Genomic DNA, 576,716 nt, shown 5'->3' with positions numbered 1-576,716 from the left:
ACCATATCCGGGCAATGATCCTGGAAGAATGGGAAGATGCGGAGAAAAGACTGATCTTGCCACGAGACTTTAAGCTGCGACTTCCATTTAACCAGGAGGACATCAGCACTTGGGACGAGGTGCCTAAGATCGATTCACCGGTGGCCAAGGTGTCGAGAAAAACTTCGATTCCTTTTGAAGATTCTTCCAGTCTCAAGGAGCCCATGGACAAAAAGGCAGACGTGCTCTTAAAGAGAGGTTGGGAGGCCTCAGCGGCAGTGATAAAAGCAAATATTGCCGCTACATCGGTCGCTAGATCCATGCACTTATGGATCGACCACTTGGAACAACAGTTAAAGGATAAAACCCCTAGGGGTGATATCCTTGAGAGTATTCCCCTGTTGAAAATCGCGACCGGTTTTCTGGCAGATGCTTCTGCAGAGTCGGTACGGTTTGCGGCCAGAAATAATTCCCTATCCAACGCGGCCCGTCGAGCCATATGGATGAAAACCTGGTCGGGGGACTACCAATCTAAAAATAAGTTATGTTCCATACCCTTCTCAGGCGGGAAGGTACAGTGGGGCAAAAAAGTATTTAGTCAGTCAGCAATAATGCAAGTTCCACCACTTAAAAAGATGAGAGGCGTCTGTAATTTACATCATAGGTAGACCTCAACTATGGGAGACAAACTGAGAAAAAAAAATCCAGAAAATCACATTGTCTGTTTTTTTTTCATTTTATTTGCATATTATGGTGGAAAATAAGTATTTGGTCAGAAACAAGCAAACAAGATTTCTGGCTCTCACAGACCTGAAACTTCTTCTTTAAGAGTCTCCTCTTTCCTCCACTCATTACCTGTAGTAATGGCACCTGTTTAAACTTGTTATCAGTATAAAAAGACACCTGTGCACACCCTCAAACAGTCTGACTCCAAACTCCACTATAGTGAAGACCAAAGAGCTGTCAAAGGACACCAGAAACAAAATTGTAGCCCTGCACCAGGCTGGGAAGACTGAATCTGCAATAGCCAACCAGCTTGGAGTGAAGAAATCAACTGTGGGAGCAATAATTAGAAAATGGAAGACATACAAGACCACTGATAATCTCCCTCGATCTGGTGCTCCACGCAAAATCCCACCCCGTGGGTCAGAATGATCACAAGAACGGTGAGCAAAAATCCCAGAACCACGCGGGGGGACCTAGTGAATGAACTGCAGAGAGCTGGGACCAATGTAACAAGGCCTACCATAAGTAACACACTACGCCACCATGGACTCAGATCCTGCAGTGCCAGACGTGTCCCACTGCTTAAGCCTGTACATGTCCGGGCCCGTCTGAAGTTTGCTAGAGAGCATTTGGATGATCCAGAGGAGTTTTGGGAGAATGTCCTATGGTCTGATGAAACCAAACTGGAACTGTTTGGTAGAAACACAACTTGTCGTGTTTGGAGGAAAAAGAATACTGAGTTGCTTCCATCAAACACCATACCTACTGTAAAGCATGGTGGTGGAAACATCATGCTTTGGGGCTGTTTCTCTGCAAAGAGGCCAGGACGACTGATCCGGGTACATGAAAGAATGAATGGGGCCATGTATCGTGAGATTTTGAGTGCAAACCTCCTTCCATCAGCAAGGGCATTGAAGATGAAACGTGGCTGGGTCTTTCAACATGACAATGATCCAAAGCACACCGCCAGGGCAACGAAGGAGTGGCTTCGTAAGAAGCATTTCAAGGTCCTGGAGTGGCCTAGCCAGTCTCCAGATCTCAACCCTATAGAAAACCTTTGGAGGGAGTTGAAAGTCTGTGTTGCCAAGCGAAAAGCCAAAAACATCACTGCTCTAGAGGAGATCTGCATGGAGGAATGGGCCAACATACCAACAACAGTGTGTGGCAACCTTGTGAAGACTTACAGAAAACGTTTGACCTCTGTCATTGCCAACAAAGGATATATCACAAAGTATTGAGATGAAATTTTGTTTCTGACCAAATACTTATTTTCCACCATAATATGCAAATAAAATGAAAAAAAAACAGACAATGTGATTTTCTGGATTTTTTTTTCTCAGTTTGTCTCTCATAGTTGAGGTCTACCTATGATGTAAATTACAGACGCCTCTCATCTTTTTAAGTGGTGGAACTTGCACTATTGCTGACTGACTAAATACTTTTTTGCCCCACTGTATTTGGGCCAGCTTTGGATAAAATTCTAGAGAGTGCCTCCGACGACAAAAAAGGTTTTCCAGAGGAAAAACCAAAAAGGCAATTTCCCTTTCAGAGATCCCGCCCATACCAGAGGCAGGAATATAGAGGGAAAGGGAAATCTTCTCACTGGGAGTACTCGAGGGGGGGAAGAAGTAGAGCTCCCCCGTCTCGCTCCGGACAAACTTCCAGGAGCAGAAGGCAATGACGCCATGCCGGTAGGGGGGCGCCTAAGACACTTTGCAGGGGCATGGCAGCGCATCTCCCAGAACCCATGGGTCCTCAATACAATTGCCCAGGGCTATACCCTCGAGTTCACAAGATCCCCTCCAGCACGATTTGTGGTTACAAAACCCCGTTCCGAAGCCATGGTAGACCCTATATGGGCAGACATAAAACGCCTGTTAAAAACGGAAGTAGTAATTCCTGTCCCAAAGGTAGAGAGAGGTCAGGGCCACTATTCTACACTCTTCACGATAAAAAAAACCATCGGGGGAAAGCCGAACTATCATAAATTTAAAGCTATTGAATCAATGGATTTGTTACAAAAGGTTCCGAATGGAATCCCTGAAAACCGCTATCCCGCTAATAGACCAGAACGCGTCCATGTGCACTATAGATTTAAAGAACGCATATTATCACGTTCCCATCCATCCTCAATCTCAGAGGTTCCTGCGTTTTGCCCTAGAGGAAAGAGGCAAACACTACCACTTCCAGTTTCAGGCTCTTCCGTTCGGCTTGGCATCAGCACCTCGTGTTTTCACAAAACTGGTGGCCGAAGTCGTGGCAGACTTAAGACAAATAGACATAATCATCGTGCCTTATTTAGACGACTTCTTGGTAATATCCTGGTCAGCGTCCGAATTAAAAGAACAACTCAGCTCAATAATTTTCAGCCTCGAAAGCCTAGGTTGGATCCTAAACAGAGAAAAATCAGATCTGCGGCCCAGCACCCAGAAAAAATTCCTAGGGGTAATGCTAGACTCCAGAAAAAGGGTCTCGTTCTTGCCGGAGGTGAAGAAGAAGCCCATCATGGACAAGGTGCGGCAGTTCGGCCAACACCAGATTTCGATAAGGACCGCGATGGAAGTCCTGGGCACCCTAACCGCATGCATACCCTGTGTCATGTGGAGCCAGGCTCACACAAGAATCCTACAAAAGGAGATCCTTACGAAATGGGACAGACGGCAGTCCTCGCTGGACAAGAAGTTCCGACCGTCTCCGGCGCTGAGATCATCTCTGAAATGGTGGTTCAGCAACAGAAACATCAGCGGGGGAGTTCCTTGGATCCTGTCTCCATGCGTGACCATCACTACAGATGCCAGCAGGGAAGGATGGGGAGCCCACCTAGAAGGAAGATTCTTACAAGGGACGTGGCCCAGGAATATCAGCTTACAGTCCTCAAACTACCAAGAGCTGCGAGCAGTCTGGGAGACTCTGAAGAGAAGTGGGTCAAGACTACAGAACCAACATATAAAGATCATGTCGGACAACGTGACCACAGTAGCCTTCCTACGCCACCAGGGGGGCCCAAGGCACGGGAAACTTCAGAAGCTAGCAGCTCGCATCCTCACCTGGGCAGAAAACAATTCTTGCTCCCTATCAGCAGTGTACCTGGAGGGCTCCCAAAACAGGATAGCCGACTATCTAAGCAGACAAGAAGTCCGAACCACCGAATGGGAGCTAAAAGAGGAGATCTTCAAGGATCTTTGCCATCGCTGGGGGACACCCCAGCTAGACCTCTTCGCGACAAGGGAAAAGGCCAAGCTGAAGAGGTTCTACTCCCTCAACCCGGCGGATCATCTGGAAGAAATCGACGCCCTGGACCAGAATTGGGGAAGGGGATTCCTATACGGGTTTCCGCCGATTGCCATAATACCGAGGGTCCTCAGGAAGATCCAGGAGGAAGGAGCTCGGGTGATGGTGATCATACCTTTTTGGCCCAAGCGGAGTTGGTTTTCCCTCCTCAGAAAGATGGCTCAGAGGGGGCCACTCCACCTACCAACAATACCAGACTTACTCTCCCAGGGTCCAGTGTTACACCCAGATCCAGGAAGCCTGCAACTGGCAGCATGGATCCTGAGAGGGACATCCTAAAGTCCAATGGCCTCTCGGACCAGGTGATCTCCACATTGCAGGCCAGCCGAAAACCGGTGACAAGAGCGATATATTGTAAAATCTGGAAGAGATTCTGTACAGAAAGTGGTAGTGCCCCGCTAGACCTATTTCGGCCTGATATCCATCGGATCCTGGACTTCCTACAGGCCGGATTCGATAAGGGCCTGACCCCGAGCACACTCAAAGTCCAGATAGCAGCCTTGAGTACCTTCTTTAATTTCTCCCTATCCTCCCATCCTTGGATAGCGCGATTTACTAAAGGCACCCAGAGGCTAAGACCCACATTGAGGAAAACTGTTCCCCCATGGGACCTAAATCTGGTACTCAACGCGCTGTGTAGGCCCCCTTATGAGCCAATTTCAGAAATAGACATTTCAAAGCTCACACAAAAAACTGCTTTTTTGGTAGCTATCACCTCAGCTAAACGTTTAGGTGAGATCCAGGCCCTCTCAATCCAGAATCCCTACATTCAGATCTTCGAGGACCACATAACGCTCAAACTAGATCCAGGGTTTCTCCCTAAGGTAGTATCGCCGCAGAATCTAAACCAAGAAATAATCCTGCCCTCGTTTTGTCCAGCCCCAAAGAATGATAAAGAAAAATTGTTTCATTCTTTGGATGTTAGACGCATGGTCGCCCGTTACCTGGAAGTCACCCGGGACTGGCGACAGGACACAAAACTATTTGAACAGTACGGCGGAAAAAATAAAGGTAGAAGTGCGGCTACACAGACTCTAGCGAGGTGGATAACAACAATAATCTCCTCGGCGTATGAGGCAGAGGGCTTGCCGGTACCTGAAGGGCTTAGGGCTCATTCCACCAGAGCGATAGCGACTTCATGGGCAGAGAGGGCGGGTGCCTCAGTAGAACAGATATGCAGGGCCGCCACCTGGTCTACACCAAATACTTTCTGTAGTCACTATAAGTTGGACACTCTATCAGCTAGCCAGGCAACCTTCGGTCGCAGAGTGCTACAAGCAGTAATCCCACCCTAAGCGAATTCCTACTTTGGTATTCCCCATGGTGCTGTCAGGATAGGACGTCCTGGAAAACGGAGATTAGACTTACCGGTAATGTTATTTCCAGGAGTCCATCCTGACAGCACTGGTAGTTCCCTCCCTATGATTTGTATTGGTATCATTATGCTTGTACTAAATCTAAATAAAATTAATTGCATCATACTGGTGTGGTACTTGGAAAAATCACTGGAGTGTGGTGTGGGAGGGGACCTTTTAACCTCTCGTGCATTTCCTGTCCCTGGAAGGATGGAAGGACAACCCCATGGTGCTGTCAGGATGGACTCCTGGAAATAACATTACCGGTAGGTCTAATCTCCGTTTTCTGAGGTTCCCATAACAAAAAGGACATGTGTTTAAGCATAGATGCAGAAGTCTCCTTTGTTAGGAAACTGTGATAAGTATAGCGTGGCACTACCGCAGGGTGCACAAGTAGGTTACCCAGACCCAAATGAATAGCAAATAGTAACTTGGCGCTCAACTTGAATGATCCTTTTTGAAAGAAAATTTTATTATGTGCAGTGTCAGAAACGTTTCGGCCCACAACAGGCCTTCGTCGGTCTGCCGACTGATGTCAGTGTGGTGACTAAATGCAAGTCCAAAAGAGACTAATTTCGTATATATCGATTCCTGCTATCGAGGTTGGTGCAGGTGTGCACTCACTTGATACTGTTTGCGTATGGGCTGGTAAAACCAAACCGACCTCCACAAGCTACAGTCCTGGATGGACCTCTGGTTCAAGAGCACTTAGTTTTTCATATCAAACGCCTGTCTTATATGGCCAAGCATCTTACAATGTGCATCATCCTAATTTGATTCCAAGGAGTTGGATACCGCACCAAAATCAATATTTATTGAGTCTGTCCTTTTTTCCATGCGTTGGAATCGGAGGTGTATATACTATACGCTCACTGTTGGTTTCCCAATAACCAGGCTTCTAGTGGAAACAGTCTGAGGCCTCCTCCTTTAATCGTAGGTCAATCGATCGTCTCATTGTCTTGACGATAGGGGGCAGCAGAGAGCTGTTCATGACAAAAAGGTAACAGCAAGTGGATCTGCGTGACCTCTCAAGCTCTGATCTTTGACAATTTGTGGCAGCGGTTGGATTCTGCATCATAGTGACAATTTAAAATATTCTTATGTTAATCTTCATTTGCAGGGCAGCATGCTTTTAATGATTTTCATTTTTTACAAACTTAAATATCTGCTTTTTCCCAATGTTAGATGAATGTGAGGAAACACTGAAGAAATCTAAGGAGGTCCAGAAAAAAGCAGAAGAAAAATTTAAAGTGCTTGAGCACAAGATGAAAAATGCAGAAGCTGAGCGAGAGAAAGAACTGAAGGAAGCCCAGCAGAAGCTAGATGCAGCAAAGAAGAAATCAGATGCTTCAAATAAGAAGATGAAAGAAAAACAACAAGTCAGTTTCACATTTTTATTAGAAGAAACCTAAAGTCTGAACCACGATATTTTGATTTCTCCATTTTAATCTTTCTCTTGGTTACACCATGGATTCCAAAAAGTGGCTTTTGGTTTGCAACCATTTGTTCTGTTTGCAACTGAATTTCTTCTTCTTTGTGTTCATGGTCTAGGAGGTTGATGCTCTCGTTTTGGAGCTTGAGGAACTCAAAAGAGAGCAAACAAGTTACCAGCAGCAAATTGAAGCTGTGGATGAAGCCATGAAAAGCTACAAGGAGCAACTAGATGGCATGGCAGCAGAGGTTTCTAAAAACAAGGTATTATTTATTGTGTAGGTGATTTGAAAATCCTTTGTATTTTATGAACATGTTTTATTCATATATCTACAAAAAAATTTGCAGGAAATTGTGAAGAAAGCTCAAGAAGAACTTGCCAAACAAAAGGAAATTATCATGGGTCATGACAAAGAAATTAAGAGTAAATCAACTGAAGCTGGCAAGATGAGGGACAACAACAATGACAGCCAGCTAAAAATAAAGGAGCTAGAGCATAATATCAGCAAACACAAGAAAGAAAGTTCTGATGCATCTGCAAGGGTAACAGTCGTTTCTAAGCTGAGCTCTCAGTGTCTATCCAAACTCATAGGAGCGTATTTGTTAAGTTGAATGCGCTGGAATCCTCCCGTAATTTGTGCATAAAATGACTTTCTCTGTTGCTTCATTGAGGGACACAGGTAACCATGGGTGTGTGCTGCTGACACGAGGCAAAAGGTAGCTCCTCAGCAGGGTACACCCACCAACTGGCACAAAGATAATCAGTTTTAGCTTTGTGTCAGTAGAAGGCAGACACGGGTCTGCTTCCAGATCTGTTTCATCCTTTATGACCTTGTTTGTTGTTAATCTTTTCCCTTTGTATTTCAGGCTCAGCTTATGACTACGGGCAACAGGGTGTAACAGCTCACCCTTATTTTCCATCTAAACACCGAGAGAACGGTTCTTTTCTCCACATCATACCCTCCTGTGTCTATTTCGGTAGGACCATACACCCCTAAAACACCAAAAGTGTGTTGTGTCAACAATTGAATGGCCTTTGGATCTAACTTCAGTCCAATCGTCGACAAGAGCCAGCAGATGGTTGGAGGGAGACGGACCAATTCCAGTTACCCCTTGAGCTGAAGACAGTCTTGAACCTGTCCGATATAAGATACGGCCACCGCCTTTTACGGCTTATCTACAGCATTCTATAATGTTGTAGATAAGCCCTGATCCGACCTGAAAGATAAGAAAAATAAGTTTTATTATACTCATCTTGGGGGATGGGGGGTGTTGCGGGTGTGGGTCTGGCGCCTCCCATCTTCTTACGATGCCGACCTCCTGAACACTGCCCTCCCTGGGCGAGAGGGAATGGGAGATGGATGCCGAGGCGCGAGAAGGCTCTGGTGACGGAGAGCTATGGCCTCGTTTCCTTGATACATGTGGAGGTTTTGTCTGAGAACGGTCCCTGCTGAGCGAGTGTTCCCGTGAGGTAGAGGAACCCTCCGAGACAGGCTGGCGGACACCCCGACCGATAGAGGAGGGATCATGGAGGGACTGTATTGATTTGGCCAGGGACTCTATGGACTGTGACAGTGACGAAGCCCACTCAGGAATGCACTGGGTTCGGTAGCGGCGGAGGGCTCCTGAGCGCATTCGGGATCACATTCTTTGCAGAGGCGGGGTACTATGTCCCCGTGGTAGCGAAGTTTGGCAGGTACTACATGAGGTAAAATACACCATATGTACCTTGTTACCCTTCTTGAATGCCTTAGGGATTGACATAATGTACCACCGTATGTACTTGTTCTGCCAATATACTCCAATTTGGAGTGTAGCCCAGTGCAACTGCAGGGAAGGGACAATGTTGCCTGACTGCCCAGTGAGAGCTGCAAGTTCGCTGCGCCCCTCTGAAAAAAACCACCGGGTTACGCCAGTTCGGGGGGATTTGCTACGGCTGCGACATCATCCAGTGGGCGGAGCCTCAGAGGTGCAGCCATGATTAAGCCCAAGCAGGGGACTAAATTTCTGTGGCCAGTGGGAGCAGGGATACATTCAGAACCCTGCTGCAGGAATACGCCATTGTGACCTGGACCTCTTACCAGTGGTGTGCGTCCCGGCATGGAGCCGCCGCAGATGATGGAGGGAACATGGGCTTCCAGCTTCAGGGGCTAACCACGTACTTCAAGGTTAGAGAGGAGGAGGAGGACTGTCCGCCTTCCTTCCAATGCCGCTGTTCATCAGGGGCGATGGAGAGGGGGCCGCACAGACGCAGTAAATGCTACTGGAAATCCAAGGTGTTAACGCCCCGAGGATGGATTAGAGCTGGTGGTCCGGCACACTTAGAAAAGAGTGAGATGGATGCAAAGGGGGTACGAGGAGGCGACACTCCACTGTTGTGAACTCATTTTCTGGTCTGCCTCTGGTTTCTGGTGAGGGAACTGTTTGTGCTGACAGAGGAGTCGTGAGTTCTCATTCCTGGCTCCCTCTGGTGGTGGCAGGAGATAATGAAGCTGATCTAATTAAGAGACCTGCCACCTGATAATGAGGACGACGATTGGACATCTGGAGTCTCAGACTGGATTTAAGACAGCCGACTCCCTATTCCCATGCTGGTGATTTTTTTTCCTGCCTCCTGAGGTCTTGGTTTCCAGCTCCGTTCCTGTCTTCTCAAGCTAAGTTTTCTCTGCTAATGTTCACATTTGATTTGGTTTTGTCTATTCAGTTTTTGTGTGGTCAGCCAGCCCTGGCTGGGGCTGTGCTAAATTTCCACTCTTATGTTACTGTATGTGCCAGTTTGCTTTTTGTCCCTTATTAGATTGGCCTCTTTTTGCTCTGTTCTCAGAATATGCCTGAGTGCTGATATAGTGGGTGAAGTCTAGTGACTTCAGGGTTTTTTTTGCTATCAGAAGTGTTGGACATTTTTTGCAGGGTTTTTTGGCGTGATTGCAGGCAGTATCTTTCCTTTCCTGTCCTTTCTAGTTAGTGTGGGCCGCATCGTTTGCTCAGCCTATTTTCCTACCTGTGTTTGTGCTTTCATCTTGTTTCACCGTCAGTACATGTGTGGGGGCTGTCTTTTCCTTTGGGGTCTGCTCTGGGGCAGTTTAGATTTCCCCTTTTCTTGCTTTAGGCTTATTTAGTCCTTCGGCTGTGACGAGGCGTCTAGAATCATCGTAGGTACGCTCCACGGCTGCTGTTAGATGTGTGGTTAGGATCAGGGGTCTGCAATCCACGTAGTTACCAACCTCTCTGGTTTTCTGTGACTTAGCTTGGTTTTGTTTTCCACCTCGGTGACCCAATCATAACACTCCACATTCACATCTGTTGTTGGTGTGGCGAAAGCGGTGCCCTGAAGGGAACAGTCGCCCTGTAGAATAACATACCTGTAAAGAAAAAGGCGGTGCAGGACGGGGTACGTAGAGGCGCGACACTCCACGTTCCCACCAGTTGTAGGTTTGGGGAGAGAGGAGCCCTTAAGGGATCCATCGCCCCTCTGTAATCCGTAGAAAAGAAAAAGCTAAAATTAAATAAAAAAAAAAAAAAACAGATTAAGCCATATATGTGGTCTGAAAACCAGAGCACATGTGCCTCCTTCTGACACTAAGCTGAACTGGCTCGGCTGGAGCCAGTGTGTGGGTTTATACTGCAGAGGAGGGGCTAATCTTTTTTGTATCTACTTAGTGTCAGCCTCCTAGTGTCAACAGCATAGCACCCATGGTCCTGTGTCCCCCAATGTGGCGATGGAGGATATACATTTTTTATACTCACATGCGGGGCGGTCCGGTCCGATGGGTGTCGCAGGTCCTGATCCGGCGCCTCCCATCTTCCTTATGATCGCTGCCCTCCTGCTTGAATCATGGCTCCCTGGCGTCGTGCTGCGGTGCAGGCGTACTTATCTGCCCTGTTGAGGTCAGAGGCCCTGCGCACGGCAGTACTCAACAGGTACTACCCTGCAGTACCTTAACAGGGCAGATAAGTACGCCTGCGCAGGAGCCATGATTCAAGGAGGAGGAGATAATCTTTTTTGTATCTACTTAGTGTCAGCCTCCTAGTGGCAGCAGCATAACACCCATGGTCATGTGTCCCCCAATGAGTGGCTCGGAGAAAAGGATTTTACAGTGAGTACACAAAAATCCCTGTTTTTTTTTATCTTTCAGGTGTAATCGGGGGCTTATCTACATCATTCTATAATGCTGTATATAAGCCCTGAAAGGCGGTGGCCGTATCTTATATCGGCCAAACCTGGTGACAGGTTTGCTTTAAATCTGCAAACAGGGTGTCGGGACCAGGTATTGTCCCTCCTTCCTGTGTCTTCTATCACCTTTTTCTCCCTACTACTCCTTCCTGTACTACTACATCCCTCCCCACATATCCGTTTAATTTGGAGTGCTTCTGGGCTCATTCTAGGACTCACCAGATCCTCCAGACCCCTCGCTCATTTTGGGCCCGTCAACGGGCCTCGATCTACTACACTCACTGACTCATGCACTTCACCAGCTGAGAATTTAAATAGGCCCCGACTTCCCCAAGGCCTACTTTTCCTGGCCAAGCTTCTTGTCTCCTGGGGCCTTCACATAGGCTTCTGTACACTCTCTTTTCTGCAGCTCCACATCTCACTTAGCAGCCATAAAGGCTATCTACTTCTTTGCTTGCCGGGTCTTGGCACCTTTTCACAATGCTCAACCCTAGACCCCACCCCTTCCTACCCGCGTCGTCACCATCATTCCCTGCCCACAACCGTGCCATTCACGTGGCATTCCGACATCCACCAACCAAGATAAAGCAGATAGCTGGGGGCTGGTAGTCTCAGGCTGGTAAGGGGCCATGGACATTGTCAAACCCACCCCACCCCTAAAAATAGGCCGCCTCTCCGTTACCAAGCCGTGGGCTTGATGTCTCTCGACAATACAAAAGTGACATCAACCCCACAAATATGAACCCCACTTGCCACCGCTACAGGACAAATGGGAAAAGCCGGGCAAAGCGCCGGAATTGGCATATCTAATAGATGCGCCTTTTCTGGGTGGCAGCAGGTGTAGGCTGATGGGAGCAGTAGTTCCTACAGCCGACGCCAGTTACCGGAGGTAAACTTATTAGCTCTAATCACAGCTGCGGGTCACGCTGTCATTTGACTGTGGGAACCGCGACTGACTAGCAGCAGCAACACGGAAGTCCTGGTGAAGTCCATACTCGAACAGTAGGTATTCAATACGGACCCCAAGCTTTACTTTTCAGGTTTGCCCATCTCTATCCAGCACTCCTCAGCAGTAACCATCCTAGTACCTGATTTATATCAATCACATCACTTCAGTCCCACCCCCCCATCATTTTTCCTGTTCTTTCTTGAAGGAAAAAAATGCCCCCTGGCCAGCAATTGCACTTCTGCCACAACTGCAGCCCTGTCAATGATGCAAACTGGCCAAGATCCCCCCCACTGCCACGAGTGGGCTACCTCACTATTTGAATCTGGTGCCGACTTGCCAAGTTGCAATCTGGTGCCTTTATGCTGGTTTTGGTCAATGAATGTTTGCCTAAGGCCACGGTCACGCATTTAGTATTTGATCAGTATACTGACCATCCTTATTTGTATGCCAAAATCAGGATTGGATCAGTCAGAGGAAAAGTATAGTAGAAACACATGCTGCCCCACTTCTGTGTTTTTCATCCTTTCCTGGTTTTAACTTGTATATACTGATGTAAAATACTGAACTTGTGAACGTGGCCTAGTACAGCAGCTAATGCCGGTGACCCGATCCCTCGACGAAACCGATCGGGCTCACCCTCTTGTTCGCTCTGTCATGGCAGATCACGCATGAGAACAAGGAAGTGGTCCCATTCCCCCTTCTCTGTATCTCTTTCACCATTCACATCCTTCAGGATAGCCTCTTATTTCCCGCCCTTCCTCCCCCCCGGCCCCCATACAGCGTATGGGTCAGACCTCCACTCTGAGTCAGATCCAGAACCTTGATTCTGAGCAAGTGTCCAAGCTACAAGACATGGACATCAGAGGACGTCTGATTTTTGCTATCAATCAGACTCTCAACATCAAGGAACATGACTCGCCTACAACAGAACAGACGGTATCCCTCAAGAAAGGGTAAAACTCCCTGGGTGTTTTCAAACCATAAGGAGTTTGACTAGGTATTTTCTCATGGGTAGGAGCACCTGGACAAACATTGTTAGAGAAGGAGACATATGGATATCTTGTACCACTTCCCTCCAGTTACCCCGTTGTCCTCCAACACGATCCTCCCTCTTTCACACCGCGTCTCCCTCAGAGATCCTTCCAATAGACACATTCAATCACTGGTTATGTTTGGCTTTGAAGCCTCAGGGTCCACGCCTCCAACCCTGTCTTCACCTCCACCTGGGTGTCCAAATCTGTTTCCTCCTAGGCCAGTCTTCGTAATCAAGGCATCCTTTGATTGCTTGTGTTGTCTTTGTCTAGTATTTACATTTGTTTGGTGATCTGAAACATTTAAGTGTGACAACCATGCAGGTGAATAGGAAATCAGGAAGGGCCAAACACTTTTTCACACAACTATAATATATTTATATAAATTACCATTCATTGTAATCCTGTCTGTAAAGATAATGAGACAGCTGAAAAGTCACCTTTACAAAACAGGAAGTCTAGTATTAAGCTTAGTGGCTAGTGGAAAAACGGCAAGATTAATGATTTTTATTGTTTGCTTGTTTACAGGGAACCTAGCAGCTGATTCATGCTGTCCATGGCTCAGGCAGTAGGAATCAGACCCTGGCTCCATTATTGTGGCAATGTACATTTTAATGTGAAATGCTGCAGCTTTTTAGAGAAAACACTGTTGAAATTCAGCCAGGCATGACGCATCTCGGATAACTATTCCAAGAGGCAGTCCCCGGCAGCTCCTCCCTACCCCACTCCTAAACCGATAGTGCTTTACCTATACACCCACATAGGAATACACTTGTCAGTCCAGGGAAGTGGGGAGAAGCTGATGGGCAGCACGGTGGCTCAGTGGTTAGCGCTGTAGCCTTGCAGCGCTGGAGTCCTGGGTTCGTATCCCACCAAGGACATCTGCAAGGAGTTTGTATGTTCTCCCCGTGTTTGCGTGGGTTTCCTCCGGGTACTCCGGTTTCCTCCCACACTCCAAAGACATACTGATAGGGAATATAGATTGTGAGCCCCATCGGGGACAGTGATGAAGATGTGTATGAACTGTAAAGCGCTGCGGAATATGTTAGCGATATATAAAAATAAAGATTATTATTATTATCCTTTCTGATGCCCCACCTGACGAAGCAGCTGATCAAATTTCCCAAGCATGTAAATATCTCCTCACAGCGTTTCGCAACGTTACAGATTGCTCTGCAATCGCTTCCAGCAACATTATGGCAGTTCATGGAGTCTTTTGGCTTGCCAAAAAAATCTCTCACCAGGCTCCCCTTTCAGGGTCTTCACCTGTTCAGAAAACAGACTGGATCAGATCATCTCTGATGCTATTAGAGGGAAGAGTGACTCTTTTCCCCAGCAAAGCATCCCTTCACCAGAAAGTGCACTCTGCATTTTCGCTCCTTTCGTCAATTTTCGTACTCTAGGACATCCAGCCGCCAGGACCATTAACCTGCATAGCAGGAGAAGAGGAAACTTTCCTTCAATCTGGCTACTTCCCGGAGACAATGTAGCCATCAAAGCAAGCCCTCCCAAGCTAGATCAAACACGTTATCCAAGCATATTCTTTCATCACTACTAGTTGCTCCCACTTGGGGACCCCCCCCCCCAATATGAGCGGCCGTCTCCTTCTATACATGGATGCCCAGATCTACATGAACCCCGATGCATGGGTCAGAGAAGTCACCTGCATCAGTTGCAAAATAGTTTTCATCTTTCCCCCCACTGCCTTTTTCTCAAATCTCAGCCCCCTAGAGATCGCTACTTCAGTCCAACATCCCTACTTCAGTCCAACGTCATCATTTCCCATTACTCCTCAGGTGCGTTTTTCAGGTTGCTACTCAAATCTTTGTGGTCCCTAAAAAGGATGGTTCAGTCCTCCCCATTCTGGACATCAAGCTACTGAACAAGCAGGTGCGAATTTGCCACTTCAGGTAAAATCCCTCCTTTCGGTGTTTACCACTATAGAACCAGTGGAGTTCCGCTGTTCTGTGGACATTCAAGACGCTTATGTTCATATCCCAGTCTGCAAGTCTCATCAGAGGTTCCTTGAATTACCCATCCAGGAATTCTCACTTTTAATTGATGGACCTCCCTGCTTTGCCTGGGCTGGCTCATCAACACTGCAAAGTCATCTCTGATCCAGGCCCATCACCTAGTTTTCCTAGGTATGCTTTTCGATACCGCATGAGCCAGAGTCTTTCATCCCGACAAAATGGTCTCCTATCTCTTTCTCGGGATTCGTTCTCACACGTCCATCTCCCTGTTAACTTCAGACCTGCATGAGCATGCTGAGCAAGATGGTAGCCACGATGCAGTCTGTTCCCTTTGCACAGTTTCTCCCTGGTCTTCTGCAGCTCGCACTCCTTTCTGGACTACCTCCTTTCTGGACAGCCCCAACCTTCTCCTTCCACATACAGAATGAAGCCACCATGCCAGCAACTATCTCCCTTCATTCACCACAGGAGATCTTTTCTCCAATTACACCGGCAGATTGTGACAACGAATGCCAGCCTGCTTGGCTGGGGAGCAATGTTTCACCAGTTCACGGTTTAGGGTCGTTGGAAATCTCGGAAGTCCTCACTCCCCATCAGTATCCTGGAACTCCAGGTCATCTACCTCTCCCTTCAGCACTGGGAGGATCTTCTAACTGGTCACCCCGTGCACATTCATAGGAAAGGCAGCCGACAGCACATCCAGGATTAAGAGGATGCACGCTCAAAGTTCAGCGACCCAGACAACTGGGCAGCAGCCTTCCTAAATTGCCAGGGTCTCTCCTCAGGTGAGTGGTCACCCAATGTCCTGATGGCATCCAGGATGAACAGCAAATTTCCTTGCTTTGTCTCCAGATCTGTCGACCCCCTTGAAATCGGCTCAAACCCTTCCTTAATCGCAGTTCTCCCTGTCATAGCTCTTTCCACCTCTTATTCTGATTATTAGGCTCATCCAGAAGATCAATGCGAAGGGAGTACCAATCATTCTTGTGGCTTCAGACTGGCCCATAAGAGCTTGGTACGCAAAAGTTGTCAATCTCATAGCAGACATGCCATGGAGACTCCTGGATTGTCCAGACCTCCTTAAACAGGGTCTTCTCTTCCATCAGAATTCTCAGTCTCTCTATTTAATGGTATGACTGTTGAAGCAGCTATCTTGAAGCACAAAGGTTTCTCTGAACAGTTCATTCAGCCCATGATCAAAACGAGGAAGCCACCTTACTTGCGCACCTACCACTGCATTTAGAGGACCTTTATCTAGTGTGAAGCAGAGCACGCAGCTCCCATGTCCCTTTTTTTTCAGTCCCTTCTGGCCTCTCTTCAGTCAGGTCTCCAATCTGGCCTTTCTCGGCTCCCTCAAGGGCCAGGCCTGCCCTATCAGTCCTGTTCTAGCAAAACCTAGTTTGCCGCTCTCAGGTCAGGACCTTCTTGCAGGGAGTTGCTCATTCTGTTCCTCTCGAGGTGAACCCCTGGGACCTCAACCTCATCCTAAACCCTCTTCAGGGTCCCCACTTTGAGACGATTCGGGACACTTCTGTCCCCCTGCTTTCCTGGAAGGTTGCCTTCCTGGTGGCCATCACCTCCATCAGGCGAGTCTCGGAGCTGGCTGCTCTTTCGTGCCATTTGCAGGACAGGGTGGTGCTAGGCCTTTCCTTTCTTTCCTTCCTTCTCTCTCTTCCCTCTCCAGAACAGCATTTTTCAGACATTCTGACTTTGGCCACAATTGCCTGCTGGATCCGCTCTGCCATCTGAGAAGCATATCCAACACAGGTTTGACTGCCCCCACCCAGGATCAAAGTTCATTACACTTATGCAGTTGGGGCCTCCTGGGCTGTTCGCCATCAGGCCTTTGTGTCGCAGGTCTGCAAGGCTTCTGTATGATCTCCAGTACATACGTTCTCAAAGTTCTACAGAGTGCATACCTATTCCTCGGCTGACGTGATCTTAGGTAGGAAAGTTTTGCTAGCGGCAATCACCTGGGCTAAGTTTGAACATTCTTCAGTTTCTTTCTATTTTCCACTTTTGGGACTGCTTTAGGACCTCCCATGGTCTCTTTTCCCAATGAAGCAATAGAGAAAAGAGGATTTTTGGTACTTACCGTAAAATCGTTCTCTGAGCCTTCATTGGGGAACTCTGTTCCTTCCCTTGTTTTGCCTATGTTGCACTTGTTCAAGTTAGGCTAGTTTCACACTAGCGTTTATGAGCGCAGCGACGGCCTGCGCACGGCCGCCGCTAAGCCCCACCCCCAGCCGCGCCTCCGCCGGTAGCTCCGCCCACGGCGCATGACGCTGCATTCGCTCTGTGTCCCCTATCTTTATCACTGGGGGCGCAGGCCGTGCTCAGTATGCGTTTGGCGGCGCATGCGTCCTTTTGACGGTGCGCCGACCTGCGCCAAACGCAATCTGCTGCAGTTTGGTTGCGTCGGCACACCGTCAAAAAGGCACTTGCGCCGCCAAACGCATACTGCGCACGGCCTGCGCCCCCTGTGATAAAGATAGGGGACGCAGAGCGCATGCAGCGTCATGCGCCGGTGGGCGGAGCTACCGGCGAAGGCGCGGCAGGGGCAGGGCTTAGCGGCGGCCGTGCGCAGGCCGTCGCTGCACTCATAAACGCTAGTGTGAAACTAGTCTTAGAGGGAATCTGTCACCCCTTTTTTGAGATGTCATATAATGTTATCATTCAATTGTGTGTCACAAGGATTCTCTTAGTACTTTTGCTTCCCCCTGACCCCGCACCTTTCATGCATAAATACCTTTTTTATATCGGTTCAGATGTATGTAAACTGCCACGGTCTGGTCCGCTGGGCGGAGCTTATTCAACTGCTCCCCCCCCTCCCTGTCTTGCTCTACGCATTTCTTCTTATGTAGAGCAAGACAGGGAGGGGGGAGCAGTTGAATAAGCCCCGCCCATCAGACCGGACCGTGGCAGTTTACATACATCTGAACCGATATAAAAAAGGTATTTATGCATGAAAGGTGCAGGGTCAGGGGGAAGCAAAAGTACTAAGAGAATCCTTATGTGACACACAATTGAATGATATCATATGACATCTCAAAAAAGGGGTGACAGATTCCCTTTAATGTTTTCTGTTGCCTCTTACTGCTTTCTCACTAACTGATTAGCTTTGTGGCAGTTGGTGGATGTCTCCTGCTAAGGAGGAGCTAACTTTTTTTGCCTAGTGTCAGCCTCTTCGTGGCATCAGCATACATCCATGGTTTCCTGTGTCCCACCCATTGAAAGCTCAGAGAGCGAGATTATACCATAAGTATCCAAATTCCTCTCTTAGTGACTTGTAACTTTTGTGATATGTTTTAGACACTTTACGTCTTGTCCAAGGAGGTACGACTTCGCTAAAAAGGGTGTTAAAAAAAAAAAAAAGTGGCACCCATTTCTGTCACAAAGTATGCCAACTAATAAGTGATGTAATCTTGGACGATACTGTCTTCAAAATTAGATTGAACAAATGGTATGAACCAATACTAAAATCTGCCAAATTTATTAAACTGTTTGCACTGTCTAAGAATTTGACAGCTTTGATACATATGCCCCGTTATGTCCATTTTAAAAGGACCAATTAGAGATCAATGTTTTGAGTAGAATAAAGATATGGAATTATTATAGAAAAGGTATTTGGGTTCTTGACAGATTCTAACGATCGGCTACCTTTTTTTTTTTTTTTTCTTCCAATAAGGTTGCAAAAATGCTTACTGACTATGAGTGGATTTCTTCTGAGAAGCATCTTTTTGGGCTTGAAAATACAGCCTATGACTTTAAAGCCAACAATCCTAAAGCTGCAGGTCAGAGGCTACAGAAATTGCAAGAAATGAAGGAGAAGCTGGGTCGGAATGTCAACATGAGAGCAATGAATATGCTAACACAAGCAGAAGAGAGGGTAAGAGTGGGCATTCTGTACTTATTTCTCAGCATCGCTTTTTAACGGCAGAGAATGGTGGCGATTCCCGTGGGTGTCAGCTGTACATTATCGGACACGACCAGTTTTCCGACCGATCGGAGCCAATTAACCCTTTAAATACCGCTGTCAATCGCAACAGCGGTATTTAAGTTGTTACAAGGTGGGTCACAAAACCCCCTTAGTAACCATCGGACCCCTGCTATGAGAATCGTGGGTCCCAATGGTTACCATGGTACCCTGACGTCGTGTGATGACCCCAGGATACGATGGCCTGTGAGATCCAGCAATAAGCTGGGTCTCACAGGCTGGGTCAGTGATTGTCAGTGAGACACTGCGCTCATGCACTGGTGGACATGAGTACAGCAGTGTATGAGAGACTAGTGAATCAGATACATGTCCCACAGTGAAAAAGTGTAAAAACGTGAAAAGAATAACACAAACTATGTAAGAGTAAAAAGAACACACAGAATGCTCACACAAATCACATTTTGCCTCTTAAAGGGATCTCCGGTATGGAAGTTAGGGCAAATCCCTCAGTGCTCAGGTTCTGACCTCAGTCTCTCTTAAAGGGATTATTATCACGAAACAATCACTGACCTCAGGGAGACCAGTCAAAGAAAATACTGCGTCAGCCGGCAAAGGCGCTCAATCAGTGAAATCCTAGGTGCAATGCTCCCTGGGAAATACGTAAATGCAAATAAAGTCCGTGGAGCCTCATTTAAGAGTCTCAAACACGGGCTAGCCAGATCTTCCTCCAGGGAAGGACCCAGCCAAGGGGTGGCTCCTTTCGGAAACCACCATTACCACCATATTAAGTGGCCCTTTAAGTCAATATCCAGCTCTTTACGAGTTTACAGATATGACAAGGGAAATACCAAGGCCAGGTATCCATCCACAGACAGCTGTTGCCCCTCATCAGTGTGGAGTAGGATTCTGGCTAGGTGGGAGCAATGCCTAGTAGACCAACATCACGAAACAATCACTGACCTCCGGGAGACCAGTCAAAGAAAACACTGCGGCAGCAGGCAAAGGCGCTCAATCAGTGAAATCCTAGGTGCAATGCTCCCTGGGAAATACGAAAATTTGCATTAAAGGGATTATTGGTATGGAATTTAGGGCAATTCCACTCAGCGCTCTGGTTCTGACCCCAGACCCCTCTTAAAGGGATTATTGGTATGGAAGTGAGGGCAAATCCACTCTGCACTCTGATTCTGACCCCAGGCTCTCTTAAAGGGATCATTGGTATGGAAATCAGGGCAAATCCATCCAGCGCTTTGGTTCTGACCCCAGGACTCTCTTAAAGGGATCCCCGTATGGAAGTTAGAACCGTTCCACTCATCGCTCTGATTCTGACCCCAGGCTGACGGGATGATGTGGGATATTAGGGGTAGTAGTCTGGTGGCTCTGGCTGATGGGATGTTGTGGGATATTAGGGGTAGCAGCCCGGTGGCTCTGGCTGACGGGATGATGTGGGATATTAGGGGTAGTTGTCCGGTAGCTCTGGCTGACGGGATGGCGTGGGATATTATAGTGAAGGTGGCTATGCGGAGTGGGCTGGGCTCTACACTCAACACTATATATATATATATATATATATATATATATATATATATATATATATATATACATATTATAGTGTGTATATATGTATATGAGATATAGTTATAGATATAGGCATTATAATTTGTTTTAACTAACTGTAGTTAGTTACTATGCCCGGGCAACGCCGGGCTCTCCAGCTAGTCTGTAAAATGTGAGGGTACCTGCCAACAAGTGTTCAGTTCACCTCAAGACAAACAAATTGTGCACCTTACAGCTCTCAGAATATGGCGACAAAAAAATTTTACTAATAAAAAGAAGCAATTTTGTGTGATAGCTGCAAAACCTTAAAAAAAAACCATAAATCTGGTATTGCTGTAATCGCACTGACCTGAAGAATAAATCCGCCTCATCACTTTCACCGCATGGTGAACAGCGCAAAAATAAAAATAACTATTCTTGTACTGCTGTCTATTTGTTCATTCTACCTCCCAAAAATCAGAATAAGGCTCGGCTCGCATGTGTCCTGCCGCTGATCGCTTACGTCAAGGTTTCCATGTAAATTCCCCAAAACAGCGATTCAGACACAATCCCGATGGAACCACTCACTTATGTGGCAGATGAAGTCACTTTGTACTGGTCTGTGTTACAGCAGTGTCCCATCATTTTAGGCGTGTTTTTGGCGCACAAGTGTGGGTGACCACAGATCTGTGCACTCCTAAAAAGATGGAGACCGTTGGAGCAGACGCCAAACGGAATATGAAGTGTCTCCATCTGTCTCACGGTGGGGGGTTCCATAGAGGTTTCATTTGAGTCGCATTTTTGTGGGATTTACACGGAAACCCCCACATAAGTGCTCAGCGTAGAACACAAGAATGTGATCCAGCCTTATTCTGGAAGCGACTGAAAAATATTATGTATCCCAAAATGTTACCAATAAAAACCCTTTTTTATCCCGCACAAAACCAGCCCCCACTCAGGTCCGCCATCTGTCACTGTCACAGTTTAGGCACATCAGGGTCTCTCCAAACGCAACATGACGCACGCAGACCATTCCATGCATTCCAAAACATCACTCCTTCCTTTCCGAGCCCTGCTGTGAACCCAGACAGTGGTTTTCCCCCACATATGGGGTATTGGCGTACTCTGGAGGAATTGCACAACAAACTTTGGGGTCCATTTTCTCCTGTTACCCTTGCGAAAAATAAAAAAAACATTTGGGCTAAAAGTACATATTTGTTGGTAGAATGTGATCATTTTTTTTTTTCACAGCTCCACGTTCTAAACTTCTGTGAAGCACCTGGGGGTTGCAGGTGCTCATGACACATCTAGATAAGTTCCCAACAGGGCTGTTTAGTCGGAGTCGTGGAGTCTGAGTCGGTGCTCATTTTGGTGGAGTCGGTATAAAATGGACCGACTCCGACTCCTAAAATATATAATAAATTGGGTACAATAGTTCAATGCAGAATGTGCTGAATATTTTTGCTATGAAAAATCATAGGAATTTGGGAAAGTTATGAAATGTCCTATAAATGGCTGTTCTATTCCTGATCTAAGGCTACATTCACACACAGCGTTTTTGCTGCGGTTTTTGATGATACGTTTTCAGCTGCAAAAGCAGATCAGCTTTTTAAAAAAAAACCGCATCACCTGAAAGGTTTTTGAGCTCTTGGATAATGTTTTTAATAGCATAGGCAGATTAGAAAAATGCCACACAAACTGACATGCTCTTTCAGCCCAAAAACGGATCCTCACAAAACAATGTGTCTGAATGTCATATCTTGAAACCCATTGACTTTGCTGGGATGCCCAGAGTCACTGCATTTTACTGTAAAAAAAACGGATCCGCAAAAACGCTGTGTGTGAATCATGGCCGTAGCCAGCAAGGGGCAGGGGGGGCAGCTGCCCCCCCCCTCCTAGAAGCAGCAGCACTCACCTATCAAAACTCACTTGTATGCTGCAGTGCTCCGGCCTGCATCGGCTCCAGACCGCAGGGGCCAATCTCTCCTCCTCTGTCCTGTCTTCTGCCGTCTTCACCAGAGAGGAGGGGAAGGGGTGCCTGCCCTGCACAGGATCCGATTCCTGGCCCCCAAGCTGGAGAAAGTGAGTAAGTTGTGCACACGCTGCAGCTGGCAATAAGAGATAGTCTGCAAGAGGGGCATGCTGGATATCTGATTAGAAAAGTGAGGAAATTGGTTATTGCCGCCAGAACATCTAAAATTGATTCCATCTTGAAGAGACGTGCTGGGAAAGGGGCAATTGGCGATCAAGCTACTCGGTGGGGCAGCAATTATTAAATGATTGAGCGATTGCTTGAACTAAAATTGTTTCTTATAGATAAGGCAAACCCTCAGGTAACCCTAAATGAAGGTCAATAGACACAGGTGGCTGAATTGAAGGAATTGCTTAATCACCCATTTACCGTGACTAAAAAATCACAAGCTGAGGTTTTAACTCCTGGCATTTTCATAAGGGAGTGGAAGAACTTGCTATTTTACCTGTCCCAAAGAGGAGGTTTAATCAAAGATGGCATTTCTGCTTCAATGAAACTGAGAGAGTCACAGCTATTGGAAAATAAATTTTTTCTCCTTCGTCTCATTGGGGGACACAGAGACTGTGGGTGTATGCTACTGCCGTCTGGAGGCTGACACTAGGTATACAAAAAAAAACAAGTTAGCTCCTCCTCCGCCACATACACCCTCGCCCCAGTACCGGGCGGAAACCAGTTTTTTTCTTAGTGTCTTTGGAGGCACACGCAGTCTGGAGTTCTCCAGACTATTTAATTTTTTTTTTTTTTTTTTTTTTTATTTCTTTTCGGTTCTCTCGCTATGAAGAGGACACAGGGGCGACGGATCCTATAGAAAGGGTCCGATTTCCCCAAACCAACAACGGGCGAGCACGCGTTGAGCATCGCTCCGCGTATCCTTTCCCGCACCGAGGGACATCTCTGCGACTTTTCCCCAGACATCTATTTTTTCCGTGTTTGTTATTTTATGAAGATAAGACAGGGGCAACGCATCCTATTGAAAGGATCCGATTTCCCCAAACCAGCAACGGGCGACCACGTGCGAGTGTTCCTCCACGTTCCCTCTCCCGCGACGTGGGACATTATGCCAGACTTGGCCCTGTCCACCCCTAGGTATGGAAACCATGGGCTTGCACAGTGGCACCAGACTAGTCTGTGCGCCCCCACTGCTCCACCAACGCTAGACGGCGGTGCTGCAAGGCGGCGGACGGTCCCTCTCCTCGCCCCTGCAGGGCAGACGGAGTTATGGTGCCTGCACCGTCCAGAGAGCAAATACCGGTAAGTATGCAGCTGGGGAGGGCTCTGGGCAGCGAGTAGGAGCCAGGGATCCCCTCGACCATCGCTCCCGCCCCCCGCCTTCGCTCCTCGCCTCAGAGTACCTGCATCCGGGGTAGTAGGTGTCACCGTCGGGGGGTGAGTGTTGAGCAGGATAGGGGCGACTTGGTAGGCCGCGGTTTTCGGCCTGGGCGCCGGTGGGTCCCGGCCTCGGACGCGGCGTCCTAGCAGACGCCGCCGCGCGGCGTCCTATCTGGCACCGCCTCCCGGCGCAGCGGCGCCGCCCCCGGCACGGCGTCTCGGCCGGCACCGCCCCCGGCGTGACATCGTATCCGGCGCCGCCCCCCAGCCTAGGGCGGGCGCTGGTTTAAATCAAGGCCCCGGCTTCAGAGCAGGGTAGGCCGCATCTGGAAACAGACGCCGGCGACCTACCCAGAGGCGAGGAGTCACGCTGGAAGGGGGGCACACAGAAGCAGGGTAAGTGCGACCCCGTCCTGGAGCTGCGCGGGTACATTTAAGGGTTACCCTCCTCCTTTCCCCTTTAACTGGTGATAGGAGTAAGCGGCATTATGTCTGGAAAAGGGAAAACGCACACGTTCCTTTATGCCGCATGCGTTTCCTGTGGGGTGATGTTCCCACGAGCACTATCCGGTTTGGGATGAGGGTTCTAGGAAAAATGGTGGCGGCGATGGAAGCAATTCCGTTTGCGCAATTTCATCTCCGTCCCCTGCAGCATGCTCTCTTAGCGTCATGGGACAAAAGTCCGCTCTCGCTCGATCATCAGTGCAGGTTGTCCTCTCAGGTCCGAAGGGCGCTTCAGTGGTGGACGCACGACTCCTCTCTCCGTCAGGGGAGGCCCTTTCCCCCGGATCAATGGTTAGTGATCACGACCGATGCGAGTCTTTTCGGTTGGGGGGCAATCTTCCGCCATCACACGGCCCAGGGGCAATCGTCGCCTCAAGAGGCGCATCTCCCTATCAACTTGTTGGAGATTCGAGCAGTGCGGTTGGCACTGCAGCAGTTTCAGTACTTGCTGGCAGGGAGCCCGGTCCGGATTCAGTCAGACAACGCCACGGCAGTAGCATACGTGAATCACCAGGGAGGCACGCGCAGCAGGGCAACCATGCGCGAAATAGAGCATGTACTCCGCTGGGCCGAGAGGAATCACTCGATGATCTCAGCAGTTCACATACCAGGCGTGGAAAATTGGGCAGCAGATTTCCTAAGCCGGCAGGGGATCGCGGCCGGGGACTGGTCTCTGCACACCGATGTCTTTCAGCAAATTTGCCAGCGGTGGGGGACTCCGGACGTGGACCTGATGGCCTCCAGGGAAAACGCCAAGGTGGGCGTGTTTGTCGCCCGGTCTCGGGACCCGCGAGCGATCGCAGTAGATGCGCTGGTCCTGCCATGGAACCAGTTCCGGCTCCCGTACTTGTTTCCCCCGCTGCCGGTTCTCCCGAGGGTCATCAGAAAGATCAAGACCGAGGGGGTTCCGGCTATTCTGCTGGCCCCAGACTGGCCCCGTCGGGCATGGTATGCGGATCTGGTGAAGCTCCTCGCAGACGTACCCTGGCGGCTACCAGAACGTCCAGACTTGCTGTCTCGGGCCGATCTGCCACCCGAACTTAGGGGCCCTGTGTTTGACGGCGTGGCCGTTGAATCTTGGGTTCTGACCCAGGCGGGGTTCGGGCGTGATGTGGTGGCTACAATGGTTAGCGCCCGGAAACCGGCCTCGGCGAGAATCTATCATAACACTTGGAAGGTTTTCTTTCAGTGGTGTCGAGAACGCGGAGTGGCGCCATTATCCTTCTCGGTCCCCAACATCCTGGCCTTTCTCCAGTCCGGCCTAGACGCAGGGCTGGCTCCGAGTTCCCTTAAGAGGCAGATATCGGCCTTGTCGGTCCTTTTTCAGCGGAAGATCGCTACCATCATGCAGGTCAGGACGTTCATTCAAGGGGTTTCTCATTTGGTACCCCCCTTTAGGGCACCTTTGGAGGCCTGGGACCTGAATCTGGTACTGAGTGTCCTGCAGGAGGCCCCGTTTGAGCCGTTACAGGAGGTTTCTTTTATCATATCTCTCCAGGAAGGTGGTATTCCTGGTAGCCATAACTTCCATTAGGCGGGTCTCGGAGTTGGGGGCATTGTCTTGTAGGGCTCCATTTTTGACTTTTTTTTAAGGATAAGGTAGTCCTTAGACCGCCGCCGGCCTTTTTTTGCTGAAGGTCGTGTCCTCTTTCCATATTAATGAGGACATTGTTCTGCCTTCGTTTTGTCCGGCACCAGTTCACAGAGTGGAGAGAGTGCTCCACATGTTGGACCTGGTAAGAGCTCTCAGGAGGTATGTGTCAAGGACAGCACCTTTCCGCCAGACAGACTCGCTGTTTGTGATCCCTGAAGGGCGCAGGAAGGGGCTCGCAGCCTCACGGTCAACCATAGGAAGATGGATTCGCCTAACTATTCAGGAGGCCTACCGTCTTAGAGGCATGCCGGTTCCTACAGGAATAGGGGAGCACTCTACTCGGGCAGTGGGCGCCTCTTGGGCGCTTCGGCACCAGGCTTCGGCAGAGCAGGTATGCAAGGCAGACACCTGGTCCAGCCTGCACACTTTTTGTAAGCACTACAATGTGCATACTCAGGCTTCGTCTGATGCGAGCCTGGGTAGGAAAATTCTCCAGGCAGCAGTGGCACACCTTTAGACAGGAACCTTTAGACAAAAGGTTTTTGGCTAAAGGAACACCTTTAGACAAAAACCAGGGGAAGAGTCTTGATCATTTGCATATTCCCAGTGCCTTCTGGGATAAGTAAAGAGTCTCCGCGAGCTCAACGATCACTGGGTTTTGGCCGTTGCAGCTGAAAAGAGGAAATCAGAAAACCAGGGGAAGAGTCTTGAGGAGATCATTTGCATATTCCCAGTGCCTTCTGGGATAAGTGAAGAGTCTCCGCGAGCTCAACGATCACTGGGTTTTGGCCCTTGCAGCTGAAAAGAGGAAATCGGAAAACCAGGGGAAGAGTCTTGAGGAGATCATTTGCATATTCCCAGTGCCTTCTGGGATAAGTGAAGAGTCTCCGCGAGCTCAACGATCACTGGGTTTTGGCCGTTGCAGCTGAAAAGAGGAAATCGGAAAACCAGGGGAAGAGTCTTGAGGAGATCATTTGCATATTCCCAGTGCCTTCTGGGATAAGTGAAGAGTCTCCGCGAGCTCAGCGATCACTGGGTTTTGGCCGTTGCAGCTGAAAAGAGGAAATCGGAAAAACCGCGCGCCTGTCGGCGCGCAAATTTTGGCTCATCTTTCATTGTTTTTAAGAAATCTCAAGATGGAAGAGGCCAGGAGCCATTTGGTGAGCTGCATTTCTTGCTACATGTTCACAGATTTACCTGTGGAAAAGCCAAACTTCACATGCCACAAATGCAAGCTTGTGTCCCTGTTGGAGGAAAAGTTGCAAAATCTCGAAGAGAGGTTAGCTACGTTGAAGATCATTAAGGAAGGTGAAGAGTTCTTGGACAGAGCAGAATTATCTCTTCATGTTACAGAAAGAGAAGAAATTCGAAGTGCACCTGAAGAAACAGAGGAATGGAGACATGTGACCCAGAGAAGCAGGAGGATCAGGAGGCAGTCAGCACCCATACTGCTCAGAAACCAGTACCAGGCTCTCACGCAGGAAAACGATGAAGAAATACATCAGGATAAGACTTTGCCAACAAACAGCAACCTTGTTCGCCTTCAGAGTCCTCCTGGATGGAGAAAGAAAAATGTTGTGAAGAAGAAACGGAGAGTGGTGGTCATGGGGGATTCCCTGTTGAGAGGAACAGAGGCCGCTATCTGCAGACCGGATATAACTTCAAGAGAAATGTGCTGTCTTCCAGGTGCAAAAATTAAAGATGTGTCTGACAGGATATCAGGACTCTTCAGACCTACAGATGACTACCCATTCCTGCTACTACATGTGGGGACAAATGACACCGCAAGAAACGACCTGGAAACCATCTGCAGAGACTTTGAAGACTTAGGCAAGAAAGTGAAAGAACTGGGAGCGCAGGTGGTCTTCTCTTCCATCCTCCCAGTGGATGGCCATGGAACAAGGAGGTGGAATAAGATTCTGCAGGTGAACAACTGGCTACGTCGATGGTGCCGTCAGCAACGATTTGGATTTCTGGATCACGGAATGAACTACTTATACGATGGACTACTTGCTAGAGATGGGGTGCACCTTACGAAGACTGGAAAGCATGTATTTGGAAGTCGCCTTGCTACACTTGTTAGGAGAGCTTTAAACTAGAACAACATGGGAAGGGAAGCAAAAGGCCAGAAAAAGCCATACACCTGACAAATGCTATTGAGAACTCTGCTATTAGAAGTGGAAAGGAAGAACAAAGACAAAAGAATCTAATTAATAAAAATATTGGAGAAAGAGAAACCAATCACAAACTAAAATGTTTCTATACTAATGCACAAAGCATGGGCAACAAACAAGGAGAATTGGAACTACTAACACAGAAAAAGAAATATGATGTCATTGGAATCACTGAAACTTGGTGGGACAATACACATGATTGGAATACAAGACTAGAAGGATACAACTTATTTGCAAGAAACAGACTTGATAAACGAGGAGGGGGTGTCGCATTGTATGTTAGAAACGCGTATATCTGCACAGAGATTGAAGCTTCAGAGACTGGGAGTTCTGTGGAAACTGTTTGGGTAAGAATACAAGGACAGAACAATGGAAAGGACACCATTGTAGGCATTTACTACAGGCCGCCTGTGCAAGCTGAAGATATGGATGAACTCTTTATGCATCAAATGGCCAAGTTCTCCAAAAAATATGACATAGTTGTCATGGGAGATTTCAACTATCCAGACATTTGTTGGGAATCTCTCTCAGGCAAAACTAACAGGTCAAGGAAATTCTTATCCTCTCTTGCTGACAACTTTATCTTCCAAACGTAAGGGAGAAAACAAGGGGAACTGCTACCTTGGATCTAATCCTTATAAACAGGGAGGAAATGGTTGAGGAGGTAAAAGTGGTTGGGACCCTAGGAGGTAGCGACCATGCTATTTTAGAATTTTGGATAACTAGAGGCGGAAGACCTGTGAAGACTCAGACGTCAAGGTTAGATTTCAGAAAGGCAGATTTTAAGGGATTCAGAAAGAGAATTGGAGGGATCCAATGGCTGGATATCCTTAAAGACAAAAATGTCCAGGAAGGATGGGAAATCTTGAAAAATGAAATTCTCAAAGCACAGTTGTTAACAATTCCGAAAAGAGGGAAGAATAGGAAGCATTTAAGGAAACCAGGATGGATGAACACAGAACTTAAGCACATGCTAAAAAGGAAGAAAAAAATGTTTATAAAATGGAAAGAGGGAGGCATATCTAAAGAAGAATATAATGCTGTCTGCAGAACCTGCAGGGCACAAATCAGATTATCTAAAGCTGAAAATGAATTGAGGCTTGCAAGAGATGTCAAAAGCAATAATAAAGGATTTTGGGGATATGTCAAAAGTAAAAGAAAAGTCAAAGATGCTATAGGATTTTTACAAGATGAAAATGATGAAATGGTAAGACAGGATGTTGAGAAGGCTGAACTTTTAAATTCCTATTTTGCATCTGTTTTCTCTCAGAAAGGAAATGTAACATCAACTGTTCTTCACTGTCCTATAAAGGGAGTAGAAGAATCCAGGATATCTATAAACAGAAAGATAGTGAGGAAACACTTAGCTAACCTAAATGAATTCAAGTCTCCAGGTCCAGATGAATTACACCCCAGAGTACTGAAGGAGATAGCAGAAGAAATTTTTGAACCCCTCTCCATAATCTTTGAAAATTCTTGGAGAACAGGAGAAGTGCCAGAAGACTGGAGAAGAGCAAATGTTGTTCCTATCTTCAAAAAGGGGAAGAAGGTGGACCCAGGCAACTATAGGCCGGTGAGTCTGACTAATATACCAGGAAAGATCTTTGAACAAATTATTAAACAACATGTATGTCAATACCTGGATAAGAATGAAGTGATTAAACAGAGTCAGCATGGGTTTGTAGCTAATAAGTCATGTCAAACTAACTTAATTTCCTTCTATGACGGTATCACTGATTGGGTGGAGCAAGGAAATGCTGTAGATATAGTATATCTTGACTTCAGCAAAGCATTTGACAAAGTATCTCATACAATCCTTATTGAAAAAATGACTAAGTATGGAATGGACAAGGCAACTGTTAGGTGGATTCATAACTGGCTTAGTGATCGGACCCAAAGAGTGGTCGTAAATGGCTGCACATCCAGTTGGAAGAATGTCTCAAGTGGGGTACCACAGGGCTCTGTCCTGGGCCCTTTATTGTTCAACATCTTTATCAACGACTTAGATGAAGGAATTGAGGGTAAACTGATTAAATTTGCTGATGACACAAAGCTAGGAGGGATAGCTAATACTAGAGAAGAGAGAGAGAGGATTCAAAAAGATATAAATAAACTGGAGAAGTGGGCAGCAACTAACAGAATGGTTTTTAACAGGGAGAAATGCAAAGTACTACATCTGGGCAATAAAAATGAAAAAAGCATATATAGAATGGGAGGAATAGGGCTAAGTGACAGCACATGTGAAAAAGACTTGGGTATACTAATAGATCACAGACTGAATATGAGTCAACAGTGTGATGCAGCAGCAAAAAAGGCAAATGCAATTCTAGGATGTATTAACAGAAGCATACAGTCTAGATCACGTGAAGTCATTATTTCCCTCTACTCCTCTTTGGTCAGACCTCATCTGGAATATTGTGTCCAGTTTTGGGCACCACATTTTAAAAAAGACATCAACAAACTGGAGCAAGTTCAGAAAAGAGTGACCAGAATGGTGACCGGTCTGCAAACCCTGTCTTATGAGGAAAGGTTGCAGGATTTGGGAATGTTTAGTTTGCAAAAGAGAAGACTGAGAGGAGACTTAATAGCTGTCTACAAATATCTAAAGGGCTGTCACATTGTAGAAGGATCAACTTTATTCTCATTTGCACAAGGAAAGACTAGAAGCAATGGGATGAAACTGAATGGGAGGAGACACAGATTAGATATTAGAAAAAACTTTTTGACAGTTAGAGTGATCAATGAGTGGAACAGGCTGCCACGAGAAGTGGTGAGTTCTCCTTCAATGGAAGTCTTCAAACAGAGGCTGGACAGACATCTGACTGGGATGATTTAGCGAATCCTGCTTTGAGCAGGGGGTTGGACCAGATGGCCCAGGAGGTCCCTTCCAACTCTACCATTCTATGATTCTATGATTCTAGGAGGGCATGCGGCATGGAGGGGTGAGTTGTCTTCCCACCCAGGGACTGCTTTAGGATGTCCCACAGTCTCTGTGTCCCCCAATGAGAGGAAGGAGAAACATGGATTTTTGTGAGTACTCACCGTAAAATCCTTTTCTCCGAGACGCTCATTGGGGGACACAGCACCACCCTAATAGCCAGGTGGCTTTCGTTTATTTAATTAATATAATTCCTTGTTTAAGGTAGGGTGGTCCTTTTTCAGACATATGTTTGGCATAAGGTTAAAATTATGTTTATGTCCTCCTACTGCTTTTTGCACTAAACTGGTTTCCGCCCGGTACTGGGGCGAGGGTGTATGTGGCGGAGGAGGAGATAACTTGTTTTTTTTTGTATACCTAGTGTCAGCCTCCAGACGGCAGTAGCATACACCCACAGTCTCTGTGTCCCCCAATGAGCGTCTCGGAGAAAAGGATTTTATGGTGAGTACTCAAAAAAATCCATGTTTCTGGCAGCTGTTTATGTGGACCCAAGTCATCGTATACTGCTTGATGATCAACAGCTTACTAAAGGAAAAAAAGCTCTGACTGAGGTAGCAGTTAGGATGAGTGGCCTACAGGAGGACTGCCAGGCGCAAGAGGACTTGGGTCCTGACAGAGCTACTGCTGCCATATCTTCATCCTCATCAGATGAGGAGTTCGACTTTGACAAGTATTTGGATGACATAGAGCAGGCAAAGCGTTACTGCAAGGAAAAAGACTTCACTCCGTCTCCTATAGCAAACAGATTGACCATATTTCAGCAAAATGTTTCAACCATTCATCAAAACAGACGGTGCATGAGGAAATTCCTTTATACCTGGAAATTGTTAGAGATGTTGCCCATGTTGTTACGGCTTTGCCTCCAACCCAAGTTAGTGTAGAGAGGTTGTTCTCTAGCCTTAAAATTATTAGGTCAGATTTGAGATCATCTATGAAGGAGGATCTGATGGAGGCAATTCTATTTCTTAGAACAAATTCATAGACTGCACAAATGTTATTAAGTATGTTTTTGTTGAAAACTGTTTTGTGCCATTTACATAGTTATATATATATATATATATATATATATATATATATATAATATTCGATATTACATAGTGTATTACATATTTACAATTTAGTACAGTTTTGTGTTCTAAAGTTGTATTCCAATAAATATAATGTTCTATCTATATATCTTAATGTATCATAAAAAATGATTAAATGTCTGATGTTCACATTGTACTACAATAAATTTTTCACTTAAATATAAACAATATATGTGGGAGTCTGTGTAAGGGAAATTGAGGAGTCGGAGTCGCAGGTTTGGCTTACCGACTCCACAGCCCTGGTTCCCAATGGGGTCTAGTTGCCAAATTGAGGTCAGTTGTGGGGGGTTTCCACTGTTTAGGCACATCAGGGGCTCTCCAATCGCACTTGGCTTTCGCTCTCAATTCTAGACGTTTTTGCGTTCTTTAGAACAGAGTACAGCAATGAAAAAGGCCCTATGCCGAGAAGTAGAAAGGGCTAAAATAGTAAAGAACACTCCCATTTGAATGAAATCCCCCCCCAAAAAATGACGTGGCACCACACACGCTCGTAGAAACATCTCCCAAAACCTATGGGAAGGTCACAGGACGGCAATTCTGATACCATTGGATTCGGCAGGGCCATCGTTACCCTTGGAGACCAAACACTCCTTTGCTGCCTGGCTCCTACTAGTCATTCTACGTACTTTCCTACCCTGGGGACTTAGATCGGATCGGTAAGGTGTTTGGCCCTTTTCAGAGATCTTGAAAATGTAACTGGTGTGTGACTAGGACATTCAAGAAGTCCAAATTTTCCTCATGAAATCATAGCTGGCTGAACAAAGCAGTTAGACCACATGTTATCCACAGAAGCTTTTCCTATAGGAGCTTGGAGACTAGCTAGCTGGTGGAGAGTGTGAAGGCATTGATGCTATTGACTAGCCTGCCCGTTCCCCAGACCTGAATACAACAGAGCACATCAGGGACATTGTCTCATTCCATCCACCAATGCCATGTTGTACAACAAAACTGTCCAGGAGTTCACTGATGCTTTTATCCAGGTCTGAGAGGAGATCCTCGGGAGAACATCGCCGCCTTATCAGGACCATGCCCAGGTGTTGTACAGGGCCGGTTTTAGATTTTAGACAAAGTGGGGCCCTGGGCAAAAGTTTAAAGTGGGGCCCCAAATGCTCACATACAACACCATCACACAGAAACATTTCGATTTTATTTACATGCGCTGAGTTCAGGCCGCTAAACAAGTGTGATCGACAACATGAAGTCATTCGCTTATTTCCCGGCCTTTTAGGGTAGGTGCACATGTTCAGTATTTGGCAGCGCTTTGGACACAGCACATGTCCGCTGCATCCAAAGGGCTGCCGTCTATTGATCGCAGATGATACCGCATGTGTTCATTAAACCGTGCGGATTCACCGCGTCCAATACAATGTAGGGTGATATTTATCTTGCGGAGGCTCGCGTCTCCGCAAATAAATAGACATGCTGTGGTCTGGAAAGACGCGCTGCATGTCCGTCTCCGCGGGTGAGCCGCAGGTGTCAGTACACGTGTAGTTGGCATGGAATTTCTTGAAATTCCATCCACTATGCTGTAACATCTGGACTCTGCAGGTTGGACGCTGCAGAAGTACAAAACGCCAAACCGCAGCGATTACTGATCATCTGCACATACCCTTAGGTTGTGTGCCCACGTTGCGTTTTTTAAACGTTTCCGCAGCGCTTTTAGACAAGCGTTTCTGCTGCGGAAACGCTTAAGAAAAGCATCTAATGTAATAGAATGGAAAATGCACATGTTGTGCTAATGGTGCTTTTTCCGCTGCGGAAACGCTTAGCAGAAAAAAACTCAGCATGTTCATTAATTGTGCGGAATCGCATGCGATTCCGCATACATACACTGTAATTGCAAAAACGCATAGGAAAACGCATGTCAAAACGCTAGACAATCGCGTCAAAAAGCGCATGTGTTTTCCCTGGCAAGGGCATGCGTTTCTGCTCAGGAAAAAGACGCTTGAAAAATGCTACGTGGGCACATAGCCTTATTCCGGCTGAGAAAGAATGATTGGTACAGCTAGTCCTCGATATAGTATAATGCAGGTCCCATATAGTCCATATAGTAAAATGGACTCTCCATGGTCCTTGAGAGTGTATAATGCAGCCCTGTATACTGCAGCCCCCTCAGAGTATAATGCTGCCCCCCCACACACAGTATAGTGCAGCTCCCCACACACAGTATAGCGTAACCCGTCCCACACACAGTATAGTGCAGACCCCACATATACACAGTATAGTTCAGTCCCCACACACAGTTTATAGCAGCCCCCCACACATACACAACACAGTATAATGTAGTACAATAAGAACATCAGAGATTTAATTATTTTTGATACAATAATCAAGATATTTAGATAGAACATATATTTATTGGAATACAACTTTAGAACACAAAAAACTGTAATAAATTGTAAATATGTAATACACTATGTAATATCGAATATATATATACACACACTATGTAATAAAGTATGTAAGTGGCAAAAAACAGTTTTCAACAAAAATATACTAAATAACATTTGTGCAGTCTATGAATTTGTTCTAAGAAATAGAATTGCCTCCATCAGATCATCCTTCATAGATGACCTCAAATCTGACCTAATACTTTTAAGGCTAGAGAACAACCTCTCTACACTAACTTGGGTTGGAGGCAAAGCCGTAACTACATGGGCAATATCTCTAACAATTTCCGGGTAGAAAGGAATTGTCTCATGCACAGTCAGTTTTGATGAACGGTTGAATTTTTCTATTTCTTTGAGAGCAAGTGAAACATTTTGCTGAAATATGGTAAATCTGCTTGCTATAGGAGATGGAGTGAAATCTTTTTCCTTGCGGCAATGCTTAGCCTGCTCCATGTCATCCAAATACTTGTCAAAGTCAAACTCATGTGATGAGGATGAAGACACTCCGCCCCTCCCGAGTCTCTGCATGTGGCACAGCAGTACTGTACAGCCACATATGGGGGTATTTCCACGTTCAGCAGAAACTGGGGGACAAATTTTGGTGACATGTTTACCCACTTTTGTGAAAATGTAAAATTTGTGGCTAAAAGAAGGAATTTTGGTACTCACCGTAAAGTCTTTCTTGGAGCCTTCATTGGGGACACAGGTAGCCATGGGTGTATGCTGCTGTCGCTAAGAGGCTGATACTATGAAAAAAAGGAAAAATAGCTCCTCTGCAGAATACACCCACCCACCGACAGGCACAAAGTACCTCAGTTAGTGCTAAAGCAGTAGGAGAAGCAACCAAAACTCAACATATGTACCAACCCAAGAAAAAAGGCACTTCGGCCCAATAATGGTACAAACAATTAGGGAGGGTGCTATGTCCCCCAATGAAGGCTCCACAAAAAAAGATTTTACTGTGAGTACCAAAAATCCTTCTTTCTTTATCTCTTCATTGGGGGACACAGATGTCCTAAAGCAGTCCCCAAGAGTGGGAACAAAGAATGCAAAGAAAGAACAGATTTAGGTCGGACGGTGCGTAACCACCGCCTGCACCATTTCCTTCCTAGGCCTTCGTCGGACAAGACATGAATATGAACACCGTAAAAACCTTGCGAAGGTGTGCAAAGATGACCAGATCGTGGCCTCACAATCTGTAAATCTGAGGCCTGGTGACCAACTGCCCAAAAAGGACTTCTCCATGGAATGGACCGTAGAGGGACATAGAGAAGGAAGGACAATGACTGCATTAATGTGAAATGACCACCTTAGATACAAAGTTAGGAATAGGTCTGATATATACCTTGTTCTGATGTGGAATCAGGAACGGAGAATGGCAGGATAGTGCCGCCAACTCAGAAACTCCTCTGATGGCCGTAACGGCAACTAGGAAGAGAAAAACGGAATGTCTTGAAAGGGCTCAAAAAGAGAAGCGCGCTGGAGTGCGCCAAGGACCAGGTTAAGATCCTATGGATCTATAGGGGAATGATAACAAGGTGCCAGGTGGGCGATTCCTTGAAGAAAAGTCTTTACTTGGGCACGAGACACCAGATCTCGTTGGAGAAGAATTGACAGTGGAAACTTGCCCCTTAAGAATACAGAGAGAGAGACCCGAGTCAAGTCCCGCTTTCAAAAAAACCAAGGATGGAATGAAGGGAAAAGGACATAGGAACGAAATAGTTGACCTTACGTCACCGAATGAAGGTTTTCCAGTATCTGTGGTAGATACGCGAGGATGCCGGTTTTCTTGCCCAAATCATGGTCTGAATAACCTGAAGGAAAAAACCAACCTTTCTCAGAACTAAGCCTCAACGGCCATGCCGTCAAACTTAGAGACTGTGATCTCTGATGAAAGAGGAGGCCTTGCTAAAGAAGATTCGGACAGTCTGGAATCCTCCAGGGAGCGTCCATGAGCACGTTCACCAGCTCCGGGTACCAGGCCTGTCTTGGCCAGTTGGGAGCCATCAGAATTACTGTAATCCCTTCTGCCTTTAACTTTTTCACGATTCTCGGAATCAAGGGGAGAGACGGAAAAAGAAAGGGCAGTTGGAAATGTAACCACAAGAGTACCAGAGCATTACAACCGATGGCTAGAGATCCCAGGACTTGGTTATGTACTGAGGAACCTTATGGTTCATCCGAGATGCCATCAGGACAACATCCGGTGTGCCCATTCCTTGCATATCTGGTGAAAACTACTGGGCCGAATGACCACTAGCCCGATGCGCGATCCTGATGACTCAAAGAATCAGCTGCCCAATTTTTCATCCTCGTAATGTGCACAGATGATGAGGCGGGAACGTGACCTGTCGCAGAAACCTGGTTCCTGTACCATAACCTGTTTGCTGCGAGTCCCACTTTGATGGTTCATGAGAACCACGGCAGTGGCGTTGTCTGACTGTGTATGAGGACTGGCTGGCCTGCGAAGAGGGTCTGCCAGCGGCGAAGGCCAAAGAAATATTGCCCTGCTCTCCAGGAGATTGATGGGGATAGCGGCTTATTGGGCGTTCCAGCCACCCTACGCTGAGGATGAAAGACGGCTCCCCATCCGAGACGACTGGCGTCGGAGGTGATGACCTACCACCGGAGAGAAGGAAGACTTGCCTCGAAGGACTGATGCAGATGGCGTCCACCAGGTAAAGACTGCCTCACATTGAGAGGCAGTGATAGGGAGAGAGTTAAATTAACCCTTCACGGTTGAGCCAGTGATGTCCAAATTATTCCACAGAGTGTTGCTAGCAACTCAAATGACCAAACGGAGACGTCTCTCTGTATGGGACGATCCAAAGAGATCGGTAACCCGTTTATTGTAGTCACTTCTTTTATAATAATTTGCTTAATTATTCAAGGTTCTCAACTACCAATAAAATTATTTCACTTTATAAGCCAATAATATTGCAAGAAACCGGAAACTACATATATGTCCGTACCTAGATAGCGTAGAAAATAGTATAATGGCATATTCAGAGTAATACACCCCCCCCCAGCCCCTTATCTTTGCACTTGATGAAAACAGTCTGGTTTCATGACAGCCCATGCCAATTACAAAAATTTATCTTACAGCAACAAAAATGAAGAAACGAAACCTTCAGAGAAATGGAGAAGTGAAACTTCAGCTCTGATTTTAGTTTTAACCCTTCACAGCAGAAGCACAGGTCGGTCTAGAGTGATGGCCCTCTTGTCCCAAGCTGGCAAGAGGGCCAGTTAAAGAGGACAGGTATGGAACCTGGTCAAAAGGCACCGGTCCCATGTTGGCAATCAACTACCCCAGACCTCTCATGCAAAACCGCAGGTGGAGATGAGCCGGTTGCTTTAGCGTGCGGTACCATGGGAAGAGGGATAACTTCTACTTTGGAATGGAGATGCGGGCTTGGGTCGTGACGAACCTCATGCCCTGAAATACCAGGAGCTGAACTGGGGTCAGGGAAGACTTCTCTCTGTTGACAATCCAATAAAGGCAGACCAGAATGTCCAAGGTGATCTGAAGACTCTGATCACAGCCTCGGCGCGACGGCCCCTTGATCAGATCGTCCAAGTAAGGAATTCTTTGGAGCGAAGGATGGCTGTGATCACTGCCCTGACTTCCCAGAATACTCTGGTGACAGAGGGCCAGGCCGAAGGGAAGAGTCGAGAACTGAAAGTGATCCTCCAGGATTGCAACCCGTAAGAATCTCTGATGCTGAACACAAACAAGCATGTGCAGATAAGTATCCTAAATGTCTACAGAACAAAACTCTCCTGATTCCGTGGAAGTGATTACTGAACGTAGGGACTGAATCCTGAAAAGATGGATCCGAACATGACAGTTGAATCGCTTGAGGTCCAAAAATGAAGAAAACGATCCATCTATCTTCAGGAGTAAGAAAAAAATTGGAGTAGAACCCTGAAACTCGCTCGTTCCGGGGAACAGATCCGATTACCCCTGTGCGTACAGGGAATGCCTGACTGTCTCTCTGACCAAGGTGTTGTTGACCACCATACTTGCCGGAAGAGAAGAGAGTCTGCCTCCCACCCTGACGAAATTCCCGGCTGGGAGTGTCGGGGTCGTAAACGACAATGAATCCTCATTCACCAGTCATTCCAAATCATTGTGCGAGCGCAAAACATCTGGTACCGATTAAGAATGACTCAGACACGCAGCTGATTCAGTCTTAGCTAATGTCCTGCATCCACACCTGTCAGGAGCAGTACAACAACTGGCTTTTATTTACAAATACACAATACTATATTGAGTGTTAGGGGAAGGCGTGCATTAGGCGGGGTTTATGCAGTATACATCTAGTGTCCAGTCTCTCTCTGATTCGTCAAAACGTCTCCCGATGGTTACTCCTTCTTCACATTCCTGAGTTATCTTTTTTAGGAGAAATGAAACTTAACTCTTTAGACACTGAATTTAAGTGAAAGTGAACACTGGCAGCCATCTTTAATACAGTTACATTTGCATTAGCAAGAAATTAGGAAAAACTTATTGTTTCACAGTATAAAAATATAAAAGTTATATAAGAAAATATATTTTCACCTTGACAATCCCCCCTAAACACTAAGTTTTTCCCTTAATGAAAGATCCTTCGAGACTGTCCATGTGATGGGAAAAGGGGAGGTGGATTTCTTCATCCAGACACCTCAGAAGCTCTCCCCTAGCGAGAGGCCTCCAGGCAGCTGAACCCTTCACTAACCTCACATGGAGTTCTCCCGCTGTCCCTAAACTAAGTCTCTTAACATCATCTGAGAATGGGGGGTTTTGTCTACTCTCTTGAGGGGAATATACTTAGGGATCTTCCCTAGATCAGTACCATCGTACTCTGGTGGGTCTACTTCTTGATTGAGGAAGGTGCCAGTCGGAGTTGCTTTGGCAATAACCTTTTTATACAAGGGAATAACACAACAAAGAGTTATTGATCCAATTACAAGGAGGGCAATCAGTACTATACAAGCTTGTTGAAGGAATCCCTTGAGTCCACCCAACCAGCCGGAAAAGAAAGATGTGTCTACTCCAGCATTAGTTTTCAATTCTGCTGCTAACCCAGTTATCTTTTTAAGGGCTATCATGGTTTTTCCATTCACTCCAGAGTTCTGAGGGATATAGGTACAACACTCCTCTCCCACCATCCCACAAACTCCTCCTTTCTCAGCTAATATCATATCAAGGGCTAGTCGATTTTGGAGTGTCATTCTAGTGTTAGGGCCCAATTCTTCAACTATACCTTGGAAGGCATCTTGGCTGAAATTGACAAACCTTTGTTCACTGTAATATATGTAATTGATCCATTCAACATTTTTATTAATCTGCACCTGTGGGATTATAGAAGCAAAGCCAGCATAGATCTGGTTCTGGGCTTTAAATTGGTCAGGCACCCCCCTTGGCACTCCAATAGCATCAATATATACTAGTGGATCTTCTTCATAACTCATATGGAGCTGATCGAGGCTTCTCCTTTTCCTGGTAGGTTCATCAGGTATCTTTGGATCCCAGGGTAGAATCTTGAACTGCATAGCTAGTTTAACAAGGGTGCATTGGCCTGTCCAGGCATTTGGCAACCTAGGACGGAGCTTACCATCTCCACATAACCAATAAATGTCATACATATATTGTGTATGTTTGATTAACAAGTCAGTATCTAGAGAACTATTCTCTTTGCAGAAACCTGTCTCGAAGATCCCTACTGGTGTACCTGTGGTGTCGTGGGAATTATAGCAGGTGTAATTGTCAGCTAATACAGTTACTTCTCCTGGGACCTTTAGTTTGGGTTCCTTATGAATTAGTGGGACGTAATCTGGGCAATCAGTGGGCTTCAAACCTTTCAACAAATTCATGACACAGGCAGTGGTGTTTAGGTATGCTCTGAGTATTCAACTGGTCATTCGGAATAACAAAGGTAGCTGGAGTCAAACGACCCAGAGTACAAGCACCTTTTACCCCTACTGGCAACCATTTATATGCATTGTCTCCACATACCCAGAGCATGTCACTAGGTAGGTCCCATAGGGCTGAATGTTGTAATACCAGTCTATGAACTAAATCTATGAACGCAGATACATTCTGAAGCATACACCAATTTGGAAGTTGTCCTAAAGGGCTACAATACCCTACATCGGGATTTCTACAGGTGGGAGTTCCTTTCTCATATCCAGATGACTCGTTGCAAGGTATATACCTGAAATATTAAAACAAGTTTCATTATTGCCCTGGGGAAATAAATTGGAATACTTCCAGGACGTGTTATGCAACCTTCTTTCTAGCAGTATTGGTTTGAAGGCATCAGTAGAGTGGGAAGTTACATTAATACTAACTTGTAGGCCATACATTGGAATTTGCCCCAGGTAGGTTAACCGAGTTCTATTCCTGGGTACCCAAGCCCCCCCTTTATATGCCAGATATTGAAGGTTTGTATTACTTCCTGAAAGATTACCCTGCCACCAAGGGTATCCTACCCATCCCACAATAGGTATTCCAACAGTTGTGTTCCATAACTTCACATTATTTGTGGCATTATTAGCGAGTGTATCAGAACAACTGGTCCAGGCAAATAATTCCTCGGGTGGCACAGGAATAACAAGGAACGGAATACTAGTGGCCGATATTGGTGAATGTGTGCAGATCCAGCAATCTGCTGGAGACTGAGTGTCTTTTGACCAATCATTTAGTATTTTTTCATGATGTTGTATAAACTTATTATTCAAGGACATTGGAGAATTTAGATTGTCCCACGCAGCTACCATTATTACAGATAATGCAACAAAACCAAACCAAAACATTATGCACTCTTATGCTTTGTTAATTCCTGTGGCTAGTTTGCAATGCGATGCGTGGATCCAGGTTGGTCGTCCTTCCAACTTAACAGCAGTAGGCGTTGTCAGGAGTACTTGGTAAGGTCCTTGATATCGGGGTTCAAGGGTCTTTCTGGAGTGTTTCTTGACATATACGTAATCACCAGGTTGTAGACAGTGAGTTCCTTCCACACTATCTGGATCTGGAATGGAAGAGAAAACTAGAGAATGCATTTGAGTTAAATGCTTTTGCAACTGGATTACATAACTTGTCAAATTATCCACATTGAGTGTTAAGACCTGTGGGTAGTACAACCCTGTGTTCGGTGGTCTTCCAAACAGTATCTCGAAGGGTGACAGTTTAGTTTTCCCCGTGGGTGTGTACCTTACTGAGAATAATGCTAATGGGAGACACTCTGGCCATGGTTTATGGGTTTGCTCCATGGTTTTCTGTATTTTCAATTTTAGTGTCCCGTTCATTCTCTCTACCTTCCCTGAACTCTGTGGGTGGTAGGGTGTATGAAATGCTTGTTCTACACCTATCATTTGCATTACATTTTGCATTACCTCAGCAGTAAAGTGTGTACCTCTGTCTGATTCAATTGTTTCAGGGACACCGAATCGTGGTACTAGTTCCATCACCAGTTTCTTTGCAGTAGCTCGAGCTGTAGCAGTTTTCACCGGGTAGGCCTTTGGCCATCCAGAGAAGAGATCTACACATACTAGGATATTTGCATACACTCCTACCTTGGTAGCTGTATGTCGTCAATCTGCCGTCTCTGAAACGGGTAGAGAGGCCTAGGTGTCGCTTTCTTAGGGACTTTTACTGTTTTACCTGGGTTGTGCTGTGCACAGATGAGGCATGATTGTACAAGTTTCGCGGCTGCGCAACTGAAGCCAGGAGCAATCCAGAAGGCATCTACCATGGCACACATGTGACTTTTTGAGGTGTGATTGGGGCCATGTGCTGCTTGCGCCATGATTGGGAACAGGGACTTTGGTGGGCACATTTTATCCTTATTCTCCCATACTCCATTTGAGTTCAGCTCAGCTCCCAGTCTCCCTCGGTGTACCTTCTCTGTTTGGGCAGCCTTTTGCTGGAGGGATTTCAGGACATCTAGACCCAATGTGGCTGGAATACGCTGACTCCCCGCCACCGTCCACTGCTCTCTCTATTCCGCCTTGTGCTATTTTAGCAGCCTCGTTTGCCCTTCTATTGCCCTCTACCTCCACGGAGTCACCTTTGTGTGTGCTTTTACCTTGACAATGCCAACCTGGACTGGTAACATCAATGCCTCCATCAATTGTTTCACCAGCTCTGCATTTTTAATGGGCTTCGAATCTGTGAAAATGTTAGCGACTTTACCTGCAGCGGCTCTACACGCCTCAGTGAGTGCCTTCAACTCTGCCTCCTGCGCCGACATGTGAGGAGAGAGTGGTTCCGCTCGGATTACCTCATGTGAGGATACTACTGCATATCCAGTGTAGAATCGTCCATCCTGGTGGTATCTGGGGCCATCTACAAAAAAAAAAACTCAAAGTCTGCATTAGGAACAGGTTTTTCATGAATGTGTGCAAACCCAACTGTCTCCTGACTCATCAGTTCTATGCAGACATGTTCATGCGTCATGTCAAAGTATCCTTCCTCACTTGCCAATACGGTCACCAATTCCCCCTTTTCTGAATCCACAGGCAGGAGGGTGGCTGGATTCAGAACGTTACATCTTGTGAGGAGTGACATACTCAGGAATTAGTAGAGCACACTCAAGTCGGAGCTGTCTGGCCATAGACAGATGTTTTGGTTGAACTTGTAGGAGTATGGCATGGATGTCATGTGGGGAATAGATTGTCAAAAGAAACGTCAGTGTCATCTCACATGCCTTCCCTATTACGTCTCCACTTTTTTCCTTGTGCTCCAGCATACATGACAGGTCGTTTTATTGTCCTTGTTTGCTCAATTTCTTTAGCTACCTTAAGGAGGTCTTTCGGATCTACATGTCTCCATTCAGGTCTGGCTGTCTGTACTGCGTCTCGTAAGTCTTTGTTCATACCGTCAATGAATGCATCCACCAGTATTCTAACATCAAGTGGATTTATGCAAATGTACCCCATGTCTGCCCATTTCAGCTGTAACCGTCCAAGGTATATCTCTACTCTCTCTCCTCTTTGCTGTGTCACATTAGTCAGGAGTACAGACTGCTCTGATTGTTCCACTGCAGCCCATTGTCTTAGTGACTCACAGTACATGTCTGCTGTACTTCCTTTATGTGTCTGTAAAACGGGAATGGTTGGTCTTCAGGGGCAGGCAGCTGCTTCAGCAAAGCTAGCTGGTCAGAGGGGCTCCAGGGATAATACACCTGTATCTTTCTTATTCTAGTCACACTTCTAGGTCCTGATGGGGTTGGCCGTCTGATGTCTACTGTCAGCTTACTCCTCAAGGGCCAATGTCCCCACTACCCACTATCCACACTATTATGTCAGCTTCTTATGATCTTGTCTGGATAGGATTTAGTGCAATTCTCTTAGGTCAGTAGCACAGGTCACACAAGTAGCTATTCAGTCTGGATTTGTCTGAGTCTGACCACAGTGTTTACAAGTCCATCTGTTTTGTCTGGGTCTCTGGTTACACTTTGTCAATCAAACATTCATAATACACCTTCCACACTGCTGCACATTCTCAAGCATCATTTATTCACTTGCTATTTTCTTCCCTTGTCTGTGCCTTTTTGTACATCCAAACATTCACACTCTGGTATTTTTGCCTTTTTCAATATTTGTCCCACTTGTTTTACTGCTTCCTTCCTTCTCTGTCTCTTGTAATTTGACACAATTTGCTATACAAATCAATCACACAACTAGAAGCAGGTTCAAACACATTAATGACCAAGCAATCACTTACAATTCCCTTCTAAATTAGGCACCATATCTTACTTTTAACTTCCAATCTTCAATTAAGTACTGTTGCTTTAAAATGCACAAATCTTTCAGCTTGTACCTTACGGATAGAATTACAGAGAATTTTGAGCACAACTCACACTCAGCAGAGATAAGAGCGAAGGGAGAAGAAACTACGCAGCGCCATCCTTCACCCCTCCCGTCAGAATGCAGCGTCGTCCTTCACAGAATTCTGTAGTTCTTTAGACTTATCAAAATCAATTTCTACAAAGAAACTCAAAATCACGGGATTTCACTGTAAGAGCAGATAACTGTATAATGAGATTAACCATGCCTTGCCCTTTTTCTGGCCAAATGCATTCAGGAAACTTTACAATGTAATGCCACATATAACACGAACTATATCATTACTCAATTCATTCAGTCTCAGATGTAGATTTGAAATATCTATAACGCATCTGTCCGGGATACGGCAATGCTCGGGTGTCCTGTAATCATATATAGGGCCTGCAGTGTGTAACACTATATCACAGGGCAAATTCCCTCACTGGGTGGACATAGCGTCTCCTGGATGCAAGGGGCCACAACTGGCAAGGTAGGCCTGACACTCTTGGGTTATGGCTGGGCCTCCCTTTTTAGCTATCTGTTGGGCCAAACCACCTCTATGCGACAGGGTAGAGTTAGCTGGGTTCACTATGGCTCCTACCTGGTGGGTAACTATGTCCCCATACCCCACTGAGAAAAGAACCTGGGAGCCCTGAGGTGTGATGTAATAGCGTGAATGACAGGGGAACCAGATTTCAGGGTCATGGGGCAACCTAGAGGATTTGTTGAGAGGGGTAGGTAGTGGGCTCCTTCCGGGCCGGGGGGATTCGAACGGACCTAATAGCAGTGGCGGGGCAGGGGGAATTGTAGCAACCTGATTGTCAGAATCTTCTGATCCCTCATCATCTCCGATAGCTTGGCGCCTCATACGCATTACGGACCGGAAAGCCGTACTGCCGGTCAGGGCATCAAGAGTGAAGGGACCTTGACCAGGTGTATTTACAAATATCACAGTGGGTTGCACCGGGAGACTAGGCCCAGAGGCCGGAACAGAAACAGGAACATTAGAGGTGGGAACAGCATCGGTCGGTGCCGGAGGTTTCTCAGGAAGTGGTGGTCCCTGATAGTACTCGCCGGAAAGTGTTACCAGCGGACATAGTGGCTGGGGAGGAATTCCGGGTGCACCAAGATGGCTGCCGGTGGAGGCGTGGCATGCCCCACTTCCGTCCATGGTCTGGGCGGAACCCCAAGGACGGCCCGCCCCACACACACGGCAGGTTTCCACCCAGGTTGGATTCTGCACGCCACAAACAGGACACACCCACGTTTCTGGAGAGCTCGTCTTGTCGCCATTATAGGGCGGTGGTTGGGACTGCATTTTCATCATCAGTGGCACGGCGGCCATTTTACAATCTATAAGATCACAGTTCAAAGGCATTTTATAACCAAACACAGGTTCCGCATTGTCTGATCCTCCTTCCCCATCAATCTCTTTCCATCCTTCATTCTTCAAGCCTCGCGCAACTCGCAGATGAGCTTGTGCTTGTTCTAACAATCCTTTATCTTTCAACATGCCTTGTTTGTTCTCTATGAGATTATGCCACATAGCCGGCTGTAATCTCCCTGACGAGGGCAATCCTACATGCTTATACAATCTCTCAACATTCTTGACTGCCTTCTTGCCTTCCCGTGACGCTACTATTGCCTTGACCTCCACAGCGTCCTCATCTAACTTGTGGGGCACAGACTTCTTCTGCTTTAAGATACGCAGCATGACTCTTACAGAATACTATGGTTCTCTGCAGAAAAACCACTGGTAGCGATATCAACACTGATGTTCCACAGTACGGAGCCTCACGTTCGACGTACTAGGAAAAGAGCCTCGCGCTCAATATTTCCTTTCCCTAACCTTGAACAGCAGTGATTAACAGATTATCCTGCCACGATATTCCAACAGTCGGGAGGCGGTCTCCTAGTGAGAGCCCTCCACAGAAATACAGGTGGTCCCTTCTCGGGACGTCTTAATTACCTAGCTGGTACAATATCACAGAGGCTGCGTCTCCTATCCCTTCCTCTAGGTTGCCCCACAATCTGCAACTAGCTCAATTTATCACTCCACTTCACTACTAGACAATAGTCACGGGTAGGGTGGTTGAATGGAGTACAATGACCGGTGGAGGAGGTGTGGTGTACACGAGGACGCGCAGAATGCGACGCCTCTCAGTTGCTGGTTCAGAGCGTGGCACAGGATCGCACTCAGTCTCACCACTCGACCGGTCACCCCTCAGACCCAAGGAGACCACAGACAAACCAATAACGGCTGAGACACTAGCAAGTGTGACACATACAGTGTATATGATCTCACTTACCGTGTTTTGGAGGGTGATCAGTCCTCGAGGTCAGCCACTACAGGTATCATCCACAGACATCCAGGCATGGGTCCAGAGGAGCCTCGGATCACTGTCCACGCCCCACGTTGGGCGCCAAATTGTCGGGGTCGTAAACGACAATGAATCCTCATTCACCAGTCATTCCAAATCATTGTGCGAGCGCAAAACATCTGGTACCGATTAAGAATGACTCAGACACGCAGCTGATTCAGTCTTAGCTAATGTCCTGCATCCACACCTGTCAGGAGCAGTACAACAACTGGCTTTTATTTACAAATACACAATACTATATTGAGTGTTAGGGGAAGGCGTGCATTAGGCGGGGTTTATGCAGTATACATCTAGTGTCCAGTCTCTCTCTGATTCGTCAAAACGTCTCCCGATGGTTACTCCTTCTTCACATTCCTGAGTTATCTTTTTTAGGAGAAATGAAACTTAACTTAACTCTTTAGACACTGAATTTAAGTGAAAGTGAACACTGGCAGCCATCTTTAATACAGTTACATTTGCATTAGCAAGCAATTAGGAAAAACTTATTGTTTCACAGTATAAAAATATAAAAGTTATATAAGAAAATATATTTTCACCTTGACAGGAGTGACCAGTTACGGTGAGGAGAACCTGTCGGCATGGGACCCTGGAGACAGGGCGGAAGTCCCTGAAGCAGAGATGGGTCCCCGATTCCTCTTCACACATCAGGAGCCCTCAGCTGTAAGAGGGTCACTGGCATCGGGGATCCTCCTTCCCGCACCGTCTCCAGACGGTGCAGAAGACGGTATCAACCCCTTACAAGAAGGGGGGAGGCCACCGATGGTGACCACTGTCCTCCTCTCAGCCCTCTCCGAGGAGAGGGGTGAAGAGGGGAAAAGGCAAGGACTGGGCACCAGTATGCGCCCTGAAAGACCCGTAAGGGTGACAAGGGAAAAAGTCCTGCCTGCGGGTCCGAGAGTGGGCGATGTGGGTGACACCACACTGCTCTCTCGGTCGCATACGTACTGGAAAACCGGGTGAGACATTACACCCTATTACCCTAGAAAGACGAATCTGAAAAACAAAGGGAAAAAGATTAATAAACACACACAAGGAATCTTCAAGGAAAAATGCGAATCTCGCTCCAGATCCAGGTCCGCCTCCTACAAGACACTAAGCTTAAACTGAGGTATTTTGTGCCTGTCGGTGGGTGTATACTGCAGAGGAGCTATTTTTACTTTTTTGCATAGTGTCAACCTCCTAACGACAGCAGCATATACACCCATGGCTACCTGTGTACTCCAATGAAGCGATAAAGAAACTAAATTTTGGTGGTAAAAACATAATTTTCTTCTTTGTCCAATGGTATAAAATTCTGTGACATACCCGTGATGTCAATATGATCACTGCACGCTAAGATTAATTCATCAGGAGGTGTAGTTTGTAAAATGATGTCTTTGAGGGGTTCTGCTGTTTCGGCAACTAAGGGATTTTTCCCAGTGGGTCATGGCACACGCAATCCATACCAGTAATATCTGCACTGTAATATGGTGCTCCTTCTCTTCTGAGTTTTTCACTGTGCTTGAAAAGTATTTCCTGAGTACATGTAAGGTATTGGTGCACTCAGGAAAATTTTTTACAATACATAGATCCATTTTTTTCTTATTCGCCCTTAAAAAAAAAAATTAAAAACTTGGGGCTAAAACATCATTTTAGTGTCAAAAATGTACTTCTTTCTTAACCACCAAATTGTATAAAATTCTGTGAGGCACATGTGATGTCAATATGATCACTGCACCCCTAGATTACTTCATTGGGGGAGTAGTTTGTAAAATGAGGTCACATATGGGGGTGTCTTTTTTTTCTGGCACCTCAGGTGCTCTGCCAATGTTACATGGCAGTCTCAAAAATGTTCCAGCAAAATCTGAACTCCAATATGACGCTTCTTCCCTTCTGAGCTTTGCACCGTGCCTCAAAAGTAGTTTTTAACCACATATAGGGTATCTGTGTACCCTGAATTGCACAATTTAAATTTTGGAGTCCATTTTCCTCTTGCCGTCCTTGTGAAAATGAGAAAAAATGGGGCTAATGCAATTTTGTGGGAAAAGGTCTTTTTTTTTTTTTTTTTTTTGCAGATCAATGTTGTAAAATTCTGTGAAGCACCTGGAGGTTCAAAGTGCTTACCACATGTCTAGATAAATTACTTGAGGCATCTAGTTTCTAAAATGGGATCACTTGTACCCAAACAGTGGAACCACCACCACACATCAGGGGCTCTCCAAACGAGACACAGCACCCGCAGACTATTCCACCAAGTCTGCATTCCAAAATGTTACTCTTCTTTTCTGAGCCCTGCCGTGCGCCCAAATGTTAGTTTTCCTAAACATATGGGGTATCTGCAAACTCAGGAGAAATTGCACTACAAACGTTGGGGTCCATTTTCTCCTTTTACCCTTGTGAAAATAAAGAAATTTGGGTCTAAAGTAAAAATGATTTTGTGAAAAAAAGTTAATGTTCATTTTTTTTCTTCCACATTGCAGAAATTGCTGTGAAGCACCTGAAGGGTCAATAAACTTCTTGAATGTGGTTTTGAGCACCTTGAGGGGTGCAGTTTTTAAAATGGTGTAAATTTGGGGTATTTCTGTCATAGGCGCCTCAGTCTCTTCAGTTGTAATGTGGTTCATAAAAAAAAAAAAAATCATTTTTTTGGAAATATGAGAAATTGTTGGTCAACTTTTAACCTATTAACCATTTTGTGTTACATAACTCTGGTTTAAGGGCAGAAAAATTAAAAGTTTGAAAATTGCGAACTTTTCACCTTAATTTTTTCACAAATGAGTGCAAGTCATATTAGACAAATGTTACCACTGTCATGAAGTACAATATTTTACGAGAACAGTCTCCGAATCAGTGGGATATGGTGAAGCGCTCCAGAGTTATTACCACATAAAGTGACACTGCTCAGAATTGTAAAATTTGGCCTGGTCATGAAGGTGCAAACAGCCTTGGGGGGAGGAGCGGGGGTAAGAGTTTAAAAACCAGTAATAATTGCAACTGTTCTAACAGTTTTACATTAAGATTTGCTCTAGGAATGGCGACCTAATGAGTTTTATTTTTACAGTATAATGACTTGAAGAAAAAGAAGAGAATAGTGGAGAATGACAAGTCTAAGATTTTGGGCACTATTGAAGAACTTGATGAGAAGAAAAACAGCGCTTTAAAGATTGCATGGGAAAAGGTAAGGGGCTCTGTCGTTAGTTATGCTTTGAACTTTAGGGATGTGATTGTACGCCTACAACAAAACAAAATTGTAGTCACCTTAACCCCTTTCCTACAATGGAAGTACTATTCAGTCCATGTGACCTGGGACCTAAGTCCCAAGGACGGAATAGTACGTCTAGTGCGATCAGCTGCGCTCACGTGGTGAGCGCCGCTGATCGCGGCCGGGTGTCAGCTGATTATCACAACTGACACCCGGCACAATGTGTCAGGGGCGGACACGAACCGCCCCCGACACGTTAACCCCTGGCACACCGCGATCAAACACGATCACGGTGTACCGGGGGTTAAAGGGAAGCATCGGCAGGGAGGGGGCTCCCTCCGTGCTTCCCTGAACCCCCACTGCAGCGCAATGTGCAGCACTGCTGCGGGGGGGGCTCTTCCCTGCAGGTCCCCGAATCCAAGATGGTGAGTGGGACCTTCGGGGGCCTGCAGGGAGCTGTCTTCCTCATGCCTGCAAAGCTCAGGCAAGGAGGAAGCCTGTGTAGTGCCTGTGACAGATTGCTGATCTGTCACAGCAATCTGTGATGTGACAGATCAGCGATCTGTCACAGGACAGTGATGTCCCACCTGGGACAATGTCATAAAGTTAAAAAAAAAAAAAAAAAAGTGTAAAAATAATTTTAAAAAAATCGCTAAATGAATTAAAAAAAAAATAAAAAATCCCTAATTCATTTTTTGGAAATAAAAGAAAAGCAATAAAAGTACACATATTTGGTATTGCCACGTCCATAACGTCCCGCCCTATAAAACTCGCATTAGTTAACCCCTTTAGCGAACCCCTTAAATAATTAAAATAAAAAAGAAGCAAAAAATTATTTATCATACTGCCGAACAAAAAGTACAATAACGCACGATCAAAAAGACGCATATAAATATCCATGGTACCGCTGAAAACGTCATCTCGTCCCGCAAAAAACGAGCCACCACACAGCGTCATCAGCGGAAAAATAAAAAAGTTATAGCTCGCAGAATAAAGCGATGCAAAAATAATTATTTTTTATATAAAATTGTTTTCATTGCATGAAAGCGCCAAAACATAAAAAAAGACCTAAATGAGGTATCGCTGTAACCGTACTGACCCGAAGAATAAAACCGCTTTATCAATTTTACCGCACGCGGAACGGTGTAAGCGCACCCCCCAAAAGAAATTCATGAAACGCTGTTTTTTGTTCATTCTGCGTCCCAAAAATCGGAATAAAAAGCGATCAAAAAATGTCACGTGCCCGAAAATGGTATCAATAAAAACGTCAACTCGTCCCGCAAAAAATAAGACCACACATGACTCGGTGGGTCAAAATATGGAAAAATTATAGCTCTCAAAATGTGGGGATACAAAATATTTTTACAATAAAAAGCGTCTTTTATCGTGTCACAGCTGCCAAATATAAAAACCGCCATAAATAGTAAATCATACCCCCTTAGTTGGGGAAAAATAATAAAATTAAAAGAAAATATATTTATTTCCATTTTCCCATTAGGGTTAGGACTAGGTATAGGGATAGAATCATAATAGAATCATAATAGAATCATCATAGAATCATAGAATTAGGGCTGAGATTACAGTTAGGGGTGTGTTGGGGTTAGGGTTGGAGTTAGAATTGGGGGGTTTCCACAGTTTGGGCACATCAGGTGCTCTCCAAACGCAACATGGCGTCTGATCTCAATTCCAGTCAATTCTGCGTTGAAAAAGTCAAATGGTGCTCCTTCCCTTCCAAGCTCTGCCATGCGCCCAAACAGTGTTTTACCCCCACATATGGGATATCAGCCTACTCAGGAAAAAATTGCAAAACAACTTTTGCGGTCCAATTTCTCCTGTTACCCTTAGGAAAACAAAATATTGGGGGCAAAAATATCATTTTTGTGAAAAAATGATTTTTTTATTTTCACGCCCGGGCGTTATAAACTTCTGTGAAGCACCTGGGGGTTCAAAGTGCTCACCACACATCTAGATAAGTTCCGTGGGGGGTCTAGTTTCCAAAATGGGGTCACTTGTGGGGAGTGTCAATAGTTTAGGTACATCAGGGGCTCTCCCAACGCACATGACACTCGCAGACCATTCCATCAAAGTCTGCATTCCAAAACGTCACTACTTCCTTTTTCCGTGCCCCGATGTGTGCCCATACAGTAGTTTTCTCCCACATATGAGGTATCAGCGTACTCAGGACAAATTGGACAACAACTTTTGGGGTCCAATTTCTCCTGGTACCCTTGGGAAAATAAAAAAATTTGGGACTAAATGATCATGTTTGTGGAGAAAATATGATTTTTTTATTTTCACGCCTGGCATTATAAACTTCTGTGAAGCCCTTGGGGGTTCACAGTGCTCACCACACATCTAAATAAGTTCCTCAGGGGGTCTAGTTTCCAAAATGGTGTCATTTGTGGGTGGTTTCCATTGTTTAGGTACATCAGGGGCTCTCCAAACGCGACATGGTGTCCGATCTCAATTCCAGCCAAAAACGTCAAATGGTGCTGCTTCCCTTCCTAGCTCTGCCATACGCCCAAATAGTCGTTTACACCTACATATGGGGTATCAGCGTACTCTGGACAAATTGCACAATAACTTTTAGGGTCCTGTTACCCTTGGAAAAATAAGAATTGAGGGTGAAAAGATCATTTTTGTGGAAAAAATGATTGTTTAATTGTACGGCTGTACGTTATAAACTTCTGTGAAGCCCTTGGGGGTTCAAAGTTCTCACCACATATCTAGATAAGTTCCTTGGGGGGTCTAGTTTTCAAAATGGGGTCACTTGTGGGAGTTTCCACTGTTTACGTACATCAGGGGCTCTCCAAACGTGACATGGTGTCCGATCTGAATTCCAGCCAATTTTGCATTGAAAAAGTCAAACGGCGCTCCTTCCCTTCTGAGCTCTGCCTTGCACCGAAACAGTGGTTCCCCCCCACATATCAGTTATCAGCGTACTCAGGACAAATTGCACAATAACTTTTGCAGTCCAATTTTTCCTGTTACCCTTGGTAAAATAAATAAATTGAACCTGAAGTATTTTTTTTGTGGAAAAAAGTTAAATGTTCATTTTTTTTTTAAATATTCAAAAAATTCCTGTGAAGCACCTGAAGGGTTAATAAACTTTTTGAATGTGGTTTTGAGCACCTTGAGGGGTACAGTTTTTAGAATGGTGTCACTTTTGGGTATTTTCTATCATATAGACCCCTCAAAGTGGCTTCAAATGTGATGTGGTCCGTAAAAATACAATGGTCTTGCAAAAATTAGAAATCGCTGGTCAACTTTTAACCCTTATAACTTCCTAACAAAAAAAAATTTTGGTTCCAAAATTGTGCTGATGTAAAGTAAACATGTGGGAAATGTTACTTATTCAGTTTTTTTGTGTGCCATATCTCTGTGATTTAAGGGCATAAAAATTCAAAGTTGGAAAATTGCGAAATTTTCGCCAAATTTGTTTTTTTTTCACAAATAAACACAAGTTATTTGAATGAAATTTTACCACTAACATGAAGTACAATATGTCACGAGAAAACATTGTCAGAATCACTAGGATCCATGGAAGCGTTTCAGAGTTATTACCTCATAAAGGGACAGTGGTCAGAATTGTAAAAATTGGCCCGGGAGTTAACGTGCAAACCACCCTTGGTGTGAAGGGGTTAATAGTTTAATGATGACACTTTTTTTTTCTTTCTTTTTTTTTTTTTTAAAGGTGAATAATGACTTTGGCTCCATTTTCTCAATGCTTTTACCTGGGGCAAATGCTATGTTGTCTCCTCCAGAAGGATGCGATGTACTAGATGGCCTGGAGTTTAAAGTTGCATTGGGAAGTACATGGAAAGAAAATTTGACAGAACTAAGTGGAGGGCAACGGTAATTATGTGACAATTTATTTAAACAGAGAAAAAACATCTAGGATCTTCATAAAATCACTCTTTTTGAAAAAATTAAAGATCACAAGTCCAGGAATTACAGGCAATGACTAAATGCAGCATTCTGAAACAAGTTTGCCTGTAATTCCCAGTTTCCGGATTTGTGACCTTCAATTTTTTTCAATAGTGATTTTATGAAGTTTCTGGATCATTACATTTTTCTCCCTTCTTTCTGTGGCACCACACGTTTCCTCTGCACGAATCCTTCATTTATGGATGAGCTGAATTTTTCTACACAATTTTGTAATGTATATCTAGTTCTTACTTGAAGTGGTATTTAAGTTGCACATTTATGGCATACCACAGGTAAGCTGCTGTACCCAGGTAGGCATATGCCTGACTCTTCCCATTCACTTCTATGGAGGTCTGTGGATGTGCCATCGATATTGAAGATGGGAATACCTCTTTAACTCCTGAAAATCACAATATCAGCAGTAAATACTTACAAAAGTGTTACATAATTCTATACAGCCGTATATATATATATATATATATATATATATATGTATGTGTGAAGCTGAGTGTATGTATGTGTCAAGCCACACCCACTCCGCATAGCCACAATCACTCCACACGGCCCACGTTGTTACACATTCACCTCTAAAGCCACCCTGCAAAACTCACCGGCTGCGACATAGAATCATATAGAATCGTAGAGTTGGAAGGGACCTCCTGGGCCATCTGGTCCAACCCCCTGCTCAAAGCAGGATTCGCTAAATCATCCCAGTCAGATGTCTGTCCAGCCTCTGTTTGAAGACTTCCATTGAAGGAGAACTCACCACTTCTCGTGGCAGACTGTTCCACTCATTGATCACTCTAACTGTCAAAAAGTTTTTTTCTAATATCTAATCTGTCTCCTCCCATTCAGTTTCATCCCATTGCTTCTAGTCTTTCCTTGTGCAAATGAGAATAAAGTTGATCCTTCTACAATGTGACAGCCCTTTAGATATTTGTAGACAGCTATTAAGTCTCCTCTCAGTCTTCTCTTTTGCAAACTAAACATTCCCAAATCCTGCAACCTTTCCTCATAAGACAGGGTTTGCAGACCGGTCACCATTCTGGTCGCTCTTTTCTGAACTTGCTCCAGTTTGTTGATGTCTTTTTTAAAATGTGGTGCCCAAAACTGGACACAATATTCCAGATGAGGTCTGACCAAAGAGGAGTAGAGGGAAATAATGACTTCACGTGATCTAGACTGTATGCTTCTGTTAATACATCCTAGAATTGCATTTGCCTTTTTTGCTGCTGCATCACACTGTTGACTCATATTCAGTCTGTGATCTATTAGTATACCCAAGTCTTTTTCACATGTGCTGTCATTTAGCCCTATTCCTCCCATTCTATATATGCCTTTTTCATTTTTATTGCCCAGATGTAGTACTTTGCATTTCTCCCTGTTAAAAACCATTCTGTTAGTTGCTGCCCACTTCTCCAGTTTATTTATATCTTTTTGAATCCTCTCTCTCTCTTCTCTAGTATTAGCTATCCCTCCCAGCTTTGTGTCATCAGCAAATTTAATCAGTTTACCCTCAATTTCTTTATCTAAATTGTTGATAAAGATGTTGAACAATACAGGGCCCAGGACAGAGCCATGTGGTACCCCACTTGAGACATTGTTCCAACTGGATGTGCAGCCATTTACGACCACTCTTTGGGTCCGATCACTAAGCCAGTTATGAATCCACCTAACTGTTGCCTTGTCCATTCCATACTTAGTCATTTTTTCAATAAGGATTGTATGAGATACTTTGTCAAATGCTTTGCTGAAGTCAAGATATACTATATCTACAGCATTTCCTTGATCCACCCAATCAGTGATTCCGTCATAGAAGGAAATTAAGTTAGTCTGACATGACTTTTAGTTACAAACCCATGCTGACTCTGTTTAATCACTTCATTCTTATCCAGGTACTGACATACATGTTGTTTAATAATTTGTTCAAAGATCTTTCCTGGTATAGAAGTCAGACTCACCGGCCTATAGTTGCCTGGGTCCACCTTCTTCCCCTTTTTGAAGATAGGAACAACATTTGCTCTTCTCCAGTCTTCTGGCACTCCTCCTGTTCTCCCAAGAATTTTCAAAGATTATGGAGAGGGGTTCAAAAATTTCTTCTGCTATCTCCTTCAGTACTCTGGGGTGTAATTCATCTGGACCTGGAGACTTGAATTCATTTAGGTTAGCTAAGTGTTTCCTCACTATCTTTCTGTTTATAGATATCCTGGATTATTCTATTCCCTTAATAGGACAGTGAAGAACAGTTGATGTTACATTTCCTTTCTGAGAGAAAACAGATGCAAAATAGGAATTTAAAAGTTCAGCCTTCTCAACATCCTGTCTTACCATTTCATCATTTTCATCCTGTAAAAATCCTATAGCATCTTTGACTTTTCTTTTACTTTTGACATATCCCCAAAATCCTTTATTATTGCTTTTGACATCTCTTGCAAGCCTCAATTCATTTTCAGCTTTACTTAATCTGATTTGTGCCCTGCAGGTTCTGCAGACAGCTTTATATTCTTCTTTAGATATGCCTCCCTCTTTCCATTTTATAAACATTTTTTTCTTCCTTTTTAGCATGTGCTTAAGTTCTGTGTTCATCCATCCTGGTTTCCTTAAATGCTTCCTATTCTTCCCTCTTTTCGGAATTGTTAACAACTGTGCTTTGAGAATTTCATTTTTCAAGATTTCCCATCCTTCCTGGACATTTTTGTCTTTAAGGATATCCAGCCATTGGATCCCTCCAATTCTCTTTCTGAATCCCTTAAAATCTGCCTTTCTGAAATCTAACCTTGACGTCTGAGTCTTCACAGGTCTTCCGCCTCTAGTTATCCAAAATTCTAAAATAGCATGGTCGCTACCTCCTAGGGTCCCAGCCACTTTTACCTCCTCAACCATTTCCTCCCTGTTTATAAGGATTAGATCCAAGGTAGCAGTTCCCCTTGTTTTCTCCCCTACCTTCTGGAAGATAAAGTTGTCAGCAAGAGAGGATAAGAATTTCCTTGACCTGTTAGTTTTGCCTGAGAGAGATTCCCAACAAATGTCTGGATAGTTGAAATCTCCCATGACAACTGTCATATTTTTTGGAGAACTTGGCCATTTGATGCATAAAGAGTTCATCCATATCTTCAGCTTGCACAGGCGACCTGTAGTAAATGCCTACAATGGTGTCCTTTCCCTTGTTCTGTCCTTGTATTCTTACCCAAACAGTTTCCACAGAACTCCCAGTCTCTGAAGCTTCAATCTCTGTGCAGATATACGCATTTCTAACATACAATGCGACACCTCCTCCTCGTTTATCAAGTCTGTTTCTTGCAAATAAGTTGTATCCTTCTAGTCTTGTATTCGAATCATGTGTATTGTCCCACCAAGTTTCAGTGATTCTAATGACATCATATTTCTTTTCCTGTGTTAGTAGTTCCAATTCTCCTTGTTTGTTGCCCATGCTTTGTGCATTAGTATAGAAACATTTTAGTTTGTGATTGGTTTCTCTTTCTCCAATATTTTTATTAATTAGATTCTTTTGTCTTTGTTCTTCCTTTCCACTTCTAATAGCAGAGTTCTCAATAGCATTTGTCAGGTGTATGGCTTTTTCTGGTCTTTTGCTTCCCTTCCCATGTTGTTCTAGTTTAAAGCTCTCCTTACAAGTGTAGCAAGGCGACTTCCAAATACATGTTTTCCAGTCTTCGTAAGGTGCACCCCATCTCTAGCAAGTAGTCCATCGTATAAGTAATTCACTCCGTGATCCAGAAATCCAAGTCTTTGCTGACGGCACCATCGACGTAGCCAGTTGTTCACCTGCAGAATCTTATTCCACCTCCTTGTTCCATGGCCATCCACTGGGAGGATGGAAGAGAAGACCACCTGCGCTCCCAGTTCTTTCACTTTCTTGCCTAAGTCTTCAAAGTCTCTGCAGATGGTTTCCAGGTCATTTCTTGCGGTGTCATTTGTCCCCACATGTACAATCAGGGCCGCCGCCTTCAGGGTGTGTGCACACGTAAGCGTGTTTTCCGCGTTTTTTAAGCGTTTTTACTGGCAAAAATGCTTACAAGAAGCATCCAATTTATTTTAATGAATTCTAATGAATTCTGCATTTTTTGTACATATTGATGTGTTTTTTTCCGCGAAAAAAAACAACGCAGCATGCTCATTAATATCGCAGCAAAAATCCGCATTTCTAACTATATTCTATGAGACTGGGGACGCTCCGGAAAAAAAGGCGCAAAAATTGCACAGAAAACGCGCAGAAAAAAAATGTGCGTTTCTGAGATGGAGTCCGGTTTTCAGTCAGGAATTTTCTGCATAATTGGGTACATAGCCTCAGAGTATCAGTGCATGGCAGGCACAGGCCAGTTCTAGCTCCGTCGTGTCTAGAATGGAGTTGCTCCTGTGAGGCATAATGTCAAGGGAAAGGGAGGAGCCTCATGGATTACACCATTGTGCTCATAACAGGAAGTTGCTTGGCACGTGTGAAGTGAAAAATGAGAGTAGTGAGGTGAAAAATAAGAGGTGTGGGGGGAGGGGAACGAGAGGAGTGAGGGGGGAAAATAGTGAAGTGCTCCGAAAATGGCAGGTGTGAGGTCAAAATGACTGATGTGAGGGGGGAAATGAGGAGTGGGGTAAAATGAGGTGTGGGGGAAAATAGTGGAGTGATCGCAAAATGAGAGGTGTGAGGAGGAAAATGAGTGATCGGAAAATGAGAGGTGTGAGGAGGAAAATGAGTGATCGGAAAATGAGAGGTGTGAGGGGGAAAATAGTGGAGTGATCGGAGAATGAGAGGTGTGAGGGGGGAAATAGTGGAGTGATTGCAAAATGACAGGTGTGAGGGGAAAATGACGTGTGAAGGGGGAAAATGAGAGGCGTGATGGGAAAATAAGAAGTGAAGTTCTGCTGCAGTGTGAGGCTGTGTATAGAGAAGTCAGGCGCTGAAGGTGGAGGCTGTGAATAATGCCACATTCACACGTTCAGTATTTGGTCAGTATTTTACCTCAGTATTTATAAACCAAAACCACAAGTAGAAGAAAATACGAAAGTGGTGACATGTTTCTAATATACTTTTCCTTTGATTCCAAGTTTTAGCTTACAAATACTGAGGTAAAAATACTGAACAAATAACGTGTGAACGAGGTCTAAAGGAGAAAAGTATGTTGCTGCAGAAGAAGTAGGTTATATATGATACGCTTAATTGCAATTGCAATTTCTCTCGGGATCAAGTGTTTCCAATTATATATATGGAAGAGGAGTGTGAGATACTGCCGGAGGAGGTGACTATAAAGGAGAAAAGCTGTGCTGCAGAAAAATGCTGTATATAAAGGAGGAGAGTGAGGTACAAGAGGAGGCTGAGTAAAAAGGAGCAGGAGGAATAAGGCCCCTTAACTGCCGCTGTTAAAAGTCGTATCGGCAGTTGTTAAGGGGTTAATTTTGTGCTAAAAAAAATAAAAACAAAAATTTTTGCTTCAGCAAAATGGTGCCGGTTAAAAAAATACTATCAATACATGGGTAATCATTTAGTTAATTTGTGTTGCAAATCTGTAGTGTTGAATACCGTATTTTTCGGACTATAAGACGCACTTTTTTCCCCCAAAAAATTGGGAGGAAAATGGGGGGTGCGTCTTATTGTCCGAACGCAGGCTAAGGCTAGTTTCACACTAGCGTTTGGCAGAGCTGCGGACTTCTCCGTGAAGCTCCGCCCACTGCCGCACCTCCTCCGGTCAGCCCCGCCTACGTCTGCATGTGGCCTGCATATCTATCTTTGACATTGGGTACGCAGGCTACGCAGATGCGTCCGCATGTGTCATTTTGACGATGCGGCGCCTGTAACACGTTGCGTTCGACGCAGGTCATCACATCTTCAAAGTGACGCATGTGGACGCATCCGCATACATCCGCACGGCCTGCGTACCCAATGTTAAAGATAGGTACGCAGGCTGCTTGCAGAAGTAGGCGGTGCTGACTGGATGAGGTGCGTCAGTGGGCGGTGCTTCATGGAGGAAGTCCGCAGCTCTGCCAAACGCTATTGTGAACTAGCCTCACTGGGGGGTTGTGGCAGTGGTGTAGCAGTGAAACCGGCGGCAGAGGTGTAGCGATGCTGAGGCTCGGTGTTGGCGGTGCGGAGTGCACCTGAGCAGGGTCCCTTCCTTAGGATGCTGGCGGCAGAAATGTGGCGCCTCCGCAGCCCGGTGTCTACGGCAAGCCGAGCTAGGTGCATCACCGGTTTCTCTAAGGCCATCTTCCTGAAGCCATGGGTCGCCGGATCTCTGCGGCCATCAGCTTCAGGAGAATGGCCACTGGAGGATTCGTGTGCACAGATTGAGATCTCGGAGGCCATTTTCCTGAAGCCGAGGGCTGCGAGATCTCAATCTGCACATGCACTGCCTCAGGAAGATGCTCACCGAGAAACCAGTGATGCACTCGGCTCTGCTCGCCGTGGACACTGGGCCGTGGCATCGCCTCATTTCTGCCGCCTGCATCCTGAGGAAGGGACCCTGCTCCATGTTCTACCTCACCGCCGACATCGGACCTGCAGCGGCTGCACAACTGCATGTGTTGCGGCTGTGTCACTGTCACAACACATGCAAGGAAAGCCCAACACACAGGCTCTCCATGCATGTGTTGTGACAGTGACACAGATGCGACACATGCACCTGCGGAGCCAAACAGCTGATCCGCCTGCACGCTCCATTTTTCTGAGTTCCTTCTGCAGCTTATTCGGTAAGCGCTATAGCTTGCCGAATAAGGAGGGACTCAATCAAATTCACTCATCTCTAGTGACAACCTCTCTTTACATTTCAATGTCTCCACACCAAAGTTTCACTTTAACAATCTACACATTTGGAAAGAAGCAGATTAATAACATCAACTCTAACATGGCAAATGACACGATTCCTTTCTCATCTATTACCAGAAATACTGGTTATACTTTTTTTCCATGCTTAATGTCAAGTTAGTCTAAAAAAACATTTGCAGAACAATATATATGTTACATAATAAATTTGTAATCTATTGTATGCTAAAATTCTTCTACTTGAAATTAAGATGGCCGTATTTTTTGGACTAGAAGACGCACCTAGGTTTTAGAGGAAGAAAAAATAAAAAAAAATTGCATCAAAAAATGTGGTCAATTCTGTACTAACATCCCCTATCCTGGTATATATGATCCCCTCATTCCTGTCCTGGTATACATGATCCCTATCCTGGCCCCCTTTTCCCTATCCTGGTATGCATGGCTCCTTCGTCCCTATCCTGGTATGCATGGCCTCCTCATCCCTATCCTGGTATGCATGGCTCCCTCGTCCCTATCCTGGTATGCATGGTTCATCATCCCTATCCTGGTATGCATGGCCTCCTCATCCCTATCCTGGTATGCATGGCCTCCTCATCCCTCTCCTGGTGTGTATGGCCTCCTCATCCCTATCCTGGTATGCATGGCTCCCTCGTCCCTATCCTGGTATGCATGGTTCATCATCCCTATCCTGGTATGCATGGCCTCCTCATCCCTATCCTGGTATGCATGGCCTCCTCATCCCTATCCTGGTATGCATGGCCTCCTCATCCCTATCCTGGTATGCATGGCCTCCTCATCCCTATCCTGGTATGCATGGCCCCCACATCACCAACCTGGTATGCATGGCTCCCTCGTCCCTATCCTGGTATGCATGGCTCCCTCGTCCCTATCCTGGTATGCATGGCTCCCTCGTCCCTATCCTGGTATGCATGGCCCCCTCTTCCTTATCCTGGTATGCATGGCCCCCACATCACCAACCTGGTATGCATGGCCCCTTCATCCCTATCCTGGTATGCATGGCCCCCACATCACCAACCTGGTATGCATGGCCCCTTCATCCCTATCCTGGTATGCATGGCCCCCACATCACCAACCTGGTATGCATGGCCCCCACATGACCATCCTGTTATGCATGGCCCCCAACAGAAAAACATTACAAAAACTTAAACCATTCTACTTACCTTCCCTACTCTCCCTCGTAGCATCCTGTTCTGATGCCGGCAGCTGTTTTATGCTAGTAAGCAGCACATGGCAGTGGCGTCATGCGCTGCTTACAAGCAGAGGACAGCTGCCGGAATAATCACTGCTCCCCACGCTGGGACTATGGGCGTGTGGAGCAGTGAATATTCACTTTTAACAGCAGGCACAGTAACCTCAGGCTTCCTATACCACTGCTAAACAGAAATTAATTTTTACTGCTCTCCACGCCCATGGCAGTGAATATTCATTCTCTTTAATAGCGGTACACATGATCGCCAGGCAACTGCAGGAAGCCGGTAGCTGCGACTTCTGTGCCAGCTATTAAAGATCAATGAATATTCACTGCTCTCCACGCCCATGGGGAGTGGAGAGTAATGAGAATTACTTGCTTTATTTAGCGGACACACTTCAGAGCCTAGCAGCTGCTGGAACTTGTGGCTAACAGCGTGTCTGCTATTAAAGAGAAATGAATATTCACTGCTTTCCACTCCCGTGGGCATGGAGAGCAGTGAATATTAATTTCTCTATAGCCTCAGGCATAGGAGTTAGCTGCAGCAGCCGGCTCCTGCCTCCTGTGATCCGCTGCTGCCGCTCCCCCACTTCCCCTTCCACAGCAGATACATATGGACTACAAATTCTTTGAGGAAAAAGTATGTCTTATAGTCCGAAAAATACAGTACTATTTATTTCCATAGTCGTATTCTGGATCATTTCTTGTCTTGTTTGATCCAGAAATTATTGTAGCCTTTATTAAATAATAATATAGTAATATTTGCACTTCATGTCTGTGTGTATGTATATTGTTTTTCAGCTCTCTTGTGGCATTGTCTCTTATTCTTGCCATGTTACTTTTTAAACCTGCCCCTATTTATATCTTGGATGAAGTTGATGCTGCCTTGGACCTTTCTCACACCCAGAACATTGGTCAGATGCTGCGTACTCACTTTCGACACTCACAGGTATGTGGAACTGCAGCACTTGCATCTATATTTTGCTACAATTGTTTTGTGGTCTCTGGTGCTAAGTAAAACAACATTCTTGACCACATCTAAAACTCAGGCAGATTAAATATGGCAAATCATGGCATGACATTTTTTTTTTTTTTTTGTATCTCACAAAACTATTTTTAAAGTGTGTCAAAAAAAAGGAGTTAAATATGGAAATTGACTCTTCAGAGAGTAGGAGGACTTGAACTCTAGTGCCCCCTATTGGAAGTAGTCGATATTGACCCTTTAACAACCTTTGCCACATGACTTGGTGTCTGGTTTGGCTTTTATCCTCATTCCATACGCATGTTTCTGGGTGTTTACCACTCATTATTGCAAAGCAATAGGTCTAATTTGGCCGTATGAGAGGCCTCTGACGAGGATCTAAAGGGTAACTGCTTTTCACAAAGCTTTGCAGCTATGTGATATTTTGTCCAATCTCCAGTCTCCTCTTGGTTTATGCTTTTTTTTTTTTTTTTTTCTTTTCTTCTCCTAGACCATAAATCTTCCCCTATGTACACTGTGTTCCAAATTACTATGCAAAAAATATTTCCTCATATTTTCTCTACATTGCGTATATGAATTGCAGTCATTGTTATTTTCCAGTCATCTAATATTCTAGTATAATTGCAATGTTTTTGAACAAACTGCCTATGAAAACAGTATATTTTTAAAAATAAGAAACACTCAAAATGCATGTTCCAAATTATTATGCACAGCAGAGTTTTCAACCTTTTTATTTTTATTTTGAACCAAAAAATGGTCAATTGTGAAATTATAAGCTTTAGTATGAGGTTCTGACCCCCCCCCCGGTTTGATCCTGGCTACGCCCATAGTGTGAATGTAGCCTGAGGATCTAGGCTTTATCTTAGCCGAGATAAGTCATAGTGTGTGTGTATTTATGTATATATATATATATATATATATATATATATATATATATATATATATATATACACAGTACAGACCAAAGTTTGGACACACCTTCTCATTCAAAGCGTTTTCTTTATTTTCATGACTATGAAAATTGCAGATTCACGCTGAAGGCATCAAAACTATGAATTAACACATGTGGAATTATATAATTAGCAAAAAAGTGTGAAACAACTGAAAATACTGTGTGTCTTATATTCTAGGTTCTTCAAAGTAGCCACCTTTTGCTTTGATTTCTGCTTTGCACACTCTTGGCATTCTCTTGATGAGCTTCAAGAGGTAGTCACAGGAAATGGTTTTCACTTCACAGGTGTGCCCTGTCAGGTTTAATAAGTGGGATTTCTTGCCTTATAAATGAGGTTGGGACCATCAGTTGTGTTGCGCAGAAGTCTGGTGGATACACAGGTGATTGTTGTGAGTTCATTTTCCCCTTCATTACTGAGGCCCGAGGAACTCCCTCTTCTGGTAAAGAAAGGTAGTGAGCCTGATTATCAAACACCTGAGGCTGATGATGATGACTGGCTGAGTGGAGTTACTGACTGGATATAAGGCTGCCGACGCCCTTCTGCCCTGCGGGTGATTTCTCTGTGGGATCCTTGGAGACCAGTCTGAATTCCTGCTCCTCTAAAGCTAAGTTTGCTGCTCGGCCTTTTGCTTTGGTGCTTTGACTTTGTTTTGCTTTGTTTTTCTGGATTTCTGCCATTCCCTGCTGGGGTGTGCTGAATTCATTTAGCTCTGTCTTCTGAAAATACCTTAGTGCTGATTTAGTTTTTGAAGCCTAGCTGCTTCAGGGCCTTTTTCATATCAGCTTGTTGGCTTATGTCTTTGATAGGGTTTTGGCAGATTGCAGACAGCAGCCTTCCTGTCCTTTCCTATCTAGGTAGTTTTGGGCCCCGTCTTTGCTCAGTCTATCTTTCTGTCTGTGTTAGTATTTTCATCTTGCTTCACTGTCATTATATGTTGGGGGCTGCCTATTGCTTTGGGGTCTGCTCTGGGGCAGTTTAGTTTTCCCCTTTCTTTCTTTAGGCCTATGTAATTCTCCGGCTGTGATCGAGGGGTCTATGGCATCGTAGGAACCCCCCACGGATACTGCTAGTTGTGTTGTTAGGTTCAGGGGGTCTGCAATCTGATAGTTGCCAACTTCTCTGGTTTTCTGGACTTAGCTTGTATTTCTGCTTTTGCCTCCTACGGTGACTCATTCATAACAGGTGATAGTCCTACTGAATAGACTGTTAGAATTTGTATTATGGCAAGAAAAAAGCAGCTGAGTAAAGAAAAATGAGTGGCCATCATTACTTTAAGAAATGAAGGTCAGTCAGTCCGAAAAATTGGGAAAACTTTGAAAGTGTCCCCAAGTGCAGTGGCAATAAACATCAAGCGCTACAAAGAAACTGGCTCACATGAGGAACGCCCCAGGAAAGGAAGACCAAGAGTCACCTCTGCTGCGGAGGATAAGTTCATCCGAGTCACCAGCCTCAGAAATCGCAGGTTAGCAGCTCAGATTAGAGACCAGGTCAATGCCACACAGAGTTCTAGCAGCAGACACATCTGTACAACAACTGTTAAGAGGAGACTTTGTGCAGCAGGCTTTCATGGTAAAATAGCTGCTAGGAAACCACTGCTAAGGACAGGCAACAAGCAGAAGAGACTTGTTTGGGCTAAAGAACACAAGGAATGGACATTAGACCAGTGGAAATCTGTGCTTTGGTCTGATGAGTCCAAATTTGAGATCTTTGGTTCCAACCACCGTGTCTTTATGCGACGCAGAAAAGGTGAACGGATGGACTCTACATGCATGGTTCCCACCGTGAATCATGGAGGAGGAGGTGAGATGGTGTGGGGGTGCTTTGCTGGTGACACTGTTGTGGATTTATTCAAAATTGAAGACATACTGAACAAGCATGGCTACCACAGCATCTTGCAGCGGCATGCTATTCCATCCGGTTTGTATTTAGTTGGACCATCATTTATTTTTCAACAGGACAATGACCTCAAACACACCTCCTGGCTGTGTAAGGGCTAGTTGACCAAGAAGGAGAGTGATGTGGTGCTACGCCAGATCACCTGGCCTCCAGTGTCACCAGACCTGAACCCAATCGAGATGGTTTTGGGTGAGCTGGACCGCAGAGTGAAGGCAAAAGGGCCAACAAATGCTAAGCATCTCTGGGAACTCCTTCAAAACTGTTGGCAGACCATTTCCAGTGACTACCTCTTGAAGCTCATCAAGAGAATGCCAAGAGTGTGCAAAGCATTAATCAAAGCAAAAGGTGGCTACTTTGAAGAACCTAGAATATAAGACATATTTTTAGTTTTCACACTTTTTTGTTAATTATATAATTCCACATGTGGTAATTCATAGTTTTGATGCCTTCAGAGTGAATCTACAATTTTCATAGTCATGAAAATAAAGAAAACTCTTTGAATGAGAAGGTGTGTCCAAACTTTGGTCTGTACCGTATGTATGTAATCGATATTATACATTGTATTACATATTTACAATTTATTAGTTTTTTGTGTTCTAAAGTTGTATTCCAATAAATAGATATTCTGTTCTATCTAAATATCTTGATTACTGGATTATAGAAATGATTAAATGTCTTATGTTCACATTGTACGACAATACATTTTTCACTTAAATATAAGCAATATATGTGGGAGTCGGAGTTGGTGTAAGGGAAATTGAGAAGTCGGAGTCGCAGGTTTGGCTTAGGCTAGTTTCACACTAGCGTTTTTGAGCGCAGAGACGGCCTGCGCACGGCCGCCGCTAAGCCCCGCCACCTGCCGCGCCTCTGCCGGTAGCTCCGCCTACCGGCGCATGACGCTGCATGCGCCCTTCGTCCCCTATCTTTATCACTGGGGGTGCAGGCCGTGCGCAGTATGCGTTTGGCGGCGCATGCGTCCTTTTGACGGTGCGCCGACCTGCGCCAAACGCAACCTGCTGCAGTTTGGTTGCGCCGGCGCACCGTCAAAAAGGCGCATGCGCCGCCAAACGCATACTGCGCACGGCCTGCGCCCCCAGTGATAAAGATAGGGGACGCAGGGCGCATGCAACGTCATGCGCCGGTAGGCGGAGCTACCGGCGGAGGCGGGGCTTAGCGGCGGCCATGCGCAGGCCATCGCTGCGCTCAAAAACGCTAGTGTGAAACTAGCCTTACCGACTCCACAGCCCTGCTTTTGATGATGCTCCAGAGGTTCTCAATGGGGTTGAGGTCAGGGGAAGCTGGTGGCCACACCATAAGTTTGTCCTTTTTTATGCCCATAGCAGCCAGAGATGCAGATGTGTTATTTGCAGCATGAGACGGTGCATTATCATGCATGAAAATGATCTTGCTGCGGAAAGCACGGTTCTTCCTCTTGAACCATGGCAGGAAGTTCTGTTTTAGAAACTCCACATAGATTATGGAGTTCATTTTTACCCCTTCAGGGATCCTAAAGGGGCCGACACTCTCTCCCCATGATTCCAGCCCAAAACATTACTCCACCTCCTCCTTGTTGGCGCCTTAGCCGTGTTTTCATGGGGTGTCCATCAACCAGCCATCCTCCACTCCATCCATCTGGACCATCGAGCGTTGCACGGCACTCATCGGTGAACAAAACAGTTTGGAAGTCAGTCTTCATGTATCGTTTGGCCCACTGGAGCAGTTTCTGCTTGTGTGCAGTGGATAGAGGTGGTCGACAGGATGGCTTGCGCACAGCTGCAAACCTCTGAAGGACCCTGCATCTTGTTGTTCGGGGGACGTTGGAGGCACCAGCAACTTCAAAAACTTGTCTGCTGCTATGACAAGGCATTTTTGCAGTTGCTCTTTTAACCTGACGCAATTGCCTGTTGGAAAGAGTCCTCAATTTTTCCTTATCAGCACGCACACGTGTGTGCTGGGAATCAGCTACATACTTCTTGATTGTGCGATGATCACGATGAAGTGTCTTGGCAATGTTGATTGTAGTCATGCCTTGACCTAAATACTCCACAATTTGTTGCTTCTCAGCAGCCGACACATCCTTTTTCTTTCCCATTTTGGCAAAAAATGTAGGCTGCTTAATAATGTGGAACAGCCTTCTTAAGTAGTCTTGCCTTTATTTGGACACACCTGCCAAACTAATTTGCACAGGTATCTGCAATTGCTTTCAGTGATATAAAGAGCCCTGACACACATCACCATCAATGAGTTTAAATGACAAACAGAAAAATTCTAACCTTATCACTCCTAAACTCTTCTTGCATAATAATTTGGAACACAGTTTACTTGTACCATCCTGTCTGCCTATCATGAGACGGAATGCTCTTCAGTGTCTGTTTCAATTGTAATAAGATATGAAGGCCAAAATTAGGGAGAACTTGATTATTTATTGTGGGAATTAAACCCTGGTTCTTCCATCAACGCAGAGAATTGACATATAACATCTCCTTCCATATGCAGTGAAACCTGTCTGCTGAACAGGAAAACTGATAACAAGAGTAAACAATTTTGAATATTTATTTTTTTCCCATTAATAACTTTCTTTCATCCCATTTCATAAAGTGATTGTGAGAATCAAGGGGACTAACTGTGCAGGGAATTTTTTTTCTCAATATCGTGGGATGCAGAAGTCAGAACACTATTAAAAATAAATAGAAGCAGCAGCATAATAACTGCGGTCGCTGCTGCGATCGGCCTGGCGGGTCAGGGGCCTGGCAGCAGAAACTTCAACTGGATGTGCGTTGTATCCAGTTGAAGTGTATTACGGCGCACAGAAACTTCAGGTCCGCACGCGACAATACACACTGCTGGTAAATCAAAGGCCTGCAGCGGATGTCGACGTGACGTCACACACTCCCGTTACACGACAGCTGCCGGCTTCACAAGAGCATCCGCACAGCGTGAGAGCAAAGGAAAGGAGAGTATTTATTTTTAGAAAAAAAAATCAGTGGCCATACTACTATGGATGACTATATACCTTATGGATAACTATGGGGGAGCATTATATTTTATGGATGACTGAGGTGTATTATACTACATGGATGACTATGAGCTGTGCAGTATATTATATAGAGGACTATGGGATGCATTATACTATATGGAAGACTATGGGGGGTGCATTATATTTCTTCTTTGGAGCCCCATGACTTCTGTGTACAACCCTGGTGAGTTGGTGAGTATAATGGTTTATTTCCTTCTATACATTAAAGAACGGAGGACATATACCAAGATGGGGAATATACCGTATATACCGTATATACTAGATAAGGGACATACCGCAGAATAAGCGATATTTTTAGTATATATTATATCTTGCACCAGGGAGCATCAGACTCTAGTTACACCACTGAATAGAAGACTTATTCTAGTTCTGTCATCACTTTGAGAACAGGAAAACTAACACATTTTGAACCCTTCTCTTAAAGTTCATAGTTGTGTCGCTGAAAGATGGAATGTTTAACAACGCCAATGTCCTCTTCAAAACCAAATTTGTGGATGGAGTGTCTACAGTTGCTCGATTTGCACAGAATCAAAATGGAAGAACTCCCAAGAACAAGAAGGCAAGAAAAATGTAGAGTAAAAAGAAGAAATGCATAAACAAATTTAGCAAAGACTTTACTGTAATATACAATCTGAACTGTTGGCTCCAAATCATCTGTACTTTGTAAACCATAACATTTGTTTAGTCCTAGTCATGGACTCTTTGTAACATTTATCTTGGGTGGTTGAAAATTACATTCACATAAGCTTTTTAAAAACCTATCAAGTCTCAATGTATGCAATCTACTTTTTATGCTGAACATCATGCCTCATTCAGACATCGGTGTTTCTCACATATGCTAAATGTTTCGTCAGTGATTTTTATGTGTGAATTAATAAATGACTTAAAATGCTTCTCCTATCCTCTGCAATGTTTATCATGTGCACCCTGATGTCATACTTGTGCAACCCTATAGTGTAAGAAAACTGGAAATGAACCCACATAAATATCATGAGCACAGGGTAAATGCCAATTAGCACATACAGATAGAAGAAATCTTATAAGGAATAAGTACCAGGCAAGAATATGATCAGGATAAAAATGAGCTCTTATTGAAAAAAAGTTTAAAAATGTAAGACACAAGATAACCAGCGCTGATACTTCATGTAAACTATATGATACAAATCTAATGTTTTAAGAAATACAGGCTTTATACTGAGTGATGTAAGTATAGTGGTATAGCAAAATATACTGTATGTAATCCCAATATTCCAGACTGATACCAGGCAGCATAAAGTAGTATAAAAGTTGTTCCAAAGAAAGACAATGAATGAATGGCACCAGGGGAATGGATACACTTGTATAATAAAACAAATCTTGTGTGTAAACCGATAGCACGCAGTGTAAAGCAATGGGTATGCGGTGTTCCGCATCAAAAAGCATAAACATAGTGTATAACATGAAAAGAGATGCGGCACTCACCCAGATGCAGTAGAAAACTGAATCCTTTATTGTACCATTATGAGGTTAAAACAAAGTCCATAGGAACAGCAGGTGTGTACCGGTATGCGGGGAAGGGAAGATGGACGACGGCCGTTTCGCGCAGCAAGCGCTTCAACGGGTCCAACGGCCGTCTTCCTTTCCTTGCATACTGGTACACACCTGCTGTTCCTATGGACTTTGTTTTAACCTCATAATGGAACAATAAAGGATTCCGTTATTTTTATTGCATCTGGGTGAGTGCCGCACCTCTTTTCATAGTGTAAATAATAGACAAAGTATGTCAGAGTAAGGTATCGTGAAGTGGCAAGTGTATAGATCCCATAAGTGGGAGATGTAGGTATGCATAATGGCATGGAGGAGACTCGCCAGTCAATGAAACAACCACACCCGATGCTTGTTTCACCCCTAGCTTCAAGTGGTAAAAAAAACAAACTGATCTGTCTCCATGATTTTTGTACACACACACACATTCCGCAAAAAATACTGCCATATGATTAGTGTCATGGACTGAGCACTTGTTTTATGCGTGAAAACATGGATAGAACATATACATGCAACACTGACGTCTGAATGAGGCCTTTAGCTGTGCAGTCCATACCTCTGGCATTAAATTCGGATTTCATTTTTCTCGTATGAATAAACTATTTGTAATGAAATGTTACCTTGCTCTTCCAAATGAAACTTGTGTGTAATTGGTAGGTAAATAAGGTAGTAAGCTCATGTATACACCATGTAAATGGTGGCATTAAGTGCAGTTAAAATTCACTAGTTCCATTCTGTGAAGTTTTACAGTGTAAAGAAATCAAAGGTGGCACACCCAGTGAAATGCTTAGCTTGAGAAGGATGCTAGTTCCTCTGAAGACAACCCTTGAGCTCCTGTAGACAGAGTGAAGGAACTGTACACCTTATGGCACTTGGAAATGCTTCAAATAGGATTGTTGTCAGTAGTTTATATCCATTGGTAGTACTGCTGTAATTACTGTATTATGTTAAAGTTTCTGGTGAAGACCCTTCATCAGACATATAGGCGATGTTCAATGCATATAGGTCAAAGGGCCCCAAGCTGCGGCATGGGATTCCCACAAATAGGCACAATCGGGATCTAGCTGTATCAAGGCCTTCAGTGTGAGTAACTTAATACTGTACTTACCCCGGTGTAACCAATGTGATGAAATGCTCACAATAAATCCTATTTGAAGCATCTCGAAGTGCTTTTATGTGTGCAGCTTCTTCTGTCTGCTATTGTTCCTATTCCATACGACTACATTAAAGAATGACAAGTTGTGAATTCATGTCACAATAAAGGCTATATTCAACTACAGTACCATTCATCCTAATGCAATTTGTGGCAATCCTTGCACATATTGCAGAATCACATTCACATGTATGAATTATTCCTACCAATAATTCTTTCCTGGAGTCCGTCATGATGACACCAGGAGGTAGTCCTTTTCATCCTCTAGGGACAGGAAACGCATGATAGGTTAAAAGCCCCCCTCCACCTCACCCTCAATGTTTTACCAATCAAAACACCAGGATGGATGCAACGTAAAGGGGTTGTCCACTACTAGGACAACCCCTTCTTCATCTAAATGTTTTTCCCCGATAAAATAAAAAGCTTATTCTCGCCTCCCGTGCGGTGCTGTTGTAGTGTTGTTGGTACTCGCAATCCCTTGGCTCCCGTGCGTTTGACATGTGAGCCCAGTGTTAATCAATGCTCACCGCCTTCTGTCAAATTGAACATTAAGGCTATGTGCCCACGTTGCATGTTAAACCGCAGACTAAAAACCGGACTCCTTCCCAGAAATCGCTCGGTTTTTGCTGCGATTTTCTCAAGCACTTTCCAAGCGATTTGAAGCATTGCTTGGAAAGTGATTGACAGGTTGGTCACACTCGTCAAACATAGTGTTTGACAAGTGTGACCAGCTTTCTACTATTGAGGCCGCCTATGCGGCATCAATAGTAAAAGATAAAATGTTAAAAATGATAAAAAAAAATAAAAAATCGGGGTATATTTACCTTCCGACGTCCCGTGCTGCCATCCCGGGCCTCAGCGTTCCCAGTAATGCCTTGCGAGACCTGTGATGACGTTGGTCTCGCGTTACTATAGCGATCTCGCGAGACCACGTCATCACAGGACCTTGCCGCAAGGCATTACTGGGAACGCTTAGGCCGGGAATGCAGCGCGGGACGTCGGAAGGTAAATAAACCCCGATTTTTTATTCTTTTTTTACAGGGGTATGGTACCCAGGGCCTGGAGGACAGTCTCCTCTCCTCCACACGGTGGGTACCAGCCGCACATGAGACGCTTGACTTCGCGCATGGTGGGCATAGCCACATGCGGGAAGTAAGCGATTCTCATGCATTCCTATGGGTGCGGAATCGCGGCAATTCTTTGCGATTCCGCACAAAAGAATGACCATGCTGCGATTTTTTTCCGCGATGCGATTCCGCCATGGAAAAAAGCGCAGCATTAGCACAGCATGTGTGGAATGCCATAGGAATGCATGGGGGGGCGTTCTGTACACGATTTTTAAACGTTTTCGCGCCGAAAATCGCGACAAAAACGCTTAAAAATCGCATCGTGGGCACACAGCCTAAGAGAAAGTCCGGTCCGCAGCTGATCTGACTTCTTATTTGCATTGTAGTGGGTTTATAATTAGTAAGGTTGTTATGGATAGAAGAAATGATTTGCACTAATTTGAGTGATCGATTACTATTTTAGTTAAGAATTTAAAAGAAAAGTTACAGTAAAAGATTACAAATAGCAAAGTTTCAAGCAAAACTAAAAAAATTAAAACGTAATTAAATCAGTAAATGAGAGTAATTAAAATACTTACAGTAGCTTCGCATAATAATCCTGAATTATATGCGCAACTGACCCAGAATGAGAATAATGTTGCTTCTGGACCTCTCCAGATTCCAAATGCTGTCCAGTCTCCCCCTCCAAGAGTTCGGTCATCTTTTATATCTTTTCCAATATTTTTATTAGGTTTTAACAGGGGTAAAAAAAGGGGGGGTGGGTAGGAGATAAAGGAGTAAGGGAGAGGGGGGGGAGGAGGGGGATAAGCAAGGTAAATAGGAGAAGGGCAAGGTAACAGACATAACAATACAAGAAAAATGGCTAGCAACATAATAGCCAAAATATAGGAAGGGATGCAACCCTTAAGTACAGTGATATTGCAAATAAGCAATACATATGGCACAATTTAAAGTACCATGAAAGCGTTAGCATAACATGTCTAAAAATCAAGGAATAAGAGACTCCATCAAGAGAATTAATCAAGAAAGCTGATGAGGCAGATCGCCAATTAGCTCAAAAATCTGGTGACTTATCCTGTCAAGGGAGGCGGAAAGGACTGATCCCACTTATACCACTTCTTATAAAACTTACCAAATTGATTATTAGATAATGCGAATTTAAGTTCGATTGCTCTGTGTTGGGAGATTAATTTGATAATTTCGCTAGAATTAGGTAGTACTTGACTCTTCCAGTGGAAGGCAATCGAATTTTTTGCGACTAAGCAAATATGCAGGATGATTGACTTTAACCCCTTTCTGCCATGAGACGTACTATCCCGTCCATGTGCCCTGGGACTTAACTCCCAGGGACGGGATAGTACGTCACGGCGATCAGCGGCGCCCACGTGATGAGCGTCGCTGATCGCAGCCGGGTGTCAGCTGATTATCACAGCTGACACCCGGCACAATGTGTCAGGGGCGGTCACGGACCGCCCCCAACACATTAACCCCTTGCACACCGCGATCAAACACGATCGCGGTGTACCGGGGGTTAAAGGGAAGCATCGGGAGGGAGGGGGCTCCCTCCGTGCTTCCCTGAGCCCCCCACAGCAGCGCAATGTGCAGCGCTGCTGCGGGGGGGGGGCTCCATCCCTGCAGGTCCCCGAATCCAAGATGGCGACAGGGACCTTCGGGGGTCTGCATGGAGCTGGCTTCCTCATGCCTTCAAAGCGCAGGCAAGGAGGAAGCCTTGTGCAGTGCCTGTGACAGATCGCTGATCTCTCACAGTGATCTGTCATGTGACAGATCAGCGATCTGTCACAGGACAGTGATGTCCCACCTGGGACTATGTAATAAATAATAAAAAATAATTTTAAAAAAATCGCTAAATAAATTAAAAAAAAAAAAAATATTCCCTCATTCATTTTTTGGAAATAAAAAAAACCCGAAACAATAAAAGTACACATATTTGGTATCGCCGCGTCCGTAACGACCCGCCCTATAAAACTGTCCCATTAGTTAACCCCTTTAGCGAACCCCTTAAAAAATAAAAAACGAAGCAAAAAATGATTTATCATACCGCCGAACAAAAAGTGCAATAATGCGCGATCAAAAAGATGCATATAAATATCCATGATAACACTGAAAACGTCATCTTGTCCCGCAAAAAACGAGCCGCCATACAGCATCATCAGCGAAAAAAAAAAAAGTTATAGCTCGCAGAATAAAGCGATGCAAAAATAATTTTTTTTTATATATAAAACTGTTTTCATTGCATAAAAGCGCCAAAACACAAAAAAAGACATAAATGAGGTATCGCTGTAACCGTACTGACCTGAAGAATAAAAGTGCTTTATCAATTTTACCGCACGCGGAACGGTGTAAACGCACCCTCCAAAAGAAATTCATGAAACTCTGGTTTTTGTTCATTCTGCGTCCCAAAAATTGGAATAAAAAGCGATCAAAAGATGTCACGTGCCCAAAAATGATACTAATAAAAACGCCAACTCGTCCCGCAAAAAATAAGACCCCACATGACTCTGTGTCAAAATATGGAAAAATTATAGCTCTCAATATGTGGTGATGCAAAAACTATTTTTACAATAAAAAGCGTCTTTTAGCGTTCGACAGCTGTCAAATATAAAATCCGCCATAAATAGTAAATCAAACCCCCCGTTTCCCCCCCCCCCTTTGTTAGGGAAAAATAATAAAATTAAAAGAAAATGTATTTATTCTCATTTTCCCGTTAGGGTTAGGGCTGAGATTAGGGTTAAGGGTGTGTTGGGGTTCGGGTTGGAGTTATAATTGGGGGGTTTCCACTGTTTGGGCACATCAGGTGCTCTCCAAATGCAACATGGCGTCTGATCTCAATTCCAGCCAATTCTGCGTTGAAAAAGTCAAATGGTGCTCCTTCCCTTCCAAGCTCTGCCATGTGCCCAAACAGTGTTTTACCCCCACATATAGGGTATCGGCGTACTCAGGACAAATTGCAAAACAATTTTTGGGGTCCAATTTCTCCTGTTACCCTTAGGAAAATAAAAAAATTTGGGGCAAAAATATCATTTTTGTGGGGAAAAAAATGATTTTTTTATTTTCACGCCCGGGCGTTATAAACTTCTGTGAAGCACTTGGGGGTTCAAAGTACTCACCACACATCTAGATAAGTTCCTTAGGGGGTCTATTTTCCAAAATGGGGTCACTTGTGGGGGTTTTCCACTGTTTAGGTACATCAGGGGCTCTCCAAAAGCAACATGACACCCGCAGACAATTCCATCAAAGTCTGCATTCCAAAAGGTCACTACTTCCCTTCCGAGCCCTGACGTGTGCCCATACCGTAGTTTTCTCCCACATATGGGGTATGAGCGTACTCAGGACAAATTGGACAACAACTTTTGGGGTCCAATTTCTCCTGGTACCCTTGGGAAAATAAAAAAATTGGTGACTAAAAGATCATGTTTGTGGAAACAAAAAATACGATTTTTTTATTTTCATGCCCGGGCGTTATAAAGTTTTGTGAAGCACTGGGGGTTTCAAAGTGCTCACCACACATCTAGATAAGTTCCTTGGGGGGTTTAGTTTCCAAAATGGTGTCATTTGTGGCGGGTTTTCACTGTTTTGGTACATCAGGGGCTTTCCAAACGCGATATGGTGTCCGATCTCAATTCCAGCCAAAAACGTCAAATGGCGCTGCTTCCCTTCCGAGCTCTGCCATGCGCCCAAATAGTGGTTTACCCCCACATGTGGGGTATCAGCGTACTCAGGACAAATTGCACAATAACTTTTAGGGTCCTGTTACCCTTGGGAAAATAAAAATTGGGTGAAAAGATCATTTTTGTGGAAAAAACATGATTTTTTAAATGTACGGCTGTACGTGATTAACTTCTGTGAAGCCCTTGTGGGTTCAAAGTTCTCACCACTTATCTAGATAAGTTCCTTGGGGTGGTCTAGTTTCCAAAATGGGGTCACTTGTGGGAGGTTTCCACTGGTTAGGTACATCGGGGCTCTCCGAACATGACATGGCGTCCAATCTGAATTCCAGCCAATTTTGCATTGAAAAAGTCAAACGGGGTTCCTTCCCTTCTGAGCTCGGCCATGCGCCGAAACAGTGGTTTCCCCCCACATATCAGGTATCAGCGTACTCAGGACAAACTTCACAATAACTTTTGCAGTCCAATTTCTCCTGTTACCCCTGGTAAAATAAAAAAAATTGAACCTGAAGTATTTTTTTTGTGAAAAAAAAGTTAAATGTTCATTTTTTTTAAATATTCAAAAAATTCCTGTGAAGCACCTGAAGGGTTAATAAACTTCTTGAATGTGGTTTTGAGCACCTTAAGGGGTTCAGTTTTTAGAATGTCACTTTTGGGTATTTTCTATCATATAGACCCCTCAAAGTGGCTTCAAATGTGATGTGGTCCGTAAAAACAAAATGGTGTTGCAAAAATGAGAATTCGCAGGTCAAATTTAACCCTTATAACTTCCTAACAAAAAAAAATTTTGGTTCCAAAATTGTGCTGATGTAAAGTAAACATGTGGGAAATGTTACTTATTAAGTTTTTTGTGTGCTGTATCTCTGTGATTTAAGGGCATAAAAATTCAAAGTTGGAAAATTGCGAAATTTTCGCCAAATATCCGTTTTTTTCACAAATAAACGCAAGTTACAGTCATATGTTAAAGTTTGGGCACCCCTATTAATGTTAACCTTTTTTCTTTATAACAATTTTGGTTTTTGCAACAGCTATTTCAGTTTTATATATCTAATAACTGATGGACCTAGTTATATTTCTGGATTCAAATGAGGTTTATTGTACTAACAGAAAATGTGCAATCTGCATTTAAACAAAATTTGACCGGTGCAAAAGTATGGGCACCCTTATCATTTTCTTGATTTGAACACTCCTAACTACTTTTTACTGACTTCCTGAAGCACTAAATTGGTTTTGTAACCTCATTGAGCTTTGAACTTCATAGCAAGGTGTATCAAATCATGAGAAAAGGTATTTAAAGTGGTCACTTGCAAGTAGTTCTCCTATTTGATTCTCCTATGAAGAGTGGCATCATGGGCTCCTCAAAACAACTCTCAAATGATCTGAAAACAAAGATTATTCAACATAGCTTTTCAGGGGAAGGATACAAAAAGTTGTCTCAGAGATTTAACCTGTCAGTTTCCACTGTGAGGAACATAGTAAGGAAATGGAAGAACACAGGTACAGTTCTTGTTAAGCCCAGAAGTGGCAGGCCAAGAAAAATATCAGAAAGGCAGAGAAGAAGAATGGTGAGAACAGTCAAGGACAATCCACAGACCACCTCCAAAGACCTGCAGCATCATCTTGCTGCAGATGGTGTCACTGTGCATCGGTCAATTGGACGCCGATTGGTGGACTGTAGAGAAATGAGTAAACTCCTTGGAAGTGGAATTCAGACATCTAAACGTGTCATACAGCTTATTTCTGTCCAACCACCAATTTAAGTTGTCCGATGCCGGTCTAGAGGCAGAGGAAGAATCCAAGACATTGTCAGGAGTGAGATTAAAATCTCCTAATATTAGAAGATCGCCCTTTGTCACCTCTATTACCTCCTTCATAAGCTTTGAGAGAAACCTGGTTTGATTTTTGTTGGGTGCATAAACATTTACCAAAGTGTATGTTTGGCCGTTAATTTCACAAACCAAAATATGAAATCTGCCTCCTTCGTCCTTGTATTCCTCTAGGGCCTTAAAGGGGACATAGTTCCTGATCACGGTAATCACTCCAGCCTTTTTACTGGAATTGCAGGCCTCAAAGATGTTGGGGAAACTGCGATGATTAAAATAAGGGTGGTTTCCGTTTAAAAACTTTGTTTCTTGTATACATGCGATATCGACTTGCGAGCTAACCAGTTCCCTCCATAGTGTGTCTCTTTCTGTGGGCTATTCAAACCTCTAATATTATAGGACAGAATTTTGAAGCTCATATCGGCAGTATTAAAAGTACGATAATAAAAATATATGAAGAGTGCTGGTCAGTAAACTGATTGGGGACCTAACAGAGAAAGAAGTCCTAGAGAGCAAGATATCAGCAAGAACAATATAACAATTAACCTTTTGGTTAGTATACTGAAGATATAACAATTTACAATATGACTAAACAGAAATACGTATTAACAGTCAATGAAAATGACTATAGGATTAATAAAGAAAACACTGCTCAGGTAGGACGCTCAAGCAGAACTACCTCAATAAAGCGGGGGTAATGGAAGTGGGTGGGAATAGAGGGAAAACCTCAATGCAAAGAATGTAGTAGAGGCCCCTGCCACATAGAGAGTGTTCCCAGAACGAGGAGGTCTCAACCATTGCTGGGTTGAGCAGTAACCAGAGAGCTAAGGAAGTTAAGTCCTTCGTCTGGGGTAAAGATAGGAATTATTCTTCCCCTTTAAAGGATCAAGAGTTTCAGTGGGAATCCCCACTTGTAAGCAATTCCCTTGTCATGAAGGGCTGTAGTAATATTTCTAAAGTTCTTTCGTGCCTCCAGTGTGTCCTTGGAGAGGTCAGGAAAAACCTTTAGATCCTTGTGTGGTTCGGGGAATGTTTTCTGATCTTTCAAATAGTTGAGGATCCTTTCTTTCGTTTGAAAGAAGTGAACTCTGAGAATAGTGTCTCTCGAGAGATCGGTAGAGAGTTTAGGAGGTCTCGGCAACCTGTGGGCTCTATCAATTAAGTCCGCCTCTGAAAGGTCAGGTAGGGCCTGCTTGAAGATAGTTTTGATGTGATTTGATAGATCCTCTTGGATGAAACTTTCCGGAATACCTCTAATCTTCAAATTATTCCGACGGCCTCTGTCCTCAAGGTCTGTCAGTTTGGCTCGCAGCTTGCGAACTTCTGATGTAAGATAGTCCAGTTCATCATAGGTTATCGAGGATCTATGTTCCAGCCTATTTATCCGATCTTCATGTTTAGATAACTGTTTATCTATTTTATCAGTTTTTTCACAATACTTTTGAAAATTAGAATCCAAGTCGGCTTTGATCTTTCTGCTATGAAGGTCAAGCTTACTGTCCATTATGGCGCTCAATTTGCTTACTATGGAATCCATAAAGGCCTCTTGGTTAAGTTGGCCCGGTGTCATAGAGTGAGAAGATATATGTGAAGTTACCGGGTTTACGCCCATATGGGACCCAGAGTCGTCATGTTTAATTTTGCTTTTTGCAGGAGACTGATTGGGTGAAGTATCGCTAGATTCAACGTCATCCTCAGCTTCTGAGGCCTCCCTGGAGAAAGAGAATTTCTCATTCCAATCTCCGGGGTTCATCCTTTTTAAATTAAATGAGGAGTCCATATTTATTGGAGATGATTTACTCTCTAGATGTCTTGAGTTCACTTTGCGGTCCGGAGGCTGATAGCTGTCCCTGCGTGGCGACCGAGACCTGCGTCTGGGCGAACTCATGGTATTGGCCTGGTCTCTGGTTTGGTTTCGATGTCCGAAGGATTTATCGTGTTTTTGACCAACTTGTGGTTTGGACGTTGTGTAGGGTTAGTTTTCCCCTTAAATTTTTGGTTACTCATGATTCTGGTTCAGACGTGTCTTCCTATAAGGGGGAGCTTGAATGTTGTTAGAGCTGTTAAAAAGGGTATGTGATGTGAGGTCGCACAGGGGGAGGAGGGAGTAGGAGTAGTAGGGAGGAGGTGAATAAGATCCTCCATTAATCTCCTCAGGCAATCTGTGCTTGTCTGAATGTTACGGTGGAGAGGTGGAGGTATGGCCCGTCTCCTCGTTTCTTATAGGAGACAAAGCTACTGGGACAAAGTACCGAAGCTGCAGCACGTCGCAGCTAATGTAGTTAGGCTCAGGAGTCTGCCTTATGTCACCTCAGGAGGGGACACGAGTCATAAGTAAGTCTCGATTGTTTTCTGCAGCCCCTAACAGTGATTGCTGTCAGCGGTTATTTCAGTTTGTTGTTTCACCTTCCAGCCGCTCTGCTGCTGGTGAACAAAGTGGTGCTATGAAGCGGAGCCGCATCTGCTTGCAGCTGAATTGCCTGAGTGCCGCCTCTCACTTTCTGTGTTGGCGTAACTATGGCGTTTGTGAGCCGGCTGAGGCAGAACTTTGGGGCCGCTGATGCCCAGAACGCAGAGACGGCGCGGGAGCTGCGCCTCTGTTTATGTAGGCCCGGGGGGAAGGCCGCTTTGCGTGTCTCCAAGGATTCAGCGTCGGTAGTAGGGGAGAGCGCGGTGTATCTGTAGGAGCGCGTCTCTTACCCTCCATGAACCGATCTCAGCTGTGCGCCTGGGTGCCTGGATGTGCGGCGGCAGTGTGCCACTCCAGCGTCGCTGCCTCCCTCTTGAGAGCCGCCGATGACACCGCTGCGGCTCTGGATCGCCGCCAGCCACCTGTCGCTCCCTCTCCTTTCGATGAGGCGGGCTCTTTAGTGGTGCTGCGGGGGTGTCGCGGTGGCTAGAGTCCGGTGATAGTGCGCCTCTCCTGCTGTGATGGCCTCTGCGCCGACAGTGTTGACACCGCTGCTGGGCTGTAAGATGCAGCCTAGTGGAGTAGGCCTCTATTTATAGACTCTCTTCTGGTGGGTCCAGGTCGCAAATTTTTTCATCAAAATGGTCCCTTTGTTGCTAGGGACTAGTCCCAGAAGGTTTTGGGCTTTCAGTGCTTGATTTTTGCCGAGATAAAAGTAGGATTGGGAGGTTTCCCTGAGAGCTCCCAAATTCTATGTCCTACATGTGCCAGAATATAGGCCACGCCCTCAGTCATCTTTGATATCTTAAAGCATCCAGCATATCTTGGTTTAAAAGCTTTGATCTTCCATAGAATGCAAGGAAAAACCCTCTTAAACCATCAATACCCTGCATGTATTTCTATGCAGCCGCACACTCCGGTATCGAGTGCCGGCGGCAGCTCCAGATATTGATGCGAGAGACTCGCATCACACTCGCAAGTGTGACCCCGGTCTAACAGTGTGTCTGCTATTAAAAAGAAATGAATATTCACTGCTCTCCACTCCCATGGGAGTGGAGAGCAGTGAATATTCATTTTTCTTTAGCAGCGGGCTGGCACTGGTGTTAGCCGTGGCAGCCAGTTCCTGCTCCTGTGACCCGCTGCTTCACTGCTGTCGCTCCCCCTCCTCCCGATCAAAAGCCACAGCAGGTACTTCTGGACTATTAGACGCACCCCCATTTTCCTCCAAATGCAGTAATAAATGCGTATCTTTTTAGGAAGAATACCAAAAGAATTGCACAATGCAGAGTTTGAAGAAAGGAACTCTAGGATTGTTATTTAAAGAGTTGATCTACTTCTGGGACTTTTTTTTTTTTTTTATATAAAAGAACCTCCCACTTGGGTCATGCTGCCCAAACCTCAGGCAGCAGCTGCACTTCTCTAGTTGATTGACCGGTCTCTCCTATATATGTACATAGAGAGAGACTTGTTACTCCCCTGGAGCAGGGTCAGAAGAAGCCGGCGCATTCTGAGAAAAATACACTTTGCTGCAGCCAGGCTCGGTTCATGCCGCCCAAACTATGGCCATCATGACACCGTGACAGGTTCCCTTTAAATGCATGGATTTTGGGCTTAAAAAGACATTTTCAATGTGGTTTAGTTAAATATTTTGCAATAAAAATATATAATAAAATAAAGTTCAAATCACCCCCCTTTCACCCCATTCAAAATAAACCAAAAAAATAATCAAACATACACATAATGTATTTTTCAGATTATAAGACGCTCCAGATTATAACATGCACCACAAATTTTGAGGAGAAAAATAGGAAAAAGTTTTGTTTTTTTTTAATAAAATGATGGTGCTTATAATCCATGCATCTTATTGCTTCACGGGGTGGTGGTTGCGGTGAAGCGGGGTCGCTGCTGTAGAAGGCGGGAGTGGGGTGATGCTGCAGGGTGTGATGACGGGGTGTTCCGATGTGTGGCGCGCCACTGTGGGTGTCTGGTACTGCTGCGGGTGCCCATGGGTGCTACGGGGATGTCTGGTGGTGCTGCTGCAGGTGTCTCCGGTGCTGTGGGTGCCCAGCGCTGCTACGGTGGTGTCCGATGCTGCCGGGGATCTGCCGACATTTTATGAAAGGCCAGAGCTTCAGCAGTTCCATTGTTTCCTGTGCAGCGCATGCGCAGATGGAGATCTCGGCACCAAGATCTCCTGAGATGAGATTTCAGTTTTTTGTTATTAGTTCCACTCTTCAGGACATATACTCAATGCCTATCTCCACATTCCCATTGCTTAGAATCCTTGTTGCTTTTACAGCGTCTTTTGAACTACTAATAATATGAAAAGCCTCCTGTTTTTCAGATGACAAATGACAGATCTGAGTAGTGGCTTATCTGCTGGATTTGTTATTTGGCACACATTTTTCAATAGTTTTCTGATTATTTTTTTTTTTTTTTTGAGGCAGAATGAATAAACCGCAATTCAGAAATCGTCTAATATTTTTTATGCTGTTTTACTCTGTTCACAATATGGTAAAAGTGATATTTTTACTTTATTTGGGTCAATATGATTACAGCAGCACAAAGGTTATATACCATAGTATTTAGATATTGCTATTTTGTGCACTAAAATTATTTATTTTTTTAATTTGTTCTATTAGAATGTATGAGACTTCTGTTCTGAAATCCGACGTCACCGCCGGACCGGATTTGATGTCTTTTTCTGATACCTTGCTTTTAAGCACCACACAAGTGACCTAATTTCAGCGCCTTCTCTGCAGCTGATAACCGCTTTTCACTAGTTTTGTATTTCTTCTATCTTCAAGATTACTGAGAGTGCTATCTGGTAAGATTTCCCCAGTTATCTGTATTTACATTTTTTCACATTCCTTTTGCATTTTGATTACTCTATGCTCTATATATTGTGCCTATCTATGTGTGTTGTGTACTGACAGTGTAAATGTAATGCCTTTTAATGTGTTCTATATATAAGGCTACTTGCACACTTACGTTATCAGTCGCAGTGCTCAGCCGCCGCTAAGCTTCGCCTCTGGCCGCGCCCCCCCGGTCAGCTCCTCCTATGGTCGCATGACACTGCATGTGATCAGCGTACCCTATATTTATCATTGGGTACGCTGGCCGTGCGCTGGTCTGGTTTTGCTGGCGCATGCGCCCTTTTTGCGCAAACATGGTGCGTTTGGCGCACATCGGCGCAGTGCAAAAAGGGCGCATGCGCCGGCAAAACCATACCAGCGCACGGCCAGCGTACCCAGCACTAAATATAGGGTACGCTGATTGCATGCAGTGTCATGCGACTATAGGAGGAGCTGACCGTTGGGGGCGCGGCCGGGGGCAGAGCTCAGCAGCGGCTGAGCGCTGCGACTGAAAACGCAAGTGTGCAAGTATCCTTATACCTACTTTTACTTGTTCACACATACCATCCTTCGTATATTTCCATCCTCTCAGAGATTTGTTTTTATTCCAACAGTGTGTTGTACTTTCATTGTATTGGTATTGAAGATAGAGTACTCCTCCCACTCCCCAATTATTACATTATCACACCGGATGCTATGCTGGTCCATATATGTACAGTATACCCATTTTTTCCCAATATAAACGCTGCTTGTCCATTCTGCTTTACAGTTAAATAGTAATGATGCACAGTGATCTATCTCTATTACTACAGTATTACTGATGTATCTTCCTTCTTTACTTTTTTTCTTTCTCTTGTTTTTCTCCTACTGTATCGTACTATTGTAATTACTCACCAAAGGTCAGCTTCACATTTGCGTTCGGCAAAGGGCTGCAGACTTCCTCCGTGAAGCTCCGCCCATTGCCGCACTTCCTTACGGTCAGCTCCGCCTACGTCTGCATGCGGCCTGCATACCTGTCTTTAACATTGGGTACCCAGGCCGTGTGGATTTATGCGGATGCGTCCGCTTGCTTCGTTTTGACGATGCGGTGACCTGCGTCGAACGCAACGTGTTGCAGTTTGTTGCGGTCGCCGCATCGTCAAAACGACGCAAGAGGAGGCATCTGCATACATCCGCACGGCCTGCATACCCAATGTTAAAGATAGATACGCAGGCCGCATGCAGACGTAGGCGGAGCTGACCGGAGGAAGTGTGGCAGTGGGCGGAGTTTCACTGAGGCAGTCCGCAGCTCGGCCAAATGCTAGTGTGAAACTAGCCTAAGATACTTTTAATGGAATGTTGTTATTGGCCTGTTGCCTTTCATGTGTGAAGCTGTTATTTTATTAACATTGAATTTTGCTAGCTTAACAGTCTGTTCTAGTTTGGTTAGCCTTAGTATTATATATTATTTTATTGACACTTTATGAACTATTATTATTTCCATTTTTATTTTCCATATGGTGCATCAGAAGAAGGTCTAAGTTATTGACTGAAATGTTAGATACACACAAAACTTTGTATGGTCAATAAATACTATTTGAACCTTCAGTTGAGTGTCTAGTTTTTGATCTACCTTAACTCCTTTATTACCGAAACCACATTTTGCCTTAAAGCAAGCCTGTCAGCAGAATTGTGCTCAGTAACCTACAGAAACTGTCAGGGTGACGCTGTTACACTGATTAAAGTGATACCTGGGGTGTAGAAATCAGTCTCGTGGTTCTTGTGTAATCAGTGTTAGAAGTTTTCAGTTACTGAGATTCCCATGCTTTGGGACAGAACTATAGGCAGTCTTATCTTCCTGCTCTATGCCAAAGACACCAAGAAGAGACCTCTCAGACCTGCCCCCAGGCTCGCCCTGAGGCACATCAGTGTGTCTCATGATGAGTAACATGTTTGTGCTTTGGGGCAGCCAGTCTGCAGGTCTTTCCTTGGTTTCTCTGGCTTACAGCAGGAAGATAAGACTGTGCCCATGGGCATCTCATTAGCTGCAGACTTCTAACACTGATTACACAAGAACCACAAGACGGATTTCTTCACCCCAGGTATCATTTTAATCAGTAGAACAGTGCCAATCTGACCATGTCTGTAGGTTACTTAGCAAAATCCTGCTGACTTGTTCACTTTAAAGATGAATCCATATTTCTCAATTTGATGTCACTTCATGTGGTACTAACTCTGGAATGCTTCTACATATTGCAGCGATTCTGGGACTGTTTTCATTACACTGTACTTTTAGTGGTAAATTTACATTAATAGTGTGCTTTTATTCATGAAATTATTGGAGATTTGGTGACCGTTTAAAAAAAAAAAAATAGCAATTTTCAAACTTTGAATTTTTATGCCATTATAGCAGATAGTCTTACCAAATAAAATGGTTAATAATTATTTCATATGTGTACATCAGCATAATTTTTTCAGTGATCTTTTTATAAGATGTTAGAAGGGTTAAAAGTTTAACATCAAACTACACTTTTTTTCAAGAAAATGTACAAATCCTATTTATTTACAAACCTACATATATGAATGTTGCTTTACCCTCAGATTTCTCCTACTGACAAGAAGTGCATTGAGCAGCAAGGTGGTGTACTGGTAAAAGGGAAAAAATAAAAAAATCTTTTAAATCTTCTGCCTGAGCGAGTGTGAACTGAGCGTAAGTGCGAACTGTGGTAAGTGTGTGACTTGAGACTCAGTGAAGAGGTGTTTGGAAAAGCTAGAACAAATACCTATGTGAGTTGCTGAATTGTAGGTTGCTCATTGCTTTCTACCTGTTTAATTTTTGGGGGGCTTGGGGGCTTGTTTAACCTGTTCTCTCTACAGGGTTAATCTCTTATTACTATCTGTGTTTTTAAGGTTTAACTATATTGCATTTAAATCTTGAGTTGTAACTATATTCACAAGGGGTTAATTAAGGGTGGGAGTTCATAATTAAGGGTTTATAAGGGGCAGCTGGTTGGGGCTCAACTCCTTTTGGAAGTGCATTGAGCAGCAGGGTGGTGTACTGGTAAAAGGGAAAAAAAAAGCTTTTAAATCTTCTGCCTGAGCGAGTGTGAAAGAGCTAAGTGTGACCTGAGTGTAAGTGCGAACTGTGGTAAGTGTGTGACTTGAGATTCAGTGACTTGAGATTCAGTGACTTTGGATTCAGGGAGTTTTCAAGGGAGGTATTACTGAATTGCTGTTATATTTTATTAATACTTTTAATTTATTTTTGCTTATCTTATTGTCTGGTGCAATCCCCATTAGGATGTGCTCCACTATTGCCAATGCCATCCAGTGCACGTCTTGCCGCATGTATGAAATCCTTGAACAGTCGGTCGAGGGTGCATACTGCTGTGCAAGATGTGAGCACGTTGTGCATTTGGAAGCCCAGATACTGGATCTAAATGTGCAGCTGGCAACACTGAGATCCAAAGACAATATGGAAAGGAGTCTTCTGCTCACTGAGCAGACGCTCAATGGGATAGATGAGGGGGGGGATGCTAGGTTGGAGCTGCAGGACAATGAAGCAGCTAGCTGGGTGACAGAAGGCGGGGTAGAGGGAAGAGCACCAGGGAGGCTAGTCCTGATCTGGCACACCCCAATAAGTTTGCTAAGTTGGCAGATGAGGGGAGTGTCGGTGCAGGAGTAGCACTGCTGCAGCAAGGCATGTCCTCTGAAAGCCGGAGGAGTGTCTGCTCCAGTAAGGGGGGAAATAGAAGAGCAGGGCAGGCCAGACAGGTTCTGGTAGTGGGAGACTCAATTATTAGGGGAACAGATAGGGCAATCTGTCACAAAGACAGGGATCGTCGAACGGTGTGCTGCCTACCTGGCGCTCGAGTCCGACACATCGCTGATCGGGTTGACCGATTACTGGGAGGGGCTGGTGAGGATCCAGCGGTCATGGTGCACGTTGGCACAAATGACAAAGTTAGAGGTAGGTGGAAGGTCCTTAAAGATGATTTCAGGGAATTAGGCTGCAAGCTTAAAGCAAGGACCTCCAAGGTGGTATTTTCAGAAATACTTCCTGTGCCACGCCAGAGAGGCAACGGGAGATTAGGGAGGTTAATAAGTGGCTCAGGAATTGGTGTAGGAAGGAGGGGTTTGGGTTTCTGCAGAACTGGGCCGACTTCTCAGTTGGCTACAGGTTCTACGCTAAGGACGGGCTGCACCTCAATGGGGAGGGTGCAGCTGTGCTGGGGGAGAAAATGGCTAGAAGGTTGGAGGAGTGTTTAAACTAGGGACGGGGGGGAGGGTATTCCTTTTATAGGAGGGGAAGATAGTGCAGATAGAGACCTGGGCACAAATAATGAAATTGGGGGTGGCATGGGGGGTGGGGTTAGAACAGTTAATAATTTAAGAAAGAATAGAGGTACAGAGAGATACATAAAGTGCATGTATACTAATGCCAGAAGCCTCGCCAACAAAATGGAGGAATTGGAGTTAATGTTGTTAGGCTAGTTTCACATTAGCGTTTTTTTGCGCAGCGCATCGTGCGCATAAAAAACGCAAAGAAAAACGCAAAACAAACGCGCGTTTTTTTAACGTCATGCGCACGCTGATGCGTCAAAAAAACGCAGCGTTGCTTGCGTTTTACATGCGTTTTTGCATGCGTTTGCGTTTTTTTATGCACATGCGTTTTTAGGTGTGTCATTTTTTCCATTGTCTAGAGAACATTCTAGACTTGTTTCACTCAAAAACGCATGCGCAAAAAAACGCAACCGTGCGCAAGACCATGCACACGCATGCGTTCCCATAGACTTCAATGTGTTGTTTTTGCGCATTCCGTGCGCAAGCGTGCGCATGCGTTTTTTTGCCGAGACAGGGTGCACCAAAAAATGCAACATGTTGCGTCTGGCGCGCCTGGCGCAAAAGACAAAAAAACGCATGCGCACGAAAACGCAAGTGTGCGCAAGACCATGCGCACGTCATGTTAAACATAGGTGCGCATGCGCACGATGCGCTGCGCACAAAAGCGCAAATGTAAAACCAGCCTTAGAACATAATTATGACATGGTGGGGATATCTGAGACATGGCTGGATGAGAGCCATGACTGGGCGGTTAATTTACAGGGCTATAGTCTGTTCAGAAATGACCGAACAAATAAGCGAGGGGGAGGCGTGTGTTTAAATGTAAAATCATCCTTAAAACCCATCCTTCGTGATAATATATATGAATCTAATGAAAATGTAGAGTCCCTGTGGGTAGAGATAAGGGTAGGGGGGAAAAATAATAAATTACTGATAGGGGTTTGTTATAAGTCTCCAAAAATAATGGAAGCAACAGAGAATATCCTCATAAAGCAAATAGATGTAGCAGCGACTCAAGGAGAAGTCATTATTAAGGGGGACTTCAACTACCCTGAAATACATTGGGGAACCGAAACCTGCAGTTCTAGCAAAGGTAATAGGTTTTTGACAACTATGAGAGACAATTACTGTTCACAACTGGTTCAGGACCCATCAAGAGGGGGGGCACTGCTAGTCCTAATATTAACCAACAGGCCAGACCGCAGATCAAATGTAAGAGTTGAGGGTCACTTGGGTAATAGTGATCACAAATTAATAAGTTTTCATGTATCCTTTAATAAGATGTGTAGTAGAGGGGTTACAAGGACACTAAACTTCAGGAAAGCAAATTTCCAGCGGATGAGAGATGATCTTGGTGCAATTAACTGGGACAATATTCTGAGACATAAGAATACACAAAGAAAATGGGAGACGTTTATTAGCATCCTGAGTAGGACTGGTGCACAATATATACCGTATGGGAATAAACATGCGAGAAATAGGAGGAAACCACTATGGCTAAATAGAGCTGTAAGGGGTGCAATAAGAGATAAAAATAAAGCATTTAGAGAATTAAAGCAAGTAGGTAGTGATGAGGCATTAACTAAATACAGAAGATTAAATAAATTCTGTAAAAAGCAAATCAAAACAGCAAAGATGGAGACAGAGAGACTCATTGCCAGATAAAGTAAAAATAATCCCAAAATATTCTTTAACTACATAAATAGTAAGAAACTAAAAAATGATAGTGTTGGTCCCTTTAAAAATAGTCTGGGTGAAATGGTGGATGAGGAAAAAGCCAAAATGCTAAATTACTTTTTTTCAACAGTATTTACACAAGAAAATCTCATGATGGATAACATGATCAGTGATAAAAAAAATTTCTCCATTAAATGTCACCTGCTTAACCCAGCAGGAAGTACGGCGGCGTCTAAAAATCACTAAAATTGACAAATCCCCGGGCCCGGATGGGATACACCCCTGAGTACTGCAGGAATTAAGCACAGTCATAGACCATTTTTAATCTTTAAAGATTCCATAATAACAGGGTCTGTACCACAGCACTAGCATATAGCAAATGTGGTGCCAATATTCAAAAAGGGGACAAAAACAGAACTTGGAAATTATAGGCCAGTAAGTTTAACCTCAACATTGGGTAAAATCCTGGAGGGTTTTCTAAGAGATACTATACTGGAGTATCTGGAGAAGAATAACCTCATGACCCAATATCAACATGGGTTTACAAGGGACCGTTCCTGTCAGACTAATTTGATAAGCTTTTATGAAGAGGTAAGTTCCGGACTCGACCAAGGGAATGCAGTGGACGTGGTCTACATGGACTTTTCAAAAGCTTTTGATACGGTGCCACACAAAAGGTTGATACATAAAATGAGAACAATGGGGATAGGGGAAAATATGTGTAGGTGGGTTAAGAGCTGGCTCGGGGACAGGAAACAAAGGGTGGTTATTAATGGAGCACACTTGGACAGGGTCACGGTTAGCAGTGGGGTACCACAGGGGTCAGTTTTGGGCCCGCTTCTTTTTAACATATTTATGACCTTGAAGGGGGCATAGAGAGTAGAATTTCAATATTTGCAGATGACACTAAACTCTGCAGGGTAATCAATACAGAGGAGGACAATTTTATATTACAGGAGGATTTATGTAAACTAGAAGCTTGGGCTGATAAATGGCAAATGAGATTTAATGGGGATAAATGTAAGGTCATGCACTTGGGTAGAACAAACAAGATGTATAATTATGTGCTTAATTGTAAAACACTGGGCAAAACTGTTACTGAAAAAGACCTGGGTGTATGGGTGGACAACAAACTCACATTTAGTGGCCAGTGTCAGGCAGCTGCTGCAAAGGCAAATAAAATAATGGGATGCATTAAAAGAGGCATAGATGCTCATGAGGAGAACATAATTTTACCTCTATATAAGTCACTAGTGCGACCACACTTAGAATACTGTGTACAGTTCTGGTCTCCGGTGTATAAGAAAGACATAGCTGAACTGGAGCGGGTGCAGAGAAGAGTGACCAAGGTTATTGGGGAACTGGGGGGTCTGCAATACCAAGACAGGTTATTACGCTTGGGGTTATTTAGTTTGGAAAATCGAAGGCTTAGGGGTGATCTTATTACAATGTATAAATATATGCGGGGACATTACAAAGACCTTTCTAATGATCTTTTTACTCTTAGACCCAGGGCTGTGGAGTCGGAGTCGGTGCTCATTTTGGTGGAGTCGGAGTTGGAGTCGGTATAAAATGGACCGACTCCGACTCCTAAAATATATAATAAATTGGGTACAGTAATTCAATGCAGGATGTGCTGAATATTTTTTCATAGGAGTTTGGGAAAGTTATGAAATGTCCTATAAATGGCTGTTATATTCCTGATCTAAGGCTACATTCACACACAGCGTTTTTCCTCTGTTTTTTGAGGATACGTTTTTCAGCTGCAAAAGCTGATCATCTTTTTAAAAAACTGCATCACCTGAAAGGTTTTTGAGCTCATAGATAATGTTTTCAATAGCAAAAGCAGATTAGAAATCTGCTCTATCTATCCATTTATCCATATCTGTCTATCCATATCGTATCTGTACCAAAAAGAATGAAAACCGGGTACTACACCAATATATATTCTGTTCTATCTAAATATCTTGATTATTGGATCATAAAAATGATTAAATGTCTGAGGTTCACAGTGTACTACAATAAATTTTTCACTTAAATATAAGCAATATCTGTGGGAGTCGGAGTCGTGGAGTCGGTGTAAGGGAAATTGAGGAGTCTGAGTCGCAGGTTTGGCTTACCGACTCCACAGCCCTGCTTAGACCTGTGACCGGGACAAGGGGGCATCCTCTACGTCTGGAGGAAAGAAGGTTTAAGCATACTCACAGATGCGGATTCTTTACTGTAAGCAGTGAGACTATGGAACTCTCTGCCATATGATGTTGTAATGAGTGATTCCCTACTAAAATTTAAGAGGGGACTGGATGCCTTTCTTGAAAAGTATAATATTACAGGGTATATACACTAGTTTCCTTAGTGTTGCATTGATCTAGGGAGCTAGTCTGATTGCCGTATGTGGAGTCGGGAAGGAATTTTTTTCCCCAATGTGAAGCTTACTGTTTGCCACATGGGGTTTTTTTTGCCTTCCTCTGGATCAACATGTTAGGGCAAGTTAGGATAGGATATGGGTTGAACTAGATGGACTTAAAGTCTCCCTTCAACCTTAATAACTATGTTACTGTGTTAGATGTAATCGGTAGAGTTGAGCGAATATTTTTAGTTCCCCGCTTATTCGGCAAGCTTTAGCGCTTGCGAATAAGCTGCAGAGGCAACTCTGCTTCCTGGATCGCGCCTGCTGAACAGCTGATCGCCGCCGCAGCTGCATGTCTCACGGCTGTGTCACAGCACATGCAAGGAGAGCCCAACACACAGGCTCTCCAGGGCATGTGCTGTGACAGTGACACAGCCGTGACAGTGACACATGCAGCTGCGGCGGCGATCAGCTGTTCAGCAGGCGCGATCCAGGAAGCCGAGTTGCCTCTGCAGCTTATTCGCAAGCGCTAAAGCTTGCTGAATAAGCGGTGAACCAAAGATTTTTGCCCATTTTTAGTAATAGGAGAAAGTGGAACCCAATTTCTCCTGAACACATTTATATCCCCATAAGTAAGACCAAAACTAAATATTACAGAAGCGCATAAAGTAGAAATATTTTCAATAGGGGGAAGTAAATAGATAAGAACACTCGAAACAGTATACAATATACAGTTGGGAAAGTATTTGATACAATGCCAATTTTGCAAGATTTCCCACCTACAAAGAATGGAAAGGTCTGTAATTTTTATTGTAGGAGGTACACTTCAACTGTGAGAGACAGAATCTAAAAATAAAAACCAGAATATCACTTTTTTTTTATTTTTAAATTAAATTGCATTTTATTGCATGAAATAAGTATTTGATCACCTACCAAACAACAAGAATTCAGACCTGTTAGTTTTTCTTTAAGAAACCCTCCAGCTCTGCACTCATTACCTGTATTAATTGCACCTGTTTGAACTTGTTACCTTTATAAAAGACACCTGTCCACACACTAAATCAATCACATTCCAACCTCTCCACCATAGCCAAGACCAAAGAGCTGTCTAAGGACACCAGGGAAAATCTGTAGACCTCCACAAGGCTGGGATATGCTACAAGACAATAGGCAAGCAGCTCAGTAAGAAGGCAACAACTGTTGTCACAATTACTAAAAAATGGAAGAACCACAAGATGACTGTTAGCCTTCCTCGGTCTGGGGCTCTGCAAGATCTCGCCTCGTGGGGTAAGGATGATTCTGAGAAAGGTCAGGAATCTGCTCAGAACTACACGGGAGACCTTGGTCAATGACCTAAAGAAAGCTGGGACTCCAGTCTCAAACATTACCAGTAGTATCACATTACGCTGTCATGGATTAAAATCCTGCAGGGCACGCAAGGTCCCTGTGCTCACTCCAGCACATGTCCAGGCCTGTTTGAAGTTCCCAAATGACTATCTGGATGATCCAGATGACGCATGGGAAAAGATCATGTGGTCAGAGGAGATCAAAATTGAACATTCTGGTGTCAGCTCCACTCTCATTGTTTGGATGAAGGATGAGTACAACCCCAAGAACACCGTCCCAACCATGAAGAATGGTGGGGGAAACTTCATACTTTGAGGGTGCTTTTCTGCAAAGGGGACAGGACGACTGCGCCATGTTGAAGGGAGGATGGACGGGGTCGTGTATCGCAAGATTTTGACCAATAAACTACTTCCCTTTGTAAGAGCATTGAAGATGGGTTGTGGCTGGTATCTAAGGTAAATATCGGGTTACTAAGCGGCACACGTCACTTAGTTACCCAATGTGTATCTTAGAAACCTGCGTGTTCGCAGCTCCCGACGCAAGCACGCAGGTTTCTAAGGTACACATCGGGTAACTAAGTGACGAGCGCCTCTTAGTAACCCAATATTTACCTTAGCGTCCTCGCTAGTACTAATCACTGGTGAAGCTGCCTGTTTGGCAGCTCACCAGCGATCATGTAGCGATGCACCAACGATCCTGACAAGGTCATATCATTGTCGGGATCGCTGCTGCATCTTTACGTGTAACGGTACCCTTATTATCAGCCCCCAGCTGTGGGCTTTTACTCTGCTGCTTATGAAAATTGTGTGGAAGCGCACGCCACTTTTTTTTAAGTATTTTTTTTTGACAGGCAATTTTTATTAATTTTAAAACATTTTACAAAATATTTAAACATACCATTCCCTGTAGTAAATATACCACTTATAGATCAAGAAGTGTTATTTAGTTAGAAAATATTTAAAATACACTGCTCAAAAAAATAAAGAGAACACTCAACACATTCTAGATCTGAATGAATGAATTATTCTCACTGAATACTTTGTTTTGTACAAAGTTGAATGTGCTGACAACAAAATCACACAAAAATCATCAATGGAAATCAAATTTATTAACCAATGGAGGCCTGGATTTGGAGTCACACACAAAATTAAAGTGGAATGTAATGTCCTTAAAACAAGTCAAAATGAGGCTCAGTATTGTGTGTGGCCTCCACGTGCCTGTATGACCTCTTTACTGTACAACGCCTGGGCAAGCTCCTGATGAGGAGGCGGATGGTTTCCTGAGGGATCTCCTTCCAGACCTGGAGTAAAGCATCCGCCAACTCCTGGACAGTCTGTGGTGCAACGTGACGTTGGTGGATGGAGCGAGACATGATGTCCCAGATGTGCTCAATAGGATTCAGGTCTGGGGAAAGGGTGGGCAAGTCCATAGCTTCAATGCCTTCATCTTGCAGGAACTGCTGACACACTCCAGCCAGAGGTCTGGCATTGTCCTGCATTAGGAGGAACCCAGGGCCAACCGCACCACATATGGTCTCACAAAGGGTCTGAGGATCTCATCTCGGTACCTAATGGCAGTCAGGCTACCTCTGGCGAGCACATGGAGGGCAGTGCGGCCCTCCAAAGAAATGCCACCCCACACCATTACTGACCCACTGCCAAACCTGTCATGCTGAAGGATGTTGCAGGCAGATCGCTGTCCACGGCGTCTCCAGACTGTCATCTATGCTCAGTGTGAACCTGCTTTCATCTGTGAATCACACAGGGCGCCAGTGGCAAATTTGCCAATCCTGGTGTTCTGTGCTAAATGCCAAGCGTCCTGCACAGTGTTGAACTGTGAGCACAACCCCCATCTGTTGATGTTGGGCCCTCAGACCATCATGGAGTCGGTTTCTAACCATTTGTGCAGACACATGCACATTTGTTGCATGCTGGAGGTCATTTTGCAGGTCTCTGGCAGTGTTCCTCCTTGCACAAAGGCGGAGGTAGCGGTCCTGCTGCTGGGTTGTTGCCCTCCTACAGCCCCCTCCACATCTTCTGGTAGCGCCTCTGGACACTACACTGACAAACCGCAAATTTTCTTGCCACAGCTCGCATTGATGTGCCATCCTGGATGAGCTGCACTACCTGAGCCACTTGTGTGGGTTGTAGAGTCCGTCTCATGCTACCACAAGTTTGAAAGCACAACCAACATTCAAAAGTAACCAAAACATCAGCCAGAAAGCATTGGTACTGAGATGTGGTCTGTGGTTCCCACCTGCAGAACCACTCCTTTATGGAGTTTGTCTTGATAATTGCCATCTGTTGTCTATTCCATTTGCACAACAGCATGTGAAATTGATTGTCAATCAGTGTTGCTTCCTAAGTGAACAGTTTGATTTCACAGAAGTTTGATTTACTTGGTGTTATAGTCTGTTGTTTAAGTCAGTGGTTTTCAACCAGTGTTCCGCGGCACACTAGTGTGCCGCGACACATGGTCGGGTGTGCCGCGTGTCCGCATGGCTAATTTACATGCGATGCAAATTAGCCATGTGGAGGCAAGCAGGGCGGCGGGTCGGAGAGGCAGCAGTCCCGTGTTCCTGTGTCGCTTCCTCCCTGACACAGCAGTCAGCGGCGCGGCTGGATGACATCATTCAGCCCCACGGCTGCTGTGCCAGTGAGAGGAAGCTGCCGGTGAGGTGAGGGGTGTGTGTGTGTGTGTCTAGGTGAGAGGTGTGTGTTTGTGTGCGTGTGTAGGTGAGTTGATGGATGTGATGAGAAGCAATGATGGGAGTCATGGAGAAGGCGGTGATGGGGAGAGGGCAATGGAGAAGGCGGTGATGGGGGTGATAAGAAGGCGGTGGTGGGGAGAGGGCAATGATGGGGTTGTCGAAAGGGCAATAATGGGGTGGTGGGGAGAAGGAAATGATGGAGATAGTGGAATGGGCAATTTCTACATGAAGGGGATTATGATGGGGCATATTACTACAAGAAGGTGATAATGATGGGGCATATTACTAAAAGAAAGGGATAATTATGTGGCTCATATACTGCAATATAAAGGGGTACAATGAGAAATACTATGGCCATGAGGCTGGAGTACAAGCGCCAGCTCATATACTCTATATATATATATATATATATATGGTATATGCTGATAATTATGTGGCTCATATACGTGGGACTGTATGTATGACTTTACATGGGACTGTATATACATATGGGAATACTGAGTGAGTAAAAATACATTTAGAATCTATATTATTAACTATATGTATAATATGTACTGTTTTAGTGTCATTTTGTGCCATTTTGGTTGGTGGTGTGCCCCGGGATTTTTTACGTATAAAAAGTGTGCTGCGGCTCAAAAAAGGTTGAAAATCACTGGTTTAAGTGTTCCCTTTATTTTTTTGAGCAGTGTACATTACTTTTTCAATTATGCTAAAACATATATATATATATATATATATATATATATATACATACACTAGCTGAAGAGCCCGGCGCTGCCCGGGCATAGTAACTAACTGTGGTTAGTTATAGCAAATTATAATTATCCTCCATCCCCTAGTCCCGTGCCCATATACCCATCATACATATCCACGATCCCATAGCCCCTGTCCATATACCCATCACACATCCTCTATCCCATAGTCCCGTGCCCATATACCCATCATACATATCCACGATCCCATAGCCCCTGTCCATATACCCATCACACATCCTCTATCCCATAGTCACGTGCCCATATACCCGTCATACATATCCTCCATCCCATAGTCCCGTGCCCATATACCTGTCATACATATCCTCCATCCCATAGTCCAGTGCCCATATACCCATCACACATCCTCCATCCCATAGTCAACCATTATGACATCATAATGAGCGGCGGGGCTTGCAGCCTATGATGACATCAGCGTTGCCATGGCAACCATTATGACATAATGAGGGGCGGGGCTTGATACACACACTTTTTCCCCATTATGTAGATAGGGGCAAAATTGTTTGGTGAATTGGAACGCACGGGGTTAAAATTTCGCCTCACAACATAGCCTAGGACACTCTCTGGGTCCAGACGTGTAACTGTTCCAAATTTTGTGGCTGTAAATGCGACAGTGCGGATGCCAATCCCGGACATACACACATACCTACATACACACACTTGAGTTTATATATTAGATATATATATATATATATATAAATGCCACACCCACTCCACATAGCAACCAATCACTAAGCATCTTTCATTTCACCAGAGCTGTTTGAAAGAAGCTGAGCTGTGATTGGTTGCTATGAGCAACAGTTTTCTTTGTAGACAGTTGTGGTAACTGAGGCCTATTATTCTTATGATTTCTATGGTGTTATCATCCTTTTGTAAAGCTGGAAATAACACAATTTATTACCATGCCGACAGACCACTCTCTGACACAGACAGCAGGGGGAGCCCAGTATCACACAGGATAGGATTAGATACACGGCTCAGCAGTCAGTATCACACAGGATAGGATTAGATACACAGCTCAGCAGTCAGTATCACACAGGAGAGGATTAGATACACAGCTCAGCAGACAGTATCACACAGGATAGGATTAGATACGCAGCGCAGCAGACAGTATCACACAGGATAGGATTAGATACACAGCTCAGCAGTCAGTATCACACAGGAGAGGATTAGATACACAGCTCAGCACACAGTATCACACAGGATAGGATTAAATACACAGCTCAGCAGACTGTATCACAGAATAGGATTAGATACACAGCTCAGCAGACAGTAACACAGGATAGGATTAGATACATGGCTCAGCAGACAGTAACACACAGGATAGGATTAGATACACGGCTCAGCAGTCAGTATCACACAGGAGAGGATTAGACACATGGCTCAGCAGACAGTATCACACAGGATAGGATTAGAAATATTGCTCAGCAGTCAGTATCACACAGGAGAGGATTAGATACACAGCTCAGCAGAAAGTATCACACAGGATAGGATTAGATACACGGCTCAGCAGTCAGTATCACACAGGATAGGATTAGATACATGGCTCAGCAGACTGTATCACACAGGATAGGATTAGATACACGGCTCAGCAGTCAGTATCACACAGGATAGGATTAGATACACAGCCCAGTATCACACAGGATAGGATTAGATACACAGCTCAGCAGACAGTAACACAGGATAGGATTAGATACACGGCTCAGCAGTCAGTATCACACAGGAGAGGATTAGATACACAGCTCAGCAGAAAGTATCACACAGGAGAGGATTAGGTACACAGCTCAGCAGAAAGTATCACACAGGAGAGGATTAGATACACGGCTCAGCAGACTATCCACACAGGATAGGATTAGATACAATGCTCAGCACACAGTATCACACAGGATAGGATTAGAAACATTGCTCAGCAACAAGATGTGCCAAAGGAGAAGACATTCATTTCACTCATTCCATCTGATTTGCCTTTTGATTTTAAACGCCTCCAGTTTCCAGTTCAACTGCTATTTGCAATGTCCATTAACAATGCTCAGGGACAGTGCTTGAAAGTAGTAGGGATCGATTTGCAATCTCCATGCTTTTCTCATGGTCAACTTTACGTGGCCTGTTCAAGAGTTGGAACTGCCAAAAATCTGTTCATCTTTGCACCGTAAGAAAAACAAAAAATGTTGCTTACCAAAAGGCTCTTGAATGAGTTAAAAATGAAATACTATCAATACTTAGGTAATTGTTTAGTTAATTTGTGTTGCAAATCTGTTGAATATATGATGTGAAATGTTTTTATGTGCAATATAATCATTATAATTTGTTATAACTAACCAGTTAGTTACTAAGCCGGGGAACGCCGGGCTCTTCAGCTAGTATATACATAAAAACACTGTTCACTATGTTTGGTATGCTGTCCATTTGTACAGCACACATAATTTTGTATTCGTGCACTTAGTTGCACACACTAAGGAGGTGCTATATAAATTTTAATTTTATACTTATTTTATGCAAGCACATTCTATTGATAGTACTTTTACCAATATACACATTTACAAATATAAATAAAGGTATTTTAATATTCACCTTAGTCTTTTGTAGATTTTACCTGTCCAAGTAATTTTTTCTTTTAGGCTTTATTATTGCCGAATGGTCTGTTATTCATATTGACACATCAATTGGTTTGGTTTATTTGTATAGGAATTATAGATTAATTCTGCGATAAATACCAGTGTTGTGTCATATAAGTTCTCATTAGAACTATACACTGACTGGCCACTTTATTAGGTACACCTGTCCAACTGTGTGTTAAGACTTAATTTCTAATCAGCCAATCACATGGCGGCAACTCAGTGCATTTAGGCATGTAGACATGGTCAAGACAATCTCCTGCAGTTCAAACCGAGCATCAGTATGGGGAAGAAAGGTGATTTGAGTGCCTTTGAACGTGGCATGATTGTTGGTGCCAGAAGGGCTGGTCTGAGTATTTCAGAAACTGCTGATCTACTGGGATTTTCACGCACAACCATCTCTAGGGTTTACAGAGAATGGTCCGAAAAAGAAAAAAAAATCCAGTGAGCGGCAGTTCTGTGGCCGGAAATGCCTTGTTGATGCCAGAGGTCAGAGGAGAATGGGCATACTGGTTCGAGCTGATAGAAAGGCAACAGTGACTCAAATTGCCACCCGTTACAACCAAGGTAGGCAGAAGAGCATCTCTGAACGCACAGTGCGTCGAACTTTGAGGCAGATGGGCTACAGCAGCAGAAGACCACACTGGGTACCACTCCTCTCAGCTAAGAACAGGAAACTGAGGCTACAATTTGCACAAGCTCATCGAAATTGGACAGTAGAAGATTGGAAAAACGTTGCCTGGTCTGATGAGTCTCGATTTCTGCTGCGACATTCGGATGGTAGGGTCAGAATTTGGCGTAAACAACATGAAAGCATGGATCCATCCAGCCTTGTATCAATGGTTCAGGCTGGTGGTGGTGGTGTCATGGTGTGGGGAATTTTTTCTTGCCACTCTTTGGGCCCCTTGGTACCAATTGAGCATCGTTGCAACGCCACAGCCTACCTGAGTATTGTTGCTGACCATGTCCATCCCTTTATGACCACAATGTACCCAACATCTGATGGCTACTTTCAGCAGGATAATGCGCCATGTCATAAAGCTCGAATCATCTCAGATTGGTTTCTTGAACATGACAATGAGTTCACTGTACTCAAATGGCCTCCTCAGTCACCAGATCTCAATCCAATAGAGCATCTTTGGGATGTGGTGGAACGGGAGATTCGCATCAGGGATGTGCAGCCGACAAATCTGCGCCAACTGTGTGATGCCATCATGTCAATATGGTCCAAAATCTCTGAGGAATGCTTCCAGCACCTTGTTGAATCTCTGCCACGAAGAATTGAGGCAGTTCTGAAGGCAAAAGGGGGTCCAACCCGTTACTAGCATGGTGTACCTAATAAAGTGGCCAGTGAGTGTATATAAGCATAGACAGCCATAGTGGTAATTGCTGTCCATACTATGTATAGTTATAACTAAAAGCCAATGCCCTATGTCCTATACATATTAGCTGTATTTGTGCTGCTTCCATGAGTGAAACGCCAAGTGGCACGCTAACACTCCTGACCCCGACGCATGTTTTGCTGATGGTTTGGGGCATCCAGTTTTTATGTATATGTTTTAGTATTATTGAAATAAAGTAATATATTTTAAACATTTTCTAACTAAATAACACTTCTTGATCTATACGTGGTATATTTACTACAGGGATCGGTATGTTTAAGAAGACTTTGGAAAATTATGTTAGTCAAAAGATCATCCCAAGAGGGCTTAGGGTACAGCTATTTTTGATCTTGGTGAACAGAAATTGATTGACCGGTGGATGGCAAATGGAGTTATGTTACTACCTACAATTACTCCCACGGATTGATTCAGGATCTACTTAAAAAATATTGGTTCATTCTGAAGGGCGATCCGATCCTGTCGAAACACCTCCCTGCTAATCCGAGAACTGTCTTTAGAAGGAATCGTACCCTTCGAAACCTGGTTGCCCCTAGTAACACTTCCTTGAACCTTCGTCCCTTGACAATTAATACCATTTCAAATCTTGGTTGTTTTGCCTGTAAAACTCCTAAATTCCTCTGTTGCGCAGCAAATTGTACATAGAGCAAAACATTTACATCAAATACTACAGGCACCAGTTATAATATTAACTGTCATGTGAGCTGTCAATCCACTTATGTGATTTATTTATGCGCTTGCGGCCTTCCAGTACGTGGGACGCACCTATGCACGCCTGCTTAAATAAGCATCGCCAAAATATCCGTAATGGTTTCTTATTATACAATTTATCAAAACATTTTCCTATAGCACATCAGGACGACCCAAGATTTTTAAGTCTCATTATTATCGATCATATACCAGACAATGTCTCTTACCGCTATAGGAGTTTAATCAGCAGAGAAAGCTAGTGGATATTTAAATTAGGCACATTGGCTCCAGAGGGATTGAACCTCACCATAGAAAATGTAGCTAAATAATTTGAAGACAATAAGTGGTTGTCTTTTTATTATATTTTTATATCATTTTATTTGATTACATCATATATTTTATTTTTTTGTATCTCACTTTATTTTTATGTTATGCTTTTCCCTTTTAGATTTTGCTTCATAGTTATACTCAGTTGTACCATCAATATATACCTAATTGATTAATTGTTCCCATTGGTCCTTCTGTCTTTAACTATCCCCTTCCCTTCCCCAATTGTCATGCCACCTGATAAAGATGGCGATTTACCATTGAAACGGAATGTGGAATAAAGGTTTTTATCTCCTTTTACTTTTGCCCTCTGCGACCTTCCTCTGAGCGCTCCCTACAGACTGCGTTGCATCTTGTTCTTATACTCTATTGAGGGTACACGGCTGGAGCTGCTACAACGGGCCGCACCAATTCTCATCAATACCGAGCATTCATATACCGACAGGACCTTTCCCCAGCGCTCCTCCATAGACCGTGTGTGACCTTATCCTGTGACCGTAGAAAATGCTGTAGGAGAGGGTACGTGGAGGCGACACTCTACATTCCTGCCTCTTGTAGGTTTGGGGAGAGCCTAGCCCTTAAGGGATCCGTCGCCCCCCTGTAATCCTTTGAAGATGTTGAAAATAAAAATAAAATAGGAAAGCTATAGATGTAGTCTGAAGATCAGAACACATGTGCCTCCTACTGACACTAAGCTTGAACTGGTTCGGCTGGAGCCAGTGTGCGGGTGTATACTGCAGAGAAGTTAATCTTTTTGTGTCTTAGTGTCAGCCGCCTAGTTGCAGCAGCATAACACCCTGTGTTAACATCCTGTGTCCCCCAGAGGCGAGGGAGAAATTTGGTCGTCATATTGAATATGTTGTCATTAGTGTGGAGTGCAATGCTCGCTACTCGAGTTTGCATCAGGTGGTCGGGTATGCACCAAATATCACGGGTGCTCGGGTGACATGCTTGAGTCCCCGGCCCTCGTGTTTTGCGGTTGTTATACAGCTGAAAAACATGCAGGAATTGCCCGTGTATGGCAGCAAACACTGCATGCTCTTTTTTGTTGTCTGACAGCTGTAAAACATGGGGCAGGGCTTCGAGCATGTCACCCGAGCACCCATGATATTTGGTGCATACCCGATGCAAACTCGAGTAGAGAGCACTTGTGCTCAAACACTAGTCATCTTTTTTTTTTCTTTAATTTTTGAAAAAACCCTAACCCCAAATGCAAAGAATGAAAAAAATAAGAATTATAGAATAAAAATAATTTAATCTAAGCGGATGACACAGGGGAGGGGGGGTGATTTACTAATTATTGGCTTTTGATCACTGTGATATTGTCTATCATAGTAATCAAGTCAGGAATCAATAGGAAAATTCCGTGCTGTTGCTGGCTGGCAGATCTCGATGGGCGTACCGCGCATGCACTCACCATTTTTTTTTTTAACAGGAAAAAGATGTGGAGGGCTGGAGTAGCAGTGCCTAGGGGATGACGAAGGTCCTGGTGTTATTCTCCAGGTTCTCAGCCACCCAGGGTACCTGAAACCCCAGAGATTTTCAGACTTTGGGGGGGGTGTTACATTCTTATTCCCAATCACCATTTTAGGTTCATTGGAGCCAAAGGCTGTTGAGAGTAAGTGAAATTTTGTCAAAGTCTGGACATTTTTTGGAAGGTTTTTTTTTTTTTTTACTGGGTCACATAATGTTCATTAACAATTTAAGGTATTAGGCTGGTACATACTGCATTTTTACCCATTGTTGGCCTCATAGACTCAGGAAGCATGTGCTCAACAATGGTCACTTTCAGTACGGATGCTGAGGCATCTGTCTTCCATAAGGTAACAATATGAAGCAACTGCATAGGAAAGACCAGTCTAAAGCACTTTACTATATAGTTAAATAGCCAGTATTCAGACATATACCGACCAGAGGCTGAAAAAACACACTTTTAACCTGGATCTGACCAATGGCTGTCTATGGTGACATTATACAGGGTGAATTAATCACTACTTTAATGGAAAATTGCTGTAACTTCTAAAGGAGACGATATATTGTACTGAAATATGGATTGTACATACCTGAACTTCTGCTCCCGCCGTCTACTAACCTCTCTAAGGCTAGTTTCACATTAGCGTTTTTTTGTGCAGCGCATCGGGCGCATAAAAAACGCAAAGAAAAACGCAAAACAAACGCGCGTTTTTTTAACGTCATGCGCACGCTGATGTGTAAAAAAAACGCAGCGTTGTTTGCGTTTTACATGCGTTTTTTGCATGCGTTGGCGTTTTTTATGCGCATGCGTTTTTAAGTGTGACGTTTTTTCCATTGTCTAGAGAACATTCTAGACTTGCTTCACTCAAAAACGCATGCGTAAAAAAACGCAACCGTGCGCAAGACCATGCGCACGCATGCGTTACCATAGACTTCAATGTGTTGTTTTTGCGCATTCCGTGCGCAAGCGTGCGCATGCGTTTTTTTGCCGAGACAGGGCGCACCAAAAAATCCAACATGTTGCGTCTGGCGCACCTGGCGCAAAAGACAAAAAAACGCATGCGCACGAAAACGCAAGTGTGCGCAAAAACATGCGCACGTCATGTTAAACATAGGTGCGCAGTGCGCATGCGCACGGGTGCGCACGATGCGCTGCGCACAAAAGCGCAAATGTGAAACCAGCCTAAATCTGACATTTCCCTTTCCGTGGGTGGCACTAGAACACCCCAGCAGCAGGCACGCTGTCTGGGTGTTTTGTTTGACAACAATCTCTCCTTCACCTCCCATATACAATCTCTTGCCAGCTTGTGCCGCTTACACCTAAAGAACATCTCTAGAATCCGCACTTTTCTCACCATGGAAACAAAAACTCTTACTGTCCCCTTAATCCACTCCCGCCTGGACTACTGTAATGCTCTTTTAATTGGCCTCCCCCTTACTCGTCTTTCCCCTCTCCAGTCCATCCTTAATGCCGCAGCCAGGGTCGTCCATCTAGCTAATCGGTACTCAGACGTGTCCACTCTTCGCCAGTCGTTACACTGGCTGCCCATTCATTATAGGATCCAATTCAAAAAAGACCGGAGAAGAATAGAGTCTAGGCTAGTTAGCAAACAATAAACAAATATTTTATTGATCATAAAAAGTGACACAAAAATGTCAATATATGCAGAAAAACATACTGAACACAGTATATAAGTGAGCAGACAATATGAAAAAGAAGTTCTTATATAATTAATAGTGACCTCAAAACCGTAGAAAGTGGCATGAAGATCCTGGAATCACGCTTAGTACATATAGGGTACTGTAAATATATATATATATATACTGCCACCAGTCACAGTAGTCTAAATAAGCAAAAATAGTCCCAGATGTAACAGGCATAATGCTTAAACCCAGATACCGGGGCCCCTCCATATCATTGTAGCACTGTTGGATTGATTTTTCCATGACATTGATTGAAATTGAAGGAACTCCGGTATCTGGGTTTAAGCATTATGCCTGTTACATCTGGGACTATTTTTGCTTATTTAGACTACTGTGACTGGTGGCAGTATATATATATATTTACAGTACCCTATATGTACTAAGCGTGATTCCAGGATCTTCATGCCACTTTCTAGGGTTTTGAGGTCACTATTAATTATATAAGTACTTCTTTTTCATATTGTCTGCTCACTTATATACTGTGTTCAGTATGTTTTTCTGCATATATTGACATTTTTGTGTCACTTTTTATGATCAATAAAATATTTGTTTATTGTTCGCTAACTAGCCTAGACTCTATTCTTCTCCGGTCTTTTATGATCTACTTGAGTCGTTGTTGCTATGCATCTTCTACATTACTAATGTGGCATTTTTGCCAGTTATAATTATTTATATATTATGATTTGGAGACTTGTTTTATTATCTGTATTTTTCACAGCTATTGCCTCCAAAAATTCTATGGATTACAAAGCACGTGAGCAGACGTGGCTGACGCGTATTAATGAGGTCTTTAGTGACCAACCCAAAGTATCAGTGGCATGTGGTGGTAAGGACATACAGGAGTTGACCAAAAGGCTTAAGATCCTGCTCAACAAACGAACAAGAATTTGGTGGAATCGTGCATTCTTGATTAAATATATAGAGAAGGGTCTGGTGCCGAGAGGTCTGCGTGTCCAAGTGTTCGCTTCTTTTGAGGTAGAGGATACAGTGTTTAGACACAAATGGGAAGACTTGGCGAGTAATTGCTCCAAGGGGTTCATGGAACTCTTGGCGATTCAGAATAAGGAATCTATAGATGCATTGGACATGGAGATAGAGGACATTCAAAAGAAATTAAAACAGGAACTATCTGATGGTGAATTACGATCGATTCACCAAGAGATTGATAATGAATTCCAGAAATGGGAAAAAGAAATCTGTGCTAATAAGACCATAAAATTTCAGAGGGATGCTAATGATAAGCAATCCAATACAATGTACAGATGGAATCGGCGAGTACGTCGCTTCAATAATCGTTCTAGAAAGAGGTCTACTTCCGTTACCTCTTATGCCTCTAGTGAAGAATCCTCCAAGTCCAGAACAGCTGCAAATTTTCAAAATATTAACCTACCTCCCAACAGGGATGTACAATCAACAAAACGGAAATTTGTACTCCCCAACAGACAGGACAAGAGAGATAAGAAAAATAACTTAGAGGTAATCAATCTGTCTAAACATGTTCTCACCACAGCTCAACTTGAGGTTTTATCAAAGGGTCTTACTTTTTCCCCTACCAACTCATATGATTCCTTCATAGCCATAAAAGACTTATACCTATTTTCGAGAAAATTGATTCTTAAGAAGTTATATGCTAAAAAAGGCAGTGATCAGTCACAGACCAACCATATGGAGGAGGAGGCACTGCAGGCTCTAGAAGACCTACTCAATGAGCAGGATATGGTGCCTAAAGGTATGTTTCCACGGTCATTTTACCCACGTTCCACTAGGTTTCCCCCCTTGTCCTTATGCCCTGCGGTCGACATTTTCACTAGAATGGTTGTGGAGGATTTTAAACAAATCTCCCACAAACGAAGAAGGGATAATTTAACAGCTTCACAACGTATGGCCCTTAGAGAACTACAATCCCTAGAAGATGTAGTTATAAAACCAGCGGACAAGGGGGGAAACGTAGTGATCTGGCCGCAGGATATGTACGAAAAAGAGGCATATAGGCAGTTGAGGGATAAAAAGACTTACCTTAGACTCGAATACAGTCCACTAAGAGCCTTCTCAGCCGAATTGGAAGTGATCTTGAATGAAGCTTTTGAGAAGGGTATAATTCCTAAGAAAATTTTAGATGGACTATTCATTAGATTTCCGAAGGTACCCACGATATATTTTGTGCCCAAAGTCCACAAAAATGCTGTGGAGCCACCGGGACGTCCTATTGTGTCGGGCATAGGGGGGCTGTGTGAACCAATATGTAAATTTATTGATCACTATTTAAAACCATTGGTTGAAGCACTGCCCTCCTATGCTCGGGACACAATGGACGTCCTTGCTAGAATTGATGGTATGACTCTTGACCATGACATGTATTTAGTGACTGCGGACATAGAATCTCTGTACACATGTATTCACCATCAGGACGGCCTTAACGCCTGTCGTTTTTATCTTCAGAATAGTAATTGTGAAAGCTCACTTTGTGACCTTGTCTTGGAACTTCTTGACTATATATTGACTCACAATTTCCTTGTGTTCAGGGAACGTTTTTATCTGCAGCAGTGCGGCACTGCAATGGGTGCGGCCTGTGCGCCTTCCTTCGCCAACCTCTTCCTAGGTTACTGGGAGAGGGAGGTTTTTGGGGGGGAGGGCGCGCAGGCCGCTGACCATGTGCAGTGCTGGATGAGATATATAGACGACGTGTTCATGGTCTGGCAGGGCACGGAACAACAACTACATGGGTTTATGGAATGTCTAAACCAAAACCCTTATAATATCAAATTGACATACACTTACAGCAAGACCGAGGTGGACTTTTTAGATATTAAGATTTTGGTAGATGAATATCTACAGTTGCAAACTGACATATATCGTAAGCCCACCTCGGTAAATGCATTGCTGCATGCTAGTTCCTGCCATCCAGGGGCCACCATCAGGGCAATTCCCACAGGAAAATTCTTAAGATTAAGAAGGGTATGCTCCTCTGATTTAAGATTTGAAAACCAAGCAAAAGATCTTAGAAATAGATTCGAGATGCATGGCTATAGCAATAGAAGTGTCAAATACGGATATATGAGGGCAAAAAAGAGTCAACGAACGTCCCTCTTGCACTCTACCAATAGGACACAAACAATCTGAAGATCAAGTTAGGTTTATTTCTAAATACAATGGAGAATGGTTGACCATGCGGCAATGTCTACAACGGCATTGGAACATTTTAAAAATGGATCCATCTTTAGCACCCCTTCTGTCTGACAGGCCACTCATGACAGCTAGAAGGGGCTATAATTTGTCGGATGCCCTTGTGCATAGCTACTACGCCCCACGGATTAAAAATCCTTTTAATTCAACGGGTCCACCACAAGGATGTTTCCCGTGTGGGAACTGTGTGGCCTGTAAAAACATCATGCGTACTCATACTTTTACATCTGCCGATGGTTGTCAGCAATTCTCTATTAAACAATACATCACCTGTACCACAACACAGGTGATATATTATGCTATCTGTGGTTGTCAAAAAATCTATATAGGCCTTACCTCCCGCCAACTCCGAACTCGCACAAGGGAGCACGTTCGTGACATTATGGCAGCGGCTGCTGTCACTGACCTCTCGACTCTAAAGACCATACCCAGGCACTACAAACAATTCCACCAATGTAACCCTAAATCATTTATGGTTAGGGGTATTCAACACATTCATATTGGAATACGAGGTGGTGATATACAACGTCTACTGGCACAAAAAGAGTGCAGGTGGATCACCATCCTAGGAACAATGTCCCCTTGTGGTCTAAATGAATCACAGGGCTTTGCTTCCTTCCTGTGAATGTCTTTGAATTACCCCTTCTTGTTCGTTGTATTTGACTGTGGTCTGTAATCTCCTTTTTGTCTCATGAGGTTTGTCTTTCCACCTCCCACCCCTCTTTTTTTATTCGGCTTTTATTTATGTTTGTTGGTTTTTATATCTATTGTCTGTTGCTTTCATTTTGTCCCTTTTAGTGACCAACATCTTCAGCCTTATTTAGGTGATCCCATTTGATGTCCCTACAGTCGTTTTATGACCAATATTCAAGATCTGCGGATGTGATGCCCTCTTTTAGGCACATGAACAATATGTCATCAAGGAAATACCTGCATCATATCAAGTTGGCCCGATCTGATCATTGCATAAATGATTTGTAATCTATTAGGGCTTTAATAATCAATATCATGCCTGTGCAGACAGTACTGTTGGGCCTCCTCTTTTGATCTGCAGGTTATTTTCTTTTTTGTACAATCTACTGGTATCTCATTTGCATATACATATATCAATATATTCTATTTGTTTATTTGTACAAGTGTCTTTTCATACATTCTATCAATGATGTAGAGATATGACTGCAAATTGCTTTAATTTTTGCCCAATGCTAACATTATCAGTCTATGCTATGTTCAATCCTATTTGTCCATATCTGAGTGGAGCGATTCTTATGTTTATTTTTTTATGTTATTTTTTACATCATTATCTCCGGTAGTTATTTGGTAATGGTTGCCATATCTATATGTTCATTTCACTATGTGTCACCCTCAATACATTTTTTATTTTTATTTTTACTGCTGGATGTTCTCGGTGCGTCCCTTCCGTTCTCTGCTTGGCTGCGTTGCCTGGTGACGGCTAGGCGCCGGCCGTCCCACGTGACGTAGCGGCAGAGCGGTGGTGACGTGCGGGCTCATTAGCAGCGCGCCCGCCCCGTGCTGCTACTTGCCGCCCCACACTAAGGGCGGAAGTGATGTGTGTGTATTGTACTGGCAGGAGTGAGGGTTCACGCCCTCACTTCCTGCCTGGCAGCATTGACGTTCATTTATATTATTGGTGGGGGCGTTTTTCTTGTCTCTGTCGATTGGCTGACACATGTGATTGGGGACTACGTGCGACCTTTATGGGCGGTCGCACTGACATTTATGCGCCCCATCACATTCTTATTGGCTATCTTGTAAACGAGTGGGGTATTTAAATGGGAACCTAGGCATATTAAAGCCACGCCCCCTGAGGAAGATCTACACATCGAAACGTGCGTTGGGGTTTATTCTCCTGCCTTCACGCTTGGAAACATGACGGGTAACTATACACTAGCAATGTGATTTGGTTGGGTCATTTTCTCCCACTGTTCTGCCCCACATACTTCTTACTAGTGATGGATTTGTAGTCCCTTTCTATGTCCCAGTATCCGGGGCCCCTCCATATCATTGTAGCACTGTTGGATTGATTTTTCCATGACATTGATTGAAATTGAAGGAACTCCGGTATCTGGGTTTAAGCATTATGCCTGTTACATCTGGGACTATTTTTGCTTATTTAGACTACTGTGACTGGTGGCAGTATATATATATATCTACAGTACCCTATATGTACTAAGCGTGATTCCAGGATCTTCATGCCACTTTCTAGGGTTTTGAGGTCACTATTAATTATATAAGTACTTCTTTTTCATATTGTCTGCTCACTTATATACTGTGTTCAGTATGTTTTTCTGCATATATTGACATTTTTGTGTCACTTTTTATGATCAATAAAATATTTGTTTATTGTTTGCTAACTAGCCTAGACTCTATTCTTCTCCGGTCTTTTATGATCTACTTGAGTCGTTGTTGCTATGCATCTTCTACATTACTAATGTGGCATTTTTGCCAGTTATAATTAATTATATATTATGATTTGGAGACTTGTTTTATTATCCAATTCAAAGTACTTGTTCTCACCCACAAAGTTCTCCACAGTGCAGCACCCCCCTACATCTCCTCCCTCATTTCTGTCTATCAGCCTAACCGACCACTGCGCTCTGCAAACGACTTTCAACTAACCTCTGCACTAATCCTTACCTCCCACTCCCGACTCCAAGACTTCTCCCACGCAGCGCCAATCCTCTGGAATGCTCTACCCCAAGAACTTAGGACCATCCATAATTTGCAAAGTTTTAGGCGCTCCCTCAAAACACATTGGTTCAGAGCGACCTATCATGTTCCCTAATCAAAGCCATTCTATGTGTAAGTGTGCATGTGTAGCCCATTCACTATCTCCATCCATCCCTCACTCCCTCAGGATGGCTGGACCATCATTGTAAATACATCATTGTAAATACACACCTGTACTTTGTATCTCCCCCACCTCATTGTAGATTGTAAGCTCTCACCACCAGGGTCGTTTTATTTTCCTTTAATTATTGTATTGTTAACGTTGTTACTTATGACTTGAAACTGTTAAACTGTAAAGCGCTGCGGAATATGTTGGCGCTATATAAATAAAGATTATTATTACCTTGGTTCATTAGAATCTGATGTTTTAAAGCAGGTGATGAAATTGTCCACTGTTCGCATCCAAGCACGTCTGCATGTGCTGTTCCATAGTGCTGAATGTATGAGTGGTTGGGGTCATAGCCTGAATTTCTTGCTTTATGTTCTCTCGGAGGGGGGCCTGTAATGTTCATGGCTTGTTACTGTACACTCGACCCCTCAAATGGTCTCAAAGGAAAAAAAATCCAGCAATAACCAATTCTTTTCTCTTGGTTGAGCCCTTTCAATTCCTGATCTACAGTGACTCTGTACGGATGAACACGACCTTTTTCTTGGCCACTCATTGACATGTGGAATACGACATACAGTTGTGACCAAAAGTATTGACACCCCTGCAATTCTGTCAGATAATACTCAGTTTCTTCCTGAAAATGATTGCAAATACAAATTCTTTGGTATTAATATCTTCATTTAATTTGTCTTAAATGAAAAAACACAAAAGAGAATGAAGCAAAAAGCAAAACATTGATCATTTCACACAAAACTCCAAAAATGGGCCAGACAAAAGTATTGGCACCCTCAGCCTAATACTTGGTTGCACAACCTTTAGCCAAAATAACTGCGACCAACCGCTTCCGGTAACCATCAATGAGTTTCTTACAATGCTCTGCTGGAATTTTAGACCATTCTTCTTTGGCAAACTGCTCCAGGTCCCTGATATTTGAAGGGTGCCTTCTCCAAACTGCCATTTTTAGATCTCTCCACAGGTGTTCTATGGGATTCAGGTCTGGACTCATTGCTGGCCACCTTAGGAGTCTCCAGTGCTTTCTCTCAAACCATTTTCTAGTGCTTTTTGAAGTGTGTTTTGGGTCATTGTCCTGCTGGAAGACCCATGACCTCTGAGGGAGACCCAGCTTTCTCACACTGGTCAAGCAGTCCAGTGCCAGAGGCAGCAAAGCAACCCCAAAACATCAAGGAACCTCCGCCATGTTTGACTGTAGGGACCGTGTTCTTTTCTTTGAATGCCTCTTTTTTTCTCCTGTAAACTCTATGTTGATGCCTTTGCCCAAAAAGCTCTACTTTTGTCTCATCTGACCAGAGAACATTCTTCCAAAACGTTTTAGGCTTTTTCAGGTAAGTTTTGGCAAACTCCAGCCTGGCTTTTTTATGTCTCGGGGTAAGAAGTTGGGGTTTTCCTGGGTCTCCTACCATACAGTCCCTTTTCATTCAGACGCCGACGGATAGTACGGGTTGACACTGTTGTACCCTCGGACTGCAGGGCAGCTTGAACTTGTTTGGATGTTAGTCGAGGTTCTTTATCCAACATCCGCACAATATTGCGTTGAAATCTCTTGTCAATTTTTCTTTTCCGTCCACATCTAGGGAGGTTAGCCACAGTGCCATGGGCTTTAAACTTCTTGATGACACTGTGCACGATAGACACAGGAACATTCTGGTCTTTGGAGATGGACTTGTAGCCTTGAGATTGCTCATGCTTCCTCACAATTTGGTTTCTCAAGTCCTCAGACAGGTCTTTGGTCTTCTTTCTTTTCTCCATGCTCAATGTGATACACACAAGGACACAGGACAGAGGTTGAGTCAACTTTAATCCATGTCAACTGGCTGCAAGTGTGATTTAGTTATTGCCAACACCTGTTAGGTGCCACAGGTAAGTTACAGGTGCTGTTAATTACACAAATTATAGAAGCATCACATGATTTTTCAAACAGTGCCAATACTTTTGTCCACCCTCTTTTTTATGTTTGGTGTGGAATTATATCCAATTTGGCTTTAGGACAATTCCTTTTGTGTTTTTTCATTTAAGACAAATTAAATGAAGATAATACCAAAGAATTTGTGTTTGCAATCATTTTCAGGAAGAAACTAAGTATTATCTGACAGAATTGCAGGGGTGTCAATACTTTTGGCCACAACTGTACCTGTCTACGGGGAAAACCTGTGCAACGATTTACGTGGAGATGCCAGAAGTCACTGTTTCACATCTCAAAATGTTTCCTCAGACATCTTTGTACGTCCTCCATCATGCCTATCCAGTAACGTTCCAGCTTATTCACTAAACTGTATCTGTACATTATCTAAAGAAGAAGGAATTTGGCAGGAGTGAAATGCAAGCACCACACAAACTACCGACGCGCAGAAGCGCGTGCAGCAAGTCTGTCTGGTATTGGAGACGACTGGCGGGGCGACAGGTCTGTGAGACCACTCAGCGCGAGGATGTTTGTCGTCGCCAAGGTTCATTGCAAACTCACTTCTCATAAACCAAAGAATGTACAGTACAATCCAGATTTCAATATGGTCTACTGTCTTTTAGAAGTTACTGTAGTATAAATCGGGAAAGGCTCTAGAACTGCTCTGTAGGCTAAGTGCAGAGATGCAGTGTGCACCTTGCCTGAATCAGTTATATATTGATAAGCAGAGAAAGAAAAACAAAAATATTATCAGAGAATGGTGGATAAACACAAATATGTGTTTTAATAATTTATAAATAATCAGTTGAAAAATTAAGGTTTTTTAAGCAGAATTTAGATACTACAGATGTTACTGTAGAGAAAACTGAGCAGAGCTCCAAAAAAGCGACTATAAGTCCAGAGTAAAGTCAAAAAAGTTTTTATTTTAATTAAGACACATCCAGATACAAATGGGGGAGAGTGGGCGATAAAGTGCGAAACCGCACACCTCATGGATAAAAAAAGAGATTAAGTAGGGCCACCATCAATGGCATTATAACCAAGGAATTAGCCGCGGCTTTAGTTGTTGTTGAACCAACAATACCAACTCTGTATCTACTTCCTAAAATCCATAAAAATGGTATCAATCCTCCAGGCCACCCAATTGTGTCGGGTGGGGGGGAACTACCTGGAGTGCGTGAATCGCTGGATCGATTCAATGCTCCAACCATTAGTGGAGGACCTCCCTTCATTTTTAAAAGACACCAACCAATTACTTCGCAGGATGGATGGCCTCTCTTTGGATTCAGGGACTCTATTTGTAACAGCGGACGTCGAGTCCCTGTATACAAATATTCGACACACAGATGGTTTATGTGCCACTAAATTTTTTCTGGGGACCTCTAACCTTAGTCGAGGCATGAGGGATCTTATACTTGAACTGTTGGAATTTACCCTTACCCACAATTTTTTCATTTTTAAGGGGTCCTTCTTCCTACAGCTCCAGGGGACAGCCATGGGCGCGGCCTTTGCGCCAGCCTATGCTAATCTGTTCCTGGGGCTGTGGGAGAGGGACCTCTTCCTGTCAGATCAACAGGGGTCGATGGAGCGTGTCCTCCTATGGACTCGCTACATCGACGATATCCTCTTGATCTGGCAGGATACCCCAATTTCCCTTGATGAATTTATTTCCAAGTTGAATAGTAATGACCGTAACATACACCTCACGTTTAAATATGACTCCAACCAGATTGCGTTTTTGGATGTCACTTTAAGGGACTCCCTGGGGTATGTACAGACTGACAACTATAGGAAGCCAACGGCTACCAACATGCTTCCTCTCTTCATCCTGGCCATATGGTGCGCGCGGTGGCAACAGGCCAGTTTTTTCGTCTACGACGAATTTGTTCCACTGAAACAGATTTTGAAAAGCGTGCAGATGAACTCAAAATACAACTCCTTGATCGTGGCCACAGTAATCGAGCTATAAAAAAGGCCTATCATAAGGCCAAATATAATTCTAGGAACTCATTACTCTATAAACGTCCTAATCGGATAATAATTTAGAACCTATCAGATTCATAACTGATTTTCATTGCCAATCAGAGAAGTTACGTACTTCTCTATTTAAATCATGGCCAATCCTTATGGCGGATCCCATTCTGGCTAAAATACTCCCCTCTAGACCACTGATTACGTATCGCAGAGCTAGAAATCTACGCGATCAATTAGTGCATAGCCATTACAATGTTGACCCTATCCCTATTTTTCAGAGTCAGGTTGTGCCTAGGTGTGGATGCGTCCCTTGTAGCCACTGTGTGGCCTGTACCAATATCGAGCGCAGTAATTCTTTCGTTGATTCTACTGGATCACGTCAATATAAAATACGGAAGTTTATTACGTGCACTACTAAAAATGTGATCTATTATGCCACCTGTCCATGCTCCCTGATATATGTTGGCCTAACCACTAGGCACCTTAAGGTTCGTGTCAGGGAGCATGTTCTGGGTATACAGGCTGCCGCTGGCCACGACGACGCATCCACACTTAAGACAATACCACGCCATTTCAAACTGTACCATCAGTGTGATGCAAAAGGTCTAAGAGTTAGGGGCATTGACACATTAGAGGTGGGTATTCGTGGAGGAAAAAACTCTCAACGTCTCGCACAGCTGGAAACCCGGTGGATTTGGACAGTAAACACTGTCCAACCACACAGTTTGTATGAAAATATAAGTTTCGCCCCTTTCTTGTGACCACCTGCTGCTACATTATTGTGCTGTTATCTGCATACCAAGTGGCTGTTTTTAACTAACGTTTGATTTTTATGTTTTATCTAGTGTCACTTCTCACGTTTTCTGTGCTTGATACTGTCAATGCTGATGATCCTTTGGGAACTTCTAGCGGCCTGCAGCTCTGAATTCGCTTCATCTTATTGCCATAACACATCTGTATATGTATACGTGAATTTTTTCTGTATACTCTCTTATACATTTTGTATATATATATATATTTTTTTTTTTTTTTTTTTTCATGCTTTGGAATATGTGCACATGTATATATTGGGATTCATAATACTTTGTTACAATGTATATACATTTTTATTACTATATAATAATTCTTGATATGTATATTTTCCCAGTATATTGATCATGGTGGTTTTGCTTATACCTATGCAGTGATATGCGTGCTAACATATATATTTGAACTTGTACATGCTGTGTATATTATATTGTGGCATTATTTCTTTGGAGCTATGATTGGTGTTGTTTAGCACTTGCAATGCCATAGGTATGTGCATTTGACTAGGTGCTTTTACTACAATATATACTGTTCCTGCACATTTCTTCTGAGTTATACGGTAGACGCAGCTATTACAACATATACTGCCTCCTGCACATTTCCTCTGGGTTATACGCTTCTGATTAGCATTGCTGTGGTTGTCCTGCTGCCTCTGACTCGTGCAGGCTTTGTGACCAGGCTGCTGGTTGGCTCTCGGCGTCTCTATGTAGAGGGGGTTGCCATGACTTTGTCTGGTACACTCCCCTCTGCATGACGCCGACACTGCTCGGTGCCCTGGTTGTGTACGCGTCATCTCCGGGGTCAGCAATTCACCCACATCTACTTCCAGCTTGCCGGTATTTAAGCACAGATGTTCCCCTCACTCATCACGCCCCCTGATGAAGGAGTACCCCTTCGAAACGATCGTTGGGGTGGATTGCTGACTGCTGGAACCTCTGCCCGCCATTTCATTAGGTAATTTATGCTTCCTCTCTTATTACTATGCTTCTTAGGCATCATATATCTGTCTAACCATGGTGAATGGTCACCTGCTACCTGATAATGATCTGTGTATCTAGCCGTTTACTTGATGGATGGAGCTGGTATAAAGAGATATATATCTACATATATACTGTTTGGCGGTCTATTCCTAATTGCCATACATTGCCATGCACTATATGCACTCTGTGATAACTTAGTAGCTTTATGTATGCCTTGTTACTGCATAGGTTCTGGTTGTACAGCAATCCTTTTTTATCCATGCGGTGTGCGGTTTCGCACTTTATCGCCCACTCTCCCCCATTTGTATCTGGATGTGTCTTAATTAAAATAAAAACTTTTTTGACTTTACTCTGGACTTATAGTCGCTTTTTTGGAGCTCTGCTCAGTTTTCTCTTTAGGTAGTTTGCGATTGTCCTTATCGTCCATTTATTTTCTGTCTGCTATTGAATTATTATGCTGATTTCTTGATATTTAAAATGCAGACACCTGTCAAAAGTACTTTTATTTAGATGTTACTGTAGTACAGAGGGCCCTCACAAAATGCTCATGTAAACCTGCAGCTCTCTATACATGTTTACCCATTAATGTGATCTATAAAATGCAGAAAATGTACACGTGAATAAATGTCATGGAAAGATTTATTTTAGGCGTGGAATGATGCATGCTACATCGCAAATGTAATCTTGGGTTGTATTCATCTCAAAATCCACGAAACGTGTTTTGGTAAGTTGCACAGGTAACTAATTTTTATACATATTAATTTAAGTTCCCCAACTTTTTCTTCAGCAACAATCCTTTATCTCTCAGGTCTGGTCTGCTGTCGAGTTCCATAGTAGATAAAGATGTGATGAGCAGGTTTCTGTTGTCTATCGTAAGGCTTTCCCATTGTTCTGAATCTGGAAAATAAAGATACAACCAATAAAATGAAACAAAGAATAAAGTGTTTGATTTCGGGCTGTAATATAGATGGTGTCAGATCATGAGCTATAAATTAAAGTAGACCTCATTGCAAATCATTATAAATGCTGGCCAAGAAGATACACCTTTTCTCCATTTTTTTATCCTCTAAATGTGCTTAATTAGTGTGTTACAAGACAACTGTAAAAAGAGATTCTCCAGACCGCTAAAGAGTGATAGAGGCTCTCCCATAGATTGAAGCTGTTGTGGACAAGACTATCCATATACATTAGATACAAAAATGGCTAACATCAAATGGTTCAGGCAATACAGTGGCACGTGAAAGTTTGGGCACCCCGGGTCAAAATTAAGTGTTATTGTGGACAGTTATCAAGTTGAAGATGAAATGATCTCTAAAAGGCCTTAAGTTAAAAATGATACATTTCCTTTGTATTTTAGACAAAAAATATATATATTTTCATCTTTTACATTTTAAAAATGACAAAAAGGAAAATGGGCTGATGCAGAAGTTTAGGCACCATACAATGCTATTTTGAGGTCTAGCCACAGATTTTCAATAATGTTCAGATCAGGGGTTTGGGTACCCCAACTCAGAGTCTGCTAAATCTTTCTGACGGTCTTTTGCAGTCAAGTGGGGGTTCTGATTTGTCTCTAGCAATCCTACAAGCAGCTCTCACTGAAGTTTTGCTTGGTCTTCCAGACGTTATCTTGATCTCCACTGTTCTTGTTAACTGCTATTTCTTAATTTCATTTCGAACGGAAGAAAGGGCAACTTGAAAACACTTTGCTATCTTTTGATAGACTTCTCCTGCTTTGTGGGCCTCCACTATTCTCAGAGTGCTAGGCAGCTGCTTAGAAGAACCCATGGCTGCTGTTTGTGGCACAACTTTAGAGAAGGCTGGGTTTTTATAAAGCTGGGAAAATTTGCATTATTTGGCCTTTCCCAATGATGATAATAATTCAAGCCATAACCGTATCAGGCCAATTAAGGTATGACACATTGGTTGAATTATCTGAGCACACAAATCTCCAAGGGTGTTCAAACATTTGCATTGGCCCATTTTCCTTTTTGTAATTTTTAAAATGTAAAAAATGACTATTTTTTTAGCCTAAAATAGAAAGGAAATGTGTGATCTTTAACTGTAGGCCTTTCAGAGATCATTTTATCTTCAGCTTGCTTAAATATTCACAATAACAGTAATTTTGACCAGAGTGCCAAATTTTACCTGCCACTGTAGATATATAAATATATTTGTCTAGTCACAAGTCTGTTTGAAGTGTGTCGGCAATTAGAACACACAGAATATACAAAATAAAAATGGATTCTCTCAATATAATCTTTGAAACGTTTAAGGTTAGAATTATGCACTCAGATTCTGTAATACGTACTATAAGGAATATATTACATTTCCAGCTCTTCAGCAGAATCACTGCCCTTGGTTTATGTTCGGAAAACACGGCGCGTATTCACATACACTTACCTTCAAGTTTCTGTAGAATTACTTCTATTACAGAGATGGCTTCTTGTCTTACAGATGCATAACTCTTATTTTCTGGCAAACAGAAACAGACATCAGAATACTGCCGATAAAAAACTGCAATAAGATGTTCTTAAAGCAACCAATCTTCATGGCTGCCTTTTAATATCATTGCTTTTCAATAGTGGTCAGTTTTATTTGTGATGCAGAGCTCCAATTCTACTCCATAGACTGCAATAGTAAAATTCTTTCTGCAGCAGCCACTAGGGAAGCTTTCTGAATACTTAGGGGGCGATTCATTAAGACTGGCAAAGCGTACGCCAATCTTAATAAAGCCCTCGCTGGAGTAAACTGATCTGATCTGATGTATTAAGTGGCGATTGCTGCTTGATGAATCAGGCGCGTCTCATTCCCAGGTTGTGCTGCCACCAGAAACATATGCTAGCCATTTCTGGAGTAAGTTACGCCACTATAGTGGAGTATCTCATGATGAAATTGACCAGTCTGACCCACACCACGGCCACATTGGCACAGCCGCTCTGGACTGGTAAGTGCCAAGTTGCACAAAAAAATTCTGAGTAATTAAGGTGTTTACATCAGATTCCTGGCATAAGCACCTTTCTGAATTGAACCATTAGTGCCCTCTAGGGGTGGATAAAGACAGAATTTTATTTTCGTCTATGCAGATGATTTGCAGCTATAAGTCAGAAAAACGGAGAGGCAAGTGCTAAAATTATATATTATGGTAACAATTAGTGATGAGCGAATGTGCTCGGATAAGTTGTTATCTAAGCATGCTTGAGTGCTAAAAGAGCAGCTTCAGCTCGCTCAAATACTATGTTCGAGTCAGTGCAGCTGCATGTCTCATGGCTGTTCAAGAACTGCAATACAGGCAGGGATGGTGTGTTTGTTAGGCAATACCTGCATGTGTTGAGCCTGTCGAACAGCCATGAGACATGCAGATGCAGGGACTCGAGCATAGTATTAGAGCACACTGAAAATACTCTTTTAGCACTCAAGCATGCTTAGATAACACCTTATCCAGGCATGCTTGCTCATCACTAGGAGCCAAAGATTAATGCAGTACCTAGAGAATGTGCAAGTGCTGGACAGGCTTCCGTGAGGATTTCTGTTAGGGCTGTACTGTCTGAATGCTCCTTTTCTAAGATCAGCAAGCTAGAAAAAAAGATTAGTGTATTCTCAATAAAATAACGAAATACAACATGACTCACAGACAAAAACAGGATTTTGGTTGCTTACCGTAAAATCTGTTTCTCAGAGCCTTCATTGGGGGATACAGGAACCATGGGTGTGTGCTGCTGTCACTAGGAGGTTGACACTATGCATGAAAAAAATGTTAACTCCACCTCCGCAGTATACACCCCTCCGACCGGCTGTAGGACAATCAGTTAGTGAAAAAGCAGTAGGAGGAGACATTATCATGTAAGTCATCATATATTCATTACAAGTAACAAAATCATGGGAGGGCGCTGTGTCCCCCAATGAAGACTCTGAGAAACAGATTTTACGGTAAGCAACCAAAATCCTGTTTTCTCTTTCGTCTCATTGGGGGACACAGGAACTGTGGGACATCCAAAAGCAGTCCCTGGGGTGGGAAAAGACAAACTTCCTTCAGGTCAGAGAACTCACCACTGCCGCCTGCAAGATTCTTCTGCCTAGGCTGGCGTCCGCTGAAGCATAGGTATGGACCTTATAGAACCTTGAAAAGGTATGCACGGACGACCATGTGGCAGCCTTGCACAACTGCATGGCTGATGCCCTGTTGTGTACCGCCCAGGAGGCGCCCACCGCCCGGGTTGAATGGGATACCCTGTCCACCCGATAGGCTTCCAAAATTGCCATTCTGATCCAGCGGGCAATTGTTGCCTTATAGGCTGGCAGGCCTCTTCTCACCCCATTGGGGATAAAAAAAGAGCGAGTCCGCCTTCCTGAAGGAAGCGGTCCTGGCCAGATAGACCCTTATCGCCCTGACCAGGTCTAGTTTATTCCAGGAACGCTCCAGAGGATGGGTTGGAGCGGGACAAAATGATGGAAGGATTATATCCTCGTTCAGGGAAGAAAGTTAGGAGGAGGCCGCAAAACAACCTTGTCCTGGTGCATAATTAGGAATGGAGGGCGACAGCACAATGCCGCTAATTCTGAAACCCGCCTAACAGAGGTGATGGCTACAAGAAATACCACCTTCCAAGACAACAAAGACATGGGAGCTTCCTGGAGGGGTTCGAAGGGTGAACCTGTCAAGGCTTCCAAGACCAAGTTAAGATCCGATGGAGCCACAGGGGATCTGTAAGGAGGGGCCGCATATGCCACTCCTTGCAGAAAAGTCCTAACCTGTAAGCGGAGGCCAAATTTCTTTGAAAAAGAATAGAGCAGATACCTGGCCTTTCAAGGAACTGAGGGCCAGACCGCCATCTAACCCTGCCTGGAGACAAGCTAAGACAGATGGCAGGGAACAGGGCATAGGTGTGATGTGATTAGACTCACACCAGCCAAAATAGGCCTTCCAGGCTCGATAATAGACCCTGGAAGAGGATGGCTTCCTAGTCTGGATCATTGTATTAATGACTCGGTCCAAAAATCCCGCTGCTCTCAGTATTGTGGTTTCAACGGCCATGCCGTCAAATTGAGCAACCGAGAATTCAGGTGGTAAAACGGCCCGAGCCAGGAGATCTGGTCTGTCGGGGAGTCTCCAGGGGGTGCCTGTGAGAAGATTGATAATTTCTACGAACCAGGCACTCCTGGGCCAGTACGGGGCGATCAATATGACCGGCACCCCTTCCGCCTTGATCTTCTTTAGCAGTCTGGGCAGGAGAGGAAGGGGAGGGAACAGGTAAGGGAGTCTGAACTGTGTCCAGGGAATGACCAGCGCGTCAACCCCTATTGCTAGAGGATCACGGTATCTTGAGACAAACTGTTGGACCCTTCTGTCGCGATGCCAGGAGGTCCACGTCTGGAGTCCCCTATAGCTGGCATATCTAACGGAACACGTCCTGGTGTAAGGACCACTCTCCTGCCGCAAGCCCCTCCCGACTGAGGAAGTCGGCGGCCGTGTTGTCTGTGCCTTGAATGTAAACTGCCGAAATTGCCGGAATTGCGGTTTCTGCCCAGTTGAAGATTCTGGATACCTCGGCCCGGGTACTTCTGGTTCCCCCTTGGTGATTGATGTATGCCAACGCCATGGCATTGTCAGTTTGAATCCAGACTGGCTGGTTGTTGAGGTATCTTTCCCAATGTAGAAATGCTAGAAAGACCGCCCTCAGTTCTAGAATGTTGATTTTCAGTGAGGATTCTTGCCTCGACCATCGTCCCTGGACAGTCAGGTGGCGGAATACCACACCCCAGCCCAGGAGACTGGCATCTGTAGTTACTACCTGCCAGTGGACAGGGGGAAAAGGCCGTCCCAGATGAACGAGGGGGGAGGCCAGCAACCACTTGAAGGACTCCCTGGTCTGAATGGAAGGAAGGAAGGGGCGATCCAGCGAAGAGATGGACCTGTCCCACTGAAAGAGGATGTTGCTCTACAGTATCCTAGAACGGAACAGGGCAAAGGGTATTGCCTCTGAGACTGCCACCATCCTTCCCAGGACTCTCATGGCAGCGCGAAAGGATAGAAGCCGGAATTTCAACAGAGAGCGAATTCCCTGCTGGAGGGTAATCCACTTTCTTTCTGGGAGAAAGACCCTCGAGCGGCTGGTGTCGATTACCATTCCTAAGAATTCTAGGCGTTGTGTTGGCGTTAGGTGGGATTTCTCCCCGTTTATGATCCAACCAAACCGGGACAGCGTGTTTAAAACTACCGCTAGATCTTCCTGGGCCTGAGCGAAGGAGGGCGCTTTGACGAGAATATCGTCGAAATATGGTACCAATATTATGCCTCTGACCCTTAATATAGCTACCATCTCTGCCATAATCTTTGTAAAATTTCTGGGGGCTGTTGCCAGCCCAAATGGCAGGGCCACAAACGGGAAATGCTGCTTTTGGACAACAAAACGCAGAAACCTCTGATGTCCCTGAAAAACGGGGATGTGTAGGTAGGAGTCTCTGATATCTATGGAACATAGGAATTCCTGATTCTCCATAGACGTAATTACAAACCGAATAGATTCCATCCTGAAATGGCGTAAGCGAACCCATCTGTTTAGCCTTTTGAGGTCTAGTATGGGATGAACTGAGCCATCCTTTTTTGGTATCACAAACAGGTTTGAGTAAAAGCCGGTAAAACGTTCCTGCTCGGGAAAGGGGATGATTACTCCTGCGTTGAGAGAGTCGATTGCCACAAAAAAAAACAGAGCCATAGCAGCGTCTTTTGGTGGTTGCGATAGAAAGAAGTGATCTTGCGGAAGCACATTGAAGTCTATCTTGCATCCTGTCGATACTACCTCCTTTACCAAAATATCCCCTACTGAACTCTGCCAGACATCTCTGAAGAGGAGAAGGTGGCCTCCCTGCTGGCGTCAGGCTGAAGTGGCTCTGCCCGGCCCTGACCTGGTAGCTCTGCTGTTGGAACTGCGGGAATGCCATGAAGTGGTGGCCCGAAAGGATACCTTCCTCCTATCTCTCGGTGCTTGCGACCCCTGTGGGCCCTGAGCATGTGTCGGTCGCTGGGGTACCCTACTTTTGAAAACATATCGACGAGGCTTGGCCTGAGGGAGAAGGGAGCTTGAACCCCCGTTGCATCCTTAATGATTTGATCTAACATTGACCCAAAGAGCCGGGTACCCTGAAATGACAGATTTGTCCTCAAAGAAATCACTGACCAATCAGCCTGCCAAGCCTTTAGCCAGACCGTCCGCCGGACGGCTACCACGTTACTGGATGCTTGAGCTGCGCAAGATGCGGCATCCAGGGTTGCTGACACCATATATCTCCCAGCATGAGAGATTTGATCTGGGAACTCCGCCAGTTCCGCTGGTGGTGCCCCAGCCAATATGCCCTGTCTAAGCTGTTTGGCCCATTCTGTAACAGACTTAGCTACCCAGGCTGAGGCGAAGGCTGGGCACAATGTAGCGGCTGCTGCCTCAAAGGCGGATTTTGCCAGGGATTCTATCCTCCTATCATTGGGATCCTTTAGGGCTGCCCCACTGGCGAGTGGGAGGACTGTAGCGAATCTGGACACTGGTGGATCCACCGAAGGGGAGGCGGTCCAGTTGGCGGTGAGATCTGGAGGGAAGGGACATAGAATCCCAAAATGACTTCCTCTCTGTAACCGCCTGGTTGGGTTTTCCCTTTCCCTGGCCAACACATCCTCAAAATCCTTGTGGGAGGCGACGCTTAAATGAAAAAGCCCGATCATTAGGTTTTGATGTGGCGTCCCCAATGTTAAAGGTCTCATTGACTGCGGCAATGAGGCCCTGAACCATATCCTTGACCTGGGACTGTTCTGGCCCGTACTCAGAACCCTCCTCTGAGTGTGTCTTTGATAATGCCTCGCCTGATTCCAGGGATGAGGACCGGAAGGAGGCAGATGGCCAGAGGAATTCTGGCGGTGAGATGGAGTGAGAAGGGGACCTGAGTTGATGGTCCTGTCTAAACCTTTTATAGCCTCTAGAAGGCCCAAAAGGAGGCTCCTTTGGTGCTCCTGTGTCCACTGGAGTCTGAAGTGGCAATCTGTTAAGCACCGTTACCAAGGTCTGTGATACCTTGGTAAGGTCGGCCACGGACTTAGATAAGGAAGAAGCCCATCCAGGACACTCACTGTCTCCTGTGGTGATGGATGGCCCCTGGGCGGCAGGCAGGGTGGCTTTCTCCTGCTCAAGGGATAATGTGGGAGCTCTGATAGGCAAAACCGGGGGCTGCACCTGCTCTCTAGCGTAGGTGACACCGTAGGTCTGCTGCAATCTGAGTAGAGTGGCGAGGACTGACCTGAAGGAAGCCTGATATTGCATTTGGTACATACAAAATATATGAGTCACTGAAGCGGATGACGAGGAGGAGCGGGACTGCTCTCCCTTGGGCATACTGACAGGTTTTACCTGGTGCCAACCGTCGGGGGTAGAAACGGAGTGAGGGAGTAACCTGTAGTGCAGTACTCACATACCCATGACCTGTGTCCCCGCTGCCGCCCGAAGGCTGATGAGGGAGAGAGAGGTGAACAGCCCTGCCGCTGCCTAGAAGCCTTATGAAATCCCCGCCCGGAAGCGGTGGGCGGAGCCCTGCTCTGGCCTCCTGGAGCATCAAGATGGCGCTGGTACAGGAAGAGGAAGCCGGGGGGCGGAGCCTGCCGGAAGCCGAAATCTAGCGTCAGCTGTGCTGGGCTCTTGCTGGAGCCCAGGGCCATAACGCTAACACGGGAGGAGGCTGGAACCGCGCTGCACCGCGTGCTTGAAAGTAAGTGTTGGCTCTTAACATAAGTATAGAGCCCTTGGCTGTAAGCCTGAGTGCTGCTTACAGCGGTCACATTCAGCCAGAGTAGCTGGTGAGCAGATCATACAATGCTGCAGCCTTTTACCTCCAGTTCACCCCGTAACAGGGGTCGGTTTATCTGCATGAAAACACTGCTGTCCCAAACCTTTTCTGCAGGGCGTCTCTCTCGATCATCAGGCTCTGACGGGCAAGTGATGGGTGTCGAAGGTCAGGACCAGGAGCTGCCACCTAAACACGAGTCCTGTGTTAGGGGTTAGGGTCCTGCCAGTGGGATTCACGAGGATACGGGTTGGAAGTAGACGCCGTACTCATAATCCCGGTGTGGGAATACAGATGTAGCATATCTACTCTGTATCCCTCCATGGTTACCTGAAAAGGAACGACGCACATTGAGGTAGGCACCTCCTGCTGACACTAAGCAAAAACTTATTGTCCTACAGCCGGTCGGAGGGGAGTATACTGCGGAGGCGGAATTAACATTTTTTCATGCATAGTGTCAACCTCCTAGTGACAGCAGCACACACCCACGGTTCCTGTGTCCTCCAATGAGACAAAGAGAAAATACATTTAGGTTCTTTACTCTCTTCAATACCGATAGGACTTTAATCATTTTTGTGTCCAAATGCATTCATTTTCATGTACCTTTTGAATGGGGAAGATCTTGTCTAAGAATCGGAACAAAGTATTACTTGCAATATGGTCCATGGAGAGAATCAGTTCATTGGCTTTGGTAGTGCTGTATTCAGTCCGTATGCTAGTCGAGTCTGACACCAGGCACCCCACCTACCAGTGGGTACCATCTCTGGCAGCACTTGGGGGCACAGTGTAGGAAAGGGAACACCACAGTAATATACACTGTTTAGTGGACGCCATGGTCTGCGGGTAAGTGGTTTCCATCCGGAGATGGTAGCAGATGATTGGGGGGGGCATATTAATAACTGTACAATGGCCATTTGTCTAGTACTTCTCACGGTTTACCTTGCATACTGCTGTACTAGAGAAAACTATCACCCTCAGTAGCCTGGGCAGATTCATTGTAGCAATCTATCAGGAACATTTCTGCTACATCTCAGCTAGCATAAAACTGCAGTGACTACGCAGTAACCATACTAATACCAGAGCTGCAAGCTTTTTACAGAGAAACCGCAGATCTGATCAGAGCCATTTATTATATTTCAACAAGAGTAACGACAAACGTCATTTGTGAAGAACTAATATTTAGGGTGACCACGACCAAACTTACCCCTGAAAATATGCGTTCATGGACTGAAGGACCGCGTGCTGAACTTTCCATGTGCTTAGCTTCAGCCTCTCACACATTAATTTGCAAACTTCAAAACGGTAGCAACCTATTGTACAATGAAGACAGGAACGGGACATGTACAATATTATAAATGGGGTTTGTGTAAAACAGAGCGTTTGAGAATCAGAGAAAACCTGCGGGCTACTCCGTGCTTTGCCAGTGGATGAAGGATGTCCAAAGTCAGGTCACACGCATCTATCTGGGGAAGGAGTTGGATCAACTCCGAAATGTGTAATACAATAATAAAAAAAAACTCTTCGTCTACCTGACTTTGGACATCCTTCATCCAATAGCTGAGTCCGGTGATTCCAGTTCCAGCAATATTCGCCTAGGAACCAGCGAGAGGAGCTGGTGGACCTACAAGCCCTCTCCAGGGTGGTGCCTGCTATATACAGCCACCCCAGGTGAGCAGTGGACTGTCTGGTATTGGAACCAGACCCACAGATTTACACAAAGGAGCGCTTATTTTTGTCTTACATTGTGTAAAACAGAAACAAAGAGTGATTATCAATATTATCAGAATTATTTTCAGTCTGGGCTTCATGCATGAAAATAAGTGCTGTCAAAAAGAACAATTATTACCTATAGCAACAAATCAAGTTTTAGGCATCAATCCTAGAGCTGATGCTAAGGGTAACATCTCAGTTTTTTGCTAAAGTTCTCAGCTGTATTGAATATCCCAGTGTGCACAGATAGAACTTACGCTGGGTGTCAGGATTTCTGGGCCAGGCCTTGCCAAGAGTTGAGAAGGCACACACCAAAGACTCTGTGTGCTGCTCTTTTGCTTTTTCATTCTCTTCTTCATCCTCCTCTTCCTTTGGTGATCGAGCCCCCACAGTTTCCTTAGATGCCTGTGAGAAAGACATTTCTGAGGCTGTTAATAGTAATAAACCATTTGACAGGGAGCTCATATCTCTCCTACCAGAGACTTCCTTTCCCTTTGCTAAAATGGCAAATGGACCAAGTCATTCACAGTAAGGACCTACAGTAGATGGGGTACTGTCCAATCCATAGAGGATATTCAAGCTACAGACTCCAACAAGGTGAGAGAACTGAATATGAATTGTTAGAAGAAGCATTCTTGGCTACATACTCTTGACTAGATAGCGGTTATAACCTTAGAAAGCCCACTCTGAACTGTTCTAACTTGTGCAGTGACCACTACATACACAGTTATAACCCCATTAGATACTCTTGCCGTGTACATTATTTTACACGATTTCTCATCCCTTTGTCTTTTACACATCCGGTCCTATATCCTTTCCCTCTTCCCACAGACTCTTCCCTTGCCCTTTCCCATTTTCACACTATCTTTTTTCTCTCTTACTCTATGTATGTCTGATACTATCCTACACTTAACATTTCTCTATACCTGTGTTTCTTTTGTATTATTTTTCTATCTCTGCGATATAACACTCGAATAACGCTGTCTTCTCATTCATATGTCACTTTAGATCTAGTTCTTTATACTCTGGCTTGACTCTTTGAGGTTTATACAGTTACCTAATCATGAGTATGTAGCCACAAATACATCGTCCAACAATTCTCTCATATTTGTTGTAGTCTGGTTATCCTCTGTGGATTGAACAGCACCTTATCTACCTATACACTCAGTGCTACTTACAGGTGCATCTCACTAAAATAAATACCAAAAAATAAATTTTAGTTCTTCAATACAAAAAGTGAAACTCATATTAGATATATCACTCTATGTAATGACTCTATTGCAAGTGTTTATTTCTGTTAATGTTGATGATTATGGGTTACAGCCAATGAAAACACAAAAGTCATTATCTCAGTAAATTAGAATACTTTATAACACCAGCTTGAAAAAAATTATTTCAAAATCGGAAATGTTGTCCTACTGAAATGTATGTTCAGTAACTACACTCAATACTTGGTCGGGGCTCCTTTTGCATCAATTACTGCATCTATGCGGCGTGGCATGGAGGCGATCAGCCTGTGGCACTGCTGAGGTGTTATGGAAGCCCAGGTTGCTTTGATAGCAGCCTTCAGCTCAACTGTATTGTTGGGTCTGGTGCCTCTTATCTTCCTCTTGACAATACCCCATAGATTCTCTACGGGGTTAAGGTCAAGTGAGTTTGCTGGCCAATCAAGCACAGTGATACTGTTGTTTTTAAACCAGTTTTTTATTGGTACATTTAGCAGTGTGGACAGGTGCCAAGTCCTGCTGGAGAATGGAATTTCCATCTCCAAAAAGCTTGTCGGCAGAGGGAAGCATGAAGTGCTCTAAAATTTCCTTGTAGACGGCTGCGCTGACTTTGGTCTTGATAAAACACAGTGGACCTACACCAGCAGATGACATGGCTCCCCAAACCATCACTGATTATGGAAACTTCACACTAGACCTAGGAAATCAAAGTCCCAGAGTCTGAAGGAAGATTGGAGAGGCACACAATCCAAGCAGCTTGGGGTCTAGTGTGAAGTATCCACAATCAGTGATATATGTAATATATGAGTTTCACATTTTGCATTGAAGAACTGAAATAAATTAACTTTTTGATGATATTCTAATTTTGTGAGATGCACCCTGTACTTTTTTCATTCCTGTGCAAGATCCAAGACTGACCAATGATATACTGAGTATTGTTTAACACTTAATTTCACGTCTATTGATCACACCGATGAACAGACATGAAATTAGACATTAAACAATAACAAATTCTAATTAGGCATCTCTATGTGCCTTTGGTGTGCAGTTCCTTCTATGTACATCTTTTTAGGAAAGCTTACAGCCTGCAATGACCATTCTGCCCCCTCACCACCGCCTGAGCTGCCGCCTCATCACCACCAGAGCTGCTGCACCCCCGACCTTGTGCCTCTTCCCCACTATCCCTTAGAATGTAAGTCCGCAAGGACAGGGTCCTCTCCCCTCTTCACCAGTCTGTCATTGTAAAATTGTTTACTGTTAACGATATCTATAACTTTGTATGTAACCCCTTCTCATGTACAGCACCATGGAATTAATGGCGCTATATAAATAAATAATAATAATGTACATCTTACAGATGCATGTCACGTAAGCTTAGACCCCCCTCGACTTCCATAACGATAGTGCAGTAGAATCCTTACAACACTGTTTAATGATGTCATCTCAGGATCTTTCACATTCAGCAAATGCTTATTCCTCTAATCAGAAGAGATAAAAGTAGTCCAGCTTCACGGAAATAGCAATTTTAATTTATTTACGATGCAATACAAACTGGTGACAGGCTAAAACTTGATCATCTACGCGTTGCAGTTGTTTCAGGTCATGACTAAGGGTGTGTCAAGTACCTGAAAGGCGTAGATGTTCAAGTCTGGACCTGTCACTAGTTTGTATTGTTCTTTCCTCCCTTCTGATTTTGGCGGACAGGTGGACGCGCCGTCCCTGCTGCGAATCGCATCGCACATGTGCAACGGGGAGCTGGGCTATTCTTCCTCTAATACTTGTCATAATGACTATGCGATAGGCAAACATTGATTCTAATAGGGATGCAACTAAAGGAACAGTTTGTTAACACATACAAAATCACTGAGGAATTTGGGTTAAAGTCTACTGAAATGGATTTTACCTTTTTTATAAAGGGAAATAGTATGTCTGTTAATTCTTGGTAGCGATCCTCCTGTGTCGATTCAAGTACGTCAGCAACACACTTCAGTGCTATAATCCTGTACGTGACATTTTCTTTCCGGCACTCTTTTAGTACTGCCTGAATAATATCTTCTATACTTGGTTGTGAAGGAACTGGTTCCTTCAGCTGTTTGCTGTGAACAGGGAAAAATGTTATATAGGAAATTCTACATCTTTAGAAACAGCACAAGAACATCTTTCCAATGTCGTCACTGATCTTAAAGCTGGGCCCCACAACTTTGCCAGAACAGCAATGTCTGAAACCGCAGCATTGCTAAAAGAGCACTTGGGACAAGGACCTTCAGCTATTAGATGAAAATTATACAGTAGTTTCCCCATATCATCTACCATATATCAGTAGATTCCCCACATCATCTACCATATATCAGTAGTTTCCCCACATCGTCTACCATATATCAGTAGTTTCCCCACATCATCTACCATATATCAGTAGTTTCCCCCAGGGCTGTGGAGTCGGAGTCGGTGCTCATTTTGGTGGAGTCGGAGTCGGAGTCGGTATAAAATGGACCGACTCCTAAAATATATAATAAATTGGGTACAGTAATTCAATGCAGGATGTGCTGAATATTTTTTCATAGGAGTTTGGGAAAGTTATGAAATGTCCTATAAATGGCTGTTATATTCCTGATCTAAGGCTACATTCACACACAGCGTTTTTCCTCTGTTTTTTGAGGATACGTTTTTCAGCTGCAAAAGTTGATCATCTTTTTAAAAAACTGCATCACCTGAAAGGTTTTTGAGCTCATAGATAATGTTACTCAATAGCAAAAGCAGATTAGAAATCTGCTCTATCTATCCATTTATCCATATCTGTCTATCCATATCGTATCTGTACCAAAAAGAATGAAAACCGGGTAGTACACCAATATATATTCTGTTCTATCTAAATATCTTGATTATTGGATCATAAAAATGATTAAATGTCTGAGGTTCACATTGTACTACAATAAATTTTTCACTTAAATATAAGCAATGTGTGTGGGAGTCGGAGTCGTGGAGTCGGAGTCGGAGTCGGTGTAAGGGAAATTGAGTAGTCGGAGTCGCAGGTTTGGCTTACCGACTCCACAGCCCTGGTTTCCCCACTTCAACTACCATATATCAGTAGTTTCCCCACATCATCTACCTTATATCAGTAGTTTCCCCACATCAACTACCATATATCAGTAGTTTCCCCACATCATCTACCATATATCAGTAGTTTCCCCACACCATCTACCGTATATCAGTAGTTTCCCCAAATCATCTACCATATATCAGTAGTTTCCCCACATCAACTACCGTATATCAGTAGTTTCCCCACATCATCTACCATATATCAGTAGCTTCCCCACATCATCTACCATATATCAGTAGTTTCCCCACATCAACTACCGTATATCAGTAGTTTCCCCACATCATCTACCATATATCAGTAGTTTCCCCACATCAACTACCGTATATCAGTAGTTTCCCCACATCATCTACCATATATCAGTAGTTTCCCCACGTCATCTACCATATATCAGTAGTTTCCCCACACCATCTACCATATATCAGTAGTTTCCCCACATCATCTACCATATATCAGTAGTTTCCCCACACCATCTACCACATATCAGTAGTTTCCCCACATCATATACCACATATCAGTAGTTTCCCCACATCATCTACCATATATCAGTAGTTTCCCCACCTCATCTACCATATATCAGTAGTTTCCCCACACCATCTACCATATATCAGTAGTTTCCCCACATCATCTACCATATATCAGTAGTTTCCCCACATCATCTACCATATATCAATGGTTTCCCCACATCAACTACCATATATCAGTAGTTTCCCCACATCAACTACCATATATCAGTGGTTTCTCCACATCTACCATATATCAGTAGTTCCCCATATCATCTACCATATATCAGTGATTTCCCCACATCAACTACCATATATCAGTAGTTTCCCCACATCATCTACCATATGTCAGTAGTTTCCCCACATCAACTACCGTATATCAGTAGTTTCCCCACATCATCTACCGTATATCAGTAGTTTCCCCACATCATCTACCATATATCAGTAGTTTCCCCACATCATCTACCATATATCAGTAGTTTCCCCACATCATCTACCGTATATCAGTAGTTTCCCCACATCATCTACCATATATCAGTAGTTTCCCCACATCATCTACCATTTATCAGTAGTTTCCCCACATCATCTACCATATATTCTTCAAGATACATCACAAATACCGGGCTTAGCTGACCATTGCTGCCTCTCTCATTTTCTTACATAGAACAGAGAAATGAGCCATGCAGAATATAAATCATTTTAGGATAATAGCTAGGTCCTATCCTCTAAGAAAGACCTTCTCATAATCATTCTTCAGGACCGCACCACCACTCCCCTGCCTCCCAGCTTGCTGCGGCGTGCTCCTGAATGATTAACATTTCAGACAGGTGGCATTGTCATCCCAGTGCTCTGGACAGTACACTCTCCCACTGATGCAAGGAGAGGAGGCTTTACCTCTGCAGCATCGGAGATGCAGCGTGTGCAAGCTCTATAGCAAAGAGCTTGTAAGTGCTGCGCTCCTAGCAAAAGAAACTGACCACTGCTGATAGAATGCAAAGGTGGCCAGTAACCTAGTCAATGAGAAGTAAACTAGAATATTAAATATCTCTACATTCTTGAGGATGGAGAAAATTTTTAATAAGAGGTAAACTGGAAAGTTGCTTGTTCTTCAAGCACTGTCATTTGACCTGTTTATGATGAAATGCCTTTAATATCAGAACTTTTACATGAGAAAATTTCTACTGTATGATGTGAAGCGGTAACAAAAAATTAAAAAGGCTAGCAGATAGTCAAAACCATTGTCCATTTACAGTATGTCATAAGTGTATTATGCCAATTCTGTAAGTTTTATACAATGGCAGACAAAGAAGATATAGGAGAAAGTGCAAGTCTAAGGAGGTATAGGATCATATAATATGCGTATGAAGTCAGTATATGAAATGCCATGTTTAAGAAACATGGTTTGGTGTTTTTGTTTGTTTTGACCAAAATATTATTATAGTCCCATATAAGCAGAATTACAGAAATTATAAGCATTCAATAGGCAGTACAGTTTATACTATTTTGTGTGTCCAGAGAAGCTGGCATTCAGTATTTTATGTTTGTTACCAGACCTGAAGACACTTATTTTGGACATTGGAACCTATTTCCCAGGCAGTTCTGTTCAATTTTACAAACATAAGTACATAGTAGTTTGAAAAAAAAAAGACACAGTAAAAAGTTTTCGGAAAGGGTGGAAAAGATTCTGTAAAGTAAGAATTGCTTTAAAAAAATAGAAGTGTTACTTTATTGTTATCAATAAACAAAATACAAATAGAAGGAACAAAAGAGAAATCTAAATCCAATCAATATTTGGGATGACCACTCTTTGCTTTCAAAACAGCATCAATTCTTCTAGGTACACTTTAGATTTAGACTGAAGCAGAGCTGAGAAAGCTAACCCCGCCCTCACCAGGCTCTCCATGTACAACGTCCATAGATAGTGAGCTGCTTAGTCCAGCAATGTTAATCTCTTAGTGATAAATCCAAGATGGAGTCTGTGTGAAATTACTTGAAACAGAATAATTTGCACAAGCCTACATGCACAGAAGATCTGGGGTCAGTTCTCCAATATGTTTGGCACAATCACCCTGCCGAGCACCTTCAAAAACTGGGTAGAAGTGTACCTAGAAGAGTTGATGCCATTTTGAAGGCAAATGATGGATACTCTAAATATGGACTTGATTTAGACTCTGTCTTTATTTGTTCACTTTACATTTTTTACTTTATAAACAAATGATTAACATTTGATTTTGAACGCATTCGTACTTTGTAGCATCTTTTACACATCTGACAAGTGACTGCACAGTACTGTATGTCAATTGAGTTAAACTGTATTGTGGATCATAGGGAAAAAAATAAAAAATAATATGTACAGTTATAGATTTCTGCCTTTTGAAACAAATAGTATCGCTTACCTGCAACTAGAAACCACTGTCCCAATAGCTTTGAGAAGTTCTTCCTGCAAAACATGTATGAAATGAGTTTGTTTAGCAGATTTGTGGGAGCATTTAACGCGCTCTCCACTACTTGGATAATGATCACCTATACATGGGATAGGTCATCAATATCATATCGGTGGGCATCTTACAACTGGCATTCCATCCATCAGTTAAAGTGGTTGCCCTATGTAAATATTGGAGTTGGTCTGCGATTCTCGATGCACTCAGAGGAGCTCAGCCCCAGGTGGATCTGTTAGCATCTGATCGGTAGCAGCTGCGTGTCAGACCCCCACCAATCTGATACTGATGATAAGTAATGACTACTAGATGCCGGACCACCCCTTTACTGTGACTGGGCCACTACTTGTAGTGACTTAGAAAATAGCGCAGTCCATACCTTCCCAGTCCATGTTCTTCCCGGCAAACCCTGCAAGAGTGTGCCAATCACCATTCCCAAGTGTGGAGGAACCAGAGATCCAGTTTGTTGCTTTGCAATCGAAGCCATGGCTGCAGCACCCTGTGCTTTCATCTTCCAGGACGGAGACTGTAGCGCTTTCTGCGAAATGTCGATTAACTCTTTCATATACAATCGAATGCCGCCACTGATACTTCCTGCATATGTTACAGATCAATCATCAGTTTGTTAATTAAACCGTAACAAATGAAAAACTACAATGCTGTGAACATTGTGTGCGCTCTCCTATAATGGAAGGCGTCATTTTGCAGACTACACATCTTATCATGGTATAATAGAAGAAATATATCAAGCATGTGTTATAAAGTAATCATGTAGGCATCACAATATCTTCATGTATATCAATCTTCAACAGCTTGCAACTTTTCATGAATAGCAAGTTCACAAACAATTCTGCCTGAACTTAGTATATTTTTATACCTTCCACAAACTACCAAGTGGTGACATGACTAAACAATTGGTAGATCTGAAAAATGGGGTTAAACCCCCTTCATCCTGCTGCCCTTTTCTCGTTTTTGCATTTTCGTTTTTCGCTCCCCTCCTTCCCAGAGCCACAACTTTTTTATTTTTCCGTCAATATGGCCATGTGAGGGCTTATTTTTTGCAGGACGAGTCGTACTTTTGAATGACATCATTAGTATTACCATGTCGTGTACTAGAAAATGAGGAAAAAAATTCCAAGTGCTGTGAAATTACAAAAAAGTGCAATCCCACAACAGTTTTTTGGATTTTTTTTTACCATGTTCACCAAATGCTAAAACTGGCCTGCCATTATGATTCTCCAGGTCATTACGAGTTCATAGACACCAAACATGTCTAGGTTGTTTTTTATTTAAATGATGAAAAAAAATTCAAAGCTTGTTTTAAAAAAAATAAAATAACAAATTGAGCCATTTTCCGATACCCGTAGTGTCTCAATTTTTTATGATCTTGGGTTGGGTGAGGGCTTATTTTTTGCGGGCCGAGCTGACATTTTTACTGAAACCATTTTGGTATTGATACAAGCTTTTGATCGCCCATTATAGCATTTTAATGCAATGTTGCAGCGACCAAAAAACTTAATTCTGGCGTTTTGACTTTTTTTTCGGTATGTCGTTTACCGATTGGATTAATTATTTTTATATATTGATAGATCGGGCGATTCTGAACGCGGCGATACCAAATATGTGTATTTTTTTTTTTTTCATTGTTTTATTTTGAGTGGAGCGAATGGGAGGTGATTTGAACTTTTTTTTTTTTTTTTTTTTTAGTATTTTTAAAAACTTTTTTTTTACTTTTCACTTGCTTCTATAGTCTCCAAGGGAGACTAGAAGCTGCGATAATCCAATTGCCTCTGCTACACATAGGTGATGATCAGATCGTCTGTGTGGAGCAGAAATGCTCATTTGCTATCAGCGCTGACCGCTGAGTGGCGCTCATAGCAATCCGGTAATGACAACCACAGGGGTCTCTCGCAGACCCCAGGATGTCAAGCCGATCCATCATCGACCCGCAATCATGTGACACGGGCACCGATAGGCAGGATTAGTGACACGCTTTCGACGCGATCAAATTATATGCCGCTGTCAGAGATTGACAGTGGCATTTAACAGGTTAACAGCCGTGGGTGGATCGCGATTCCACCCGCGGCTGTTCGGGGCACTTGTCAGCTGTTCAAAACAGATAGCATGTACTGGGAAAGATGTGGACTCAGCGCCGGAGTCCACATCAAAGGGAGGGACACGACATAGGCTGTACATATATGGCGCATGTCGTGAAGGGGTTAACATACAAACTTGATGTTTTGTATATACAAATCTGTTAAATGATTCTCAACTCTGCAGACAACTTTACATACCAGGCACATTTTCCAGCCACACTTCTCTCCAAAGGTTGGAGTCTTCCTTTTCTCCTTTCTCATCATCTGTAATCTCATGCATTGCAAGGAAGGCCAAAGGCAACACCATCCCTGAGTGGTTCTTCAGCACATCAGGACTGTAGCGGCTAATAGCATGGACTGTTAACATGCACCCTGCTCTGTATGCCGGCTCTATAAAGGTGATACAGGTGAGTAGGTCAAATATTGCAACTAACAGAAACCAGTCCCCATGAAATGAGATTGTTATCATGAATTTACAAAAGTTTCCTTGCTGCAATATATATTAAGGCTATCTAACAAGTTAGACACTATGTCAGCTACAAAAACTGACTTCAGTTTACTAAGTCTCAGTAATACAACCTTTGCTATGCATTGCAGCTGTTAACAAAATTTTGTTGTTGGCTTTTTTTTTTTGACCATTAAGTTGTTTATAGGGTTGGGTGGGTTTCTAAAATGTATGTTGCTAATTGTATTGGTCTGCTTAAAAAATAAATAATAAAGGGTTGTTTATACCCACTTCCATTTATTATTATAGCTCCATTTATTCCATGGCGCTTTACATGTGAGGAGGTGTATACATAATAAAAAACAAGTACAATAATCTTAATTAATGCAAGTCAAGACTGGTACTGGAGGAGAGAGGATCCTGCCCGCGAGGGCTCACAATCTACAAGGGATGGTTGAGGATACAATAGGTGAGGGCAGAGCTGGTCAAGTAGCGGTTTGGTGGATTGGTAGTTACTGCAGGTTGTAGGCTTGTCGGAAGAAGTAAGTCTTCAGGTTCCTACGGTAGGCGAGAGTGTGATATGTTGGGGTAGAGAATTCCAGAAGAGGGGGGATGTACAGGAGAAATCTTCTATGCGATTGTGGGAAGAAGAGATAAGAGGGGAGTCAAGAAGGAGATCTTGTGAGGATCGGAGGTTGCGTGCTGGTAGGTACCGTGATACGAGGTTACAGATGAATGGAGGAGACAGGTTGTGGATTGCTTTGTATGTCATGGTTAGGGTTTTGAACTGGAGTAATGGGGAGCCAGTGAAGGGACTGATAGAGAGGAGAGGCCAGGGAATAGAGGGGGTATAGGTGGATTAGTCGGACAGCAGAGTTTAAGATAGATTGAATGGGTGTAAGAGTGTTAGAGGGGAGGCCACACAGCAGGAGGTTGCAGTAGTCAAGACAGGAGATGATGAGGGCATGCACTAGAGTTTTAGAAGATTCTAGGTTGAGGAATGTACGGATCCGGGAGATGTTTCTGAGTTGAAGTTGGCAGGAAGTGGAAAGGGCTTGGATATGTGGTTTGAAGGAGAGCTCAGAGTCAAGGACTACACCGAGGTAGTGAGCTTGTGGGACAGGGGAGAGTGAACAGCCATTTACTTTAATGGACAGGTTTGTTGGGAGAGTCGAGTGAAATGGGGAAAAGATGATTAATTCTGTTTTGTCCATGTTAAGTTTTAGAAATCTAGCAGAGAAGAAGGATGAAATAGCGGACAGACATTGTGGGATTTTGGTTAGTAGGGAGGTGATATCTGGTCCAGAGAGGTAGATCTGTGTCATCAGCATAAAGGTGATACTCCAAGCCGTGAGATCGATGAGCTGTCCCTGTCCGAAGGTGTAAATGGAGAAGAGCAGAGGCCCTAGGACTGAACACCTTGCAGGTCTCCGACAGATAGGGGGAAGGGTAAGGAGGTGACGTTTGAGTGAGAGACACTTAACATCCGGTATGATGCAATCCAAGATAGGGCCAAGTCTGTGATGCCAAGAGATAAGAGGGTCTGTAGTAATAGGGATTGGTCCTGTGTGTCAAAGGCAGAGGACAGGTCCAGGAGAAGGAGGACACAGTAGTGTCGCTTGGCTTTGGTAGTCAGCAGGTCATTGTTGACTTTAGTTAGGGCAGTTTCAGTAGAGTGATGTGGCTGGAAGCTAGATTGTAAGCGGTCGAAGAGGGAGCAGGAAGAGAGGTGGGAGGACACTTCGAAATGGACATGTTGTTCCAGTAGTTTTGAGGCAAAGAGGAGAAGTTATATGGGACGATAGCTAGATAAAGAGGATGGGTCAAGAGAAGACTTTTTGAGGATGGGTGTGATTGAAGCACGTTTGAAATATGAGGGAAAAACACCAGTTGTTATTGATAGGTTGAAGAGATGTGTTAGAGTTGGGATGAAGATTATGGTGAGGTTTAGGATGAAGTGAGATGGGATCGAATCAAGTGCACAGGTGGTGAGATGTGATCTCGAGAGTAGGGCGGAAAGTTGGTCTTCTATAATGGTGGAGAAGCTGGTTTTGGGGGAGGAGGGCTGAGTAGTTAGGAATAGGGGTTGTGGGGGTTGTAGGGGAAAGCTTTCTCTCGTGTTATCAATCTTCTGTTTGAAGAATGAGGCAAAGTCTTCAGATGAGATGAGTGGAGAGGGAGGAGATGCTGGGGGATGGAGAGAATTGAAGGTGTTGAATAGCTGTTTAGGGTTGTGAGACAGGGAGGATATGAGAGATGAGAAGTAGGTTTGTTTTGCTGCAGCGAGTGTGGCCTTGAAAGTAGTGAAAGTAGTGAGAAACTGTTTGAATACAATGAAGTCCTCGTTGCAGTGTGATCTTTTCCATGTCCGCTCAGCAACCCTGGAAGCCCGCCTCAGTTCTTTGGTCAGGCTGGTGTGCCAGGGTTGTCTGTTGATTTTGTGAGCTTTGATATGTGTGAGAGGGGCGACTGATTCAAGAGCTGCAGATATTGTGGTGCTATACAAAGCGGCAGTGGCATCCGCATTGTGTAAGCAACTTATGTCTGTAAGAGGGAGAAGAGATTCAGAGAATGAGAGTAGACAGAAGTGTTTGAGATTTCTGCGAGGTGTGCAAGTTTGTGGGGTGGGGATTGTGGACCTGGAGAGGAGAGGAAAGAGAATGTAAGCAGGTTGTGGTCAGAAAGATGTAGAGGTTTGTTAGCGAGGTTAGATAGGGAGCAGAGGCGGGTGAAGATGAGGTCCAGTGTGTGGCCATCTTTGTGAGTGGCTGCAGAAGACCATTGAGCGAGGCCGAAGGAGGAAGTGAGAGATAGTTTAGTGGCAGCTGAGAGGGAAGTGTCAATGGGGATGTTGAAGTCACACATGATGATAGTGGGGTTGTCAGCAGACAGGAAATGAAGTAGCCCGGTGGTGAAGTGGTCAAAGAAGTTGGTGGCTGGCCCTAGGGGAGGGGAGGGGTAGGGGAAATGACAGCCAGTTTGGAGGTTGGTGGGGGAGTAGATGCGCACAGAGTGAACCTCAAAGGAAGGGAGGGTAACAGAGGGTGGCAGTGGGATGTGGGTGAAGGAGAAGTTATCTGACAGGAGAAAATCAACTCCTCCGCCATGCTTGCTACTGGGGTGGGGTGAGTGGGAAGGGTGGAGTCCACCATATGAAAGTGCAGCTGGAGAGGCTGTGTCCGATGGAGTGAGCCAGGTTTCGGTGACAGCGAGGAGGGAAAGTTTGTTAGTAATGAAAAGATCATGGATGCAGGAAAGTTTGTTGCAGACAGAGCGAGCGTTCCATAGAGCTCCTGTTAGAGGGACTGGGGAAGTGGGGGACGGGCGAATGGATATAAGGTTGGAGAGGTTATGGAAATTTTTGATAGAGCGTGGATGGGAGGTAGAAATGACTGTGGAGATGTGGTGAGGAGGGTCAGGATTTGGAGAGATATCGTCTGCAGTGAGGAGGAGCAAAGAGAGTGTTAGCAGGTGGGAGCAGGAGAGGGAATGAGGGGGCTGTCCATGTTTGGAGACAGAGGATTGTATGTTGATGAACAGTTCTGCAGAGGAGGTTAGATGGATGGGGAGGATAGAGAGAGAGATAGACAGTTCCTTACTAGGTGTAGGAATTAGGGGGGTTAGCAGAAAGTGAAGGATTATAGGGGTCAGAGTGAAGACAAACAGAAACATTGTTTACAAAGTATCCAGTTACCTTCAGTTCCCTTCTGGTTCAATTCTGGATTAATTCCGTAACTTCAAACACTTCTATGATGCACTTATAAGATACATGATAGTACACTGCTAATGTTGACAAAGACAAATCTGTTGAAATGTGAGAATGTTGCTTACCTTCCTTTTCCATGTACCAGCTACTCAACTTCTGGAGAAGTTTCTCAGTGCTAGTATCCCGGGCTGTCTGTAAAGAAATCCATATAAATGGTATGTAAGTGAATATACAAAGGCAATTCAAATTAAAGAAGCATTCCTGCTACACCACCCATCAAAGTTTTTATTCTCTTACTATACTGCAGTCATATTATATAGAACTATGCACTTACAATTGCTCATTTTGCCCTTCTACACAACTAAGGGTTCATTTACACTTGCCATGTTTTTAGTAGATTTCTAAGGGGCCGCAAAAACGGCCCGCAAAATTTAGTCGAAGCGCCGTACACTGTATGGCCGTGAGGCCATATTTTCGGCAGTGAAAAAATATCGAGCTTGCTCGATATTTTTCACAGCTTACGGAAACGGGCCCTAGTGAAATCAATGGTGCCGCAAAAACAACGGAAGCTTGTTTTTGCGGTACACCGTATTTGCCAAACGCCGTTTTTTTTCACCCAACGTTTCAAAACCCATCCCAACAGAAAAACGGTGATCCTAATAAAAGATTTTTTATGGCCCGTTATTGCGGCAGACTGTGAAAATTACGGCAATACAGCCCGCAAAAAAGGGCTGCAAAAAACACGGGAAGTGTAAAAGAAGCATAATTCTTCTCTTTTCTCTGCTCTATGTAGAAGTCTCTTGTCCCTTGCATTTATCATCCACCTCTTCAACTCCTGACCCAGCTGCTCCCTTCTCCCTATCAAGGAACTTTTGCAGTGACTGATGTCTTATGCAAAGATTAACCTGTTTCTATATAGAGCTTAGAAGGATTCAGCTAGACAGTTTTTAATCAAGAAAAGTCCTAGACCTAATGGAAAAGAGAAGAATTAGCTGTGTAGAAGGAAAAAAAAAGTAATTGTAAAATACACAGTGCTATATAATATGAGGACTGCAATATATATCAAAAACTTTGATGGGAGGAGGAGGAGTGCTTCTTTAAGAATACAATGCAACTAATGGGTCTGTGAAACTTACCCGGACTAAATGTCCCAGTGCAAAGGCATACGACTTCTGTATTACATTGTTTCGATCACAAAGTCCATTTAATAAAGCACTCATAAGTTTACCTGTTAAAGAATAATTTAGAAGATTATCCAACAATTCTTTTCTGTTTTCTTGGCAATTTATATATGGTAAGAAATGGGATATTTGAGTCACCTTCAATGAAGGCACCACATAACATTATTAAACAGAATCGGTTTGATCAACAAGATACATTATACATATTTATAAAGTATCGAATGTATATAAAGGTAATAAGGCAATAATCATGCAGGACATCAGTACTCAAGCAGTTTTTAGTTCTCTATTTACCGGTCACCATGTTCTATGCATTATTTTGAGACAGAAAGGGCTATACTTTTTTTTATTGCTCAGTTGATACTTTCCATTCAGCCTTATATTTCTTTATCTTACATTTTTCTTAAGCAGAGATGGTTCATAACACCTAAAACACTTTTTCTGAGACGGTAACTTACCGGAATATGGCATCAGATCCTGGGGACACTGTGTTGTTAAAGATACAACAACACTGGCACATCCTCCCTTTAACATAAAGAGCTCAACATTGTTATATGCACAGAAGACTGATCCTGGGCTAAAGCTGACGAGTTGTACTTTTGAACGACACCATTGGTTTTACCATATAATGTACTGGAGAGACTCCAAATTGATCACAATAATATTAAAATATAAACTTTGATTTACCAGTCTAAAAAATTACAAAAAAGTGCAAGTAAAAAAATATCACCACCATTAGTAAAAGATGTCATCAAAGTGACACTAGAGAGAGGAGCCAGAGGAAGGTGCCTGCCCCTGCTCTACTACCTTACAACGCTACCTTCCAGGACACCTTATTCCTGCGGCTCTCCCTTCTAACCCTGAGAACACCTGTATAGGAGGTAGGATAAAGAACCTATTGGTCCAACAGGGTGTTAAAAGTTGTGTGGCTGCTAAAGGTGTAATTTTGCTCCATGAGTTTGTCAATGGGCTAAATGTCTGCCAATACGTTAGGAAGAAGGGAAAAAAATGACTAGTGAAAAAAATATATAAAGAAGGGAGGGAGGGGTATAGACTCCCTCTAGTGTCCCTGCCTAACTGCAGTGATTGGCACCCTTACAGAGGACGAAAATGGTGGCCCCGCTCCTCGACAGCTATCCCTGCTAGCCCTAGTGCAGGCAACTGCATAGAGGATTGTAGCCCATATAAAGTACTGGAGGAATACCTATCATATGCTGGACTAGGCATGGAGTAGTATATCAAACCAGCTTCAGTGGTAAAATATACCAATATAGTAGATTTAAACATAAATCCCAAAAGACCTCATCAACGAAGAAATTGTGTGGCCTGGTGTCTTGGAAAGAACTGAGAGAGCCCCGCTATATCAAGGTGTAGTGTTCCACTCAGAGGGAGTAGAAGTCTCAAAAATAAATTACTTAAATCAAATAGTAGTACTGATAGTAGTAAATATAGTAGTAGAAATGCAAATACATCATACTCTCCACAGTATTGGTACAACCAACCATGTCATTGTCTGAGGCATTACCCATCCAAAAGATTATACATCAGACAAATCCAAACTGATTACAACCAGAAACCACTGTATATGCAATCTAACAACTCAACACGTTTCCCCTCAGAAGAGGTTCATCAGGAGTAAGCTACTAGTGCATATAGATGTTAAAAGGACTACTTAGCTGTCAGCTGTAATAAATAACGATAAAGTCCTCAGCATACAGGGAGGAACCCATCTTGATGTAACGCCAGGCACATTATTTTCCCTGCTTTCTATTTTTCTTACGTGGTTGTCTCTAGATGTCTGCATGACCCGACGTATAATCTTTTGGCTGGGTACAGGTTAGGCCTCTTTCACACTTCCGTTTTTGACAATAAGTCAAGATCCGCCTATTTTGAAAAAAAACGGATCCGCCATTTTTCTTTGCGGATCCGATTTTTCCCCATTGACTTTCATTATAGGCGGATCCTGACTGATTGCCGTCCGTTGCATCCGTTTTTTTGAGGATCCGCCACAAAGTTAGTGTCCGTCATGACGAACTATGGTGCTAGAAATGTTACTTTAGTCTCTGACTGGAATAAGATTTATGTCACAGCGCATGAAGGCGTTCCTGATTTATTTAGAGGTGAGCACCGCTTCATAAATCAGTAGCCTCAGACTCCAAGTAGGCCCCCTCATCAATAGTGTCATGAAAATCGTTGGTCTTAATGAATGGAGGGCTGTGTTTCAGGTACTTTCTGCGCCTTGTCAGACAAAATAGAGTGGCCCTGCTGAAAAAGGGCTTAGATAAACTAAGCAGAAAGAGGTTGGGTCCTAACATGTGACACTGCACCAAAAACTGAGGTAAAATTGTGGAACACATAGTAAACCAGGTTAGGGAACCTCTACCATATTTTCTGGGGTTGTTCAAAAATCAAAAACCTCTGGCTTCAAGTCACACAGCACATTAACCTCATTGCTAAGGACTTCACAATTACACCCGAAAGAGCACTTCTTTCTTTAGACATGGAACAATTTGATGATTCGGTAAGACACATTATCATACACATCCTCTTAGTGACCAAGACCATGTTAGCACAATGGTGGAAGAAAGCAGAGGTTCCCAAGTTTTCAGACATACTTGACAAGATAGGCCAACACAGCGATTTAGAACGCAGATTTGCGATCAACAACAATCACATTCACAAATACTCAAAATAATGGAAGACCTGGAACAACAAATTTCATATCAACTAGACTTAACAAGAGGCACTATATTTTGAAGTTTAAACCTGGGCACTTTAGTACTGGGATGCTGTATCTCCTTCCAAGAATGTTACCCCATAATAAGGATTGTCGATTTTTTTTTTTCCTTTTATGTTGTTATTCGATATATGTTATTCTATGCCTGTTTGTGGGTTCTCTAGTTTTTAAATTTTTTTTCCGTACCTGTACAAGGTTGTTTATTCCCCACTCCCTTCCCTCCCTTCCTACCTTCATTTCCCTACCCTGTTTATTTAAAAAAAAACAATAACATTATTTGAAAACATAGTAAACCAGGTTATGTAAAATAAGACTAGACAGTCTAAATATGTACCAGATTTAGCAAACAGAATGAAAGACTATGATAAATTTATTGCACTTTAAGTCAGTCTAATTTAAGTTTGCACCATCTAAGAATTAGCAACATTGATGAACCTGTCTGGCTTAGGCTGGTTTCACATTTGCGTATGGAGGAGCTGCGGAGGGATGCGGACTTCCTCCGAGAAGCTCTGTCCATTACCGCACCACCTCCAGTCAGCTCCGCCTATATCCGCATGCGGCCTGCGTACCCTATCTTTAGCATTGGGTACGCAGGCTGTGCGGATGTAAGCGCATGCCTCCGCATGCGTCGTTCTGACGATGCAGCGACCCGCATCGAACGCAACAAGTTGGAATTTTGATGCGATCGCCGCATCGTCAAAACGACGCATGTGGAGGCATCCGCATACATCCGCACGGCCTGCATACCCAGTGCTAAAGATAGGGTAGGCAGGCCACATGCGGACGTAGGCGGAGCTGACCGGAGATGGGGCAGTGGGCGGAGCTTCACGGAGGAAGTCTGCATCCCTCCGCAGCTCCTCTATACGCAAATGTGAAACTGGCCTTAGCAATCAAAGTAAGCCAATTACCCTGCGCCTTTCCCAAACCGCATTACAGCACACAGCCCATTTATTTCCCTTCCTACAGCAGTTGGCCAACTGATAGCAACTGACCATTGCTACTAAGGCAAGTCACCACAGACAGCTGTCAGGCATAAATGCTGCATAATGAAGGTGTTTTTGTTCTTACCTTGGTACCCAACCCCAGCCCACTTTTGATCAATTCACACAATCTTGGAACTAGTTCGGCCAGGACATTGACATCCAGATGCTGAATACACTGTAAGGAGTAAGCATTATGTGAGAAATGGCATTCCTTTATTCCATCAGTTTAAGTAGAGGAAGAGAATTACTATGCCTTATGAAAGCAAACCTTAAAAAAGAGACAATAAACACAATGTCCGTAATCAGTCGAACATTTACTTACCATATTTATGGTTTCCATCATAGGGGAGGATTTAGCAGCATTTAGTCTTGCACTGTCCATTGCAGCCTGTGGTAATTAGAAAAAAAAAAATAATGAGAGCTTATTCATTTGCATTTCCCCATCACCCCATTACTGCACCAAAAAGTTTTCAAGTAACTTTTCAGAATAAACTCTTCTGTGTGTATACATGAGGAGTAATGCAATCTCTGACAGTCATGTAAGGTCCATCTATAAATCTGTAATGGACTGTGAGCTGGTGGGAGAATCCTAGCTACTATACACAGTATCTCTTAATAGGCTGTAAATTGGACACCTCACTGTGTTGGCGGTCTGTCTCATCTGAGCAAGGCCCCCATCACACGTACGTTTTGTAAGTCTTTATGCGGTCTATTTTTTTTTTTTTTAAGTACAGCATATACAGACATGCGCACACCCACTGTATTCAATGGTGGCGAAAACGTCAGGTTTTTCCACACGGATCGTGTATCCTTGTGAAAAACCCACACACGTCAGGTTTTTTTTTGCAGCACGGACAAAATGCGTGTTGCACACTGATAACACAAGGATGACATCTGTGTATCATCAGTGTGACACGTACCAGCATCTAGGAACAAGTGGTACAGTTCGCGCTGTTCCCAGGCGCCGGCGGCTGAAGGCAATTCTCATCACTGTCTACTGATTGCGCTAAGATCAGCACAACCAGGAGACAATTATGGGAGATGTATTCAGATGCCAGCACCTGGGAAAAGCAGTATAGTTTGCGCTGATCCCAGGCGCTGGCTCCTGAAGGCAGCTCTCATCATTGTTGCTTGGTCTCCCTGAGATCAGCACGACCAGGAGACAATGATGGTAGTTGTATTCAGCAGCAGCTGTACAACTCCTGTGTAAAACATGGATTTTTGTGAGTACTCACCGTAAAATCCTTTTCTCCGAGACGCTCATTGGGGGACACAGATACTGTGGGTGTATGCTTCTGCCGCTAGGAGGCTGACACTAAGTGAAAAAAAGAGGTTAGCTCCTCCTCCGCAGTATACACCCTCGCCCCTATTGCGGGCGGAAATCAGTTTGGTGCCAAAGCAGTAGGAGGACAACAAATCAGCCTTAATACAGGTACAACATGTCCAAAGGAAAACACCACCCTTATATCAAATAAGTAAACACATTCATTTAAACAAGAGCCAACTGGCTAATAGGGTGGGTGCTGTGTCCCCCAATGAGCGTCTCGGAGAAAAGGATTTTACGGTGAGTACTCACAAAAATCCATGTTTCTCCTTCGTCTCATTGGGGGACACAGATACTGTGGGACGTCCTAAAGCAGTCCCTGGGTGGGAGATTGACTCACCGATCCAAGCTACATTCACTTCCTGTTTAAAGGTGCGCCACCGTTGCTTGGAGAATCCTTCTACCCAGGCTTCCGCCGAGGCCTGAGCATGGATATTATGTTTGGCAAATGTGTGCAGGCTGGACCAGGTTGCTGCATTGCAAACCTGTTCCGTCGAAGCCTGATGCCGAAGCGCCCAAGAGGCGCCCACTGCCCGAGTAGAGTGCGCTCTGATCCCTGCTGGAATCGGCATGCCTCTAATGCAGTAGGACTCCTGAATAGTCAAACAAATCCATCTGGCTATGATCGACTTTGAGGCAGCGAGTCCCTTCCTGCGTTCTTCAGGGAGCACGAACAGCGTGTCCGTCTGAGGAAAGGGTGCCGTCCGTGACACGTACCTCCGGAGGGCTCTTACCAGGTCTAACGTGTGAAGAGCCTTCTTCCACACGGTGCACCGTTGCTGGACAAAATGAAGGCAAAACAACATCTTCATTGATGTGAAAAAGAGGACACGACCTTCAGCAGAAAAAGAGGGGCTGGTCTGAGGACCACCTTATACCTATGGAAGGTGAGGAACGGAGCTCGGCAGGATAGAGCCGCCAGCTCTGAAAACCCGCCTGATGGAAGTGATGGCCACTAGGGGAACAACTTTCCAGGAAAGGTATCCTGAAACAGTTCCAATGGAGCTTCCTGCAGAACGCTTAAGACAATGTTAAGAACCCAGGCGTCCATCGGCGCCATATAGGGAGGTAACAAGTGGAACACTCCCCGGATGAAAAGTTTTCACCTGCAAATTGGCAGTAACCCTGCACTGGAACAGGACGGATAAGGCCGACATTTGTCTCCTGCTGAAACCTGGGGCAAAGCCCGAGTCTAATGCTCTACCGACTGAGCTATCCGGGCTGTCTGAGCCCGACTGGAGAAAAACCAAGATGTTGGAGATCGAGAATCTTAGCGGAGAAACACCGCGCCTCGACATCAAGCAAAGAACACCTTCCAGGTGTGGTGGTAAATTCATGCTGAAGCAGGCCTCCGGGCGCTAATCGTTGTAGCGACCACCTTGCTCCCGAACCCTGCCTGGGTTAGAATCCGAGATTCAACGGCCTTGCCGTCAAACACAGGGTCCCTGAGTTTGGGTGGCAAATTGGCCCTTGTGACGGTAGATCTGGACGCTCTAGCAGGCGCCCAGGAATGTCGGCGAGCTGCTGCCTTAAATCTGCGTACCACGCTCGACGGGGCCAGTCTGGGGCCAGCAGAATCGCCGGCCCCCTTTCCGTATTGATCCCTTTGCTGACTCTCGGGAGTAGTGGCAGTGGGGGAAATAGATATGGGAGGTGAAACTGGTTCCATGGCAGAACCAACGCGTCCCCCGCGAATGCCTGCGGGTCCCTGGCCCGAGAGACATATGTGGGCACCTTGGCATTCACTCTGGAAACCGTCAGGTCCACTTCCGGAGCTCCCCACAGTTGACAAATCTGTTGAAGAACTTCGGGATGTAGAGACCACTCTCCGGATGCAAGACCCTGCCGGCTGAGGAAGTCTACCGCCCAATTTTCCACTCCCGGGATGTGGACAGCCGAAATCACCGAGTGGTTTGCTTCGGCCCACTGAAGAACGTGCTCCACCTCGCGCATGGTTGTTCTGCTGCAGGTGCCCCCCTGACGAATTATGTAAACCACCGCCGTGGCAATGTCCGATAGAATCCGGACGGGACGGCCTGCTAGCAAGTGATGAAACCTCTGCAGAGCCAGCCGAATTGCTCGTATCCCCCAATAAGTTGATCGGGAGGCGTGCCTCCTGTGGCGACCACCGTTTCTGGGTTGTGTGGTGGCGAAACACCGCTCCCCAACCGAGGAGACTGACGTCAATTGTCATTATCAGCCCATGACATGGGGGGAAAGGTTTCCCCTAGGCCAGAGAGGAACTGGTTATCCACCATCCGAGCGACTGCCTGACCTGAGAGGACAGTTTGTACCGCCGATCGAGCGTGAAAGGATTCTTGTCCCAGGCTGACAAGAGGCGTGCTGCAGAGGGTGAAGGATGGAACTGGACGAAAGGTATCGCTTCGATTGCTGCCACCATTTTCCCTAGGATCCTTATCGCGGAGCGGATGGTATGAGGGACTGGTTGGCGTAGTGTCCGGACTCCCTGCCGGAGACTAGCGCCCTTTCCTGAGGGAGAATTATCAACCCTCAGCAAGTGTCGAAGATCATCCCTAGGAAGGAGATCCTCTGAGCTGGCACAAGGGATGATTTCTTTGCATTGACCAACCATCTATGCGGCAAGAGTATCTAGCGTGATGTTGACACCCTCCTCACATGCCCGTATTGACGGGCCCTTGACCAGGAGGTCGTCCAGATAAGGCAAGACGACTATGCCTCGAGAATGCAGTGTGGCCCTGACAATTGCCAAAACCTTTGTGAACACTCTGGGAGCCGTGACTAGCCCAAAGGGTAGCGCTACGAACTTAAAATGCTGAACGCTGATGGCGAAGCGTAGCCGTCTCTGATGAGGAGGAAAAAATGGGAATATGCAGAAAAGCGTCATGGCTGTCAATTGAGGCCAAATATTCTCACTGCTCCATGACCGCTATGATTGAACGGAGAGACTCCATCCGGAAATGTCTGATCCTGATGAATTTGTTCAGAAGCTTTAGGTCCAAAACAGGCCTGACAGACCCGTCCTTTTTGGGGACCGCAAAAAGGTTTGAATAGAACCCATGAGCTCTTCCATGTTCCGGCACTGGATCAATGACTCCGTTGTGCAAGAGCGACTTGATGGCTCCCAATAGAGCCCTTACCTGGGTATCCACCCTGGGAAGCCGGGAAGGAAAAAACCTTCTTGGAAGGTATCTGACAAATTCTGTTTTGTAACCTGAGGACACAAACTCTTTTACCCATGCGTCGTGAGCGATGTTGGCCCAGACGTGGTGAAAACAGAGTAGTAGGCAGCCGCCCACTTGCTGGTGTCGTCTGGTAAAGACCTCGAGTCATTTGGCCGATGATCCTTAGGATCTGGGTCCCCTCGATCTGGCCTCTTGAGCACGCATTCTTCACAATGGGTTGGCTCTATATGACCTGCCGCTCCCTATCCTGGTTGGGGCGGCCTGAGGTGGCGGAATTGGGCCCCGTAGTCCACCCGGAGTCTTTACGCATGACCCCAGACCGTCTCCTATTCGGGTCCCGGATCAGGCTCAGGCTGCTTCGCGGCCGCCACCTGACCAATGCAGTCACGCCCGGCCTAGAATGGCCGGTGGCACTGCGAAAGGCCCGAAAACGTGCCTGAACCAGGTGACGAAAAAAACGATCTAACTTTCTGTTGGGGGAGAAACCCGCTCCTTCCTCCTGTGGAGTCGGAGATAAGTTGATCCAAAAATAGGCAGCCACACTGATCAGGCAGGGAAGTCAAGGACTTCTTGGAAGTAGAATCGGCCCGCCATATCCTCAACCATAGGGCTCTTCAGATAGAGATTGCATTAGCGGCAGCAAGTGCTGAACAATTGGCCGCATCCAAAAACACATTCATTACATAATCTCCGGCTATCGTCATCTGACCTGTGACCTCCGAGATCTCTGCAGGTAGATCCTGCTCGACCTTGTTTAATGTTTCTGACTATATCATAGCGTTGGCTACCCAAGTTACTGCGAACAAGGGAGCGAGTGCAGACCCTGACGCCTCATATACTGAACGAGCTAGGCTCTCAATAAGGCAGTCTGTGGGATCTTTAATCGAGGAAACCCTAGGGACAGATAACAGGGTCTTAGTGGCCAGGCGTGAAACCGGAGGATCCACTATCGAGGATTCCATCCATTGTTTACGGAGGTTCGGAGCAAAAGGATAACGCGTTGCGAGTGCCCTTTAACCCGAGAAAAACGCCTTTTTGGACGTTCTCTGTGCCGCTGTACTATGTCCTCAAACTCAGGGTGAGAGGAAAAAATTCTGCGCGGCCGCTTCACTCGTTTACATGCCACTTTATGCCCCGTAGCCGCTGCGGTATCATCCTCAATCCCCAGGGTCTGATTGATGGCTTCTATGAGGCTGTCCACTGTTTCATGTGACTCTGGAGTGTCCAGGTCAATGTGCTCGTCTGAGTCGCAATCTGAGGTCTGCTCGCTATCAACCACTGGTGACGGGGAGCGAGAAGCAGATCTTACGGATGAAAAAGGCATCGGATGGACTGGGCGACACCGTGTGGATTTATTTCCCACGGGTTTGCCTGGAGTGAGGGCGGCCCCTGCAGGCCGGAGGCTCCTGTGAGGTGGATGTTCCCTCTAAAGGCGGCGACACTGTCCCTGCCCCTATCTGGGGCTTGAAAGGATTCTATTGTTCTCGTAAGCGACACCATGTACTGTGACAGTGATCGGGCCCACTCCGGGGGATTTGACACATTGGTCGCGGTCGCAGGGGAGGTCTCCTGGGCGCGTTTGGATTCGCAGGCTTCGCATAAACGCTGCTCTGCGCCCGCGGACACGCAGTCCGACAAGAGATGCATGCCGCGTAAAAGCACGTGTGCGTCTTTGCTTTTTTCGGACATGCTGTATCTGTCCGCTGCTGGGGATATGGGGAAGAGGTAGCCCCTCGTTTTTCCCTAGCATGGCCTCTCGGGCAGCACTTACCCCAGTCCTGCGCACCCCCAACCTGGATGCCTACTGTAAATCGTGCGCCGAAGCCGGGGCCTTGATTTATACCGCCGCCGAGTGCGGGGCGGGCTGCCGGAAGAGACCCGTGGCCCCGAGGGCGGAATTTCCGGCCGCGGCCTAGCTCCGGCCGAAGCCGCGGCCTCAATTTTTCCCCTACCCAACCGGGGGGGGGGGGGGGGGGGATGCGGTACCAAAAAATGGCACTACTGACCGGCGCAGCGTTCCTGTCCTGACGGATCGAGTCCTTTTCTTGCATGCTGGTGGACGCCGCCTGCTGCGGCTGTGGGCTCCAGCCCGAAATCTTCGCAGGAGCCCTCCCCGACCCTCTCCTCACCGATGATCCTCTTCAGCCTGAGCGCAAGTATGTGAGGGGGTCTTTGATAAAAAACAGGACGGTGCAGGCACCCTAGCTCCATCTAACCCCTTCAGGGGGTGAGGAGAGGGACCGTCCGCCACCTAGCAGCACCGCCGTCTAGCGTTGGTGGAGCAGTGGGGGCCGCACAGACTAGTCTTGTGCCTCTGTGCAAGCCCATGGTTTCAATACCTAGGGGTGGACAGGGCTAAGTCTGGCATAATGTCCCACATCGCGGGAAAGGATATGTGGAGGGACACTCGCACGTGCTCGCCCGTTGATGGTTTGGGGAAATCGGATCCTTTCAATAGGATGCGTTGCCCCATTCTCATCTTCATAAAATAACAAACAAAAATACAAGTCTGGGGAAAAGTCCCAGGTATGTCCCTCGGTGCGGGAAAGGATACGTGGAGGGATACTCGCACGTGCTCGCCCGTTGATGGTTTGGGGAGATCGGACCCTTTCAATAGGATCCGTCGCCCCTGTCTCATCTTCATAGTAAACTAGAAAAAAATAGTCTGGAGAGATCCAGACTGTGTGCGCCTCCATAGGACACTAAGCAAAAAACTGATTTCCGCCCGCAATAGGGGCGAGGGTGTATACTGCGGAGGAGCTAACCTCTTTTTTTCACTTAGTGTCAGCCTCCTAGCGGCAGAAGCATACACCCACAGTATCTGTGCCCCCCAATGAGACGAAGGAGAAATAAAGAATTAAATAAAAAAAAAAAAATGGTGTGGGCTCCTGAACAATTTTTATAACCAGCAGACGGAAAGCCCACGGCTGGGGACTGATGTTATTAATCTGGGAACAAGGAACAATATCTCAGAAGGTTACCAGGTTATTAATAACAGCTCACAGCTGTTTGCTTAGGCTTTCCTGGTAAACCATGAGAACAATGAGGTGCTGCGTGCCATAAGACTGGATAGTCATATCATCCCACCACTTATCTTCATGTCAGACAGGTGAGGGATATGGTTTTTTTATTAGTTTTTTTACAGGGGACAAGTGCTTCAATTAATTAGGTGTAAGGTGAGTAATATGGCTGTTTGTTAATTTCTATCTTTTACAGGGGACAAGGGCTTCAATGGAACAGGCTCAATGTGAGTATAACTTTGCTTTTTATAAATGTGTAAAAACGGTGTTGATTTTTATTTCAAATAAAGGATATTATTCTTGCTATGTGTTTATTTTCAAACTTACTATGGGGTTAGTAATGGGGGGTGTCTTATAGATGCCTCTCCATTACTAACCCCTGGGCTTGATGTCACTGACAATACAAAGGTGACATCAACCCCAACCCTATTAAACCACTTGCCACCACAACAGGGCAAGTGGGAAGAGCGAGGCTAAAGGCCAGATTTGGCACATCTTACGGATGTGCCATTTCTGAGGTGGCATAGGGCTGATGTTGGTAGTCTGGGGAGGGGGGGTGGACGCAATATCCACAACTCCTTCCCAAGCTATTAATATCAACACACAATTGTCCGTTTAGCCTTTGCTGGTTTGAATTTATACAAGGGCCCAACGTTTTTCTTTCTGGAGTCACCCGTAAATTCACCAGGAAAGGTTAAGCAAACAGCTTTTAGCTGTTATTAATGCCTGGGAACCTTATGGTATATTGTCTCTTATCCCAGATTACCAACATTAGTTCCCAGCCATGAGCTTTCCATCTGCTGGTTATGAAAATTGCGTGGGATTACACGCCGTTCTTTTTTTTTTTTTCATTTTTGAAATACTGTCATAACTGTCTCCTGGTCACGCTGATCTCAGCGCGAGCAGGAGACAATGATGAGAGCTGCCCTCAGCCGCTGGCAGTTGGGATCAGTGGGAACTGTATTGCTTGTTCCCAGGCGACGGTATGGGTCACACCAACGGCATACGGATGCGACACACGGATGTCACGTAATACATACGGATAGCCCTCGGACCACGGATCTCACCAGTACTGTTTTTACCTGTACCAGGATGTGTGAACACGGCCCAAGACAGAGTTGAGCTGTTTTTTTCTCCAGAGTGGATGATAAATTAAAGAGGCAGGGGGAAAGAGAAGGGGGAAGCTGATAGGATACACTACAAAGTTTATTATATTCATCTTTACTATTAATTTATGCAAAGTTTGTTGAAAATACAGTTTATACAGGACAGTGTCTTTGTAATGCTCTTTATAACTATATGGGCACATCAAAGGCTTTTTCAAGCGCTAGCATTTAATTCTGCTTAATCAGTAAGAAATTAAGGGAACTAGAAGATGTTGTTAATGCTTACCTTTTCCTGATCTGTAGCTCGGAGACTTAGATAATTCAGTACCTGAGGTTCTAAAACACTCAAAGATTCCAGCAAAGCTGGGATGAGTTTTGGAGTATGAGGTTTCAATAATTCTCCAGCACTTTTACTGATTTTCACCAATGTGTTGATACTAGGTAGAATAATGAGATATATTCAATTAATATATAGGCTAATAAGAATACAGGAAACAAAGTGAAAACAACCATGGCATGATACCATATCTAGTGCTGTGTTATCAGAGCCTAATAGCGCTATCCTTATGCGGAGTTATAGACTGTAATATAGCTTTTCACAAAGCTTCCAGTTACTTTTGGGACTGACTGCTTGTTTAAAAAAAAAAAGTGAAGAGGCTGCTGCAATCACGGGAATAACTAGTGCGTTCCCTTTACAGGCAGAATACAATACTCCGCCAGGTTGAAATGCTCAAGTTATTTTGGATTTCTCTTTCACTTTCAGCAGGCAAGTGAAGTGTAGCATTAATACAAAAAACATACAAAGTCCACTTACCTAAGTGCCCGGACTTCAGTCACTGTGCTCATAATCCCTTTGTCCAGAAGGCATGGTAAAAGAACAGCAATTGTTTTCTGACCAGCTGCACCCTTGCATGGTTCACACATCCTTATGCATACCTTATAAGCCAAAGAAGAATAATCAGTGAAAGTGTATATATTATAGATCCCATCATCATATTATACAACATAAACGGCATACATAAACTTCCCTGAAGCATCTGTCACCACTCTTGGAACAGGATGTCTACAGTTTCTATCATCTAAAGATGTCCTAGATTCATGGTCATGGTGATGGAACCTGTGAGAAAGGTGAGTGCAGTGCTGGCACTCTGGTTCTATTTCTGCTGCATCTTCTGTGAGAGATGTTGTCATCAGGGGGTGGAGATACTCACTGATACTAACACCAGCACCGCTCTCAAACAAATCACCATCAGGGAGTGGCAGTGGTATCAGACACATACTGTATCTTCTATCACCACCCCCGATGAGGATTTGTTTGAGGGCAGTGCTGGAAGCAGTGGGGCAGCACTGCCATCTCTCACTGCTTTTATCTCTGCCCCCTGGCAATGTCTTCTTTCATAGTTAGCATCAGCAGTGATAGAGTGTGGGCGGTGCCCTAACTTCTCCCGCAGCATCTATCACCACAGTTCTAGGATAGGAGTGGGGAGCTTGCGGCCTGCTATGTTCTTTTCTGCAGCCCCTGGACAGATCCCCAGGGACCACAGTGCTCATGCCAGAAGCTGCATTTTGACAGCTGATGGCCCTTTAACTCTTTCCTGACATGCGCCGTATATATACTGCTCTGCAGGTGCTGCGTTCCCGCAAAGCGAAGTATATATACAGCGCTGCTATTTCTATCGCGTGGTGACAGAGTTAAGATACCTGGTGTCCATCCCTGCACATCGTCCCAGCAACACCAAAAAAAAGTTACCAAAAATAATAGGGTTATCGCCACATCACTTCAGATTAAGCCCTTTGACGTTGATTGGATAGTAATTATTGTTCAGGCAACAGCATCAAAAGGGTTGATCTAAAATAGTGATCACCACTCTGCACACCATTTTTACCTCACAGCTGGCATGCAGAGCGCGTTGTATACCTCCTTGTGTTACTGGAGAAAGAAAAATGCATTGGTGTGCTGGCTGCTGCGTGACCGATCTGTGATCAAAGAAGCAGCAGTTCCCCAACCTCTGTTACAGTCTCCCAACCATATCACCCACTCCCAATGGTATTTTTGGTGCACTTTTTTGCGCCACGTCCTGCACTGAGCATTCGTGCTCTTACTATTGCCACGGCACTCTGATCGGTATGGCTGCTGATAAGAGTCTGCGTTAACTGACTTTCTTGTTTTTAGCCAATTAGAGTAGCGTAAGAAAAAAGCAGTGTTAGTGATATCCAATTTTCTTTTACAAAAAAATATAGTAGTTAGTACAGTGTAGCTTTATAGGTAGCGTATTAGCAGAGCAAATTTTGCAGTGTTCGTGACGTCCGATTTTCTTTTAGAAAAAATAAAAATAGTTCGTACAGACTATCTTTATAGGTAGGGAGACGGTGTTTCTTTTACAAAAAAAAACAAACAAAAAACTAATTTTTATTGCTGGGTAACCACTTAACTAGTGCATAAGAGGAGTGCAGTGTTAGTGATGTCATTTTTTGCTTGAAAAAAAAATAGTTGGTGATGAGTAACTTTATAAGTAGGGCATTAAGTGTAGTGGACGGCAGTGTATTTTTTTTTCTATGCAACTTACTTTCTTTTTTTTTACATCTACTGATTTTTCTTTTAAGTTTTTCTTCTAAATTTTTCCTTTTTTTTCAGGCAGTGAGGAAGATCCCAAATTCCTCTATTTCTCTTTCTCCTCCTCATCTAGTGAGGATGGACACCCTGAAAGGTGTCCAGGACCAAGGCAACCCATACAGCAATCGGTCCCATATGGACTTCACACCCCCCCCCCCCCCCCCCCCCGAAAATGATCAGCATGTTATTCAGGATTTCATGGGTAGCTCAGGAATCCACTTTGATGCTACAGGCCTCACTGAAATTGAGTTTTTCCAATTCTTTTTCAGCGATGAAATAATAAATCTTACGGTGGCCCAGAAAAATTTGCATGCCGATCAATTTTTCACCCAAAATCCCACTTCATCAGAAACAGATGGACCCCTGTAAAACAGAATCTTTGGTTACTTACAGTAAAATCGGTTTCTCGGTGCCTTCATTGGGGTAAACAGGAAACCATGGGTGTATGCTGCTGTCACTAGGAGACTGACACTATGCACAAAAAAAGTTAGCTCCTCCTCTGCAGTGTACACCCCAAGGACTGGCACTATGTTAATCAGTTAGTGAGAAAGCAGTAGGAGAAACATCATGTTAGAGAGAAACAAAACAGACAAACTCAAACTGTAACAATAGAACACAGTCAAAGGAGCTGATAAACATAGGAGGGTGCTGTGTCCCCCAATGAAGGCTCAGAGAAACAGATTTTACGTTAAGTATCCAAAAAGCCTGTTTTCTCTATCACTTCATTGGGGGACTTCCCAAAGCAGTCCCTGAGGAGGGAACAGTAGAAACTCTGCTCAGGAGGGAGAACTCACCATTGCCTCCTGCAAGATCCTTCTACCTAGGCTGGTGTCCGCCGAAGCATAGGTATGGACCCTATAAAATTTGGCAAACGTGTGGATGGAAGACCAGGGTGGTGCTTTGCAGAGTTGCAGGGCGGATGCCCTATGATGTACCGCCCAGGAGGCGCCCACTGCCCGGGTAGAGTGTACCTTAATCCCAGGGGGAGGCGCAATGTTCTTGACCTGAAATGCCTCCAAAGATGTCGTCCCGATCCGGCAAGCAACCGGAGCCTTGGAGGCTGGCAGGCCTCTTCACGCACCCTCTGGAATGTCAAACAGAGAGACCTAAAGGGGGTGGTCCTAGCCAGAAAGACCCGAACCGCTCTGACTAGGTCTAACCTGTTCAGTGAACGCTCCAGGTGAGTCGGAGCCGGATAAAAGGAAGGGAGGACAATATCCTCATTTAGGTGAAAGACGGACACCACCTTGGGAAGGAAAGAAGGTAGAGGCCACAAAACCATCTTGTCTTGGGAGCCGTCAATTCCGAGACGCGCCTAATGGAGGTGATGGCCACAAGAAACACCACCTTCCAAGACAAAAAGGACAAAGACCTCTCGTAGTTGTTCAAAGTGAGAACTCCTAAGGGATTCCAGGACTAGATTGAGATCCCAGGGGTCCACGGGAGTCCGGTATGGGGGGCAGCATGTGCTACCCCTTGGAGAAAAGTTGTGACCTGAGAACGGGAGGATAAATTATTCTGAAAAAGAATAGAAAGCGCTGACATCTGACCCTTTAGCGAACTAAGAGCAAGATTCAGCATCAAGTCCCACCTGGAGGAATGCCAAAATGGAAGGGAGAGAAAAGGACATAGTCGGGATGTGATTAGACTCACACCAGCTGAAATAGGCTCTCCAAGTCCGATAATAGACCCTGGAAGATGACGGCTTCCTAGCCTGGATCATGGTCTGAATCACCCGATCGGAAAACCCGGACGCTCTCAGAACCGGAGTTTCAACAGCCACGCCATTAAATTGAGCAACAGAGAATTCTGATGGCAAATCGGTCCTTGGAACAGAAGATCCGGATTGTCTGGATGTCTCCAGGGGGCGTTCGCGAGAAGATTGACAATCTATGCGAACAAAGACCTCCTGGGCCAATCCGGTGTTATCAGAACGACCGGCACCTCTTCCGCCTTGATTTTCTTTAACAGTCTTGGAAGAAGGGGGAAAGGAAGAAACAGATAGGGAAGAGCAAACTGTGACCAAGGGATCGCCAGAGCGTCGGCGCTCACAGCGAGAGAGTCGTGGGACCTAGAAACGAATCTTTGGACTTTTCTGTTCAGCCAGGACACCAAGAGGTCCACATCCAGAGTTTCCCATCAAATGAAAATTTAATGGAAGACTTTGTGATACAGAGAACACTCTCCCGCCACGAGACCCTCGCGGCTGAGAAAGTCGGCAGCCCAATTGTCCACACCGGGTATATGCATTGCAGATCTCGCTGGAACCGTTGTCTCTGCCCAGAGGAGAATCTTGCATACCTCAGCCATCACCAAGGGGCTCCGAGTCCCTCCCCGGTGATTGACATATGCCACCACCATGGCATTATCCGTCTGAACTCGGATTGGCAGACCCCTGAGAAGTGACTGAGGGACAGAAGAATGGCCCTTATCTCGAGGCTGTTGATCAGCAGAGAGGATTTCACTGCTGACCAACGTACCTGGACGGTTAGGCAGCGAAAGACTGCACCCCAGCCGAGAAGGCTGGTGTCAGTCGTCACCACCTGCCAGTGAACAAGAAGGAAGGACCGACCCTGGAAAATGAGAGGGGATGACAGCCACCAATTGAGAGATAATTTGACTTGGGAAGAAAGACGATCCAGAGAGAGAACAGACTTGTTCCACTGAGTTAGAATAGCTTGCTGAATTGGTCTTGAATGGAATTGCGCAAAAGGAATTGCTTCTGACACTGCCACCATCCTTCCCAGCACCGCCATGGCTGAGCAGAAAGATGGAAGCTGAGAGCACTTCAGAGAGCGAACCCCCTGCAGTACGATTGCTCTCTTCTCCTTGAGAAGAAAAACTCTTGCCTGACAGGTGTAGAACAGCATGCCTAGAAAAATGAGGCGCTGAGTCGGGTCAAGGCAAGACTTTGCCCTATTGACTAGCCATCCAAAACGGGACAGGGTGTCGAGAACAATGGACAGACTTTCCTGCACCTGGCAAAAGGAAGGAGCCTTGATGAGAATATCGTTGAGGTATGGGATGAGCACTAGGCCTCTGATCCGCAGAATGGCCATTAACGCTGCCATGATTTTTGTGAAAACCAAGGGTGCGGTTGCGAGCCCGAACGGCAGGGCAATGAACTGAAAATGATCCTGCTGCACCGCAAAACGTAGGAATCTCTGATGCCCTGAGAAGATAGGGAAATGAAGATAGGTGTCCTGGATGTCTATGGAGCACAGGAACTCCTGCGCCTCCATGGAAGCAATTACTGAACGAAGTGACTCCATCCTGAAATGTTGCAGATGGACCTTTTTGTTCAGTAACTTTAGATCCAGGATGGGTCAAACCGTGCCGTCCATTTAAGACACCACAAATAGGTTCGAATAAAGTCTTGTGAAACTTTCTCGGTCTGGGACAGGAACAATAACCCCTGAACTGAGAAGGGAGGAAAAAGGACGTAAAGAAACCTGGAACCAGAGAAGCATCTCTTAGAGGACGAGATTTAAAGAATCGATCTCGGGCCGCAAAACAAAATCTATTTTGTATCCGGAGGCTATCACCTTCCTGACCCATGCGACCCCCATCAAAGCAAGCCAGACGTCTCTGGAAAACCGGAGCTGGCCGCCCAGCCTGTGGGATACTATGGGATCTGGAGATGAGTCATGCAGAGGAAGATCTGCTGGGTCTAGGCCTGGTGGATCTACCCTACGCGTTACTGGGACACCTGGAGGGGGTGGGTTTAAAGGAAGCCTTCTTCCTATCCTGGCGAGCCTGTGGCCTCTCTTGGCGGTAAAAAACCTCCCCCGCAGAGAAATGGCCGAAAAGACCAAAACTGACGCTTCAGAGGAGGCCCGCGAGGTTTGGACCGAGGAAGGAGGGAGCTTGTCCCTCCGGTGGCCTCCTTAATAATTTGTTCCAACTTGGAGCCAAATACACGGGAACCCTGGAAAGGCAAGTTGGCAAGGGACTTTTATGAAGTTAAGTTCGTCTGCCGCGCCTTAAGCCAAATAGTTCAGCAGCACATGAAGCTGTGTCCAGGGAAGCGGACACCATGTACTTCCCTGCATGAGAAATCTGGTCCGTGAAGTCGACCAATTCCTCCGGTTGAGTTCCAGAAAGAATGCCCTGATGGAGTTGCTTAGCCCATGCAGCTATGGACTTTGACACCCAGGTGGTGGCAAAGGCAGGGCACAATGTGGAAGAGGCCACTTCAAAGGCAGACTTTGTGAAAGAGTCTATGATCCTGTCATTGGAGTCCTTGAGGGATGCTCCATTCATAAGCAGGAGGACCGTGTTGGTGGACAGTCTGGAAACTGGAGGGTCCACAGTTGGAGAAGCGGTCCAGTTCAAAGTGAGCTCAAGGGCGAAGGGATATAGGATGCCGAGGCACTTCCCTCTTTGGAAGCGTCTGGTTGGGTTCTCCAGTTCACTGGCAAGTACCGTCTCAAATTCTCTATGTGAGGCAAAGACCTTGGGAGCTGGTCTCAACTGTCTAAACGAAACCGCCTGTTCGGTAGAGGTATCCTTAACGTTAAAGGTCTGCTTGACCGCCACAATGAGGCTCTGGACCACGTCTTTCAAATTAGAGGCCTGGTCAGAATCCAGGTCAGAATCATCCGCTGACAATAAATAAGTAAAAAAGTATTCAGCTTACCGGTCTGCGATGAAATCCCCAAACCTGCCAACACCCAGCATGGATCGGGGTAAGCACCTATGCCAGATGAGAACAAGAGGAGAAATGATCCAGCTCGAGACGGAGGCGGCTACAACTCTGCAAAGCTTTAGTGGGGCAACCTGTCAAAAATGGACACCACGGTCTGTGACACCTTGGTGAGGTCCGCTATGGACTGTGGCAGGGAAGTAGCCCACACTGGGATAGGGGCACCACTCTCTCCTGGAGGCAGTAGGGGGCTCCTGGGTAGTGGGCACAGGGGGGGCTGCTGCAGTCCTGACAGAAGGGAGAAGACTGACCTGAAGGGAGCTTGTATTTACACGAAGAGCATACAAAGTGTCTAATAAGAGCAGAGGAAGAAGAAGAGGAAGCAGGAGGACGAGAATGCTCTCCTTTAGGATTAGGCATGATGAGCAGACGCACTAACTAAAGCCAGAAGGTTAGCGTACAGGAAGAGAATGAAGAGGAGAGTGTTAGTCAGTAGAGCAGAGCTACTTGCAGTAAGATGCAGGTTTCCTGAAGTCTGCTTCCAAGCCGTAGAGGCTGCAGTGTAATCGTAGGAAGAGAAGATGCAGGTCCTGCAGGGAAATGCCACCTTCCGGTTCCAAAAAGCCGGAAAAATGGCGACCACGGGGAGGATGAAAGGGACCAGCAGAGTGAAAGCGCGTGCTGCAGAGGGGTGGGCGAACGCTGAAAAATTCTGCTCTCTGAGGCCGGAAGGAGAGGCGGAGCTAACCACCGGGTCCAGGAGAGGAGAAAGATGGCGACGGCTGCAGAGCTTGAAGCCGGGAGGAGGGGGAGGAGCTATCTGCTTACATGTAAAGCGCCATGGAATAAATGGCGCTATAACAATAGATAATAATAATAATAATCTGCTGAGATCAGAAGAGGAATAGTGGAAGCGACGGACAGGAGTCAAAGCTCGCCCGAAGATGCTGAGGAGAGGGGAGCGGAACCAAAAAACAAGACTAGGTTGGAGAGAAGCCGGGACCTAGATTAAGGATGGTGGCCGAATGAACAGGGGGGAAGCGGCGGGGAGGCCCAAAAGTGCTGAAAAAAGGTAGACCAGTGCCCCAACTGAGAGGACAACAGAAGAAAATGGCCACATATGGATCTCAAAAGGACTACACATACACTAAAACCCTAGAAATAAAGTGAGGGTTTAGGGGGGAAAAAGGAGATTTTTGTGTACTCACCGTAAAATCTCTTTCTCTTAGCCTCTAATTGGGGGACACAGAACCATGGGTGTTATGCTGCTGTCCATTAGGAAGCGACACTATGCATAATCTGAAAAAGATTAACTTTGGCTCCTCCTCTGCAGTATACATCCCTGGACTGGGTCAGCCTTCTTCAGTTTTGTGCAAAAGCATTAGGAGGAACATAACAGTAACAACATAACTATGCCTGTAAGAAAGCCACTATGTAGGAGCTCAAAGAACAATATGAGAACTCAACCGTAACAACGGCCCGTAAGGGCAACAGGGTGGGAGCTGTGTCCCCCAATTAGAGGCTAAGAGAAAGAGATTTTACGGTGAGTACACAAAAATCTCCTTTACTATGTCGCCTCATTGGGGGACACAGAACCATGGGACGTCCCAAAGCAGTCCATGGGTGGGAAGCAATGGACGAATATTGTGCTGACAGGTCCCTAAATTTGGGGCACCGCCGCCTGCAGAACCCATCTACCCAGGCTTGCTTCCACTGAGGACTGGGTATGAACTCTGTAGTGTCTCGTAAATGTGTGTAGGCTAATCCAAGTGGCCACCTTACACATCTGTTGTGCCGAAGCCTGGTGCCGAATGGCCCAGGAGGCCCCTACCACCCGCGTAGAGTGTGCCGTGATATCGGCCGGAAGAGGAGAATTGTGACGGTCGGGGAGACGCCAGGGGGTGTCTGCTGTAAGTTGTACGATGTTGGCGCACCATGTACGTCTGGGCCAGTCCGGTGCGATCAGAATGGTTGGAACTCCCTCTTGTTTGATCTTCCTCACGACTCTGGAGATTAGGGGGAGAGGTGGAAAATTGTACAGAAGCTGGAACTGGGTCCAGTCCTGAACCAGGGCATCCGCTCCGAGCGACCGCGGATCGCGTGTCCTAGCCATGAAATTGGAGACTTTGGCATTGAGATGGGATGCCATTAGGTCCACGTCCGGGGTCCCCCAGCGATGGCAGATCTGGTGAAAAATTTCGGGATGGAGAGACCACTCCCTCGAGTCCATTCCTTGTCTGCTGAGGAAGTCGGCTTCCTAGTTGTTCAGACCCGGAATGTGGACCGCAGAGAGTACCGACCTCGTGTCTTCCGCCCAGTGGAGGATATGTGCCACTTCTCTCATCGCCTGGGTACTGCGGGTTCCGCCTTGATGGTTCACATATGCCACCGCCGTGGCATTGTCCGACTGTATTCTGGTATGAGAGGCTGCCAGCAAGTGATGAAAGGCTCTCAATGTCAGGAAGATGGCCCGAATTTCCAGGATGTTGATGGGCATGGTCGCTTCCACTAGTGACCACTTGCCTTGTGCCCTCTGATGTAGGTGCACCGCACCCCAACCTGTCAGGCTCGCGTCAGTGGTCAGGACCTTCCAATGACCTGAGAGAAAGGATTTTCCCCCCCGCAAGCGAGGTTGGCTTGAGCCACCAGTGCAGGGACCTCCTGGTTGACGATGTTAGCCGGAACTCCCTGTCGAGGGAAAACTGATTCCTGTCCCAGGACTTGAGGATGGCTAGTTGAAGAGGCCTGAGGTGAAGCTGGGCAAATGGTACCGCCTCCATTGCTGCTGCCATCCTGCAGAGGACTCTCATGGCAAACCGGAGAGATCGGGGGGGGAGTGCGAAGGAGTATGCGAACTCTCAGATGGAGAGCCAGTGCCTTGTCCCTGGGAAGGAGCACCAGACCCCTGGAGGTGTCGAATAGCATCCCCAGGAAGGTCAGGGACTGACTCGGGGTAGTCGATGACTTTTGTAAGCTGACTAACCAGCCTAGGCGTCTCAGAGTGTCGATTTTGATTGAGACGCTGATCTCGCAGTCCTTGAAGGTGGAAGCCTTGATGGGAAGGTCGTCCAGGTATGGAACGACTACTATGCCACTGGAGTGTAGAACGTCCATGGTGGCTGCCATGATCTTGGTAAATGTTCTGGGAGCCGTGGCAAGTCCGAACGGGAGAGCCACGAACTGGTAGTGGTCCTGGTCGATCGCGAACCTGAGAAATCTTTGATGGGCGGGAGCAATGGGTATATGCAGGTAGGCGTCTTGTATGTCTATGGAGGCGAGATATTCTCCCTGCTCCATGGACGCAATGATGGACCGAAGGGACTCCATGCGAAAATAACGAACACATACATATTTATTGAGTTGTTTTAGGTCTAGTATGGGCCGGACGCTGTCTCCTTTCTTGGGAACTACGAATAGATTGGAGTAGAACCCTCGGAAGCGTTCGGCCGCGGGAACCGGAACTACGACTCCTGCTTGAAGGAGGGAGGAAATCGTTTGGTGGAAGGCACGAGCCTTGCCTGGCGATTTTGATGGAACAGAGAGGAAGAACCGGTTCGGTGGACTGGAAGTGAACTCTATCTTGTATCCGGAAGACTATTTCCCTGACCAACCTGTCTTCTGTAATAGGCAGCCAGACTTGCTGAAAGAGTAGAAGTTGTCCGCCTACGGGTGGGGTGTCTTCCGGAGTTCGTGAGTCATGATGAGGAGAAATTCTGAGGTTTTCCTCCCTTGGGCTTCGCCTGGCCTGCTTTCGACTGCCAGGTCCTGTCCGGTCTCTGCGCCGTCCGTGGGTTGTCCCTGCGTGGAGAGCGGTTAACGATTTTGTGCTAGACGTGAGACGGACCAGCCCGAAGAATTCCGAAAGGATCGGAATCATGTTTGGTTACGCCGTTTGAACGTGCGTTTAGGTTTTAGTTGAGGGAGAGAGGTACTCTTACCCCCAGTGGCGTTGGATATCATTGTGTCCAACTTTTCACCGAAAAGTCGCTCACTGAGGTACGGGAGATGCGTGAGGGACTTCTTTGAGGCCGCATCCGCTTTCAATTCCCGCAGCCAGAGGATACGCCGAATCATGATGGCGTTTGATGCTATCCCCGCTATGCCTCTTGCGGAATCCAGGGCTGCATGAACCTTGTAATCTGCTACCACTGCTATTTGAACCGCTTGGTCCGACAGCTCAGGATTTGAAGCTTGGAGGCCAGCTTGCAATTTTTTGACCCAAGCCAGAATGGCCTTGGCCGCCCAAACTGAAGCGAACACGGAGCCAGGGAGGCCCCTGCCGCTTCGAAAACTGAACGAGCCATGTGTTCTACCTGCCGGTCTGCTGCCTCCCTGAGGGTTGAGCTATCTGGCAGTGAGAGGAGGGTCTGTGCTGCTAGCCTAGAGACTGGGGGGTCCACTTCGGGCGGATATGTCCACTCTTTGGTGTCCTTTTGTGGGAAGGGGTACCTAGCCTCCAAATATTTGCGATTGGTGAACTTCTTCTCAGGCTGCGAAAACTGCTTAGTGAGGATCGCCTGAAATTCCAGGCGGTTAGAGAAAACCTTAGGCGGTTTCAGAACACCTTCAAAGCAAATCTTGTGTTCTGGGGTTTCCTGGGTTGGATCCATTTGCCCTGGGACTTAATGCCCATGGACGGGATAGTACGTCATACTGATCAGCGGAGCTCACGGGGGAGCACCGATGATCGTGGCCGGGTGTCAGCTGATTATCACAGCTGACACCCGGAACTGTGTGTCAGGGGCGGTCACGGACCGCCCCCGGCATGTTAACCCCTGGCACACTGCGATCAAACATGATCGCAGTGTACCGGGGGTTTAGAGAAGCATCGGCAGGGAGGGGGCTCCCTCCGTGCTTCCCTGCGACCCCCAGTGCAGCGTGATGTGCTGCGCTGCTCTGGGGGCCTCCTTCCCTGCAAGTCCCCGGATCCAATATGGCCGCGGCGGCCTTTAGGGGGTCTGCAGGGAGGTGGCTTCCTCATTGCCTGCAGAGCGCAGGCATGAGGAAGCCTTGTGCAGCGCCAGTCAGATCGCTGATCTGTCACAGCGCTGTGTGACGTGTCAGATCAGCGATCTGACACATGACAGTGATGCCCCCCCGGGACAATGTAATAAAGTAAAAAAAAAAAAAAAAAAGTGTAAAAATAATTTATAAAAAAATTGCTACATAAATTAAAAAAAATTCCATAATAAATTCATTTTTTGGAAATAAAAAAACAAACAAACAATAAAAGTACTCATATTTAGTATCGCCGCATCTGTAACGACCCGCCCTATAAAACTGTCCCATTAGTTAACATCTTTAGCGAACCCCTTAAAAAATAAAAATAAAAAACAAAGCAAAAAACAACGCTTTATTATCATACCGCCGAACAAAAAGTGCAATACCACACGATCAAAAAGACGGATATAAATAACCATGGTACCGCTGAAACTGTCATCTTGTCCCGCAAAAAACAAGCTGCCATACAGCATCATCAGTGAAAAAATAAAAACGTTATAGCTCGCAGAATAAAGCAATGCAAAAATAATTATTTTTTATATAAAATTGTTTTCATTGCATAAAAGCGCCAAAACATAAAAAAATGACATAAATGAGGTATCGCTGTAACCGTACTGACCCGAAGAATAAAACCGCTTTATCAATTTTACCACACGCAGAACGGTGTAATCGCACCCCCCAAAAGAAATTCATGAAATGCTGGTTTTTGTTCATTCTGCGTCCCAAAAATCGGAATAAATAGCGATCAAAAAATGTCACGTGCCCGAGAATGATACCAATAAAAACTTCAACTCGTCCCGCAAAAAATAAGACCTCACATGACTCGGTGGGTCAAAATATGGAAAAATTATAGCTCTCAAAATGTGGTGATGCAAAAAGTATTTTTTACAATAAAAAGCGTCTTTTAGCGTGTGACAGCTGCCAAACAAACACCCGCCATAAATAGTAAATCAAACCCCCCTTTATCACCCCCTTACTTAGGGAAAAATAAAATTAAAAAAAATGTATTTATTTCCATTTTCTCATTAGGGCTAGGGTTAGGGCTGAGATTTGGGTTAGGGGTGTGTTGGGGTTAGGGTTGGAGTTAGAATTGGAGGGTTTCCACTGTTTAGGCACATAAGGTGCTCTCTAAGCGCAACATGGCGTCTGATCTCAATTCCAGCCAATTCTGCGTTGAAGAAGTCAAACAGTGCTCCTTCCATTCCAAGCTCTGCCATGCGCCCAAACAGTGTTTTACCCCCCTGGGGTATCAGCCTACTCAGGAAAAATTGCAAAACAACTTTTGGGGTTCAATTTCTACTGTTACCCTTAGGAAAATAAAAAATTGGGGGCAAAAATATCATTTTTGTGGAAAAAAAAAATATGATTTTTTTATTTTCACGCCCGGGCGTTATAAACTTCTGTGACGCACTGGGGAGTTCAAAGTGCTCACCACACATCTAGATAAGTTCCTTGGGGGGTCTAGTTTCCAGAATGGGGTCACTTGTGGGGGGTTTCCACAGTTTAGGTACATCAGGGGCTCTCCAAAGGCAACATGACAGCCGCAGACCATTCCATCAAAGTCGCATTCCAAAACCTCACTACTTCTCTTCCGAGCCCCAACGTGTGCCCATACAGTAGCTTTCTCCCACATATGGGGTATCAGCGTACTCAGGACAAATTGGACAACAACTTTTGGGGTCCAATTTCTCCGGTTACCCTTGGCAAAATAAAAAAATTGGGGACTAAAAGATCATGTTTGTGGAAAAAATATGATTTTTTTTAATTTTCATGCCCGGGCGTTATAAACTTCTGTGAAGCCCTTGGGGGTTCAAAGTGCTCATCACACATCTAGATAAGTTCCTTGGGGGGGGTCTAGTTTCCAAAATGGTGTCATTTGTGGGGGGTTTCCACTGTTTTGGCACATCAAGGGCTTTCCAAACGCGGCATGGCGTCCGATCCCAATTCCAGCCAAAAAAGTCAAATGGGGCTGCTTCCCTTCCGAGCTCTGCCATGCGTCCAAATAGTGGTTTACCCCCACATGTGGGGTATCAGCGTACTCAGGACAAATTGCACAATAACTTTTGGGGTCATGTTACCCTTGGAAAAGATCATTGGGGGTGAAAAGATCATTTTTGTGGAAAAAATATGATTTTTTAATTGTACGGCTGTACGTTATAAACTTCTGTGAAGCCCTTGGGGGTTCAAAATTCTCACCACATATCTAGATAAGTTCCTTGGGGGGTCTAGCTTCCAAAATGGGATCACTTGTGGGGGGGGGTTTCCACTGTTTAGGCACATCAGGGGCTCTCCAAACGTGACATGGCATCCGATCTCAATTCCACCCAATTTTGCATTGAAAAAGTCAAACGGCGCTTCTTCCCTTCTGAGCTCTGCCATGCGCCGAAACAGTGGTTCCCCCCCACTTATCAGGTATCAGCGTACACAGGACAAATTGCACAACAACTTTTGGGGTCCAATTTCTCCTGTTACCCTTGGTAAAATAAAAAAAAATGGACATGAAGTAATTTTTTTGTGAGAAAAAGTTAAAATGTTCATTTTTTTTTAAACATTCAAAAAATTTCTGTGAAGTACCTGAATGGTTAATAAACTTCTTGAATGTGGTTTTGAGCACCTTGAAGGGTGCAGTTTTTAGAATGGTATCACTTTTGGGTATTTTCTATCATATAGACCCCCTCAAAGTGACTTCAAATGTGATGTGGTCCGTAAAAATAAAATGGTGTTGCAAAAATGAGAAATCGCTGGTCAACTTTTAACCCTTATAACTTCCTAACAAAAAAAATATCGGTTCCAAAATTGTGCTGATGTAAAGTAAACATATGGGAAATGTTATTTGTTAAGTTTTTTTGTGTGCCATATCTCTGTGATTTAAGGGCATAAAAATTCAAAGTTGGAAAATTGTGAAATTTTCAAAATTTTCGCCAAATTTACATTTTTTTCACAAATAAACGCAAGTTATATCAATGAAATTTTACTACTAACATGAAGTACTATATGTCACTAGAAAACACTGTCAGAATCACCGGGATCCATGGAAGCATTTCAGAGTTATTACCTCATAAAGGGACAGTGGTCAGAATTGCAAAAATTGGCCCGGTCATGAACGTGCAAACCACCCTTGGGGGTAAAGGGGTTATTACCCAGGACCTGCATGTTGAACCATAGGGAATGTGGGCAGGCAAGAGAAAAACTTCCGGGCTCCCCGGATTAGCGTCGAGATCTTTTCTGGAAGGAGAATTGCCAACTCCCGGGGAAGTGCCGATGATCATCTCCAAAAAGGAGATCTGTTGGGATGGGGCTGTAGAGGACTTGTTTAGGTTCTCAAGCCAACCCAGACAAGAGATAGAGAGAGAAAGAGTCCACCGTGCCATTGACACTCTCCGCAAAGGCCTGCAGCGACAATCCCTTGATGAGGGGTAAGGTTGCATTACCACGCCCCAAGAGCGCTTAAAGCACATGACAGCAGCCCTGACCCTAGTGAAAGGTCTGGGGCAGTGGCGAGACCAAAGGGCAAGACCGTGAAGTGAAAATGTTCGTCTCAAATGGTAAAGCTTTGGTGACCTGAGAAAATTGGAGTGTGAGACATGCGTCCTTGATGTCAAGAGACGCGAGGTATTCCCCTGTTTCCAACGAGGTGATAACAGGCCGGAGAGATTCCAATCTGAAATGACGCACTGTAACGAACTAGTTTAACAGCTTTAAAACTAGGATGGGACGCATGGCTCCATCCTTCTTTGGGACTGCAAATAAGTTTGATTAAAGCTTTTTGAACCTTTCCCATGAGGAACCAGGACGATGACTCCATTGCTGCGGAGAGCGTATATGGTTTGGGAAAATGGAACTGCATGTGCCTATGTCCTCGGAAAACGCGACTGGAAGAAGCGTGGTGGCGGGGGAGATGCAAAATCTATTTTGTATCCAGAGGACACCAGATCTCAGACCCATTGGTCTTGAGCGACCGCCAGCCAGACCTGAAGATATGTGTTTCTGTGACGAAAGAAGAGCAGACGACTCCCCACCTTGTCCTATGTTCTCCAGAAACCGGAGTGAGAGAGCGGGGAGCGGTACCATTGTGACCGGACGGGAAGGGTCAGTTTCCCCAGGATTGAGATGGTTTGAATGAAGTTTGAGAATCCCTATCCCTGAGCAGGAGATGGGCCAAGGTAGAGGAAGCGGTTGTGGATGACCATCTTAAGGCACTGCAAAAAAGGCCAGACGCGAACCTGACGCAGGTTCCGAAAAAAAGGCAACTTAGCCTAAGTTGAGGGAGGAATTTGCTTGTTAGGGTCTAAGATAATTTGGTCAAGTTTATTCCCGAACAAACGCTCGCTCTGGTAAGGCAGGGAGGTTAGAGATTTCTTGGAAGTGGAGTGTGCTCGCTACTCCCGGAGCCATAGGGCTCTCCTGATGGTAACAGCGTTTGCATCTTCAAGTGTGGCACAGTTAGCTGCCTCTAGGGAGGCATGCACAATGTAATCCCCGTCTCGGGCAATGTGGTAATGCGAGACTGACCACTTCGGAAGGCAGGTTAATGCCTGGACCGGTCTTAGCTAGAGGTTGCGCTCAGGCTACCTTAAGACTTGCCACTAGGTGGCGGCAAAGTAAGTCGATCAGAGGGGTTTCTAATAGATGAGCCGTCAAAGAAAGGCAGCTTTGGAAGCGAGCAGTGATATGGCAGATCCACTGCGCGGGACTTAGTTCACTCCTTAGATGCAAAAAAGGGTACCTGGCTTCCAGTAGCTTTTGCCCTGTAAGATGCTTGTCTGAGCAGCTTTTATGCCTCGTTTGTTTTTCTTTTTTTTTTTGTGAAAGACAGATGTGATCTGGACTAGTACCGGGTGCTTCTTATACTTTCAGGACACTATTAACCGCATCCATTAGAGGATGTAGAGACTCCTGGTACTCAGCAAGTCCAGGTCTACGGCCACATAAGACTCGTATTCTGAGTCGTGATAGAGCAAACTCCTGGTGAGGGGAAACGTAAAACAGGGATTGCGGACGCCGTGGCACAAGAGTGTCTGGAGAAGGTAGCCTGCACTGTGAAGTCATGTAGGCACACTGTGCATGAGGCATGGTTGCATTGCCACAGTCCGGCCCTGAGAAAGACTCTCGTGAGGCTAGAGGATCTAAAGCCTTGGCCAAAGAGACCATGTATTGTGCCAGAGACGTGGCCCTATAGGGCGGACTAAGCCCACTGGAGTCGGCATTAGCAGGGGTCAAGATTACCATATGGCGTCTGCGTGATAGTGTGGGCCTTACAAGCAGCACCTAAAGCGTACACCACTGCTATTAACCGCACCAATTATAGGATGTAGTGCGCACAGTTAGCTGCCTCTTGTTTTCTCAGTTTCCTTGTATGTCTTGAATGTGACAATGTTCGTATTATGATGCTGATTAGCGGCTGCTGCCATGAAGGGGTTAAGCGCCGAGTACCAGCTTCCCCAGGTCCTGTGCCTGTGCCCCAGCTGTATGACAGAGTACCAGAACAAGATGGCGCTTCTCGTGAGAAACGAGAAGCGCCAGCAGAAGGGGGTGGAGTCAGGGCCAGGGTGCAGGATGTGGCCGCAGTGCTGCTCGCTAAGAGCTAGAGGCGCAAAACAAGTGGGCAGAGCCTGGCCTATCCCGGTCAGAAGCAGAGTGCTAAATTTTCGGCCGGGGGCGTCGCGACAAAGGCTGCGGCGACAGTAGCGCAGCGGCGCCTGGGCAATGGTGGCGGCAGCGCAGGAACACATTAGCCCTTGTGCACAAAACCCGCTGGGGACCCGGACAACAAAAAAGGACATCAGAGAGGCCCCTTTCTCCCCCTGCCGACCGCAGGTTTTGCGCAGCTGGGAGGGGATGCCGCAGAGCCGGGTGCGTGAAGCAGAGCCGGGTGTTCTGGGGTGCATGGTTCTGCAGTGTATTAGGCCCAGATTGGGAATTGTGGGCTGAACAGATCCTTCTCAATCCACCTTCCCTATGATAGGGAGGTGGAGAGGTTTTGTTCGCCTCCAGTCACCATCCACTTTCGGGCAGTGGTGGTGCAGTGGGGCCGCACGGACGCCGCATGGAGCCTCTGCATGTTACCTGAGGTAAATTTTCCTGTCAGGATTGGTGAGGCAAGCTGGCATGTCTGGCTGAAGAACCTGTAAGAGCAAACCGATGGAACAACTCTCTAATGGTGGTGCACAGGTAGGATCCCCAACCCGTGACAAATCTAAATATAAACTTGGCACACACACGTGGAATCCAATGCAAATGGTGGTTTAATAAGGTACAGTACATACAGTGACGTTTCGGTCTATATGACCTTCATCAATGTACTAAAAATAAATGGATATAAGTATCAAATAAATCAGGTATATACAAACGTTGTACAACACATGGTTAAGCCAAAATACAGAGTGTAATTGACATGATTCATATTCAGAAACCATTATGGCTGTTAGTTTAATATATTAAATAAATCAAATATATACAAACAGCCATAATGGTTTCTGAATATGAATCATGTCAATTACACTCTGCATTGTGGCTTAACCATGTGTTGTACAACGTTTGTACAGTTGTGGCCAAAAGTATTGACACCCCTGCAATTCTGTCAGATAATACTCAGTTTCTTCCTGAAAATGATTGCAAACAAAAATTCTTTGGTATTATTATTTTCATCTAATTTGTCTTAAATGAAAAAAACACAAAAAGAATTGTCCTAAAGCCAAATTGGATATAATTCCACACCAAACATAAAAAAGAGGGTGGACAAAAGTATTAGCACTGTTCGAAAAATCATGTGATGCTTCTCTAATTTGTGTAATTAACAGCACCTGTAACTTACCTGTGGCACCTAACAGGTGCTGGCAATAACTAAATCACACTTGCAGCCAGTTGACATGGATTAAAGTTGACTCAACCTCTGTCCTGTGTCCTTGTGTGTACCACATTGAGCATGGAGAAAAGAAAGAAAACCAAAGAACTGTCTGAGGACTTGAGAAACCAAATTGTGAGGAAGCATGAGCAATCTCAAGGCTACAAGTCCATCTCCAAAGACCTGAATGTTCCTGTGTCTACCGTGCGCAGTGTCATCAAGAAGTTTAAAGCCCATGGCACTGTGGCTAACCTCCCTAGATGTGGACGGAAAAGAAAAATTGACAAGAGATTTCAACGCAAGATTGTGCGGATGTTGGATAAAGAACCTCGACTAATATCCAAACAAGTTCAAGCTGCCCTGCAGTCCGAGGGTACAACAGTGTCAACCCGTACTATCCGTCGGCGTCTGAATGAAAAGGGACTGTATGGTAGGAGACCCAGGAAGACCCCACTTCTTACCCCGAGACATAAAAAAGCCAGGCTGGAGTTTGCCAAAACTTACCTGAAAAAGCCTAAAACGTTTTGGAAGAATGTTCTCTGATGTTTTGTCAGATGAGACAAAAGTAGAGCTTTTTGGGCAAAGGCATCAACATAGCATTTACAGGAGAAAAAAAGAGGCATTCAAAGAAAAGAACACGGTCCCTACAGTCAAATATGGCGGAGGTTCCCTGATGTTTTTTGGTTGCTTTGCTGCCTCTGGCACTGGACTGCTTGACCGTGTGCATGGCATTATGAAGTCTGAAGACTATCAACAAATTTTGCAGCATAATGTAGGGCCCAGTGTGAGAATGCTGGGTCTCCCTCAGAGGTCATGGGTCTTTCAGCAGGACAATGACCCAAAACACACTTTAAAAAGCACTAGAAAATGGTTTGAGAGAAAGCACTGGAGACTTCTAAGGTGGCCAGCAATGAATCCAGACCTGAATCCCATAGAACACCTGTGGAGGGATCTAAAAATGGCAGTTTGGAGAAGGCGCCCTTCAAATATCAGGGACCTGGAGCAGTTTGCCAAAGAAGAAAGGTCTAAAATTCCAGCAGAGCATTGTAAGAAACTCATTGATGGTTACCGGAAGCGGTTGGTCGCAGTTATTTTGGCTAAAGGTTGTGCAACCAAGTATTAGGCTGAGGGTGTCAATACTTTTGTCTGGCCCATTTTTGGAGTTTTGTGTGAATGTCAATGTTTTGCTTTTTGCTTCATTCTCTTTTGTGTTTTTTCATTTAAGACAAATTAAATGAAGATAATAATACCAAAGAATTTGTGTTTGCAATCATTTTCAGGAAGAAACTAAGTATTATCTGACAGAATTGCAGGGGTGTCAATACTTTTGGCCACAACTGTATATACCTGATTTATTTGATACTTATATCCATTTATTTTTAGTACATTGATGAAGGTCATATAGACCGAAACGTCACTGTATGTACTGTACCTTATTAAACCACCATTTGCATTGGATTCCACGTGTGTGTGCCAAGTTTATATTTGGCTGAAGAACCTGGCTCCAGAAGGGGAGCCAGCCCATGTTCCCGTCTGTTGCTGATGTGGGGAGAGCGGACTCATTGAAAGAATCCGTCGCCCCTAAGGAGAGCCAAGGCCGGCGTAGAGGTTGCAGGAGGGGATACGGGGAGATGACACTCCGCGTGCCAGCCTGTTGATGATTTTGGGAGATCAGGACCTTGAAAGGCCCCGTCGCCCCTTCAATCCGTAGAAAAAAAAAAGGAGATTTTTTTTGTACTCACCGTAAAATCTCTTTCTCTTAGCCTCTAATTGGGGGACACAGAACCATGGGTGTTATATGCTGCTGTCCACTAGGAGGCGACACTATGCATAATCTGAAAAAGATTAACTATGGCTCCTCCTCTGCAGTATACACCCCTGGACGGCGTCAGACTTCTCCAGTTTTGGGCAAAAGCATTAGGAGGAACGGAACAATAACAACATAACCATGCCTGTAAGAGGGCTACTATGTACGAGCTCAAAGAACAATATGAGAACTTAACCGTAACAACGGCCCGTAAGGGTAACAGGGTGGGAGCTCTGTCCGCCAATTAGAGGCTAAGAGAAAGAGATTTTCCGGTGAGTACACAAAAATCTCCTTTATTCTGTCACCTCATTGGGGGACACAGAACCATGGGACGTCCCAAAGCAGTCCCTGGGTGGGAAGCAATGGACGAATATTGTGCTAGCAGGTCTCTAAACTTGGGGCACTGCCGCCTGCAAAACCCATCTACCCAGGCTCGCATCCGCTGAGGACTGGGTATGAACGTTTCGAAAACGTGTGCAGACTAGTCCAAGTGGCCGCCTTACACACTTGTTGTGCCGAAGCCTGGTGCCGAATGGCCCAGGAGGCCCCTACTGCCCGTGTAGAGTGTGCCGTGATACCGGCCGGAAGAGGGGAACTGTTAAGTCGGTAGGCCTCATGTATGGTGGACTTGATCCACCTGGCAAGGGTAGCCTTGGAAGCCGGCAGTCCCTTGCGACCGCCTTCCGGAAGAATGAAGAGGGAATAAGACTTCCGGAAGGGAGCAGTCCTGGACACGTAAATCCGCAATGCTCTGACGAGGTCAAGCGTACGCAGAGCCTTCTCCACTCTATGAACCGGAACCGGGCAAAGGGATGGCAGTGAAATTTCCTCATTGAGGTGGAAGTTGGACACAACCTTCGGAAGGAAGGATGGTACTGTAAGGCTAGGAAAGGCCGTCTGCAGGAAAGTGCTGACAATTCCGACACTCTGCGTAACGAAGTGATTGCCACTAGAAAAATCACTTTCTGTGACACAATGCAGAGTGGAACTTCTTTAAGGGGTTCGAAGGGTGGTGCCTGCAATGCTGTCAGGACTAGATTGAGGTCCCATGAGTCCAGCGGACATTTGTAGGGAGGAACCAATCGAGAAACTCCCTGGAGGAAAGTCCTTACTTGCGGTTTGGTAGCAATGCGCCTTTGAAAAAAGACTGAAAGCGCTGACACCTGACTCTTAAGCGAGCCTAGGGATAGCTTGGCGTCTAGGCCCGATTGAAGAAAACCTAGGAACTTCGGGAGAGAATAAGGGAGTGGGACTTGTCCATGAGATTCGCACCAAGAAAAGAAAGCTCTCTAAGTACGATAAATCTTGGCGGAGGCTGGCTTCCTTGCCCTGATCATGGTCGCAATGACTTCCGGTGAAAACCCTGCCTGGGTTAGAATCCAGGTTTCAAGGGCCATGCCGTCAAACTGAGAGCCCCTGAATTCTGATGGTAGAACGGACCTTGAGACAGAAGGTCGTGACGGTCGGGTAGACGCCAGGGGGCGTCCGCTGTAAGTTGAACGATGTCGGCGTACCATGTACGTCTGGGCCAATCTGGCGCGATGAGGATGGTTGGAACTCCCTCTTGTTTGATCTTCCTCACGACCCTGGGGATCAGGGGGAGGGGTTGAAAAAAGTACAGGAGTTGGAACTGGGACCAGTCCTGGACCAGGGCATCCGCTCCGAGCGACCGCGGGTCGTGTGTCCTGGCCATGAAATTGGAGACCTTGGTATTGAGATGGGATGCCATTAGGTCCACATCTGGGGTTCCCCAGCGTTGACAGATCTGGTAAAAAATCTCGGGATGGAGAGACCACTCCCCCGAGTCCATTCCTTGCCTGCTGAGGAAGTCGGCTTCTCAGTTTTCTACACCCGGAATGTGGACCGCAGAGAGTACCAACCTCGTGTCTTCCGCCCAGTGGAGGATATGTGCCACTTCTCTCATCGCCTGGGCGCTGTGGGTCCCGCCTTGGTGATTCACATATGACACAGCCGTGGCATTGTCCGACTGTATCCGTATGTGTGAGGCTGCAAGCAGGTGATGAAAGGCTCTCAGTGCCAGGAAGATGGCCCGGATTTCCAGGACATTGATGGGCAAGGTCGCTTCACTTGGTGACCACTTTCCTTGTGCCCTGTGATGTAGGTGCACCGCCCCCCAGCCTGTCAGGCTTGCATCTGTAGTCAGGATCTTCCATTGACCTGAGAGAAAGAGTTTTCCCCGTGCAAGCAAGGTTGGCTTGAGCCACCAATGCAGGGACCTCCTGGTTGACGACGTCAACCGGAAGTCCCTGTCGAGGGAGAAGGGATTCCTGTCCCAAAATCTGAGTATGGCTAGTTGAAGAGGCCTGAGGTGAAACTGGGCAAATGGCACTGTCTCTATTGCTGCTGCCATCCTGCCGAGGACTTTCATGACAAACCGGAGAGATCGGGGAGGACTGTGGAGGAGTGTACGAACTCCCAGACGGATGGCCAGTGTCTTGTCCTTGGGAAGGAGCACCAGGACCCTGGAGGTGTCGAATAGCATTCCCAGGAAGGTTAGAGTCTGACTCGGGGTAGTCGACGATTTTTGTAGGTTGACTAACCATCCCAGACGACTCAGTGTGTCTATTGTGATTGAGACACTGACCTCGCAGTCCTTGAAGGTGGAAGACTTGATGAGGAGGTCGTCCAGGTAGAGGACGACTAGAATGCCTCTTGAGTGCAGAACGTCCATGGTGGCTGCCATGACTTTGGTAAACGTTCTTGGAGCCGTGGCGAGTCCGAACGGAAGGGCGATAAACTGGTAGTGGTTTTGGTTTACCGCGAACCTGAGAAACCTTTGATGGGCGGGAGCAATTGGTATGTGCAGATATGCATCTTGTATGTCTATGGAAGCAAGGTATTCTCCCTGCTCCATGGATGCAATGATGGACCGGAGGGACTCCATGCGGAAATGACGGACCCGTACATATTTGTTGAGCTGTTTTAGGTCTAGTATGGGCCGAACGCTGCCTCCTTTCTTGGGAACTACGAACAGATTGGAGCAGAACCCTCGGAATCTTTCGTTCGCGGGAACCGGCACGACGACTCCTGCTTGAAGGAGAGAGGAGACCGCTTGGTGGAAGGCACAAGCCTTGTCTGATGGTGTTGGAGGGATAGAGAGGAAGAACCGGTTCGGTGGAGTGGAAGTGAACTCTATCTTGTATCCGGAAAACACTATTTCCCTGACCCACCTGTCTTCTGTAATAGGCAGCCAGACCTGCTGAAAGAGCAAAAGTCGCCCGCCGACTGGTGGGGTGTCTTCCGGAGTTCATGAGTCATGATGAAGCGAAGTTCTGAGGTTTTCCTCCCTTGGGTTTCGCTCGGCCTGCTTTCGACTGCCAAGTCCAGTCCAGTCTCTGCGCCGTCCGTGGGTTGTCCCTGCGTGGAGAGCGGCTACGGTTTTGCGCTGGGCGCGAGACGGACCAGCCCGAGGAATTCCGAAAGGATCGGAATCGTGTCTGGTTTCTTCGTTTAAACGTGCGCTTCGGTTTTAGTTGAGGGAGAGAGGTACTCTTACCCCCAGTGGCATTGGCTATCATTGTGTCCAACTTTTCACTGAAAAGCCTTCCAGTAAGGTACGGAAGATGCGTGAGGGACTTCTTTGAGGCCGCATCTGCTTTCCATTCTCGCAGCCAGAGGATACGCCGAATTGTAATGGCGTTTGCCGCTATCCCCGCCAGACCTCTTGCTGAGTCTAGGGCTGCGAGAAGCATGTAGTCTGCTACCACTGCTATCTGGACCGCTTGGTCCGAGAGCCCGGCATTTGGAACTTGAAGACCCTCCAGGATGGCCTTGGCCGCCCAAACTGAAGCAAACGCAGGGGCCAGGGAGGCCCCTGCTGCTTCGAAAATGGAACGAGCCATGCGTTCTACTTGCCGGTCTGCTGCGTCCCTGAGGGTTGAGCTGTCTGGCAGAGAGAGTAAGGTCTGCGCTGCTAGTCTAGATACCAGGGGGTCCACTTCGGGTGTATCTGTCCACTGTTTGGTGTCTTTCTGTGAGAAGGGGTACTTCGCTTCCAAATATTTGAGATTGGCAAATTTTTTCTCAGGCTGCGAAAACTGTTTAGTAAGTATCTTCTGAAACTCATGGTGATTAAGGAAGACCGTAGGTGGTTTCTGAACACTTTCGAAACAAATCTTATGTTCTGGGGCTTCCGGGACTGGCTCTGAAATTTCCAGCACCCGATGAATGGCAGAGACTATGTCCTCAACTAGCGCTGTATTGCTAGGGGGGAAGGTACCACGGACCTCTCTGTTTCGTTGTCTGAGTCGGAGTCACAGATGCCTTCCGAATCCTGTGTATCGCTAAGGTGATCCCTGGTGGGCGACCTGGGGCGGGGGTCTTCTGTGGTGGGGGATCTCTGTGGTGAACTGCATTGTCTGTCTCTGACAGGGGACTGCCTAGGAGACCTGGAATGACGGTGTCTCTCCCTGGGGGGGATGACCTTGTGCTATAGGACGACTAAGGTGATCGTGACCTGTGGGTCCGCTTACGTCTGTGAGAGTCGGAAGCAGCATGTTCCTGAGACAAGCTGTCCGTTTGGTGGGTAACGTTCATAGCCGGGACCCGACCCTGCAGAGCTTGCAGCAATGTGGCGGTTAAGTTATCTATGGACCATGTCATAGACTGTGACATCTGAGTAGCCCATTCCGGCGTGGTATCTGACACTGGAGCGTTGGTAGGGACTCCCTGGGGTTCTGACCCAGAGTTCTGGATGCAATCCCGGCAGTGCGGATACGTGCTGCCACTGGGGAGCGTGGCATTGCAGGCTGTGCAGAATGCATAGAAACATTCCTGCCTGGTTCTCTTTCTTGAGCCCGGCATAGTGCACAGAGGCTGGCTATCAGGGATCCTACAGGGGTGGCTACGCAGAGGGAACCCGCAGAGAGCCTTATAGGAAGTATGGATTCACAGCTGAGTAAAGAGAACCCAGCTGTGAGCTTACCCCACCAGTGTGCCCCTAGGTCCAGTGCCGACAGATCCCAGTTCTGTGCCCCCCGGAGACTGCTGTGGTTCTCCTCTGCTGGAGGCGTCCGTTATCAGGATGTCTGCAGCCAAAAAAATGGCCACCGGGACGCTGAGGAGAGGAAGGAGGGGGCGGAGAGCTGAAAAGGGCGCGCTGGGCTATGTAGAAACGTGCCCTTTCTGCCTCGATCCGCCCCTTCTATGACACTCTAGAGGGTCATTTTAGTCATCCAGGGGGCGGGCCAGGGGGCGGGGAAAAGGCGGCGGCTTCAGCTAGGCCGAAGCCGCGGTCTCAAGTAGAGGCCTGATGCCCAGGAGGGCTCCAGAGCGGCGCGGTAGTCCAGGAGGGGGTTGGATTTGTACCAGACCCCCCCGGAATGGGCGACTGGCTAGCGGTGGGGGCAGCAGGGGTAGCGGTTCCTGTGTGGGGGGTCCCTGGAGCTCCACGGAGCCACTGCTGCTGCAGAGACAGGGGCGCAGAAAGCCCTGTCTCTGCTGTGCCATGTCTGCCTGCACCCTCCCCCGGCCTCCACAGGATCCCACAGTTGGTCTGGGGTCCCTGGATGCTGCAGAGTGCTGCCTATTCTCTGACCCTACCTGAGGCGTCTCCACCTAATGCCCCCTGCGGGGGATTAGGGAGGGTGCGTCTGTCACCGTCAGGGGGATCTTCATCCTCGCCTCAACCTCAACCCAGACCCCAAAGGGGTTGGGGATGGAGGGGGGTCTCAACTTCGGACCAGTACCCGAGGGACTGGGGAAGGAGCGACATGGGGAATAGCCATCTCCACTTCAACTGGGCACCCCTAAAAAGGGGGCCAAGGAAGGAGCCATGCCGGGAGTCTCGCTGGAGACCCTCTTTTCTTCATCTGTATTTCCGGACGAAAAAAGGAAAAAAACGGAAGAAAAAGGTGTGCCTCCTTGCGACACTAAGCAAAAACTGGAGAAAGCTGACGCCGTGCAGGGGTGTATACTGCAGAGGAGGAGCCATAGTTAATCTTTTTCAGATTATGCATAGTGTCGCCTCCTAGTGGACAGCAGCATAACACCCAAGGTTCTGTGTCCCCCAATGAGGCGTCAGAGTAGGTAAAAATTAAAATAATAATGTTGGGTTTTGAAGCCAGACCCTAGTGCCTCCGACAGACACTAAGCAAGAACTTGTTCAGGATAGAGCCAGCAGATGGTGTATACTGCGGAAGAGGAGTCAATTTCTTTGTGTATTTGCTTAGTGTCCTCCTAGTGGCAGCAGCATAACACCCATGGTTCTGTGTCCCCCAATGAGGCGAAGGAGAAAACACATTTAGAGATTAGGTAGATACGGAGTAGTGTAGGTATTGTACAATAAAGCTAAACACAACAGTCGTTATGTTCTAAAGATTAGTATTTAGAAAGGACATTTTATGCACAGAACTCCCCATATAACAAATAAAAGACCTATTAAATAATATAGTTTGAATTGTGAAAACTGGTGACAGATCATTTTAACCCCTTCACGACCTATAATGTATAGGTTCGTCATCGGTCGTGTCCCTGCGTTTGATTTGGGCTCTGGCGTTGAGCCTGTTTCCTTCCTTGCACATGACAGCTGATTTAATCTGCTGTCAGGTGCCTCTAACAACCGCAGGTGGATCTGTTCACAAGTTAAATGCTGCTGTCAATGACTGACAGTGGCATTTAACACCCGCCGGGCAGAATCACATCACAAGACCCACCGATCGGCGCCCGTCACATGCCGATGGGTTGTCATGAAAGTCGTGGGTCTTCAGAAGACCCCAGTGCCTGCCATTCCAAATCTCCTCATGATTTACGCTCCACTTAGGTAGGGCACAAGGGCTGCTGGGCCATAGGAGAACCAGAGAGCTCTGCTATGTAGCCTTTAGGCTGCATTTCCCTTATATTTGGGGTTAATATACCAGTCCCAGTTATAGTGAAATGCCCCCCCAAAAGAACTTTTATGAACTTATGGGAAGCACAATGTGTAACACATATGAAAAATAAAATGAATACATAAAAAATAGCATGCAAAATACTAGCCCCCCCCTCCCTTAAAAAATAAAAACATGTCCGATATACACAGCTATTTGCTACAGAACGGGGAATACATTTTTAAATGAATTTTGGTAGTCCTTTGTGGTCATAAAATAAAGAGAATACGACAGTAACATAAAAATGGAGTCCTACGCATCACGACAAAAGATGCAAAATTACATGAATATCTGAAAGACAATTTTTATACCTCTTTTAACCGCGTGTACAAAATAAAACTACAAAAATGTGCTTGGTCAGGATATTTAACGAGTTCAAGGCCATTTACTCCCATTCCTATTAAATAAAATAGCAGGCTACCAATATAGAACCTGTGTATCCATGATCAGTAATTGTAGTAGGAACCTTTGTGAAACAACTCAGACAAGGATAGATTCGAGACAGTAATCAGACAATACACGTCAGGGCGATTGTCCAACATCCCCCATTTTACCATGATCTTACCAATTATATGAAAATGCAAATTTATTGTGAATTTTCTAGATATAGCTCCTGGACTAATTACAATTCAGTTGACAAGTATAAACGGTATTTTACAAGGGTAATGGTGAAAACAGAAGTATACCTTGCTTAAAGTTTTCAAAGCCAGTTCTGCTGCTTTCCGGACTGACTCCTGGGACGAAATAAAGGAAAAGAGCAAGAATGTGAATACAAATAGACATGGTACAGTCCATAAAAATGGAAGTCAATTACTGAACTCATGAATAGCCCTCACAGGGCACTGCATTACATGACGTAACCAGTGCTTTGTGCCACAAAGCCGAGAGTATCACACCCACAACACAAGTTTACCTTTATATCATCTTGGACTCTGAAGAGTGTCTCCCATATCTCAGGAAGTTTGTCGACAACATCGTCAAGCTGACGTCCACGTAGTAAGTCATTTAATGCTAAACAGCTGCAACAAAGGGCAAACAACACAAATTGCACTACTATCAACAATAACAAGTGCACCGTTCTTAGTAGGACTTCTCAGACAACAAGCAATCAGTAGATTCTTTAATATTAATGTAAATTTGCAGATATTTTAGTTAAATTGGTATCTGTCTGTGAAGTAGATCACATTATGTAGTCATGTGTACAAAGAAGATTTAAAGCATAGATGACATTTCAGACTAACCTTAAAGGGAAGGTGACATCCCCAAAAAAAATTTTTCAGCATTTGAAAAAATGTAAAGAATTAATGTTTACGTTTTCTTAAAAAATATTATCATTTGTTTTTAATTTTGTAAAATATGAAAAATAATTTTAAAAAGTTTGGCATTTCCACTTTGTTAACACTAGGGGGAGCAGCTACTGAAATTTGGCACAAAAACCTAGTGTACAACTAGCTCACATTACTGCCCTGCAGTAATTATGGGCGGAATCTGCTGACATGGGTGTGGTGTCACTCCTCTCCTCCCCTTCTGGGTGTTTGCTAAGGGAAAAAGAGAGGATGACATTTAGGAACACAGTGAGCAGCCATTTTGATGGGGCCTGCAAAGTTACTGACTGTCTTTGCATGTAAAGTATGGATCAGAACAGGCCATCAATCAGCAGACATGTTTCCTGGATTTCTGTGGAGCAGACAAGCAGACGGTCCATCCATGTGTATAAAACACAGCGCTCTATGTACAATCCCTGGCACCGAACAGGGTGCCCCCCATAGACCAGCACACTGCTCTCCTGAAATATTCTGTGCTGCTGTCACCCTGCTCCTTCCACCATATATCAGGCCCCTGTCGCCTCGCTTTCACACATCGCCAGGACAGGATCTGAGGAGAGGAATGGGGTCTTCGGTCACTGAGGATGGCAGGCAGCAAGGATTCTGGGAGCAGGGTGACAGCAGCACAGAGTATTTCAGGAGAGCAGAGTGCTGGTCTATGGGGGGCACAGAGGGAGATATATGGGGGAGGAGCAGGGTGACAGCAGCACAGAGTATTTCAGGAGAGCAGTGTGCTGGTCTATGGGGGGCACAGAGGGAGATATATGGTGGAGGAGAAGGGTGACAGCAGCACAGAGTATTTCAGGAGAGCAGTATCACACGGGATAGGATTAGGTACATGGCTCAGCAGTCAGTGTCACACAGGAGAGGATTAGATACACGGCTCAGCACACAGTATCACACAGGATAGGATTAGATACACGGCTCAGCAGATAGTATCACACAGGAGCGGATTAGATACACGGCTCAGCAGATAGTATCACACAGGAGCGGATTAGATACACGGCTCAGCAGACAGTATCACACAGGATAGGATTAGATACATAGCTCAGCAGACAGTATCACACATGAGAGGATTAGATACACAGCTCAGCAGACAGTATCACACAGGATTAGATACACGGCTCAGCAGTCAGTATCACACAGGATAGGATTAGATACACAGTTCAGCAGTCAGTATCACACAGGATAGGATTAGATACACGGCTCAACACACAGTATCACAGAGGAGAGAATTAGATACAGGGCTCAGCAGTCAGTATCACACAGGAGAGGATTAGATACACAGCTCAGCAGTCAGTATCACACAGGATAGGATTAGATACACGGCTCAGCTGTCTATCACACAGGAGAGGATTAGATGTCCAGCAGATTGCCAAGTGTTTTGAAACAGCAGGGAGCAGCTCCTCCTATGTTTTGCAAGAGCAGGGGCTGCAGCTGGTCGGGTGTTTTGGAAAGAGCAGCTTGGTGTCCAGGAGCTCGTCCTGGTTCCTCTCCTACAGCTGGTATGTGCAGAGTGAACATCCAAGCCGTTATGCTGGAACAGTACAGCATCCAGGGCTTGCAATAGAGTGTAAATGAAGCTAAAAGAAAAGCACTGGGCTCTAATAAGATGGCGCCTGGCCACACCTACAGCTGAGAATTGAGCTGCCCACAGAGGCGTGGCCAGTTCACTCCTGATGCAGCTGCAGTGAAAGATAGGGTCGGCAGCCGACTATTGTCTCTTATGCCCAGGGACTGCCGTAAATGAGCATGGAAAGTGTCGTTCAGCAGTCAGAGAGGTAAGATGGCAGCCCCCAGTGGCTGCATTGCTACAGAAAAAAAAAAATCCATACACATCACTGAGTCAAGCTTAGGGGACAATATCTTTTTATACTATTTTCTTTTTTACATTAAATTATGAAAAAACACGGCACCTTCCCTTTAAAAGAGAACCTGTCAGGTGATACATAATGCCCGATCCAAAGGCAGCATGTATCAGTCACTAGCTGCATGATCAGAGCCAGGCATGGTTGACCAGTCAGACAGGCGGGTCACTGTCTGCTTCTCCCCGCCCCTGGATTCACAGGTCTTTCTCTTTACGCTCTTCTCTGTAACGCTGTAGCATTTCAGAGTCAAACATACATGGCCGAGATTATATAACCAGTATCTGATTCATGCTCTCATGTTCCTTTTAATGTGTCTGTACATGAGGAATAACAATATTTTTGATTATTATTCGACTTATATCCAAGTATTTTCCATTAGTTGTCCCCTCTTCGTGCTCGCTTTCTATGTTTTACATTGACACAATACACAGAGACACATGGGATTAATTCTCTCCTTTTTCTTTGAAGTACAGAATCAGCAATAGCATGGAGGACATAAGTACTCAGCAGTGTTGCTGTGTATCCAGCTGTGGGGTGAGCTATAACACTTGCTAGAAATAAGCAGCGCTGTCTTTGCCTCTCTCTTGCTCTCTGCTCTACTTCCTCACCTCTGTCCATTTTTATAGACAGCTCTAATCTCACCCCACAGGGAGCGAGCAGGCAGTTAGTCGTGAGAAGGACAAATTTTGTAGAAAGAAGGGCACGCCTCCAATAAGATACAAATTTTGCTATATTCACTTTAATATTTATTTATGCCTGGTCTGTGGACAGTGATTGTGATCATTTAATAGTAAAGCAGCGACTTGCTTGATTCATATAACCTTACCACATACCTGGATTCACGTATCCTCCATAGGTTACTTGTAAGATTATTTATCAAATCTTGAAGAATTTCGGTCAGATACTTATCCACCTGGAAAGAATGTGACAGTGTTCTAACGTTTATCAACTTTTAACAGATTATTCTGGGAATTAACATTTTAGAAATATACCAAATTCTAATTCTATAAAAAAAAAGACCAGTAAATATAATTTTCATTATAATGAAAAACAGCATGTTAGACATGTAATACAGTAAAGTTTTATGGAAAATCTAAAAATCTGTTTGGCGAGAACAAAATTGTTAAAAATTGCTTGTTAATCTTGGTCCATTAGCCATTAATACTGATGTTTTGGGTCTTGCTCATAGATGGTTTTTGGAGCAGGTGACCCCCTCCGCCTTTGCATTAGCGCAGACTCACCGTAGCCTTGTCCGTGACTAGAGCATCCCAAATACTAGTCATAGCTTGACGGATTCCAGTGTTGGGGTCAAACTGATAGCGATACAAACGTGGGACCAGCTGTGACATAAAAGGAGCAAGCTGTTCTCCAGCTTTGGTGGCAATCACATTGAAGCCAAATGCTGCACCCTAAACAGAAAGAGAAAAAATACAAGCAGATATGATTTCACTTTTAATTACACAAATATGTGCCATGATTAGGTAAATGGTAAGGAGAAACAGATTTAACTTCCGTAAGGGTATGCCGTGGTATCTACAAAATTACGTCAGTCACAACTGTTGTCAACGGTGGACAACTAGTCATAAAGACGAAACATAAGGTTTTTTTATATTAAAGACTATACAAAGATCTCATTTGTACAACTGTTACATCCATTTATTTATTTTGCTTGGTTATTTAGCGCCGATGTGTTCCGCACCACTTTGCAGACATTATCCTCACTGTCCCCATTGGGGAGCACAATCTAAATTCCCTATCAGTATGGGGACAGAGCATGTAAGGAAACACGGAGAGAACATACAAACTCCTTGTAGATATTGTCCTTGATTGCAATTTAAACCGATGACCCCAGTGCTGCAAAGCAACAGTGCTAACCACTGAGCCACCGTGTTTGTCCAGCCATCAATCAGAACATTAAAACTCATGCTATGTAATATTGGCTGGACCCCATGCTACATACACATCCCTGACCCAGTAAATATTAAAGCGTGAACTCCGCAAGACCTCTGGAGGTGAAGCTAAAGATGTAACAGGTATATACAATGCAGCCAGCTTTGCTTTTTGTTCTGAACCCTATGATAGACAGCATTAACTCCTTTAGACTAGGGTCACATTTGCGTTCAGGAGGGCCGCGGATGGCTGCCTACTTCCTCCCTTAAGCTCCGCCTATGCTCTGCCTACTTCTGTATGCGTCCTGCGTTTCCATGCGTACTTATCTTTAACATTGGGTACACAGGGACATGCGTTGTATGCAGATGCGTCCGCATGTGGCGATTTGATGTGTACAGACAAATGAAGGCTCTTACCTTCCTTGAGTTCCACATAGCATGGTGGTTAGCCAAATTCATAAACTTGTATACGAGATCTGGTTGGCTAAGATCACTAGCCAGTGCACACAGCTCCTTGTAGGTAGACAGCCCCTGTCTTTGGAAAATCATGAATGAGAAGAAATAAAAGTATACAAATTGCCTTCTTATATACTACTCCTATAATATGAAAGTCTTACTTTTCAATTTACAGCACATCATGTGAGGACAATTAATGGCTTTAGAACAATGCCTATGTCCATAATATATTCGTATTATAGTACAATACACATCATTGGCACAGGGAGTCCAGAATATAATGATTGGTTTCTTACGAACTGAGCTGTAGTGCTCATAGTGCTCATAGACTGTAAGCTTGAGAGCAGGGCCCTCACTCCTCTTGGTATTTGTTATAATCTACTGTATGTGATTATTGTTATGCTGTAATGTCTATTGTCTGTACAAATCCCCTCTGAAATGTAAAGTGCTGCGGAATATGTCGGCGCTATAAAAAAAAAAAAAATTTATTAGTGTGTATATATGATGCATTATGCACGTCTAACCGCTTTCTTTTGGCCCTAAAATATATTATTTCCGCCAGTCTGCTTTGCATATATTACTGGAGATAAACCATTTCACAGTGACCATAAGGCAAATTATTTTACCAGCCAGGAAGCGGTGGTGCCTGACTAGTCTGGTCTATTCCCATGCCTCCCATTTGGATCTTCAAATTATAATTTATTCTAAAGTTCTAAATAATCATTTAATCAAAATGTATGAAGTTTTGACCTGCGCTATAGGACTCTGCGGAAAGACTAAAAATAACAGGACAAGAAACGTGGTGCACTAGATCAATTTATTTTTAGTCTTTGTCCTGTTATTTTTAGTCTTTCTGCAGAGTTCTATAGCGCAGGTCAAAACTTCACACATTTTGACATGTATTTTTTTTCTGGGCTGACACCGACCCCTATTTGAACCTAGCAGCTGAGGACCTATCTTCACTACCTTGGTGTAAAATTTTTTGTAATCATTTAATCAAGATTTCCAATTACACACGTGGTCAAAATTGTTGGTACCCCTAGTATAATGACAGAAAAAAACACAATGGTCGCAGAAATAACTTGAATCTGACAAAAGTAATAATAAATCAAAAATGTATGAAAATGAACAAATGAAAGTCAGACATTGCTTTTCAACCATGCTTCCACAGAATTTTTTTTAAAATAAAACTCATGAAATAGGCCTGGACAGAAATGATAATACCTCTGAAAATAATGTGACAAAAGGGACATGTTAAATCAAGGTGTGTCCACTAATTAGCATCACAGGTGTCTACAATCTTGGATTCAGTGAGTGGGCCTGTATAGAGGGCTACAGACACTCACTGTGCTGTTTGTTGACATGGTGTGAATCACACTTAACATCGACCAGAGGAAGCGAAGGAAAGAGTTGTCTCAGAAGATTAGAAAGAAAATTATAGACAAACATGTTAAAGGTAAAAGTTATAACACCATCTCCAAGCAGCTTGATGTTCCTGTGACCACAGTTGCACATATTATTCAGAAATTTAAGCTCCATAGGACTGTAGCCAACCTCCCTGGACCTGGCCACAGGAAGAAAATTGATGACAAATCAAAGAGACGGATAATACGAATGGTTAAACAGAAAAACTTCTAAACAGATTAAAGGTCAAGTTCAAGCTCAAGGAACATCAGTGTCAGATTGCACCATCTGTCATTGTATGAGCCAAAGTGAACTTCATGAGAGACGACAAAGGAGGACTCCATTGTTGAAAAAAATCATAAAAAAGCTAGACTGATATTTGCCAAACTACATGTTGACAAGCCACAAAGCTTCTAGGAGAATATCTTATGGACAGATGAAATAAAAATGGAACTTTTTGGAAAGGCACATCAGCTCTATGTTCACAGATGGAAAAATGAAGCATATCAAGAAAAGAACACTGTCCCTACTGTGAAACATGGAGGAGGCTCTGTAATGTTCTGGGGCTGCTTTGCTGCATCTGGTGCAGGGTATCTAGAATCTGTGCAGGATACAATGAAACCTCAAGACTATCAAGGGATTCTAGAGAGAGATGTGCTGCCCATTGTCAGAAAGCTTGGTCTCAGTCGCAGGTCAAGAAACCACCGGAGCAATAGGCGCAGGAGGGCATGTGTTGTGAATTCTCTTTCTGGGCTCCCTCTGGTGGTTACTGGAGGTAGTGGAGCTGGTCAGATTATCAGGTGGCAAGCCTCTGTCAATGATGACGACTGGAGTATTTAAGACAGCTGGCTTCCTTCAATCCCTGCTGGTGATTTTCTTCCTGTGCCTTCTGAGATCTGATGTCTCCTGCTCTGTTCCTGCATGGTTCAGCTAAGCGGTTCATTTGCTAATCTTTTTGCATTTGATCTGGTTTTGTCTATCTCTGCTTTGTGCGGGTCAGCTTGCTCCTGCTGGGGCTGTGCTGGATCACCGCCCATATGTTACTGCTTGTGTCAGTTTGTTCTGTCCCCTGTTATATTGGTCTCTTTTTGCGTTGCTTTTAGTATATACCAGTGTGCTGATATAGTGGGGGCGATGTCGTGTGACTTCAGTGTTTTTTTGTGCATCAGACGTGTTGTTTTTTTCAGGGTTTTTTGCGTGATTGCAGACAGTGTCTTTCCTTTCCTGTCTAGTCAGTTTGGGCTCCATCATTTGCTCAGTCTATTTTTCTGCCTGCGTTTGTGTTTTCATCTTGTCTCACCGACAATATATGTTTGGGGGCTATCTATTCCTTTGGGGTATGCTCCGGGGCTGTTTAGATTTCACCTTTCTTGCTTTAGGCTGAGTTAGATCTCCGGCTGTGCCGAGGCGTCTAGGGCATCGTAGGTACGCTCCACAGCTACTGCTAGTTGTGTGGATAGGATCAGGGGTCTGCAATCCGCTTAGTTACCAACCTCTCTGGTTTTCTGGTGGCTTAGCCTGGTCCTGCTATCCTCCTCGGTGACCCATTCATAACAGGCATGTCTTTGGGATGTGCGGATCTCTAACTCTTGCAGTTTTGTGTGTATAGCGGTATAGATTTTAAGCAATAGTAATGTTGCTTTAAGACTGAAGGATATGTTTGTGCCTGGTGAGTCATTATGAGGAGGGTGGGGCTTATTTAGGTGAGCCAATGCTGTCTCTTTTGTGAGGATGTTGGGGGCTGGTCTCTCTCTGTGAGGGGGGTTGGGGTGTATATAGAGGAGGTAAATTTGTCTACCTCTTTTACCAGATGAATTGGAGAAGACATCACTGCAGTTTCAGGGAAGTATAATACTGGGGGTTTATCACTTCACATTACAGCTAGCTCTTACATTATGTATGGGATTAATATTACCTTAGAGATTCATGTGGCCACCATGTTCACTCGTGTGGCTACTACAGGTTCACAGGGTCTGCCATTAATATGGTGGAGCTGGGTATACTGGACACTGGTGAGAGGAGAGTAGTTGGGGGATGGTATATGTATGAGAGGACAGAGCATGGACACATACATCGTCTGCCATTAGTTCTGTGGGCACATATGCTGGAGACAAGGGAGAGAAGGGAAAAGTTGAGGGATGGTGTGTGTGTTTGATGAGTGGCTGCACTTCATGGCAATACAGTGTGTACTGGCCTTGTTGTGCTGATTATATCCTCTTCTCTTCCCATTTATGGAGTCTTGTGACCTTACGTGACCTCATCTTTGCTATATGCTGATCATCTTGTGTTTACAGATTTGGTGCAACCAGGTTGCTTTCACTATATATGTGGTATCTGTGTAAAGGCTCCGTCCAAATGTGCTGTACCTAATCATGGATACATACCTGAGGTACATATTATGACTTCTCACTCTGCTATATACGGATCATGCTGGGTACGAAGATACTGTGTATACAGGTTTTTCCTGGCTGTACATATAATCTGGACCTGACTTCCAGCTAAGTTCTTTCTCTCTGTAGCTATAGCAGCTGTTAGTCCTCTCATGTGGCACGCTGTCCTGCCTGATATATCCATCCTGATCTGTATATTGTCTCCCTCATATTTTACAGGATCGATGTATACCCACCAAGTCTTATTTTACATTACCTAAGATGGTGGATAGCACATGCCTGAGTGCATTACCTTGAGCTTTAATATATATATGTTTCATCATATATAAAATAAATATTTGGGGAGTAACTCGGCACAGGGCAGGCTGGTGTGTGGGGCACTAATAACTCAGCACATGGCGGGCAGCGAGTGGGCACTAATAACTTGGCACATGGCGGGGCATAGAGTGGGCACTCCTAGTGTGATGCTACATCTTGATCTTGAGGACACGTCACGGGCCTAGTTTTCAGCCCTGTCTCTCGTCTATTGTATGTACGTTGCGTAACTGATTGGGATACAGAACTTGCAGTCTTCTATACATATACCTATGGCTTCAGGCAGATTATAATAGACCTACATATTATATTTCTTACTATTTATGTGCAGCTGGTGATTTGAGAGCCGTGTCTGTCGGTAACTGTTGTAGAGGAGCAGGCGGCTTCTTGTCATTTATTGTTGCAGCATATAACATAACATTGCCCATCACTGACTATATCTGACCTTATGATGGGAGATTTGCCAGTATCAACCTGTTGTATACCTTGGTTGTAAACTATAACTTATATGTGCATACAAGGTGTTTCATCCTCACTTATATACATTTCAGGAACTGAATTAAAGCAATTATTTGTTTTTGGAAACAGGGGGTGGCATGGTGGAGCGGTTTGTTCTTAAAATTGAAAACGGGTCCATACTAAGAGAGGTCTCAACTTGACAATTTTTGGTACGGGCAACAGTCTGCTGGGTCCCCCTGGGCCAGTTGCAGTACGGCTGGGGGTGGCATGGTGGAGCTGTTTGTTGCAGTTTTTTCTTTTTCAAAATGGTTGAACCTTCAATTCCCCTCCTCCATTTTCAGTGTCAAGTTAATGTTGTTTAATGTTGTTCTGTGGAGAGGCAACCATCTTGTGTGGGGAACGGGTCTGTGGAGAGCCAAGTGATGGTAGCAGAAGGGGGGCCTTTTGGTGGGGAGGTTACCTACCCCTCTCCTCTTTTTGCTCCATTTGGTGGTCAGAGTATAATGTAAATAAAAGGGGTCCCTACTGGGCTGAGGTCTCAGCGGGACAATTTAATTGGCAGCGCCATTCAGGAGGGTCCGCGAACTGGTGTGGTGCTGTTGAGGGCATAAGCAGGCAGGTCCTCGAATCGGAGTGGTGCGGTTAAGGGCCTAAGGTGCGGCTGTTGGCGCAAAAAAGTTGGTGCACGGCTTCCATAGACCCGCTTCCTTATTTGTCAATGTTATACTGATATGTTCATTTTGCAATGTAAATATGTTAATAAACAGGGCTGCCGTGGCCGATTTATCCAGGGTGACCATTACGGTATGTCCCCCTGGTCTCCAGAAGCATTTACAGCCTATGAGACCCTGTTAGGGTAAAGTCTCTGGGGTCATGGCAATCATATTTTTAATGCTTAAAATAAATAAATTGCAATTGGCTCCTCCGAGCTAGGACAGCGGAAAAAAAAAAGAAAAAAAAAAACCCAACAATCTTGCCATTCAATACAATCTGTCGCTTGAAGGACCCTCTCTTTTTTGTTCATGTGACTTGAGAATGCTGAGGCACGGATTTTGACCAACTCTTGATTCTTTTAGGTTGTCTTCTGGGCAAAGCAGTAATCTAGTGCATTAAACTGAAGAACAATCTGGGTGCCTTGAGTCAGTGGGGAGTGACTCAGGGTATGTGCACACGCTGCGGATTGCAGTGCGGATTTGGCCACGCGAATTTTGTAAAATCCGCAGATAAATCTGCAGGTCAAAAGACCTGCGGTTTTACCTGCGGATTGCTCTGCGGTTTTGCCCTGCGGTTTTTCATCTCCACAATGGAGGAGATGGCAAACCGGAGCGGAATCCGCAGAAAGAAATGACATGTCAATTCTTTCTGCGGTTTCAAAACCGCGGAAAAATCCGCACCGTCTGCACTGCGTTTTTTTATTCCCATAGGGAATAATGGTACTGTACACCGCAGCAAAAACTGCTGCGGACCCGCAGCGGCCAAAACCGCTGCGGAACCGCAGCAGAATCCGAAGCGTGTGCACACACCATAAGGGTGAAGTAATCAAGTGCAATAACACGAAGGGCAATAGGGCAATATGCCTATTCACGATGCCCTTGAGCCAGGGGGAGCGGCTAAGGGAAAAGTAATTAAGTGCATCAACATGAAGGGCAAGATGCTTTCCCCGATGACTTTGACCCAGTTAGAGTGGTTAACAGAGAATGTCATCAAGTGTATTATAAACAATCAACAATGGCGTGGCAGGGTTATTAATAATGCATTCGTACAATTTTCTGCTATAGGTTTATTTCAATTACTATGTCAAAATATTATGGAAGTTATTTAAGGGTCGGTTTTAATGTTGATGTTTTATTGTGTATAGCTTTTAATTACTCCTTATTTATAGTATCTTCCTCTTTATATATACTCATCACTTTTCCGATAGTAGTAGTAAGTTGGTTTAAGAAATGATTAATGCACAGCACAGCTACTGTATATAGTGCTGGTTTCTAGAACCAAAAACTGTGAATTGATGAATTATTAGAGCTGGCTACGATACATGCAGCATACTACTTTTTGAGGCACGACAGATGTCATTATACAGGTATTCAGACTGTGGCTATCCCCTTCATTATGGTTTACTTTTCACATTCCCCATTATGGAATGCTCATTGCAGGATGTCTAGTGACTGTTATTTTGCTTTAATTACAGTATTATCAATCATAATTTGGCAGAGTTGCATTGATAAAATTATTCTGTTGGAGATCTGGAATTGTGTTATTTGTAGGCACAGTCTTTCCATAGCATGTAGAAATGGTTGATGGCTTTATTAGGCATGGTTGATGGCGTTTGAGTCCATTCAAGGTGTCAAATGGCCTCTCTGGTGGCGGTTTAGGAGTCAGGTGGAAGTTGCAGACAAGTTAAGGTGGACTCATTTTAACTAATAGAGGATGTAAAACCTCATGGTGGTGAACAGGCTCGGCTTTGGTGGCCAGCCTCAAGGACGTTGTAATGATGTCAACCAGGGGCGGGCACAGTGGTTAAGCACAGGAGTGAGGATAATAGGGTCATTGGTGCCCTGAAAGTTTACTGGCTATGCTTGAATGGCAAGCCAGTGCGTGCCGCCCCTTTATGGCTGTCTGTCCTGGTGCTATATGTCAGACAGCTGGGGGTATCAGAGTACCTGACTCCTACTGTGATTGTGTTAATCTTGTGATTTAAGTAAAGCTGTGGCCAGTTTGACAACCAAAATAGTGTGATTTGTGTATTTATTCTAGTACTTAGGTTTACTGTATTTATGGTTGTTTTAAGATGGAGTAGGGGTCTGTCCCATATCCAAAACTCATGGATCTTGCAACAGGATAATGACCCAAAACACACAGCTAAAAACACCCAAGAAAGGCTGAGGGGAAAACATTGGACTATTCTGAAGTGGCCTTCTATGAGCCCTGACCTAAATCCTATTCAGCATCTTTGGAAAGAGTTGAAACATGCTGTCTGGTCAAGGCAACCTTCAAACACGAGACAACTGGAGCAGTTTGCTCTTGAGGAGTGGGCCAAAATACCTGTCGAGAGGTTCAGAAATCTCATTGATATTTACAGGAATTGTTTGATTGCAGTGATTGCCTCAAAAGGTTGTGCAACAAAATATTAAGTTAAGGGTACCATCATTTCTGTCCAGGCCTATTTCATGAGTTTTATTTATTTTTTTAATTCTGTGGAAGCATGGTTGAAAAGCAATGTCTGACTTTCATTTGTTCATTTTCATAGATTTTTTATTTATTACTTTTGTCAGATTCAAGTTATTTCTGCCATTAAACAAGAGGTACCAACAATTTTGACCACATGTGTAAATGGTGAAGTTATTCATATACTTACAAACACATTGCTTATTATTGACTTGCAGATTAGGTGCAGATTTATGTGGACACATTAAGTGTCTGGTGCAGAAAATTGTGCACCATTTCTGTATGTCTTGATAGGAAAAATGCAGTATAAAATAGGCATGTTTTTGATTCAGATTTTTTCCCCACTCATTAATATACAGTTAGGTCCATATATATTTGGACAGAGACAACATTTTTCTAATTTTGGTTCCAGACATTACCGCTATTAATTTTAAACAAAAAAAATCAGATGCAGTTGAAGTTCAGACTTTCAGCTTTCATTTGAGGGTATCCACATTAAAATTGGATGAAGGCTTTAGGAGTTTCAGCTCCTTAACCTGTGCTACCCTGTTTTTAAAGGGACCAAAAGTAATTGACTCCAAGGCTATTTCATGGACAGGTGTGGGCAATCCCTTCGTTATGTCATTCTCAATTAAGCAGATAAAAGGCCTGGAGTTGATTTGAGGTGTGGTGCTTGCATTTGGAAAGTTTTGCTGTGAAGGAAAAATGCGGTCAAAGGAGCTCTCCATGCAGGTGAAACAAGCCAACCTTAAGCTGCAAAAACAGAAAAAACCCATCTGAGAAATTGCTACAACATTAGGAGCGGCAAAATCTACAGTTTGGTACATCCTGAGAAAGAAAGAAAGCACTGGTGAACTCATCAATGCTAAAAGACCTGGGCGCCCACGGAAGACAACAGTGCTGGATGATCGCAGAATAATCTCCATGGTGAAGAGAAACCCCTTCACAACAGCCAACCAAGTGAACAACACTCTCCAGGAGGTAGGCGTATCAATATCCAATTCTACCATAAAGAGAAGACTGCATGAAAGTAAATACAGAGGGTTCACTGCACGGTGCAAGTCACTCATAAGCATCAACAATCAAAAGGCTAGACTGGACTTTGCTAAAAAAACATCTAAAAAAGCCAGCACAGTTGTGGAAGAACATTCTTTGGACAGATGAAACCAAGATCAACCTCTACCAGAATGATGGAAAGAGAAAAGTATGGCGAAGGCGTGGTACAGCTCATGATCAAATGCATACCACATCATCTGTAAAACACGGCGGAGGCAGTGTGATGGCTTGGGCATGCATGGCTGCCAGTGGCACTGGGTCACTAGTGTTTATTGATGATGTGACACAGGACAGAAGCAGCCGAATGAATTCTGAGGTATTCAGAGCCATACTGTGTGCTCAGATCCAGCCAAATGCAGCCAAACTGATTGGTCGTCGTTTCATACTACAGATGGACAATGACCCGAAACATAAAGCCAAAGCAACTAGTATATTAAAGCAAAGAAGTGGAATATTCTTGAATGGCCAAGTCATTCACCTGATCTCAACCCAACTGAGCATGCATTTCACTTGTTAAAGACTAAACTTCAGACAGAAATGCCCACAAACAAACAGCAACTGAAAACCACCGCAGTGAAGGCCTGGCAGAGCATCAAAAAGGAGGAAACACAGCGTCTGGTGATGTCCATGAGTTCAAGACTTCAGGCAGTCATTGCCAGCAAAAGGGTTTTCAACTAAGTAATAGAAATGAACATTTTATTTACAATTATTTAATCTGTTCAATTACTTTTGGTCCCTTTAAAAACAGGGTGGCACATGTTAAGGAGCTGAAACTCCTAAACCCTTCATCCAATTTTAATGTGGATACCCTCAAATGAAAGCTGAAAGTCTGAACTTCAACTGCATCTGAATTGTTTTGTTTAAAATTGATTGTGGTAATGTCTGGAACCAAAATTAGAAAAATGTTGTCTCTGTCCAAATATATATGTACCTAACTGTAGATGAAATCTGCCAAAAAAAAAAAAAAAAACTCTGAAAGAACTGACATGCTACAGATTTAAATCTGCACCACATCTGCAAGGAAAAAATAAGCGTAACACTTCAGGATTCTCATTCACTTTTCTGGCATCAAGAAACCTTTCAGGTTTTGTGACAAAACTGTGCAAGAAAAAAGCAACAAAAATGCAAACTGTGCACACAGTCTTATTCAGGTTTTATTTACTTCTAGAGATATTGGCACATTTCCGTTGTGTAGCCACATTGACCGTCACCATAGCGTTTTAGAAGATATAAACGTACCCATCTGGAGTTCTGCCAATGGATGAGCCTTGAAAAACCTCAGTGTCTCCAGAAACTTCATGTTTTACCCTGAAATAAAGCAGAAGTTAATAGTCTAAAAAAAAAAAAAGAACAGACAAATAAACAGTTACTGATTATTCTGCTCCTGCTGTTGCAATATTACCTATATAATCATTATTAGTAACCATGCACAAAATGCAGTCTGAAATTTCTTAACTATAGAAAATGTACACGCAGCTACAGGAAGTAACGGTAATGCTACATTACACCTTAGCATTAGCAATATCAGTTACAAACACACTGAGAACACGAGGAGTCACAGTACCTTTTCCCAGTCATGAGTGTGTCCACAAGTAAGGACACCAGCTCCTGTTGGTCTTGTTCACTGCCCAGTTCATATACCAACCCAAGACCTTTCGAAGCAACATCCTGGCTAAGTTCTGCAACAGATTTTGTGCAATTATCAAAAATTTTCCAAGGAGTTAGGCTGATAAATGGACTGAGACATTAATTATATAAGCGTCTATAAACAGTACCTACATTTAAGATTCTCCAATGGGTGTATGGATAATTTATAGGGCAGCAATGACTTGTTTTCACTGTGTTTAATAGTGTTGGTTATTGCTCCTGCTTTTACAGGTTTAAAACCAGTATTATTTATAAGCATAAGAGGGGGAAAATCAATAATCTCTCTAATATTTCATTCTGTAGTTGATTTTACTGCGGTCCTGATTTTAAGAAGGGATGTTTACCATATGATGAAAGTGGTAAAATATTTTTGCAATATCTTCCTTCTATGCCAGGTTACGATCACTTGAGGTTTTAGCTCTGAATGCTGTTGAGATATTGCACTGAGATACCACCGAAATCAGTGCGGTCATGAAGACCTCATTATTAGGCTATGTGCACACAGTGCGTTTTTGAAGCATTTTCGGGGCTTTTATTTTTCCGCGCGGAAATAGGCCAAAAACGCTATGGAATCCTTATGGTAGCTTATTCAATGACAATCCTGAAGTGTTGTGCACATGATCAGTAAAATTTTGTGCGTATTTGCAGTGCGTTTTTTTTCTGCAGCATGTCAATTCTTTTTGCGTTTCTGCACCCATTGACTTCAACTGAGTCAGTCAAATCCACAGCAAAAACGCAGATATTAAAATGTTTGCGATTTGCTGAGTTTTTGTTTTGCGTTTTACTGTCTTCCTATGGTGTTTCCCACGCTGTCATCTGTGTGATAGCATGGGAAACACTGGCGCGGTAGGTCTTATCAGCTGTAATGCTACCACTGGTAAGACAGTCGGTCAGAGCGCTGTGGGGTCATGCTGTCAGCGTGACCCGCAGCTGTGACTGTCACCCATGGTAACACTACCGCCGGGGTACTGTCGGTCACAGAGCTGCGGAATCATGCTGTCAAGCGTGACCCCGCAGCTGTGACTGTGACCCGCAGGAGTGGGCTGATGAGAATACTGCTCCCATAACTGATAACAGGGGCAGCAGGTGCCGCTGATAGGAGACGTAGCCTCATCAGCCGGGGCCTGTGCTCTCAGTTGGAAAAAAAAAAGTAAAATAATTACATACTTATTCAAATAAATAAAAAAAAAAATTATACTCACCTAACACCAAATCCCCGATGCCCTTGTCTCCTTGAAATAATGCAAAATAATAAACCAACATATACTCACCTGTCCGCCATAGTCCAAGTAATCCCGAGTGTCCCACGGCGATCTCATCTGTAGAACAGTCACATTGGGAGATGCAACTGCTCTACCTGGCCGCCGGCAATACACTGATAGGAGATAATCGCTCCCGCAGTGTATCACTGGGCCGCCATGAGAGAGTTCACCAGAGTTCATAAGCTTCGGTCTTCTCACGGCACCACTATGTGAGAACTTTCCCACACAGCAGTGGTGCCGTAAGGGAGAGCATTGGGATGATCAACTGATGAACTCCGGTGAACTCTCATGGCAGCTTAGTGCTACACACTGCAGGAGCGATTACCTCCTGTCAGTGTATCGCCGGCTGTCTTTGAGAACCATCACATCACTGATGTGACTGCTCTCAAAGTGATCAGGATCGTTGTGGTTTATTATTTTATTTTTGTAGCAGGAGACGTTGGCGTCTGTGGATTAGGCGTTCGGAGAGTATGATTTAATTAAGATTTATTAAAGTAGTCTGTGTCATTATTTCACAAATAAAGGACTTTATTCTGGGTGACTGTATTTTTATAGAATATTACTATGGGGTTACTAATGGATAGGTGTCTTATAGACGCCTCTCCATTACTAACCTGTGGGCTTGATGTCACCGGACAATACAAAGGTGACATCAACCCCACAAATATGAACCCCATTTGCCACCGCTACAGGGAAAATGGGAAGAGCGAGGCTAAGCATCAGATTTGGTGCATCTTATATGTGTGTCTTTTCTGGGTCAGCTGAGAGCTGATGTTTTTAGTCTGGGAGGGGCCAATATCCATGGCCCCTTCACTAGGCTATTAATATCAGCCCACAGTTGTCTGCCTAGCCTTTGCTGGTTAGATTTTATAGGGGGACCCTATGTCAATTTTTTTTCTGGAGTCCCCCTGTAAACTAGCCAGTAAAGTCTAAGCAAACAGCTGCGAGCTGATATTAATAGCCTAGGAACCTTTATGGCAATTGGCTCATTCTCAGAATATCAACATCTACCCTCTGGTGGTTATTAAAATTACATGGAAGCCCACACAATTTTTTTTTCTTTTAAAATGAACAGTAGTTGTCTGGTTGCAGCCTATGTAGGTTCATTCTGTTAACGCTCCTACATAGGCTGGGGACAATGTGTGTGTTTGTGTTTACTTATCAGCTTAGTAATGTGTCAGCCCGACACCTTTTAATTAATAAGCCTAGAGCTAGGTGTCAATGACAGCTGCTGACACCAAGCCTTAATCCCATTACCGTGATGTCACTGCATCAGCATGAAAAGGTGGTTTTGAACCAAGAAATTACATCACAAAACTTTTTTTTTTTAAATATCTTTATTTAGCTCACAAAAGCATTCACTGCTGTACAAAACGCATGCAAAAAACGCACGTTTTGTCCGCCGCTTTTTTCCTGCCAAGAGATGCAGAAATCTTGGAGAAATTTCTGCAAGCAAATACTCAATGTGCGCACATAGTCTTAAAAGTACAATAATATCTGCTCGCTACCTGGCTTGAATAGAGGTAAATGTCTGTAAATGTGGGGACGGTTCTGTATTTAGTGATTTTGAGTCAATAACTGCAAATAATCAGATCTATTACACTTTAAATATTACTATGAAATACTATTCACCGAGTAAAGTCCCACTGAAGAATCTAATTCAAGGCACAAGGGTACATACCGTCATTATCAGAAAGGACAGATATAAAGGCACTTTGGATTTCTTTCAGCTTTGACTGTAAAAGAAAAGGGAAAAATTAAGTTGTACTCGCATGTAAGTATAAACATGTATGTGGCACTAAAAATGGCCATCCACGAGACTATATTCACAAAACTGCCAACAGTGTAATGTGTCCAGACTCTTACCCAATGGTAGATACCAAGGGAAAGAATGAAGAGCAAATGATTTCAATACTACCAGTCTTCTGTGCAAATGGCAGATAAACTGCCAATGGGGCTCCATAATGATGGAGGTTCGATAACCAGGACCCCAACTGATCAGCTGTTTGGAGCCACGTACACTCCCAAAGAGATCAGATGTGTCCAGAACTAGCACACCACATCTGCGTACACTGTGTAGTGTCTTGGGTATCCATTAGAGCCATTATAGATATCACAGCACAGTCCTAGAAAAACAAGATTTTGGGTACTCACCGTAAAATCTGTTTCTCGGAGCCTTCATTGGGGGAACAGGAAACCATAGGTGTATGCTGCTGCCACTAGTAGGTTGACACTATGCAAGAAAAAGGGTTAGCTCCTCCCCAGCAGTATATACACACCAACTGGCAGAAATCTATTCAGTTAGTGAGAAAGCAGTAGTAGAAGCAGAGAATCTGACAGAATGAACGTAACAGATAAGAACAGAACCTGTTATGAGTTCATTTTCCCCTTCACCATTGAGGTCTGATGAACTCCATCTTCTGGTGAAGGAAGGTAGTGAGGCTGATTACCAAGCACCTGAGCTGGGAGAGGATGACTGGGCGCAGGGATCTCTGACTGGATATAAGGCAGCCGACGCCCTTCTGCCTCGCTGGTGATTTCTCTGTGGAATTCTAGGAGACCAGTCTGATTCCTGCTCCTCAAAAGCTAAGTTTTCTGCTTTGCCTTTTTGCATTTGTGTTTTGGTTTTAGTTTGCCTTGCTTTTCTGGATTCTGCCATTCCCTGCTGGGGTGAGCTGAATTCCTTTTTGCCTTTTCGCTCTGTCTTCAGAAAATACCTGAGTACTGACATAGTCTTTTTGAAGCCTAGCGTCTTCAGGGCCTTTTTCCCTGTCAGTCTGTTGGCTCTTATTTTGATAGGGTTTTTCGCGGATTGCAGACAGCAGCTTTCCTATCCTGTCCTACCTAGTTAGCTTGGGCCCCATCATTTGCTCAGTCTATCTTTCTATCTGTGTTAGTGTTTTTTCTTCTTGCTTCACCGTCATTATATGTTGGGGGCTGCCTATTGCTTTGGGGTCTGCTCTGGGGCAGTTTAGATTTCCCTTTCTGTCTTTAGGCTATTTAGCCCTCCGGCTGTGATCGAGGGGTCTAGGGCACCGTAGGAACCCCCCACGGCTACTGCTAGTTGTTGATAGGTTCAGGGGTCTGCAATCCGATAGCTGCCAACTTCTCTGGTTTTCTGGACTTAGCTAGCATTTCTGTTTTTGCCTCCTACGGTGACTCATTCATAACAGAATCACCAGCCATACCGCAGATCCTAGGGTACTCAATAGCAGGAAAGAATTTAAAAAAAAAGGTGTGTATATTTTTTCCTCTGTATCTCTGAGGCCGTAGGGGGAATTTTTTTTTTTCTCTCTCAATGGAGATAAAGCAATTGTCTGATCGTGTGGAGCAGCTCGCTGTGGAAGTGCGGGGAATTTCCTCCTACCTTGCTCATTCACATGCTGCTGAACCAAAGATCCCTACTCCTGATGTGTTTTTTGGGGATCGGTCTAAATTTTTGAATTTCAAAAATTGTAAATTATTTTTTGCCTTGAAGCCTAACTCGCCAGGGAGCTCCACGCAGCAGGTTAAAATTGTCATCTCTATGCTGCGTGGCGATCCCCAGGATTGGGCGTTTTCTTTGAAACCTGATGATCCTAGTCTGACTAATGTGAACGCATTTTTTCAAGCCTTGGGGTTGTTGTAAGATGAACCTAATGATATTGATCAGGCTGAAAAGACCTTGTTGGCATTGAGCCAGGGTCGAGATTCTGCAGAATTGTACTGTCAAAAATTCCAAAAGTGGGCGGTCCTTACTACCTGGAATGATAATGCCTTGGCAGCTCTCTTTCGGAAGGGTTTGTCAGAAGCCGTAAAAGATACTATGGTGGGATTTCCTGTTCCCTCTGGTCTTGACGATTCTATGTCATTAGCCATTCAGGTTGATCGGCGTTTTCGTGAACGCAGGACTGCACGAGAGGTGTTGTCACCTGTTGAACAAGTGTCTGAACCTATGCAATGTGATAGAGTTTTGTCCAGGGAGCAACGTCAGGAGTTCAGAAAGCGTAATAAGCTGTTTTTTTTTGTGGAGATGCCTCGCATATTATTTCTGTCTGTCCTAAACGAGAGAAACGTTTTGCACACACGTTTTCTGTGGGTGGTGTTCAACCTAAGTTTATTCTGGCAATTACTCTGATCTGCTCCCTGTCCACATTTTCCGCCAAGGCTTTTGTGGATTCGGGAGCATCCCTGAACCTAATGGACTTGGATTTTGCCTAACGTTGTGGAATTCCTATGACACCTCTGCGGACGCCTATCCCTTTGAGGGGGATTGATGCTACTCCTTTGGCGAAAAATAAACCTCAGTTTTGGACCCAGGTGGTAATGCGGGTCGCCCCAAACCATCAAGAAAATTGAAGATTTTTGGTGTTGCATAATTTGCATGATACCATTGTTCTGGGGTTTCCCTGGTTGCAAATTCATAATCCAGTTTTGGACTGGAAATCTGTGTCTGTGGTGAGTTGGGGTTGTCGGTGTGCCCTTAGTGAGGCTCCGGTTTTTTCCACCTCTCCTCAGTCGCATGATGTTCCTGACTATTTGGCGGACTTTTATGATGTATTTAGTGAGAATGAGTCTGCGTCTTTGCCTCCTCATAGGAGTTATGACTGTGCAATTGAACTGAGCCCGGGGAGTAAATTTCCCAAGGGTCGGCTCTTCAATTTATCTGTACCCGAGCACAAGGCTATGCGATCCTATATTAAGGAGGCGTTGGAGAAGGGTCATATTAGACCATCCTCTTCACCATTAGGTGCTGGGTTTTTTTTCGTGGCCAAAAAGGATGGTTCATTAAGGCCTTGTATGCAAATTGCCTCTTCAGAAAGAAAGAGGACTTTTACTCTACAGCGCCACCTATTGGTAGTAGCGATCCTACAAGTCACATTGATTATTGTGCCCTCAACAAAATTACTATTAAATATCAGTATCCGTTACCCCTGATTTCGGATCTATTCTCCAGAGTTAAAGGTGCTTGTTGGTTTGCCAAGCTTGACCACAGGGGGGCGTATAATCTTATCCGCATTAAGCATGGGGATGAATGGAAGACGGCGTTTAATACTCCAGAGGAACATTTTGAGTACCTGGTGATGCCTTTTGGGCTCACTAATGCCCCTTCTGTCTTCCAGTGCTTCATGAACGACATTTTCCAAGACTTTGTGGATAAATTTTTGATTATCTATCTTGATGATATTTTGATCTTCTCCAAGGATTGGGATTCTCATGTGGAACATGTTCGGACGGTGTTCCGGATCTTGAGGGAGAATTCCCTGTATGTCAAAGGATCGAAATGCCTTTTTGGGGTACAGAGGATTTCATTTTTGGGATTTATTTTGTCTCCGTCAACTATTGAAATGGATCCGGCCAAGGTACAGGCCATTTATGATGGGTTCAGCCCACTTCTTTGAAGGCCCTTCAGAAGTTTTTGGGCTTTGCTAATTTTTATCGGAAATTTATAGCAAAATTTTCTAGTATTGCCAAGCCATTGACTGATCTGACTAAGAAGGGTGCTGATGAGTTGAATTGGTCTCCAGAGGCTGTTTCTTCCTTTCAGGAGCTGAAGCGAAGATTCACTTCTGCCCCGGTTTTGCGGCAACCTGATGTCTCACTCCCGTTCCAGATAGAGGTGGACGCTTCTGAGATTGGTGCAGGAGCTGTTTTGTCCCAAAAGGATCCTGTAACATCTAAAATGAATCCCTGTGCTTTCTTTTCCAGAAAGTTCTCCTCATCTGAACGTAACTATGATGCGGGGAATCGGGAACTGTTGGCCATGAAATGGGCATTTGAGGAGTGGAGACATTGGTTGGAGGGAGCTAAACATCAAGTCGTGGTCCTCACTGACCACAAGAATTTGATTTACCTGGAGTCGGCCAAACGCTTGAACCCTAGACAGGCTAGATGGGCCTTGTTTTTTACACGTTTTGATTTTGTGGTCTCTTCTTCCTGGCACTAAGAATGTCAAGGCTGACGCTCTTTCTAGGAGCTTCTTTGCTGATTCTCCTGTGGTGACCAAGCCTGCTACCATCTTAGGCGAAGGGGTAGTTCTTTCTGCCATCTCGCCCGATTTGAGACTTGCTCTGGAAGAGTTCCAGGAGGACAAACCTGAGCGTTGTCCCAGTGGAAAGTTGTATGTTCCTGACCAGTGGAAGAAGAGAGTGATGTCTGAAGTTCATTGCTCTGCATTGGCTGTTCATTCAGGTATTTTTGGTACTAGAGATCTGGTGAGTCGGTCTTTTTGGTGGCCCGCCTTGTCTCGTGATGTCAAGAATTTTGTGCAGTCCTGTGGGACTTGCTCCCAGTCTAAACCTTGTTCTCGCTCTAGTGGGTTGTTGATGCCTTTGCCGGTCCCCAGGAGGCCATGGACCCATATTTCAATGGATTTCATCTCTGATATGCCTGTCTCTCAGAGAATGACTTATTTGGGTGATTTGTGATAGGTTCTCTAAGATGGTTCATCTTGTACCACTCCCTAAGTTGCCATCTTCCTCTGAGTTGGGGCCCCTGTTTTTGCAACAGGTGGTTCGCTTGCACGGGATTCCTGAGAACATTGTATCTGACAGAGGAGTTCAGTTTGTGTCTAGATTTTGGAGGACGTTCTATTCCAAGCTGGGAATTCAGTTGTCCTTCTCCTCTGCGTTTCACCCTCAGACCAATGGGCAGACGGAGAGAACAAAACAGACCTTGGAGTCCTATTTGAGATGTTTTATTTCCGCTGATCAGGATGATTGGGTTTCATTTTTGCCCTTGGCCGAATTTGCTTTAAATAATAGAGCTAGTTCTGCCACTTTGATGTCACCTTTTTTTTTGTAACTTTGGGTTTCATCCTCGATTTTCTTCAGGGCAGGTGGAGCCTTCTGCCTGCCCAGGTGTTGACACTGTGGTGGAGAGAATGCACCAGATCTGGGACCAAGTGGTGGATAAGTTATCTCTCTCCCAGGAAAAGGCCCAGCGGTTTTCCAACCGACATAGGACCGTTGGTCCCCAGTTTAAGGTGGGTGATATGGTTTGGTTATCATCAAAAAATATCGCTATGAAGGTAGCTTCTCCTAAGTTTAAGCCTAGATTTATTGGGCCTTACAAGATTTTGGAGATCATTAATCCGGTCTCTTTTCGGTTGGCTCTTCCTGTCACATTTAAAATCCATAATGTGTTTCATAAGTCCTTGTTGAAGAGGTTTGTTGAACCAGTAGTTCCTGGGGTGGTACCTCCGGAACCTGTATTGGTTGAAGGTAACATGGAATATGAGGTAGAGAAGATACTGGATTCCCGTCTGGCTAGACGGAGACTCCAGTATTTGGTTAAGTGGAAGGGTTATGGTCAGGAGGATAATTCCTGGGTCTCTGCCTCTGATATTCATGCCAAAAGATTGGTGCGTGCCTTTCATCGGGCTCACCCTGATCGCCCTGGTGGCGTGGATGAGGGTTCCGTGACCCCTCCTCAAGGGGGAGGTACTGTTATGAGTTCATTTTCCCCTTCACCATTGAGGTCTGATGAACTCCCTCTTCTGGTGAAGGAAGGTAGTGAGGCTGATTACCAAGCACCTGAGCTGGGAGAGGATGACTGGGCGACGGGGATCTCTGACTGGATATAAGGCAGCCGACGCCCTTCTGCCTCGCTGGTGATTTCTCTGTGGAATTCTAGGAGACCAGTCTGATTCCTGCTCCTCAAAAGCTAAGTTTTCTGCTTTGCCTTTTTGCATTTGTGTTTTGGTTTTAGTTTGCCTTGCTTTTCTGGATTCTGCCATTCCCTGCTGGGGTGAGCTGAATTCCTTTTTGCCTTTTCGCTCTGTCTTCAGAAAATACCTGAGTACTGACATAGTCTTTTTGAAGCCTAGCGTCTTCAGGGCCTTTTTCCCTGTCAGTCTGTTGGCTCTTATTTTGATAGGGTTTTTCGCGGATTGCAGACAGCAGCTTTCCTATCCTGTCCTACCTAGTTAGCTTGGGCCCCATCATTTGCTCAGTCTATCTTTCTATCTGTGTTAGTGTTTTTTCTTCTTGCTTCACCGTCATTATATGTTGGGGGCTGCCTATTGCTTTGGGGTCTGCTCTGGGGCAGTTTAGATTTCCCTTTCTGTCTTTAGGCTATTTAGCTCTCCGGCTGTGATCGAGGGGTCTAGGGCACCGTAGGAACCCCCCACGGCTACTGCTAGTTGTTGATAGGTTCAGGGGTCTGCAATCCGATAGCTGCCAACTTCTCTGGTTTTCTGGACTTAGCTAGCATTTCTGTTTTTGCCTCCTACGGTGACTCATTCATAACAGAATCACCAGCCATACCGCAGATCCTAGGGTACTCAATAGCAGGAAAGAATTTAAAAAAAAAGGTGTGTATATTTTTTCCTCTGTATCTCTGAGGCCGTAGGGGGAATTTTTTTTTTTCTCTCTCAATGGAGATAAAGCAATTGTCTGATCGTGTGGAGCAGCTCGCTGTGGAAGTGCGGGGAATTTCCTCCTACCTTGCTCATTCACATGCTGCTGAACCAAAGATCCCTACTCCTGATGTGTTTTTTGGGGATCGGTCTAAATTTTTGAATTTCAAAAATTGTAAATTATTTTTTGCCTTGAAGCCTAACTCGCCAGGGAGCTCCACGCAGCAGGTTAAAATTGTCATCTCTATGCTGCGTGGCGATCCCCAGGATTGGGCGTTTTCTTTGAAACCTGATGATCCTAGTCTGACTAATGTGAACGCATTTTTTCAAGCCTTGGGGTTGTTGTAAGATGAACCTAATGATATTGATCAGGCTGAAAAGACCTTGTTGGCATTGAGCCAGGGTCGAGATTCTGCAGAATTGTACTGTCAAAAATTCCAAAAGTGGGCGGTCCTTACTACCTGGAATGATAATGCCTTGGCAGCTCTCTTTCGGAAGGGTTTGTCAGAAGCCGTAAAAGATACTATGGTGGGATTTCCTGTTCCCTCTGGTCTTGACGATTCTATGTCATTAGCCATTCAGGTTGATCGGCGTTTTCGTGAACGCAGGACTGCACGAGAGGTGTTGCCACCTGTTGAACAAGTGTCTGAACCTATGCAATGTGATAGAGTTTTGTCCAGGGAGCAACGTCAGGAGTTCAGAAAGCGTAATAAGCTGTTTTTTTTTGTGGAGATGCCTCGCATATTATTTCTGTCTGTCCTAAACGAGAGAAACGTTTTGCACACACGTTTTCTGTGGGTGGTGTTCAACCTAAGTTTATTCTGGCAATTACTCTGATCTGCTCCCTGTCCACATTTTCCGCCAAGGCTTTTGTGGATTCGGGAGCATCCCTGAACCTAATGGACTTGGATTTTGCCTAACGTTGTGGAATTCCTATGACACCTCTGCGGACGCCTATCCCTTTGAGGGGGATTGATGCTACTCCTTTGGTGAAAAATAAACCTCAGTTTTGGACCCAGGTGGTAATGCGGGTCGCCCCAAACCATCAAGAAAATTGAAGATTTTTGGTGTTGCATAATTTGCATGATACCATTGTTCTGGGGTTTCCCTGGTTGCAAATTCATAATCCAGTTTTGGACTGGAAATCTGTGTCTGTGGTGAGTTGGGGTTGTCGGTGTGCCCTTAGTGAGGCTCCGGTTTTTTCCACCTCTCCTCAGTCGCATGATGTTCCTGACTATTTGGCGGACTTTTATGATGTATTTAGTGAGAATGAGTCTGCGTCTTTGCCTCCTCATAGGAGTTATGACTGTGCAATTGAACTGAGCCCGGGGAGTAAATTTCCCAAGGGTCGGCTCTTCAATTTATCTGTACCCGAGCACAAGGCTATGCGATCCTATATTAAGGAGGCGTTGGAGAAGGGTCATATTAGACCATCCTCTTCACCATTAGGTGCTGGGTTTTTTTTCGTGGCCAAAAAGGATGGTTCATTAAGGCCTTGTATGCAAATTGCCTCTTCAGAAAGAAAGAGGACTTTTACTCTACAGCGCCACCTATTGGTAGTAGCGATCCTACAAGTCACATTGATTATTGTGCCCTCAACAAAATTACTATTAAATATCAGTATCCGTTACCCCTGATTTCGGATCTATTCTCCAGAGTTAAAGGTGCTTGTTGGTTTGCCAAGCTTGACCACAGGGGGGCGTATAATCTTATCCGCATTAAGCATGGGGATGAATGGAAGACGGCGTTTAATACTCCAGAGGAACATTTTGAGTACCTGGTGATGCCTTTTGGGCTCACTAATGCCCCTTCTGTCTTCCAGTGCTTCATGAACGACATTTTCCAAGACTTTGTGGATAAATTTTTGATTATCTATCTTGATGATATTTTGATCTTCTCCAAGGATTGGGATTCTCATGTGGAACATGTTCGGACGGTGTTCCGGATCTTGAGGGAGAATTCCCTGTATGTCAAAGGATCGAAATGCCTTTTTGGGGTACAGAGGATTTCATTTTTGGGATTTATTTTGTCTCCGTCAACTATTGAAATGGATCCGGCCAAGGTACAGGCCATTTATGATGGGTTCAGCCCACTTCTTTGAAGGCCCTTCAGAAGTTTTTGGGCTTTGCTAATTTTTATCGGAAATTTATAGCAAAATTTTCTAGTATTGCCAAGCCATTGACTGATCTGACTAAGAAGGGTGCTGATGAGTTGAATTGGTCTCCAGAGGCTGTTTCTTCCTTTCAGGAGCTGAAGCGAAGATTCACTTCTGCCCCGGTTTTGCGGCAACCTGATGTCTCACTCCCGTTCCAGATAGAGGTGGACGCTTCTGAGATTGGTGCAGGAGCTGTTTTGTCCCAAAAGGATCCTGTAACATCTAAAATGAATCCCTGTGCTTTCTTTTCCAGAAAGTTCTCCTCATCTGAACGTAACTATGATGCGGGGAATCGGGAACTGTTGGCCATGAAATGGGCATTTGAGGAGTGGAGACATTGGTTGGAGGGAGCTAAACATCAAGTCGTGGTCCTCACTGACCACAAGAATTTGATTTACCTGGAGTCGGCCAAACGCTTGAACCCTAGACAGGCTAGATGGGCCTTGTTTTTTACACGTTTTGATTTTGTGGTCTCTTCTTCCTGGCACTAAGAATGTCAAGGCTGACGCTCTTTCTAGGAGCTTCTTTGCTGATTCTCCTGTGGTGACCAAGCCTGCTACCATCTTAGGCGAAGGGGTAGTTCTTTCTGCCATCTCGCCCGATTTGAGACTTGCTCTGGAAGAGTTCCAGGAGGACAAACCTGAGCGTTGTCCCAGTGGAAAGTTGTATGTTCCTGACCAGTGGAAGAAGAGAGTGATGTCTGAAGTTCATTGCTCTGCATTGGCTGTTCATTCAGGTATTTTTGGTACTAGAGATCTGGTGAGTCGGTCTTTTTGGTGGCCCGCCTTGTCTCGTGATGTCAAGAATTTTGTGCAGTCCTGTGGGACTTGCTCCCAGTCTAAACCTTGTTCTCGCTCTAGTGGGTTGTTGATGCCTTTGCCGGTCCCCAGGAGGCCATGGACCCATATTTCAATGGATTTCATCTCTGATATGCCTGTCTCTCAGAGAATGACTTATTTGGGTGATTTGTGATAGGTTCTCTAAGATGGTTCATCTTGTACCACTCCCTAAGTTGCCATCTTCCTCTGAGTTGGGGCCCCTGTTTTTGCAACAGGTGGTTCGCTTGCACGGGATTCCTGAGAACATTGTATCTGACAGAGGAGTTCAGTTTGTGTCTAGATTTTGGAGGACGTTCTATTCCAAGCTGGGAATTCAGTTGTCCTTCTCCTCTGCGTTTCACCCTCAGACCAATGGGCAGACGGAGAGAACAAAACAGACCTTGGAGTCCTATTTGAGATGTTTTATTTCCGCTGATCAGGATGATTGGGTTTCATTTTTGCCCTTGGCCGAATTTGCTTTAAATAATAGAGCTAGTTCTGCCACTTTGATGTCACCTTTTTTTTTGTAACTTTGGGTTTCATCCTCGATTTTCTTCAGGGCAGGTGGAGCCTTCTGCCTGCCCAGGTGTTGACACTGTGGTGGAGAGAATGCACCAGATCTGGGACCAAGTGGTGGATAAGTTATCTCTCTCCCAGGAAAAGGCCCAGCGGTTTTCCAACCGACATAGGACCGTTGGTCCCCAGTTTAAGGTGGGTGATATGGTTTGGTTATCATCAAAAAATATCGCTATGAAGGTAGCTTCTCCTAAGTTTAAGCCTAGATTTATTGGGCCTTACAAGATTTTGGAGATCATTAATCCGGTCTCTTTTCGGTTGGCTCTTCCTGTCACATTTAAAATCCATAATGTGTTTCATAAGTCCTTGTTGAAGAGGTTTGTTGAACCAGTAGTTCCTGGGGTGGTACCTCCGGAACCTGTATTGGTTGAAGGTAACATGGAATATGAGGTAGAGAAGATACTGGATTCCCGTCTGGCTAGACGGAGACTCCAGTATTTGGTTAAGTGGAAGGGTTATGGTCAGGAGGATAATTCCTGGGTCTCTGCCTCTGATATTCATGCCAAAAGATTGGTGCGTGCCTTTCATCGGGCTCACCCTGATCGCCCTGGTGGCGTGGATGAGGGTTCCGTGACCCCTCCTCAAGGGGGAGGTACTGTTATGAGTTCATTTTCCCCTTCACCATTGAGGTCTGATGAACTCCCTCTTCTGGTGAAGGAAGGTAGTGAGGCTGATTACCAAGCACCTGAGCTGGGAGAGGATGACTGGGCGACGGGGATCTCTGACTGGATATAAGGCAGCCGACGCCCTTCTGCCTCGCTGGTGATTTCTCTGTGGAATTCTAGGAGACCAGTCTGATTCCTGCTCCTCAAAAGCTAAGTTTTCTGCTTTGCCTTTTTGCATTTGTGTTTTGGTTTTAGTTTGCCTTGCTTTTCTGGATTCTGCCATTCCCTGCTGGGGTGAGCTGAATTCCTTTTTGCTCTGTCTTCAGAAAATACCTGAGTACTGACAGTCTTTTTGAAGCCTAGCGTCTTCAGGGCCTTTTTCCCTGTCAGTCTGTTGGCTCTTATTTTGATAGGGTTTTTTGCGGATTGCAGACAGCAGCTTTCCTATCCTGTCCTATCTAGTTAGCTTGGGCCCCATCATTTGCTCAGTCTATCTTTCTATCTGTGTTAGTGTTTTTTCTTCTTGTGTCACCGTCATTATATGTTGGGGGCTGCCTATTGCTTTGGGGTCTGCTCTGGGGCAGTTTAGATTTCCCTTTCTGTCTTTAGGCTATTTAGCTCTCCGGCTGTGATCGAGGGGTCTAGGGCACCGTAGGAACCCCCCACGGCTACTGCTAGTTGTTGTTGTTAGGTTCAGGGGTCTGCAATCCGATAGCTGCCAACTTCTCTGGTTTTCTGGACTTAGCTAGCATTTCTGTTTTTGCCTCCTACGGTGACTCATTCATAACAAGAACCTGATACAACAATAAACAAGGGCGGGAGCCGTGTCCCCCAATGAAGGCTGCGAGAACCAGATTTTACGGTGAGTACCCAAAATCTTGTTTTCTCTCTCGCTTCATTGGGGGACACAGGAAACATGGGACATCCCAAAGCAGTCCCAAGGGTGGAAGAAGTACAATACCCTCAAGTCAGGACCTTTCTACCAAGGTTCGCATCAGATGAAGCATGAGAGTGAACCCTGAAGAATTTAGTAAAGGTATGAATGGAGGCCCATGTAGAAGCCTTGCAGAGCTGCGAGGCCGATGTCTGAAGGCAGACTGCTCAGGAAGCTACCACCCAAAGCGTGGAGTGTGCCGTAATCCTCAGTGGCCGTGCTCTACCTCTTAGACGGTAAGCTTCCAGAACGGTGGAATTGATCCATTGAGCGATGGTAGACTGGGTCACAGGAAGACCCCTTCATGAACCCTCTGGGATGATGAGCAGAGAATCTGAGCGCCGGAAGGGCTCAGTCCTGGACATTTAAACGCGTAGAGCTCTCACCAGATCCAGTTTGTGCAATGACCATTCTCGAGGGTGAGACGGAGACGGACGAAAAGATGGGAGCACAATTTCCTCATTCAAATGAAAACCAGAAACCGCCTTGGGAAGAAAGGATGGAACTGAACGCAAGACTACCTTGTCCTGATGAAAAATCAGGTAAGGAGAACTACAGGAGGAAAGCGCTGCCAGCTCAGAAACCCGTCTGATCGAAGTGACAGCGACCAGGAAAGCGACCTTATAGGAAAGGAATGTGAAGGAGATCTCATGCAGTGGTTCAAACGGAGACTCCTGTAAAACGTCTAATACCAAATTAAGATCCCAGGGATCCACAGGGGTCTGGTAGGGGGGACCGGAGTGAGCAACTCCCTGAACAAAAGTTTTGAGCGGTCAGCGAATGGCCAAATTCCTTTGGAACAGGACTGAGAGAGCCAAAACCTGTCCCTTAATGGAACTAAGAGACAGTCTGGACTCCAGACCCGATTGTAGAAAAGTCAAGATAGATGGGAGATGAAACACCATTCGAGCGATTTGGTGAGCTTCACACCAGCGGAAATATGCTTTCCATGTTTGGTGGTAAATTCTGGAAGACGAAGGTTTCCTCGCCTTAATCATAGTTTGTATGACTTGGTCGGAGAACCCAGCCGATTTCAAAACCACGGCTTCAACAGCCATGCCGCTAAGTTGAGTGACTGAGAACTCTGGTGGAAGAGGGGCCCCTGCAACAAAAGGTCCGGGCGATCCGGGAGTCTCCATGGCGTGTCCACTGCGAGGTTGAGTAACTCAGCGTACCAGGGTCTTCGTGGCCAATCCGGGGAGATGAGGAATTCCTTCCGCTTTTATCTTTTTGACTACTCTGGGCAGTAGCAGTAAGGTGGAAATAGGTACGGAAGGGAGGACTGTGCCCAAGATATCGCTAGTGCATCGAGACCGATTGTCAGTGGGTAGCGAGATCTGGACACAAACTGCAGAACTTTGTGGTTGAGTCTGGACGCCATTAGGTCAACATCCGGAGTCCCCCACCTGAGGCAGATTCTTTGGAAGACTGACTGGTTTAGAGACCATTCGCCTGTGGCCAGCCCTTCTTGGCTGAGAAAGTCTGCCGCCCAGTTTTCGACTCCTGGCATGTGCACCGCGGAAATTGCTTGAACATTCTGCTCGGCCCAAGACAAGATCCAAGCGACCTCTGACATCACTGCTCGACTTCGAGTTCCCCCTTTGTGGTTGACGTACGCAACCGCCGTGGCGTTGTTGGACTGAACTTGGATCGGACATCTGTGAAGATGTTCCTGCCAATGTACAAGGGAAAGAAATATTGCTCGGAGTTCTAGAATGTTGATGGGGAGGGCAGATTCCTGAGCTGACCAGCGACCCTGGACTATCAGGTCGTGGAAAATTGCTCTCCAGCCGAGAAGGCTGGCATCTGTCGTGACTATCTTCCAATGAATGGGGAGGAAGGACCACCCGAGACAGATCCACTGTGAACGCTCCCACCTTCTCAGGGACTGTTTTATCCGCGGTGGAATCGAGACCACCCGATCAAGGGAACGGATTGACTTGTCCCATCTCGCCAGAAGGAAGATTTGGAGTGGGCATGTAAAATTGAGCAAATGGAAATGCTTTCATCGAGGCAACCATTTTGCTTAGTACGCTCATGCAGAAGCGGAGGGAGCGGGGGGAATGACCTCTCAGAGATCAAACTTTTCGTTTGGGCAGTGTCGAAGAGCATTCCCAAGAAAAGAAAAAAAACAGGCGTTGGACCGGCATCAGTGAGGACTTTGCGGTGTTGACTATCCAGCCCAGCTGAGTGTGCGTGTCCAGAGTGATCTGCAGACTCTCCTGACACGCCACAGGGGATGCAGCATTGATGAGGGTGTCGTTTAAATAGGGAATGATGAGGATGCCCCTGCTGTGTAGAATAGCCATCGCTGTCACCATCACCTTGGTAAAAACTCTGGGGGCGCTGGCTAAGCCAAACAGCAGTGCCGTAAATTGGAAGTGAAACCCCTGAATGGTGAAACGAAGGAATCTCTGGTGCGAGAGAAAGATGGGAATGCGCAGGTAGGCATCTTTGAATGTCCACCGAAAAGAGGAATTCCCGTGGTTCCATGGAGGCTATCATGGATCGAAGGGGCTCCATCTTGAAGTTATGCAGACGTACATATCTGTTCAGGAGTTTGAGGTCCAGAATGGGACGAACTGAGCTGTCCTTCTTTGGAACCACAAACAGGTTGGAATAAAAACCTGAGAAGCACTCTAGTATGGGAACGGAGACGATGACGCAGGTTTCGAAGAGGGAGTCGAAGGCATTGAAAAAACCAAGAATGAGAGAGGTATTTTTAGGTGGACAGGACTCGAAAAAACGAGATCGAGGGAGAGTAGAAAACTATCTTGTAACCATAGGAGATGACATCTCGTACCCAGGCGTCGTCGACTACGGACAGCCACTTGTCCCGAAACTGAAGGAGATGACCGCCCACAGTGAGATAATTCCCAGGTGGGGGCGCCCCCCCATCCGTCATGCTGATGAAAATCTGTTGGTGCCTGACCTGGAGCGCCGGCGCTGGGTAGGTCTTGAGCGCCAGGTCGGGGCTGGCTTAAAGAAGGGTCCTTTCCTTTGTTGACGCAGAGGGGATCTGTCCTGTCATGGTTTACTCTGTGGTTGAAACCTCTGAAAGGAACGAAAAGGAACTGTGCAACGGGTGTACGCTTGACCCCGTTGTGGTAGAAGCCTACTTTTCCCTGCCGTAGCATTGGAGATTATCTTTTCCAGCTCTTCTCCAAATAGGTGAGAACCGTGGAAGGGAAGAACTGTGAGGGACTTCTTTGATGCGGAGTCCGCATTCCAGGCCTTAAGCCACAGGACCCTGAGGATAGTAACAATGTTGCCAGCTGCTATGGCTGAGCAGGCGGCTGCATCAAGAGATGCGAACAAAACGTACTTACCTGCGTGGCCGATCTGGTCTGCCAGATCAGCTAGGTCATCGGCCGGAGTCCCGACGACGATACCTTGGCGGAGTTGCTTCGCCCATGCGGAGACTGCCTTAGCCACCCAGGTGGCGGTGAAGGACGGGCGGAGGGAAGAGCCTGCGGCCTCGAAGGCGGACTTAGCTAGAGACTCGATGAGTCTGTCAGAGCGTTCCTTTAGATAGAATCTGTCAGACAGAGGGAGTATGGTCTTGTGGCCAGCCGGGAGACCGGAGGGTCCACCGAAGGAGAAGCTGCCCACTTGTTAAGCAGGTAAGGCTGAAAAGGATACAGAACGCTTATGGTTTTCTTCTCTGGAAACGCTTGTCTGGGTGCTGCCATTCCACCACAAAGGTCCTGTTGAACTCGTCGTGGTTAGCAAAGATACGGGACGGGTGCTTCGTTTTCCTGAATGACACAGTCTTTTCAGAAGGAGAGAATTCAGAGTCTTTAATATCATTAACCGCGACAATTAAACTATTCACCGTGTCGCGCAGTTTGAAGACCTGTGCTGAGTTCAGATCTGACTCTGACTCAGAACGTGGGTCTGACTCTAGTACCTCTGGAGCGTCAGATGACGAAGACAGGGAGGGAGCTGGCGTCCTGGAAGGCAGTGAAGGGGATGATTAGCTGGCTAGTGAGCTAATGCGGGGGCAGGCTTTGTTGAAGTTCTGGACCTTCTCCAAGGGGAATCCCTTTGGGTATGCGAGGGGTTAATAGTCGACATCCGAAAGGGGTAGCTGAGACCCGCTAACATGTGCAGGAATAGGAAGCCGCTCCAAAACCGAGACCAACATGTGAGATACCTTGTTTAGGTCAGCTACCGACTGAGATGGAGATGTTACCCACTCAGGAGGGGGTGTACTCTCATTGCGAACAGAGGGGGGCTCCTGAGAATACATATTTGGCGAACTGCACCTATGGCAGAGGGATGACGTCTGACCAGGGGGTAACTTCTTTTTACAGGAAGAACAGGTGAAGTGTACTACAATGGGAGGAGGGTGGGAGTGAGGCTCCCTAGGGTTAGACATAGAGAGGGAGAGAAAGATGCCAGGGGAGATCTGCAAGAGATGAGAGCTGACCCCCCAGTGACAGAGCGTAAAGACCTGGATCCCGGTCGAAAACTTGGAATCCGAGCTGCGTGTAACAGGCTGCTGCGGTGTGAAAAGTGCTGCGGTGAGGCAGATGCTGCGGTGAGACAGGCTGTTGGCTTCCGAACGGCGTGGAGATGGCAATGGTTCGTGTGAGGAGCCTGTAGGGTGTGCAGATTTTGCGCTCTAACGTGGCAGGGAGGAGGGGGAGAGGGGGCCTGAGGCGTGCAAAAAAACCCCCATCTGTAGTAGGAGAGGAGAGCTGCTGTACAGGGAAAAAACGGAGGCACTGACAGGCCGGAGGGGGGGCAAGGCCGAGCGGAGCGTAGGACGCAATTGGCTGGCCGGGGGGAGGCGTGGCCAAGCACGGTAGTAGGCCAGAAATGAAACCAGGGACTAAATTTTAACTGTGGAGCTGTAGGGGGAAGTGGGATGGCACGGTAAACACTGTTAGAAGTCTGAGCGAGCCGGAAATTGTGCTGGATGACGGCTACATGGCTATTACCCCATGGTCAGGACCCCTGGATATGATGGCTATATATGAATATATATATATATTTTTATTTTTTTTATTTTTTTATGGAGCCCCCCCCCCACTGCCGTGGATACCTGTCCTGAAGACCCGCATCCCTCCTCCCAGAACTTGCATTTGAAGACAGACTTGCAGACCTCTGGGCCCCTGAGACGACTCCGGTAATGACTTCGGTGGCCATAGGGTAACGATTCCGTCTTCCTCCCCTGAGAGACCGGCTATGGAGGGTGGGCGGCGTAGGGAGGTAGTGGCAAGGACTAGTCCGCATTTTCGGTGTTGCGGATTCCCCAAACACGCTTGAAGTGTTAGGAGGCATGGGGTCCTGCCTGCCAGACACGAGAGGGTACAGTAGTGACATATTCCCCACACCGTGCTCCCCGTCTCTAATAAATAATTAATAAATTAATAAAAAACAACAAAACCTAAAGGTAGATACGGGGCTGAGAGCAGCCCGTGTACACCTCCTATTGACACTAAGCTAAAACAGAATAGCTTTGGGGGGCGTGGCTATGTAGCGGTGAGGGAAGGTCGCACGCTGCGGGACCTCCTACTTATCCTTCACATATCCTGCACTTACCGCCTGTATTAAAGCTCAGGACTTGGCAGCACATGGTGTCCGCTGGTGTCGGGACCCCCCGGGAGCTCTGAGGAAAGGCACAGGACGGCTCCGGTGAGCGAGAGCCTTGGAAGACAGGGGTGGACGGCGGGGCCCGCGGGGAGCGGCGGCCATCTTGGACGCGCGCTCTATCAGAGGGAGTGCGGCGTCCAGTTTACAGCGTTGCAGGGACAGCGACCTATATCCAGCAAGATATGAGAGGAGTGCGGTGAGTGCCCTGAAAGACGGGCCCTGCATAATTCCCTCTCTAAGCTGAACCGCTGGCCTGCTAGTGCCATTACAGTGGGGAACCTGCTCCCCCTCCCATTGCTGCTGTCTCTGGGGGTGGATGTGCCATAGGAGCCTTGGTGACATTCTGTTTTCATTTACACAAACTCTGCTCCCAGGCTGTAATTAATGAGTGTGGTCCCTACTGTGTATATATAACTGCAATGGGAAGATTTATGGCCTGTATAACTTCAGCTATACCGGGGTATTTCACGGTTCTTAATCATGAACCGATCTAAAGGATCGACGGCAGCAGAAAAATTGAAGGAGTTTGTCAGACCCGACCCTTCTGAGAGTGCACGTACTCTATGAAATGCCCCCTCACAATCTCAGCATAAAAATCGTCCCTCAGGGAGTGGAGAGGAGATCGAACAGGAAGAAATGACCCTTAAACAGGCATCTGAACAGCTCATGCAGGCTCTCTCCCTCACTAGGACATATCTGACAGAGAAAATAGAGGATGTCTACACTGAGGTGGGGAGACTCCGTCATGATATGCAGGCCATGAGGGGGCGTATCACAGAGGTGGAGACAAGGGTGTCCCAGGTGGAAGACACCATTACGCCAATGGAGGCTAAGTTAACCAAGGTAGCGGGATCTATGAACGCCTGGAGGCAAAAAGCAGACGACCTAGAAAACAGAATGCGGCGGAATAACATCCATGTCATTGGTCTGCCTGAACGCTCTGAAGGTCAGCACCCTGAGCAATTCTTAGAAGGCTGGCTTAAGACCTCTCTGGGAGATGAATTCTCCTCTGTGTTCGCCGTTGAGAGAGCTCACAGGGTTCCCACCAAGCCTTTGCCTCCGGGAGCCCCACCTAGCCCCTTCCTGGCACGTCTCCTCAACTGTAAAGATAGAGACACCATTCTACGCCTCGCACGACAAAAGAGTCCTATCAAGTTCAACAACGCCTTAATCTCAATCTTCCCGGATTTCTCCATGGAACTTCAGAAGCAATGTGCGCAATTCATCGACATCAAGAAGCGGCTCAGGGAAAGGAACATTTTATACTCCATGATCTATCCGGCTCGGCTTCGGGTTGTCCACGGGGGTTCCTCCGTGTTTTTCACGGATCCAGTGGAGGCTACCAAGCAGCTGCGGTCCCATAGAGGATCTCCTGTAAAGGAATCCTAGAGTGTCTACTTTCAAGCTTTAGTTTTAGCTTTAAGTGTTACTTAGGTAGAAGTTGCAGCCAATGGAAGTCTTGCTATTTATGTGATGTCTCCGAGTTCTACTTAGGCGCCGATCCGCAACATGCCCAGATAAGTGGAGATGGGTTCTGATTTAATATGCATGACATGGAATGTGAGGGGTATCAAGACCCCCCAAAAAACAGGTTAAAGTATTTTCACAAATCAGGCACTATCACCCTCACATTGTGGCTCTGGTAGAGACACACTTGACCAGAGATACAGCTCGGAGTGTACAAAAACCGTGGGTTCAGTGGTCTATACACGCATTTCACACCAGCTACTCCAGGGGGGTCTCATTACTTTTTTTGATCAGATAGTTTTTATTAAAAGTTTTAGAAATGACAGGCATGTACAACTTACAACATGTTGTCAAACATTCCCTTCCCCCATAACACCCCCCTCCCTTTGTCCGATGGCATATAGACTGGTACATAGCGAATAAACCCAATTCCATCACACAACCATATCATATGAGAAATGACGATTAGCAACCGACAGGAGACCACCTCCAGGGCCCACTCATGAATCTAGGAGATTTGAGGCAGCCAGGCCAGGAACCTTCAACCATCCCTCCCATATTTTCCCAAAAATATGCGGCACACCCCTCCTGAGGTACACAAACTTTTCCCTATATAATATTTGGTTCAACCTATTAATGTATTCTTTTCTTGAGGGGATTTTGGCAGAAATCCAGTGATAAGCTATCAGCTTTCGGGCCACAAATAGCATTCTGGCCACAGCAATTTTAAGGTATTGATCCCCTCCCACCTCATCAACATAACCCAAAACACAAATCGTGGGGTCCCTGGGAATATCCTGTCCCGTGACCAAGTGTATAAGGCTAAGGACCACGATCCAGAATATTTGCAGGCAAGAGCATGTCCACATCATATGTAAAATGTCCGCATTATCCATCGTGCACCTGGGGCACCTCGAATCCAACCGTAACCCTCTACTGAACAACCATTCGGGAGACCTGTATGTCCTATAGAGGATATATAGCTGAGACAGGCGGCCAGGCTCACTAAGAGACAATCTGGGAATCATCTGTAGAATAGAGTCCCACTGTTCCGCTGATATCGTACCCAGCTGTTGTTCCCACTTTGTCAGTGCACCAATAGGATGCCTTGACAGGACCTGTCCAAGTAAGCCACCATACACCATCGAAATCAGTCCCCTGGTGGACCCCTGCATACCAAGCCTATGGACAATGACGTCGTGGTGTACGGTTAGGTCAACTTTTTTGCTCTGCACCATATACGCGTGACGCAGCTGCAAGTATTGATAAAACATAGAGCGTTAGAGGGGAAATTCCCGTCCCAATTGCTCAAAAGTTTTAAAGACCCCTCCCTTCACCAGCTGCGACACCCACCATATGCCAACCCGCCTCCAGTGAGCAAAGCCTCTGATCGTTTTCATGCATGGCAAATGCTGATTGTCCCATATGGGGGAGTACTTTGTAAGACCGCGTATTCCTCTCAGCTGCCTCAGCTTATCCCATACCCTAACCATTAGAAGCACCGTAGGGAACCTGAGTGCAAGGGATCGAAATCTACCCGACTCCAGACTCGACACCAGTGATCCCCGCCCCACTAGGAATTGAAGGATCTTCTGACCTCCCACCAAATCCACCAACTCGCCCTCCATTCCTCCCGCTACATGCTGGCATTGGGAAGACAGAAAATAAAGCCATGGGTTGGGCAACGCAAGTCCCCCCTCTTCTTTAGGTTTTTGCAAGTGTTCAAGTTTAATTCTCGCACCTTGTTTTAGCCAGATGAGCTCTCTAAAAATCATATTAATTTTATGAAACCTGTTCTGGGGAAGCCAGACAGGGGAGTTATGGAGGACATATAAGAGTTGCGGCATAACTACCATCTTCAACAGATTCACTCTTCCCACAACAGAGAGGTGTAACTTTGCCCAGGCCTTAACCTTCTGTTTGATCCTGTCCAACAGCGGAACAAGATTTAGGCTCTCATAGTCTGTCAGCTTATTGGATATTCTTATGCCCAAATATTGGAGGGACGTTGCAACCGGCACACCTACCACACTGCAGGAGCTTGAGTCCAGTGGGAGGAGCGCAGACTTCTCCCAGTTAATAACCAGACCCGAGACCTCCCCAAACGCCCCAAGAAGTGTCATCGTGTTTTGTAATGATCTGTCCGCGTCCGCTAAAAATAACAACAGGTCATCCGCATATAATGCTACCTTCTCCTCATGCTCCCCATACCGGAATCCCTCTATGCCAGCATCCGATCTTATCCTCGAGGCCAATGGCTCCACCGCGAGAGCAAACAGCAGCGGGGATAAAGGGCATCCCTGCCTTGTTCCTCTATGAAGTGAAAAAGGGTCAGACAACTGACCATTAGCCCTCAGCCGAGCACTCGGCTCCGAGTACAAGAGCTTGACCCAGCCAATAAAGCCCGAGCCAAAGCCCATACAGTGAAGCGTCGCCCATAAATAATCCCACTCCACACTATCAAATGCCTTAGCGGCGTCTAGGGACAGAACCACCCTCTTCCCGGCATTATCAGCCCTCACCTGCATATTCAGGTACAATCTCCTAATATTCATAGCCGTCGATTTGTTGGGCATAAACCCCGTCTGATCGGGGTGTATTAACACAGCTACACTACTTTTGAGAGTCGAATGGCCAGGACCTTCGCTAAAAGTTTAATGTCTAGCGTCAACAGGGAGATGGGCCTATACGACGCGGGCAGAGTTGGATCCGTATCCTTCTTCAACAGCACGGCAATAACAGCTTCTCGCATAGACGGTGGGAGAACACCCCGTTCCAAACTATCATTAAACACTGTCAATAGAGCAGGGAGCAACACCGTTCTATACCGTTTGTACACCTCAGCTGGCAACCCATCTACCCCAGGTGCCTTACCATTGGACATGGTTCCCAGAGCCTCCTCCAACTCGTCCAGACTTAGAGGTCTATCTAGAAAGTGTCTGTCCTCAGGAGTCAGCCTTGGGAGATTGGCAGCCTCCAAAAAGGCAACAACATCCTCTGTCGGGGCCCTAGCATGTGAGGAATATAAGTCAGCATAAAAAGTCTCCAGAATTTTTAAAATCCCCGGTGCGTTAGTGTCCTGAAGACCCGCTATAGTCGCAGACCCTCTCTGTGCCGATGTCACGACAGAAAGCAAATGCCCCACACTTTCCCCACTCTCAAAATATTGAGTAGATTGAAACAGCCGTTTTTGCGCCGACGCCTCTAATGTCTGTTTGGTCACCTTTGACTGCGCCTCCCCCAACAGCTTCCGAGTGGCAGATGTGCTCTGTGTTGCAAGGGCCCTTTCCGCATCTTCCAGTTCCCTGAATACAAGTTGTGATTTTGCCCTGGAGGCGGTCTTTATTTTAGAAATCTCTCGTATGTACATTCCCCTTAAGTACGCCTTTAAGGCCTCCCAGACGATCCCACTAGAAGTCGAGCCTCTGTTAAAACTAAGATATTCCTGCAACTCAGGGATAAAGCCGTTATTCTTATCGATTAGCTGCAGCCAAAACGGGTTGAGGCGCCAGAGAGGTCTATCACTCCTCCTGTTCCCGCCCCCCCCCCCCCCAAGCATGACTGAAACAGGCGAATGATCAGATACCGTTCGCGCCAGATATTTAACCTCTAAAATTTTTCCCAGCATAAGATCATCACCCAGGGCCAGATCGATGCGAGACAGGGAGGAGTGAGTAGAGGAGAAGCACGAGAATTGACGGACACCAGGGTTACGGCATCTCCACAAGTCGGTCAAAGCTATCTCCCGCACGAGCACCCCAAATGGCGTAAGATTACCTCCCAGCCTCAAAGGTTCATGGCTACCCCTGTCCCAGTGTGAATCCAGAATATTGTTAAAATCTCCCACCACCATACGCGGAACCCCCGGAAAATCTCTCAGAATGGCAAGAACTTTATAGATAACTCTACCGCTATATGGCGGAGGTACAGTGGGGAAAAAAAGTATTTAGTCAGTCAGCAATAGTGCAAGTTCCACCACTTAAAAAGATGAGAGGCGTCTGTAATTTACATCATAGGTAGACCTCAACTATGGGAGACAAACTGAGAAAAAAAAATCCAGAAAATCACATTGTCTGGTTTTTTTTCATTTTATTTGCATATTATGGTGGAAAATAAGTATTTGGTCAGAAACAAGCAATCAAGATTTCTGGCTCTCACAGACCTGTAACTTCTTCTTTAAGAGTCTCCTCTTTCCTCCACTCATTACCTGTAGTAATGGCACCTGTTTAAACTTGTTATCAGTATAAAAAGACACCTGTGCACACCCTCAAACAGTCTGACTCCAAACTCCACTATGGTGAAGACCAAAGAGCTGTCAAAGGACACCAGAAACAAAATTGTAGCCCTGCACCAGGCTGGGAAGACTGAATCTGCAATAGCCAACCAGCTTGGAGTGAAGAAATCAACTGTGGGAGCAATAATTAGAAAATGGAAGACATACAAGACCACTGATAATCTCCCTCGATCTGGTGCTCCACGCAAAATCCCACCCCGTGGGGTCAGAATGATCACAAGAACGGTGAGCAAAAATCCCAGAACCACGCGGGGGGACCTAGTGAATGAACTGCAGAGAGCTGGGACCAATGTAACAAGGCCTACCATAAGTAACACACTACGCCACCATGGACTCAGATCCTGCAGTGCCAGACGTGTCCCACTGCTTAAGCCTGTACATGTCCGGGCCCGTCTGAAGTTTGCTAGAGAGCATTTGGATGATCCAGAGGAGTTTTGGGAGAATGTCCTATGGTCTGATGAAACCAAACTGGAACTGTTTGGTAGAAACACAACTTGTCGTGTTTGGAGGAAAAAGAATACTGAGTTGCATCCATCAAACACCATACCTACTGTAAAGCATGGTGGTGGAAACATCATGCTTTGGGGCTGTTTCTCTGCAAAGGGGCCAGGACGACTGATCCGGGTACATGAAAGAATGAATGGGGCCATGCATCGTGAGATTTTGAGTGCAAACCTCCTTCCATCAGCAAGGGCATTGAAGATGAAACGTGGCTGGGTCTTTCAACATGACAATGATCCAAAGCACACCGCCAGGGAAACGAAGGAGTGGCTTCGTAAGAAGCATTTCAAGGTCCTGGAGTGGCCTAGCCAGTCTCCAGATCTCAACCCTATAGAAAACCTTTGGAGGGAGTTGAAAGTCCGTGTTGCCAAGCGAAAAGCCAAAAACATCACTGCTCTAGAGGAGATCTGCATGGAGGAATGGGCCAACATACCAACAACAGTGTGTGGCAACCTTGTGAAGACTTACAGAAAACGTTTGACCTCTGTCATTGCCAACAAAGGATATATCACAAAGTATTGCGATGAAAATTTGTTTCTGACCAAATACTTATTTTCCACCACAATATGCAAATAAAATGAAAAAAAAAAACAGACAATGTGATTTTCTGGATTTTTTTTTCTCAGTTTGTCTCCCATAGTTGAGGTCTACCTATGATGTAAATTACAGACGCCTCTCATCTTTTTAAGTGGTGGAACTTGCACTATTGCTGACTGACTAAATACTTTTTTTCCCCACTGTATATATATAGATATCAACACCAGTGTTGTAGAAAAGATTGTACAAGATAAAAGAACAAATTGCCCCTCTGTGTCCACCACCACTCGGTGACACTTAAATTGAGTCCTGGAGTGAATCAATATACTAACCCCCCTAGAGTATTGGGAATGAGTAGAGTGAAAGCCCGCCTGTACCCATCTCTTATCCAGGATTCCCAACGTCTCCTGTGTGAGATGCGTCTCCTGCAAACAAACAACCGCCGGCTTCTGGTCCGTTATGAAGGAGAATATGGCCTGTCGTTTTACCGGCGACTTTAACCCCCTGATATTCCAACTAAGTATCTTAAAGTCAGCCATTATCGTACCATAGCATATTGCCTACCATCTCCCCCCCAGCCGTACCATAGCCAATATTGAAATGTACAAGTATGCCAAAGGACATTTTGAACCTAATCCCACCCCCCTCCCCCCAAAGAACACCCTCCAACAATTCCTTGGGCTGAACCAAGGGTGCAACAAGTAAGGGTGCTGTCGAACCCTTCCACCCCATTCAGCAGGCGCTTCAGTTCCTTTTCACTACCCGCATTTGACAGGATATAACCCCACAGCACTTTGCATTTTTCCTTATCCATATTCAGACCAAGGTCCCATAAGGACCACAAATTAACAGCATATAACAGAGTAATATAAGAATAAACAAAAATATAACTTCTTAGGCAGTCCATTGCCTCAGGACCGCAGACTTCAACCGCAAGGCTCCATAATAACTGAGCGAGCCAAGATACCATCAGCCACAATCCTGCTCCTTCCCCTCCTTCCTCAACTGTCGCTCGTTAAGGTCCAACCAGTCCACGGCGTCCCTGGGGTCCAGAAAAAAGTGGATTTTATTCCAGGCCTCAACACGCAGTTTAGCCGGGAAAAACATGGAGTACTTGACGCCACAGGCTCTCAGACGCTTCTTGATGTCTGTGAACTTCGCTCTCATCTTCTGAACTTCCGGCGAAAAGTCCGGGTAAAAGGAGACTCTGGATCCTTCTGTTGTAAGGTCAGGGTGTTCTCTTGAGTATCTAAGGATAACGTCTCTATCTCTATAATGGAGGATTTTAGCCAGCACAGGTCTTGGTGGATGACCAGGGAGGAGGGGCCGAGTCGGGACTCTGTGTGCTCTTTCCACTGCATATAGGTGTGTTAGATTGTCCTCACCTACTTTTTCCTTAAGCCATGTTTCAATGAAGGCAGTAGGATTCTTTCCCTCACAGCGCTCTGGCATGCCCACAATACGAACATTATTCCTTCTGGATCTATTTTCAAGGTCGTCAGTTTTAGCCCAGACAGCTGCCATGTCCTTCTTGAGCTCTGTACAATGCTGTCCTGAGTCAGAGGCCGAATTCTCCACAGCACCCATACGTTTTTCCAGCTGGCTTGTTCTGTCTCTAACACTGTGCAGTTCATGTCGCACAGTCTGCATGGACTCCTGCAGAAAGCCCAGTTGTGTCAGGACATGTGAGATCGCAGTCCCACAGTGCACCACTGCCAGCATTACATCTTTGTTGGTGGGCTCGTCTGGAACTTGCAGTTGCAAGGCTGTGAGGTGCTGTTTATTTCTTTCCACCAGATCACTCCAGCTAGGCTCAGCTCCCTTCCCCCCCTGCACTCTGGCATGGGCAGCCTCCTCCTCCTCCCCCATTCCCGGGCTCATGTCCTCTACCACAGTCTCCTGGTCCATATCAGAGTCCTGGAGAGACTCCTGCTCTGCCTCGGCCGTGCGTGCAAAGCGCTGCAGCCAGGCCGCCACTGCCCTGTTCCTAGCCGCGCTGTCTTCTGCGGCCTCCTCTAAGGCGCGCGCTGCGGCGGCGGCGCCATCTTGGCTCCCCGCTCCGGCCTCTCCTGCCACCCTTCTCTGACCTCTTTTCCCCATATCCTGGGGTGAAGCAGCGATCTCCGGTGCCCCGCGGTGTCTACCGTCTCCGGTGCAGCCTCCAGGGGTTATACTAGCCGTGCTGTGGGGACGGAACGGCTGAATTAAGCAAGTATATGCGGGAGCTCAGCGGGCACACGTCTTCCTCACATGCCGCTCAGGCCACGCCCCTCGGGGGGTCTCATTACTAATACACAAGGATGTTAGATGGGAGGTCCGGGAGGCCTGGAGAGACTCTGAAGGACGTTTCATATTCGTATATGCACTGATCAACTCTAGGAAATATGTTATTCTGTGTGTTTATAATCCCCCTCCAGTGGGTACGTCAATTCTCCAGAAAGCACTGAGTTTTGCTTTGAATTACCCAGACGCAGATGTCATTTGTATGGGGGACTTTAATTTGGTGATGAATAATCGCCTCGACAGATTGAGACTAGATGATGGGACACAGGGTGGGACCCCGACAGCTGCTACATTCTAATTATCACAGTTTATAGAAGGTAGTGGATGGTTAGACCGATGGAGAACGCGTCACCCGGAGACAAGAGAGTATACTTGCCATTCCTCCACTAGGCGTTCCTTATCCCGTATAGATTACATTTTTGGATCTAGTGGTCTGGCAATGTGGGTGGATAGTATTGAACATGGAGGTAGAGGGATTTCAGATCATAGCCCAATCATTCTTAAACTCAGGTATGGCCCGCCGGGTGGTAGGATAACATGGAAATTAAACCCTTTCTGGCTGAAATTGATCAAGTCACCTGACAGAACAACTGACCAATTACATGTCTTCGTGTCCTCCCACCCCAAACCCCGGAATGTTAATTTATTTTGGGACACCCTTAAGGCGTACTTGAAGGGCTGCCTATCTTCTACAATCTCCTACATCAAACGGGTGACGTTGGGGGAGGATGACGAAATAGAGCAACGATTGAAAGATTCAGAGGCCGCTTACATATCCAATCAAACTAGTGGTAATAGAGTGGAGTGGTTGACTGCCCAAAGATTATATACTCAACATATAGACTCCAAGTCCAACGTAAATTATTTTTTACTCGCCAGTCCTACTTTGAACTAGGAAACCAGTCTAGTAAATTTCTGGCCTATCTGGTGCGGCAGCACAATACAACTAACACAATATTGCAGAGCCGCAGCTTAGACTGTACATTGGTGTCCTCGACGGAAGAAATAATGGGATGTTTCCATGATTATTTTAGCTCACTGTACAGTTTGAAAAATGATATTGGTAGCCAGGAGTGTCTAGACTATCAGATATAACGTTTCCCACATTGAGTGCTTCTAAGCGGGCCTTTATGGATGCCGAGTTCACTTTGGAAGAGATAAAAGATGCCATGAGGGATATGGCCCCTGGGAAAGCCCCTGGGCCGGATGGGTTTCCTATTGAGCTGTACAGGAAATACCGGGAGATTTTGGCGCCACTTTTGTTGTCGGTGTTCCGGGGGATCTGGGGGGGGGGGGGGGGGAGGTCATGCCGGAGTCCTTCTATGAAGCTAATATAATAGTGCTTAAGAAAGAAGGGAAGGACCCTCGGGATTGTGGATCTTATCGCCCCATATCTTTAGTAAATGTGGATTACAAAATTTTTACGAAGATCTTAGCTACTAGGCTAAATTCAATTATTTTGGAACTTATACATCCTGACCAGACTGGCTTTATGCCTGGTAAAAGTACGTCCATTAATATTAGACGGGTTCAATCGGTGGTCCAATATAGTTCCCTGATGCCGGACAATAGGTGGGCATTGGCGTCGTTGGATGCAGCCAAGGCCTTTGACTCCCTTGAGTGGCCTTTCCTCCACGCATGCTTGCAGAAATATGGTTTTGGGGATGGGTTTTTAAAATGGGTTAATACATTGTATATGAAATCTAAGGCCCGTGTCATTGTAAATGGTTCCACTTCCGAGTCCTTTTCTCTGCACAGGGGGACTCGTCAGGGGTGTCCCCTTCTCCCCGGCCCTCTTTGCTCTTGCAATAGAGGCTTTGGCAATTCGCATGAGAACTTCCCCTAATATTATGGGTATAGAGATAGCAGATCGGGTGGATACCATACGCCTATATGCTGATCTGCAACTTAATATATATCCATTACTAGAGATGGTTAAAGTCAAATTTGCGATCTGGAGCAAACTCCCACTGTCTGTAGCTGGACGCATTAATTTAATTAAAATAATACTACTCCCTAAGATCAGCTATTTTCTCCAACATAGTGCTGTGGTGGTACCTAAGTCTTTCTTCACTAATTTAAATTCCCAGATTACGTCTTTTACGTGGGGGAAAACCAGGCCAAAGCTCAAGCTATCCACCCTACCAAGGCCAAAAAGGGGGGGGGGGGAGCACTACCGGATTTTTTTCTATATTATCTGGCGGGACAGGCCAGAGCTATAAATAAGTGGATGCCCGGTAATCATCTTCCTAACTCTGAGGGCCATCTGCTTCATGCCGCACATGCTGATTGCCCACTGGGGTTTTTGGAATTGGAGAAAGTAAAAGTCCCACGTCTGCTACCCATGCTTCCTCTGGCAAGATTAGTGTGGAGACAGATTAAGAGGGTGGTTGGATTTAGTGATATCATAGCTGAAATGCCCTTATGGAATAATAGTTATTTTCCGACACTGCTTGCCCACCCATCTGCTGAATTCTGGCCTCAGTGCAATGTCTCTACGATACGGGATATATATGAATGTGGTACACTATTATCTTTTGAACAATTACAAGCTAGGTGTGATGTCCCGACGTCGCAATTCTTCCGATATTTGCAATTAAGATCAGCCCTTCAATCGCACATGAGATATGTCGGTATGAATAATGCTATTTCGTCTCTACCCTTGATAGGCATTCTTAAATCAAAAGGTCCCCAGGGTCTCATCTCCTCTCTGTATACGCACATGCTATCGGTGGGGACAGAATCTGCCAAATGCCTGGTTAGGGGGAAATGGGAGAGGAGTGGGAGGATATTCTGGAGTTACCAACTAAGGTGTCTCCATCAATTAACAATAGAATGATACAACTTTATATTATAAAGCAATCATATTTGACTCCGACTCGACTTTTTAAGATGGGCCGTTTCCAATCTTCGGAGTGTTTGAGATGTCATACATCAGATGCAGATTTTAGTCACATGATTTGGCAATGTCCAATTATAGCACACTATTGGAAAGAGATGACGTCATTATTAACCTCCCTGGTACAGATTCCTGTTCCCCTTGAGCCATTGGTTTGTCTGTTTGGGGTGTGGGATGATGAGACATGGGTACATTATACGGGGATTTTCTTACGGGAGACATTGTTCATGGCACGGAAGATGCTGGCACTGCGATGGAAGGGGGGTTCAGATCCCTCCCTTAGGGCCTGGATAGAATTGGTGAATTCGATTATACTATACGAGCGTACGCTGTACCAAAACAGAGGGTGCCCGAGTAAATTTGAGAAGATATGGGAGGGGTGGAATTCCTCTCATCTCACACTGTAGGACGGAGATATCGCATGATAAAGAGCTAATTATATAGACATAGGCTGCAAATAGTTGTTTTGTAGTAGTAGTAGTAATGGTTTAGAGGTTTGGCAGCCTTTATTATTTGAATAATAACACACCGACTATTGTAAGGCAATTGACAGTATGTTTTATTCTATACACAACTGGTATACATACACTGTTTGACATTAATGCTCTGTGGAATGTATATGTGTTATATGGTATTTTCATCGTTGTCAGTTTGCATATTGTATATACCCTGTCTTTGGTTCAATAAACGAATTAAAAAAAAAAAACTGAATAGCTTTCTGCCAGTTGGTGGGTATATACTGCAGAGGAGGAGCTAACCGTTTTTTTTTTTGTTTTTTTTTGCATAGTGTCAACCTCCTAGTGGCAGCAGCATACACCCATGGTTTCCTGTGTCCCCAATGAAGCGAGAGAGAAACCCCTTTTACTTTTCAAGATAATACAACAATACATGCATCGCAATGAAAGACCACAATATGCAGTACATACCAGCCAGAATGTTAGAGACTGTAGCCTTATAACTCACCTTTATTTCCTGGTGTTTGCTCAGTTTCTTCACGAGAGATAGCAGCCAAATACAGGACGCCTGTCTGACATGTGGATTCACACTGACAACATGCCTGGTAAGAATCTGGTCCAACGCCCATGTAACAACATCATTGTCTTTTACACCTGACGTAACAATGACAAACAGCATTCAAGTTATACAGACAGAAGACTAACATATACAGAAAGAAAAAATGTTAGAAAAATGTACAAAAAAAAAAAAAAAACTTGTTTAGTGCTTAGGATGTGTATTGATGTGGCGTGCTAATAGTAGACCCGAGTTACCTGCACACGGTTGATAATCATCCTCAGCTACAATCCAAACATCCCGAGCGGCAGTTGACTTTGTTCCGACAGCTGCATTTGTGATCGCCTCCCCTATAGTAAACTGGAGCTCAATCTGCTTTGCCTAAAAAAGGAAGGTGATGTTTAATAGGGTTTTCCCACAAATAAAATACATTTTATTAAATAGATCTTACAATAATAATCATTTCCATAATTGGACGCATTAAAAAAAAAATGTTCCTGTGCTGTTGAGATAATCTTATATCTCATATGCCCCTGCTGACCGTACAGGGATATGGTCTGATCATACTACATCTCCTGGGCAGGGGAGGAAGCAAGAGTATACAGACAGGGCAGCAGGGGATCAACAGCTGCTGCTTTCTGTGAGGTAAAATATGTTTTAAACAGATTGTCAGTAAGGTTTTAGTCAAGTGTTATTCTACGACATTCTAAGACTTGCAGAGCTAGAGATCCCCTTGGGTGCCTGTCAGCACGAAATGACTATGCAAACCAAGAACAAAAGGTTGGTGTATCTTTGGTGTGACCAAACAGTGCAGTGCAGTGCACCTTCCCACCTACTGATTTTCCATCTATTTGTATCCTCTTCAGGCTTCTGTAATCTTAGAGGTGTAAATCAAGAAAGAGGGGACAGAGATAAATGAAAAAGTAGGTGGGAAGGTGTATTGAATTGCTTAACCACGCCAAGGAAGACTGGAGCACCTGTGCTTTGTTTGCACAGTTCATTTTTGCTGACAGATTCCTCTTAAGGGCCCTTTACACATAGCGATATTGTTAGCAATATCGCTAAAGCATCACCGATTTTGTGACGCAGCAGCAATATAACTAGCGATATCGCTACATGTGATACTCACCTCCGACCAGCTCCCCCTCTGGTTATCGCTGATCGCGCGAGATCGGCCTGGTCCATTTCTCGTCGTCGGCTTCCTGCTGGCGCCGACGAGCGAGCCATGGACACGGGCGGAAGAAGACATCATAGCGGTGTCTGACGGTAAGTATCGACCGCTGCTGCATCGCTAGTGAGATCTGCTTGTTTGGCAGCTCACTAGCGACGCACCAGCGATCCTGACCGGGTCATATCGTGGTCGGGATCGCTGGTGCATCGCTAAATGTAACGAGGCTTTTACTCACAGAGGAGCTCACCTCAGAGTGAATGGAAAGTCAATACAATACGCTTTTTGGTAATAGGGCATATGGGATTGCAGCAGAAAACTACTTAAGACATGTTAATGCTAAACTTAGTATATTCACAAGCAGCGATATTTTATCTTTTACTTAAATGCATGTAACGCAATTGTGTTTCTTAAAAGAAAAACATTTATCTTCTACAGCTTCTGGATTTCACTGTACATAACTGGCCATGAAGTAAGCTGATGGTGAACATGTCAAGCACGTTCTGACAGCAGGATCTGTAGCTGGAAATATGTAACTACAAAATAATTTTTAGCAGAAAATTCAGATATTTGAGTTTAACGTAATTTCTGGGAGGAGCGGACATTTATGTCATCGATGCAAATCCACAGAACGTTAACTTAAAGGGGTTGTCCACTACTGGACAATCTCAAGTTAAACAATTCAGGACACTATATAAAAAAAAACAGAGCATATTCACCTCCTGCAGCGGAGCCGTTCCAGCTATATTGGTGCCACTGTTCCCAGAGAATGACCTGTGTTTCACGTGCAGGGCGCAGCCAATGAGTGACCATTGCAGAGAGTAAGTACAAACTGTTTATATTTTACATGAGGTCCTGAAATGAATGAACTAAGGTTGTCCACTGATGGGAAAACCCCTTTAAGAAGCCAGGAAGGATGAAATAGGAGTGTTCATGAATGTAAAAATACACCTTATTAGGCAGCGTTGTAAAGAGAGTTGGTAACTTACTTCTACAGATTGCATTAGTCCTTCCAGAAGCTTCTTTTGATGGGAAAAATTACCATCTCCAACAGGAAAATATCCCAGTGTTCTTATGGCCCGTTCTTTAGCCTAAAACAACCACCCAATGGATTAGCAGCAATACTAAATATTCATAGTAAGGGTGCACTCACATCTGCATATATAAAGTAGCTGAGATTCTCAGCCAGAAAAGTTGGAGAGTGTCAGTCGAGTGTCATGCAGTTTTTTTCTAACATCCATATGCCAGGCGAGTGCACTTCTTTTCCTCACCTAGCATCCATCTGTCGTGAGTATGCATTCCGTTTTTAACATTAGTATTTACATACAGTAATTCTCATTTCATCCTAGTTTTCTAACTAATAAAAACATGGATTTTTGTGATAAACTCACCGTAAAATCCTTTTCTCCGAGACGCTCATTGGGGGACACAGGTACTGTGGGTGTATGCTACTGCCGCCTGAAGGCTGACACTAAGTGAAAAAAAGAGGTTAGCTCCTCCTCCGCCGTATACACCCTCGCCCCGATTGCGGCCGGAATCAGTTTGGCGCAAAAGCAGTAGGAGATTAAACACAAATCAGACATCAACCTTAATGCAGGTAACAACATGTCTAGAAAAACACCACCCTAAAAAAACCATATTAAACAAACAAAAGCCAATTTGGCTATCAGGGTGGGTGCTGTGTCCCCCAATGAGCGTCTCGGAGAAAAGGATTTTACGGTAAGTTTATCACAAAAATCCTTGTTTCTCCTTCGCCTCATTGGGGGACACAGGTACTGTGGGACGTCCTAAAGCAGTCCCTGGGTGGGAAGTTGACTCACCGATCCAAGCTACATGCACCTCCTGTCTAAAGGTGCGCCACCACTGCTTGGAGAATCCTTCTAACCAGACTCGAATCTGACGAAGCCTGAGTATGGATATTGTAGTGCTTTGCGAATGTGTGCAAGCTGGACCAGGTTGCTGCCTTGCAAAACCTGTTCCGCCGATGCCTGGTGCCGATGCGCCCAAGAGGCGCCCACTGCCTGAGTAGAGTGCGCTCTGATCCCTGCTGGAACTGGTGTGCCTCTGATGCGGTAAGACTCCTGAATAGTCAAACGAATCCATCTGGCTATGGTCGATTTTGAGGCAGCGAGTCCCTTCCTGCGCCCCTTGGGAAGCACAAACAGCATGTCTGTCTGACGAAAGGATGCCGTCCGTGACACGTACCTCCTGAGAGCTCTCACTAGGTCCAACGTATGAAGAACCTTTTCCACACAGTGTACTGGTGCTGGACAAAAAGAGAGCAGGACAATATCCTCATTAATGTGAAACGAGGAAATGACCTTCGGCAGAAAAGGAGGGGCTGGTCTGAGAACCATCTTATCTTTGTGGAAGACCAGAAACAGAGCTCGGCAGGATAGAGCTGCCAGCTCTGAGACCCGCCTGATTGACGTTATTGTCACAAGAAATACTACCTTCCAAGAAAGGTAGGTTAAAGAGCCTCCTGTAGAACACTTAGGACCAGGTTAAGGTCCCAAGCGTCCAGGGGTACCCAGTAAGGAGGTATCCAGTGGGAGACTCACTGAATGAAAGTCTTCACCTGCAGATTGGTAGCATTCCTGCGCTGGAACAGAACGGATAAGGCCGATATTTGTCTCCTGAGGCAACTTGGGGCCAAGCCTGAGTCTAGGCCAGACTGGAGAAAAGCCAAGATGTTGGGGACAGAAAATCTCAGTGGAGAACAACCATGGTTCCGACACCATGTGAAGAAAACCTTCCAGGTGTGGTGATAAATACGTGCTGAGGCCGGCTTCCGGGCGCTAACCATTGTAGCGACCACATTGCGGCTGAACCCAGCGTGGGCTGGAATCCAGGATTCCACGGCCAAGCCGTCAAACACAGGGCCCCTGAGTTCAGGTGGTAGATTGGGCCCTGGGACAGTAGGTCTGGCCGCTCTGGCAGGCGCCAAGGAATGTCGGCGAGTAGCTGTACTAGGTCTGCGTACCATGCCCGACGAGGCTAATCTGTGGCCAGCAGAATCACTGGCACCCTTTCCGCCTTGATCTTCTTGTTGACCTTCGGAAGTAGTGGCAACAGGGGAAATAGGTATGGGAGGCGAAACTGGTTCCATGGCAGAACCAGCGCATCCACGGCGATCGCCCGTGGGTCCCGAGACCGAGCGATGAACATGGGTACCTTGGCGTTCACCCTGGAGGCCATCAGATTCACATCCCCTCCCCTACCTGATCGGCGAAGTCGTCATGGATGGGATGGCCTGGGAGGGCCCTGCGGCGTCCAGAGGTCTGGAGCCCTTAGCTTCATGCGGACAAGGAGCAGCAGCGCACGAAGGTCCATATTCAGGCTCCCCTTCCCTGGCGGCGTGCCTGACACTGGGTCCCGACGCCGGCCGCTTCCTTGGTATGTGGAGGCCTGCCTGCCCGCCCGCCACCCGTCCATGGGCGGATGCTAAAAATCCAGCCCGCGGCTTCGGCCGATGTTACGCCGCACGCTGGATTATTAGCGTCCGCCCATGGACAGGTGGCGGGCGGGCAGGCAGGCCGCCGCATACCAAGGAAGCGGCCGGCGTCGGGACCCGGTGTCAGGCACGCCGCCAGGGAGGGGGAGCCTGAATATGGACCTTCGCGGGCTGCTGCTCCTCGACCTCATGAAGCTAAGGGCTCCAGCCCTCTGGACGCCGCAGGGCCCTCCCAGGCCATCCCATCCATGACGACTTCGCCGATCAGGTAGGGGAGGGGGGGCAATATCCAGGACGGTGCAGGCACCCTAGCTGTGTCCTCCTTCCAGGGATGAGGAGAGGGACTGTCCGCCGCCTTGCAGCACCGCCGTCTAGCATTGGTGGAGCAGTGGGGACCGTTCGGACTGTCTTGTGCCTCTGTACAGCCCATGGTTTCAATACCTAGGGGTGGTCAGGGCTAAGTCCGGCATCATGTCCCACGTCGTGGGAGAGGATACGTGGAGGGACACTCGCACGTGCTCGCCCATTGATGGTTTGGGGAAATCGGACCCTTTCAATAGGGTCCGTTGCCCCGTCTTATCTTCATAGAGGGAAAAAAAAGAAGTCCAGAGAAAACCAGACGTGCGTGCCGCCAAAGGACACTAAGCATAAAACTGGTTTCTGCCCGCAATCGGGGCAAGGGTGTATGCGGAGGAGGAGCTAACCTCTTTTTGTTCACTTAGTGTCAGCCTCCAGGCGGTGGTAGCATACACCCACAGTACCTGGGCCCCCAAAGAGACGGACAAATTTAAAGGGGTCTGAAAACTTTCCGTACTAACTGTGTATTTATGTATATATCACTGTGTATATATATTATGGATTGGGGTCCCCCTTAATTTTATTCACCAGCTGAGGGAAATGGAAAACTGGTCTTAATAGCCTGGGAAGGGGGCAATAAACATGGAGCTTTTCAGGTTATTAATATCAGCTCAAAGCTATCTTTACAAAGGGAGGACCCCTAAAAAAAGTTGTGGGGTCCCCTCCTATTTTTAATAAAAAGCAACGGCAATTCTGGCACTTAGCATCGGCCCTTCCCGCATGCACTGGTGCATTGGCAAGTGGGGTAATAGTTTAGGGATTGATGTCAGCTTTGCAATGTCAAATGACATCAAGCCCAGAAATTTCCATTACTAATCCAAGTAAGTTTAATGCAAAAATCACACAGACAAAAGTCCTTTATTTGTACAAAGCACTCCCCAACCCTCTCTTACTGATTTATTACCCTTAATAAATAAAATATTCCAAAGTAGCCCACATGAGAAATTTCTCACGCTGCGTGCGGTGAGGTCTGTAAGGTTACCGCAGTTCATCAGATATGATTGAGCAGTGATTCATGTCACTGCTCAACAGACCATCCAGATGTAGCAGTTGGGGATCATCAAGGGAAGTGGGGTTGATGTAAGGTGGACCTCTTTGGAATATTTGATTTAATAAAGGTAATAAATGGGTAAAAGACGGTAGGGGGTGCTTTGTACAAATCAAGGACTTTTCCCTGTGTGTTTTTTGCTTTACACTTCCAGTGTTAGTAATGGGGGTGTCTTATAGATGCCTCTCCATTACTAACCCCTGGTCTTGATGTCAGCTGTCATTACAAAGCTGACATTAACCCCCAAAAAATTACCCAGTTTGCGGACGCACCAGTGCACGCGGGCAGAGCTGAAGTTAAGTGCCAGAATTGGCGTATCTAATAGATGCACCATTTCTGGGGTGGCTGAGGACTGGTGTTATTAGTCTGGGAGGGGGCCAATATCCATGGCCCCTTCCAAGTCTATAAATATCAGCCCAGAGCTCTCTGCTTAGCCTTTGCTGGTTATTAAAAACAGGGAGGACCCCACGTCTTTAATAACTAGAAAACGTTCACAGGCTATTAAGACCAGCTCTCTGCTTCCCCTCAGCTGGTTAATAAAAATAAGGGGGGGATCCCATGCCATTTTTTGTCTTTATTAGCTAAATAAATTAGCTACACACGAACTGCACTAATTATATATCTCAATGACATGTTTTTATCTATCTATATCTATTCTATTGGCTCATGCTGTGAATTTACTGCACATGGCTGGTGAAATGTCGAGTTTCCTATGAGATGGGTGCGTAAAAATCGCACGGCACAAGCATGGTCCGTGTGCTTTTTTTCTTGCACCCATTGACATGCATAGGTGAGTCTCTGCAGTTTAACATGGCCATAAACATGGCCATTTTTTCCTTACCCCAATTCCAGGTGAGGAAAAACTTGCAGATGAACACGGTCTAATTGAATAACATTGCTGTGAGTGCAATGCGATCTTCTCTCACATTGCACTCGTCAATTTTACATGCAGATGTGAGCAAACCCTTATAGTCATTGTACAAAACAGAGTACCTCCATAAATTCAGGAAATTAGAGCAACAAACATTCCAAGAGTACAAGGAAGTTTAGACTACGCAGAACTATAGTCACTAAAAAAGGAAGAATAGTGCGCAGGATGATACAAAGTCACAATCTTAATGGTATACATGAAAAAGTGGTGTGCTCAATTGCTAGGGCCATTATTATACTAAACTGCTAGTCCATATGCAAACATTACAGCCCAATGTAGCACTATACTAACAGATGCTGTTCGACAGATGCAATACATGGAAGGATTTCCTGTTTCTTAGGCAATCCATGCAAGTGTTGCGGTTGTCGAACAGAAGTGTGACAAGCAGCCGCGGGGACTCGAACATAGTATTTGAGCACGCCGAAGAGACTCTTGGCACACAAGCATGCTCGGATAACACCTTATTCGAGCACGTTCGCTCATCACTACTCAGAACGCTATTAACAAGGTATATTGGAAATCCCTTTCATGCTTATATTCACAAGCACTGACTAAATATCTTGTGTAATGTAAGTGGCACAGAACTTCTAATATATTTTGAAGACAAATCAGAAATAGTGAATAAAGTACACATTACTTTGTTCGTCTCTTTGCCTGAAGGTATTCTGGCCAATAGACTTTCTACTAGCAGCTTTTTGGTGAGCCCAGATCCTTCATCTGGTATTGGCAGAGCCCCGTTCCGTCCAATCTCCCCCAAAGCAGTTATTGCAGCAATTGACAAAGGAGATCCATTTTCCAATAATGTACCTGGACAAAAAAATACACCACGTATGTAACTGATAGTAAAAAAATTACGTCAAATATCTGTGGATGTGTGCAGTCAGACGGCCATAAAAATGGGGTCGAGATTGGACCGCAATGCACAGACTGGCCGGCGGCTCTTCTGACCCGAGAGTGATGACTTCATGTACAGTGGGGAAAAAAAGTATTTAGTCAGTCAGCAATAGTGCAAGTTCCACCACTTAAAAAGATGAGAGGCGTCTGTAATTTACATCATAGGTAGACCTCAACTATGGGAGACAAACTGAGAAAAAAAAATCCAGAAAATCACATTGTCTGTTTTTTTTTTTCATTTTATTTGCATATTATGGTGGAAAATAAGTATTTGGTCAGAAACAAAATTTCATCTCAATACTTTGTGATATATCCTTTGTTGGCAATGACAGAGGTCAAACGTTTTCTGTAAGTCTTCACAAGGTTGCCACACACTGTTGTTGGTATGTTGGCCCATTCCTCCATGCAGATCTCCTCTAGAGCAGTGATGTTTTTGGCTTTTCGCTTGGCAACACGGACTTTCAACTCCCTCCAAAGGTTTTCTATAGGGTTGAGATCTGGAGACTGGCTAGGCCACTCCAGGACCTTGAAATGCTTCTTACGAAGCCACTCCTTCGTTGCCCTGGCGGTGTGCTTTGGATCATTGTCATGTTGAAAGACCCAGCCACGTTTCATCTTCAATGCCCTTGCTGATGGAAGGAGGTCTGCACTCAAAATCTCACGATACATGGCCCCATTCATTCTTTCATGTACCCGGATCAGTCGTCCTGGCCCCTTTGCAGAGAAACAGCCCCAAAGCATGATGTTTCCACCACCATGCTTTACAGTAGGTATGGTGTTTGATGGATGCAACTCAGTATTCTTTTTCCTCCAAACACGACAAGTTGTGTTTCTACCAAACAGTTCCAGTTTGGTTTCATCAGACCATAGGACATTCTCCCAAAACTCCTCTGGATCATCCAAATGCTCTCTAGCAAACTTCAGACGGGCCCGGACATGTACAGGCTTAAGCAGTGGGACACGTCTGGCACTGCAGGATCTGAGTCCATGGTGGCGTAGTGTGTTACTTATGGTAGGCCTTGTTACATTGGTCCCAGCTCTCTGCAGTTCATTCACTAGGTCCCCCCGCGTAGTTCTGGGATTTTTGCTCACCGTTCTTGTGATCATTCTGACCCCACGGGGTGGGATTTTGCGTGGAGCACCAGATCGAGGGAGATTATCAGTGGTCTTGTATGTCTTCCATTTTCTAATTATTGCTCCCACAGTTGATTTCTTCACTCCAAGCTGGTTGGCTATTGCAGATTCAGTCTTCCCAGCCTGGTGCAGGGCTACAATTTTGTTTCTGGTGTCCTTTGACAGCTCTTTGGTCTTCACCATAGTGGAGTTTGGAGTCAGACTGTTTGAGGGTGTGCACAGGTGTCTTTTTATACTGATAACAAGTTTAAACAGGTGCCATTACTACAGGTAATGAGTGGAGGAAAGAGGAGACTCTTAAAGAAGAAGTTACAGGTCTGTGAGAGCCAGAAATCTTGATTGCTTGTTTCTGACCAAATACTTATTTTCCACCATAATATGCAAATAAAATGAAAAAAAAACAGACAATGTGATTTTCTGGATTTTTTTTTCTCAGTTTGTCTCCCATAGTTGAGGTCTACCTATGATGTAAATTACAGACGCCTCTCATCTTTTTAAGTGGTGGAACTTGCACTATTGCTGACTGACTAAATACTTTTTTTCCCCCACTGTATATGCAGCCATCATACTCAGGTCGGGAGAGTAGCAGCCTGTCCGAGCACTGCGGTCCGATTTATACTGCCACCTGACTGCACCCTTACACTGAAGATATATTGAACTGCCCAAGTGTATCCACTTTAAAAAAAGAATGTGTCATCAGAAAATGACCTATTATTTAAATCAGATTTTTGCTAAATGTGTTTTTATTAAATAATGATTTTTTTATTTTTAATATTTTATTAAAAAAATTGCAATTTTCACACTGGCCACTAGGTCTAATTTTACACTCATACTTCCCATTCTGCATATGGACTTAAGCAGCAATAGACTGGCTGTGACCTTATTTATTTCTGTAAAAGTATTTAAAGGGCAACTGTGCTTCCAAGTAACTATTCAGAATAAGGTAAACAAGGAATAACACCATTTCTAGCCATTTTGTCCTGTATATAATTGAATATAAGCCGCCCCGATTATAACTCGAGGCACCAAATGTTACCACAAAAAACTTTGAAAACTTATACTCGAGTATAAGCCTTGCATACATTGTCCCTTCATCCCCATCGTGGTATGCATGAACTTGTCATCCCCATCCTGGCATGTATGGCTCCTCAACCCTATCCTCGTATACACGGCCCCCTCATCCCCATTCTGGTATTCACGACCCCCACATGCCCATCCTGGTATTCACAGCCCCCTCATGCCCATCCAGGTATGCACAGCCCCCTCATCCCCATCCTGGTATGCACGGCCCCCTCATCCCCATCCTGGTATGCACGGCCCCCTCATCCCCATCCTGGTATGCACGGCCCCCTCATCCCCATCCTGGTATGCACGGCCTCCTCATCCCTATCCTGATATGCACGGCCTCCTCATCCCTATCCTGGTATGCATGGCCTCCTCATCCCTATCCTGGTATGCATGGCCTCCTCATCCCTATCCTGGTATGCATGGCCTCCTCATCCCTATCCTTATATGCATGGCTCCTCATCCCTATCCTGATATGCATGGCCTCCTCATCCCTATCCTGGTATGCATGGCCTCCTCATCCCTATCCTGGTATGCATGGCCTCTTCATCCCTATCCTGGTATGCATGACCTCCTCATCCCTATCCTGGTATGCATGGCCTCCTCATCCCTATCCTGGTATGCATGGCCTCCTCATCCCTATCCTGGTATGCATGGCCTCCTCATCCCTATCCTGGTATGCATGGCCTCCTCATCCCTATCCTGGTATGCATGGCCTCCTCATCCCTATCCTGGTATGCATGGCCTCCTCATCCCTATCCTGGTATGCATGGCCTCCTCATCCCTATCCTGGTATGCATGGCCTCCTCATCCCTATCCTGGTATGCATGGCCTCCTCATCCCTATCCTGGTATGCATGGCCTCCTCATCCCCATCCTGGTATGCATGGCCTCCTCATCCCTATCCTGGTATGCATGGCCTCCTCATCCCTATCCTGGTATGCATGGCCTCCTCATCCCTATTCTGGTATGCATAGCCTCCTCATCCCTATCTTGTATGCATGGTTCCTCATCCCTATCCTGGTCTGAGTGACCTCCTCATACCTATATCCTGGTTTGCATGTCACACCCATCCATAACCTGACATGCAAAAAAAAATAAACCATCCTACTTACCTTCCTGCACTCCCTCGCAGCGTCTTGCCAGCAGCAGATTTATGCTTGTAAGCAGCGCATGGCAGTGACTTTATGTACTGCATACAAGCAGAGCACAGCTGCCTGAATACTCACTGCTCCACGGGACTATGGGCGTGGAGAGCAGTGAGTATTCATTGCTCTTTAGCAGTGGGCACAGTAGTAGCAGCCACCGGCTTCCTGTAGCGGCCGATCACGAGTGTATGCTATTAAAGGAAATGAATATTCACTGCCCTCCATGCCCATGGGAGTGAAGGCAGTGAGTATTCATTCCCTTAAGTAGCAGGCACACGTGAACGCCCAGCTGCTGCAGAAAGCCGGTGTCTATGCATACTGTGCCTGCTATTAAAGAGAAATGAATATTCACCGCCAGCTCAGTGAATATCTATTTCTCTTTAGCAGTGGGAACAGACTTTAGAAGCAGCACCCGGCTCCTGCCTTCTGTAACCCGCTGCTCTGCCGATGCCGCTCCCCCTCTATCTTGTGAGACCCTCACCCGAGTATAAACCGAGGGAGTTTTTCAGCATAAAAAAGGTCCTGAAAATCTTGGCTTATACTCGAATATATACGGTAACTTATATCCTACATACTCACCAGTTTTCTCTTCTCCATGCTCTATCTGTAAATTGCAACCCACTGGGAGCAAGGGAGATGAGCTGCAGTGATTTCTCCTATAGACAGCACAGAGACGGGAATGCCGACTCTTCATTCACTTTTTAGCCCATGGAAACAAGCTGCAATAATATGGAGGGTGTTATACAGAAGAGCTCAGCTGTTGTGATCTGAAGCAAGCTCTGATATGAGGTTAAACACATGTTACTACAGAGAAACATGTTTTTCACTGCAGCATTCAGTTCCCTTTCCTGCTCTCCACTCCTCCTCCTCTCCATAAGGGATAATGGGCTGTGTCCCATGAAACCTTCAGTCTATCTCCTCTGAGAAGGACAGGTTTTAGGCTAGTTTCACATTAGCGTTTTTTTGCGCAGCGCATCGTGCGCATAAAAAACGCAAAGAAAAACGCAAAACAAACGCGCGTTTTTTTATCATGCGCACGCTGATGCGTCAAAAAAACGCAGCGTTGCTTGCGTTTTACATGCGTTTTTGCATGCGTTTGCGTTTTTTTATGCACATGCGTTTTTAGGTGTGACATTTTTTCCATTGTCTAGAGAACATTCTAGACTTGTTTCACTCAAAAACGCATGAGCAAAAAAACGCAACCGTGCGCAAGACCATGCGCACGCATGCGTTCCCATAGACTTCAATGTGTTGTTTTTGCGCATTCCGTGCGCAAGCGTGCGCATGCGTTTTTTTGCCGAGACAGGGCGCACCAAAAAATCCAACATGTTGCGTCTGGCGCGCCTGGCGCAAAAGACAAAAAAACGCATGCGCACGAAAACGTAAGTGTGCGCAAGATCATGCGCACGTCATGTTAAACATAGGTGCGCAGTGCGCATGCGCACGGGTGCGCACGATGCGCTGCGCACAAAAGCGCAAATGTGAAGCCAGCCTTAGCTGCTTTTTCACAGTGAATGACAAGTTCAGGAGGCAGGGGACGGGAAGATATGGGGAAGGAAGCCGATTTCACTGGCAAAATAATTTAGTTTCCTACAATCACCTGTATTATTGATTTTATCAAAGATTGTTGAAAGCACAGTTCCATTTTTAGTGTGCATGCAATGGCAATTGTGAAGGGGAGGAAGTGACCGGTTTTCTGGAATTGGTGGATCCGGTGTTATTTACTGTATACAAAAGTGTTACCCTTCATTGTGATCCTGTATGAGATAACAAAGTATGAGCTACATTAGGCTTAATCGTCAGTGTGAAAATTACAGTTTCTTATTTTTGTTATATAGATAGTCATATGGAAAACTGACAAAAAAAGTAATAAAAAATATGTTTAAAATAAAAACTTGATTAAAATAGTTCATTTTTTGATGACACATTCTTTTTAAGATGACAGAAACTACGTACTTCTGCTAAATGAAAAGTACAGCCGTGCATAGCAAATATACAACATATTGTTACAGAGCTGACATCTAGAATATTTAACACTATATTTTTTGGTGATTTTGAACTTTAAGGGGGCATTTACAATTCATCTGCAGTGTTTATTCGGCCCATTATCCTTCTGACCTTTGTGGTGCCAATGTACGTCATGTGCAATTTCATACAGAAGCATCCAGCAACAAAAACCTAAACTACATGGCATTATAAATACTGTAACCCCTGCACGCCAAGCCCGCATCTTTCCCCGCACACGATGACTGATTTAATCAGTCATTAGGTGCCTTTAACAGCCACAAGTGGCGCTGTTAACCAGTTAAATACAGCTGCCAATGACATACAGTGGGATTTAACACGTGCTGTCTGGAAGTGTGTCATTCATTCCGCCCGTCGGTGCACAGGTCCGCCCGTCGGTGCACAGGTCACGTAATCGCTGGGTGCCAATTAGTTGTCATGACAGATGGAGATCTGCCCTGTCATTACGATCCTCTTGTGAATGCCGGCCTGTGGCGGACGTTCATAGGAGATCGTTATTTCTGCTATACATAGCACTATGTATAGTACAAGCGATTGGACAATCGCAGCAAGTTTTTAAAAATATTAAGAAAATAAAAAACACAAACGTTCAAATCATCTTTTTCGTTCTGTTAAAATAGAGTAAATAAACAAACATATTTGGTACCGCTGAAATGTTCGATCTATCAAAATATAAAGTAAATTAATCTGATCTGTAAACTGCATAGCGAGAAAAGAAATGGGAAAAAAAGCCCAAATTACATGTTTTTGGGCTCTCGCAGCAATGCAGTAAAATGAAATAAGGGATTAAAACATTGGATCTACACCAAAATGGTATCAATAAAAACGTCAGCTCATGGTGCAAAAAATAAGTCATTACACAGCCACAGATCCCGAAAAATGAAAATGCCATGGGTCTCAGAAAGGCGACACAGGCAAATTTTTTTTTCTAACAGATGTCTGAATTTTTTTTTCACTAATTAAATAAAAATTAAAGCCTATACGTTTGGTATCTGTGTACTCGTACTGACCTGGAGAATTAACTTGCCAGGTCAGTTGTATCATATAGTGAACATGGTAAATAAAAACCCCCAAAACAATAGTGGAATTGCACTATTTTTGCAATTTCAACAGCTTTGGAATTTTTTTCCCACTTTAAAGTGCATCACATGATAAAATGAATGGTGTCATTCAAAAATACAACTCGTCCCACAGAAAAACAATCCCTCTTTTGCCTATAGGGACAGAAAAATAAAAAAAAAAGGTTATGGCTCTTGGAATAAGGGGAGGAAAAAACAAAAGCAAAAAAAAAATTGCAAGATCATGAAGGTGTTAAGAGGAAGGGGTCAGCAGGATTTCACCCCCCCCAACTATTGATATCTACATGCAACTCTTTCAAATACAATTCCAGCAATACGTTTACCTAGACAGTCCATTGCTCCTTTCCGGAGAAATCAGCATTTGAATGGAAACGCAAATGAAGCTGACGTGCTCCGTCACTCTGGCTCTATTCCACGCCTCTTCCTGCTTTATGGATAGCTCAGCTTCTTTGCTTGAAGTCACACAGCAAAAGAGATGTAGGATAAGAGGAGGCGACATTGCGTGCGGAACGGAGCTTGGGAGAACAGAGGCTTGGGAATATCCTCCATGTACTGAAGGCACCTCAGCCTCATTTGTACATCCATTAACAGGCCGATTTCTCTGTAACGGAGTAACAGACCAAAGGCAAAGATATACCAGAACTTGTCTTAGAACAAGCTGCACTTAGATATAAATAGTTTGTGGGTGAAATCCTGCTGACAGATTACCTGTAACATAGATGCATATTGGCAACATATGCCACAGCATGCCTATACATAGACACTGTAAAGAGAATTATGGAACGATAAAATGAACGTTCTTTGGATTGTTAACCACTCAGCTTATCACAGCAAACACGGTAATCATTAGCAAAACACTTTTTAAACATAACCGGCTTCAGATTGCAACCATCATTTTAATTTTTACTTCTTAAATTAATTTGTAATATATATCATCTGGTAAGACGCCTTCTTTTTCCTTCTGGACTGATCTTTTATTCTCAATTCTTGGGTAAAATCTGTCTTCAGTGAACAGAGACTTTCCCATTAGAGAAATAAGAGATGACAGCTGGTGCTTATGAAGTTTTATGGAGAGGGAAGGAGCAAGGAGCTAGAAGCAGGTGCAGACATTGTGCTTCTACTGAAAGCTCAGTTACACTTTAAACCTGTAACATTTGTCCATATAGTGATCTACAGATATCACAGAATACAGATGCAGCGACATGGATGAGACTTGAACACATCTCATCCACACGTTGCGGAAATGTTCTGTTCATCTGATACTCCGGTGGTTTCTGGAGGTCTCAGTTCACCAGGCTACCAGTGAGGATGTGCTGTCACATGTGACTTCTACAAAGAATCACTGGATCCAGAACTCACATCTATTTACACCTCTTATCTGGATCGGTGGCACGGAACATGGGTATACTGATTCGTCTTTTTGCTATTTAACAGCCACAAAATCAGCAAATTTTCTGCAGTTTTGCATGTACATGTGAATATACCTTTGACTGTGCAACTATATCTAGACAAATTTTAATTTTCAAAAAAAAAGTTATTCCATGCCTGGATTCAGGATTTACATGAAGTGAAAGCATAATAACACATCACTATGTAGCAGACTAACCAATGGTTTCCACACAAGCTTGGACGGTTTCATTCTGTTCCATAATAGACAATGGTTCTTGCTGCTCTGCATCCTGGGGCCCTTTCCTAGTCTTGGTGGCATCCAAATATCTTCCAATCAGATATCCCAGGGCCAGCAAGGATCCATGTTGAGCCTCTGGGGACTATAAGAAAATATTAAAATTATTTCCTACCAACTTTACCCTAGTATATTTCCCTTCATTGCTTTTGATGGTTCTGGCAGCAATTATTTATAAAGCACGAAACATTTGTACCCATGTACCGAGCTTCATGTAAGATTAATAGATGGTCCAAACCACAAGGCATAGCCATATTCAATAACTAAAGTACAAGAAACTAACTGGATACTTACATGGGGATCCTTAGCAGTCTTGATCAGGCCCTGAATTTTAGATTTTAGCTCCGGACCAGGTAAAGTAACTACAACTAGAGCAAATAACTGAGCCGCCAGCTCCCGCATTTCCTCCTTGTTAGCAGTCATCAGGCTCTGAGAAAACACAAATTACCAGTAAGCTGTGGCCTAATATCTTTATAAGAACACGTGCAAACTGCAAATACAGAAGGAAGCAACTGGGCAAAGTGACTTCTCTGTAAAAGACACAGGCAGAAATGGGAGGATCTGGTACTTACCTTTATCCATTCTACTTTATCTACTAACGAGGCAGCCAGCTTCTGTGGATACACAGATACGATCTCAAGGAGGCAATACATAACTTGTAGACCTGCAATTAAGAAAAAACTTAGCAAGAATTAGTTTGTAGTGGAATTTTAAATCAGACCCAAGTAAAAGCAATCAATTTTAAATATTGAGTAAATATTGATATATAATATAAATATTGATTAAATAATCAATAAACCTTAAATGAGTAGTTAATATGGGATTTGATTCCGCATTGTACCTCCAGCTGCAGACAACAGTTGCTGAATGAGGCTTATGTACATCTCCACAGGGTTCATGTCTCCGTCTTTGGAAGAGTCCGATGCGTTCATGTCATCGGACATTAGCTGTCTAACATAGCGTCCCAGAGCTGGTGCCTGATCCTGCATATCTGCTAAAGACTGGCAGGTTGGGTCTACGCCAGCACTATGAGCTAGGCACATTCTCAAATACAGAATTATCTATGCAGGGAAAAAAAAAAGGATAAAAATTAAGAATAGTGATGAGCGAGTGGTGATCTCCGAGTATTTTGGCGTGCGCGGAGATTTAGTGTTTGTCGACGCAGCTGCATGATTTACGGCTGCTGGACAGCCTGACTACACGTGGAAATTCCTAACAAACAGGCATTCCCCACATGTATTCAGCCTGTCCAGCAGTCGCAAATCATGCAGCTGCGTCGACAGAAACTATATCTCCGAACACGCTAAAATACTCGGAGGACACCCAAGCATGCTCGGGAAAACACGAGCAACGAGTATACTCGCTCATCACCAATTAAAAACTTTTACATTGGGTCAACACGATAGTAGGCTACTTTAGCAATGAAAGCTATACCTCTAGAAATGCAGCAGGGTTAAAAGGGAGAACAGAAGTGGTCGTTACAAATTTAACAGGCGTTTTCATTCGGCTGGATGCCTATAGGGAAGAGATAAAAAAAATAACATAAAAATAACGTATTAATTGCCATTTTCATACAAGCCTTATTGAATGCACCCATAATAAAACGGTCAATCATTATTTGCCTGGATATACAGTTTTCTATCTGGATGACGTTCTTTTAACCCAATCTAAGCTGTTGGGTAAAAGAGCTTCTGGGAACATGAAAATAAGTATAGAGCAGTAAGTCGGCGGTGCCTATGTGGCAGCTCCTCGTTACACAGCGTTAGATTTGACAAATCTCGTTTCAGTAAAAATAAACAAAAAAAAACTCCATGGAGGTTAACCAATACAACACTTCAAATTTCAGATTATCTGTAAAGCAAGTTAAAGGTTTACCTTATCCATAATATGGCTGACCATTACTGGGAAAGATGGGAGTTTCAAAAGGGTGCCTTCTTTTTCACTGTTCGTAGAAAATGTTCTCAGGGCTCTTTGCGCTTCCCCATAAACCTCCTCTCTCCTGCAAATACACCGAAAGAATCAGGCACAATGACTCACAAGACTACTGGACCCTAAATCATCCCCTGTAGCTTACAATGGATTTTGTTTATTGCTAATATTTATTCCATATACAGCAACACATATAGCCAATAAAATGAAAAACTGGTCATTTAAAGAACGGCTACTAAATTGCTACTTAAGGCTTGCAGACTACAATGACGAGTAGAACGTGTGCCCCCTCTTCCTTTTACTAGGATAATTAAGACTAAAATATCACTAAAAAGTTTATGTCAATATCTCTCCACTTCTACTGAATATACAAATGTCAAATATGTTTGTCACAAAAAATGGTTAAAAAAATAACAAAAAAGAGTATAACCCTTTAAAATTGTTTTATTAAATTCTATAGATATTAAAATTGCGTCAATACATAAATACTACTGGACATTTACAAAAGAATGGAGCCACAAAATCGTATGCCATATCATGAAGTGCACTGGTGCCTTATCAAGCCAGTTGTAATCAAGAAAACATAAAAACAATATCAGGGGTTACATTCCCTATATATAGAACAATGGTCACATTAGAAATCCATACACTAAAACAAGCAAGATGGCAACACTTACATAGATATAAACTTGGAAGGATGGTGCCCACTGCCCCAACGCACGTTTCGTATCCAGACTTCATCTGTCTTCATATAAAGACTTTTCAGTTTTTTTGACAAATGTATTTCAGGAGTTAAAGCACCCATTAATTTTAGTGAGCTTTTTTTGTGTTTAATGTCAAATATGTGTACTATGTCTAATATCAGAGTGAGGTCCTCATATAACCACATATCTCTCATTTAGGTAATGTCAAATTTGCGTAGAAGAAAGCAGTAAAAACAGATAAGATTGTGTTAGTGTAGAAGTACATTGAATACCATTATGTCTTCGTAGTCTGCCAACATGATCTGCTAAAAGGGACAGGCTAGGAAGATACCCATTGTGTAATTTTACATTCTTCCAGCCTCCTAGGTCTCAGGAAAATGTGGAAATGTAAGCTTCATATATATTTATATTGAGTGGTTAGATAGGCATTCAAAGGATTCTATCACTAGGACAGATTTTGTTTTGGTAGATGCTCTAAATAAGTGTGAAGGCATTGGGTTCTTCTGATTTCAAAAAAAGAACTGATTATGGGAGCAGATTTTTATTCTAGACTTCCTGTCAGTAATCTTACAACAGGATTTCACTCCCTAAATTATTTATATGCACATGTAGATTTTTCAAAGACAAGTCCTCCAATACCTTTACATGGCCAGTCCGGTCCTCTGTTACAGAGAAATCAGTGTTTGAATTGATATACAAATGGGGCGGAAGGACTATAGCACATTGCAAGCCTCTGTCACTCCAGCTCTATTGCCTGCCCAGTGCCTCCTCCTCCTTCTGCTTGATTGACAGCTGCTATGCTGTGTGACTTCAGGGAAAAGACGTCAGTCAAGCAGGAGAAGGCAGAGAGTAGAGTTGGAATGACAGAGGCCTCAGCTTAATTTGTATATTAATTCAAACACTGATTTCTCAGGAATGGAAAAACAGACTGGCCATGCAATGGTACTGCTGCACTTATCTTTTGAAAGAGCTACATACTGTGAGGCAGTGACCCCTGTTACAGCTAGGGGACGCTGTATATTCTCCCCAGGATTTGCACAGAGGCGTATTGAGGCTATGGAACCGATGTCACAGGTAGGGGGTCACTGTGTGTTCTCCCCAGGTTGTGCATGGAGACGTATGAAATCCATAGGTGTGCATGGCAGTCACGGGTGTAGCAGTGACTGTAATGCAGTTTAATAATAATAAAAAAAAAAGTGTAGTCTTGGGACATCCTATTGTCCAAGACAGATGTAGGGAAAACCTGCTCTGGAATGGGTGTTTTGAATCTGACTGCAGTATGTCACTGGTGCAGTCCATTTTATTTCCGGTCCGGATTTTCCATGTGGCTGAAGGCCACAGGTTCTGGGTTAAAATCCCTGTAGTAAGGGGTATGGGTGTGTCAGGTTCAGAATCAGTGTCAGTCTGGTGTGTGCTGATATGCAGAGCAGAGGCCTGCAGAGCGCTGGCTGTGTGTGTGAAGCAGAGCTGGCGGTGTGTGTGAAGCAGCGCAGGCCAGCGGAGCCAGCAGCCAGGGCAGCTGAATAACCTGGCACCAGCAGCGTACACAGCGATGCAAGTCGTCCACGGTAACTGGTCTCGGATGTGGTCAGTCCTGTGCCCGGAGGTGGATGTCATGTGCCAGAAAGAGGACTGGCGTGTGTAACGATTGCAAAACAGGTGAATATGGTGCCTGACTGTGATCCAGAGGATATCCTGGACTGTGTACAGCTGTGTGAGTAGAGAGACTGTGATACAGCGGAGCAGGACACCCACGGGAACTGATCAGAGGAAGAATGGCGTGTGTAGAGTCTGCAACACGAAATGCTGTCTGAACAGAGACTGGGATACAGTGGTGCAGGGCACCCACGGGAACTAATCAGAGGAGGACTAGCGTGTGTAGTGCCTTCAACATGTAATGCTGTGTGAATAGAGTCTTGGACATGGCGCACAAACACCCACGGGAACTAGATAGAAGACTGGCGTGTTTAGCATCTGTAAAATGAAGGATGCCTTATAATATATACGCTATATATTATTCTGCAAATGTGAAATGGATACTAATTATATGCACTGAAGTTATATGCACTTGTGTGGATTTGACTTTTAATGCTGTGAGGAGACACATTAAAGAGACTTTTGGGTCTGAATTTTGTGTGTTACTGCCTCTTCACTGCGTACGGTGCTACCACAGCACTACAATACATATATAAACAATTTAGGGGTGGGATGAAATCCTGAGACAGATTTAGTGCCGCAACAACAAAGTGGAATCAAGGCAATCCTTTAGAATAGAAAATGTTGCATAATAGAAATCTTACGGATCTCCGGCTGAAAGCAACAGCAAATATCTTGAAGGTATGTGGTCGGGAGAAAAAACGTTGCTTGCAAATTTTACTGCTACTTGTCGAACCTGGACTTCAGGCTAAGTGAAAAACAAAAAAAAAAAAAAGATACAAAATGAGCATTAAACAACTCAACACTTACAAATACTAATCAATGTGGAACATTTCCAGAGGTAATACAACAGCCAATTTGATGGAGAAATTTCTAATGGCAAATTAGGAGGCAGGTGATTAATTTTATTTGTTTACAGGTACCATTTTTTTCTCACCATTTGGTGGAGGTTTTTTTCCCCTTGGAGTGACAATTTTTACATTTTTGTAATAGTTGGCAAACCTCTGTATTACCACAATCTCACAGCAAATATGCGTCAGTTTTGAAAAGCAACAATGAGTTTTAGCAATATCAAGAAGAAGATCGTTTCATTTAAACATACCCTAATCTCTATGAGGTTCCAAAGAATTCATGGAAAAATGACTTCAGCCCCCTCAAAGATGTGGTTATGGGGTAAGCAAAGCAATGTCTGGCAGAAAAGAGAATCAAACTATTCCCTTTTCCACTCCTTTAGAATACAAGTATATTTCCTAGGTTTGGAGTTCACTGATAACATGATTGCAGATGTAAGCAGCTTTGTGTGCTACGTGAGCTTGGGCCATGGCATTCAGAATACAGCACATTACTTTGATTTGTATATTACAGCAGCGAAATCACTAAACAGGGATTTTTGTGTACTCACCGCAAAATCCTTTTCTCCGAGCCAATCATTGGGGGACACAGACAGTGGGTGTTATGCTGCTTGCCACTATTAGGACACTAAGTAAACACAGAAAAAAGTTACTCCTCCCCTGAAGTATACACCCCCTCGCTGGCTGAGAATTCCCCAGTTCAGTAAAAAAAGTAGTAGCAGTAGGAGCATAAAACGAATAACAATAATCATAACTCTGGCAAAACCTAAAAACTCTACAGTGAGCCAATAGGCCAAACAGGGTGGGTGCTGTGTCCCCCAATGATTGGCTCGGAGAAAAGGATTTTACAGTGAGTACACAAAAATCCCTATTTCTCCTACGCCTCATTGGGAGACACAGACAGTGGGACGTCCTAAAGCAGTCCCTGGGTGGGGAACATACAATTACTAATACCCCATGTACTGACTCAACATTGTAGTACTGCCGATTGCAGGGTGCGTCTGCCAAGAGCTGCATCCGCAGAGGCCTGAGAATGAATTAGGCAAGGTTTGTAAAGGTATGCAGGCTGGACCAAGCCGCAGCCTTGTAGACAGGCCTGAGAATGAATTCTGGACTAAGTCAAAGCATTGAAGACCTGTTCTGCCGACGCCTGGTGCCGAATGGCCCAAGAGGCGCCCACGGAGCGGATAATGCGCCTTAATCCCTGCTGGAACAGGCGAGTCCCAGACACGGTAGGATTCCTGGATAGCCAAGCAAATCCACCTGGCTAGCGTGGTTTTTTTTTTGAAGCGGCAAGGCCCTTCCTATGCCCCTGTGGAAGTACGAACAGGGCATCTGACTTGTGGAAGGGAGCCGTCCGCGAGATGCACTGTCTCAGAGCCCTGACCACATCCAGGGTGTGGAAGGCCCTCTCAATGCAATGGACTGGAGCCGGACAGAAGATAGGCCATACAATTTCTTCATTGAGATGAAAAGAAGACCCGACTTTGGGCAGGAAAGGCGGGGACGTCCTGAGAGCTGCCTCGTCCTGGCAGGACAGGGCTGCCAATTTAGAATCTTGTGTAATTGACGTAATTGCCGCTAGAAAGACCACCTTCCAAGAGAGAATAGCTAGTAGTACGTCCTGCAGTGGTTCGAAAAGTGCCTCCTGTAAGGCTCCGAGAACCAAGTTAAAGTCCCATGATTCCAATGGCCCTTAATATATAGAGGCGCCACATGGGAGACTCTCTGAATGAATGTCTTCATCTGAAGTTCGGTGGCAATTTTGCGTTGGAATGGCACTGACAAGGCTGAAATCTGGCTCTTGAGCGAGCTAAGCGCGAGACCTGACGTTAATCCGGATTGAAGTAATTCCAATATGGAAAGAAAAGAAAACACCATTGGGGATCGACCATGGTCCTTGCACCACGAGAAGAAGGTTCTCCAAGTGCGGTGATAAATGTGCATGGACACGGGCTTCCTCACATTAATCATGGTGGAGATCACATCGGGAGAAAAAAAACAGCCTGTGCTAAAAACCAGGATTCGACGGCCACGCCGTCAAAGACAGGGCCCCGGAGTTCTGGTGGTAAATCGGGCCCTCTTAGAGTATATCCAGGCGATCTGGAAGTCGCCAGGGAACGCCGGTGACTAGTTGTACTAGTTCTGCGTACCATGGCTGGCGCGACCAATCTGGCGCGACTAGGATCACTGGTATTCCCTCTGCTCTAATTTTCTTGATGACCCTCGGGAGCTAGGGATGAATGCACGGGAGCCGGAACCAATGCCATGGCAGAACTAGGGTGTCCGCTCGGATGGCGCATGGATCGCGCGATCGGGTAATGAATCGAGGAACCCTGTTGTTTAGTCTTTAGGCCATATGATCCACATCCGGAGTCCCCCAGCGATGGCAGATCTGCTGAAAAAAACTTCCGGATGAAGAGACCACTCTCCTGAGGCAAGGCCTTGGCGACTGAGAAAAATCACCATCCAATTGTCCACACCCGGGGTGTGGATTGCTGACATGGGCGAATGGTTGGTCTCAGCCTAATGGAGGATGTGACTCACTTCGTGCATGGCCATCCTGCTCCGAGCACCTCCCTGACGGTTGATATACGCCACAGCCGTGGCGTTGTTGGATTGGATCCTGATGAGGTGACCTGCGAGAAGATGGTGGAAACTCAGTAGAGCTAATTTGATTGCTCGAATGTCCAAGATGTTGATGGGGAGACGTGACTCTCGAATTAACCAATGACCCTGTGCCGTGTGGCGACGAAGAAAAAAACGCACACCAGCCTAGGAGACTGGCGTTGATGGTCACCACCGACCATCGTACTGGGAGAAAGAACTTCCTTTAAACTCAGGGAGGATTTCAGTGTCCCCCCCCTTGGGGGCTCATCTGACCCGCAGGGACAGAAGGAACCGGCGGTCCAGGGAGAACGGGTTCTTTTCCCAAGTTAACAGCAACGCATGCTGTAAAGGGCGGAAATGGAACTGTGATAATGGGAACGCTCCCATCGCCACCATGTTTCTGAGAACTATCATGCTGAAAAACGTATGGAGTGAGAAACCGGTCGGGAAAGAGTCCGCGCTGACTGTTGTAAGGCTCGGGCCTTTTCTGGAGTGAGAATGACCAACCCGCGGGAAGAGTCCAAGATCAATTCCAAAAAGGAAATCTGCTGGACCGGTGTTGGAGAAGACTTTTCGAAGTTTATCTTCCGACCCAGGCGAGAAAGAGTATTTACTGTGATATCCACGGATTTCTCGCAGGCTGGAAGGGATGGACCCTTGATCAGCAAGTCGTCCAGATACGGCAGTACCACCACTCCCCGAGCGTGGAGAATGGCCATGACAGCCGCCATGGCCTTGGTATAGACCCTGGGGGGCGGTGGTGAGACCGAAGGGCAAGGCAACGAACTAGAAGGTTTCTTCTTGAATTGCAAAACGCAAGAACTGCTGGATGATAGGGACTCTCCCCCTTTGCATGGAAGCGACACCAATCGGAGGAATTCCATTCGGAATCTCCGTACTTTGACAAACTGATTTAACAGCTTGAGGTCCAGTATGGACCGCATCGTTCGTTCCTTCCTTCTTTGGAACCACAAAGAAAGGTTTGAATAAAAACCCGCTGAACCATTCGTTTTGAGGGACCGGAAGGATGACTCCATCCCTTTGCGGCGCTTGAACGACCCGAAGGAAGGCTGTGACTGAATGACAGCAGACGGCCGCCTACTTTGACGATGTCTGCCGGATTCCACAACAAGTCATTGAGTAGAGGATCTATGGGATCTGCTTCCTTAGATCCAGATGCTGTCGGCCTGGGTTTCCAAGAGTGGTTAGGTCTGTGAGAGACCTGGGAACCTCTGTCTCCACGCGGGGACCGACCTGATCCGGAAGAGAAGCGAGTCGGCTGTTGATTCCGAAAACGGCCGGGCAGCCCCTTGTTGGGGAAGAAACCTACTCTTCCCCCCCCGGAAGTGTCAGAAATGAGTTGGTCTAGTTTCTTGTCCAGACAGGCGACCACTTTAATACGGCAGAGAAGTTGGAATCTGCTCGCCAGTCGCGTAGCCATAGGGCTCTTCTGATGGAGACTGCATTAGCGGTTGCCTTAGCAGCGCAATTAGCGGCATCTAAAGAGGTGTCTACTGCAAAATCACCTGTGTGAATTATCTACTTGGCGACACTGGTTGTCTCCGGAGGAGGATTGCTACCTTGGAAGGCAGTAATTAAGACTTCTGCCCAAGTGGCCATTGCCTTAGCCACTCAAGTCGCTGCGAAAGATGGGAAAAATGCCGCTCCTGAAGCTCCAAAAAATAAACTGGTGAGGTAGCCAATTTGATGATCGGAGGGGTTTCTAACTGAAGAGCCCTCAGAAACAGATCAAAGCGTTTTAGGAGCAAGGCACAATACAGGAGGATCCACCGAAGTGGACTGTAACCAATCCTTCATTAGATTTGGAGTAAAGGGGTATTTAGCCTCGATACGCTTTTGCCCTGTGAACCGCTTATGTGGTCGGTTCCTACGCCTCTAGACAATGTCCTTCAACTCCGGATGCCTGGAAAATACCCTGCGTACACGTTTAGTCTTCTTAAAGGAGATAACGTGTTCCGGAGCGGGAATATTCTCCTCGTCCAACATCAGAAACTTGTTGACTGACTCTGTCAGAGAATCAAGCGATTCATGTACATTTGGGGAACTCTAAGGGACTGACGTGTCAGACTCGAATTCAGAGGCATGTTCTATGCGAACATTAGGAGAGGGAGAGCGAGAGACAGGACTCGCCGATGCTGAATCGCGAGCGTGACTAGGGGACGTGTCATGGGTCCGCTTTCTAGAGACCTGAGGATCCCTTGAACGAGCACGGCCCCTGCTGGCGGACGGTTCCCGGCCGTCGCCAAAGCCCTCCTCGGGCGGTAAAGACGCGTTCTGACTTAAAGAGGTTTCTCGGAGGCGTCTATAGGCTTGGTCAGTGACTTCACAGACCGTGACAAGGACGCGGCCCACACAGGGGCACTAAAGGCAGGTAGCACCTTGCAGCGGTGGCGGATGGCGTTTTAGCACAAGCCGGGTCGCAATCCGTGTATAGCGGATTAGTCTGGGTACTGGGCAAGGCAGTCTTGCAAGAGGTACCAGCGGTAAAGAACGCAGTGCGCTTCTTATTAGCCCCCTTTTTGCTTCCTTAGACTGAGACATAGTGCCCGTGAAAGGGTTACAAGCAGAGCCTGGGCTGCAGCTGCAGGGAATGTGCAGTGAAGGGGTTAAGCTTTTCTCTGAGAGCAGATGCAGCTTACCCGCGGTCCTGATGCTGTGTCCCTGGGAGCAATATGGGTGGCCCTGTAGCGCCAGCAGGTGTTGTCCATCCGTGCGCGCACCCCCGCAGCCGTCACAGAGCCCGAGGAGCAGAGAAGGAGTTAAGGACATGGCCCCCGAGACCAGCAGGGCTCCTCTCATACAGAGCGAGAGGCGCCAAAGACGTGGGCGGCGGCGCTAACAGTGGGCGGCACTATGTAAATTGCGGCCTAGTAGGCCGAAAAGCCAGGACTACATTTTTGGGCCTACCCGCGGAGAGCGCCGGGTGAAGGGGGGAGCCGCAAGGGGCGCCGGTAAGCCGCCTCTGAGACTCAGTCAGCGCTTCTCCCAGGGACCAGGACCCGACCTTCTCCCAGGGACCAGGACCCGACCCGACCCCATACCTCCAATCCGGTGCTGCGCAGTCTACGCTGTCCAAGAGCCAGCAGGCTTCATCCCAGCTTAGATCCTGATGTAAAAAAGCTCCCGTGCGATGTAGCAGAGCCGGAGAGGTTGTTACAGAGGTATTGCTCAATCGATCAACCCTATGGGCAGGGGGACGGAGAGCAATGGGGCTGATTCAGAGCATCCGAAAGCGCTGGTCAAGCCTTCTCCGTGCGCTCACCCTCGTATCCGTGTGGGGTACCGGGACCGCAAAGGAACCATCGCCAGAAGAATCAGCCCCAGTCGTCGCAGGAAAGTGTACGGGGAGGTATACTCCGCGTGCTTGCCTGTTGTTGGTTCAGCGGAGAGTAGGCCATAGAAAGGAACCGTCGCCCACTTCACTCCATTAAAAAATAAAAATTTACAGAAAATTCAAAAATAAAATAAAAACGGTGGAGTCTGAAGCCAGACCCAAGTGCCTCCTAAAGATGCTAAGCAAGAACGAGGGAATTCCCAGCCAGCGAGGGGGTGTATACTGCAGGGAAGGAGTTAACTTTTTTCTGTGTTTACTTAGTGTCCTCGTAGTGGCAAGCAGCATAACACCCACTGTCTGTGTCCCCCAATGAGGCGTAGTAGAAAAAGGGTTGTCTAGTGAGTATTTATGATCACCTATTCACCGGACAGGTCATAACTTATAGATCGGTGGGAGGCCGACAGTTGGAACTGGCAACAATCATCAGAACGGGACACTTACCGCTGTTATCTCACTTCACAGAGCACCAGGCTGTATGAATTCCCTGCGGAGTACTGCATTTGGCTTTTTACAACAGCACCATAAAGAATGATGGAGCAGGGATCGGCCATGCGCACAGCCCCTCCATTCTAAATGGGGGTAAAGGAAATAAAAGTGCCCCATTCTGCTGAATGGTGAGGACCCCAGCAGACGGACCCCCACCACTCTAAGTTACATCCTATCCTGTAGCTAGGTGTTAACTTATCTTCAATGGACAACCCCTTTAATATGGGTTGCTTAAAATGTATCATTTTACCTTTACTAAGTATGATCCAACAAGAGCTTCCATGAGGGTCAGTTGAGCACCTTCTAGGTTTGTGTAAGCCCCAACCATCATTGACAAGGCTTCTTGAATTGAGAGCCTGACATCCATATCTTCCTGCAGGTGAAAAAGAAACTAGAATATTAAGGTTATAATCTTGTGTGTAAAAGTCACATAAGTGTCACAGGAGGAAAAATGATTCAAAGGGGAAATACAGTTCCAGAACAGAATTATTTTTTAATTATAAAAGTTATACAATTTATATAAGTCCTCCTGTTTCAGCCTGATTGCAACCTGTCCATAACCAAGATATGGCAACATTAGCGCTCCTCTTCTAGCACAGCCAGGGCGTGTGAATCTTCTGGACATACATATATATGAGCGATGCAGCCAATAACTGACAACAGTGTTGACTGACGCATGGGTTACCACTGTGGTCAGTGATTGGCTGCAGTGATCATATGCTCCTCTGATCAAAGGAGGAAACTTGAAGATCCGCAGGAGAACCACGCAGAGCTAGGAAAATAGCTAGTTAATATATGTTACTTTGACATTTTTTCCATTTTACACCACGCAGGCTTATTTGATAATTAGCTTTTTTTCTTCTTTTTAATACAATTAGTAGACATTTTCTAGACACTCGGGTTACTTGGTACCTAGGTTTTGTCCAGCCTTGCTTCAGTGCACTATTTGGAATTTAATTACCTTGCACTGAATCCTTTAAAGAGTAATTGTACTTTTAAGTAACTTTTCAGAATACAATGTCCTGTGTGTACATGAGTGATAACACTATATCTGGCCATTATATAAACTGTAGAATGCATTTTTACCAGTTTTCTGTATTCAGGATCTATCACTTAATTTGCTAATTACTCCAGTGTGAGAAGAGTGAGAAGACTAGCTGCTGTGATCCCTCCAATCTTAGTTCTTTCCTTTTTGTTCCACAAACAAAGAAGAGCAGCAGAGGCAACATGGATGAAAATATACAGCAGGAGTGATCAGCGTAGTTTTAACTCCAGCTCTGGGTGAAATGAAAACACTTGTTAGAAAATTCAGCATGATCTATCGGTGTCTCCCTAAGTCTCTCCATAGAGTAATATGGGCAAAGTTCAGCACAATCTATCGGTGTCTCCCTAAGTCTACCCATAGAGCAATATGGGCAAAGTTCAGCACAATCTTTCTGTGTATCCCTAAGTCTCTCCATAGAGTAATATGGGCAAAGTTCAGCACAATCTTTCTGTGTCTCCCCAAGTCTCTCCATAGAGTAAAATGGGCAAAGTTCAGCACGATCTATCGGTGTCTCCCTAAGTCTCGACATAGAGCAATATGGGCAAAGTTCAGCACGATCTTTCTGTGTCTCCCTAAGTCTCTGCATAGAGTAATATGGGCAAAGCTCAGCACGATCTTTCTGTGTCTCCATAAGTCTCTCCATAGAGTAATATGGGCTGTGTAACTTGACACCACAGTGAACTGGCAAACTCTCTTGTCTGAGCAAGACTGAGTCGGGCTGGTCTTTCAAATTGGATCAAAATTTCACAAAACAGGGAGAGAGTAGTGGCTCGTAAATGTGTAGGAAGCAGATTTCTTTGATGAGATATATTCAATTTTTTTATGTTTGCTTGAACAATTGATTAAAGCAAAGTTTATTAATAGTACAATTCCCTTTTAACAATTGCATCATAGTGTTTCTATGGAAGGTGTTCAGGTGGCTGCCTTTTTATGGCAGAGTTTCAGAAGATGATTGCACTGCTATAATATGTTCAGTCCAACTACATCTAAATTTTCACAATAAGGGAGTATTCAGAAGCCCGTGAAAATCGGTCTGAGATTGGACTGCAATGCATGGGCTGGCCGCGGGTCTCCCGACCCGAGTGTGAGAGCTACATATGAGAAAGTAATGATCAGGTTGGGATCAGTCTGTGCACTGTGGTCTGATCTCGGACCAATTTGAACGGACATCAGACTATACCCTAACATTGAAATGGCATTGTTTTATTACATAACAGGATTTTTTGGGTTGCTTACCGTAAAATCTGTTTCTCGGAGCCTTCATTGGGGGACACAGAGACCATGGGTGTATGCTTTGCTGCCACTAGGAGGCTGACACTATGCACAAAAAAAGTTAGCTCCTCCTCCCTAGTATACACCCCACCGACCGGCACCAATTTCCTCAGTTAGTGAGAAAGCAGTAGGAGAAGTAACAAAACAGAATGAAAACAGAACAGACAACTCAACTGTAACCAACCGACAAACATAAGAACAGGAGTTGTAAAACATGGGAGGGTGCTGTGTCCCCCAATGAAGGCTCCGAGAAACAGATTTTACGGTAAGCAACCCAAAAAATCCTGTTATCTCGTTCGCCTTATTGGGGGACACAGAGACTATGGGACGTCCCAAAGCAGTCCCTGGGGTGGGAAACAAACTTCCATCAGGCCAGCGGACTCACCACCGCGGCCTGCAGAATCCGTCTACCTAGGCTGGCGTCCGCCGAAGCGTAGGTGTGGACTCTGTAGAATTTCACAAACATGTGAACCGATGACCATGTTGCAGCTTTGCAAAGCTGCAGCGCGGAAGCTCTGTGGCGCACCACCCAGGAGGCACCCACTGCCCGAGTAGAGTGGGCCCTGATCCCCGGAGGGGCTCCGCGACGCTTAACTCGGTAGGCTTCCAAAATTGCCGATCTGATCCAGCGAGCAATAGTGGCCTTTGACGCCGAGTGACCTTTCCGCGCCCCATCAGGGATAATGGAAAGAGACTCTGTCTTTCGCAAGGAAGTCGTCCTAGACAGATAGACTCTTATCGCCCTAACCAGGTCCAGCTTGTTCAAGGTAGCTCGGGGATGAGTTGGATACGGACAAAAGGATGGTAGCACGATATCCTCGTTGAGGTGAAACGAGGACACCACCTTCGGCAGGAAAGAGGGCGGAGGCCGCAGAACTACCTTATCCTGGTGGAGCACCAGAAAAGGGGAGCGGCATGAAAGAGCTGCCAATTCCGACACGCGCCGGACGGAGGTGATGGCCACCAGAAAGGCTACCTTCCAAGAAAGGAGAGAAAGGGAAATATCCCTGAGGGGTTCAAAGGGAGGACCTTGCAGAACCTCAAGAACCAGATTAAGATCCCATGGATCCACGGGCGCCCGGTACGGCGGAACCGTGTGAGCCACGCCCTGAAGAAAGGTCTTAACCTGAGGACGGGAAGCCAATGTTTTCTGAAATAGAATGGACAGCTCCGAAACTTGACCCTTCAGGGAACTGAGGGCAAGGCCCGCATCCAATCCTGCCTGAAGAAACGCTAGGACTGAAGGGAGCGAAAAGGACATGGGCGCGATGTCATTGGTCTCACACCAAGTGAAATAGGCCTTCCAAGTACGGTAGTAGATCTTGGAAGATGATGGCTTTCTGGCTCGAATCATGGTCTGAACTACCTGGTCGGAAAATCCTGCCCGTTTCAGAACCTCGGTCTCAACAGCCACGCCGTTAAATTGAGAGGCCGAGAATTGGGGTGGCAAATCGGTCCCTGAGACAGCAGATCTGTTCTGTCTGGAAGCTTCCAGGGGGAATCCGCGAGAAGGTTGACAATGTCCGCGAACCAAGACCTTCTGGGCCAGTTCGGGGTGAAGAGAATGACTGGAATTCCTTCTGCCTTGATCTCTTTCGACAGGTTGGGAAGAAGAGGCAGAGGAGGGAACAGGTAGGGAAGGTCGAACTGGGACCAAAGAACGGCCAGGGCGTCGGCGCCCACTGCCAGAGGGTCCCGAGACCTGGACACGAATTGTGGGACTTTCCTGTTGAGGCGAGACGCCATGAGGTCTACATCCGGGGTTCCCCACCGAAGGCAGAGCAGATGAAACACCTCCGGATGGAGGGACCACTCTCCCACCGCGAGACTCTTGCGGCTGAGAAAATCGTCGGCCCAGTTGTCTACGCCGGGAATGTGCACCGCGGAAATTGTCGGAACGGAAATCTCCGCCTAACGAAGAATCTTGGACCCCTCCGCCAGGGCTGAAACACTCCGTGTTCCCCCTTGGCGGTAGACATATGCCACCGCTGTGGCGATGTCTGTCTGAATCCGTACCGGCAGTCCCTTGAGGAGCCTTTCCCAGTGAATGAGAGCAAGATGGATAGCTCGAATCTCCAGAATGTTGACCGGTACCGATTCCCGATCCGACCATCGACCCTGAACAGTGTGGTTGCGGAACACTGCACCCCAACCGAGGAGACTGGCATCTGTGGTTACTATCTGCCAGCGAATGGGAAGGAAGAATCGACCCGATAGAATGAGAGGTGACGACAACCACCAGTTGAGGGACCGCTTGATCCGGTAAGAAGGAGGAACAGGGCGATCCAGGGACCGAGGCGACCTGTTCCACTTCGACAGAATGGCCTGTTGGAGAGGTCTGGCGTGAAATTGGGCAAAGGGAACTGCCTCTATCGCCGCCACCATCTTTCCCAGGACCCTCCTGGCTGTACGGAGGGACGGGAATCGTGAGATCTGCAGCGATCATACTTCCTGCTGCAGAGAGAGAATCTTCTCTTGTGGGAGAAAGACCCTTGACCGACGAGTGTCTAACAGAAGGCCTAGAAAGACCAGGAGTTGGGTAGGAACCAGACAGGACTTTTTCCTGTTTACGATCCACCCGAAATCGGAAAGAGTGTCCAGGACGATTGACAAACTTTGGTGAGCCTGTTGAAATGAGGGAGCCCTGATCAGAATATCGTCTAGGTACGGGAAAAGAACGAGACCTCTGACTCTCAACAAAGCCATCAACGCAGCCATGATCTTCGTGAAGAGTCTGGGAGCGGTGGCAAGACCGAAGGGCAGTGCGACGAGCTGGTAGTGGTGCTGTCTGAGGAGAGAGGCGATAGCCGTAGTGAACCCCGAGATCAAGGCTGGATCCTTTGGAGGCCGGGATTCGAAGAAACGATCCCGTGGGAGAGAGACGAACTGTATCTTGTATCCTGAGGATACGACCTCCCTGACCCAAGCGTCCTCTACGGAGGCCAGCCAAACGTCCCTGAAGGAAGGAAGTCGGCCTCCCAATTGGAAAGGCCCCTCGCGTGTCCGACGATAGTCATGCTGAAGTAGACCGTCCAGATCCAGATCTGGACGGTCTGCCCTGGGAAGAGTGGGATCGCCAGGAAGGAGTGGGTCTGAAGGAAACTTTCTTTCTCTCCTGGCGAGCCTGCGGTCTCTGTTGGCTGGAGGAGTTGTCCGCCGTATTGAAACGGCGGAAAGTCCGAAAGGGTCGAAACTGACGCCTTAGTGGAGGTCTGCGAGGATTGGACTGAGGGAGAAGTGAACTCGTGCCTCCGGTGGCGTCCTTAATAATCTGGTCCAATTGGGACCCAAAGAGGCGCACCCCCTGAAAAGGCAGGTTAGTGAGGGACTTTTTAGAAGACAAGTCCGCTTGCCAGGCCTTTAGCCAAACTGTACGTCGAATTGCAACTAAGTTGCTTGACGCCTGAACTGCACAGGATGCGGCATCCAAGGAAGCGGAAAGAAGATAGTCCCCAGCATGGGAGATCTGATTGGCGAGATCGGCCAAACGCTCCGGTTGCGCCTTATCTAAGACGCCTTGACGAAGGTCGTCTACCCACGTGGCTATGGCCTTTGCTGCCCAGGACGAAGCAAAGATTGGGCACACAGCCGCTGAAGCCGCTTCAAAGGCAGACTTCGCCAGGGATTCTATAATCCTGTCATTAGAATCCTTTAGGGACGCCACGCCTGAAAGCGGGAGAACCGAGTTATTGGAAAGCCTGGACACGGGCGGATCCACCGAGGGAGAGGCCGACCAGTTGTCCGTGAGCTCCTTAGCAAATGGGTAGAGTACGCCTAGACGTTTTCCTCGTTGAAAGCGTCTGGTCGGATCCTCTCTTTCCTTGATAAAAATCTTCCCAAACTCGGAATGGAAAGGAAAAACCCTGGAGGGAGTTTCTGCCCGTCTGAACGAAACCTCCTGATCTGAGGATTTCGCAGGGGAGTCAGCAATATCGAAAGTATGATGGATCGCTGCAATGAGGTTCTGCACTGTGACCTTCATGTTTGCATCCTGGTCTGAATACAGCTCTAAAATCCCCTCAGATGACCTGTCCGAAAGCGCTTCACCTGACTCGGGAGAGGAGGCCCGAGAGGGAGGCTGCTGAGAAGGGCTATGCGGTGAGATGGGACGAGGAGAGGAATCCGGCTGGGCATCTTGCCTGGGTCTTTTGCGACTAACGCTGGCTGACTCAGATGGAACAATTTGGGACCTGCTTGGCCCTGCTGAAGAGTCCAGGGGCAACTTATCAAGAACGGCCACCAGGGACTGAGACACCTTGGTGAGGTCTGCCACTGATTGAGATAGCGAGGAGGAGCCAGGCATGGGGTGTTCACTCTCACCTGGAGCCGTAGATGGCTCCTGGACGGCGTCAGGCTGAATTGGGTTGCTACAATCCAGGCAGAGGGGAGTGGACTGGCCTGTTGGAAGTTTGCGATTGCACGAAGAACATGCAAAGAACTTGACTAAAGTGCAGGGGGGGGCAATAGAGCGGGTACGATCAGACTTAGAGGTAGACATAGTGAAAAGCTGAGGTAATGCCGGAAGGTTGGGGGACAGAGGGCGGAGAAGGGTCAGTCTGCAGTGCAGAGCTACTCACGGTCCGGTGTCCCCAGAAGCGATGCTCTGTGACCTGTCAGTGGATGCAGGTCAGAGCGAAATCCGGCCGATAGACCTCCTGAACGAAAAAACCAGCTGGCAGAAGATGATCCGGTGACGAGCTGGTGTCCGGCTAAGAGGCTTGTAAAATGGCGCCTGCCTGAGAAAGAGCGCGCGTCCAGGAGAGGAGGGAGGGCGGAGCACATCGCAGGGTTAAAATTCACCGCCCTCTAGCCAATAGCAGGCTGGGCAGGTGAAGGACAGGGGGTGGGAGGGCCTGGGAAGAGCGGGAGAGAAGCCGGCTTAGAAGAAAGGGGCTGGTGGCGTGTCCACGACGCAATGGTAGGCCCGAACTGAAGCCGGGGCCTAAATTAGTTGCGGCGGCCGCCTGTCAGCAGGGGGTCGGCGCGGAGGTCGGAAGAAGGGGATGCCGCAGCCGCAAGCCGCTCTCAAGGGGAGGAAAGGAAAAAGGCCCTGTGCTCCCTGTCTCCAGAAAGGAGGGGGAATGCGGGGCCAGCAAAAAAGAGCACGGTGTGCCTATAGATGTAGGGCGACTGCGAGCGCCCGCATCCCTGTGCCATTGAAGAGGCCCCCTGTCCGTCAGGAATGAGCAGCCAGGTAATAAAAATTAAAAAAAAACAAAAAAAAATCTATACTCACCCATCCCCGATCCGTTACCTGGGTCTGAAGAAGTCCTGCGTCTCATCCAACCGACAGGCTCTGGTAGGCGAGTGGGAGGGAGACAGGCGACAAGGACACCTAGAGTCGCTGGCACGTCTTGGTGTCGGCGTCCGTCTGGCTGGTCCTGCCGCGGAGAACTGCAAGGATACGGGGTGGCAGTACACGCCGTACTCGCAGACTCCATGTGGGAGTACAGATGTGACTTTTCACTCTGTATCCCTCCGTAGAACCTGTAAAGGAACGACGCACGACGAGGTAGATATGGGTCTAATGAAAGACCCGTGTCCACCTCCTACTGACACTAAGCTAAACTGAGGAAATTGGTGCCGGTCGGTGGGGTGTATACTGCGGAGGAGGAGCTAACATTTTTTTGTGCATAGTGTCAGCCTCCTAGTGGCAGCAAAGCATACACCCATGGTCTCTGTGTCCCCCAATAAGGCGAACGAGAAAATAAGTTTAATAGAAATACAAAAACACGACAATCAACCATAGATAATTTGCACTTGCATAATTACTTGATATAGGTCAGATTGTGCACAAATACTACAATACAAGAATAAGCAAATAACTCCCAAAATAAAATGCATAATCATTTTTACCAAGTTAGCCCAAGTAGGAATAGTACTCCATGCGGTTAAAATAGGATATTTACATGCTGACAGATGTGAATGTCACACAAGAAAGTAACTTATTGTTTAGTTCTCAGCCATAAGTAGTTAGGGATTTTTAGATTGAACCTGTAACCAGACTTTTGCTACCTAATCTGAAAGTTGCATAATGTAAAGGCAGAGACTCTTTTTCCAGCAATGCGTCCCTTTATTGGGTTTCTCAGTGCAGAGCACTAGTAAAATTGCTACCAGGTAGTTCTACCACTTCCACATCACCGACAGCTTTCTGCCTATGCTCAGCGCACACAGAAAGCTGCCAATCAGTGATGTGGGTGGGGTTGTACAGAGCTCAGCATTCTGGGAACTGCTAAATCTGCAGCACCCAGTAAAGTAAGTGACACATCGCTAGACTCAAGGTCTCTGCCCCCACATTATGCAGTTCGCAGGTGTGGTAACAAAACCCTGAGCCGAAAATGCTCTATTAGCACTCGAGCATGCTCGGTCGTCACTATGGTTTAAAAAATGCACTAAAAATGCAGCCTTACTGATATAAAACTAAAACAGAAACAGAAATCCTGAGCCGTCACTGAAAACAAGAAAATAGCTTCATCTCATCTAGGAGACACTTGACATTGGCATGTAGAAGACCAGATCCCAGATACAATTTCCAGATGTAGGTGTCACATAATAAGTGTAGAGTGAAGTCCATCTTCATTCCAGCGTTTCCTTTGGTGGTGGATTTCAATATTCTGCCAGCCTGCAGGTTCCTTGTGGCTCATGCAATAGTGATGATTGGCTGGACATTGAATTGTGTTGTTGGGTAAGCACCTAAAATCTCACATTTTGTCATATATATTCACGTCATAATACACAACCTGTATATGATCTAAACCACTCTGTGTCCACAAGCTGCTAAAAGTGTTTCCCAGCACTTTAAAATTGCTGATCAGCCTACTGACCATCTATATCTTTACCAGATATGGCTAAAGACATGTGCTGGTGACTATTCCTGGCATCATAGTCTCTACCAAATGAATGAAACTAAGAAAAGGAGGTGGCACTTGCAGCCTCTTCAACAGGCTGATTGGCAAGGGTGCCAACAATCGGATCTCCAGAGCTGGAGAAGCCTGTTATAACATTCATGGTCATGCATACTGATGCTCTAAAACAATCAGTCAACCAACCAACAACCCAAAGTCCCTTCAACATAAATTCAAACCATGCACATAGCTACCATGGTTGTAGAATAGTGAACGCTACCATCCAGAATCTAAATAACAAATATTTTTTTAAAAAAAAATACGTATTTATTCTGGAAATAAAAATAAATAAATAATTTGCAAAAAATGTACCTTAAAATAAAAAAAAAATGGATATTGGTTTATTTTATTGTCCATGCTTTTAAATTAATGCTTTCTGAAATTCTTCAAATCCATTGTCAAGTCACATAGATAGATAGATAGATAGATAGATAGACAGATAGATAGATAGATAAAAAAAAATTTAAGCAATGAAAAACTAGAAAATTGGAAATTTGTCAGACAAAGCTTTTTAGCTTGTGTTGCCATTTTCTGAGATCTATAGTGTTTTCTATTCTCGGGATATGGGGTTGTGTGTGGGCTTATTTTTTGCTCCCTGAGTTGTCATTTTTACGCCGTTTACCGATCGGATTAATTTTATATTTTGATACATCAGAATTTTATGAATGCAGAAATACCAAATATATGTATTTTTTTTATTATTTTATTTTTAATTGGGCAAAAGGGGGGGTGGGTGTTGATTTGAACTTTTGTATTTTTTTCAAATATAATTTTTAAAAACTTTTTTTTATGTTACTGTACTTAATCCCCATTAGGGAACTTGAAGGTGCGATTGTCTGGTTGCTTGTGTTATCCATAGCAAAGAATCACCTTAAATCGTAATCTCTCATGAACGCCAGCTACAGGCTGACTCTCACAGGAGGACCGTAATGACAGGCATGGGGTCTTCAACAGTGTAAAAGCAATCAGTGGATCACATTAATTAATATACAGTGGGGAAAAAAAGTATTTAGTCAGTCAGCAATAGTGCAAGTTCCACCACTTAAAAAGATGAGAGGCGTCTGTAATTTACATCATAGGTAGACCTCAACTATGGGAGACAAACTGAGATAAAAAAATCCAGAAAATCACATTGTCTGTTTTTTTTTTTCATTTTATTTGCATATTATGGTGGAAAATAAGTATTTGGTCAGAAACAAAATTTCATCTCAATACTTTGTGATATATCCTTTGTTGGCAATGACAGAGGTCAAACGTTTTCTGTAAGTCTTCACAAGGTTGCCACACACTGTTGTTGGTATGTTGGCCCATTCCTCCATGCAGATCTCCTCTAGAGCAGTGATGTTTTTGGCTTTTCGCTTGGCAACACGGACTTTCAACTCCCTCCAAAGGTTTTCTATAGGGTTGAGATCTGGAGACTGGCTAGGCCACTCCAGGACCTTGAAATGCTTCTTGCGAAGCCACTCCTTCGTTGCCCTGGCGGTGTGCTTTGGATCATTGTCATGTTGAAAGACCCAGCCACGTTTCATCTTCAATGCCCTTGCTGATGGAAGGAGGTTTGCACTCAAAATCTCACGATACATGGCCCCATTCATTCTTTCATGTACCCGGATCAGTCGTCCTGGCCCCTTTGCAGAGAAACAGCCCCAAAGCATGATGTTTCCACCACCATGCTTTACAGTAGGTATGGTGTTTGATGGATGCAACTCAGTATTCTTTTTCCTCCAAACACGACAAGTTGTGTTTCTACCAAACAGTTCCAGTTTGGTTTCATCAGACCATAGGACATTCTCCCAAAACTCCTCTGGATCATCCAAATGCTCTCTAGCAAACTTCAGACGGGCCCGGACATGTACAGGCTTAAGCAGTGGGACACGTCTGGCACTGCAGGATCTGAGTCCATGGTGGCGTAGTGTGTTACTTATGGTAGGCCTTGTTACATTGGTCCCAGCTCTCTGCAGTTCATTCACTAGGTCCCCCCGCGTGGTTCTGGGATTTTTGCTCACCGTTCTTGTGATCATTCTGACCCCACGGGGTGGGATTTTGCGTGGAGCACCAGATCGAGGGAGATTATCAGTGGTCTTGTATGTCTTCCATTTTCTAATTATTGCTCCCACAGTTGATTTCTTCACTCCAAGCTGGTTGGCTATTGCAGATTCAGTCTTCCCAGCCTGGTGCAGGGCTACAATTTTGTTTCTGGTGTCCTTTGACAGCTCTTTGGTCTTCACCATAGTGGAGTTTGGAGTCAGACTGTTTGAGGGTGTGCAAAGGTGTCTTTTTATACTGATAACAAGTTTAAACAGGTGCCATTACTACAGGTAATGAGTGGAGGAAAGAGGAGACTCTTAAAGAAGAAGTTACAGGTCTGTGAGAGCCAGAAATCTTGATTGCTTGTTTCTGAGCAAATACTTATTTTCCACCATAATATGCAAATAAAATGAAAAAAAAACAGACAATGTGATTTTCTGGATTTTTTTTTCTCAGTTTGTCTCCCATAGTTGAGGTCTACCTATGATGTAAATTACAGACGCCTCTCATCTTTTTAAGTGGTGGAACTTGCACTATTGCTGACTGACTAAATACTTTTTTTCCCCACTGTATATAAAATGCATAGATTTCTTCAACAGAACCTGAACAGAAAAAAAAATATGCCGTCCACAAATTGGGTCCATAACTTGATGTGTGCACTAAACTCACTAGAAAACACAATTATTTCAAACTCTGCCATAAAAAATTAGCAAAACATTACATGAGAGGAGTTTCTAATGCATTTTTGTAGCTTTTTATAGTGCAATCGTTAAAAGATGTATTACACTGGTTCTCTATAATAATAGAAGGAAAATAGAATTAGTCTTACCGATAATTCGGTTTCTAGGAACCTTCCACAACAGCCATATCTCGGAGGATGTCTCCCCGCCCTAATGGGGGACAGGAAATGCACAAGAGGTTAAATAACCCTCCCCTTCCTGTTATCTCCAGTGTTTTTTCTGGACACACTAGCATGTATAGTTACCATCAAGGTGTAGGAATCATCCAATAAGAGTATCAGATAGGGAGGTAAATTAGTGCTGTCGTGGTAGGTTCCTAGAAACCGAATTACCGGTAAGACTAATTCTATTTTCTCTAGACACCTTCCACGACAGCCATATCAGAGAAATACCAACAACTAATTTCTTAGGGAGGGACAACAGCCTGCAGAACATATCTGCCAAATGTTAAATCCCTGTTGTAATTTAGTGTATAGTGTCTGGTGAATGTATGTACAGACGACCAGGTGGCGGCTCTGCATATCTGCTCAGAAGATGCGTTCCTTCTTCCTACCCATGATGTTGATACTGACGAGTAGAGTGGGCTTTCAGAGATGTAGGAGGAGGAACGTTCTGTGACGAGTAGGTGAGGCTGATAGCTTGCCTGATCCAATTCGTGATTGTAATTTTTGCCGCCTTTTTGCCTTTATTCCGACCGGAAATTTGAATAAATAAAATATGGTCAATCCTCCAACTCTCCGTCTGCTGAAGGTAGAAGAGAACTACTCTACAGACGTCGAGGGTGTGAAAGGCTTCTTTTTTCGTGTTAGAGGGGTTTGTACAGAAGGAAGGTAATACAATGTCCTGGAACCTATGAAAGTTTGACACTACCTTAGGCATAAAGGAGGGATTTAACCTTAGGTAGATGCTATCTTCCATGATGGTCAAGTATGGCTCCTGTATTGAAAGGGCCTGTAATTCTCCTATGTGCCTTGCGGTAGTAATTGCTACCAAAACACAGTTTTTAGTGTTAAGTTTTCCAGAGCCGTGGAAGACAGTGGCTCAAACGGTTCCCTGGTCAAGCCTTTGAGAACTAGGTTCAAGTCCCACGGAGAAACTGACTACGGCGTCTGGGACGGATTCTAGTTGCTGAGGTTATGAATCGCTTGATCCAGCGATGGCTTGCCAGATCTTGATTGTAAAATGAACTAAGAGCTGATACCTGTACCTTTAGTGTACTAGGAGTGAGCCCTAGAACTAAGCCGTCTTGAAGAAATTCTAAGATCTGTGTGATATTAGGATGGAAGGCGTCCAGGACACTTAGGGAACACCAAGATGAGAACATCTTCCAAATCTTCCCGTAAATGGCGTTAGTCATGCTCAGCCTAGAATGGCCGGTGGCCCTGTAGAGTTTGGATCACTTCCTTGGAAATGCCTTAAGCCATTAGAATTCCGGCTTCAGTAGCCAGGCCGCAAGGTTCATTCTGTGCGGGTCTGGGTGCAGTAGAGGGTCTTCGTAAAGGAGACTGGCCCTCTAGGGGCAGAAGTATTGGGTCTTCCTGAGCCATGTTCCGTAGGGCTCCGTACCAGCTTTTCCCTGGCCACAAGGGAGCCACTAGGATTGTAACGACTTGTTCTGCCCCTATCTCCTGCAGTGTTCTCGCTACTGTGGGAATCGGAGGGAAGGTGTAAGCCAGATTGAACTGCCACGGATGGGAGAAGGCATCTACTCCCCATGCTCCGTCGGTGGGACTGAGAGAAAAAAAGTTTCCACCTTCGCGTTTTGACCGCTGGCAAAAAGGGTCCACATCGGGATTTCCCCACCTTGACACCAGAGGCAAAAATACTGTTTGGTCTAGGCTCCATTCCACGGAATGAACGTCCTTCCTGCTGAGGAAGTTCGCCTGCTGATAAGGACAACAGACGTTTCTCTGCCCAAGAAAAATTTCTTGCAACTACCAATTTTTTGGTTGAAGAATTTCGTGCGTCCTTGGTGTCGGATGTAGGACACTGTAGTCGCATTGTCTGGGCAGACACGTACAAGATGATTTGGACAAGGGTTGATGCTGCTTTCAACGCTTCCTCCACAGTTTTCAGTTCTCTCACATTTGAGGAGCTTGCTCTGACGTCTGGGGGCCATACCCCCTGGAAGTGTGATTTCTCCACTATAGCACCCCAGACTCTTTGACTGGCGTCTGTGGTGACAATTTCCAGGGAGAGCTGATTCGAGCTGACGCCCCGCTGGAGGTTCTGGTAGTCCAGCCACCATAGGAGAGACGCCTTCACATGACCAGGAAGAGGGGTTCTCTTGGTCAGAGTATTCCGATACTTCTTCGAACACCGAAGTACATAGGACTATAGGACTAAAGTAACCAAGTATGGGCTTGAGCCCAGGAAACAGTTTGGACGCACGCTGTAAGCGAACCTAGGATGGACACTGAGTCTCAAGGTAGGTGCTCTCTGGTCTCCGAACCTGGAGGACCTCTGAAAAAGGTCGAGTTGTTGTTCCCTGGGTAAGAAAGATGTTCGCCTTCCTGAGTCCAGGAGTATCCCTAAGAACTTCTTCCCTGACGAAGGAAGAAGGTCTGATTTATCCAGGTTGGGAATCCAACCCAAGGACTGTAAAATCTCCAGGGACTTTTCTACGTCCTGGTTCAGGCGAGACATGGATGGAGCCCTTATTAGAAAGTCGTCTGGGTATGGGACAGTGCAAATCCCCTGCTGGCAAATGAAGATCATTGCCTCTGCCATTATCTTGGTAAACACTCGAGGGGCTGATGACACCCCAAACGGCAGGACATTGAACTGGTAGTGGTTGACCCGGGGACCCTGGAAAACCGCAAACCTGAGGAATTCCCTGTGGTCTGGATGAATCGGGACATGATAGTAAGGGTCCCTCAGGTCTATTGTGACCAACACCCAATTTGTCCTATGAGGGGGATTGCCGACTTAACCGACTCTATCCTGAATCAACTGTACTTTACCACTTGGTTCAAGGGTTTTAAGTTTATTATAACCCTGCTTTCCTGAGGGTTTTACAATTATGAAGAGGCGAGAGTAGTGGCCTCTGCCTATCTCCTGTCGATTTGCCCGCTGGTCTTCCATTCTGGTCCCGGACATGCTCCAAGCCGCCTAGCAATTGACACCCAACGGGAGCAGTCACGCACAGCGTGGAACTGGGGAGATTACCTTGCAGAAGTGTCTATGTCTGACAGCAAGGATTTTTGGAGGTACGCCTGCAAGGACGTCACTCTTAGGCATTGAGGGGGAGGACTCTCAAACCTCAATCTCAGTCCATCGTGAAAGGTGCGAATAACCCATTGGTTTGAGGTTATGGATTGCAACAATCTATGAAATTCAAGGGTTGGCCCCTGACCGGAGAATCGTGAATTCTGGGAGGACTGGTCACGGGGAGGGAGACGAAAAAATCGTGTCCTAGGTTTCCGGTAGAGACTTCTTTTCATCAGTTGCTTTCTCTAGGATATCATCCAGAGCTGGGCCACATAATTTCCCTGAAAGAGAAACGTTTAGATGTTTGACAAAGTCTCCTCCCCCAGCTTTCAGCCACAGAGTTCCCCTGGCTGAGTTGGAGAGGTAAATGCATGACCCGTGACCTGCGATTGTAGGCTGGTCTCCCATTCGGGTCCCGGCCCAGGCTCAAGCTGCTTAGCAGTCGCTACCTGACGAACCTAGAAGGGCCGGTTGGCACAGCAGATTTTGCTGCTACCCGGACGGACTTAGCGGAAGCATCCGCTAGGAACCCTGTCACTTTTGTAATAGGGAAAGAGAGTCAAGGGTTTCTTCCCTGGAGGTCCCCTGAGTGAGGTGATCCTACGGCGTACGCCACCAGCAGACAGGGACCCGGCTACACACGTAGAGGCTATAATGGCCTTAAGCAGGGTTGTGGAGGCATCCCAGGATTTCCTGAGCAAGCTTGCCATTGAGAGTTGAACTTAAATGGAAGAGCCGCTCTCCTGCACGCCCACTTTAGGGACTTCCCATAAGGAGCCATCTCCGTCCAAGGGAAAAACCGATTCCTCAATTCTGAGGTGACACCAAGTCTCTCTCGGGAGGGGCCCATTACCAGCTGTGAAGGCTTCAGCCCCTCCAAACATCTCATCTTGTATAGAGAATTCCACTTCCTCCTCCCGTACTAACTAATCTGGTCTCTCATTCCCGTCCCGGCCCAGCCTCAAGCTGCTTAGCGGCCGCGACGAATGTAGTCACGCTCAGCCTAGAATGGCCGGAGGCACCTTCAGAAGAGAGATAGTATTCCCAGATCTGAGGGTGGAAGTGGAACCCTCATTTTCCCAAGCATCCTCTGAGCTAGAGGTATCAAATTCACCCGAGTCAATCAGATTCCACAGGTGCCGATTTCCTCCTAGCAGGAGGGGGCTGTGGCTGGGAAAATGTCGTCATAGAAGATTGGACTTCTTGTCCGATGAGAGTTTTTATACTGTCCAGTAGGGAGGGCTGCTCTGTACGTAATACATTGTCCGTGCAGGGCTGACAAAGCTACTCCTATATGAAGAGGGAGGCCTGGAACCACACCTGGTTTATTCTTTTTAGGGTCAGAGGCCTTGTCTCCCTACAAGAGAAAGAGAAGGCATACTAAGCCACCTCCGAGACTACTCTGGACAGAAAGGGGGGAACCCATTACAGTAGGAGGGTGACGCTGTGCTCCACAGTAGCAGGCAGTAAGGGTTTGTCGCCGTCCATGGTCAGTCTGCCACAGTCACTGTACAGATAATGGCCTTACCTGGACGCACCCAGACCAGGATTAGAATAATCAGGTGAGGGTCATTTCAATCACCCCTCCCCACAGCTGAATTCCCCAGCTGCTCAGTGGCTGCCCCTGCACATTCAGCGGTGCTTCATTCTGGTCCTGGCCCGCCTCAAGCTGCTTAGCGGCTGCCTGACTAGAGCAGCCACGCTCAGCCCAGAAGGGCCGGTGGCTGGCGCCCCGGACCACGCGTGCGTTCCCGCCTGGCACGCAGGTGGAAGGCAAACCGGAAGTTCGGCGCCAGTCCCAACGCCACCTCCGGTGTGCACGTGCGTGCCCGGATCGCATGCCGCATGGGGAGGAGGACCCCGGCCGCACAGCACCGCCCCGCTTTACCCTGCTGAGGGGGCGCAGGAGGGGCGGGCAAGGGTCCCGAGTACCACCAAAGTGGAGACGGGAGCAGCCTTCCTACCGAGGAGAGCAGAGCCCCCAACCGTTGACTGGTTACAGGTATCTGATGTTGTAGTGCCTCCGGCCACCGGCCACGGCAGCACTATCAGGACCCCTTCATGCCCCATAGGGGACAGGAAAAACACTGGAGATAGCAGGAAGGGGAGGGTTATTTAACCTCTTTTGCATTTCCTGTCCCCCATTAGGGCAGGGAGACATCCTCCGATATGGCTGTCGTGGAAGGTGACTAGAGAAACAAGTGGTTTTGTACTAAATTGGTTTTATTACCTAGTGTCAAAATTGGTGCTGGGTCACATGGAGTGCGTTGTTAAAAGGAAAGAATGGAAGAAAGATTGCAGGCTTGAGAAAGGGGGAGGTCCCCCGAAACATTGCCGCAGGTATCTTTCCATCATCATCGGTCAGTGTCTCTGCTCTCCTGCTCAATTTATGGAAGGACCTGCCTGTAAGCCAGAAGCTTGCTCAAGCCCGTACCGCAGTCCAGATTATGTTACTCATATACATAACCAAAATATATATACACACACTGTGTCATTTTCTGTTTTGTATGGCTGATTAATCCCTTCACCTTGGGATCTTCAGTTTTCATTTTTGCAACCCTTCTTCCATAACTTCATTATTTTTCAGAAAATATGGCCATGTGAGGGCTTGATCTTTTGTGGGATGAGTTGAACTTTTGAAAGACACCATTAGTTTTAACATATCGTGTTATGGAAAGCGGGAATAAAATTCCAAGTGCGGTGAAATTGCAAAAAAAAGTACAATTTCACAACTCCTTTTTTTTTTCTTACCATGTTCACTAAATGCTAAAACTGACTTGCCATTATGATTTTCCAGGTCATTACAAGTTCGTAGATACCAAACATGTATAGGTTCTGCTTTATGGTGTAAAAAAAATTTAAATCAAGCGCTTATTTTTTGCACGCTGAGCTGATGTTTTATTGATACCATTTTGGGATAGATACAATTGTTCTGATCGCCTGTTATTAAATTTTATTGCAATGTTGCGGGACCCAAAAAAAGTATAGTATTTTTCGGACTATAAAACGCACTTTTCCCCTAAAAAAAACTGTAAGACGCAGTGTCACCTCACCTGAGGAAGGGACCCTGCCCAGGAGCACGCTGTATCGCCCACGGCGCCTCAGCATCACCGCACCTCTGCCGCCGCCACACCACTGCTGCAACCCCCCCTGGATACCAGGCCGCGGCGTCGCCACATTTCTGGCATCCAAAGGAAGGGACTCCCCACAGCCCACATTGAACATCAGCATCGCCGCACCGCTGACACCGGACCCTGGTACTGCAGCATTGCCACACTTCTCTTATCCTGAGGAAGGGACCATGCCGCCTGTGACCCTGCTGTACCACTGCCAGCCCTCAAGTAAGGTACCTTAAATTCGGAAAATAAGACGGACCCCTATCTTATAAAAAAATCTTTTTTTCTGCTATTTTCCACTCCAAACTTGGGGGTGCGTCTTATGGTCCAGTGCGTCTTATCTAGTCCAAAAAATACGGTAATTCTGGCGGTTTCATACTTTTTCTCTTTACGCCGTTTACTAATTGGATTAATTCTTTTTATAATTCGATAGATCGGGCATTTCTGAATTGTGGTGATACCAAATATGTGTATTTTTGTATTCATTTATTTTTGTTACACTTTGTATGGGGTAAAAGAAGGGTGATTTGAACTAGAATGCCAGCCACTGGGGGTGCTCATAACAGACCAGCAAAGCAATCATAAGGATCTCCTGTAAACCCACCAGTTTTCAGGTCAACCCATTGGCGCCCTGCGACCATGTGTTAGTGGCACATGACAGCTGATCAGACCTTTTTCAAATATAATACTTTGTTTACGGCTATATTTCCAGCAATTTTCTACTGAATAGTCATCACATACAAAAAAAAAAATCTGCTATTATGGGGCATACTTGAATGTTCTCACCTTCCTCATGGCTTCAAAAAACTGCTGAACTAAAGCAAGGTCCTTTGTGAAAAGCTGAGGCATCCGGCTAGATAGAAATAAAGAAGAGCAAAAATTCAATGTAATGAACGTTCAGAATCTGCAAAATTTATCAGACAGGATTGCCGCAGTAAACATACCCTGAAAGTTTGCCGACAGCTGAATAAGCCATGGAAAGCAACTTTGGATCCTTGATGGAATTAGGAAATAAAATTTGTTAAAACATATTTCCACCTCAAAAAGACATGAATAAAGAAATATCAGACACAGTGTTACCCGCTAGTGCTAGTATAACAAATATCCAATAATGCTATTATTTAGTATTTTAATGAAAATAAAATATCTTCCCTTAATAATTTTGGTCTTTTTAGAATGATCAGAAAAATTAGGGTTCTTTTGTTCATTTCTTCGGCATGTACCTTTACGCTACACGATTCAACAATATGGTATAGCATGAAAAGAAATGGATATATGCAAATTTTCTCTTAAAAAACCCTGAAACTAAGCACAAGCATAGTGAGTAACGTATTTAAGACTAGAAAATTAAAATGAAAAAAATATGATAAAATTCCAAAATTTAAAATAACATAAACATGGATTTTCTTCCCCCATAGCCAAAATGTTGCCATTTGCCCTTGTAAGCCAGCATCCCCCTATCTACATCCATTTGGCAGACTTGATCCAATAGTGAATAATGCAATGTTTTTTGGTAACAGGAAATGAACAGAATTCTGCATTTGCTTTCATGTCGCCAAAGAATTAGATTATCAGCAGCCGAAGATACAGATTTCAGCTGTGGTTCAAAAGCGGTGTCTAAGCTAGTATTTTATTTTACTCATAATATCTGACTGGATCCGAGATTTAAAGAAATATAGAATCCTTACCTCTTTGTATTCATTAATCAGTTTTGTAAGCCCATTCAATAGCATAGGACCTAAAGGCTTCATTTTAGCATCCGGGCAACTGTCAAAAAGCAAAATAAATGTTAATTACTTCAGAGATACTGAGGCATTTGGTAATTAGGATTTTTTTTTTTTTAAAGCAAATTTGTGTCAACCCTCCTAAGCCATTTATATGGGCATGTGAGTAAAATGATACCTTGATATCTGCAATCCGATTTCTTTTCCAAGACAGATACATATTTTTCTTCTTAATTAAAAGAGATGTTAAGAGCTATGGGCCGGACATGTCTTCCTGAAAATCAGCATCCAAAGCCTATTTTACATGAAATGGGGCAGTGTGAGACATGTAACAACTGACAGCCTGTTCTCCTAATCTGTACGTCTCACACTGGTAAGGACCCCCACCATTTAAAATAAGCCCTGGAGGCACACTCTTGATCTGAACAGCTCATTCACATATGAAGAAAAATGTGCATTTCTCTGAATTAAGACATCGGATCACAGATATCAAGGAATCATTTGCCTAGTGTTCATGGCACTTTCTGTTTCTATTACATGATTTAGACTGGATTTTACCTTACCTTGCAGTGTCGAAGGGAAGGGCAGCAGTAAAAAGAAGCATACCTTTGGCCTTGCCACCTTCCCGTTTTCAATAGACACATGCAATTATGTTTGGAAATGACTGGAGATTTTGGGTGACTCTGCTGTTTAAAGACGCCTATGCAAATTAGATAAAATATTACTAAACCTGACCATTTTGGTGGCCTCCCAATTTCCCCAAAAAATGACGTTTGGGAAAAGAAGAATCCAGCCTGTTGAATTTGGACACTGCCCAGAAGTCTGGCAGTAGCTCTCTGATAGCGAACACTGGATCACTTGCCTGAACTGAGCCTTCCTACGCTTGTGAGCGCCGGGAAAAAGATTTCCACAGAATGATTATTTGTCTGACATCTATCCATTGTGTATTGGGGGTCTTCAACTAGAGCAAGGCAAACCAAAGACTAATGATGGAAGTCACCTGGCCGTTTGAACCCAAACACAGGTCTCAGCGATTATGCTGCTGTTTTGAATGCAGAATACTTGGTGGTGTAAATTCAGATGATCCAGTGACATGCATTGGGATCGTGATAAATGCAGGGACGTGAGTGTAGAGTAATTTTTTTTTTCTTTTTTGTCAAACTTACCAAGTACTGATGAGCGAACGTGGTCAGATAAGGTGTTATCTGAGCACGCTCAGGTGCTAACAGAGTATCTTGGGCGTGCTCGAAAAATATGTTCTAGTCGCTGCAGCTGCAAGTCTCATGGCAGTTTGTTAGGCAATCCCTGCATGTGTTCCGGCTGTCGAAGAGACATGCAGGCGCGGGGACTAGAACAGATTTTTCAAATACCCTGAGAACACACTTAGCCACTGAGCATGCTCAGATAGCACCTTATCTGAGTATGTTCGCTCATCACTAATACCAAGCAATCTGTCACTCGTTCTTCATAACAATAAAAGTATTCACAGTTATTCCTGGTACTTACACTCCACAGATATGGTGCACAAATTGCAGTGACAGCAATCTTAACTTTGCATTGGTGTTTCCACCAAAAAGCCCATCATAGACAACCTGCAATAATGTAGCACAAATAAGACATGGTACTGACGCATCAGGAATGCAGCAAGATGAGACTACAGAACACACTAATCTATACAAAAGGAACATATGTCATTTGCAAAGATTGCAGGAAAAACAAATTACCTGTATATTAGCAGGAAATAACTCAGCTGCCAATCTTGATCTCAGGAGATGGGGGACAATTTTTAGTTTAACACGAGTACTGACGGGATCTCTCTTTAGTTCAGGCTTTAATAAATTTCCCTGAAAATAATAAGAATATTAATAATAATAACAAGTGTTATTTTAATTACCTTAACAATAACTACTTCCCGACCTAAGACTCACTGTTACATCATATGTCGGGTGCTTGTCTTTGATGCAGACTCAGGAACTGAGCATACATCATTGCCAGCGGATGAAGAGGGTGTGTAGCACAGCAATCAATTGCCCACGCTAGTTAAGTCCTCAAATGCCGCTGTCACTCTCTAACAGCAGTATTTAATCCCTTCATGACATTTGATATACCAATACATCATAGTTGGGTATGGGTGATCGACTTATAGGAACAGCATGTAGATCACGCATGGCAAAGAAGCTGTGCCAGCACCATCGCCACCAGGAGCTCAGCTTACCTGACAGCAGAGCCCTGGCTGTTCTACCCCCTAATTGCTGCGATAGATATTGAACTCAACATACAGGAGGCTAGGAGAGGGAGGGGGCTCCCTCTCCCATCCAATCAGCAACCCCACTATGTAATCGCAAAGGCCTGGTAGTCATCATGGCAACCCAACATCCTGGTCTGCCAGCGATGGTGGCCAGCTTAGACCATGCCAGGAGCATGGGCTAAGAGGCTTCTGTTAATGTAATACTGACAATATACTGTATAATGGATTGCAATGCTGCTGCACATGTATATGTAATATATATGTATATATAATAAAGGTAGCAGATAAAGTCTATTAAATCTGTGGTAGGTCAGCTCACTGGGCTGCACATGGAGGTAGACACAGGTACACTGCGGCTTTCAGAACTTCCTTTGGTTTATTACAGGTTACAGGTAGCATAAACCAAGGGGTAGTAAAGAAAATACAGCCCACTGGGCAAAACAGGAGATCAAAAAATGGTGTGAGCGGGGTTACTCCCGCTCACGGCTGACAGAACAAACATAGTCCTTCTGTGAGTGGGGTTCCTCCCGCTGATGGCTGCCAGAATAAACATGGTTCAGATTCTCTAGTCCATGGAGCACTCTCCTACAGTGCTTCTCCACACGAACACACTGAACAATGAAAGTTCTTTCCTTGAGCCGTTTAAGCCCAGACCTCCTGGACTCAACCACGTGACTGATCACATGACTGTGACCTCATTCAGGTCCTGTCAGCACACAGTGGTGCTAGTGTAGGGAAGGTGACCTGACGGACGGACTGACTGGTCAGGTTTCAAAGAGGTTTGCACTTGTCAGGCAGGATGTCAGTTATGACAGAAGGGAAAACAGCTAGGAAAGTGTAGGTGACGTGCAGTACCTGGAATTGACATTAGAGGGCAGGGAGGAGTGTGAACATAGGACTTGACATCAGCTTAGGGCTAAGAAACCGTTGGTCATGGGGGGCGGAGTTACAGGGAATCGGGAAAGCTATAAATTTGACAGGAGGATTCCAGAAGATTCCAGTCCCCAGGGGGAGCTCAAGTGGCGAGAAGACTGTGACAGTTGCTGCACTGTGAGGAAAACCTAACTAGGGGACTGAGGAGAAAGGAAGTCAAGGGGGGTGGTCCTGACACGAAGTACCGCAGTATAGACGAGGCTCCGGGTGTAGGACACCGTATTTGGAACGACGTATGACCAGTAAAATTACTGTTGGTGTAGAGGCCTACGGCAGCCACAGTGACGGAGCTGTCAGAGCGTCACAGAGTGAAAAGGGACGGTACGTATATATACGTTCCTGTTGAAAGTACGCTGTCTCAATGTGTTCTGTAACCCGAGAGCTGTGAAGAGAATCGCGGTGTGTTGTGGGACCGTCAGGCGGACGGTGAAAGAAAGAACTTGGATCTGTTGCACCCGAAACATGCCTCCATCTTGTGTCTGTACGTCTCTGCGCGGTATACAGAGGGACCACCCCCCAGTCCGGCCCACGACCCTACACTTGGCGTAGTCGGCAGGATCAACGCCGCTAATACAATATCTTCTGCGGCAGGCCTGCCTCTAGGGAATAGAAACGGACTTGGACTGCACTGTTTGGATTATAAACACCTGTGGATTACAAATTACCAACCTGTGGATTACAAATTGGGAGCGCTGTGGCGTATCTGCGTTGCCAGCAGAGGATCCGGGGCGGTACCAGGTTCGGCGCAAGATGGCGGTGCTGCTTCAGCGCAGGGGAGAGGTCCGGGTGTTTGCAGTCGTTCTGGATGGACTGGGACCACCTCCTACGTACCCCTGGGGATAGCGATATGTACCAGGAGGCTGACGCTCCCACATACTGGACCCTGGCAGGTGGGTGGAAAGGCCTGCCGTCGCCCCGCCCAGCAGAGGGAGTGGCACCGAGGAAAAGATTGGCTGCGGCAGTTGGCGCCATTCGATTGCTGCCCACCGGACGGGATGCGACGCTGCGGTTGTCGAGGCATCGGCCGCTTGGAGTGGCGATGGCGGCAGGAGGTCGAGCTTCGCCAGAAGATCTATACCTCGGAGTCACGAGCAGCCAGTCTGATCTCGGGTGGAGGAGCGGAGCCATGGCGGATCCCACGGGAGCAGCCGCCAAAGATACCAGCAGAGAGCCTCTCCGCGGAACCTCTGAGCCTGGAGGCCAGCCCCACCGGACGGTGGAGTGAAGAGCGGAGACTGCAGGAGCAGCCGGGGAAAGATGTGACGGAGACCGCGGCGCCGGGGAATGGGAGAGTTCCCCCAGCTCTACCAGCGGCTCCGCAAGCGGCCCCCACCACTCAGCCGCAGCACGCCGCCTCCTGTGATCCCGAAAGTCTGGCCAAGGAAAACCCCACGTCTATGCGGAGCTGAGTGGGGTCTCCACTCCCAGCCCCGAGCCACCCTGCCCGGTGACGCCACGCCCGGTGTCGCCGGTGCGGAGCCTGTCCCCAGAAGACGCTGTTGCGTTCCCCCTGCAAGTGGCGGCATCCTCCCCGAAACCGGCCATTACTCCGGTTATGCCAGCTCCGGCTGAAGCTCCGGATGCAGTTCACCCTGCGGCCGCGGCTATGCCGGCGTTGGAACTGGATACGGCCTATTTGCCAGGCCCTGTGGCCCAACCTTTGGAAAACCTGACTGCCCCTATCTGCCACCCGGCCTCAACGGCTGCTGGGCCGCCATCATCCGCCGCCTCTGCCCTGTTTTCACCCCCGGCTAAATCCCGCCCACCGGACTCCCAGGCTTACACCAGACCCTCGGTTTGGGTCGCAGAAGTTGTGAAAAAGAAGAAGGCCAGGGAGCAGGAAGTAAGCAACCTGGTCCATGCAAAGGGGGAGGCTGGCATGGCGGCTACACGATCCTTGGGACGGCTCGTGTACACCAATATACCAAAAGGGTACGGGTTTGTTCGAGATAGTGAGACTGGCCAGAAAGTCTACATAAATGTAACTTCTATACGTCATGGCAGGGCCTTGAAGGAAGGGGACTTAGTATCCTCTTACAAGGAATATTGTGCTCGCGGTTACTATGCGGTAGCTGTACTCGCAGAGCCCGAAGAGTGTGGGCCCCCGTAAAAAAAAAAAAAAAAAAAAAGAGGACTTTTAGGACACTCTTCGTACCCCAGGCCCCAGGATCCTCACGGCTGTGGGGTCCCTTGCTACCAGTCACCGGAAAGTGAATTGGACTGTCGGGAGTTCGTTGCACCATTGTGCATGTCATAAGGACAGTTTGTGTGAAAAGGAATTTTTTTTTTTGTTATTTATTTGCTGTTTCTATTTTCTCTTTCTTGCTTGCTCCGTTCTATGTTTTTTTTTAGCAAAGCACACGTTTAGTTGTTTGCCTGACAGAGCGGGGATATGAAGAAGCGAAGGAGTGTCCAGGTCCAAGGAAGGGGGAGAAAATCTGTTATGTTTTATTGTTTCTGTGTGTGATGGTTTTACAGCAATTGTAAAAAAATATATATATATATAAATATATATATATATATATATATATATATATATATATACACTCACTGGCCACTTTATTAGGTACACCTGTCCAACTGTGTGTTAAGACTTAATTTCTAATCAGCCAATCACATGGCGGCAACTCAGTGCATTTAGGCATGTAGACATGGTCAAGACAATCTCCTGCAGTTCAAACCCAGCATCAGTATGGGGAAGAAAGGTGATTTGAGTGCCTTTGAACGTGGCATGATTGTTGGTGCCAGAAGGGCTGGTCTGAGTATTTCAGAAACTGCTGATCTACTGGGATTTTCACTCACAACCATCTCTAGGGTTTACAGAGAATGGTCCGAAAAAGAAAAAAAATCCATTGAGCGGCAGTTCTGTGGCCGGAAATGCCTTGTTGATGCCAGAGGTCAGAGGAGAATGGGCAGACTGGTTCGAGCTGATAGAAAGGCAACAGTGACTCAAATTGCCACCCGTTACAACCAAGGTAGGCAGAAGAGCATCTCTGAACGCACAGTGCGTCGAACTTTGAGGCAGATGGGCTACAGCAGCAGAAGACCACACTGGGTACCACTCCTCTCAGCTAAGAACAGGAAACTGAGGCTACAATTTGCACAAGCTCATCGAAATTGGACAGTAGAAGATTGGAAAAACGTTGCCTGGTCTGATGAGTCTCGATTTCTGCTGCGACATTCGGATGGTAGGGTCAGAATTTGGCGTAAACAACATGAAAGCATGGATCCATCCTGCCTTGTATCAACGGTTCAGGCTGGTGGTGGTGGTGTCATGGTGTGGGGAATTTTTTCTTGGCACTCTTTGGGCCCCTTGGTACCAATTGAGCATCGTTGCAACGCCACAGCCTACCTGAGTATTGTTGCTGACCATGTCCATCCCTTTATGACCACAATGTACCCAACATCTGATGGCTACTTTCAGCAGGATAATGCGCCATGTCATAAAGCTCGAATCATCTCAGATTGGTTTCTTGAACATGACAATGAGTTCACTGTACTCAAATGGCCTCCTCAGTCACCAGATCTCAATCCAATAGAGCATCTTTGGGATGTGGTGGAACGGGAGATTCGCATCAGGGATGTGCAGCCGACAAATCTGCGCCAACTGTGTGATGCCATCATGTCAATATGGTCCAAAATCTCTGAGGAATGCTTCCAGCACCTTGTTGAATCTCTGCCACGAAGAATTGAGGCAGTTCTGAAGGCAAAAGGGGGTCCAACCCGTTACTAGCATGGTGTACCTAATAAAGTGGCCAGTGAGTGTATAAGAAAATGGGGTACTTGTGATATTATAAAGTTGTTCTGCTGTATAATATGCACAAGAAAATGCAACAGGTCCGGGTAAGAGATGATCTGTGTGACCGAAGGAAACATGAGACCGAAGGGGTCTATGAGTTGAGAAGGTCTGGGAGACCGAGGCGCCGACCATGACTGGTAACTAAGAGAAAGGCAAAGAGATGGAAGAGGTGAAACAGACAGTAGTCCCAGGTCAGGTCCCTGACACCACAGACACCCCAGAAAGAAGAGGGCGGGCGCTGACAATGATCTGGTAGGTGTAAGGCCTCAATCATGGCATACTGGATTGTGAAAAGTGGCAGAAGGGGAGAGTAGGGGAAGGTACACGCTGGAGGGAGAGAATCCAGGTGTACCTAGCCCAATTTTGAAAGATGTTGTCATGTGGCGTGCACGCTGGCGAGTGGCAGTAGGCCGCTCGGAGCATGGTGCTCCCAGTTTGTTTCGGCCCCTGCGGGTAGCTGGTTTGGCCCAACAACTGATGGTAGAAGAACAGAATGACGAAGGTAGGGGGCTATGATTGTCGGGGATGACAATAGACGAAGGAAGGGAGAGTGTAGGGAAGGTGACCTGACGGACGGACTGACTGGTCAGGTTTCAAAGGGGTTTGCACTTGTCAGGCAGGATGTCAGTTATGACAGAAGGGAATACAGCTAGGAAAGTGTAGGTGACGTGCAGTACCTGGAATTGACATTAGAGGGCAGGGAGGAGTGTGAACATAGGACTTGAGATCAGTTTAGGGCTAAGAAACCGTTGGTCATGGGGGGCGGAGTTACAGGGAACCGGGAAAGCTATAAATTTGACAGGAGGATTCCAGAAGATTCCAGTCCCCAGGGGGAGCTCAAGTGACGAGAAGACTGTGACAGTTGCTGCACTGTGAGGAAAACCTAACTAGGGGACTGAGGAGAAAGGAAGTCAAGGGGGTGGTCCTGACACGAAGTACCACAGTATAGACGAGGCTCCGGGTGTAGACACCGTATTTGGAACGACGTATGACCAGTAAAATTACTGTTGGTGTACAGGCCTACGGCAGCCACAGTGACGGAGCTGTCAGAGCGTCACAGAGTGAAAAGGGACGGTACGTATATATACGTTCCTGTTGAAAGTACGCTGTCTCAATGTGTTCTGTAACCCGAGAGCTGTGAAGAGAATTGCGGTGTGTTGTCGGACCGTCAGGCGGACAGTGAAAGAAAGAATAAACTTGGACCTGTTGCACCCGAAATGTGCCTCCATCTTGTGTCTGTACGTCACTGCGCGCAGTATACAGAGGGACCACCCCCCAGTCCGGCCCCCGACCCTACACTAGCTCTGTCGGGGGGGGGGGGGGGGGAGATATGGGGGGACATTCTCCCACCCGTTCTATGAATGTCCCCCTAAAAACCAGCCCATAACAAACTTAACCCTCGCAACACTTACTGTGCTGGAGGAAATAACATTTTTTATCACTGATGCCATTAGGCATAGTGAAACGTATCTCCCCTCTATTACATTACCAGTGACTTGTCACAAATTATAGTGTATTGATAGCCATTATTTTAGCCTGGTTTGGTCCTGTGTGTTCTCCAGGATCAGGTGTTAAGAGATATATGTCAGGCTACCACTACATATATATCTGTGGAGATGGTAGGTGTAGTGTCGCCCAGAAAGGAACCCTTTCTCTATCAATTCATTGGGGGACACAGGAACCATGGGTGTATGCTGCTGCAACTAGGAGGCTGACACTATGCACAAAAAAAGATAGCTCCTCCTCTGCAGTATACCCCACTGACTGGCACTATGATAATCAGTGTTAGCTTAGTGTCAGTAGGAGTTGGACACAGGTTTTTCATTAGATCCATATCTACCTCAGTATGCGCCGTTTCTTTTCAGGTACCCGGAGGGATACAGTGTGAAAAGTCACAACTGTACTCCCACAAAGAGACTGAGTACGGCGTGTACGGCCACCCCGTATCCTCATACGTCTAGTCGGCAGGACCCCAACCCCTAACACAGAAGCGTGTTTAGGTGATCCGGATCTGTTCCTGGCCCCCGTCTCCCACCCACTCGTTCACCAGAGCCTGTCAGTGTTAGGAGGCGTGGACGTCCCGCAACGCAGAAAGTTCGGTCGTCTTACATTCCTGGATGGAGAGGTACACTTCTCTCCCTCTCTTCCGGCGGCGAAGAGGAGCTCAAATGAAGAAAACAGGGATCGAAGAAAGAAAAAAAATAAAATAAAATTTTTCCTCATTTAATTGTATGGATTGGAGTGTTGGGGCACTTTTAGACAATAGGTGCCTTTTTCCAGATGGAATGGGGCGCCAGGCTACCTTTTTGCAGTTCCTTCATGGCCTCCGTGCCGCTCCCCACTGCTCTGGCGGTCAAGGAAATTAATCTAGATACCGGCTTCTCTCAGGCCTAGTGTTTGGCATTGGCTCTGCTCCTTCTTCTCTGTATTCGGGCGGGCCCATCTCATCTCCCTTCTTCCTCCAGCCCCCTGGCGGTTAGCTCCGCCCACTCCCCCGGCCCCAGCTAAAACTAGTATATGGCCGCCATCTTTCTCCTTCCTTGGTTAATCATGTGATTGTTTGATAGGGCAGAATTACACTCTATTATGGGTTTCTATGACTAACAGCCATTTGGCTAATGTTTATTGTACATGAAACCAATGTCTTTGGTTTTATGTCCAATAAACATTAATTTTTTTAGATTATCCTTTTTGCATACCACTCTATTTTCATGCAGTTGGTCAGGTTGATCCCTTTGTATAAAATGTTGCCCTCTATTATCCAGTTGTATGGCAAGATAAAATTACCACCTCTCACACAAAAAACAAGCCTTCGTGGCTATGCGGAAGGAAAAATAAATAAAAGTTCTGGCTCTTAGAAGAACGCGATGATAAAAAAGGTGCAAATAACAAAAAAAAACCAAAAAACTAAGTGCAAAAAAAAAAGATACCTAAATAGACTGGTCGGGTTGGGGTGGAACAAGGGCATTTCAAAGTCCATGTAGTAAAATAGTGTGATAGAGAAAAAACGATTTTCAGTGCTTGATGGGTTATACTCTAAATGATTACGTACCTCCTTTGTTTTCAGAGGTATGTCTCCCAGATAAACTTTGTACATTTTGCTGATAATGGCCGGATCGTTCCAATCAATTAAGCTTCAAGATAAAGAAAATTAAAAATTAATAAATTAATACAAAAAAATGTTAATATATACACAAAAGGTTCACCGTTGGTTAACATGCATTCAAAATATAAGGGAACTGCAAAACAAATATCCATGTGCAAGTTCATAAAAGGAGACCTGTGACGGAGGAAGTTCCAAGGAGACACTTTGCTGTTTGTATCTTACCTCTGCTTACTCTTCAGCTCCAGATCTGCAGCAGTGGCCACGCCATGCCTAGTGTCACTGGAGGCGATGACCAGATGGATAACAGCTTCCAGCTCCGGCACCTGTTCTGCCTCTACAAACTTCACTATCCCAAGCTTGCACTGCAGGAACAGAACGGTAGCTTACATCACCGGAAGGAGGATTAGAGCAACACACATCACGCTACCATGATTAGATCATCCATGCAACAACAAGAAATCTAGATGTGCCCACCTTACTCTTTCCTTGCATTCACTATACCAATCAAAGTCATGGTAAAAAACTGAATACAATCTTGTACTATCCTGTAAAAATAATTTTTTGATGATTTTTTTTCCTTTATTTTTTACAATATTTTTTAGTCCCATTATGAGAATTAAACCTGTGATGGTCTGATCGCTTATACTATAAAGAGTTTATTCAGCTACAGCGAGTCTGAAAAAAAGAAACCCAAAAAGATTCAGGGATAACCCCTCTAAGGAAGGATATATATGAAAACATACAAAAACATTGGGACCAGTTACTGTGGTTCTCTATGTAGCAAGATATGTTATTCGTGGATTGGGATATCCATTCATGCATTAAGTTTGGACACACCTTCTCATTCAAAGAGTTTTCTTTATTTTCATGACTATGAAAATTGTAGATTCACTCTGAAGGCATCAAAACTATGAATTAACACATGTGGAATTATATAATTAACAAAAAAGTGTGAAACAACTGAAAACCACCATGGTTACTTTTACCGGTAGCCATTTTTTCCGGAACCCATGACAGCACACCTGAGAGAGGGATCCGCCCCGTCAGGACAGGAACCTACTGAAATATAAGGGGCGGCACCTCTCCCCCGCTTCAGTTGGTTACAGACCATGAGAGGACTTCCCGGTTAGTTACATGTTTATCCAACACCACATCACACAAATACACCCTACTAACGTGCACACTCATACGGTGAAAAAGGTGGGGGGATATACGGGTGCTGTCATGGGTTCCGGAAAAACCGGCTACCGGTAAGTAACCATGGTGGTTTTCCTTTCACCCATGACAGCACACCTGAGAGATTTTGGGAGACTTTGAACCACCTTAGGGAGGGACCACCGCTTGCAGCACCCTTCTACCAAAGGTTAAGTCAGCAGAGGAGGATAGATTTAAGTCTAAAGAAGGTTGATGGTGAGGCCCAGGTTGCGGCCTTACAAATTTGATCAATTGATACCTCTGCCTTTTCGGCCCAGGAGGTCGCCACGGCTCTGGTGGAATGAGCCTTGATGCCGTCAGGATTCGGAACACCACTAGCAGAGTAGGCTATACTAATGGCCTCTCTAATCCATCTGGCAATGGTCCCCTTTGACACTCCGTAACCCTTTCTGGCACCCTGAAAGGCTACGAATAGGGACTGGGACCTCCTCCACTGGCTAGTCACCGATATATATTCTAGCAGGGCCCTCCTAACATCCAATTTGTGGAATTTTTCCTCCCCTGGATTTTTTGGATTTTCACAGAAGGAGGGAAGGACAATTTCCTGACCCCGATGGAAATCTGATACTACCTTAGGTAGATACGCGGGGTCTGATTTTAACACAACCCTATCCTGATACACTTGGGTATAAGGTGGATTTACCGAGAGGGCCTGCAAGTCACTTACTCTACAGGCCGATGTAAGGGCAACTAATATAATCGTCTTCAGGGTGAGATATTTTATAGGCAGTTGTTGAACAGGCTCGAATGGCTCTTTTGTAAGGGCTTCTAACACCAGGTTTAGATCTCACGGGGCTATTTTTGGTAATGGGATAGGTATGGACCTATGGCAGGATTTAATGAACCTAGTTACCCATCTGTTTTCTGCCACGTTGCAGTTATATAGTGCGCCTAGTGCGGACACCTGAACTTTAAGGGTATTTACAACTAACCCCAGCTGTAATCTTGATTGTAAAAATTCCAAGATGGCTTTAATCGGAGGTTTCTGGTCTAACGGCTTCCCTAAGAACTGTAGGAACTTATTCCATGTTCTGCCACAGATATTAGTCGCTACTGGCTTTCTACTTTTTAACAGGGTGGCCACTAACCCCAGAGAGAACCCTCTATCCATTAGAAGCGACCTTTCAAATTCCACGCCGTCAGATGGAATCCCTTGACCTGTGCGTGGAATATTGGACCCTGAGTTAGCAGGTCTGGGATCTCCAGTAGGACCCATGGATCTGAGAGGGACATCATGTGCAACAGCGAGAACTAGGGTCTTTTTGGCCAGAACGGGGCTATTAGGATCACCCTGGCTTTATCTTTCCTGATTTTCCTCACAACTGTTGGGATCAGAGTCACCGGGGGAAACACATAGCTAGCCTGAAATTCCACGGAATTTGCAATGAGTCCACCACCCATGGCTTTTCTTTTGGGTTTAATGAACAGAACCTTTCCACTTGCCTGTTGTTTTTGTTGGCGAAGAGGTCTATCACCGGTTCCCCCAAAGTTGTACTATCTTCTGAAAAACTGACCGATTTAGAGCCCATTCCCCTTGCTTTAGTGTATTGCAGCTCAGGAAATAAGCTTCTATATTCTCCACCCCTTTTATATGCAGTGCCGTCAGAGAGAGTAGATGTTGTTCTGCTCTGTAAAAAATGTCGCTGGCTGCCTTCATTAGGGAGTGTGATCTTGTCCCCTCCTGGTGATTGATGTACGCCACTGTTACTCTGTTGTCCGACATGATACAGACATTGCGGCTGCTGAGGAAGGGAATAAAGATTCTTAGGGCTTTGCTCACTGCCCACAGTTCTCTCAAGTTGGAAGATGCGTTTTGCTCGAGGCCCCCAGGGCCCCATGACCCCTTAGGTGCGCTCCCCAGCCTGAGGAGCTCGCATCTGTCAGAATTATGTCGGTCACTGGTTTGTCCCATAGCATCCCTGACGTCAAGTTTGTCCTGTCTAACCACCATTTGAGAGTGTTTATGATCTCTAAGGAAAGCTCCAGCCTTCCTTCTAAACGCCCTTTCAGCGATTTTTGTGCTGACAGAATTTCCCCCTGAAGCTGTCAGGTGTGGAATTGTGCCCACCTGACCGCTGGGATACAGGCCGTCAGGGTGCCTAGCAAGGACATCGCGTTTCTCAGGGTCATGTAGGGCTGGTCTAGGGCCGCCAACGTCACGTTTCTCACCTTTTCTATCTTGTCCTCCGGAAGCAGACAGGTTTGTCGTTCTGAATCCAGGATAAACCCTAGAAAAGCCTGTTTCTTTAGGGGTCGTAACCTTGATTTTCTTATGTTTACCATCCACCCCAGTCTTTGTAGGGTGTCTGTTACTCGTTCCACCTGTACAGCGCAGTGGTCTTCTGAGCTGCTCACCTATTAGGAAGTCGTCCAAATAGGGTATTATGACCGTGTTGTGAATTCGGAGGAAGGCTGTCGTCTCCGCTGTGACTTTGGAAAACACTCTCGGGGCTATGGATATGCCGAATGGAAGGGCTCTGAATTGAAAATGCCTGAGATTGCCCTGGATGTAGAAAGCCACTCTAAGTATTTTTGATAAGCTGGGTGAATGGGGATGTGATAGTATGCATCCTTTAAATCAACTACGGCCATAAAACAATTGTGATGTAGCAGATTCATGGCTGTAGTTACCGACTCCATCTTGAAAGTTTGATTTTTTTATCCACTGATTGAGGCCTCTGAGATTTATGATTGTCCTGAATGACTGGTCCGTTTTTTTTTTTTTGTTTAATCAGGAAGAGGGGCGAGTAGAATCCCGTTTTCTCCTGTCCGCTCGGGACCTCGGAAAGAACGTGCTTGTCTAGCAGACTTAAGATTTCCGATTCCAAGGCCAACTGTTCTCGTATCACCTTCCTGACGGGGGTCGCGACAAATGATGCTCTCGGCTGATGTAAAAAAGGGATCTTGAGGCCTTCCCTTATGATGTTTAGGATCCAGGCATTGGAAGAGATGTCTTCCCAGGCCTGGGAAAAGAGCGTCAATCTCCCCCCTACCGGAATGCTGGCGTCACTGTGGGGATTTCTTGGAAGTTGAGGTGGCTCCTCCGAACATGAATCCGGACTCCTGTTTCCTCTTATCTTCCCATCTTCTCCTATCCCCCGGAGGACGGCCCCTGTTGAATTTTCCTCTCCGAAAGGGCGGCCTCCTCTGATCCGCTGGAAACCTGGGGAAGCCCTTCTGTCACTTGCCTTCTCTAAGATGTCATCTAGGTTTTTTCCAAATAAAAAATGACCATCACATGGGAGAGAGCACAGCTTAGCCTTAGACTGCATATCCCCTGGACAGCCCTTAAGCCATAATGCCCGCCTCGCGGCGTTTGATAATCCTGCTGCGCTAGATGTCAACCTTATGGAGTCGGCGGAAGTGTCGGCTAAAAAAGCTGCCGCCCCGTCTGCCAGTATCTTTTCTCTTGAGACTTTTAAAGCCAGTCTCTCTTCCAGCTGCTGCAGCCAAATCATTAAGGAACGTGCAGTGCAGGTACCGGCTTTAGTCCTCCTGCTGCTGCTTCCCATGTATGTCTTAAATAGGAACCCGCTTTTTTATCTAGCGGGTCCCTAAGCACCCCTGAATCTTCCAGGGGCAGGGCCGATTTTTTGGATGACCTGGACACCGCCGCATCAATCTTTGGGACTTTGTCCCATATATCTGTGTCCTTATGTTCAAAAGGGGTGCCTCCTTTTCCAGGAGGAAGGGCGGGCTCCTGACCTCTCAGGCTTCCTCCATTCTCTCTCAATGAGTGCTTGGACTTTCTCATTGACTGGAAAGGTCCGTTTCCTTCTTTCCTGTAGTCCCACGAACATGACATCCTCCAGGAACTTAGCTGTCTTTTCCTCCTGTGGGCCCATTGTTACTCTGATGGCCTTGAGGAGAGCATCCATATCCTTTATTGGAAAACACTGTTTGCCACCCGTGTCACTATCTGAGGAGGATGAGGATGGGTGTTCGGCCTGAGATAAGGCTGAGGAAGAATCTGAGAAAGAGCTAGGGGGATCTTTCCTACTCTTTTTCCCTTTCTTTAACAATACTTTAAGCGAACCTTCCACCTCTGACCGGATAACCGATCTAAGGTTGGTTGCATAGCTAGGCGCTTCCTCCGCCATGGTTTGCTGGATGCAGCTGGTGCAAAGGTCCTTCTGCCAGTCTCTTGCTAGGGGGCTTCTACATATGGCACAATCTCTATTGTTCCTCTTGCTCCCTGCTTTTTTGGGCTTTTCCTAAGGAATTTAACACAAAAGAAGAAACCTATTAAACACCTTACTAACATTCACGAACATCACTCACCATCCGTAATCAAGGGTACCGGACTCGGAGGCTGTGGAGGAGCACGTGACCTGCGCTCTCTGAACATCCAGGAGTCACCCGACCTGTGGCTGGGGGTGACTGCTGCTTTTGCCGCTTGAACGGCTGCCATGCTTTTGAGCCGAGGGTTGTGACGGAGGCAGAGACGGTGGAGACGGCGACCTTTCCTGCTCTGAGCCATGCTGACGTCTTTCTTCTTTAAATAGCTCCGGTCCTGGTGAGCGTCTTCCCCCTCCCCCCTGCGACCGCCGGCCGCACGCTACAGTTCTATGCGGCCGGTGTCACACCAGGCGCCATATTGCCGTCGCTCTGCTGACGCCCCCAGCTCTCCCACGCTACGCGTTCTGAGGGAGACAGCCCGGGGGCACGCGTGAGGGGAGGGAGGCGCGGTGGAGCGCCCCGGAGTTAGAGGCCGCCAGCCGCGCCCGCACAAACCCGGAGCCCCAAGGAGTTCCCGGGGACTGCGCTACCAGGCACCCGACGGCAGGCGCTACAGGTGAGATGACCCGTTTTTCCCGTGCCGGGACGGGCCTGGGTCCTTTCCATCCATGACAGGCACCGCCGCTGTCAGTCTGGGATTCCCTTCCAGGACAGGAACCCAACTGAAGCGTGGGAGAGGTGCCGCCCCTTATATTTCAGTAGGTTCCTGTCCTGGCGGGGCGGATCCCTCTCGCAGGTGTGGTGTCATGGGTGAAGGGAAAATATGTCTTATATTCTAGGTTCTTCAAGGTAGCCACCTTTTGCTTTGATTAGTGCTTTGCACACTCTTGGCATTCTCTTGATGAGCTTCAAGAGGTAGTCACCGGAAATGGTCTTCCAACAGTCTTGAAGGAGTTCCCAGAGATCCTTAGCACTTGTTGGCCCTTTTGCCTTCACTCTGCGGTCCAGCTCACCCTAAACCATCTCGATTGAGTTCAGGTCTGGTGACTGTGGAGGCCAGGTCATCTGGCGTAGCACCCAATCATTCTCCTTCTTGGTCAAATAGCCCTTTACACAGCCTGGAGATGTGTTTGGGGTCATTGTCCTGTTGAAAAATAAATGATGGTCCAACTAAACGCAAACCGGATGGAATAGCATGCCGCTGCAAGATGCTGTGATAGCCATGCTGGTTCAGGATGCCTTTAATTTTGAATAAATCCCCAACAGTGTCACCAGCAAAGCACCCCCACACCATCACACCTCCTCCTCCATGCTTCACGGTGGGTCGAGTCCATCCGTTCACTTTTTCTGCGTCGCACAAAGACGGTGGTTGGAACCAAAGATCTCAAATTTGGACTCATCAGACCAAGCACAGATTTCCACTGGTCTAATGTCCATTCCTTGTGTTCTTTAGCCCAAACAAGTCTCTTCTGCTTGTTGCCTGTCCTTAGCAGTGGTTCCCTAGCAGCTATTTTACCATGAAGGCCTGCTGCACAAAGTCTCTTCTTAACAGTTAAATTAACTAAAATTACTAACTACCTACTTACAGCCAAAGCAAACGGACAATACTCTATACTCTTCCTTCTAGACCTGTCCTCTGCATTCGACACAGTTGACCACTGCCTCCTACTACAGATCCTCTCCTCCTTTGGCATCAAAGACCTCGCCCTATCCTGGATCTCCTCATACCTTTCAAACCGCACATTCAGCGTCTCCCACTCCCACACTACCTCCTCATCCCACCCTCTCTCTGTTGGAGTCCCCCAAGGCTCTGTTCTAGGACCCCTACTCTTCTCAATTTATACCCTTGGCCTGGGTCAACACAAAGTCCCATGGATTCCAGTACCACCTTTATGCTGATGACACTCAGATCTACCTCTCTGGCCCAGACGTCACCTCTCTGCTGTCCAGAATCCCGGAGTGTCTATCAGCCATATCATCCTTCCTCTCCTCTCGCTTCCTCAAGCTCAATGTGGACAAATCTGAACTCATCATCTTTCCTCCATCTCACAGATCCTCCTTACCTGACCTAGCTATCACAATTAATGACATCACGCTTTCCCCAGTACCGGAAGTCCGCTGCCTCGGAGTAACCCTTGATTCTGCCCTGTCCTTTAAACCACACATCCAAGCTCTTGCTACCTCCTGTCGCCTCCAGCTCAAAAATATTTCCAGAATCTGTCCTTTCCTCAACCCTCAATCTACTAAAATCCTTGTGCACGCCCTCATCATCTCCCGCCTCGACTACTGCAACATCCTTTTCTGTGGTCTCCCTGCTAACACCCTCAAACCTCTCCAGTCCATCCTTAACTCTGCTGCCCTACTAATTCATCTCTCTCCTCTACACTCCTCCGCTTCTCCCCTCTGCAAATCTCTTCACTGGCTTCCATTCCCTCAGCGTATCTAGTTCAAATTACTAATACTGACCTACAAGGCCATCTATAACCTGTCTCCTCCATATGTCTCTGAACTAATCTCCCGATACCTTCCCTCACATAATCTACGGTCATCCCAAGACCTCCTTCTCTCCTCCACACTTATTCGCTCCTCACCCAACCGTCTCCAAGACTTCTACCGAATAGCCCCCATCCTCTGGAATTCTTTGCCCCAACATGTCCGACTATCAACCACATTCTAATCCTTCAGACGGAACCTGAAAACCCACCTCTTCAAGAAAGCCTACAGCGTGCAATGACCCCGCTACCTCCTCACCACTACTGGAGATATCACCTCAACCAACACCGGAACTGCTGCAACCCACCAACCTACTGTCTCCTTCCCCACCAATCTGTAGCATGGAAGCCCGAAAGGGCAGGGTCCTCTCCCCTCTGTATCAGTCTGTCACTGTAAGTTTGTTTACTGTAAGTGATATCTGTAATTTGTATGTAACCCCTTCTTATGTACAGCACCATGGAATCAATGGTGCTATATAAATAATAATAATAACAACAGTTGTTGTAGAGATGTGTCTGCTGCTAGAACTCTGTATGGCATTAACCTGGTCTCTAATCTGAGCTGCTGTTAACCTGCGATTTCTGAGGCTGGTGACTCGGATGAACTTATCCTCCGCAGCAGAGGTGACTCTTGGTCTTCCTTTCCTGAGGCGGTCCTCATGTGAGCCAGTTTCTTTGTAGCACTTGATGGTTTTTGCCACTGCACTTTGGGACACTTTCAAAGTTTTCCCAATTTTTCAGCCTGACTGACCTTCATTTCTTAAAGTAATGATGGCCACTCATTTTTCTTTACTTAGCTGCTTTTTTCTTACCATAATACAAATTATAACAGTCTATTCAGTAGGACTATCAGCTGTGTATCCACCAGACTTCTGCACAACACAACTGATGGTCCCAACCCCATTTATAAGGCAAGAAATCTCACTTATTAAACCTGACAGGGCACACCTGTGACGTGAAAACCATTTCCTGTGACAACCTCTTGAAGCTCATCAAGAGAATGCAAAGAGTGTGCAAAGCAGTAATCAAAGCAAAAGGTTACTTTGAAGAACCTAGAATATAAGACATTTTCAGTTGTTTCACACTTTTTTGTTAACTATATAATTCCACATGTGTTAATTCATAGTTTTGATGCCTTCAGAGTGAATCTACAATTTTCATTGTCATCAAAATAAAGAAAACTCTTTGAATGAGAAGGTGTGTCCAAACTTTTGGTCTGTACTGTACGTGTCATTGATGATAACAACATATTATAAGCATGGACAGCTTAATGAGGCTGTCTGGTTCCTGTCTTCTGATGAAAGACTGCAGTCATTCTATGTGACTGCAGACTTCTGAATCCCTACAGCATGCACAACGTACACGGTCAGGATTCTCCGGTCTTGGTGATAAGAGCAGGTGATCACATGAGCGCACGTATGTGGTTTTCATACAGGTGCTCACGTGCCAACTAGAAATACTCGGGCTCGTCAATCAATTGAATTGAGTGAGGCAGTGCACATCTAGTCTGTGCATGACCGCATGTAAGCAAATCGCATACTTGTGGTCACGTGACCACCCATTCTCACCGGCAACACCGGAAAATCCTGGCAGCATGCACTGCGCATACTGTAAGGATTCAAAAGTCACAGAGTGCCTGCAGACTTTCATTGGTAATGAAATATTTAATGAATAAAACTAAAATTGGTGAATTCTGGATTGCCCCGAAGTAAGGAAACAAATCTACGTCTGCTAAGAGCTGTCGTAGATTTGTACCAAAATTTGTACCATTTTCTGGCTTAATAAATCTCTGTCTGAACGTTATTGTCCAAGCTTATTTCAGGTACTACTTTTAAACATTTGGCGAGCCAAACGCAAAAAAAGTAAGTTTTGTGCAAACTGAGCCCTTCTGTACGTTTCTGCACAAGTGGCAACTTTATGAAGCTCAGGTTACACTGATGAAAATATGCAGACCAGAGTACAGAAATTTAAGATCAAGAACCAGTATTACACCCAAACTGTGCCATATTAGTTCAGTCTGTGTACATGACATATTCTTACACAGTATGTGAAGAGGTTACTTGAAGTACCTGTTCTAGTTGCTCTGCTGTCCATGGATTGTCTCCCACAACTCGCTTTGCTGCATAAAAGCTTAAGCCAGGTGGAGGCTGAGGAATTCCCACGCCACCTGTCCCCCCTGATGAAGAGCCTTGACCAGATGGGGCACTCTGGCGATTCTGGGGTTCATTCAACACAAATCTAGGAAAATCAAGAATTTAGTGTGGCATTAGCTATGTTTACAGTGCATAGAAGAATCAAAAAGTCCAATAGGTAAAAGATAATCTTTATGTTCCTAACACAACAAATGGAGAAATATTTTACCCATAAGGCATCAGGAGAACATCCAACATAAAGTCCAAAAGCAGCTGAACAGTCTTTGGTTTTTCTGCAAGGTTAAATATTGTTGTGGACTTGGAGGATTCGCTTGAATACTTCATATGATATAGGGCTGGTATCAGGAGATGTATTAAACTGTAAAAGATTTCAAAGACAAAAAAAAAAAATAAGCTAAAAAATCTATTCTGTAATTTATTATCAACAAGAGCTTAATAATCTAAACCTTACGTAAAAATGTTAACAGTATGCTGGCTAACAGGGTGTGTTCACTACTGGACAGCCTCTTAAATGCTAATGGGCTTGCCCAGTAGTTTATATTGGTGGCCTACTCTTTGAATAGGTCATCAATATCAGATTAGTGGAGGTGCAACACCAGGCAACCTTGCCAATCAGCTGTTCCTGCTTACGGCGGTGGCAGGATATGCTCAGTTGTGTAGCGGAACTACAATACTTGGTCAGATCCATGCATATTGATCTGAATAAAGTTTCGTCTGCTGTACTCGGGGTATTGCAAATCCAGGCCTAATCAGAACTAATTAGTAGCTAATGGCAGATCTGCAGTACCCAGGAGCAACCACTACAAAGTTGACGGAGATGTGTAGTTCCACTCCTTAACTGAGAACATCTGGCTGACTTTGTGCCATGAACAGCTGATTGGTGGATGTTGAACCCCATGAATCTGATAATGATTACATATACTAAGAAAAAGCCATCAGTTTGAACTCCAATAAACATCTTTAATTCTGAAAACTCTTCATTATATAAAAAATAAGATTTATTTGATAAAACATTCATAAATTAAATCCATCAACAAACTATTAGTATTTACTGTAATAGTGTCAATTCACCCTCAACCTCTAATATTACACTGAGGAGTCAAATAAATGATTCCATTGTAGGGGCCCTGTAAATGGCTGTCTTAAGATTGGAGAAGCTCTCCAATAATCTGATAGTAAGAATTTATTTAAGTAGACAAGAAGAGATAAAACCTAACATACCTGTCTTGCTGGGGTTGAGGCTTGCCCTCCATAGCAGTTAGGAGACTTGGTGCTAGTTCACACTGCTTCTCCATCGGCAGGCGAGGGTATCCCATTTTTATGTAGATTATTGTAAAGTTCTAAAACGAAATATATGCAAAAATCTTTTGTTAGCCGGTAAATCTACAATATAATATGCTTTTCCGGAGACACAATGCAACATTTGATTTGTACAATTCTATTTAGAAATGATAACCCAGCAAAATTTGTCAGTTCAAGAATTTTTTTCCCTCCTAAATATTCCATGATCAACTAGGAGTGGAGTTATTAAAAAGTAGAAACATTTATGAAATGCAGCAACTCAGCCACAAAGTGCAGAATGTTAGGCATGATTTCCATAGACCGCAATGCACGGAACGGCCACGGGCTCCTGACCTGATCTTGACAACCTCATTTATGCCCGCGGCCCTTTGGGCTGAACTAAAACACCAATGAGACAGGCCCTCTTCTCCAACACCAGGGTCTGATCTCACAAATGCTTTATCGGATGAAGGGGTGAAACTTTCAACAGACACACTTCGAAATCTTGCACAAAGCCTTCTCAGAAAAGAAAAAAGTGGAAGCTGTTATGGCAGCAAAATGAGGACCAACTCCATATTAATTTTCCTGGATTTAGAAAACGAGGTCTTAAAAGCTCCTGTTGCCATAATCTATATTGTAGGTGTCCCAATCTGTTTGCTTGTAGATTTGTGGTTCATGTGCAATGGTAATAAATGTAATTACGGTACTTTGCTTTCCAATTCACAGTCAAACAAAAATTGATAAAATGTCCTTAGCCTTACTAACCCCCCAAAAAACAAAATGGGGTGACAATATTTGTTATAACCATATAAACCCTTTAAATTGTCACAACGAACACTCTGTATATACCCACCGTAACAAAAGAGACAGCAGCTGGGTCTTGGTACTGGACTAAAAGGGTCTCCACAGGCAACTGTATTTTTGACCGACTCTTTATCCTTTTGTTCAAATGAACAAGTAACTCCATAACCTAGGAGAAAGAAGAAATAGAAGAAAGTTGGCTTTCTTATTGAGAGTATAAGGCATTTAAAGGGGTTGTCTGGACTTAAACATTGATGGCCTATCCTTAGGATAGGTCATCAATGTCTGATCGGTGGGGGTGTGACACCTGGCACCTCCACTGATCAGCTGTCCCAGGTATTGGCTGGAACTACTTAGTTACAGAGCTCAAACACAAACAGAGAGCACAGAATGACAATTGTGCAGAAATATCCTGCAGTAAAACATATAACAGCAGTCAGCAAGTGCTGATGAAAAGATGATAACAAATACAGGGTATTTAGTTGATAAGTTTTTTTGCAAAAAATGTATACCAAGCTGCTCCACCGCGTCAAGGTAACCCTATTGAATACATTTTAGGGATGTATTGCAAGACTGACTCCCATTGAACATCCGATATGTCTCCCAAGTCCGCAATCCACCTAACTTTGTCCTTCACCGGATGTCTGTTCAAAAACGTGTCAACCAATCCCTTGTAAATAAGTGTTATAAAACCCCTAGTACACCTCTGTGCCCCAAGTATACAAACTGTCCCTCTGTATCATTATCGGTGATCTTCTCCACTGCTTATGAAATGCATGTCGCAGCTGCAGGTACTGGTAGAACATACATTTAGGTCCATATACATTTGGACAGAGACAACATCTTTCTAATTTTGGTTCTAGACATTACCACAATGAATTTTAAACAAAACAATTCAGATGCAGTTGAAGTTCAGACTTTCAGCTTTCATTTGAGGGTATCCACATTAAAATTGAATGAAGGGTTTAGGAGTTTCAGCTCCATAACATGTGCCACCCTGTTTTTAAAGGGACCAAAAGTAATTGGACAATTGACTCCAATGCTATTTCATGGTCAGGTGTGGGCAATCCCTTCGTTATGTCATTCTCAATTAAGCAGATAAGCCGGATTACTTACTGGTAATGCTATTTTAACCCCTTAAGCCCCAAGGGTGGTTTGCACGTTCATGACCGGGCCAATTTTTACAATTCTGACCACTGTCCCTTTATGAGGTAATAACTCTGAAACGCTTCCATGGATCCCGGTGATTCTGACATTGTTTTCTCGTGACATATTGTACTTCATGTTAGTGGTAAAATTTCATTCAAATAACTTGCGCTTATTTGTGAAAAAAACGGAAATTTTGCGAAAATTTTGAAAATTTCGCAATTTTCCAACTTTGAATTTTTATGCCCTTAAATCACAGAGATACGGCACACAAAAAACTTGATAAGTAACATTTCCCACGTTTACTTTACATCAGCACAATTTTGGAACCAAAATTTTTTGTTAGGAAGTTATAAGGGTTAAAAGTTGACCAGCGATTTCTCATTTTTGCAACACCATTTTATTTTTACGGACCACATCACATTTGAAGCCACTTTGAGGGGTCTATATGATAGAAAATACCCAAAAGTGACACCATTCTAAAAACTACATCCCTTAAGGTGCTCAAAACCACATTCAAGAAGTTTATTAACCCTTTAGGTGCGTCACAGGAATTTTTAGAATATTTAAAAAAAAAAAAATGAACATTTAACTTTTTTTCACAAAAAAATAATTCAGGTTCAATTTTTTTTATTTTACCAAGGGTAACAGGAGAAATTGGACTGCAAAATTTATTGTGCAATTTGTAATGAGTACGCTGATACCTGATATGTGGGGGGGAACCACTGTTTCGGCGTATGACTGAGCTCAGAAGGGAAGGAGCGCCGTTTGACTTTTTCAATGCAAAATTGGCTGGAATTCTGATCGGACGCCATGTCACGTTTGGAGAGCCCCTGATGTACCTAAACAGTGGAAACCCCCCACAAGTGACCCCATTTTGGAAACTAGACCCCCCAAGGAACTTATCTAAATATGTGGTGAGAACTCTGAACCCACAAGGGCTTCACAGAAGTTTATAACGTACAGCGGTACAATTAAAAAATCATATTTTTTTCCACAAAAATGATCTTTTCACCCCCAATTTTTATTTTCCCAAGGGTAACAGGACCCTAAAAGTTAATGTGCAATTTGTCGTGAGTGGGGGTAAACCACTATTTGAGCGCATGGCAGAGCTCGGAAGGGAAGCAGCGCTATTTGACGTTTTTGGCTGGAATTGAGATCGGACATCATGTCGCGTTTGGAGAGCCCCTGATGTACCAAAACAGGGGAAACCCCCACAAATGACACCATTTTGGAAACTAGACCCCCAAGGAACTTATCTAGATGTGTTGTGAGCACTTTGACCCCTCCAGTGCTTCACAGAAGTTTATAACGCCCGGGCGTGAAAATAAAAAAAAAAAATCGTATTTTTTCCACAAACATGATCTTTTAGTCCCCATTTTTTTATTTTCCCAAGGGTACCAGGAGAAAATGGACCCCAAAAGTTGTTGTCCAATTTGTCCTGAGTACGCTGACACCCCATGTGTGGGAGAAAACTACTGTATGGACACACGTCGGGGATCGGAAGGGAAGTAGTGACGTTTTGGAATGCAGACTTTGATGGAATGGTCTGCGGGTGTCATGTTGCCTTTGAAGAGCCCCTATTGTACCTAAACAGTGGAAACCCCCCACAAATGTCCCCATTTTGGAAACTAGACCCCCCCGGAACTTATCTAGATGTGTTGAGCACTTTGAACCCCCAAGTGCTTCACAGAAGTTTATAACTCCCGGACGTGAAAATAAAAAAATCATTTTTTTTCCACAAAAATGATATTTTTGCCCCCAATTTTTTATTTTCCTAAGGGTAACAGGAGAAATTGGACCCCAAAAGTTGTTTTGCAATTTGTCCTGAGTAGGCCGATACCCCATATGTGGGGGTAAAACACTGTTTGGGTGCATGGCAGAGCTTGGAAGGGAAGGAACACCATTTGACTTTTTCAACTCAGAATTGGCTGGAATTGAGATCAGACGCCATGTTGCATTTGGAGAGCACCTGATGTGCCCAAACAGTGGAAACCCCCCAATTATAACTCCAACCCTAACCCTAATCTCAGCCCTAACCCTAGCCCTAACGGGAAAATGGAAATACATTTTCTTTTGATTTTATTATTTTTCTTTAACTAAGGGGGTGATAACAGGGGGTTTGATTTACTAATTATGGCGGTTTTGATGTTTGGCAGCTGTCACACGCTAAAAGACGCTTTTTATTGTAAAAATAGTTTTTGCATCACCACATATTGAGAGCTATAATTTTTCTGTATTTTGACCCACCGAGTTATGTGAGGTCTTATATTTTGCGGGACGAGTTGACGTTTTTATTGGTACCATTTTCGGGCACGTGACATTTTTTGATCGCTTTTTATTCTGATTTTTGGGACGCAGAATGAACAAAAACCAGCGTTTCATGAATTTCTTTTGGGGGGGTGCGTTTACACAGTTCCACGTGCGATAAAATTGATAAAGCCCTTTTATTCTTCGGGTCAGTACGGTTACAGCGATTCCTCATTTAGGTCGTTTTTTATGTTTTGTCGGTTTTATGTAATGAAAACTATTTTATATAAAAAAATAATTATTTTTGCATCACTTTATTCTGCGAGCTATAACTTTTTTATTTTTTCGCTGATGACGCTGTATTGCGGCTCATTTTTTGCGGGACAAGATGACGTTTTCAACGGTACCATGGATATTTATATGCGTCTTTTTGATCGAGCGTTATTGCACTTTTTGTTCGGCGGTATGATAAATCATTTTTGCTTCGTTTTTTATTTCTATTTTTTAAGGGGTTCGCTAAAGGGGTTAGCTAATGGGACAGTTTTATAGGGCAGGTCGTTACGGACGCGGCGATACCAAATATGTGTACTTTTATTGTTTGTTTTTTTTATTTCCAAAAAATGAATTTATTGGGGGAATATTTTTTTTTTTTTTAATTTATTTGGCGATTTTTTTTTAATTATTTTAACACTTTTTTTTTTAACTTTATTACATTGTCCCAGGTGGGACATCACTGTCCTGTGACAGATCGCTGATCTGTCACATCACAGATCACTGTGACAGATCAGCAATCTGTCACAGGCAGTGCAGCAGACTTCCTCATGCCTGCGCTTTGCAGGCACTGAGGAAGCCGGCTCCCTGCAGGCCCCCGAAGGTCCCCGTCGCCATCTTGGATTCGGGGGCCTGCAGGGAAGGAGCCCCCCGCAGCAGCGCTGCACATTGCGCTGCCATGGGGGGCTCAGGGAAGCACGGAGGGAGCCCTCTTCCTGCCGATGCTTCCCTTTAACCCCCGATACACCGCAATAGTGTTTGATCGTGGTGTGCAATGGGTTAACGTGTCGGGGGCAGTCCGTGACCGCCCCTGACACACTGTGTCGGGTGTCAGCTGTGATAATCAGCTGACACCAGGCCGCGATCACCGGCGCTCACCATGTGGGCGCCGCTGATCGCTATGACGTACTATCCCGTCCCTGGGAATTAAGTCCCAGGGCACATGGACGGGATAGTACGTCTCATGGCAAAAAAGGGTTAATGAGTCCACGACAGCACCCACTGGAGGTATCGGATCCGCCCCATTTGGAACAGGAAACCCTACAGAAAGATAAAAGGGGGGATAAAAGGGGGCGGTCCGCCTTTCCTCCTCAGTTGTATTTCAGAGTACCAGGAGGACCGCCAAGGGTTAGGCAATGTCTTTGTACTTCTAAATTTTTACTTATTCATCTTTAGCAGATACATTTTACTATTGATATCTTAGTAGGGAGGGAAGTGAGCGGGTGCTGTCGTGGACTCATTAAAAGAGCATTACCGGTAAGTAATCCGGCTTTTACCCTTCGCCACGACACCACCCACTGGAGAGATTCCAGAGACCATCACCTGGGTGGGATCACCGTGCCAAGGACAGTCCTGCCAAAGCTTAGGTCTGAAGTAGATGAAAGGTCAAGTCTATAGTGATTATAGAAGGTAGAAGGGGTTGACCAAATTGCCGCCTCGATTGGAACATCTCCTCTCTCGGCCCAGGAGGCTGCCACTGCTCTGGTGGAGTGTGCTCTGATGTTCTCTGGAGGATCTTCATTTTTCACGGGGTAGGCTAAGCGAATGGCATCCCTGATCCATCGGGATATGGTGCTCTTCGTGACTCCGTACCCTTTTTTACAGCCCTGAAAAGATATGAACAGAGCCCTACACTGCCTCCAGCTCCTAGACTTCTCAAAATATTTTAGGACAGTTCTTTTAACGTCCAAAGTGTGGAATTTCTGCTCCTCCGGAGTGGAGGGATCTCCAAAGAAGGTCGGGAGGAGTATTTCTTGAGATCTATGGAATTTTGTTGATACCTTAGGCAGGTATGAGGGGTCTGGTTTTAATATTAACCTATCCTGGTATATCTGGAAAAAGGGTGGGTCTATGGATAGAGCCTGAATATCACTCTCTCCTAGCAGACGTTAGTGCTACTAAGAGGGCCGTCTTGAGTGACAAGCATTTCAGGGATATTGTGTCTATTGGTTCGAAGGGCTCTTCCATAAGGGCGTCTAAGACCAGATTTAAGTCCCATGCAGGGATTGCAGGTATGCTAACTGGAGTCATTCGCTCGCAAGCTGTGATAAATCATGATATCCACTTATTTCCCGCTATATTGTGGCCTTACAGTGCCCCTAATGTGGACACTTGGACTTTTAGCGTGTTTACCGCCAGGCCCAAGTCCTTCCCTTTCTGTAGAAATTCCAAGATAGGAACTATCGGAATTTCTGTGGTATGAGGGGCTGTATGAAACTGCAGGAATTTTTTTCCATATTCTTGCATAAATCTGGGTAGTGGACTGTTTCCTGCTCTGAAGGAGCGTAGCAATCAGAGTCTCAGAAAACCCTCTTGATCTTAGTTGCTGCCTCTCAAATTCCACGCTGTCAAGTGTAAATTGTCCACCTGGGGGTGGAAAAACGGGCCCTGGGAGAGTAGGTTGGGAATCCAAGGATCTGACACCGACATGGTTCGTAGCCATGAGAACCACGGTCTCTTGGGCCAGAATGGTGCTATCAAAATTACTCTCGCCTTGTCCTCTCTGATCTTCCGAATGACCTGTGGTAGGAGGATTATCGGAGGGAAGGTATATGCCAGGTTGAATTTCCATGAGGCCTGGAGGGCATCCAGTATGTCTGGATGATCTGACAGGGAGGCAAATGCTTTTATCTGTCTGTTCTCTTTCGTGGCAAAGAGGTCCACCTGAGGTTGCCCTGATAGAGCTACTATGTCCTTGAAGATTCGGCGATTGAGACACCACTCCCCTTGCCGAAGTGTGTGTCGGCTTAAGAAGTCTGCCTCTTGGTTGTTCTCTCCCCTGATATGGAGGGCCGAGAGGGACAACAAATAACTTTCGGCTAAGTTTAAGATTCTTCCTGCAGAAGACATCAGAGTCTCTGATCGAGTACCTCCCTGTCTGTTTATGTAGGCCACTGTGGTGGTGTTGTCCGATAGAATCCTGACATGCCTCTGTTGGAGCTGTGGAAGAAAATGGTGTAGAGCATAATATACCGCCGTCAGTTCTTTTAAATTAGACGAGTAGCCCCGTTCATCTCTATTCCACCTTCCTTGACAAAAGCTATTCCCCATATGGCCTCCCCAGCCGTGGGGGCTAGCGTCAGTGGTCAGGATACATGATGGTACTATAACCCATGGGACTCCTGCGGACAGATGGTTATCCTCTAGCCACCATTCTAGAGAAGCCAAGTCATCCTGTGATAAGGTTATCTTGCTCTCGAGGTGACCACTATGTCGCCTGTCCTCTTGGAGGATCTGATGCTGCAGTGTGCGGATGTCATATGGGCCCACTGGACTGCCGGGGCACAGGAAAAGAGCAACCCCAATAGCGACATTGCCCCACTCAGAGACATACGTGGTCTATTTATGGCTGCCCACACCTTTCCTTTTGTGAGCGTAATCTTTACCTGAGGGAGTAGACATCTCTGGGTTGTAGAGTCTAACTGGAACCCTAAGAACATCTGACGGGAATGCGGAAAGAGTCTGGACTTCTGGAAATTGATGATCCAGTCTAGGTCCTGCAAAGATGAGACCACGTCAGCCACACGTCTGGTACACTGGGTGACCGAGTTCCCGATAACTAGGAAGTCATCTAGGTAAGGCACGATTAGAGTGTCTTTCTGACGAAGATAGGCCATCACCTCTGCCATTACTTTGGTGAAGATCCTTGGCGCTGTAGAGAGGCCGAAAGGCATGGCCGCATATTGAAAACGACGGATCTTACCTTCGAATAACACCGCGACCCTTAGGTACCTTTGGTATCTATTATGAATAGGAAGATGATAGTGAGCATCTTTTAAGTCAATCCCTGCCATCACACAGTTTGGAAAGAGCAGTTTTATGGTGGATCTGATTGATTCCATTTTAAACTTATAATTTTTTATGAACGTATTAAGGTTCCTCAAATTTATGATCGTCCTAAACGTACCATCTGGTTTGGAAATTAAAAATAAAGGAGAGTAGAAACCTCTACCCTCTTGTCCCTCTGGGACTTCTACTAAAACCCTCTTGGATAGTAGGCTCCGAATTTCTACTTCGAGGGCCTTTTGTTGTACTATAGAGTTAAGGCGGGTCATGATAAAGGAATCTTAAGGGATTTGAAGGAATTCTATTTTCATTCCCTCTTTAATTAAACTTGGAATACATGGACTTGAAGTTATTTGTTCCCATTTTGAAGGAAAAAAAACTTTAGTCTACCCCCTACTGGGGGGGACTGAATTTTCAATATTTAATTTAATTCATATTAATTTTCAAGAGGCAGACTTTTGGAATGTTGCACCTCTAAACATGCTACACTTTTGCTTTTCTTCCTTTGTGGGTCATCTAGTTGATCTGTCCGCTTGTCTCCTTCTCCCAAACGGCCGCCTTTTAAAGGCTCTCCCTCGCATGGGGTTGCGCAAATCTTAGATTTTAATTGCGCATCCCCCTTCCAGCTCTTCATCCATAGTGCCCTCCTGGCGTTGTTAACAAGACCAGCCGATCTTGCTGCCAGCCACAGGGTGTCTGCCGATGAATCGGCCCTGAAGGCTGCCGCCTCTCCAATTAATGGAATAGCGGCCCGTAGTTTTTCCCTAGACACCTTCTGCTCGATTTGTTGATCTAATTGGTCCAACCATACGAGCATAGACCTGGCGGTGCACGTGCTGGCTACCGCTGGCTTAAAAATGCCTGTGGTAGACTCCCAAGACCTTTTTAATGATGACTCCACTTTACGGTCTAGCGGGTCCGCCAATAAGCCTGCGTCCTCTACCGGAATAGTAGATTGCTTCGAGGTAGAGGCATCAACCTTTGGAACTTTGGTCCATTTTAATAGCTCGTCATCGCTAAACGGGTATTTCCTTTTTGAGGCTGATGGGAGAAAACTTCTTTGATCATGTTTTTCCCATTCTCTCTTTATTAGGGCCTTAACTGCTGGTATTACTGGAAACGCTCTCCTTTTCTTTTCCGCCAACCCCGCAAACATTATTTCTTGTGCGGTTTGGACGGCCTTTGTCTCCTCACACCCCATAGTGTTCCTCACGGATTTGACCAGGTTATCCACACTATCTAGGGGAAAACTTGAACGTCCCTCAATGTCTGATGATGATGAGGACGATGTGAGTGAGGAATCAGAGATTATCCCCTGTTCTTCCTCTGACTCGGAGCTGAGGGTCACTTGTTTTTTGCTCCTAGTTTCTGAGGGAGTATTGGTACGGGTGATAGCCTGTATCTCCTCCCTAATTATGGCTCAAATGTCTTTTGATGATACTGCCGACCCTTGTCTAGTTTCTCTGGTGCACTGCTTACAGAGTTTTTTAGGGTAGGAGTCAGGGAGAGGCTGAGCGCATAAAGTGCATTCTTTATGTTTGGATTTCTCTTTCTTCTTCGTCTGGAAGAGGGGAGACATGCCCAAAGGAGAGAGGGGGGGGAGGGGAGGAGAGGTCAGCTTAATAGGTAGAGTATATGTATTGCAGACTCACCAAGTGAAGCCTTAATTACCGGATCAGATGGCTGAGACCCCGTCCTGGGTCTTGACTCTCCCACCTCGCTCCTGCGAGCAGTGTCTGTCCTGGTAGCGTGGTCCATGGAGGAGCTGCCCCCCAAAGAGTCCCCTGCTGGAGCGTGTACTTCCCCTGGAGACGTCATGGCTTTTTGCCGCTAGCCCGCGGCGCTTCTAAAAATAGCCTCTTTTTTTTTTTCCCTTCTCTCCAGAAGTCGCTCCTCCTCCCCGGGTTTAGTCGCGCTTCCCAGCCATCGTGCCCCGGAAGTTCACTCATTGCTTCCGGGGCTTAGGAGCATCCACGCCGGCCGGCTACCGTGCCGCCGCCATTGTGTGCGGCCTGCCTCTCTCCCCACACTGCCGCCACTGCTGCGGCTTCTTTTTTTTTTTCCCTCGCGCTACTGGCGCACTTACCGCTCCTGATGCCACCTGGCGCGCTCCTAGGTGAGACCGGGCGGCCCTGACCGGACCCAGTCATCACCAGCCATCCGTCAGACGAGTGGGGAGCCGTCTAACGGAATCTCCCCCGACGCTGCCTCTGGACCGCATCCCCTGCCATTCTCGTGGATACCGCACAGGCGGCGTGCATTTGGCCCAGGTATGTCTTCCTGAAGGATATCCTGTGGTTCCCTGGGAACAGGAAACAAAACTGAGGAGGAAAGGCGGACCGCCCCCTTTTATCTTTCTGTAGGGTTTCCTGTTCCAAATGGGGCGGATCCGATACCTCCAGTGGGTGCTGTCGTGGCGAAGGGTAAAAAAAAGGCCTGGAGTTGATTTGAGGTGTGGTGCTTACATTTGAAGGTTTTGTTGTGAAGGAAACATTCGGTCAAAGGAGCTCTCCATGCAGGTGAAACAAGCCATCCATAAGCTACAAAAACAGAAAAAACCCATCCGAGAAATTGCTACAACATTAGGAGTGGCAAAATCTACAGTTTGGTACATCCTGAGAAAGAAAGCAAGCACTGGTGAACTCGTGAACTCATCAATGCAAAAAGACCTGGGCGTCCACGGAAGACAACAGTGGTGGATGATCGCAGAATAATCTCCATGGTGAAGAGAAACCCCTTCACAACAGCCAACCAAGTGAACAACACTCTCAAGGAGGTAGGCGTATCAATATCCAAATCTACCATAAAGAGAAGACTGCATGAAAGTAAATACAGAGGGTTCACTGCACGGTGCAAGCCACTCATAAGCATCAAGAATCAAAAGACTAGACTGGACGTTGCTGAAAAAACATCTAAAAAATGCCAGCACAGTTGTGGAAGAACATTCTTTGGACAGATGAAACCAAGATCAACCTCTACCAGAATGATGGAAAGAGAAAAGTATGGCGAAGGCGTGGTACAGCTCATGATCCAAAGCATACCACATAATCTGTAAAACACAGCGGAGGCAGTGTAATGGCTTGGGCATGCATGGCTGCCAGTGGCACTGGGTCACTAGTGTTTATTGATGATGTGACACAGGACAGAAGCAGCCGAATGAATTCTGAGGTATTCAGAGCCATACTGTGTGCTCAGATCCAGCCAACTGATTGGTCGTCATTTCATACTACAGATGGACAATGACCCAAAACATAAAGCCAAAGCAACCCAGGAGTTTATTAAAGCAAAGAAGTGGAATATTCTTGTATGGCCAAGTCAGTCACCTGAACTCAACCCATTTGAGCATGCATTTCACTTGTTAAAGACTAAACTTCAGACAGAAAGGCCCACAAACAAACAGCAACTGAAAACCACCGCAGTGAAGGCCTGGCAGAGCATCAAAAAGGAGGAAACACTGCGGCTGGTGATGTCCATGAGTTCAAGACTTAAGGCAGTCATTGCCAACAAAGGGTTTTCAACCAAGTACTAGAAATGAACATTTTATTTACAGTTATTTAATCTGTCCATTTACTTTTGGTCCCTTTAAAAACAGGGTGGCACATGTTAAGGAGCTGAAACTCCTAAGGGTATGTGCACACGTAGTTTTTAGGTGCTGCGGATTTCTCACCGCGGATTTTGTAAAATCCGCAGGTAAATTTCAGGTCAAAAGACCTGCGGTTTACCTGCGGATTAGCCTGCGGTTTTGCCCTGCGGTTTATCACCTTTACAATGGAGGAGAAGGTAAACCACAGCGGAATCCACAGAAAAGAAGTGACATGTCATTTCTTTCTGCGGATTTGAAACCGCAGCAAAACCGCGCGGAAAATTCCGCAGCATGTGCACAGCGGTTTCCATTTTACATAGAGTAAAATGGTACTGTACAACGCAGCAGATTCTGCTTCGGACCCGCAGGGCCAGAAACGCTGTGGATCCGCAGCATGTGCACACACCCTAAACCCTTCATCCAATTTTAATGTGGATACCCTCAAATGAAAGCTTAAAGTCTGAACTTCAACTGCATCTGAATTGTTTTGTTTAAAATTCATTGTGGTAATGTCTAGAACCAAAATTAGAAAAATGTTGTCTCTGTCCAAATATACATATGGACCTAACTTTATTGCATTATTATTATTATTATTATTATTTATTGTTATAGCGCCATTTATTCCATGGCGCTTTACATGTAAGGAGGGGTATACATAATAAAAAACAAGTACAATAATGGTAAACAATACAAGTCATAACTGGTACAGGAGGAGAGAGGACCCTGCCCGCGAAGGCTCACAATCTACAAGGGATGGGTGAGAATACAGTAGGCGAGGGTAGAGCTGGTCATGCAGCGGTTTGGTCGATCGGTGGTTACTGCAGGTTATAGGCTTGTCGGAAGAGGTGGGTCTTCAGGCTCTTTTTGAAGGTTTCGATGGTAGGTGAGAGTCTGATATGTTGTGGTAGAGAGTTCCAGAGTAGGGGTGATGCGCGAGAGAAATCTTGTATGCGATTGTGGGAAGAGGAGATAAGAGGGGAGTAGAGAAGGAGATCTTGTGAGGATCGGAGGTTGCGTGCAGAAAAGTACCGGGAGACGAGGTCACAGATGTATGGAGGAGACAGGTTGTGGATGGCTTTGTATGTCATGGTTAGGGTTTTGTACTGGAGTCTCTGGGCAATGGGGAGCCAGTGAAGGGATTGACAGAGGGGAGAAGCTGGGGAATAGCGGGGGGACAGGTGGATTAGTCGGGCAGCAGAGTTTAGAATAGATTGGAGGGGTGCGAGAGTGTTCGAGGGGAGGCCACAGAGCAGGAGGTTGCAGTAGTCAAGGCGAGAGATGATGAGGGCATGAACTAGGGTTTTTGCAGATTTTTGGTTGAGGAATGAACGGATTCGTGAAATATTTTTGAGTTGAAGTCGGCAGGAAGTGGAAAGGGCTTGGATATGTGGTTTGAAGGAGAGATCAGCATCAAGGATTACCCCGAGGCAGCGAGCTTGTGGGACTGGGGAGAGTGGGCAGCCATTTACTGTAATGGATAGGTTCGTTGGGGGGGGTCACGTGAGATGGGGGAAAGATGATGAATTCTGTTTTGTCCATGTTAAGTTTCAGAAATCTAGCGGAGAAGAAGGATGAAATAGTGGACAGACATTGAGAGATTCTGGTTAGTAGCGAGGTGATATCTGGTCCAGAGATGTAGATCTGTGTGTCATCAGCATAGTGATGATACTGAAAGCCATGAGATTCTATGAGCTGTCCCAGGCCAATGGTGTAAATGGAGAAGAGCAGGGATCCTAGGACTGAACCTTGTGGGATACCTTAATTTCCAGATATGTAACTTCCTCGACTACCTGTAGTTGAGTTAAACAATCTCTATCAACATGGGTCCTGCAGTCCAGCAGCAGAAGCACCGATTTATCCCAATTAATACATATCCCAGATACACCGGCATATTCATCAAAGACCGTCATCACTGCCCTCAAAGAACTCCCCACATCCCCCAAAATCAACAGCATGTCGTCTGCATAGAGTGCCACCTTTCCCTCGTGTGTTCCATATTGGAATCCCACAATATTTTTCTCCCGTCTTATTACCGCCGCCAGTGGCTCAATTGCTATGGCAAACAGGAGGGGCGACAGGGGGCACCCCTGCCTCGTACCCCTAAATAAGGAAAATTCCTCAGAAAACTGATTATTAACTCGCACTCTGGCCTTTGGAGCAGTACCCACTTAATAAATACTTCCCCAAAGCCTATATAGCACATTGAAGCCCACAAGTAACTCCACTCTACGCTATCAAATGCTTTGGCTGCGTCTAATGACAGGAACGCTCTATGCCCTACATTGTCCGCCTTCGCCTGCATATTAATAAAGAGTCTCCTCAGAATTGTCGCTGTGGATTTGTTCGGCATGAACCCCACCTGATCTTGGTGTATAATAGTTGTTATGAATTTACTAAGACGATTAGCCATCATCTTCGCAAATAATTTTACATCTGTTGTCAATAATGAGATCGGGCGATATGAAGCCGGTGCGGTGGGATCTCTACCCTTTTTAGGAAGCACAACAATGATCGTTTTTCGCATGGACCGCGGGAGTTCACCCTTCTCTACCCCTGCCTTATATACTTCCAACAAAACAGGCAGCAGAAGTTCCTTATATTTTTAAACATTTACCCCGGCAAACCATCTACCCCTGGATATATAAGGGATTTTTAGTTGCTCATTTTTTGTTGGTATTCATCCCATCAGCCATCGCCTGCTCTTGTTGTTAACAGTTGAATACAACTCTGAACATTGTCCCCTGCTGGTGCTGATGGAAGGCAGAGAAGGGGACAGTGATGTAAGCTGTCCTCAGCACCCAGCTCCGGGGAACAACCCAAACAGTACCGCTGATTCCCAGGCGCCGGTATGTGTCACACTGATGACACGGATGTCATCTGTGTGTCATCAGTGTGCATGTGTGCGAGACGTTTTGCAGCCCATTCTGTTGGTAAAAAACAGACATGTCAGCGTGTTTTGCCCATGGAAACACTGACATGTGCACAGACCCATTCACTTGAATGGGTGTTTGTGTGTAAGTGTCTCCGGTACATGTGAAAATTGTCAGCACACGTACCGGAATCATTGATGTCTGACACAGCCCTAATGGAAGGAAAATAAGAGTGCAGCTCTATTGCCATCTAGTACAGGACACAACAGCATAGACCACAACACAATCTCATCTAATTATTTATTGTGATTGACTAGTTTTTATGCCACTAAATTTGAAGCTTGTTTTCCAAAATGGTACAGAGTATAATTTTAAAGGGATTGTCCACTCTATCATTATTTTAACAAATGTGTTAGTAAATGCTAGAAAGTTATGTCCCTAAGGCTGGAGTCACACTTAACGTATAAAAAGTCGGTTCGATTCTTTTGGCCGAGAGTCACACAAATGTTCTCTGTATGGTCATCTATGTGTAATGCGTCTGCGATGTGATGATGTGATTTTCTCACACCTTTGTATCCGTATGACATGCACATGGCTTTACATTTCTCACTGATTTTCCCCATTGAATTTAATGGCTCAATGGGCTGAAATGAGGAAAATGTGCGCGTATTTCTTGCAAGTCACACTGATGGTCCATGTGGTGTCCAATTTTTTCTTGCACCCATAGACTTGCATTGGCGAGACTCGGCCAAGTGTCGGTGACAATCGCAGAATGCTGCAACTTCCCTCGTACGTAGAATACGCTCGAGAAAAAAAAAAAAGGGTGATGGGAGCTGCCCCATAGATTAACAGTGGTCCGAGTGCTATGTGATGTTTTATCGCATAGCACTGGTCCGTATTCAACGCTAGTGTGACCCCGGCCCAACACATAAGCATTACAGCTTCTCCTTGTGAACTTGTTAGTGGTGCCTATATGCCGGACTGCATAGCCTTTCTGTTCTAAAATAGCTGCTGGGGGAAGGGGGAGCATTTGACCAGACCGGTCTACCAGTCCACTCCAACTGAAAAACAGTATACATGGGGAAAGCTGTTTTAATTGGATTAATTGATGGGCAGCTCTGGTCATAAGCTTTTTGATCAATTGCCATATTCAGAACAGGAGAGTTGTGCAGTCATTGAGTAGGGAGGAGAACCTGTAAGGGCCTGTGCACACGTTGCATATTTATCACAAAACTGGGAGGGTTTCCGGATAGCAGCAAAGTGAATGAGAATCTTAGTCTAATGCACACGTTGCTTATTTTTTACTTGCAGATTTAGTTCAGATAAAAATCCACAGCCCGTTATTCTTTCAGCATTTTTGCTGCAGTATACGCCCCATAATAACGAGTGGGAAAAGTCTGAATCAAAAACGCTTGTAAAAACGCATAAAGAATGCACCAATTTTACATACGGTTTTCCTGCCAAGAATTGCAGAAATTTTTACACCCAATACTTAGGATACGTGCACACGTTGTTGAGTCTCCCGCGGATTTTTCTACACAAAAACGCAGCTCTTGGCAGAAAACGCAGATGCGGTTTTGATGCGTTTTTGCTGCATATTTGATGCGGTTTTTCAGTGCGGTTTTTCCTGCCTAAAGATTTGTGATGTCATTTCTGTCCAACCTCCTCATTTACATTGGTCCAACCCACACTCCATTACACACACAGATAGATAGATGGATGGATGGAAGGATAGATATCTAGAAGGATAGATATCTAGAATGATAGATGGATAGATAGAAGAATAGATAGAAGGATGGATAGATACAGTGCCTTGCGAAAGTATTCGGCTCCCTGGAACTTTTCAACCTTTTCCCACATATCATGCTTCAAACATAAAGATACCAAATGTAAATTTTTGGTGAAGAATCAACAACAAGTGGTGCACAATTGTGAAGTTGAAAGCAATGTATTGGTTATTTTATATTTTTTTTGGAAATACAAAAACTGAAAAGTGGGGCGTGCAATATTATTCGGCCCCTTTACTTTCAGTACAGCAAACTCACTACAGAAGTTCATTATGGATCTCTGAATGATCCAATGTTGTCCTAAATGACTAAGGATGATAAATATAATCCATCTGTGTGTAATCAAGTCTCCGTATAAATGCACCTACTCTGTGATAGTCTCAGGGCTCTGTTTGGCATAGAGAGCATCACGAAGACCAAGGAACACAACAGGCAGGTCCGTGATACTGTTGTGGAGAAGTTTAAAGCCAGATTTGGATACAAAATGATTTTCAAAACTTTAAACATCCCAAGGAGCACTGTGCAAGTGATCATATTGAAATAGAAGGAGTATCATACCACTGCAAATCTACCAAGACCCGGCTGTCCCTCTAAACTTTCATCTCAAACAAGGAGAAGACTGATCAGAGATGCAGCCAAGAGGCCCATGATCACTCTGGATGAACTGCAGAGATCTACAGCTGAGGTGGGACAGTCTGTCCATAGGACAACAATCAGTCATACCCTGCACAAATCTGGCCTTTATGGAAGAGTGGCAAGAAGAAAGACACTTCTCAAAGATATGCATAAAAAGTGTCGTTTAAAGTTTGCAACAAGCCACCTGGGAGACACACCAAACATGTGGAAGAAGGTGCTCTGGTCAGATGAAACCAAAATCAAACTTTTTGGCAACAATGCCAAACAATATGTTTGGTGTAAAGGCAACACAGCTCATCACCCTGAACACACCATCTCCACTGTCAAACAAGGTGGTGGCTGTATCATGGTTTGGGCCTGCTTTTCTTCAGCAGGGACAGGGAAGTTGGTTAAAGTTGATGGGAAGATGGATGGAGCCAAATACAAGACCATTCTTGAAGAAAACCTGTTGGAGTCTGCAAAAGACCTGAGACTGGGACGGAGATTTGTCTTCCAACAAGACAATGATCCCAAACATAAAGCAAAATGTACAATGGGATGGTTCACAAATAAACGTATCCAGGTGTTAGAATGGCCAAGTCAAAGTCCAGACCTGAATCCAATCGAAAATCTGTGGAAAGAGCTGAAAACTGCTGTTCACAAACGATCTCCAGCCTACCTCACTGAGCTCGAGCTGTTTGCCAATGAAGAATGGGCAAAAATTTCAGTCTGTCGATATACAAAACTGATAGAGACATACCCCAAGCGACTTGCAGCTGTAATCGCAGCAAAAGGTGGCGCAACAACGTATTAAGTTATAGGGGCCGAATAATATTGCACGCCCCACTTTTCAGTTTTTGTATTTCCACAAAAATGTAAAATAACCAATACATTTCGTTCAACTCACAATTGTGTCCCACTTGTTGTTGAGTCTTCACCAAAAATTTACATTTGGTATCTTTATGTTTGAAGTATGATATGTGGGAAAAGGTTGAAAAGTTCCAGGGGGCAGAATACTTTCGCAAGCCACTGTAGATGGATAGATGGATGGAAGGATAGATGGATGGATGGAAGGATAGATGGATGGATGGAAGGATAGATGGATGGATGGAAGGATAGATGGATGGATGGAAGGAGGGATGGATGGATGGAAGGAGGGATGGATGGATGGAAGGAGGGATAGATGGATGGAAGGAGGGATAGATGGATGGAAGGAGGGATAGATGGATGGAAGGAGGGATAGATGGATGGAAGGAGGGATAGATGGATGGAAGGAGGGATAGATGGATGGAAGGAGGGATAGATGGATGGAAGGAGGGATAGATGGATGGAAGGAGGGATAGATGGATGGAAGGAGGGATAGATGGATGGAAGGAGGGATAGATGGATGGAAGGAGGGATAGATGGATGGAAGGAGGGATAGATGGATGGAAGGAGGGATAGATGGATGGAAGGAGGGATAGATGGATGGAAGGAGGGATAGATGGATGGAAGGAGGGATAGATGGATGGAAGGAGGGATAGATGGATGGAAGGAGGGATAGATGGATGGAAGGAGGGATAGATGGATGGAAGGAGGGATAGATGGATGGAAGGAGGGATAGATGGATGGAAGGAGGGATAGATGGATGGAAGGAGGGATAGATGGATGGAAGGAGGGATAGATGGATGGAAGGAGGGATAGATGGATGGAAGGAGGGATAGATGGATGGAAGGAGGGATAGATGGATGGAGGGATAGATGGATGGATGGAGGGATAGATGGATGGATGGAGGGATAGATGGATGGAGGGATAGATGGATGGAGGGATAGATGGATGGAGGGATAGATGGATGGAGGGATAGATGGATGGAGGGATAGATGGATGGAGGGATAGATGGATGGAGGGATAGATGGATGGAGGGATAGATGGATGGAGGGATAGATGGATAGATAGGGTTAGGGCTAGAGATAGTGTTAGGGCTAGGGTTATGACTACAGGACCTCTTTCCTGGCGGAAGGATATACATCGCGGAGGATTAACTTCTGTCATTTCAGTGCTGGAGCCCCTGGAGAGCGGTCGCATCAGCTGATGCGGCTTTTCTCCATGGGAGATTGTCGTGGGACCCTCGATATTAATTGGACTACGACGGAAAGGTAAATATAGGTTGGTTTATTATTTTATATTTATTACAGGAGATCGATGGCTTCGGGGACCAAGGTGTGTGTGGTGAGTACGTACTCTATGTTATGTATGTTACATGTATGTTCTGTATGTTATATGTTGTATGTTCTGTATGTTATATGTTCTGTATGTTGTATATTATATGTTCTGTATCTTATATGTATGTTCTGTATCTTATATGTTATATGTTATGTATGTTATATGTTGTTGTTGGTTTTTTTACCTTCAACACATTAGCCGGATGATGGGACTACTACTGTCCCATCATTGGCTAATGTGTCAATCACTGTCAGGGTAGCAGGCATGGCTGGATGGGACTTGTAGTCCCATCGGACAATGCCTGCATACACATACATAGCCCCGCACCCTCCCCCCGCCGGACAGACCGATGCCCCGAAGCCCCCCAACATCCCGATGACCATCGCACAGGCCCCGCCAGACCCCCGGACAGCCCGATGAGCCCCGCAGACCCCCACACACATAGCCCGCACACATATACACGCCCACTCACCGCTCACACACACACACTCACCGCCCCCACTCATCCCCCCTCCCGATCTGCAGCGTTTCATCCACAGCAAAGCCGCAGATCTTTTTGAGAACTGCGGTTTTGCTGCGGATCAATGCAAGTCAATGGGTGCAGAAACGCCCAAGGAATTGACATGCTGCGGAAATGAACCCGCAGCTAATCCGCGCGGATTTTTCCGCAGCATATGCACAGCGGTTTTCAAATCCCATTGACTTTAATGCTACTGTACAACGCAGCAGAATCTGCTGCGGACCCGCAGGGCAATCCGCAACGTGTGCGCATAGCCTTAACATGTGCGCATAGCCTAGTACTACTGGTAAGTGCTAAATTATCTTGTCCTCAACATATCTGTTACAGGGGTATTCCCATCTCCAATATATCCCAATATGTAGCAGGTTTAATCAAAATATTAGCAAATGTACTTATGTAGAATAATTTTCCTGATTCGCTTTGTCTCTTTCCTCATGTGCAGGCATTGCAGGACCTTAGGTATCCATGGTTATGACCAAAAGCAACTAGCAGTCACTGGTCGTAACCATGGATACCTAAGGTCCTGCAATGCCTGCACATGAGGAAAGAGACAAAGCGAATCAGAAAAACTACACTAATTGGAGGTATTTGCTAATATTATTATACCAACTACACATTTGGGATAGGATCTTGGAGATGGGAATAGCCCTTTAACATAAAAATGTACATACCCTTTAAACTGAAGCAGTTTAACCACTTGAACCTGATCTTATAACATCATAAGAAACTTGTCATCAAAAAGAGAAAATAAACTACAAGTGCTTATAAGTAAAATGTATCAAAATTATTAAATATCAATTATTAAGAAAACAGGATAATCACAAACACAATATAATGGAGGTGCAAGATGGTGACACTATGGGAAAAGGGTCACCCTTCCATTGTAAAAGCCTTAGGCCTCTTTCACACTTCAGTTTTTTACAATCAGTCACAATCCGCCAGGTTTTGAAAAAAACGGATCCTCAATTTTCTTTTGAGGATCCGTTTTTTTCCCCCATTGACTTCCATTAATGGCGGATTGCCGTCCGTTGCATCCGTTTTTTTTGAGGATCCGCTCAAAGTTGCTGTCCGTCACCATCCTCAAAGATTTCCAAACGGAGCTTGCAACGTTTTTTTTCCTCTGGCGGATTCTCTCTCTCTCTCGGCTGCGATTCCTTTAAAATTCTTCATTTGTCGGATCCGTCAAAAAAACGGACAGGTGGCATCCGTTGTCATCACTACTAAAACGGATTTTGACTGATGCAAAAAACTGAAGTGTGAAAGAGGCCTTAGGGAAAAACCATATTGCAATAGCTGATCTGCAGGCAAAGCCTGATCACACAAGTATCAATACATAGGGAAATCACATCAGTATGATAGTAATCAGGCTTACCAATATAGTGACAAAAGGGAGAAGGTGACCCCTGAAGGAAGAGCCCCGAGGTACGTTTCGCTGTCCGGGGTACAGTTTTCTCAAGGGGATAGTGAAAAACCGGGGGTTGAGGACCTTAAATTAGTCACGCTGTATAGTCACGATTCAATAGGACCTATGAGAATGACGCTGCCGGAACATGTGCACTGCGTGCAGAAGGTCCTGAAGCACGGTACAAGGTGTCAAGCAGTATCGCGCATGCGCGGGAAATGAGTCCCGCGCATGCGCAGAAGGCATAAAGACGCCCGTCCGCAGTCAGGACGAGCACACAACAGCGCACAGTCAATAATAACAAGGGGAGCCCTGCAGGGGGAGGGAGGAGGGACAGGAGAAGGGGAAGCAGTAGGGATACAATAGCATAAAGTGTTAAATTTATACAAAATTGTACACAAAGGTCACTATTATCTATAATTAGACAGTGGAGATTAATCATCAAAGAGATGCTACAAAAAAAAAAACAATACTTAATATTCAAAGTAACGTCAAATAGTATATAGCGTTTCAGATATAAAGTATCTCAACGATGGCTCCAATCCATACAAACAATGCCAGGGGAAGTGATCATATGCAGGGTCGCTGTTTCATCCCAAGAAGGTTGATTAGAGGTCTTTCTCAAAAATATCGTGCAAAGAAGACAGGTCACCAACACACGGTTGTGTATATGACTACAGATACACAACATATTAAAAACATAAAAATAATAAAATATGATGGACAATGCATGAGAGAAGGAATATTACAAAAATGGACTAAAGCTAAGGGACTCATTCAGGCCCCTAGGAACCATGGTTTCAAGGGTGACGAATCTGACGATCCATTTGGTTTCCATCTGAGCAAGTAACTTTTTATTGTTACCACCCTTAATGCCCAGATGGAGAACGTAAATGCCCCTATTTTTTAAAGACCTCACATCACAGTCATGGAACAACCTAAAATGTCGGGGAATGGTTTAAATTCATAAATATTAGACACTGTCCTGGCCGCGCCAATGTCCCTCACATGCTCCCGCACACGGAGATCTCGGGTCGTAAGGCCAACATATATCATGGGGCAGTCACAGGTGGCATAATAAACAACAATAGTGCTACCACACGATATACGCTGGCGAATGTCAAAGGTTCTAGATCCGTCAGATGACGTAAACGTGGAGCAGCGAAGGACATTGGCACAGGCGAGACAGTGCCCACAAGGAAAAAATCCAGGAGCAAGTCCCCGTGTATTCAAAAAGTTACTTGGAGTCGGGATGTGATGGCTTCTAACCAGGATGTCGTTCAGCTTTTTTGACCTTCTGGCAGTCATGGAGTGGGAGTGAAAATCACAAGTACTGCCCCCAGGGAGGGTTCGGCTTTAAGTACATTCCAATGCTTCATTAGAATTTTTTGCATACAGAACCACTCACGGTTGTAAGTTGTAATGAAACGTATGGGCCCGTCACCAGTCTTCCCCTATTTCCTCCCTGTATGTAGTAAACTGCCGCGCGGAGTCCTTCTTGCTCTGTCATATCCAAATCGGATAGATCTATTACTATACCACGGGCTGGGAAGCGGTCCCTAACATCTTCAGCACGGTATTCAAAGGTAGTATCTGAGGAGCAGATTCTCCTCATCCTGAGAAACTGTCCAACCAGGACAGCCCTAATGGTGGAAGGGTGATGTGCTGAGTTTGCATGAAAAAGAGAATTAACTGATGTCGGTTTATGGAATCTACAGATTTTCGTGCACGGGAAGGCACCTGGCATGCACAAATTATTGAGGTTTTTCAAGATGATACTGATATAGGCGGTGATGGACATGCAAAAGAGATGCAGGAGGCAATTATACAGTTTAAAGATTTACTTAGAAAAAGAACGCGGACGTGGTGGAACCACGAGTTCCTTGATAAATATATTCAAACTGAATTGATCCCTAGGCGATTACGGATACAAGTATTTCCCTCATTCCCTATATCAGATGATGAATTTAAAAACAGGTGGGAGGACCTCACAAACACCTGTTCAAAGGGGTTTATGATTCTTCTTAGGGAAATGAAACAAAATACTTGACAAACTCTAGAGACTGAGATTGAGAAAGTGCAAACAATTCTGTGCAATAACGTGACGAGGGCCGCACTTAAGAAACTCAATGACAATGTGGACGAGGAGCTTCAGAAGTGGGCCCACGAAATACAGGCAACCAAGTAAAAAAAAATTCAAGCGAGACATTCAGGATAAACAACTATCCTGTGTATATAGGTGGCGCAACACTTTTGAGCGCTCTCGCCCACTTTATAGGAACTCTACATATTCAAGATATAGATCCTACTCCAGATCTAGGTCGACATCCGCAAGACCCCATGGCTCCATGAGTGACGATACCCCGAATTTTACCTCTCAATCCAGTGCTTCTACATCAGGTGGTACTTCCAATCCAAGAGTCGTGACCAGGCAGTCTGCTAAAATTAAGACATCTGGAGGGAAGTCAACTCAGGCTGGGCCCCAGGGAGTGTGACAGGTAGTTAAACCTCTCAGACAAAAGACTTTCTGATACACAACTGAAGTCTTACGTAGGGGTCTGACATTTTCACCAACTAATACTTTTAACTATTTTACAGCCCTGAAGGATTTGCATCTGTTCTTACGCAAGCTGGTTCTCAAAAAGCTTCACAACAATCATCAAACCATGGAGCCCTTGAGCGACATTGAGAGAAAGACATTGATGAATCTGGAGGACCTACTCGAGGAGCAAACCTCTCCACAACATAGTAGGTTCCCACAATCTATAGTACCAAGATCTACGACGTTTCCCCCCTTTTCCCTCAGCCTTGCAATCGATATTTTCTCCAGATTAGTATCAGAGGAGCTCAAAAAATTGTCTAAAAGATGGAGGTATGACAACCTAACATCAAAACAGTGGTTGGCAATTACAAAACTACAGTCCATGTCGGATGTAGTTTTTAAAACAGCGGACAAGGGGGGGAGACATCGTGATCTGGCCTAACATCTTATATGAACGTGAGGCTTTTCGCCAATTACGTGACTCTAATACATATACCAAACTTTCGTATAACCCCATGTCCTCTTTCTCAGTGGAACTACAACATATCCTATTTGATGCATTTGAGCGTAATGTTATTCCTAAACAGCTTCTTGATGGTCTCGTCACCATGTCCCCCAGGGTCCCGACCTTCTACCCAAAATCCACAAGAATGCCCTTAACCCCCCGGGACGTCCAATAGTGTCGGGGATTGGGGGATTGTGTGATGCTATTTGCAAATTTATAGATTTTTATCTAAAACCAATTGTTGAGACCTTACTATCCTACGTCCGCGACACGACCAACGTTCTGGCGCAGGTTGATGGCATTCTTGTGGATGAAAAGGTTATTTTTGTTACTGCTGACGTGGAGCCCTTATACACTTGCACTGACAATTCACAGGGCTTGGAGGCGATCTGTCTTTTCCTGGGGGCCTCTGACCTGGACAGCTCTATGTGTGAGTTACTCCTCAAGCTCATGCATTGTGTCCTGACCCACAATTTTTATGTTTTCAAAGATGTATTTTATCTACAGATGCATGGCAATGCCATGGGCGCAGCCTGCGTGCCCAAGTTCGCCAATATCTTCCTGGGTTCCTGGGAGAGATCCATCTTTGGGGACAAGGGCACACAGGCCGCTTCCCATGTGCAGTGCTGGCTTGGATATATTGATGATATCTTGATATTGTGGGATGGGACTGTGCGTGAGCTCAAGGATTTCATGATATATCTTAATGATAATCCACTCAATATTCGTTTGACTTATTCCTTTCACCCTACCAAGATTGATTTTCTGGATGTTACCTTGGAGGTTTCAAACTGACGTGTTCCGTAAACCGACATCAGTTAATTCTCTTATTCATGAAAACTCAGCACATCACCCTGCCACCATTAGGGCTGCCCGGTCAGACAGTTTCTCAGAATGAGGAGAATCTGCTCCTCAGATACTACCTTTGAATACCGTGCTGAAGTTCTTAGTGACTGCTTCCGAGCCCGTGGGTATCGTAATAGATCTATCCGATTTGGATATGACAGAGCAAGAAGGACTTCGCGCTGCAGTTTACTAAATACAGGGAAGAAATAGGGGAAGACTGGTGACAGGCCCATACGTTTCATTACAACTTACAACCGTGAGTGGTTTAGTATGCAAAAAATTCTAATGAAGCATTGGAATGTACTTAAAGCCGAGCCCTCCCTGGGGGCAGGACTGGGTGATTTTCCCTCCATGACTGCCAGAAGGTCAAAAAATCTGAACGACATCCTGGTTAAAAGCCATTACTTCCCGACTCCAAGTAACTTTTTGAATACACGGGGACCTTCTCCTGGATTTTTTCCTTGTGGGCACTGTCTCGCCTGTGCCAATGTCCTTCGCTGCTCCACGTTTACGTCATCTGACAGATCTAGAACCTTTGACATTCGCCGGCGTATATCATGTGGCAGCACTAATATTGTTTATTATGCCACCTGTGACTGCCCCATGATATACGTTGGCCTTACCACCCAGGAACTCCGTGTGCGGGAGCATGTGTAGGACATTGGCGCGGCCGGGACAGTGTCTAATATTTGTGAATTAAAAACCATACCCCGTCATTTTAGGTTGCTCCATGACTGTGATGTGAGGCCTTTAAAAATTAGGGGCATTGACATTCTCCATCTGGGCATTAGGGGTGGAAATAATAAAAACCAAATGGATCGTTACCCTTGAAACCATGGTTCCCCTAGGGGCCTGAATGAGTCCCTTAGCTTTAGTCGATTTTTGTAATACTCCTTCTCTCATGCATTGTCCATCATATTTTATTATTTTTATGTTTTTAATATGTTGTGTTTCTGTATTTGTAGTTATATACACAACCGTGCGTTGGTGACCTGTCTTCTTTCCACAATACTTTTGAGAAAGACTTCTGATCAACCTTCTTGGGATGAAACAGCGACCCTGCTTATGTTCCCTTCCCCTGGCCAAGTTTGTATGGATTGGAGCCATTGTTGATTTACTCTATATCTGATACGCTATATACTATTTGACGTTACCTTGAATATTAAGTATTGTTTTTTATTGTAGTATCACTTTGATGATTAATCTCCACCGTCTATTTATAGATAATAGTGACCTTTTTGTACTATTTGGTATAAATTTAATGCTTTATGCTATTGTATCCCTCCTGCTTCCCCTTCTCCTGTCTCTCCTCCCTCCCCCTGCAGGGCTCCCCTTGTTATTATTGACGGTGCGCGTGTGCGCTGTTGTGTGCTCGTCCAAACTGCGGACGGGTGTCTTCATGCCTTCTGCGCGTGCCTCTTTTCCCGCGCATGCGTGGTAATGCTTGACGCCTTGTACCGTGCTTCAGGACCTTCTGTACGCAGTGAACATGCGTTGGCAACGTCATTCTCATAGGTCTTGTTGAATCATGTGACTATACAGCGTCACAAATTTAAGGTTCTCAACCCCTGGTTTTCACAGTCCCCTTGAGAAAGCTGATGTGATTTCCCTATGTATTGATACTTGTGTGATCAGGCTTTGCCTGAAGATCAGCTATTGCAATATGGTTTTTCTCTAAAGCTTTTACAATGGAAGGGTGACCCTTTTCCCACAGCGTCACCATCTTGCACCTCCATTATGTTGTGTTTGTGATTGTCCTGTTTTCTTAATAATTGATATTTAATAAAATGTTGATACATTATACTAATAAGCACTCATAGCTTATTTTTTCTCTTTTTGATGCTAAGATTTATCTTTAAGTGAGTGCAGTATACTGGGGGTGTGCTTTTTGCCACACGGCATATTACCCCCCCAGTGGTGTTAGAATGAGACTGGATTGGTGTATACCCATAAGAAACTAGTACACCAAGAACAACCCATCCTATACAAAACATTTACCTTCTTGCGTACTCCTTCCTGAGCACTGGAGAGTTTGAGAAGAACGGGAGGCAAGAATTTGGAAATTATACTCTGTAGTTGCTCATCTGTCTCTGCATGGCCAAGGCGTAAAAAGACACGTTCAAGCTGATCTGTAAAAAATAAAAAACATAATAAAATAAAAAATTATAAAAAATTATAAATTAGGACACTGAAGAAGTCTACTTCACAACAGATCACAGATCTACATTTAAGAAAAGAACTTCCATCAGATTGAAGCTCTTATTTTCCCAAGGCAGATTGGTAAACAGAAGAAGTGATCTATCGGTTGCTGGCTTCCAGCGCTAGCTTTTATATACGGTGTTTCAGCATGACATAAGGTGTTGAACTGTAGAAATAAACTTTCACATATTGGCAGTCAAAGCGTACACAGGACATCTGTAACAAATTTCACGGATGCTAACATCAGTCCAAGCAATGTAATATGCTTGCTTATCAGTAAAGGGACACTATCAAGTTCCCTGACTGACTTCAGCCGCTAATATAGTGGAATATTTCTCTATTTTATGTACATACTAACACCACAATGTATGAAGAAAAAAGCGAGGGTGTGTGCACACGCTGCGGGTCCGCAGCAGTTTTTGCTGCGGTGTACAGTACCATTATTCCCTATGGGAATAAAAAACCGCAGTGCAGACGGTGCGGATTTTTCCGCGCGGTTTTGAAACCGCAGAAAGAATTGACATGTCAATTCTTTCTGCGGATTCCGCTGCGGTTTGCCATCTCCTCCATTGAGGAGATGAAAAAACGCAGGGCAAAACCGCAGAGCAATCCGCAGGTAAAACCGAAGGTCTTTTGACCTGCAGATTTACCTGCGGATTTTACAAAATCCGCACGGCCAAATCCGCACCCCAATCCGCAGCGTGTGCACATACCCTTAAAGGGGTTGTCCGAAAGCAAAAGTGATTCTTATACTAAAGGTCTATTAAATAATCACTTTTCTAATGTAATTCAATGAACAATTCCCTACCATCTCCCCTCTACGCTAACTTATTGTCTGTTCATTTGAGAATCCCCACTGCATACTGGGACACTCAAACAAGATGTCATCAGGAAGCCGAAGCTGCAGTTCCCACGCTAAAACAAAGTGTCGTCAGTAACGTGCATTTCAGGGGCTGAGCTAGCCACTGCTCTACTGAGTATGCACGGTTGTCAAGTGACATTGCACTCATACGTTGGCTGTAAAGAGAACTGACACGCTAGCAAGAAAGCACACCGTCAGCGTGAACTGAAGAGGAGAGAATAGCAAGCAGGGAGAACGAAGACCAGCTCCACCCCCGAAACATTCATCACACCTCCCTGAAATAGGATGTCATCAGTGAAGTCGGTTTCGAGGGAAGGACCAGTCTCTGTTCTCCCGGCTTGTCACATTCTCTCCTTACAGTATGCTCTATTGCTGATTTGCTGCAAACAAAGTAACTGAGGGAACCACCTGATCAATTCGGATCACCCAAGCACATACGGTAATTAATAAAATGCTAAGATCGAAAAACTAAAATTGTATTCACCCCTTTTGTTATGAAGCCCCTAAAAATTTCTGGTGCAAGCAGTTATCTTCATAAGTCATACATTTAGTAAATGGCAGTCCACCTGTGTGCAATCTGTAACATGGTCTGTGTGTAGATACACTTTACCTTTTCTGAAAGGCCACAGAGGCTGTAACACTATTAAGCAAGAGGCACCACTAACCAAACACCATGAAGACCAAGGAGATCTCCAAACAAGTCAAGGTTGAGTTATAAACAAATATCCCAATCACTGAGGATACCCCTGAGCACCATCAAATCCATTATCATCAAATGGAAAGAACATGGTACCACAACAAACCTGCCAACAGAGGGCCACCCACCAAAACTATGAGCCCCGGGTGTTATTCAGAGTGACAGCACAGAGACCAAAGGTAGCCCTGAAGGAGCTGCAGAATTCCCAGAGACTGGAGTATCTGTTCATACGACCACAATAAGCCGTACACTCCATAGAGGTGACCCTTTATGGAAGTGTGGGCTGAAGGAAACCTTTACTTCCACACAAAAATTGTCAGTCTAGTTTTGAGTTTGCCAAAAGACATGTGAGAGACTCCCCAAATATATGGAGGAAGATGATGTGGACACAAGACCAAAATTGAACTTTTTGGCCACCAAGGTAAAAGCTATGTCTAGCACCAAACCAACACAAGTCATCACCCCAAGAACACTGTTCCCACAGTGAAACATAGTGGTGGCAGCATCAGGCTGTGGGGATGTTTTTTCATCATCAGGAACAAGGAAAATGGTCTGAGTTGAAGGGAAGATGGATGGTGCGAAATACAGGGATATACTTAAGCAAAACAAAAACGGTTTCAGTCAGTCCAACGGGACAATGACCCAAAGCATACTCCTAAAGCACAAATGTCAAATTCTGGCCCGCAGGGTGATTACATTTGGTCCACAAGGAAATACCCAATGAGTGATTAACTTTGGCCTGTGAGGATGCACTGTTCATGTGATCCGACTCTTGGCCAGCTATATGTGGTCAGGGATTTGAGACTCTTGGCTGCATCATCAACTGTGGTGTGTGTTTTTGTGACATATTGTACTTCCTGATTGTGGTAACATTTCTTTGATATGACTTGCATTTGTGAAAAAAAAAACAAAAAAACAATTTTCTAACTTTTTATGCCCATAAATCAGAGAGATATGTCACACAAAATAGTTAATACAGGGGTGGACAAACCGACGATGCACCTGCAGCGGAGGTGGACCCTTGCAGGCAGGCAGGGCTATCGTCATTACCCGGTGGTGTGCCGGGGTCCACCAGCACGCTATGGGGCCCGTGAGTCGGGGGGGCAGGGGGTTCTGGTGACAAAGTGGGCACTGGTACCAGCTCCCCCATATACTTACCTCTCTTTTTCTGCCGGTCCGATCTCTTACGCATTTCGTGACTCTCTGTCTCAGGCCAGAGATTGCGATGAGGTCACTACAGAGTGCCCTCTGTGCTGAGCAGTACAGGGAGTCAGACAATGCTGAAGAGACCTGTCCTGCGTCAGAAAAGGGAGAGGTGAGTATTTGATTTTTTTTAATGTATGGAGCGCAATATGAGCCCCATTCTGTATGGAGAGCTATATGGGGCCCCATTCTGCATGGAGCGCTATATGGGCCCCATTCTTATGGAGCGCTATATGGGGCCCCATTCTGTAAGGAACACAATATGGGGCCCATTCTGTATGGAGCACAATATGTGGCACATTATACTGCATGAAGAAATATATGGAGCTCATTATACTGTATGGAGCATTATATGGGGCTGATTATACTGTATGGAGAACTAAATAGGGTTCATTAAACTGTATGGAGCACTACATGGGGCTCATTATACTTTATGGAGCTGATTATTCTGTATGGAGCAATATATGGGGCACATTATACTGTGTGGAGCACTATATAGGAGGAAATTTTGTAATGCTTACACTGCTTAGGACAGTTTCTACTGGTACAGTACATTTATCAATATCCCGTTTACATCTAATACTACAGGTACTGGAACCCTGAAACCTGTGGACCGTTGATTACCTGAATCCCCTCTGCTGTATGGTATTCTATAAATTACAGTAGATATCACTTATGTAATGTAAGAAGTGAAATCTTTGGCATTGTACTATACCTACTGTATACGTCTCTGCCATATCTGTGCATCATAAATCGTGCGTGGTATGTGTTAAAGAGACCCACAAAAGTCTGTGTGTGTATGCATGTGTTTATTCATCTGTGTTTTTGCATATGTATCTATGTGTATACGAGTGTGTGTGTGAGAATTTATGAATGTATTGTCTATATGTGTGAGCATATTTGTTTTTGGTTCATGTAGAATACTGTAAAGAATAGGAAAATCAACCAAATAAGCACCTTATCTCTGATTCACAGGATCCCACCACTGACCTCCCCACCCCAGAGATTCTGAGAACAGGGGTCTGCAGACTCGTCGTGAATGGAGCAGAGTTGCACATGCTCTCTTTCATAGTCTATAGAACTGCTAAGCTCGGCTATATCCATCAGTTCCATAGACAATGAATAGAGCAGAAGTGTAGAAGTGAAGCATGAGCCCCTCGAATCCATTCATGGCTGAGCTACAGTGTCCTGTTCTTCTCATTGGGATTGGAGATAAAGGGTTATTCTTCCCCAAATAAATCAAGTTATCAGACACCAGATGGGATAGATACTGGACATATAATGTAATATAATATTTACATGGTTGGGCTCAGCAGAACTGAATCCTAACGTAGATACATATCTCCATCTACGTAAAAAAATATATATATAAATATATATATTTTAGAAGTGTGGAGGGACAAATACAACTTTTGCTTTCGAGCTCTGTGAACTCTATGTACACCCTTGCTTGCAGTGCATTGATAGGGGAATCTGGCCTGTTGCTCAGAGCCCGAGGCTCCGGGAGTCCCATGGCTACCTTGTCCTCATCATAAGTGGCCTGCCAGGCAGTGAGGGGGCCCAGAGATATTTCTTTCACATGGGCCCCAAGCTGTTAGTGTCCACCCCTGAGTTAATAAATAACATTTCCTTCATGTCTACCTTACATCAGCACAATTTTGAAACGTATATTTTATTTTGTTAGGTTGTTATAAGTGTTGAACCAGCGAGTTCTCATTTTTCCAACAAAATGTACAAAACCTAATTTTTTTTTTTAAGGGACCTGTGAGGCAGTGACCGGTGTCACATGTAAGGTTCGTTGTGTGTTCCCCCCCAGGATGCGCATGGAGGCGTATTGAGGCCATGGGAGTGCACTGCAGTTAGCAGCAAAAATGACCCCTTAAAAATTAACTTTTCATTAAATAATTAAAATCTTGGACAATCCCATCTCAAAGGGTACAAAACAATCAATAACCAAAAGGTCACCAGGCAGAAAATTTTTTAAAAATATTCAGGGCAACTACACTCGTCCTAATGGGCCCTATCAAGTCCCTTCCTGGCCGGCGGAGGTTGGCACCCTAGTTGTTGACGATGTGGCGCCCCCGCTCAACGTCGGTGACCCTATAACACCCTACAAATCCCTAGTCCACGACGAGGATACACAGAAAAAACACACAAACACACATAAATACCCGAAAAAAAACTCTAGTGGAGAGACTGGATAGCGTCTCTTATATGTGCAAACTTATCTCGTAGTAGAGCCGTGAGCACTAGGCCCACAACTAATAAACCTATCTCGTAGTAAAAAATGCTTACTATTGCAGCTTATTAAATGGCTTATCTCGTAGTGAAAAAAGGGTTTATGCTGCATGCAATGACAGACTGTATATATGAAAAGCCCCCTAAACAGAAAAAACGTCTACACAGGAAGAACGGAGAGGAAACAATGTTCCAAACAATAGTACTGTAGTAAATATTTAAGCACTGCAAATAGGTCATCATAAACAAATCCACCAGGTGGAAATAAGTGGCATGCAAACGCTGATAAATCATCTGACATGGACATAATAGTCCGAAATATAGGCAAAAACAGCAGTGAAGGCACTCCTTACAATCAAGAATGCCATAATAACCGCATGTAGTCAAAATTTACATTGCCATCCATCAGTCTGTCAGCGCAAAAAAAAACTCAATACTAATCAGCCATAAGAAGATGTGGAGCCCAGCCCGACGCATTGCCCCCTCCAGGATACTGAGGGTTCATCAGGGGCAGAGAAGGGGTCTCATCACTCCAGCTGAGAGATCAGTGCAGTGTGCAGCGTTTTGGTTATTGATTGTTTTGTACCCTTTGAGGTGGGATTGTCCAAGAATTTAATTTTTAAGGGGTCATTTTTGCTGCTATCTTGGTCTTTTTTTGTTTTCTTCTTGATCCTTTTCATTTTTCTGTAGTTTCTGGGAGTGCACTGCAGTTACAGGTGTAGCTATGATTGCAATGCAGAATAAAGATGATATGGTAGGTCTTGGACAAGCTATTTGTCCAGGGCAGATTTAAGAAAACCTGCTGGGCTTTTATTTTTGAAACAGACTACAGGAAGGTAGTGGGCCAGTCCGTTTCCTCCCCCGGCCAAGGTTTTCCATGTGGCCCATTGCCACAGATTTCAGTTACAAACCTGTTATGAATGGGTCACCGAGGAGGATAGCAGGCCAGGCTAAGCCACAGAAAACCAAAGAGGTTGGTAACTAAGCGGATGCAGACCCCTGATCCTATCCACACAACTAGCAGTAGCCGTGGAGCGTTCCTACGATGATCCTAGATGCCTCGGCACAGCCGGAGAGCTAACTAAGCCTAAAGCAAGAAAGGGGAAATCTCAACTGACCCAGAGCAGACCCCAAAGGAACAGCTAGCCCCCAAACATATATTGTCGGTGAGACAAGATGAAAACACAAACGCAGGCAGAAAAATAGACTGAGCAAACGATGAGGCCCACACTGACTAGACAGGACAGGAAAGACACTCTCTGCAATCACGCAAAAAACCCTGCAAAAAGTCCAAGATGTCTGATGCACAAAAACACTGAAGTCGCACAACTTCGCCCCCCACTATATCAGCACTCTGGTATATTCTAAAAGCAAAGCAAAAAGAGACCAATATAAAAGGGGACAAAACAAACTGGCACATGCAGTAACATATGGGCGGTGATTCAGCACAGCCCCAGCCGGAGCTAGCTGACCCGCACAAAGAAGATGATAAACAAAACCAGATCAAATGCAAACAGAATAGCAAATGAACCACTTAGCTGAACATGCAGGGAAAGAGCAGGAGACATCAGACCTCAGGAGGCACTGGAAGAAAATCACCAGCAGGGATTGAAGGAAGTCAGCTGTCTTAAATACTCCAGTCGTCATCATTATCAGGTGGCAAGCCTCTGTCAATCAGATCAGCTCCACTACCTCCAGTAACCACCAGAGGGAGCCCAGAAAGAGAACTCTCAATCTGACCAGCTCCACTATCTTCAGTAATCACCAGAGGGAAGCCAGAGAGAGAATTCACAACACAAACTCTGCAGTAAAGGGTTTGGGTGTGTCAGGGTCAGTTTGGTTTTTGCAAGAGTGAAGAGCAGAAGGCTCTGCAGAGTTCCACCTGTGTGAGGCAACACAGGCAAGCGGAGCCAAACAGCCAAGGGAGCTGAAAAGCCTGGCACCCACAGCATATACGGCTGTGCAGTCACCCACGGCAACAGGTCTCTGATGTAGACTGTCCTGTGCCTGGCTGTGATCAGAAGGTGGACTGTCTTGTGCCCGGCTGTAAACCGGTGGTGGACTGGCATGTTTATTGGCTGCAATCTGGAGGATATGTTTCCCGGCTGCGAATCGCAGGATATTGTGTGCTGTGTATGCTGGACATTAAAAGATACTTTGATGGGTCACTGCCTCATCACTGCTCAGGGTGGATACCGCTGCACTACAGACCACATGACATTTGAAGTGACTCTTGAGTGGTCTACATGACAGAAAATGCCCAAAAGTGACACCATTCTAAAAACTGTGTGACTCAAGGTGCTCAAAACCACATTCAAGAAGTTTATAATAATAATAATAATAATAATAATAATAAATTTTATTTTTATAGCGCCGACATATTCCGCAGCACTTTACATTTCAGAGGGGATTTGTACAGACAATAGACATTACAGCATAACAATAATCACATACAGTAGATTATAACAAATAACAAGAGGAGTGAGGGCCCTGCTCGCAAGCTTACAGTCTATGAGGAAAGAGGTAGACACGAAAGGTGGGTGGTAACAGTTGCTCTGATTGTATGGACCAGCCATAATGTTAAGTGTGTAACAGTACAGACACAGAGGGCTAATGGATGCATAAAGCATGTGGGAACATGATGCTGGGAACCTGGTTATGGTAAAACTTTTGGCTCTGCCACACAGGGATAGGTTAGGTTAATGTGTTGAGGCGATAGGCCAGTCTGAATAAATGCGTTTTCAGGACACGCTTAAAATTGTGGGGATTGGGGACTAATCGTATTGACCTGGGAAGTGCATTCCAAAGAATTGGCGCGGCACGTGTAAAGTCTTGGAGACGGGAGTGGGAGGTTCTGACTATTGAGGATACTAACCTCAGGTCATCAGCAGAACGGAGGGCGCGGGTAGGGTGGTATACTGAAACAAGGGAGGAGATGTAGGGTGGTGCTGAGCCATGGAGGGCTTTGTGGGTGAGGGTAATAAGTTTATACTGAATTCTGGAGTGGATGGGTAGCCAGTGTAATGACTGGCACAAGGTAGAGGCATCGGTGTAACGATTGGTGAGGAATATGATCCTGGCTGCAGCATTCAAGACAGATTGGAGAGGTGAGAGTTTGGTAAGAGGGAGACCGATTAGAAGAGAGTTACAATAGTCGAGACGAGAATGAATAAGAGAAACAGTAAGAGTTTTAGCAGAGTCAAAAGTAAGAAAAGGTCGAATTCTAGAAATGTTTTTGAAGTGCAGATGACCAGAGCGAGCCAGTGATCGAATGTGGGGGGCAAAGGAAAGCTCGGAATCAAGTATGACCCCAAGACAGCGGGCATGTTGCTGGGGAGTAATAGTGGAACCACACACAGAAATAGCAATGTCGGGTATAGGTACATTATTAGCGGGAGGAAACACCAGGAGTTCAGTCTTTGACAGGTTCAGTTTCAGATATAGTGAGGACATGATATTAGACACAGCGTTTAGACAATCGCCAGTGTTTTCTAGAAAGGCTGGCGTGATGTCAGGAGAAGAAGCGTATAATTGGGTGTCATCAGCATAGAGATGGTACTGGAAACCAAATCTACTGATTGTTTGACCAATAGGGGCAGTGTACAAGGAGAAGAGGAGGGGGCCTAGAACCGATCCTTGAGGAACCCCAACAGTAAGGGGAAGGTGAGAGGAGGAGGAACCGGCAAAAGAAACAGTAAAGGAGCGGTCGGAGAGATAGGAGGAGAACCAGGAGAGAACGGTGTCCTTGAGGCCAATGGAATGGAGCATAGTGAGGAGGATGCTGCAGAGAGATCCAAGAGAATTAGCATGGAGTAATGACCATTTGATTTAGCTGTTAGCAGATCATTAGAGACTTTAGTGAGGGCAGTTTCAGTGGAGTGTAAAGAGCGGAAACCGGATTGGAGAGGGTCGAGAACAGAGTTTTCTGAGAGATAGCGGATAAGACGGGAGTGGACCAGGCGTTCCAGGAGTTTAGAGATGAAGGGAAGATTAGAGACAGGTCTATAGTTAGCGGCACAGTTTTGGTCGAGGGATGGTTTTTTAAGTAGTGGATGTATGATGGCATGCTTAAAAGAGGAGGGAAAAATACCAGAAGAGAGAGAGGTTAAATATTTTAGTTAGATGAGGGGTGACAGCAGGGGAAAGGGACTGGAGGAGATGTGACGGAATTGGGTCACTGGTGCAAGTAGTTGGGCGAGAAGATGCAAGGAGCCTGCTTACTTCTTCTTCTGTGACTGGTTCAAAATCAGAGAGTGAGTTAGATGCAGTGGGGGAGGGATGACAGTGCATGGTATGAGGGGATTTGGAGATAATTTCCTGTCGGATCTGGTCAATTTTTTCTTTGAAGTAATTGGCCAGATCGTCAGCTCGGAGCTCCGTGGTTGGGGCCTGTACTCTTGGATTGAGTAGAGAATGAAAAGTGTCAAAGAGACGTTTCGGGTTATTGGACAGTGAGGTGATGAGGGTGTTGAAATAGGTTTGTTTTGAGAGGTGAAGGGCAGTGTTGTATGTTCTAAGCATAAACTTAAAATGGATGAAATCTTCGTGTAGATTGGATTTTCTCCACAGACGTTCGGCGCACCTGGAGCACCGCTGCAGGAAACGTGTTTGCACCGTGTGCCAGGGTTGTCGCCGTCTGTGTTGTGGTGTTCTATTTATAGGGGGTGCAAATTCATCCAGGGCACTTTGAAGTGTTTCATTGTAATGCTTCAATGCAGAATCAGGACATGAGAGGGAGGAGATAGGGGCCAATGAAGACTGCAAGTTCTTCAGAAGTTTCTGGGTGTTAATGGCCTGTATGTTTCTATAAGTCTGGACAGTGGGGGTGACCTGAGCAGCCTGGCAGTTCTTGATAGAGAATGAAAGAAGATTGTGGTCAGAGAGCGGGAGAGGGGAGTTTGCAAAATCATCCACTGCACAAAGCCGAGAGAAGACCAAGTCGAGGGAGTTTCCGTCTTCATGCGTTGGAGAATTAGTAAGCTGCGAAAGGCCAAATGAGCAGGTTAGAGATAAAAGGTGAGTAGCAGATGGGGAGAGGGGAAGAGCAATGGGGATGTTGAAATCTCCCATGATGAGGGTAGGGATGTCACAGGAGAGAAAATGTGGAAGCCAAGTGGCAAAATGATACAGGAACTGATGGGAGGGGCCGGGAGAACGATACACCACCGCCACTTGCATGGAGAAGGGGGTGTAGAGTCTGACGGCATGGACCTCAAAAGAAGGGAAGACAAGTAAGGGTACTTGAGGGATAACCTGAAAGGTACATTTTGGTGATAGGAGCAGACCAACGCCTCCACCAGCTCTATTGTCTGATCTTGGGGTATGAGAGAAGTGAAGAGAAGTTTATTAAAGCTTCAGGTGCTTCACAGGAATTAATGAAATGTACAAGGAAAAAAAATGAACATTTAACTTTTTTCCCCACAAATTTTACTTTAGATCCAATTTTCTTTTATTTTCACAAGGATAACAGAGAAAATGGACCCCAAAATTCATGGTGTAATTTCTGAGTATGCCAATATCGCATATGTGGGGGAAAACCACTGTTTAGGGACATGGCATGGATCGGAAGGAGCGCCATTTGACTTTTTGAATGCAAAACTTACTGGAATAACTAGCGGACGCCATGTCGCATTTGGAGAGTCCCTGATGTGCCTAAACAGTGTAAACCACCCACAAGTGACCCTATCTTGGAAACTATACCCCTCAAGGAACTTATCTCTAGATGTGTGGTGAGCACATTGAACCTCCAAGTGCTTCACAGAAGCTTATAACGTAGAGCCATGAAAAGAAAAACTTTTTCCCAAAAAAAATGTATTTTAGCCCTCAATTTTCTGCATTTTTATAAGGGTAACAGGAGAAATTACAGCATAAAATTTGTTGTGCAATTTCTCCTGAGTACGCAGATACCCCATATGTGCCGTAAATCTACTGTTTGGGGGGCATAGTAGGGCTTAAAAACGAAGGAGTGACATTTCGGAATGCAGACTTTGATGGAATGGTCTGCGGAGGTCATGTATCATTTGGAGAGCCCCTGATGTGCTTAAACAGTGGAAAATGCACACAATTAACCCCATTTTGAAAAGTAGACCCCCAAGATATGTGGTGAGTACCTTAAAGCATTGGCTTCACAGAATTTTACAACGTTGGGACTGTGAAAATGAAAAAGAAAATTTCCTACAAAAATGTTGTTTTAGACCCAATTTTTTTTTTCATTTTCACAAGGATAAGAGAATATGGACCCCAAAATTTGTTTTGCAAGTTCTCCTGAGTACGCCGACACCTCATGTGTGGTCGAAAACTATTTTTGAGGTACAGTGCAAAGCTCAGAAGGGACGAAGAGCCATATTAGAGTTCAGATTTTGGAGGATTAGTTTGAGGGTGCCATGTCACATTGGCAGAGCCCCTGAGGTGCCAGAACAATAGCACCCCCCATAAGTGACCCCATTTTACAAACTACACCTCTCCATGAATTGCAGGGTGCAGTGATCATATTAACAAAACAGGTGAGTCGCAAAATTCTATAGCATTGGGCAGTGAAGAAAACAAATACATTTGGTATGTTTTAGTGCCCAGCTCATGCACCTGTAAATTAGGCATGCTTTCATCGCTTCAGAAATGCCATCTAGCATCCGTTCATCATCGTTCTGTTTTTCAGAAGTGCACAAAACTGTGGCTGACGGCACTTTGACGCAATCCTAAAAAGACAGACACTGCTGGAACATAGGCCAGACGGAGTCCCCAATACCTCCATCTGCCTCATTATAAGGAATCTTCCGCCAAGGGTTCAGTGTGATTCTCATATTTCAGAGATTTACATGGATACCCGATGTAAGCACTCAGCGCAGAGTGCAGGATTAACGCAAGCCGAGCCTTACTGCGATCTTTGGGAGGCAGCATGAACAAACAACAACATGTGAAGAACTGGTTTTATTTTTTATGCGGTTTCTGATGCAGTATTAGATGAGAAGTGATTAGATGACTTTTTTTTTTCAGGTCGGTGCAATTTTCAGCTATACCAGATTTATATCTGGTTTTTGTGTTTGGCTGCTGTCACACACTAAAAGATGCTTTTTTTTGCAAAAACTAGTTTTTATATTGCCATAGTTTGAGAGCGCTAATTTTTTCTATATTTTGGCCGACAGAGTCATGTGAGGGCTTGTTTTCTGCGGGACGAGATGACATTTTTATTGGTACCATTTTCAGCCACATGACATTTTTTGATCGCTTTCTATTCCGATTTTTGGGAGACAGAATAAACAAAAAACAGCAATTCAAGAATTGTTTTCTGGTTTTTTTTTTACCCAGTGTGTGGTATAAGTGATAAGACAGCTTTATTCTTCAAATCAGTAAGATTACAGCGATAGCACATTTATATCTTTCTGAGAACTATAACTTTTATTTTTCCACTAATGAAGCTGTATGGCGGCTTGTTTTTTGTGGGACAAGGTGACGTTTTCAGAGATACCATTTTTATTTACATTCATCATTTTGATTACGCTTTATTCCACTTTTTGTTCAGCAGTATAAAGATAAAGCATCTTTTTTGGCTAGTTTTTTTTTTATTTATTTTTGTTTCCGTTGTTCACTAAAGGGGTTAACTAGTGGGACAGATATAGATTGGGCTGTTCTGGATGCCGCAATACAAAATGTGTACTTTTTCTTGTTTTTTTTTTATAAAAATATTTAAGGGTACAGTATATTTATACAGTGGCACATGTTAAGGAGCTGAAACTCCTAAACCCTTCATCCAATTTTAATGTGGATACCCTCAAATGAAAGCTGAAAGTCTGAACTTCAACTGCATCTGAATTGTTTTGTTTAAAATTCTTTGTGGTAATGTCTAGAACCAAAATTAGAAAAATGTTGTCTCTGTCCAAATATTTATGGACCTAACTGTACATATATTTTTGCATTTTTTTTTTACTTTATCCTACTATGGGATTTTCACTTTTTGCAGTCTGATCGCTTATAAAGCATAGCAAAGCAGGAGCTTTGCTATGCGTTACAAACTGTCAGCACTGCACTGATAGACTCGCTTCACCATGATCTGAGCATGGTATAGCCAGTTTGATAGCTCTGGTGACATGGATGTCGTCATGACAACATCAGGTCACCAAGGCACAGATTGGGCCCCTGCAATGATGTCGCGGGGGCATCGATCGGGGGGCAGAGGATGTTTCCTCCCTCTGCATGCCTGCTAAATTCTTCAGCATTTAGCAGGTTAAAGTGCTGGGAACGGTGCGGGCACCGCTCCTGGCACTGAGTGCCGGATGTCAGCTGTCAGAAGCAGCTCACACCTGTCAATGATTGCCCACGCACAGCCTTGTGCAAATGTCCGGAAGTGCTTAAAGAGGTTACCCAGGACTCTTTTTCTATAGGGCTAAGCAGTTATCAGCAGGTAGTTAATAACTAATAATGGCTCATAGCAGTCACGTGACACTCCTGCTGGCGATTCTCCTGCTTCCTGTGAGGTCACGTCAACAGGGCAGTTCCTTCTCTTCCATTCTGCTGATGGGGTTTCATTAGTATTTTTGAAATAGTATTTCATCAGTATTCGTATGCCAAAACCAGGAATGTCTCAAGAACACAGGACAGATGTCAATCCTTCAATTTTAGTTTTTCTCCAAGCTCCACTCTTCACTTTGGCATATAAACACTTTTCAAATACTGATGTCCTGAATAAGCCCTTAGGCAGCTGAGAGATGGCTGCCAATCAACATGACATCCCGTCAACTAAGAAGAGTGGAAAAGGGACTGCTTTGTCAACGTAAGGTTACAGCAAGCTGGAGAATCGCTGCTCCCGCCACCAGGTGCGGTCCGTGACCGCTGTGACTCAAGCGAGATTGTCGCACAACAGAAGAAGCAGGGTAGTTAGCAAGTACCTGTCCTAAAAGACACAGCCACTGGAAAAAAGAAATGGCAATTACCTGCAGGGCTGTGGAGTCAGAGTCCATTTTGGTGGACAGCCCTAGTATGAGGGAGTCTCGGAGTCAGTGTCATGGAAAATCAGGAGTCGGAGGTTTGGCTTACCGATTCCACAGCCCTAGTATGAGGGAGTCTCGGAGTCGGTGTCATGGAAATTGAGGAGTCGGAGGTTTGGCTTACCGATTCCACAGCCCTAGTATGAGGGAGTCTCGGAGTCGGTGTCATGGAAATTGAGGAGTCGGAGGTTTGGCTTACCGATTCCACAGCCCTAGTATGAGGGAGTCTCGGAGTCGGTGTCATGGAAATTGAGGAGTGGGAGGTTTGGCTTACCGATTCCACAGACCTAGTATGAGGGAGTCTCGGAGTCGGTGTCATGGAAATTGAGGAGTCGGTGTCATGGAAATTGAGGAGTCGGAGGTTTGGCTTACCGATTCCACAGACCTAGTATGAGGGAGTCTCGGAGTCGGTGTCATGGAAATTGAGGAGTCGGTGTCATGGAAATTGAGGAGTCGGAGGTTTGGCTTACCGGCTCCACAGCCCTAGCATGAGGAAGTTTTGGAGTCAGTGTCATGGAAATTGAGGAGTCGGAGTTGGAGTCGAAGGTTTGGCTTACCAACTCCACAGCCCTGGTTACCAGTTGTCAATTTATTTATTAATTCCGAGGGGGAATAATTGGGGAACAGCATAACATCTGGGTCAGATGAACATATGAGAAATCAATTTTCATTCAGAAATTATCTGATGTCATTAGTGTATCCGTATTTTACGTGTGTGGCATCCGTACTTATACACAGGGCTGTGGAGTCGGAGTCGGAGTCATGGAGTCGGAGTCGGTGCTCATTTTGGTGGAGTCGGAGTTGGAGTCGGTATAAAATGGACCGACTCCGACTCCTAAAATATATAATAAATTGGGTACAGTAATTCAATGCAGGATGTGCTGAATATTTTTTCATAGGAGTTTGGGAAAGTTATGAAATGTCCTATAAATGGCTGTTATATTCCTGATCTAAGGCTACATTCACACACAGCGTTTTTCCTGTGTTTTTTGAGGATACGTTTTTCAGCTGCAAAAGCTGATCATCTTTTTAAAAAACTGCATCACCTGAAAGGTTTTTGAGCTCATAGATAATGTTTTCAATAGCAAAAGCAGATTAGAAATCTGCTCTATCTATATATCCATTTATCCATATCTGTCTATCCATATCGTATCTGTACCAAAAAGAATGAAAACCGGGTAGTACACCAATATATATTCTGTTCTATATAAATATCTTGATTATTGGATCATAAAAATGATTAAATGTCTGAGGTTCACATTGTACTACAATAAATTTTTCACTTAAATATAAGCAATATGTGTGGGAGTCGGAGTCGTGGAGTCGGAGTCGGAGTTGGAGTCGGAGTCGGTGTAAGGGAAATTGAGGAGTCGGAGTCGCAGGTTTGGCTTACCGACTCCACAGCCCTGCTTATACATCACTATTTTATGGGATGTACTGGACGGGATCTGATTTTATTTGCACACCACCCCCCCCCAAAAAAAAAATCCCTGGTTCATGTTGATGTTCGGGTACAGTTCTGGGAGGAACTGGATTTTAGCCAGCTGGCTTATGGGGAAGGATCTCTTCAGAATATGCCGCCTGATGACATATCATAGTGTTGTGGTATTCAACATGTAAATGACAGCAATATACAATATTTACTATTAATATTTATTTAGTGTAAGGTTTCCCCATTAATGACAGATCGTGTCCTAAAAATCAAGGTACTATTTGGTGCACAAGGGGCCAGCGCCTTTTGGTTTACTGGTAACACGTGGCTATTCATTCCCTGTACACCTCTGCACAGGAGTACGAGCCACATTTGGCTGACCTGACATGTGAATAGTGACCAGTGCTATGGAGGCAGTATCCAGTGCTATGGTGACGTGACATCGGCCAGTGCTATGGGATTTTAGTGGTGATCCCTGTAATGTGGGTGAAGCACCAGTGACTAGTTGCTATAGAGCAGGGTTCCCCATCTCCAGTCCTCAAGGCCCACCAACAGATCATGTTTTCAGGATTTCCTTAGTATTGCTAACGTGATAATTGCTTCACCTGTGCAATACAAAGGAAATCCTGAAAACATGATCTGTTGGACTGGAGTTGGGGAACCCTGCTATAGAGGCAGCAGCCAGTGCCATGGAGGCAGTCACCAGTGCTATGGTGCCATCGGCCAGTGCCATGGAGGCAGAGACCAGTGCTATGGTGCCATCGGCCAGTGCCATGGAGGCAGAGACCAGTGCTATGGTGCCATCGGCCAGTGCCATGGAGGCAATCATCAATGATATGGCGGCATCGGTCAGTGCTTTGGTCCCATCGGCTATTGCCATGGAGGCAGTCACCAGTGCTATGGTGCCATTTGCCAGTGCCATGGAGGCATCGGCCAGTGCCATGGATTCAGTCACCAGTGCTATGGTGCCATTTGCCACTGCCATGGAGGCAGTCACCAGTGCTATGGTGACATAGGCCAGTGCCATGGAGGCAGCGGCCAGTGCTATGGGAGTTTAGTGGTGATCCCTGTATAACGTGGGTGAAGCACCAGTGACTAGTTGCTATAGAGGCAGCAGCCAGTGCCATGGAGGCAGTCACCAGTGCTATGGTGCCATCAACCAGTGTCATGGAGGCAAAGATCAGTGCTATAGTGCCATCGGCCAGTACCATGTATGCAGTCACCAGTGCTATGTTGCCATCGGCCAGTGCCGTGGAGGCAGTCACCAGTGCTATGGTGCCATCGGCCAGTGCCATGGAGGAAATCACCACTGCTATGGTGCCATCGGCCAGTGCCATGGAGGCAGAGACCAGTGCTATGGTGCCATCGGCCAGTGCCATGGAGGCAGTCACCAGTGCTATGGTGCCATCGGCCAGTGCCAAGGAGGAAATCACCACTGCTATGGTGCCATCGGCCAGTGCCATGGAGGCAGTCACCAGTGCTATGGTGCCATCGGCCAGTGCCATGGAGGCAGTCACCAGTGCTATGGTGCCATTGGCCAGTGCCATGGAGACAGTCACCAGAGCTATGGTGCCAGTGCCATGGAGGCAGTCACCAGTGCTATGGTGCCATCGGCCAGTGCCATGGGGGCAGTCACCAGTGCTATGGTGCCATTGGCCAGTGCCATGGGGGCAGTCACCAGTGCTATGGTGCCATCGGCCAGTGCCATGGAGGCAGAGACCAGTGCTATGGTGCCATCGGCCAGTGCCATGGAGGCAGTCACCAGTGCTATGGTGCCATCGGCCAGTGCCAAGGAGGAAATCACCACTGCTATGGTGCCATCGGCCAGTGCCATGGAGGCAGTCACCAGTGCTATGGTGCCATCGGCCAGTGCCATGGAGGCAGTCACCAGTGCTATGGTGCCATTGGCCAGTGCCATGGAGACAGTCACCAGAGCTATGGTGCCAGTGCCATGGAGGCAGTCACCAGTGCTATGGTGCCATCGGCCAGTGCCATGGGGGCAGTCACCAGTGCTATGGTGCCATTGGCCAGTGCCATGGAGACAGTCACCAGAGCTATGGTGCCAGTGCCATGGAGGCAGTCACCAGTGCTATGGAGGCATGGGCCAGTGCCATGGAGGCAGTCATCAGTGCTATGGAGGCAGGGGCCAGTGCCATGGAGGCAGTCACCAGTGCTATGGTGCCATCAGCAAGTGCCATGGAGGCAGTCACCAGTGCTATGGAGGCAGGGGCCAGTGCCATGGAGGCAGTCACCAGTGCTATGGAGGCAGGGGCCAGTGCCATGGAGGCAGTCACCAGTGCTATGGTGCCATCAGCAAGTGCCATGGAGGCAGTCACCAGTGCTATGGTGCCATCGGCCAGTGCCATGGAGGCAGTCACCAGTGCTATGGTGCCATCAGCAAGTGCCATGGAGGCAGTCACCAGTGCTATGGTGCCATCGGCCAGTGCCATGGAGGCAGTCACCAGTGCTATGGTGCCATCAGCAAGTGCCATGGAGGCAGTCACCAGTGCTATGGTGCCATCGGCCAGTGCCATGGAGGCAGTCACCAGTGCTATGGAGGCAGGGGCCTGTGCCATAGAGGCAGTCACCAGTGCTATGGTGCCATCGGCCAGTGCCATGGAGGCAGTCACCAGTGCTATGGAGGCAGGGGCCTGTGCCATAGAGGCAGTCACCAGTGCTATGGTGCCATCGGCCAGTGCCATGGAGGCAGTCACCAGTGCTATGGAGGCAGGGGCCTGTGCCATAGAGGCAATCACCAGTGCCATGGGAGGCAGTGACTAGCTCCAGATTTGCTTTCACTTACAGCCTGTGACTGTGCACGTCATGCAGAGGCCTTGTATCCAGCGCAGGGCACAGGCCTTCTCACTAGTGTCTGCCATCACAAATCCCCCTGGACCAGCACCTGTATAGGGCCAGCAGCAGTGCCAGGGCCATGCCCGTCTTCCTTGCCAGTACACACAGGGCTGCAGTCGTGCCTCCTGCCACAGCCCATTCGCCACCGATACCCCACACCAGCGGTGGACATACACGCTGCACAGCCATGCCCAGTCACGGCGGTGCCCCCTCCTCCCACGGTGCCCCTCACCCCTGTGGAATGGCAGCTAACTTACTGAGCTCATCCTGAGCGGCAGCTGAAGGCACAGCAGCAGCCATGTTCACCGGTAGTGCTAGCAGAGGCGGGGCCGGCGGGCGGGGACTGCGCGACTTCCTGGACAGGGGGTGGCACCGGGAGGGTTTGCCAGCTGTCGTGCCCGCGAGTGGCACTGCCGTCCCCATGGCATGCTTGCGGTGTGTGCTGGTAGTTATATATAGAGACAGCAGCAGCTGAAGGATCCTGTCAGCCCCTGACCTTGTGCACGGGCAGAGGTGGCATATTGGCAGATGTGTGACTCTAAGGAGGGGCAGAGTGGAATTTTGTGTTTTAGCTAATGCATTTCCTGAGCATTTGCCCCCTATAGTGGTGGCATGATAGCATTATCTGCTGCTAGCTGACGGGGGCATGTATCAGCGTCTTCATGAGGTGGATTTCACTTCAAAACGCTCAAAAGAATGACCCTAAGTGTTTCTCTGTATAAATGGCTGCTGTTCATGTGTTCAGTCTTCCGAGCATCTCTTCTGCACCTCGAGTGGTTGATATTAGCGACCCGGCCGTTCCTCAGGGGTCGGGAGACACTGTCCGCTTTACGTCAATGGCGCCGCTCCACAGACCCCTGGGTGTCTTTTTGAGCATAGCACCACTGTTTTCACTTCAGAAGCCGTTTGCTGAGTGAAGATAAAAATTCATCCACAAAACTCCAGTAAGAAAGGGAAAATGCTAAAAAAAAAAGTTCCGGAGGTCAAAAGAGTACTCCGTAAACGAGCTGGTGTTTCCTGAAGTGTCTTCCTGTTGAAAAACTCATCTGGTTCAACACATCATAAAAAGATGTAGTGTTAAAGGTGACCTGACAGGCGATATGTGCTGCCCGATCCATGAGCGGCATGTATCGCACACTGACGCCAGCTAGCCTGGTCACCAGTGGCTTCTCCTTGCCCTTTCTTCTGGAGTGATAGGTCCCTACCTAATACATTCAGGGAGAGACCTGTCACTCTAGGGTAGTGGGCAGGGAGAAGCCGAGGACCCACCCATCTGACTAATCTCCTGTCCATAAACCGCATGTATCAGACACTAGCTGTATGATGCCAGCTAGCCTGGTCACCGGTGGCTTCTCCTTGCCCTTCTGGAGTGACAGGTCCCTACCTAATACAGTCAGGGAGAGACCTGTCACTCTAGGGCAATTGGCAGGGAGAAGCCGAGGACCCACCCATCTGACTAGTCTCCTGTCCATGAACCGCATGTATCAGACACTGGCTGTATGATGCCAGCTAGCCTGGTCACCAGTGGCTTCTCCTTGCCCTTTCTTCTGGAGTGACAGGTCCCGACCTAATACAGTCAGGGAGAGACCTGTCACTCTAGGGCAGTGGGCAGGGAGAAGCCGAGGACCCACCCATCTGACTAGTCTCCTGTCCATAAACCGCATGTATCAGACACTAGCTGTATGATGCCAGCTAGCCTGGTCACCGGTGGCTTCTCCTTGCCCTTCTGGAGTGACAGGTCCCTACCTAATACAGTCAGGGAGAGACCTGTCACTCTAGGGCAATTGGCAGGGAGAAGCCGAGGACCCGAGAAGCCGAGGACCCACCCATCTGACTAGTCTCCTGTCCATGAACCGCATGTATCAGACACTGGCTGTATGATGCCAGCTAGCCTGGTCACCGTCGCTTTCTCTTTGCCCTTTCTTCTGGAGTGACAGTTCCCTACCTATACATTCAGTGAGAGATCTGTCACTCTAGGGCAGTTGGCAGGAAGAAGCCGAGGACCCACCCATCTGACTAGTGTCCCGTCCATGTGTAAGCAGGTTGCGGGATGCAGTGACAGGCAGAAGGCAGAGCAAGGGTTGACCAGTTAAACAGCTTTAATTTAACAGGTGATGAACTGCTTGCAGGGAGATGAAGGGTTAAATGGGAGAATAGCAGTTCAATTATAAAGGATATGAAGAGTCAATAAACAAAACAGCAGTTCTTTGGTAAACTTAAGGTGAGTGCACACAGTGCGGAGTGAACTGTGGATTTTTCTACGCGGATTTGCAGGTAAAACCGCAGGTAAAGTGACCTGCGGAGTTGTCAGCGGTTTTCCCCTGCGGTTTGACACCTGGACAATGAAACAGGTGTCAAACCGATGCGGAATCCGCAGAAAGAATTGACATGCTGTGGATTTAAAGGCAGCAAATCTGCGCAGAAAAATCCGCAGCATGTGCACTGCGGTTTTGAAATCCCATTGATTTGCATTGTACTGTACAATGCCTGCGGATCCGCAGAGGCAAATCCGCTGCGAATCCGCAGCAAAATCCGCACAGTGTGCACATACCCTTAGCGTGACGTGAGTCCTTTAGGTTGCAAGTACTGCTTTGGTGGTGCCAACAACAGCTGACACGGCGTTAGTCCAAGGAGATCCTGTTGACAATGGCGCTCCGTCTTCTGGCGGCAGCGGTTGGTCTCCGGCACCTTCTGCTGAGCCCCTAGTCCATGAGCATATGTGGCAGGAACAAACAAGGCCACAACACTTTCAGGGTTCACCATGGACGAGCAGATATATACCGGTAAAGTGGGCCACAGTCGTCTATCCGGCACCCGGTTCTCCCTCTGAGGCACGTGCGCTGTACTCACGGCTGCTGCACAAACAGCACCCTGCTCTCTGCTAGCTACCAGGTATACTGCACTTCTCCCTCTGTAGTCCCTGCTGCTGTCGGCGGGAGTCTCAGGATGCAGGTCGGCGCAGTCCCGTAGTTCAAGGGACGGAACACAATTTTCTCTGTCCTGCGCATTGCCTCTTCCCACCAATACTGTTTCCGCATGTGCTGTGGCCTCTGAGCCACGCCCCCTGCTTCCAAGCGCAAAGGTCTCTTAGGCCGGGGTCACACTAACCGGCGCAAAATACGGTCCGTAGTTTACAGGCGTAATACGGATGAATGACCTCTAAATAGTGCTCCGTAGGTCATCCGTAAGCAAGGTGCGGTCGCGTATTTTGCGCATGTGAGCATCCGTATGTAATCCGTATGGCATTTGTATGCAATCCGTATGGCGAGATTTTCTCGCAGCCGTGCAAAATGGACATTTAACGGTTTTGAGGCCTGCAAACTATTTAAATCATTAGCCTGCACCCTATTTATCGGCTCAGGAACAGGTGGCTGCCTCCATTCTGTCCATTTGTGACCTTGCCTTCACTAGGTGTGTTGCTGTTGTATGTGCAACATGGCAGACAGTCTGAGTTTCAACACAACTGAGCAGGTTTTCTTCAACTGGCTTTTGTCACGGCGCTTTGGGCAACCATACCCAGTGATAGTGGATCCATCCACTTTTGAGGCAACGACTCACAAGAGGTCATTTTCACCGCCTCTATTCTTCTCTGCAGGAGCATCCTGCAAAATTCTACCAATACTGTCGCATGAGCCTTGCAACATTTGATCGACTCTTGGAGACAGTGCACCCGCCTTTCAGGACACAAGGATGCGCAAAGCTATATCAGCAGAGAAGCGACTTCTACTCACATTACGGTATGTACTACAAAACCACATTGTCTACGTTCATAATGTGTGGGCCAAAGTGTGTATTTTTGGCTTATTGGACTAAGTTTAATGCCCTCATCTTATTCCACATATGTTTAAACTTACAGACCAGAATGTTAGGTCTAATATGTACTGAATATCACTTACTCATTGTGCAACCAAATATGTGTGTGTTATTCTATCTCAATTCCTACCAAGTTTGGTCGGCATGTAAATGATTTTTTTTTCTTTCTGCATTCTAAAATTATCCATTTCTGTCGTTCTTCAGCTTCCTGTCCACTGGCCTGTCTTATGCCGCCCTCCACCATGAGTTTCTCATTGGAAGATCTACCATTTCTGGCATAGTCAGGTCAACATGTATAGAAATCTGGACAAGACTCCACCAAGTCGTCATGCCCCCGCCCAGGATGGAAGACTGGTTGAGGATATCAAGGGACTTTGAGGAGGAATGCCAGTTTCCTAATTGTATTGGTGCCCTTGATGGCAAACATATCCGGGTGCGTAAGCCGCCGAACTCTGGCTCCCAATTCTTCAATTATAAACAATACTTTTCTGTTGTATTGTTGGCTCTGGCAGACCCTCAATACAAGTTTATAATTGTTGACATTGGGGCCTATGGAAGGACGGGAGACTCTAGAGTCTTCAATACTTCCATAATGGTTCGGCGGCTACGCACCAACCAGTTGGATCTACCACCACCACGCCAGCTTCCACTGAAGAATCAGTCCCTTATGTCCTTGTGGCAGATGAGGCGTTTCAGTTAACGCGCAATGTCATGAGGCCATATCCCCGCCGCAACCTTGACCACAGGCGCAGAATTTTTAACTTGCGCCTATCACGTGCTAGGCGACTGGTGGAGTGTTCCTTTGGCATTCTTTGTGCCAAATGGCGGGTACTCCAGTCTGCCATTCAGCTGAGTGAACAAAATGTTAATGAAGTAGTAAAAGCCTGTGTGGTTCTTCATAACTTCACCAGGATACATGATTGTTCCTCCTCGGCTGGTGTTGTGCGTAGGCCGGACAATGTGCGTAGGGTGAGACCACATATCAACCCTCAACGTAGACCGCTCTCTGGCCTCAAAGTGCGTGATATTTTCACTAATTACTTTATCTCACCTGAGGGGGAAACTTCTTGGCAAGAGCATGCTGTGTCAATGTTATAATTTTGGGTTTTCTGTGTGTCTAAATATATATATTTATACCCCTTCGGATTCTATGACTGTTTCATTGCATTGGTAAGCGTATGTTAGTATGCTGACACTGTTTTAGAGAAATCACACAGATATGTAAAGTGTAGTAGACAAATTTTTACTTTTGCCTTTTTTTTTGTTTGTTTTTAAAGGCAAACATAATATTGCCAAATGCAAACTATGGCAATGGGCCAAATTGCCCTTTTTGCATAATAAAACTTTTTTAAAAAGTAACATTTTCAAACAAACAAAAAAAAAACAATATGCAATAACAACATTGCTACATGAGAAATTTTCCATACAAAGGAAAAAAGAGGTAGTCTCCAGCCCCAAAATTATTGCTAAACGATAACACTCACATTTCTTCTGAATGTTTTCCAATCATATTAGTATTCCACCATGACAGGCAAGGCTACCTCGCGCCTTTCAGACAGATATTACATGTCTGTACAAAAGAGAATATTTCACCGTGCTATACTGTAAAGTGAAAGGATGACAATACACTACTCACTTGCTAATGCCTAGGAAAGGCGTGCTGGCCTTAGTGAAGTAGTCACCTTTTTAGCCAGCTATGTATTGTAACAAATCAAGGCGACCAGCCTTAATAACATCACGCTCTCTCTATGTCTTAACAAGTGAGTAGTGTATTTTCATCCTTTCACTTGACCAGTATAGCATGGTTAAATATTCTGTGTTCTACACACATGTAATATCTGTCTGAAAGGCGTAAGGTAGCCTTGCCTGTCATGGTGGATTATTAATCTGGTTAGAAAACATTCTGCAAATATGTGACTTTTCACATTTTTAACAAACTTTGGTGATGGACCACCTGTTTTTTCCTTTTGATTGGTATTTGTAGCATCAGTGAAACCGCACTGGACATCTCCTGGCATCAGACTGATTGTGGACAGAGAATTATAAATTCTCATACGTTGGGGGAAGGAGAACGCGGAAGAGCAGCCTGTGGTTGCTGCTGGCTACTGTGCCCAACATCGCCCTGTGTGGGGCCATACTGATGCCCATGATGTGGGAAGTGTCCTTCCTCCTGTGAATGTTGGGGGTACTGGCCAGAGTAATAATGGGGAGGGGTATCTTGTTGACTGTGGTAGGCACGTGTCTCATACCCACCCACATAGCCATATTGTCCCCAACCAGGTTGGGACCAGCCTCCAACACTGGGTGGGAACAAGTGGCCATATTGGTGGGGATGGCTAGAGGCAGACATTTGTGGCTGCTGTATTGAAGGTTGAGTAATGGGAGGAAGGGGGTGAGGTGTAGGCCCACGTATTTGAGTATCCTTAGATCCTGCTTGAGCATGCATTTGTGAGGGGTGCCTAAGGCGCATGAGATTTCTTGGGGAATGCTGCCACCTCTCAATATATTCAAATAATTCGTAGGGCGTATTGGGGTATGTGCACGCATCAAGCAGGATCTGAAAACATCCTCTAATACGGAGCCTGACCTCACGGGAAAGGGCACGGAGATCATTGGCCAGGCTGCGTGAGTATGCCTCCTTAACATCATCACTATTTACTCTGGCTAAATAATTTAGGACCCCAGTGTCCACATTAGTGCGGGTATCAGTGGCAGGTATTTGCCGCCTTCGGCTTCTTCCTCGCCGGGATGTGGCAGCAGGCTGTGGGGAGCCCCGAATGTGGCCAGTTGGGCTGCTGCTGATGTTTCCCTGCTCCTCTGCTCTTGCTGATGCTGCAGCAGCACCAGATGGTCCTGGTGGTGGGCTTTGGGGCGCAGGCAAAGGCACATCCTGACTCGATTCTTCACCCCTGCTCCTAGTAGGGGGAGAAGATGGGCCAGCCACCTCTTCCCCTGCAGACCCAGGATCGATGATGGGGTCGGTTTCCGAGCAAGTTCCTCTGTCCGTAAGGTTGGATTGAGTTCTGTTATGAAATAGAACAGAGCCAAAAATAACTACATATTTTTGGCCCTGTAAAGTATCTGTGTAATGTGGTGTGAGGTATCTACTTACGGTCTGAGATCCAGAATTGGGGCGGAGGAAGGAGAGGCGGTCATAGTAGATGTACTTTTTCGTCACATAGCCCGCATCCCCACTCCTGGACCGCTGCTGACGTTCCCAGCGGTATTGGTCCCGGATGCTTCGCCAGCGTCTCATGACATCTTCCACTGCAATGTGACAGGAAATATTGTCAAATTCACATATTTGATAGGTCACATTTGCTACCAGTAGTCTAGGCATGGGGCCTTCTGGGGTGTGCTTTCTAACCATGGTGGCATATGTAATTGGGGCATACAGGCCAGATACACGGGGTCACATTAGTTTATGAATCAAGTAACTACACTTAATAACTTGTTTGGCTAGGAGGATGAGGAGCTTGTGGCCTGGTCCAAATTATGGCAGTGTCAAACCACGTGTCACATCAAAATCTAACGGCCTCATGAGGAAAAAAGTACAAGCACAGGAAGGGGGGTGCTGAATCTAAACTGTGTTCCAAATTATTATGCAAAAAGAGTTTAGGAGTGATAAGGTTAGAATTTTTTTGTTTGTCATTTAAACTCATTGATGGTGATGTGTGTCAGGGCTCTTTATATCACTGAAAGCAATTGCAGATACCTGTGCAAATTAGTTTGGCAGGTGTGTCCAAATAAAGGCAAGACTACTTAAGAAGGCTGTTCCACATTATTAAGCAGTCTACATTTTTTGCCAAAATGGGAAAGAAAAAGGATGTGTCGGCTGCTGAGAAGCAACAAATTGTGGAGTATTTAGGTCAAGGCATGACTACAATCAACATTGCCAAGACACTTCATCGTGATCATCGCACAATCAAGAAGTATGTAGCTGATTCCCAGCACACACGTGTGCGTGCTGATAAGGAAAAATTGAGGACTCTTTCCAACAGGCAATTGCGTCAGGTTAAAAGAGCAGCTGCAAAAATGCCTTGTCATAGCAGCAGACAAGTTTTTGAGAAGCTGCTGGTGCCTCCAACGTCCCCCGAACAACAAGATGCAGGGTCCTTCAGAGGTTTGCAGCTGTGCGTAAGCCATCCTGTCAACCACCTCTATCCACTGCACACAAGCAGAAACGGCTCCAGTGGGCCAAACGATACATGAAGACTGACTTCCAAACTGTTTTGATCACCGATGAGTGCCGTGCAACGCTCGATGGTCCAGATGGATGGAGTGGAGGATGGCTGGTTGATGGACACCCCATGAAAACACGGCTAAGGCGCCAACAAGGTGGAGGTGGAGTAATGCTTTGGGCTGGAATCATGGGGAGAGAGATTGTCGGCCCCTTTAGGATCCCTGAAGGGGTAAAGATGAACTCCATAATCTATGTGGAGATTCTAAACCAGCACTTCCTGCCATGGTTCAAGAGGAAGAACCGTGCTTTCCGCAGCAAGATCATTTTCATGCATGATAATGCACTGTCTCATGCTGCAAATAACACATCTGCATCTCTGGCTGCTATGGGCATAAAAGAGGACAAACTTATGGTGTGGCCACCATCTTCCCCTGACCTCAACCCCATTGAGAACCTCTGGAGCATCATCAAAAGGAGTGTCTATGATGGCGGGAGGAAGTTCACATCTAAGCAACAGCTCTGGGAGGGTATTCTGTCCACATGCAAAACAATTGAAGCACAAACCATCCAAAAACTGACAAATTCAATGGACGAGAGAGTTCAGAAGCTTCTTTCGAACAAGGGGTCCTATGTGCAAATGTAACATCACCTAGAATAAGGTTTTGACTTGAAAACTGTTTGATTTCATTTTGTAATAAGCTGATAATGCTTATAATTTCACAATTGACCATTTTTTTGTTCAAAATAAAAAGGTTGAAAACTCTGCTGTGCATAATAATTTGGAACATGCATTTTGAGTGTTTCTTATTTTTAAAAATATACTGTTTTCATAGGAAGTTTGTTCCAAAACATTGAAATTATACTAGAATATTAGATGACTGGAAAATAACAATGACTACAATTCATATAGGTAATTTAGAGAAAATATGAGGAAATATTTTTTGCATAATAATTTGGAACACAGTGTATATTCATTTTTTGTTCTGCGCTAATTTTACTCCTTTTTTGGCTTGTACTTACTAATTTTCTGCTTCTCCTCACGTGGCCGATCACCAAAGTCATGGAACATCTGCCTACATATGCTCCTCCATGACGCCGGTTGGCATAATGGGCATCACGTTGGTCCCATAGTTCGGGCCGCTCCTGCACCAGGACAATTAGCATTTCCACATTAAGATAAGTGGACGCCATGATGCTGCTGTACTCCGTGGAGGCGTACTTCCTGGATGTCTGGAGTGCTTTTTGAGCTCATTTGCATGTCTCAGCTTCCTGATGATGGATTGGGCCATTTCCTGGCAGCAGCCAAAAGACCTGCGTATTTCTCGCAGGTCACACATGTGGTCCGTGTGTAATCCGTATTTTTTGCACACCTATAGACTTGCATTGGCGTACTACGGCCGTAGTATGCTGACAATCGCAGCATGCTGCGATTGGCACGGACCATAGAATATGGATGAGAAATATACGGCTGGTGCGAGGTACCCCATAGAGAATCATTTGTCCGTGTCTAATGCGTGCTTTTAGCGCCTCTCATTCGTCCGTATTCCTCTCTAGTGTGACCCCGGCCTTACTCTCTCTCCCGGGCAACAAAGGAGACAGCCCCAACAGTTCTGGACTCGGAACAAGACAGGTACCCACGGCCCGGTTCTCCTCCTTACATTCGCCACTCCTTTAGCTCGCCATTCCACCAGCGAGAGTTCTCGCAGCAAACGTTGACACTCCTCCATCTCTTGGATGATTTGTTGCCAAATAAATTGGTCTTGTTCGTAATGGTTTGGTGGTACTCCAGCTGTGGTCCCTTCTGTGCGGCGTAAATCTGGTTGAGTAGTGGAGTCAGGTTGGGTAGTGGAGTCAGGTTGAGGGGGTGAGGGCAGGGATGCGCCCAGGTTCAATGGAGCAGTCAACTCGGGAGGTTCAGGCTCCTGTGCCTCTTCTGGGTCGATACATGGCGGGCCAGAGAATTCTTCTTCACAGTCGACAATGGTAGGAGAGAGTGTCTCGGGGATGTTTCACTCTCTCTCCAAGTGGTCAGGGTCTCGAGACAAACAAGGGCGTAGCATATTTCGATGGACCACTCGAGTGGGAGCGTCTCCTTCCGCCTCTGGATGAATCTCATAGACAGGACCTTCGGATCCAATCTGGTGTTTCACCCATTACGGGGTCTTCTCCCACCGATACTCCAACTTGCCCCGAGGTCGCTTGTCTCTAACAGTACTCGGTCTCGGTCCTTGAGAACTGTCCCTCGTAGGGGTGTCGTCTCATGATGTTCAAGCTCCCGAACCTTGGTCTGTACCAATCGATGCAAAGTCTGTAAACGATGTCGATGTTCACGGACCCAAGTGGACCGTCCGTCCGTGGGTAGTCCTCCTCAGGGGGGAAATTCCTGCTCAGTGATCTCTCGCCCTTTTCACCTGAACAGCAGCGTGCATGCTGTGTATCCAGTTGTGCAGTGTACTTGGAAATTGTACACCCAAGCTAATTCTGCCACATACTCAGGCCAATGGACTTTCCGGTGTTCCTCTAGCGTCCTCAGCATCTGAATTAGCATCCGATTGAAAGTCTCACAGGCTTCATTTCCTTGTGGATGGTAGGGCGTCTTTCTGTATTTCTCACTCTGATATAGGCGATGCAGCTCTTCCATTACCTTTCCTTGAAAATAGACACCTTCGTCAAAGTGGATTCTCTTTGGACAACAGTATACTCTGATAAAGTCTCTGCAAATGGCCTGTGCCGCCGATTCAGCAGTCTAATCCCGGGTCGGAGTTACCACAGCAAATTTGGTAAAATGATCGGTCATCACCAGACAGTGTTCATATCCTAGGTGAGCTGGACCCACAATCAAGTTGTCGATCATCAATACCTCCTGGGGAGCAGAAGTCATGATGATCTGAGTTGGGGCCCTCTGTTCTGGAGGTTTGGCCAGTTCGCAATTCCTGCACCGGTGACAAGCTTCATCTACTGCCATCTTTAGCCGAGGATGGTAGTCCAACTTCTGTAGCCACTGGAATGTCTTCTCCATGCTAAAGTGAGCCCCCTTCTCATGAGCTTCGGTGGCCACCTCAATGATCAGTCTTTCGGGAAGCACCGCTTGCCAGGTGACCATCAACTCTCGTGCTAGCAGCACTTTCCGGTACAACAAGCCGTCTTCCAACTGGAGTCTCTCCCACTGCCGGAGGATCTGCAAGGTTCCCGGGGACAGGGCCTCCCTCTCTTCTCGACTGGGAAGTCGTTTCAACACCACCCATCGCCTCAACTGAGCGAGTTCCCCATTCTCTTGCTGGAGCCGGACCCAATCATCATGGGGACATCACAGGAGGTGTTCTCCAGGCGCCTATCCGATCAGTCCCTGCATTGCCGCCAACGTCCAGGCGGGGTTCCGTAATCCAGGGATCTCTTCGGCCTCCAGCTCTTCATCCCAATTACGCCCAGGTTTCTCATGAGTCACTCTGGATAGAGCGTCAGCATGCGTATACTCAGCTCCCCTCCGATATGTGATTTTGCATCAGTACTTCGCCATGCGTGCCACCCATCTCTGCTCCAACACCCCCAGTTTCGCATTCTCCAGGTGGGCCATGTTATCGGTGTGCACCAAGACTTCAGATCCGGAGAGGAACTCAGCGAATTTATCGGTCATTGCCCACACCAGGGGAAGCAGTTCCAGCTTGAAGGAGCTGTAATTATCTGGGTTTCGTTCAGAGTCATGGAGGGACCAGCTCACGTAAGCAATCACTCACTCTTTCCTGTCCTGCATCTGCGACAGTACAGCTCCTAATTCATGTAGACTTCCATCGGTGTGGAGAATGAAGGGTTGATAGAAATCTGCATAAGCCAGGATGGGTGCCTCAGTCAGGGCCATTTTTAGGGCTCAAAAAGCTTCTTCTTGACTTTCGTCCCACTGGATGATCCGATTCTTGGCACCGGACGGTATTCCCTTTAACAACTAAAGCAGCAGATTCAGTATACGAGTAAAGTTTTTCAAGAACCGCCGATAGCATCCGGTAAGTCCCAGAAAGGCTCGAACATCCGTCATGCAGTAGTATAGTGCCTTAGGTAGAATGGCACACTCTGGCACTTAGCATGTGTGAGGAGCAGGAAGCACTGCGGCGCTAGGCAGTGTCACAACTCGGTGCTGACTCTGACTCTAAAAACCCTATCTCATGCACAACCAAGGGAGGGAGTCATAATGAGTCAGTCACCTGTCACAAGCAACCATCATCATCACACACACTTAGCCACATTAGTCTACACTAGCGCATGGCGGAGCGGCCATGCGAGCCTTTTATAGCAGCGCCCCTCCAGGACGTTCCTGATGGTCCAATCCGAGCTGCTTGAGGACCTGAGCATGTGACCTCAAATGCTGAACCAGAGGTAGCAGCAGCAACCAACCTGACAGCACTAGCCTGAGCAAGACGTCGGGATCGACGCCTTTGCTGAGCAGCCTCCTCTGTGGTCGGGACTGAGTGGGAGACCACAGAAGGCAAGGCAGGAACCCGACGCCTAACAAACCTACCTTTAAAATTATAGACTGTTCAAGTCTTTGTCAGTGGGCAAATTTACAAAATCTGCAAGGGATCAAATAATTATTTCACAGTGTGTGTGTATATATATAAATATATATACACAGTATATATATTGTGGTGTGGTAACCACTGTGGCCACTAGGGGGCGCTGTGTGGATGTCCCAAGAGAACGGATGAGTGGCAGAATCCTGAAGGATGGTTATGTATCTCAAGGTGGGTGGCCTTGAGATGGAGACTTAGGTATGCGTATTGATCAGCCATGATATTGCTGAGGTGTTGTTTCAAAGTATAAGGGAGAAGTCTCCAGGTAACTAGAGAGATTGGCGGGTTATGGATACCTGGGAGGAGGGTCAGCTCCCTGAATATCACCCGGTGCGCCCTGTGTGTTGGACGGTCTCAGGCGGAGACGGTAAGTCCTGAATAGCACACAGAAAGGACACGTGAGTTTTTTTGTGTGGTGTTTTTTTCTTCTTTTCTCAACTCAGCCTGTGGTGGCTCAGTGGGAGTCAAGAAGGTGACAAGTGGCTTGATGTGGCTCAGTGGGGTCACGAAGGTGACAAGCGGCTTCCGGTAACTAGGCGGGGTTTCGAAGGGGACAAGCGACTTCCGTTGGATCGGCGGGTCCACGAAGACGGCGCAGCAGGAGCTGCAGTGACTCCAGCCGCTGTGGGTGTGAACAGCAGCCGGCAGTGTCGGTGATCGGTGACAGCAGGAGCTGTGGTGGTGCCAACAAGGACTTGTGTGGTATCGTTATGACATAAACGGTGTTGTGTGAACTGTGGTCTGAGACCGGTATAACGGACATGGGGAGATCCCGAAAGGGGGTGGAGTCCCAGAAGGGGGGGTGACCCAAATTGGGGTGGTAGCCCAAAAGGGGGTGGGGTCCCAGAAGGGGGCGGTGACCCAAATCGGAGTGGTAGCCCAAAACGGGGTGGAGTCCCGGGAGGGGGCGGTAACCCAAATTGGGGTGGTTCAGGAAATGGCAGCACTGGTTGACACAGTGGTAAAAAGAGAAAAGAGCCAGCACTGCCAGTGGTCAGAACGCATAACATGAGGTGCATATGCACATATCTTACTGCATGCAAAATGAGACATTTAGCAAAATATTGATCAATATATTGAGCCACCCCGCCACGCCAAGGCAATCTCATATGGGGGGTCCTACTCTACATTTTTATTTATTCACTGTGCCATTGCGGCCTCCTAAATGTTTTAAAAGCAAGACCATATCAAATGCAATCCATACCTGAAGCATATCTGCATCACTCCCGTGCAGCCAGATGGAGCAGGTGCATATGCACCTTATGTTATGCGTTCTGACCACCGGCAGTGCTGGCTCTTCTCTTTTTTCATTGCAAATTGGTTTTGTGGCTGACCACCACTGCTGCCGTGCACGCTGGGTCATGTTCGCCATCTTTTCTGTGTTTATTGTGATTGATCTAGGCTGCTGTGCACACTCACGGCAGCCCCGCCCTGCCCCAGGCTTTATTTATTTTTGCATCCATGTCTGAGCCTGCATTGCCCTTCATCTGTGTTTGCTAGTCAGGCAGTGTGTGGAGGTCAAACCTGAGATGTCTGTGTTCAGACCTGGTTGGCCTTCATCTGCACCTGCTCCATCTGGCTGCACGGGAGTGATGCAGTTATGCTACAGGTATGGATTGCATTTGATATGGTCTTGCTTTTAAAAAATTTAGGAGGCCGCAATGGCACAGTGAATAAATAAAAATGTAGAGTAGGACCCCCCATATGAGATTGCCTTGGCGTGGCGGGGTGGCTCAATATATTGATCAATATTTTGCTAAATGTCTCATTTTGAATGCAGTAAAATATGTGCATATGCACCTCATGTTATGCGTTCTGACCACCGGCAGTGCTGGCTCTTCTCTTTTTTGGTTGACACAGTGGGTATGTCCGCAGTACCGCAGTGTATGTGTATGTCTTGGGAGGAATGTGAGATATCCTTTCCAGGTAGTAATGACGGGCCCCAGGTGTCTACCGTGATGCTGTACCAGGAAGGAGTCTCTGGTAGACTGGACTCCAAGAGTCAGGTGACTCTGACAGGAACTCCGCTCGTTTTATCTCTGACCGAGAAAAACGTCAGAGTTCGCTGTGTCCACGGGTGCGTTGTGAATTATAAGGTGGACAGAGTCCTGATTGAGATGAAAAAGGGGGAGTACCAAGGTGGTAGGATACCACCAAACTTAGTGCATACCTTTGAGAAGCGCCTGGACTTTGTCCTATTTGATGATGTGGGGGAGGAGGATAGAGACGTTTCTACTGTAGGGCTAGCAGACACTGAGACACTGATGCCTCCTAACGTGGACAGGCCAGACATAGAGGCGACCGGAGAAAGAATTTCGTCTGACGGATTTACTGACCTGACGTCACCTGAAGGGTACATCAGTGTGAATGAGAAGGGTGTGGTAAACAAAAAGAGCAGAGCTGACACACGGATAGAGAGTGCCTTTGGGGTTTACCGTACGGGGTGGTGTGACTGTGACGTGTTGTTGCCAGTAGCCACCACTAGAACGGAATCTAGTGCTGTGCTGACTGAAACTCGTGACAGGACTGATGGTAACCTGATCGAGAAGATAACGGGTGTAGAGACACAGTCAGAGGGTAACTGTGAGGTTCACTCGACTGACGGGACTAACCCAGGGGTACCTTTTGACGATATAATTAAAGAAGTAATGGTGCAACACATACTGGCCAAAAGAGAACTAGAGCAGGAGATACAGTTAATAAAAGAGACAATGAAGGAACATCTCGAGCGAGAAATTGTGATGAGCCGAGCACAGAGTGGAGGAGCTCGAGAAAGAAGTCTTGCAGCTCAGAGGTCATCTGTCAATGTGGCACAGCACGAATAACACCTTAAGAGAAGATGTGGAAGGGCTTGAGAAAGGAGTCTTGGAGCTCAGAGGTCACCTGTCAATGTGGCAAAATGTGAACAAGACCCTTAGGGAAGAAATGGAAGAACTCAGAGGAGTAGTTAAAAGTCCTCTGCAGGAGAAGTTGGACGAAGACTTACCGCGGGTGAGCGCAAGTGATAACAGGACAGAACGGCCAGTAGCCCTCGTGGCGTGGTGAGTTAAGTGAGAGGTCGTCCCACGGACATGCTCAGTAGGCTGCAAAAAGGACTTAGCCTCCGGAGGTGCTTGCTGCTGACTAGTGCAGATTGCTAAAGCTGAACCAGAGGTAGCAGCAGCAACCAACCTGACAGCACTAGCCTGAGCAAGACGTCGGGATCGACGCCTTTGCTGAGCAGCCTCCTCTGCTGTCGGGACTGAGTGGGAGACCACAGAAAGCAAGGCATGAACCCGACGCCTAACAAACCTACCTTTAAAATTATAGACTGTTCATGTCTTTGTCAGTGGGCAAATTTACAAAATCTGCAAGGGATCAAATAATTATTTCACCGTGTGTGTGTATATATATATATATAAATATATATACAGTGTATATATTGTGGTGTGGTAACCACTGTGGCCACTAGGGGGCGCTGTGTGGATGTCCCAAGAGAACGGATGAGTGGCAGAATCCTGAAGGATGGTTATGTATCTCAAGGTGGGTGGCCTTGAGATGGAGACTTAGGTATGCGTATTGATCAGCAATGATATTGCTGAGGTGTTGTTTCAAAGTATAAGGGAGAAGTCTCCAGGTAACTAGAGAGATTGGTGGGCTATGGATACCTACAAACCCACCCAGGGGTGTGTCTGAAAACGCCTGTAGTAAAAGGCTATGTGAGTGTGTGAAGGACCTGTCATGAGGTCATAGTCACGTGACTTGGTGGGTGTGGCTATGGACCATATAATGTGGCCAGGGTAGGTCACATGTGGTGAATGCAGGGACCTGGTTGGTCCAGAGCGGAAGGTCCCGTGCGCAGGATTGTCTCCTGTGTGTGGTTGTGTGTAATGGCTGCCAGAGCCTGAAAGTTCCCTGGAGGGATATGGACGTTTGCAGCATGAGTGACGGAACCATGTGGAGACCCTGACCTGGGTGAGATAACTTGGGGCTAGGAAGCCTGCACATTGAATACTGCATAGCCTATATGACATTGCTAACAGAGGTATAAAACTAAGGAAAAAAAGGAAGCGCAATAGGGTCTTATCTGGGTGGAAAAAGGAATAAATTCAATTGGAATCTACTCACCTATTCCAGGAAAGATATAAGCATATAAGTCAGTGTCAGCTTGCTGCACGCCCGAAGGTCCACAACGTGACCGCCAAATAGAACTCCTTTTGGGTAAAATATTCAGGCTTACTGTGCGCTGCTGGACCAGGATAAAATCACCACATGAGAAGTTTAACTCTTTATTCCCAACGCGTTTCAAAGTGTGAACCACTTCTTCCTCAGGGGATGACATATAGTGAACAGTTACAGCTTGCTCTGGTTAAATACATAAAATGTTTGAATTCGGGCGCCAAAAGCACATGTGATGAAGGGACAGATGTCAAAGTTCAAGGGTTCATAGAGCGCAAAATTCTGTTACAATTATTAATAATGCTTGCAATTCTAACATTTTTGATTTCTATTACAGAGGAATAAATATAAAAAACATTTTCACATAAGAAATAAAGAAAAAGCAAGAAAAGAAAAAAAGGGAGAAAAAAAGGGGAAAAAAATCGTTTTGCATACTGAAAAAAGTGCCAGTGAACAGAACCCATCAGTGAAATGTCACAATCCCGAGACGAAACCACTAGGCTAAAGAGGATTTCGTTTGGGAAAGGAACGCATCAGTCAGAAAAAGGAGGAATTCGAAAAATACATTGCGAAAGGATATTTGTTAAATTACATAAAAATATATAAGAATCTTTTTATTTATTAAAAATATGAATATATATAATAAAAATATATAATAAAAATATGTAAAAATACGTTGGGATAATGCATGTGTGAGTAAAAGTTTTTAGTCTGGGATTGGGAATATACCTGCATAAAACATCAACATAATTCATGGTACATGGGAATGAAAACGGACCTACAAAGATGACACTCAAAAATCATTACATGGAAATGAGTTCGCCTCCCGAAACCAGGGGCTGCATGAATTGTATGAAAATATATAAAAATCTTTTATTAAAAAATGTAAATATATATGATAAAAATATAAAATAAAAATAAATTGGGATGGTGCATGTGTGAGTAAAAATACTTAATATGGGGTTGGGGATATACCTGGATAAAATATCAAAATCATTCATTGGTACAAGGAAAAGAAAAAGGACCCACAGAAATGTCACTCAGAGATCATTACATGGAAATGAGTTCGCCTCCCGGAACCAGGAGCTGCATTTGGTATTAGCAATATTTTTTGAAAACAATTAACCCCTTCACTACCAAGGGTGGTTTGCACGTTAACTACCGGGCCAATTTTTACAATTCTGACCACTGTACCTTTATGAGGTCATAACTCTGGAACGCTTCTATGGATCCCGGTGATTCTGACATTGTTTTCTCATGACATATTGTACTTCATGTTAGTGGTAAAATTGCATTCAAATAACTTGCGTTTATTTGTGAAAAAAACGGAAATTTGGCGAAAATTTTGAAAATTTCGCAATTTTCCAACTTTGAATTTTTATGCCCTTAAATCACAGCGATACGGCACACAAAAAACTTAATACATAACATTTCCCACATGTTTACTTTACATCAGCACAGTTTTGGAACCAAAATTTTTTTTTGTTAGGAAGTTATAAGGGTTAAAAATTGACCAGCGATTTCTCATTTTTGCAACACCATTTTATTTTTAGGGACCACTTCACATTTGAAGCCACTTTGAGGGGTCTATATGATAGAAAATACCCAAAAGTGACACCATTCTAAAAACTGCACCCCTTAAGGTGCTTAAAACCACATTCAAGAAGTTTATTAACCCTTTAGGTGCGTCACAGGAATTTTTTGAATATTAAAAAAAAAATGAACATTTAACTTTTTTTCACAAAAAAAATACTTCAGGTTCAATTTTCTTTATTTTACCAAGGGTAACAGGAGAAATTGGACTGCAAGACTTATTGTGCAATTTGTCCTGAGTACGCTGATACCTGATATGTGGGGGGGAACCACTGTTTCGGCGCATGGCAGAGCTCAGAATGGAAGGAGCGCCGTTTGACTTTTTCAATGCAAAATTGGCTGGAATTCAGATCGGACGCCATGTCACGTTTGGCGAGCCCCTGATGTACCTAAACAGTGGAAACCCCCCCAAGTGACCCCATTTTGGAAACTAGACCCCCCAAGGAACTTATCTAGATATGTGGTGAGAACTTTGAACCCACAAGGGCTTCACAGAAGTTTATAACCTACAGCGGTACAATTAAAAAATCATATTTTTTCCACAAAAATGATCTTTTCACCCACAATTTTTATTTTTCCAAGGGTAACAGGACCCTAAAAGTTATTGTGCAATTTGTCCTGAGTACGCTGATACCCCATATGTGGGTGTAAATGACTATTTGGGCGCATAGCAGAGCTCGGAAGGGAAGCAGCGCCATTTGACGTTTTTGGCTAGAATTGAGATCGGACACCATGTCGCGATTGGAAAACCCCTGATGTACCAAAACAGTGGAAACCCCCCACAAATGACACCATTTTGGAATCTAGACCCCCCAAGGAACTTATCTAGATGTGTGGTGAGAACTTTGAACCCCCAAGGGCTTCACAGAAGTTTATAACGTACAGCAGTACAATTAAAAAATCATATTTTTTCCACAAAAATGATCTTTTCACCATCAATTCTTATTTTTCCAAAAGTAACAGGACCCTAAAAGATATTGTGCAATTTATCCTGAGTACGCTGATACCCCACATGTGGGGGTAAACCACTATTTGGGCGTATGGCAGAGCTCGGAAGGGAAGCAGCGCCATTTGACGTTTTTGGCTGGAATTGAGATCGGACACCATGTCGCGTTAGGAAAGCCCCTGATGTACCAAAACAGTAGAAACCCCCCACATATGACACCATTTTGGAAACTAGACCCCCCAAGGAACTTATCTAGATGTGTGGTGAGCACTTTGAACCCCCCAGTGCTTCACTGAAGTTTATAACGTCCGGGCGTGAAAATAAAAAAATCGTATTTTTTCCACAAACATGATCTTTTAGTCCCCATTTTTTTATTTTCCCAAGGGTAACAGGAGAAATTGGACCCCAAAAGTTGTTGTCCAATTTGTCCTGAGTACGCTGATACCTCATATGTGGGAGAAAACTACTGTATGGGCACACGTCGGGGCTCGGAAGGGAAGTAGTGACGTTTTGGAATGCAGACTTTGATGGAATGGTCTGCGGGTGTCATGTTGCGTTTGGAGAGCCCCTGATGTACCTAAATAGTGGAAACCCCCCACAAGTGACCCCATTTTGGAAACTAGACCCCCTAATGAACTTATCTAGATGTGTGGTGAGCACTTTGAACCCCCCAGTGCTTCACAGAAGTTTATAACGACCGGGCGTGAAAATAAAAATATCGTATTTTTTCAACAAACATCATCTTTTAGTCCCCATTTTTTTTATTTTCCCAAGGGTAACAGGAGAAATTGGACCCCAAAAGTTGTTGTCCAATTTGTCCTGAGTACGCTGATACCTCATATGTGGCAGAAAACTACTGTATGGGCACACGTCGGGGCTCGGAAGGGAAGTAGTGACGTTTTGGAATGCAGACTTTGATGGATTGGTATGCGGGTGTCATATGCGTTTGGAGAGCCCCTAATGTACCTAAACTATTGAAACTCCCCACAAGTGACCCCATTTTGGAAACTAGACCCCCCACCGAGCTTATCTAGATGTGTGGAGAGCACTTTGAACCCCCAAGTGCTTCACAGAAGTTTATAACGCCTGGGCGTGAAAATAAAAAAAACATTTTTTTCCGCAAAATTATATTTTTGCCCCCAATTTTTTATTTTCCTAAGGGTAACAGGAGAAATTGGACCCCAAAAGTTGTTTTGTAATTTGTCCTGAGTAGGCTGATACCCTACATGTGGGGGTAAAACACTGTTTGGGCACATGGCAGAGCTTGGAAGGGAAGGAGCACCATTTGACTTTTTCAACGCAGAATTGGCTGGAATTGAGATCAGACGCCATGTTGCCTTTGGAGAGCACCTGATGTGCCCAAACAGTGGAAACCCCCAATTATAACTCCAACCCGAACCTCAACACACCCCTAACCCTAATCTGAGCCCTAGCCCTAACCCTAGCCCTAACCCTAGCCCTAACCCTAGCCCTAACCCTAACCCTAGCCCTAACCCTAGCCCTAACCCTAGCCCTAGCGGGAAAATGGAAATAAATACATTTTCTTTTAGTTTTATTATTTTTCCTTAACTAAGGGGGTGATAACGGGGGGTTTGATTTACGATTTATGGCGGTTTTTATGTTTGGCGGCTGTCGCACGCTAAAAGACGCTTTTTATTGTAAAAATAGTTTTTGCATCACCACATATTGTGAGCTATAATTTTTCCGTATTTTGACCCACCGAGTCATGTGAGGTCTTATTTTTTGCGGGACGAGTTGACGTTTTTATTGGTACCATTTTCGGGCACGTGACATTTTTTGATCGCTTTTTATTCCGATTTTTGGGACGCAGAATGAACAAAAACCAGCGTTTCATGAATTTCTTTTGGGGGGGTGCGTTTACACCGTTCCGCGTGCGGTAAAATTGATAAAGCGGTTTTATTCTTCGGGTCAGTACGGTTACAGCGATACCTCATTTAGGTCGTTTTTTTATGTTTTGTCGGTTTTTTGCAATGAAAACTATTTTATATAAAAAATAATTATTTTTGTATCGCTTTATTCTGCGAGCTATAACTTTTTTATTTTTTTGCGGATGATGCTGTATGGTGGATCGTTTTTTGCGGGACAAGATGACGTTTTCAGCGGTACCATGCATATTTATATGCGTCTTTTTGATCGCACGTTATTGCACTTTTTGTTCGGTGGTATGATAATAAATCATTATTTTTTGCTTCGTTTTTTATTTTTATTTTTTAAGGGATTCGCTAAAGGGGTTAACTAATGGGACAGTTTTATAGGGCAGGTCATTACGGACGCGGCGATACCAAATATGTGTACTTTTATTGTTTTTGTTTTTTTATTTTGAAAAAATGGATTTATTGGGGAATATTTTTTTTTTTTTTACTGATTTATTTAGCGATTTTTTTTAAATTATTTTTAACACTTTTTTTTTTTTTTTTTTACTTTATTACCTTGTCCCAGGTGGGACATCGCTGTCCTGTGACAGATCGCTGATCTGTCACATCACAGATCACTGTGACAGATCAGCGATCTGTCACAGGCACTGCTGCAGACTTCCTCATGCCTGCGCTTTGCAGGCACTGAGGAAGCCAGCTTCCTCAGGCCCCCGAAGGCCCCCGTCGCCATCTTGGATCCGGGGGCCTGTAGGGAAAGAGCCCCCCGCAGCAGCGCTGCACATTGCGCTGCCCTGGGGGGCTCAGGGAAGCACGGAGGGAGCCCCCTCCCTGCCGATGCTTCCCTTTAACCCCCGGTACACCGCGATCGCGTTTGATCGCGGTGTGCAAGGGGTTAACGTGTCGGGGGCGGTCCGTGACCGCCCCTGACACATTGTGCCGGGTGTCAGCTATGATAATTAGCTGACACTCGGCCGCGATCAGCGGCGCTCACCACGTGGGCGCCGCTGATCGCGATGACGTAATATTCCGTCCATGGTAATTAGGTCCATGTCACATGGACGGAATATTACGTCAATTGTAGGTAAGGGGTTAATAATTCATAATTTGAATTAGAACGCTCTACTATAAAAAAGGAAAAATATAAAACGACTTCACTCTGAATATACTCCAAATAATTGTTGAAGAAAAGATATACCATTGAAAAAAGATTTTATAGGAAGACCTCTGTAATTTCGTTGAGACCATTAGGTTTCAATGTATTTAGTCTATAGATCCAAAAAACCTCTTTGCGATTTAGTTGTCCCATTCTATCCGGGTGATCTCTGGGTATATGCTCAATGGGGCTTATTTTTAACCCTTCATAGTTTTTTCCATGTTTTAGAGCAAAGTGTCTAGAAAGACCGTGCTGCATAAAACCTATTTTAATATTATGTCTATGGGAGTTAACCCTCCGATGTAGGGGCTGAGTTGTTCTCCCTACATATTGCTTTTTGCAGTCACATTCGATTACATATATGACAAATTCTGTGACACAATTTAGAAAGCTTTTGATAGGGAAACATTCTTTAGTAAAGGTGGATTCAAAAGTTTTTTCTTTATGAGTGATAATTCCACAGCATAAACAGTTTCTTTTACCGCATTTGTACCGGGTGAGTCATAAAGGACGGACGTTTTTAAACTAATCATAAAATCGTTAAATATAAAGGACGGATGTATTTGAAGTGGCTATAACTCACCACCAGGTGGAGGTAGAGATGTGCGGGAGGCGGGGTTATGTTTGTGAGGTGAAAGCATTGTTTTTATTTTAGTTTCAGTTTAAGCTATGGTGCCGTGGACGATAGAACATCGCGTTTTTGCGTACGACAGTTTTGTCAAGAATAATGAGTGTATCACAGCCGTTCAGCGTGAGTTTCGGCGTCATTTCAATATTCACAGAAATCAAGCTGTTCCCGCTCGTAACACTATCCTACGTTGGGTTGAAGCACTCCGTACTCGAGGTACACTAATGAACAAACGACCACCGGGGGCTCCACGAACGGCACGTACCCCTGAAAATGTGGAACGCGTCAGGCAAGCCATGCTGCGTAGTCCGAGTCGATCTGCTCGGAAACATTCTTTAGAACTTGCCCTCAGTAATCGTACAGTAAGGCGTATTTTGCATTTAGACCTGCATTTCCACCCCTATAAATTGGCCATTGTGCAACAGTTGGAGCGCGGGGATTACGCAGCGCGACTGAAGTTCGCACATGAGATGGAAGCAATTATTGAGCAAAACGACAACCTTATTTTATTCATGAGTGCTGAAGCTCATTTCCATGTCAATGGCATGGTTAATCAGCAGAACTGCCGTTATTGGGCCTATGAAAATCCGAAAGAATTACATGAACGACCGCTGCACAGCCCTAAGGTAACGGTGTGGTGCGCTATGGGCAAATAAGGCGTGATCGGTCCGTACTTTTTCGAAGGCGATAATGGCAATACTGTTACCGTGAACTCACAACGTTATATCGCCATGATAAATAACTTCTTTGTTCCTGAGTTACGACGGCAACATATCCCCATCTCTAGTGTGTGGTTTCAACAAGATGGGGCAACGGCCCACACAGCCGGAGCAACAATGAACGTTCTTCGCCCTCTCTTCCCTGGTCGCATCATTTCCAGGTTTGGCGATATTAATTGGCCTCCTAGGTCCCCAGACCTGTCCATGTGCGATTATTACTTATGGGGTCACCTCAAATCACGTGTATACAAGCTTAAGCCTCGATCATTACAAGAACTGAAGGAAGCTATTCGAGTGGAAGTTGCCCAAATCGACAGAGTTGTGTTGGAACGTGTTGATGCCAACTTCCAAGAACGCCTTTGGAAATGCATCACTGATAATGGCCACCACATGGCAGATGTTGTTTTCCACACTTGAATTTGTCAAATGCTATTAGTATACGTAACCAAATCTGTGAATACATTTATATTTAATAAATATTTAACGATTTTATGATTAGTTTAAAAACGTCCGTCCTTTATGACTCACCCGGTATATTCCTATAAATGGATTGGGTGGGGAAGACAATTGTTCTTTTCTTTTCCAAAGATTTTATTTGGATTTTAAAATAACAGGCAAGAATAGGGAGTAAGGGCAGGAGAGGAAGGAGGGGGGGGGGAGAGGATAGGGATGGGGAGGGAAAGAAAAAAAAGGAGGGACATAGGTAAAATAACAATGCAACAATATAACAATATAACAAGAGTGATATTACACTTATAGGGTACATAATGCCCAGGTCACTGGGGGTGTAAAAGGTATAAACAAAACAGCTGCGAACAAACGCATAACGAGAGATTGTAAGCCAATTAAGGCCAATCATAAGTGAGCAAATAGACAATTGTTCTTTTCTAAGACGACTTGGAGCTACTAAATTTTTTATAGTAGGTGCTCTACGAAAAGTAATGCCAGGGTTTCTCGGAAGAATTCCATGTAATACAGGATCATTATGAAGAACATGCCAATTACGTGTCAAAATTTCTCTGATTTTAATATTCTCAGCGCAAAATTGTGTAATAAAATTGCTAGTATATTTTTTATTATCAATTATGGTACCCTTAGTTCCATTAATTAGAGAGTTTTGGGAGAGATTTTTACATGTATTGTAAGCATCCTTCACCAAACCCACAGGATATTTTTTGGCTATAAATCTATTCCTCAATATTTCAGCTTGATTCTCAAAATCCACTATATCGGTACAATTCTTTCTAATTCTTTTGTATTGGTTGGCAGGTATATTTTTTAACCATTTACTGAAATGTCCGCTACTGAAAGGTATATAACTATTTTTATCAACATGTTTAAAAAAGGTTTTGGTTAAAATATTATTGTTCTGGGTAAATATTGTTATATCCAAAAAATTGATGGTAGAGGAATTATATATTGAGAAGGACAGACCCCAGTGATTATTGCCAATGTCCTTGATAAATTCTTCAATATCATTTTTGGAGTTGTCCCAAACAAAAAATAGATCGTCTATAAATCTTTTGTATGTGATGATATTATTTTGACATTTAGATTTAAAGATATAAAATTCCTCAAAAACCCCCATAAAAATATTTGCATATGTAGGTGCGACCTGGGACCCCATCGCAGTCCCAAGTCGCTGATAATAAAAACACCCATTAAAAGTAAAATAGTTATTTTTTAAAATAAATTCCATCCCTTTCAGTAAAAACTTTTTTTGTGCAGATGTCAATCTTATATCATTCACTAAAATCTTATTAAAACAAGCGAGTCCCAAATCATGAGGAATATTCGAATACAAAGAGGATACATCCATTGTTAGAAAAACATATTGTGGTTTCCACCTAATGGTTTGAAGGATTTGAATTAGATGTGTAGAGTCCTTAATAAAGCTTTTTAATGAGGGTATATGCGTCACCATGATCCAATCTATATAATGCGATAGATTACTGGTAGTGGAACCAATACTGGATATGATAGGTCTGCCAGGAGGGCTAACAAGATTTTTGTGGATTTTAGGGAGGTGATAGAAAAAAGGGGTACGGGGATTAGTTATAGTTAAAAATTTATATTCATCTTTATCAAAAATATTATTGTTTTTTCCATCTAGAATAAGTTTGTCATAATTTATCTTAACTGTAGTTAGTGCTTCAGAGGTAGTTTTCACATAATATTTATTATCAGACAAAATTCTCAATGCTTCATCACAATAGTCATTATAATCCTGAATGACTATACCTCCTCCCTTGTCAGCAGAACGAATAACAATGTCAGTGTGGGATTTCAATGTTTTCAGTGCTATTTTCTCATTCCTTGTTAGATTATTTTTATAGTTATCTTTATTTTTATTACGGAATAAGTTCTTGAATTCCTCCTGTACTATGTCATTAAATACATTCAAATGATGTCCCTTACTGTCTACCGGATAAAACTTGGATTTTTTTGGTACTTCCAAATGAAATCCAGGAGTACCTATATCAATTGGATCCTCCATTTCTTTGCCATTAGTTTTTGTTTTACACGTTTCCTGTAGTGCAAAGTGCCGTTTGAGAGTGAGTTTTCTTATAAAGATCTGTAAATCTAGAAATAAACTGAAATCATTTGTCCTAAAAGTAGGACAGAAGGCAAGTCCCTTAGATAGGACACTGGTTTCATCAGACGTGAGACTATGTGAGGATAAATTAAAAATATTGTTACCGTCTTCTATGCCAAAATTATTTCTATTTTTTATGGGATTATTTTCCCTTTCTTTTTTTCTCCCCCCTCTACTTCCTCTATAGACCCTTTTCTTTTTCCATTTTTTGGTGAAAAAAATTTGTTTATTTGTGCAGATTTTAGTGCTCGTGGTAAAAAAGGAACAGTTGTATTGTCTGTATTGGAATTATCAATTAAAATCGTGTTGCTTTTGGAAGCCTCTGAAACAGAAAGGTCTAATAATGACTCCTGTGTTCCCTCTGGGAATTCTATAAGTGCTGGGGATGGGATTTCAATGGGGATAGGTGTAATTATTTTATTAGTGTCAAGGATAGGGTTAATTGTGTCAATGAGATTTTTTTCTTTATCGAAATTATTGGTTTTATCGTTATTAAGACGTGTCATTTGTTCTTTAATGTTTTCTAAGTGTTTCATAGCCTCAATTAAAGGTGCAGTCATTTTGGTTGTTTTGATAACTGGGGGTTTGGAAAAAATATTCTCTTTTTCTGGAGGTGGAAAAACTGATTTAGTTTTTTCTATTAATCTTTTATCATTTATTTTTGGCATAGCTTTATTACTAGGATCTATTTTTTGACAAACTCCATTATTACTATTGTCCATTCTCCTATAGTCTTCCCTATCTCTTTGTAATTTTTTTGATTTTTTAAGAACTGTCTCATGTTCAACCTGCATAACATGTGTAATTATATTGGAGTTGATTTTTTTATATTCTGGGTGTTTATGAAAGGGAATCAGTTCTTTGGACAGCTCCATTACTTTGGAGGCGGCTAGCTCAGATAATTTGGATTTTTTTTATATAAAAGTAAAATCATTTTATGCATACAGTTTCTCAGGTTATTGTCCCATTCTTTAGTGAAGTCCAAGTCTTTGTCAAAGGGTGAATCAAAGACCAACCTTAATCCACGAGGACAGATATTCTCCTCCAGGTAGATGGATAAAAACCGGGTGTCCAAACTGTAGTGTAATTCCTCCTTCAAGGCTTCTTTAAAATTCGTAAAAATCCTCCGAAAGGTCCTGGTTTCTTCCTCACTAAAATTGTCTGAGGTGTCATCATTGGATACCGAAAATCTTGTGTTCCCAATAGTTTGTAAGATCAGACGTTCTCTTGATGATATTCTGTTTTGGAAGTATTCCATGCTGACACAAAGTACCGGACCCTCTGCTGCTCAGGATTTCCTTATGCACCGGCTGTACTATCCAAGGACAGCCGGAGAAGAACCAGTATAAAACTAAGGAAAAAAAGGAAGCGCAATAGGGTCTTATCTGGGTGGAAAAAGGAATAAATTCAAATGGAATCTACTCACCTATTCCAGGAAAGATATAAGCATATAAGTCAGTGTCAGCTTGCTGCACGCCCGAAGGTCCACAACGTGACCGCCAAATAGAACTCCTTTTGGGTAAAATATTCAGGCTTACTGTGCGCTGCTGGACCAGGATAAAATCACCACATGAGAAGTTTAACTCTTTATTCCCAGCGCGTTTCAAAGTGTGAACCACTTCTTCCTCAGGGGATGACATATAGTGAACAGTTACAGCTTGCTCTGGTTAAATACATAAAATGTTTGAATTCGGGCGCCAAAAGCACATGTGATGAAGGGACAGATGTCAAAGTTCAAGGGTTCATAGAGCGCAAAATTCTGTTACAATTATTAATAATGCTTGCAATTCTAACATTTTTGATTTCTATTACAAAGGAATAAATATAAAAAACATTTTCACATAAGAAATAAAGAAAAAGGAAGAAAGAAAAAAAGGGAGAAAAAAAGGGGAAAAAAATCGTTTTGCATACTGAAAAAAGTGCCAAATATCCTTTCGCAATGTATTTTTAGAATTCCTCCTTTTTCTGACTGATGCGTTCCTTTCCCAAACGAAATCCTCTTTAGCCTAGTGGTTTCGTCTCGGGATTGTGACATTTCACTGATGGGTTCTGTTCACTGGCACTTTTTTCAGTATGCAAAACGATTTTTTTCCCCTTTTTTTCGCCCTTTTTTTCTTTTCTTCCTTTTTCTTTATTTCTTATGTGAAAATGTTTTTTATATTTATTCCTCTGTAATAGAAATCAAAAATGTTAGAATTGCAAGCATTATTAATAATTGTAACAGAATTTTGCGCTCTATGAACCCTTGAACTTTGACATCTGTCCCTTCATCACATGTGCTTTTGGCGCCCGAATTCAAACATTTTATGTATTTAACCAGAGCAAGCTGTAACTGTTCACTATATGTCATCCCCTGAGGAAGAAGTGGTTCACACTTTGAAACGCGTTGGGAATAAAGAGTTAAACTTCTCATGTGGTGATTTTATCCTGGTCCAGCAGCGCACAGTAAGCCTGAATATTTTATCCAAAAGGAGTTCTATTGCTAACAGAGGGAAACTCTGTAATGGACGCTATGCTGATTATTCTGTTAAGTGAACTGTCTGTTGCTGTGATGGTTTATGTTGGTGAATAAACCGCAAGGACTGTATTGATTTGATGGAAAATCCATGCCGGAGCAGGTTTTGTTCGCTGCCTAGCGAGAATCCCCTAAGTAAATGACAGCGCTGCCTCACAATATATACACTGCTCAAAAAAATAAAGGGAACACTTAAACAACAGAATATAACTCCCAAGTAAATCAAACTTCTGTGAAATCAAACTGTCCACTTAGGAAGCAACACTGATTGACAATCAATTTCACATGCTGTTGTGCAAATGGAATAGGCAACAGATGGAAATTATTGGCAATTATCAAGACACCCTCAATAAAGGAGTGGTTCTGCACACAGACCACATCTCAGTACACCCCGTGATAGCATGAGACGGACTCTACAACCCACACAAGTGCAAGGAGGGACAGGAGTACTGTCAGAGCCCTGCAAAATGACCTCCAGCAGGCCACAAATGTGCATGTGTCTGCACAAACGGTTAGAAACCAACTCCATGAGGATGGTCTGAGTGCCCGACATCCACAGATGGGGGTTGTGCTTATGTGTTTTGAAACTGTTAAACTGTAAAGCGCTGCGGAATATGTTGGTGCTATATAAAGATTATATTATTATTATGTCAGTGACAAATGCAATTAGTATATTGTGTGTGCAAAATTATGGACATGTATTTAACCCCTTTCCTACATTAGACATACTATTCCGTCCATGTGACCTGGGACCCAAGTCCCAAGGACGGAATAGTATGTCCAGCGCGATCAGCTGCGCTCACGGGGGAAGCGCAGCTGATTGCAGTCGGGTGTCAGCTGATTATCACAGCTGACACCCGGCACTGTGTCAGGGGCGGTCACGGACCGCCCCCGACACATTAACGCCCATCACACTGCGACCAAACATGATCGCAGTGTACCGGTGGCATAGGAGAGAAGCGCGCAGGGAGGGGGCTCCCTCCGTGCTTCCCTGAGACCCCCGGAGCAGCGCTGCTGCTGGGGCCTCCTTCCCTGCAGGTCCCCGGATCCAATATGGCGGCGGGGACCTTCGGGGGCCTGCAGGGAGCCGGCTTCATCATGCCTGCAAAGCGCCGGCATGAGGAAGCCTCCACCACTGCCTGTGACAGATCGCTGATCTGTCAGAGTGATCTGTGATGTGACAGATCAGCAATCTGTCACATGACAGTGATGTCCCCCTGGGACAATGTAATAAAGTTTAAAAAAAAAGCGTAAAAATAATTTATAAAAAATCGCTAATTAAAAAAAAAAAATTCCCCAATTCATTTTTTGAAAATAAAAAAAACAAAAAAACAATAAAAGTTATTATATAATATTTGGTACCGCCGCGTCCGTAACAACCTGCCCTATACAACTGTGCCACTAGTTAACTCCTTTATTGAACCCTTTAAGAATTACAAATAAAAAACGAAGCAAAAAATAATGCTTTATCATACCACCGAACAAAAAGTGCAATAACGCGCGATCAAAAAGACGGATATAAATAACCATGGTAACGCTGAAAACGTCATCTTGTCCCGCAAAAAACGAGCCGCCACACAGTGTCATCAGCGAAAAAGTAAAAAAGTTATAGCTCGCAGAATAAAGCGATGCAAAAATAATTATTTTTTATATAAAATTGTTTTCATTGCATAAAAGTGCCAAAACATAAAAAAAGACATAAATGAGGTATCACTGTAACCGTACCGACCCAAAGAATAAAACCATCTTATCAATTTTACCGCATGCGGAACGGTGTAAAACGAAATTCATGAAACGCTGGTTTTTGTTCATTCTGCATAACAAAAATAAAGCAATAAAAAAAATGCCCGAAAATGGTACCAATAAAAACGTCAACTCGATCTGCAAAAATTAAGACCTCACATGACTCGGTGGGTCAAAATATGGAAAAATTATAGCTCTCAAAATGTGATGATGCATAAACTATTTTTACAATAAAAAGCGTCTTTTAGCGTACACTGCAGATCCCTGCCGCTCTCTTGCCACAGCCCTTACTTTGGGACTCTGAAAAATTGTCCTCTTTCCATATACCTTGACACTCCTATTGAGTATGGTTTGAGAAAAACCTAGGTATAGGTCGAAACGTAACCGTGCAATACTCATGTTTGGAATCTGATCTCTGTTTGCGGTGTTTTTTCACTTTTCTTGATTTATTGAAAAAAAAATTAATAAAAATCATAATAATTCCTTTAATGACTCTGATGCAAGTGACATTCAATTTTGAGTGCGACTGTCTACCCGTTGACTTTTAGCCTATGACAGCTGCCAAACATAAAAACCCTCTATAAATAGTAAATCAAACCCCCCTTTATCACCCCCTTAGTTAGGGAAAAATTATAAAATAAAAAAATGAATTTATTTCCATTTTCCCATTAGGGTTAGGGGTGTGTTGGGGTTAGGGTTGGAGTTAGAATTGGGGGTTTTTCACTGTTTTGGCACATCAGGGGCTTTCCAAACGCGACATGGCATCCGATCTCAATTCCAGCCAAAAAAGTCAAATGGTGCTGCTTCCCTTCCGAGCGCTGCCATGCGCCCAAATAGTAGTCTACCCCCACAGATGGGGTGTCAGCATACTCAGGACAAATTGCACAATAACTTTTAGGGTCCTGTTACTCTTGTGAAAATAACAATTGGGGGTGAAAAGATCATTTTTGTGGAAAAAATGATTTTTTAATTGTACGGCTGTACGTTATAAACTTCTGTGAAGCCCTTGGGGGTTCAAAGTGCTCACCACATATCTAGATAAGTTCCTTGGGGGGTCTAGTTTCCAAAATGTGGTCAATTGTGGGGGGTTTCCACTGTTTAGGCACATCAGGAGCTCTCCAAACTTGACATGGCAACCGATCTGAATTCCAGCCAATTTTGCAGTGAAAAAGTCAAACGGCGCTCCTTCCTTTCCGAGCTCTGCCATGCACCTAAACAGTGGTTTCCCCCCCACATATCAGGTATCGGCGCACTCAGGACAAATTGCACAATCACTTTTCCAGTCCAATTTCTCCTGTTACCCTTGGTAAAATAAAAAAATTGAACCCAAAGTAATTTTTTTTGTAAAAAAAAGTTAAATGTTCATTTTTTTCTTTAAACATTCAAAAAATTCCTGTGAAGCACCTGAAAGGTTAATAAACTTCTTGAATCTGGTTTTGAGCACCTTGAGGGGTGCAGTTTTTAGAATGGTGTCACTTTTGGGTATTTTCTATCATATAGACCCCTCAAAGTGGCTTCAAATGTGATGTGGTCCCTAAAAATCAAATGGTGTTGTAAAAATGAGAAATCGCTGGTCAACTTTTAACCCTTATAACTTCCTAACAAAAAAAAAAACTATGGTTCCCAAATTGTGCTGATGTAAAGTAAACATGTGGGAAATGTTACTTATTAAGTTTTTTGAGTGCCATATCTCCTGGATTTAAGAGCATAAAATTTAAAAGATGGAAAATTGCAAATTTTTTTTGCCAAATTTCCGTTTTTTTTCACAAATAAACGCAAGTTATATGAATGAAATTTTACCACTAACATGAAGTACAATATGTCACGAGAAAACAATGTCAGAATCACCGGGATCCATGGAAGCGTTCCAGAGTTATTACCTCATAAAGGGACAGTGGTCAGAATTGTAAAAACTGGCCTGGGCATTAACATGCAAACCACCCTTGGGAGTAAAGGGGTTAATTAATAAATGATTATTTCAAGGAAAAAAATGGCGTGGGGTCCCCCTATAATTTATTGCCTGCAATAGCTATACTGAGAGATGATATTTATAGCCTAGGAAGGGGTCATGGATCGGGTTATATTGTTGGTTTACTATTTTATGTTTATTACTGGAGAACAAGGGCTTCGGGAAATTAGTAGAAGTTGTAAGTATGGCTTAATTAAGAACAATAAAGCAGTCTGTGGGTATATTTGAAATAAAGGACTTTAAAGGGGTGTCTGCTTTATTTACTATTTGACTTTATGGGGTTAGTAAGGGGGGCATCTAATTGATGCATCTTCATTAATAACCTCGGGGCTTGATGTCACAAAGGTGACATCAACACCCCAACTATTACCCCATATGCCACCGCTACAGGGAAGTGAGAAGAGCAAGGCTGTGTGCCAGAATTGGTGCATCTTACAGATGCCCCTTATCTGGGGGGGCTGAGCGCTGGTGTTTGTAGCCGGGGGGGCCACTATCCATGGCCCTTTCCTAGGCTATAAATGTCAGCCCTCAGCTGTCTACATAGCTATTGCTGGCTATAAATTATAGGGGGACCCCCTGCCATTTTTTCCCATGAAATAATCATTTATTAAATACATGTCCATAATTTTGTACACACACTATACTAATTGTATATGTCACTGACACGTGTATGTATATATAAATATATATGTGGGATGGATCTCAAGCCTTGTCTGGTGCTGTGGTCTCTCATTCAGGCTCAGCCGCTGAGATGACTGCATGTGCAGTTACTGTTAGCCCTCCAGCTAAGCCTATGGTGACTACTGGTATACATGTGAGGCATTGTGCTCTGGAGCCCAAGTCCAGATTTCACCCTACTTAGCATGTCCAATGATATGGTGCCTTCCCATTGGTGCTCGGATGTCAGGTGCTCTGGTGATATGGCAGCTTCAGATTGGTCCACAGGCAAAGTCCTGTCTGGACTTGAGCTGTATGTATAAAAAGTCCTCTGGAGTGCACACCTGTGCGCTAGTATCTTGTGTGTTTGGTGGCTACTTTACCACCCTGTGTGCACGTGTGCCGCTAACAGCACTGCGAGTGTTGTCTAGACAGGAGGTGTAGGGTGGGAACTCCAGCTTGAACTTAGCATCTGCACCAGGCGTCCTCAGGCGTGCGTGCCAAAACACACCGTGTGACAGAGCAGGGTCAACCACCAGCTTACTCTTCCCTGGGGGGGATAAGTTATAGGGACCCCAATTAGTATCTTTCTATACTCCTGTGCAGTCTATCAGGGTATAGTCCTTTGTGCGTTGCTTCATAGTACCGCTCTGTGGTGTAACAGAGCTTTTACTTTGCGCTCTGTGCACACTGAGTGACATTTAACTCAGTGTGCCTTAAGTGTTTTCTCGCAGCCTTGCTCTGCTATTGTGCTAGCTGCATTTTCTCCCATCACCACATGGTGGACTCTGGATAGAGAATGCACCTTATTATTTCTTATTTGGTGCGTTCCGCCAACCCTAACAGTATACTAGCTCCAGGGTCTGGCTAGCAATGGCGGACGATCAGTGTCTTCAGCGGTACATCCAGCAGCTTGAGAGCAGGTTGACCACTCTCGAGTGTCTACAGCTGTGGATATTGCTGCATTGGTAGCACAAGCAGCCACCGAAGTCACCACTAAGGTTACTGCTGTGGCTCCTGTTTCCACGTTTTTTTCTGCCCGAAAAATTTTCCGGGGACAGCAAAGCTTCTAGTAGGTTTGTGAATCGGTGTTCAATCCACCTGGAGTTACTGGCTCCATGATTCCCAACAGAGCTTCCCAAGTTGAATTTATTATTTCCCTTTTGTGAGGCAGGGCGTTGGAGTGGGCTACGCCATTATGGGAAAGAGATCATCACCTGATCCTTAGCACCTCTCGTTTTCTGGGTGCCTTGAATGTTTTTTTTTGGGGCCACAAGTAACTCATGATACTAAACTCCAACTCTTGGCTTTAGCTCAGGGTTCATTATTGGGTTAGCCAGTTTGCCATTGTTTTGTGCCTTGGTTACTGAGTTGGAATGGCATGATTAGGTCCTAATACCAATATTTTGGAGGTGACTAGCAGATTAAGTCAGGGATGCTTTGGCCACTAGGGAGATTTCAACGTCCCTGGAGGAATTAATATCAGTGGCCACCCGCATCGATCTGCAACATGTTGAGCGTGGTTTGGAGCGAGCCCATACTAAACCCCCGGTTCAGTTGGCCCCGAATTTTGCTAATCCCATGTGTCCTCCAACACAGCTTGATGGCCCTGTAGAGCCCATGGCCGTCTCTCAAGCGGAGCCAATCTCCCGCTCTGTACATCCGCAGACTTGTTTTGCCTGCGTGCAAGTCGGTCACTTTGCCAACAAATGTACCAAGCGTCAGAAAGAGTCACAGCCTCAAGTGGCCTTCGGGAGAGGTTCACTAGTTCCTGTTGAGGTGTCATCCAAGTTGGCTTTTGGGGTTTCTCTGACGTTTGGGTCGCCTACTCTTACAGCACAGGCTTGCGTGGACTCCGAGGCTGAGGGCAATTTTATGTTCGCTACCTTCGCCCAACGGAAGGCTAACCCTTTAGTTATGCTACCTAAGCCGATGTCTTTTCAGGTAGCTAACGCGTCCGTTTTGCCAACCCCAATTTTCCATCGGACTGTACCCCTTACCCTCACCATGTCTCCGAAGCATCAGGAGATAATCTTTCTAGTTATCTCTGAGGGTATGGATGAAGTACTTCTGGGGTTAACCTGGCTGCGTCTTCACTCACCCGATTGATTGGGCAACGGGGAGCATACATAAATGGGGTAGCTTCTGTGAGAGCCTGTGTCTAGAAGCCCATGTACCCTTGGGCAAGTTCTTCGTACCATCTAGAACTTCAGCCAATCTGCGAAAACACTTCTATGCCTCGCAGCGTATGGCAGCTTCTGAGTGTGGAAAACATCTCTGGGGGGGGGGGGAAGGGGGAGATAATGTTAGATGCCAGGATTCTCCCGCTGCACGGATGGATCTCAAGCCTTGTCTGGTGCTCTCTCCCATTCAGACTCAGCCACTGGGATGACTGCTCAGTATAGACGTTGGTCCCAGCACCTTACCTAGGCTCCTGCTGCATGTGTAGTTACTGCTAGCCCTCCAGCTAAGCCTATGGTGACTAATAGTTTACACATGCAGCGTCGTACTCTGGAGCCTAAGTCCAGATTTCACCCTACTGAACATGTCCATGATATGGTTCCTTCCCATTGGTGCTCGGACGTCAGGTGCTCTGGTGATGTAGCAGCTTCAGATTGGTCCACAGGAAAGGTCCTGTCTGGACTTGAACAAGGTATAAAAAGCTCTCAATAGCGCACGCCGGTGTGCTAGTATCTTGTGTGTTTGGTGGCTACTTTACCACCCTGTGAGCACATGTGCCGCTAAAAGCACTGCGAGTGTTGGTCTAGACAGGCAGTGTAGGGTGGGAACTCTGGCTTGAACTTAGCATCTGCATCGGGTGTCCTCAGGCGCGCGTGCTAAAACAGTGTGTCAGAACAGGGTCAACCACCAGCTTAGTCTTCCCTGGGGGGTTAAGTTATAGGGATCTTAATTAGTATTTTTCTATACTCCTGTGCAGTCTAACAGGGTATAGTCCTTTTTTGCTTTGCTTCATAGTGCCGCTCTGTGATTAACAGAGCTTGTTACTTTGCGCTCTGTGCACAGAGAGTGACATTTAATTCAGTGTGCCTTAAGTGTTTTCTCGCAGCATTGCTCCGCCATTGTGCTAGCTGTGGTTTCTTATTTGGTGCGTTCCAACAATCCTCACAATATGTATATGTGTGTGTATATATGTCACTGACATATATATATATATGTATTCTATGTGTATATATCTAATGTTTTGTGGGCTGTCAATGTGATTTTACAGTAGCCAGACATGAATTGCCAGCTTTTCAAAGGATACTGGTGCGTATTTCTCGCAAGTCACACGCATGGTTGCGAGTGCTGTGCGTTTTTTTTTTTTTTTCTCACACCAATACTTTCATTGGCGAGTTTCGGCCAATATACGCAGCAAATCGCAGCATGCTGTGACTTCACTCGAACGTATAATACGGCCGAGAAAAAAAAAAAAACAGTGATGGGAGCTGCCCCATACATTAACTGCGGTCCGAGTGCTATGCAATGTTTTATCGCATAGCACTCGTCTGTATTCCTTGCTAGTGTGACTCCAGCCTCATAGTTGAAATCAGTTGCATTTCCACCAACTTTGTGTCAATTGTTTGTTTACAAACAGCATTTTTGTAACATTTCAGATTCACTGGATGCAAACCATCAGTCTTTCGACAACAATTCAATGGTGCAGGTTATACATCCAATACTAGAATGTTTTTTTTTTTCATGGAATCAAAATAACCATAATTCTAAAAATTGCTTATTTTCCAAATATTCGATTAATTCTGCATGGGGGTAAATAATCATAAAATCCCTGTAAGCTATAAGCATGTTGGGAAAATATACATTAAAAGTAACCTTTAATTGTATTACAATCTGTTAAAAATTATCAATATTAATTTTTGGTCCACTTTTTCAGCCAGGGCGTTTGTTTATGATTGTGGCTCCTAAAGGTAAAGCACCAAGACACATAGGCTGGTTATGGGTGTCATTGTAAACTTTACAAATGTGAATGTCAGTAAGGCAAAGCCATGCACATTTGATGCCAAAAGCATAGCCAATAACTGGTGCAACTCCATAATTAGAAAACATTTCTAGTAAGATAATTTGGACACCAGGAAAGCAGAGTGTCATCTTGGTGAACAGTTGCCCTTAACATGCCCGAGTACCTAAATACACTGCTCAAAAAAAATAAATGGAGGACTTAAACAACAGAATATAACTCCAAGTAAATCAAACTTCTGTGAAATCAAACTGTTCACTTAGGAAGCAACACTGATTGACAATCAATTTCACATGCTGTTGTGCAAATGTTATAGACAACAGATGGAAATTATTGGCAATTATCAAGACACCCTCAATAAAGGAGTGGTTCTGCAGGTGGGGACCACAGACCACATCTCAGTACCCATGCTTTCTGGCTGATGTTTTGGTCACTTTTTAATGTTGGCTGTGCTTTTACACTCGTGGTAGCATGAGACGGACTCTGGCCGGTCTCCTCGTAGCACCTCCAGCCTCTGGACACTACGCTGACAGACACAGCAAACCTTCTTGCCACAGCTTGCATTGATGTGCCATTTAGAGTCCATCTCATGCTACCACGAGTGTGAAAGCACAACCAACATTCAAAAATGACCAAAACATCAGCCAGAAAGCATTGGTACTGAGATGTGGTCCCCACCTGCAGAAGCACTCCTTTATTGAGGGCGTCTTGATAATTGCCAATAATTTCCATCTCTTGTCTAATCCATTTGCACAACAGCATGTGAAATTGATTGTCAATCAGTGTTGCCTCCTAAGTGGACAATTTGATTTCACAGAAATTTGATTTACTTGGAGTTATATTCTATTGTTTAAGTGTTTCCTTTATTTTTTTTGAGCAGTGTACAAAGGGCACAGTTATGTGTCCAATATTTGCATTCCGAGATCAGGATCACTGGTGTGTGCTTGCTGAAAACACAAAAAAACTATTTTATTTTATCAAAATATCTATAGGACTAAGCAAGACAACATTGTCAGTCATCTACAAATGTGAGTCTTCCTGGTCCCTCATTCTTCATCCATCTTCTATATCTCTTCCATCGTGGATCTGAAGCCATCTTTTTCTTCATTTCTTCCTCCTGCGCTTTTTTGTACATCTATTAAAAATGACAAAGTGTACAGTAAAGTACAGAGTATTATATATTAAAGTGCACTGCCTGCAATTCTCTACCATAGTCTCCAGTGAAGTGCCCAAGAAAGACAGAAACAAATCGGGTATTCAGCATGTTCTCTACAACCATTTTACACAATAAAGGCCCCCAATACATACTATAAAGGAAAGAAAATATAAAAATTGTCTTAAAATTGAAGTGGTTAATAGGCATCAAAGTTAAAGAACCAACCAGAGATACACTTTTAACCAGGGCTGTGGAGTCGGAGTCGTGGAGTCAGAGTCGGAGCTCATTTTGGTGGAGTCGAAGTCGAAGTCGGTATAAAATGGACCGACTCCGACTCCTAAAATATATAATAAATTGGGTACAGTAGTTCAATGCAGAATGTGCTGAATATTTTTTCATAGGAATTTGGGAAAGTTATGAAATGTCCTATAAATGACTGTTCTATTCCTGATCTAAGGCTACATTCACACACAGCGTTTTTCCTGTGTTTTTTGAGGATACGTTTTTCAGCTGCAAAAGCAGATCATCTTTTTAAAAAACTGCATCACCTGAAAGGTTTTTGAGCTAATAGATAATGTTTTCAATAGCAAAAGCAGATTAGAAATCTGCTCTATCTATCCATATCGTATCTGTACCAAAAAGAATGAAAACCGGGTAGTACACCAATATATATTCTGTTCTATCTAAATATCTTGATTATTGGATCATAAAAATGATTAAATGTCTGAGGTTCACATTGTACTACAATAAATTTTTCACTTAAATATAAGCAATATGTGTAGGAGTCGGAGTCGGAGTCGTGGAGTCGGAGTCGGTGTAAGGGAAAATGAGGAGTCGGAGTCGCAGGTTTGGCTTACCGACTCCACAGCCCTGCTTTTAACTCATTAATGCAAAAGCACATACATGTGCATGCTTGTGGGGATTTCTGTGTTTGGGCAGGGCTCAGGGGGTGAGCTGTTTCCAACCACGGTAACTGCCAGATGAGCTCAAGCCACAGAAATTAGCCATGTAAACACTGCGGTCAATCTCAGACAGCGACGTTTAAATGTAATGTTTGCCACTGCACGCATGCACAGGCTTGCATAAGCACACTGCCACACGATTATGGGGAACCAATGGGTTATCACGGCCGCCGGGGGCCTGATGAAGGCCCTCGTCGCTGCCATCTGGGTACTGCTGTGAAGCTCAGCTTCAGGCTTAGATCCATAATAGCCTGAGATTTACAGTACATACTGCGATTTTATAATATCCCAGTATAGAGAAAAGGAAGAGAGAGGAAAAATAAAAGCATATTTAGAATCGTAGAGTGGGAAGGGACCTCCTGGGCCATTTGGTCCAACCACCTGCTCAAAGCAGGATTCACTAAATCATCCCAGATGACTGTCCAGCCTCTGTTGAAGACTTCCATTGAAGGAGAACTCACCACCTCTCGTGGCAGCCTGTTCCACTCATTAACTGTCAAAAAGTTTTATCTAATATCTACTCTGTCTCCTCCCATTCAGTTTCATCCCATTGCTTCTAGTCTTTCCTTGTGCAAATGAGAATGAAGATGATCCTTTAATGTGACAGCCCTTGAGATATGTGTAGACAGCTATTAAGTCTCCTTTCAGTCTTCTCTTTTACAAACTAAACATTCCCAAATCCTGCAACCTTTCCTCATAAGACAGGGTTTGCAGACCGGTCACCATTATGTTCGCTCTTTTCTGAACTTGCTCCAGTTTGTTGATGTCTTTTTTTAAAATGTGGTGCCCAGAACACAGTATTCCAGATGAGGTCTGACCAAAGAGGAGTAGAGGGCAATAATGACTTCACGTGATCTAGACTGTATGCTTCTGTTAATACATCCTAGAATTGCATTTGCCTTTTTTGATGCTGCATCACACTGTTGACTCAAAGTTGAACAATATAGGGCTCAGGACATTTGGCATCAGTGTGTCCAAAAAGTCCAATCTATTATAATAGAAAATGAATAGTGATGTGCGAGTGCACCTGGATAAGGCATTATCTAAGCATGCTCGAGTACTAATAAAGCATCTTCGACGTGCTCTAATATTATGCTCGACTTGCTGCGGCTGCATGTCTCACGGCTGTCTGACAGCTGCAATACAGGTAGAAATTTCCTGCCTGCTAGGCCATCCTCGCTTGTATTGCTACTACTGCAACTCGAACAGAGAATCTTCGGCATGCTCGAATACTATTAGCACTCAAACATGCTCAGATAACACCTTATCCGAGCACGCTCACTCATCACTAAAAACTAACTACCAGTAAACGCTATAATGATGAAGAAAAAAAACCCCAGTGTTTAAGGTCCGCCTCGCTAAAAAATGCAGTAAAAATAGATCAAAAGTTCGTATGTATGGAAAATCTTAATTCAGAAACATTTTTACTACAGAATGAGCACCGTAAAAACAACCCCCCCACCCTATAAAAAACAAACAAAATATGGTGTAATTTAATTTCTTTTACAATTACGTGGATTTTTTTTTCCTATTTTCTAGTATATTTAATCTTGTTAAAAATTGTCAGACTCAAAATTACAAACTCCCTTCTGAACCCTGCCATGCACCCAAACAGTGGATTTCCCCCACCAATGGTATCGGTGTACTCAGGAGACTTTGCCACAAATTTTGTGGTCCATTTTCTCCTGATAAACTTTTTTATTTTCACATGGTTAAGTCTAAAATATATATTTTTTTTTTTTGCGAAAAATTGCATTAGTTCTCGTGAAACACCGGAAAGGTTAATAAACTTTAAAGCAGACATGTGGGAAATGTTATTTATGAACTATTTTGCGTGACCCCCAATCTCTGATTTAAGGGCACAAGAATTAAAAGTTTTAAAATTTCTACATTTGACAAATTTCTATTTTTTTTCAATACTAAACGCAAGTCATATCAAAGAAATTTCACCACCATGAAGTACAATATGTCACGAAAAAACAGTCTCAGAATCAGAGGGATCCGTTGAAGCATCATAAAGTGACAGTGGTTAGAATTGTAAAAATTGGCTTTTTTTTTTTTTTTTTTATATACAGATTTTTTTTTTTAATAAATTTATATCCGCAAATAAAATAATAATGCATATTATACATGCAATCATTCTGCAGTGAAGGATCCTCCCTGCTGAAAGTGATTTTTTTTTTTCTTCAATACATATATTATTCAGTATGTAAAATAGGGGGCAGGTCACTGAGGGTTCAGTGACCTGTCATAAGCCATACGAATGAACAGTTAATCAGAGCACGAGCATGTCATTAACTGAAAACTGAAAATAAAGATTAAATAACTACCAGACGGATTTCATGAACCAAGGTATAATTTTAATCAGTATAATGGCGCCAACCTGACAGTGTCTGTAGGTTACTGATCACAATCCTGCTGACAGGTTTCCTTTACGGTGTAAACTAGAACAGGTTTTCAGGACAGCTCTGCTTTACTGTGCTAAGCTCAGCTGCATCCACCACAGATATTTGGCACATCCAGCTAATCTATGTTTAAATTAGACTACAGTATATTCTTCTGTGCAGTGAATAGTTATCCGTTAGCTGATTTTTATTTTACATCTACATCAACATAGCTGCATGAGTGTTTTACATCATTGCTCCGTTAGCACAATGGAACTTGTAATAACTAGAAACAGAGCACATACAAACAGGCCCTAGATCTGATGAATGCCTGCTGCTGATAGCAACACTGCAGAAGAAATGCTAGCACAGGCTTCCAGTATCTGTTTCAGATGCTGCACATCTCCTATCTTCACAGCATAGACAACTGCCTTCAGATGACCGCAAAGATAAAAGTCTAAGGGGGTCAGATCGGAAGACCTTGGTGGCCATTCATCTGGCCCACAACGACCAATCCACTTTCCAAGAAACTGTTCATGTAGGAATGCTCGGACCTGACACCCATAATTGATGGTATGGTGTGGTATATGGGGTACAAAGATAGTGGGGCCATTCTTCATCAGTGGAAACGTCAATGCCCCTGGATATCTGAAATTGCTACATGATGATGTGTTGCCCTCTTTATGCACTGAAGATGGCACGTTACTTGAGTTTTTCCAGTAACATGGTGCACCCCCACATTATGGGTGTCAGGTCTGAGCATTCCTACAAGGAATCTGACCCCCTTAAGACTAGCATTTCTTCTGCGGTGTTGATATCAGTGTGTCAAGAGTGGGAGAAGAGGGTTGCATTGACAATCCAACACAATGGGCAGCACTTTGAATAAATTTTATAAGTGGTCATACATTTGTAAATATCTCATGAAAGAATAAAGTTACGTTAAAACCAAACACACCATTGTCTTTCTTGTGAAATTCTCAATAAGTCTGATGTGTCACATGACCCTCTTCCCATTAGAAAAAATAAAGTTGGATCCAAAATGGCTGACTTTAAAATAGCTGCCATGGTCACCACCCATCTTGAAAAGATTTCCCCCTCCCATATACTAATGTGCCACAAACAGGAAGTTGATATCACTAACCATTCCCATTTTATTTAGATGTATCCATATAAATGGCCCACCCTGTAGATTATACTGTCATTGGGGTAGTCAGATCAGAGGTGTGCTGGAAGCCAGCTGACACACACTCTGCATGCTTGAATAGGAGCAATAGAACTACAGCAGAATGCAGTGGCAGACATACCGGCGATGTAGCTGCACTGGGGCCTGGAGGTGGAAAGGGGCCCTTGCAGGCAGAGCTGGCTTCACCACCGGATGCGTGTGGGTGCCCACTGGCATGCTATGAGGCCCAGTGCTAGCGCTGGTACCTCCCCCATACTTACCTCTCCCTCTGCAGGTCCGATCTCTTCTGCGTCTTGTGACTCTCAGGGCAGAGAGCGCGATGACATCACTACAGCGTGCCCCTGCACTGAGCAGTGCAGGGAGTCTGAAGATGCTGAGGAGACCTTCCCTGTGGCGGGAAGGGGGAGGTGAGTATTTTATTCTTTTTTTATGTATGGAGCACAATATGGGGCCCATTTTATATGGAGCATTATATGGTGCTCATTAAATTGTTATGACTTTTGTAAAGGGTACACCGATGGGGACAGTTTCTACTGGTACAGTACATTTATCAATATCCTGTTTACCTCCAATACTACAGGTACTGAAACCCTGAAACATGTGAACCCGCGACCGTCTGCTGTATGGTATTGAAGAATTTACAATAGATATCACTCTTGTAAGAAGTGAAATAGCTGACATTGTAATATACCTCTATTTCTCTTCCGTATCTGTGCATCATGAATCATGGTATGTGTTAAAAGGGCCCACAAAAGTCTGTGTGTGCTTTTATGCATATATGTGTGTATATAAGTGTGTGTGAACATATTGGTTTTTAGTTCCTGTATGATCCTAAATAATACAGTATAGAGAAATCAACCAGGCTCTTTAAAGGGTTATTCACCAAATAATCACGCTATCTCTGATCAACAGGATCCAACCACTGCCACCTCCCTACCCCACACACCCCAGAGATTCTGAGAACAGGGGTTTGCATACTCATCCAGAATGAAGCAGAGTTGCACATGCTCTGCCTCTGCTCTCTTCATAGCCTATAGAACTGCTGAGCTAGGCTATAACTAGGAGACTATCCAATCTCTTCCCGGATTTCAGCTCCATGAAGGAGGAAGAGAAAATATATATCCTGCTCAGGGAAGAAAGCGCGGTGGAGATAGCAGCGCAGTATGTGAGCGCATGCCATAGGCTGCGAGAAAGACAACCATGATATGCCATGGACTTCCTTACCCCCCCACCCTGTACCCCATCCATTGTTCCTTCAGTCCCCTCAATTATCCCCACAGTCCCTACTCCCTACTGTACATATGCTTTGGCAAAATTAATATTTATTTGGTCCTGCCAATAAAGCTTCTTTGAATTTGACAATGAATAGAGCAGAAGTCAAGCATGTGCCCCTCCATTCCATTCATGGCTGAGCTGCAGAGTCCTGTTCTCATCATTGGGATTGGGGATAACCCTTCGTCAGATACCAGATGGGATAGACACTAGACATATATTGTAATATAATATATACATGGTTGGGCTAAGCAGAACTGAATTCTAACAGAGATATATACTCCATCTCAGTAAAAAAAAATAAACATTATATATATACTAGCTGAAGAGTCCGGCGTTGCCTGGGCATAGTAACCAACTGTGGTTAGTTGTAACAAATTATAATGATTATATTGCACATAAAAATCGTGCATCTAATCCTATCCTGTGTGATACTGACTGTTGATCCGTGTATCTAATCCTCTCCTGTGTGATACTGTCTGCTGAGACGTCTATCTAATACTATTCTGTGTGATACTGTGTGTTGAGCTGTGTATCTAATCCTATCCTGTGTGATACTGACTGCTGAGCGGTGTATCTAATCCTATCCTGTGTGATACTGACTGCTGAGCCGTGTATCTAATCCTATCCTGTGTGATACTGGGCTTCCCCTGCAGTCTGTGTCTGAGGGTGGTCTGTGTTGGCACAGTAATAGATTGTTATTTCCAGCTTTACAGAAGGATGATAACACCATAGAAATGATAAGAATAATAGGCCTCAGTTACCTCAACTGTCTACAAAGAAAACCATTGCTGATAGCAACCAATCACAGCTCATTTTTCATCTTTTAAACAGCTCTGGGACAGCGTGGCGAGTTTTGTTTCGACTTTTATGTGGCGAGGTTGATGTATGTGTGGTGAAACGTGTGCTGAGGGTGGTATATGTGTTGAAGCACGTGGTAGTTTGTGGCGCATTTTGTGTGTGTGTTCATATCCCCGTGTGTGGTGAGTATCCCATGTCACGGCCCCACCTTAGCAACTGTACGGTATATACTCTTTGGCGCCATCACTCTCATTCTTTAAGTCCCCCTTGTTCACATCTGGCAGCTGTCAATTTGCCTCCAACACTTTTCCTTTCACTTTTTCCCCATTATGTAGATAGGAGCAAAATTGGTGAATTGGAACGCGCGGGGTTAAAATTTTGCCTCACAACATAGCCTATGATGCTCTTGGGGTCCAGACGTGTGACTGTGCAAAATTTTGTGGCTTTAGCTACAACGGTGCAGATGCCAATACATACATACACTTTTTCCCCATTATGTAGATAGGGGCAAAATTGTTTGGTGAATTGGAACGCACGGTGTTAAAATTTTGCCTCACAACATAGCCTATGACGCTCTTGGGGTCCAGACGTGTGACTGTGCCAAATTTTGTGGCTGTAGCGGCGATGGTGCGGATGCCAGACATACATACATACATACACACCCACATTGAGCTTCAGGGTGGTGATAGTGAGGGGAATCTGGCCTGTTGCTCAGAGCCCGAGGCTCCGGGGGTCCCATGGCCACATTGTCCTCATCATAAGCTTCATGCCAGGCAGGGAGGGGGCCCAGACCTATTTCTTGCACAGGGGCTCCAAGCTGTCAGAGTCCGCCCCTGGCAGGATGGATTCAATGGCAATTGGAGGTTAAATAGAGTATGAATGCATAATATGTGCAAAACTGGGCAGAAATTATATTGGCACAAATGAATGACTATATATAATAACTATTATACTATATATGTGTGCATTATTAGATTGCAATACAGCATAACGGTTTTGGAAATACCCTTAAATCACTAAGTTGACACAGGAACTGGTATTTAGAAAGATAAAAATGAAGCACTCAGCAATACTCACTGGATAAATCCCCTGCTACTGATGATCTGGTGATCTCTGGCAACTTATCTGCCTGGAGATATGATATGGTATATAGACATGCAATCACAGCAGTCAACCATTGGCCTCAGTGCTAATGCTAGCAAGGAACAACACAGACAGCTGAGGCTGCCAGAATACATATTTTTGAAACTCTTAAACAACCCATTTACCCTTTTTGCTGCCAAAAGAATTTTAACAGTTAAAAGTCTACTTACTTCGTAATTCTCTCGGATCCACAGCTCTTCCTCAAGAAATATTTTCTTCCGTTCATCTTCTAAACTGTCAAACTGAGACTGTGACATTTTCATGTGTTTACGGATGAGGTAGAGTTTTTCTGTTTCACCATACTCCTCTCCTTTGATATTAAATGTATATACCCATCGGATATACCAACTCATATACTGGATGAAATAATAGGGGAACATGATGATTTGGAACAGGAGGATGTCATAGATTTGGGGTTTTTGATAGCCTCCTTTAATGTCTATTTTGTTCTTGATAATGTCCCTAATTATTTCCTCATCTTCCTCTTTCATTTCTTCCTTTGATCTCTTGTTCTTCCCTCTTTCTTTTCCACGATTCAGTAGACCTTGCTGCTTTGCAATTTCAGTGGCCTGGATTCGGTATTTTGGCACTGTTGCTAAGTATTTTATGGCTTCATTATAGCTGCTCCTCCAGCTGTAAAACTGAAGAATATTCACAATAATTATGTGACAACCACAGCTAGAACTTTACTGATTTGAATTATACCATATTTTCTAAAACGATAACTCAAGTCTGATCATAAAAGTACTTTCTATGTTGTCTCCCAGTAAAGAAAAACTTCAAAGTCACCAACACTATTTAGGATTTCACAAGCTTTCTACTACCCGGGACCATACGCAAGAGCCAGACTGTCAGATACAGCCAATTTGGTAAAATCCAAATGGCAATCTAATGGTCATGCACAACCAGATTGTCAGTAGATGCCTTCAAAAATGACTGTATCTGACAACTAATATTTAAAAGTGCCTTTTTATGATTGGTTTCTATGTTGAAACTCTACATACACTTCTGCAGCCATGTTTTTTCTCACCATGCATTTAAAATGACAATTTTGCAATGCATCTTAAATCATTTTTTTTACAGTTCTGATTCTACAGACCAGTAGTCCCCAACCTTTTTTGCACCAGGGACCAGCTTCAAGCAAGACCATTCTTCCATGGCCCGTTAGGGCGGGGTGGGGCAAGGGCGGAGCTTTGGTCATATAGGGCGGGGTTATAGAGGGAGTTGGAGTTTAGTGCATAGTTATTTAATTATGACATTTATATATTATGATGGTCCCACTTGTAATCCCACATATATAGTATGATGGCCCAACACATATAATCACCCATATATAGTATGAAGGAGCCACAGATATAATCCCCCTTCTATAGTATGATGGCCCCACATATATAATCCACCATATATATATATAGTATGATGGCCCCACATATATAATCCCCAATATATAGTATGATGGCCCCACACATATAATCCCCCATATATAGTATGATGGCCCCACATATATAATCCCCCATATATAGTATGATGGCCCCACATATATAATCCCCCATATAAAGTATGATGGCCCCACACATATAATCCCCTATATATAATATGATGGCCCCACACAGAGTAAATATGGCCACAGGCGGTAGAGCAGAGTGCACACTCTCCACACAGACAGCGCCAACGCGTTCCCAGCTGCAGCCAAATGTGCGTCGCAACGTTCAGATGATGAATGCTGCGTGTGTGCACGTGCCCCGCCACAGTGATAATGAACAACCAGGGCAGGCACCTACAGTGTGCTCTGACCGCAGCAGAGCATCACACTGTCGGAACCATGGACCGGCCAAAAAAAACTCCAACGGCCCGATCCTGGTCCGCAGACCAGTGGTGGGGAGGGGGTCTTAGACAACCAACAGTCTGAGTAGCCAGATTCTGCAGTTGCAATCTCTTCTGTCATCTAAATATTCCTATCCTAAAAATTGTTAACAGCATAAAGTTGGGGATTTGAATAGAAAAAAGTATGCCTATACTACACAGGATTTGTTAGTTTAATTTATTGTGGGTATTGGATAGCTGCCTCTGCAGATGTCCCACCCAATCTACAGTTGTGTCCAATGGTAAATCTGGTAGAACTGCATCCAGTTTTAGGCTGCCTTCTGCAGGTCCAACGTAGTCCTGGGACTCCGCAGTAGTCCACTAAATATGACGTAGTCCACAAATGGGATACCTGAAAAACATATAAAAAGAACAAAAAAAAAAACAAGACACTGTCCCTCATTCACTAATTTATTAGAAAAAAAAATTCCTCATACAGCTCTGACGTAGTCCAGCCTTCCCCAAATCCTGCCCCAGCGACTGTGAATAGCAGTAACGTTACTGCTATTCACAGTTGCCGGATACGGACGTCACCGTTCATCAGTCGCGAGACCCAGTGGATTTGAACAGCGGAGACGTTAGTAACAATAATGCTCAGCAGAGTCACCGAGTCGGTGACTCTGATGAGCATCATCTTTACTGCTATTCAGTCGCCAGGGCCAGATTTGGGGTACGCGGGACTATGTCAGACCTGAGTGGGAACATTTTTTCTAATAAATTGGTGAATGAGGGACAGTGTCTTGTCTTTATTTCTCTCGTTTTATGTTTTTCAGGTTTCCATTTCTGTGACTCCGTCGGACCTGCATGTTTTTTTTTTTAATAAATTGGTGAACCAGGGAATGTGTCAAGGAGTGTTTTTGAAAATAAACGATTTTTTGTGTTTTTTATTACTTGGTTAGTAATGGGGATCTCATAGGCACTTCTCCATTAGTAACACCAAGGACTTGATGTCATCTGTGACTATTGACAATTCAAAGGTGACATCAATCCCAACTAACATTACTCCAATTGCCACCGCACCAAGGCAATCTGGAAGAGCCATGCAATGTGCTAGAATTGGCGCATCTAATGTCATGTGCCACTTCTGGGGCGGCTGAGAGCTGGTATTTTTATCCTGTGAAGGGCCCAATATCTATGGATCATTTTTTTTTATTAATTAGCCTAATGTACACTAAATTAGACATGCAGAGCACTAATTATATATCTCACATATCTATCTGTGCACATCTTTAAGATCTAGACATCTGACGTTTCTATTCCGCATTCTATTCTGGTACGTGTCTCATGGATATCATACTTCATGTCATCCGTATGCGGGACGTATTGTCATCAACGCGTCCGGCAAATAACGGACATGCCTACAGTATAAGACACACGGACATGTGTGCAGCCCCATAGATTCGAATGGTTGTGTGTCTGTAAGGGTGCCTTAGATCGGGTGGATAAGAGAGGTGCTGTTCAACCCCTTTATCAAAACATCCTGATATAGGTAATAACTTTGGAGTGATGACTCTGCCCAGCTGCTTTTCCCCTTCTTGGCAGTCAGCACAATACCAAAGAGGCTGAAAAGAACGCACAGTCAAGCAATCACAAATTTATTTTTTGCTTTTGTAAGCACGTCCTTAGAAGCAAGGCTATTGCATGGATGAATTTCCACTTGCCCAATTCAAGACCAAGCCATTTTACCCAATTCTTGACCATGCACATTTAGGAGGTTTTTTTGTACATGCGGTTTAAAGAGGAGCTGTACTTTTTTTTAGATATTCAATTATTTTTTTCTTCATTTTTTTGTCATACGTGGAACTTAATTTTTATATTTTCATACTATTTTTTCCAGTTATTGGGAAATATTGGTGGACAAATAAAGGAATTATTTGTCCGTTTTTCACAGTAAGCAGGCAGTGGGATGGCCGGAGAGGTATTATCTATTTTGTTTTACCAATAATCACCTCATCGCTACCCTCTCCAGCCACCTTGCTGCTCTTCTTTCCACCACCTCGTGCCACATGTCAGACCTTTTCACTACAGGCCAGAACTTCCAGCTGTATCCAGGCCTTGAAGGTCTTCACATTGCGACCTTACAACATTCTGTGACTACAGAGGCCGGAGGTTCTGACCTACAGCGAGAAGGCCAGATATAGGGCATGCACCAGTAGGAAAAAAGGACCAGGCAGAGAGGTGGCTGGAGTAGTGAATAATTATTAATTTAAGGTTTTTTTTCTTTACATCTTAAATTCATAACTGGGAGTCGTACGTTACTCTGACGTTCTTAAGTTGGGGTCTGCTTGTGCAACGCTGTGTACACAGAGATCGGCAATGCAGTGAGATATAACTAAGGCCGCCTGGACATTTATAGCTTATGGGGGGGGGTCTGGAAGTAGTTACAATACTTACCTGAAAGAGTGAGATGACGCACACTGTAACAAGGATGACTATCCTCACATCCACTTTCGGAGCCAGACGCCTGCTGTAATAATGATAGTAGTGCCTGTAGTACTCCTCCGGGTGATCCAGCATATAATCATAATCTTTCCGCGTTTCCTCATCCTATCCAAAGACAAATAAAAGATTATATTATTGTCAATTTTACAAAGGCTCAGATATATTTATTAAAACCAGCAGTCTCAAGAAATTAACACCAATATGCACATGATTGACATTGTTAAGAAGAGAACATAAAATAATTGAAAAATGTATTTGCAACTGTAAGACCAACGTGTTATATATTAGCGCAGAAAACTTGCACCGACTTTATATGCCCACTATTATACACCAGGCTAAAAGATTTGCATCATGCCTCCCAAGCATAGCCGGGTACAAGATTCCACTGATACCAATGGGCACATTAACAACATCAGAAACACTAGGGTGAATAGAAATATTTTTTTTCTTCATCAGAGGGATATTATCATAGATACCTAATGTACAGTATCTATAGAATACTTTACGAATGTGGGATTGCTGTTTTTGTAACCTCAGCTAGCAAGAGACAGAGCTAACATGCATGTTTGCTCTCTTTCCTTTTTTGGCTGCTGTTGGCCACAAACAGATGGTCATACGCTTCTGTTTACCCAATGCATGTCCATGATGGCAACCAAAAAAGCAATTACTGAACACACAAAAGAAAAGTGGTGCAACAGCTGTGCAACAAAATGGCTTCCAAGAAACATATAGACCATACATTGAAAAAACATGCCATGCACCAAAAACATCATAGCAAGTGCGAGATAGCAGGCTCATTCCCTGTTCATGAAAGGCTGGTTGTATCTACAGCTGATGCAGCTTACTTCATGAATTTGTTTTGGATCGTTGCACAGGACTTACTGGCAGTCTTGGACTGTCCCACAGGAGAATAGGAGCCGGTGGTCCCCTGTGCAAGAGTGGGCCACAACTCTCTTATATGAGCAGTACTTGGCACAATATACTTGAATCACTATGTACAGACAAAGGCAGCATTTTATCCATGTAACAATCTACCCAATTAATTGTTATATAAATTAGTGATTGAGGATAATGTCACATTTGCATGCGTTAGCACAATACAAGTGGGGCTTGTTCCTCACCCCTGGCTGTGTAACCATGCACTTTTCTGCCAATTCCATATTTGAGCACCTTGCATTACTTGAGAGTCACGGGGTTTACCATGACAATGTAGAGCCAGAAGACAGCAGCGTCTGATTACTCCTACTCCGGGCACTAAGAAGAAGCACTCCTTCATTTTAAATGTGTTTATTCCTTTAGGCACAACAGGGGTTAATCGGCCATATTGGAATTCCCTGTGCTCACAGCTGGCCTCGGTTAGCCACTCCTTTCCCCTTTATAATCTGGGCTCTGTTACAAATCCTTGTCGGAGCTAGCATTTGCTACATGGCTAATGGAGAGAGGAGTACATATGAGGAGAGTCATCTGTGACTGTTGCTTGGTTTGTATGTGTGGTAATTCCCTATCCTTCGCTTATTTTGGTTTATTCCCCTACCTCCACGGCCCGCTGCATTCCTCTGTTATATGTGAGTGAATATTTTGTATGTCTGGAGTTTTCTGTTAACCTTTGTTTGTGTTGCCTTGTTTGTCAGGTTGGTGTACTACGGTGCACAGTAGCACCCCCTCTTCCCTGCGTGGGGGAAGAGAACAGACGGAGGACTGACTCCAGGAGATAAGGCAAGGGTGGAGGCCCCGGCATCTTCACCTTCAGAAGTATCCCAGGGAGTAGGGTGAGCTAGGGCGCACCCTTTGTGTTAGGGACAGGGAAGGAGCCCCTGGTCCCGGGTGACCCGACAGCTGTGTTGTTACATTCAGCATCTAATTTTAGATGCACTATTCATTATTGTAGGCAGGTGCCTTAACTGAGCACCTTGCACTTTATGGACTTCCAATTACATATGCAATATTAATTGTAAGCATGTACATTATCTGAGCACTGTACACATGGATATTCAACTACATATGCACCATCAACTATCGTAGGCAGGTACCTTATACTAGGTGTCCTGTGCCAAGTTCTATGTACTTTGTCTCACTGTTCCTCCTATGCGGTTTGTGTGGAGGTGCTTCATCTCTGTCCCACCTTATGGGCTCTGCATAGTGGGTTATCTAATGCATGCATACACAATCTAGGGGTCCTGTCTACCTTATGTACCCTATGTTGTTTACATGTTACTTTTTGTTGGTAGTCATATGGTTTAACACTTATTATCTTGGGGACGCCCATCTATACATGTGTTTTATATACCCATGACTCTGACACTGTTTATCTTTTGTATTGGTTTGTACCCTCCTATAATATAACATTGAGTTACTTGAATTTATTTATGCCTGACTTGACAAAGCACATATGCCGATAGTATCGCGCATCCTATTTTTGATTGTACATTATATCCAGGGGTGTCATGAATGTCACCGTTGTTTTTTTTTAACTGTTTGCTAGTAGGTGCTAAAGAAGTTGTTATTTTATTATCATACACATCAGGTGTGTGCATCACATATGCATGGTTCTTGCCCCTTATTTTGTTCTAAACTGGTTGGCTCCTGAAGACAGTCTCTTATATAAAAAAGAAGCCAGGGCATTTATATCCCTGCTGGTCCAGCTTCTCTACACCCAGCTCTCACTGCAGGAAGTCAGACTTGGCCAAAAATTTCCCTAGCAGCAGCTGCAAGGAGACACTTAGCATTACATGACAGTCATTTAAAATAAAAGGTCATACATGTAATGCATAGACCCACGGGGTCTGCCCTCTTAATGCAAAACCCAATGTATGACAACCAGCTGCCTACTCTAGCGTATACACTGGAGTTGTGGTGAGCTAATCCTTTTAAGCTTTTGGAGGTAGTCACACCACTAAACATGCAGCTGTAGATGCTTTTTCTTACAGATTCCAATTTCTAAAATGGTGTGTCACTATTTTTATTACACATATATGCAGCATTTTCAGGGGCACAAGCACAGTGTGGCTTCACCCAAGAAACATGCCAGGGGCAGGATGGAAACTGTTTGCAGATGGGTAAATGTGGAAGTCTGTTCTCATCATAATGACTAATGTGACTAATCTTGTGCTGTTATGAAAAGAGCTCAGGATTAAAGGGGGGGTATTCGGGACTTTATGGAATCACAAAACATGTGCCTAAGCACTAACAGGCAGGTAATTACAGCTTACCTGCTTGTTCTTTCCAGACACAGACTCACAAGCCTCGGCTGATGTCACGTCTACAGACCGGAGGTTTCTTTTCTGTTGACAGATCCCGGGACATTCTGATTGACAGCCGGATTCCTGCTATCTAATTGGATGAGCCAGCTGTCAATCAGAGTGACGACGGACATCATGACATGTCATGTCAGCAGGGTCTGTGATGGCAACTACCTGTTTGTTCTACTTGGCTCAGGGCAGTCATCACCCACTCCACATCAACAGAGCTGCCCTTCTACTGCTGGGCTGCTTCACTGACAGGGCTTTACTTCTAATATCACGCTGATTGACAGCCGGCTCCCAGCTGTTATACAGTGGAGAGCCAATCAGCATGACATCGGCAGTCACGAGCTCTCAGCACAGCAGAGCGGAAGAGCAGCCCACCAATTGCTCCTGTTTGATCGTGCACAGTAGGCTACAGACTCAATATAAAGCATAGACCACATAGCCCAAGCTTTCCATTACCTGCACGCTGCTCTGTGTGATCAAGCAAAAGCCGTAAGCGATCAGTCGTGGTCTCAGAACCCAGACCCTCACTGATCTGCGTGCAGTTAAATAGAGGTTCAGCTGTGGACCCGATATGGCGGTAAAGGTACTGTCACACTTAGCGATGTAACAGCGATCCCGACCAGCGATATGACGCGGTCAGGATCGCTGGTACATCGCTAGTGAGCTGCCACACAGGCAGATCTCACCAGCAACATGGCTGGCATACCTGTCACACTAGGCGATCCTGCGTCCTCCCGCCCGGCTCGTCTCTCCACAGGAAGCTGATGACGAGGAACAGTCCTGGACGTTCTTGCGCGATCAGCGATAACCAGCGGGGGAGTGGGTCGTAGGTAAGTATCAGACACAGCGATGTCGCTAGCAATATCGCTATAACGTCACAAGTTATAGCGATATTGCTAGCGATATCGCTTGGTGTGACAGGCCCTTTACACTATGTCAGAATGTTCTCTGCGGCAAGATCCTATGTCCCTATGTGGTCAGGAATAAGCCACAACACACACGGTCAGAGTATGGTGGGCTTCATGGTGAGAAGACCCCACAACTGCAGCATATGTTCTCTGTGTACAGCTAAAGTTCCAGTCACTGACCAATGAGAAGAGGCCAACACGTCCGAGATGTCCTGCCAGCAGTTACACGTAGTGGGGAACCAAGCCAAAGCTGCCCAGCCCCTAGTGGAGAGTGCAGGACATCCTCATCACAGCGCTGCCATGACTGTCCACAGTGGGTTGTAGCCAGTGTCAGCTCTGCTACCCCCTGCCCCCATAGTGCGCGCGGTGCCCCGCTGACTATTACCTTCAGGGTCTCATAAGCTGTGGCCACTTGCAGGAAGTGATGGTGCGCGGTCTCTTTGTCTTCAGGCGTCCGGTACCGGTCCGGGTGATACTTCCTGGCCAGCTGCCGGTATGCCCGTGCTATGTCCGCCTTGTTGGCATCTCTGCTCACCCCCAGGACGTCGTAGCACACCTGCTGGCCGCAGTACAGCCCTTCTGTTAGCGCCGCCGACTGCCCGGCGAGACATACCAAGCTCAGGAACAGGACGACCAACCGAAGAGACATGGAGGACCCGGGAAGGAGGAGAGGGATTCCCGCTTCCCCCTCCGCCTTCCCCGGGACCGCCATGTCAGCAGCCGCCAGCTGCAACGTGACACCGGGGAGGAGCAGCAGCTCACAGGAATAACTTTATTAACAGACACATAGCTGGCCAAGAGTAACAGGCGGGAACAAAGGCTAGGAAAGCGCAGGAGGGGACGTCACTCCTGGGAGAAGGCCACTTTCATATTTGGTCGGTATTTTACCTCAGTATCTGTAAGCCAAATCCAGGAGAGGATCAATCCGAGGAAAAGTATAAGGCCGGTGTAACACTAGAGAGGAAGGCCATTTTCATATTTGGTCCGTATTTTACCTCAGTATCTGTAAGCCAAATCCAGGAGAGGAGCAATCCGAGGAAAAGTATAAGGCCGGTGTAACACTAGAGAGGAAGGCCACTTTCATATTTGGTCCGTATTTTACCTCAGTATCTGTAAGCCAAATCCAGGAGAGGATCAATCCGAGGAAAAGTATAAGGCCGGTGTAACACTAGAGAGGAAGGCCACTTTCATATTTGGTCCGTATTTTACCTCAGTATCTGTAAGCCAAATCCAGGAGAGGAGCAATCCGAGGAAAAGTATAAGGCCGGTGTAACACTAGAGAGGAAGGCCACTTTCATATTTGGTCCGTATTTTACCTCAGTATCTGTAAGCCAAATCCAGGAGAGGAGCAATCTGAGGAAAAGTATAAGGCCGGTGTAACACTAGAGAGGAAGGCCACTTTCATATTTGGTCCGTATTTTACCTCAGTATCTGTAAGCCAAATCCAGGAGAGGAGCAATCCGAGGAAAAGTATAAGGCCGGTGTAACACTAGAGAGGAAGGCCACTTTCATATTTGGTCCGTATTTTACCTCAGTATCTATAAGCCAAATCCAGGAGAGGATCAATCCGAGGAAAAGTATAAGGCCGGTGTAACACTAGAGAGGAAGGCCACTTTCATATTTGGTCCGTATTTTACCTCAGTATCTGTAAGCCAAATTCAGGAGAGGAGCAATCCGAGGAAAAGTATAAGGCCGGCGTCACACTAGAGAGGAAGTCTACTTTCAGGCTTTTTGTCCCGGCATGGTGCGGCGAAAAACCAGACTACCGCATCTGGCCGCAAACGCAGACACCGGATATATTCCTGGCAGAGAAGGTCTTCCGGGCATGCGCAGTGTGAAAAGCCGGTCCTGCCCGGCGTTTGGAAAAAACATTGCATGCAACGTTTTTTCCAGACGCCGGACCGGCTGTTTTAACCAGATCTGGCAAAAACCAGACGCGCCGCATTGCTATCTGGCGTAATGAGGCTGCAATGAAACAGCACGGGGAAAAAGCCGTATCTGGTTGTAAGAGGCGCCGGTTCCGGAAGTCCGGTTTTTCGCCGCACCATGCCGGATACCGAAAGCCTGAAGTCTGAAAGTAGCCTAATACGGATGAGTGAGAGGCGATAAAACAAAACATTGCACACGGACCAATGATTCTCTATGGGGCAGCTCCCATCAGCTGTATTTTTCTCGTATTTTCTACGGTCCGTGCCAATCGCAGCATGCTGCGATTGTCAGCGTATTACGACCGTAGTACGCCAATGCAAGTCTATGGGTGCGCAAACACATCGCAATACACACGGACCACCCGTGTGACTTGCGAGAAAGACGCCAGACTTTTCCTGGTGACAGGAAATGGGCCAATCCATCATCAGGAAGCTTATGTGGCGCCCCTGAGGCTCAGTCGCCACAGAGGTACTGCACCTTCTAAGGTGTAGTGCCCCACCATCCAGGTAAGGTGAGAACTCCTTTCCACACTCCAACACTCGCACCCCACACAACAGGGTAGTTCTGAACAACCACATGGCGGCTCAGTGCTTAGAGAGTAGCAGAGCACCTCTGGTGGTTCCCTGCTTGGAGCACTGGATGTGCTGGGAGGTGGGTGGAGTTGAGATATATAAAAGAGTGGGAAAGTGTAGGAGTACAGGTTCAGTCTGGCAGAAGGTCAGGCGGGTAAGAAGTCACTCAGGAGTGAGGATCCCTGGAAGAAGGGATGGAGGAAGGAGTGCTGCAGCTGACTCAGTGACCTGAGCCAGCTGGCACGGGAAAGGAGAAAGACGTAGAACTGCAACCTAAGCTTCCATAAGAGAGAGAAAGATCAGTACGGAATGAAGGAGAACAGAGAGGAGACGTGGGTTGGAAGAGGAACCCTGCCTATAGGTTCTCAGCGCAAGGCCGGGGCCCGGTCCCCAAGGTTGTATGGACACTTATGGTTCTGCAGCAGACACCGGTGGAGTAGTTGGCTGCAATTGCTCTACTCCCATCTAAGACTTGGGGCACAACAGCTATCGGACTAGCGAGCCGCGACTCAGGAGAAGGGAGTCCCCGAAGCAGGCTACAGCTGTCTGCCATACAAGTAGAGTTCTTGGGAACATCTGACAAGAGGAACTCCAGAGTACCACGGTACTGGAGCGCTTCACACTTTAAGGCGCAATAGAGGAGTCGTTCAGGAAAGGTACATGTTGGCGGAGTGTTGGAGAGGAGCTTTCCATCTGGCCTGGAGGTTGACTGAGTCTCTGCCCCGAGGGACACGGCCCGGAGGCAGGCACCCTTGTGTACAGCAGACTGTGAGTAAAGCTTTGGAACTGCAAGCCTTGGTGTCCTCCATTCATTCTTGCGCCAACCCGTTCAGCACTGCTACATCTGAGTACCATCCTTTACACTGCCTGCACCTTTCCCAGCCATTACAACTACACTGCCCTGGGACATCAGCCCTGCCTGTGGAGGGCTATACCATCCCTGCTGCATCATACCATCTGTCCCAGAGGATCTGTCTGCAGCGTCGGCTTAACACCTCCCTTGCCGTGCACCACAGGTGGCATCACGAACTATTACATTATAAACTCCCTTTTATTACTTGGGCGCCCAGGGCCACGGACCAGGTCACCGCCGCTGTGACACATCCCCCTGACACCGGCCCGGTACCGAGTACCCCACACCCCGGAAATATGTTTGTTTCGACCGCCTCTCGTTCCTCGCTCCAATTTTGGATCTCAGACCGTAAGTATAACAAAAACACATGACACAAATGCTTTATAGGGCCCAATCAAAAATTTCCTTTTTCTACATTTTATATTTAATCACAGAACTCTAACATCACTGAAAGGGAGACAGGGTCTGAATCAGAGGCCATTGATCCTGTAGGTGGAGGGGTTGAGCTGTCTGGACCATCTTGTGAGCTTCCAAGGGGCCAGGCCCAAGTCACTTCTCCGGCTCGACCTGATCCTGCCCTAGAACCTGGGCCGCCGCCACCAGAAACACCACCACCAGGAACAGAGCCACAACAAGGGCTGTCAGCTGCATCACCACCCGACATCCATGATGAACAGGGCAAAAGCAGCAGCCCAACTGTTGCCTAGAGGGCTCCCCCCAGCCTGCTGTACCATCCAGGTGACGTAGACGAAGGCGCCATATCCCTGCCACTGATACCACGACCAATGTGGATACAGGGGCCCAAAATTCCCGTAACAGAGTTGCCACTGATGATGGGGAGGAGGAGTACTCACGCAGTCTTGCCCATTATCTACGTTCCCTTCCCCGTGAGGTGCGGCTACGTGTGCGAGGATCCATTCAGATCCTAATTGACACAAGCACACCCCCCAATACCCCTTATGAGCTGTTTGAGTTTCTGGAGAGGTGGCAGCTGTCACCCAGGAATCTCATGCGTCTTAACCCACACCCCCAAGTGCTTGCTCAATCAGGGTCTGAGGGTCCTCCTACACGTGGGCCTACACCTCCCCCCCCCTTCCCAACATTGGCAACATCATTCCCAAATGTCAGGGTATAACCCAGCACACCAACATGGCCACTTGTTCAAAGCCAATGTTGGAGGCTGGTCCCAATCTGGTTGGGGACGACATGGCCATTTTGGTGGTTTAGACTCACGGCCCTGCCAACCTCAAGCCCATGAGCCGGCCCACTACCTCCATCATGGGCAAGAGTATGCCCCCACACAGGCCAAGGGCCAAGGTGGCCACACTAGGCAACAGGCTGGGCTGCCGCCTTCTCCACCCCCTACATACTACAATTTATAACTTTGTGTGTGTTTTTGTGGTTAAATACTGTATTTTAACATTCAAAAAATTTGTGTTCTAAGGCCAATTCTGGCCATTTTGCTAAATAACATAAGCCTTCACAAGTCCTTTAAAAAAAGGATACATAAAAAGTTTTCACTTTCAATTGTTGTTGTCTTTATCAATGATGCACTTACATCACGACATGCTGCCATATGCTTACACATTGATTTCTAAACAGAGAAAAGACATAAGGGGATGTAATATATATAGTTTCCCAAAGGCCAAAAAGAAACATTTACAACATAGACACAGCATGCTCTGGCCAAGAAGTTTCCCCCTCAGGTGACATAAAGTAATTTGTGAAAATATCAGGCACTTTGAGCCCAGAGAGCATTCTACGTTGAAGGTTGATAGGTAGTCTCGCCCTACGTACATTGTCTGACCCACGCACAACACCAGCAGAAGAGAAACAATCATGTATCCTGGTGAAGTTATGGCCAACGCCACATGCTTTAATTACTTCATTTACATTTTGTTCACTCAGCTGAATGGCCGACTGGAGGACCCACCATTTTGGCCAATGAATGCCAAAGGAACACTCCACCAGTCGCCGAGCACGTGATAGGCGCAAGTTACAAATTCAGCGCCGGTGGTTCAGGTTGTGCCGGGAATATGGCCTCATGACATTGCGCGTTAACTGAAAAGCCTCATCTGCCACATGGACATAAGGGACTGATTCTTGAGTGGATCCTGGTAGCTGGCGTGGTGGTGGTAGATCCAACTGGTTGTTGCATAGCCGCCGACCCATAATGGAAGTATTGAAGACTCTAGAGTCTCCCATGCTTCCATAGGCCGCAAAGTCAGCAATTATAAACTTGTATTGAGGGTCGGCCAGAGCCAACAATACAACAGAAAATTATTGTTTCTAATTGAAGAACTGTAAGCCAGAGTTCGCCAGCTTACGCACCCGGATATGTTTGCCATCAAGGGCCCCAATCCAATTAGGAAACTGGCATTCCTCCTCAAAGTCCCTTGATATCCTCAACCAGTCTTCCATCCTGGGCTGGGGCATGATGAGTTGATGTAGTGTTGACCATATTTGACTACATGTCGACCTGACTTTGCCAGAAATGGTAGATCTTCCAATGAGAAACTCATGGTGGAGGGCGGCAGAAGACAGGCCAGTGGACAGGAAGCTGAAGAACAACAGAAATGGAACATTTTAGAATGCACAAATTAACAAAACACCAGGTACATACATACCAAACTTGTTAGTGATTCATATCTACTAACACACATATATTTGGTCGCACAATCACTGCGTGATATTCAGTACATATTACACATAACATTCTGGTCTGTAAGTTTATATATATCTGGAATAAGATGAGGTCATTAAACTTCGGACAAAATAAAAAACAGAGTTTGGGCAACACATCATGATGTCATGTCGGACGCTATTCACACCACAGCGTCCGGCAGGCAGCGGTAGTTCCATCTCCATCCACTATAGCCTCAGCGGCGCCGGCTTGATTTTACTCAGGTTATTGGGGGTTAATCTAGCTGGAAATCAGGTGGGATGTTTGGTCACGCCCACGGTCTTTAAATAGTCGTGCTGGCCTATGGGCATCGCCGATTATAGCTTGTGTTTTATGCCAAGTGGTTTCGGTCTGGAGAGGAGGTGTTGGAGAGAGAAATTCGTAGCTGGTGGCGTATGATCCGTTGTTACCTTTTCGCCTTCCTATATTTGTGTTTTGTTTTGCCCTGTTCAATTGCGGTATTGTCCTGTGTGTATGCGGCGCGGTGCAGTTTAAGTTCTCCCTGTCTGTCACTACTGTGTGGGGTTTGGTGGTTTGACGACTCACTGGGTGGAGGGTGGATGGTTCAGCTTAGGGCTGAGCAGGAGATAAGGAAAGATTGGAGGCTCAGGCATTTGCACCATTAGCAAAAACCCTGAGTTGAGGGTCAGACAGGGTTTTCCCTAGTTGGAGGGACTCTGCAGGGGCCCCGGGTATTTCAGCCTTCTTTGACCTAAGCCCCGCGTAACACTTGAACATAGAGAATGTGGTTCTGTAGTACATACCGTAATGTGAGTAGAAGTCGCTCCTCTGCAGATATAGCTTTGCGCATCCTTGTGTCCTGAAAGTGCGCCCTGGGATATCCTATCTCCAAGAGTAGATCAAATGTTGCAAGGCTCAAGCGACAGTATTTGTAAAATTTTTCCGGATGATCCCGCAGAGAAGAAAAGAGGGGCTGAAAATGACCTCTTGTGAGTCGTTGCCTCAAAAGTGGATGGACCCACATGCGTCTCCTCCTCCTCGGATCCACAATCACTGGGTATGGCTGGCCAAAGTGCCTGGACAAAACCCAGTTGAAGAGAACACGGTCAGTTCGGGTGAACTGAAGTGTGTCAGACATGTTTGCTAACAACCAGCAAGACCCCCACACAAGCAGAGCACCAAAATGGGCAGATTGGAGGCTGCCACCTGATGTTGAGGCAATAAATAGGGTTGGTGCTGATGATTTAAATTATGTGCAGGCCTCAAAACCGTTAAATATCCATTTTGCAAAGTTGCAAGAAAAAAACGGTATATGGATCACATACGGATTACATACGGATGCTTACATGAGAAAAATACGCGCCCACACCCTGACAACGGATGATATACAGAGCACTATTTAGGGACCATTTATGCGTATTACGGACGTAAAATACGGTCCGTATTTTTCTACCTTGTGTGTGACTCCAGCCTAATAGAAACACATCATCACTTCTGTATTATCACCCACTGCTGGTTGTGGCTTACAGATACTAAGGTAAAGTACTGACCAAGTGCTGACTATGTGACAGTGGCCTTAAAGGTCGGTTTCACATGTCCTGATATTTTTAGTACCGAAAAATAATGGTACCGGAGTTAACTATGTCTGTGTGTGTAATACTTGCAGCATACCTGTGGTAATCATGTGCTGCAGCAGTACAGCAAAGCGCTGTTCCTCGGCATCGGGTGCTGAACACAGCCCTCATCATTCTCCCCTGGTCTGCCAGCGATCAGCATGCCCAAGCAGGAGAGAATGATGAGAATTGTATTCAAAAGATAATGACAGCAGGCGGTAGCTGATGGGACTATTACTCCCATCAGCCTACACCTGCTGCCGCTAATAACCTTGAGAGCAGAAGCGGCTGATGGGGTTATTCATTAGCCAGCTCCTGCGCTATAAATAAAAAACGGCATGGGGTCCCCACAATTTTTGACTACCAGCCTTGCTAAAGCAGACAGCTGGGGGCTGATACACTCAGGCTGGTAAGAGGCCATGGATATTGAACCCCCCAGCCTAAGGGCTCATACGCCGGCACTCAGCCCGAATAAGGCTGCATAGAAATACATGTAGCCGCACACTCCCATCCGAGTGCCGGTGGCAGTGCCAGGTTTTCGGGCAAGAGACTCGCATGAGAATTGTGCGAGTCTTTCACAAGTGAGTATGAGCCCTTAAAATAGCAGTCCACAGCCGCCCAGGAAGGGCACATCTATTAGATGCGCCAATTCTGGCGCTTTGCCCGGCTCTTCCCACTTGCCCTGTAGTGGTGGGGTTGATGTCACCCTTGATTTGTGCAGTAACATCAAGCCCCGAGGTTAGTAATGGAGATGCATCTATAAGGCACCTATCCATTACTAATCCTATAGTTACATGGTAAACACACAACCAGAATAAAGTCCTTTATTAGAAATAAAACAAAACAAACATTTCTATTTTTACTGAAAAATAGCAAACACAGGCTGCGTTCACACGTTGCGTTGTTTTCGTGGCAGTTTTTAACGCGCGTTTTTGCTGCGAAAATGCAAAAAAAAGCATCCTATGGGATTCCGCAATGCTGTGCTAATGCTGCGGATTTTTCCGCAGCGTAATCGCATCGCGGAAAAAAACGCAGCATGCTCATTAGTTTTGCGGAATCGCGGCGATTCCGCACCCATAGGAATGCATTGTTCTGCTTACTTTGCGCATGTGGCTGTGCCCACCATGCAAAAAGTAAGCCGAACATTTGCGGATGGTACCCAGGGGGTGGAGGAGAGGAGACTGTCCTCCGGGCTGTGGGTACCATATCCCTGTAAAAAAATAGAATAAAAAATCAGGTTATATTCACCTTCCGACGTCCCTTCAGCCTTCCGATGCTCCCGCCAACTTCCATTCCCAGTAATGCCTTGCGGCAAGGACCTGTGATGACGTAGCGGTCTCGCAAGGCATTACTGGGAACGGGAGCATCGCGATGATCGGGAACGCTGTGCGGGACGTTGGAAGGTGAGAAAAACACGATTTTTTAAATCATTTTTAACATTTGATCTTTTTACTACTGATGCTGCATAGGCGGCCTCAATAGTGAAAAGTTGGTCACACTCGTCAAACACAATGTTTGACGAGTGTGACCAACCTGTCAATCAGTTCTCCAAGCGATGCTACAGATAGCTTGGAAAACGCTAGCATTCTGCAAGCTAATTATGCTTGCAAATCGCTAGTTTTTCCGTGGGATAATCCCGGAAATTTAAAATGCTGTTTTCCCATGGAATGGAATTCCCGTGGGAATTCCGTAACTTGTGCACATAGCCTTATACTCACCTAATTATTTATCCTTGATAACCAACCTTGCTGAAGCTGACAGCTGAGGATTGCAGCTCCTAGCTGTGAGTTTTGTCAGACTGGTTATATAAAATGAAATACAGGGGAACCCACGCCGGGTTTCTTATTTATTTATAGCGCAGGCGGTGGGTGATGAATACTCCCATCAGCCGCTCCTGCTGTCACTGTTCTTAGTGGCAGCAGGGGTAGGCTGATGGGAGTAATAGTCCCATCAGCCATGGCCAGCTGTCATTACTCTCACTTGAATATTACTCTCATCATTCTTCCCTGCTCGCGCTGATCGCCAGCCAAGCAGGGGAGAATGATGAGAGCGTCTTCAGCATCTGGAGCTGGATAACAGCGCTGTGAGGCTGAGTTCACACGTGGCGTTTTTTTCGCGTTTCCGCGGCGGTTTTAACCGCGCGATTTTCCGCGAAAAATAAGCATCCCATGCATTCCTATGGGATTTCGCAATGCTGTACTAATGCGGTTTTTACCGCGGCGGAATCGCTTCGCGGTAAAAACCGCAGCATGCTCATTAATTTCCGGAATCGCGGCGATCCCGCACCCATAGGAATGCATTGTTCCGCTTACTTTCCGCATGTGGCTGTGCCCACCATGCGGAAAGTAAGCAGAACATTTGCGGATGGTACCCACGGTCTGGAGGAGAGGAGACTGTCCTCCGGGCTTTGGTAACCATATCCCTGTAAAAAATAGAATTTAAAAATAAAAAATATTGTTATTCTCACCCTCCGACGTCCCGCGCAGTCTTCCTGCTTCTCTTCACGCTCTCGTTCCCAGTAGTCCTTTGCGAAAATGCCCGCGATGGCGTCCGTTCCCGCGGGATCGCGAAGTCTCGCGGTCATTCACGCGACGTCATCGCGAATTACCGCGAGACGTCGCGATCCCGCGAGAACTGACGTCATTGCGGGCATTTTCGCAAAGGATTACTGGGAACGGATGCGCGGGACGTCGGAGGGTAAGAATAACACCATTTTTTATTTTTTTTTACATTCTATCTTTTACTATTGATGCTGCATAGGCGGCCTCAGTAGTAAAAAGTTGGTCACACTTGTCAAACACTATGTTTGACGAGTGTGACCAACCTGTCAATCAGTTCTCCAAGCGATGCTACAGATCGCTTGGAGAACGCTAGCATTTTGCAAGCTAAATACGCTTGCAAAATGCTAGTTTTTCCGCGGGAAAATCACGGGAATTTAAAATGCGATTTTCCCGCGGACTGGAATTCCGGAATTCTCACGGTAATTTCCGCGAGAGTTCCGGTACGTGTGCACTTAGCCTTACTCTGATTCCATGGCGCCGGTGCATATCACATGGATGACATCCAAGTATGTCATCCGGGTGCAGGACGTTTTTTGAGCCAGCCGCTGGTTGAGTGAAATAGCCGGAGAAATAGTGGGGAGTCTTCCTCCAGTGGGTCTTTGGGGCATACGTTTATAATTATACAGGGCCAGAATGCGGCCCACTACTCTGGTCGCATGGAAGGTACAGAATGGAGGCAACCCCTTTTAAGTGAATATGTTGTGCAAATTGCACTAAAAGAAAGGGAGACTGTTCCCGTGTGTCCTGAAGGGCACGGACCCCTGAGTGACACGAGGACCAGGTGTCCGTACTGACTATCACAGTTGATAGATTTTGTTCTTCCCCCTCCTCCAGGTTTCTTTACGCATGTTTGCACATCCCCTGCTGGATTACGGGACTAAAACCTCAAAAGGGTTAATCACCTTTGGTAACAAGGATGGACTGTGTGCGACTGCTGTAAGTACTGTGCTGTTTTAACCTTGAACTGCTGTTTTACCCATGAACTGCCCCCTGAGAGCATAAAAGCTGCGCATTTGTTTTGGGGGACCGTATCTGTTAGGGTATGTGCATACGCTGCAGATTCTGTTGCGGATCCGCAGCGGATTTGGCCCTCGGATCCGCAGCAGTTCCGCAGACAGTGTACAGTACCATGTTAGCCAATGGGATTTCAAATCTGCAGTGCACATGCTGTCGATTTTTCCCTGCAGTTTTGCTGCGGTTTTAAATCCGCAGCATGTCAATTTTTTCTGCGGATTCCATCCAGGTGTCAAACCGCAGGGGAAAACCGCTGGCAAATCCTCAGGTAAACCGCAGGTCACTTTACCTGCGGATCAGCGTGGAAAAATCCACAGGTGAATCCGCAGCGTGTGCACATATCCTTAAAGGAGGGAGAGTGGGAAACACCTGAACAGGAGGACCCGAGTAGTGAGCCAGGTCAGGTCTGCACCAATTGCACCCTTGTCTCAAATGACAGATGAGGGACTTTGTGGACTGTGCACCAGAACTACTGGGAACTGTTGCTGAGTTGGCCACTGGGCTAGTGTGTTTGTTTATATTGACTTCCTGTGTTTGGACACCTGGAGCAGGAAAGGACTGGCCTATGGGCTTGAAATGTTGCAAGTAAGCATACTGTGAGTACGGGTCCTAGAACTAGAAGCAAAGAGACCAGGGTCGGTTGGACCCATGTTTTAGGAAAAAGGAACTTGGACTCTATGTTCCAGGGTTCCAAATAAGTGGAACCAGGGTCGTGGTTGACCAACTGGAAATGCTGGACAAAGACTGTATTAATTGCATAAATATGTTAAATGTTTTACATATGAGAAATGGGTGTTTACAGGTGCCGCAATGGTTGGGGTCAACCATATTTTAGGAGGGATGAGTGTAAGGGGGGTGACAGAGGCTGTCATAAGCCTCCCCCTCTTTGAACAGTGTTCACATTAAATACATATGGTTCCACAGAGTTTATGAATGTTAATATATTTGTTTACTGTTATGTATTGTGTATAAGGTTGGGGATAGAAGATAGAATAGAAGGTAGCAGTAGCATAGGACATTAGTGGGCATGGAATAGTGGGGCTGACTTGGAGGATTTACAGATGGGTGTAGTACATAACAGGGAGCTATAGTGTGGGAGGGCAGAGTAGTGATGCAGCAGTGAGAGAGAGCAGACAGATAGCCGTGGGGTGAAGTTGCTGAGGCAAGAAGGAACTCCAGAATGAGCAGCGTGCAAGTGGTCACCATCTTAATGTATACAGTACCCATTCCAAGGAGGATCCGGGACTAGGCAAAGCCGAGCGAGCCTTTTACCTTTTTATATTGAAACCAAACAAGGGGAATGAGAGGAAGTTGTTGGACCTAAGGGGACGGACACTGCAGAAGGGACAGAGATTATCAGTCAAGCCAGAGATTGTGAGAAGAGACAGAGATTGTTGTAAGAATCAGATATACAGTGGGGGAAAAAAGTATTTAGTCAGCCACCAATTATGCAAGTTCTGCCAATTAAAAAGATGAGAGCGGCCTGTAATTGACATCAGCGGTTTCTCATTTTTACAACACCATTTTATTTTTAGGGACCACATCACATTTGAAGTCACTTTGAGGGGTCTATATGATAGAAAATACCCAAAAGTGAAACCATTCTAAAAACTGCACCCCTCAAGGTGCTCAAAACCACATTCAATAAGTTTATTAACCCTTCAGGTGCTTCACAAGAATTTTTTGAATGTTTAAAAAAATGAACATTTAACTTTTTTTCACAAAAAAAAAATTGGACCTGAAGTAATTTTAATTTTACCAAGGGTAACAGGAGAAATTGGACTGCAAACGTTATTGTGCAATTTGTTCCGAGAATGCTGATACCTGATATGTGGGGACAACCACTGTTTTGGCGCATGGCAGAGCTCAGAAGGGAAGGAGCGCCGTTTGACTTTTTAAACGCAAAATTGGCTGGAATTCAGATCGGGCGCCATGTCACATTTGGAGAGCCCCTGATGTGCCAAAACAGTGCAAACCCCCACAAATTACACAATTTTGGAAACTAGACCCCCCCAAGGAGCTTATCTAGATGTGTGGTGGGAACTTTGAACCCCCAAGGGCTTCACAGAAGTTTATAGCGTACAGCTGTACAATTAAAAAACCATATTTTTCCCAAAAAAATAATCTTTTCACCGCCAATTTTTATTTTCCCAAGGGTAACAGGATGCCAAAAGTTATTGTGCAATTTGTCCTGAGTACGCTGACACCCCATATGTTGGGGTAAACGACTATTTGGGCGTATGGCAGAGCTCGGAAGGGAAGTAGCGCCATTTGACGTTTTTGGCTGGAATTGAGATCGGACGCCATGTCGCGTTTGGAAAGCCCCTGATGTGCCTAAACTGTGGAAACACCCCACAAGTGACCCCATTTTGGAAACTAGACACCCCAAGGAACTTATCTAGATGTGTGGTGAGCACTTTGAACCCCCAAGTGCTTCACAGAAGTTTATAACGTAGAGCCATAAAAATAAAAAAATCATATATTTTTTCCACAAAAATGATATTTTTGCCCCCAATTTCGTATTTTCCCAAGGGTAACAGGAGAAATTGGACCCCAAAAGTTGTTGTGAAATTTGTCCTGAGTAGGCTGATGCCCCATATGTGGGGGTAAACCACTGTTTGGGCGCATGGCAGAGCTTGGAAGAGAAGGAGCACCATTTGACTTTTTCAACGCAGAATTGTCTGGAATTGAGATCAGATGCCATGTTGCGTTTGGAGAGCACCTGATGTGCCTAAACAGTGGAAACCCCCCAATTCTAACTCCAACCCTAACCCCAACACACCCCTAACCTCAGCCCTAGCCCTAACTGTAACCCTAACCCTAATGGGAAAATGGAAATCAATACATTTTTTTTATTTTATTATTTTTCCCTAACTAAAGGGGTGATAAAGGGGGTTTGATTTACTATTTATGGCAGGTTTTTATGTTTGACAACTGTCATATGCTAAAAGACGCTTTTTATTGTAAAAATAGTTTTTGCATCACCACATTTTGAGCTATAACTTTTCCATATTTTCACCCACTGAGTCATGTGAGGTCTTATTTTTTGCGGGATGAGTTGACGTTTTTATTGGTACCATTTTCGGGCACATGACTTTTTTTATCGCTTTTTATTCCAATTTTTGGGACGCAGAATGAACAAAAGCCAGCATTTCATGAATTTCTTTTGGGGGGGTGCGTTTACACCTTTCCGCGTGTGGTAAAATTGATAAAGCAGTTTTATTCTTTGGGTGAGTACAATTACAGCGATACCTCATTTATTTCATTTTTTTATGTTTTGGCGCTTTTATGCAATGAAAAGAATTTTATATAAAAAATAATTATTTTTGCAACGCTTTATTCTGCTATAACTTTTTTTTTTTTGCTGATGATGCTGTGTGGTGGCTCATTTTTTGCCGGACAAGATGTCGTTTTCAGCGGTAACATGTATATTTATATCCATCTTTTTGATCGCGCGTTATTGCACTTTTTGTTCAGCGGTATGATAAAGCATTGTTTTTTGCTTTGTTTTTTTATTTTTTAAGGGGTTAGCTAGTAGGACAGTTTTATAGGGCAGGTCTTTACGGATGCAGCAATACTAAAAATGTGTACTTTTATTTTTATTTTTTTTATTTCCAAAATATGAATTTATTAGGGATTATTTATTTTTTTTTTAATTTATTTAGTGATTTTTTTTTTTAATAAATAAATTATTTTTGCACTTTTTTTTTAACTTTATTACTTTGTCTCGGGGGGGACATTACTGTGAAGTGTCAGATCGCTGATCTGACACTTCACACAGCGCTGTGTCAGATCAGTGATCTGACAGGCACTGCACAGGCTTCCTTGTGCCTGCTCTCAGCAGGAGGAAGCCGCCTCACTGCAGGCTCCCGAAGGCCCCCGCGGCCCCCGAAGGCCCCCGCGGCCCCCGCGGCCTACAGAGAAGTAGACCCTCCGAGCAGCGCGGCTCGGGGGGGCTCAGGGATGCTTCCCTAATCCCCCGGTACACTGCGATCATATACCGCCCGGGTACCGTAGACAGAATAGTACATCAGATGTCAGAAAGGGGTTAACCCATATGATGATTTGCACTTAGCACTTTATTGTAAACTAGCTGAAGAGCCTGGGCATAGTAACCAACTGTGATTAGTTATAACAAATTATAATGATTATATTGCAAATAAAGACATTTCACATCATATATTCAACACTACAGGTTTGCAACACAAATTAACTAAACGATTACCCAAGTATTGATAGTATTTTATTTTCAACTCATTCAAGATTTTTGATTTTTCCTTTCGGTGCAGAGATGAACAGATTTTTGGCAGTTCCAACTCTTGGACAAACCACGTAAAGTTGACCATGAGAAAAGCATGGAGATTGCAAATCGATCCCTACTACTTTCAAGGACAGTCCCTGAGCATTGTTCATGGACATTGCAAATAGCAGTTGGACTGGAAACTGGAGGCGTTTAAAATGAAAAAACAAATCAGATGGAATGAGTGGAATTCTTGGAATGAAAATGTCCTCTCCTTTAGCACATCCTGTTTCTGAGCTGTGTATCTAATCCTATCGTGTGTGATACCGTCTGCTGAGCAGTGTATCTAACCCTATCCTGTGTGATACCGTCTGCTGAGCCGTGTATCTAACCCTATCCTGTGTGATACTGACGGCTGAGCCGTGTATCTAATACTAATCTATGTGTGCTGAGCTGTGTATCTAATCCTGTCCTGTGTGATACTGACTGCTGAGCCATGTGTCTAATCGTCTCCTATGTGATACTGACTGCTGAGCTGTGTATCTAATCCTATCTTGTGTGATACTGTGTGCTGAGCTGTGTATCTAATCCTATCCTGTGTGATACTGACTGCTGAGCCATGTGTCTAATCTTCTCCTATGTGATACTGACTGCTGAGCTGTGTATCTAATCCTATCTTGTGTGATACTGACTGCTGAGCCGTGTATCTAATCCTATCCTGTGTGATACTGGGCTCCACCTGCAGTCTGTGTCAGAGGGTGGTCTGTGTTGGCACAGTAATAAATTGTGTTATTTCTAGCTTTAGAGAAGGACGATAACACCATAGAAATGATAAGAATAATAGGCCAAATTGTTTGGTGAATTGGAACACACGGGGTTAAAATTTCGTCTCACAACATAGCCTATTACACTCTCGGGGTCCAGACATGTGACTGTGCAAAATTTTGTGGCTGTAGCTGCGACGGTGCAGATGCCAATCCCGGACATACATGCATACAAACATACACACACACATTGAGCTTTATATATTAGATGTGTCCGTTCATGTTCTTGGACATTTATAAGCCACTATTTGTCTGATCTTGCTGCTTTTTATGTCTTGGTACTGTGGTGTACTAACCACTATGTCCACTAGGGGGTGATGTGTGGAGGTTCCAAGAGAAAGGATGAGTGGCAGAATCCTGGAGGATGGTTATGTATCTCAAAGTGGGTGGCTTTGAGATGGAGACTTAGTTATGTGTTGATCAGCAATGATATTGCTGAAGTATTGTTTCAAGGTATAAGGGAGAAGTCTCCAGGTAACTTGGGAGTTGGGCGGGCCGGTTACCTACAAACCAACCCAGGGCTGTGTCTGAAAACGCCTGTATTAAAAAGCTATGAGTGTGTGAAGGACCTGTGATGAGGTCATAGTCACGTGACCCGGTGGGCATGGCTATAGACCATATAATGTGGTCAGGGTAGGTTACATGTGGGGAATGCTGTGACCTGGTTGGTCCAGTGTGGAAGGTCCTGCAGACATGGAACTTCCTGCCAGACAGCTCGTGTGAAGTGGCTGTGAGCAATGGCGATGTGTGTCTGAGAGTTCCCTAGAGGGAATGAACGTGTGTGCGGAATGCTGAAGCCACATGAGGAGCCCTGACTTGGTTGAGACCATTGTGAGGCTAAGAGAGCCTGCGTACTGGATATTGGTAACCAGAGTGAAGCATTATAATGGATGCTATGCTGGTAATGCTGTTAAGTGAACTTTCTGTTGCTGCTGTGGTTTATGAGGCATGAATAAACAACAAGGACTGTATAATTTGTTGGAAAATCCTGTGTCGTAACTGGTTTTTGTGCGCTGCAAGCGAGAATCCCCTAAGTAAATGACAGCTCTACCTCACAGTACTTTTTTTTTATCTACTTGTTTTTGTATACATGTGTAATTGATACAAATATGTGTTTAATAAATTTATACCTTTTTATCTATCTTTTGGACTTTGCACTCCAATTTCTCTTGTTTTCATATGCTCATTCAGGAGTGTCCATCTTTTTTGCTTAACACCAAGCAGCATGGCTTGTGGTGGTTTTGGCAGTTTTTCATTGATGGTTCCTTATATGGTCTGTATTTATCTGACTGCCCTCTGTGTTTTCATAATTACCATTGCAGAACATATGGATTTCCGTGAACGCAAAAAAGCGTGGCTGACACAGCTCAATAGAGTCTTTACCGAAGGATCTGGTAGTGGTTTAGATTTTAAGTCCGGAGATAAGGTTCTACTTACCACCAAATACAAGGAATTGCTTAATAAACACACGCAACTGTGGTGGAATAGAGCGTTTCTGGAGAGATATCTGACCTGCAATCTGATACCTTTAATAATAATAATAATAATCTTTATTTTTTATATAGCGCTAACATATTCCGCAGCGCTTTACAGTTTTTGCATACATTTTCATCACTGTCCCCGATGGGGCTCACAATCTAAATTACCTAGGGGTTTACGTGTTCAGGTCTTTCCCTCTTTTATAATCAACGATGCAGATTTTTTAACACAATGGGAAGATGCTGCCTCTGTATGCTTCAGGAAATTCCTGGTGCTATTATCCAAATCCAATGAAAAACAACTTGATGAGTTGGATTTGGAAGTTGAGACAATACAGGATGAAATTAAAAACATTTAACTGTGGAAATGGTAACTAAATTTAAAGCAGAAGTTGATGAATCTCTGAAAAAGTGGGTAATAGAAATAGTTCAGAGAAAAACAATATATCAACGTGATCTGGCAGACAGCCAGCCAGCCAGCAGGATCAGATTTATAGATGGCGTGGAAGCCATTTAAATAGCAAAAAGACTTCTGTGACAGGTAGATCAACCTCGATCTCATCCATTTCTTCGATTGAGGATTCTGTGCAATGTCCTGAGAGTATTAGATCACTTTGGGACAGGAGAGATCATGTGAAGGATAGTCGGTGGAAGGCTGTGTGCCCACGTAGCGTTTTTTAAGCGGAAACGCTTAAAAAAAGCATTCCATGCATTTTTAATAGAAAACGCACATGTTGTGCCAATGGTGCGTTTTTTACCTCTGCGGAATCGCTTAGCGGTAAAAAAACGCAGCATGTTCATTAATTTTGCGGAATCGTCCGCATACCATCAATTATATGGGCAAAAACGCTTAGGAAAACGCATGCAAAAAACACTTGACAAACCCTTAAAAAAAGCGCGTCAAAAACCGCATGCGTTTTCCCGGGAGCAGGGTGTGCGATTCTGCTCAGGTTTATTCTGCATGAGAATAGCTATGTGGGCACATAGCCGAAAGGTGGAAAGTCCAATAATAAAAGGAAATTTGTGGCTTCACCTTCTCCAAGACACCAGTGCGCCTCGCACAGTGTGCATTGTAGTTAGACTTCCTTTTTAAATGTTTTTATTCAATTTTGTATTAAAACCAGGTGAATGGTAAAGGGAGGGGAAGGTAGGGTAGGGTTAACAATGGAGGAAAGGACATAAAATTCAATAAAAACTAGAGAACCAAGTAACATTCACAGATTAATAAAAGGTAAATCACATAATTATGTCCAGATGTACACAATAATATGCATTTAGAAGAGGTGCCATGTTGAATGGATGCGGTATATTGGAAGGAGATGGAAAAGAACAGTTATTTCTTTTTACGAAGCTACCAAAGGATTATGGAGTATGAAACTTGTCATTCCAAGTCTTCAATTTTTTTTCAAATAGTTTTAAATACCATTAGTATTTACTGCGAATCTCCACTCTAAGGAGTTGTATTGGTGGATGTGATCTAGAATGTCCGCAAAATTGGGTCGTTACGATTTTTTTTCCACCAAAGTACTATTGTGTTTTTAACCACAAGGAATATGTGAATTATGATATATTTAACCTGAGGGTCGATTCCTTCCATGTCCAAGGAAAGAAGAGCCCTCTGATCAACGAATGAGTTAATATGGAGGGAAACGTTTGACCAAAGAAGTTTTAATTTCAGACAACCCCAAAAAAGATGGTAAAGGTTTCCTTGGTATCCACATTTTCTCCAGCACATAGTAGAGTAGCCCTGAATTATATGTGCCAATCTAATTGGTGTATAATAACATCTTGTGGTTGCCTTAAAATAAGACTCGTGTAAAGGCAAGCCCGGACGCCTGCCCCAAAGGGGCTACAGGGAGGGCGCACATGACTAAGGAGGGATGCTAGGCCTGAGGGTTAGTGAAGGGTTAAGGTGTAGTGCTTTTGTGTTTGTGGGGAAGGTGTGGGTTGGAGCTATGGGGCTTATGGTGCAATGTGAGTTGGCAGGGAGTGGTCAGTTGTGGGATGGATATATAGGGCAGAACTGTGGGGGGATGGTCATTCCTTACCTTGCAGACGTCCGGAATCGTCAGCCCCTCACATCTGGGACTTCAGCTTGAATCTTTGGATCCAGAAGATGGAATACCTCGTGGCACAGATGAAGAGGCTGATGGAGCAACGCGGCCAGCAGTGGATGAAGGAACAACTGAAGCGATGGTCCGGTGATGGCGACGGCGGAGAAGATGGGACACCTCTGCCTCCGAAGCGGTAGCGACGATCACGGCCTCCTGAGCACCTCAGCCCGGAGTTAAGTTTGCAGCGGAGGATGAGCCCCATTAGCAGACCTGTTGCAGAAGACATCGCGGGGCCGGAGCCAGAAGTCGAGAAGCAGGCAGCAAGGTAGCGGGGCGGTGAGTGACGTGGCCGGCCTCCCCTCCATTTCGGATCGCGGCACACAGTGGTGATGCGCACGTCGCGGCCACGTTACCCGGCGTGGTCACCTGACCCGGCACGGTCATCGGTATCGGTGGATGGCGGTGACGTGACGCGGCAAGGAGCCCGGTGGCGAGGTGGTGTGTGACGTCACCGGCCTCATTTCCTTTCTCGTGGCGCTGGGGGGAAGCGGGCGGTGGCTCGGTCATGTGGCCACCCTTCAGCTGCCAAGGGCCACAGGTCATGTGGTCCGGCGTCACATTCCCCCGGCGTTGGGTGCCAGATTCAGGAGGTGTTGCCTGCGGCTGGAGCGCCAACCTCCCCCCCTGTTTGAGGCTCCGAGCCGGTGACTTTTTGCCATGCGTTCCCGGACGGACAGTCGGTCTGGGCGCTGGCGCTGCGGCCCTGGAGGGCTGCAGTCGGCGTAGATCCATGGAGAAGATCGCAGTTGCGGTGCTCGACGCGGAGGACACATGACGGCTGTTCCGTGGGGTTCCGCGGAGTCAGCCTAGTAAGTAAGGCTCACTTAAACCTTTATTAATGTCTAGATTATATTGGTTGGGAAGGGTGTTGCTACGTATGGTTTCGCACTAGGGTAGTAGTTGGTTTGTCACGGGGTTTCGGAACGATGCACGGCTGGTCCATGTAGCCAGCGTTCGAATCTGTGAGGGAATAGTTACTTTTGGTCCAGGAGGCCGTTTTGTGCACTTCATGAGTGTTGGGTGGTTTTTATTTTCATGCTAGTTTGTTTTCATGATAGTGGGTATATCTATAGTAAGTAAGGCACACTTAAACCTTTATTAATGTCTAGATTATATTGGTTGGGAAGGGTGTTGCTACGTATGGTTTCGGGTGCACTAGGGTGGTAGTCTGTGGGTTCGGAAAGATGCACGGCTGGTCCATGTGGACAGCGTTCGAATCTGTGAGGGAATGGTTGCTTTGTGGTCCAGGAGGCTGTTTTGTGCACTTCATGAGTGTTGGGAGGTATTTTTTAATTTCATGCTAGTTTGCTTTTATGATAGTGGGTATATCTATAGGTGACGACATCATTTTATTTTGGTTGGTATAATTGTGCTTGCATTCTCTGGTAGTGATTCCATGGCAGTTTGTGAGTAATTCAGGTGGTGATACGGTTATTGGCAGAGCGGTGGTGGATAGCCATATCCACGCCGGTTTTATGGTTTATTGTTATAGGCATGGGGTCTTTGGGCTGGAGGATTATCGCCGCGCCTAGTATTTGATAAGGGTTTGATGGTAGTTCACTGATGTGGTGAGCTGTTTTATCGCCGCGCCTAGTATTTGATAAGGGTTTGATGGTAGTTCACTGATGTGGTGAGCAGTTTTATCGCCGCGCCTAGTATTTGATAAGGGTTTGATGGTAGTTCACTGATGTGGTGTGAGCAGTTTTATCGCCGCGCCTAGTATTTGATAAGGGTTTGATGGTAGTTCATTGATGTGGTGAGCAGTTTTATCGCCGCGCCTAGTATTTGATAAGGGTTGGATGGCAGTTCACTGACGTGGTGAGCTGTTTGGGGAGTGCATCGGTCGGCTTAATCTTTCACGTTACAGTGGGGTGTGTACTATTGCTGGTCAGAGGTGAGGGGGTAGGTGGTCGAGTTTTCATTACGGTGTGTTTTATTTATATGCCTTGGTCCGGGTTCGGTTCTCCAATAGGGGCTTTGAGTGTACTAAGGGTTTTCATGTTCACTAGGGGCATTATGGTTTGTTGCGGCAGACGTTCAGGAGAGGTCGAGATGCTTGGGACGGCAGATCTTTTGGGAACCTGCCTTTCTGGCAGCAATGGATGACATTTCCCCCGGGGGGCTTGGAGTTGACCTTTTACCGGATTTGTTTTCCTGGTTAAATTCTGGGGGTATGTAGATATGGCGGGGAGCTGGGGTTTTATGGTTGGTCAATGTCTGGTTGTTGAGGTCCGTGGTTTGGTTTTTGTGTGGTAGTCAGGGATTATCTGGTATTAGGGATGGTGCAGTGCTTATTTTCTGTTCATGGTCAAACCTGGGACTACTATCTGGTATTAGGGAAGGTGGTGTGCTTATTTCTGTTCATGGTCCAACCCTTGACTACTTTGGGTTTCTTCATGCTCAGGGCGTAGTTGCGGTTATCATGTGTTTGGATAAGTCAACGTGGTTGATTCACCTGGGGCCCTATGTCTAAGTCAGGTTAGGTTAACGAGTACATCGTGTCAAGTCGGGGGTCGTTATTTGGTTCCCGTGTATATCGCGCTGCTGTTTTGGGGGTTGAGTTTGGTTATTGAATACGTGGCTATGATCCACTGGGGGCTTTTGCATGATCTGCAGTCATATGGCGTTCTTACGGTAATTTGCTGGTCGTGGCTGCCCATGGGCAGTTTTAACAACTTTTGTACGTAAGGACTGGTGGGTTCTCACTGCGGTTCTTTAGGGTTGCCGATTGACCTTTTGGCAGACTGTTTCGGGTGGTATTTGTTACAGCCGTTGATGGCAGCTACGTAGGAGTTTATTATACAGAGTGGATAGTTTTTCGTTACGATTAGCTAGGAGGTTTATTGTGGGTGCAGCTGGTCCTGCTTTGCCTTCTGGGTATACAGCTCTCCTTAGAGTCTTTTCTTTTTGGGTGCCCCCGGACGGGGGGCTAGGGTGAAGTGTTGCGCAAGGATGATGCAACATTTGAGTTGGGTAACCCAGCGTGTGCTTTACTGGTCTCGGGGGTCCTGGTTGGTGAACGGTTTGTTTATCCAGCGGGTGTTGTTCCATTTGTCGGGAATTCTGTATAGAGCATGAGGCAGGACATGTTGTTTCGATGGCCGTGTGAATGGTCTCCCGCGTGGGTGTAGCCCGTCCGGCAATACATGGCTATGTCATTCATTCCACTATGCGCACTTGTCAGGACCGGCTGGTATTATGGGGACACGGTTGTGGTGCAGCGCTGCTGCGAGGGAGGTGTACTTTAGGTAGTGGGTGAGCAGGTTGCAACTATAACATTACTTTCATTAATGTCGGGCTGGTGGTACGCCGTGGCAGGGAAAGCTAGTGCGATGTGCATTGACTTTTAATGATTCTAAGGACCTGGTAATCGTCTGGGGCTGTGCTCCATTTGGGGGTGCTTTTTGCGGTGCTTTAAGGCTGAGTGGTGGGCAAGCATCGGGCACCGGTGAGTGCAATGTTTTGACAGATGGCCCGGGTTTATGGTGTCTGGGGTTTTCGGGAGACGTGATGTGTGTCTGAGTTTTCCTGGACTTCAGGTGGTGTGGAGTCACTTTTCTTTCTTTTGTGAGTAGTGTCGAATCCGCAGTTCAGCGGGGAATGGGTGCGGAGTACATCTCACTTTTGGTGAGAGGGTGGCAACAATAGTGTTGTGATTCTGGGTTCGAAGTGCACGGGTGATGCACACAATTAATTCGTTTCCGGGTCGTGGTGATTACGGGGTGGATTGGTTTATGTTTTCTAGTTGGGTGGATATTTTAAGATAGATGCTATCACGCAGGGTTGACAGGACCAACAGTGTTTTGGTACTGCACGTGTGTGGTGGAGACTTGGTCGCTGGGGCGTCAAGGGGTTTGATCTGAGACATCGGGCCTGAATGCTCCTGCCTGGGAACCATTCTCGTGTTGTTGTTCATGACTATATAGTGGGTTTTACTGGGCACGTTTTTCAAGAATCTGTCGGAAGTTGGGGAACCAGTGTAGGTTCTGTTGTTACGTCAATAATGGTTGGCTTTGATTATTATCAGGTGGAGTGCAATTTTCTGCCTGGGAGCGATGCTCGTGTTGTTCTTCATAGGGGCTCCTGTTTGGAATGACTACATAGTGGGTTTTACTGGGCACATTTTCAAGAATCTATCGGAGGTTTGGGGAACCAATGTAGGTTCTTTTGTTCACGGCAATAATGGTTGGCTTTGTTTAATTATTAGGTGAAGTGCAATTTTCAGAGGCGCCTGCAATGTTGCGGTCTCAGCGAGGCAGAGGCGGCGGCTCAGGTTGGGGACTGGTCGCGCAGGCGGTGCATAAGATTGGACGATGCGGTTGGCTAGTTGCAGGTCTTGGGTGTGGCTGACCTTGTTGTACTGGTTGTTTGGTGTAGGTTGGCATTGTGAAGTCTAATGGGGATCAGTTTTGATTGATTGGTCTTGGTACAGAAGCATTGGTTACTCGAGCCGCAGAGTCGGCTCGGGTTGGGTTTTTTTTTGGTGGTGGTACTCGCACGTACAAGGTGTCATACGTGCTCGCGGTGGCGGAAAGGAGGGGGGTATTTGAAGTCGGTGGATTGCACAAAGAGTGGGGGGGTGAACCCAGTGCAGGAGCGGGTTACTCCTGGTGGTGCAATGTTATACTTGGTTAAGGTGGGTCCCAGCTGTGCTGGGTCACAGCGGGACATGTTAACGTGGGACCCTGCTGTGCTGGGTCACAGCGGGGCATGTTAACGTGGGTCCCTGCTGGGCTGGGTCCCAGCAGGACATTGGTTGGGCAACACTCGGCTGGGTGTCCTCGAGCCGGTGTGGTGCGGCTGAGGGCACATGGTGGAGCTGGTGTTGCAATCATGTACAATGGACTCTTCATTTACCCCCCCTCCTTTTGCTGGTGGTTATGTTTATGGAATATTTCTACGTTTATGGATAAAATGTTATTGCTTGTTTGGTGTTAATAAACGGGGCTGCTGTGGCCTTTTACATCCAATGTCACGCAGTCGTGTCTTATTTAAGTTAAGAAGGGGTAAGTGTGGGTTTTGGGAGGGGTCATTACAGTGAAGCCGTCAGTCAGACTTTCCTAAGTCAAGCCATCGAGATGGTAGATTTATATGTGGTCCTAATAGCTCTGTCCCACTTCTCAGCTTGCAAAGTTATTTTGAAGTCAGATTCCCATCTCTTCATTTAAATGTTTTTGGAATTTGCATAGTCTTTGTTAAAATATTTTTAAAGGTTATTTAGGCTTCATATGTTATTATTATTTACATTGCACAGTAGTGAAGAAATAGTATCCAAGTAATGGGTTTGCTATTTAGTAATTTTTGGATGCTTTCTTTTAGAATTATAAAGGGGATAAACTCAGAGGAGGGTATAATTGAATTTGAGCTTAACCTCACTGAAGGTGAGAAATTTAGTCCCGTCATATGTTTCCAATCTTTTTAATTCCATATTTATTCCAAGAATGTGATAAAGGAAGATTATATATCATATTTAATAAGTGAGGAGGAAATTTCATAACTTGATCAAGCCTATTAAAGTTTTCCGTGGTGGTTTGACAAGAGTCCGCCATGCTTGCATTATAGCCCTAAAGATGGAGTGAGAAGGTTCCCCTTGTGTTTTGTAAAATAAAAAAATGAAAAAAGTATCTTGGGCCGAGAGTGGATTATTGATATCACTTTCAATTTGGAGCCAAGCTGGGAATGTTCTATCAAACCAGTACCTACTTTGTTTAATTAGTGAGGCTAAGTAGTATGCGTGACTGTTTGGTAAACTGACCCCCTATTACTCTTATGTTTACATAAGATATCTAAGGATGTCCTAGTTTTTTTGCTGCTCCAAATGAATGAATTTATCAAGCTTTGAAATTTATATATAGATTGTTATGGGAAGAGTTAAAAAAAGATAAAGAATCTTAGGGAGGATAAATGTTTTAACCCCTTCATGACCCAGCCTATTTTGACCTTAATGACCTGGCCATTTTTTGCAATTCTGACCAGTGTCCCTTTCTCCAGTCACCTTCCACGACAGCTACATCGGAAGATGTCTTCCCCGCCCTAATAGGGGACAGGAACACAAAGAGGTTAAATACCCCTCCCCGCAACCACCACTGTTTTCCTGTCCCCTATGGGGCATGAAGAGGTCTACGATGGTGCTGCCGTGGCCGGCGATCGGGAGCACCCCACGTCCAGTACCAGCTGGGATACCTGTCAGATGCCGGGCAGCCGAGGTCGGGGGCCTTCCTCTCCTCCTCCGGTGGCTGCTCCCGTCTCCGCCTGCATGGTAGGACTCGGGACTCTCCCGCCTCTCCTGCGCCTCCTGCGGGGGTAAAGCGAGGCGGTGATGTGCGCGCCGGGGGCCTCCAGATAGCTCCCCGGCTTCCTCCTCCTCCGTGCTGCCAGTTCCTGGGGGCTCACGCTGGCCGGGGGTGGCGTTCCTCCACTTCGGGCGTTATTGGGCTTTCCACTGGGGAGCGTGTCGCTTAGGGGCATGCGTCACTTCTAGTCTGTCCCTATGCGTTCCATGGTGGAGTGCACGCGTGCGCCGGGGGGCGCGTTACTCCTGGGACCGGCGGTCACATTCTGGGGCGTCCTCATGTGGTTCCGCCCATTGGGCCAAAGAGAGGAGGAGGTGCACAAACAACGCTGGACCCTTGATCTTTCAAGGTCCGGGTGAGGAGATCACCAGGTAAGACACCTGTCTGACACTGACTGTAGACGGCATGGACAGTGACAAGCCCTCTCTCTCTGCATCGGCGGAGCACAACGTACCCCCTCCTACTGTAAGTAGCAGGCGTCGGCCCTGGCTAGCCAGCATTTTACTAAAATGGCGTAGCATACCTCTCTCTCTCTAATATGGGGAGAAAAGGTCTCTGACCCTATGAGGACCAGCCACAAGTGTAAAATGTGTGCTGCCAGACTCCCTCGACATACGGGGAAAGCTCTGCCCGTCCTGTACGGAGAGGTCCTTCGCGCTGAGCAGCCCTCTCTCCTGGATAGCATCAAATCCCTCATAACACAGGAGGTTCACTCCTCCATGGCTCCCTTCTCCCAGACCACCTCCCTCTAGGAGGAGGAAGAAAGCTCCGATAGAATCTGACACAGACTCAGGCGAAATTCAGTCCTTGGATTCAGAGGACGCTCGGGAGATTGAGGGTTCCTCTTCCACGTCCACCCCTAAAACCAGGGAACAAAAAATATCACTTGGTTCCGAGAATATTGGTGAGCTAATCAGTATGGTTAAGAGCACCATAGGGGTGGAGGAGGAAGAAGTTAAATACATGGTACAGGACGAGATGTTGGGCTGAAGCCCAAAGGTGTCCTGTACACGAGAACGTACAGAATCTGATCCTCCATAAAAGGAGGTCTCCCTAAAAAAAAAAAGAAGCCTATCCCTTTGAGGGCTCCTCCCAGCTCAAAGATCCAATGGATCGAGAAAAAAAAAAAAAAAATATATATATATATTTTTTTTTTTTTGAGAGCTTATCAAGGAAGTCCTGGGACACCTCTACAAATCTGCTAGAAGCTAATATAGCTTTCACATGCCCTGTCTCTATGATTATGCACAGACTCAGGGCACCTCAGGGGAAAAGATACCTGACGCCCTACCCCTACTGCAGAAAGCAACGAGGTTCCTAGCCAATGCTTCCGCTGGCGGTCGCTAAACAACTTGAGACCAGGCTGGGACCAGGGCGGAAGACCAGCCTGTAATTCGCAGGTCTCGGGTAATTCTTTAATGCACCGGCTCTTTTAGGCTGAGTGTGACTGCTCTCGCCAGGTCCAGGTAGCCACAAAAGCGGCCATCCTCTCTAACTCCTCTAGAGGAGTGCCCTGGTTAAAATCCTAAGGGAGGCGACTTATCTCCTTCCAGGGCCACTATGTGTTCAAGCCTGTCCTGGATAACATCCTGGACAAAGCTTCGGACAAAAGGATCTCTTCCGGAACATAGAAATCCTAGGAGACTGATTTTTCATCCCTCCAGTGACTAAACCTCTGTGAACAGCTATTCTAAGCTGAATTTGCATGCCCTCGTCAGATCACAGCCGCTAAGCAGCTTGAGGCTGGGCCAGTACCGGCATGAGACACTGGCTGGGAATCCCTGGTCCTGTTGACATACTCAGGAAGAGTATAGGGGGGCAAGGGCAGGAACATCCTTTTCCCTAACCATCAACAGACCCCAGATAAGCAATGACGCCCAGTTGGGAGTTGTCTCTCGCTCTTTTTTTCACCTGCTGGCAGTCCATCTCCACAAATCAGTGGGTCCACCGTACCATACGAGCTGGACTAAAAATTGGGTTCGAGAGTCCTTCCCCGTAATGCTTAGGGGTAACCTCCCTACAGCCTCCACACCTTCAGGGCTCCTTACCAAGAGATCTGCTCCGGTAGAACGCGCGGGTGCCAAAGCGGGAGAAGGACACAGCCATTACGCACGTCCCTTCCTGGTGACGAAGCAATAAGAGAAAAACCGAATCATCATAAACCTGAAGCCATTAAATGAATCGGTCCGGTACAGGCAATTCAAAATGGAGTCAATCAGGGGATGTCCCGCTCATCGGACAGAACTGGGTAATGGCAACGGTAGATCTGAAGGGTGCATATTACCATGTGCCAATCCATCCGACCATGTATCTCTCCAAGATCATGGCGGAAGCAGTGATTTTCATCTGGCGCCAGGGGATAGGCGTTATCCCATATCTAGACGACTTCCTCCTCTCTATACCATCTCTCTCATGTCAGAAGATGGACGTAGGAAAGACCCCAGGGATATTAAGATCCCTGGGTTGGATACCTAACCTGGTCTATCCCTCTATGAGAAGGAAGCTTCTGGGAGTTCTCTCAGACTCAAGGGGAAAGACATCCTTCCTACCTAAGGTCGACCTTGTCCACAAAAGAACCTGGTTCAGGACCAGCGGGCACCGACCCTCAGAGTCAATGTATGCTCTAGGATCTCTGACCACATGCACCCAGGTGGTTTCTTGGGCTCAGGCCCATACCCAAATTCTACAGAGCCACGTGCCTTTACATTCCAGGATCCGCCTGGCCTACGCGGCAACAAATTCCATTGTCCTGAAGGATTCCCCTCCCTGGTCAGGTTAAACCGGCCCTGAGGTGATGGTGATGGTTGAACTACCGAAATCTTCAGAAGGGAGTCAGCCGGATTCAGCTTCCCCTGAAAACACTCCACTCAGATGCCAGCCAATGAGGCTGGGGCGCAGTAGTAGAGAGATCCTATTTTCAGGGGCGATGGCTGCCAAGCATCAGCACCAGTTCCTCAAATCTGAGAGAACTGAAGGCGGTAGGAAAAGCGCTAAAAGACGTCATCATCGCTAAGCTAAACCAAAATCGCCAGGTCTGCATCTACTCGGACAACATGACCACAGTGGCCTATCTCCAGCCAAGGGGGTACGAAGTACGCCGGCCTGAAAGCAATAGCAGCAAGGATCTTCTCCTGATCAGTGAGTCTGAAAGGATCAGACAACGCCCAGGCAGATTTCCTCAGTTGAGAAGACGTTCATCCGGAGGAGTGGCACCTGGACCAGACGGTATTCGTGTCCCTAGCCTCAAGATGGGGTGGAGGTGGACCTAGTCACCAACAGGCAAAATGCGAAGACAGGGGTATTCGTCTCCCTCAACCACATGGACGGAGTGCAAGGAATAGATGCCCTTCACCAATGGTGGGATTCCAACCTTGCATTTACCTGCCCACCCATACCGATGCGGGCAAAAAACATCTCAGGAAATCCAGACGGACCGAGTTCCCACAATACTAATCGCCCCTCTGTGGCCCGGAAGAAGTTGCTACAGTGCCCTACTTGCCATGGCCCAGGAAGGCCCTGGCTTCTACCCCAAAAAGGGCAACCTCCTTCACCAAGGTCCTCTGCTACACCCAGCCATAGGCAAATGGAACCTGGCAGCATGGTTATTGAGGACGAATTCCTAAGAGCCAAACGGCTCTCGGATAGGGTAATCCAAACCCTTCAGGAAAGCCAAAAACCAATAACCAAGGCCATCTATGCCAAGGTCTGGGAAAAGGTTTATGCCCTGGTGCTCTCCAGGCATCCCTGATCCCTTCCATCCCAGTGCAGCACAGACCCTAGACGTTTTGCAAAAGGTCTAGAAAAGGGCCTTATCCCCAGCACACTAAAGGTATAAATATCAGCTCTTAGCACCTTTTTTGATCTTGACCTGGCCAGCCACCGCTGGATCAAGCGATTTTATGGCTTCGGCAGCCAGGATTCGTTCTAACCTCTGCAGTCAGGGGCCTCCTTGGGATCTCAACACCGTGCTCAACACCCTAACCTAAGATCCATTTGAGCCTCTAGATTCCATGACCATGAAAACCTGACCCTTTAACCGACCTCTTAGTCGCAATTACTGCGGCTAGACATATAGGAGAATTGCAGGCCCTGTCAATTCAAGAAGCTTACCTTGCAATCATTACAGATAATATTATCTTGAGATTAGATCACGCCTTTCTACTCAAACTTTCATAGGGATCAGGACATTGTACAGTCCTCATTCGGCCCAAGCTCTTCCAACCCTAAGGAAGAGACCTTCCACACTCTCGACATTCGCAGAGTGGTCCTGTCTACCGACAATAGAGTGAAGCCTAGTGGATTCACCAGAATTTATTCATCCAGTTCTCAGGACGAAATTAGGGCAAGAAGGCGTCAAAGAACACGATCGCGAATTGGATCAGACAATCTATTTGCCTGACCTACGCATCACAGAAGCTGCCTCCACCCACCTCACTGATGACACATTCTACCCGTGCGATAGCAACATCATGGGCAAAAAAGGGGAATGCTTCGTCAGAGCGGATATGCAGAACCGCCACCTGGTCGTCCATCCACACGTTCGCCAGGCGTTACAGGCTAAATTTCAATGGGGATTTAACATTTGGCAGACGAGTGCTGCAGGTCGTGATCCCCCCCTAGAGAAATTAGCTGTTGGTATTACTCTGATGTAGCTGTCGTGGAAGGTGACTGGAGAAAATAGAATTAGACTTACCGGTAATTCGGTTTCTAGGAACCTTCTACGACAGCACTAATTTCCCTCCCTATCTGATATTCTTATCGGATGATTCCTGCACTTTGGTGGTAACTACTCATACTGGTGTCCAGGAAAATACTGGTGGTTGCAGGAAGGGGAGGGGTATTTAACCTCTATGTGTTCCTGTCCCCTATTAGGGCGGGGAAGACATTCTCCGATGTAGCTGTCGTGGAAGGTTCCTAGAAACCGAATTACCGGCAAGTCTAATTTTATTTTATGAGGTAATAACTTGGGAACACTTCAACGCATCCTAGCGATTCTGAGAATACTTTTTCGTGACATATTGGGCTTCATGTTAGTGGTAAATTTAGGTAGCTAATTTTTGCGTTTATTTGTTAAAAATGGAAATTTGGCGAAAATTTCGCAATTTTCAAATTTTGAATTTTTATTCTGTTAAACCAGAGAGTTATGTGACACAAAATAGTTAATAAATAACATTTCCCACATGTCTACTTTACATCAGCACAATTTTGGAAACAAAATTTTTTTTTTGTTAGGAAGTTATAAGGGTTAAATTTGACCAGCGATTTCTCATTTTTACAACAAAATTTACAAAACCATTTTTTTAGGGACCATCTCACATTTGAAGTCACTTTGAGGGGTCTATATGGCAGAAAAAAAACAAAATTGACACCATTCTAAAAACTGTACCCCTCAAGCTACTCAAAACTATATTCAAGAAGATTATTAACCCATCAGGTGCTTCACAGGGACTAAAGCAACATGGAAGGAAAAAATGGACATTATAATTTTTCCAACAAAAATTTTCTTTTAGCATCAAGTTTTTCATTTTTACATGGGTAAAAGGATAAAATGGATCCTAAAATTTGTTGCGCAATTTCTCCTGAGTACACCGATACCTCATATGTGGTCATAAACCACTGTTTGGGCGCACGGCAGGGCTCAGAAGGGAAGGAGCGCCATTTGACTTTTTGAATGGAAAATACGCTGGAATATTTAGCGGTTGCCATGTCGCGTTTGGAGAGTCCCTATGTGCCTAAACATTGGGGCTCCCCCACAAGTGACCCCATTTTGGAAACTAGACCCTCCAAGGAACTTATCTAGATGCATAGTGAGTACTTTGAATCCCCAGGTGCTTCTCAAATTGATCCGTAAAAAAAAGTACTTTTTTCACAAAAAGTTTCTTTTAGCCTCAGTTTTTTCTTTTCACATGGTCAACAGGGTAAAATGGATCCTAAAATTTGTTGGGCAATTTCTCCTGAGTACACCGATACCTCATATGTGGTCATAAACCACTGTTTGGGCGCACGGCAGGGCCCAGAAGGGAAGGAGCGCCATTTGACTTTTTGAATAGACAATTAGCTACAATCGTTAGCTGACACCATGTCGCATTTGGAGAGTCCCTGTGTGCCTAAACATTGGAGCTCCCCCCACAAGTGACCCCATTTTGGAAACTAGACCCCCGAAGGAACTTATTTGGATGTGTGGTGAGCACTTTGAACCCCCAAGTGCTTCACAGAAGATTATAACGCAGAGCAGAGAAAATAAAAAATCATTTTTTTTTCCTCAAAAATGATTTTTTTAGCCCGCTATTTTTTATTTTCACGAGGGTAACAGGAGAAATTGGACCCCAAAAGTTGTTGTCCATTTTGTCCTGAGTACGCTGGTACTTCATATGTGGGGGGAACCACTGTTAGGGTGCACGGCAGGGCTCAGAAGGGAAGGAGCGCCAATTGACTTTTTGAATGGAAAATTAGCTCCAATCGTTAGCGGACACGATGTCGTGTTTGGAGAGCCCCTGTGTACCTAAACTTTGGAGCTCCCCCACAAGTTATCCCATTTTGGAAACTAGACCCCCCTAAGGAACTTATCTAGATGCATAGTGAGCACTTTGGACCCCCAGATGCTTCACAGAAGTTTATAATGAAAATAAAAAATGATTTTTTTAGCCTGCTAATTTTAATTTTCACAATGGTAACAGGAGAAATTGGACCCCTAAAGTTGTTGTCCAGGTTCTCCTGAGTACGCTGGTACCCCATATGTGGGGGTAAACCACTGTTTAGGCACACGTCGGGGCTTGGAAGGGAAGTAGTGACGCTTTGAAATGCTGACTTGATGGAATGGTCTGCGGGCGTCATGTTACGTTTGCAGAGCCCTTGATGCACCTAAACAGTGGAAACCCCTCACAAGTGACCCCATTTTGGAAACTAGACCATCCAAGGAATTAATCTAGATGTGTGGTGAGCACTTTGAGCTCCCAAGTTCTTCACAGAAGTTTATAACGCAGAGCCATGAAAATAAAAAATCATTTTTTTTCCACAAAAATAACTATTTTAGCCCCCAATTTTTTATTTTGCCAAGGGTAACAGGAGAAATTAGACCCCGAAAGTTGTTGTGCAATTTTTCCAGAGTATGCTGATACCACATATGTGGGGGTAAACCACTGTTTGGGCACACGTCAGGGCTCGGAATGGAGGGAGCACTGTTTGACTTTTTGAACGCAAAATTGGCTGGAATAAATGGTGGTGCTATGTCGCATTTGGAGACCCCCTGATGTGCCTAAACAGTGGAAACCCCTCAATTCTAACTCCAACTCTAACCCCAACACACCCCTAACCCCAACACACCACTAATCCCAACCCTAATCATAACCCTAACCCCAAGACACCCCTAACCATAATCCCAACTCTAACCCTAACCACAAGCATAACCCTAATCCCAACCCCAACCCACCCCTAATTCTAACCCTATTCTAACCCTAATTCCAACCCTAACCCTAATTCCAACCTTAACCCTAGCCCTAGCCCTAACCCTAATGGAAAAATAAAAATATGTTCTTTATTTTATTATTTGTCCCTACCTATGGGGGTGATAAACGGGGGGGATTTATTTACTTTTTTTTTTTACTTTGGTCACTGTGAGAGTTTTTCACAGTGATCAAAACAAATGAATGAATCTGCAGCCGGCAGAATCCGGCGGGCGCACTGCACATGCGCCTGCCATTTTCCAAGATGGCGGCGCCCATGATGTGGGACACCAGGACGGCCAGAGGGACAGGAGGTACCGGGGAGGGTGAGGGGAAGGGATCGGAAGGCTGGGGGTAGCGGAGGGAAGGAGTAGGGGAGCTGATGATGACTGCGGCGACCGATCGCTGCCGTTAGTCGGTGGCGACGGCCGATCGGTGTCGTCAGTCAGTGAGGGGGTCAGTGCCATTGGAGATGGTAAAAGGGTCCGACAAGAAATTGTTGGAGTAGATCCTGGCACTGGGTGCCGAGTATAAAGCAAACACAGTGGACAGGAATTTGAGGTCAAAGCCAAACTTAACAAATGTCGCTTTTAAATATGACCAATTAATCCTGTTGAATGCCTTTTCGGCATCCAGTGTCAGGAAGGTGGCTTGTGAATTTGAATTGTTGATAGTATTGATTAGATTGATCACCCTTCTAGTCCCATCTGCCACCTGACGTCTCTCAGTGAACCCGATTTGATCATTTGCTAATATATGCGGGAGAATGGTTTTAAGCCTGTCAGCCAATATCTTGGAATAAATTTTAGAATCACTATTGATTAGTAAAATTGGGCGGTAATTCTGAATTCTTTCAAGATCACCCTTACCTTTGGGAAGTATAATGATAACTGCTTCTTGCATTTCTTTAGGGAAGTGGCCCTGGATGAGGCAAGGCTAAAAATTGAGGCTAAATGTGGGGCTAGAATTTTTGAAAAAGATTTATAGTAGTCATTAGAAAAGCTGTCTGGTCCTGGGGTATTTCTTTCTCTTTAAACGGGCTATTAATGGATTCCAGGTCTGAGGGAGCTAATTTTGGTAGATTAATACTAGACAAGAATGTATTGATAGAATCTTGGTCTCTAGAGGGGTACATGGGTCATCCTTTAGATTGTACAGACTACAAAAGAAAGCAGCAAAGGATTTAACAATATCCTTAGGATGAATCATGACTTCGCCTGAAGGATCAATGATTTTTTTAAATTTGTTTTTTGATTCGGTCTGTAGTTACAGACTTCCAACCCAGGGAACGTCGAGTCGTCAATACAAAAACATTAGCAGCAGCAGTGTAAGTGGCAGAAGCTATTTCTGTGAGTCGTTTCACACATTTTTTTTTTTTAGATCAGCCCAAGCACCAGCAGAACAGAGTACAAGTCTGACATGTTGTGAATGACTGGAGAGGATGGTGCAGGAGTACTCGACTTCAATATTGTTTGGACCCTTTTGCATTTTAGTCTTCAAAAATGGAAGAGTGGCCTGAGCTTGCCTGTCACACCTTGGAGGTTTTGTCATGCCTACCAGCCAGCGTTCTCTCAGAACGTGTGTTCAGTGCTGCTGGTGGAGTCTGTCAGATGAGCACATTCGGCTGTCCCCTGAAAGTGTAGACTGCCTAACTTTCATCAAGATGAACAAGTCATGGATCTCCAAGAGTTTTCCACCCCAGTCACAGACTGGGCAGACTAGGTGATGGTGTAGTTTTCAGTGTGCTGCATTAATCTCGCATTTTTGCAGTCTGTGACACCTTTATCGTGGGTTCTGTGCCTGCTGTTGCTGATGTTACGAACTATTTTTTTGAAATGTTGTCTCCATCTGGTGGGTTGACTATAGTGGAAGGGGTGTCAAAACCCCATTGTACTATTTTAACTCGGGAAATTTATGCCACTTTAGTGGTGTGTGCCAATAATTTTTTGAAATGTGGAAACTCCAAGTTGGGTCTCCATCTTGTGGGTTGCCTGTAGTGGAAGAGGTGTCAGAGCCCCATTATACTATTTTTGGGGAAATTTATGCCACTTTATTGGTGTATGGCAATAATTGTTTGAAATACACTCCAAGTTGGGTCTCCTTCATGTGTGTTGCCTGTAGCAGTAGGGTTCCCAGACCGTCAGGCCTGCACTTACTTTCAGTCAAATAACTGTGCATGTTCTTGTACACCGCTCCTTCACCCACCTCGTCTTAATTTAAACTTAAATTCAAAGCTATAAATGCTGGCCCAGACCCTGATACCTCATGCATAGCCCATGGCTGACTGCTGCTGTGTCATTCTAAAATTTTTACTGTGGTTGAATTGATCAGTCAACTACCTGTGTTACTATCCTTACATTTTTCTAGCATTAATGGTCTACCAAGCTGATATTTGTGCCATCTAAGTGTGGCTGGTCAAAAAAACAGTTTGCGCTATTGCATGAGGTATCAGGGCTGCCAGCACAGTAGGCTTACACTGGTCCCTCATCCACCTCTTCTTAATTTAAGCTTAAATTCAAAGCTGTAAATGCTGGCCCAGACTGCTGCTGTGCCATTATAAAATTTCAACTGAAGGTCAAATAATGCCACTTTTCCTGTGGTTTGCCCCTAATCTTTGGAAATGTTTGGACTCCAGATTATGTCTCTTTCATGTGGCCTGCCTGAATTTGGCAAGGCTCTCTGAGCACCAGGCTTACACCAGTCACTCATCAACCTGTTACTGATCAATCTTTAAGCTAGAAATGCTGGTCCAAGCCATGTCCCAGGCCATGTCCCATGCATCCATGCTACGCAATTATACTATTTGTACCTCGTAAGGGACTGACACCCCAGATTGACCAGTGATTGTGGCTCTCTTTATAGTCAAAATATCCTGAAATCCTGAATTCACTGTTAGAGTCAAGCGTTGTGATGTGATCGAAGACTGGGTAGGATACGTAACACAGGTATATATAGATAGATACTGTATATATAACCAGAGGTGTCCGGAGGGATAGTCTGAGACGCCCTCCTCCTTTCACTGAGTACCACGTTGAATCTTGGGCAATCCCAGAGGGGGATTATTGACCCAGTGGAACAGAGACTGAAACGGCCGCCAGTACTGTGCACAACTGAAGTAAGGATATTTAGCTCTAAATGAGAGAATCCGTGGAAGGAAAAGAAGAATTTTGTGGCTTGGCACATGAACTGTGTGACAAAGGTGTTAGGAAGAACAGAGGAAGTGAATTCTGATTGTTTCTGTTACTGCTATGTTGAAGAAGGAAAAATTGTCTATTATTATGGCAAGGACTGGATGTATTGTGGTTCAAGAAAGTGACTGTGGTGTGAGAAAGTGATTGGTTAAGAAGGAAATAAGATTAATACTAATATGTCAGGCAGACAAATAGTTAAAAGTGATGATTTGAAAGAAGAGGTCTCCCTGCTAGATGACAATTGTACAAGGAGACCGGGAGTAGCAGCCCCCACCTTTGCTGACGGTACCTATCATCATCCACCGCCAGCCTTAGTCCCCATTATGCCTAATATTGCTAGTGGTTATGAGTATCCATTTACCAGATCCAGAGAAAAAAAAAGTTTTCAGAAGACTTTAACCCGCTCTGTTCAGCAGAGAGAGAGAGAAAAAAAACCAAGCTAGCAGCCATAGCTGCTCCAGCCCCCTCCCATCGCCCCACTGCAGCTGTGAACACACAGCTCCCCCTCAAACTCCAGCTCCCGCGCTCCAATATCTCTTCCAATCCTATGACTGGGAACCCTGCTAATTCTCGTCAACAATTCTGGCGCTGTGCCTGACTCGGACACTTTCAGAGAGATTGTTATTCCCCTGCTGCTTTAATCGGAGTAGATGGCAGACCCAATTAATATACTTTTATAAACCCCATCCCTGTGGGACCCTTCCCCGAGGTTACTAGTCAGTTTGTAATCTCTCCCACATGTCCAGTAAATTTACTAGGGGCAGTTCCGCTCCAGAATACAATTCCAAGATGATGGTCAGATGGTTCGTACGTCATATAATCCCTATGTAGATGAAGACAGTGAGGAAATCTGTATTTTGCATGCCTTTCCCACAGATGCCACAAGGGACCCAAAACAGTCCCAACCAGTTTTAAAAAAAAAAAAAAAATATGAGCACGTGTCTTTGCCATTGCTGCCATTGTTAGCCTCCTTAAGTATCTGGCAGCACTGAACTGTCGGGTTTCGGCCTCGAAACTTCAGTTCTGCCTTGGTCAAGTGATATTCTTGGGTCACTGTCTCCTTCAGGGTACCAGACACCTCGCAGAAGAAAGAAAAATAGCTGCCAGCTCCCTTTCTTTCCCAAAAGATGAAACTAGATGAAGCTGAACTCCAGCGTTTTCTTGGACTATGTATTTATTTTTGTCAGTGGATACCAGATGCATCCCACATAATGCAACCCCTTTACAATGCCTTTAAAGACGATATAATGAACTATAAGGAAAGATGGCAGTGATGAGGATTACCTCCAATATGATTGTTCCCAACTTTTGACTGAAGAAACAGCTACTCCACCAAATGTCAGTGAGAATCCACTCCCAAATCCTGATCTGGTGTTATACATGGATGGTTCAAAATATGCTGATGAGTTTGGTAGATTCCACACGGGATATGCTGTTACCACAGAGGACACTGTAGTGCACGCAGCTGCGCTCCCACCCTCACAGTCAGCACAAGAAGCAGAACTCCAGGCTCTGTCTACTTCTTGTACTTCGGCCAAGAACAGAGGGGCTAATATATACATGGACTCACGGTATGCATTTGGTATTGCTCACGATTTTGGAGCTCTATGGGCCAATCGAGGGTTTATTACTACTGCCGGAACCCCAGTGAAAAATGCTGAAGCTGTTAAAACCCTCATGGACTCAATCAAATTACCTACTCAGGTGGCCATTATCAAAGTTAAGGCGCATGGTCCTAGGACCAGTCCTCAGGCTGTTGGCAACACATTTGCGGATATGCAAGCAATAGCTGCCGCTCTTTTACCCGTTGAACCAACCATACCAACTGTGGTGACCACATGCTCTCAACGTAAACAGTTACAAGAAGCATTGACCCTACAAGAACCTGATGATCTACAACAGACTGAAGTTTTCTGTCGAACCCTGCGAGACCGCTTAATGACGATGCAGAGAATGTCTCTAAAGGAAGAGGTGAAGCAATGGTAGACTAAAGGGGCACGTATGGATAATGGTCTCTGGAAAAAGGACCAACTTGTGTGTCTCCCTAAGCGGGTGTACCCTGCTATTGCCACATGGGCACATGGGCCTACACATCGAGGAAAGAATCAGGCCCTCGCACTGGTGCAAAAATTCTACTGGGCCCTGGTTCTCCAGTTGGCTAGAAGTATTCCCTGTTACCAACATGACTACAAAGACCACAGCGAAGAAACTGGTGATGGAAGTTATATGCAGTTATGGGGTTCCAGAAGTTGTTGAAAGTGATAAAGGCCCGGCCTTTTCATCTCATGTGTACCAAGAAGTTCTGACAATGCTTGGATCCACTGTAGCCCTCCATACTCCGTACCACCCACAATCCAGTGGGAAAGTTGAGAGGCTGAACGGCACACTGAGGGAACAATTGACCAAAATGATGCAGACTACGGCTCCATGGCCAGAGCTCCTACCCATTATACTATACCACATTCATACTACCCCTATTACAAAATATGATTTGTTTCTATATAAGATATTGTTTGGTGCTAGGCCCCCAGTTGCGAATTTCCAGCCTCAGCAGTTATCAGAAGAAACTGACCATGCTGTTCAATATGTTATTCAGCTTAGTAAAAATCTTGCTAACACCTATGTTCTAGTTTCCTCTTCTTTTCCAGATTCAGCAGAAACCGATACCTGTTATAACCTGAAGCCTGGTGATTTGGTAGTCGTGAAAAGGCATGTCAGGAAGCACGGACTAGAACCCTTGTATGACGGTCCCTATCAAGTCCTCCTCATCACCCAACAAGCCAATAGCAAATGAAGGGGACATAATGTTTTGGTTTTTCGCATTTTCCATATTATTATTGGTAGAAGTTAAAAGTTAAAGTTAGAAGATATTCAAAGACTCAGAGATCAATACGATAAAGACAATGATTGTAATAAGGACAGTTGGTGGTCAGACACCGTCTCCTTTCTCAATCCTGCCAATTGGTTTAAGGGAATTGGGAGCTGGATAGCTGGGATCTTACAAAGCTTGTTGCATATTGCTGCCTGTATCCTTGTTGTATATGTGATACTAAAACTTGTTTTTTGGTGTATTTCTGTATGTATTAGGAAATTCTGCACTAAGACAGCTAATGATGATACCAAAGACGCTGTCACCCCTGCTCTTCTCTGCACCGATCTCAAAAGGCTATTTGATGAAGATGTTGAAGCCAAGCACATGGCTACCTACAAAAGATCTCCACCACCGTCATCAAAAATTGTTATTCGTGAACTGCAGTATACAGGGGGGGACGGGTGCGCCGCGACAGCCATGACTGATAACATGGCATCAGCCATGTGAAGACCAGTACCCCTCAAGCTATTAGCTTGGGATAGCACCTCTGATGCTCCATATGTGTTAAAAAATGTATCTAGGGGGGAATGTGAAGGGTTAAAACTAAAATCAAAGCTGAAGTTTCATTTTATCCATTCTCTGAAGGTTTCGTTTCTCCATTTTTGTTGCTGTAAGATAAATTTTTGTAATTGGGATGGGCTGTCATGGAACCAGACTGTTCCCATCAGGTGCAAGATAAGGGAACCGGGGGTGTAAACCTCTGAAGAATATGTCATTATATTGCTTTCTATGCTATTTGGATACGGACATACAGTGGGGCAAAAAAGTATTTAGTCAGTCAGCAATAGTGCAAGTGCCACCACTTAAAAAGATGAGAGGCGTCTGTAATTTACATCATAGGTAGACCTCAACTATGGGAGACAAAATGAGAAAAAAAAATCCAGAAAATCACACTGTCTGTTTTTTTTTCATTTTATTTGCATATTATGCTTGAAAATAAGTATTTGGTCAGAAACAAAATTTCATCTCAATACTTTGTGATATATCCTTTGTTGGCAATGACAGAGGTCAAACGTTTTCTGTAAGTCTTCACAAGGTTGCCACACACTGTTGTTGGTATGTTGGCCCATTCCTCCATGCAGATCTCCTCTAGAGCAGTGATGTTTTTGGCTTTTCGCTTGGCAACACGGACTTTCAACTCCCTCCAAAGGTTTTCTATAGGGTTGAGATCTGGAGACTGGCTAGGCCACTCCAGGACCTTGAAATGCTTCTTACGAAGCCACTCCTTAGTTGCCCTGGCGGTGTGCTTTGGATCATTGTCATGTTGAAAGACCCAGCCACGTTTCATATTCAATGCCCTTGCTGATGGAAGGAGGTTTGCACTCAAAATCTCACGATACATGGCCCCATTCATTCTTTCATGTACCCGGATCAGTCGTCCTGGCCCCTTTGCAGAGAAACAGCCCCAAAGCATGATGTTTCCACCACCATGCTTTACAGTAGGTATGGTGTTTGATGGATGCAACTCAGTATTCTTTTTCCTCCAAACACGACAAGTTGTGTTTCTACCAAACAGTTCCAGTTTGGTTTCATCAGACCATAGGACATTCTCCCAAAACTCCTCTGGATCATCCAAATGCTCTCTAGCAAACTTCAGACGGGCCCGGACATGTACAGGCTTAAGCAGTGGGACACGTCTGGCACTGCAGGATCTGAGTCCATGGTGGCGTAGTGTGTTACTTATGGTAGGCCTTGTTACATTGGTCCCAGCTCTCTGCAGTTCATTCACTAGGTCCCCCCGCGTGGTTCTGGGATTTTTGCTCACCGTTCTTGTGATCATTCTGACCCCACGCGGTGGGATTTTGCGTGGAGCACCAGATCGAGGGAGATTATCAGTGGTCTTGTATGTCTTCCATTTTCTAATTATTGCTCCCACAGTTGATTTCTTCACTCCAAGCTGGTTGGCTATTGCAGATTCAGTCTTCCCAGCCTGGTGCAGGGCTACAATTTTGTTTCTGGTGTCCTTTGACAGCTCTTTGGTCTTCACCATAGTGGAGTTTGGAGTCAGACTGTTTGAGGGTGTGCACAGGTGTCTTTTTATACTGATAACAAGTTTAAACAGGTGCCATTACTACAGGTAATGAGTGGAGGAAAGAGGAGACTCTTAAAGAAGAAGTTACAGGTCTGTGAGAGCCAGAAATCTTGATTGCTTGTTTCTGACCAAATACTTATTTTCCACCATAATATGCAAATAAAATGAAAAAAAAACAGACAATGTGATTTTCTGGATTTTTTTTTCTCAGTTTGTCTCCCATAGTTGAGGTCTACCTATGATGTAAATTACAGACGCCTCTCATCTTTTTAAGTGGTGGAACTTGCACTATTGCTGACTGACTAAATACTTTTTTTCCCCACTGTATGTAGCTTATGTTCATAGAAACGTGACTGGAGGTATATGGGTTTTTAAATTAACTAAATAAAGAGAGAATTTTGTAAGTGTGTTTTAGGTTATGGTTTATAAGCATAAGGGCCACATAGGTTGATCTCTTTGGTTGTTGATTGAGGGGGCTGTGTGGGGGCTAATACTGTATGTAGGGGGCTATGTGGGCATGCATACTGTATATAGATTGATGTTGGCATACTTAATTCTGTTTAGTATTAAATCATACAATTATTGTAAACATAATTATAATTAATATGTAAAAATTGAGCAAAATTAATTTCAGCCTATTGGTGCAGCGTACACAACAGTTATGGTCTCTCATTTGGCCCCTTGGGAAAAGTATTCTCCCACCCCTGCTCTCTATTATGTGTAGCGCTATGTTATACATAATGCGGTACATAAGGAAAAACATTTGCATGGCAGATGTGCACCAGAGCACCTGTGTGTTACGCACATGACCCATCAAAGGGGATCATGTGACATGTCACATGATGCATATCGGGTACATGGGGGCGTCCTACACCTTCTAAACTGCCCAGGGCCCAGGCTATCCTAATCCGCCCCTGTCTATAATGGCTGGTTCACATACGTGTTAGGGAATTCCATTTGTCTTTCCATGTTTAGGAAAAGACAAGTGAAATCACGTCTTCTTGCAACGTGACACAACTATGTCACATTGAAACACCCTTCACATGCCCGTGTTTCTAGTACGTGTTGTATCAGTTTTTCATCACGGATTCCACATGCACCCATTATAACCTATGGGGCTGCTCACATGTCCGTCTGTTTACAGAGACCGTGTGTCCGTGTGAACCACATGGAGACGTAAGTTTTTTCTGGCAGCACAGATGACAAAGGACAATACAAGACTATGGTTTTATGAAAAAATACGTGTTTAAATGGAACCTGTCACCAGAAAAAACACTGTTAACATGCAGATATGGGGTTAATCTGCAGGAGAATAGCGTTACTAACCTGCCCAGCGCCTGCATTTAGTCGAACGCTGTGGGGTGAAAATAAACGTTATTCTCCCCGCAGCATTGGGTTTTTCTTCACGGGGGCGGGAGCAGCGCTGGTTCAGTCACCACCCTGAGTAACCAGGCCTCTGGCCCTTACTGACATCCGGCCCCAATGCCGAGCCAGTGTCAGTCAGGGCAGGGCGCGTGGCTTCAGAATACAGAGCAGTGAACGGACCTGCGCCAGCGCCACTTCCCTGACTGAAACACAAGGCTGCCAAGGGGAATAAAGTTAATTTTCTCCCTGCAGCGTTCGGGTACGTGCCGGCATCGGGCAGGTTAGTAACGCTATTAACATGCTGATTATCCCCATATCTGCAGGTTAATAGCATTTTTTCCGGTGACAGCTTCCCTTTAACATTGGAAGTATAGGAGAAGCTTTGTAATGTCATTTTCTATATCTGTACTGGAGAAACACAGATGACACACGTTTTTAAAAAAGTACACACAAATGGGTGATAGAAAATAAAAACGGATGGTCAAAATGGACTCTGGCCCACATATATGTTATTATATGGACGTGTGAAGGGGCCTAAGTGTGCACTTTCATGTAGCGGGTTCAGGAGGAGATATTGGCTGTTATACATTGCTCACCTGGTATGGCTGTGTAATTCGGCACAACACTTAACAGAGTTTGCAAACAAGGGTAATCTCTTCGCCGGTGTGCGGCCCATCTGACGAGCCATGGACGTGACGTTTCCTTTCCCCAAAAAAATCCTCCACGTGGATGTAGTATAGATGAAAAGATTTTTCAAAGGCGCTTATAACAATAAAAACCGTTAAAACACAATGCGTTTCAGCTCTATTTACCTTTGTCGGGTGTCTAATAAAGTGAGTGTTTTGGACACTATTTCTATTCTATCCCATTAATAGTGGTTTAGTGGGTTCGGCTACACTGGCTAGGGAACCAATCACTGTAAGAGTTGCCGTTTCACAAATTTAAATGCCTACACTGTTATCTTTATCATTACAAACTATGTATATACATTATTATTATTATTATTATGCATTTATATAGCGCCATTTATTCCATGGCGCTTTACATGTGAAAAGGGGAAATATAGACAAGTGTAATATATACAAGAGTAATAAACAAGTGTAAGACAAGGGTCTACAGGGATGGGTGAGGATACAGTAGGAAGGGGTAGAGCAGGTTGTGCGGTGGTTCAGTAGACCGAGGATCATTGCAGGCTGTAGGCTTGTCGGAACAGGTGGGTCTTCAGGTTCTTCTTCAATGTTTCCGTTGATGGTGAGAGTCTGAAGTGTTGCGGTAGGGAGTTCCAGAGTATGAGGGAAGCACGGGAGAAGTCTTGTATGCGGTTGTGGGAAGAAGAGATAAGGGGGGAGTAGAGAAGGAGATCTTGGGACGATCGAAGGTTGCGTGCGGGTAGGTACCTAGAGACCATGTCATAGATGTATGGAGGAGACAGGTTGTGGATGGCTTTGTAGGTCATGGTTAGGGTTTTGAATTGGATCATCTGGGCAATAGGAAGCCAGTGAAGGGCCTGGCATAGGGGGGAGGCTGGGGAATAGCGGGGAGACAGGTGGATTAGTCGGGCAGCAGAGTGTAGGATGGACTGGAGCGGTGCTAGAGTGCTAGAGGGGAGGCCAGAGAGTAGGAGGTTGCAGTAGTCGAGGCGGGAGATGATAAGAGCGTGCACTAGTGTTTTTGTGATTTCATGGTTGAGGAATGAGCGGATCCGGGAAATATTTTTGAGTTTGAGGCGGCAGGAGGAGGCGAGGGCTTGGATATGTGGTTTGAAAGAGAGCGCAGAGTCGAGGATCACCCCAAGGCACCGGGCATGCAGGACTGGGGAAAGAGAGCAGCCGTTGACATTGATGGATAGGTCTGGTGGAAGGGTAGAGTGAGATGGAGGAAAGATGATGAATTCTGTTTTGTCCATGTTCAGTTTGAGAAAGCGAGCAGAGAAGAAGGCTGAGATAGCAGACAGACATTGTGGGATGTCAGTCAGTAAGGAGGCGAGGTCAGGTCCAGATAGGTAGATCTGCGTGTCATCGGCATAGAGGTGATACTGCAAACCGTGGGATTCTATGAGCTATCCCAAGCCGAAGGTATAGATGGAGAATAGTAGGGGTCCTAGGACAGAGCCTTGGGGAACACCGACAGACAGGGGGCGAGGTGAGGAGGTGGTGTGTGAGAGGGAGACAGTGAATGTACGGTCCGTTAGGTATGATGAGATCCAGGATAGGGCCAAGTCTGTGATGCCAAGAGATGAGAGAATCTGTAGCAGGAGGGAATGGTCTACGGTGTCGAAGGCAGAGGACAGGTCCAGGAGAAGGAGGACAGAGTAGTGTCGATTGCTCTTGGCGGTTAGTAAGTCGTTAGGGACTTTAGTTAGGGCAGTTTCAGTTGAGTGATAAAAAATATATATATATATATACAGTGGGGAAAAAAAGTATTTAGTCAGTCAGCAATAGTGCAAGTTCCACCACTTAAAAAGATGAGAGGCGTCTGTAATTTACATCATAGGTAGACCTCAACTATGGGAGACAAACTGAGAAAAAAAAATCCAGAAAATCACATTGTCTGTTTTTTTTTCATTTTATTTGCATATTATGGTGGAAAATAAGTATTTGGTCAGAAACAAGCAATCAAGATTTCTGGCTCTCACAGACCTGTAACTTCTTCTTTAAGAGTCTCCTCTTTCCTCCCCTCATTACCTGTAGTAATGGCACCTGTTTAAACTTGTTATCAGTATAAATAGACACCTGTGCACACCCTCAAACAGTCTGACTCCAAACTCCACTATGGTGAAGACCAAAGAGCTGTCAAAGGACACCAGAAACAAAATTGTAGCCCTGCACCAGGCTGGGAAGACTGAATCTGCAATAGCCAACCAGCTTGGAGTGAAGAAATCAACTGTGGGAGCAATAATTAGAAAATGGAAGACATACAAGACCACTGATAATCTCCCTCGATCTGGTGCTCCACGCAAAATCCCACCCCGTGGGGTCAGAATGATCACAAGAACGGTGAGCAAAAATCCCAGAACCACGCGGGGGGACCTAGTGAATGAACTGCAGAGAGCTGGGACCAATGTAACAAGGCCTACCATAAGTAACACACTACGCCACCATGGACTCAGATCCTGCAGTGCCAGACGTGTCCCACTGCTTAAGCCTGTACATGTCCGGGCCCGTCTGAAGTTTGCTAGAGAGCATTTGGATGATCCAGAGGAGTTTTGGGAGAATGTCCTATGGTCTGATTAAACCAAACTGGAACTGTTTGGTAGAAACACAACTTGTCGTGTTTGGAGGAAAAAGAATACTGAGTTGCATCCATCAAACACCATACCTACTGTAAAGCATGGTGGTGGAAACATCATGCTTTGGGGCTGTTTCTCTGCAAAGGGGCCAGGACGACTGATCCGGGTACATGAAAGAATGAATGGGGCCATGTATCGTGAGATTTTGAGTGCAAACCTCCTTCCATCAGCAAGGGCATTGAAGATGAAACGTGGCTGGGTCTTTCAACATGACAATGATCCAAAGCACACCGCCAGGGCAACGAAGGAGTGGCTTCGTAAAAAGCATTTCAAGGTCCTGGAGTGGCCTAGCCAGTCTCCAGATCTCAACCCTATAGAAAACCTTTGGAGGGAGTTGAAAGTCCGTGTTGCCAAGCGAAAAGCCAAAAACATCACTGCTCTAGAGGAGATCTGCATGGAGGAATGGGCCAACATACCAACAACAGTGTGTGGCAACCTTGTGAAGACTTACAGAAAACGTTTGACCTCTGTCATTGCCAACAAAGGATATATCACAAAGTATTGAGATGAAATTTTGTTTCTGACCAAATACTTATTTTCCACCATAATATGCAAATAAAATGAAAAAAAAAACAGACAATGTGATTTTCTGGATTTTTTTTTCTCATTTTGTCTCCCATAGTTGAGGTCTACCTATGATGTAAATTACAGATGCCTCTCATCTTTTTAAGTGGTGGAACTTGCACTATTGCTGACTGACTAAATACTTTTTTTCCCCACTGTATATATATATATATATATATATATATATATATATCTTTCTACTCCCCTTGACACAAATAGTAGATTAATGTATCTATGAGATCCAAAATGTATACAGTATATTGTCTCAATTTTGTTATAATAAATGGACATAGGGGAGAAAAGAAAAGGTTCATATCTGTTTTTCTGAGTTAGGTGTCCACAAGCTGAAGTACATGTATGCTCACACATAAATCACACATGAATCTACAGTAAAATGGATATAGAAATTCACTTATTCCCCCTGTGCTTTAAACTACTTGAAATACTTACCTCTTCCTGTTTCTATGCAGCTCCAGTCTCCTCGACTCTCTGACGTCTCAGGGCAGAGGGTGCAATGACGTCCGTAATGCGTGCCCTCTGCTGAACACTTCAGAGAGTCATAAGACACTGAGGACAGAGGCATATCCAGGGGGGGCAGCCGGGGCTTGTGCCCCAGGCGCAGCCGGCAGGGGGGCACAGTCGGGCCGCCTAATGCGGCGGTCCGCACTGTCTCCCCCCAACAGCTGCATTCTGCCGCCCCTTGGCCTGGAAGTCGGCGGTTCTCTGTGACAGCTGGCGCAGAGAAGCTGCGTGCGCCGGCTCCCAGGGAGCAATAGTACTGGCGTCTATACAAACACCAGTACAATTGAAGCTCTGACTGCCGGGTCAGAGCGACGTCAACAGCATGATCAGCTGATGTCACTCGCCGGCACTGGCGTAGCGTGGGGGGGGCGGGGGGGGCGGTCCGCCCCAGGCGGCATGTGTGTGGGGGCGGCGCGGCAGCAGCAATTCCACCCTGCAGTGCAGTGCAGCGGCGGGCAGGGAGCGATGCGATCACGGCAGCTCCGCTGCCTGCAAGAGTGAATAGCAGGAGCGAAGCGGCAATGGTCCGTCCTGCTTCCTGCCCGGAGGCCGCGCTTCCTGTTTCACACAGAGGAGCGCCGCTGAGTGACGTCATCATTCAGCGGCCGCTGCTGTGTGAGGGAGGAAGCGCGGGCGATGCTGCGGACAGGTGAGAGGAGAGAGGTGGTGTCTTGTGTGTATGTATGTCTGTGTGTGTGTGTGTGTGTCTGTGTGTATGATGGAGCAGGCAATGATGGGAGTGATGGTCTAGAAGGCAATGATGGGGTGATGGAGCAGACAATGATGGGGTGATGGAGCAGGCAATGATGGGGTGATGGAGCAGGCAATGATGGGGTGATGGAGCAGACAATGATGGGGTGATGGAGCAGGCAATGATGGGGTGATGGAGCTGGCAATGATGGGGTGATGGAGCAGGCAGTGATGGAGCAGGCAATGATGGGGGTGATGGAGCAGGCAATGATGGGGTGATGGAGCAGGCAATGATGGGGTGATGGAGCAGGCAATGATGGGGTGATGGAGCAGGCAATGAGGGGAGTGATGGAGCAGACAATGATGGGGTGATGGAGCAGGCAATTATGGGGTGATGGAGCAGACAATGATGGGGGTGATGGAGCAGGCAGTGATGGGGTGATGGAGCAGGCAATGAGGGGAGTGATGGGGGTGATGGAGCAGGCAATGAGGGGAGTGATGGGGGTGATGGAGCAGGCAGTGATGGGGTGATGGAGAAGGCAGTGATAGGGTGATGGAGCAGGCAATGATGGGGGTGATGGAGCAGGCAATGATGGGGTGATGGAGCAGGCAATGAGGGGAGTGATGGGGGTGATGGAGCAGGCAATGATGGGGGTGATGGAGCAGACAATTATGGGAGTGATGGAGCAGGCAGTGATGGGGTGATGGAGCAGACAATGATGGGAGTGATGGGGTGATGAAGCAGGCAGTGATGGGGTGATGGAGAAGGCAGTGATGGGGTGATGGAGCAGGCAATGATGGGGGTGATGAAGCAGGCAATGATGGGGTGATGGAGCAGACAATGATGGGAGTGATGGGGTGATGGAGCAGGCAATGATGGGAGTGATGGGGAGAAGGCACAGTGATGGGGTGATGGAGAAGGCAGTGATGGGGAGAAGACAATGATGGGGTGATGGTCGAGAGGGCAATGATGGGGTGGTGGGTGAGAATGCAATGATGGTGGTGGTGGAAAGGGCAATAAATGGGGGTGGTGGAGGAGGAGGAAATGATGGAGGTGGTGGAATGGGCAATGATGGGAGTGGTGGGGGAGAAAGCAAAGATAGTGGTGGAGAAGAAAATGATGGAGGTGGGGGAGAGGACAATAATGGGATGCGAGGGGAGGAGGACAATGAGGGGTGTGGGGGATTGGGATGGGAGGAAGGGGGACTTATAATGGCCTTAGGAACAGGGGGAGGTGGAGGAAGACATTATCGTTTATTATGTCTAACACAGTCCCTTAGTATATAGTGTACTCACTAATTCTGTATAACACCATCCTTAGTTACATAGTTTCCTCTTTTATTATGTATAACACCGCCCCTTATTACCTACCATCCTCTCTAGTTATATATGGTGCCGTCCCTTATTATATAGCTTCCTCTGCTGTTATGTATAGTGCTGTCTCTTACATAGTGTATTTTTGTTATTTTTGTTATTCACAGCGCCCTCTTTTATTACATGGTCCCCTCTCTTGTTAGATATAAAATGACTGCTGATCGAGGAGCCGGTGACCAGACGACCAGTCCATCAGCTCCTCCATTAGAAAGGAAGCTTTCCCATGCTCCATCAGCCATCATTGCATTATACAGCTAACAAGACAGGACGGTATGTAATAAAAAACAGGGCTCTATATAATCCAATATGTAAGGGACAGAACTGTACATAACAAGAGAAGGCACTGTGTATGGGACAGCAATATACATAATAAAGGAGACTATGTAATATATACCTGTATGTGTGTGTGTGGCTATATAATATCAATAATCTATCTATCTATATATATATATACACACACACACGTAGCTTTGACGCCATAAAAGGAGGGGGGCCCGGACACATTTCTTGCACAGGGACCCCAAGCTGTCAGTGTCCGCCCCCTGTCCGCCAAAATAATTTGTACTTTCTGGGTTTTTTTCTGTCACATTATTAAAAATTATTATTAAAAAAAGCCATTAGGTCTTCATCCAGCATCATCAAGCTAATACATACATATATATAGAGAACTGCAAGAAGTTGAAAGTCTAGAAATTTAGAAATAATAGCAGAGTTAGTAGCAGACTAAAAATTAGATCTTTGAGTGTAGTGTGGGCTCTTCGGATGCTTCCGAATTATCAACGACCAAAGGGGCGGCAAATTTTTCGACCGCCCCGGGCGCCACAAACAGTTGCTACGCCACTGCTCGCCGGCACCCAGGACACTGGTGGTAAGTGTGCTCCACTCTCTCTGGACACCGAAGGGGGGGAACTTTATGTGTGAGGGGAATTGGCGTAGGGATAGGGGGGTTATTTCATGGATGGGGGGCACTCTATGTGTGTGAGGGATTTAGAGTGGGGATGGGAGGCTATTTAATGTGTGAGGGGAATTGGTGTGGGGATGGGGGGGTTACTTAATGGATGGGGCACTTAATGTTTGTGGGGGATTTAGAGTGGGGTGGTGGGTTACTTAATGTATGAGGGGAATTGGTGTGGGGATGGGGGATTATTTAATGTGTGGGAGCATTTAGGTTGGGGATGGGCGTTATTTAATGTATGGGGGGATTTAGAGTGGGGATGGGGGGTACTTAATGTGTGGGGGGAATAGGCATGGGGATGGGGGTACTTAATGTGTGGGGAGAATTGGCATGGGAATGGGGTACTTAATGTGTGTGGGGGAATTTGGAGTGGGGATGGGGGTACTTAATGTGTGGGGGGAATTGGCATGGGGATGGGGTACTTAATGTGTATGGGGGGATTTAGAGTGGGGATGGGGCTACTTAATGTGTGAGGGGAATTGGCATGGGGAGTGGGGTACTTAATATGTGGGGAGATTTGGAGTGGGGATATGGGGATTTAATGTGTGGGGGGATTTAATGTGTGAGGGGATTTGGAGTTGGGATGCGGGGATTTAATGTGTGTGGGGGGGATTTGGAGTGTGGGATGGGGAGATTTAATGTGTGTGGCAAGATTTGAGGACACAAAATGAAGAGTATGTATGAGTCAACAGTATGGGGGTGAGTGGGGGGGATGGGTGCAGACAGTATGGGGAGCGAACGGGTAAATGTATGTGGACACACTATGAGTAGCGATGGGAAAAATGTATGTGGACACAGTATGGGGAGTGAGGTTGATGGGATGTGTGCAAACAGTATGGGGAGTCGGGTATGTGTGAGCAGACAGTATAGAGAGTGAGGGGGTAAATATATGAGGAGATGTATGGTGAACAGGTGGGATGTTAGAGGAGACAGTATGAGGAGGGAGGGGAACAGTGTGAGGCAACAGTATATTGCAGATATTTTTTATTTAGGAGCATTATAATGACACTTCTATCTTTAAGGGGATCGTGTGGAGATTTGCTGCAGAAGACTGGAGAAGATGGAAGTCTGCAGAGACGAGATGTGGATGAGAAAACTCACCATGGGGTCTGGACAAGAAGAAGAAAAGGAGGACAATGACTCAAGAGACTACGTCATCTATAAGGTACCTGGATGTAAATACTATTTGGGATACTGACTACAGTGCCTTGCGAAAGTATTCGGCCCCCTGGAACTTTTCAACCTTTTCCCACATATCATACTTCAAGCATAAAGATACCACATGTAATTTTTTGGTGAAGAACCAACAACAAGTGGAAGACAATTGTCAAGTTGAACGAAATATATTGGTTATTTTAAATTTTTTTGGAAAATCAAAAACTGAAAAGTGGGGCGTGCAATATTATTCGGCCCCTTTAACTTAATACTTTTGCAGATGGCAAGGGAGATCAGGTTGTCAAAGGTAGTTAGTAGGTCTCGACCGGCTAGCTCATCCTTAATAACTCTGGAAAGCCCCTTTCAGAATGTTGCCAACAAAGCTTCATTATTACATCCAAATTCGGACGCCAAAGTGCGAAAGTGTACCAAATATTGCCCCCCCAAAGAATTGGACTGACATAAATGGAAAAGAGCGGACACTTTGCGAAGTGCTTCTGTCACGTGCCCCGTCCTGTGTGACATGGCCAGCAGGCCGGTAACTGATACAACAGGACACGGCACGTGTAATTGTCAAGTGTGACGCGGCCCGCAATAATACAACCAGACAAAGGGGATAGGGAAAACCTGGGTAACAATAACAATGGTGGCCCTGCGATAGGGAACGGGGAAATGGAGACCTTCTGCACTCCCCTGAGTCAATGTCTCTACACTCCTAACGTTCCCTGGGCCGGTTCAGCACCGGGCGCCGATCAGGAACCTAAAAACCCTGACTCGCCCTGCACCTAAAGCCTCACTAGGGAAATGGTCGGTGCGGAAACTAATCCCACCACTGCACTAAACACACATAAGGAAAAGTGACAAAACAGGGAAACACCACTTAGCTTTGCTCTGTTTGCTCCCAGTGACAGAGCCCACCACCTGCGTGCATCTTTTCCTCCGACCAGATCCAACACCATAATGCAGCCATGCAGCAAACAGAGTCCACCACTTGCGTGCAGCTGTCCAGAAACAGAGTCCAGCAAATAAGTCCAGCTTTTCTGCCAAAGAGTACAACATTTTGAGTCCAGCTTTCCAGCAACCGAGTCCAGTATCCTGAGTGCAGCTCTACACCATAGCCGCCACTCCACCAAGCAATGCCAGCCCTCCTTGCAGACACCATAGTGTTATGAATGAGTCACCGTAGGAGGCAAAAACAGAAATACTAGCTAAGTCCAGAAAACCAGAGAAGTTGGCAGTTATCGGATTGCAGACCCCTGAACCTAACAACAACAACTAGCAGTAGCCGTGGGGGGTTCCTACGGTGCCCTAGACCCCTCGATCACAGCCGGAGAACTACATAGCCTAAAGACAGAAAGGGAAATCTAAACTGCCCCAGAGCAGACCCCAAAGCAATAGGCAGCCCCCAACTTATAATGACGGTGAAGCAAGATGAAAAAACGCTAGCACAGATAGAAAGATAGGCTGAGCAAATGATGGGGCCCAAGCTAACTAAATAGGACAGGACAGAAAAAGCTGCTGTCTGCAATCCGCCAAAACCCTATAGAAACAAGAGCCAACCGACTGATAGGGAAAAAAGCCCTGAAAACGCTAGGCTCCAAAAAGACTATATCAGTACCCAGGTATTTTCTGAAGACAGAGCAAAAAGGAATTCAGCTCACCCCAGCAGGGAATGGCAGGAATCCAGCAAAACAAGGCAAAACAAAACCAAAACAAAAATGCAAGAAGCAGAGCAGAAAACTTAGCTTTTGAGGAGCAGGAATCAGACTGGTCTCCAAGAATCCCTCAGAGAAATCACCCGCAAGGCAGAAGGGCATCGGCTGCCTTATATCCAGTCAGCAATTCCAGTCACCCAGTCATCATCATTCTTCTCAGCTGTTTGGTAATCAGCCTCACTACCTTCCTTCACCAGAAGAGGGAGTTCATCAGACCTCAATGGTGAAGGGGAAAATGAACTCACAACAGTACCTCCCCCTTGAGGAGGGGTCACCGAACCCTCATCCACGCCACCAGGGCGATCAGGGTGAACCCGATGAAAGGCACGCACCAATCTTTTGGCATGAATATCAGAGGCAGAGACCCAGGAATTATCCTCCTGACCATAACCCTTCCACTTAACCAAATACTAGAGTCTCCGTCTAGCCAGACGGGAATCCAGTATCTTCTCTACCTCATATTCCATGTTACCTTCAACCAATACAGGGTCCGGAGGTGCCACCCCAGGAACAACTGGTTCAACAAACCTCTTCAACAAGGACTTATGAAACACATTATGAATTTTAAATGTGACAGGAAGAGACAAACGAAAAGAGACCGGATTAATAATCTCCAAAATCTTGTAAGGTCCAATAAATCTAGGCTTAAACTTAGGAGAAGCCACCTTCATAGCGATATTTTTTTATGAAAACCAAACCATATCACCAACCTTAAACTGGGGACCAATGGTCCTATGTCGGTTGGAAAACCGCTGGGCCTTTTCCTGGGAGAGAGATAACTTATCCACCACTTGGTCCCAGATCTGGTGCATTCTCTCCACCACAGTGTCAACACCTGGGCAGGCAGAAGGCTCCACCTGCCCTGAAGAAAATCGAGGATGAAACCCAAAGTTACAAAAAAAAGGTGACATCAAAGTGGCAGAACTAGCTCTATTATTTAAAGCAAATTCGGCCAAGGGCAAAAATGAAACCCAATCATCCTGATCAGCGGAAATAAAACATCTCAAATACGACTCCAAGGTCTGGTTTGTTCTCTCCATCTGCTCATTGGTCTGAGGGTGAAAAGCAGAGGAGAAGGACAACTGAATTCCCAGCTTGGAACAGAAAGTCCTCCAAAATCTAGACACAAACTGAACTCCTCTGTCAGATACAATGTTCTCAGGAATCCCGTGCAAGCGAACCACCTGTTGCAAAAACAGGGGCACCAACTCAGAGGAAGATGGCAACTTAGGGAGTGGTACAAGATGAACCATCTTAGAGAACCTATCACAAATCACCCAAATAACAGTCATTCTCTGAGAGACAGGCATATCAGAGATGAAATCCATTGAAATATGGGTCCATGGCCTCCTGGAAACCGGCAAAGGCATCAACAACCCACTAGAGCGAGAACAAGGTTTAGACCGGGAGCAAGTCCCACAGGACTGCACAAAATTCCTGACATCACGAGACAAGGCGGGCCACCAAAAAGACCGACTCACCAGATCTCTAGTACCAAAAATACCTGGATGACCAGCCAATGCAGAGCAATGAACTTCAGACATCACTCTCTTCTTCCACTGGTCAGGAACATACAACTTTCCACTGGGACAACGCTCAGGTTTGTCCTCCTGGAACTCTTCCAGAGCACGTCTCAAATCGGGCGAGATGGCAGAAAGAACTACCCCTGTGCCTAAGATGGTAGCAGGCTTGGTCACCACAGGAGAATCAGCAAAGAAGCTCCTAGAGAGGGCGTCTGCCTTGACATTCTTAGTGCCAGGAAGAAAAGAGACCACAAAATCAAAACGTGTAAAAAACAAGGCCCACCTAGCCTGTCTAGGGTTCAAGCGTTTGGCCGACTCCAGGTAAATCAAATTCTTCTGGTCAGTGAGGACCACGACTTGATGTTTAGCTCCCTCCAACCAATGTCTCCACTCCTCAAATGCCCATTTCATGGCTAACAGTTCCCGATTCCCCACATCATAGTTACGTTCAGATGGAGAGAACTTTCGGAAAAAAAAGAAAGCACAGGGATTCATTTTAGATGTTACAGGATCCTTTCGGGTCAAAACAGCTCCTGCACCAATCTCAGAAGCATCCACCTCTACCTGGAACGGGAGTGAGACATCAGGTTGCCGCAAAACCGGGGCAGAAGTGAATCTTCGCTTCAGCTCCTGAAAGGAAGAAACAGCCTCCGGAGACCAATTCAACACATCAGCACCCTTCTTAGTCAGATCAGTCAATGGCTTGGCAATACTAGTAAATTTTGCTATAAATTTCCGATAAAAATTAGCAAAACCCAAAAACTTCTGGAGGGCCTTCAAAGAAGTGGGCTGAACCCAATCATAAATGGCCTGTGCCTTGGCCGGGTCCATTTCAATAGTTGACGGAGACAAAATAAATCCCAAAAATGAAATCCTCTGTACCCGAAAAAAGCATTTCGATCCTTTGACATACAGGGAATTCTCCCTCAAGATCCGGAACACAGTCCGAACATGTTCCACATGAGAATCCCAATCCTTGGAGAAGATCAAAATATCATCCAGATAAATAATCAAAAATGTATCCACAAAGTCTCAGAAAATGTCGTTCATGAAGCACTGGAAGACAGAAGGGGCATTAGTGAGCCCAAAAGGCATCACCAGGTACTCAAAATGTCCCTCCGGAGTATTAAACGCCGTCTTCCATTCATCCCCATGCTTAATGCGGATAAGATTATACGCCCCCCTGAGGTCAAGCTTGGTAAACCAGCAAGCACCTTTAACTCTGGAGAATAGATCCGAAATCAGGGGTAACGGATACTGATATTTAATAGTAATTTTGTTGAGGGCACGATAATCAATACAAGGCCTTAATGAACCATCCTTTTTGGCCACGAAAAAAAACCCGGCACCTAAGGGTGAAGAGGATGGTCTAATATGACCCTTCTCCAACGCCTCCTTAATATAGGATCGCATAGCCTCGTGCTCGGGTACAGATAAATTGAAGAGCCAACCCTTGGGAAATTTACACCCCGGGCTCAGTTCAATTGCACAGTCATAACTCCTATGAGGAGGCAAAGACGCAGACTCATTCTCACTAAATACATCATAAAAGTCCGCCAAATAGTCAGGAACATCATGCGACTGAGGAGAGGTGGAAAAAAATGGAGCCTCACTAAGGGCACACCGACAACCCCAACTCACCACAGATACCGATTTCCAATCCAAAACTGGATTATGAATTTGCAACCAGGGAAACCCCAGAACAATGGTATCATGCAAATTATGCAACACCAAAAATCTGCAATTTTCTTGATGGTCTGGGGCGACCCGCATTACCACCTGGGTCCAAAACTGAGGTTTATTTTTCGCCAAAGGAGTAGCATCAATCCCCCTCAAAGGGATAGGCGTCCGCAGAGGTGTCATCGGAAATCCACAACGTTTAGCTAAATCCAAGTCCATTAGGTTCAGGGCTGCTCCCGAATCCACAAAAGCCTTGGCGGAAAATGTGAACAGGGAGCAGATCAGAGTAATTGCCAGAAGAAACTTAGGTTGAACACCACCCACAGAAAATGTGTGTGCTAAACGTTTCTCTCGTTTAGGACAGACAGAAATAATATGCGAGGCATCTCCACAAAAAAACACAGCTTATTACGCCTTCTGAACTCCTGACGTTGCTCCCTGGACAAAACTCTATCACATTGCATAGCTTTCAGACACTTGTTCAACAGGTGGCAACACCTCTCGTGCAGTCCTGCGTTCACGTAAACGCCGATCAACCTGAATGGCTAATGACATAGAATCGTCAAGACCAGAGGGAACAGGAAATCCCACCATAGTATCTTTTACGGCTTCTGACAAACCCTTCCGAAAGAGAGCTGCCAAAGCATTATCATTCCAGGTAGTAAGGACCGCCCACTTTCGGAATTTTTGACAGTACAATTCTGCAGAATCTCGACCCTGGCTCAATGCCAACAGGGCTTTTTCAGCGTGATCAATAGCATTAGGTTCATCATACAACAACCCCAAGGCTTTAAAAAATGCGTTCACATTAGTCAGAATAGGATCATCTGCTTTCAAAGAAAACGCCCAATCCTGGGGATCGCCACGCAGCAAAGAGATGACAATTTTAACCTGCTGCGCGGAGTTCCCCGACGAGTTAGGCTTCAAGGCAAAAAATAATTTACAATTATTTTTGAAATTCAAAAATTTAGACCGATCCCCAAAAAACATATCAGGAGTAAGGATCTTTGGTTCAGCAGCATGTGAATGAGCAAGGTAGGCGGAAATTCCCCGCACTTCCGCAGCGAGCTGCTCCACACGATCAGACAATTACTTTATCTCCATTGAGAGAAGAAAAAAAATTCCCCCTACGGCCTCAGAGATATAGAGGAAAAAATATACACACTTTTTTTTTTTTTTTTACAATTCTTTCCTGCTATTGAGCACCCTAGGATCTGCGGTATGGCGGATGATTCTGTTATGAATGAGTCACCGTAGGAGGCAAAAACATAAATACTAGCTAAGTCCAGAAAACCAGAGAAGTTGGCAGCTATCGGATTGCAGACCCCTGAACCTAACAACAACAACTAGCAGTAGCCGTGGGGGGTTCCTACGGTGCCCTAGACCCCTCGATCACAGCCGGAGAACTACATAGCCTAAAGACAGAAAGGGAAATCTAAACTGCCCCAGAGCAGACCCCAAAGCAATAGGCAGCCCCCAACATATAATGACGGTGAAGCAAGATGAAAAAACACTAACACAGATAGAAAGATAGGCTGAGCAAATGATTGGGCCCAAGCTAACTAAATAGGACAGGACAGAAAAAGCTGCTGTCTGCAATCCGCCAAAACCCTATAGAAACAAGAGCCAACCGACTGATAGGGAAAAAAGCCCTGAAGACGCTAGGCTCCAAAAAGACTATATCAGTACCCAGGTATTTTCTGAAGACAGAGCAAAAAGGAATTCAGCTCACCCCAGCAGGGAATGGCAGGAATCCAGCAAAACAAGGCAAAACAAAACCAAAACAAAAATGCAAGAAGCAGAGCAGAAAACTTAGCTTTTGAGGAGCAGGAATCAGACTAGTCTCCAAGAATCCCTCAGAGAAATCACCCGCAAGGCAGAAGGTCGTCGGCTGCCTTATATCCAGTCAGCAATTCCAGTCACCCAGTCATCATCATTCTTCTCAGCTGTTTGGTAATCAGCCTCACTACCTTCCTTCACCAGAAGAGGGAGTTCATCAGACCTCAATGGTGAAGGGGAAAATGAACTCAAAACACCATAGCTGACACTCCACCAAGCCATGGCAGCCCTCATTGCAGACACCATAGCTGCTACTCCAGGACTCTCACTGAGCTGCCCGTGACTCTCATTCAGCTCCATTCTTCACCAAGGCTTGCTTGCAAATGAGGAACTATCACCAACAGTGATTGACACACCTGACACTCTTTTGTAGAGCAACCACACCTGTTACATAATCACGTGCAGAAACTAAGGTAACCAGAGTACAATGACCCTAATGGCCACCGGGGGGGAAAACTACAACTGAAACCACCACAGTGCAATGACCCTAATGGCCACCAGGGGCAAAACCACCTTTGGCACATAGCCAAAGGAAAAAAAAAGGTTACTTTGTGCATTTAATCTGTCAGATCCAACCTGGATCATGACAGCTTCCAAGAATGCCGTCAATTTGGGGATGATCGGATCCTCTCTCTCTCATAATGGATTCACCATACCAGGGCCTCGCCTCCAAGGTGCGACATAAGGAACGTCACTTTTGCTCGATCCAACGGGAAGTGGTGCGAAAGAAGTTCAAAATGTAGCCGACACTGATTAATGAACCCGAGGCAGAGCTTTGGATTGCCGTAGAAACAAAGTGTAGCTGCGAGTGCGGGACCTGGATCTCAAACTAATCAAACTGTCTAGGAAGTCTCTGGAGAAGACAAGGCTGCATCAACATGCCAACATGCTGGAACTCTGGAGGGTTGTTTAAGGCCTCCAACTTAGTGGTTAAAGACTGCAACTGTATGGACAGCTCTTCCTGTGCATCTTTCTGTCGGCAAAGCTCCTGGTACATGGTCCGAACGGGCATGATCCGGGGTCCAGTGGGAACCATGGCCTGAGCAATCTGTCACGGTCGTGGTTTATGGAACCACTGGACGACGGACCATGGAGAAGCCTGCAGGAGCGTGACAAAGCGAACACCTGACTGTTTACTAAAGCCTCTGATGGTGAGGTTAGACTTGGGTCCCGATGAACGTCAGGTGCCACTCCAAGCCAGACCAATGGATGTGCAGCAGCTGGACCCAGAGGACAGACTGGAGGGAGCAGCTGGCAGAGTTTGTATTAGAATGCAGCAACCAGAATTTGCATCATAGTGCAGCAGACAGAGTTTGCACCAGAGTGCAGAATACAGAGTTTGTATCAGAGTGCAGCAGGCAGTGTTTGTATAAGAGTGAAGAAGGCAGGAATTGTATCATATAGTGCAGCAGGCAGGATTTGTATCAGAGTGCAGCAGGCAAGATCTGCATCAAAGTGCGGCAGGCAGGTTCTGCATCAGAGTGCAGCAGGCAGGATTTGTATCAGAGTGCAGCAGGGAGTGTTTGTATCAGAATGCAGCAGGCAGGATTTGTACCAGAGTGCAGCAGGCAGGATTTGCACCAGAGTGCAGCAGGCAGGAGTTGCACCAGAGTGCAGCAGGCTGGAGTTGCACCAAAGTGCAGCAGGGACATGTATGTGACCTTACACAACATAGACTGCAAAGAGGAAGGTTGCTCAGGCAGCAGAGTGGGGAGGAAGCAATATATACATAATGTCCCACAGTCAACATTGGTGGGGAGGAAGTAGCAAGTGCATGCTCTGACCCTTTAAGAGGGCAGGAGTACATGTGCACGTGCCCTAAAGACATGGCTAGAGGACCGGCTGGAAGCATGCAGAGCATGGGAAAGGGAAGAACTGTCTGCAGCACAGGTGAGTGAAGTGACATGCCGGAGACCCTGCTTGTCACAGCAGGGATCCGGCGTGGTGCTAACAATGGGGTCCAATCTGTATGGAGCAGTAGATGATGCTCATTCTGTATGGAGCCTTATATGGGGCCCATTATTCTGTATAGAGCATTATATGAGGCCCATTATTCTGTATGGAGCCTTATATGAGTCCCATTATTCTGTAAGGAGCCTATATGGCGTCAATTATTCTGGATGGAGCACTATATGGGCCATTATATGGGGTCCATTATTCTTTATGGAGCAATATATGAAGCTCATTATACTGTATGGATCATTATATGGGTCTCATTATACTGTATGGAGCATTATATGGAGCTCATTATACTGTATGGAGCAAAATAGGGGGCTCATTATTCTGTATGGAACACTATATGGGGCTCATTATACTGTATGGAGGATTATATAGAGCCCATTATTCTGTATGGAGCATTAAATGGGGCCATTATACTGTATGGAGCACTATATGGGGCTCATTACACTGTATGGCTATCATCCCACTGTATGTAGCACTATAACGGGCTCAATATACTGTATCTAGCTCTATATGGGTCTCATTATACTGCATGGAGCAGTATATGAGGTCATTATACTGTATGAAGCACTATAAGGGGTTCATTATACTGTATCAAACACTATATGGGGCTCATTATAGAGTATGGAGCATTATATGGACCTTTATACTATATGGAGCACTATATGGGGCTCGATATATTGTATAGAGCAATATATGAGGCCCATTCTACTGAATGTAGCAATATATTGGGCCCATTATATTGTATGGAAGAATATGTGATGCCCATAATAATATATGGAGGACTATGTGGTGCCTATAATACTGTATGGTGCACTATGTGGTGCCCATAATACTGAATAGAGCATTATGTGATGCCCATAGTACTGTATGGAGCACTATGTGGCACCCATAATACTGTATGGAGCACTATGTGGTGCCCATAATACTGTATGGAGCATTATGTGGTGCCCATAATACTGCGTGTGGCACTATGTGGTGCCCATAATACTGCATGGAGCACTATGTGGTGCCCATAATACTGCATGGAGCACTATGTGATGCCCATAATACTGCATGGAGCATTATGTGGTGCCCATAATACTGTATGGAGCACTATATGGTGCCCATATAACTGTATGGAGCACTTTGTGGTGCCCATAATACTGCATGGAGCACTATGTGGTGCTCATAATACTGTATGGAGCACTATGTGGTACCTATAATACTGTATGGAGCACTATGTGGTACCCATAATACTGTGTGGAGCATTAGGTGGTGCCCATATTACTATTTGGAGAACTATGGGGTGCCCATAATACTGTATTGGGTACTATGTGGTGCTCATAATACTGTTTGAAGCACTATGTTGTACCTATAATACTGTATGGAGCACTGTGTAGTACCTGTAATACTGTACGGAGCACTTTGTGATGCCCATAATACTATATGGAGCACTTTGTGGTACCCATAATACTGTATGGTGCACTATGTGGTGCCCATAATACTGTGTGGAGCACTATGTGGTGCCCATAATACTATTTGGAGGACTATGGGGTGCCCATAATACTGTATGGAGCACTATGTGGCACCTATAATACTGTATGGAGCACTTTGTAGTACCCATAATACTGTATGGTGCACTATGTGGTGCCCATAATAATACTGTGTGGAGCACTATGTGGTGCCCATAATACTGAATGGAGCATTATGTGATGCCCATAGTACTGTATGGAGCACTATGTGGTGCCCATAATACTGTATGCAGCACTATGTGGTGCCCATAATACTGAATGGAGCACTATGTGGTGCCCATAATATTGCATGGAGCATTATGTGGTGCCCATAATACTGTATGGAGCACTATGTGGTACCTATAATACTGTATGGATCACTATGTGGTACCCATAATACTGTATGGTGCACTATGTGGTGCCCATAATAATACTGTGTGGAGCACTATGTGGTGCCCATAATACTGAATGGAGCATTATGTGATGCCCATAGTACTGTATGGAGCACTATGTGGCACCCATAATACTGTATGCAGCACTATGTGGTGCCCATAATACTGAATGGAGCACTATGTGGTGCCCATAATATTGCATGGAGCATTATGTGGTGCCCATAATACTGTATGGAGCACTATGTGGTACCTATAATACTGTATGGATCACTATGTGGTACCTATAATACTGTATGGAGCACTATGTGGTACCTATAATACTGTATGGATCACTATGTGGTACCTATAATACTGTATGGTGCACTATGTGGTGCTCATAATACTGTATGGAGCACTATGTGGTGCCAATAATACTGTATGGAACACTATGTGGTGCCCATAATACTGTATTGAGCACTATGTGGTGCCAATAATACTGTATGGAAATGGAACCCTATGTGGTGCCCATAATACTGTATGGAGCACTATGTGGTGCCAATAATACTGTATGGAACACTATGTGTTGCCCATAATACTGTATTGAGCACTATGTGTTGCCTGTAATACTGTATAGAGCACTATGTGGTACCAATTATACTGCATGGAGCATTATGTGGTGCCCATAATACTGTATGGAGTACTATGTGGTACCTATAATACTATATGGATCACTATGTGGTGCCCATAATACTGTATAGAGCACTATGTGGTGCCCATAATACTGTATAGAGCACTATGTGGTGCCCATAATACTGTATAGAGAACTATGTGGTGCCCATAATACTGTATGGAGCACTATATGGTGCCCATAATACTGTATAGAGGACTATACAGGAGGAAATTGAATTTTGTGAATGGTACACTGCTGAGGACAGTTTCAACTGCTGGGTACATTTATCAATATACCACTTACCTCTAATACTACAGTTACTGAAACCCTGAAACCTGTGGACCGTTGATTACCTGAATCCCCTCTGCTGTATGGTATTGTAGAAATTACAATAGATATCACTTAAGTAAAGTAAGTGAAATCTTTGGCATTGTACTATACCTATATTTCTCTGTCATATCTGTGCATCATGAATTGTTGTGCGTGTTAAAAGGGCCCACTGAGACTCTTTCGCCCAAGGCCTACGAAAACCTGTAGCCATCCCTTTTTGGTCTGTCTGTGTGTGTGTGTGAATGTATGTGATTATGTATGTGTGTGTGTATGTAAGTGTTTATGAATGTGTGTGTATGTGTGTGTGTATGTGTGTATGTATATGTGTGTGTTTATGCATGTGTATGTATGTACATGTGTACAGTATGTGTGTAACTGTGTATATGAGTGTATGTGTGTGTGTGTGCGTGAGTGTATAAGTGTGTGTATGTATAAGTGTGTGTTTATGCATGTGTATGTATGTATGTACATGTGTACAGTATGTGTGTAACTGTGTACATGAGTGTATGTGTGTGTATGTGTGTGAATGTATGTGATTATGCATGTGTGTGTGTATGTAAGTGTTTATGAATGTGTGTATGTGTGTGTGTATGTGTGTATGTATATGTGTGTGTTTATGCATGTGTATGTATGTACATGTGTACAGTATGTGTGTAACTGTGTATATGAGTGTATGTGTGTGTGTGTGTGCGTGAGTGTATAAGTGTGTGTATGTATAAGTGTGTGTTTATGCATGTGTATGTATGTATGTACATGTGTACAGTATGTGTGTAACTGTGTACATGAGTGTATGTGTGTGTGTGTGTGTGTGTGTGTGTGTGTGAGTGTGTGAACATACTTGTGTTTGGTTCATGGTACTGTAATTGTAAAGAATAGGATAATCAACCAGGCTCTTTAAAGGATTATTCACCAAATAATCAAGCAATCTCTGATCCATAGGATCCAACCACTACCACCCTCCTCCCCCACGGAGATTCTGAGAACAGGGCTCTGCAGATTCCTCATTGATGGAGCAGAGTTGTACATACTTGGCCTCTGCTCTATTCATTATCTATAGAGCTGCTGAGCGCTGCGCTCGGCTGTTTCCATCAGCTCCATAGACAATGAGTAGAGCAGAAGACAAGCATGTGCCCCTCCAATCCATTCATGACTCAGCTGCAGAGTCCTGTTCTCAGGATTGCTGGGGCTCCCATTGGTCAGTCCCCTAAAAGTCAGTATGCTATCCCTTTCCACTGGGATTGGGGATAACTTGATTTATATGGAGAATAATCCTTTGTCAGATACCAGATAGTATAGATATCAGACATATAAATTAATATAATATATATATATGGTGTATACGTCCAAAGAGAAAGGTCGCACTCAACGAGCTGATGAAATAATAGCAGATTTATTGGCACATGAATAACATGCCGGCCGGGAAAGTGATATCGGGAGTGGAGAAAGAGCTGACACTGACCAATCACTAGGTTGGTTTTGTTTTTTGTAATATACTATTAGTTTATGTCGTCTTTGTAGCCCTCTATTGCAATAGGACTACTTTTATATATTTTTGTCAAATAAAAATATTCTTTTTATTGGTATTCAAGAGAGGTTATATCTGATATTCCCCTCGTTTCTGAGATTATCTGTATTGTTTTTTTCAAAACCTCCCTTGTTCTAGGTGCTGTCAGTTATATTTCTCTACATATATTTACTCTATTGTATCAAAAAAAAAAAACATTTTTAAAAACGGCCTTGGGTTTTCTTTATGGTGGTTCACCTGAGTATACCCATATATTAGCAAATGCTTTAGGTGTTCGAGCTGTAATACAGAGCTGCGAAACACTGACTCTACTTGGAAAAATCTCCCCTTTTTTACTACCCAATGTACCATAGTTAGGCATAATTACCCTTTGGAAGCTCTTGATATCTGGGTATTTTGCACAAAATTTGATAACAAGTACATTTTCTTAGACCTTCCGCAGTAGAATTATGTGTTTTTAGTAAAATTAGCAGAAATATTTTTTTACTTATGTTTACTATATTTTCCTTTAAATTTTACACAAAAGAACTAGAACATGTATATAATCACTGCCCTATGCAAAATAACCTAACAGATAATAAACTAAAACAAATATAAAACTACTGTAACTTATTCCTGGTGTCATTTATTCCACTGATTTCCAGCTTCAGGTCATTAAATATTACCCACTCAACAGACTCCATTATAGTCAATGGTGACTAAGCCCCGCCCCTTCCCGACACGTTCAGCAGTGATAGAACACCTGCCTACATCTGCTGATATCACAGTATTCTGCTGACATTACATTAAGTGTGATGTCACCTGCATAGTGACATCACAATCCACAAGAGTTCCATGAATCACTGACTGCAGCCATTGAGCTTCAGTTGTGGTTGATTTGGACTACGATATACTTGCGGATTGCGTTTTTTGATAATCTTACATATATTTTTTGGATAATTGCCCAGTTGTTGCCTGACACAACATGGGCTTCAGAGAGAAAAGAAAAAAGAAAAAAAGTCTGGCAAGGACACAGACAACACTAGATGGACAAGACATGGCAAATAACCAGGAACGTCCACCAAAGGTTAAAAAGAAGAACCCCAAGAAATTTGGGCAGGTTGGTGAAATATTACCTGACAATGAGGGACCTGACAATAATTCCTTCTTAAGATCTGTAAAGAACAAATGTGGCAGGATTGTGATATGCATCAGAAATGGAGCTGATAACATACTGAAGAAAATGAGTACAAGAGAGAGGAAAAGCGTGACTGTGGGTCCGACCAGGATCATTAACATGAGAGGCAATGAAAGTGTAGCCGAAGAGGAAGGAACTGGGAAAAAGAGGAAACAACAGCCAGATCCAGCCGCCATCCAAGATGACATCTCAGGGGAATGTAGCGGCCCCAGGAGCAAACAAATTAAGACCACTGTCCCTCTCACCAGGGATAAGTTTACCTTCCACAGTATACTTGGAAAAGGGAGTTATGGAAAGGTTATGCTGGCTACAGATAAGATACGGAAAGAAAGGGTGGCCCTGAAAATCATACAGAAGGAAAGTCTAATCTCCAACCCTGAAAGCCTCGTAGAACACCATGTCCTGAGGATTTCCCACAGCAGCAGATTCCTTACTCATTGCCATGCAGCATTCCATACTGAGCACCATGCCTATTTTGTCACCGAGCTGGCCAGTGGAGGGGATCTGTATAACTATATATATAGCACCATTCCCCTGAAGGAGCCTGTAACATTTATTGCAGCGGAAATCATTTGTGGCCTACAATTCCTGCACACCAATGGCATCATTCACCGCGACCTGAAGCCAAATAACATCCTGCTGACTGGCGACGGACACACGAAAATTACAGATTTTGGATTATCTCTGTATGAGTATGATGAGAGATTTAATGGCAGAAATTTTGGTGGAACACCTGGTTATGGTGCCCCAGAAATGATCATGGGAGACTTTTATGATGCAGGTGTAGACTGGTTCGCCTTCGGAGTTATATTATACAACATGATTCTCCAGGACTCACCATTTCCAGGAGGCACCACGGCAGAGATTGAGAGTAATGTACTGCACTCTGACCCATCATATGAAGCCATCACAGACCACGATGCTGTAGACATTATGTCCAGACTCCTCTGCAGAGACCAATCTGTCCGGCTAGGGGTAAATGGGAACATTCAAAAACACCCCTTCTTTTCAAATCTAAACTGGTCAGACATAAAAACAGGAAAAGCACCATCTCCAGTAAGAATAAGAAAGAACATGGATGTCAGCCTGAGAAAGTGGATCCGAGCTCCGTGCAGTGAACACCTGAACGAGCCAATTCCTGCTGAAGAACAGGGGATATTTACTGGCTTTCCATTTGTGTCTCCAGCATGGAGCACAACTTACCATTAAGTGGTGAAATAGCAAAATACATCATACCATCTAATCCTCCTGTTCAATTTAAAGAGGACCTGTCGCCTTTACACATACTACGGTATATTAGAGTAAGGAGACTATTGGAATAAATAAGCATGAAATAAATTACTATTGAATGAATAATGACTCATTATGTGAATTATGTTAGGAGAAAATCAGTTTATGGGAGCCGAGAGAGAAAGAGAGATATATACACACACACAGTTATATACACACACATATACACACACATACTGTATATAGACTGAAACAGTAATAAAAAAACACAATATATGTGATATGGCCAAGAGAATATTCATATTAAGCTTTCCCAAACTATAATCAAAATCTTAATAAATAGGTGGAGTACTCCAAATATGATCTACAACAACAAATAGAATAACAACAAACCACACAAAATAAATATACACATAATATTTATAAAACAAATCACCATAAAATCAGATTAGACATAATATGTATAGAGATTATATATGAAAATGCAGGAGACATGAAGGTAGGCAAGGAATAGATTCGGAGTTAAAATTATAACCTGAGAAAGCGTCACAAGTACATGCATTAAGTGAAGCCCTAAGCAGCTATATGACAAAATATACCTATTTGTAAGTGTCATCACAAGTCATAATACACATCCAGCTGCTTACTCATTATATGTCCTGACCACTTCAGCCACCCTTGCGGCTCCCTATACACACTCATAAACATATACTATATAAACACACACAAACATACACATATGGAGCACCCGCCATGGCCGTGGGGTACTCGGTACGGGCCGTTCCTTAAAGGGACAGTGACCCGGTCCGTGGCCTTGGGCGTCCAATAGAAGGGGAATATTTACAAGGGATGAAAAATAAAAGAGTTTTTGTATAAAGTGTTCGTGACGCCACCTGTGGTATCCAGTCAGAGGCGACCAGCGCTGCAGTGCAGATCCTCTGGGACAGATAGTGTGATGCAGCAGAGATGGAATAGCTCTCCACAGGCTGAGCTGAGTTCAAGGGCAGATGAGAGATGTTGAGAGATGGTGATGTACTGTGAAGCAAGAGATGTAGCAGTGCTGAGTAGGTGACGCAAGAAGAAGGCAGAAGACACAGCTGAATGCAGTTCCAAAGCTTTACTCACAGTTCCCAAAAGCCGGCGATGCTCACTTGGTGCTGCGTCCTCCAGGTCAGGGATCCAGCCAACCTCCAGGCAGATAGAGAACACATTTCCAGAACTCCCTGTCAGTATATGCCTTCCCTGGCCATCTCACTGTACTGATTTCCACTCCTGTTCCTTCCCAGCACCTCACAGTCAGTGTCCCAAGCCAGCAACTTCGGATGCTGGCGGATAACATGCCCACTGCATTTCCTTCATCCATTCTGGCTGCCTTTCCGGAGAAGATAACTGTGCTTGTTGGAAGTGGCACCTAAAGTTGCCACAGCTGTCGGCTTGCTAGCTGAGCCTTGTTGTACACTCCACTAGGCTAAGGGGCAGAGACCCTTCTGCCACCTGTATTTCCCCCACCTGACGTCTGTCAGTGTGCACTTGCTCATCCCGTTCCTGTGGGAATCCCTTTCCCCTTCAGGGAGCTTCCTTTAGTCCTTCTGTCCATACCAGTACTTCTTCCAGGAGCCCCTGTTGACAGGGGGCTGCTGCATACATCCCCTCACTTCCTCCCCTAAGGGGAGACTGTCCTAACTTCCCTCTTTTCTCCTGCTCTGAACCCAAGCTCCACCCACCTTCTAACACTTTTTCCTAGCCAGCAGGAATAAAGGAGCACCTGCTGCTATAGTGTGTGGTGGATGCAGTGTTGTGTAAGAGCCAGGTTAGGTGTCTCCATCTTACCTGCAAGGTGGGATACCACACCTCTGGTTGAGGTGCAGTACCTCTGTGGTGACTGGACCTTCAGGGGTGCCACATATACATACACACACATATATATGTACACACATATTTATATACACACAGGGGCGGACATATTGCTGGTGCAGCCGCTGCAGCTGCATCGGGGCCAGAATGTGCAAGGGGACTCTTACATAGTGGCTAATACTGCGGGCAATCTGGCATGTTTCTCGGATCCCGAGTCTCCGGAAGGCCCGTAGTCAGATTGCTCTCATGTGCATTGGGCAGGGAGCGATCCTTTGAACCATTGCCTATAGAGATGAGCGACTTTGCCTTTTTTCGAGTGGAGTCGGATTATCGTGAAAAGTCGAAGGCCGACTGAAACACGAAACCCAATGCAAGTCAATGGGGAAGAAAAGTCGGCAGTGAGTGGAGGACAGGAAACACACCTACAGTGCCCATTTTAATGCCAAAAACATCAATTCTTATTACTTAAGCTTGTCAACCTTAATTTACTTTATAATAATAGTTAGGCATTGAAAACTGGGGTTTATTTGGCTAAAGTTGTGGGGGGGGGATAGGGCTGGCTCCAGATTTTCGTGGGCCCAGGGCAAAAGAGTATTAATGCTCCTTTAACACATGCCACAATTCATGATCCTCTCTTACGGCAGAGAAATAGCGGTATAGTACAATGAAAAATACTTCACTTCTTACATCACATGACTGATATCCATTTTAAAATCTCCAATAGCTCCCAAAATGGACAGTATATTACTCCATACAGTATTATGGCCACCGCATAGTGCGCTATACAGAGTAATGAGGCCCATATATTTCTCCATACAGAATCATTGGTCCCATATAATGATCGACACAGTATTTGATGAGCTCCACATAATGCTACAGTATATGTTGGTCCCCATGGATGAAGCTCCACTGTCTTATGGGCCCAAATAATGCTCCATATATAATGGGCCCCATTTCAAATGCTCCAGTGTATAATGGGCCCTGTAAATGCTGCTCCAGTGTTGATGTCCACCTTTGGAATGCTCCAGTGTATGGTGGGTCCCATATATCATTCTCCAGAGTATAGTGCTCCCCAAAAATTGCACCCAACCATTAAAACAATTAAATAAGTCTCCTCGCTAGGGAATCCCTGTCCTAGTCTGGACTCCTCGTCGTCCACATCTTCCATCTCTCTGCACTTGGACTGTTTAGGCAGAGGACGTACAGACGTGATGTCATCGCGCTCTCTGATCAGAATTTCACTGTCAGGAAACGCGAAAGACGTCACGGCGGTGGAGCAGGGAGAGGAAAGTATTTCAGCTTTGCGTGTGCTGTGATCCTGAGCAAGCAGAGGGGGCCCACTCGTTGGCGACGGCATTGGCACAGGGCAACTCATAGTACGGCGGTGTGTCTGACGGCGGGTACTATGCGTACTATGAGGGGCCCTGTGTCTGTGCCGTCACCCGTGAGTATGCCCCCCACCTGCTCAAGGAACCTGCATTTTCATCTGCACCTTCCTCTTTGTCACCGTGTAAGGTGGTATAGTATGCGGGAAGGGGAACCTGAGTTTCATCAGGGTCAGATTCTGGCTGTGTAGAGTGCGAGGGGAATGTAGTGGTCTAGGTCAATGTACCAGCAGAATCATCTAGCAGTGACTGGGCATCAGTGCACTTATGGCGCCCCCAGGAGTACGGTCGCCACAGTGCCATTACTTTCCTCCTAGGGAGTGTGATGTCATGCTTGGGAGCAACGAAGGATCTCTCTAGCAGTTAAACCAACACACAACATAGTTCCCACTCCAGGCCAGCAGGGAGAGCTCTGAACCTGACTGCTGAGGAGCTGCTCTCTGTGGTCGGGAGGAGGGAAGTTAGGGTAGTCTGTGAAGGGAAGGGGAAGTGTATCGATGTGAAAAGGGGAGCTGGAGGATGTGCAGAGTTAAGGCTCACTCCTAGCTGGAGCGCAAGGTCGGGATTCCGGTCTCCGAGTTTGTAGGGACACTGACAGTCCTGCAGCAGAAACCGGAGGAAGTAGCAGCTGTAAATGCTCTGTTCCCAACTAAGGCTCGGAGGCCCCAACAGCGACTTGTGTGAGCCAGAAGGAAAAGGCTACGGCTGTGTGCCATACGAGAAAGTTTCAAAAGAGAGTCAACAGGGGGAACTTCAGTGAACTCAGTACTGCGAGTACCTCAGATAAGCGCTAGAACGAGGCCACACTACCTATCTGCAGAGAGAGAATTCCTAATTTGCTTCCAGGCTGACCAACTCCTTCTCCATCTATACTCTGGGTCCTGGACAGCACTTACCAAGTACAAGTAAAGGAACTGCACGACTGTGTCTGCCATCTTTCTCCTGCGCCTGGCACATGGCTCAGCTACATCCTGCACTGCACACCATCTACCAACTCTTTCATCTGCCCTGCGACTACGGCCCTACCTGTGCAGGGCTTCTACATCTTAGCTGCACCACAACATGTGTCCCAGAGAAGCGACACTGCAGCGCTGGTAAATCTGATCAGAAACCACAGGAGGTGTCACGTATCATTCACCTATAAACGTTATTCACCCCTTTGCATGGACGCCCAGGCCCACGGACCGGGTCACCACCACCGTGACACATGCCTCTGAGACACCGGCCCGGTATCGACTAACCCCACTGCCCTGGCACGCCACCCACACTCCATGTCAGATTCATTTGGACTGGGGAATTCACAAATTGACTTGATAACCCAGACATGGTATGTGAGAAAGAACTACATGGACTAATGTGAAGTGTGGCCTGCTGCATCATTCACTTTTGGTGGGGGTAAAGGACACAAGGAAAGGGGTTCTTCCTGACCAGGAGCCAGCACTTGACGACTCAGTGCTTGCATTTTATGAAACTTCAGAAGAGGAGGGCATATTTGCTGGAGTCTGTTTCGGCAATGTAAGCCAAAACCAGTTCCTGATGCTCCGACTTTAAAAGCGGTTAACCTACTCCCAGAAAAGGTAGCATTCCAGGCATTACGGAGTCAGACCATGATGCAGGCTCAACACCTCCTGCCTTAGCTGCTATTGTCACTTTTGCCACTACCAGCAGATGCTACACCACCATCAGTAACAGCTGGCCCCCCCACGTCCGCGGCCTCTTCCACCATACTTCCAAATTTTGGAGATAAATGTACCCAAAATAACATCAGATATATGGTACTGTATCAGAAGCATACAGCTCTATACAGTCAAAGGATAATTGTCAATCTCTCTATATATTTCATGAGTCACACAGAGACGCTCACAGTCTCAGTATGGATTAGACAAGAATATAAAAAGTAAAAAAAGGGTACAGTATCATCAGATACCAGGTATATATAGTACTAGCTGAAGAGCCTCCATCCCATAGTCCCGTGCCCATATAACCATCATACATATCCACGATCCCATAGGCCCGTGCCCATATACCCATCATACATATCTTCCATCCCATAGTCCCATGCCCATATACCCATCATACATGTTCTCCATCCCATAGTCCCATGCCCATATACCCATCATACATATCCGCCATCCCATAGTCCCGTGCCCATATACCCATCACGCATCCTCCATCCCATAGGCCCGTGCCCATATACCCATCATACATATCCTCCATCCCATAGTCCCATGCCCATATACCCATCATACATATCCTCCATCCCATAGTCCCATGCCCATATACCCATCATACATATCCGCCATCCCATAGTCGAGTGCCCATATACCCATCACACGTCCTTCATCTCATAGTCCCATGCCCATATACCCATCATACATATCCTCCATCCCATAGTCCAGTGCCCATATACCCATCATACATATCCGCCATCCCATAGTCCCGTGCCCATATACCCATCATACATATCCTCCATCCCATAGTCCAGTGCCCATATACCCATCACACATCCTCCATCCCATAGTTCCGTGCCCATATACATATCCTCCACCCATAGTCCCATGCCCATATACCCATCATACATATTCGCCATCCCATAGTCGAGTGCCCATATACCTATCACACATCCTTCATCTCATAGTCCCATGCCCATATACCCATCATACATATCCTCCATCCCATAGTCCCGTGCCCATATACCCATCATACATATCTGCGATCCCATAGTCCCGTGCCCATATACCCATCATACATATCCTCCATCCCATAGTCCCATGCCCATATACCCATCATACATATCCTTCATCTCATAGTCCCATGCCCATATACCCATCATACATATCCTCCATCCCATAGTCCCGTGCCCACATACCCATCATACATATCCGCCATCCCATAGTCCAGTGCCCATATACCCATCACACATCCTCCATCCCACAGTCAACCATTATGACATCATAATGGGCGTCGGGGCTTGCAATCTATGATGACATCATCATCGCCATGGCAACCATTATGACATCATAATGAGGGGCAGGGCTTGATACGCACACACTGTTTCCCCATTATGCAAATAGGGACATTATGACATCATAATGAGGGGCGGGGCTTGACACGCATACACTTTTTCCCCAGTATGTAGATAGGGGCAAAATTGTTGGTAAATTGGAACGTGCGAGGTTAAAATTTCACCTCACAACATAGCTTAGGACGCTCTCGGGGTCCAGACGTGTGACTGTGCCAAATTTTGTGGCTGTAGCTGCGACGGTGCGGATGCCTATCCCGGACATGCACATATACACACATACATACACGCATACATACATACACACTTTTAGCTTTATATATGAGATAGTTGAAACATTCTAAATCTCCGTATATATTTCAGGAGGCAGACACAGACGCTCTCAGGCTCAGTATGGATTACAACACAATATAAAAAGCTGTAAAGCGGTAATGGATCTGAAGCGTACAGCTGTACACTGTGTAGGGCTCATTGTCAATCTCAGTATTTATTTCCACAGTCAGAAACAGACTCTCACTTGGTCAGTTTGGATTAGACCAGAATATAAAAAGCAGTAAATGGGTAATGTATCACAAGCGTAGAGCTGTATACAGTGTTGGGGTCATTTTTCAATCTACATATAAATTGCAGGAGTAACCCGCAGACTCTCACACGCTCAGGATGGATCACACCACAATATAAAAAGAAGATCCGCAAGAAATAATCACACATGTGGACCAATGTTCCGATGTCAATGATACACTTAGAGTGGTGGGTGGAGGAGGACTTCCTGTCAGAAAGGGTACAGTATCACCAGATACCAGGTATATATAGCATAGTTTAAACATTTAAAATGTATGTCTATATATCAGGAGTAGTGTTGAGCCACCCTGCTAGTGTTCGAGTTTGGTTCGGTTCGTCGAACAGAAGGCAAGTTCGTCGAATGTTCGTTCGACGAACACCGTCAAACCCCATTGAAAACAATGGCAGACAAACACAAACACATAAAAAACAATTACAAAACACCTTAAAAGGTGTCCCAAAGCAGACAAAATGCTCAGAAGACAAAATAACATATGGAAAAGGACAACTACATATAGAAAAGAGGTGGAGGAGTAAAAGGAGGAGGTGGAGGCACAGATATAGGCATGTCATGACCTTATAAAGTCAAGAAAGGCTGGAATAAAAATCTAAAATAAAAAAAAATCTAAAATTCTAAAATCGAAGACGATCACATACCGTCGGACTTCCCACCATAAATTATTCCAACTGCCGATCGATCGGCGTTATTCCCATGACCCTCCGAACAGCGTCCATGTAGGCAAGGTGTTTGGTTTCCGGGGGGACAGTATGGTTGCAAAGCTTAACCTTAAAGGAATGTCTAGACGGGCACCACCAGGAGTGGAGCCTGCAGCTTAATTGGACTCCACACGGGCAACCTCAACCATGCCAGCCACGGAAAAGATGGACAGATTGCAAGCTTTGTCGATTCTGTGGGTGGTGGTGCATGGCTGTTTTTAGTTGTGCTAGCAATTTGTCAGCTTTATTCCGTTAACTAATGAGACTCCGGCATGACCCGCGGTCTGCGTCCAGCTTACTAGAGAGACATGCAAGGCTCTGGCACGCGAGATCGAGCAATAACAGGTCTGTCATGCCCTTACATGTCCGGGGCTGCATGCGCACTACACTGAAAGGACCAGCGTGTGTCGCTTACAGGTGCGGATAACTTGCTGAACCCCGTTAGTGATGGGGATCTGGGATTCCAATTCTTCCCCGCGAAGGAGGATTTCCCAGTAAGTGCAGGTCAACCGGAATTCCGGAATTAGGCCTAACCGGCATTCCAGAAAGAATGTGAAAAAATTAAGTGTCCAAACCACAGGTGCTGTAACCTGCTTAACAGCTGGGCTCCTCTGCTGAGTAGCACGCAGTTCTTACATAAACAGGCGGCATAGCTTGGTTCACGGGTGGGCAACTCTGCTGAGTAGCAGACAGTGCTTACATAAACAGGCGGCATAGCTAGGTTCACGGATGGGCTCCTCTGCTGAGCAGTAGACACAGGTACTAGGTCCAAAGCATTCACTGGGCTAAATGGAGTTAAAAAATGGTTCTTACATAAACAGGCGGCACAGCTTGGTTCACGGGTGGGCTCCTCTGCTGAGTAGCAGACACAGTTACTAGGCCAAAAGGATTTTCTGTACAAGATGCGGTAAAAAATTATTAGAAGCACACATGGTGTAGCTCCTTGACAGGTGTACTACACCGCTGGCTACCAGACACTGCTACTATGCCATGAAACTGTCTATTAACATTGAAAACCATTATTAATGTGAAAATAAAGTTACACTTTTGGTGAACGAACCGTTCTCGAACGGAACCTCGAACAGCTGAATTTTAAGCAAAATGTTCGAGTTCTACGAACGGCTTGAACACCGCCCAAAACAGCTCGAATTTGAACTTGGCGAACAGGTCGACTTGAACACCGCTCATCTCTAATCAGAGCAGCACGGTGGCTCAGTGGTTAGCACTGCAGCCTTGCAGCACTGGGGTCCTGGGTTCGAATCCCACCAAGGACAACATCTGCAAGGAGTTTGTATGTTCTCCCTGTGTTTGCGTGGGTTTCCTCCGGGTTCTCCGGTTTCCTCCCACACTCCAAAGACATACTGATAGGGAATTTAGATTGTGAGCCCCATCGGGGACAGTGATGAAAAATGTGTGCAAATCTGTAAAGCGCTGCGGAATATGTTAGCGCTATATAAAAATAAATATTATTATTAATCAGGAAGCAGACTCAGACGGTCTCAGGCCCAGTATGGATTTGACAAGATTGTAGAAAGTTGAGAAAGGGTACAGTATCACCGGATACCAGGTATATATGTAGCATAGTTTACACATTAAAAATCTATGTCTATATATCAGGAGGCAGACTCAGATGGTCTCAGGCCCAGTATGGATTCGACAAGATTGTAGAAAGTTGAGAAAGGGTACTTTATCACCGGATAACAGGTATATATGTAGCATAGTTTATACATTAAAAATCTATGTCTATATATCAGGAGGCAGACTCAGATGGTCTCAGGTCCAGTATGGATTCGACAGATCGTAGAAAGTTGAGAAAGGGTACAGTATCACTGGATACCAGGTATATATAGCATAGTTTAAACATTAAAAATCTCCTTGCATATTTCCGGAGTCTGGCAAAGACACTCACAGCCTCAGTAAGGAATATAAAAAGTAGAAAAAGGGTAATGTATGCGAAGCATACACCAGTATACACTGTTGGGGTATTTTTCAATCTTCATATATATTTCAGTCTCAGTAAGACAGTCCAGACTCTCCGCAAGAGAAAACGAGATGGATACAAGTAAAGACGGAAGTCGAGTGATTGCAGAAATTTTGGAATTACTAATCACGGGAAAAACTCCCGGGAGAATTCTCAGAGGCGATGCTGACCCTCAATTACTTTGTCTGTGGAGACAGCGAAAACAGTTCTTGTGAAGAAAGGGTTGCTGTATCGCAGTACCGTTGATCCCATCACCGTTACTCATCTCCATCAAATTGTGATCACAGGGAGAGATGTAGACATTTTCCTCACTGCCTATCATGATCTGTCAGGTAACTTTGGAGTGCAAAAGACAGAAGCCACAGGCCGTAGGCGATTCTATTGGATTGGCATGAGAGGGCACATTTAAAAATGTGGGCAGGAATGTCACACGTCTGTGAGTAGGAAAACCGTGAAAGCTGATGATAAACCACCACTGCATCTCATTGTGAGTCGACGTCCATAACAAATGGAAGCCATTGATCATCTGAAGATAGAGCCCAGCAGGACAGGGCATAGCTACGTCTTAACCATCATCTATCAGTTCACCAAATTTATATTGGCAGTCCCAGTGAAGGATTAAAAACAGCCCATACTACACAGTGGTGGAGCAGGGAGAGGTAAGTATTGCAAGTGCTGGGGCCCTGAGCAAGCAGGGGGGGTCCGCTTGTGGGCGGCGGTACTGGCACAGGGTCCCTCATAGTACGCCGGTGTGTCTGACGGCGGGTGTGCGCCCCCACCGTCAGAGACACTTGATTGTACTATGAGGGACCCTGTGCCAGTGCTGTCGCCCAAGAGTGGGCCCACCCACCTGTCCAGGGCAACGGCACTCGCACGGGTGCATGCGCCAGGTGGTGACCCCGGCCCTGGGGGGGAGGCAGCCCAGTTAGGGAGGTTGAAAAAATGGCATATGTTGATGTTGGACATTCAGCAGCTGCAAATGGAGGAATTGGAGAAGTCTGAGGAAGAGGAGGACAAAAGCCAGCCATTTTTCTGGCAACCGACGTGTCAGCAGGGGAAGGTGGGACAAAATCCTTTGAAACCCATGCATGGTTCATTGTAATGAAGGTTAGATCATCAACATTTTGGGTCAACAGACGGGTCCCTTTTTCGTCAGGATTGATCCAGCAGCACTGAAGACTCTTTCAGATAGCACACTAGCAGCAGGGCAAGTGAGCTCCTGTAAGGCCTATTGTGCCAATTCAGGCAAGGTGTCCAGTTTACAGGCCCAATAGTCAAAGGGGAATGACCTGTGAGGGAGAACATCGATATGGGAGGAGAAGTAATTTGTAACCATCGTTGACAACTGCTGTCTCCTGTCCCTTTCAATCGATGCAGTATTATCAGTCGTGTGAGCGGTACTTGAAAAATCAGCCCACAACATGGTCATGAAACCCCTGTGTCCAACGCCACTTCGGCTGTGTGCACCACGAACACCTCTTCGATGTTGCCCCCTACGGCTCGTGGAAGAACCATCACCGCCGCTGTGTGCTGGGAATGCCTCAAACGGTTTACTAGAGTTGCTTGTTTGTTAGCCAATATTAGCTCTAGGTTCTCCTGTGGCATGATGTTTTGGAATTTGCCTTTATAGCGTGGATCCAGGATGCTGGCCAACCAGTAGTCGTCATCATCATCAAAAGAGATTTACGGAAGCATATAGCCATAAAGTATTTCCATTTTGTTCAATCAATACAAAAAACACATAGACATGAACAAATTTAATAAAAGGAGATGAGTATCCAATAGAACACCCCAAAGTACGTATGCACTATAGTAATGGTACACATATTGTTAACACCATGTATAACACCTATGAGCAATTCTGTATCAAAATGATATGAAATAATATTAAGTAATGAAGCCAGCACAACTAGAATAAATAGCCTAAGTAATATTAGCCCCAAAAGTGCAAATCAGTAAGATGTATCCCCAATGTAGGGCAAGGACAATTACACTAAGACTTATAAATGATGCAACTTAGTGGCACCAACGTCCAGCCTAGGTAATATACTACAAGGTGTTTCCACCATAGCAAGAAGGCCAGGGCTAACAAAGTGAGTAAAGATATATAAGTACTAAACAAGTACCGTCTATCACTGATATAAGAGAATACCTAGGAGATGGTGTGTCCTAGAGCAGTGCTAAAATTAAACTTGTGCATATTTAAGCAAGATGTGTCCCTGAGTAATACACGAACAGTTCCATGATGGACACCACACCTGCTCTGGAGAGATGTAAAGTAGCACGTAGCTACAAAACATGCAAAACCGGCTACACTCAGATAAAGTTGCAATGTGCAAGGTGGGCTGTATTATATCATGAAAGGCAAGTGCCAAAGAAAGTGCAATACAAATGGAGCATACGACCTGTAGGTGTGAGGGTCCCCGACGCGCGTTTCGCGTTAGCTTCAACCAGGGGGATAAGTGCACTCAGGGACACATCTTGCTTAAATATGCACAAGTTTAATTTTAGCACTGCTCTAGGACACACCATCTCCTAGGTATTCTCTTATATCAGTGATAAACGGTACTTGTTTAATACTTATATATCTTTACTCACTTTGTTAGCCCTGGCCTTCTTGCTATGGTGGAAACACCTTGTAGTATATTACCTAGGCTGGACGTTGGTGCCACTAAGATGCATCATTTATAAGTCTTAGTGTAATTGTCCTTGCCCTACATTGGGGATACATCTTACTGATTTGCACTTTTTGGGCTAATATTACTTAGGCTATTTATTCTAGTTGTGCTGGCTTCATTACTTAATATTATTTCATATCATTTTGATACAGAATTGCTCATAGGTGTTATAAATGGTGTTAACAATATGTGTACCATTACTATAGTGCATACGTACTTTGGGGTGTTCTATTGGATACTGATCTCCTTTTATTAAATTTGTTCATGTCTATGTGTTTTTTGTATTGATTGAATAAAATGGAAATATTTTATGGCTATATGCTTCCGTAAATCTCTTTTGATGATAGTGCTATTGGAAGAGCCATTTTTCTAGGCCTAATTGCGCTGTATACTCAGTAGTCGTCATCGTTCATCATTTTGGCAATGCGGGGGTCCCTTTTTATGATCTGCAAGGCATAATCGCACATGTGGGCCAATGTTCCAGGTGTCAATGATGCACTGCGAGTGCTGGGTGGAGGAGCACTTTCTGGCAAATCAACATCCCTCCAGTCACGAACAAACCCTGTACCTGACCTTGCCACGTCAACATTTTCTCTTGCCCCCGGAGAAGCATCCTCCTCCCCTAAATAATCATCCCCATCATCCTCCTCCTCCTCCTCTTCCTCTTCTTCCTCCACCTCTTCCAGGAGAGTTCCCTGAGCAGACAATGGCTGACTGTCATCAAGGCTTCCCTCCTCCTCTTCCTCCTCGGCTGCAGACGCCTGCTCCTTAATGTGCGTCAAAGTTTGCATGAGCAGACGCATAAGTGGGATGCTCATGCTTATGATGGCGTTGTCTGCGCTTACCAGCCGTGTGCATTCCTCAAAACACTGAAGGACTTTACAGAGGTCTTTCAGCTTCGACCACTGCACACCAGACAACTCCATGTCTGCCCTCAAACTGCCTGCCCGTGTATCCTCCCACAAATGCATTACAGCCTACCTCTGTTTGCACAGCCTCTGAACCATGTGCAGGGTGGAGTTCCACCTTGTTGCAACGTCGATAATTAGGCGGTGCTTGGGAAGGTGGAGCAATCGCTGCAGCTTCTGCATTCGACAAGAGTGTACAGGCGACCGGCGGATGTGCGAGCACAGTCTTTGCACCTTATGGAGCAGGGCTGTTAACTCCGGATAATTATTGAGGAAGCAATGCACCACCAGGTTCAAGGTGTGAGCCAGGCAAGGTATGTGTCTGAGTTTTGAAAGGGCTATGGCTGCCACAAAATTCCGGCCGTTATCACTAACTACCTTGCCTGCCTCAAGATGTAGACTGCCCAACCATGACTCAGTTTGTTGCTGCAAGTAGTCGGCCAGTACCTCCGCGGTGTGTCTGTTGTCGCCCAAACACATCATCTTCAACACAGCCTGCTGACGCTTACCACTAGCTGTTCGATAGTGGGACACCTCATGTGCAACACTGGCATCTGCGGATGGAGTGCTCGTGCGACTGCGCTCTGTGGACGAGCTTTCGCTTCTGGAGGAGGAGGAGGAGGGTCGAACGCCTACAGCCAACTGTTTCCTATACCGTGGGCTAGGCAGCACTGTCCCACCGTCGCTGTCCCCTGTGGACCCTGCATCCACCACATTAACCCAATGCGCAGTGATGGACACATAACGTTCCTGGCCATGCCTACTGGAGCATGCATCTGTTGTGAGGTGCATCTTTCCACTCACTGATTGCTTGAGTGCATTGACAATGCGGTCTTTCACATGCAGGTGGAGGCCTGGGATTGCTTTTCGAGAAATAAGAGCCGACTGGGTAGGTCATAGCATGGTACTGCGTAGGCCATTAGCTCGCGGAATGCTTAGCTTTCAACCAACCGGTAGGGCATCATCTCTAACGAGATTAGTTTGGCAATGTGGGTGTTCAAACACTGTGTAAGTGGATGAGAGGATGAGTAATTTCTTGTCCTACTGAGAGTCTCTGGTAGGGTGAGCTGGACTTGAGAGCTGTATGTGGTGGAACTAGCGGTGGACATGGCGGACTGAGAGAGGGTTGGTGATGGTGTTGGTGGTCTTGCTGATGGCCTAGATTCAGTCTTTCGTAGCAATAACATTGTGATTCCCTGACTGCTTTGGCCTTGCGACGACACCTCAACATTTGCTGCTGGTGGTGTGCTAACCGGTGGGCTTACAGTGGGGGAAGCGATGTAGCGTTGCTGACTACCTTCATTCGGAGCAGGTGCACATGTGGTACGTGAGGTTAGGTAGTCCGTCCACGCTTGCAAGAGCATGGTAGTTAAATGTCTAAGCATGCAACTGGTATTCAAATTTCTCAGATTTTTCCCTCGGCTAAAGGTCTTTGCGCACTTCTTACAGATAACCTTTGCCTGATCATTAGGATTTTATTCAAAAAAGTGCCACACTGTACTCTTCCTACTATGGAAGACATTTTGAGGCCTTGCACGCCGTGCTAATTTGAATGTCTGGCCAAGCTGTCCTGCAACACTTTGGGTTTTTGTAAACCGTTTTTGGACTGCTACGGACCTGCCAGATAACAGCTGTTGCAATGTCGATGCCTGCTGCGGATCCTTCTCCTCCTCTTCTGAGCTATTGGCAGCGGCACCCTCTTCCCCCAATGGATGCCAATCTGGGTCAACAACTGGGCCATCCATCACCTGCTCTTCAATTTCATGTGCACCTTCCTCTGTGTCACCGTGTAAGGTGGTATAGTATGCGGGAAGGGGCACCTGAGTTTCATCAGGCTCAGATTCTGGCTCAGTACACTGCGAGGACAATGTAGTGCTCTGAGTGAATGTACCAACAGAAAAATCTAGCAGTGGCTGTGCATCAATGCACTCCATGTCCGATTCATGTTGGACTGGGGAATTAATGATTTGACTTGTTAACCCAGGCATGGTACAGTTGTGGCCAAAAGTACTGACACCCCTGCAATTCTGTCAGATAATAATCAGTTTCTTCCTGAAAATGATTGCAAACACAAATTCTTTGGTATTATTATCTTCATTTAATTTGTCTTAAATGTAAAAACACAAAAAGAATTGTCCTAAAGCCAAATTGGATATAATTCCACACCAAACATAAAAAAGAGGGTGGACAAAAGTATTGGCACTGTTCGAAAAATCATGTGGTGCTTCTCTAATTTGTGTAATTAACAGCACCTGTAACTTACCTGTGGCACCTAACAGGTGTTGGCAATAACTAAATCACACTTGCAGCCAGTTGACATGGATTAAAGTTGACTCAACCTCTGTCCTGTGTCCTTGTGTGTACCACATTGAGCATGGAGAAAAGAAAGAAGACCAAAGAACTGTCTGAGGTGAGACTGAGGGACGTATGTGCCCTTTGTGAAGACTCTCAGTAATGTAATCTTTCATGGCCAAGCGCTCAGGGCCAGACAAATTAAACAGACGGGCTTTAGGCAATTTAGCCCCCGGGACTAACTCGATAGCGCAGTCAAAGGGTCTATGTGGCGGCAACGTCTCGGCCTCGCTTTCAGAGAAGACATCTTCGAATTCTTTCAGGTACTCCGGAATACCTTCCAGCTCGACAGATGACACAGATACAGATTTAACAGGTTCAACCAATAGTGCAGACTTATCACATAACATCAAATCATTAAACCCCACTGAACAATCTCCCCCCGTTTTCCAGTTAATGACTGGGTTATGGCGACTGGGTGTGTCAAGTTACTCCCAGAGCTGCAGTCACTGTTCTGCTGTTACCTAATGTATTGTACTCCAGTTACACCCAGAGCTGCTGTCACTGTTCTGCTGTTATCTAATGTATTGTACTCCAGTTAATCCCAGAGCTGCAGTCTCTGTTCTGCTTTTACCTAATGTATTGTAGTCCAGTTACACCCAGAGCTGCAGTCACTGTTCTGCTGTTACCTAATGTAGTGTACTCCAGTTACACCCAGATCTGCAGTCACTGTTCTGCTGTTACCTAATGTATTGTACTCCAGTTACTCCCAGAGCTGCAGTCACCGTTCTGCTCTTACCTAATGTATTATACTCCTGTTACAGCCAGAGCTGCAGTCACTGTTCAGATATTACCTAATGTATTGTACTCCAGTTACACCCAGAGCTGCATTCACTTTTCTGCTGTCACCTAATGTATTGTACGCAGGTTACACCCAGAGCTGCAGTCACTGTTCTACTGTTACCTAGTTACCTAATGTATTGCACTCCAGAATATGTACAGGACTGTGCCTGTGTAATGAGCAACGCAGCAGTGATGCCTTTAACGGCTGTAATGTGCCTGTACAATAAGCGATGCGGCCGTGTTGCCACGATGACTAAGCAACTGTCGCTGATTTGTCGCGACCTAACTGCCGCGACCAATCAGCGAGGTGGGATTTCCATGACAGACAGAATTAGACAATTATATAGTAGATATATATATATATATTGCTCAAAAAATAAAGGGAACACTAAAATACCACATCCTAGATATCTCTGAATGAAATATTCCAGTTGCATATTTTTATTCATTGCATAGTGGAATGTGTTCAGAACAATAAAACATAACAATTATCAATGTAAATCAAAATGAATATCCCATGGAGGTCTGGATTTGGAAGGATATTCAAAATCAAAGTGGAAAATAAAATTACAGGCTGATCCAACTTCAGTGGAAATGCCTCATGACAAGGAAAAGATGCTCAGTAGTGTGTGTGGCTTCCACGTGCCTGTATGACCTCCCTACTGTACAACCCCTGGGCACGCTCCTGATGAGGTGGCGCATGGTCTCCTGAGGGATCTCCTCCCAGACCTGGTCTAAATCATCTGCCAACTCCTGGACAGTCAGTGGTGCAACGTGACGTTGGTGGATGGAGCGAGACATGATGTCCCAGATGTGATCAATCGGATTCAGGTCTGGGGAACGGGCGGAACAGTCCATAGCTTCAATGCCTTCATCTTGCAGGAACTGCTGACACACTCCAGCCACATGAGGTCTGGCATTGTCCTGCATTAGGAGGAGCCCAGGGTCAACCGCACCAGCAAATAGTCTCACAAGGGGTCTGAGGATATCATCTCGGTACCTAATGGCAGTTAGGCTACCTTTGTCGAGCACATGGAGGGCTGTGCGTCCCTCCAAAGAAATGCCAACCCACACCATTACTGACCCACTGCCAAACCGGTCATGCTGAAGGATGTTGCAGGCAGCGAATCGCTCTCCACGGCGTCTCCAGACTGTGTCACATCTGTCACATGTCCTTAGTGTGAATCTGCTTTCATCTGTGAAGAGCACAGGGCGCCAGTGGTGAATTTGCCAATCCTGATATTCTGTGGCAAATGCCAAGCATCCTGCACGGTGTTGGGCTGTGAGCACAACCCCCATCTGTGAACGTCTGGCCCTTAGATCATCCTCATGGAGTCGGTTTGTAACCGTTTGTGCAGACACATGCACATTTGTGGCCTGCTGGAGGTCAATTTGCAGAGCTCTGGCAGTGCTCCTGTTCCTCCTTGAACAAAGGTGGAGGTAGCGGTCCTTCTGCTGGGTTGTTGCCCTCCTATGGCCCCCTCCACATCTCCTGGTGTACTGGCCTGTCTCCTGGTAGCGCCTCCAGCCTCTGGACACTACGCTGACAGACACAGCAAACTTTCTTGCCACAGCTCGCATTGATGTGCCATCCTGGATGAGCTGCACTACCTGAGCCACTTGTGTGGGTTGTAGAGTCTGTCTCATGCTACCACTAGTGTGAAGGCACACCAACATTCAAAAGTGACAAAAACATCAACCAGAAAGCATTGGTACTGAGATGTGATCTGTGGTCCCCACCTGCAGAACCACTCCTTTATTGAGGGTGTCTTGATAATTGCCAATAATTTCCATCTGTTGCCTATTCCATTTGCACAACAGCATGTGAAATTGATTGTCAATCAGTGTTGCTTCCTAAGTGGACAGTTTGATTTCACAGAAGTTTCATTTACTTGTAGTTATATTCTGTTGTTCCCTTTATTTTTATGAGCAGTGTATATTCCATGCATTGGAATCAGAGGTGTATTTGTATATACCAAACACTTCCACTGTGAGTTCCCCAATAACCAACCTAGTAGTGGAAGCAGTGGCTGTCTCGTCCATCCCCCGTCAGCCAATTGCATTATTGTCCTGAAGATTGGATACAGCAGAGTTGCGCTCCCTTGACTTGACAACTGGTGGCAGAGGTGGGATCTGTGTGATCTCTTGGGTGTTATCTGTGACAAAGTAGTAACAGTGGTGGGTTCTGCGCGAACCCCCACCTCCCCCTGCCGGTTAGTCATGACACTATCCATATATCATGTAATAATTTAGTTTTGTTTATTTTACCTATTTTGTGAAGTGTGTACCCTTGTTTTAATCATTGCATTTATTATTCGTGTACTGTGGCACAAGTGCATTTATTAGCTATATACTGTGACATGGTGTTATCCCTGCACTCTTACTTATTGCTCCTGCTCTTTGTCATCACTGTATTTATTATCTCTTGTGTGACATCATTTTACCTACTAGTTATGTTTTCATTATCCCTGATCTGCACTTACTTCAGTGCATTTATTAACCCTTTTATATAAATTTGCTTCTCTTCCATTCCCATTATGTGACATCGCTGTACACATTATCCTTGTACTGTGACATTATTGTGTTTTTTATACATTTACTATAGCATGGCTGTACTCAGTACCTCTGTACTGTGGTAGACTATGCTCTTTCCAAGTTCTTTGACAGAACTCAAAAGATTCATCTAGAGCACCAAAAACACTGAAGCTGGCCAAACATATATGAGCTAATACTAGCCATAGACAATTTTTTTTTACAAAATGGATTCTTTAAATTTAACTTTTCTTTTTAGGTTGAGGTAGTACAAATGTTATAATCTACTACTACCACTAGGGGGCGCCTTAATAACTATTTATTCTCCTATTTGGAAGCTGCTGTTCAGCTTCTTGCTGCTAGTGACTGTGAGTTTAGCTACTTGTGAGATCATTTCCTGCCCTGGGATCAGACAAGTATCTGGAGAAGTAGCAGATAGAACTCTTCTCTTTTCTGGGTAGACATGTCTTCTAACTCTAACCTGAGCACCATGCAAAGACTAGTGGAGCAGCTGAAGCTGGAAGCCAGTGTGGACAGGATCAAGGTAATGATTGTGCTACTTGTTGAAGCTTTTACTGTTCTGATCTGGGGTATTTGGGATTTATTGGCAGCATCTGACACCAAGAAGGATTTACTCTCAGTAGGGTTGTGCAGTGACATGACTTATCTGTCTGCCATATACAATGTGAAGAATGGCTCCTGCTGAATTCCCCTTTTTTTTCTGCAAGGTGCTTAGTAGTGCAGTGACAACCACCCCCAAGTAGAGCAAAACTCTGCCCAGTTTGAGAATGCTGGCAACTAAGGGAACTGTGAGGGGATGGTCATCTTTCACCTCTCCACCACTGGAGAACTTGGTTTAATGTCATGTCTTGGCCAAACAGTATGACATTGTATTATGAGCCATGTTATAGTGCTAGTTGTTAAGAAAAATCCAAACCTAGTGAAGAAGTAAAGCAAAACAAAACTGGTGAACGACTATAGTTCTCCCAAATTTGTGATTATCGTAGAAAAATATTTTTCATCAACGTCATATATTTGAGTCTCTCCATTATGTGTGTCCATTTCTTCATTATTTATAAATCACCCACAGTCCCACTTTCTGGAAAGTAAACGTGAAACATTTTAATGGATTTTCTGATTTCCTGCGTTTTCTACCCAACAGTATACAATTTTAATAGGGTTTGTGAAAGGAATTTTAATGGTCAGGGAAAATCAAGCATAATGTGCATTTTGGGACTACAGAAAGCTCATTTGTAAGGAAATGGATAACAATTTTTTTTTTTTTTAAAAAAAGCAGAATGTATACATTATATACTGTATTTAAATGGCTTATGTTCGACCATGTAGTTTCCTTATAAGAACAGATTAAATAAAAATACATGAGGGCACATGGTAGGTAAGGCGGCCCTTCTCTCTTTGATTTCCACTATAAGTGTGTTTTACCTGAAGTATATTAGGGAATTACACTGAATGCTGTTATGGCCAGATTGCCACAAACTGGAGATCTATTTTCCTACTGTAGTGTCAGATTCTCACAGATTTACTAGACTAATGTCCTAACGGTGGAAAAGAAATAATTAAAACCAATTCTTCACTTGATGTTGATTTGTTTATTCTGCCTCCCAAAGATCGCAGTAAGACTCAGCTCACATTTATTCTGCGTTAAAGGTAATCTGTCACCCCATTTTTCGAGTATCAGCTGCCGGCACTGCCATCAGGGGCTTATCTATAGCATTCTGTAATGCTGTAGATAAGCCCCTGATGTAACCTGAAATAAGAAAAATGAGTTATATTTTACTCACCGGGGGGGCGGTCCGGTCTTGGTCCGATGGGTGTTGCGGTCCAGCGCCTCCCATCTTCTAACGGTGACGTCCTCTTCTTTGCTGCCTGTCGTGGCTCCTGTGCAGGTGCACTGCTCTGACCTGTTGAGGGCAGAGCAGAATACTGCAGTGCGCAGGAACCAGACCTGTCCCAGCGCCTGCGCACTGCAGGACTCTGCCCTGCCCTCAACAGGGCAGAGCAGTGCGCCTGCACAGGAGCCACGACAGGCAGCAAAGAAGAGGACGTCACCATTAGAAGATGGGAGGTGCCGGACCGGACTGCGACACCCATCGGACCAAAACCGGACCCGGACCGCCCCTGGGTGAGTATAATATAACTAGTTTTTCTTCTTTTTCAGGTAACATCGGGAGCTTATCTACAGCATTACAGAATGCTGTAGATAAGCCCCTGATGGCAGTGCTGGCAGCTGATACTCGAAAAATGGGGTGACAGATTCCCTTTAAGCGCTCACACTTGTAAATCTCTGAAATACGTGATTCAGATGGAACCCACGGTGGAAAATTCCCTGTAATGAGGCAGATGGAGGCACTGTGGACACCGTCTTGATATGTGATCCGGCAGTGACCATCTTTTTAGGTGTGCATAAAACCGCGGTTTTGTCCTCTTTTGAAAAGGACTGAGCTGAACAGAGGCCAGACAGAGACCAGAGTAAGGCTACTTTCACACTTGCGTTTTTTTGCGCTGCGCACCGTGCACAGTGCAAACGCACATAAAAAACGCATCATGCGTTTTTGTGCGTTTTTTGCGGTTTTGCGTGCGTTTAAAAAAAAAGTATGCTTTTTTTGCGCTGACGTGCGCATTAACATGCGCACGTCAGCGCACTCATAGACTATAATGGGTGGTTGGGTGAAAAAAACGCATTGCGTGCGCATGCATTTTTTTGGGACAAGTTGGACGCACAAAAAATGCAACAGAGTGCATTTTGTGCGCCCGAGCGCACACTACAAAAAAAACGCATGCGCATACAAACTCGTACAAACGCATGTGTATGCACAGCCATGTAAAGCATAGGAAAAAAAAAGCATGCTTTTTTTGTGCAAAAAAACGCAAGTGTGAAACCAGCCTTACTCTGCTGCCTCATTATAGGGAATGGATCCCTCGGGATTTCATATGAATCACATCACTCAGAGATTTAGAGGGAAACCCCAAAGTAAGTCCTCAACGTAGAGCACAGGATAAATGTGATCCCATACGTTATGTAAACTGTTCCCAATAAAAGCTTCAACTCAATCCACAAAAAAGCAAGTCTGCACTCAGGTCCATCATCTGTTGACGGGCTTCCATGTTACTGGTAGTACAAAGACTCTGAGAAAGGAAAATGGCTTCTTGCCCCCCAAAAGAAATAGCGAATTCTGCTGTTCCAAATCCAAATGCCCCCCTCCCTTCTGAGCCTTCTAAACCACATTTACCGCACATGTTTGGCAGGGGTATAATTTCCAAAATGGTGTCATTTGAGGGGGGTTCTGCTCTTCTAGCACTTAGGGGCTCTGTATATTGAGTCCTCAAACTATCCTAAGAAAATCTGCGCTCCAGGAGGCAAGTAGCGCTCCGTCCCTCCCAAGTCTCGCCATGTGGCTAATCAGTACTGTACCACCACATATGGGGTATTTCTACATTCAGCAGAAATCGTGTGACAAATATTGGTGCTATTTTTACCCATTTTCCTGTATGAAAATTTATAATCTTGGTCTAATACTAAATTTTGGTGGTAAATATGGTATTATTTTTTCACCCCCCTGTGGTGTCAATATGATCACTCCGCCCCTAGATGAATTCATTGAGAGGTTTAATTTTGAAAATGGGGTCACTTATGGGGGATTCCGCTGTTCTGGTGCTTCAGGGTCTCTCTCAGTGGGTCATGGTACTCTCAAACCATAACAGTAAAATCTGCACTATAATAGGGCGCTTCTTCACTTCTGAGCTTGGCACTGTGCCTCAAAAGTAGCTCCCGATTACATGTAGGTTATTGGCGCTGTGATAAAACACTCCGGGATCGCCTTTGCTGGGGTCAAAGGTCACCTGCATTCAGCATGAAACTCAGGCGCAGAGCTGGGAGTCGGGTATAACTGACCCTGGGTCAGGTTTATTAACGGTGAAAGCAATGCAAAAGGAAATAAAACATAAAACAAATCCTTGCCTGTCCGGCACTAACTAAACAATGGACAACCTAACTACCAACTGGCGGGCTTCTCCCGTCCAGCCAAACCACAGTTGCAGTGGGCACTGCTTCCACTCACGTTTGTCTCTCACACAGACAGGCTCTCTGTGTTCCCAGGCTGAGACACTCACACAACCACCTGGCATCCTTTTATATCCACCTCCCATTATCCATTAGTAAGCAGGTGCGATACTGACCAGACTAGGCCACATAGGAAAGGAATCTGGGCGAGATATACCTGCCCTCATCCACTATTCCCACATGATTCTCACATATCCCCCCCCCCTCTGCTCAGACCACTCCGGTCGAGCAATGACACCCGCCAAACAGTGCACTCGGGACAGGGCATCTGCGTTTCCCATCTGTACTCCTGGGCGGTGCTCCACCGTAAAAGTGTAGGCCTGCAGGGCAAGGAACCACCGGGTCACCCGGCTATTCCGTTCCTTGTTCAAGTGCATCCACTTGAGAGGGGCATGGTCAGTGATCAGCCTGAACTTTCGGCCCACCAGGTAATATTTGAGGGCCTCTAGAACCCACTTAATGGCGAGGCACTCTTTTTCTACGACTGCATACCTTTGCTCGTGTTTATTCAGCTTCCTGCTGAGATAGAGGACTGGGTGTTCCACTCCGTCCCTCACTTGTGAGAGTACGGCCCCGATACCGGTATCAGAGGCATCCGTTTGTACCACAAACTCACTGCGGAAGTCCGGAGTCACCAGTACGGGCTGAGAGCAAAGTGCCCGTTTTAGGCTATGGAAGGCTTCTTCAGCCGCTAAACTCCATTTAATCATGACGGAGTCTTTCCCTTTTGTAAGATCCATCAGGGGGGTAGCGATGGCTGCAAAATTGGGTATGAACCGGCGATAATAACCGGCGATCCCCAGGAAGGCTTGCACCTGCTTCTTGTTGACAGGTTGTGGCCATTCCTGAACCGCCTGAATCTTACCAACCTGGGGTTTAACAACACCCCTCCCAATTACATACCCCAAATACCGGGCTTCTTCTAGCCCGATGTGACATTTCTTGGGGTTTGCGGTTAGACCTGCCTCCCACAGGTCGTCAATCACAGCTTGTACTTTCTGGAGATGAGTCTCCCAGTCCAAGCTGTAAATGACAATGTCGTCCAAATAGGCCGAAGCGTACTGCCTATGTGGCCTCAGGACTCGATCCATCAGTCTCTGGAAGGTCGCCAGTGCTCCGTGCAGTCCAAACGGCATATACACATACTGAAATAGACCTTCTGGGGTAGCAAATGCTGTCTTTTCTCTGGCAGCCTCCACCAGAGGGATCTGCCAATACCCCTTTGTTAGGTCTAGGGTCGTAATATACCGGGCTTTTCCTAACCGATCTATTAACTCGTCGACCCGGGGCATGGGGTAGGCATCAAATTTTGAGACCGCATTCAGTTTCCTGAAGTCATTGCAGAACCGGATGGTGCCGTCCGGTTTAGGAATTAGCACAATCGGGCTGGACCAAGCACTGTGCGATTCCTCAATGACACCTAACTCTAACATTGCCTTCACTTCTCGGGAAACGTCTTCACTGCGCTTCCGGGATTCGGTAGGGCTTTACGTGAACTGTGACACCAGGTTCCGTTACGATGTCATGTTTTATTAGCGTAGTCTGCCCGGGTTTTTCTGAGAAAAACTTTTGGTTGTGAAGTAGAAATTGCCTGACCTCAGTCTTTTGCCGCTCCGAGAGAGTCTCTGCAACCCGTACCTCCGGTATGGTATGCGAGCAGACAGGACGGGCCAGCTCCGCTGACAAGGCAGACCGATCCTTCCAGGGCTTTATCAGATTTACATGATAAATCTGTTCAGGTTTCCATTTACCTGCCTGGTATACTTTGTAGTTTACTTCACCAACTCTTTCCTTGATCTCAAAGGGGCCCTGCCACTTTGCCAGGAACTTACTGTCCACCGTGGGGACCAGGATCAACACCCTATCTCCGGGTGCAAACGTACGGATCTTGGCGCCCCTATCATAGATTCTTTTTTGGGCTCCTTGAGCCTGTATCATGTGTTCTTTGACGATAGGCATAACAGCCGCAATACAGTCCTGCATTTGTGTGACGTGATCTATCACTGTTTTAAACGGAGTGACCTGACCCTCCCAGGTTTCCTTTGCAACGTCTAACAGTCTGCGAGGACGTCGGGCGTACAATAACTCGAAAGGCGAGAATCCCGTGGAAGACTGGGGTACTTCCCTGATGGCAAAAAGCAAATACGGAAGTAAATAGTCCCAGTTCTTCCCATCCTTGTCTATCACCTTTCTCAGCATCTGCTTCAGAGTTTTATTGAACCGTTCGACCAACCCGTCTGTTTGAGGGTGATACACGGATGTGCGTAACGGTTCGATTTGTAACAATCGGCAGAGCTCCTTCATTACCCTGGACATAAAGGGGGTCCCCTGGTCGGTGAGTATCTGTTTTGGTATACCGACCCGACTAAACACATGCACCAGTTCCTTGGCAATCGTCTTGGTGGCCGTGTTACGCAAAGGGATGGCCTCCGGGTAACGAGTGGCATAATCCAAGATGACCAGGATATGTTGGTGTCCACGTGCAGACCGTGGAAGGAGCCCAACTAAATCCATCCCAATCCTCTCAAACGGGACTTCAATAATAGGTAGGGGTACCAAAGGGCTACAGAACCGGGGCTTAGGTGGAGAGGCTTGGCAGTCAGGACAAGACTCACAATATACACGGATTTCGTGATGCATGCCTGGCCAAACAAAACAGTGTAATATCCTTTCGGTGGTTTTCTGGACTCCCAGGTGACCTCCCATCACATGTCTGTGGGCCAGGTCCAGCACCTGCCGCCGGTAGGGTTTTGGCACGACTAATAGTTGCACCGAATCTTCCCCCTTTTTCTCTATCTGATAGAGTAAATCATTCTCCAGAACCATGTAAGGATATGCCAGCCTAGAGCCAGGTTCTACGGGTACCCCATTTATCACTTTTATATTTGTCCTAGCCTGAGAAAGGGTAGGATCCTTTATTTGCTCGCTTTGGAAGTCATCTTTCTGAACTTCTAAATCCGGCAAACGGGGAGGTGGACGGCTGTCAGCCTCCTCCTCTTCCCCGGTCTCCTCCGTATCACCCGCCATGACTGAAAACGGGAACTGCAGGTCATTTCCCGCAGACTCTTCCCCCCGAGTCTTCCGGGGAGACCTCTTCCCGGGGTTCGGGACCCACACGCGCCCTGGGAGAAGAATCATGTACACTATTACCCGAAGGCATCAACTGATTCCCCCACAATTGCCAGAAGTGGGGAAAATCCCGGCCCAGGATAACATCATGCAATAACGCCGGGACGAGTCCCACTTTATGTTGCACAGACCCATAGGAAGTTGTAATGCATATGACCGTGGTGAGGTACGAACAGGTGTCTCCATGCACACACGTTACAGAAAATTTGTCTGATGGTCCAGTCGGGGCTGACACCAGACTGGCCTTCACCAGAGTCACCACACTTCCCGAGTCTAACAATGCCACCACATTTTTGCCATCAACAGTTAAATCACACAAGTGTCTTTCCACATCCTTTTGACCGGCATTCACACTCACTACCCGTGCAACCATAGACATGCGGTTTTTAGAGTCTGTGACGTCGCACTGCATGGGTTCAGTAGTGACCGGACAGTTCGCAGCAATATGTCCCATCTCTTGGCAGCGGAAACACCTAACGGGCCCCTTGCTTAGACCATAGTTCGTTACTCTCGGCCTCGCAGTGCGGGCAGTCCCGTTTTCCTCCCCCACTGTCTTAGGGATTTTTCCATCTCCCCTACTCCCTGGAACAGTCTTACCGGTTCCACGTGGAGATGATGAAGAACGAGGTGGGGTAGCGTCGTCTCGGAGTCCTTCCGCCACGGAGTAACGTTCAACCAGATCCACCAGTTGATCTGCCGTCGTAGGATTTCCATGGCTTACCCACTTCCTCAGGGCTGGCGGTAGAGCTCTCAGGTACTTGTCCATGACGACTCTCTGGATTATCTCTGGCGCTATCAGCACCTCGGGTTGTAGCCACTTCTTCGTCACGTGGATCAGGTCGAACATCTGTGACCGCGGTGGTTTATCCGGCTGATAAGTCCATTGATGCACTCTCTGTGCACGGACAGCGGTCATCACTCCCAGCCGGGCCAAGATCTCGGCTTTCAATTTGTCAAAGTCCTGCGCGGCTTCAGGCTCTAAGTCATAATAAGCCTTTTGGGCCTCACCGGAAAGAAACGGGGCAATCAGGCCGGCCCATCGTGCCTTCGGCCATTTTTCTCGCACCGCCGTCCGTTCAAACGTGGTCAGGTATGCCTGGACGTCATCTTCGGTCGTCATCTTCTGCCAGTACCGACTCACGTGAATCACTCTCGACTCGGCTTCCAGGTTAAGCTCAGGTAAGCTTGCCAAGCGCTGCGCCACCTGCTGGAGAAGCGAACGATCGGTAACTGTCATGTCCACCAACTCCTTCAGCTGGGCCATCATCACCCGATTAGCTTCTTGCTGGACGGCGGTGGACTGTACCAGCGCTTTCACCACGTCCTCCATGCTCATGCTTGCAACGTGTTGCCCGCATTCTCCACCACAATGTGATAAAACACTCCGGGATCGCCTTTGCTGGGGTCAAAGGTCACGTGCATTCAGCATGAAACTCAGGAGCAGAGCTGGGAGTCGGGTATAACTGACCCTGGGTCAGGTTTATTAACGGTGAAAGCAATGCAAAAGGAAATAAAACATAAAACAAATCCTTGCCTGTCCGGCACTAACTAAACAATGGACAACCTAACTACCAACTGGCGGGCTTCTCCCGTCCAGCCAAACCACAGTTGCAGTGGGCACTGCTTCCACTCACGTGTGTCTCTCACACAGACAGGCTCTCTGTGTTCCCAGGCTGAGACACTCACACAACCACCTGGCATCCTTTTATATCCACCTCCCATTATCCATTAGTAAGCAGGTGCGATACTGACCAGACTAGGCCACATAGGAAAGGAATCTGGGCGAGATATACCTGCCCTCATCCACTATTCCCACATGATTCTCACAGCGCACTCAGGAGAAATTGCAGAACAAACTGAGAGGTCCATTTTGTCCTATTAGCCCTTATAAAAATTTGGGGCTAAAACCACATTTTAGTGGAAGAAATGTAATTATTCTTTCTTCACTGTCCAATGATATACATTTCTGTGAGGCACATATGGTGTCAATATGATCACTGCACTCCTAGATGAATTCATTGAGAGGTGTAGTTTGTAAAATTACATCACTTTTGGGTTCTTCTGTTCTGGCACCTCAGGGGCTCTGCTAATGTGATATGGCACCCTGAGACCATTCCTGCAAAATCTCAACTCTAATATGGCGCTTCTTCCCTTCTGAGCTTTGAATTGTGCCTCAAACGTAATTTTCCCAACACATGGGGTATTGGCACAAATGTGAAATTGCACAGCAAATTTTGGGGTCCATTTTCTCATATTACCCTTAAGAAAATAAAAAATTTGGGGCAAAAAATTTTTTTTGTGATTAATAATGATTTTTTTTTAAATTTTTTATTAACTCTATGTTTTACGCTTCTGTGAAGCCCCTGGGGCTTCAAGGGTCTAGATAAGTTCTTTAAGGGGTCTAGTCTCCAAAATGGGGTCTTTTGTGGGGGGTTTCCATTTTTTAGGCACATCAGAGGTTCTCCAAAGACAGCATGGCATCCGCTCTTGATTCCAGACAATTTCAAAAAGTCAAATGATGCTCCTTCGCTTCCGAGCCCTGCCGTGCCCCCAAGCAGTCGTTTTTCTCCACACATGTAGTATCAGAGTACTGATGAGATATTGCACAAGAAGTACGGGGGTACAATTTCTCCTGTTACCCTTGTTAAAATAAAAAAAAAATGGGGCTAAAACATGATTTTTGTGGAAAAGATGTGATATTTAGTTTTCACATCTCTACGTTATAAACTTACTTTTGTGAAGCATCTGGGGGTTCAAAGTGCTCACCAAACATCTGGATAAGTTCCTTGAGGGGTCTAGTTTCCAAAATGGGGTCACTTGTGGGGGGTTTAAACTGTTTGGGCACATCAGGGACTCTCCAAACTTGACATGATATCCGCTCTCGATTCCAGCCAATTTTTCATTGAAAATCGACGTACTCATGAGAAATTTCACAAGAAATATTGGGGCTCATTTTCTCCTGATACCCTTGAAAATATAAAAATATTGGGTCCGAAGTAAAATTTTAGTGAAAAAAAGTTAAATGTTTATTTTCTTCTTCCACATGGCTTCAGTTATTGTGAAGCACCTGAAGGGTTAATCAACATCTTGAGGCTGTGTGCCCACGTTGCGTTTTTTTAAGCGTTTCCGCAGCATTTGTGCCGGCTCAGACGCTGCAGAAACGCTTAAAAGAAGCTTCAAATTAATTTGCATGCGTTTTTGGCTTTTTGTGCCAATGCATGCATTTTTAATCGCTCAGGAATCGCTTAGCGGCTAAAAACGCAGCATGATCATTAATTTCCGCATAGCTAAGCGTTTTTAGCCTTCCCCAATGTTCCCAGAAAACGCACGTCAAAAAATGCATCAAAAACGCGCGTCTTTTGTGCAAAAAACGCGCAAGAAACGCGCAGAAAAAAGACGCGCGTTTTCTGGGAAGGGGATCAGTTTCCTGAGTGTTTAAAAACGCTAACGTGGGCACCATAGCCAGAATGTGGTTTTGAGCAGCTTGAGGGGTACAGTTTTCTGAATGGTGTCACTTTTGGGTATTTTATATCATATAGACCCCTCAAAGTGATTTCAAATGTGATGTGGTCCCTAAAAAAATGGTTTTGTAAATTTTTTTGGAGAAATGAGAAATCGTTGGTCAACTTTTAACTCTTATGACTTCCTAACAAAAAATATGTTTCAAAAACTGTGCTGATGTAAAGTAGACATGTGGGAAATGTTATTTATTAACTATTTTGTGTAACATATCTCTCTGAGTTAAGGGCATAAAAATTTAAATTTTGAAAATTGTGATATTTTCAAAATTTTTGCCAAATGTATGATTTTTTTCACATATAAGCACAAGCCATATCGAAGAAATTTTACCACTATCATGAAGTACAATACAGCTTATATAACAGTGTAAATTTGATGTGCCCTCTGCATAACTCGACAAGTAGCCATTAATGTCTAAACCGCTGGCAACAAAGTGAGTACACCCCTAAGTGAAAATGTCCAAATTGTGACCAATATGTCAATATTTTTTGTGTGGACACCATTATTTACAAACGTTGCCTTATTGTTATCATGTTGGAATACTGCAATGCAGCCCAGTTTCCGAAGAGAGGGGATCTTGCTCTGCTTCAGTATGTCACAGTGCTTGTTGGTATTCATGGTTCCCTCAATGAACTGTGGCTCCCCACAGCCCGCAGCACTCATGCAGCCCCAAACCATGATACTCCCACCACCATGCTTGACTGTAGGCAAGACACACTTGTGTTTGTACTCCTCATCTGGTTGCCGCCACACACACTTGACACCATCAGAACTAAATACGTTTATCTTGGTCTCATCAGACCGCACAACATAGCTCCAGTAAGACATGTCTTTAGTCTGCATGTCTTCAGCAAAGTGTATGCAAGCTTTCTTTTACGTTAGCTTTAAAAGAGGCTTCCTTCTGGGACGAAAGCCATACAGACCAATGAGATGCAGTGTGTGGTGGCATATGACCTGATCACTGATAAGCTGACCCCCCTCCCCTGTAAACTCTGCAGCAGTGCTGGCAGCACTCATACGTCTATTTTGAAAAGACAACCTCTGGATATAATGCTGGGCATGTGCACTCAGTTTCTTTGGTCTACCATGTTGAGGCCAGTTCTGAATGGAACCTGTCTTGTTAAACCGCTGTATGGTCTTGGCCACTGTGCTGCAGCTCAGTTTCAAGGTGTTGGCAATCTTCACAGGCCATCTTTATGTACAGCAATAATTATTTTATCAGACCTTAAGAGAGTTCTTTGCCATGAGGTGCCATGTTGAACTTCCAGTGACCAGTACTAGGGTAAGTTCGCACTAGGTGTTTTTTTTTCATCAGCAAAACCTGATCTCTTGGTAAGAAAGAAGCTGCAGAAAAAAGCACGTTTTCCTTGATTTTTCTTGTGTTTTTGGTGCGTCTTTTGCGGTGTTTTTGGCTTGTTAGATTTGTCGATTGTACATGCTGATAAAGCCCCCTTTCACTAGCACCAGTGAAACAGAGAGCTGCCAGTCCGGTAGGTCTGCCACTAGTTCCCTGATAGATATAAACCCGGTCCGTTAACAGGATTATATCGGGCCAGAAACCAGCCCTGGTAGCATGGAAAGTTTAAACCGAGAAATCGACGTGTGGATTGAAATAAAAGAGCAGCCCAAGGCTAAATTATATATTTAATTTCCTTAAGGGTACACTAGACCATACACTACAGTATATACATACATATATACAGTGGGTATGCAAAGCATTCAGATCCCTTTAAATTCTTCTCTCTTTGTTTCATTGCAGCCATTTGGTAAATTCAAAAAAGTTCATTTTCTCATTAATGTACACTCTGCACCCCATCTTGACTGAAAAAAAACAGAAATGTAGAAATTTTTGCAAATTTATTAACCCCTTTCTGACCTTAGACGTACTATTCCGTCCATGTGCCCTGGAACTTAATACCCATGGACGGAATAGTACGTCATCATCGATCAGCGGCGCTCACGGGGAGAGCGTGGCTGATCGCGTCCGGGTGTCAGCTGATTATCACAGCTGACACCCGGCACTATGTGCCAGGAGCGGTCACAGACCGCTCCCTGCACATTAACCCCAGGCACACTGCGATCAAACATGATCTCAGTGTTCCGGTGGCATAGAGAAGCATAGCGCAGGGAGGGGGCTCCCTGCTTGCTTCCCTGAGACCCTCAGAACAATGCGATGTGATTGCGTTGTTCCGAGGGCTTCCTCCCTGCAGGCCCCCGAATCCAAGATGGCCACGGGATCCTTCTAGGCCCTGCAGGGAGGTGGCTTCTCCAAACACGACATGACGCCCGCAGACCATTCCTTCAGTCTGCAATCCAAAACGTCACTACTTCCCTTCCGAGCCCCAACGTGTGCCCATACAGTAGTTTTCTCCCACATATGGGGCATCAGCGTACTCAGGATAAATTGGACAACAACTTATGGGGTCCAATTTCTCCTTTTATCCTTGGGAAAATAAAAAATTGGGGATTAAAAGATAATGCTTGTGAAAAAAAGTATGATTTTTATAAATTTCTGTGAAGCACTTGGGGGTTCAAAGTGCTCACCAAACATCTGAATAAGTTCCTTGGGGGGCCTAGTTTCCAAAATGGGGTCACTTGTCGGGGGGTTTCCACTGTTCAGGCACATCAGGGGCTCTCAAAATGCGACATGGCGTCCGATCTCGATTCCAGCCAATTCTGCATTGAAAAAAGTCAAACGGTGCGCCTTCCCCTCCAAGCTCTGCCATGCGCCCAAACAGTGGTTTACCTCCACATATGCCTACTCAGGACAAATTGCACAACTTTTGGTAAAAACTGAAGTATCACATGGTCATAAATATTCAGACCCTTTGCTCAGACACTCATATTTAATTCACATGCTGTCCATTTCCTTGTGATCCTCCCTGAGATGGTTCTACTCCTTCATTTTAGTCCAGCTGTGTTTAATTAAACTCATAGGACTTGCTTTGTAAAGGCACACACCTGTCATTATAAGACCTCACAGCTCACAGTGCATGTTAGAACAAATGAGAATCATTAGGTCAAAGGAACTAGCCAAGGAGCTCCTAAGAGCACAGTGGCCTCCATAATCCTTAAATGGAAGAAGTTTGGGACCACCAGAAGTCTTCCTAGACCTGGCCGTCCAGCCAAACTGAGAAATTGTGGGAGAAGAGCCTTGGTGAGAGAGGTAAAGAAGAACCCCAAGATCACTGTGGCTGAGCTCCACAGATGCAGTAGGAAGATGGGAGAAAGTTCCACAAAGTCAACTATCACTGCAGCCCTCCACCAGTCGGGCCTTTATGGCAGAGTGGCCTGACAGAAGCCCGTATAGAGTTTGCTAAAAGACACATGAAGGACTCCAAGACTGAAAAATAAGATTCTCTAGTCTGATGAGACGAAGATAGACCTTTTTGGTGATAATTCTAAGCGGTATGTGTGGAGAAAACCAGGCACTGCTTATCACCTGCCAATACAACACCATCAGTGAAACATGGTAAAGGCAGCATCATGCTATGGGGGTGTTTTTCCGCTGCAGGGACAGGACGACTGGTTGCAATTGAAGGAAACATGAATGAGGCCAAGTACAGAACTATCCCGGATGAAAACCTCTTCCAGAGTGCTCTGGACCTCAGACTTGGCTGAAGGTTCACCTTCCAACAAGACAATGACCCTAAGCACACAGCTAAAATAACAAAGGAGTGGCTTCAGAACAACTATTCTTGACAGGCCCAGCCAGAGCCCTGACCTAAACCCAATTGAGCATCTCTGGAGAGACCTGAAAATGGCTGTCCACCAACGTTCACCATCCAACCTGACGGAACTGGAGAGGATCTGCAAGGAAGAATGGCAGAGGATCCCCAAATCCAGGTGTGAAAAACTTGTTGCATCATTTCCAAGAAGATTTATGGCTGTACTAGCGCAAAAGGGTAATTCTACTCAAACCTGAGCTTACCGTCTGAATACTTAGGACCATGTGATATTTCAGTTTTTCTTTAACAAATTTCCAAAAATTTCTACATTTCTGTCTTTTTTTTCAGTGAAGATGAGGTGCAGAGTGTACATTAATGAGAAAAAATGAACTTTTTTGAATCTACCAAATGGCTGCCATGAAACAGAGTGAAAAATTTTAAAGGGCCTGAATACTTTCCGTACTCACTGTACATATACAATGGTCAGATATGCAAATACTGATAGTAGTAGGACAAAAGATGTAAGTTAAAGGATCATGTCAATTACGGGGGGATGTTCAATCATGTGTGTGCTGGACCACAGAGGACATGGGCTGCCAGCTGGCTCCTATGTCCTTCACAGCACGTTATTTAACGTGGCCCTCACTGTCAAAGTGGACCGCCTACAAACCAGAAAGAGCCCACATGGAATTACAATAGACTTTATCCACTTTGGGTCACTCCGCTCCTGCCATCTGGCTGAACCTAAATTCCTTCCCCTTGCCTCTGCAGCTGGAAACTCCAAAACCTAAGATGAGTCATAATTCCTTAACAGACGTCCTAGGGAGGCGATTTTAGCGCTATCAGATCTGTCCAGGCCCTTGCTATGTGTTAAGACCAAACACAGCTTTGCTATCTGCTTTCTACTAACTGTTCTATGTACCTCCATACCCCAGGGTGCTAGAACGGCTCGAGACTTAGGCAGGGTTCGATATGTTCTGGTGATCTCGGAAATATCAAAAACTTGATTTCAGCTCACCCAGTTGCTCTATGTTCATCCACCTGGGGCTCAGATACCGGCCTCGCATCAAAGATAATACAAAAAATTGGAGTCCGGCTCAACAGGACTCATGAGTAAGACTGCTTAGTGCAGTCGAAATGCGTCAACTGGGTCATGTCGACCATGAAAATTTTCTTTTGCATGCACTATATTTTCTTTTGTAAAATGAAAAATCCGGGAATTATGTTTCTGGAATGTTTTAGAAGATGTCTGTAGCTTCAGTAGAACTCTATATTGCAAGCATGCCTTTGTCCTCCTCTGAGCTGGTCAAGGTGTGAGATCTGTCACTCACAGCTTTTAAGGCTTGGCCCCCCTGCAGAGCTACAGTTGGTGCCAGCTTTCTCATACAGCTGCAGTCTGAAGGGGATTTTAGAATATAATGCCACATAGGATGCATATGATTGATGTGAAATTAGATCTCCAATATTCTTCACAGCTGTGTGTTGAGTTCTTTATAAGGCACACCAAATTTAGACTGTTATACAAGCTGTATACTTACTGTTTTACATTGTATCGAAGTGTCATATCTTCAGTGTTGTCCCATGAAAATATATAATTAAAATATTTACAAAAATGTAAGATGTCTATTCACTTTTGTGATATGCTGTACAGTATATACATTATGAGCCCCCACATAGCTCCCCCACATACATACGCACATTTTACACACATTCACACATATAAAAACAAACACACACCTCTCTCCCATTCCCCAGTGCTCTGCTCTAGTCTTTGCTGTGAGCACTGAGACTCCGCGCAGCAGTTGCGATGTAGTGACGTCATCACATCTGTTGTCTCAGTCGCATGGGCTGAATTTTGGAAGAAGGAGCCTACAGCTCCTTCCTCCACCATTATATTCAGTAACATTGGGACAATGAGCGTCAGAGGGCGGCCTCATGGTCCTGCCCGTTGTCCACTGTTTTCAGCCCTTCAGCTGTATCTGTCCACAAGCCAGACTGGAACAGCCAGAGGGCCAGATATGGCCCGCCTGCTGCACTTTGGTAGACAGTCTGTAAATTATTGGACAGTGCATAAAAAATAAAGGACATTTTACAGGGTCTGTGAAAAAAATTGTGTTTTTTTTTAAGCTGTTGATACGTAAACAGGTCGTCGTGTGTACAGATATCATCTTTTACAGCTGTAGACTATATATGAAAAGTTTACATCTCCATTTCCTTTCATTGCCTCTAAATCGCCTTTTAAAGTAAGGGCTACATTCACTGTATCACGCGGTGGCACGAGCATCCGAGTTGTCCTCTCCGTCTGGAGACAATTGTGTCATTGTGTGCAGGGTCCAGCCTGCAGGCGGTGGGTGTGCTGAATAATGCATGCCTCTATTTACTCAGTGTTTCTCTCCTGTGTTTCCCTGCTATTGATTTTGCATGCCCTGTAGAAGAAACCAAACCATCTGCCAGCTAGATCAGCTGAGAACCCAGATAAGGAAATGATTGGTAATGATAATGTGAGCTTATCCTTATGGGAAACTGCCAGTGAGATAATATCTGCTCACATGATACTCGGCAACATAATGGGTCTGTGCGGCCATGCTTCCATGGTGTCATATGCAGGAGAAGTAAAAGTATCATTGGCTAGAAAAAGAGATGTCACTATCTAGTATCTACCACTACCGCAGCCGTACTTACACATCGCGGTCTAATTTACAGAAAGGTTTTATCACTCTATATTAGGAAGTTCTGCAACTTTCTGATACACAACAGGACAGAATGTTCCAGATAGTGTTAGGGAAGAGGTGTATAACTGCCTAATGTCTTCTGATGGTGGGCAGTCATAAAATGTCACCGCATTAGGGTATGTGCACATGACCTCTTTATTCTGATGGAGGTTTTCTTAGTATAAACCACTTAAGGATAAAGCCAGCGGACATTATCCTAAAGTGGTGGCTTTGCCGGCATCTTTTTTTCTGTATGTTAAACTATAACCAGCGAGCAGCTTTCCCATAAAATGACCATGCTACTTTTTTAACCAGTTCATGGTTTACAAACCCTGAAGTGGTTAAAAGAAGTAATAAAAGTCTGAACATGGGCAGAGCATTGTCGTTTTTACATTGGTGTGCATTACATGTGGATTTATGGCGCATTTTCCAGCAGGTTCCAGGTGGAATAGTCCTGAAAACATGTGCATATACCCTTAAGGCCAGGGTCACACATGCGAGGAACTCGCATGAGTCTCACATCTAAATACCCGGCACTGCCGCCGGCACTTGGGATTGGAGTGTGTGGGTTGCATGTATTTCTATGAAGCTGAGCGCTCCGGTCCCGAGTGCCGGGTATTGAGATGTGTGACTCATGCGAGTTTCTCGCATGTGTGACTCCGGCCTAAAGGGGTTTTCCTTTATCAGAAAAAGCCTCTTCCCATGTGCAGTATTTTTTAAAGCACAGAATAAAGAAATTATACTCTACTCACCCTCCCTGGGTCCAGCACTGTGTTTCCACCGCTGCTTACGGTGTCTGTTCTTGTCTGCAGTGGCGGAGACTTAGCAATGGACTGAGGGAGGGTGTGTAAACCAAATTTTGTTTTATTTAAAACATACAGTGCCAGGGTAGAGAGGTTTTTCGAAAATGAAAACCTCTTTAAAGCTCCCACAATCTAGCATGGGCTGGTTGGGAAAAGTTAGAATTTTCAGCCTACATAGCGCTCGATGAGTGCCATGTAGTGAAGAGAGTAATATCTCTGCTTCTATTGGAAGTGGCAATCGTGTCTTTCCTGCATAGCAGAGCTGTTGGGCTCGGCAGACCCAGATCACATGTGCCAGGAACACATGATAGGGTGCTGTTGGCATATGAATGTGTGACGCCCCTGAGGCTCAGTCGCCACAGAGGTACTGCACCTCCTCCTGAAGTGTGGTGCCCCACCATCCAGGTAAGTTGGAGGCTCCTGACCACGCTCCAACACCTGCATCCCACACAACACGGTAGTTCAGCAAAGCCACATTGCGGCTCCCTGCTTGGAGTGTAGCAGAGCACCTTTGGTGGCTCACTGCTTGGAACACGAAACGTGCTGGGAGGCGGGTGGAGTTAGAATACATAAAAGAGCGGGAAGGTTTAGGATTGCAGGAGTCAGTCAGAGGAAGTCACTCAGTGAGGAAAGGAGATCCCTGAGAGAGGGATGGAGGAAGGAGGTGCTGCAGCAGATCTCAGTGACCTGGGTCTGCTGGCACGGGAAAGGAAAGAAGGAGAAAGACATTGAACCAAAACCTGATCTTCCATGAGAAGGGAAGACTAGTACGGAACGTAGGAGTAAACGGGAACAGAGGACGTGGGTTAGAGGAAGAACCCTGCCTAGAAGTTCTAAGCGCAAGGCCGGGGCCCGGTCCCCGAGGTTGTAAGGATACTAATGGTCCTACAGCAGACACCGGTGGAGTAGTGGGCTGTAAATGCACTACTCCCATCTAAGACTTGGGGGCACAACAGCAACTTGAATAGTGAGCCGGGACTCAGGAGTAAGGAGTCCCCGAATCAGGCTACAGCTGTCTGCCGTACAAGTAGAGTTCTTGGGAACATCTGTCAGGAGGAACTCCAGTGTAACTCAGTACTAGGAGATCTTCACACTTAAAGGAGCTATAAGAGGAGACGTTCAGAAAGGCACATGTTGGCGGAGTGTTGGAAGGGAGCATTCCATCTGGCCTGGAGGTTGATTGAGTCTCTGACCCGGAGGACACGGCACGGAGGCGGGCACCTGTATGTGTACTACAGACTGTGAGTAAAGCTTTGGAACTACAAGCCCTGGTGTCCTCCATTGATTCTTGCGCCAACACACCCAGCACCGCTACATCTGGGTACCAGTTTCTACACCGCTTGTTGTGCCTCTCCTCTACCCCCTGCATCTACACTGCCGTGGGGCTACAGCTCCACCTGTGGGGAGCTTCACCATCTTAGCTGCAACACACCAGCAGCCCCAGAGGATCTGCACGCAGTGTCGGCTCAACATCTCACTTGCCGAACACCACAGGTGGCGTCACGAACTATTCCATTAACTACATTCCACCATTCAACTTCCCCTATTACATGGGCGCCCAGGGCCACGGACTGGGTCACCGCTGCCATGACACATCCCGCAGACACCGGCCCGGTACCGAGTACCCCACAGCCCTGGGAGGGCGACCCAAATGCCTCTAGAAAAGTGAAAAACTGTTGTTAAAAGCAATATATCCATTGATCCCGCAAGTAAAAATAATGATCTTTATTCCTTCATAGTAAAAAAAAAAACAACAATATAACACCACTTGAAAAAATGCACAAATAAACAAATATGTTTTTCCGATTAGTTAAGAGCAATGATTAAGGAAGCTAGATAGAAAAGAAATCAGTGTTTCTGTATTTTGCTCTAGTGGTGTTGTACTACGTTTTTTAATTTGAAAGACTGAAGATCAACTTGCCGGATTGCAGTTGCTGGATATATTACGGTTTACAGTTATTGAGGACTGGATTATCTGCAGATGTTTTCCAAGCACACATCTCTGCAATATTGTCTAAAATGTCTGAATGGGGAGCTGATCCCTTTAGTACTGCTAAATTATAGCGAAAAACTGTACAATAAATTAAAAAATAAAAGTGAAAACCTAAAAACGTGACTATATTGTTTTGTGGGAAAAGATTCAGACTGTGACTTAATAATTTACAGCTGCGATGATACGTTTCATGCGACAGTGAAATTTCAGTGTTGGATTACAACATTGCATCTAATGATTTCCTATGGTGTCGCACTGCAACCCGCAGACTACTTGGATTGAGCCGCAAATGCTGCCAAATATACTGGATCTTCTGTTGCAAGTCACACGACACTCACTTGCCATGGATTTCAATGCAGGTCATATGCGACTGCGACTTTTGTGTTAACTATCTACAATTTGGCCATAATTTTTACAGCAAAATCAAATTTCTAAATTTGCTCGTTACTTGTTTGAGAATATTGTTGTGTGACACATGTCATTATGTAACCCTAGCTTAAAGGGGTTGTCCACTACTAGGATAACTGCTCCTTAAACTAAATGTTTGGCTCCGATACAATAATAAAGCTTATACTCGCCTCCTGGGCGGGCGCCGTTCCCGTGGTGTCGGCACTCACTCTCCCCATTGCTGTGATGCGGTGGAATGACACCTGTTGCCCGGCGCCCAATCACCACTGGCATCACTGTCTCCGCCTTCGGACAAACTGAACATGAAGGGAAAGTCCGGGCTGCAGCTGATCCTGGACTTCCTCTTTTTGTTCATTTTGTCCAAAGGTGGGGACAGTGATGCCAGTGGTGATTGGGCGCCGGGCAACAGGTGTCATTCCACCGCATCACAGCCTCGGGACCGATACTGGCCCAGGAGGTGAGTATAAATTTATTTACTTTAACGAGGCCGAACATTTATTTTAAGAAAGGGCTGTCCTAGTAGTGGACAACCTTTTTAAATTTCTGTTCTTTGTAGGTTTTTTCCAGAGGTCATAATTATTGATTTACAGCCTTCCATTTTGTTAATGTGCATACTGAGATAGCTATTAAAGAGAACCAGTCAGTAGGATTGTGCACAGTAACCTATAGACAGTGTCAGGTCGGCGCCGTTATACTGACTAAAATGATACCTTGGTTGATGAAATCCGTCTTGAATCCGTCCATTTCTGAACAGCCAATCACAGCCTCTCTCATTGTTTCAGCCAATCAGATTGGCTTAAACAGTGATGTCCCAGCCTAGGAACGAGTACCGATGTACTCGATCCTAGGCTGCTGCCTGGTAACGCCAGGCATTGGCAAAAACCCCTCAGATTGGTGCGATCGACGATAACATTGATCGCTCCAATTGCAGGGCATAGCCGCGGTGTTACCGCGCTGTGCCCTTCTGGTGACCTACCTAGGATCGGTGCTGTAAGGGCACCTATCTTAGGCCAGTGCCTAGGAAAGGTCAGGCATGGCCTGCAGCTGCTGATTGGTGCGATCGATGCAATCGTCGATTGCTCCAATCACAGGGCACAGCCGCAGTGTGACCGCTCTGTGCCCTGCCGGTGACCTGCCTAGGATTGGAGCTGATTGGTCAGCTCTGATTGGTGTGAACGATGTCATCATTCATCACCCAATGACAGGTCACAGCAGCGGTGTGACCGCTCTGTGACCTGTCTGTGACTGCTCTGCAATTCCTCACACTAGCTGAGGATTCCTGCAGAGCGGTCACACTGCTGGATCTCCTGCTGTGCTGGGACTTGTGGTGGTGCTACAGAAGCCTGTGACACCACAATCCCTGCTGAAAAAAGAAGAAAGAGGACAAGACAGAAGAAAGAAGAGAGACTACAGCCATAAGTGTTTTGATCCCTGATCCCTGTCCTATCTCTCTTCATCCACCCCAATCCCACCATCTTCCCTTTCCCCCCTCTTTCTTTACCCCCCTTGCACCGCCTATGTGCGCACATTTAGCAACCGCTGAGTGTTGATTGGTGATGCAATTCACCGTTCAACACTCGTGCACGCTTTTTTCACCCCCTTTGCGCCCCCTCCGTGCGCACATTTAGCAGCCGCTGAGTGTTGATTGGTGACGCAGTTCACTGATCAACATCCGTGCTCGCTTTTCTTTCTTGCCCCCCTTTGCGCCACCTCCATGCACACATCCAGCAGCCTCCGAACTTTGATAAGTGACGCAGTTCACTTATCAGAGCTCGTGCCTGCTGTTTTACACTTTTTTTTTCACAGGCATTTTTTTCTCCCTATTTGCTTTTTTTTTGTCTTTTAGCTTTTTCCTTTCAGACAAGTTTGCACCAAACATTTCCCCCCCAAACACGAACAATTAAAAATAAACTACTTGACACACGCACAATATTCATGAAAAAAATGTCCCACCCATCATGTTTGTCCCAACAGCGCTATTCAGTGGAGGAGGCATATGCTTTCCTTGCCTCCAACACTGATAGCGAGGAAGAGGATCCCACATTTCTTTATTTCTCGGATTTTTCATCCTCATCCTCTTCCTCCTCATCTTCCTCTTCGGGTCCTGCGGAACCGTCACACAGACATCCCAGGGCAGCACCCACCATTTCAGAAGATGAACCAGCGCACCACATTACGGACCCCGTATGGACCTCGCCCCCCCAAAAAAAACTAAAAAATTATGAGCCACTGGTTCCTGATTTTGTGGCAGAATCAGGAATCAAATTTGACACCACCGACCTCACCAGAGATAGACTTTTTTTCAAAGTCTTTTTCTCTGAGGATTTTGTTAACCTCATGGCGTGCCAAGCTAATTTATAAAGTGGTGAGGTTAATCCAGCAACCATGGGAAGTAGAATTTAAAAAAAAAATCAGTTTATTTTATACACATTTAAATACAGTGCAGCATGTTGTAGCCACAGGGCCAAACTTTAGGAACATTTGGCCCTGTGGCTACAACATGCTGCACTGTATTTTAATGTGTATAAAATATACTGATTTTTTTTTTTTTTAAATTCTACTGCCCTTAGTTGCTGGATTAATCTCACTACTTTCTGCATTACTTTCAATCTGCCTGGAGCCAAAGGCAAATTCGTGAGCTAGGGAAGAATCCAATATCCAAGAGGATGACAGAAAAGGGGTGAGCTGAATCATTTTCTCTTTTTCCATAAACTAATTTATATGCTCGTCAATTTTTGGCATAAAACCCCCATTCATCATTTTCTAACTGGTCTCCTGTAGACGCAGTTGAAATGATGCAGTTTTGGGGCCTGGTCCTTCACATGGGGATTGTGAAGAAGCCAGAACTTCGGCAATATTGGAGTGTTGATATTTTATACAACACTCCAGTGTTTCGAATGATCATGGCCCAGACGCGTTTTGAGGCCATCCACAAATTTCTTCATTATACCGATAATGCACAGTGTCCCCCACTGTGACGGACTCAGCTTCTGCTGAGCCGATTTTTTGAGTGGACCCTCTGGGTCGTGGCACCCACCCACCGAGGGCGAGCTGACCTTGTGAGGAACCACCCCCTATACAGGGAGTGTCAGGGGCAAGACCAAGGGGGTGAGCCACCACGACTGCTGGGACCAGACGGCCGTCTCAGGGGAACACTATGTGAGTGTCTGACGACCAGGGAAGCAGGAAGCAAAACAAGACAAGACGTAAGTTCAAGGTATCTTTATTAAGACAACTTCAGGATAACATTCAGTGCAAAAAGGTGAGAACAAGCAAACACGTCAAGGTGCGTGCGTGGGCACGCCAAGGTCCATAGCATGGTATGTACCAGGTGGCACGCCTGGGTACAGGCAAAGGCACAATGGCTTCAGACTCCGGACAGCTGGCAAAGATCGACATGATCAGGGCATCAGGCTGCGGACATCAGCTCCGGACATCAGGCTGCAGTCATCAGGCTTACGATCTCTGGCAGCGATCAGCAGGTTCCGGGCATCCGGCAGGCAAACCAGGGTTCAGGCAAGGAGGCACGACAGATCTCCAGACATGGTGCGTGTTAGGGAACACGCCGAGGTCCAAGGCAGGATTCCAGGCAGGGGCACACCAGGGTCCAGGACAAAGTGCAAGGCAGGGTGCGTGTGTAGGGGACACGCCAGGGTTCAAAGCAAGGTGCAAGGCAAGGTGCGTGTGTAGGGGACACGCCAGGGTTCAAAGCAAGGCGCAAGGCAAGGTGCGTGTGTAGGGGACACGCCAGGGTTCAGAGTTCAACAAACAAGACATGGTGCGTGTGTAGAGCCACGCCAAGGCACAGGGTACAAGGCAGAGACCTGCACATGCCAAGGGGCACACCAGGGTCAGGTTCAACATACAAGACAGGGTCCTGCACATGCAGTGGGGCACGCCAGGATCAGGGTTCAAAGGCAGGGTGCGTGATAGGAGCCCCACCAGGGTTCGAGGCAGGGTGCGTGCTAGGAGCCACGCCAGGGTTCGAGGCAGGGTGCGTGCTAGGAGACACGCCTCACTGGCCAGTGCACAAGGCTGAGAAACAAGCACGCGGCACGACTAAGGCACAGGAGGCGGGCAAGGGGCAATCTGTCGCGTATGCCTGTCCTGAGTGACATGACCAACAGGTCGGTACTGAAACAACAAGATGACTCGTGACACTGTCCTGTGTTACGCAATCAACAGGTCGGTACTGAAACAACAAGACAAAAAGAAGGAAAAACCAGACAGGGAAAGGAGAGGACAAAGCAAGGAGCAGAACCTAGGCAGAAGCACAGAGCGGGGTCGGAGCGAGAAAAGGGCTAGCAGCAGAGCATAGGCAGAAGCCCAGAGCCAGGTCAAGGGAGAAGCTTGAGACTAGACATGGAAATGTGCAAGAGAGCACCATAGGGCAGAGTACGGAAAACCAGGCTGAGACAAGAAACATGAGAAGTACTACAAGGCTCAGAATAGCAAAGACCAGACATGGCAAAACAGGCAAGGCAGAGCAAGGACACAACATGGCGAAAACAGGCTAAGGCAGAGAACAGCGGAAGTACTACAAGGCAAAGCAAGGCAAGGACAAACATGGCACGAGAGACAACACAAGACATGGCACGAGACAAGAGGCAGAGTACAAGCACAGAGCGTGTGCAGAGACGCACAACAGGGCAGAGTGCAGGGGCACAGAATACAGGGAGTGACCGAGCAGACCAAACAGCCATGCAGGGAAGCAACACAATAATCGGTCTGATATAGCACCAGAAGCACCAGTACTTCCGGGTCAGGACCAGGGAGGGACTTTGAATTCAGATCCTCCAGGATCACAGAGAGCATTGCTAGAACAGCCTGGGTAGAACCATAGAGAAGGTCACGTAATCAGGGAGTTCCAGGAATACAGCGGATTGCAGAATCAGAGCAGGACTGGAACATAGGAAGGGTCACATGATCATGGGTTTCCAGGAATACAGCGGATTGCAGAATCAGAGCAGGGCTGGAACATAGGAAAGGTCATATGATCAGGGGTTTCCAGGAGTACAGCGGATTGCAGAGTCAGACAGAGACGGATGGTTACCCAGCAACAGCGTGCAGCCATGAGGTAAGGAGCGCGTGCATACTGCTCCAGGCATCGTGCGGCATGACAGACATGGCAGACATGACAGACATGGCGGACATGACACCCACGAGATGACCCCAACTTTGACCATCTGTTCAAAGTTTGGCCAGTCATCAAACACTTAAACAAAAAGTTTGCTGAAGTGTACGTGCCCCAAAAGGGACATGTGCGTGTATGAATCCTTAGTTCATTTAAGTGAAGGCTCAGATTCCGTCAGTACCTGCCCAGCAAGAGTGCCAGGTACAGATTCAAACCCTATAAGCTGTGTGAGAGTACCTCAGGGTACACCCACAGGGTTAGTTTACGAAGGGAAGGACACCATTATTGAACCCCCTGAATGTCCCCCTGTCCTGGGAGTGAATGGGAAAAATGTGTGGGATTTGGTGCACCCACTGCTGGATAAAGGTTATCACCTCTACACCGATAAATTTTATACCAACATTCCACTCTTCTCTCTGTGCGAGGTACTGTCCGCAAAAATCAGAGAGGCCTCCCGAAAACGCTACTTGGGCAGATGCTCAGAAGGGGTGACAGCAGAGCCCAATGTAGCGACCACCTGCTGGTGGTGAAGTACAAAGACAAGAGGGATGTCCTTCTCTTGACCATCATACACGGTGATGGCAGTGCCCTCGGCACGCTATGAGGTACCTCTACACAGGTCTGCAAACCGGACTGTGTACTGGGGTACAACAAAAACATGGGTGGCGTTGATCTCTCTAATCAACTCCTCCAACCATACAGTGCTTTGAGAAAGGCAAAGGTTCGGCACAAAAAGCTGGCCGTGCACATTATTCAAATGGCAATGCTCAACACTTTCCTGCTGTCACGATGTGCACGCCACACCGATATGTTGTACATTCAGTTCCAGGAGGTAGTGGTTAAGACCCTGATATTTGGCACTCAAGAAGGAGTGGGCCCCAGTACTTCCGGAACTGAAGGTGCTCGTATCGTACAAGGTCAGCATTTCCCGGGGATGGTCCTGCAAACTGTAAAAAAAACATAAGTCGCAAAAAATGTGCCGAGTGTTCTACAAAAGGGGAATACGCAAGGACACCATTTATCAATGCGACACCTGCCCCGAAAAACTTCGTCTGTGTATGAAAGATTGTTTCAATCTGTACTACACCTCCATGCACTACTAATTTACTTAAATTTACATAACAGGAAACAGTCGATTAGTTCCAAAAAGGGGGCACTTGTTGGGCATTGCCACTGTTTAGGCACATCTAGATAAGTTCCTGAGGGTCTAGTTTCCAAAAAGGGGGCACTTGTGATTTTTTTTACTGTTTAGGCACATCAGGGGCTTTGCAAATGGAACATGACGCCCTCAGGCCATTTCATCAACGTCTGCATTCCAAAACGTCACTACTTCCCTTCCGAGCCCCCACGTGTGCCCAAACAGTAGTTTTCTCCCACATATGGGGTATCAGCGTACTCAGGACAAATTGGACAACTTTTGGAGTCCAATTTCTCCTGTTATTCTTGGAAAAATAAAAAAAATTGGAGACTAAAAATCATGTTTGTGGAAAAAATATGATTTTTTTGTTTTCACGGCTCTATGATATAATTTTGTGTGAAGCACTTGGGGGTTCAAAGTGCTCACCACACATCTAAGTAAGTTCCTTGGGGGTCTAGTTTCCAAAACGGGGTCACTTGTGGGGGGGGTTTACACTGTTTAGTCACATCAGGGGCTCTCCAAACTTGACCTGGCGTCAGATCTAATTTCCAGCCAATTTTGATTTGAAAAAGTCTAACGGTGCTCCTTCCCTTCCGAGCCCTCCCGTGCGCCCAAACAGTGGTTTTCCCCCACATATGGGGTATCGGCGTACTCAGGAGAAATTGCACAACAATTTTATTTGTCCATTTTGTCGTTTTACCTTGTAAAAATAAAAAAAATGTCGCTAAAAGATTATTTTTGTGACTAAAAAGTTAAATGTTCATTTTTTTCTTCCACGTTGCTTCTGCTCCTGTGAAACACCTGAAGAGTTAATAAACTTTTTGAATATGGCTTTGATCAGCTTGAGGGGTGCAGTTTTTAGAATAGTGTCACTTTTGGGTATTTTCTGCCATATAGAGCCCTCAAAGTGACATCAAATGTGAGATGGTCCCTAAAAAAATGGTTTTGTAAATTTTGTTGTAAAAATGAGAAATCGCTGGTCAACTTTTAACCCTTATAACTTCCTAAAAAAAATTTTGTTTAATTTGTTTTCAGAATTGTGCTGATATAAAGTAGGCATGTGGGAAATTTTATTAACTATTTTTGTGACATATTTCTCTGTTTTAAGGTCATAAAGTTTCAAAGTTTAAAAATTTGGAAAATTTTCAAAATTTTCACCATATTTCCATTTTTTTCATGAATAAATGGAAGTCATATTGAAGAAATTTTACCACATGAAGTACAATATGTCACGAAAAAACTTTCTCAGAATCACCAAGATCCGTGGAAGCATTCCAGAGTTATTACCTCAAAGGGACAGTGGTCAGAATTGTAAAAATTGGCCTGGTCATTAACGTGCAAATCACCCTCGGGGGTAAAGGGGTTAATCAGTATAACGGCACTGACCTGACACTTTGTGTAGCACAATCCTACTGACAGGTGTCCTTTAATCACTGACTAGGACCACCCACATGACTATAAATCACAAGATAAACAGATTTACAAGTTATACTAAATCTTTCTCATCAACGCTATATATTACTCTGCTCAGCTTTTTCTGCTTTATCACATGCTGACAATATCATTCCCTTTAATGGTTAAGTCTGTGCACCAATATTCTATACTGAAAAATGTTAACATTTTTGTGACTTCTCTTGCCCACTCTAGAATCTTGAGGTAAGTTTATTAATACTAGCACGCCATAAAAGTGGTTTGCCATTCTATCTCTGCGTCCAGTGTGCTTCCTGTGAATGAATCTGATCTACGCGGAAGACTCCACCATGTCACGCCTGCACAAACATAACACAAAACTAATTCATGGAGATTTCTCTCCGCATTTTTTTTCTTTAGAAAATTGATGGAAATTCTCTATAAATGATATATCTGCTTGACTTATGTGGTGGAAAATGAGATGTAGGAGCTTTATAAATATGGTGATTAGCCTAAAAGTCATTTTTCAAAGGGATCTATGACAGACAGACATACAGTTGTGCTCAAAAGTTTACATACCCTGGTAAAATTTTTGCTTTCTTGGCCTTTTTGCATAGAATATGAATGATAACACCAAAACCTTTTCTTCACTCATGGTTAGTGGTTGGGTGAAGCCATTTATTGTCAAACTTCTGTGTTTTCTCTTTTTAAATCATAATCATCCCTTTACTGTTATATACAGTTCAACTACCTTTTCCCGTAGATCGATTGACAGTTCTTTTGCTTTCCCCTTGACTCACAATCGATAAACGTCAGTGGCTGGATGAAAGATGCAAGAGTCTGTCTGGATCCCAAAAACTCACTCATCTTTTATGTACACACTGATTGCAAGCAAACATATCAGGTGAGGATGTTACGCCAGTCAAAGCCATTTATGTCAACTTCTATGCATGTTATCAGGTCAAAATCACCAGGGTATGTAAACTTTTGATCATGATCATTTGGATATTTTGGGTTGTCACTATGATTTATAAAGATAAAACACAGTAGTTTGACAATAAATGGCTTCACCCAACCACTAACCATGAGTTAGAAAGAGTTTTTGTGTTATCATTCATATTCTCTGAAAAAAGGCCAAGAAAGCAAAAATTCTGCCAGGCTATGTAAACTTTTGAGCACAACTGTATATTATTAAATGTACTCTACTATTTCAAACTGCTGATATAAAATAATTTATTTTTTCAACATTAGGATCTTTATTTAAAAAAGTAATATTACAATTCTCACACCAGCCACTGGAGATTTTTAGACTCTAACTTCCTGTCCTTTGCAGAAGAGTTTCCAGGAGTTTTTTTATCATCAGAGGCAGGATTGCAATGACAGGTAACACCTCTATACACAGGATCCACTAATAACAATAGGTGATGTCACAGATGACCCTTCTCCATCCTTTTCAATGACCATTGCCCAGGCTGAATAGACACTTCAGTACAAAAGATAAGTTCTGGGTCTAACCATTGTGATTATGGACATATGTTGTTTCCTGAATCAACAGTAAATTAAGAATCCCCAGTAGTCAGGGAGACAAATACAAGATTTATGTATTTTATTTTGTTAGTAAAAATTGTGATGCGATAAAAAAATTGCCAAAGTTAAACAAAATAAAATTAACACAAAAACCTAATTTTAATGTGTATGTCATTTCTATATCCATCTGCTGCTATCACTTGTCCTATATTGATGACCTATGTTAAATTTAGGTTATTATTATAAGGTACTGGACTCTTTTACTGCCTGTAGGTGAGCAAAAAGTGGAGAGGATTGATGAGTGAGTCAGTAAATATGGCCATAGACATGACATTTATTTACAGATCATTGGCAGATCCACCGAGTGTAAGGGGTACTTCACACTAAGCGAGATCGCTGATGCGTCACCGATTTTGTGACGCATCAGCGATCTCGCTGTGTGCGGCACGCATCAGCGACCGGCCCCCCGCCGGGTATCGCTGATCGTGCAGGAATGTCCTGGGCCATTTTTTGATCGTTGGTCTCCCGCTGGCCAGCACGTGGGTAACTAAGCGCGCATCCCGTAGTTACTCGCTGTGTACCCTGGATACGAGCGTGCTCGCGCTGGGAGCTGGTATCCAAGGTAAACAGAGGTTATCTAAGCGCCGTGAGCGCTTAGCTACCCGCTATTTACCCTGGTTACCCGCGTCCTCGCTGGTCCTGATCGCTTGTGAGTCTGCCTGTTTGAGAGCTCACCAGCGATCATGTAGCGATGCACCAGCGATCCTGACCAGGTTGTATCGTTGTCGGGATCGCTGGTGCGTCGTTTAGTGTAACGGGACCCTAAGGAGTATCTGCTGCTAATCTTGTGTGTGTGAGATCACCAAAGACATGAGATTGTCAGCAGATTTGTTGTAATTTATCTGGATCTGCCATTGGCTGGCTGATATACTGTGTATCTTAAAGCAGATTGAGTTGAGCTGGCCATAGAATTATCAGGCTACACTGGTCATTTAATTGGATAAGTAGGAATAGCATTGGGACCTATAGGCTTGCGTAGAAGCTGGATACACAAAACATCTTTTATCACAACCTTTTCAAAATATTTTATATTTTACACCCAATGGTAAAAAAAAGCATTGTTGTCGATGTAGAGGATATGGTGCATATCTAAACAGTGGAAACTAAACCGAGCACCATTTTTTTTTTTGTTACTATCGTGTTTTTTTTTATCTCTTTCTCATATTTCTAACAACCTCTCTACCAGCACGTCTAATACAATGGTGGTGTCTGTAAGGGGGTACGTCTTGCACCAGTTTAAAATGTCTGTGGGAAGATAGAATGGCGCCGACCTTGAAGGCGCCACTCCCCCATAAGCCCAATAGGGCTACCTTTATGATGTGTTTATCCCTCTTTGTATGAATTTGGCTTCCCAACATTGTACGTTTCCCACGTACCTCACTTTAATATATTTGGCCTGGGGTGTTTAACACCAATTAAATCGCAAGGTAGAGAACACTGCATAATTGATGGTATTATTACAGGAATGAGCAACTGTTCCCTGTGGATAAAATGTTTCCTGCGTGAAACTAGAATGAGAAACATTGAACATATAAAACGAAACGTAAATGCTGTGCACCGAGCAGGTCACCACAAACAACTATTGCACATGAATGGTTTCTGCTCTGTGTATTTCCTTGCACACGTCCAGCGTCGCTAAGTAAATACTGATTTCCCGTCTGGATCTGCAGTGCGTGGGAGAGCTCAGAAATAGTGTTGGCACTGCTCCATGCCAGCGTGATTGGCACTGCAGCTTGGTAGGGGAAGACCAAGTGGGTGGTACCGCTGTACTGTTATATATAGACAACTGCTGAACTGTTCAGTTCGTTAAAGAAACAAACTCAGGATTTTGGGGAAATGCCTCTGCAGGCTTGGATTCAGTTTTTGTATCCAAATCTAGAATTTGATATAAACGGAATGAGAAATAATAAAGGAGTTTTTCAGGCCTTTAATACTGATGACACATGCTTAAGATAGGTCATTAATAGCAGGTGGTCCCGACACCACCACAATTAAAGGAAATCTGTCGGCAGGTGTTTGCTACCTCATCTGAGAGCAGAATGATATAGGTAAAGAGAATCTGAATGCAGCGATGTATCACTTAGATTACTGGGTGCAGCCGTTCTTACACAATCAGAGCTTTTAGATTTAGAATGAAGCAGAGCTGAGAAAGCTAACCCCGCCTACACCAGGCTCTCCATGTACATTATTTATAGACCTTAAGGTGTATATCACAGGAGGGAGCGGAGTCAGACTTGCAAGAACTTGCCAGCTAGTCACAGCTATGATAATCTCAAGGTGATAAAACATTCACTGTAAATAAACAACAGCACTCAACTTGACTTGTAACACATCCTTGAATTCTGTGTTTTAACCCCTACTTCATGCTGTCCTCACATTACATAGCAAAAACCTGCTGACATATTTCCATTAGTCATCTAATTGAATAGGGCACAACTCACTGATCACTAAGGGTTGTGACCCCCAGCAATCTTGAGAATGGGACTTGGAATTCAAACAACAGGACAAAGCCCCAACTTTAATGGAGCAGAGGTGCTTGTCCTCTCCATATACAGTGGGTACAGTAAGTATTCAGACCCCTTTAAATTGTTCACTCTTTGTTTCATTGCAGCCATTTGGTAAATTCAAAAAAGTTCATTTTTTTCCTCATTAATGTACACTCTGCACCCCATCTTGACTAAAATAACAGAAATGTAGAAATTTTTGCACATTTATTAACCCCTTTCTGACCTTAGACGTACTATTCCGTCCATGTACCCTGGGACTTAATGTCCATGGATGAAATAGTACGTCATCATCGATCAGCGGCGCTCACTGGGAGAGGGCAGCTGATCGTGTCCGGGTGTCAGCTGATTATCACAGCTGACACCCTGAGCCAGGAGTGGTCACGGACCACTCCTGGCACATTAACCCCATGCACACTGCGATCAAACATGATCGCAGTGTTCCGGTGGCATAGGGAAGCATATCACAGGGAGGGGGCTCCCTGCGGGCTTCCCTGAGACCCTCAGATGTGATCGCGCTGTTCCAAGGGCCTCCTCTCTGCAGGCCCCCGGATCCCAGATGGTCGCAAGATCCTTCTGGGCCCTGCAGGGAGGTGACTTCTCCAAACGTGACATGAGGCGGGCAGACCATTCCTTCAATCTGCAATCCAAAACGTCACTGCTTCCCTTCCGAGGCCCGACATGTACCCATACAGTAGTTTTCTCCCACATATGGGGTATCAGCGTACTCAGCATAAATTGAACAACTTTTGGGGTCCAATTTATCCTGTTACCCTTGGGGAAATAAAAAATTGGGGACTAAAAGATCATGTTTGTGGAAGAAAAGTATGATTTTTATAAACTTCTGTGAAGCACTTGGGGGTTCAAAGTGCTCACCACACATCTAGATAAGTTTCTTGTGAGGGTCTAGTTTCCAAAATGGGGTCATTTTTGGGGGGATTTCCACTGTTCAGGCACATCAGGGGCTCTCCAAACGCGACATGGCGTCTGATCTCAATTCCAGCCATTTCTGCGTTGAAAAAGTCAAACGGTGCTCCTTCCCTTCCAAGCTCTGCCATGCGCCCAAACAGTGGTTTATCTCCACATATGCCTACTCAGGACAAATTGCACAACTTTTGGGGTCCAATTTCTCCTGCTACCCTTAGGAAAATAAAAAATTGGGGGCAAAAATATCATTTTTGTGGAAAAAAATGATTTTTTAATTTTATGCCTGTACATTATAAACTTCTGTGAAGCCCTTGGAGGTTCAAAGTTCTCACCACACATCTAGATAAGTTGCTTGGGGGTCTAGTTTCCAAAATGGTGTCATTCTTGGGGGTTTCCACTGTTTAGGCACATCAGGGGCTCTCCAAATGCGACATGGTGTCCAGCCAATTCTGCGTTGAAAAAGTCATACGGCGCTCCGTCCCTTCTGAGCTCTGCCATGCGTCCAAACAGAGGTTTACCCCCACATATGGGGTATCAGCGTACTCATGACAAATTGCACAATAACTTTTGGGATCCTGTTTCCCTTGGGAAAATAAAAATTGGGAGTGAAAAGATCATGTTTGCGGAAAAAATATGATTTTTTTATTTTACGGCTGTATGTTATAAACTTCAGTGAAGCACTTGGGGGTTCAAAGTTCTCACCCCACATCTAGATACGTTCCCTGGGGGGTCTAGTTTGCAAAATGGGGTCACTTGTGGGGGTTTCCACTGTTTAGGCTCTCCATACGCAACATGGCGTCCGATCTCAATTCCAGCTAATTTTGCATTGAAAAAGTCAAACTGTGCTCCTTCCTGTTACGACGGCGGAACACGCTTAAAAAAATATAAATAAACGTGTTCGCCGCCCGGGGTCCACCGTGCGGCAGGTGAAATAACAACTGCTAAAATGGCAGAACACAGGGACGATAATGTGCACAAGGTTTAACTGCACCTGGTGCACAAAAGTATCTCTGTTGAGGTTACGGAGCTGCACATGAAAAGTAATGCAGAAGCAGGCTGTTTCACAGACAGAGCTGCAAGAAAAACAAAAATACAAAGAACGCTGAGTCTGTATCAGCTTCACAGACCATCAGCGGCACACGTGCGGTAGCCAAGGATCGGAGTAGTTCAAGACAACACTACAACCGGATAGACTTACCGTGGCAGACCGTGTGCACGGCGTCGCAACTGCGGACACCAAAAACGACTGCAAGCGTGAATTTAGCAGGCGCAATTCAGAACGCTGGCTGCTGTAACGAATGATGCTTGAGCGCGCTGGCGCTAGTGCAATACTGGCTGTCCCAATCACTCACACAAACGTAATATCCGAGGGAAGGGGTTTCATAATAAGTCATACACCAGACCAAGCATCCATCACCAAGCACACAGCAGCAAGTATAGAAAATACTAGCGCATGGCATAGCGGCCATGCACACTTTTTATAGCGTACGGGACCTGCCAGAAATCTCCAGAGCCCCGAGCATAACCAATCAAATCAGAAGCAGGACCTGAGCACCTGACTCCTGAACTCCAGTGAGAGCTCATCCCGTGAGCATGCTCAGTAGCAGGGAAAAAGGACTTAGCCTCTGGAGACAAATGTGAGAATCTGGGTTGCTGCATAAACATAGACTGACCCAGATTCCTAACACTTCCCTGCCACATATGGGGTATCAGCGTACTCAGGACAAATTGCATAATAGCGTTTGTGGTCTAGTTTATCCTGCTATCCTTGGTAAAATAAAAAAAATTGGACCTGAAGTAATTTTTTTGTGAAAAAAGTTAAATGTGAATTTTTTTTAAGCATTCAAAAAATTCCTGTGATGCACCTGACGGGTTAATAAACTTCTTGAATGTGGTTTTGAGCACCTTGAGGGGTGCAGTTTTTAGATTGTGTGACTTTTGGGTATTTTCTGTCATATAGACCCTTCAAAGTGACTTCAAATGTGATGTGGTCCCTAAAAAAAAAAGGTGTTGTAAAAATGAGAAATCGCTGGTCAACTTTTGCCCTTATAGCTTCCTAACAAAAAAAAATTTTGGTTTCAAAATTGTGCTGATGTAAAGTAAGCATGTGGGAAATGTTACTTATTAAGTATTTTGTGTGCCATATCTCTGTGATTTAAGGGAATGAAAATTCAAAGTTGGAAAATTGCAAAATTTTCAAACTTTTCACCAAATTTCTGTTTTTTTCACAAATAAACCCAAGTCATATTAAAGAAATGTTATCACTAACATGAAGTACAATATGTCACGAGAAAACATTGTCAGAATCACCAGGATCTATGAAAGCGTTCCAGAGTTATTACCTCATAAAGGGACGGTGATCAGAAATGTAAAAATTGGCCCAGTCATTAATGTGCAAACCATCTTTGGGGATTAAGGGGTTAAAAAAGAAAAACTGAAATATCACATAGTCATAACTTTTCAGATCACTTGCTCAGACACTCATATTTAAGTCACATGCTGTCCATTTCCTTGTGATCCTCCTTGAGATGGATCTACTCCTTCATTGGAGCCCAGCTGTGTTTAATTCAACTGAAAGGACTTTCTTTGTAAAGTAACACCTGTCTATATAAGACCTCACAGCTCACAGTGCATGTCAGACCAAATGAGAATCATGAGGTGAAAGGAACTGGCCAAGGAGCTCAGACAGAATTGTGGCAAGGCACAGATCTGGCCAAGGTTACAAAAGAATTTCTGCAGTACACCAAGTTCCTAAGAGCACAGTGGCCTCCATAATCCTTAAATGGAAGAAGTTTGGGACCACCAGAAGTCTTCCTAGACCTGGCCATCCAGCGAAACTGAGCAGTTGTGGGAGAAGAGCCTTGGTGAGAGAGGTAAATAAGAACCCCAAGATCACTGTGGCTAAGCTACACAGATGCAGTAGGAAGATGGGAGAAATTTCCATAAAGTCAACTATCACTGCAGCCCTCCACCAGTCGGGCCTTTATGGCAGAGTGGCCCGACGGAAGCCTCTACTCAGTGCCAGACATATGAAAGCCCACATAGAGTTTGCTAAAACACATGAAAGACTCCCAGACTATGAGAAATAAGATTCTCTGATCTGATGAGACGAAGATAGAACTTTTTGGTGATAATTCTAAGTGGTATGTGTGGAGAAAATCAGGCTTGGCTCATCACCTGCCCAATACAATCCCAACTGTTAGGAATCTGTGTTCTGCCATATCTATGCAGAGATCCAAATCCTCACATTTATCTCCAGAGGCTAAGTCCTTTGTACCAGCTTCTGAGCATGCTCACAGGGCGAGCTCCTATTGGAGTTCAGGTGTCTGGTGTTCAGGTCCTGCTCTGAATCTTATTGGCTCCTCTGGGAGTTCTGGAGATTTCCGGCAGGTCCCGTACGCTATAAAAAGTGTGCATGGCTGTTCCGCCATGCGCTAGTATAGTCTTACTTGCTGCTGTATGTTTGTTGATGGATGCATGGACTGGTGAATGACTCATTTGAAACCCCCATTCCTTGGTTATTACGAATGTGTGAGAGTTTGAGTTAGAGCCAGTACTAGCGCCAGCGTGGCTTTGCTCCAGCGCTCAGCAGCTAGTGTCAGCTTGCGCCTGCTTGACAGCGGCGTTTCTTCAGCGGCTTAGTTATCGCCGCGCTGCAGTAGCAGCTCTAGGTGCGTTCACACGTGCAACGCCCTATTTTCCAGACGTCCACGATAGGTCTAGACGGAGTTGGTGCCGTCAGCTAGGGCCAATTCTGTGACCAGATACCGCGTCTGTGTCGCTGAGCTCCTGTGACATTTAAACAGACTCAGCGTTATTGCACATGCGTATATGCTTGCAGCTCTGTGAGTGCAACAGAGCTTGTGTATGCTTGCAGCTCTGTGTGTGCAACAGAGCTTGTGTATGCTTGCAGCTCTGTGTGTGCAACAGAGCTTGTGTATGCTTGCAGCTCTGTGTGTGCAGCAGAGCTTGTGTATGCTTGCAGCTCTGTGTGTGCAACAGAGCTTGTGTATGCTTGCAGCTCTGTGTGTGCAACAGAGCTTGTGTATGCTTGCAGCTCTGTGTGTGCAACAGAGCTTGTGCATGCTTGCATCTCTGTGAGTGAAACAGAGCTTGCTCCAGCGTTATCTGTTCATGTGCTTATCCTTGCAGCTCTGTGAGTGCAACAGAGCTTGCTCAGTGCACCTGGGTGAAGTCTGAACCCTGTAAACTCTACCGCCATATACTTCTGCCACCGTCTAGCAGCGGTCTTACCATCTACACTTTATTTATAATTTTATTTAGTGCGTTCCACCGCTCCTAACACCAACAGTGAAACGTGGTGGCAGCATCATGCTATGGGGGTGTTTTTCAGCTGCAGGGACACAATGACTGGTTGCAATTGAAGGAAACATCAATGCGGCCAAGTACAGTACAGAGCTGTCCCGGATGAGAACCTCTTCCAGAGTGCTCTGGACCTCAGACTTGGCTGAAGGTTCACCTTTCAACAAGACAATGACACTAAGCACACAGCTAAAATAACAAAGGAATGGCTTCAGAGCAACTATGTGACCATTCTTGACTAGCCCAGCCAGAGCCCTGACCCAAACCCAATTGAGCATCTCTGGAGAGACCTGAAAATAGCTGTCCACCAGCGTTCACCATCCAACCTGACAGAACTGGAGAGGATCTGCAAGGAAGAATGGCAGAGGATCCCCAAATCCAGATGTGAAAAACTTGGATCATTCCCAAGAAGACTCATGGCTGTACTACCTCAAAAGGGTGCTTCTACTCAATACTGAGCAAAGGGTCTGATTACTTATGACCATGTGATGTTTCAGTTTTTCATTTTTAATAAACTTGCAAAAATTTCTACATTTCTGTTTTTTTGAGTCAAGATGGGGTGCAGAGTGTACATTAATGAGAAAAAATGAACTTTTTTGAATTTACCAAATGGCTGCAATGAAACAAAGAGTAAAAAATGTAAAGGGGTCTGAATACTTTCCGTACCCACTGTATTGTCTACAGGACTGGCAAAAATAGCTAAGCGCTGTAATTGACAGTTCCAAAGATGATGATTGGGTGGAGGCCGAACATACTCACCTCTCATTCAAGACTGGCCTGTTTTTAGGAAGCCGAGCCCTTTTCTTGGAATCACTGGAAGAATTCCCCTTTAAAGTGGTTTTCTACCTTATGTTTAATTTGCAAATGTGTAGGGATATGATTTTGTGGTACTTAGTAATATACAGTGGGGAAAATAAGTATTTAATACACTGCCTATTTTGAAAGTGTTCACACCTACAAAGAATGGAGAGTTCTGTATTTTTTATCGTATGTACACATCAACTGTGAGAGACAGAAACTAAAAATAAAAAAGAGAAAATCACATTGTATGATTTTTAAATAATTACATTTTATTTCATTGCAGGGAATAAGCATTTGCTCACCTACCAACCAGCAAGAATTCTGGCTCTCACAGACCTGTTAGTTTTTCTTTAAAAAGCTCCCCTACTCTGCACTCATTACTTGTATTAGTTGCACCTGTTTGATCTCGTTACCTGTATAAAAGACACCAGTCCATACACTCAATCAATCAAGCGCCAACCTCTCCACCATGGCCAAGATCAAAGAGCTGTGTAAAGACACTAGGGACAAAATTGTAGACGTGCACAAGGCTTAAATGGACTAAAGGAAAATAGGCAAGCAGCTTGGTGAGAAGACAACAACTGTTGGCACAATTATTTGAAAATGGAAGAAACACAAGTTTCCCAAGACTGTGAATCTTCTTCGGTCTGTGGCTCCAAGCAAAATCTCTCCTTGTGGGGTAAGGATGATTGAGAAAGGTCAGGTATCAACCCAGAACTACACAGGAAGACCTGCTCATGCCAGCAAATGTCCAGACCCATTTGAAGTTTGCCAATGATCATCTGTATGATCCAGAGAAGGCATGAGAGAAGGTCATGTGGTCAGAGGAGATCAAAATAGAACTTTTTGGTATGTCCTCCAGTCGCCGTGTTTGGAGGAATAAGGAGGATGAGTACAACCCCAAGAACACCGTCCCAACTGAGAAGCATGGTGTGGGAAACATACTTTGGGGGTGCTTTTCTTCAAAGGGGACAGGACAGATGCACTGTATTCAAGGTAGGATGGATGGGGTCATGTATCGGGAGATTTTGGCCAACAACCTCCTTTCCTCAGAGCATTGAAGATGGGTTGTGGCTGGGTCTTCCAGCATGAAAATGACCTAAAACACACAGCCAGGGCAACAAAGGAGTGTCTCCATCAGAAGCATTTCAAGGTCCTGGAGTGGCCTGGCCTTTGGAGGAAGCTGAAACTCAATATTGCCCAGCAACAGCCTTGAAACCTGAATGGACCGGGATGGAGGAGTGGACCAAAATCCCTGCTGCAGTGTGTGCAAACTTGGTCAAGAACTATAGGAAACGTCTCTCCTCTGTAATCGAAAACAAAGGTTTCTGTGCCAAATATTAAGCTCTTTTTCTATTGTGTCAAATACTTATTTCAGGCAGTAAAATGCTGATTAATTATGTAAAAATCATACAATTTTTTTTTATTTAGATTCTGTCTCTAGCAGTTGAAGTGTACCTTCGATAAAAATGATAGATGTTTCCATTCTTTGTTGGTGGGAAAACTTGCAAAATCAGCAGTGTATCAAATACTTATTTTCTCCACTGTGTAAGTATTACAGGTTCTCCTCCTGTACTTTTTACTGCTGCCTTTTCTCCTCAACTCCATCACTCTCCTGTTCTTAAAAAGACAGTTGGTGGAGGATCATGTGACCAGACCCAATCCATCATCTTCCTCCAATTGAAAGACACTGCTCATGAGAAAGTGTTTTTTTAGTTGGAAGAGGCTTGTGGACAGGACTGATCTCTTGCTGCTCCATTAATTGTCATTTTGAGGAAAAGAAGGCTGCACTAACAAAAAGGTAGAACCTTGCAAAGGTGAAGAACCTATCATACTACTATACATATAAGTGCCACAAGTCATGTTCCCAATGTTTTTTGATAAAGTAAATATAAAGGTAGGGTGGTCTGGGACTTGTTACCTTTTCAACTATGTCCAGGGTGTAATTTGCATGCCGCAGTGAAGGGAAACAATAATATTGTATCCCACTCCACACAATCACAGGCTAGACAGGACGTCAATCACCTGGGCAGTGGATATTATTAGACTAATGTGACTCCTCGGGGCTGCACCTCACCCATATGACGGGTAAAGAATGTGATTATGTTTCATGAACAGATTCTTCTTTACTTAGATGAAATCCATACACATACAGTGCCTACAAGTAGTATTCAACCCCCTGCAGATTTAGCAGGTTTGATAAGATGCAAATAAGTTAGAGCCTTCAAACTTCACACAAGAGCAGGATTTATTAACAGATGCATAAATCTTACAAACCAAAAAGTTATGTTGCTCAGTTAAATTTTAATAAATTTTAAACATAAAAGTGTGGGTCAATTATTATTCAACCCCTAGGTTTAATATTTTGTGGAATAACCCTTGTTTGCAATTACAGCTAATAATCGTCTTTTATAAGACCTGATCAGGCCGGCACAGGTCTCTGGAGTTATCTTGGCCCACTCCTCCAAGCAGATCTTCTCCAAGTTATCTAGGTTCTTTGGGTGTCTCATGTGGACTTTAATCTTGAGCTCCTTCCACAAGTTTTCAATTGGGTTAAGGTCAGGAGACTGACTAGGCCACTCCAACACCTTGATTTTTTGCCTCTTGAACCAGGCCTTGGTTTTCTTGGCTGTGTGCTTTGGGTCGTTGTCTTGTTGGAAGATGAAATGACGACCCATCTTAAGATCCTTGATGGAGGAGCGGAGGTTCTTGGCCAAAATCTCCAGGTAGGCCGTGCTATCCATCTTCCCATGGATGCGGACCAGATGGCCAGGCCCCTTGGCTGAGAAACAGCCCCACAGCATGATGCTGCCACTACCATGCTTGACTGTAGGGATGGTATTCTTGGGGTCGTATGCAGTGCCATCCAGTCTCCAAATGTCACGTGTGTGGTTGGCCCCAAAGATCTCGATCTTGGTCTCATCAGACCAGAGAACCTTGAACCAGTCTGTCTCAGAGTCCTCCAAGTGATCATGAGCAAACTGTAGACGAGCCTTGACATGACGCTTTGAAAGTAAAGGTACCTTACGGGCTCGTCTGGAACGGAGACCATTGCGGTGGAGTACGTTACTTATGGTATTGACTGAAACCAATGTCCCCACTGCCATGAGATCTTCCCGGAGCTCCTTCCTTGTTGTCCTTGGGTTAGCCTTGACTCTTCGGACAAGCCTGGCCTCGGCACGGGAGGAATCTTTCAAAGGCGGTCCAGGCCGTGGAAGGCTAACAGTAGTTCCATAAGCCTTCCACTTCCGGATGATGCTCCCAACAGTGGAGACAGGTAGGCCCAACTCCTTGGAAAGGGTTTTGTACCCCTTGCCAGCCTTGTGACCCTCCACGATCTTGTCTCTGATGGCCTTGGAATGCTCCTTTGTCTTTCCCATGTTGACCATGTATGAGTGCTGTTCACAAGTTTGGGGAGGGTCTTAAATAGTCAGAAAAGGCTGGAAAAAGAGATAATTAATCCAAACATGTGAAGATCATTGTTCTTTGTGCCTGAAATACTTCTTAATACTTTAGGGGAACCAAACAGAATTCTGGTGGTTTGAGGGGTTGAATAATAAATGACCCTCTGAATAAACTTTTCACAATTTAAAAAAAAATTAAACAAAGAAATAACATTCTTTTTTGCTGCAGTGCATTTCACACTTCCAGGCTGATCTACAGTCCAAATGTCACAATGCCAAGTTAATTCCGAATGTGTAAACCTGCTAAATCTGCAGGGGGTTGAATACTACTTGTAGGCACTGTATGTCCTGAGTATGGATTTTATCTAAATAAAGAAGAATCTGTTTGTGAAGCTGGACTCTTTCTCCATTTATCGTTTATCTGAGCTGTGGCAGAGCCGTTGTCTTAGCTCCGAGTGGATGGGGTCAACGTCAGTGGTGAGCTGGAATCTACGTTATTGTAATGTGATTATAACATTATTTTCTCCTTTCATAGCTTCCTGTAAGCTACACCCTGGACATTATTGGAAAGATTATAACAAGCCTTAGATGGCCCCAACTTCACTTAGGTAGCTAATTGTGAGTCCCCCTTAAACAGCAGAATAGTGTGTGATTAGAATTTAATAGTTAGTCTGGAGATTATGAAGCTCAGCCTTTCACTAAGCAAGTTCTCATAATCTATTTTAACCACAAGGAAGCAATTATTCCTGGAAAGTATAATATTAGCTTGTGGGAAACCTGCAGTCTTTTACTGAGAAAGTCTAACTACCACCAGTACAAGACTATAATTCTTCAGAAATGTATTTACTGGGTATCATGGACTGAAAGTGCCGTGAGGGACATTTTCTGTTGTATACATGGACTGAAAGTGCCGTGAGGACCATTTTCTGTTGTGTACTGTGTATCATGGACTGAAAGTGCCGTGAGGGACATTTTCTGTTGTATACATGGACTGAAAGTGCCGTGAGGACCATTTTCTGTTGTGTACTGTGTATCATGGACTGAAAGTGCCGTGAGGGACATTTTCTGTTGTGTACTGTGTACATGGACTGAAAGTGCCGTGAGGACCATTTTCTGTTGTTTACTGGGTATCATGGACTGAAAGTGCCGTGAGGGACATTTTCTGTTGTTTACTGGGTATCATGGACTGAAAGTGCCGTGAGGGCCATCTTCTGTTGTTTACTGGGTATCATGGACTGAAAGTGCCGTGAGGGCCATCTTCTGTTGTTTACTGGGTATCATGGACTGAAAGTGCTGTGAGGGCCATTTTCTGTTGTGTGTCCTGTTTACATATTTAGTGACTTTTTTTAAAATTCTTAAAATCTGTATATCGGCCCATTTAGATGAGAAACATCTTAAGAAAACAGCCTCACCAAAACCTTGTCAAATGACCAATGCACTAGCAGCTGCTAGTGCATTGGTCATTTGACAAGGTTTTGGTGAGGCTATTTTCTTATGATGTTTTTCTGAATTTCTCTATGATGGCTGTTTTGAAATTAGTGTTAGGACTCGCAAGTATGGGGACCCTTGACGTGGGTTGCGAGCTTATCTATTTTGGCCAAAATATCAACTAATACCTCATTTAATGTAATTTCTACATTTTTTTTTATTTTTGTTGCACTTTTTATAATTTTTTGAAGGATGCAGCTATGCCCCTTTATGTTGGCTTGGTGTATTGGGGCGTCTGTCTCTGTGTGGTGCATACATATAGTGCTGAACAGCCCGCCTGCTAACACTATGGGCGTGATCAGTATGCTGTTATCCAGACACTGTGCATCACACTTCCCTGTGTGACTAGCGTCCTATGCACGCCTTATCTGTGTGCATTTTGCTACTAGGCAGCCAACCCCTCCATAATTTGTCAGGTGAGTACGTGGCTCTTCTCATCAGTGGCTTGCACTTGAGCTGCCCCTGCCTTTATCAGTGGGGGCCTGCTGCATCCTTCTAGTGCATTGGTCATTTGACAAGGTTATGGTGAGGTTATTTTCGTATGATGTTTTTCTGCCGGATCCGTCTTTTTCTTGACAGACAAAACCGGATCCGTCTCATCCGGTTCATCCGTTTTTCTATCCGTTTTTCGACGGATTACGCCGGATCCGGTTTTTAAAATTGACCCTTGTGGCCTTCCGAACGGGATGGGCTACTGGAAAACTATATATAGAGTGTTCCTACAGCCCTTCTTTGACAGGTTGTCGAGGAGAAAGTGCAGGTTGGAGAGAAGAGCAAGTTACTGGCGAAGATGGATGTTGTCATTGGAAATATTTTGAAGAATTTGGCGGATTTTATAGCGGAGGCGAATCGTTTGAGGGTGATTGTTCTGGAGAAGGAGAGAGCGAGACAGCAGCGCATCAGGCATCGTAGACGACGTTTGTGGATCCACCCCATCACAGCCCAGAGAATGACGCGTGGGGTCTATTCTACACTCTGCATGGACCTTCGACGAAACCCGGATAAATTTTTTGGATATGTTAGGATGAAAATTGAGAATTTTGATTACTTGGTGGAGCGCATTGCACACCTCATAAGAAAAGCGGACACCTATTGCCGCTTCTCTGTTTCACCCGCAGAGCGTCTGATGGTGACTTTAAGGTAAGCCACATTTATTGGATGTGATCGCATCAGAGCACACTTTCACTGCAATCTTGTTGGTGGTAGTTTGTATCTCCAAGTGTTATAGCTCAGTTTTGGTATGTAATGATGTGATTTAAAACTAATTTATTGTTTTTTAATTCCCCACAGATTTCTTGCAACTGGAGAATCCCTTTCGTCACTGCATTTCCAGTACAGACTCGGATTTCCACCATATCTGGAATTGTGAAGTACACATGCCGTGCACTGTGGGACTCCTTAGCTGAAGAGTTTTTACCAGAGCCCACAACAGAGAGGTGGATTGAAATTGCTGACAAGTTTCAACAGATATGTCAGTTTCCCAACTGCTTGGGCGCTGTGGACGGGAAACATATCCGCATTGTAAAGCCAGCTGGATCGGGATCGGAATATTTCAATTACAAGAAATATTTTTCAATTGTCCTCATGGCCATCGCTGACGCGGAATACAAATGTATTGCGGTTGATATTGGGGCCTATGGCCGCTCCAATGACTCTCAAGTTTTCAAACTGTCTGCCATGGGGCGTAAACTGTATGGAAACACCTTCCAGTTCCCACCACCTAGACCGCTGCCGTAAACATCTGGTCCACCTATGCCATTTGTCTGTGTAGGGAATGAAGCCTTCCAGCTGTCAGAACACCTTTTGAAACCGTACTCTAGCAGAGGATTGACAAGACCAAAACGCATTTTTAATTACCGCCTCACAAGAGCAAGAAGAATGGTTGAATGTACCTTTGGTATTCTGACAGCCAAATGGCGGGTCCTATTGACTGCGATCAACCTCAAGACAGAAACTGTGGACGAGGTGATCAAAGCGTGCGTGGTACTCCATAATTTTGTTATCTGCAAGGAACCCATTTCCATTGAGGACACCTCTGAAGAAACCACCTTGCAAGATTACCATGACATTACCACTAGAAGTTCTGTGACGGTTTCAGTAATGAGGGACAATTTTGCACTATACTTTATGTCACCTCAAGGCAGAGTACACTGGCAGGATGACAGAGTGTGAAAGATTTGTGCCCTAACCAAACTTGTGTACCTTCTGGACCAACAGTATATACCTTTGCCAACCAAAGTTGGCTATCTTGTCATGGTCTTACTATTTTTAGCTTTAGGCCATCGGTGTGTACCTGGTTGTGTTTTATGCAAAGTATTTCACCTTTTAACAAAAGTTGTGTACATTGTTAGGAAATCACCAACAATAAACACAACTTTTCAGGTGAAATACTTTGCTTCAAACACAACCAGGAACACAACTGTGGCAAAAAGCTAAAATTTACCCACAGTTATATACCTGGTTTTGAATACCTTTTTACCTTTTAAATACCCTTTATTTAACCTTTTTTTTAAACATATTTCGCCGCAGAAAGAAATGACAGACAACCAGTGTAAACAATAATTTAACTTTTATTTAAAATATTTTTTTTTGTGTAAACTGTTTTTAAAGTTAAAAAAACTTTTTTAATAAAGGTTTAAACCAACCAAATGGGCATTTTTATTACAAAAAAAACATTATAACTCGGTGTAGTGTGGGGTGGAAATACTGCTGGAGGGGCTGCGGGACACTTCGACAATGGGAGTGTGGAGAGAGGACTGGGATCGTGGTGGGGAAGGAACAGTTAGAGGTGATGGTGTGGAAAAAGCTACAGAATGGGTGGACATGTGGGAGGCAGAAGAGGTGGAGGGTTGGGCAGGGACTGTAGGAGCAGATGATGTTGATGGAAAGTTGTATGGGGAAGGAGTTTGGTACGGGGAAGGAGTTTGGTACGGGGCAGGTTGCTGGAAGTGGGGAGATGTCTGGTACTGGGGAGGTTGCTGGTACTGGGGAGGTTGCTGGTATGTAATAGGAGGGGGAGGATGGAAAGTGGCTGGAGGGGGTGCAGATGTAATAGGAGGGGGAGGATGGAAAGTGGCTGGAGGGGGTGCACGTGGAGGAACTACAGTGGTGGGAGGTGGAGGTTGGGAGGTAACCTGCTGTAGAGCACCGTGGCACGAATGCATTACATGCATCTGCTGGGTAGGAGATAGTGTTGCCATGCGCTCCACAACAGACCTGAAAAAGGTGTGGTTTGGCGAAGATCTTGCTTCTGAATGCATGGTTTGCAGAAGTGTCTTCACCTCCAGAATGCTGGAGTTGATCTGCTGAAAGCCTGCGGAGATTTGCTCTGACAAGACTTTTAGACAGTTCTGGAAAGATGCATTCAGATGCAAGAACTCTGGCGCATAACTCTTTTCCTGACCCCTCTGCCGCTGCCGCCCAGTACCCGCAGGTGTACTAGAGGTGGCAGGGGCAGAAGGGTGGGGTAAAGGGAAAGCGATCTCCTCACCAGCAGCTTCATGTAATGTAGGCGGCCACGATGCTCCTGTGCTGGTGCTGGTGGATGGGACAGATGGGTCGAATGTGTGGGAAGGCTGGGAAGGTGCAGATGTACCAGGGCGGTCGAAGTGTCCCTCGGTGCCGGTCTCCTCAGGGATCGCCTCAGAAGGGTCCAATCGTGCAGGCTCCCGAGTGCTGCTCACCGTGCTGTGGAATAAAGAGAAAAAAAAACAATTAAAATAGTGACATGGTATGGCCCTGGCTGAAAAAAAAAAGTTACATGTAAACATTTTTTTGTCACATGTGGTGTGTAATATTTACCTTCTGGTGAGCATTGTCTCCCGGAGGAACGACAGGGCTCGTGCGTACTTGTACTTGCTCCTGCGTCCTCCAGATCCACTCGGGGCCCGCATCTCTTTATTGAACTCCTTCTTGAAACGATCCCTCACAGACCGCCACCGCTTCACAATTCTCTCCCCTGAAACGAGAAAGGACAAAGTGGTTAGTATACAACATCAGTGTTTCCCAAACTCCAGTCCTCATGGTCCCCAGGGGTCATGTTTTCAGGATTTCCAAAGTAAATAGAAATCCTGAACACATGATCCGTGGGGACCACGAGGACTGGAGTTCGGGAAACACTGGTTTAAATCAAGCAACCGGTACTGTATATACTTACGCTCTTTAATCTGGGCCCGAGCTTCGAGGTCCTCCCAGCGGTCCACAAGGAGCGAACAGATTTCCTCCCAGAGTCGTCGGGTAACGATCAGGTCAGCGTGGCGGCGGTCAGCCATATTCCAGAGCGGCTCCCTTTCTCTGACGAGATCGATGAGGCGGTCCACATCAATCCCTCCATCCTCACCGTCAGAGTCGGAAGCACGCTGTGAAGGCTGTTAAAGAAAAAGACAAAAATAACATAATTAGCCTCCACAAAAGAAATGAAATAAAAGGTGCAAAAAAAACAAAGCAAAAATATTTATACTTACACGCTGGTGACCGCCGCGTTGCTGTCGCCGACGACCCTGGGAGGCACTGCGAGGACCTCTTGGCCGAGCACCAGATTGGGAAGACTAGAGAAGAAAACAAAAAATGTTATGTCTTTGGATGTAGGCATTTGTTTGCTGTGTGTGGTCTGCAGAACATTGTTTTCTATGTGTTGTGTGTAGTGTGATATTGTGTTTCTGCGTTTGATGCCAAAAACTTACCAATTGTGAGCCCACTCCAAGTGTCTGTCCACCCCTTCCTTCTTCTTCAGGGAGCTCCTCTTCATCTTGTGATTCCTGTTTTGAAATAAAAGGCAATGAATACACATATATTACAGAGATGATGGATTTTGGAAATAAAAACTTACCGTCAAACGCTGACGATGCGAGGGAGGGCTCCCAGAAGATGTGCTGTCTTCCTCATGGCCAGACTCCATGGCTGTGGGTGGTGTTTCTGCTGCTGCCATTGCTGCTGCTGCTGCTGCATCTATTGGGCGGCTGTTGAATAAAGAGAAACAAAGGGCCAATGAATATCTTGATATTCCATAGCCCTAGTTTGGAGGAATGGGAGATTTGATAATTACCGTCTCTCATCTGCTGCTGGACTCCCCTCCCGTTGTTCAGCATGCTGCTCCATTTGGGGTGGTGCTGATGGTGCTGCTGCTGCAGATGTCTGCTGCCTTCTCCTGCTCCTGGTTCTTGGCTTGGGTGGCATGTTGGGTGTGGCTGAGGGTCCCATTGTCTTGCTTTTATATATGTCCTGTGGGCAGAGCTACTGAGCATGCTCAGACCAAAGAAACCGGATCCGGCTGTCGCCGGATCAGGCGCATTGCGGCGCTCATAGGCTTTCATTGTATAAAAAAGCCGGACACGCCGGATCCAGCGTGTCCGGCTTTTTCGCCGGAGACGAAAAACGTTACAGTAGCCGTTTTTCCAGACGCCGGATCGCGTCACATTGCCGGATCCGGCGAAAATCGGATGAAACGCATGGCCATCCGGCTCGATCCGGCTCTAATGCAAGTCTATGGGGGGGAAACCGGATCCGGCATTGCATTTCGCCGGATCCGGTTTTAGTCAAAAGCGCCGGATCGCGCCTGACGCCGAAAGCCTGATGTGTGAAAGAGGCCTTTCCCAACCAATCCAACCGGCAACCATCTGATGAACAAGCAAAACAATCGTTAAACAGATGTTGGGGTTTTTTTAAATCCAGCTTAAAAATCTTTATCGTTGTGAACAGGAGATATGCTTCCAATTACATAATTTTTTTATACAGAACAATCGTTTTATTAATCATTCTTGGCCCATAGAATGTTTATTCCGTCTGCCTAAACAAGCCAGTAAATGACCATCAGTCTTCTTGTTTATAGCCAATTAATGGTCTTTTAGTGGCCTTGATCTAAATGAACCTTTTTTCACTTGTGATACTTGCAGGAAATTAATCAACCTCTCTTATATGCTGGCTATGTATATCAAGTCCTTAACAGTCCTTCCAATTATAGTGAGCTTCACAATTGGTTGTCTGTAGGAGAAGTTCCCATTCATTTATTATATTTTTTGCTTTTTCTTGCAGGTTTCTCAAGCAGCAGCGGAGCTTCAACAGTATTGTGTGCAGAATGCCTGTAAGGATGCTCTGCTAGTTGGGATGCCCGCAGGGAGTAATCCATTCCGTGAGCCTAGGTCATGTTCACTCCTGTAAGACAGCAGTTGACATGCTTGATCACTGATTGATGTAAGTATTACATAAAACTGCTGGCAGTGACCACTACCAGGGGCAGTGCTGTTAGGTTGCAGTAGTAATAGTCACATCCAAGCCATGCAGACTGTCCCTCTGCCACAAAGCGAGACACAAGGTCCCATTACATATCTTCATTATGGCAAAGGATGCTCAAGCTGTGCTTTTGTATACATCAGTTCTCTATTATTTATTTGCTCCTTGATACTATTGAAAATGTCCTTCCCAGTCATAGCAGAAAGGATTTACATAGATTCCTTTATTTATACAAATATGGTACCACTAAAAATCTTTGGTAACACAGCAGAACTTGTGGAAACTTGGCAAGATTTGGACCGGGCCCCCCATCTTGATTATATACAGTTGTAACTAGAAGTTTCCATACACTATATAAAAAGACACGTGTTTTTCTCAATATCTGAAATGAAATCAGAATAACCTTTCCTTTTTTAGGTTAATTCGGATTACCATAATTATTAATACTTGCCAAATGTCAGAATAATGAGAGAGAGAATGTGTTAAGGCATTTTTTTTTTTTAGAACATCATTTTTATTGATTTTTTTTAACATAACATTGGTAGGATAACGTAGCACAGGATAGGATATAGCATCAGCAATGACACTGTAAATTTCCAAAAGTACATATACAAATCTTACTTGTCAGACTACAGGTCCGCATAACTTTTTGAAATAGTATATAGATACATAGGTTGATCTCCGTCAATGCCTTGTAACGCAAATTTTGGGGAAACAGTAAGAGAAAGAAAAGACAGACTGACTACATAGAAGGGTAATAGGGGAAGGAAGAGAATCTCTTTTACTGTATTTTGCATTGCCAAGAGTGTCGTTCTACGGTAATATATGTTGTATGTTTAATAGACATTATACATCTGGAATAGTTCCCAACACCCCTAACGTCCCGCTCAGATCCTCCAGACAGTACCATTCCGTGTGGCGGAAGGGACTAATCATTTTTGATATTTTGTGAGGGCTATAGTGGAAACCAATGAACGTTTTCCACAGCGGAAATACTTTCCCTGCAGATTTTTCTTTACTCCTTTCCGCCTCTATTAATTCAATTCCCAGTAAGTCTTTCATCTGGGCTATTATCATCACCATTGATGGGGTGCTTGGTTTAAGCCATTCGCCAAATAAACCACGTAAGGCTACAACTAAGAATGTGTGGATGTTTTTAGGGATCTTTGCTTTAACTCCTGTGGGTTGTGTCTCCGAGGGTCTTAACTGGTGAAATAGCATAGTTTGTGGTGTTTGTGGGAGATAGATTCCCCAGCACAATCGAACCTGCTCCCCTACCTGTTTCCAGTACTCTTTAGCTGCCCTGCATTCCCACACCCCGTACCAGAGATTCGTTGGGCGTTCCGCACTTAGGGCACGCTGTAATACTGTCAGGGAATCTAGGAGAGGATGGGATATTGAAACCATATAATGCTGTATGCATGAGCTTAAAATAGGTTTCCCTCCATCTTTCACATAAAATGGATTTTTTAACCTGTTACCACCCCTGTAGAATTGTCTCTGCGATATCCTTATCCCCGGTCAATTTCTCCCAAGTCTTAAACAGCTTGTTCTGCTTTATCTTCAGGAATTTATGTCTTAAGTGTTGTATATTAAGGATATGCTCGCATTATGAGTGATCATACCCACTCTGTTATCTAGAATGTGTAGTTCCACTTCATTAGGCAGCCTACGAAGTCTAGATAAGCAGAAAGAATGGACCTGCATGACCTGTAGGAAGTGTCTGCTTTCTATATGGAATTTGTCCATGATATCTTGTGGGCTCAGCCATCGTTTAACCTCTGTATGCATAATATCCCCTGCTTTCTTCATGTTATCGCTTGCTTGTCCTATCTCTCTTTTGATTTCTATTCCCTGGGGAAATTTTGGGTGACCAAATAGTGGCATATGTTTAGAGATCTGGAAGGGAAGGCTGAATGCCTTCCTTACTATCTTCCAGCATACAATAGTATCCCGAAGCAATAGGGAGGATTTTATATTTTGCGGGAGTTTGTCATGTTTGGTATGTAAGAGGGCATTTAATTCTCACAGCGCCACCAACTGTTTTTCCAGTTGGGTATTAGAGTAGCAGTTAGTCTCCTGTAGCCAATCTATCACATGTCTAAAAAGACGTGCTATGTTGTAGGCTCTGACATTCGGAAAATTGATGCCACCTTCACTCCTAGTTAGCATCAGTTTTCCTAATGCGATTCTGGGCCTTTTACCCGCCCATATAAAATGGGGAAAAGCTCTGTTTATTTTGTTTATATCTAGATGTTGAGCATCAGGGGTAATGTCTGTAATGGGTATAGTAGTCTGGCAAAGCTGATCATTTTAATTAGATGGCATCTTCCCAGAAGAGATAGCGGTAGATTCTGCCATCTCCGAAGTTCTCCTAGCATTTTTTCGATCAGAGGTGTATAATTTATTGAATATAGTTGTGCTGGGAGCCTGCCTATCTTAATTCCCAGGTAGGTGATATGTGTCTTTGCAATATGTAGTTCTAAACCTAGTTTCTTCCATTGTTCTGCAGGCATTTTGTTCCCCAGTTCCAAGAGTTTGCTCTTGGCGATATTGACCTTATAGCCTGAGTATTCACCGAATTTCTGGATAAACTGAATGATATTTCCTAATTGTTCCAGTGGCCGGGACATAAATAAGATGACATCATCTGCAAATAAAGCTGTTTTAGTGCTGCTAGCACCCACCCTGATTCCCTCAAATAAGTCTGACTCTTCCATATACCGAGCAAGGGGTTCTAGTGCCAAGTTGAACAGTAGTGGTGACATTGGGCACCCCTGTCTGGTCCCTTTATATAAATGAAATGGCTCAGAGAGGAAGCCTGGTATGTGCATTGTAGCTGTCGGGTCCCTATACACCCCTCCAGGTATATTCTAAAATTCCCCTTTATATTGAACGAGTCCAGAGTTGCCCCCAGCCAGTCCCAGCTAACATTATCAAAAGCTTTTTCTGTATCCAAAGCCAGCAAGGCCGGTTTCTCTCCCGACTGGCTGCGGCAACCCACTCCGTCGAACACAGTTAGTACCTTTCGTATGTTTTTCACCGCCGCCCTACCCTTAACGAATCCCACTTGTGCAGGGTTCACCAGTTGGGGTAATACTACTGCCAATCTGTCCGCCATTATTTTTGACATAATTTTCTGGTCTACATCAATAAGGGAAATGGGTCTGTAAGACCAGGCCGCAAGGGGGTCCTTGCCTGGTTTGGGTATGACTTTAATATGTGTTTTGTTTAGATCTTTCTGGTATTCTGGTATAACCCCCGTTAAGAGAATGGTGTTGTAATAGTTTGTTAGCAGTGGGGAGATATGTTCCCTGAGGGCCCTATAAAACTCCCCGCCAAATCCATCTGGGCCTGGTGCTTTCCCATTTTGAAGATGACTTATGGTTTGTCTCACTTCTCCTTCTGTTACTTCTGCATTAATTGCATCTTGTTCTTTTGTTCGTTTTGGAAGAGTGGCTTGTTGGAGGGATATTTTACCTTCTGTCAAATTAGTATGTGAGGGTTTATACAATTCTTTGTAAAAGTTTCGTAGTGTTTCATTGATTTTCCTGGGGTCGGAGGTTATATTTCCCTGGCCATCTCTTAATCTACCTATTGGACTCGCCTGCAGTCTCCCTTTTGCCAGCCTTGTCAGCAATTTCCCCGCTCTGTTCCCATATCTCAGCAATTCAGTCTGATGCCTAGAGCGGAACATCTGCTCCCTCCTATCAATCCAGGTTTCAAACTTTTGTTTGGCCAGCTTCCATTGTTCCTTGTTTTGAGTTGTGGGGCTCTGCAAGAACTCTGTATATAGATTTCTAAGCTTTGCACTAGAATCTGAGTATTTTTCCGCTACTCTTTTCTTGAGTGAGGCCACAAACATCATAATTTTGCCTCTTAGTACCGCTTTCGCCGTATTCCAATAAAAAGCGTGTTGGGTTGCATGTTCTTTGTTGTCCCATTCAAATTCCTCCCACCAGCCCCGTAGTTTGTCATTAAATCCCTCATCTTTTGTAAGATAAGCTGGAAATTTCCATATGTAATGTGCTCCTTTTATCTGGTTATCCACCAATTCCATACCCACTGGAACATGGTCAGATAAGACCAGGTCGTGGATCTCCACTGACTTCGTTCTATTTAATAGGCTCTCTGAGATCAACAGATAGTCTATCCTTGACCAGGATTTGTGGGAATGAGAGAAGTGGGTAAACTCTCTATCCTCTGAATGGAGCCAACGCCAAACATCTCTCAATCCAGTTTGTTCAAGGAAGGAGGGGAGAATAGTCTTTTTTGAAGAGATCAGACTCTGGCTCTTTCTGTCCTCCTCCCCATTGTGAACTGTGTTCAAGTCTCCCCCAGTAATTATCAGAGGCGAGTTGTCCAAGACAATTTTCCTCTCCAGGTCATTAAAGAACACTCTGTTTGGACCATTAGGTCCATATACATTGTAGATTGAATAAACTTCTTCTCCATTCTCTATGGTGACCCAAACCCATCTTCCCTGATCATCACAGTCCTGGGACAGCAGATTAAATACAAAATTACGATGGAATAGTATCACTACCCCTGCGTTTCTGCCTTGAGCTGCCGAGCCCACTACTTTCCCTACCCACAGCTTGTTAAGCCTAGAAAAATCCTCTTCCTTTAGATGGGTTTCTTGAAGCAATAAAATATCTGGCGAGTACCTTTCCAAATGTCTCAGTATCTTTAATCTTTTATTTGGGGATCTTAGGCCTTTCACATTCCAGGAGATGATCTTCATAATCACTGTCACCACTGCCTATTTCCTCTTGCTTTGTTTTTCATCTAAGGGTTCTTGGGATTTAAAGGGAGATTCTCAGGTGGTTAGATAAGGGTAGAAAAGAAAGAAAAAAGACACAAAGATATGAAAGAGGATAGAGATTAAAACCTTAAAGCAAGCAAACAGTAAGTTCTCAATACGCTGTAGTGTATTTCTAGCTTCTTACACTACTAATAGCGTTGTGGACTTTCCTTTTTTCTGAGGAAGTAAGAACCACCAAAATAAAAAAAAAAAAACCTGTGGGAAGAAACATATCCCACACCACATGTCGTAAATGATTGTCAAAATGCCATCTGCATCTTCTCCTCCGCCCTGGGCAGCACCTTTGCATATATGCTCTCATTATGTCGAACTTATCATTATAGTCCAGAAATTTCAGGATTACTTGACGTGGTCTTAATGTCCCGTCACTCGATCCTTGGTTGTGAGATCGTAGATCTGGCAAAACTCTGTGAGCCCTTTCAACCCTACAACCATGATTAATTCCCAGGGCCATTGGTAGATCTCTTTCGCAGTCTTTGCAGGTCAGCTGCAGGGATCGACTCCGAGAGCCCCACTAGCCTTAAGTTGCTGCGCCTTGACCTGTTTTTCAGGTCCTCGACCTTCTCAGACAGGCGTTTTGTTTCTGAGGTTGTCTCTTTCAACTGTGAGGAGAGCTGCACGTTATCACCTCCCAGTTGTGAGACCCTCTGATCCAGCTCCTCTATCTGTCCTTTATGTTTGCTCAATTCCTCTTGAATGTTCCGGAGGGCCTTCCTGATAGCATGTTCCAGGGTCTTTTGGATGTCTGGCATGATGCTACTTGCCACGTCAGCTACCAGTTTGTTATAGTCTATTGTTATCAATCTTGAAGGATCTTCCCTGCTACACTCAGTTAGGTCTTCAATGTCCTCCCTACCAAGGGTTTTCTGTTGCGAGGGTTTTGTGGTAGCATCCTCTCTTTTGGGGCTTGGGTCCGTGATGTCTTCCCCCTTACTGTGGTTCCCACTGCTTGTTTGCATAGGGCTCTCCGGCTTTTGTGAGCTACGTAACAGGTAGCGTTCCATTTGTTGAATTGGTGATGTAAATGGGGTCAGCGTCTGAGCCCTGTGTTGTTGCAGTTTATCCTTTCTCCAGAGAATTATCAATTCTTATGTTTCTTGGCAGCTATAGAAATATAGCTGCACGGTGGCTCAGTGGTTAGCGCTGCAGCGCTGGGGTCCTGGGTTCGAACCCCACCAAGGACAACATCTGCAAGGAGTTTGTATGTTCTCCCCGTGTTTGCGTGGGTTTCCTCCGGGTACTCCGGTTTCCTCCCACATTCTAAAGACATACTAATAGGGAATTTAGATTGTGAGCCCCATCGGGGACAGTGATGATAATGTGTGCAAACTGTAAAGCGCTGCGGAATATGTTAGCGCTATATAAAAATAAAGATTATTATTATTATATCTCTCCATATAGCACAAAGTAGGTACTTGTAGTTCTTATTTTTGTCCACTAGGTGGCTGCAGAGCTTTTCCTAGTGCGAAAAGCAGTTGCAGCTCACTGTATCGGCCAGCAGATGTCACCAGTTTCCCCAGGAGAAATGACCAGCCAACTGTGTGTATCCTCCCTCAGGGCCCTGTGGTTGCTGGAGAGACCTTTTTCTCTCTGCTTTTTCTGGTCGCTGTCCCATAGTACTTAAAAGGCAGGAAAGCAGCTATGCTCTGGTTATGGTTACGGTAAGCGGTGTTTTCGTGTGTGTGTGGGGGGGGTTCTGTGTGCAGCTAGTCTTAGATTGTCCCTTTAATCACAGTGGGTTGTTTTGCTGTGGGTTACCCTGGGGGGAGACAGCAGCCCCTCCAGGCCTCGTTGTGAACATGTGGGTGGGAAGCCAGCCAGGACCCTCGGAGGAAGGGGTCTCAGGAGTGGTCCAGAACATAGTGACTGACCTTTTTGGGTGATGTGGAGTGGGGGCCAGTGGTAATCTGTCTTTTTCTTGTCTAGGAGGTACAGATGTTGGCAGGTTTGTTAGTAGGGCTTCTGTCTGGTGTAGAAGCTGCTACTTCAGCGTGCTACATCCTCAGCGCCGGAAACGGAACACCAAGGCATTTTTATTACTTACAGCAAAGTCAGGTTTACATACACTAAGATTACCATGCCTTTAAACAATTCTGGACTGCCCATATGATGATGTCATGTGTTTGGAAGCTTCTGATAGTTTTTTTTTGTCAATATCTGAGTTAATTACAGACACACCTGTGGATGTATTTTAATGCACACCTGAAACACACTGCTCCTTTGTGTAGCATCATGGGAAAGTCTAAAGAAATCAGCCAAGATATCAGGTAGAGCATTGTGGACTTGCACAAGTCTGGCTCATCCTTGGGTACAATTTCAAGATCCCTGAAGGTGCCTCGTTCATCTATACAATCATACGCAAGTACAAACAAGATGGGAATGTCCAGCCATCATACCGCTCAGGAAGGAGACAGGTTCTGTGTCCCAGAGAAGAAAGTGCTTTGGTCTGACATGTGCATATCAACCCAAGGACAAAAGCAAAAAACTGTGAAACACGGGGGGTGGCATCATCATGTTGTGGGGTTGTTTTGCTGCAGGAGGGACTGGTGCTTCATGAGAGCATCATGAGAAAAGAAAATTATGTGACAATACTGAAGCAACATCTCAAGACATCAGCCAGGAAGTTAAAGCTTGGGCGGAAAAGGGTCTTCCAAATGGACAATGACCTGATGCATTCAGCCAAAATAGTAACAAAGTGGCTTAAGGATAACAAAGTTAATGTTTTGGAGTGGCTTTCACAAAGTCCTGATCTCAACCCCATGGAAAATGTATGGGCAAAGCTGAAAAGTCAGGTATGAGCAAGGCTGCCTACAAACCTGGAGCAGTTACACCAGTTTTGTCCGGAGGAATGGGCCCAAATTTCAGCCAACTATTGTGAGAAGTTTGTGGCAGGATTTCCCAAATGTTTGACCCAAGTAATTAAGTTTAAGGGCAATGGTACCAAATACTAATGAAATGTATGTAAAATTTAGATTTTGCAGCAAGTAATAAAAATGTCTTAAAACATTCTCTCTCTCATTATTCTGGCATTTGGCAAATATTAATAATTATGGTAATCCTAATCGACCTAAAATGGGAAAGGTTTATTCTGATTTCATGTCAGATCTTGAGAAAAACATGCATATGTGTCTTTTTACATAGCATTCGGAAACTTCTGGTTGCAACGGTACACAATATTTCCCCCTTTTTTGTGTTATTACTATATGCAGTTTAGGATTATTAAGTTTGTAGATTCAGTCTGAAGGACTTAAAACCAAAAAAGGAACACTTATGGAAACAAAGAGTAAAGAAACACATATGAAACAAGCCAGAATGTGTGTTAATTCCCAAAGATACCCTTTTATTCTGATGTCAGCTTTACAACCTTTGAAATTCACTTAAACATCTTCATCAGGTCACCTTGAATGACTTTTCAACAGTCTTGAAGGAGTTCCCGGAAGTACTGAGAACTTGTGCAGGCCAACTCATCCCAAACCATCTCAATTGGGTTGAGACTGTGTGATTGTGGAGGCCATTTCATCTAATGCAGCACTTTTTCCCTATCCTTCTTGGTCACATAGCCCTTACATTGCCTTGAGATGTGTGTTATGTCATTGTCCTGTTTCAGTACAAATGATGGTTTCACCAATTGCAAACCACATGGAATGGCTTGTTGTTGCAGAATGCTGTGGTAGCCATAATGGATAAGTGTGCCTTCAATTTGGAATAAATTACCTTGAAAAATATATATTTGCAAGCTTTCAGAGCACAGAGGCTCCTTGATAAGGCAAGTTTATAAATGAATTACTGAGACAATAACACAATATTTAAAGGGGTTGTCCAATCTAAAATGACAAGTCTGCAGTCTATGTGACTGTAGACTTGTGAATCCTAACATCGCACGCACTGAGCGCTGTGAGAATTCTCCGGCGTCAGCTACGGGAACGACGGTTACGTGACCACAAGTGTGTGATATGTATATTCCTGGATAGAATCTGGCTCGTCTGTTTCTGGCCTCACACAATACACTTGAATTGAGTGCTCCAGAACCAGTCTGGTTGGATTATGACCAGGAGTATGCATATTGCATATAACGGTGCACAAAGGCATAGGCCACGCCAGGTGTGCACAGAAGCGCCCTCATTTGCATATAAAAAAATAAAATAATAAGTTAAAACTGTATATGTCTGTCCACTATATAAATGTTTATGCAGAATAATTGGAATTTTGGGGGTGAAAGACTCCTATTATATATCATCGATCTCAGCAACACATTGTCCTGTTCACACGTGCTGCTGAGAACAATGCCTTTCTATGTGCACGAGATAATCATGTTAACGATCGTTCTGTGCACATGAAAGTGACGTTACATCCTGCCTAAACAGGTTATTAACGACTGTTGATCGGCCTCATATAGCAGCACAGCGGTCATTTAAAGGCTGCAACTGACTCATGTAAATGCACCTTAGATCTAATCTACATCTTGTTTCTGCAGGCTTCCATCTTCTCCAGTCTTCTGCAGCACATCCTTTAAATTTAACCGTATCATAAAGTTCCTGAATATAAATAACAACCATGCTGTGCCCTAAATAAGCGCTATGCTTATATGTAAGTGAATAAATAATTACCCTACACTGTGCTCCCTATTCAAAACAAATGACCTCCACACTGTCTTACTGATCATACACGCTCCACACACTATTCTCTGTTATAAAATATTCCCACCGTACTGTCTGCCCTAGTTGAAATATGAAAGTCACACCACCCCCTCAAACGAAAAACCACCACGCTGTCCTCTCCATACCAAGCCCCTCATGTTCTCCATACTGAGTTCCCTCCCACGGAGCACCCCTGTGTTCTCCAGAGTTTCTGCCCTCATGTTCTCCAGAGTTCCCCCCCTTGTTCTCAAGTTTCCCATACACCCATGTCCTCCAGAGTCCCCCCCATGTCCTCCAGAGTCCCCCCCCATGTCCTCCAGAGTCCCCCCCATGTCCTCCAGAGTCCCCCCCCATGTCCTCCAGAGTCCCCCCCCATGTCCTCCAGAGTCCCCCCCCATGTCCTCCAGAGTCCCCCCCCATGTCCTCCAGAGTCCCCCCCCATGTCCTCCAGAGTCCCCCCCCATGTCCTCCAGAGTCCCCCCCCATGTCCTCCAGAGTCCCCCCCCATGTCCTCCAGAGTCCCCCCCCATGTCCTCCAGAGTCCCCCCCATGTCCTCCAGAGTCCCCCCCCATGTCCTCCAGAGTCCCCCCCATGTCCTCCAGAGTCCCCCCCCATGTCCTCCCGAGTCCCCCCCATGTCCTCCCGAGTCCCCCCCATGTTCTACAAAGTCCCCCCCATGTTTTACATACAGCTCCTGCCCTCCCCTTATCTTCTGCTCTGTATGTGCTTACCTTACCTCATTTATATAGCACCATTAATTCCACAGTGCTTTACAGACATTATTGCTCTTTGTGCTGTCTTGATATTAGCAGTGTGTTGACATCGCCTCACATGGGGTCAGGGAGCTGATTGAAGCTCCACTGACCCTGGAAGTGCCGATGCTCATGGAGGTTCATTTGTATTTACGTTGTGGTGCAGTGACCGCTGTGTCCGCTAGGAGGCGCTGTGTGGGTGTCCCAGGACAGCAGTATAAGCATTTCCATTACCCTGATAGGTGTAGGATACTGAAAGATCATAATGATCAGCAGAGGTACTGCTGAGTAGTACGTTCCGTTACAATGTGTCAGGGAAGCCAGTGTGTGGCTGTGTGTGCAATAGGACCTTGTGTGAGGTCAAAGTCATGTGATCACCTGTGGGTGTGGTTATGGACCATATAAGGTACCTGAGGTCTGGTCACAGGGGGTGAATGCTGGGACCTGATTGGTCCAGTTTGGAAGGTCCTGAGAGGAGAAGGATCTCCTCACTAACAGCACGTCTGGACGCTGTGTGTAATGGCGATGTGTGCCTGTTAGTTCCCTGGAGGGAATAAACGTGCAGCATGGTGAAACAGCACGAGGCAACCCTGAAGTGGGTAAGATAACTTGGTGGCTAGAAAGCCTGCGCATTGAACAGTGCATAATTTGCGTGATGCAAGGATAACAGAGCTGAACTCTGTAATGGACGCAATGCTGACTGTATGCTGTTTTCTGTTGCTGTGACGGTTTATGAAGCTGAAATAAACCACATGGATTATACTGCTTTATGGAAACCCGTGCCGGATGTGACTTATTCGCTGCCAAGCGAGTGTCCCCCAACCTTGAATGACAGCACTACCTCACAAATGGTGGAGAATTGCTAAGGGCAATATAGTAGCCTTGTTGCTGGGGGCAACGGAAAAGGACTGCCAAAAAAAAAAAAAAAAAACTTTGCTGCTAAGGGCTGCGGTTCCAACAGCACATGTTGCAGTGCTGGCAACGCTGAGCCAGGAGATCTGACTGTTGTGAAAGCCGTATACTGACAGCAGCTCAGTGAAAGAGACTGGTGATTGCTAGGGTGCCTCTACGGATAAGAGGTACCCGAGGACCTGTGTGGCCGACACAGGTAACGACAGGTGTTCGCTGTTGTACTGACCTGGATCAGTGAGCAAGGTCTTGGAGGGTCAGTGTTGGGAGGTTCTGGGAGAGGAATCGGATCCCTGGAACATGTGATATGACCTTGGACCTGGTGAGGCCGGTGTGTTGGGAGACCCTGGGAGGAGGGTCGGCTCCCTGAATTGCACCCGGTATGCCCTGTGTGTTGGATGGTCTCAGGCGGAGACAGTACGTCCTGAATAACGCACAGACAGGATACGTGAGTTTTTTGGAGTTTTTTCGTGCATGTGTTTTTCCTTTTTTCCTCTGCAAAACCTGAAGGTGCTTGCTGTGGCTCAGTGGGGTCACGAAGGTCTCGCAGCACAGGGACCTGGTGTTTTCTTTTTTTTGGGATCTCCTCTTTCAGCATTGGTAGCAGACGCTGTCTGTCTACACCATCCTGCTGCAGCTTTATTGCATATCTCTAAGCGGATACAGTAGTTGTGGCTTTACACAACTATTAAGGGTGAGTACCCTGTATTATTTCGATATACCCATTATACTTGCACTGGTAAGGCCCTATGGGGGCGCTTTTGTGGTTTCTTTTATCTTCGAGGGTGACAAGCGGCTTCCGGTAACCCGGCGGGGTTACGAAGGGGACAAGCGGCTTCCGGTGGATCGGCAGGTCCACGAAGACGGCGCAGCTGGAGCTGCAGGGACTCCAGCCGCTGTGTGTGTGACCAGCAGCCGGTGGTGTCGGTGATCGGTGACAGCAGGAGCTGTGGCGGTGCCAACAAAGACTTGTGTGGTATCGAAAAAAAAAAAAGACATAAACTGTACTGTGTGAACTGTGGTCTGAGAAGACCGGTATAACAGACATGGGGAAATCCCGAAAGGGGGTGGAGTCCCAAAAGGGGGCGGTGACCCAAATCGGGGTAGTAGCACAAAAGGGGGTGGAGTCCCAAATTGGCGCGGTAACCCAAAAAGGGGTGGAGTCCCGGGAGGCGGCGGCAACCCAAAGTGGGGGGGTGGTCCAGAAAAGGGCCAAGTTTGAAGAAATGACAGCACTAGATGACTCAGTGGGTATGTCTGGAGTACCGCAGTGTGTGTGTATGACTTGGTCAGAATGTGGGATATCCTTTCCGGATAGTGACGATGGGCCGCAGGTGTGTACCGTGATGCTGCATCGGGAAGGAGTCCCTGGTAGGCTGGACTCAGAGTCAGGTGACTCTCACAGGAACTCCGCTCGTTTTAACTCTGACCGAGAAAAACGTCAGAGTTCGCTGCCTCCACGGGGTCATCGTGAATTATAAGGTGGACAGAGTCCTAATTGAGATGACAAAGGGGGAGTGCCAAGGTGGTAGTATGCCACCAAACTTAGTGCATACCTTTGAGAGGCGCTGGGACTTTGTCATGTTTAAAGATGTGGGGCAGGAGGATAGAGACGTTTCTATGGTAGTGCTAGCAGACACTAAGACGCTGACGCCTTCTAACGTGGACAGCCTAGACGTAAGGGCGACCGGAGAAAGAATTGCGTCAGACGAATTTACTGACCTGACGTCACCTGAAGCGTACCACAGTGTGAATGAAAATGGTGTGGTAAACAAAAAGAGCGGAGCTGACACACGGATAGAGAGTGTCTTGGGGGTTCACCGTATGGTGTGGTGTGACTGTGACGTGTTGTTGCCAGTAGCCACCACTAGGACAGAATCTAATGCTGTGCTGACTGAAACTCGTGACAGGACTGGTGGTAACCTGATCGAGAGGATAACTGGAATAGAAACACAGTCAGAGGGTAACCGGGGGGTTCACTCGACTGATAGGACTGACTCAGTGGTACCCTTTGACGATATAGTTAAAGAATTAGTGGTGTGACAGGTGCTGGCCAAAAGAGAACAAGATCAGGAGATACAACTAATAAAAGAGACAGTGGAAGAACATGTCAAACAAGAGAGAATCTTGAGACAATTGGCCGAGCACAAGGTGGAGGGGCTCGAGAAAGAAGTCTTGGAGCTCAGAGGTCACCTGTCCACCTGGCAAAGTGTGAACAAAAGCCTTAAGGAAGAGATTGAGGAACTCAGAGGAGTAGTAGAAGGTCTTCTGCGGGAGAAGAGCTTGGACGGAGATGTGCAGCAGCTGGGTCCGAGTGATAACAAGACGGAACTGCCGGTACCTATCTTGGCAAAGGCTCGTGAAGAGATAAAATCTCCTGAAGTTGGTGAGCAAAGAGCCGAAGAAGACGGTCACCCGGTCGGGTCAACTGTAGTGAGGGAAGTGTCCGTGCTAAAGCCAGAGTCTTCTGTCCAGGAAGAGAGCAAGACCTCGACCTTCAAATCTGTGATCGAGGTACCCAAAGACATGCAAGAAGCCTGTGCGGAGGAAGGGGTACATGAGGCTTTCAAAGAGGCGGTCAAAGCGTGTGAGGTGCACTGGGCACCTGAGACTCGGCAGTTGGTGATAGTATCAGCCAGGGAAGATACATCAAACCGAGTAGCTGTCCTGAAAGAGATTCATTTGCAGTGTCTAAGTGTCAAACAATTGGTTAGGCAGAGTAATATGAAGGCTGCTCGACGCCTAGAGATAGCAAGAGAGGCTATGGATCGGTTGGGTTTGAGGAAAGATGTGGTCCCGGTACCCAAAGCTCTGATTGGGAGAATCATTGGAAGGTCCGGGAAGGTAATGCAAGACCTTGTGAATATCTCCGGTGTGGTGAGGGTGAGGATCCCTCCTGATGATGACCAGGTATCCAGGGAAGTGGATAGGATTTCAGTCATGGTGGTTGGCTCCGTGGAAAGCCTGAGAGACTTTCAGATGCTCGTGGAGTATCGAGTGGAGTACCTGCAAGAAATTGAGCAGTTGAGGCTGGACCGTCGGTGAATAAATAAAGAAATACAGAATACCAGGTGGCGGCCGCCTCCAACCCAAGATGTAAGGACCCGAACGGTTCCTCCAAGAAGTGACATGGCAGAAGAGTGTCAGCAAGGGTAGTTTGACTGGCAGGATGACGTTGAAAGACCATAGTTCCTGTGAGACGCTGACTGAGTCAGACTCAGACCAGACAGCAGGCTCTACTAAGACTTATGACCGCACCAACCAAGAGAGACGGTCAGTGAGCGAAAGATCAGGTGACGAAGCGTACTGCAGACAGGTGGAGACTAGAGAGTGTCTGATGACGCAGACAAACCGTGACGGGAGGGTCAAAGACAATGACCGGTATTATGACCGCTGGGAGCGGGGGAGGCCTAACCTAGAGATGAGGCCGTATGACAAATGGAGACGGTTCTCTCGACCTGGTGGGCAAGGTGTAGTGAGTGCCCAGTCTCGAGAGCCGGGTGTTATGCTGTGTGTTCAACCCCACAGGTTTGAACATAGGTGGGAGGTATGTGGTGCAGTGACTGCTGTGTCCGCTAGGAGGCGCTGTGTGGGTGTCCCAGGACAGCAGTATAAGCATTTCCATTACCCTGATAGGTGTAGGATACTGAAAGACCATAATGATCAGCAGAGGTACTGCTGAGTAGTACGTTCCGTTACAATGTGTCAGGGAAGCCTGTGTGTGGCTGTGTGTGCAATAGGACCTTGTGTGAGGTCAAAGTCATGTGATCACCTGTGGGTGTGGTTATGGACCATATAAGGTACCTGAGGTCTGGTCACAGGGGGTGAATGCTGGGACCTGATTGGTCCAGTTTGGAAGGTCCCGTGAGGAGAAGGATCTCCTCACTAACAGCACGTTTGGACGCTGTGTGTAATGGCGATGTGTGCCTGTTAGTTCCCTGGAGGGAATAAACGTGCAGCATGGTGAAACAGCACGAGGCAACCCTGAAGTGGGTAAGATAACTTGGTGGCTAGAAAGCCTGCGCATTGAACAGTGCATAATTTGCGTGATGCAAGGATAACAGAGCTGAACTCTGTAATGGACGCAATGCTGACTGTATGCTGTTTTCTGTTGCTGTGACGGTTTATGAAGCTGAAATAAACCGCATGGATTATACTGCTTTATGGAAACCCGTGCCGGATGTGACTTATTCGCTGCCAAGCGAGTGTCCCCCAACCCTGAATGACAGCGCTACCTCACAACGTGTTAAAGACGCAAATACAAATGAATGCGCCAGTCCATCCTCGAGGAAGAAACGTCGGTTTTCTTAAAAGAGCCTGGAAGAGGGAGGGGGTTTACAAAATGTTATTTTCTTTAAATATTGACTCAGGTGCTGCCCCCTGCAACCTGCAGCCCTAGGCACTGGACCTCTGGTACTTAGTGTCAAATACAGGCTTGTGTTTAGGATCATTATCCATTTGTAGAAGCCATCCTCTTTTCAACTTCAGGTTCTTTACAGATGTTATGTTTGCATCAAAAAACTGTTGAAATTTCATTGGATTCATTATTCCCTCTACCCGTGAAATGTTCTCTGTGCCATTAGCTTCAACACAACCCCAAAGCATGATTGATCCACACCCCTGCTTAATGGTTGTCAAGATGTTCTTTTCCTGAAATTGTTTGCCCTTTTTTCTCCACACATACAGTACCTTTGATCACTGCGGCCAAATATTTCTATTTTAACCTCATCTGTCCACAGGAATTATTTCCATAGTGCATCAGGCTTGTTTAGATGTTTCTTTTGCATAGTTCTGTCTCTGAATTTTATGGTGAGCATGCAGGAGAGGTTTTCTAATGATGACTCTTCCATGAAGGCCATATTTGTGCAGGTGTCTCTGAACAGTAGAACAATGTACTCTAGAGTCTGCTAAATCTTTCTGAAGGTCTTTTGCACTCAAGCACGTGTTCTGATTTGCCTCTCTAGCAATCCTACGAGCAGCTGTCGCTGGAATTTTGCTTGGTCTTCCATATTTTATCTTGACCTCCAATGTTACTGTTAAATGCCAATTCTTAATTACATTTCAAACTGAGGAAAGGGCAACTTGAAAACACTTTTCTATCGTCTTATAGCTCTCTCCTGCTTTGTGGGCCTCCACCATTTTCATTTTCCTACGCTTCTGCTTAGAAGAACACATGGCATCTGATTTTTTGACACAAGGTTAGAGGAGGCTTGGTTTTTATAAAGCTGGGAAATTTGCATCACCTGGTCTTTCCTAACAATGATAGTGAACAAGCCATAACCCTAACAGATTAAGGTCTGAAACCTTGTTCAAAGGTATCTGAGCACATAAATCTCCAAGGGTGTCCAAACTTTCGCATGGGCCTATTTTCTTTTTTGTAATTATTAAATTGTAAAAAATGACAGTATAAATATATATTTTTTTTCCCTAAAATACAATGGAAATGTGTTATCTTTAACTTTAGGCCTTTTAGAGATCATTTCATCTTCAACTTGCTTAACTGTTCACAACAACTGATTTTGACTACGGGTGCTGAAACTGTTACATGCTACTGTAGCCCCCTGTATACAGTGTGAGAACCCACATAGCATGTCTATATACAGTATGAGACCCCCACATAGTCCCCTGTAAATAGGATCCACTAAATAGCCTCCTATATATAGTATGTGGCCCCACGTAGCCAACTATATACAGTATCAGCCCTCACATGACCTACTACATACAGTATTATCCCCCACATAACCTCCTTTATACAGTATCAGCCCCTGTTGGCCCTTATATACATTATGAGTCCCCACATAGCCTTCTATATATACTATTGCCTCTGTGGTGTAGTGACCACTGTGTCCGCTAGGGGGCACTGTGTGGATGTCCCAGGAAAGAGGATGAGTGGCAGAATACTGAATGACGGTTATGTATCTCAAGGTGGGTGGCCTGGGATGGAGACTTGTGTGTATGTTGATCAGCAGTGATACTGCTGAGGTGCTGTTTCAATGTGTTTAGGAAGTCTCTAGGTAGTTGGTGAGACGGGCGTGACCAGTTATCTACAAATCCACCCGGGGATGTGGTTAAGAACGCTATTGTAAAGTGTGTATGAGTGGTTGAAGGACCTGTGATGAGGTCATAGCCATGTGATCCGGTGGGCGTAGCTACGGACAATATAAGGTGGCCAGGGTAGGTCACATGAGGTGAATGCAGGGACCCGGTTGGTCCATTTTGGAAGGTCTCGTCTGAGAGAGATGGGGCTGTCTTCCTGACAGCAGGTGAACGCTGTGTGTAATGGCTGCACGTGCGTGATAGTTCCCTGGAGGGAATAGACGTCTGCAGCGTGGTGAAGCAGCCATGAGGTAAACCCAGAGAGGGGATATACCTGTGAGGCTAAGAAAGCCTGTGTGCTGGACATGGCACAACCTGTGTGACCACAGGGATAACAGAGTGAAGCTCTGTCATGAACGCTATGCTGTCTTCTATTGCTTTGATGGTTTATGATGCATGAATAAACCGCATGGACTGAGATTGTTTTATGGAAAACCCGTGCCGGATCTGATTATTTGGCTGCCAAGTGAGTGTCCCCAACCTTGAATGACAGCGCTACCTTACAATTGGTGGAGAATGCTATGGGCAAGGTTGTAGCCTTGTTGCTAGGAGCAACGGAAGAGGACTGCAAAATTCGGTTGCCAAGAGCAACGGTTTCCAAAGCACATGGTGCAGTGCTGGCAATGCTGAGCCAGGAGGGCTGACGGTTGTGAAAGCCGTGTGATATACTGACAGCAGGTCAGTGGAAGAGACTTATATGACACCTCTGCGGTAGAGGGGTTCGAGAACCTGCACGGCCAGCAGGTGACGGTCGTGAAAGCCGTGTTGTACTGACCAGGGTCAGTGAGAAAGAAACTGGTGATTGCTAGGGTGCCTCTGTGGATATGAGGTACCCGAGGATCTGTGTGGCCGACACAGGTAACGGACAGGTGTTCATGTTGTACTGACCTGGGTCAGTGGGAAAGACTGTGTACCTGGAGGGTTCAGTGAGCAAGGTCCTGGAGGGTCAGTGTTGTGAGGTTCTGGAAGAAGAATCGGATCCCTGGAGCACGTGGTATGACCTTGGACCTGGTGAGACGTGAGTGTTGGGCAGTCTCAGGAGGAGATGGATGTCCTGAAGAGCACCTGCTGAGCCCCTGGACCTGGTGAGGCCGGTGTGTTGGGAAACCCTGGGAGGAGGGTCGGCTCCTTGAATAGCACCCGGTGTGCCCTGTGTGTTTCATGGTCTCAGGTGGAGATGGAACGTCCTGAATAGCACACAGACAGGACACGTGAGTTTTGTGTGGTGTGTTTTTTTTTTTTTTTTTCTTTTCTCAACTCAGCCTGCGGTGGCTCAGTAGGAGTCAAGAGGGTGACAAGCGTCTTGCTGTAACTCAGTGGGGTTACAAAGGTGACAAGCAGCTTGCTGTAACTCGGCGGGGTTTACGAAGGGGACAAGCGGCTTCCGGTAACTCGGCGGGGTTGCGAAGGTGACACCAGCAGCTGTGTGTGAACGGCGGCCGTAGGTGTCGGAGATTGGTGACAGCAAGAGCTGTTGTGGTGCCAGCAAGGACTTGTGTGGTATCGTAAAAGAGACATAAACTGTGTTGTGTGAACTGTAATCTAAGGAGACCTGTAGAACAAACATGGGGAGATCCCGAAAGGGGGCGGTGGCCCAAATCGGGGTGGTAGCCCAAAAGGGGGTGGGGTCCCAGAAAGGGGCGGTGACCCAAATCGGGGTGGTAGCACAAAAGGGGGTGGAGTCCCAGAAGGGGGCGGTGACCCAAATTGTAATGGTAACCCTGAAAGGGGTGGAGTCTCATAGGGAGGCGGTGGCCCAAATTGGGATGGTGGTCGAAAAAGGGAACGAGTTTGCAAAAGGGGCAGCACTGGGTACCTCAGTGGACATGTCTGGGGAACCGCAGTGTGTGTGTGTATGTCTTTTGCAGAGTGCAGCATGTATTTTCCAGATAACGACGTGCCACAGGTGTGTACCGTGATGCTGCACTGGGAAGGAGTCTCTGGGAGGCTGGACTCAAAGAGTCAGGTGACTCTGACAGGAACTCCGCTCGTTTTATTTCTGACTGAGAAAAACGTCAGGGTTCGCTGCGACCACGGGGTCATTGTGAATTATACGGTGGACAGAGTCCTGATTGAGATGACAAAGGGGGAGTGCCAAGGTGGTAGTATGCCACCCAACTTAGTGCATACCTTTGAGAGGGGTCAAGAATTTGTCTTGTTTGATGATATATGGCAAGAGGATGGAGACATTCCTACTGTTGGGTTAGCAGACATGGTGACGGTGACGCCTGCTAAGCTGGACAGGTCAGTGGTAGAAGTGACCGGAAGAAGGGGTACATCTGCCCAACTTATGGACCTGATGTCTCGTGACATGACGGATGGTGGGCTGGGAGATGATACTACTGGAGTGGACACACGGTCAGAGGGTAACTGGAGGGTTCTCTTGGATGATCGGCGTGACTCAGACTCTAGGTAATGTTAGGTGTCAGCGGGAATCCAGAGCCTTGCATCCAGTGGTCTCCCATTCTCCACCGACCGCTCAGGAGCCTGCACAGCAATCTCAGCGTCCCAGACGTTCTGCTCAGACCAGCTCTGTAGGACTGGTTGTTGCTGCCACCTCTGGGTCAGCAATAGCAGCGCAGGCTGTCCTGCAGCAAGCCACTCCAGAGGCTAAGTCCTCTAGTCCCACTACTGGGCATGCTCACGAGACGATCTCCCATTGGAGATCGGGAGTCACGTGCTCAAGTCCTTCTCCTGATCTGATTGGTCCATCTCAGAGATCTGAAAGGTCCCGGCAGCGCACGGCTATAAAAGGACCGCATGGCCGCTCGGCCATGCGCTAGTATAGACTCTTCTTGCTAGATGTGTGAATGGTGATGGATGTATGATTCTGGTGACTGACTTATTAAGATTCCCCTCCCTCTGATATTACGCATGTGGATAGGGAACTATAGAAAGAGTCAGCTCCAGTCAGTGGCAAACCTTAGACCCCTGTGCACACCGCACCTCTACACTAGCGTCCGGTGGTGTCACGTCTCTCACGGCACTATTGCATTGCGGCTGTGTCTGCTGCCGCGCTGCATTCAGCAGCACTTACCGGCGTCCACAGTAGCGACTCCGCATGCTAGGTAGGTCTAGACGGACACCGTCCCGTCTTGGACCCTGTCCTGTGACCTGATACCGTGCGTGCAATTACGCTGAGACCTGTGAGTCTAACAGGCTTGGTGTTTATGTTTAAGTTACAGCGCCTCTGTGAGTTAACAGAGTCCGCTCTGCGCACATCGGGTGACGTTGAACCCATGCGCATTATACCGCAATATAGCACGTCTGCCATTGTCTAGCAGCGGTTTTAACACCTACTGCATGGTGGAACCCAGGCGGCGAACGCACTTTCTATTATTTAATATTTATTGCGTTCCGCCGTCCCCAACATTATACTAGCACCAGGGTCTGGCTAGTAATGGTGGACCAACAGCAGCTGCGGCAGTACATTCGGCAGCTGGAGGGCAGGTTGGCGGCTCTCGAGAGTCCCACCTCAGCTGCGAATGCTACTGCGGCTGCTGTTCAGGCAGTCGCAGAGGCTGTCTCACGTATGCCAACGCTCACACCGGCACTGACATTATCCCGCCTCCCGCTGCCCGACAGGTTTTCGGGTGACAACGCCACCTGTAGGGGATTCATGAGCCAGTGCTCTATTCAGCTTGAGCTACTGGCCGCACGGTTCCCTACAGAGCAGGCTAAGGGGTTTATTGTCTCCTTCCTGTCGGGCAGGGCGTTAGAGTGGGCTACGCCATTTGGGGGAGCGTGATGACCCTGTGGTTCTGAGCGCCGCTCAGTTTCTCACATCCATTAAGCAGGTCTTTTTGGGACCACGGGTCTCTCACGACACCTCTCTCCAACTATTAGCCCTAACACAGGGGTCCCTCTCTGTCAGCCATTACGCCGTCTGATTCCGGACATTGGCTTCTGAGCTGGAGTGGCCTGATAAGACACTCATCCCTGTGTTTTGGAGAGGGTTAGCGGAGCATGTCAAGGATGCTCTAGCAACCAGAGAGGTCCCCACAACTCTGGAGGAGTTGATTGCCATTTCCACCCGCATTGATCTCCGGTTTACGGAGCGCGGGCTGGAGTGTGCGCAATCCAGGCGAAGGGCTATGTTGGCTCCCACCTTCTCCGAGCCGCTAAAATTTCCCGCTCAGGAGCTGATACCTTCTGAAGCTATGGTGATGTCTCGCGCCGGTTCCAAGCTGCGTCCGGTGCGAAGCTCCGCACGTTACCAGTACCGGCAGTTTGGTCACTCGGCTAACATGTGTTCATTGCGGTTGAAAAAACGATCACGTCCAGTGGTCGTAGGTGGGGGTCTATCAGATATGATACCTTTCTCTCCCAAACCGGTATTCCGTGGGACCTTACATAGCGGAGCTTCCACCTGGGAGGCAGAGGTCACCGTGGATTCCGGGGCAGAAGGGAACTTTATGTCCTCGTCCTTCACCCAAAAGCACGCTATTCCGCTGGTGTTACTGCCCCAACCCTTGACCATCAAGGTGGTTAATGGTGCACTTTACCATCTCAGGTTACCCACCAGACAGCACCACTCTGGCTCTCAATCTCACCATCCCACCGTGAGATTTTGTCCCTGTTCATTTTGCCAGATGGCATTGACCAGGTGCTTCTCGGAGTTCCCTGGCTCCGTTGCCAATCCCCTCATATTGATTGGGCTTCGGGGAATTTACTGGGTTGTAGCAAGGACTGTGAGGGAAGGTGCCTGAGGGGCAGTGTTCAGGTAGCCTCCACTGAAGTGCCCGTGGATCTCTCCGCGCTTCCCAAACCATACCACCAGTACGCGGACGTCTTCTCTAAAAAGTCTGTGGAGACGCACCGACCTTACGATTGTCCGATAGATCTATTGCCAGGCATGGAACCTCCTAGAGGCTGCGTGTATCCACTATCACTCCCCGAGACGGAGGCTATGTTTCAATATATCCGGGAGAACCTGGCAAGAGGTTTTATCAGAAAGTCAGTGTTGCCGGCTGGTGCAGGGTTCTTCTTCGTGCAGAATAAGAGTGGAGAGTTACGTCCCTGCATTGACTACAGAGGTCTCAATGCCATAACAGTTAAAAACAAGTACCCTGTTCCGTTGATCTCTGAGTTATTTGACAGATTGCGAGGGGCCCGGATCTTTACAAAATTAGATCTACGGGGGGCGTACAACCTGATCCGCATTCGCGAAGGAGACGAGTGGAAGACAGCCTTTAATGCCAGGGATGGCCACTATGAATATCTGGTCATGCCCTTCGGCCTCTGTAATGCGCCTGCTGTCTTCCAGGATTTTGTTAATGACGTCTTCCGCGATATGCTCTCTACCTCGGTGGTGGTCTATCTGGATGACATCCTCATCTTTTCGCCAGATTTGACCTCCCACCGGAGAGACGTCTGCAGGGTCTTCCACGGTCTGCGGGCGAACTCTCTCTTCGCCAAGTTGGAGAAGTGCCAGTTTGAGCAGGAGTCCTTGCCGTTCCTGGGCTAAATCATCTCGGCCCAGGGGTAGGCTATGGATCCTGCCAAATTGCAAGCGGTAATGGACTGGCAGGAGCCCCATTCACTCAAAGCGGTGCAGCGCTTTTTGCGGTTTGTCAACTATTACCACCAGTTCATTCCCCACTTCTCCACACTGGTAGCTCCTCTGGTTGCCCTCGCTAAGAAAGGAGCTAATCCCAAGGCTTGGTCAGAACAGGTCTCCAAGGCCTTCTCATCTCTGAAGACCTATTTTGCCGGCGCTCCCATCTTACACTGTCCCGATGTGGATAAACCTTTTATCCTAGAGGTGGATGCTTCTTCCGTCGGTGCAGGAGCAGTCCTTTTTCAGAAGAATGCTCAAGGTCGGAAGCATCCCTGTTTTTTCTTCTCAAAGACCTTCTCACCGGCGGAGAAGAACTACTCCATCAGGGACAGGGAGCTGCTAGCAATGAAGTTGGCTTTTTCCGAGTGGAGATGTCTCCTGGAGGGAGCCCTGTTTCCCTTCCAGGTGTATACGGACCATAAAAACCTGGTCTATTTACAAAACGGCCCAGCGCTTGAATTCTCGTCAAGCTAGGTGGTTGCTCTTCTTCTCCCGCTTCACCTTGCACTATCTGTCTGGAGAGAAGAACGTCCGTGCGGATGCTCTCTCTCGCTCAGTGATTTCAGCGGAGGAAGAGGAGGCTGAGCCTCAGGTAATTCTCCCTAATGAGAGTTTCAGGACCATGGCCCCAGTTGCTCTCGAGTCAGTGCCGCCGGGCAAGACCTTTGTCCCTCCTCAGCTACGGCTGGAGGTTCTTGCGTGGGCACACGTGTCCAGGGTGGGTGGTCACTTCGGCAATAAGCGGACCACAGAACTCCTTGCAAGGTCTTATTGGTGGCCACACATGGCCTGGGACCCAAAGGAATACATAAAGGCATGTGTCTCGTGTGCACGGAACAGGTCCTCTAGACAGAGGCCGGCTGGGTTACTGTATCCTCTGCTGGTGGCAGACAGACCTTGGGAGATGGTTGGCATGGATTTTGTGGTTGGCCTGCCCAAGTCTGGTGGCAGTACGGTCATCTAGGTGGTCACCGACCATTTTTCTAAAATGGTGCATCTGATGCCACTCGCGCGGCTGCCTTTCGCTCGTGGTCTTGCCACACTGTTCATAAAACATGTATTCCGTTTGCATGGCATGCTGGACAAAATTGTTAGTGACCGAGGTCCCCAATTCGCATCTCGGTTTTGGAGGGAGCTCTGCAGTCTACTCAGTATTGAGCTAAATCTGTCCTCCGCTTATCATCCCGAGACGAACGGGTTGGTTGAGAGAGCCAACCAAACTCTGGTCACGTACCTGCGACATTTTGTCTCTGCCAGGCAGGATGACAGGGCATCCTTACTACCATGGGCTGAATTTTCCCTGAATAATGCAGTGGCTGATTCCACTGGTTAGACGCTGTTCCTTCTTAAATACGGCCAGCATCCGCGTGTCCCTGTCCCAATGCCAGTGTCCTCCACTGATTCCAGGGTGGCAGACTGGGCAGTGGAGGCTCGCAACATTTGGGATCGCACCCAGGATGCTATTCGAGCCTCTAAAGAAGGAATGAGGGCGTCCGCCAACACACATCAGCGCCCCGCTCCAACCTTTTCCCCCGGCGACTTGGTGTGGCTCTCTGCTCGAAATATCAAGCTGCGGGCCGAGTCCACCAAGTTCGCGCCGCGATACATCGGACCTTTTAAGGTTCTCAAGCGAATCAGCTCGGTGGTCTACCGCCTGGCTCTTCCACCACATTTAGCCATCTTTGACGTCTTCCACGTGTCCCTTCTCAAACCTGTTCACATGGCCCGGTTCTCCAAGTCATCTGCCGGGTCATCAGACTTGTCTTCGATGAGTTTGAGGTTAACGCCATTGTGGGACGCAGGATTGTGCGTGGCAAAAATTTTTATTTGGTGGACTGGAAGGGTCATGGCCCAAAGGCCCAGACCTGGGAGCCAGTGGAGAACATCCACGCTCCGCTCCTGATCACGGCCTTTGAGCGTAGCGAGGCTCAGAGGGGGGGGCCCTAGAGGGGGGGTAATGTTAGGCGTCGGATTCCTGCAGCTGCACAGCGGGAATCCAGAGCCTTGCATCCAGTGGTCTCCCATTCTCCTCCGACCGCTCAGGAGCCTGCACAGCAATCTTGGCGTCCCAGACACTCTGCTCAGACCAGCTCTGTAGGACTGGTTGTTGCTGTCACCTCTGGGTCAGCAATAGCAGCGCAGGCAGTCCTGCAGCAAGCCACTCCAGAGGCTAAGTCCTCTCGTCCCGCTAGTGGGCATGCTCACGAGACCATCTCCCATTGGAGATCGGGAGTCACGTGCTCAGGTCCTTCTCCTGATTTGATTGGTCCATCTCAGAGATCTGGAAGGTCCCGGCAGCGCACGGCTATAAAAGGCCCGCATGGCCACTCGTCCATGTGCTAGTATAGACTCTTCTTGCTAGATGTGTGAATGGTGTTGGATGTATGATTCTGGTGACTGACTTATTAAGATTCCCCTCCCTCTGATATTACGCATGTGGATAGGGAACTATAGAAAGAGTCAGCCCCAGTCAGTGGCAAACCTTAGGCCACTGTGCACACCGCACCTCTACATTAGCATCCGGTGTTGTCATGTCTCTCACGGCACTATCGCATCGCGGCTGTGTGTGCCGCCGCGCTGCATTCAGCAGCACTTACCAGCATCCGCAGTAGCGACGCTGCATGCACAGTAGGTCTAGACAGAAACCGTTCCCTGTCTTGGACCCTGTCCTGTGACCTGTTACCGTGCATGCAATTACACTGAGACCTGTGAGTCTTAACAGGCTCGGTGTTTATGTTTGTTACAGTGCCTCTGTGAGTTAACAGAGTCCGCTCTGCGCACATCGGGTGACGTTGAACCCGTACGCATTATACTGCCATATAGCGCGTCTGCCATTGTCTAGCAGCGGTTTTAACACCTACTGCACGTTGGACCCCGGGCGGCGAATGCACTTTCTATTATTTAATATTTAGTGCGTTCCGCTGTCCCTAACACTAGGGATGACTGTGGCTCTGAGAGAGAGAGGGAGAACAGACTAGATGAGCTAGAGAAAGAAGTCTTCGAGGCTCAAAGGTCACCTGGCATCGTGGCAAGGTCTGAATAAGTCCCTCAGAGAAGAGGTAGGAGTACTCACAGAAACTGTAAGAGGTTTTCTGCGGGAGAAGAAGTGGTACGGAGACTTACAGCGGCCAGGCCTGAGTGATGAACAGAGTGAAGACAAGAAGAAACTGGAGAGTATAGAAGCAGAGATGATCCATATGCAAGAGAAGCTTGCTACTGCAGAGCATGCTAAAAGGCAAGCACAGCAGGAAAGAGATGAACTGGCTGATGTGATTGCCCACAGCAGTGGTAAAGATGCTCTGGCTTTGGAAGAAAAGAGGCGTTTAGAGTCTCGCATTGTTCAGCTTGAAGAAGTGGAGGAAGAACACGGCAACGTTAAATTAGCCAATCGCAGGCTGAGAAAGGCCACACTTCAAGTTGACCAGATGAATGCTGATCTGAAGACAGAACGTAGTAATGCTCAGAAGAATGAGAGTGCTCGTCAGCAATTAGTTTGCCAGAATAAGTAGTTAGAAGCAAAGGTTGCACTACTGGAGGAACATCTTGATGCGGAAATTAAAGTGCGACAATCTGCAAGCAAACAAGTACGTCGTATGGAGAAAAAACTGAAGGTTGTACTAAGGCAAATGGATGATGAAAGGCGTAGTTCTGAGCAGTACAAAGACCTGGCGAAGGGAAATAATGTGCGTCTGAAACAGCTGAAGTTCCTGGTGGAAGAAGCAGAGAAAGAGGCTCAACGTGCCAATACGTTGCACCGTAGATTACAGTGTGAACTGGAGGATGCTACAGAGACAGCAGGTGCAATGAACCGTGAGGTTAATGCACTGAAAAGCAAACTTAGACGTGGTGGGGTACCATTTGTTACAAGACGCTTAGATAGAGAGAGGATGGTGACTAAACAGTGTCTGACGACGCAGACAGACCGTGACTGGAGGGTCAAAGACAATGACCGATATTCTGACCGCTGGGGGGCAGGGGAAGCCTAACGTAGGAATAAGGCCGTGTGACAGATGGAGACGGTTCTCTCGACCTGTGGGGCAAGGTGTAGTGAGTGCCCGGTCTCGAGATCCTGGGGTTATGTTGTGTGTTCAACTGCACAAGTTTGAACAGAGGGGGGAGGTATGTGGTGTAGTGACCACTGTCTGCTAGGGGGCGCTGTGTGGATGTCCCAGGAGAGAGGATGAGTGGCAGAATACTGAATGACCGTTATGTATCTCAAGGTGGGTGGCGTGGGATGGAGACTTGTGTGTATGTTGATCAGCAGTGATACTGCTGAGGTGCTGTTTCAATGTGTTTGGGAAGTCTCTAGGTAGCTGGTGAGACGGGTGTTGTGAGCTCATCTGTTCATTCATCTTTTGTGTCCGAGGATCTCCCTCTTCTGGTGAAGGAAGGTAGTGAGGCTGATTACCAAACACCTGATCAGGTGGATGGTGACTGGGTAACGGGAACTTCTGATTGGATATAAGGCAGCCGACGCCCTTCTGAGTCGCTCGTGATTTCTCTGCTGGATTCTTGGAGACTAGTCTGATTCCTGCTTCCCAAACATAAGTTTTTGCTCTATTTGGTTTTGTTTACCTTGTTTTTTGGAGTTCAGCCATCCCCGGCCACGGGTGTGCTGGATTCTTTTTCCTTGATCAGTGTTCTCTTTTGCTCTGCTTCCAGAATATTCTGAGTGCTGATATAGGGTTTGAAGTCTAGTGACTTCAGGGTCCTTTTTGCTTATCAGTTGTGTTGGTAATATTTTTTAGCAGGGTTTTCTCGGATTGCAGACAGCAGCTTTTCTATCCTGTCCTTTTTAGTTAGCTTGGGCCCCATCGTTTGCTCAACTTATCTTTCTATCTGTGTTAGTGTTTTCATCTTGCTTCACCGTCATTATATGTTGGGGGCTGCCTATTGCTTTGGGGTCTGCTCTGGGGCAGTCAGTTTTTCCCTTTTCTCTCTTTAGGCTTATGTAGATCTCCGGCTGTGACGAGGTGTCTAGGATCACCGTAGGAACACTCCACGGCTACTGCTAGTTGTGTGATAGGATTAGGGGTCTGGAATCCGCTAGTTTCCAACCTCTCTGTTTTTCTGGGCTGAGCTTGTGTTTTGTTTTTTCCTCCTCGGTGACTCAATCATAACAGACGGGCATGACCAGTTACCTACAAATCCACCCGGGGATGTGGTTAAGAACGCTATTGTAAAGTGTGTATGAGTGGTTGAAGGACCTGTGATGAGGTCATAGCCATGTGACCCGGTGGGCATGGCTACGGACCATATAAGGTGGCCAGGGTAGGTCACATGAGGTGAATGCAGGGCCCGGTTGGTCCATTTTGGAAGGTCCCGTCTGAGAGAGATGGGGCTGTCTTCCTGACAGCAATTGAACGCTGTGTAATGGCTGCACGTGCCTGTTAGCTCCCTGGAGGGAATGGACGTCTGCAGCGTGGTGAAGCAGTCATGAGGTAAACCCAGAGAGGGGATATACCTGTGAGGCTAAGAGAGCCTGTGTGCTGGACATGGCACAACCTGTGTGACCACAGGGATAACAGAGTGAAGCTATGCTGTTTTCTATTGCTTTGATGGTTTATGATGCATGAATAAACTGCATGGACTGAGATTGTTTTATGGAAAACCCGTGCCGGATCTGATTATTTGGCTGCCAAGCGAGTGTCCCCAACCTTGAATTACAGCGCTACCTTACACCGCCTATATATATTATGAGTCCCCCCACTTCATCTTCAACTTGTTTAATTGTTCACAATAACAGTAGTTTTGACCAAGGGTGCCCAAACTTTTACATGCCACTGTATAAACTATCTGTTTAGAGAAGAAACAGAAAAGCAAAAACAAAATCTCCCACTTAAAAAGATGATAGAGGCCTGTAATTGACATCATAGGTATACCACAACTATGAGAGTCAAAATGAGAAAACAAATCCAGAAAATCACCTTGTCTGATTTGGCAAGATTTATTTTTCAAATTATGATGGAAAATAAGTATTTGGTCACCTAAAAACATGCAAGATTTCTGGCTCACAGACCTGTAACTTCTTCTTTAAGAGTCTCCTCTGTCCTCCACTTATTACCTGTAGTAATGGCACCTGGTTGAACTTGTTATCAGTATAAAAGACACCTGTCCACAACCTAAAACAGTCACACTCCAACCTCCACTATGGTGAAGACCAAAGAGCTGTCGAAGGACACCAGAAACAAAATTGTAGCCCTGCACCATGCTGGGAAAACTACATCTGCAATAGGCAAGAAGCTAGGTATGATGAAATCAACTGTGGGAGCAATAATAAGAAAATGGAGGACATTCAAGACCACTGATAATCTACCTCGATCTTGGGCTCCAAACAAGATCTCACCCCGTGGGGTCAAAAGATTACAAGAGCGGTGAGCATAAATCCCAGAACCACACGGGAGGACCTAGTGAATGACTTGCATAGAGCTAGGACTACTGTAACAAAGGTTACCATCAGTAACACACTACGCCACCAGGGATTCAGATCCTGCTGTGCCAGACATGTCCCCCTGCTTAAGCTTGTACATGTCCGGACCCATCTGAAGTTTGCCAGAGAGCATTTCGATTATCCAGAAGAGTATTGGGAGAATGTCATATGGTCTGATGAAACCAAAGTAGAACTGTTTGGTAGCACTGGGGAGTCTGCAATACCAAGACAGGTTATTACACTTGGGGTTATTTAGTTTGGAAAAACAAAACCTTAGGGGTGATCTTATTACAATATATAAATATATGAGGGGACAGTACAAAGACCTTTATAATGATCTTTTTATTCTTAGGCCTGTGACGGGGACAAGGGGGCCTCCTCTATGTCTAGAGGAAAGAAGGTTTAATCATAATCCCAGACGCAGATTCTTTACTGTAAAAGCAGTGAGACTATGGAACTCTCTGCCGTATGATCTTGTAATGATTGATTCACTACTAAAATTTAAGAAGGGACTGGATGCTTTTCTTGAAAAGTATAATGTTACAGGGTATATATACTAGATTCCTTGATAGGGCGTTGATCCAGGGAACTAGTCTGATTGCCATATGTGGAGTCGGAAAGGATTTTTTTACCCAATGTGGAGCTTAGTGTTTGCCGCATGGTTTATTTTTGCCTTCTTCTGGATCAACATGTTAGGCTATGGGTTGAACTAGATGGACTTAAAGTCTCCCTTCAACCTTAAATATTATTATTATTATTATTATTTATTGTTATAGCGCCATTTATTCCATGGCGCTTTACATGTAAGGAGGGGTATACATAAAAACAAGTACAATAATCTTAAACAATACAAGTCATAACTGGTACAGGAGGAGAGAGGACCCTGCCCGCGAGGGCTCACAATCTTCAAGGGATGGGTGATAATACAGTAGGCGAGGGTAGAGCTGGTCGTGCAGCGGTTTGGTCGATCGGTGGTTACTGCAGGTTATAGGCTTGTCGGAAGAGGTGGGTCTTCAGGCTCTTTTTGAAGGTTTCGATGGTAGGTGAGAGTCTGATATGTTGTGGTAGAGAGTTCCAGAGTAGGGGTGATGCGCGAGAGAAATCTTGTATGCGATTGTGGGAAGAGGAGATAAGAGGGGAGTAGAGAAGGAGATCTTGTGAGGATCGGAGGTTGCGTGCAGGAAAGTACCGGGAGACGAGGTCACAGATGTATGGAGGAGACAAGTTGTGGATGGCTTTGTATGTCATGGTTAGGGTTTTGTAATGGAGTCTCTGGGCAATTGGGAGCCAGTGAAGGGATTGACAGAGGGGAGAAGCTGGGGAATAGCGGGGGGACAGGTGGATTAGTCGGGCAGCAGAGTTTAGAATAGATTGGAGGGGTGCGAGAGTGTTTGAGGGGAGGCCACAGAGCAGGAGGTTGCAGTAGTCAAGGCGAGAGATGATGAGGGCATGGACTAGGGTTTTTGCAGATTCTTGGGTGAGGAATGAACGGATGCGTGAAATATTTTTGAGTTGAAGTCGGCATGAAGTGGAAAGGGTTTGGATATGTGGTTTGAAGGAGAGATCAGCGTCAAGGATTACTCCGAGGCAGCGAGCTTGTGGGACTGGGGAGAGTGGGCAGTCATTTACTGTAATTGATAGGTTCGTAGGGGGGGTCACGTGAGATGGGGGAAAGATGATGAATTCTGTTTTGTCCATGTTGAGTTTCAGATATCTAGTGGAGAAGAAGGATGAAATAGTGGACAGACATTGAGGGATTCTGGTTAGTAGGGAGGTGATATCTGGTCCAGAGATGTAGATCTGTGTGTCATCAGCGTAGAGATGATACTGAAAGCTATGAGATTCTATGAGCTGTCCCAGGCCAAAGGTGTAAATAGAGAACAGCAGGGGCCCAAGGACTGAACCTTGTGGGACTCCGACAGATAGGGGGCGAGGTGAGGAGGTGGTGTGTGAGTGGGAGACGCTAAATGTCCGGTCTGTTAGGTATGATGAGATCCAGGAGAGGGCCAAGTCTGTGATGCCGAGGGATGAGAGGGTCTGTAATAATAGGGAATGGTCCACTGTGTCAAAGGCAGCCGACAGGTCCAGGAGGAGGAGGACAGAGTAGTGTCGCTTGCTCTTGGCAGTTAAGAGGTCATTGGTGACCTTAGTAAGGGCAGTTTCAGTGGAGTGGTGTGACCGGAAGCCAGATTGTAAGCGGTCGAAGAGGGAGCGAGAAGAGAGATGGGAGGACAGTTCAAGGTGGACGTGTTGTTCCAGTAGCTTAGAGGCATAGGGGAGAAGTGATATAGGGCGATAGCTAGATACAGAGGATGGGTCAAGAGAGGGCTTTTTGAGGATAGGTGTGATGGAGGCATGTTTAAAGCTTGAGGGGAAAACACCAGTTGTTAGTGATAGGTTGAAGAGATGGGTTAGGGTTGGGATGAAGACTGTGGTGAGGTTTGGGATGAAGTGGGATGGGATCGGGTCGAGTGCACAGGTGGTGAGATGTGATCTTGAGAGTAGAGTGGAGTAGAGAGAGTAGAGTGTTACTATGAAACAAAACTTGTCATGTTTGGAAGAGACAGAATGTTGAGTTGCATCCACAGAACACCATACCTATTGTGAAGCATGGGGGTGGCAACATCATTCTTTGGGGCTGTTTCTCTGCAAAGTGACTAGGACAACTGATCCGTGTACATGAATGAATGGGGCCATGTATCGTGAGATTTTGAGTACAAACCTCCATCCATCAGCAAGGGCATTGAAGATGAAACATGGATGGGTCTTTCAGATTGATAATTATCCCAAGCACACCACCAGGGCAACAAAGGACTGGCTTTGTAAGAAGCATATGAAAGTCCTGGAGTGGCTTAGCCAGTCTCTAGATCTCAAACCAATAGAAAACATTTGGACGGATTTGAAAATCTGTGTCGCCCAGCCACAGGCCCAAAACATCACTGCTCTAGAGGAGATCTGCCAACATACCACCAAACAGTGTGTGCAAGCTTTGTGAAGACTTACAGAAAACGTCTGACCTCTGTCATTGCCAACAAAGGATATATAACAAAATATTGAGATGAACTTTTGTTATTGACCAAATACTTATTTTCCACCATAATTTGAACAATAAATCTTGCCAAATCAGACGAGGTGATTTTCTGGATTTGTTTTCTCATTTTGACTCTCATAGTTGTGGTGTACCTATGATGTCAATTACAGGCCTCTCTCATCTTTTTAAGTGTGAGAACTTGCACAATTGGTGGCTGACTAAATACTTTTTTTCTCCACTGTATATTCTATCTTATTATACCCTAAATCTCTTTTCCTACAACTGCATTACCCATTAGCAATGACCAATTAGAAAGTGTTGGTATAATTTGATGATTACTTTTAAATTTATCTATTAAAATTTAAATTTTAGTGGGGATTTCTTTTACATAGTAGTATAGTTAGCAAGGCCGAAAAAAGACATTTGTCCATCCAATTCAGCCTATATTCCGTCAGAATAAATCCCCAAACCTACGTCCTTCTAAAGAACCTAATCACTGTAAGATACAATATTGTTACGCTCCAGAAAGACATCCAGGCCTGTCTTGAACTCCTTGACTGAGTTCGCAATCACCACCTCCTCCGGCAAGGAATTCCAGATTCTCACTGCTCTAACAGTAAAGAATCCTCTTCTATGTTGGTGGAAAAACCTTCTCTCCTCCAGATGCAGAGAATGCCCCCTTGTGACTTCAGCTTCCTTGATATAAACAGATCCTCTGAGAGATATTTGTATTGTCCCCTTATATACTTATACTAGGTTTTTAGATCGCCCCTCAGTCGTCTTTTTTCTAGACTAAATAATCCTAATTTTGCTAATCTCTCTGGGTATTGTAGTTCCCCATCCCCTTTATTAATTTTATTGCCCTCCTTTGTACTCGCTCTAGTTCCATTATTTCCTTCCTGAGCACCGGTGCCCAAAGCTGTACACAGTACTCCATGTGCGGTCTAACCAAGGATTTGTATAGAGGCAGTATAATGTTCTCATCATGTGTATCCAGACCTCTTTTAATGCACCCCATGATCCTGTTTGCCTTGGCAGCCGCTGCCTGGCACAGGCTGCTCCAGGTAAGTTTACCATTAACTAGGATCCCCAAGTCCTTCTCCATGTCACATTTACCCAGTGGTTTCCCGTTCAGTGTGTAATGGTGATATTGATTCCATCTTCCCATGTGTATAACCTTACATTTATCATTGTTAAACCGCATCTGCCACCTTTCAGCCCAAGTTCCCAACTTATCCAGATCCATCTGTAGCTGAATACTATCTTCTCTTGTATTGACAGCTTTACATAGTTTTTCATCTGCAAATATCGATATTTTACATGTAAACCTTGTATCAGATCGTTAATAAATGTTGAAGAGATGAGGTCCCAACACCGACCCCTGCGGTACCCCCCCTGGTCACAGCGACCCAGTTAGAGAATATACAGTTTATAACCACCCTCTGCTATCACTAAGCCACTTAATTACCCATTTACACACCTTTTCCCCCAGACCCAGCATTCTCATTTTGTGTACCAACCTCTTGTGTGGCACAGTATCAAACGCTTTGGAAAAATCAAGATATACCACGTCCAATGACTCACCTTGGTCCAGTCTATAGTTTACCTCTTCATAAAAACTGATTACATTGGTTTAACAGGAGCGATTCCTCATAAACCCATGCTCATATGGCGTTAAACAGTTATTCTCATTGAGATAATCCAGAATAACATTCCTCAGAAACCCTTCAAATATTTTACCAACAATAGAGGTTAGACTTACTGGCCTATAATTTCCAGGTTCACTTTTAGAGCCCTTTTTAAATATTAGTACCACATTTGCTATGCGCCAGTCCTGTGGAACAGACCCTGTCGCTATAGAGTCCCTAAAAATAAGAAATAATGGTTTGTCTATTACATTACTTAGTTCTCTTAGTACTCGTGGGAGTATGCCATCCGGACCCGGATTTTAATCTTATTTAGCCGGTTTCACACCTCTTCTTGGGTTAGATTGGTGACCCTTAATATAATATTAATATAGGGTTTTCTTTGTCTCGTGGCATTTTACCTAACATTTTATTTTCCACCGTGAATATCGTGTTTAATATATTAGCTTTTTCCTCATCATCTACAACCATTCTTTCCTCACAATTTTTTAAGGGGCCTACACTTTCATTTTTGATTCATTTACTATTGATATAGTGGAAGAACAGTTTGGGATTAGTTTTACTCTCCTTAGCAATGTGCTTCTCTGTTTCCTTTTCGGCAGCTTTAATTAGTTTTTTAAAGTATTTTTCTCCCTATAATTTTTTTTTTTAGAGCTTCAAAGGTGCCATCCTGCTTAAGTAGTTTAAATGCTTTCTTTTTACTATTAATTGCCCCTCTTACTTCTTTGTTTAGCCACATTGGGTTTCTTCTATTTCTTGTCCTTTTATTCCCACAAGGTATAAACCACTTACAGTGCCTATTTAGGATGTTCTTAAACATTTCCCATTTATTATCTGTATTCATATTTCTGAGGACATTGTCCCAGTCAACCAGATTAAGGGCATCTCTAAGCTGGTCAAACTTTGCCTTCCTAAAGTTCAGTGTTTTTGTGACTCCCTGACAAGTCTCTGTAGCGAAAGACAAGTGAAACTGTACAATATTGTGGTCGCTATTTCCTAGATGCCCGACGACCTGCAGATTTGTTATTCTGTCAGGTCTGTTTGATAGTATTAGGGCTAAAAGTGCTGCTCCTCTGGTTGGATTCTGCACTAATTTTTGTTTCTTCTTTAAGAGTAAACCCCATATAAATCATCGTTATTTGGTTTTAAACTATCTGTTTACCCATTCTGCGTCTCACAAAGGCATGACAGTTGGTACTAAATACCTCAAATGACTCATCAGACTTTAGTACAGATTTCTACTGATCTTAAAAGTGCAGTACTTGTGTTGTTTGGAGCAAACAAGTCTCTTCTTATTTGCGGTCCTCACTAGTGAGTTCTTAGCAGCAATTCGACCATAAAGGACTGATCATTCCAGTCTCCACTAGACAGTTGATGTTGAGATGTGTGTGCTACTTGATGTATGTGCATCATTTATAAGTGCTGTTATCTAATGTGCAGTCAGTTTGCATTTTCTGAGGCTGATAACTGATAGCTTATCCTCTGCAGCAGAGGTAATTCTTGGTCATCCTATCTTGGGGCAGTCCTCCCAAAATGCAGTTTCATCATAGTAATCGTTTGTTTTAATGACTGCACGTCAGGATACCTATAAGGTGCCAACAATTTTCTGGATTGACTGACCTTCATGTCTTAGGCTGGGTTCATATCGCGTTAGGTGCCATCCGTTTAACGGATCCGTTACTAAGCAGCACTAACGCAATGTAACAGATCCGTTAACGCACCTATTGCCATCCATTATTGTAACCGATCCTAACGCATGTCAAAATCGGCATGCGTTACTTTGTGACGCACCCTCAAACGAGGTCTACCGCGTTTTCGGGTACGTTAGGTCGAACGCACAGTGAACGTACGTGTTCGCTGTGCATAGACCACTATTACTAACGCATGCCAACGCAATGCTACTATGTGTTAGCGCATACGGTAACGCGATTGTACAAAAAAAATGATTTTGGCCATCAGCATTAGTGCCTCCGATTAACGTATCTGTTAAATGGATGGCACTAACGTGATGTGAACCTAGCCTAAAAGTAATGAGGACTGTTGTTTTTCTTTAGCTAGTTGAGGGTTTTTTTGCCATAAACTGCCATAGAAAAGTTGTGGAATGGGGCTCAACCATCTATTTAACTGTGTTACCATCACTGGCTCTATTGATAGTGCAAACACTTTCTGAAGGCTAGTGATTCGGCAAATGAATGCTTGGCAAGGCATACCTGTGCATTATAAGCTATTTCAGGGGACTACCTATTAAAACTGCTTAAAAGAATGTCAAGGGAGTATAAAACTGGCATTAAAGTAAAAGAGGAGTGCTTTGAAGAATCTAATATTTAACACATATTCTGGTTTGTTTCTATGTTTCTTTACTCCTTGTTTCCATATGTGTTACTTTGATGTTTTACTGCTTTCAGTCTGAATCTTACAAAGTTCACATTCCAATAAGAACAAGGGGAACCATAACATGATCAGATGTGTCAAAACTTTTGACTGTTACTGTATGTGGCTTGTATTTTAACATATACCGTAATAGCCATTTAATATAAAACCATATAATCCATTTAAACTGTGCATTTCCACGAGACTATAGAGGGAAATATTTGAGCTCATGCCTCTGTATATACTTGAATAATTTCTACATGAATTTTTTTGTTTGATAGTTTTCACTGTTTTTAATTCTAGGTATGTGTCACTTAAAGCTTGAAGATATGGAATATGGATACAGCCTTCCTTTCTGGTGCCATTCCAAATGCGGCCAAAACCTTCACTTTTCCAATATTTATTATTCCTTTTCCAAAGATTATCTTACAGCTTTTTGTACATTTTCTTTTCTGAACAAAAATAAAAACATTGATGTGTAAATGCAGCAGTTTAGCAATGTCACAGAATCTGCATATCTGAAAACACAGCTGTCTATTTCATTTAATTTTTTTAAAAATAAATATTTCAGTTTTATTTTACATTTTACAAATGTAATTTTCTCCAAAATTTTAAGTTTGCATATTAAACATATTTCCCGCAGTGTTTGTTTTGAACAGCCTTTATGTAAAAAATAATAATAATAAATAAACCTGATAGAAACTTGCGCTAATTAAATGTGTCTTGGTTAAATAAAGATATCTTATGAAGAAATCTATTACCTTTACTGAAGTTAAAAACTGGCGAGGCAGGGAAAAAGGTCTTCAGAATTCAGGGTGGATTTCCAGGTCCTTTCCCAATAATACTCCCCGACACAGGTATATAAAAAGTTACTGGAGCTAAAGGGTGCTACCTCCTAGCATGCCGCCGTCCCGGCCGGTGACTGGCGCGCAGCTGGAGGTGTATATCGGCAGGCTGTAAGAGTACCAGCCGCCGCTTGCAAAAGCAGGCCTGCAAGGTCCAAAAAAGCTGAAGGACCTTGCGTGACGTCACAGTCACGTGATAGATCACGTGACAGGCAAGAAAGCCCTATGGGGCGCTGATGGGGCCAGAAAGCAATGGCAAATCCTACGTGTTGCGGAATTCACTGATTCCTTCTTCAGGGATGGCCCCCTAGAGCAAGAGGAACCCTTATATAGCCTCCAGTATATAGCAATGGAGCATTATGCTATGCAATAAAAGCAAATAGCTCAATCTCGCTATTTAAACCGTTTGGGATCAGAGTATTCAATTCAAATATCCATTTACTTTCCACCCTGGACATCTGATGGATAAAATTACCTTTCCTGATACTTCTTTTAACTATTTGAATCCCAGTCACTTTAGTGTCCCTTAGGGAGCTCCCATGATGTATAAGATAATGATTAGAGAGGGGGTGACCTGTGAATTTCTTACAAATATTCTGTAAATGTTCCCCAATTCTGACATTTAAGGGACGTATCGTTCGACCTATATACAATTTATCACATGGACATGTGATACAATATATCACCCCCTTCGTGTCACAGGTGATAAAATCACGAATCTGAATCTCCATGGATTTATTTATAATAGAGAATTGTTTCTTACTGCCTAATTTTCTGCAAGATACACATTTTTTGCAGGGAAAAAAACCTTTTAATTGCTGTTGTGAATGAGAATTGGGGCCTTCTTTAGATATTGAAATAGAAGGGGCTACCAGGTTACCTAAATTATTTGCCCTTCTAAAGACAAACCTAGGGCGGGCTGGTAGAACTTCCCCTATGATTTTATCATTCTTCAAAATACCCCAGTGTTTATTTACAATTTTTCTGAGAATTTGACTATTTGAATTATACTGGGTGATGATAGGAAGCTCGTCTATACTAATATTTTCTTTATTTTTTATTTTATGTCTGAGGAATTGTTCCCTTGGTATATGTCCAATATATTCCCTGGTTGCTAGTAGGGATTGGGTATCATAACCTTTTTGACAAAATTTTTTGATTAGAGTTTCAGCCTCAGTTAAATAGTCCTGTGACTTGGAACAATTTCTATGAGCCCGTATGAATTGGCTCTTTGGAATATCAAGAAGCCAACTTGGGAGATGACAGCTTTCTAGCGAAATATAATTGTTTGAATCAGTGGGTTTGTGAAATAGTTGTGTCTGAATGGTGTTGTCCTCAATAAAGATTTTTAAGTCTAAAAAGTTAATCTCCGTGAGACTAGTAGTTGCGGTAAATTTTAAAAAATAACAATTTTTATTCAATTCATCAATAAAATCTGTTAAAAGAGTAGGCCCACCAGACCAAATAAAAATAATATCATCTATGAAGCGGTGCCAGAGTACCAGATTCGCGCGCAGCCTGCCCTCGGGAAAGATGGTTTCATGTTCCCACTTGCCAACATACAAATTTGCATAACTGGGCGCGATTCTGGTACCCATAGCGGTCCCCCACTTCTGGGAGTAGTAGTTCGCTCCATAGTAAAAATAGTTGTGGGTGAGTATAAAATAAATACAATCGACAATAAAAGCAATTTGGTCGCTGGGAAAGCTTTTAGCCTCTGACATAAAGAATTCCGCAGATTTGCAACCCTTTTCATGTTCAATAACTGTGTAAAGGGAAGTTATATCTAAAGTCCCTAAGATGAAATGATCTTTCCATTCTATAGTATTTAAAACCTGTAAAACATGAGTAGTGTCCTTCAAATAGGCTGGACGGTCAGGGACTAATTGCTGTAAATGGTAGTCCACAAACTTAGAAAGATTAGCCGTCAGGCCGCCAATAGCCGATATTATTGGTCGGCCCGGGGGTTTGATCAAACTCTTATGTATCTTTGGGATGTAATAAAAATATGGTATCCTAGGGTGAGTGGTGTTGATAAAGTCAAATTCCTCTTTCTTTATGTACCCCTTATCGAAACCACATTTGATGAGGACCTGCATTTCTGCAAGGTACCTTTCTGAAGGGTCACTATCCAATAATTCATAGGTACGTGAATCCGATAGTATCCTCAAAGACTCTTCCTCATAGTCAGAAGTGTTCAAAATTACTATGCTGCCCCCTTTGTCAGCCGGTCTTAGTGTAATTGCATGATTTGTCTGAAGCCGTTTAATAGCTGAACGTTCACTGCTAGATAAATTATACTTAAATTTTCTGCATCTTTTATCAGATATACTCCTAATATCCTGTATCACGTTATTCTGAAATGCCTCAAAGGCTTCTGAGTATTCTTGAATCGGATTGAAATTGGATTTCTTCTTTAGACCTTTATGCTGATAAGGGTCTATAATTTCAAACAGATTTGTGACGTCGCTAGAAGTCACTCTTTTTTTCATATAGAATTTTTTTATGGCTAATCTCCTCATAAAAGTTTTGATACCAATAAACGCCTGGAACTTGTTAAAACCCACACTGGGTGCAAATTTGAGGCCTTTACTCAGTAATCTTTTCTCATTATCCTTTAAACTGTAGTCACTAAGATTAAACATTTTTTGTTCTGAATGGCTCACTTGATCCTCTGGTATTTGTTGTTTATTCTTTTTTTTGGTAAATTTCCCGCCCCTACATCCCCTCTGCCGTATTTTTTTGGACCCACCTGAAAAAACGGCAAATGGCTTTGTTTAGTTTTAGGTTTATTTTTTGTGAGAAGAGGACCCTCATTGAGGGCTGGGGGTAAGCCATGTCCACTCCAGACCATTTAACCCATTGGTGACTCTTGATGAAGTACATGGACAGGAAAATTCTTCTCTTTTATCCTCTAGTGAAAGATTTTCGATCCATTTAACCTCTGGTATGGATGATATCAATGTCAATAATGGACAAGAAACAGCTCATATACAATGTGGGGACTCTAATATAGATAATATACTACTCGGAGAGACGGCGGTTACTGCATCCACACCGGTGCCCGCTATTCCCACCCAAAATAGATTTTTTTCTCCTCTTGCAAGTACAGTTAACCATCCTTCTACTTCTAATAACAATCCCAATCAATTACCCCCAGCCCTCAATGAGGGTCCTCTTCTCACGAAAAATAAACCTAAAACTAAACAAAGCCATTTGCCGTTTTTTCAGGTGGGTCCAAAAAAATACGGCAGAGGGGATGTAGGGGCGGGAAATTTACCAAAAAAAAGAATAAACAACAAATACCAGAGGATCAAGTGAGCCATTCAGAACAAAAAATGTTTAATCTTAGTGACTACAGTTTAAAGGATAATGAGAAAAGATTACTGAGTAAAGGCCTCAAATTTGCACCCAGTGTGGGTTTTAACAAGTTCCCGGCGTTTATTGGTATCAAAACTTTTATGAGGAGATTAGCCATAAAAAAATTCTATATGAAAAAAAGAGTGACTTCTAGCGACGTCACGAATCTGTTTGAAATTATAGACCCTTATCAGCATAAAGGTCTAAAGAAGAAATCCAATTTCAATCCGATTCAAGAATACTCAGAAGCCTTTGAGGCATTTCAGAATAACGTGATACAGGATATTAGGAGTATATCTGATAAAAGATGCAGAAAATTTAAGTATAATTTATCTAGCAGTGAACGTTCAGCTATTAAACGGCTTCAGACAAATCATGCAATTACACTAAGACCGGCTGACAAAGGGGGCAGCATAGTAATTTTGAACACTTCTGACTATGAGGAAGAGTCTTTGAGGATACTATCGGATTCACGTACCTATGAATTATTGGACAGTGACCCTTCAGAAAGGTACCTTGCAGAAATGCAGGTCCTCATCAAATGTGGTTTCGATAAGGGGTACATAAAGAAAGAGGAATTTGACTTTATCAACACCACTCACCCTAGGATACTATATTTTTATTACATCCCAAAGATACATAAGAGTTTGATCAAACCCCCGGGCCGACCAATAATATCGGCTATTGGCGGCCTGACGGCTAATCTTTCTAAGTTTGTGGACTACCATTTACAGCAATTAGTCCCTGCCCTTCCAGCCTATTTGAAGGACACTACTCATGTTTTACAGGTTTTAAATACTATAGAATGGAAAGATCATTTCATCTTAGGGACTTTAGATATAACTTCCCTTTACACAGTTATTGAACATGAAAAGGGTTGCAAATCTGCGGAATTCTTTATGTCAGAGGCTAAAAGCTTTCCCAGCGACCAAATTGCTTTTATTGTCGATTGTATTTATTTTATACTCACCCACATCTATTTTTACTATGGAGCGAACTACTACTCCCAGAAGTGGGGGACCGCTATGGGTACCAGATTCGCTCCCAGTTATGCAAATTTGTATGTTGGCAAGTGGGAACATGAAACCATCTTTCCCGAGGGCAGGCTGCGCGCAAATCTGGTACTCTGGCACCGCTTCATAGATGATATTATTTTTATTTGGTCTGGTGGGCCTACTCTTTTAACAGATTTTATTGATGAATTGAATAAAAATTGTTATTTTTTAAAATTTACCGC

At 45.3% G+C, this 576,716-nt stretch overlaps 4 protein-coding genes and 2 long non-coding RNA genes across 7 annotated transcripts in view; 3 read left to right on the top strand and 3 right to left on the bottom strand.

Annotated features, from left to right (window-relative positions):
• Positions 1-83,191, top strand: part of SMC2 (structural maintenance of chromosomes 2) — a 212,186-nt gene extending 128,995 nt beyond the window's left edge. Inside the window, exons 18-26 of one of the 2 annotated variants that reach the window (XM_073549710.1) lie at positions 6,537-6,730; positions 6,903-7,046; positions 7,131-7,325; positions 18,598-18,798; positions 49,660-49,776; positions 53,495-53,655; positions 62,508-62,655; positions 68,999-69,133; positions 82,880-83,191. In XM_073549710.1, the coding sequence (XP_073405811.1) occupies positions 6,537-6,730; positions 6,903-7,046; positions 7,131-7,325; positions 18,598-18,798; positions 49,660-49,776; positions 53,495-53,655; positions 62,508-62,655; positions 68,999-69,133; positions 82,880-82,888 (1,304 nt within the window). In that variant the 3' untranslated portion in view covers positions 82,889-83,191. Of the gene's footprint in view, positions 1-6,536; positions 6,731-6,902; positions 7,047-7,130; positions 7,326-18,597; positions 18,799-49,659; positions 49,777-53,494; positions 53,656-62,507; positions 62,656-68,998; positions 69,468-82,879 lie in introns of those variants that run through there. The other variant, XM_073549709.1, reaches the window with a different exon arrangement.
• A 33,633-nt stretch (positions 83,192-116,824) lies between these two features.
• Positions 116,825-345,830, bottom strand: ECPAS (Ecm29 proteasome adaptor and scaffold). The gene is made up of 49 exons (XM_073549708.1): positions 345,680-345,830; positions 326,956-327,086; positions 300,686-300,802; positions 299,773-299,891; positions 298,760-298,909; positions 298,468-298,636; positions 288,735-288,874; positions 288,459-288,540; positions 280,151-280,270; positions 279,933-280,018; positions 278,391-278,469; positions 277,647-277,696; positions 277,489-277,555; positions 258,637-258,759; positions 251,729-251,832; positions 248,671-248,794; positions 248,230-248,310; positions 247,637-247,856; positions 247,368-247,459; positions 247,090-247,224; positions 246,718-246,880; positions 238,405-238,574; positions 232,967-233,068; positions 231,067-231,190; positions 230,762-230,907; positions 200,472-200,526; positions 197,446-197,560; positions 197,121-197,189; positions 187,054-187,171; positions 185,989-186,156; positions 185,581-185,660; positions 182,468-182,573; positions 182,241-182,288; positions 154,571-154,692; positions 154,043-154,193; positions 145,465-145,530; positions 145,228-145,317; positions 141,881-141,947; positions 141,378-141,469; positions 140,367-140,433; positions 136,289-136,480; positions 134,374-134,588; positions 133,953-133,996; positions 129,863-130,055; positions 126,991-127,138; positions 126,228-126,333; positions 119,688-119,776; positions 118,604-118,675; positions 116,825-117,100 (listed from the first exon to the last, which is right to left on the bottom strand). Exons 1-49 carry the CDS (start codon positions 345,720-345,722, stop codon positions 116,961-116,963), a joined length of 5,550 nt encoding a protein of 1,849 aa, XP_073405809.1. The 5' UTR covers positions 345,723-345,830; the 3' UTR covers positions 116,825-116,960.
• Positions 345,831-361,429: 15,599 nt separating this feature from the next.
• Positions 361,430-362,827, top strand: LOC141052469 (uncharacterized). Its single transcript, XR_012220819.1, has 2 exons — positions 361,430-361,934; positions 362,476-362,827. It is a non-coding gene; the product is annotated as an uncharacterized lncRNA (long non-coding RNA).
• A 20,649-nt stretch (positions 362,828-383,476) lies between these two features.
• DNAJC25 (DnaJ heat shock protein family (Hsp40) member C25) lies at positions 383,477-400,655 on the bottom strand. The gene is made up of 4 exons (XM_073549707.1): positions 400,276-400,655; positions 395,687-395,839; positions 391,600-392,070; positions 383,477-383,663 (listed from the first exon to the last, which is right to left on the bottom strand). The coding sequence occupies exons 1-4, from the start codon at positions 400,600-400,602 to the stop codon at positions 383,541-383,543; spliced, it is 1,074 nt and encodes a 357-aa protein (XP_073405808.1). The 5' UTR covers positions 400,603-400,655; the 3' UTR covers positions 383,477-383,540.
• An 85,474-nt stretch (positions 400,656-486,129) lies between these two features.
• GNG10 (G protein subunit gamma 10) lies at positions 486,130-571,916 on the top strand. The gene is made up of 3 exons (XM_073549631.1): positions 486,130-486,305; positions 534,820-534,978; positions 571,578-571,916. The coding sequence occupies exons 1-2, from the start codon at positions 486,225-486,227 to the stop codon at positions 534,943-534,945; spliced, it is 207 nt and encodes a 68-aa protein (XP_073405732.1). The 5' UTR covers positions 486,130-486,224; the 3' UTR covers positions 534,946-534,978; positions 571,578-571,916.
• Positions 533,265-534,083, bottom strand: LOC141052399 (uncharacterized). Its single transcript, XR_012220801.1, has 3 exons — positions 533,618-534,083; positions 533,472-533,546; positions 533,265-533,336 (listed from the first exon to the last, which is right to left on the bottom strand). It is a non-coding gene; the product is annotated as an uncharacterized lncRNA (long non-coding RNA).
• Positions 571,917-576,716: the final 4,800 nt, after the last annotated feature.

The sequence above is a fragment of the Dendrobates tinctorius genome, unplaced genomic scaffold (genome assembly GCF_039654945.1).
Source record: "Dendrobates tinctorius isolate UK_male_01 unplaced genomic scaffold, ASM3965494v1 ptg000160l, whole genome shotgun sequence".
Lineage (NCBI taxonomy): Eukaryota > Metazoa > Chordata > Amphibia > Anura > Dendrobatidae > Dendrobates > Dendrobates tinctorius.
This window is presented reverse-complemented; position numbering and strand designations above follow the sequence as displayed.

Bases quoted from the DNA above. Each gene is read 5' to 3' on its own strand.
- ECPAS (XM_073549708.1), bottom strand. From the start codon at position 345,722: ATGGCTGCTGCTGTGCCTTCAGCTGCCGCTCAGGATGAGCTCA. The intron at 277,556-277,646 runs GTATGTTTACTG...ATTTCTATCTAG, and splicing joins GCTGTCGGCAAACTTTCAGG to CCGGATGCCTCAGCTTTTCA. The intron at 117,101-118,603 runs GTAAGTGTATGT...TTTATTTTCCAG, and splicing joins AATTCTACAGAAACTTGAAG to ATTCAGAACAATGGGAAAGC.
- DNAJC25 (XM_073549707.1), bottom strand. From the start codon at position 400,602: ATGGCGGTCCCGGGGAAGGCGGAGGGGGAAGCGGGAATCCCTCTCCTC. The intron at 395,840-400,275 runs GTAATAGTCAGC...GTCTTTGGATAG, and splicing joins CAGCTTATGAGACCCTGAAG to GATGAGGAAACGCGGAAAGA. The intron at 383,664-391,599 runs GTAAGTAGACTT...CATTTTTAATAG, and splicing joins GGATCCGAGAGAATTACGAA to ATGTACAAAAAAGCGCAGGA.
- GNG10 (XM_073549631.1), top strand. From the start codon at position 486,225: ATGTCTTCTAACTCTAACCTGAGCACCATGCAAAGACTAGTGGAGCAG. The intron at 486,306-534,819 runs GTAATGATTGTG...TTTTTCTTGCAG, and splicing joins CCAGTGTGGACAGGATCAAG to GTTTCTCAAGCAGCAGCGGA.